The sequence below is a fragment of the Trachinotus anak genome, unplaced genomic scaffold, assembly GCF_046630095.1.
Source record: "Trachinotus anak isolate AG129_WGS33_773 ecotype Australia unplaced genomic scaffold, CSIRO_AGI_Tana_v1 ptg000004l, whole genome shotgun sequence".
NCBI lineage: Eukaryota > Metazoa > Chordata > Actinopteri > Carangiformes > Carangidae > Trachinotus > Trachinotus anak.
The window spans coordinates 24,609,013-25,059,364 of NW_027273855.1; the positions used below are offsets into that span (position 1 = coordinate 24,609,013).

A 450,352-nucleotide genomic window follows, 5' to 3' on the forward strand; every position below is an offset into this window, starting at 1 on the left:
CGGAGGACTCGACAAACAGCACAGGGGTTCAAACAAGTCATACAAGTTTGGACACTTCATAATAAAGACTTGTTCTTTACATCTGTTGCATGTCTGAGGGTCTTTTTTCCTCTTCTTAATCAACAGTCTAAAGTTGGAGGGTGTCATATTTTGGCTTCCATGAGTTCAGAAACCTCCTTTTAGTTACTTTTTTCCCATATTATCACAACTTTTGAGAGTTTGATAGATTGTTTGTGACGTCAAGTTGGGAGGAAATACCGTAAACATGCCGAGTTTTTAACGTCATATATGTGAATGTTTTCTTCCATCATTTAAGAAAGCAGCTCTGCTCCACTCACAGTGTGCACGGTGGCTTTGCAGACAAGCAGGTGGCTTCAATCCGATTCTACCGTGGCTGCTGTCCGCGAGGAACCAAAGGACAAAGGCTCTATAGGGTTCTCTCCTTTTTGTCCAGCCGGTGATTTACAGTTGTGCCTCCCATAAAGTAAACCTCCTTCCCTCTCACACACACAATCTCACACAAAGTTTTTGCTTTGCGTGTTCTCGCCATGAAAGGAGATTGATGAAAATCAGAACGGTTAGCAACAACAGCCACTTATTATGGCATTTCAGACAATTAAATAGACACACAAACACACATTATGACACCACACCATAATATTAATGTATTGTATCTTCATAGCTCACACATAAGCCCTGCTCTTTGTTCTCATTTAGTCTTAATATTTGCACGTTCTGCTGTGTCTGTCTCTGTTTATCCACCTGTTGCATTCATTTCCTGTCACGTTTCACCACTAAAAGCACAAAAAAAAAAAACTAAATATGCTGCAAGCTAAAACTATAATGCACAAGAAAGTCCTGGAAGCAAACATATTGTATTCTGCATAACTTCCTGGTTGCTATGTCCAGTTATTATCTGCAGCCCATCCAGCTGGATGTTTCTGGCTCTTCCTCTGGAATTGTTTGCCATGACAAACCCTGCACAGCACATAAGAACTTTTGTCACACACTTTTCAACCCTACTGAGTTGAATAACCCTCATCTCTCCCTCTCTCTCTCTCTTTTTTTTCTCCCTCTCTCTCTCTCTCTCTCTCTCTCTCTTACTTCCTACCGGAGCTTACCACATCAACAGTTCTTGGACAGATGTTGGCAGAATTCCTAATTTCATTCTCATTCTCTCAGCCTGTCAGTTCTGAAAGGGAGAAGCAGGACAGAAAATAATCGGCAGAACATCCTATAAGTCTGAGTGCGGGGGCAGCAGATGTGGGTGTCGGAGGGGGTAGCCACTGGGCCTCCCCAAGGCCCATCTGACCATTGTTCGGCAGAGGAGCCATTTCTGTGGTTGCTATAACAACCATAATACACTCTTATCCACGTCCTTGCACAGCACTCGTGGTAGCATGAGCTCTGATTTTTTCCAACTTAATCGACAAGAAGGAGCCATAACACACACACACACACACACGCATGTCTTTTTAATGCTTTTTCTTCATCCGGAAAAAATACATATCTGACCTTTATCAACAAGCAAAGGCAACCACAGTGTTTTCACGAGCACAAAGCAACACAACCTGCATGATATTTTGCTCATCTTGTAGGAAGTGGGAGCAGATTTTAAGTGGCTGTGAATGAGTGCTGTTGAATACAGTAGGCAGAGGCCACGGGGATTAAGAGTTTCTTTCAGCAGTCACAGAAGGCAGTCAATACCTCTGAGGTCCGCAGCTGTCTTTGTCAATGGCTGCTGTAAAACTACATTGAAGAGCCTGAAAACCCACCAGGTGTCTTTATAGTCTCCGAGCCCCCGAAGAACGACCACATTCACTGTCAAGTGCTTTATGTTGCGTGTTTCTTTTGTGTTCGGGGAAGTTTTTCTCCTTCTGCACCCAGGGGCACCTCTGGGAGCCTTTTGCTTATGCTAAAGTGACCAGTTTAAAATTGCATTAAAATTATTTCACTGCTTTATTCGAGAAAATGGGTCAAAGGTTAAATCAGGAAAAAAAATTCAAAGTAACTGGAACATGTCAAGACTTTGATGTGTGTTATTGCATTTTTTGTGTTTAAATTATTTTGACCTGAATATGATCAATCAAAATACCAGAGACACTTTCCTGTGTGTGTGTGTGTGTGTGTGTGTGTATGCTGATGGGTGTGTGAGTGTGAGATCATGGTAACATGGGTGTGTTACAGTCATTAATGTTTCATCAGCATCATACGTTTTGCTCCGGTCACTTTGCCATCTGGGTGCACTTTCCACAAAACTTAATCCATCATTGTGAATGAGCATAACACGTGTCCCGCTGCACCTTCAACCGACCTGCTTACATTTGGTTTGAAAAGTGAAAGCAGAAACAAAAACAAAGTTGACCTGTTTGATTGTTTCATAGCCATAATTTACATGAAAATCTGTCCACCTGAAGTTTTACAGTCATGTTTTCTGGTGTTTTATCTCCCAAAAGAGAAAACACTTCAGAGAAACATTCAAATTCATTGTTTCCCTTTGATGCATTTTGAATTTATTCTATCATTTTAATTTTTTCTATTATCACCCCCCCCCCACCCCCCCACCCCCCCACCCCACCCGACTACTGAAATCAACACATGGAAATCACCAAAACCAGGAGCTGGCAGTATGCTGTTGTACTTGCGTCGCATTCTCATAAGGTAATTAGAAGTGAGAGAGGACTGATATCCTGCAGCCCCTCTGCTCAGCACTTCCCACCCTGTAAATGTTTATGACCCTGGCCCAGATTGAATCTCAGATTTGAAGGATTGGCCCCCCTGTTGACTCACAGCTTGATGGTGACTGCTAAGCTCTCCCTATCTCTTTGTTTATTGTGTCTCAAATTCTTCAAGTTTGACCCCTCCGTCCCCAAAAACTGTGATTCCTGTTGATAAAGGTACAGAAATGTGTAAAGAGTTGTGGGGCGTTCATTTCTAAAAAATAAAAAAAAACCCAATATATCTGTTGTTATGTTTTGCTTTCTCTATAAAGTTCATGTCGTCACACTGGCTGATTGGAGGGGAGAGTGAGAAGTACACACAGTGGGATTTTCTTCATACACTGAGTCCTTGTCCCCCTCCCCTCACAACACCCCAACACTCTATTGTTTATTGATGGAGGCAGTTGTCATAGTCGTGCAATAACAAAAGCCTGACTATTGCCGTGTTTACCTCTGCACAGGAACCACTGGGCAATTCTCCATTAAATTACAGCCATGTGTGGGCCACTGATCCCTCCCCCTCACCGGCCAACTCCTGCACCAGAGACACACACACTCACACAGATCACACACTCAGGGCAGAGAAGGATATTAGACTCTTACCATCACCATAAACCAAAACCTTGAAAAAAAAAAAAAAACAACAACACTGGTTTCGTCACATCACCATCTGTGAGAAAAGGTCAGAAAAGCATGAGATATAATCAGTATTTACAGCAAAACTTGACAACAATTTTTACCCAAAACTAAATTCAAAGAATTCATGACCAGAGCAGAAGTTGTTTGTGGAATGCTGTGGCACACAATTTCCTTCTGCCCCAACCCCCCAACCCTTTTCAGTCAACGGTGTGAGACAAATAAGCAGTCATCGTGTTATCTCTAAAGACACAGATCTAGTTTAAAGACAGAGCCATTTATACTTCCTGTTTCACCCAGGTGTTAAAACCATTTCCAGTTAAACTCTTAACATGAAAATGGTCCTGTTGATTTGATTTTGTGTTTGTTGTTATCACATTTTACAGTTAAAGGCCCCCTTTAGACATATTTTAGATGTCTAAAAAAATAGCTTGTTTTGAATAATAAATTTGGTTTGATGTGGTTTTACTACAAAAAGTAACTTTTTTTTTCATCTTTAAAGTGAAATCTGCTCCTTCTTCTCATCGAAAAATCCACAATCTGTGATGTTGTCCTATAAAACACATGTTCAGATGTTGTGACGTCAGAAAATCAGAATCACATGATCACGTCTTAAATTCACAGTTACGGTGAGCACATGAGACTTTCCCCCTTCAGTAGATGATTGTGAAAACAGCCTGCGTGATTATTATTGTGCACAGTGAAGGTCAAACAGCCCAGTGAAGCAAAAATAGGCAAACACATTGTTGAATGGAGGAGCACTTTAAAATGATAAATTATCACAAGAAATCCATTATATATGTGCTGTGTGTCTACCCCTACATGGCTGGTTGACCACTGGGTATATGTGACATGCAGTATGACTGATATGTGTAATTCTTTTCAAAACAGCAACATTCAATGGCTGGAAAAACAATATTGGTGCAGCAGACAAACATCCAATACCTTTCACCTCAATGCCCTCGGTCTCTTTTCTAGGCTGATGTTACCAAACAAAAGACTAAATACATGTGTTCATGAAAAGGAGGACATTTGAAAGGGTGTTTGCTGATCAATAATGAAAACAGTCTGACACTATAGTAATTGCAGTGAGCCTCCATACTTGTATTTGCTAGATAATGCCATGTTTAGATGATGCAATCACTGAAAACAAAGGGCGGCAGGGAGAATTACTGAATAGTCTTAACAGTGTCCTCATAGAAAAAAAAAAAAAGGTGCATTGATTGCCTACGAGCAACGCTTGTGTGATATGACTAATATGAATGGAAAAAATAAATAAATAAATACAGGACATAGGTAGTCCAAGTAACAACAAAAGGTCACCCGGACTGTTTTCATTTGTGCTCGCCTGTCCCCAGCATTACTTACCCTTTCCATGGGAATCAAGTCCTGCATGAAAAACAAAACTTCTCCCTTTGTCCTTTGTGTGAGTTTAATGACGTTATTTATGACTGCGAGGAAGGAAATGTTTTAAGGGCCACCTGAAGAAAACCAGCGGAGGATAAAATAATAAAACATGATCTAGGAAATACACTCAGAAGAAATCCTGATGTCAATGACTAAGAAACTGGTCAACCATTAAAAGTGTGTGGTGTCCCACTGCTGAAGAGAACACATCTGAGATGGTGACAAATGAACCGGCCGCCTGTGTTTTCAGGTCTTTCCATAGCAAAAATGTTGCTTTTCATTGTGTCTCTCCAGTGCGCAGTTAATTATTTGCAATCTAACACTTGTAAGAAGCTGAGGATTCAAAAGGATTCATAACTAATTAAGAAATGTTTGAAGGCATATAAAGACACTCTGGTTTTAATAATGGTTTATGTCTGATGTGGTTTATCAACAAAAAGGCAATAAGCTAGTTTCGCTCTAAAAGAAAAATACTGTATGCAAATATCTTATAGTTCTTTTCTTCACTGAAAAGTCAATTTTTTAGTGTATATGCAGATTTAAGGTTTCCACATTCGTGTAAATTGCATTGTGATGTCACAAAACCATGTCAGTCAATCTTAAACTTTAAGTTTAAGGTAACAACAGAGAACTTTCTTAAACTTTTCGATGTGAAAACTAACTAGAAATACTGAATTTTGCACCGTGAAGGTCAAACATCTAAATGAGGGAACAATAAGCACAACACATTTCTGAGAGGAGGGGCCCTTTAAGGAGGGGCCCTTTAAGTTTTTTCAGTTTTGCTCAGGACTTATTCGGTGTTCTCATACAAACATAAGGATGAGTAAAGCAGACACTTTTCATAACAACAGTGCTGATTATCACACCAATGTGAAATAGCTCCTCTTCCCAAGCTGGTCTGTGCCTTTCATCTTTTACTGAGTCCTAAAAAACACATGTTCAATTCACAATTCCTCAGCAAGTGTTGGGGCTGTTATTGTTTGTCCACTGCAAGGTCATCGTAAAGCTCGGCAAATGACTCATCTGCGAAACTTAATGTCTCTCCATCTCGCAGCATTTTCTAGTGGAAACTGCAAAAGGCATTCGCAAAAGGTCAAAAGTAAAATAAATAAATAGATAAAAATACTCAGTAAATAGTAACAGACTGCTTTCAAACTGCTCTGTTGGCCATTTATGAGTTCTTTCACATGTGACCAGTGTAGATCCACTATTGTCAGGTCATGGACACAGCATTATGTTTATTTTCTGTGCTCAGTTCAACATGCCACTTCAGCAGCTGTTCGTACTTTTTTTTCCCCAAAAAATGACATAACTGACATTGACCAGAATAAAACGATCACAATAGATCACTTGAACAAAAGGTAGAGCAAAGCCAAGGACCCATCAATTTATATGGTGTGTTGCTTTTTTACAGAGGAGCAAGAGAGATTTCTGCTTTCAAAGATTTGTGGGCCAACGTAAGTTATTCAAATTTTTTTTTTAAATTTAATCACTTATTTATTTATTTTCCACTGCAGTTTTTATGTTATTTCAACTTCACTGTATGTGTGTGTTATTATTTAATTTTCACCAGAGATAGGTCATACAGCTGATACTCCTCTGGTTCCCACAACTGCATTTTTACAACTGCACACAGTTTGACTTGTTTAGATTGAACGTGGAAGAAACAGCGTATTCAAGCATAGTTTCTTATTGGGGCAATAAACCGTCTAGACAGAACTCCCCTCTTTTTCACCTTCAGCCAGGCCCTTAAAGGGCATTTGTTTATCTGAATATATTGGCTTGCCTTTGTCTCACACTTATCAGCTGTGGGATTATATAACACATGCTGAGACATTTTACACTGAAATAGATCCATAAAAAGGTCAATATCATGTATAATGTAAGGTTATTGCATACTTCAGTTTATTTCTGTATATTCCAGAGCTCCTTTAAATGACAATTGTACAGTTAACCTTGCAACTAATGACTATTTTCATTTTAAGGTAATGTATGAATTACTTATACATCAATGTGTTGTTTCTAAAAAAAATAGAAACTACCAAAATTAGAGCAAATGTTCATCACGAGTTATCAGAGCCAATGAATGACTTTCTCTGACCCACAGCAAGTTTATTCCGTTTATTGAAATGGAATAAACCCCTGAACCCTTGATGCCTTCAGTATATCATATTCCAAAAGTAAGTAACACAGGTTATTTATCCTGAATAATTACAAATATTCTTCATATTTTTGCGCTGGGAAAATTTCAAACCTGCCTAGTTGAGCCAAAGTGACATACATTGATTATTTTCATTGAACATGTCAAGATCTTTACCCTCACAGCATTTAAAAGAATAAGCTACATATGATTGTGTGATATTAGCATCATCAGAAGATGGGTTATTGGGTTATTGATTATCTGATAATCCGTTCACTCGTTCTACTCCACCTGTCTAAAACACAGGGTTCAGTGTAAACATGCAGGAGGTGATCACTGTGTGCTGCTTTAATAAAGGTGAAGTCTCTTCAGTCGTGTGTAGTTGACTTCCTGGAAGGGTTTCTGGTACATGAACTAAACCCACAAGCCGAATGTTAATAAGAATCATCATTCCAGCATCTTCTTTATATCAACACAAACATTTTAGTTTCCCATTAGTGCTGCACCAGCACCAAAACCTGTAATGTTTGTTTGTCATATTTCCTCATACAACTGTATATTTTGGGACATTAGGGCTCAGCCGACTGATGTGTGGGAATAACTGGACGAGCTATATGACAAATTCAGCCTCATTATTAAACATGCACCATGGCAAAATGTATAATTTCTTCATCTGGATGAATGAATGATAAGTTCTAAGTTCCTGAGAGTAGCTTGTTGATCTCTGTCTATAATACTAAATATACATTGTATTTTCTATAATGTCTGTAAACATACTTATATCAGCCTAAAACACGTGTAGGATACAAACAGAGTGAATGTGAGTGTGTGTGTGTGTGTGTGTGTGTGTGTGTGTGTGTGTGTGTGTGTACCCTCCATTATGTGCATTCCATATACAAAACAGCATTAACTTTTGACTGTTTTTGGAAGTATTCAGACAAACATTCGTACCCTTGACACCGATAAACAATGATCCCATGACATTTTTCAGAAAAATGACCCAGCAAATCTATAAATGTCTCAAAAAATGTTATGAGGACAGCATGCCTGTGTGCAATATGACTAAACTGCCATAAACTGACTTTTCCATTTGCACAGATGCACCACATTTGCTTACAGTAACATGCTATGTAAGAAAGTGATGCTGCAGGAGGATAAAATTAGTTTCCTGCTCCCAGAAACATACCAAAACAAGACCAAAACATCCTTTATATGTGAGAGAATTTGGTCGGAAAAGCCTAAAAATAAATTTCAAGTACTTCAGGTTACCATTGAAACTATTCTGAGCATATCATTATAATATTTGAGTGAAAACTTAAAGGAGTCTATCGATTTATTGATCAAAGATATGTGATTGATCTTTTGCTCGCTTGTGTATGTGGGTGACAATAATTTTTTTTTTTTTTTTTCATGAACAAGGAAAAGAGCGATGAGTTGGGTGTTATTAACCCTGCCTCCATCCCGCAGTCCATCCACTCGCATGGCTCCTCCCGCCCCCTCCTGGCACTCCGTCCGCTCATCAATAGGGAGCACATTTGAATAATGTGTGAGCGCTTGGACTGGAGCCAATCAGCTGTCAGAGGACCGTGATAAATCGCAATGCATTATTGATAATAATAATTACGTTGACATGCGCATTTCTGGCCTACTTGAGGGGCTAATTTTCCCAGCAGAAGAATTTGTTGAAGAAGGAGAGGAAAATTGTTTGTAACTCTTTGCTCCTGATGGTTGCAGCATGTCGAGGCGCAAGCAAGCCAAACCGCAGCACATCAACTCAGACGAGCCCGGCTCGCTGGAAAATGGTAAGTTTATACACACACACACACACACGAATGAGGGAGTTAGTTACCCCCCCCCAAAAAAAAGAAAAGAAAAAGAAAACTTGTTGAAAACGTGTTGCCCCACCATGCTATGTTTCTAACTATCGATATTCGATGGCTGAAGCTGGGGCTTGACTTTACGCACTGCTCCCCCCGCACTCTGACCTGCTGCTGTCCCTCTGGATGACCGGGAGTTAAAGTTAGCTCCAGGAGCCGCGGAGCGACGCGGGCATTAAATGATTTTAAACCCGGTACAGGTGCCCCCGCCGGGCTCGCTTCAAAACACCAGCTTCTGCTCTCACCGTGGACCCAGTCGCATCTTTTTATCTGTAACTTCTTACATGGTTTTAGTGTCGAGCTAATTAGACCAGTTCCGTCCCAAGTCGACCCCTCCCGCGGGGTTCGTGCTGTAGCTCCGCGGTGAAGTAAGTCGGTGAGTCGCTTTGAACTTTTCCACCTCTCCCGCCTGTGTTTCTACCTGTCGCTGGTTTTGTTACATTGTGGCCGAAGAGTGGCCGAGTCGGCGGACCAGGGTTTCTTTCATGTGTATCTCTTTTTTTCTTTTATTTCATTTAGATATTATTAATTGGCCTCGTTTAATGAAACATCACCTTTAATTGGTGGTGAATATTAGTGCGTATGTACTTTTTTTTTTTTTTTTTTTTGCTCTTTTGACTCAGTTCTGGTTCGGTGTTGTTACAGTCGCCACTGTGGCAGTTTTGATGATGCAAATGATAAATTTCTTGTATCTAGTGTATCGGTGTATATACACATATTGAAGGAATCTTATTTGCTAGTGTGCGTCAATGTTTTTTGTTTATTTTTTAACAAAAGGTACCAAAAACTGTATGAAATGTGACTCTGGAGTAAGCTGACCTAAAGGCAATAAATCCCCCAGTTTAATGCATGACTGTTTCCTTTCGTACATATGTGGAGGGGTGGGGGATGGAGCAGTGGCCTTTCTGTGGAGGCTGGGTGGGGGTGCGTTTTGGTGTTGCCATATGCAAGCTCCAGCCCTGTAGTGGACAGACCTCACCTTATAATTAGGAAACCTCAGATACCCCGCGGCTCTCCAAGCCGCGGGGTATTTTGACTTGTATCTGCCACTTAGAATATGCCTGTGAATGAAGATGACTTTCATGCACCACACAAGCGCCCGTGGACTGAGTGCTGAGTCTGACCTCGTGTCGTGTACCCCACTCCAGGTGATCGGATTCAGGCCCTGCGCCGTCAAGTGGTAAACTGGCGCGTTGCTTCCTTGTGTTTACCCAGTAATCGACACGTTGTGATTTTATTTGAGGAGCATTGTTGTATTTCCTCCAGTTGTGCGCACCGTGTCTGTGGAAGCTGACTCTGTCGAGATGAGAGCGGCTGCATTGTAGGCTACAGTGCGCAGATGTGGGTGGCTGAGCCCTGCTCAATGTTTCCTCCTGGATCAAAATGTGATGGAGTTTGCAGCTTTCTTTTTTTTTTTTCTTTGTTTCATGACACTGCTTCAGTGCCTCCTGGTGAGCAATTAACAAGTCCAACAGTTTCCTTGGGCAAATGCAAACAGGTGGTCTTCCCCCACTCTCGGGGGCATTAGCATTTAACAATACACCCAGTTGTGAAATGGCCTCTTGGTTAGCAGACAAATTAAAATGCACATTTGGAGCACTTATCAGGTTTTCGCAGGCTGTGAAAATACTTGAAGGTTAATCAACATGAAATTACCCCTTTATTTTCTTTTTTAGGCCTTATCTGCATAGAAAATGTTGTCTTTTATTTTCTTGTGTAAGCTGGGGAATCAAAATCAGTATAAAAGTTTATAGTTAACCATTTTTGATTCAGGAACAAACCTTTTACCGGATTTTAGTTTGGATTGGTCACAAGTATTACCCCACATGCGGTGCTGGAAACAGATCTGATGTTTAGCAAGTGGTTGGGGGGGTTGTTTCAGAAAGACAGTAATTTAATGCCCAGTGGCTCTTTGTCTTTCTGGACATTGTTCTGGGTAATGTCAAAAGTAGATGATTGCCCTCTGCTGGTCCTTTGGACAATAGGCATATTCAAAGTCTGTTACAGCCAAGAGCAGTGGCCTAGAGGGAGTGGGCAAATTAAGAGAGGCATATTACAAGATTATGTAATCCAACAAACTAAAGTATCTAACGTTTCCACAGAATCAAATCAACACCTCGTCACAATGGGGGGAAAAAGTTCAACATGAGACTCATAATGTTAAACTATATTGCAAAGATGGTTGACATTACCCAGAACAAGAGCCACTGGGCATTAAATTACTGCATTTTTTTTTTTTTTTTTTTTTAAATAAGCCCCCCAACCACTTGCTAAACATCAGATCGGTTCCACCAGCCTTGCAATATAGTTTAACATTGAGTCTCATGTTAAAGTAAGATATAATCTTATTTTTTTATCAATTTCCACAATTGTACTTATTTTGACACAGTAGCAGAGATGCTGTTCTAAACTTGCAAGTCTGTATATTATTGATTTTCTTTTTGAATGATTCATTTTGAATTATTTTATTTTTGATTAATTCATTTTAACTTGTCAGATATCATAATTGTATGAAGAGCATTGATTTAAATCCTGTTATCCTCTCATTTCAGGAATTCTTCGAGATGATCAAGCTGAGGAGACTGGAAATGAAATGAAGAGGTTCAGAATGGATGAGACCAGGGTCTGCAACAAGTGTTGTGCTGAATTCTTTGACGAAGCAGAATATCTTGAGCATGAGAAAAATTGCACTAAAAGTCAGCAAGTGGTCATCATGAAAGACGGAGATGGCAATGAAGTACCTGAGGAATATTCACATGGTTCTCCAGAAGGCCTTACCAGTGACCACGATGATAGCCAGTCCAGTAGTCATTCCCTATCCAATGTCAACACAGACCATCTGGAAAGAACAGAGGAAGATTCTAGCATGAATGCAGATGATTTGGGACAACAAGATCACACAGAGATGTCTGCAAGCCCTGAGATGACTTTCCACCCTTCACCCAAAATGCAAGATTCAAATGTCACTCTTGAAACCATGGCAGACACTAAAGTTGCCGTCTCTCAACATTCTTCAAATAATACATCTCTGACCACATCAGAGGATGCCCTGCAGGCCATCCCGATGATCTTGGAACAGTTAGTGTGCCTCCAGCAACAGCAGCTACAGCAAATCCAGCTCACCGAGCAGATTCGAATCCAAGTAGCTATGATGACTCCACAGGGTCTCCAGTCATCAGTCGGGGCAGCAATGGACCCTCTGAAAGCCCTTGGTGCACATCTCTCTCAACAACTGTCTGCTGCAGCAGCTCTGATAGGAAAAAGGACCGGCAGTCAGAGTCTTTCTATGGAGACAATGAAGCAAGGTAAACTACCTCTGCCCACTGGCATCCCTACCTCTCTGACTGGAGGACTGGGTTCAGTCACCTCTAAAACAGACATTTTGAAAGGCATTCCAGATCTGGCCAGTCGTTTACCAGCATTGCTGCCCCAGTCACCAGGTGTCATGGGTTTCCCAAGCACCTTCAGTGGGATCCAAGCAGGGATTGAGTCCTCCAAAAAAGTGAAGACGAAGATGGTGAACCTCCCATCAGAGTCAAAGAATGGTGACTCATTATACAAGCACAAGTGTAAATACTGCGGAAAGACCTTTGGCAATGACAGTGCTCTGCAGATTCACTTGCGTTCTCACACCGGCGAGAGGCCCTTCAAGTGTAACATTTGCGGAAACCGCTTCACAACCAAAGGAAACCTCAAAGTGCATTTCCAGCGGCATAAAGACAAGTATCCGAACATCAGCATGAACCCCCATCCTGTGCCAGAGCACCTTGATAACATTCCCACCAGCAGTGGCATTCCATTTGGCATGTCTGTGCCCATGGAAGAGTCAAACATGACTGAAATTAAGCCTATACTTGGCCATCCTGCTGCTGGGTTCCACCCATCAGCCATACCAGGATTCAAGACATTTGACAGCTTTGGAGGGGACCCGTTTTCCCAGAGAGCCTCCCCATCAGCAAGCGATGGCTCTCCCTCTGTTTCCTCTAATGTGTTTGGCCAAGAGACAGGGCTGGATCCGAATCAGAAGGATGCCAAAGAACTTCTTGGAGCGCTGCATCATATGAATGGTAATGGCCTCCCAGGAGAACAAAGCTCTGGAACCGCAAAACTTCAGCAAATGGTGGATGGCCTGGAAAAGAGGACCAATGACCCCAACGAGTGTGTAATCTGCCACAGGGTTCTCAGTTGCCAGAGCTCACTCAAGATGCATTACCGTACACACACTGGCGAGAGGCCCTACAAGTGTAAAATCTGTGGCCGTGCATTCTCCACCAAGGGTAACCTCAAGGCCCATTATGGAGTGCACAGGGCTAACACGCCTCTTAAAATGCAGCACTCATGCCCCATCTGCCAGAAGAAGTTCACCAACGCTGTGGTTCTGCAGCAGCACATCCGCATGCACATGGGCGGGCAGATCCCCAACACCCCCATGCCAGAAAACCAGTTTGAAGCAGCTGAAGCAATGGAACCATCTCTACCTGAAGAGAAGCCCATGGATACCAATGGGTTTGAAGCAAGCATGGAGGATCATGAGCCAGAGTTGAACACACAGAAGACAAACGAGACCTTAGATTCCCTCCCATCTGCCTCTGAGGGGCAACCAAAGAAGCATGCTGCCCCCGTCGCATTCTCCAGCCTGGATGTTTTGAAAAACCTCACCTCTGCTCTTGCACTGAAACGACAAAGTAGCACTGCTTCAGAGAGCGAGGGAACGTCCAAAGAGTCCCCATTGGCTCCTCGAGATCAGGAATATCAGAACAGCCGTAGTCCTGCCATTTCTGACTCGGCCACGTCTTTTCATTCATCCTCGCCTATAAACAACAACCTGAGCAGCAAGTCTCCTGAGTCAGCCGTTGATGAATTTGCCAGTAGTGGGTCAAAACCAGAGTCTGAGGGTGCCACTCAAGATGGCAATGAGTCAAGCGGAGCTCTTGACCTCACAGCTTCCAGCAGCTTCACTCCCAAAGCCATTAAAGAAGAACCTGGCATGCCATTCACAAATGGAGACTATGGTGAGTTTTAATAGTTCAAGAAAAGTATTTTAAAGGCTGTCATGTTGAATGCCTGGATCTAATTTTTCACTTCTTGCATCAACAGTCCCTGGTAACATGCCTTTCATGAGGATACCATCAAGTCTGGCGAGTTTGGAGATGAAGATTCCTCCAGAGAATCCTTTGGGGCCCCATGGTTTGTTCAGCTCCCACATGCCTCAGGGAACAGCTGTGGCCTCATCCATCTCCACCGCACCTCGACGATCAACCAAACAGCACGTGTGTAATGCCTGTGGCAAGAACTTCTCATCTGCTAGTGCCTTGCAGATCCATGAGCGCACTCACACAGGGGAGAAGCCTTTTGCCTGCAATATCTGCGGCAGGGCTTTCACCACCAAGGGAAATCTAAAGGTAAGAAACCCGTCTCACAAAGTGTTGAACAGGCCATTTCAGTTGATTTTAAGTGTGTACCTGAATTGTAATTGACCAGGCATCTTGTTTTTCAGGTGCACATCGGCACTCACATGTGGAACAACTCGTCACGGCGTGGTCAGCGTATGTCTCTGGATAATCCCATGGCACTGATGGCAATGAGCGCCGAGGCCAAGATGTTGCCGGAAATTATGCAGGCGCCCAAAGAACTGGGTGCACCACCAATAAACTTCGACACATCTCTGTGGAACCAGTACGCCGCTGCCTTCAGTGGTGGCCTGACAATGAAGACCAATGAAATATCTGTCATCCAGGGTGGTGGCATACCACTCCCCGGGAGCCCTGCTGGTGGGCCCCTTATCGGATCCACTGGAGGTCTCATGAAGATGGATGGGTCCCACTCTGGTTTGCCGGCCACAGTGGCTGAAATTGAGAAGAACAGCTCCGACAGTGTGCCAAAATCACAGTTCCCACATTTCATGGAGGAGGGTAAAATTGCAGTTAATTAGGCTTTTTAGCCATCTGCCAGTTTATCAGTTTTTGAATGTCTCCTTTTTATTGAATGAGGTACAATCAATTTTCAGAGAAAACCTTGTAGAATTCTGCTTAGATTGGTTGAATTTTTCTAGTAACTTCAGTATGTCTGTCTCTCTCCTCCTGATCTGAACGACTCAAGTGTTATTTTTAGTTGAACTTGATATAACTACTGTAGTTGTATTTTATTTTATATAAATATATATGCGGGTATTTTTTTCCTGTGACTTTTTTTTTTTGTTTGTTTTTTGCTGTCTATCCAGAAGTTTGAATGTATAACTTACTTGAAACTGCTTTAATTCAGACTGTCTCCTTGATACTGAAGGATTTTGACTTTACTAGGAAAAGTTTCAGGGCATGACACAATGTCTGTGTTCAGAAACAATGGTGTAGTTAACCGTATGTGTCTATAATGACTACTTTCCCTCCTATTGTGTGCCACAGGTTTTATGACATTGTACATTTTTGTAGTGGTAAATGTCATTATGTCTCATGTTGAAGGGACTTTTGATCAGACTGGCAGATTATTCCTGTGTCTTGTCTATTAAAGCAAGTCGCAACAGTTGAGTCATCAGTTTTGAATAATGCAGATGTTTGTCTTTGTTGCAATGGCGCCAAGAGACAATTGTTAATGACTCAACCCTTTTGCCAAGTGCCTAATCTGAACTTTAGTGTTGCTGTTGTCTTTCGCCGCACCATTAGGTTGCTATGAAGGCTCTGTTGGACTGATTAAATTAGTGTGTTGTACAGTGTAGCATGGCATGCATTTCATATTTTCAGTTTACAAAAGTCAATTGTTCAACCTTCATATTCCACTTGTAAATCTGCAGAGTCAAATTTAGTTGGCTGAGCTCTGAAAGCTGTTAGATGCTTAATGTTCTCATGCCTGCACTTTATTTCAGTTTTAGGTAGATCTACTTTTTATAGTTGCATTTCAGTTTCACTGCTTTTATTGTGATGGTTAAACAGGGAAAATGGCAAATCAACAATTTTGTCAACTTTTCCTTCCTGTCAGATTTAGTTTGAAACAACCAATTACTGTCAGACTTATCAGCTTGTAGCATCATTAATTTATTTATAATACACAAAATGCTTGAGTTTAGGGGGTAAGTTCTACCTCGTTTTTTAGATTTTTAGTTGTCCGCCATGCCCCCTACTCTCAATGCAATGCTCTGTATATTTTTCCGATACATTCGTGAGCATGCGATAAGAGTTTTCATTCTCAACCTGCTGAGTTGAACAGTACTGAATGTATCACTGGACACTTTACACAACTCAGAACGGTCCGAGTACTTTGTAGGCCCCTGCTGTACATTCCTTATCGATATGCATTTGCCAAGTTGTGCCTTTCTTTAGCAAACCATGTCAAAACTGCTTTCAAGTTGTCTCTACAATTCAAGTAATGTTGAGCCAATTTGGCCTGTTTACAATGTAAATGTGTTTTTTTTGTTTTTTCAAATGTTTCCTTCTCCTAAATGTTTTCTGATTTTGAAAAATAAAATCAGGGTGACTTTTTCAATAATTCTCCTGTCATTACTCCAGTGTTGCTCGAGCCACTGAAATGTGCCCTACCCTTACACTAATTTCTCTGCCAGCACAGGCCAGTGTGAACGTACATAAAATTTATATCGGCTCACCTTAAGATGACTCAAGTCAAGTATTGTTTTTCTACACTTGTGACCCACAGTAGCCATCAATCCCATGCCATTTTGCATCCTCAACGAAAAACTATTTGCATCCACAACTGAAGCATGTTCTCCAGCCATGCACGCCAACAATCCATTTTAAGTCAATTATACAGTGACCTTTTCCTTTACACATTTGACATGATATAATACTCAGCCTGATTGTCATTACAAGGCAGTCAGACTGGTAGTGGGCATACAGTCAGTAAACAGAAATACAGAAACACCTGTACTGCAGTACAGCAGCTCTGCAATCAATCCAACCAATTAGTTTTTGTTGAGGCTACTTATGTTTTTCATGTGTTTACTCAATTCAGTGATGCCTTTTGATGCCATCCTTTGTGGTAGTGTTGTATCAGACAATTTGATTTGATTCAGTCATAACATAACTCATTTGTCCAAATGTTAAAAAAAATAAAAGTCCTGAACATCAAATAACAAAACATATAAATCAAATAAACCAAACTACAAATTTTATGCATGAAATTGAGGCATGATACAGGATTGAAAAAGTTTTTGTAACTTATTTTCATAATGGTGACCACCCACAATGAGCCTCTGCTACATTAGAGACTGAGGTCAAAGTTGTGGCATGCAAATTTAATTATTGTGGGCATTTCACATGATACAAATAGTTCATTTTTTGCTACAGTAGTGTACACGCACCTCTTTCCATTTCCTGTAGTAAAAAGTTCATATGTCTGTTTTTATTAGCTTGTGTAGCCTAATCTGTTAAACTGTTAACTGTTAAAAAAGAGCCATGTCTATGAATTGTGACAAAATTGTCAATTATGCTTATGCCTTTACTGTAGCTCTGCTGGTCTCTATCCTCAAACACTTGTAAACAGCCTTTAGTCTGCACCACTGGACTGTATATTGTAAGATGTTTCTGATAGTTTGTCCACCACACTTAACATATACAAATAACTCAAATTATAGATTAAAGTACAATGTAATTCAGTCTAATACAGCGCCATAAACTGGCAAGGTATAACAAAATGTATAATTTTCACCAGTACACGGACTGTGGTGACCTCAAATCTCAGCAAGTCAAACCTGAGCAGGTCTAATCTGCCACAGTTGCACAAAACCTTGAATCTATACGTCATATTCTGTAAATTGATCATTTTAGTCTAAAATCAAATAATAAATGTAGTTGCATAGAAATACAAAAAATATATAAAGTGCTATAAATTAGAAATACTCAAGTAAAGTACAAATACCTCAGATTGTACTCAAGTGTAACCAATTATATAGATGTATTTTGAAAAAAACATGCTCCCATGTTGCTCCTGATGGCTCCAGTCATGTAAATAATTATCTCTATAGTTAAACTATAACCTGGTATTCATTTCATATAGTGACACTGCACAGAAAAAAAAAGTGATGAGAAATACAACTTCCTACTAATATTTCTCCCCCAAGCAATGTGATAATAAAGAGTCATTAAGTCAAAATGTCATATCATTGCATATATATCCTCCTAGGACCACATGTCTAGACCGCAACAGTAAATTTTGCTCTACAAGGGCCTGGTGTCCACTTCATGCAATGTTCATGCAATGTTCAGAAATGTAAATGAACAGTAACAATACAAAATGTTCATGTTTTTTTACTTTGTTATGTCTTCGTGCAACTGTTGAAGCAGCACTTCAAATGAGCCATATTGCTCAAAGGGGCTGTTTCTACTTTTGTTTTGCTGCTGTGTTCAGAAAAATAAACAAAATTAAAGTTTTGCACATCATTACTTAATTGTGACTTCACTGTGTCCTCATATGTGGACATCATGCAAAAAGATAATTCTTTGTTTTTACACTCATCGGGTGCCAATCAGCCCAAATAGCAAAGAGAAATTAAAAGTGCATGCCATGCAAGAGTTGGGGTCTTAGGAGGGTATATATTTATGGGTCAGTGACTCATGTCTGGCGGGGTTTGGTTAGGTTTGCTCGGCGCGGTGCTGCAGGCTCTGCCCCGGCAGTGCTAACCTGCTGACTGACTGACAGCTGGGAAGCCTCCGCCCAGAACCGCTCCAGCCCGTCCGGCTGCCCACAGCTTCCCACCCGCTTACCAGGGGGCCGCAGGAATGACCGACAATATCCCTCTGCAACCCGTGAGACGGCCGAAAAGACACGACAGTAAACACAGGAATGGGTAAGGGCGTTGTTCAGCACGGACATATTAACACGAAGCCGCCTGCTAGCTTGTTTAGCTAGCGCCAGTGTAGCCGTTAGATTGTTTACAGCTCAATAACTAGCAAAGCGGGAGAAAATAGCAATTAGCGAGGGAGGGGGGAAATAGCTAGCAGAGATATTCATGCTAATAAAATGATGTTGCCATTCATAGTAGCTTTAAAACAGCTAGCTAGAGCTTTAGGAGACATCCTTGTTCCGGGGTGCAGTTGGAGCAAGTGCATTTCACGCCCATGTCAATATTTGCTCGGTGGACCGGAGCTCAGTCTCCGGAAGAAACCAGGCAGAAATGCAGGCCCTGACTCCAAAATACTGCATTTTTAATTCACTTTCTGGCTAAATGATACTTTGCTGTGTTATTTTGACGAGTGCATGAAAGGGGAAGGCCTCCTGAATGATGATGGAGAGGACAGAGACAGTGCTGAAATGCAGCCAACAGACTGGTCAGCTATGATGGTGATGTCCCCTCCTGTAATAAACACAGTGGTCAAAGAAAAATAAAAAAATAAGATGTTGCAATGCAGAAATGTGTCAATGAGGCCACACACAGCTGCTCAGTGTATTTTTTTAATTGTTAAATGTTTTTATTTTTATCTTTTGCTGTTAGCTGGATAACAGTGTGTGAAAGAATAGTCCCAAATTAGTAATAATAATAATAGGTAGTGGTAAACAGGAAAGTCTTTAGTTTTGATTCTGTGAAGGGTGAGCAGACCTGCCCCAGATGATCTGAGAGATCAGGGCGGTTCATAATAGCAGCAGATCAGGTTTCGGTGATATTGTTATTTTGTTGTTTTACTTAATCTGAGCTAATGGGAGGATGTAAATATGGAGTAAAGGAGCCCCAGGGATGGACCCTTGGAGATCTCCACTTGTCATTTTTGTGTAAATATCAAAGTTTTACTGGTTCTGGCCTCTCAAATGTGAGGATTTGCAGGATTTTCTCAGTTTTATATCAGTGCAACAAGAACATATTTTAGTTTCTAACTGCTCGGTGCACAAACGAAGGCATTTAAATGCATCAGCTTGGGTTCTGGGAAATTTTAATGGTCAGTGCAGTGATTCCTCACTATGTTGGGCTCATACTCATGCAATTGCTTGATTAACTGAGAAACTATTGTGCGGAATGAGCAGCTACAGTGGCAGAAATTTTGACTTGTCATAGTAGGAAAAGTGTGGGTGTTACCAATAACATTAATGATGGCTCCAAGCTGTTCAGATGTTCCAGTCAGCTGTGACATTGTGACAGTGAGCCAGTAGTGCCAGGACCCTGAAACTGAAGAAGCTAAATGGACTTCAGCCATCATTTAGATTATAATTTACACCTGAGCTTTTCTTACTGCGACATGTCAAGAGGCCTTCTGTCCAAAAGTCCTGTCATTGGACACACCCCCAATATACAGTAGGAAGCACTAGCTGTGTCTTTGAGAGACTCTCGGGGTCTAAAAAGAGCAACATGAGCCCACTCAGGATAACAGAGACCAGGAGTGGCTTTACAGTGACAGAGCTAATTCTTGTCTTTGTTATTCTCTAACAAAAATATATCTTCATGTTCAGGGTGGGCTCTCCCTGAATGTGAGCTATAAGGAACCCCAGCTCTACCGTATAAAGGGGTAAAAGAACCTTGTGTCTGCTGTCCCATGAATGCACTGCAGAGTTACCTCACAGTAAAACTTTAAAAATGAAGTGCAGTAGAAATAGTCGTCAGGCCAGTCAGACAGACTTTGAACTGTGAATATTGTTATGGCATTAGAAAACTGAGTCATCTGTCACACGCGTATTGCTTCCTTTCTGTCCTTTCCCTGAATGAAATCACTTTGTCTGCAGCTGGTAGAGGCTGTATATTTGTCACATCTGTATTTTGTTCATGTCAGTGTTTTTTTGCCTACACAGTGAGCTGTTAGTAGTGAGGTCACTGGGCTCTAGGTTGATTGATTTGGAATGTTTTGTTTTGGTGGAGTGAAGGGAGCGGCCGCTGTTTTCCAGGCGTCCAGAGTTAATATTTATTTCGTAAGGCAAAATCTCTCTTGACTCTGTGGTCATGGACCTTTAGCTCAGCCTTGTCTGTTGTCTGGGTTTGTAGATACAATAAGCAACATATTAACAAAGAGATGTGAGAAGAAATTCATTAAAAATAGATCAGCCACCTCCACGGCTTCACACAATACAACACAGGCTTATGAATCAAACCACAGGATGCAGTTTAAATTGAAATAGATCAAACTTTCATCAATTTTTTTCACTTAAATGTCTGTTTTTTTTTTAGCATGTCTGCCACTTAAACTAAATGGTGTGATTTCATGTGAACTTCTTTAATGTTTAACTGTCTCCTCCTCTCAGGTGCTGCCCGTGGTCGAGATGCTGTGGCATGGGCGACTTCCGTCCCCGCACCGTGTGGCTCGGCCACCCAGAAAAGAGGGAGCAGAGGTACCCCAGGAATGTCATTAACAACCAGAAGTACAACTTCTTCACCTTCCTGCCTGGGGTAAGTGTCAGCCAAAGGTCACTCCTCCGCCTTCCCTCCTTCTTAACCCCCCCACCCCCTCATTGTAATGTTTGACTCATTTTGAATCACTATGAATCAGAGGATCAGATTAGCGCTGCAACTAATAATTATTTTAATTGGTGACCAATCTATTGTTTTCTTCATTAATCAAATAATATTTTAGTCTTTAAATGGTCAAAAAATACTGGAAATTGCTCAGTAGAACATCCTTGAACCTGAAGTGGTGTCTGTAAATCCCTCATTTTGCCCAGTCAACAGTCCGAAGATATTCAGTGTAAAATAATAAAAAGAAAATACTAATATAAGAAGCTGATACCAGCAAGTTTTCTGCATTTCTGATTGAAAAGTTGCCCAAACAATTACTCAATTATCAAAATCACCACTAGATCAGATCTGTGTGAACATTATATGTGCATCTTATGTCTCTTTAGTTTAATCTAAGAATACTTTAGTCTTGTTTGCTTATAGTCAGCCTAATCCCAGGTGACTACATATTTGCATGCCCCTGGATGCTTAGACACACAGACACTGGTTAAATTTTTACTGATATGACTAATGCCAGAGGGCATTTTCTGACAGATGCGGTTTGCACTGTCATAGGAATGTACAGGCCTGATCAGGCTTGGTTTGTACCGTCTTTAGTTCACATGGCACCATCATAAGATCATTAGCGTTTTTTAAATAATGAAATGTCAGATATTCACATGAAGCTCTTTAGATGGAGTCAAGAGAAGCATGGTGGTTAGTTTCAGCTACATTTGCACAAACAGTGACACAATCCCACAGCACCGGATCTTGTTCACGTAGAGATTCTTAGAAGTGACAGAAGTGACAGATGTGACATTGGTTGGATATTTCTTACATGGGCAGCAGATACTAAGCTGTGTGTTTTTGACTGTGTGTATTTTCCTGACTGGATTTACATATGCATTTGTTTTCCAGACATTCAGTTCTCTTAAGATCTTATTTTTGTATATGAAGGCAGACATTGAAAGTAGCTCAAATTTGTTTGGAAAGCAAAAGACAAGAGCAAAGCCTTTTTGCATTGCAAATTGTGTTGCTAATTGTTTACCTTGGTTGATGTCAAGAAGGTCTTCTGACCAGGACATGTTGTAATCTTTATGTTTCTGTGCATGGTTTCTTCTGTGCTGCTCTTCTCCTGGCAGCGGTTTTGGAAATGACATACGCTGACAATGTGAAGACACAAGCTTTTCCCTTGGTTGTAATCTTGCACACTGGTGGTAATGAAATCGAGCAAAGTTGTAGTGTGTGTGTTATATTTAAGAATGACACTGGTGGAGGAAAAACTACTGTGTGTGTTTGCATTGTTCCATAGTGAAAAGATTTGTAGGCTAAACCTGGGCTAAATATTTTAGTAAAAATGACTCATATGTTGATATATACCAGAGAATTATGTGACTTTGCAGTAATATATATTGTAGCAGCTATCCCTTTTAATATGTCTAGGTGTACAAGGCCAGTGTAGACAATTATGTGAATCATTGTGGGTAATGTTGGATTTTAGTATAATTTTTGCATCTATCACAGAGGAGGTTTCTTAATTTGTCCAGTTTTTAATTCAGTGGATTTTATCCATAAATTACTTATTTGATTTTTCCAGAAAATGTACTGTATTATGAATAGGACTGCAACTAATTTGGTTCAGAAAATGGCAGAAAATGGCAACAACCAGTGAATTTTTGGCCTTTATGCTCAACAATGATTAATGGAGTATTAAAGTGGTAAAACTGCCATTTCATATTTAGTCAACAGACTAATTCTAATTCTTTCAGCTCTATTTTTGATATATTTCTATCAGGATATAAAATTACATATGATGTGAAAAAGGATTTTATCCATATCGCTCACAGTGGCAAGAAAATGTAAAGTGAACCTTTTGGAATTATCTCCATTTATGTATAAATTAGCCCTAAAATAAGGTCAGATCTTCATCTAAGTCACAGTTACCAACAAACACAATCTATTTTAGCTAATTACACACAGATCATTCTGTTCTTGAAAACAACATTCAAAGATTCACAGTGTAGGTTGGGAACAGTATGTGAACCTTGGCTAATGGCTTTAACAGATGAAGTCATTGAAATCAGATTGGAGGTGGGTTAGAGCTACTTTTACAAATAAACAACACTTAAAGCTTTAGATCTTCATGAGTTCACAGTCAGACAAACTGTCTACAAATCAGATGATTCAGTTCTGTGGTTACTCTCCATAGAAGTGGGCATCCAGCTAAGAAAAGCACAATGCAGAATTATCAGTAATGTCACTTTAGCTGCAGAGGAACAGCTAAAGGCTTAAAGGAATCGATGGAGCTGGTTCATATCTGTGTTCATGACCATACGTAGACCACCATGCTTGGTTGCATAGAGCATGGTATCCTGCCACAGACTCCACAGAGGAAGCTGCTGCTCTCCAAGAAAAAAAAAAAGACTTGTCCTGAAGTTTGAGCAGCTTGACTCTTCACAACACTACTGGGAAAATGTTTTATGGACGGATTAATTTAAGTTTGATTTGTTTTAGAAGAACATGCAGTAGTATGTATGGTGTAAAGAAGCCACTGTATACTGACATGAAACCATCATCCCAGAGGTGAAGCACAGTGGAGGGACCATCACGATTTGGGGCTTTGCTGCCTCTGGGTCTGGAAAGCTCAAGGGCAAAATCAATTTTATCAAAGTCTCTTACAGGATAATGTCGGGGTGTCTGTCCACCAGCTGATCAGTAGAAGCTGGTGACTCAGCAGGACAATGACCCTCGACACTGAAGTAACTCTACTACAGAACGACTTCAAACTAAGAAAATCCACTATGTGGAGTCAGAGAGCAGACCTTAATACAATGGAAATACTGTGGAAGGAGCTCAGAGAGCTGTTCACACCAGACGTCCTGAGAATATGTCTGAGCTGAAGCAGTTGGGCCAGAATTCCTCCTGAACATTTAGCAGATCTGATCAGCAGCTACTGGAAGCTCTTGTTTGAGTTTATTGGTGCTACAGCAGGTTTGACTAGTTATTAAATTCAAGGGTTTGCTTACATTTCCACCAGCGCTGTGAATGTTTAATGGGTGTGTTCAGTAAAGCTATACAAGATTATAATTACCCTGTGATATTATCTTAAGAACACTGAGTTTTATGACCAGTTAAAGCAGAAAACCAGGTCATACCAGAGGATTCACATACAGACACTGTATGTTTGCTGTGTCACTTGGTTTCACACAAAACATTGAAATAGTGTTGAAAAAAATATTTTATTCAGGCCTGAAGCCATTTATTTATATGCTTACATGACTTTTAATCTACAGGTCATCAAAACAGAGCACACAGAGACCAGTTGTGTCAAATACGTCTTCTATCAAAATCAGTCATGGCTTTCAAAAATAATGTGTATCAGTAAATGCTAGATAGAGTCTTGTTTGTTTGTTTTCTGTTCACAGGTGCTGTTCAATCAGTTCAAGTACTTCTTCAACTTGTACTTTTTGCTACTGGCCTGCTCTCAATTTGTCGAGGAGCTGCGCTTAGGTGCCCTCTACACCTACTGGGTGCCTTTGGTATGTGACATTTTTGCAAAGCCCCCCCCCCCACAATTGTTAATTATTAATCAATCAGTAGCAATTTCCGTACTGAAATCATGCTCAATGCATCATTTTTTTCTCATATTTCCCACAAAAGTTTGTTTCAATTTCAGTTTGTTTTGGAGAAAATGGCTCTTTTAACAATGACTTGTCACTCTCCAGGGTCTCGTTTTGATTATCACCATCATGAGAGAAGCAGTGGAGGAAATAAGATGCTACCTTCGAGACAAAGAAGTGAACTCTCAGATTTACAGCAAGCTTTCAACAAGAGGTGAGGATTACAAACACGGGACAGCTCTGGTTGTGTTTTGTCTCAGTTGATATGTGAACCATGTTGCTTATTTCTCAGCATCAGCATCTATTAACTGTAGGAGGTTGGTCCTATTAAAACTTATTGGGGCTAGGGGAAATGGTTGGTAATTCAAAGCAGAGATGTAAAAGTGTACATAAGAGGCCTTGGTATAAAGTGCTACCAGCAATAAAAAGCAGGAGACCTCTTGTGGTTTCCATCACTTTGCCCCTTTGATGTGGCAGCTTGTTTTACCCATAAACACAAGGGCTGGTTGCCTCCATGATAGCGGCCCCCTGTGCGTATCTGAGGGTTTGCAGTAACTGTATGGTGACGAAGTCAAAACCTCTAATCTCTTCATCTTTTTTTTAAGATGCATTTTGTTTATGAAAGCTGTTCTGTAGACTTTTCTTTGTTGATCTTTCTTTTGTAAAGAGATGTGTAAAACGTTATTGCACTAGTAGAGCAGAGCACTGTTGTGAAGCCCCACGAACCCTAATGCATAGCAATATTAATGTGCTTTAATGTCTTACATATGCAAAGCCCAGAGGTCACGACAAAGGTCAGGGGTCAGTGATCTCTTCCAAACAATTTTGCCTGTTCATTCCAACTGGAATGAGAGAAAAGGCTCAACTCCCCCAGCATTCTTTCCTAAATTCACTGGGGTGACTGGTGAGGCATGCACAACAACAGTTCACTGAGAGGAGACGTTTACATTTAGAATCATATTTGATTTAAAAAAAAAAAAAGAAACATGTTTTGAAATGTATTTATAGCCAGGAGAACTTCCAATGCTCTAACTTACTTAAACACTTCATTAACTTGAACCTTTGTTGTGTATTTCAGGCACAGTGAAGGTTAAAAGCAGTGGCATTCAAGTGGGAGATCTTATAATCGTGGAGAAGGTTTGTTGAAGATTGTTTCATCCACATCTGTGAATAGTTTTGTGTTTTTAAGACTGTCAAGTTACCCTTTATATGAGAGTGAGTAATGAGGGGGCTGTTAATCTCCTGTGCTCCGGTGGTGACTGAGGTGAAAGGAGTTAGTAAAGATTTTGTAATCTTGTGATCAATGCTGAGCTTCAGCTTGTCAAACCCAATTCACACACAGCAGACATGAGCCTAAAATGCCTTTAATTAGATCTTAGACACAAATTCAATTAAGTGCTATTTATTGATATTATTTTTTTTCCCCATTTTGAAGTCACGTTTATAGTTTGTAGTTGTTTGAGTTAGTTTCAGCTTGCAGGGGAATCTGTTGTGTTGCTCTGAGTGAATTCTCTCAGGTTTTTTTTCAACATGAAACATGAGAAGCGAGTCCTGTCTTCTGTTTCCAACCCAGGACTTCTCTCTGAATCACTCATTTCAACGCAGCTGAAGGAAAGGTCACACATGTTGTTCTACACATTTCACTAATATGACTGAGTGACTCAGAGTTATGTGTGGGACAATTCAGAGAGACACTTCAGCAGAAGTGAAACCAGTAGCTGACAAAGGAATTTTTTTTTTAAATTAACATCCGTCTAAAAAGCCATAATAGATCTTTATTAGACTATCGACCACTTAGCAATAATCCATGCACAGCTCGGGGTCTTTGTGTAGTGCAGTGGAGGGACCAGGTCAGACAGAGTGTAAAACCTGGTCAGGGTCCTGTTCAGGCCACGACAGGATGATTTGTGCTGCAGGAACTTATTATTTTGACCGACCTGGCTGCTGGTAATGTGGCACATGAAAAGCAAAAAGTCTAAACTTTGCTGCGGTTTAAGAGCAGAGGAGGGAGTAGGAAAAAGTGCAGGATCAGGAACTGATGTTGAAGTCATGTTTTTCTTTCTGCCTTTCTTTGTAGAACCAGCGTGTTCCTGCTGACATGATCTTTTTAAGGACCTCTGAAAGAAATGGTAAACATCTGCTGGTCATTCATCCAGATCTCCACAACAGAGCGGCTGCCTGGCCTTGGCTGACTGGGGAAATGACTTGTTTAAAAAAGGCGCTGAGGTGCAGGGATTAGCCCTGAGCCGGGACAGGAAGTCCCGACAATGTCTAAATTGTAATTAGGTCCAGTACTAAACTACTACTCAAAGTGCAGCGTGGTGGAGAATTTCTCCTTCATGTTCTCTGTTCATCTTCGCCTATGACTAATTTTGTCTTTCAAATGAGAAGATAATGAAAAGGAAAATCGAGGCTCACACAAAAATCAGATGTAAAGAGAAAACAATGGACACGAGAGGAGGCTGCCTCATCTGAATAATCAAATATGGATTAGGTTAAGATTTGACAGCAACAACTTAGTGAATTGCATTGCATTGTTTATTTGCAAATATACAAAATACACACAGGTCTATTCAAAATAAGTACTGGCAAAAATCTCATTGCAGGGACAAGTTTTATTTTCAGCCAAATGTGACTGTGTAAGAGAAGCTAGATGCATGTTTTTGTTGCGTCTTCCTGTTGAGGGAAGAAAAACAACAGCTTTGTTTTACTGGAAATAGTACTTGGTTATCTCTCTTCCATGTGGAGGCCATTAGGTCAATTATGAAGAGCCTAGGCCAGGATTGGGAGTGAGGGCAGGATGACGCATGCAGGCCAACAGAGGGGGGGTGGGCTTGGCTGCCTCCACTTTTGCCCCAGCTTCATCCCAAAAGTAATAATCTGCTCAGTCCCATTCTCAGAGGTTGTGACTGTGTCATTTGTGACTCCAGGCTGAAATTGTTTTACGGCCTCTTCTCAGGTATTTACTCAAACTTGGAAAATGAATGTGTGTTAGAATAAATAAGGCAGAAACAGTGAGTGTAAGTGTGTATATTCACTGCCATCATCCAGAATAAAGAAAGTGAGGTTCATTCTTTTACTAAAAGCCTGTTGTGGCCCTCTAGGGGTAAGTGTGTTAAAATCTGGCATCGGTGGCAGCTCTCGTCTCTCTCTCCTTTCCAGGCTCCTGCTTCCTGCGGACCGACCAACTGGACGGAGAGACGGACTGGAAACTACGCCTCCCAGTGGCCTGCACGCAGAGGCTGCCAACTGCTGCTGTGAGTCTGAAAATGGAGATGGAGATGTAGAGAGGATGCAGGAGAGAAGTGAATGTTGCAACACTGCGTTTATGTCATTTTTGTGCAATAAAAGCTCATGAAGTCAGGAGTAATTGCACGTCAACTGTGGTCTAAGACGAGCAAGTCTTTCATTAGGACAGAGTAGTCATTTAACCAGAGTGTAGGACGACCTCGTCATCAAACAACGTCCTGACTAAAAGGTCAAAGGTTAGTCAGTCAGTTTTTGACGAATTTAGGATTTTAGAGGCAAATATTCATGTTCATAATTTAGAGTTTGTCAGTTTTCAGTATGATACAGTAAAATTCAGTATTTTAAAGATAAAATACATAAAATAACTATTCTACTTACTCAACTTCATTTATTTTCAACCTGAATTTGATTTGGTCCTGACACTACAACTTTACACTGAAACCTGGACTATTGACAACTTAATGAGGCGTAATCATTCTGGGCTGAATAATTATTTTACAATAATCGACCAACAAAAATGAATAAATTCATGGATTTTTGCTTTTGAAATTTATAATTTAGATCTGTTGTCCTGTAGCTGGTGTCAGAAAGAAACCCCCATCTAATCAGACCTGGCATTACTGATCTTTGATATTTAATAAAAGCTAATATTGTCTGTTTTTTGGCAGACTGATATATTGGTCAAGAGCTGAAACAGTTTGTTGAATAAGCAGAAAGTCCATCAACACAAAATTAGTTGGTGACTATTTTGATAATCTAGATAAAATCAAACTATTTATTCAAGTCAGTTTTAAGTTAAGTAAGTACAAAAAAAAAATTATTGATGCTTCGCTGCTTGTCATGTCCTGCTCTCTGAGTCCTGGTAACAGTTTTATTGAGAGTAAACAATAAGAGCCTCAGGGTGAAAATAACATAACCGTCATATTTGTCAAACAAGTCCAGGGATATTTATTTGTCATAACAGTTTGTCAGCCAATGAAGCCTCGAGCAAAGGTTCTGTAAAATGCAAAACTACAGAGCAAACACTGGTCAACAAACTGTAAGTGATTATTTTCATTAAGTGAGTAAAATGTTATCTGAGATAGTTAAATCATTTTTCATGATTGACGAACAAGTTAGGCGAAGCTTTGCGTGTTCTTGTCATCTTCTTGTCACTGATCCTAAACCATGCTTCTGATGTCTCACAGGACCTTCTCCAAATCAGATCATACGTGTACGCAGAAGAGCCAAACATTGATATCCATAACTTTATTGGAACTTTTACCAGGGTGAGTGCTTACATTACTGCTCTGCTGAGCCATGTGCCTCTTTATGTAAATCTGATGGCACTTGAACTTGTCTGAGTGTGCCGGAGTCATTTTAAAGTTCAAGCAATGAAAGCAATCCGGCTAGGTCAGACGTCATAACGTTTTCTTTAGCAAACAGGGATGTAACAAGTTCCTGTTCGTGTTGGATGTTATACAACAGCAGCAGATTCGCTCTGTAATAAACAGATTCTTAATGTATCGGTGCATTCACTCATGCTTACGATGGTCATTAATCAAGACTTAAAAAATCCATCAGTGATGCAGAAAACAGTCTTCTTCCTTGTAATCATAATATTTTCCTCCACCACTCTCTCTCTCTCTCTCTCTCTCTCTCTCTCTCTGCTCCCTCTCATGCCAAATATGCCAAATATTGTACAACATTGTGGCTCATTCAGTGAATGTGCTCTCATGTCTGAATAAAGCCATAAGGATTAGCATTGATAAGCATCAGTGTGAAGGACATTTACGTCTGAACGACTAAACATCTGTGTTTGAAAATGGCTTTAGTGTCATTTGAATACTTTATGTTTACAAAACCTCTGTTTAACAAACGTAGCAATTATTTGACCAGTTTCTGTCTACCCCCTTTCATTCTCTATTTGCATGTTGTGTCAACTGTTACAGGAGGATGGCGATCCCCCTGTCAACGAAAGCCTCAGCATTGAGAACACCCTGTGGGCCAGCACTGTCGTCGCCTCTGGTAAATATCTGACTGGTGGTTCCCCAGGAAGTAACCGGGACCAGCCTTTGCTCTTAGCCTCACAGAGCTGTGCTGCGGTGCCTCTTCCCTCACAACTGTTGATCTGATGACTCGTCTAAACAAACAGAAAAAATAATGACGCAGTCAGACATTTTTGCTCATTCATATACAGTTCCACAGCTAAACCAAATCATAAAGAAAGAGCTCTTCTTCTTCAGGAGATGGAATCCACTTTGACCCAATGCACACATATGTTATCTGTTAAGCCACTGGAAATCTGCATCCTATATTCCAAATGACATTCTTCATTTGAAAATGTCTATACAAGTCAAGATAATAAGTCTGGGAAACATCCTCATGACATATTATGCTTTATGTTGTTCCTTTATTATGTCGGCCTGAGGCGGATTTTCTCTCCCTCTCTCAGGCACAGTGGTGGGGGTTGTGATTTACACAGGCAAGGAGCTGCGCAGTGTCATGAACACCTCCAACCCACGACACAAGGTACAGTAGTGTGAACCAGAGCCTGAAGACCCACATTAGGTCATGTACTTTGCACAAAGATGTTTTTATTTGGCAGATTTTCATGGATACGTTGAATTTATCCTTAATAGATTCATTTTGTGATTTATTTAACATTAATTCATTTATTTATACTAGACTTACATATTTGTACATATGCAATTTGATGCATAATGCTTGTCTCTGTTGCTGATAGGTGGGTTTGTTTGACTTGGAAGTGAACTGTTTGACTAAGATCCTGTTTGGGGCCCTGGTTGTTGTGTCACTGGTCATGGTGGCACTCCAGCACTTCGCTGGACGTTGGTACCTCCAGATCTTTCGCTTCCTGCTACTCTTCTCTCACATTGTGCCCATTAGGTGAGATTCAAGATTCAAAATGTGTTGTATTTTATTTTTGTATTTATATAAGGAGATAAAGAGCGCTTTTCACTTTTACTTACTTTTTTCTTATTTGATGCAGTTTGCGTGTGAACCTAGATATGGGAAAGATGGTTTTCAGTTGGATGATTAAGAAAGACTCCAAGATCCCTGGGACGGTGGTGAGGGCCAGCACCATACCTGAGCAGCTGGGACGCATCTCTTACCTGCTGACTGACAAAACAGGTTAGACTGCGGGACATAGTCATGGAAAGAAGCATAGCTTTAAGGCAGCTTTGATTGTGTGGCCAAAAGAAGCACTGAGACCACTGTGTGGAGTGCTAAAATGAGAGGTTATAGTGCTGAGGATTTGCCAAGGAAGTATGGTAGTTGGACAGACTTAAGTCGTTTCCTTCCCTGGGGGCTTTGCTCTGTGGTGGGGTTTCTGCTCCCAGCGACCTGCTACTTATTGGACCCTTAAATCATAAAAAAAAAGCCTGAAGTCTCTCATCCATACACACCTTCAGAGCACAACACCTCCACCAGTGCACTTCCTTAGGCGCGAGGTGTTGCACGTCAGATTTACAGCCCTCATGCCCAATAAAATGATCAGCCGTTTCCCCATCCAGAGCGTGATAAGGCTGGGAGGGGGGGGGGCTGCAGGTCAGACTAATGTACATGTGAGGCCCCTGAGGTCTTTTTGATATACTAGCGGAAAATGCTTTTAAAGTGAATGTGAGGATACAGAGGTTGGGTGTAGTGCCAAAGAGAAGGCTTCTTGCTTTCTTACCATTTATTTTCCAATCACAACAGGTGACCTGCAAACTCTGTCTTAAGTAACTGATTAATAGCTGTAAAATAAAATACTTTCATAGACACTGACACTACAAGTGTTAGTTTCCAAAATTATATTTAACAGCCAAACACTATTTCATATGTCTGTGCTGCCAGACATTAACTATTATTTTGGAGGAATTTCTCAGTCTGAATGTCTGTAATGTAATCTCTACCAGGGACTCTCACCCAGAATGAAATGGTGTTCCGACGGCTCCATCTCGGTACTGTGGCATATGGGATGGACTCAATGGATGAAGTACAGAGCCATGTGTTCAGCGCCTACACGCAGGTAAAAAAAAACAAAAAAAAAACTTGAAACACTCTCTGTCTGTCCCAGAGAAGACATGAACATTTAGAAAACAAACAGAGAAGAAAAGATTGAAATTCCAAAGGCTTGGGAAAGAGTAAAACAAACAGACACGAACATTGTTTTAAGAAACATATCAGTTTGTGATTATTGTTTGGTTGAATGCTTCCTGACCTCTGATGACACTCTTTGTCCCCCTTGACACCAGAGGTTAGTGAAGCAGGAAACAGGATTAGCCCACAAGCGAAGCACTGACCGGACTTCTTTAATGACGCCACCATTAACCCCTGGAACTCACAGCTGTCTAAAAATAGCAAGGCCACAAATGCAAAAGCAAATTGTTCATATTTTCTTTACACATCTGGTTATGGTTATAGATCACTATCACAGTCAGGATTGAAGCTGGGCTGGTTGAGAAACTAGTTTCTCCGACTTAAATCTAAACATCTCCAGTTAGTAATCTCTGTTTTCTAGTTAGCCTTGTGTATTGTTGTGTGCAGGAGTTCAAGTGTTCACACAGCTTGTTTATTTTTCACTCACTCATGCAGCTTCTTTTTGATTTTGACAGTCCAGATTGGCTACAATACTGTATCTGCCCTCTCTCAGAGGAGCCTTGACCACAATGAAAGACTCGTATTAGAATCTAGGGTTATAACTCTTTTCAGATTCCTGTATGTCCTTCTGTTTGATCACTGCACCTTCTGTAATTTTTCTCAGCCCACCCACGACCTTCAAACATCCAGGGCTCTGGCAGCCACTAAGGTCCGTAAGACCATCAGCAGCAGAGTTCATGAGGCTGTGAAGGCCATCGCCCTGGTTCACAACGTGACACCCGTGTACGAGTCCAACGGGGTGACAGACCAGGCCGAGGCTGAGCAGCACTATGAAGACACATGCAGAGTCTACCAGGCCTCCAGCCCAGATGAGGTATATTCACACAGAACCTTTTCACATTACTCTAGTTTTATTATTGATGTTATTTTTCACCAACAGAGTGATGATATGCTCCTTCATAGACTGAGAAAATTCTGCTTTTCAAAACCTTCAGGGCAAGTGCTCTAAATGTTATTAATCTTTAATTATTTAATCATCTTGCCTTGAATTTGAACAAAACACTACTCCTACTTTTTAAATCCTAAAATGTATCATAAAGAGTATTAAATGATAATGAAATAATATAAAGTAATCATAAAGTAATTCAAAGTTCCTGTCAAAAATACCAAAATATGTTTTTCTTTTTGTTTCTCAGTTTGACCTTCACTGTGGAGAATGATTTATGTTTGATATCAGAGCTGTTTGAAAATTAATCTGCTGAAGGAGAAAAGTTTTTCCATGCTCACCTCAAATCTGAGTTTAAGACATGTTTGCACAAGTGTGATAGGATATCCTGGTCCAATATGCAGCTGAAGCAAATGTGATGTGGAAACTCGAAGCCTCCAGTGCACAAATATAAAAAAAAAACACTTTTTTTGTAGAGACATCTTTTGTCTAGTTGAAAAACTTTTGAAATTAAAAAGAGTCACATTTTTAAAGATCCTGGATTTTTCAAAGAGCTGGGATGAGTAGACGTCATTTTAAACGATTTTAACGATCTAATTGAGCTTATTATTCATAGGAGAGAGTGAGGGAGGGAACCTTTAACTTTTTATTATCTGACATCTAATCATCATTTAGCAACTAAATTCAGAGAGCTCAGTGCTCTGTGTTAGTAAATGTGACAGCAAGAAGGAGAGCAGAACACATGTTACTTGACTGGTCATGATAATAGAAGGAATAATTTATATACTTGTAAAACCTTTTTTTTTTTTTTTTTTTTTTTACTTTCTTTTCTTTTCTGTTTGACAGCTGTACATAAACGTTTTTACATATATTCAAGTATTAAGCAAAAAACAACATAAGAAAAATAAAATAAATTTTAATTAAAAAAAAAAAAAAAGTGTCCACTCTGATAAGTACATAAACAGCACTTAGAATATTAAAAGACATTTAACAAGAGGAAGGAGGTAAAAAAAAAAAAAAAAAACTGTAAACACCGGCAGATACTTTTATGCTGATGTATTTCAACCTGACCTGTTGGGAAATGTACACTTCATCTACTTGAGGCCAAACAGCAAAGGCCTGACGGGAGATCAGACTTCCGATGTCAAGATGGACAGTTGTTGGTCTTTGTCAGTAGAAGCCATTATAATGAGCTTCTTCACTACTTTCTTCCTTAAAGGGGAACATTCAGAAAGCCAAATGGCATCTCACATTTATGTCCTTGATCAGTATGAATTCTTTGAACGTCAGGAAGAGGGCTGCGGAATTCGACTCGATCCATTTCCTGCTGTGTAAATACGGATTTCCTTAATGTGCTCCCCAGCCCATTGCACTTATTTTGAATTTCCTCTTTGATAGCACACTTTAACAGAGCGCTGCATATCTGCTGTGGTTTGTATTGTTGGTAGAGACAGCAGCTGTTCTATTGTTCTGGAAAACAATTGAAACTGTCTCTGTCTGTGAGCGGCTGAGCCCTGAAAGTTGAACTGTATCAGTTTGATACGATCTAGACTCAGATTCAGTTTGCTCCACTACAGCTTTCAGGAAGTCTTAACATAGATCTGGTTTTGGCTGTTAGCACTATAGATGCAGTGTCGGTGACTGTTGAATACATGGTTTTTACTACAGCAGATATACACTGTAGATATCCTCCTAATGTATTAATATCTGAATCATCTTATTATATATGTGATTATAACCAAGAGTCTGACTTGTATCATGAGTTACTCACAGAGGAGAGCTGATATCTGAATCACTTTGCTTTTCAGCTCATAACAAACTTGTCAGCTACGTGGTTGAGTCTGAGTCAAACCATCTGGCCATTTCAGCCCGGCTAAAAAATCGACAGCCAAGCCAGATGCTGCTGCTGTTACAAGGTGGTGCTGCTGCTGTGGCAGACACCAGATCCACGAATGCCTCCACAGTGAATATTTCTAGACTGTGACTCAGCACAAACTTCATATTTCCCAACCTGGATGACAAACATTACGGTAGTCGGAGCTGTTCTGACGTTAACGTGCTCCTGGCCAGGCATTGTCAGACTACGTGGTCATGTATTTCCAAAATAAGTAATTTTGGGAACCACAAAAATCTGCGGAGTCAGAACGTGGAGATCTTTGTTGGTTTCTCTCATCTGTGTCCATTTGGCCACTCTGCTATTAGTGCTGTCAGAAGATGGATGATGAATTGGGTATGTGATCTGGCTTCTGGTCTGGAAGTTATTGGGCAATGTCATCTCCCCTTTTTTTCTCCCCAAACACACACACACACACACACACACACACACACACACACACACACACACACACACACACACACACACACATTACCATCGTATTAATGGATGTCATCTGTTGTGTCCTTCAGAAAGCATCAAACGAAAACAATAGTTTCAGTTCTGAAATGCACATCTCCCTAGTTTATCAATCAATAGTCTTGAGTGCTGAAAATGCTTGAGCTATTGATCACAGCTAAATGGTTACTGTGCTTTCTGACAGGCTCCTCTCTCTAAAGTGTCCTCCGCTGTTTTCTTTGTAATCCAAGTAATGGAACATCATATTGACATAATGGCTTTACCACGAGAATAATAATTTTAAAAAACCCAAGCAGTGTTCACTTTTCTCTTTTGCTATGTGATGACAATGTTTTATTATTTATTAAAAAAAACATCAAATATTGTCTACTTGATTAACATTGCATCTTTTTCTGTGGTGTAGTTTAATGACCACCCACTACAGTCTTTACAATGTGGCGTTGATAGGTGTCGCTGGTGCAGTGGACTGAGAGTGTCGGGCTGACACTGGTGGGAAGGGACCAGTCCTCCATGCAGCTGCGGACCCCTACTGGCCAAATCCTGAACTTCACCATCCTGCAGATATTCCCCTTCACTTATGAAAGCAAGAGGATGGGCATCATAGTGCGAGTGAGTGCCACTTATTAATTAATGTTCTCCTCTGTTAGCTGTAGATGTTGTGCATGTTGCTTCATTGTGTGCTTCAAAGGAGCTGCATTGATTTTAAAACCAGTCACAGTCAGTGTGGGTCAGTGGTTTTTGCTCAGAAGCTGACACTTGCTTTTTCAAGACACATAAGAAAACAACAGATTATTTTATAGCGTATTATCTGAGGACAAACCTTACCTTATAACAACCTCTGACTAAGTCTGATGACTAACTTTATTTTTGTTGGCTGGGCTGTAGCTCAGGAAGCCTGGGATTCTGAGGCTGGACTTCCTTGTGATAACATTTTCAAACACTTTGTGAATACCAAAATAAATGATGTATTTCTAGGCAACACAAAATCATAAAATAGTGGCGCACGTTCACATCGGCTCACGCAGCTGTGAACTGGAAATATCCTCTGAGTGACGCATTGCTGGTGTATTTCGTGTCGGGTGTATCGGGTGTAAATATCCTATTATTTTTAACCCAGGATGAATCAACAGGAGAGATCACGTTCTACATGAAGGGTGCTGATGTGGTGATGGCAGGCATTGTCCAATATAACGACTGGCTGGAAGAGGAGGTAGATTTTTCCTCTTTTCCCAAATCATGATGCAGTGACAGTGATTTTATTCCCGTTATAAATAATTCACAGACTCAATAGACTTTATAACATGCTGAAACCAAATGTTGTTGTCTCTGTTTTCTAGTGTGGAAACATGGCGAGGGAAGGTCTGAGGGTCCTTGTGGTCTCGAAGAAGTCCCTGACGGAGGAGCAGTATCAAGACTTTGAGGTAAGCGTTCAGCCCACCGTGAACTGAGGCTGAGCTGAGGGACTTAGCTTCATTAGCAACATTACACATTCACTCTCTTTGGCTTTTGTCAAGTTGAAGCCTTTGCAGCTTGTAAACCACAGAAATATCAACCATGTGTTACACATCTATTACGCTCAAATTACACCCAAAGTCTGTTGACTGTCAAACAATATTCTATGCAGACATGCTCTGTATTTCTAAATGTCAAAGTGTGTTTCCCGGGGTAATTGGGCTAACCTCTGACCCCCCTCCTCCTCTAGACCGTATACCCCACCTTCCCACGCACACACCCAGCCCTCACTCATTGTTTGAGCAGGGCAGGGCCGTCTCCCCTGCAGTTTTCAGCCCCAGGCCCATCGCTGAAGTGTATAATTGTGTGAGCAGAGCTGGTGGGCAGCAGTGAGTCACTCAACAACTGAGTCACACACAGTTTGTGTTCCTGTATGAGTCACACTCAGATTATTTTTGCTTTATCTCACTCACAAATTGCCATGGAGCTTGGAGCACTGAAGATGGGCGTTAACCCATTGATCATGTCTCTTCTGTGTATTAAGCTGTTTAAAACACAGTGGCTTTCAGGGCTGCCTGCAAACAAATACTGGGAAGTTGATACTTAAAAATGAAACTTGAATATCTAATATGAAAGTTTCCGTGTGTGTTGAATATCATGTTCGTACTGCACACAGATTAATCTCTGTGGAGGATGTAAAATTCTGCTAATGTATGCAGACTGTGTGAGGCTTCCCTGTAAGTTTTTCTCCATGTGTTTGTCATGTCTTCCACAGCTGGTGTCCATGTTGATATTTTCTCCTTCTATTCCTGGCTGTCTCCCATCTGCAATGATTCCACCTTATTTATGCTAATTTCATCCTCTCCCACTCATCATCTTCCCATCCCTCTGCTGCTCTGCAGGCACGGTATGTCCAGGCCAAGCTCAGCGTCCATGACCGCTCTCTGAAGGTGGCCACAGTGATTGAGAGTCTGGAGATGGAGATGGAGCTGCTGTGTCTGACTGGGGTGGAGGACCAGCTCCAGACTGACGTCAGGCCCACCCTGGAGATCCTCCGCAATGCAGGCATCAAGGTCTGGGGAGCTGGAGGGCGGGTTGGGGTGGCACGGCCTCATAGCTCACAATAGCAACAAATTAGAAAAACAAAACATAGAAACAAGTACAAATATGTTTTTCATATCTACCCACATGATTAAGCCTCTTTAAGTATAAAAAACAAGACTATAGTAAATTTAAATTAATTACATGGAAATGTTAAGTGGCTACTGGTTGGCACTTCACATGGTTGATGTAAAATGCTCGACCACATTTTTATGGAAACAAGCATTTGGTTTTGTGCAAGAGAACCAGGAAGCTGATTAGTCACTGTGGTAAAAGTGGGGCTGATAGTTCTCTTTGCTCTTTATTCAAAGGAATTAGTTCACCCAGAAATAAGATTTCCTCACTTGGCTCTAGTATCTAGCTGTGCAGATAGTTCTGAGGATTTCATCCTCACCCTCAGTACAGTGGAGGTGAATAGAATTACATTTCAGCCTCTCGCAGCATTTAAAAAAGGACAATTAAAAAAAAAATCAATAGTATCTTCCAGAAACAGTAACTCTCTTGTTACAGTGAAAACTTTTGACACAGTTTTCAGTGAACTGTCAGACTAACAGAAAAGTCATGTTCCTACTGATGTTTTTGAAATGTCATTTTTAATTAATCTGAGTGGAGCCAGAAGTCTGTGTGATGAATATCTCAAAACCCAAGTAAATAAATAAAAAAAAAAAACAACCCAAAACCAATTCAGTTTTTTGGGGTTTTTTTTTGATCATTTAAATTAATCGTCCTTTTAAATTTTCTGCTGTAAGCTTCTATAAGCAACATCCAAAAGATTAAGAATCAGTCTGAGACAGAAGTTGGATACTGTGATACCAATCTGTGTGATGACTGGTGTTTGTCTCCTGTTTGAAGCATAAGTGCTACAATAAAGTAAGATAGGTCCACAGTCACAGGTTGCTTGATCAAGCCAGTGATTAGAGCCTTTGATCTCTGGAATTTAGCTTTTGTTTACTGATTTCACTAACAGATTATTGAAACTCACATTCTTCTTTGATTTATTTATACGTTTGAGTGGAATTTCTCTTCAGACCTCAGTGCCTCTTATAAACCCATAAATTATCTTCACTAAATGTTATTCTTTGGTTTTTGTGTAGGTTTGGATGCTGACAGGAGACAAGCTAGAAACAGCCACATGCACGGCTAAAAACGCCCATCTGATCACCCGCAGCCAGGACATCCACATCTTCAGACCCGTAAGTGCAGGACAAAGTCTCGTCTTCCTCTTTGTTTGCATATGAAGTGGTGAATAGTTGATTTTAGTACCACAGGGTTCATCCCAGTTCAGCGCAGCACTGACAGTTTCCTGACTCTGTCGACCCACGGGCATCCATCCTCTGTGAGACCAAGGCCCATTTGCTCGTGGTCATACAGCCCCACACAACTACGCATGCAGCCCAGGCCAGCATCCACAGCTGAATAAATCACCTCCCACCAGCGAAAGCATCCAAGCCACTGTCAGAGAGAACAAACAGGCCTTCGCTCAGCCAGAGAGGAGAAACCAGCTGAACCACTCCCAGAGGGAACATGCAGAGGGCTCACTTCCTAATTTGTTTTGCAGGTTTCAGGCTCTCTCGCCACTTTGATAGTCCCCCTTCTGCCTTCCCCTCTGGAGCCGTGCCAGAGCTGAAGGAGCGCCTGCCATATAGGAAGGTTACAACTTGCGTACAACTGCGGTTACTGGAAGAGAATAACAATGGTTGGCACAGCTTGAAAACCTCTGTCCCAGTGGACGGGGGAGTGCTGACTGGGCCTGCAACACATACATCTGGATTAGTTTCCTTGTGGCCACCAATGGCCTGATCTGGATTGACGTATGAATAGTCAGCGGTTGAAGGATATTCATACCGGAGCATAGCTCCTGTTGACAGATTAACACCCTGCCCTGTCAGTGCTGCATTTTTGGAGAATTTTTAAATCTATATTTGAACCTGACACAATTGTGAGGAAACTCATTTGATTTTATATTTTCCCACTTCCCAGTTTCCCTTCCTAATTAAGATTTCAGTACCACTTTTCTTTTCTTTCACTCACAATATACTAGAAACACGCTTCATTACACTGTAATGTGTTTGTACGCAGTTAAAATGTCATTTTGTAATGTTTTTTAATGCATTTGTCAACAATTACAACTTCCTTTGTGAAGACATATTTTACATTGATACATCTGGTTATTATTATATTGTCATTCATGATGTTTACACATAAGCTGCCCACAGGAGGAGTTATAGTAATAAACACTATTATCTGCATACAAATGCAGAGAATTTAATAGTCCACTTTTGGGTTCATTGCTCAGACAGAAGGGCGGTAATTCAATTTTATTGTCTTCTTGACTTTCACTAGAATCCTGACAATGATATTATCTCGTGAATTTGTTTTACAACATGCTGTTATTTGGAGTAATGTCTCCTGGCAAATTGGAATCAAAAACAAACACAGTTAGTGGTTAAACTTTTTTTGTTTGGAAAATATGAAAATGCATAACATGGGACCACAGTTCACTGTACTGAACAACAGTGAAATACATTTATTTATGATTTTGCCATTGACATTCCCCATATACTGCAAATAAGGCCTCACTGATCCAGTTTGTTAAGTGACCTGAGTAACATCCAGACACTACTGTTATTACATTAATTTAGTTTTCTGTTCTGCTTTATTGAGCTAAAAACGTAACTGCATTTGATCCATTATAACAACACTAGAACAATATAGGGCTGCAACTAAAAGTTATTTTCATCTATAAGTTGTGAAAAATGTCTTTTACAATTTACCACAGAGCAATGAAATTCAAATGTCTGTTTTCAAATCTCTCATTTTGGTCAACCAGAAAAAAGTGCCAACAAATTGATTGAAAATGTCTAAAATGATGAATGGATTATCTGAATATTTTATCATGAGTTAGTTGGATGTGTGGCAGATATTCAGTTGCTCTACATTTGTCATCAGTGCAGCTGGAGTGAAACACGCTGCCATTTCTCTGTCTGATAACAATCAGGATGCAGAGACTGACAGATTGTCATCCTTGATAATTTTTCTTAGTTACTTTGTTCTTTGTTTGTGTGTGTGTGTGTGTGTGTGTGTGTGCCTCCATGTTCGTGCATTTATAAATGTGGTTACCATTGCCATAGGTGACGACACGAGGGGAAGCCCACCTGGAGCTCAACGCTTTCAGGAGAAAACACGACTGCGCTCTGGTGATATCTGGGGACTCACTTGAGGTAAACTCTGAGTGTGTGTGTGTGTGTGTTTATGTGTGCGTTTATGTGTGTGTGTCTAACCATCCTCCCACTGATTTATCTGTCTTTATGAAACTCGGACACGATCTCTGTGTGATGCATGATAATATCGCTGCCACTGAAGCATCTCTGGAAGTGGTATCTGTGGTTAGAGTCATTTTCTAAGCTGCAGCAGGGGTTAAACTGTAGGTGTTGAGGATCCACAACGGAGATCAGTTATATGTGGTGGTCTGAGTAGTTCACCCGTTTGTTTTGATGGTGTCTCTTTGCAGGTTTGTCTGAAATACTATGAGTACGAGTTTATGGAGCTTGCGTGTCAGTGTCCTGCTGTGGTTTGCTGCCGATGCACCCCCACTCAGAAGGCCCAGATAGTGCGGCTGCTGCAGGAGCGCACAGGCAAGCTCACCTGCGCTGTAGGTGAGTAGAAAATAGAAACTGCTTTTTTTTTTTTTTTTTACTGTGGGTTTTTAACGTTAAACAACTTCTTTCCTCAGAACCTATTTATCTGTTGTCTGCTCATCTCAGCAACTCTCCCAGTATGAGCCTCCATAAAATACCATAACCACATCTGATGGTTAAGTGCGCATTAAAGCTGCTGTTCACTGTATCACTAGATGATGATGTCACCTAGAGAAGGGCGACAATTCATATTGTTGTTATTTCCTTTCAACAGAATCATATTATGATGATAAGATCATATCATGTTATGTAATTAGTTAGTGATTAAATCAGTTGTGCTTCTTTTTTAACACATGAAGAATTTACTAATGCGTAAGAGTGGAACACAGCTCATTTGTGTGAACGTTTCATATGTGATTTCATTGTGTTATTTGGAAGATATTTTCATCAACATGAATGAATTCCAGCTACTGTATATCACTCAGCTCCTTTATCTGGCAAATTCCAAACACGCATTTCGTGTTTCCTTGGCTGTGGTCCTGATCTCGTAATCAAGCCAAATTAAGGGAGTGTCTCCTGAAATACGCAAACACATTACGCTCTCTTAACAGTTTGTATTGTTGAGTCACTGATGTGAATTCTGACACCTCCGTGGCTTTTGTTTTCTCTTAGGGGATGGAGGAAACGATGTCAGCATGATCCAGGAAGCGGACTGTGGCGTGGGAGTGGAGGGAAAAGTAAGATTTGCTCCATCTCATCGCCTCACATTGACGTGCTGCTCTCACAGATTTTCTCTTTGCGTTTCCTGTCAAGATTTCTCTCACGTCCAGATACATGTAGAGGAACGTGCACACAGATGATTCCTCTTTATGAGGATCTATTGTCTGAGTAGAGGAAATAAGGATGACAGGATGCTTTTGTGCTCAAGTAAAAGTAAGAGTCTCTCATCAGCCTCTTGTACCTCTCTCTCTGTATGTTTCCTGTTAAGATGGCTGGTTTGCTCTGACATGGACCTCATACAGTGCCTGTGCCTGCAGTGTTATTACAACATTTTGGAAAATTCTCTTATTGGCTTTTTTGCCGAAACTTGATACCACTCTCACATCTGCCGCTGGAGCCAGCTGTGCAGCTGGAGCTTATACCAGCATGCACCGGGCAAAAAGTGGGCTGCAGCCTGGACCGGTCGCAAGTCCGAGGTTAAGCGTCACGCATAAAGACGAACACATTCACAATCACCTTCACAGCTACAGGGAATTTAGAGTTTCCTATTCACCTTAAAAACCTGTATTTGACATGTGGGAGGAAACAGGAGAAGCTGTGAGAGCGAGAACATGTTTTCTGTGCAGAGGTACCTCACAAATTCAGCATGATGAAAAGCTACAGAGACAACTATTCACCCTCAAACACACATGGACACATAGCACTGAACTGGTTAGTAGTGGTGAAACAGTTAGTTGATGAATCAGTTATTGGCAAACTGAGGGAAACAGTTTTGCTAATTGAATAATTAATGTTCAAAGCAGCTGTGCTCCAGGTACTGGACAGATGTGTTCTGTAAGGGAAACAAAAAGGAAGCTTTCACACTCAAAATTCTCTTTATTTCATTCTATTTATTTTTTATTTATATGTTTTACTTGTGTTATTTATATTTATATTATTATTTATATGATTTACTATTTGTTTGTATACATATATTTCAAATTTCTCTTTTTTTTAGATTTTATTTATTTTTATTCATTTTCTTATTTATTATTTTTTTTATATAAAAAATTAAACAATTGTGATACCTGTCAGAGTGATAAAGCCCCATTTTTAGACTGATAATTTAATAATTGAAGTGAGTTTTTTTTTTTGTTTTTTTTTTAAGCAAAAACTGTAAATTCTCAGTTCTTTGTTCTCACATGGGAATATTTGCTGGTATTCTTTGTCAGTAAATTGAATATTTTGGGGTTTTGAACTAAACATGTCATCTTAGGCTTTTGGAAATTTTGATGAGCATTTTTCACTATTTCCTGATATTTTACAGACCAAACAAATGATTGAGAAAATAATGAGCAGATGAATTCATAATCAAGAGGATGATTAGTTGCTGCCCCGCTTGTTGTCTATCATGGATTCCTTTGACATATTAATTGCTCAGTGTATTTGTGTTCCCAGGATTTATCCAAATCTTCAACCTCCTGAATCTGACTTATTTCATGTTTTTGCAGTATTTGTCCTTTTAGCCTCATTTCGTTTCCAAATAACAGAGCCGTATATCTGTCACTGTGCAATCAGTTCATTTCACAGTATGCGCTCAAAGGCCTTCTCTTCAGGTCAGCAAAGACTTGCTGTAGCGTGTCCTCACTGCCCTCTGTGCTGTGTGTTTGACAGGAAGGAAAGCAGGCCTCCTTGGCCGCCGACTTCTCTGTGACTCAGTTTAAACATTTGGGCCGTCTCCTCATGGTCCACGGTCGGAACAGCTACAAAAGGTCTGCAGCCCTCAGCCAGTTCGTCATCCACAGGAGCCTGTGCATCAGCACCATGCAGGTAGAGTGCAGCTGAAACATGGTGCCATTTAGGTTTGTGTTCTGCAGCCGCATTGAATCTAACTACATAACTATTTTACAGCAGCTTTGGCTCAGTTTTCACAACAGTGAGTTTGAATTTATAAAACTATGACCACAGAATTTTGTGCTCCTTATTTTTGCCTCCAAGTTCCACATCACACACAAAATGAAAACATCTGTATTAAATTATATAATACATCACTTACTGTGTTTATCAGAGCAGCGGAACAGAAACAGTAGATGTTAATTCATGAAATTTATTATTGTTTCATTTTATAATAGCAAATAGTTCTGTCAAACAATAACTGAATGACTCAATAACTTTTTATGAAAACAATGTCTGCAATAGTCTTTTGCTCAAGATAATATAAATAGAAATTATAGAAAAAAGTACAATCAAGGCAACGGATTTAGAAAGCTTTCATTTAATTAATTTAATATTCTGTGTCACTGTAAATATACTGTAGATCCTGAAGTTCACAGTCTGACTTTACAATAAAATCCTACATTCATTCAAAGGCAAAATTATGATTTTACTTCATGGCATCAATTAACCTTGCCAGGGTTTGTTTTTAATCAAGTCACAGATGGTTCAGTCACTTGTAAGTTTAATTATCTAAAATACAGCAATAGTGATACAGTGATACTGTAATGCTGGAAAGCATTAAACCACAATTTACACGACTATAACTGACACTTGAGAGAAAATGCAGTTTTGTTCCTCACTGCTGCCGTACATTTGACATGCGCATTATCAGGAAAGCTGGTTTGCATTGCTGTGCTAATAATGTAAGGAAAAATGCAGGCAAACACATGTTGTATTTACATTTACATTTACTCATTTGATTCAGTGATCTGTATGTTTAGTATTCATCACTGGAAATTATTTGAGTCTTCAGGCTGTAGAGTCCATGTTTAAGGAGTTTTGTGTTAAAAGCGAAAAATGTATAATTTGGCTTTTTGCTTTACGAGTTAAACTAAATGTAAAATACTGTAAAACATCTGAAAGAGAATATATGTGTAACGCGAGGGATGTTTATCCACAACACCTAAAATCCAAATGTGAGGAGGACATGATTGGGACCAGGCAGGGAGAAGTTTCAGGGGTGGTCATGGAAGGGCGGGGTGCACAATGACTCAGAGGAGTGGGCCCGTGGTGCCCTTCAGAGCCGCCCCCCCATACACAAAAACACCCGACACTGTCCCCAGTCCAATTCCCATGTCCCGATCCAACCTCAGCCCCCGCCGTGGAGGGACAGCCCGTGACTCACCGCATCATGGACTTTTGAGATTTTAGGGAGGCCCTCCTCCACATGTCTCACATTAACACACAACCACAGCCGCAGCTGTGACCTGTCTGCCTCAGGGCTGCCTGGATGGCAGGCTGACTCGCTGACAGCTCAATACTGGCATCATCCATATGTCGAAGACACATGCCAGAGTTAGTTAGGGAAGTTTTCTCCGGCAGCAGCCCTGCGGTAGAAAGAAGGTTATTGCGGTGATTTAGCTAATTGATTAGTCAGAGTGTGGTTACCTTTTCATTTGTGCTTTACCATGACAGGTTAATGTTTAATGTAATAACTTTCGTTTCCTCCTATTCCTCTAATTTAAAGGTCCCATGTTATATAAAGTGACTTCCATGTGTTTGTGATTATAAAGCAGGTCTAGGTTCTATGTTAATACTGTGAAAGTATCAAAGCCTCAGTCCACAGAGAAATGCACACAGCCTGTATTCAGAAACTGAGCCTTAAAACGAGCCGTCAGGACTTCTGGAACTTTGTGATGTCACAACTGTACAGTTACCACTCTCAGCCATGCCCCCAGCACGGCTCACCTGGACCCACCATCCAACCTTGCAGGGTTTGGTTTATGAGTGCTTACATGAAATCTGCTATATTTTTATTTGATCACTCAGAAAACAGCCAGCCAATCAGGAAAGGGGCTCAGAGCCTCTTTTCTGATTGGCTCACCAACCTGTGGTTACTAGAGCATTACATTACACTACATTTTCAAGGGTTTTGGGTTAGGGTTAAAACCACAAATATATCTTCTTATGGATGTCAACAACTCAGTTAAAACACTGGAAAAGTGTAAAATATGGGACCTTTAAATGGACGCTGTAACATTTGAGAAGCGATGCCCCTCATTCCTCCCATTATCATCTGTAATGTCATCAGAGTTTTAATATGAAAAGAAGAATAAAACACTTTCTTGGTTCTTCTCTGTCCGCAGGCTGTTTTCTCCTCTGTTTTCTACTTTGCTTCAGTCCCACTCTACCAAGGATTTCTGACTGTCGGGTAAGAATGACGATGACTTATCAACAGAGCATTTGGCTGCCTGGTCTCCATGGCATTTCCTCTGTGTTAAGGCACTGTTGAAACACGAGAAGGGGAAAATGTGAAAGTATTGACTACTTCACTGATGCATCTCTAATGAATCCAACAATGAAATGTGTGAAACTTTTTTTTTTGTCCATGTGCCATTTTTCTCTGTATCATGTTCGCCTCACATGATTTTGTCTGTTTCAGCTACTCCACTGTTTACACCATGTTCCCTGTCTTCTCCCTGGTGTTGGACAAGGATGTGAAGTCAGAGGTTGCCATGTTGTACCCAGAGTTATACAAAGATCTGCTGAAGGTATAAAATGAGAGTTCACCTCCTAAATGTTAGAGTGGGGCCTAAAATATGAAAAAGGGGTTGATATGATGTTTTCCTCTACCTCACAGGGTCGACCGCTGTCTTTCAAGACATTTCTAATATGGGTCCTAATAAGTATCTATCAAGGTAAGAAAGACTTCATACAATCAGAGTCAGTAACTACAGCTGCTGGAGAGAGAGATGCCCATAACCTTAAACTTAAAAAAATGATCAGAGCACACACAGACTTGACTTGTGAGGTCAACATACAGTGAATCACAGAGTCATCACTTTCCATACACACACTCATCTATTTTCGGAGGTTGGCCGGTCAAATGCAGACGAACGATGCATCAGATCAGACACAGAGATGAGGATCAGATGTTTGATTTCAGCACCCAGACAAAGATAAAAGAAAGTGTCTGGCTCTTCTTTGTGACACATTTCTCTTCAGCAGCCCACACACTTTCTTCTTAATTTCTACGGTTTATTTATGTCTGAGGACTTTGTTTGTCAAAAACCCAAGATCTGTTTCCCACATGGGCCATTTGCAGTGAAAAGCTATGCGGGGGAATGCTAAGCTACACCCAGAGCCTTTTACCTGTTTCTGTCAGAACATGAATGTTGCTTTTTATAGCTCATCTTAAGACTCTGTATATTTCCAAGTAATGCGCCCTGGTTTCGAAACAGCAGCTCTGTATAGATGAAATACTTTCAGCTACAAGATTGTTTCAAACGTTTTTAACTGATGTCATTTTCAACGCAAATGGAAAATAATCCAGTTTATTTTTAAAGCCAAAACAATGAATCATGTTCTGCATGGGGACCTGAACCTGACAAAAGGCTGTGAAAGGTCATGAGAGAGGTCAACGCATCAATAAACAATACAGTTTGTTGAAGAATTAAAATGGAATTTATCTGTTTACATTCCCCTGAACCTAAAATGAATTGGTTAAAAAAAGGAAAATAGAAAATGATTTGCTTCACTCGTCTGTTTTCTTCACTCAGTTCTTCACAAGTTAACTTTATTTCTCAGCTCAGTAGTTTTCAGTAGCTTTGCACATATTTGATTATTTGTCAGTCCACAGTTTTCCCCATGTGACATTTCCAGTTTTCCTCCCAGATTTCCTTTTTTCCCTCCTGTGAGGGAGTGACAGTGAGATGGGCCTGCCCACGTACGTCCAGACTGACACTGTGTGTATGTCTGTGTTTGTGTGTGTGTGTGTGTGTGTGTGTGTGTGTGTGTGTGTGTGTGTGTGTGTGTGTGTGTGTGTTTGTGTGTGTGTGTGGTCAACATCTACGGTGAATACAGTCTAGAGCAGCTGAGAGGGCTGTGTATCAGAATCAGAATCAGTTTTATTGGCAAGTATGTTTTCACATACAAGGAATTTGTGCTGGTGTTTGGTGCAAAACAGTAACATAAATAAACTAAGAGTGAAATTAAAAGTTGAAAATTAAAATAAAATATTTACAAGATGCGGAATATTTACAATAATAAAGATGTAGGGGACGTAGTGCAAAATATAGAAAATGTAAAATATTATACACTGATATAACTACATCAGCTGATAATGTTAATCATCTGTACACTGTGCTGCTGTAGCATCACTATATAAACTCATGTAGCATTTGCTTAAGTTTTGTAGCCCGCAAAACAAAGCTAATAAAGTAAGCTAAGCTAACTGCTGAGTGTTAGCCGCAGCTGCTAATGGCTGGTGCTCAGTGTGTTCAGATACTAATGTTTTTGTGTGAGCTAGGCTAGCCAGGCTAGTGGCTGCTCCAGTTTGTGTTAGCCTCTGTCAATGCACACACTCACACCTTGCACCAGTCCCTGATTTGTACACGCTCACTGCATTATCATATACTCTACACTTATTTCAGTAACTGACTGGAGATTAAAATAAAGAATAAAGGTTGGTATTTCCTGTATTTTTCACTCTTCCGATAACTGTTCAGGCCTCCATAGCTCAGGTCCTGCACGATAGTATTTGAATCACTCTGTTTTCAGACTAAAGCTTGACTTATGAATTACATCTTTTAATGCTGCTCTCCATACATCTGTGGCCTCTCTTTCCTCCACAGGGAGCATCATCATGTATGGGGCCCTGCTGCTGTTCGAGTCAGAGTTCGTCCATATCGTCGCCATTTCCTTCACCTCTCTCATCCTGACTGAGCTGCTGATGGTGGCCCTGACCATTCAGACGTGGCACTGGCTCATGATCGTCGGCGAGCTCCTGAGCTTGTCCTGTTACGTCGCCTCGCTCGTCTTCCTGCACGAGTTCATAGGTGAGCGAACACAAACACGTGCACTCGTAAACTCATATTTCACCCTCACAGAAGGTGACTCAGAGCCCGCGGCGCTGTATTTCATAGAGACGAGAAAACAAACGCAGTCTGCATTTATTTCACTGCAGCCTGATTGATTGTTGTTGTGCTTCGGGCGACCTTGAAATAGTACGTCAGCATTCAGCAGTAACAGGGACCTGCTCATTCATATAATGCCTCTGGTGTACAATAAGCTGCTGGATAATAGGAAGTCTAAAGGTGAATGCATTGACAAATAGTCCTGGTGTGGACCAGACTCAGGCATACCGTAGTATCAAAGAGGAAATGCCAACAGTGCTGTTAGTTTCCTGTGGACTGCCATGGCTCATGTGTTTATCACAGAAAAGGTGTGTTTGGTAGAAAACACTACCCTCAGAAACATTATCCCCCCTGGTGCTAGATAGAACAGATTCATAGCCATTAGACACCTGAAACATAAACAGCTTTTACAGCAGAGGGGACAGTCTTGTTGGTGTTTTTATCACTCCATCACAGCCATGCTTGTTGCCAGGCTATTGGTTATTTATTTACTTGAGCCTTCTAAAAAAAAAATAAAAAAAGCCATTTTTAGTTGTGCCATATTAAGACTTGTGACATATACAATACTGTGGCAGAGAGCTTTGCAGGCCTTTATTTTCAGCTTTATGTGGGGTGTGGAGCTCCACTTTCAGCCTACAATCTCGACCACTGAGGATCATGACTGGTGTGTGGTGGAGCGTACCCTTTTTGGACACTTTTCCTCTGTCCTGATTTCAGACTGGAATAGACTTTAAAGGCTCTTCTTGTGCTGCATGTGCAGCTCACACATTTAATCTGACATTTGATCAGAGCAAATTTGCATGAAACCGTTAAACGTTAATTTTTTTCTGTCTCCCGCATTCAAAGCAGACTAAACTGATATGACTTCCACTCACAAACATTCAGTCAATCCTACGACCTCACTCTGACCTTTGACTCTTCTTCTGCGCCAGATATATACTTCATCACCACGGTGTCGTTCCTGTGGAAGGTGACCGTCATCACGCTGGTGAGCTGTCTGCCTCTTTACATCCTCAAGTACCTGCGAAGACGCTTCTCTCCACCCAGCTACTCCAAACTGACCTCTTAAAGAGCAAGAGGAGCCTCGGGCCTCGTTCATGGGGGGTAGGGGGAGGGCACAGAAAGTCGTCCCTGTCTTCATTCAGCAGAGCCTGCGCTTAGACCAGAGAATCAAACATGGATTCATCCCCTTTAATTTGTTCTGAAATGTTCTCCTTGGAAATGTAAAAGAGTTGTGTCAGGGACAGGTTGTTTACTGAGGGGGGAGTCTGAGTTAAAAAGCAGTGTTACTTGCTACATGTGTCTGATGTGAAGTCTAACTCATGGCTGCTGAGTTAGGTCAGTTTGACTTATTTACTGCAGCATTATAGACATAAAAATGTCTCATGTAATATAATAACACGTGGCTGTTGCCTGTATGTAATCAATTAAGACACAAACTGAGTAAATTATGCAGTTTTTTAATGTCAAAAATCACATCAGGAAAAGCAGCTGGAAACGTGGAACGTCATTTCGGCTGGAAGCTAATTTTCTCTCATTTCTAGTTGCATCTGAAAGAGTAAAGCTGTTTTTATTATTAGACACTGAACTTCACGTAGCATTCTCACTCAGGACTTGATTCACACTCTCCTTAAACACTGATTTCCAAATAGAGTTTGAGAATTACATGGTTAAAAAAAAGTTTACTGGCCAGACTTTGCATAAAACACACGTCTGCAAGTTTGTGTATTTGTTTATGCGTCACCCCGATGTTGCAGCCACAGCACGGCGGAGGTGGTGTGGTTGTTTATTTTAGCGTGACCTGTGATGTCTGATGTTAAATTTGTCTTTGTCTCTTTGTATGGACCCTGAGTTGTTAGTGTTTGTGGAGCGCGGTCAAAACAGCCACAAAGGAGCGTTGGTTATTTGCGGCCCGAACCTTCCGCCGGGGCTCCCGACAGGCTGTGCGTCCACAGGGGAATGTGCAGCCTCTCATGTGGCCGCTCAGGCAGGCCAGCTCCAGCCACGCTTCAGCATTGCATGATGACTCACTGTAACAGTGACCTAAAGCCATAACTGAAAATACCCGTGTGACCGGCGTCCGGCTGCCCCATTTCATTTCACATCGTCTAATGTAGGGCCCCCTCACTTCTCACTGCTACTAACCTCCACAGTTCAGCTGTGAAAGAAAAAAGGGAACAAATCACCACTAGTCAGTCAAATACAATGTGAATATTGTCAATAAGTATTACTACTGCACATTCAGAAAAAGAAACGGTACGTTTACTACTGTAAATCCACTCCTCACATTTCATCTGACTCTTGTGACGAAGATACTGTAAATAATGAACAACTAACAGAACGACATGGCCACATTTCACTTATTTTAGTTGTTAAAGAGATTCTCATGTGAATCATGAAACATTTCGGAGATGAATCTTCCTGTGTCCGACAGGTGCAGGGTGCCATAACTTATCATTTCTCTTATCTTTAAACTTCGAGTTCAGCAACTTGTTTGCACAGACTCTGCTTTTGTATCACTAACTATTATATTTTTCTGTTGCGATGGAACTGCAAAACATAAATGATGCTAAAATAATTTGGTTGCTTGTAAATAACCTGTTTTTTCTTTTTTTATTTATTAACCTATTTTATTTAATGGTGTTGATTGCACTCAAATGAGCAGAACAAAGGGAGAATTGTGTTGATGTCAATGTTGTGATGATTAATAAATCTCATGTTTTCTTTTCTTGTGTCACTTTTTTCTTACATGTGATAATCTATTTTTTGGTTGTTTTATTGAACAAAACATGACATAAATAACCAGGAGACAAAACAATAAACACAATATTATGTGTGTGTTGTGCGCATGGTAGTAGTCGATGTGATAATCTAACAGGTTTAATGTTAAAAGATCAGACTGGAGATTTTTCTTATTGTCAACATATGTCAGGCAAAATATAAGTGAGTTATTCTGTTTACCAACACTTTTATGGTTTGATGAGGTGCCTATGTTGATCATAATGAAGGAAAATGTCTCTCAGTGCAAAGGTGTATGTCTCATTTATGTTGATAATAGTTTTTGGAGCTCTATGCCACACAGGAAGAAGTCATATGAGGCTTAAATTACACAGGCAATAAGTAGAATACATCATGTGACAAGCCATATCCTTTAACGGAGCAAACACAGTTTTAAAAATATATCCACATGACAGGTATTATGAGGTTTTTCAAAGGTTCTTGAGGACTCAGATGTCTTTTTGAGGTAGAAATGGAGAAAGCCACACAATGTAATAATGGAGCTTAACTATGGCTTAATGACCTTTTCAGGAATTATAAAAGTGGAACCAATTTAGGTCAATGTGGCCTAACGTGACTTGGTGGCCTCAAACTACGTCACGATGATTAAAACCAAGGCGGCGCTGTCATGTGGCCTTGGACAGTCTACGATCAGAATAGTAAGTAAGAAATAAAAATACACGCATATTATTTTTCCCAGGGTAATTGTCCATGCTTGGAAACTGAGTTTGGACCGAAACTAACATCCACAGTTTGTGTGCAGAAACAATCATGGTCGTTCTGGTGGAGATCCACCTCAGCGTCTGATGAAGTGCGAGTTACACAGGACACACAGGCAGGCTGAGGGGGCCGGATGTTTGGCACTCTCTCACCAGAGGAGGGAGTCCCTGATGCCTGGAGACACTTGGGTTTTCACATCCTCCATGTTCCAGGTTATCCACTGTCTTAAACTTTGACATTAAACCTAATTACGAGTGAATAAAGCAAAGCGCTTTAGAACAGAATAATGTATTAAGTCATTGGAAATTATACAAACTGCCACTACGTCTCTTCATTTTTCTTTGAGATCAGCGTCCACACTTAGTTTGAGTTTTTAGAAGGAATGTTGTTAATTATCCATGTAGGTTACAGGTTGTAAAAGCATTGAACCTTACATGATGTTTCAGCCCAGAGAGGGTTTTAGTTGGACCTGATTCTCTGCCGTAAAATCTTTTCCTTTTTATAACATGCAGTCAAGCACCTCAGTACTGCATGTTCAAATTAAAACTACAGTGTATGTCCAACTTTTTTTTCTCTTATTCCACTGCCCAAATGCGTAAGTTATACCATTAAAAGAAACCATTTAACTTAATCAGTCCCATGAAAACTGAAATTCCACTCCAGAGTCAACAGAGCTGCCTGCTAACCTTAACATTTGTGGTCTTTCCTCCTCTCTTGAAGCTCCAGAGCCCCCCGGCTGGTTCGCTGCCAAATCCACAATCCAATCAGAGTCTGAGTAAATGTTTAAATTAACTTTGCATTTTACAAGGTTCGGATTTTCAGCCTTTGAAAAAAAGAGGTAGCTTACAACTGTTACATAAGAAATCCAGGCTAATTATCACCACACATTTTATCTTTGGCACTTCAAGACAGGAATTTGTTTCCAGCTTGGAAACATCTTACACGCTGCTCCCAATGGAACAGTGCAAGACAGAGAGAGAGAGAGAGAGAGAGAGAGAGAAAGGGAGACACTACCATGTATATACAACACAAACTGTCACAGGGTCCTGACTGGAGCGCTTCATACAGATGATAGCATGGAACCATGTGGGAACCATATCCAGCCTTCAGGCCAAGAAGACCACATCAACCAGGCTGCTGGGACTTCGCCAGTTTCCTGGAGAGAACACTGAACTCCTGCTGCACAGTTTAGGTCTGAGGTCAGCTGTGCTTCTGTGTCTTATCTGATTGGTTAACATGCGAATGAACTCACTTGCAACAACTCTGATTTGCATAACGCTCCCAGGATTACATGTCACGTTAGGCTCATCTGCTTAGATGCAACGAGCTGTTTTGAAATAACAGAAACTCTCGATGGACCAATTGGAATGACACCAAATAATGAACAAGCCAGTGCAGATGAACTGTTTACTACACACTGTTTTTGCTCTGTGTAAACACTGGATTTTGGCAATGACAGGCCCCTAACTGAAATATTGCAAAGCATGAACACACACCCTCCTCTGGCACTATATATAGCTCTCTGGGCCTGGAAAGCTTTGATTTGTCTTAACACCCACGGATGTAAAAGACAGGCTGCAGATGTGTTTGCCTGCCTCCCTCTGTGATCTCTAATGACAGCGGTTAATGCCTCCCACAACAACTGAACAAAACCAAACTGAATGGATAAAAAGTTTTTTTTAACCGGAGCAGCGTGTGATTAATTGTGAAATTCACTCAGTTGTTGTTATGAATGAAGTTGTGATGGGAGGAATGAGCTGAAATGCAGAATAAGGTTGTTCTTTTGTTTTGACTACCAAATATTAGTCATCCATACTGAACTTTAGAATAGATACAAAGAGATGTTCAAAGTAAAGACATACTGTAGGATAGGATTGGAAACCTGGATAAGACAGAAAATAGTGTTGACAAGGGGGGGTGATATAGTTTCTGGGAATTTCATACTGCTGCGCTGAGAAGGGAAAAATCCATGAGCTAGTCCACCACTTTTCCACTGGACTTAAGACACTTGAATTCTTTCAACAAACATTCGAGTATCGATCAGAATCCTGTTACATAAGGAGGCGGTTTGGTCCAGCGCGGTGGATGTATGTAGTTTCCATGTTGATGGAACATATTAGTTCATTCAGACAATTCGGAAAAAGGAGCCGAATGTTTTCCAGGGATCTCAAGTTGTGGCAGGAAGGAAATAAGATTCCTTATTGCACAATGACATGCCAGCACTGCCCAAACTGAGATCCTGTCAGCAGTGGTCTCAGCAGCCACAGCGCAACTTACTTAACATCCACTGTTAATTATGAAACATGACCTAATTTCATGAGGCTGCTACAGCTTTAAACAGCAGTCCACAAATTCTTGGATGGTCTCCTCCGGTCACCTGAAACAGCCTCTTTTTAGCACTCGTGCTGTAATAGAAAAGTCCAACCTCCACTATGAAATATGTTTTGATTGTTGTTACTTAACTCGGGTGTTTGGCCCTCACAGGGCTGTTTTCACATTCATCACCTGAGAAGGGAAAGTTTATCTGAGTTAGCCAATCACGGCCCAACAGAAATCTTAGTGTGATGTGGAAAGTGCTCTAACGCTGAGAAAAGACTTCGGTGAAGTAGGAAACATCATGTGTCCAAATTTTAAAATGAAACATTTGCATATTCATGGGAGTAGATGAGCTTTTGAGACATTTTAACCTTTTCATTGACCTTTTTTTTTTTGAGGGGGAAAAAAATCAGACAAGGAAAAGTTTGACATTTTGGAAAATCTATGTATTTAATTTCTTAAAGATTGATACCTTTCTCTTGTATGTAGGCTGGATGTAAAGCTAAACCCAGCAGCCTGCTAACGTAGCTCACCACAAAGACTGGAAACAGGGGAAATGACTGGCCTGGCTCTGTCAAATGTAAAAATCCAACCATCCATTTGCTATACAGCTCATCCTTTGTGAGGGTCACAGGGGGATGGGGTCAAGCTGACACTGGTGGAGGGGTCGGGCGTGGTAGACCCTGAACAGGTCAGCAGTCTATCACAGGGCCAAGTGTAAGAATGACAAATGGAATAGTTTGTCATTCTTTACACCTTTTTAATGGATTTTGTTTTTTGTATAGATTAAAAGACACATGATACGACATATTAATGAGCTATAGGTACCTGTGGATAGACCCAGGCTAGCTGTCATCTGTGCCAAGCTACATTAGCCAGCTGCTAGCTGTAGCGTCATGTTTAGAGTGTACAGACATGATAGTGGATTTGAGCTTCTCTTCTAACTCTCGGCAAGAAAGTGAATAAACATATTTCCCAAAATGGTTTACGTGACACACCTGTCCAAGTGTACCCTGCAGTGCACCTAGTGCATGCTGGGACAGGTCCCAGGTCACTGCAATCCTGAGTGGAATAATCAGTGGATAACTGGATGGAAGGTTTACCCCAAATGTCATCAAGATGTAAGAAGTTTAACGAGTGTTAATGCAAAGGAGAAAAGTACAGTAAACCTGGCGTATAAGAGAGCGGATCAAAAGACTCAAGAGGAGGCAAAAGTCCATGCTTCCCTTTGCCCCCTGAATTTCCATCGACAGATTTCCATGAGACCATACCATGTAGCATTTCCATATCAAAGTTCCACTGCTTGGATTTAAAAGCTCAATCACATATGTTACAGTTGGAAAACTCAAACTGGGCAACGCTCTCACCCAGACAACTCTACCTCAATGAGCTGTTTTACGGTGATGGAAAATACTGCATGAACTTGGAAAAAGTGGGTTCTCTGAGAAAAAAAACAAAAAAACAAAACAAAACCAAAAAAAAAACCGGAAGAGCAAACTCGGCCGTCTGGACAGGGGCACTTTTCCTTTCTTAAGCGTGTGCCCTATTAATTTACTCATTCATGATTTGAATTGCACAAGTGTTCCATTACAGTGGAGGAATCTACATCTGGTAGACGAGGCTGCTGGGTTGGTTACCCCCAGAACGTCGGCTCCGTCCACTGCGGTTTACAGACTCATCGCAGTCACTTGTTCGCCCAGCAGTCTAGCACAGACACCCTCGCTCAGACTAATCCATGTCTCAGTCCAAAACAGAGCCTCTGATTACCCCCCCCCCCTTCCCTCTCACAAGTACACACTTTTTCCAATGAATGGCCTTGGGTCTGACATGACTGATGTAAGCCCAGGATCAGTCACTGAGGCTATGTAGAAGGCTTAGCACATGAAATAGAGTGAGGATGTTTCACACCAGACTTCTGGCTTGTCCTGATTTGTATCAAATTACGGAAAGGTGTGTATTTATACTACGTTGATTATCGAGTGCACATGTGAAGTACTTGGTGTACTTTAGTTAAAAGTTTGACATCTTGAGAAATGTGTTTATTTACTTACTTGCTGAGAGTTAGCTTAGATGATTCATACCACTCTCATATCTGTATGCTAGCTACAGCCTTGAGGCAGTTAGCGTAGCTTAGCATAAAGACTGGAAACAGAGGGGGAACAGCTAACATACCACTTTAATATCTGTATGCTAGCTACAGCCAGGAGGTGGTTAGCTTAGCTCAACATAAAGAGACTGGAAACAGAGGGGGAACAGCTAGCATACCATTCTCATATTTGTATGCTAGCTACAGCCAAGAGGCAGTTAGCGTAGCTTAGCATAAAGACTGGATACAGGGGGGAACAGCTAACATACCACTTTAATATCTGTATGCTAGCTACAGCCAGGAGGCAGTTAGCTTAGCTTAGCATAAAGACTGGAAACAGGGGGGAACAGCTAACATACCACTTTAATATTTGTATGGCAGCTACAGTGAGGAGGCGGTTAGCTTAGCTCAGCATAGAAAGTCTGGAAACAGCTAGCTTAGCTGTGGCCGGAGGTTTGAAAAATACCCCTACCATCAAACCTAAAACTCACTCATTAACAACAAACACCATATATTGTGTGAATTAAGATATAAAGTATTAATTCATGAGTTTTAGGGCCAGTAGAGGAGGGGTATCTGTTTCCCTCTGCGTCATTATGCTAATCTATCAGGATGTAGCTTAACATTTAAGCAAAAAAATATGAGCCGGTCACAATCTCCTCCTCTAACTCTCAGCTTTAAAACAATTAGGCATATTGGTATGAAAATATAAAAGAAAAGTATTCATTTAAACGTAACCAGTATTATATAATTGAAACTGTTGATTCTCGGCTGGGTCGGTTCAGAGGGAGAAATGCTTTGGCTGACTCCGCACATTTTTCTAAATGTATTTTGGAGTCTCAGAGCTCAGCATGGCACAGCAGTGAAAGCACCAGCACAGGCAGTGATTCATGGCATTGAAATAGCAATGTATAGTTTAACTTGGCTCCTCGGGATGGCTTCTTCTACAGCTTCCTCTTCTGGGCAGTCGGTGGACTTGTTAATGTTAAACACAGCTTCTCTTGAAACAGTTTCAACAACCTGTTTCTTGACTTAAGCAAATGTACTGGGGATAATTAACTTTACCTGTGTGTTTCTGACCACCTGAAGACACCTCAGCCTATTGTAAAACGGTGGCAGTTTACCGTCCCAGAGGCAGTCATATATAAACCTTGGATTTTCTGCCCAGGTGAAGCACAAAGACACCTGTTTTTTTGTTTCTTACCTGTTTATGTCAAACTCATTCCTCACAGCGTTCACTCATTATCAGTTTAGAAATGAAAAGGGAACCTCAACAGATGTGAGACAGCTGAGCTCTTGCCCCCCTCCCTCCCAAATCATCGTGGACTCACTGTTAATATACCTGACAGCACCTAAACAGACACATGACTCAGACATGTACACAGAATGTGTTTGCCAACAGTGGAGAAGTGGTGGGATTTAAAGTTCACTGCAAAAAAAAACCATCCTCATCATCACAGAGATGTATTCAAAGAGGTCCTGGTCTGGGACTCCAGTTTAAATGTCAAGCACCTAATGAAGTTTCATGTAGAAATCAAAAGGTGAGTCTTCCTCTCTCGGTGTCCCGCAGGAAACGACATACTTGCACGTGAAGCTAGATTAATCCAAAATAAACTATAAATATTCCTTTTTTCCCCCTTTGGATGCTACCTTATGTAACTTTTATTGCAATGGAGAATTTGTACACGTGACGACTGGGGTCAGTCTATGTATAGGTCTTGTTCAGCCTTTTTTTCCCCTCAGTCAAGTATTAGAAGATGCTGCAGATTTCCATTAGGACATGGAAATGGATGGCAGCTTCTTCCCTCGATGGGGACAATGGAATTCTCTATATTCCATGTTCAAAACGAGCCATGACCCTTTAAATGTACTCTAAGTCAACTTATTTACAGCTGTCTGGTCTGTTACATTTACAAATGAGAAAGTCTGGTAAAGTGTGTTAAGTAAATTTAATGTAGTATATCCTGTAATCAAACTTCAGAGGTATTCTTTCTTTTTTTCTCTCTCTCCCTCTCTCAGTGTCCTACAGTAATTTCTTCATCCCCACAATGAAGTTCTTGTGTGCTACTGTCTGAGAGAAGCCGCAGAAATGCCTTGGCGCAGGAGCCGGAGACGTCATGGATTCCTGAGTGTGGGGCTTTGCAGGAAAGCCCTGAGTCTCCGACATGGACCGGCTCCAGGTTTCCATGGCAAAGGCGCACAAACAGGAGGAAACACTGAGGGAATCCCGTTATTTTACAGCATTGGACCATTATAAACACCCAGAGCGGGGAAGGAAGCCGCTCTTGATGCTCAAGTAATCCTTATAGAGCTCTAGGAAGGGGGACTTCATACCAGACCCGCTGCAGTCGCGGATGCGGCCGCATGTTTCTGAACAGAAGGGGAGTTTGCGCGCAGCTGCTGTGTCGCAGCTTGAACTTTTTGAACGTGAACAGTTTTTTTTTTTTTTTTTTTTTTTTGCTTCCCTGTTTCGACTCTTTTCAACATTTAAAACCGAAGAGCGCTTCTTCTGCTATGGTTGTTAGAGGCGAGTGATTTTTTTTTGTTGTTGTTTTTACATTTTTTTTATTTATTTTTCCACTTTTTTTTTTCTCTCCAGATGTTTAGAGATACTTGGAGGCTGGCACAGTACCACACCATGAGGTCGATGGATCAAGGTACTGCTGAAGTGTTGTGATTATCTGGTAATCAACCCATTTGATTTTCAATTGATAGAGCAGTGTTAGCCTGGGGAGTGTGTGGGAGTGAAGGGATTTGTCAGAGATAGCCGGGATGTTGATGTCTGGGCAGAGACATGCTGGAGTAGATCCGCGCGTCTTGGCACCGGGGAGAATCTGGAGCTCATTAGACACATCAGAGTAATGTTATAGTGATGTGTCATTAAAACAGTTTTTATTTTCAGAGACATTTTGGATCCGTAAAACACAAACAGTGTTGTCGTCTAAGATATGAGAGTCTGTCAAGCTTTGAATTTATATTTGATGACTTGAGTTTACAGATTAACAACAAGGAGAGCGACGTGTGTGTTTTCAAGTCAGGTGAGCCCACCTGGCTGTGTATATAGGTACTGTACTGCAACTATAATCAAGCCCTTGACCGATTTGTCCTCTGTTACAACCACACAAGGAGTCAAATACGGTGCAGATGATGTTTTTGTAAGAACTTGAACAGCTCGGACACTGTCTCAGATGTGTTTCTTCTCTAATTATTGCCGTTGGTTCTGGTTCATTCGCGCTGGATGTCGAAATAAAGCCATTATCAACTTAAATAATAAAAGTAGTATATCACACCGCCAAAAAAAAAAAAAAAAAAAAAAAAAATTGGCAGCGGGCTCCATGATGCACATCTGTCGTTTTTGCTGACAGGGCATACAGGCTGTTGTCCCAGTGGCTGCTCGGAACGCCCTGCTGGTGCGTGTGGCTGCGCTGTGCGTAAATCTGGGGGTTCCCTCGGCACAACCTGTGCGTCCTCAGCGCCTGTAAAACAACATGAGGTCCATCCAAGACAGAGACAGAGAGGGAGGGGGGGCTGTTTGACGTGGCTCTGTGGTGGTGGTGCAAGGAAATGTTCCGTCCATTCACCTTTTAATTGACAGATGCACGTCGGTAGTTAAGCAGGTGAAGGGCCCGGTCAGCACCCTGCTGTGTCACTGCAGCATGTCAGACACCCGGGGGCAGCACCAGGCTGCGCAGTCTGTCAAAACACCCGCAGTCACCTGATTGAATGGGGCAGTTAATTCACTTCAGTTCACTTTCACCCCCCCCCCCCACCTCATCGACGAACGGGGGAGGCGCGATCAGACCCGAGAGGTGAACTCCAAAACTCTGCATTCGGTGTGAAAATAGACCCGCCTTCATCTGAGAATAACTGCAGCGGCGAGCTGAAACAGGAAACTTGTGCGCTTCACCTCCTGCAGCTCCACCGATGCATCATTTGACACTTGAGCAGGTTCCCCGGACCCGTGTCAGCGCCGCAGCTCCTCCGCCGCGTCTCCCGTCGCTTCGCCCGCACCCAGAGGAGCCGTCAGGAGAAATTTAGACAGATGACCTCTTTTTACGACGAGAAAGACTTGGAGGAAGAGCTCAGTCGAGTCCACTACCCTGATGAGGATTTGGAGTTTGAGTACTTGTTTGAATATGAGCCACCTTGCAGCGACTTTGCTGCGGGAGATCCAGGTTTGTCCGAGGCTATTTGGCAGCCTGAGCTGACGCCGCTCCCTCTCTCGCTTATTTGTTGTCTAATAATTACTATATGCCCTGTAGGCGTTATTCTTATTAATGAAAAATAAAAACAGGAAGTAAGTTTGACAGGTTTTTTGATGTGGGTTCTGACAACTAATAGCCACGTGAGAATATGTCAACATGAGGAAGCTTTTTCAGCTGAAAGTTAAAAATGAACGTGGATCTTTGCCTGTGCACATTAAATTACTGTTAGTGTGGGAATTGTAGGAAATATCTCTGGCTCTGACGACATTTATGTTTTGCAATTATGTGCATTGTGATGAATTTTACTCTCTGCTCCCCTGCAGATGACCCCAACCTTGCATCTCACAAAGTCCTCAGCCCTGAGTCTGAGCAGGCTTTCCCTCTGGAGGAGGCCTCCCCATACGGCATCAAGTCCTGCAGCCCCCCCTACAGTGACCACAACACTGAGGTTCTCTCAGGATATGACAACCAGGAGGCCAGAAACTACCTGGACAGTACCCGGCCTCCAGGCCTGGCTCTGAGCCCACGCATTGAAATCACTCCCTCCCGTGAGCACTACAACCATGGTCGGGACTCCCTGCAGAACCACCACCTGAACATTAGCCCCAGACCCACCCTCACCGTGCCCGGCCATGAAAACCTCCCCTACCGTGAGCCCCAGTGCCTGAGTCCTGCCAGCAGCAACTCCTCCACCAGCTGGCACTCGGAGAGCTACTCCCCCTGGGCGTCTCCCTGCGTGTCCCCCAGCAGCGGCCAGAACCCAGGAGACCTCTGTCCCCGATTACAGAACATCCACACTGGCTCCCCGCGCACCTCTCCGGGCACCTCTCCTCGCACCAGCCTAGGTGAGGACGGCCTGGGGCACCGCTCACCCTCCCCCAGACCCGGCTCCCGTTCCACCTCCCCACAGGGAAAACGCACCTACGACATGTACAGGAATCCAAACTTAGTCCCTGGACACCGGTCCCGCAGTCCCTCCCCCCACAGCGGCCATGAAGATCACAACATAGGTGCCCACTATACCCACAGCAGCCTCGCTGATGCCATGAATGGTTTTGGCACCGTTCAGCCAGGCCTGGTGCCCACCAAAATAGTCAAGACGTCCAACCAGGTTTACACTCTGTACCCAGAGAACCATGGAGAGGGGAACTACTTGGTGTCCTGCGACCAGGACTTAAAAACCAAACCTGCTGCAGAGCCTTTCTTTGTTATCCCCCCAATCTGGTCCAAGCCGCTGGTTTCAAGCATCTGCAGGTAAATTTGACAGGAAACCAGAGCGTATTGCTTGTGGTTTACACATGCAGAGAAGATAAAGCAGCATTTTACTCATGAGCTTAATGATTTTTATGATTTCCATCCTTCACGTTTCTGTAGCATCCCCGTGGCTTCTCTCCCCCCGCTGGAATGGCCGATCCCCAGTCGCACAGACCAGTATGAACTCCACATCGAGGTGCAGCCCAAACCGCACCACAGAGCCCACTATGAGACAGAGGGGAGCAGGGGTGCAGTCAAAGCCCCCACAGGAGGACATCCTGTTGTACAGGTACACCCACAACAATATGAAACAAACAAACAGCTCGGCAGAAAGTGATTCATTTAGCAGAGCTTGGTTAGTCCACTGGATTATCTTTCTAGTTTGGGAGCCTCAGGCAGCCCAGATGGGAGGGCTTGCGTGTAATGGTATTTCCTACTCATTATGCACTCGGTAGTGGTGGTGTTATTGCCCCGGGGGCCAGTCGTATGAAAATGACTCTGGATGAGTTACTCTCATAGCACCTTTCCCTTTTCTCGCTTTTGGAAACAAATGATAAAGGACCACCTAACAAACCCCAGACATATGACACACTGTAACCACCCTGTGGCCTCATGAAACCCTCAGAACTGAACCCAGGTCAGTGAGCAACACAGACGCCCTGATTTTTTAAATTTTTAAAAAAAAATCTTTCTGCCTTCCAGCTTAAAATAGTCCACTGCTGTGTGCCCCGACCACACAAACAGATCTGTGTTCATGTTGTCCCCCACTTCCTCTTACACACTTGGTTTGTTGACTGTGTGCGAGTCACATTAGGAAGCTGACTTAAAGTGCTGAAACACTCAGCCTCTCTAGACGTATGTAGAAATTAGTGCCTGCGGTTAAGATAATTGTAGATTGTGTCTTGAAATTAAGTTTGCTGACATAATTTCTCTCACAGTCACAGTATCGAATTCAAACACAGCATGTCGAAATTAGCTCTGACACAGTTATGGTTTGGCCGTATTGTCCGAGAATAGAAACTTCCCTTTCTTTGCGTCACCATGGCAACATTTCCAAGCTGTGTTTGTTGGTGATAGTAGGCACTCGTTGCAAGTAAAGCTCCTCTCGCTCCTTTTCCATTCTCTGCCCATCCCCACAGGCCTCACCCTGAGGTCAGTTCTGCCTGGTTTGCCTGGCCAATCAGATGGTCAGGCCTGGCTAGCCACGGCTGCACTCCTTCACCTCGTCTTTCCCTTCCTCCTCTCCTCCTTTGCTCTCTATGTTTTTCCCTCTCTCCTCTCCTCAACACTTTCTCTCTTTCTCTGAGCCCTGTACCCTCCACTTTACTTTTCCTACGCTGCTCTCTGTCATGACTCACTGCTCCTGCCACTGCCATGACAACCGGCCCGACTGCTCACATGGCCTGTTGAGTGTTTGCAGTCAGCTTCCTCTGTTTCACTCTGTGTGTGTCAGCTACCTGGAAATGGACCCAGCGTGCTCATTCACGTTGCCATAGTTTCTGCTTACATTCAGCAGCTGCTGCGAAGTCTGACAGTTACATCCACGTAGATCATCATGTCGTACACATGACTGATGGACTCAAGTCGTTTTTTTCCTGTTCTGGAGAGAAAGTCTCTCTGTGCCCCTGTTTTAAATACACTAGATTTCAAAGGCAATCAGGCTCACTGCAGTGGCATCCCCCATAGTTGTTTTTGAAAGTGATACCTGCAGTGTTTGCTCCATCATTCTGCAACCACTTTATTCAGTGATAAAGGTTATGCACTACAGTGTTTGAACAAAAACAGCATTTAGATGCAAGTTGATGCTTTGTGGTTTTTGCAGGTTTCCTCAGGAGGCACTCTCAGGTTAAAAGTAACATCTCTTTCCTTCACTATCTATCTCCAGTTTCACCTCCCTATGGTTTTTCATTTCTGCAGCAGGACATTAAAAAGTTGGCAGTCAGGGCTGTTTATGTCATTTTCAGTTCCCTTAGTGAAAGACAGGATCCCTGCTAAATTCTTCATCCAGTTATGAAAGAGCTGGTACAAGGCTGTAAGGGATGTGAGCTCTCTGTTGGCTTCTGTTCAAGGCTGTAGATGGAAGACTCGTGCTTTTACACGTGGGTCTGACACTGATTAGCCACCTCAGGGGGAAACAACATCTGGAAAGAGGCTATGGAGAAACACAAGCAGTTTAAAGTGACTCAAACATTTCCCTCATACAGCACTGTTTAGTCGCCTGACAGCAGGAGATTTTAATGGAAGAAGTAAAGTTTCTTGTGACTTTTTGTGGCTGCAGCTTCATGGCTACAGAGGCAAGGAGCCACTCGGCCTGCAGATCTTCATCGGTACAGCAGACGAGCGCATCCTCAAGCCCCACGCCTTTTATCAAGTCCACCGCATCACTGGCAAGACGGTTACGACCACCAGCTTTGAGAAGATTATCAACGGCACCAAAGTCCTTGAGATCCCCCTGGAGCCAAAGAACAACATGAAAGCAATGTGAGAATATCATAACTTTTTAAAATTTTTTGAATATAAATTTTGCCATATCTATTGTTGCTTACATATTTATTCTTTCCTTGTAGAATCGACTGCGCTGGGATCCTGAAGCTCAGGAACGCCGACATCGAGCTGAGGAAGGGCGAGACAGATGTCGGCCGGAAAAACACCAGAGTTCGTCTCGTGTTTCGTGTGCACATACCTCAGCCTGGAGGACAGCACGTCTCTCTCCAAGTGGCCTCGCATCCCATCGAGTGCTGTAAGAAAACTACACATAAAATTTTAACTCCTCTTAAAGGTCCCATATTTTCCACTTTTCTAGAGTTTTTTTTTGAAGTGTTGATATTTGTGGTTTTAAGAACCAAAAACCATCTCAGTGTAGTTTTACATCTCCTCTGTCAAGCTTCTCTCCAGAGCTCCAGCAACACCAGGTTGGTGAGCCAATCAGAAGAGAGGCTCTGAGCCTTTCTTCTGACTGGCTGACTGAGTGATTGAGTGTTTTCTGAATGATTTAATAAAATTATAGAAGATTTCATGTAAACACTCAGAGAAACCAAATCCTCCAGTGCTGTGTGGTGGGACCGGTTGGGCCAGGCTTGGGGCGGTGACTTTGTTTTGACATCACAAAGTTACAGAAATCCTGACGGCTCGTTTTAAGGCTCAGTTTCTGAATACAGGCTGTTTGGATTTCTCTGTTTTGATACTTTCACAGTATTAATATAGAACCTAGTCCTGCTTTGTAATTAAAAAAGACATGTAAATTCCATTTTGTACAACATGAGACCTTTAAAATGGTTTTAAGTCCTGATACAGTGCAGGCTTTATGAATTCCCTAAGTGTGCTTCAAACTGCTGATGTTTTCATCAGTTAACAAAACTGTATACAAAATAAACATCATAAAAAAAGGAACCCACATTCAAATGAGCTTGGAGCTTGACTGATAGTCCAGAGTCCTGTGCACAAAGATGTCTTTATGCAACCAGGGCGTCCATCCAGTAGGTGGGTGCTGCAAGTTTCAGTGTCTGTGTACCTGTTTGTATGTGTGCAGTAGTAAAGTCAGTGTTTGAGTACATCAGCGCATGTGTACACAGTGTTATTAAAGCACCTGGTGTAATCAAAACTCAAACAAGAAGGTCCCTTTATCTGGCTTTGGCCAACACCCTGGCCAAGACATAACATTCATCATATTAATGTGACACAGGCTGGATGCAATATGCTCCTGTCATTGTAAAAATTCATGACGCACAATATAATTTCATTTTATAATGGTCGTCTCCCATCTGTTTTCCCGTCACAGAAAAGTCAGAAATAGCAATCGCTGCCTGTCAGCTGTAAGATGAACATTAAGAACAATCGCTGTCAGTGAAAACCAATCATGCGTAAAGTTGCTCACAATGACACCTACGGTGCATCTGTCAGGCATGTTGATAAGCAGGCCGTGTCGGTGATCGGTCTCCCCTGGTGTCATCCTCTTTGTTGTATCCAGCAAACCTGTTCAAAGGTCAGAGCGCCGTTTGTCGACACCTCGGTGAGTGTGGAGTTTCAGCTGAACGAACAGGTGATAATACACCATAAGAAGAGGAAGCAGCACTTGACACAGCGTAGGACTGTTACTGTCCAGTGCAGAGCTGAGAGCTGCAGTAATAACATCAGTGACGTTAAGCCTTTAACATAAACCTTTTCCCCTTTTCTCTCCCCTCAAGTAGCGTCTTATTCTGCACTGACTAGTGTCATATATACGTTTCTGTGCTGTATCAGATTATTCCAGCTCTTCATCGAAGCTGTATGATGTTTACACTATGTGAGACGTGCAGACCCTGTGCAGCACTCTGTGCACATTTGACAAAAATCCAGCCTGACATATGTAACCTGGTATCTTTGGACGCTTTGGGATCTGTGCTAGATTTTTAACCAAACTCCTGTGAGATTGTGCAGTGTTTAGCTGCAAATCAGTTTTACCAGATTTCACATTTAAAGCTTTAGATAAAGTAAGAAGAATTTATTTATTGCAGGGCTGTTTCATCAGATTGCATCAGACTGTTAGTTGTTTCTCTTTGTTTTTCTCCTTCCTGTACACAATTAAAATTTCAGGTTCTCTCTCTCAACCTCTCCTGCATTGTGATTTGACAGATTTATGTTTCTGCTTATTAAAACTGAGAGCGAGGGTTTTGATTGTTGAATGACTCAGCTTCACCTCCTTTTATTGTGAAGCAGTGTCACTTCTTGGTAAAAAGTAGTTGTGCAGAAACCAATACAGAGCTTTCATACGAAGTGTTAAATGTTTTCCCACTGTAGAGTAGATTGTTGTTGCAGACCGGAGACTGTTGACAGCTGCGGTTGACGAGTATTTCAATTTTCATTTGTGAAATGTCAAAAAGCACTGACAAAATTCAAATGCCTAAAGTCAAAGGTGACATCTTCAGACCAATAATACAAAACTCAAAGATATTCAGTTTAGAGTAAAATAAATCAGAGAAAAGCAGGATATGATCACTTCAGAGAAACTGAAACTTTTTCATTTTTTACTCAAAAAATGATTAATCGGTTACTGAAACAGTTGCGTTTGGTTGGTTTCAATGGTTTCAGCTCTACTGTAGTGGGATGCTGGTTTATGTAGTAAGTGTTTACTGTCTGTAAATCTAACACACTGCCCCTCTTTGTGTCCCCGCAGCCCAGCGTTCAGCACACGAGCTTCCCATGGTGGAGAAGCAGGACATGGACAGCTGCTCAGTTCTGGGCGGCCAGCAGATGATCCTGACTGGGCAGAACTTCAGCTCCGATTCCAAGGTCATTTTTATGGAGAAAACCCAGGGTGAGCAGCATCAACACACACACACACACACACACACACACACACACCCACCCCAGCATTTAGGTCACCTATGGAGACACATACTGCCAGGAAACCGAACCTATGACTAAACCTATACAATCTCTGTGGTCTGTGCATCTGTTGGTTCTGATGTTACACTACACAGTGTCACAACAACATGAGTGATAACCGATGACTCATATGCAGCTATGTCTGTGTAACAAGTTTGTAGCTTTCATATTTCACCACCTTGATTGTATAGATGGAGCCACATGAGTTTATTTGCATGATCCAAATGATAGCACTGCTGCCTGACTTCCTTTTGCCCTTTTCTTCCTCACTGACTTCCATGATGTCTTATCACTGCTCAGATGGGCCTTTTGTTGCGTGATTAATGGTTCTGTGTGTCACATGAAATGTTGTTTCATGCACATTTGTTGGCACTTGACTGCATCTGGATGGGACTGAAGGATTTGCTTTTATGTCCCTTCATGGAAATGAAACACTCCTAATATGTAATGTTAGCACAGTAATGGAAATAATGGTGCTCTCTTCTAATCTTTTGCTAAAATGGAATTATTTAACTATGAGCAATGTTGGCTCTGGGATGTGGGATCAACTCATTTAAAGGTCCCATATTTTCCACTTTTCCTGAGTTTTATTTGAAGTGTCAATATCCATAAGATGATATATTTGTGGTTTTAAGAACCAAAAACCATCTCCTCTCTCAGGCTTCTCTCTGGAGCTCGAGTAGCAACAGAAAACAGCCTCTCTTCTGATTGGCTGACTGTTTTCTGAGTGATCAAATAAAAATATAGCTGATTTCAGGTAAACACTCAAAGAGACCAAATCCTGCAAGGTTGGATGGTGGGTTCAGGTGGGCTGGGCTTGGAGCATGGCTGAGAGTGGTGGCTGCTTTGTTGTGACATCACAAAATGACAGAAGTCCTGACAGCTCATTTTAAGGTTCAGTTTCTGAATACAGACTGTGAGCATTTCTCTGTGGACTGAGGCTTTGATACTTTCACAGTATTAATATAGAACCTAGACCTGCTTTATAACCAAAAAAGACATGGAAATCTCACTTTATACAATATGGGACCTTTAAAAAGTAATAGTAAGTGTGTCTATTAAGGGAGTATTTCAGGTAGCTTTGTGTTGTAAATCATGGAATATTCTTTGGGATAGCTGGTTGTGTAAAAATACTTTCTTTTTTTATAGATAGCATTGTCTTTTTTTCCTGTCCGATATTGTGACTCACTGACTCCACAGCTGTCTGAGAGCAGAGAGCTTGGCCTTTTAGATGCCTGGACCTCAACTAAAAGTTGGATCCCAGGCTTTTTTTTTTTTTGTCCGGGGTTCCCTGCCGTTGTGTTACGACACACAACAGTAATCGTTAGTAAGACAGAGACGGAAAAAGAAACCTTACGAAGAGGGATTGCCATTGTTTTGGAGAGATTCTGTATGACACAAAGTTCTGGACAGCTGCAGCTGTGAAATCCCTCAGAATGAGAGACAGCTGCCCCTGGCTGGAGCTCGCCTGGCTCATGTGCTTGGACAAGGAGGGTTGTACAGAGGGAAGGAAAGCTTCCCCAGCCAGGTCTTGCCTGCTCAGGCTCTCCTCTCTCTCTCCAGCCCCCCCCCCCCCCCCCCCCCCCTTTCCACCTCCACACACAGTTATCTCCAGATTCGGGGTATCCCTTAGAGTAGAAACGCAAACAAATACAAACGCCAAGAAAGCAGCAATCACGTTCTGTAACAGAAGTGGAGAGAGTTGATCATAAAAATACAATTTCAAACAAAAGTTGGCAAGATGTGTGGAATCCCCCTTCTTCCTGCTGACTCATTTAAGCCATGTGTTTTTCATTTGCAATTTGAGAGAGGGTTTCCCACCTACAGTAACAAACTCAGTGCAGCACATGTCAGATCATGTGTTAGGGCCACATGGAGTTTACGTTCCACATTTAGTTTTTAACCTTTTCACCCAAACGACAGCTTAAATGTAATCTGATCGAGTGTGATGTAACATGACATGGGCCATCATCGCCGCACACAGTCCAGATGCTCGCAGTTCTCATCACATCCCTGCCAGTGTTGTGTTTCTGCTTCCTACATTAACATTCAGTCAGCGCTGCATTCAGGAGAAGACAGGTGTGTCTTCATCAGACACATTTCTTCCTCTGTTTGGGGCAAAAACTACAGGTCATCGCTAACTTTAGCTGCGCTCGGGGACTTAAGAGGAAGTGGCTCAAAAAATGATATAATCTACGTGCACAAGGAGCCTTTTTCTGTCCATGTGAATTTTAAAATAAATGTAGCCAGACAGACCTTCTGCGTATCTTCTTTATATAACAGAATAAGCTCATTTCTCCTGTGGTTAGGATTTGCAGAATTTTACCACTGTCTTCTACATCTTGAAACAATCAAGCTTACTTACTTTTCTGCTGAGTTAATTACCGCATTGTTTGACTTAGGGTTTTCTCTTTCTGTTTGCTTCTTTCTTAGACGGGCAGCAAATTTGGGAAATGGAAGCAACAGTGGACAAAGATAAGAGCCAGCCTGTAAGTATGATTATACATCAGACTCCATATAAGGCCTGTATTACACACAAAACATATCAGTTGTCATGAATTAGTAGCTCAGTTCAAAGGAACAGATCAGTTTCAGTTCATCACACTGTGCTGTCTTGCAGAGTATGCTGTTTGTGGAGGTGCCGTCCTACAGAAACACATCTGTCTGCCATTCTGTCAAAGTGAACTTCTATGTCATCAACGGCAAGAGGAAGCGCAGCCAGCCCCAACATTTCACCTACACACCACTGGCATGTAAGAATGCCAGTCAACCTCTTTGTGGTATGGTGATGTCACACACTGAGATTATTATCAATATTATAAGAATTACACAGAACATGATTTGCACACTTCTTCCTCTCAGCCTCTGTTTGATATTTCGTCTCCTCACAGCTCCATCCATTAAGACAGAGCCTATCGATGAGTATGAAGCAGACCACATGGGCTTTGCTATGCCTCAGATCCTAGGCTTATCCCCTCATTCCTACTACCACAACCCACGTGGCATCCTCCACCCAGACAACGGCCTGGTGTCGGGCATGGCTTCCTGCCAGCGCCTCAGCTCCAGCCTTCCCAGTCAAGATGCACGTTTCCAGCAGCAGAGCCCGGCCATCGTGTGCTCTCGCGTGGGCAAGAGTCTGAGTGGCAGCCCTAGCCTGTATCAGACTGGAGGGATGATGCCCGACCCTCACCGGTCGGTCCTGGTCCACACGGGCTCCCCGGCTCAGTCTGGAGGTCCCATCAGCGCAGGCCAGCACCCTTCTATCATCCAGTTCTCCCCCACCAATCACCACCTACTTCGGGCAGGAGACCCCCAGCCTCTCGCTGCTCCGCACCCCGACACCCAGCAGATCATCTACTGCGATGGCTACTCCCCTCAGGGAGCCACCTCCCACTCACCCACACCGCCCCAGGCTCAGGCAGCGGTGACCCACCCTCAGCACTATCCCACCGTGATCCAGCAGCAGCCCTACGCACAGAAGGGGCAGCAGAAGAGCCGGGCTCCCCCAGGCACGGGGCAGATGGAGGCTCCGGGGGACGGACAGAGGAGGGTGACCGTCAAAGAGGAGAACTTGGACCAGGCCTACCTAGATGATGGTGAGTGTAAGTTATAGCTTTTATACTCTGTGTGAGTGGGATTGCCTGTTGTGCCTTTATCAGCTAGGAGTAATGAGGTGAAAATAAACAGACAGACAAAGTGATGGATATGTGCAATTTCTCCTATGTGAAAGAGATTGATGATAAGACACGGCCACAGAGATACGAGTTTTCCTCAGAACAATTCAAGGATATTTACAAAATCTGCGCCGTCTCCTTTTCGCATATCCTGGTCCAATCCACGTGCCATAGTATCCCTCTGAACAAAGTCAACAGAACAAGCTCACACTGTTAAAACAATCCATGCCAAAGGTGGAAATAACAGCGATTATGAGTCATATGTTTATACTTAAGCTTGTCAGCCTCATTACCCTCTGACAGAATTAATGTCAGGCCACATCCAGCAACAGGCAACAGGTTGAACCTCTTCATTATTCTGGAGTTAAAGGTTCTACAATTATATTATGTTTTATAACAGAAGAGAAAGTGATGCAATATTTTTCTTGTCTTCAGCCCGTGTCAGTCAGGTGAGGTTTAAAGGCAGTTTGAGGTTCGCTCAGCGACGTCCTTTCTGCTGGACGCAGGGGTTTTGTCTGGCACCGCCTCACTTCAGGAAATGAGCTTTTTTTTCTCTCTCTCTCTCTCGCTGGCATTGAAGACGGTGAGGGAGGGAGAAAAAAGTGTCACTCTCCTGAGCGCCTCAACATGTTGACACTGTTATGAAGTGAAAAACAACTTCCATGGCAACCATTGTCAAACAGTGGAACGAGCTGCCTGGGAGAGCTGGGGAAAGCCTCTTTGTTTGTTGTAGTTGGCTGGGGCTCCTCTTTGGCCTTACGCCCCTTGATTCTGTTGGGGAACCCACCAGAGGATTAGCTTTTTTCCGACCGCCGGATTCTGCCAATCTGGCACAAGAAATTCCTATTTGCAGCTGCTCTCCTCCAGAAATCCAGCCTGATCCCTGTAAGATAGCAGCAGGGTGGAGGGTGGTTTGCAGGAAAAGGAAAGGCGCTGTGTGTCTGTGTGTGTGTCTGTGTGTGTGTGTTTCAATGGAAAAAATGAAACGAAGAAAAAAGGCCAGCGATGGAATTTGTGTTTTTTGGATGGAACTTGCAGGGTTTCCCTCCGCAGTAAACAGCAACGGGGCTGTAAGTTTGTGAATTAACAAGCAGTTTGAGGAACAGTCACGCTGGGCCTCTAGTTTGATCCTCCCATCATCAAAAGGTGACGACGGCCAGTCAGTTTCCCAAGGTGCCTCTGCATCTTTGTTCAGTTTTTTTTTTTTTAATCCAAAATGCACATTACCTCTCCCTGGAAATCCTATAAAAAGAGGGACTTGGATTTAATTCCCTTCTTTTTTTATTCTGTAACTGCAATACAAACGAAAAACCATATTCATCAATGCATGTACTTAACAGACAAGTAATATATGACATGAATGTACCTGTAACATGTTGCCATATATGTCACCTATGAGGGGATATATTTAATCACATATATACGTCCTCTGGATATATGAAGATATAAGTTCATAACATATATGAAATACCCATCGTAAAATGTATATATATATGTACACATGTTAAAAATACCTATATGATAACTTTTTATATGGTAAGACCTGCTGTGACCATATATGTTAACAAAATATATTTAATTCATTTAATACATTCAGTATATGTATATATATATGTTTGCGTATGGCTACAGGTGCAGTGGGATTGCTTGCCCCACTCTTATCACTCCTACAGGTGAAAATCAACAGACCACCACCACTGCAGGTCTAGTCGTCACCTTTAATGAGGAAAACAAATGGGGGACTTCCCAATATTCAAAACATTTTTTTCTCAAACAAAGGGTGAGAAGAAAAATAAGGTCAGAAAAATCCCTCTGGTGTACGACTGCAAAGGTGATAAAGTGTAACCCTGACCACAAAACAATCATTTAAGTCAGGACCATCAAGCACGTCTTCATCAAAGCGAGATTGTCAACATTACTCATCGAGACATGTGCTTCAGTCTGTATTTCATTTTTGGAAAAAGAGGTGATGCCACATCCTGGTATCGTCACAGTGTTGTGGTCGATAACCGTCACATCTCTGAGATGCCTGAACTGTGTCAACCTGTTAAATGAAAGTCTCTTTCATTTTGTATCCAAACTTGGCTCATAATCTCTCCCACACACAAGATTTGTATCTTCAGCCCTCATACAGGTTGTTATGCCTCCTGTTGCTGCTCAGACAAGACCGAGGTTGTTGAGTATTATTTACATTTATTTGTTCTTTTGAATTGAAAATGAAAAAAAAAAACAAAACCTGTAGAAACCTGCCTTACCTTTGGACCGTGGAGGTCAAGAATGTCTGGCATAGCTCACTCCATGCCACATAGTTTGTGAAAACAGAAAAAGAGCCACTGGCGCAGCCTACAAAGGCTGAGAGTGACAGATTTAGTGGGTGTGGAATAAAGCCCAGAGGCAGTGGAGCAGGTGAAATTGTTCCAGCAGGTAGAGATCAGGGCAGGAGAGATAAAGCACATAGCAACAGCCTGGTGGACACGCATTAGTTTCAGCTCACTTCCATCCCATTTGAAAGGCTTGATCGAATGCACAGCTTAGACTTAGCCGCAGTGATGAGTGCATAACAGCTCCTAGAAGACACTTATCATTGTTTAATTTACCCTGCACAAGATATCTGAGCAAGTTTGTTCATGTATGGAGATTTTATTTTAAACAACACTTACACACTCTTATGCACAATGTCTTTGGTTGCTGGACTGGTTCTTTCTCTACTTAGTATCATGATTAATCTTCCAAATGCAACTACTCTGGAAGACAATTGGGTCAAAATCCACAGTCCTCATTCTGAGTCTATAGCCCAGTACTGACTCTGTGAGGCTATGCACAGCGGTGCTCTGAGCTAACATGCTAACATCAGCATGCCTTCATGTTCACAATGACACTGCTAGCGTATTGTTGGTAAGATAATATAATGTTTGCAAAGTTCATATTCTCACTTTAGTGTGTTAGCATGCTAACACTTACACACAGGTATTTAATTATGAACACAAATTAAATTTGTGACCTGCTGTTGGCACCATATGAAAATCATTTGATCACCAAAGTTAAGACAGTTCATTCTGAGGGCAACATCAATGTGTGCAATGTGTGGCATTTCACTCAAAACCAAAAATCTCACCCACTACCAGTGGTTCACAACCTGTTCCGACTCATGGGCCACTTGAAAATCTCAAAAATAATGGCAGCCCACAACATCATGAAGATCAAATAATAAATATAATGTGGTCCGGCAGCAACAACTTAAAAGTTCCTATCATTGGCTTATCACACTGATAGGCCTTAATACAAGGAAAAAAAAACAAAAAAAACAATCAAAGGAGTTTTCCAACATTTTCATTGTTTTAAAGATAATTTCATTTCAAAACATTATTTGTGTTACATCTTTTTACCAAAATTTTACTGTTTTGCGAATGATTACTCAGCCCATTTTAGTGACTGGCCATCTGAGTGACATTATCTTTATCATTCATCATTATCCCTGGAGCCAAGTGCAGCATCGCTAATGATGTATTCTTAAGTTCATCTGAAGCTAATATGAGACTTCAGCAGTCTGAGTCAAGTGGGTGTTTTCCAGAGTCACTTCTTCTAGTGTGAAATGTTCCCTTTGTGTTTCCCTCACTGATCAGGTGAAGGGACAGTAACAAAAAGAGGGACTTTGTACTGAAAGGACTGTGTATCATTACATTACCCAGATAACCCTCATTAAAATACCCATATTAACTGTGGCTGAATACAGGAATTAGACTTATCCTCCATTTCCTCTACTATATCCAGTATATTGAGAAGGAACAATGACAGCAACCAGTAACTGTGCATGTGCATGTGTGTGTGTGTGTGTGAGCATTGTTTCAGTGCAGACTTGTTAATGTGAGCGCTGTCACACCGGATCTGTGGTTAGCCTGGTGGTAAGCTGTCAGTCCAGTCACTCCACTCTCTCTCTGTGGTTTTCATCACAATCACACACCAGCCTCGCTCAATTTGATCCAGTCAAACACAACCTGAGAACGTCCTGCGCAGCCACTCCGCACACAAACACACGCACACTGTATGAACATGCAAATACTCAAGGACACACAAACAACACACACATTCCAGCTCGCAGCAGGCAGCAGGCAGCGACTGAGTCAGCTACTGTACGAGGTCTCTCTCTCTCTCTCTCTCTCTCTCTCTCTCTCTCTCTCTCTCTCTCTCTCTCTCTCTCTCTCTCTCTCTCTCTCCTCCCACAGTCGGGTTGGTAAACAGTGCAGCTCATTGGTGCAGAACTCAGGAGCCAGACACTCACCTATTGAAGATACTAGCCTGACTGTTCCCCCAGCCAGCCTCAAATGGCCAGTCCGTGCCAACCCTTCATTAGACTCAGTAAAGCCCCACTGTATGTTGCCCCGCTGCGGCGCTCCTGCTGCTTCTCTGAGCTCGTTTTTATGCTCAGGAAAAAATCCTGTGGCAGCTCTGGGGAGATGAAAGTTTCTTTAAGGCATTAGGTGTCAGAGGGAATTCCACTACAGACTAAAATAAACATGGACGCTGATGTTGTGACGACAGCAGAGCACCCCGGTTTGGCTGCTCCTTCAGTCTCGCAACTCTCAGATGCTGCCCAGGGCATAAAGTGTGCTCAGTGTCGAGCCGCTGCAAACGGGCCGTTGCTCTTTCACATCTGCAAGTGATCAGATAGAAAGGCAGCGGGAGAGACAGAGACACACAAAGATCAGTTTGTCGGATAGTCGAGACACTTCACTGCAGTTGTGGTGCTACTTAATAATTTTCAGTTAGAAATAACATTTTCTTTCTGATTTTATTTAAACCTCTTGACTGCTGGTCTCCAACAAGGCAACGGTTACTTGGTTACTTTTTTTGCGGTGAGCCGTTCTGCCCTTTACAGCCTGTTATCTGCTCACAGAGGCTGTTGTGTGGGTGAGCTGGCATCTGATTTCATTTTACGTGTGTTTTAATAGTTGCACCATTGGGCTCGCTGCTATGCAAATCGAAGCTTTAAATAGAGGGTGCACAAGGCAGCTGAAGAAAGTCCCTCCACCTCTAAAATAAGACATGTAGTATTGTTTCCTAAATCATCTCAATATCCTTCCTTCATTCATTCGACCTTTTGTATTTGTTAATAATCACATTCTAATGTATACATTTTAACTTTAGTGAAATAGTCCAATCCCAAAGCGTTGCCTGTTACCATGGCTGCAAACTCACAGACACGATATGCTCTCGAATGGTGTGGTTTGCAGGCAAAAAGCTTTTTTGGCCCACTTTGAAATACTCATATTACTCATCAGTCCTAATGAGCTCCCCCAGGGCAGAGTGGGAGCAGTGGCACCAGCCTATAATGTCTCCAAGTGCCAGTGTACACAGTCAGACACACTGGAGGCCTGCAGGCCTAGACTCCCAAACACCAGAGCTAAACACAGACGGCGTGGCATATCTGGAGAGATGACATATTACACATTGTTGGCATTCCCTCCTGCTTAACGCAGAACTACCTGCTGACAGTCAAACCTTTCAGTGTGTGTGTGTGTGTGAACTGGTGTACTGGTCGGTAGCTGCACTTCCTCCACACTTTAGTCGTTATGTTATCAGCATGTACGCAACAAACCTCCAAATTCTCCAAACCTGTAGTTTTTTATGTTAGCAGGTGCAAAATAACATCTTTTATTCAAGCCACAAATCCAGAATTTCATTTTATTTTGAAAGGTTTAATGCCCACCACCTGTCTGCTCTTTTTGCCTCTATTTTTAGAAACATGACACTGTGAAAGTTTCCATTTCAACACACTTCCTCTTCTGTTGATGTGTGTGCACAAACTTGTAGTGATGTGAGCAACAGGAAGTAATCATCTTATATGCTCTTGAATATCTCTACCTCTAGTGGTGACTCAGGATTAATGCAGCATTTATCGGCCTTCCACCAGGGCCCTGCACGGAAATGTCAGTCGGACCATGATGCATTTCTGTTTTGGAATTTGGGGTTTTATTGTCATCGTCTAACAGCTCCTCTCTTTCTTTTCTTTACAGTGAATGAGATCATAAGAAAGGATCTGACAGGCGTTCAGGCCAGAGGGCAGACATAGAGGACGGACTCAAGCAGGAAATTACAACATACCCCACCCCCCAACACACACACACACACACACACACACACACACACACACACACACAAACACACACACCAACAGTCTTCAACCTTCCAAGATGATGCACTTCCTCGTTTCCTTTGCCTGTAGAGATAGAAATACCAGCTCCGGACTGTTTGCTTTGGATCTTTTCCTGCAATAAACATACGCCAAAAAGAAGAATTCATTCGACCCATAACGTTTGCCACAAACACACCCAGCAGGTTTCCACAGAACCAGAAACAAAAATCAGACCAATGTGCCTTATTTTGTTTATTTTCTCTTCAGGAAGAAAAAAGATAAAATCAGGGCAAATAAAATCCCCAGAATAGCAGCAGCAATAAAATCACACCTGTCTGCCTCTGACTAGTGAAGATGAAATGTCTTTGTGAAGAAAACTGATTGGTCAAAGGGTTAATATCACACCAAAAAGAAAACACCCTAAATACAACACGTGGTCAAAAACTTGTCATCTTTTTGTTTAATTCTTCTTGCACAAAATGTGTTTGTTGTCTTTGTGTCACATGCTGATCATCTCATCTTTAGTGCAGTTTTTCTAATCAAAGTGAAACGCACACTGCCTTATAACCATATACAAATGAACTATTGTGATCCCTCCTAATATGCACTGTTTTCAATAACAGGGGGTTAATGTTATTGCGTTTTATATAATATTGAGTCATGTGAATAATGTACCATTTTTATATTAGTAAAATATATATTGCAGGTGGCTTCACAGGGGCCTGTGATGCAACAGTGATATCATGAGTCTGCATTTGTTTGAAATGAATTCTGTGCTTGAGTTGATTTTTGTTTTCAATCTTGCATTTAACATCATTTTAAAATGGATCTGAAGTGATTAAAGCTGAAGTGAGGGGTTTCGTACACTCTGATTTAAAGGTGGTTTTCTTGCTTTTTTTTTTTTTTTTTTTTTTAATCAAAATTTTTCTCTATTTTATTGGTTGATTGTAATAACATCTGTGGCTGTTTCCACAGTCTAACACAAAATATCCAAAGCTTATACTGTGTGTATTGTTTTGCATATTGCGTGTTTTGTGTATACCCGTAATGACAATCAGTATACTCAAAGCTAAGTGCCTGCCTATGCAGAAGCTTCATGCTTACCAATGTAAAGAGCCGACGTCTTATTTCCTGTTCCTGCCGTCATACTGTAAACACAGCAGTGGAGTTACAGTATGGTTTACTGATGTGCTAACACAGCTCTGCTTTGATGAAGAAAAAGCAGTTATATATAATATTCATATTTTTGTAATATGTTAATATTTCACTGAGTGAATTGGAGTACCTGAAAAGTGCCAAGTGCCATTTATATGATTGTAAAGAAAACCAAATGTTGCAAGTGGTAAAAACATAATCTGAATCTCAATGTTTCATATTTTATAATTGATTATAAGATTATATTTAGCAATATTAGTAAAGCTAATATTGATCTATTAATGATATTTTTCATTGAGCCAGTACAGCACAAGTGCATTTGACATTTCTTGAATGTAATCTAATGAAATACTTTTTTCCCCTTTTATGTAAATATTAGATACTGAGTGTGACTGTCTGTTTGTTACGATAAACTTTGAATAGACTAAAATACAAACAAGTTGTTGTCTGTTATGTATCTTTTATCTGTTTATAATTTACACAATGATTTAGTTATCATTATATCTTTCATGTTCTATTCCAATGTAAAACTTTGGGAATTATGATACATTACCTTAAACTTGTTAAAGTATCCCCTTAATAGGTTATATTTTTGTTTATGCATTTGGTATTGTTATTTCACAATCCTTAAAGAAATTGTTGTTAATGAAAGGGTTATTAAAACTGTCTTATTTTATTTTCTGTGTTGATAGTTGTCTTGTATTTGTTCCATTTTGAGTCTTTGTGCCTCCTAAAAAGTCTCTGTTTCATGCTATTTTTGTATCCTTAAAAATAGAAATAAATAATAACCATATACATCCAGATTGTCCTTGTTTTTAATGCTTCAACTTCTGCTGTTACTCTTATGAATTGATAAACAAATTAATCAAATATTACATTTCATTAACAGTCTTTTAAGTGGGCTGTGTACTGTCAATGTGCACAGCAGACACAGCTCGGAGGTGACTCTCTGTGGTGCCTATTATGAGAGGAAAATTGAAAATTAGTAGACTCACAGCAGACAGTGACTCATCAAATGCTCCCCTCCTGTCCTGAGCCAGGAAAAGAGACCCCCCCCCCGGGAGGCCCAGTGTGTTTGTTTTTACTTTATGCAGCACAAAAATATTCACTTAAAAGTTGAACCTGGTAATATTGCACTGTTTACACAGCCGCACGTGACTGTGGACAGTGCACACACAGTTTCAAACCCAAATCCTCCCTCAAATAACAAATAACAACAAGAAAGAGGACTCACATGCCCGGAGGCTGCAAGTTGCCATGGAGACAGCTTGTTTGGTGCTTGGTCCGCGAGTTGGGAAGGCCTCTCTGAATGAACCTTGTGTTCAGGAAGTCTCTAGTTATGACATCACCGCTGGTGAAAAAAAGCAGCACGTGGGCTCCTCTGCATGAGCCGTCTCCAGCCCACTCATACAGATATGCCACGATGACTCATGCGGCCTTTAGCAGCCGATGGTGTAATGAGTTAGGACCGCGTTCAGATTTACTGTGTGAAATCCAACAAGAATGAACTACATGATGAGCTTGGCATTTCATTCAGCTCACTTTTGTGTTTTCCCAAAAACAGGAAAAAAAACGAATGACTCATGAGCTCATCCTCACACAAAGGGCATCAAGCTTAAGTCACCACATTAGCATTTCTGTGTAAATGAATTAAATCCCCACACATGAATCCAGGTTTAAAATGAACACGTTCAAAGCCCGAGCGGTTGGATTTACTTCACTACCAGCTGTTTATTCCATCAATCAAGTGTCTTGATATGATGTTAAAAGAAGAAAAAGTGACAGGGTTGGCTGCAGGGCGACAGTATAATGGGCTGTTTGTGTGGAATAAAGATGACATTGTGTGTTTGCAGACAACTCTGAAAACTCAGCATCATTTTCTCTGAGACGTGAGTCAGTTTCCTGGGCTTCAGGTGAGCAAATGCTGCTGCACAGATGGATGAAATTTGCATGAAAACATCATCCACATAAAAGCAGTGATGAAATGTGTCAGTCTTCGAGATGAATGATGTTATTGTTCCCTTTATTTTAAATAATATGCAACCAGGTTAGTATTTAATTAGTGGAGCAGAAAACTTCAAAGATTTTCACAAAAGAGCACAGCTTGGTTAAAATGCAGCTCTCAGTGTGATGATCACTCCATATAATGTGTATGAAAAGATGAAAAGCCAGACAGGGAAACACTGTATGCGCAGTTACACAACTGCATGTTCATACCCTGTGTTACAGTGACAACTAGTGCAGTGAGAGGAAACTCACAGTGAGTGGCGAGCTCTGCTGGCGTCCTGCAGAGGGAGACAAGAACCTGTGAATGTAAATCACAGACACAAAGAGCTTGACACAAAGAGCCCTCTGACGGACTGAAGAGACAATTACTGAGGTACCTTATAAAACACAAGTGCCCCCTCTGTGGGGTGAGGAGAATACTTCAACACTGTGTTTTTTTTTTGACACTGAATTGAGTCTAATGAAGCGCATATCAGCAGCTTACAAAAGCTTCTTTGCCAAAACAGCTGCAGCTTTATTTAGTTTTCTAAAGACACTTTAACATGACAACAAGTGACTACTTCAACTATTTAATAAGCTGAAATGAAATTCGAAAAATACATTTCCTTTAAGTAAGCGCATAATGGGTCTGGTTAAAGCAGACGCATTGAATAGAAAACCTGAATCACACCGGCTCAGAGGAGCAGCTTCTTCTGGATCAGGAAGAAGCAGGAAAATTATGGAAAGGAGCAGAAAAGATCTGACAAACACTGTAGAGGCTCTTTATCAGTTTTGAATGCATCAAAACGTGCATCTGTAGTGAGTTAATCTCACTGTATAAACTTAATGGTGCATTTGATGATTGATTCTCTTGACTTGAAACTAAAAGCATCAGCCAGGACTAGCTATGACAGCAGTGTCGATTATATGTTGTACAGAATGTAAAGCCCTTTGAGGAAACACTGGTAAATGAGGTGACACTGTGTAAATTAAGGGTTTTAATAAGTTCAATGTCCATGAGAGAATGTGAATGTGAGAGAAGGTGAATGTGAACACATTTTACAGTCAGCACAACAAAGTAAAGCAGCTTCCTCTCGCCTCCATATGAGGTTCAAAGCAGAAAGTGAGCTACAGGCCTGATCAGCGAACGCTGCAATAACTGACTGATACACAGGAAAACAGCAGGAAACATTTATACATGTGTGACCAGCCAGGGTACACAAAAGTGAAAAAGAAGAATTAAAGAATCATTTTTTAAAAAGTAGAATAAATAATGGCTCAAGTTTTGGGCTCCCCCTATAAACCCGAGCAAGGTGATTCTGATGAATTGCACCAACTGTAATATACCTGAATGTCAATACCTGTGGCCGAACTGCAACAACAAACAGGACCAAAACTAAGACAGACAGGAACACTGACAAGACGGTGTAGCCTGTAGATGACTACTGTGGACATCACCCATGACATGAGGAAGTACAACCCAACCTATGATATGACCCAGACATGTATCTGGACTATAATACAACAACATCAACTCACAACCCGTCACTGTAGCAGCCCTGGTTCCTCTATACAAATATCCAAATGTCTAATGATAAAATGTCCCCATGCAGATCAAACTTTCCCATTTACATCTCACTCTGACAAAAGTGTGCAGAGCCAAACTGGTTTATTATTATCTATTATCAGCAGTTGGTAGAATCCCACTCCTGCTCTGAGGTGAACGGTGACATCAGCTCTGAAGTGGCCGCGATGCTCATTAAATCAGAGGAAACAACAGGCTCCAGTGGTAAATACAGCTGCCACCCACCACCAACAACAAAAGCAATACACTGCTCCATAGTTCATTTCTATAGTTCCCTCCACTGGCACCAGTGTCAGAGTTCCTGCGTTTACATAATGCTTTCCTTCTCGCTGCAATCCACTCCTGACAGGGGAGTAATTGGCAGGATATTCATCGCAAATCTCTGGATTTATATAAGAACCATTTTAAAGCAAATAGATGCTCATCTGTTTGTATGGTAGAGGTGAATATTAGAATTCATAAAGCTGCTGCATTGGCAGATTTTTTGCAATTAGACTACTACACTGTGATGTTTTATTGTAGTGACAATGAAACGCTCAGACTCAGTTATCATAAATCGTCCTTCTTTTGTTGTATAGAGTTCCCCTAAACTGCCTCATATCAGTGCCTCACTTTGTACTGTAATTTCCTGTGTTTCCCACAACGACTCTCAGAAACCACCAGTGAGTGTGAACTTGTTGGTTTCAGTCAAAGGTGGGCGTATGCGTGGGTGCAGGCATGGTATAGTTTGTGAACACTGTGCCATACAGTGTGTATGATGTCGGCCTTACCACTCGCTCAATACATACGGTGTCCTATAGTTGCACTGCATTGTTGCATTGTTCCATGATGGATTTCTGTTTAACTGTTAAATATGACAATAATAGAGCAAAGCGAGGCAAGTTTATTTATTTCATTACGTGATAAGTGATTTACATTTAAAAAAAAAGATTAAAAAAAAAACAGACCATAGAAAAAGAAAGATTAGGAAGTGTAAATGCAGATAAGAATAAATAACAATAAAATAATAATAAAATAAAAAAAACAACAATATAGCAGCAAAAAAATCTTTTTCTATGATATAGTGGAGTAATGGTGTCCTGAGCAGAGCAGCATGTGAGTGATCGTCCAGGTGAGTCCCTCCTGTTAAACCATTGGCCCTCCCTACCTTTACTGTCTAAACACTCAGGGACCGCCCACACCTGAGATGGCACAGTCCAGCATGTAGTTCAGGTGACAGTGACCTTCCAGGGTTTCCTCCACTGAAGAAGGCCTCCGAGAGAGAAAGAGCTAAAACCAGATCACATGTGGACTCAAGTCCCGGTCGACCAGCGGACCATCAAAACACCCAAAAAGTTTTTGAAGTCACTGTCTTCTCGGCTCCATCAGTGTCATTCGTGTGGCCCGGTCCCATAAGTTGAGTCCGATTTCTTTCCCAGTTCGACCATGGAGGAAACACTGGTGTGGTTTCACCAGCAGGAGAGGCTCCAGCTTGACTCAGAACTGGCTTTTCTTCTCCTGGTGGGTAAGTAACTGGTCTGTGGTCTGTTTTCCTCAGTGAGAGGCCACAGTAGGAACGATAACGGAGCTAACTTGCTGTTATGTTGTCACTGTGTTTGTTGCTATCGCTAGCCGGCTAACAGCTGTGGCCGGATTGCTTTTTGTTGGCTCTTTTGTACACAGGGAAACTTTATTTGTTTGTGTCTGTTGTTGCTTGTTCAGCGGTCGCTTTTCTGGCCTTCCTAACCCCTAACTGCCTGATGAGGCACAGGGAGGGGCGGGATGGGGGCGGCCGAGAAGCGTTTGTTTTGGTCTGAGGGGCTGGAGGTGCAGTTTTATTCCAGTTATGTGTAGTTTAATAAGTGAATGCACCTTCATGCTGTTTTGGGTTTTGCTCAGATCAGTCGTTGCAGAAGCTCTTGCTCAGATGGCTGTAGACTTGTCTCACTTTTTTTTTTCATGCAGGTTAAAGTTGATTTCCCTGGTGGCTACAAATATCAAATGCCAGTGTAGCTGTAAAGAGGAGCAATGATGTGCAGTTTATCTATAAAACAACACAACGATCCAATAAATGTGCTGCACCGCACATCAAGAGTTCATTTGTAAAAGTGCCTCGAAGGCTTCCTTAAATGATCCTGTGACTTATGCGCTCACTGAATATGTTGATTTTGAACAGATCTGCCAAGAACCCTGAATGTCACTGAACAGAGTCACAAGGTCAGCTGGAGGTTCAACAAACACTTCAGATATAATTGCTGTGGGAGGGGTGGGAGCGACTCTTCTGTTAAAGGTCATCAAATGAGTGCTGTGGCCTGTGCAGCTGTAAATCTATTGCGTCTTATCTGTAGACAGTGTATTTGTATCTGTGTACAGTTTGTTTCCGTAGATAGAAGCAGTAGCACGTTAATGGTGCGAAGGCGTTTGCTCACAATAGAGTGTTTTTCATGTGTCTCTTGTTACCTTGTAATTGTTGACACACACAGAGACTGTTTTCAGTGTCATGTCATGAAGTGCTGCCAGTAAGTCAAATCACATGGCACTCTGTCCTGATGATGGCCTCTCATATTTCACATGCACTCAGCTGCAGCAGCGTCTCGGCGGAGAGTGGAAGTGGCATCAGTGGTTTCATCGCAGAAATAAAACCATTTACCAACTACTCTCTTCCCGCTCCGCAGACCAGCAGTGGTGCCTGTCTCTCTCTGCCTCATACACAGTCAGGACACACTGTCAACACATACACAGGTGTAATTCAGATTTAAAGAGAAAACTGCTATAAGCTGAAGATAATTTGGACTTTCTTTCTTGTGTTTTTTTGTAGGCTCCAACTTTTATAACAATGTAAAGTCCCCCATTTTAAATTCCTCTCTCATTCAGATTCAATCCACCTTCAGTTTTTTTATATCCTCTCTGACAGCCTCTCTATTTTAAAGAGTGCTGGGTTTTCAATTTTCCTCAAACAGGCAAAATCTTGTTGAATATAAATTCAAATCATAAACACAACATTAGCTGTGGCTGCTCAGTCCAGCACTTTGATCCAGACTGCTGCTGCTGCTGCAGACTTTATCTAATCGCTACTGAAAGCTACTGAAATTTGTGACATTTGTGATTTTTTTGTGATATTGTGATTATTTTGGCAGACATTGCATATGATCTCAGTGGGAATGGTTATTTTCACTAAAAAGACATAAAAATAATGATGATGATGGGATATTTGTTTGTGTCTGCACCAAACAAGTATGTTCCTTAGCATCTGGAGAATCTGATACAACAACTGAATGACCACTAAACTGGTAGGGCTGTAATGAACAGTTTGCAGCATGGCTTTCCAGCGCAGTCTGGAAACTGGAAAAAAATCTCTTGGTGTTTTCTAGACTTCCATTTTCTCAGAATTTCCTCACAAGAAATCATGTAATGCGGTAAACCAAATATTTATCGATGTACCATCTTTGTATCCGTCATATTGCAACCTTGTCTCATCATGAATCCAACTGCTCATGTTAGATTTTTCTGAATGTCCATATTGTCTTTTAGAAAAGACTGAAAAGAAAAAAAAAATCCATCTGCCGAGTTGAGAGCACCAGATGCCAGAGGCCTCCTGTTCCTTCCTTCACTTATACATCAGGTCCAAGCCCTCATTTACATCCAGCAGAGACTGTGTCTAATAGCACGGATCTCAGTGTAACCTTGAGCACGAGGAGCTAGCACATTTTAATGACAGTCAGAGCCCCCGAGTTTGGGCAGAAATCCAATGACTTGTGGTTTACTTCTAATGAGAGGTCTCGGTGGGTCAGATAACAAGCAGCAAAGCAAACTCACCGGACACCTTGTTAGTTTAGAGTCACATTTAGACTAGTCGTGAGATAAAATAATGACATGTGGTCGCTGTGGAGTTAAAACCTTGTTTCTCAGGTAGTTTTCTGCAGCATCATCTTGAGTCCTTTTGAAAATGTTTTTATGAGCTCGGCAGTTACAGAAATGGTGTTGAGAATATTATTTATTTGAATATACTTCCACACAGAAAACAAACAGAACTCAAATAGGAGAAAGCAAAAAGTAAAATACTGTTCATTGATGAGTATTTTTTATTTTTTTTATTTGCCAACCAGGCAGCCTGAAGAAAGGCATTTGTTATGCCAGTGATACATTGCTAATAATAACCATTATCACAGAGACAACACACAGTAACTAAAGACCCCATTAAATGGCACACAGAGGAGCAGATAGAGGAAGGCCTGCACAGATTGCACAGAGAGAGGAGCTGTTATTTTGCACAGCTATAATCAAAGACATGGTGATCAACAGACCTGCTGAGTTATAAGCTGACATGTCCTTAACACTGGCAGCAGACGGTGGCTTCTCACGCTTGAAGTAGACTTACAAACGCAGAGGCAGAACAGAAGGAAAGAAAGAGAGAAAAAAATATTTTGGCTTATTCACTTGTTTTTTCGCCTGCAATTCAAGTTTTTTTTCTCTCTCTCTTTTCTTTAATCACTATGTGTGTGTGTGTAAAGCCTAATCACAAAAACAAAGAGGCTCCAAATGATGCTGAAAACAAAGAGGAAAGCAGGAATCGGCTTGACTGAATTAATGAACCCGGACTAATTAGGTGTTCAGCTAATCTCAACCCTTTGACAAACAGGTCATATTCAGTGTTCAGCCTAAAGGGAACTTCAGTCTAATTAGAAATTAGTTCTGAGGTGTGAAATATTTGCACACACGTTTGCATTTAGTCTCTAATAATTTACTGGAATGACTTGGCAGCAGTGATAGAAACTGATCTGCATTTTAACAGAACATTAAAAACACTAAGGTAACAGAATGAATGAGCTTCTGTTGGAAAAAGCAATGGGTTCCCCTTCGTCATGAATATATATAAATCGTATGCATGTCTTTACAACATACACTCTCCAACTCATCTTTCAACTCCGTCACATAGCAACAATGTGAGTATCCATAGAAACTGAATTAAACTTAAAACAAAGGGTATTTTTATCTTATCTTCTGCGACAATAATTCTGTAAATAGGAGTGGATATTTTTGCAAAGCTAATTCCCTGTGTTTGCATTTGCACTCAGATTTGCACTCATGTTCTACTTGACGTGACAGTGATATTAATGTATAAATAAATATATATATATATATATATATATATATAAAGAGGATTAACGGAGGCCTGTGTTCCTGCAACACATACAAGAATATAGTTTATTGGTGTCTTTGGAAACAGTTTTGACTAAATGATCTTAACCCAATGATCCAGCTGTTCAGGAGCCATCCTGGAGCTTTTGATCGTATCACACAGATGTTTGTCAGTTGTCACTGGATTGGTGTAATTCTGAAGTTTCCATTGAAACCGGTTGATATGGTGAACTAGTTGGCTTACATTTGGTTATTTACTCATCCAGCAGTCACGGAGAAACATTAGCATTCATTTCAAGTTGTAGATCTGGACAACAATCACTCTCTTTTAGGTCTATTTCAGAGTTCTATCAGCTCTTGAGGGAAACATCTGGCTCTTAGGTAGTGATTAGTGTGTTTGTAGAGCTTTTCTCTCTGAACAGCTGCCTGCTCTGAATGTAACATCAGAGTAACTCATTTGTTTTCCACCAAAATATCAAATCTTGCAATACATTATCTGCTTGTAGTAACAAGAGCTCTCGGTTAAGGTTTGGGGAAGATGGTGGTCTGGTTTACTGCAGAAAAAGTCTGTATTAGTCATTGAACAGAAACCACAATCTTTCCCAAACCTTAACCTTTAAAATGCTTTTGTTGCCTGAACCTAACCACACACTCTCCCTCTGGTGTCATGTGCTTTGTTCACCCATCATCCACCCCCGCCGACCCTGTGGGTGATGTCACTGAGGCTACGTCCATCTTTATTTACAGTCTATGGGGTTGACCTGCTGGGGCCGGTAGTTACTTTAAAGCTCTGTAAAGCAGAGGGAGCTGAATTCATCTGTTAATTATCTGCAGGTTCATCACTGCAGTCACTTTCACGTCGTCACATTATTTTCACATTGTCATTCTTCTTACAAAAATATGGATTGTCGCTGCTGTAAGGTCCTCTTGGGTTGACTTAATATTTGGGATTAAAAGTTAATTACTGAAAAGAAATTCACAAGAATTAAGTAGATAGACGTGGGGCTGCACTCTGCACCTGAATGCTGCTGCTCACAGTCGTCCCTTCACACAGACACTTTAATCTCCACAGCCTGAATAAATGAAGTTCCTTTAACCCAGCTCTGATCCACCGAATTCATGATATCGCTGTTTTCTATCCCAGCAGCTCGATAATTACATCCACTTTGCATCCTGGGTGTAAAATGCTCTGTGATTAGATGGTTAGGATGAAGGTCAGCAGGGCCCTGAGTCCTGGGAGCCGCCGCTGGAATCCAGCGAAAGATTGGGCTGATCCTGCATGGATCATGTAAATGACGAGTAATATTTGCATAATTGCATCAAAGAAAAGTGTCATAATTCAATATCAATCCATGTCATTCTGAAACCGCCTTTCCTCAGACACCACCGAGCTTCATTATGTTGCTTGCGTCTGACAGAGACAGAGAATGTCAAGTGCACCTCGTGCTGCATTTCGCTGGATGTGTCTTTCAGCAACTGGATCTTCAGAGGAACTCCTCAAGTATTTTGATGAACACTCGAACTCTCTCATTCTGGTCATCGACCTCCGCACCAGGGTGACCTGTCGTGCCATTTTCAAGAGTGTTTCTAATTTTCACAACTCCCTCAGTGATCAGATGACAGCATTTCCACAGGGATGAGTCCTTCTGCTGTCTGCGAAGCCAAAGGTCATCAGCTGCTCACTGTCAGCAGGATGAGAGCCTGAAAAGCCGGATGCACAGTTGGAGTTCCTCACTTTCCTGTGTAAATCAGTTTCTTCACAAGAAAGTTATTTTTCCTGAGTAGTGAATAGTGGATGAAAACAGCCCAGAGGCAGCTTTTACATCAACACAGAAAGAAGGATTGCAGTTGTAACAGTTTGGCCAACTGCTCGACATCCAAAACCTGCTGATTATCATCATTATCTCTGACTGAGCCGCCAGCATTTCCTCATGATACAACCAAAATCTAAGATGAACTCTTGGGAAACAATATGGACATAAACCCTAGCCGCAGGTCTGTAATCTCTATCTGCATACCAGCCCGCTAATGCTATTGTGCGTTTTAATGGTGATGTAAGTGCTAAGATTAACCTGCTAGGGGAATTAAGGATGAAGTCATGCAGGTCAAACTGAACCTGCAGTCTCTTGGGAGGAAGCTGGGTGGAAAGAACACATTTTAGTCCATGGCAACAACGCAACTAATACCACAGTGATGAACACAGAAATCATTATTCTGCTGCAGCAGCATCATCTTGACCAAACCGTAAGACCTTATGCTATTTTTGGTATCAAGTCATGTGAACTCCTGACATATGAACGTGTGATACTGAAGCTCCAGATACTGAGGTTATGATATTACCATGCCAGCTGTGTTTTTTTTTTTTTTTGTAAGGCAGTGAAATAATTGCCTTCTGTTGTAAATCCAACATGGTGCATTTAGACTAATTCTCATGCTGTAACGTCGGCCAGAGGGTTTTACAGGACTTATGAATGCAGGACAATGTATTTAAATTGTGTATTATTCTTCTGGAAGTGAGGAGCACAAAACACACACAATGGGATTATATTATAATTATAGTCTCTGTTCATTAAACACATGAAGCACTAATTATCATCCAACACATAATTTTGTTGTGTTGGTCTTGCTGAATTTTGTACTATAGCAGTTTCTGCAGAGGAACTTGTTTATTTCTTGTTTGTGCTCCAGTGTATGAATATTTTTTTTAAGTAACTAAAAATTAAGTAAAAATTGTCTCATACCATGGATTTACTTTGACATTACTACAGGAAGGAGGGAACTTCAATCACTGGAGGGCTTTAATATTTTTGAACGAAACACCTGTTAGCTAATTTTCCTGTTTTGAGGACTGGAATCAAGGAAAATGTGTTTAAGAAATTTACTGATTTGAAATATTTGTTTAATCTGTGAATTTATAACCCAGCACCACAAGTTCCAAATTTGCAACTTTACAGAATAACACATACAGTTTTAAAGTAATTTTCTGATCTGACACAATCAGCAGTTTTCTGATCTTGCACAGCTATGGTAAAGTTTTTAATTAGGTTAAGACACAAAAACAACAAGGTTAAGGAAAGATCACGGTTTGGGTAAAAAATAACTGTTTGGTTAAGGTTAGGGAAGCACTGTGGTTTTTTCGTTAAGGTTAGAGGACCTTCGTCATCATGGTTACAGTAATAACTACGTAGCAAGGAACAATTATGGTTACAAGAAATAACAAAGTTCACTGTCGGTGGGAAGGCTAACAGGGGTCTCCGTCATCACTCCGGCCTCCTCTCTCTGTGGACTTTGTGGCTCCATTAGAGCGTCACGTGACTCTCTTTGCTTCCTACAGACAAGAGTCATAGTTACAAGGTTTTCTTAGTTGAACCTAAATATATGGTTCTGTCTCAAAAAATAGGAGCTTTAGCTGTGAAGTTCCCCATGTGCTCAGAAACAAATGAAACATAGTGTTAACTCAGACACAGCACTGAAGTCAGGTCGTATTATCTGACTGTTATCGGTTGTTTCATTCTGTCTTCATTATCGACCGTCTGTGTGGCGACCAGCTGACGACTGAACCAGGAAACTGTGACGTTTATGTAGTGATTTGAAAAGTTGCGTATGCAGGTCAGGATGGTGGATGGATATGTGGCACATTTGAGTTTTAGGCAGACCACAGTTTAATTCCTGTCACAGTCTAAATTAAGTGAATATAAGAAGATGTGTAGATACCATATTTATGTTTGTATGGTAAATATCTGAAGCTAACAGCTCAGCGCAAGGACTGGAAACGGGCAGAAACAGCTAGCTTAAGGTAACAAAAACCTCCTTCCAGCACCTCTAACACTAAGAAAAAAATACAACACACTGTGGTTTTTCACAGGGTTATGTTTAAGGCACAGTGACGTCCTGGAGTTTTACCCTGGTGACGACTGGTGACACTTTCCTTAAAGAGCAGAACCTTTTCCACTAAATCTAACTTAATAAATGTACAGTAGACAGTAGAAGAATAACATTAATTAAATTAAATATTGAAAATTAGTATAGAGCAATACACTAAATAAATTAATTTGGGGGTAAGGAAGGTTAAAGATGTAAGCCTCACTATCAATTACAGTAAGCACTTTAACTGGGAAATTTTATTTGCAATGTTTATGACAACTTCCACTGTGCACAAGCACAACACTCGTTCTCTCTTTTTCACAACCTGTAATTTTCTCTCCTTGTAATGGCCGTTGGAGAGCTGTAATATATAATACAGATACAATAGACTTGAGTTTAGACTCAACTAAGAAAGCTGCCTGTCATATATGGTGTGCACTGCAAATACATGACACAGAACAATGTCTGCTTGGGGCGGCAGGTAATGGGCAGGAACACGATCAAACTGTCATCTGCACCATGAGCAGGTTGTTCTTTGCTGTCCTCTCTGAATGACAGCAAAAGTCTCATCTTGCTTTGCAGAAACACCCACAAAAAAAAAAAAGACCTGTGCCGTGCTGCAGTTATTGTAGGTCGTCATGTAAGAAATGACAGCTAAATTACATACAACTCTTACCTCTGCAGAGTGGGAAGGGTAGATGGACAGGGTCATATGGTACTGTAGGTGATGCTGTGTAATAGATTGTTTCCTGTTAAGTGAAAGTTACTTCACTTTTGATTTTGATTTGTTTTTTGATTTTCATGAACTTTGTCATTTGTGCAATTTAGATTTAAAAATCGAGACAGCAACGGCCACACTAAAACTCACAAACATCCAGCTTTTGTTGGCAATGGAAAAGGGCATTCACACCCGTGTCAAATGACTGGGGTATTATCAGCTCCGGCATTAATGTAAACACAACACCAGGGTTAGCATGCTCATTTTCATCCTTTTCCTGCTGTAACTCTTTCAGAGCACACACATTGTAGACAGACCTGTCACCTGCCCAGCACGGTGCTGTTAAACTAGAAACACCACAGCTACACTGCACTGATGAAAAAGTGAGCTGCAGCCCCAAAATAAGTTTTAAAAACACGCAGTCACTGACTGAGTCACTTTCAACCGGTAGTGGAGAAGGAGTCAATCGGCATATATTAGTGGGTTTACCTGTGTTTATAAAACCAATTGAACCTGCTAATTTTGATGTAAAAAGAGTATTTTTTGTCTTTTAGTGGGGTGTAAGAATAGTAAATATGCAGCCCTACAAGGATCTTCGTTAACCAGCAGTTATGTTTCAACATAAAACATATTTGCTGTTTTCATTTATTTATTTATTTAATTGCTGTTGCAATTTTAGTTTTATAGAATAGGAGACCAGGCTAAAATACTGTATATTAAGAATGGAAGTGAAAAGTTTACACAGTATAAAGTATTACATTGAGATTATCTTACTCCATTAAGACAAAGGATATATTTTGCTGGAAGTACAGAATAGAAGAATTTACACAATTACGTAACTTCTCAAAATGTGAAACATAAAGGTTTGCAGTTGCACCAAGAGTTGACATAGAGAAACTGTAAAAGTTTTAAAAAACAACTGTCATGTTTGGCTTTCCCTACTTTCTTCTTCTACAGCAGCCTTCCTGTGTGTTTGCTGCTCCACGGTGCCCACTACAGTGTCAGAGGGCAATAACAAAGCTTGTGTGGATGAGAGTGCAGCTCACACAAATATGTACACATTGATTGTTGCAGGCAGGTTGCATACTTTTGTCACAATAATGGAGGAAATGACTGTGTAATGTGAAAGGGTTTAGTCAGTAGTATGAACCCACAGAGAATTATCACTCCACTCTGCAGTTCTCCTCAGCTCTATGTCGCTTTATTGCCTCTTTCAGCTCATTGTTTTGGTTTTCTAGCCTGAAACTTTACTGTTTTGTTTCACTCTCATTGCTCTCATGGTATTGCTTTCAGCTGCAGGAGGCAGGCAGGTCTCAGGCGTTGGTGAAGACCAAAAACAGAGCTACAAGGAGAGTAAATATTGGATTTATATTCACCAGGTGGCCAGAAACACAACTCCTAATGCTAATGTTGCTCCCCATCTGCTGGATGTGTAAATAGGCAACAGTTTGCCAACACGTTCGACATATCAGCTCACAGCTTGTTTCAGTGTTTGTAAGGCACTGAAATATTATTATAATATTTTTGTAGTTTCTCTAATGTGTCTATATGTGAATAATTTCTGCTCCTGAAACGTTAAGCTGCTGCCAGGTACCAAACCCCAATAAAAAGTGCCTATATTACTGTATATGGCTCCAGAAAAGTAACGCTTGTAATGACTCAATGGGAAGCTGTATGGTTGCAGTGATTTTACACTGAGATTATGACACCTGCCTTCACTCTCAGTATATATGTAACTAATCTCACTTTCCTCTTACATGAAAATGCTCGTTGCTTCCCAGTTTTCACTCTGCACATCTTTTATGTTAAAAAAAGGTATTGCACTGGAGGCACCATTCAGTCTGCCGAAGTGTTGATAAATGTTAAATATGGACTGTGAAATAACTGGGTAAAAATGAGCAATGTTCCACTCTGATAACTGGGAATTTTAGAAATTTTAAATCACTTGTGTAAAAGGTAGCTGTGGTCCTCACGTCTGTGTCTGGAGGGGGGGTGTCATGTTTTTGTGCTTTCTAGTATAACACACAGCTTTACTACTGATCACATTAATTTGAAAGCCTGCACTTGAATCAGATGAATGGTGGTAGTTCCACCATCTACCTCTTCAGCCAGTGTGATCTGGCTGCTTTTAAGCCTTTTGAGCCCACTGTGCGTTCACCAGAGTCTTTGTAATGCTGCTTAATAACCCATTATTTCAAGAGGAGAAATGAGCTCATATTTTAGAAACTACCCAAACTGGTTCATGCAGCAGATGGACTCCTATTACCTGCCAAAAAGGGGTTTGAAATAGATCCCTGGGCTACTTCTGGAAAATGCAATTTTTAGAGCATCCAGGTGGACGACTTAACATTTCATGATGCCGTAGGTGAGTAGGAGGAGTTGGGGTTGACGTCATTCCAGCAAAAAAGGTCTCACCAAATTTTGAAAAAATTCTGATCATTTAATATCTCGAAGCTTTAATTTGTAATTCATCATAGTGTTCGGCACTGATTGTATGGGGCCACGGGTAATCAAAGATACATACCTTTGCAATCGCCATGTGAATAGCATGTGTGAATGTGAAGAGCTGGCAGCTGTCAGAAATAGGCTGAGGTCACAGACACCTCCCACACATTTCCACACTGTCATACATTGTGTTCTTACTCTTCTGCTCTGTGATTGCAGGTCTCGCTTTACTGTATACTCACTCTCCTCTTGTTTGATTCCAGCGCACACCAACGTTATCTTTACCATCCGCTCACACTCTGAGAATGTACAATATTGACTCTTAAAATGCCAAATCAACTCAGTTGTCCTCCTGAGAGGCGAAGTTGAGATTACGACTGATCCGAGACACAGACACAGCTGTGCCTCTTCGACACCTGAACCTCACTTTGGTTTGGAGTTTGACAGATGGTGAAAATCATCTCTGACTGCATTACCCATTATCAGCAGACATTATGTAATGTGTGGTACAAAGAGTGTGTGGTAGTCATCAGTGATAGACAGTAACTAACACCACTCTGCTGCAGTTTTATTACAAGTTACTTTACAGATTATAATTTTATACTCAAATATATGTGAAAAGCTTGTGAAATAAAACCAATTCTCAGAGTAAAACAGTGTTTTTTTGGTTCACAAAAAAAAAAGCTAAGTATTAAGCTGAAGCTCCTTACCACATTTCAGATGTGAGATGTCTCAAGTGGTTTTATTTAAATAACTTTTTGAGACAAAATAGACCAAATAACCCAATATTTCACCCAATAAGCAAAGATTAGGAAAAAGTTTAAAGAGAGTTTTTGTGGCAGAACTTTTTTTTCTTTCAAACCCCATCAATCATCTCATAACCTCACAGATTCCTCTCCACGTTAGTCTCCACAGTGCTGTTTCACTGCTGCAGAAAGGTCTGGTTGCACCGTTGTCGCGTTGCTACAGGGGTAAAAATGCTCTGGCTTGTTTGCATTTCTTTAAACCAATCACAATCATCTTGAGGAGAGCACTCTCATTAAAATGGTAGATTCCTTGCAACTACAACGCTACAAAAAACAGTAAAGACATGTGTCGGCTGTACGATTGTGCAATCTGAAAGGGAGGAGTATAGGTGTCCAATGGCAGGCTTATACCTACATACAAACTGTATAGAAACCTCCACCTTCACCAGGTACAACTGTTTCAGTACACTACAATGATGCATAATCAACAATCTAATATAGGCCTGTAATAATATACAGTATCAATCATGGGGGCCATTTGTCTGCAGAATGACTACCTTTGAAAGTAACTACAAGGGAGTATTTTTGCTGTGTTGTATTGCAGATTTTAACGTCTTCCAACACACATCACAGAAGCAAAGCCACTGTAATTCTGGTCCCATGTAATCATCGCTGCAGGCTGCACATTACCTGGTTGCTGTTGTATCGACCTCTGTCCTGCTCCTGGCAGAGTAACATACTTCTTCTGCCACAACTGGTCGTCTTATGAGAAAATTAGATGATCAATCTCATTTACTCCACCCACACTCGCTCAGTTTCTTAATTCATCAGAGCCTGGATAGGACACGCTGAACGTCAATTTTGAGAGCTCCGAGCAGTAACTCGTAGAATATGTTGCCCCCTCGTCAAACACTGGTAAAAAGAAAGGGATAATGAGTGAGATTCTCATTAACTTCAGGGCTTTTGTCTTTCTTCTGGCACAGGTGATGTTTTCTAATTAATGTCATCAGGACCGCTGCATTACCAGCATCAACTATGCTTGTAACCAGGATCTGCTAATAACAAACAAAGCCATTTATGTTAGTGTGAGGACAATGGCAGGAAACAGCAGCTGTTCAGCTCAAGCAATAATGTAAGAGAGCTTGTTTGTGCATTTGCATGGAAATAAAGGATATGACCATTTTTATTGAGAGAACGCCTCCCACAAAGTATTCACCTCATTCTCTCTCTGTGGTTGAAACAGTAGAGCTAAACTGTGGCTGGATTGCTCTTATTACTCAGAGGCATCGAATGAGAGCTCAGTCTGTCCCAGTTAAATGTTAAAATGTCAGTGCATGCACACTGGAAGTATTCAAATGATTATCAGCAGGTTTCGTTATTGTGATTTGAAGTCAGTTTCTTCAAACGGGAGAATAGGACTGATCTCGTCTTCCAGATCAATGAATATTAAGTGAAATAGTGGCACAGCTTTGTTCTATCTTATTGTCCTATTTCCAGACTAATGATAGAAGCAATAACTCTGAGGTCCTCAGTTCTTGAAAAAATCCAAGGAAGTCGTTGTCCTTTGGGATCGTCTCAACACAAGTCACTGAGTTCATTTCATTGAGCAGTGTATGCACTTTGCAAAAATGATTACAGTCCAGATTTACTTCTGAGTGCTTTTCAACTCAGTCACTGTTTTTGCCCAAGTCTCATTTTCAGTGGATGTGGGATGTGCAGTAAGATATGAGGGACACAAACATCAAGTGAAGACGACTCTGAACAAACAGTTGTTCAGAGTCGTGGAAATACAGGAGAGCATTGGTCTCACTAATGTCGACATAACTGAACAACAAAAAAAGAATGGATCTGCAATATTCATATGTGAATTTACAACAAGTAATTAATTGCATAAACCTCTATAAAATGACCTGAGTTAAAGGAATAGTTGTGGGAAATGTATTCACTCACTTTCTTGCCGAGAGTTAGATTAGCTTAGCACGAAACCAAAAATAAAAAAATCCACCACCAGCACATCCAATCTCTGTATCTGTGTCTGTACAGGAAGTATGACACCTTATGAACCTTTTTTTTTAATGTGCAGGACTTTCTCTTTGCTGGAAATAACATTTTGTCGCCTTTCGACAGAGCCCAGCGAGCTACTTATTTCGGTTTCTAAGCTAAGCTAACCAGCTAGCTGCTGGCTGCAGCTTCACTGACTTTACACTACAGACATGACAGAAGTATTGATCTTTTCATCTAACTCTGAATAAGCATGTTCCCTCAAGATGAAAACCTACTCCTTTCTTTAAGAGATTGACTGTAACAATCAATAACCAAAAACAATTCAGCCTTGAAACGCGCACACATACAAACCAGTGAATCCAGAAAACAAGAAAAAATAGATAAACAGTTCTCCATTAACATGATCAATAAAACCAGCCAACACTGAGCCACATCTGAATTCTTAATTTGAAACCTTGAGAAGTGTGAGGAAGTTTTCACACTGTCAGGAAGCCAGGACCCTGGCTGAGGTTGTTCAAAAGCTGTCTTCTTTTATAATCTGTGGAGTTTTAGAGATAAAAGGTGCCTTTGAAATTGGCATTTGATTGTTAAGCACCGGGGGAGCAAAGAACCTTCACGTCTGGCCTTTTTAAAGGAGCCGTGGAAAGTCAGCAATTCACCACAGAAAAAAAAAAAGAAACTGGTGGAGAAAAGGCTGCAGTGTTAGTTAGAGTCTGCATCATTGCTCTGAACAGAAAAGGTTAAAACTGTATCAATAATTAGCAATCAACAGTCAGCAGGTGAACACCTGGAGGTACAATCACCGCTGGTGTTGACTTGATGAAAAAAACATCTAGTTCTTGCTTCTTAAATATGTATTTCACCCTTGTTTTCTAACTTTTTAATGTTTTTTTTATTCCATGTCACAGTCATTCTTCCTGATTTGTATCAGGAGGCACAGCGAGTCTGAATCCCACTGTACTGTGATTAATAGTTGTGATTTGCAAATACATAAGAGGTGGATTTGTCACTGATATGATTTATGCATATATTTAGAGCCATTGTTTGTGCAGTGCAGTCTAACTGAAGCTCACATACCAGCCATAAACTGGCCCACTCAAGTCAAAATTAGCATATATTAGGATTTAGTCACGAACAACAACAGGCCAGGTTTAATATGAAAGTAAGACTGCACAGGGCTGAGGCTGTAGTGGTAATCCATGGTTCTGTGGATGGCAGTATTGGTCTGTCAGACTGCTGCTTTGGATTTTTTGGGTTGGTCCAAACTGAAGAAGAATATCTCAACAACTATTGATGATATGCCATGAAATTTTATGCAGAAATTCATAAGGGAGGATGAATCCCGCTGAATTTAGAATTTAAGGAGCGTATGAAAATGAATAAGGTAGATGCAGGATCAAAGAAAGGAGACGGTTATGTATCTTTATTTATTTATTTTTTCAAAAAAGGTGTCATTAACATTTTTTTGGAGGGAAAAGCAAAGGATGATCCTCCTTTGTACTCACGCTCCAAGTCCTTCTGCACCAACAGAGCTTGGGTTGGTTCACTAGTAGGCCTGATTGTTTAGAAGCTCTTTATTTGAAAATAGATGGTGGATTATTTTCTCATTTTTGCTTGTTATGAATATCTTATTCTGAGATATCTAGGGGAGAGTATTGTATTTTGTCAAAGTCAGGGAGAAGGTAAAATGGCTAAAAGTAAACTAAGATAATTAACATTATACTTAACATCATTATTGCGAGCATGCTTGCATGCTGACATTAGCATAGCGTTTTAGGACCAGTCAGTCAGAACTGAAGAAGCCTCTTGGATGAGAAGTGAAACGTCTTCAAGTATCTACAGCCGAGTCCAGCTGGCCTCGATTCAGCTGTTCTTGGATCACCATAAATCATACAGGAGCCTGGTTTGTCATGTCGGCCTGGCTCTGTGCTGTGTAAGCTCAGTCAAAACAAAATCGACATGCAGTCTAGAGGATGCAACAGAGCATGCTCAGTTGATAATACTTTAACTTTGTTTGATTTGACAAAGACCATATCTCTCATATCCATGAATATAGAATTAGCATTTTAGAAGTGAAACCCCTGAGCAGGGTTATTATGATGATCCTGTTTCTTTCCCCGTTTCTAGCAAAAGTGGTGATAGTTGTATCTCATGCTCGCTCTGTATCATTATCTTCTGTTGCCGTTAGTCACCCAACCTGTGACTAACGCTCTGAAAACATAATAGCTCTCAGGAATCATATGCTTTATCTTTTCTCAGTGTTTCTCTTTTTGAAAACACATACTCAGGGCTCGGTCCACAGCCATAAAATAATAATTTTTTTTTTTTGATACACATGACGCACATTACAGCTTAAAACAGGCACTGAAATGAAAATAATACACTTGAGATTGACTCGTCATGCGTGTTTACTTCGCAGCTCCCATTCAGTCCGACCCAGGTAGATCAATAAAAGGATAACAGACCTGAACACAGGCAACACAGTTTTGAGATGATGCTCAGTGGACTGAACACAGATGTGCCACGCATACTGAAACACATATATTTTGTTAAGAATCCATATTAAATTGGTTTAAAATAATTTTTCTCTTTTAGACAAACACAGAGTTTCCAGTGGTGGTAGACTGTAATGAAATATTATATAATCTAAAGACAAGACATCACTTCAGGGGCAGCTGGGAACGAGTGATTATTAAAAGCATAAGGGAAGAAGGGGAACGGCAGCATTTGTTCTAGTGGTGATAAACATCCTCTGTATGAGCCATGCCTTCCTCCTCATCATCATCATACCTCATGATAGCATTTCCCACCACTTGTCTAAAATTGGACACCCTGGTGAGTCTGAGCCAGCCTACAGCGGCCCTCCTCCCCTCCTACCTCAGCGGGGTAACCCGGCTGGACAAATCTAAAGCTTTTTGTGACTCTACAATCAAAAGACTGAGAGATTATTCCCATTTAAAGGAGGAAGGGAAGCACGGCTTTCTGCACGGTGGTTGCCATGGATTTCTCTCAAACGCTTTTTGTATAATGGCACATCCCACCTCTGATGTCAGCGCTGGAGGAAGGGGGTGGGGGGAGGAAGGAGTTGAGAGAGGGAGGGAGGGAGAGGCGAGGGCAAAGGGAAGGGAAAGGAAGGGAAGGGAAGGAGGGAACAAGGGAGGGAGGGGAGAGGAGGGAGGGGAGGCAGCCTGTTGCTCATGATCATCAAATAACCTCCTCGTACTCCACAAGCCTTGCGCCTGTGCATAGATGGAGCAGAGTTAAACGAGGCGGCAGCAGGAGCATTTTCATATTTCCCTTCATGTGCGTTCTTCTCAGCGCCTTCAGCAAACTAACAGCTGCCAGCGAAGTGATTCAGGAGGTGCAGTGAGTATTTTTTTGATTTGTTTCTTTTACAATATTCATGCTTTCAAACTTGAGGTTCCTTGCACAGCGAGCCACACTTCATTAGTTGTAGGTCACACTTTGAGAGTTTGTCACATGCAGCTGGAAATGAGAGGGCTGACTCTGACTTTATTTGCAGCTGATTTTCCACGGTTGACATCGGGAGCGTTGTTTGATCATGTATTTACTTAGTGAGGGTTACTGTACATCTCAGCCCATGATGTTGTAAAAAATAAATAATCAGATCTGTACAAAGTATGCAGCTCAACCAACCAACCAACTTGAAAGATCATTAAATGTTGGCTCTGAAGTCAGCTTTTGATTTAAAGTGACCATTACTTTGTTTTAGATATTTTATTTCTTATCAGCCCATCTACAATATGTCTCTAACAGATGACAGTGATTTGCATACTGGATACGCTGCGTGTACACCATGGTAACAAGGCTGCAGCTACATTAGTGTGTTATGATCTGTCAACATTTACTGATATCTCATCAGAGACAAGGTTCAGTGCTACAAAGAGACAGTTTCTCTGTCATGCTCTACAGGCGGGGATACACACAAGTACGTATTATTTGTTTGCAAAAGCATTTGCCGCTTTTCAAAATGTTTTAATTTAAAATGAAAACTGAGGTTAGAGAAACTTTTGAATCCGGGAGCCACTTTAAGTCCTCGAACGATGACTCATGGCTGATGTTGTGTTTTCAGAACTGCACATGGTCTCACTTTGAAGATGATGTTAGATTATGGCCCATAATGTCATTATGAGTCCACAATGCAAATGCCTCTCTCCGACTTTGGATCAGTGATATATGATATGTAATAGATCATCCTCTCTCCCTCCTCCAGGTAATTGTGACTATAATGAGATGAACTAATGACTTTTTTCCTGTTCTAATAGCTAATAGTGGCTGTCTGATTCTCCTCCACAAAGAAAGGCCCACAAAGTAATTATAACCTGCTATTCCCAGGTGTCTTTATGTGTAAGGTATCTGAGATAGATATCCTGAAGTGTCATTAAAGCAGATCGAAGAGTCACGGTCCCATCAGTGACACTATTTCCCAAAGAGATCTTCAGTCAGGGCTCCGGCTCAACACACATCAAGTGATGGATGTGCTTTGAAGGTGTAAGGAGGATAAAGTATATTCTCTCTTTCTGCAGTTGCAGGTAAAGACTTTGGAGGCTGTGAATTTGGTTTCAATTTTGAACGAGATTGCAGCTCTTGCTTCCTTCATATCCTGTCTAAACTGAGCTCTAAAAGAATAAGAATACACCAAATTCCCACTGTCACTTGCGCCTTGTTTGGAAGCCATGGCCTGTTATACTCTGTGACAGTAAAGCTGTTATTCTCTGCACTCAACACCACACATTTTAAGTACTGACCAGTGTATCTTATTTCCTCCCTCGTCATGCAACCTCACCTCACATCCATCAACCTTGCCAAAAAGAAAGCCCCATGTGGCTGTTTGTCTGCTCCATTTATTCCATCTCATCAGCTAAAGTACTTTTTCACTCACAGTGTAATAGTGTTAAGAGTGGAGTTTTTTTTTTTTCTTTGATCGGCCATTGCTTGTACTTTCCATCACTTCGTCCCACCGGGACCTGAGATCCTTTGAAACGCTCGGTCTAGAGTGACAGACAGTCAGGTCTTCACCGGTATGAGGTCGTATCTGCCTGCACACATGCCCGGCCTCACCGGCACTGTTATCAGCTGCCTATGAAAAAGACATTGTTTACATCGCCCACAGCGATAAGGTGGTCAAATGACTGCAGCTCAGCAGGAAAAGGCCATCAAAAGATGAAAAGTGAGTGCTGGTTAATGCATACAGACAAAGCAGAGAACTTAATGTTATGCAATCTTTATATAATCCAGTTAGTTGAGCACTCATAAACGGTGAGAGCGTACAATCATCCACTCAAGCAAGAAAAATACCTAGGATGAAAAGAAAATAGAAAAAGTAGTTAAATACTGATTGTGTTTGTATAGGTGTAAAGCGGACGTAGCGGTGAGATGCATTGTGGGCTTAGTAAATGTTGTACGTCACAGTTTTCTGGGGCTCAGAGGATGAGGAGCGCTGAGGCATAATGTGGAGCAGTGATGCAGAAATGTGGGGATTTGTTGGGCCGGCTCAGACCCTGTCTGGGGGATAGAGTGCTTTAAGAGGAGGGACAGACAGGGGACGAGCTGGGAAATAAACTGAAGACTGCAAATGACAGAGGTGTTATGCTTCTCATTTTCTCATTGTTAAGGAGACATTTTACTCAAAGGGAGCGATGAAAAAAAAAAACTTGAATGACATTTCAAAAGGTTACGGTCTTTTTAGCATTTAAAATGCGACTGTGGGGAAGGGGTGTTGCGATATATCGATGACAACTGATTGCTGTCATGTTAATAATACTATATTTGATAATATCATGAAAATAACAATTCAGTATAATTGTCTTTTTTGTACATTTATGGAACAACTTATTATTGTTAGGTAGGTTTAGTTTTCAGGTTGTCCGTCCATCCCATTCTCGTGCACGCGTTTTCTCAGTAACTTGATGGAACTTCTTCAAATTTAGCGCAAACATTTGCTAGGACTCAAGGATGAACTGATTAGATATTGGTGGTCAAAGGTCAAGGTCACGGTGACCTCACAAAACACCGTTTTGGCCTTGTGAACATGATATGCCTTGAGGGATTTTCTTCAAATTCGGTACAAATGTCCACTTGGACTCGAAGAGGAAAGTTCTGATTAGATTTTGGTGGTCAAATGTCACAGTGCTCCTCCTGACGTGGACTTTGTCTCGATAAACTACATCACCACACTTTTCCCTGTGCTTCTGTTATAATTAACTACGGCCACTAGATGTCGCCTAACAACAAAACACAACTATAGGTGATAATAACCTGCTGCACAAACGACCTGTGGGCTTGTTTTTCACAGGACAGTCTCAAAGTCACATTTTCTATAGATTACCGTGAATTATTTTGGCCACGATAAGCGTACAGTGAAAATCTGCCTATTGCCTGCCTGTTACTTTAATATAGAAAAAAGACTCTGTGTGTTAGGTAGATGCATCATCTCTGTTGCACGTTTTAAGGCATGTGAGGTTTGCATTCCAGCTGAACTCGAATGGTTAACAGGATACGAAATAAACAGCCATTAGTGCTAACATAGCTCATTATTGATGCGTATTATTCCACAGCATACTTCTCTGTACCCCAGAAACAGAGTGCAGCGCATTGTGGTGGACCACAGACAAGAGTTGGGGAGACAATTATTGCCCTGGAGGTACAGCTTCTTCCAGGGTTTTCTGTATGCATTAATACCGCCCACTTGCAACAAAAAAAAGAGACATCTTTGTTTACAACTATTCCTGCTGGAATTACTGTAAGGAAAGGTCTTCTGGGGGAGAACTGCTCCTGGCATGCCTGACTGTTTCAGCATTTAACCAGATTTCAGAGAGAGAGAGAGAGAGAGAGAGAGAGGGAGGGAGAGAGAGAGTTGGGCCTTGGCAGCTCTTGTGGTTTCAAGTCCATTTCGGGAAACACCAGGCTCTTACAGTCCATTAGAGAACTGCGAGCACTAAGGGAATAGGAAGAGAGTTGGTTGTTCGGGAGAACAAAGGGACATCATATGGTCTGACTGGTCATTAAGCCTGAGAGACAGAGAACAGGGGGACAGCTAGCATTCAGAAACATCCTGATCAAGCATTATTTTATAAAGATACATTATTGTTATGGCAGCAGGAATAAATATAGTTAGGATACATGTAAGAAAATAAGACTGTGACCAGAGGGATAACCCACTGTTGGATGTGTTTGACTTTAAAGTTTAAAGTTTCAGATCTTCATCAGAAATAATGATCACTCATTTCATTACCATGTGTTTGTGTTTCACAGACTGAGTCAAGTTGAATTGCAAGTCTTTGATTCAGTGACATATTGGAAACAAATCTGTCCAAGTCTTCAGCACTTCAACGCAGCCATAAATAGTAGTCATTAATAAATGAGCTATTCATGTCTATTTGTAGGATACCTTGCTACTCTACACATGCTCATTTTAGATAGTAGATTTCCACCAATCAGAGCGAGCCAGCAATGCTGCACACGTTTCTCTCCAGCCTGATAAAAAAGAAATTACATCTCAGTAATTACTCAACTTCTAAAAGGGTTCAAACCTCTTTAAAATAAACTGCTCTGCTGTGACCATGCAGTGATCGTTATCATTATTATGCTCATTAAAATCTTCTCGATCAATACTTGTGGTATTGAAGCTCTCCAAAGACTCTTGAAGAGGGCACAGTGGGGAATGCATGCACAATGCAGTCAGGCAACAGTCAGACTCGCAACCCAGTGACTCACCAGGCAATCTGGAGAACATGCCCTGTGGCTTAGCTGTGATAACGCTGGCACAGAGAGAGGCCAGACCTCAGCCGATCTGGTGGGGAGAACAGCCTTCGCTGTCTTTGCAGTGTTTCATCTCTCCTTCCGAGATAGACTCCATCCCCTAGAGGAGGCATCTGAGGCACAACAGAGCAGAGAAGAGAAAAAAAACCCCAAAAAAAAAAAAAAAAACAACAAGAGTTTAAAAAAACGCTCCTGTGACTGTGGAGAGGCAAAAGCACAATCGGTTTAAAGGCAAAGTGAGAAATCAAACAGCCTCAAGGGGTTAAGTGTGATTTAATCTAGTAGGAGAGTGGCGTAGGCCTGTGCACATCAACACTGGTGATGCTTTGTAGGCGTATCGATAACCTCCGCCGCATGGGAGAGGGAGAAAGTGAGAATTTACAGATTCGTAGCAGCAAAAAGGAGGAATTTGACACTGTTTAGAGAAATGATTTTCATTCTTGTGTTGTGGTTCTGTTAAACAGCACATGTGTTGATTCAATGTTTGTACTATAAGTATGGAAAATAATCTAGACGATTTTTCTGGATGCCTTTTTTTTTTCAAGTGATGCCTCCGAGGTTGGTCCACACGTCAACTATTTACTAACGCCTGAATTGAAACACCATCAGGAAGTAGTGTAGGTTAACACAACCAGGCAGAGTGTTAGAGAGAGGAGCTCAGGGGGGGGGTTTGCTCTAATTTCATGGGTGGAGGATGGTGCTGACTGTAATCAGTGGCTCACAGAGGCTGACAGTGCAGGTGCCTAATAACCATTCAGTGACACATTCACATCCCCGTTTTAGAAGCAGAAGCCTCCTTCCTGAACCAGAATTGGTGGTGCAGCGAATCCAGCCAGTGACATTTTAATTCCTGACTGCCTAACCTGCCGCCCCCTAAATTACTGTAATTGATTAAATTAGTTTGGACACAGGCCACGAGGTCCTCACTGCACTGGTGACATACAGTAAACATTTTTCTCTTTCCTTTCTCATTTATTGATATTTTTCTTTCTCTCTTTCTGTTGATCTATCCGTCTAGTTTTGCTTGAAGAGGAAGAAGTGGGACAAACAGTGGGAATATTGGTGCCAGTGTGTTTGCTCTAACAGTGTGACTGCAAGTCAGTACACACACCTCAACAAACGCCGAACTGAAATCATTAAATTTATAAAGCCAATCTAACATTTGAGTGAAAAAAAAAAAAAAAACACACCCAGAGACATATTTTTCTGTGTTTAAATATAACACTAAACAGTTACATCAGTGAATTATCTAACAGCAGCCAGTGGAACATCAGGCCATTATTTATAATTCCCAGGCTGCTGTGGATAACAGATGTTCATGCACACTGTGGGGAGTGAAACTGTTATCCCGTAATGCCCGATGTATGCAGATCACTCACTGTGTTTGATGATGCATAAATGACATATTCATACTGTTAAGATAACGACGCAGACGTGCTGTTTTTTTCATAATATGTGGGTAATGGTTGCAGGCGAAGACGCTTTATTTCATTTTGTCTTGATGCTGTCATAGGAGTTGTTGGACAGATAATTCTGATCTGCTTCCTCTATCACAAGAGGTTCACGGCCGTATAACTGAAAATATTTACAACCTTCTTGTTTACACGGAGCTGTGTAATCTCTTCTGTCAGCCGGTGGTCCTGCTTGTGAGGTTTGACATGAGTAAAGGAGCAGTTTGACATTTTAAAGAACTGTCCACCATGCTCTCAGGTCTGTGCGCTGATGAATATTTTACAGCCTGGAGTTGATTAGCTTAGCTTAGCATTAACTGGAAACAGGGGCCAAAACCGCCAAAAACATCAAAGCTCACAAAACATGTTCCATCTAATTTGTTTGAACTGAACAAAAACAGAAAAGTTAACAAGTCAAGTTGTTGATTCGAGTGGAATTACGTGCTGTAACGGTTTTCTTTTTCTGACCAGCAGTCGGCTGCACTTCTTTTCATCAGTGGGAGGTTGTTTATGCTAAGCTAAGCTAATTGCCACCTGGCTGTAGCTAGATACTTAGAGATGACAGGAGAGCGCCATCAATCTTTTCATCAAATTCTTATTGGCAGCAACACAAATCAGCATATTTATCATTCAGAATGTTTAAATGAAGACTTTTATGTTGGTTAATGAATGCTCTAAGTTTTAACGTCGCTTTAGCTCTCATATTAAATCTGTAGCTTATTTCAGTGTCTGTGCTAATATCAGAAACTGTGTTTACAGTGGAACATTTCCAGCAGGTTTCATGCTTTCATTATGTTTCTTCAGTGGGTGGGTTGTTTACATAGGGCTAGACTTTCTCATAATGGAAATAATCTGCAAGTGCCTCCTGCTGCAATAATGTTGCATTGTGGTATAACTCACTCTTGGGTAAAAGGATAACCACTCTGTGTTTTCAGTGGTAAAGCAAAGTGGCATAATGGCATGAAGAAACAGTGACAGCATTGCTCCAACGTAACTCCTGCAGTCTTTATGAGTTTCAGGAGCCTCACATTAACCTATGAATGGATCCATTAACTTCCTCTTAAAGAGTCAACTTTGGAAAATATGATCTGAAAGAGGCTAATGTGTTCATTCTTCTCTCTGAAGGCGACAGTGTGCTGGTGCGAGATTGAGCACAGGAATGTGAGCGGACCATTAAAGATGACCCTGTTGGCGGGCGATGGCTCCGACTACGACTACAGTGCCCTGAGCTGTGCCTCCGACACCTCCCTCAACCCACCTCCCATACAAGAGGAGGAGGCTCGAAAGGGGGCTTTCTACAAGAGAGCGCAGCGTGCTCCTGAGCTCGGTGCCATCCACGACGACTCCTCTCTCTCCAGCGCCCGCAAACTCCACGCCATCATCAATGTGGGCGGCCTGCGTTACCAGCTGCCTTGGACCACCTTAGAGGACTTCCCCCTGTCTCGTCTGGGCCAGCTGCACCTCTGCAGCAGCTTTGATGAGATCATGCGCGTCTGTGATGACTATGATGTTACGCACAACGAGTTCTTCTTCGACCGCAGCCCCTGTGCCTTCCGGACCATCCTGACCTTCCTGCGGGCGGGTAAGCTGCGGTCCCTCAGGGAGATGTGCGCCCTCTCCTTCAGGGAGGAGCTGCTCTACTGGGGGGTGCCCGAGGAGAACCTGGAGTGGTGCTGTCGCCGGCGTCTGCTGCAGCGCGTGGAGGAGTTTGAAGCGATGGAGAGGGCAGAGGAGGAGGAGGAGCTCCTGGAGGATCTGTTGGATTCAGACAGTGGCCACAGGGAGCATGCAGCCGAGTCCAGAGTCAGCCGGTGCATGGGCAAGCTAAGGGACATGGTGGAGAGGCCTCACTCGGGCCTCCCAGGGAAGATCTTTGCTTGTCTGTCAGTGTTGTTTGTCACCATCACTGCCATCAACCTGTCAATCAGCACCATGCCTGCCATGAGGGAGGAGGAGGAGGCGGTGAGTATAATGACATTTAACATATCAAAGAGAGGTGAAAAAAGTCGCTGCCTACAGAAACCTGTTACCAAGATGCAATGAAGCACAGAAATGTGCTCATGTTAGAAAATGTCAAGGTCCCATATTTTACACTTCCTGTGTTTTATTTGAAGTGTTGATATCCATAAGAAGGTATATGTGTGGTTTGAAGAACCAAAAAACATCTCTGTGTAGTTTTACATCTCCTCTCTCAGGCTTCTCTCTGGAGCTCTAGTAGCAACAGGTCAGTCAGCCAATCAGAAGAGAGGCTCTGCGCCTCGATTGTGATTGGCTGACTGTTTTCTGAGTAATTAAATAAAAATATAGCAGATTTCAGGTAAACACTCACATAAAGTCCTGACGGCTGTTTTTAAGGCTCAGTTTCTGAATACAGGCTGTGTGTATTTCTCTGTGGACTGAGGCTTTGATACTTTCACAGTATTAATATAGAACCTAGACCTGCTTTGTAATCAAAAAACACAAGGACTTCTCACATTATACGATATGGGACCTTGAAAATGGAGACATGACACAACACAACTCCATTGTCTGTAGAGAATTGCTCTTGGTTTCTACAGTCATCCCCTATAAGAAGACAATGAGCATTTGAACCCAACATGGTGGCAAGACTGTTTGTCTGTGTTTCTCAGCAGATTTGAATTGAATTGTATTCAAAAGCAAAACTGAAGTAAATTGACGTGTTATTTGGAAAAGCAGTGATTAAAATTCTAATAATGGCACATCTCCTCTGTCATGTCTGTTAGAGGGAGACTGCTGAGAGAGCCGCGGTGTTAACCAGTTGTTTTGCCAGATTAGAAAAAAATATTTGAAGTCTCAGGCTGCTTTCGTGAAATGCTTTCATTATTATGTCTGACTTCACTCACAACCATAATTAGCACCCTGGCCTCTTAAGTCATATTAAAGGAAAATGTAATATTTCAGCCATACACATCTTTTTTTTTGTAAAGTAAAATGTTTTTAATGAATTTATTCATTTAGAAGCAAAAATTCCCCTTTGGATGGAAATGGAGAGTTAGTGCAACCACTTTACTTTCCATATTTGAGTAGACTTTGTTGTAGTGGTTTTCACATTGTCTACTTTCACTGGAGCTTCAGGAAATCAAGTATAGATACTGCATGTGTGGTAGTGGGTGGATGGGGAAACCAAAATTTCAACTGTTTTTATTTGAAAGTAGCTGCGAACCACATCTCATGCTGCTGACTAAAGTTTCAGTCCAGTAGGCCTTTTGTTCTAACTCAGTATGTCTCATTTAGTCATGTGGCTTCTTCAGTTGAACATCGTCTCTCATACACTTACAAAGTCACAGTGCTAAACCAAACACAATATGTGGGTACACACTTGTTTTGTATTCACACTCCGCTCATCCCAGCCTGTCTGAATTAAGCTGTTTCATTAAAAGTGTCAATATTCTCATCCTCAGCAGCTCCTCCACCTCAAATATCTTGCTGCCAGACAACAAAGTGTTGCATTAAAAGTGTGTAAGTGTTCCTGTCTCTGACTGAGCACAGGTTCACTGGAGTTCTCAGGTGCTTGTGCAGTTTCCTCCTCTGTGAGAGTGTGTTTCATAATTATACTTTTCCCTGATATGGTGCTTTCAAAGGCTCTGGGCCATGTGCAGTGGGGTTTGAAACGCTTCGAGCATCCTCAACGTGCACTGAATCAGCATCATTACTATTTAAAGAAAAAAATATGCTTCATGAAGAAGATAATTTTATAGGTTTTAAATTAAAAGTTAATATTTTTATGGCATAGGTATCATAAATGAAACTCCCTAATATATCACTAACTTTCATGTTTATCCATAATTTGGGTTCAAGTTTGACCTCTGGCAAATATTTATTTTTCATGTCCTCATTTTGTTGGTTGTAGAAATATTCTGCAACCTCAAGTGTTTCATTTTGCAGCACAGTCCTGGATTTCAGTTTCACATTGCAGTGGCTCCCTCTAGTGATCACGCTTACCACTCACACATGCTGTGTTTCTCTCCTCACAAGGGTACGTGCTCCCAGATGTGCTACAACATCTTCATTGTGGAGACGGTGTGTGTGGCCTGGTTCTCCCTGGAGTTCACCCTGCGCTTCATTCAGGATCGCAGCAAGCTGACCTTCCTCAGACAGCCCCTGAACCTGATCGATGTGGTGGCCATCCTGCCCTACTACATCACCCTGCTGGTAGACAGCACCTCCAAAGGGGAGAAGCGGCTGGGCTCTGGCAGCAGCTACTTGGACAAAGTGGGTTTGGTGCTGCGTGTCCTGAGAGCTCTGCGTATCCTCTACGTGATGCGGCTGGCTCGCCATTCGCTGGGCCTGCAGACTCTGGGCCTGACGGCACGCCGCTGCACACGGGAGTTTGGACTGCTCCTCCTCTTCCTGTGCGTGGCCATCGCACTGTATTCCCCCTTGCTGTACTTGATTGAGAACGAAATGGCCACCACGCAGGAGTTCACCAGCATCCCTGCTACGTACTGGTGGGCTGTCATCACCATGACAACAGTGGGCTATGGGGACATGGTGCCAAGGAGCATCCCAGGGCAGGTGGTGGCTCTGAGCAGCATCCTGAGCGGGATCCTCCTCATGGCCTTCCCTGTCACCTCCATCTTCCACACCTTCTCTCGCTCCTACGTGGAGCTGAAGCAGGAGCAGCAGAGGCTGCTGCAGAGAAGGACACACTTTCTGCTGCGCAGCCGCATGGCCGGCCTGGGCAGCAACCTCTCCTTAGAGAGCGACATGCTCTTCCCCATTGGGTCATCTGACACCAGAGACATGGACGACTGAGACTGTTGGACAGGAGTGGACAGTAAAGACCGGGGTTAGGACAGACGGAGAAGAGTGAGGTTACAAAAGAGACAGAAGACCTGACGAGCAGAGGGAGACGATCTGACAAAGGAAGTATCTGAGAAAACCAAGAACAAATACAGTCAGGTCCAAAAGTCTGAGACAACCTTTCAGACTTTTGGACCCCACTGTGGATAAGAGGGTGGAGAGAGACGTCTCTATAAACAAGCTACAGGAGAGAAAAGGGATTTTTTGTTTCTTCCCAGAAATGCAGCCTTGCTGTGTAGCAGTGTACTTTTGATTCAACATGAAGAATCCACAGAGAAAAAAAAAGACGATGAAAAGAGGCTCAGAAATAACAGTTTTTATTTAAAAAGAAAAGATCTCTGAATAAAATGCATCATACCATGGTCACAAAATATCAAATACAAGTCAAATTTACAAAAACTCATTAGAACTATAATTCTCAAACTAATCATAACCATAATAGTCATTATAACCTCATCATCTATGTTATAATAGCCGTATATTGGGATACATTGTAATTCAGATGTGAAATATGTGAATTGACACAAGAAATACCCGCAGAGCACAAGCACGGCGTCCTCATGATCCAACAACACAACACAGTGCTGTTTCTCACCTCTGATTCAATGTTGTCGTGGATTTGTTGATGTCGTGCAAGTTCAGCAGCGTCTCTTTAAAGAAGACGCTCTCTGCTTTTGTTAAGTCCCAAAGGTTAAATGGAATTTCTATCTAAGCTAAAAATGTGACCCTTAGTCCACTGATTATTTTCTAAATGACTGCGAAAGCTCTTAATACCCCCCCTCCCCTCTGGCACGGCCAGCACCCACATGTTAATTATGACGTGTTAATTGTCCTTCCATATGCAGTTTTTAAAAACTTCTGGACATTTTGCATTAATGTACTTGTAATTACTGCAGTTGCTGTGCATAGCTGTTTATAATTTATTTCTTCCCTTAAAGTGGATTTAAACTGAAATCTGTCTTTTGTGCAAATCATTGTTTCATTGTTGCTTCTCATTTTAACTTTGACTGTATTGTCCCAGAGGGACAATGGTTCGCAGTGTCGGCACAACTGAACAACACCAGTGACAGACAGCATATATGTTGTCATACCACACAGCCAGGAGGGAAATAATACAGCAATAAACCATACACAACACTGCACAGCACCATGCTGCAGTGTTTATACACGAATAAGTGCACATTCTGCTGTTCTGACTCTTCTAAACATCTGGGTGAAAAAATATTCTGTCTGCTGCTCAATGAAATTTAGCCATTTTCTAAACTGTGCCTCTGTTTCCTAAAATACAAAGGTGACATGTCTCCTTACTCAATTTGTACAAGCTGAACAAAGATTAACCATTTTATTATAAGTTATATTGGTGTATACTGTGTCCATGTTTCTTTCCAGTATTTTATATTTTCATACTAAATAGCGAGTTAAGTCTGAGAGCTTTTGCCCAATAGGAAAGTGGTCTGGTCCTGCTGCATGTCCTGCAACAGACAGAATATGTTTTTCATGTTGATTGTTAGAAGGGTTTTTTAAATCACCTTCTTGATTTTTCAAAGTTCTCCAGGTATTTATTTTTCCAGAAATCAGATCAGCCCTGTGTGACGTGAATATAAGAGTTGAGCTCGAGAGAGAAACTGGGGTTTAAAGCAGCAGCACATGATTCAGCCAGTGGTGGAATGTAGCTAAGTCCATTTACTCAAATACTTTACATCAGTACAACTTTAAAGTACTACTTCTTTACCAGAGTATTTTCTTTTTCTGCTACTTTATGCTTCTGCTTCACTCAGTTCAGAGGGACTTACTGTGTTCAACGACATTCATCTGAAAGCTAAAGCCAATAGCTGATTTAATATCAACATTTTACATACAAAATATTGTTACAGATGAAAAGACCCAACAGCATCAGGTAGTTAAAACCACCTCCACCTAAATCAGCTACAATATTACAATGCTTACATGTTTATGCATCCACACTACAGATCCAATAATATTGAAAATGATTATATAATTTTGACAAGAGCAGTTTGACTGCAGAATAACTACTTTCCCCTTTGATACTTAAAAGTATATTTTGCAGACCGAATTTGCATATTTTAAATTTTGAATTTTTACTGGAAGGCAGTTTTACATCGTACTTGAGTAAAGGATGTGAAAACTTCTTCCACCACTGGGTGCTGCTTGATGTTTCATGTGTTATGGATGTGTTACCTCATTTGAACAGTAGGTGGCAGCATTGTGTCAGAAAGGGAGGCTTATCACGGCCCACATGAGCTTTGCTTTTTAGTACATTTTTTCGTCCTGTCTCACACTCACATACATGAATATTAAGAAGCAGTCATGTTCCTTTTGGTTTCAGTTGTTTAATTCAGATGAATTTGTCTACAGTGTGGTGACAGTGGGCAGGATGATCAGAGGTGAAGACTTGAGTCTGAATTTTAATCAAAGAATCAGAGACTGGGCTTTGACTTTCAGCTCAAAACTGAGAACAAGGGGAAAAAAAAATGTACATCTGCAAAAACAGAATCATAAGCTGCCATATAAATAACTCCACACTGAGCCACGTTTGAAACTGCGCTCTCGGGCTGGGCGGGGCCTCCATGAAACGCCATTCAACTAAATCAGAGTTCAATTATGCATGAAAAAATCCCACCAATCAGAGTTTGACAGTGGGCTGGAGGCCCCGCCCCTCCTCGCCTCTCTCATATCCCTGTGTTTTGGTGGTGATTTGCTGTTCCTGCACAGCAGCTGCCTGTCTGTACAGCCACACACACTCGGCTCTCTCTGCTTTGATGCAGCTGATTTATGTCTGTAGGTAAATGAAGACCAAACATGTCCTCTTAGCGTCGGTGGTTTTCCCCGTCCTGACCTCAGCGGGCCGCCCCTGCAGCTGAATGGGATCCGTCCTCGCTTCTCTGCCGCTCGCCTTGGCACCGACTGTCTCCGCCGCTGCTGCTGCTGCAAATCCGCGATTTCAGGATCTGTGAGCTCTCGGTCTCTGCGATCAGCTCATTAATGGTTTGATGCGAAATCCGCCTGTGTGATCTGATCTGAAGAGAAGAGGCGACGCCAAACCTCCGGTAACCCGCGCGTCAGGGTGAGTAGCCTGAACTTGTTGAGCAATGCAGGGCAGACAGGGGCTCATGAAAGATGAATGGATCACTGTGTTGTTGTTGTTGTTAAAGCATCACATTTGCATCTGTTTCACCTTATTGCTCCGCATGTGGAATATTTGCTCATATACTTGCTTCTGTAGTTTCTCATTCACTAAAATCGCCGGTTGCAACAGCCTGAGAGTTGCAGTGACTCATCAGAGCTTTTGGGAAAGACATTACGCACAGTCACCTGTCTGTCCCACTCTCGGGGACACGTAGAGCTCAATCACACAGCACTTCCCACTGAGCACACCCCCGATTTGAGGAGAAAGGTCTCCCTGGGTGGAAGTCCTCACAAGACAAACTGAGAGTTGGCAGCCGGAGCAGCTCTGCAGTGGAGAGTTTTTATTGGCTACCTGCTGCACTTTACTGTTCTGCTGTGTGTGTGTGTGTGTGTAAATGAGGAGATCAGTGGAGAAGATGAAGGTATATGCTGTATGTACCTTTTAACAGGACATAGTTTGCTTTCACTCTGCAGGCCACAGAGTTTCCTGCCCAGGAGCCCACACACTTTAAAGACACGGCTGTCATATGCTTGAGATTAGTCTCTCCCACTCCACATGACTCAAAAGCCCAAATATTGACTTAAATGTGGTGGAAACTAATAATAGAAAAGACTAGGTATGCATAGACCTCAACGTGAGTGTATAGTCTGTAATTTATTTTGGCGAGCCACGTCCTTGAACATACACACTCAGTCCATCTCCATCCATATTGTTTGTGTACTCACTGGCCTGCATCAGCACTGTGTGACACTTTTTCTATCAGGGTAGTTGAAATATAACTCTTCTTACAGCCCTTGTGCTCTCGACACACACACACACACACACACACACACATACACACACACACACTTGAACCAGCTGAACCACTATTTGCAGTGTGTCATCGCAGCTTTTTGATCTGCCTAAAACCTAAATATTGTGTATATAAACCCACGGGCTGTTTTTTTTCCATCTCAGTAATCCTTTGTGAAATCTGAAGCATTTCTCCAAAGACACATTTCAGAGAGGCATCAATATTTTTTTTATTTTTATTTTTTTATGAAAATAAAATTGCTATTACATTTGATTATCAGCTGTGCATTAGACTAATCCTCCACAGATTTTTGCCTGTTTTCCTGAAGGAATTAGGATATTTGGTAGCAGACAGGCGAAAACACATTATCCCGTGGATTCAATATCCTTAAATTGAATATTGGGCCAGTGACATGCAAACTGATGCTGGGGATGAAGCCCTGGTGCGTATAAACACCCCAGGGCAGGCGTGACGCCCATTTTTGCTCGTCTTTGCCATGCATGCTCTCCTGCTCCATTCACGCATCATCTCAGGGGGGATTTATGGATTCACAGTAAATGCTTTCACCTATTGTTAAAGCCAAAGACAAATGCTGCCAGTTTCACCCAGGCTATCAGCATTCACCCTGCATCAGGTGACGCGGCCAACCAGTGAGTGAGGAGTGTTTCTTAAAGTGGTACGAGATGGTTCATTGTGCTGCTCCTCCAACTGCCAGATTTCAGGCTCCACAGAGGGAACCTAATGCTCCTTGGAATCCCATGAATGCCTTCTAGTGAGAGCTGTAGATGTTTGTGTCAGCTCCAATGAGATTGGTGGAAAGTGGCTGTTGAGGCTGAAATTCCTGCTAATTGGCAACGTGGCTGTGGACTGGCCCCTTTGTCCCCCCCCACCCCCCCTGACCACCGCCACCCCCCCACCCCTACCCCATACTGGAGCGTTCTGTCTGTCAGGGTGATACACTGAGCTTGGCATCAATGAACTGCTTGTTTCCGCAGCTATCCGGCCCCCGGAGAATCAGCAGCTTCAAGACAAGTCACTTCCACTTTCAAGAAAAAAAAAAAAAAAAAAATTGCCTTTGTGTACCTATTCAGAAAGATGGAAAGGAATCATTTAGGGGAGGCTGGGGGGTCTGTAAAGCGTGCCAGCCCACCATCTTGATTCTTGATAGTGATGTGTGTATTTGCCTCTGTACTTCGCTGCACAGAAGTGAACCGAGCAGCTGCATTAAACACTCCACTGTGGCTGGAGGTTTGCTGAGTTCATCATTTGATCATTTGTGTCCCACTTTCTTTTAGGTCAGATGAGGATTAATTGGCATTGAGCAGTGAGGACATATTGTAATTGCTTATGATATTACAAAGAGCTTATTGGCCAGAAGAACAGTAGTAAAAAAAATGGTGACGATGGAGGATGTCAGTAAGTTAGTCGGGGCTCTAATAGTCGTAGTAGTTGTAGTCGTAGTGTGCCACTTCTTTGTTGGAATAGCACACTATTCCCCTTTGGCTTTGGAGTACTTAACAAACAAAACATTTGTGTGATGCCAGCGTCGGCCCCTCTTCAGTTAGCAAATGAGATGTGCGATAGGCTCCAAAGGGAGAGAAAGAGAGAGGGATTGTACACACGAAAGGGGGGCATGAGATTTGTGATGGCTTCCCGCTGACAAACGCCTTTGAATTTTTCATGTGGCAGATACTAAACTTCTGTCGCTCTGGCCCAGATTCGGTGCTAATTAGTGCCCAGCGACGTTCAAGGACATACGGTTTAGCATGGGAATGCCAGTGCCACCTGTTCTCTCGCTCTTTCTTTCGGTCTCACGTCTCCAGCATCCTGTCAGGCTCTATCTGTCTGTTTTAGGCTTTGTATGTGAGTGAGTGGCCCAGTTTTGTGTCGGTCATTGTTGTCTAATTTTCAATGCAGCCACTAACCTAAAGGTTGTGTGTTTCACTTCTGCGCAAGATCTGCTTTAAGGCCTCATGCTGTATTGTGTTACTGGCTGAATTAGTGACCACAGGGGAGAAATTGAGGACATGTTGTACAAACATGAAGCCATAAAGCCAGTAAAGGCAGTTGAACGATAAGGATGCAGAAGTGAAGCTCTGTGACAGATCTCTCCCAGTTCTGTGTCAGAGGGGCCTGTGCTTGCTGGCCATTTGAATGAAGTATCTGATGGTGGTTTGATACAGACAAACAGAGGAGGGCTTGTATCCTCCCAGGATCCCCGGCCACTTCCTGTCCCTCTGCTCTGGGAATGGGCCAGGGTGACACAGGCCATGCATCTCCACTCAATCCACCCACTGTTGCCTCTGTGGAAAAGCGATCACTCTCACACCCTCATTCCCATCACTCCCTGCACATTTCTTGCGACAGGAAAAGCGTCTTTGGCATTTAGAAAGATGCCTCTATGTGTGGCTTTGTGTGGGCGCAGCTGTGCGAGCCCGGTCAGGATGATGATGAGATGCTGGGAAGAGCTCGTGCTGCTTCTCCCAGCTCTTAAAACGTGAGGCTCTCCATCCTCGGAGAATCGCTGCCGTACACGTCGACATGGGACTTTTTATGCAGATTGCGCACTCGCAGAGATGATCAACCCTGTCGGATCTTATATTCTGACTGAAACCTGACAACACAAATATGCCTGAGTGGAGTTCCCTAAGAAAAAAAAGGTTACTGTAGTCACCATAGATTTGTCTCTACACAAACAGTCAATTAATCAGTTTTTTTTAAAGTTAATCTGCAGCTATTTTGATAATGTAGTAACTGTTTTTCAAGTCATTTTTCAAGATAAAATGTCAAACATTAGTCAGGATTCTCTCCTTTTCTCTGTCTTATGTGATCGTAAACTGAATATCTTTGGGTTTTGGACTGTTGGTTGCAGCAGCAAAGCAATTTTAAAAGACGTACATGTAGGGTTCAAGAAGTGCAGTTGGCAGTTTTCACTTTTTATAGAACAAATATGATTAATTGAGAAAATAATTGGTGGATCAATCTATAATGAAAACAATCATTAGTTGCAGCCGTACATGAAAGTAGCTGAGACTCATGGTCTTGCATGGGTATTAAAGGTGCCGTAAGTTATATTTTTTCTGTCTGAAATCACAGAATGGATATAAAATATCTGTGGGAGGTTGCTAAACAATAACTAAACAATGACTCACTCATTACTTTTTTTCCAATCACTGTGATTTCTCACTTTCAAATTTAGCTCTGCAGCTCAGAGCCTGTTGGAGCAACAGTTCTACGCTCGCTGGTGTTTAAAGATACGCTCACTTTCCACCCAGTTGTATTTTTAGCTGGACTGACGGACAGTGAGCAACTGTGTTATTATTCCTGTATTGATTCATCGTGGTGTATCACGTTTTTGCAGCAGCTTTTATTGTGGAGTTAACTTACTGATCTCTCTGTCAGTGTGTGTGACGGAGCTTGCAGGAAGTGCAATATTAGTTGTCCCCCTGGTGTCGCCCCTTTCTGTCCTGATGCATGGATAAGGTACAAAGCGGGGTCACCTTCCTCAGTTTGGTGAACCCACCCCTCTGTGTCTTATGGAAGCTCCAGCCGAACCAGCAGCTCTCCGCTCTCCACTGATTGCCTCACAGCCAGCGTCTCGTTTGCTGCCTCACCGCCCCACTGAGCCGCATTTGAATATTGAAATCAGGCCCTGCTGAACAAAGGGGTGGTTTAAAAGAGATGGAGGAAATCACTCCAGTGTTGGGAAGCCTTGCCCTCCAATCTGTTATGGAAATGTCGTGGCAGGGAGCAGTTATGTTTTGATGATGAAGCGTGACATGGGAACATTTTAAAAATTTTAATGGCAAACCCTGGTGGGTGTTTCTGCTTCTCTGTTGCTCTTATTTGTCTATCTCCAAGGAAGCAAGGCCCCAATACTGGGATCTTTGTGTCTTGTTTTCACTTTGGAATCAGCCAAAGCAGCTATAGAAATGTCAGAACAGCGGGCTTTATTTATGCATCTGCACATAGGCACAGAGGTCCTGCTGTTCCCCTGCTCTTAAAATGCTTTGTAGCATTTGCAGACTTTCTTTTTCACACTTAGATATTCTGTTTAGTCAGTGAAGACAGCCTCTGTCGTTGTTTACAGTCACATATTTAAGGATAGTAGAGATCTTTAAAAATACTAGAATTGGCTGAGGATCAGTCACAGCACGTGACGCCCTCAGTGTGCGATTCATTGTGTGTTGACAACAAACACAATAAGGTCTATGGCGTTTTCATGGCGTGATGAGCGGCCACTGTGTGTGTTGCGACCTTGACTCGCATTCTTGTTCTAACATTGTGTGGAACTTGGCCGCTTGACGCCGCGTTCCCTTTCCCTGACAGATGGTAAAGGGAATGTGCTGGGGTGGGTGGCATGTGTCGCTCGGGGGCAGCCCGCGCATCTGAACATCCTGGATGGACGGTGTCTCTACCTGCTCCCCGTACATTCCTGCTCCGGGCTGAGTGAGCAGGAGAGGAGTTGGAACTCGCCTTGTCCTCCACTCTGCATTCCTCAGCCGTGAGTCGGCTCAGTCGCGCTGCTGCAACTAACCTGGGAATACCACAGCACACACACACACACACACACACACACACACACACACACCTGGCCCACTTTCTCATCGTTGAAGATGTTTTCATGGTTATGTTTAGTGTCATGTGCTACCAGTCAAAAGTTTTAGAGCCCCTCCATTTTTCCACTTGTTCTTGAAATTTACACAGTTTAATTTCACAGTTCCAATAAGATCTGAAATTAAAGCAAGAATTAAATCATTTTGTTGAGTCAGCAGCTGAACAAACTTGGGATTTTCTCTCTGCAATGGAAATCAAATATTGTTCAGAAGGTTCGTCCCAAAGGTAGAATCTGCTGCTCTTCCATCATGTGAAGTTCTCTTCCTCTAATGTTTCAGGTCATTATCTTCCTGTAGGATGAGCCCCTGAACAACCAGTCTGTCTTCCTCTCTTAACTGCCTTTTTTCTTTCCAGTATGACAGGAATGTACAGTGCTGTCAAAGAAGTGACTTTCAAGGTTTCATTTTCTTTCACTGCTGCAGAACAGCTGTAATTTTTCTGCATCATTACTTGATTCCTTAAAAAAAAAAATCAGTTTTTGGTGAATTAAATTAATTAAAAATTATATAGTATTTATATAGTATGTATAATATCACCAAGTGCTTTACAGGCAGTGTACATACTGCTCTACCATACATACCATACATTTATTTATATATATATATATATATATATATATATATATTCCCTTTGGGTTGGGCCACCATGGATTTGAGGGCTGCACAGATTTGTCTTGCTGCCTGACTGTAAGGCTGATGAGAAGTTAAACGGTGAAAGCCCTCGGTTACTGAAACATAAGTCTCTGTGGACTCGGCAGATCAAATGCTGTCTCTTTGAAATGTGATGAGAGAAGGTGAATTTAAGGGTTTGTCTTCACTGTAGGCAACGTATAAGCATTAAAACACAGGCCTGTGTGACACTGCACGTCCTCTCTGAAGTGCTCTATGAAGCTGCATCTCTAATATATCTGTCATAGCATTACCAGCCAAAGGCTATTGGATCCCTCTGTTTTCCCGTGTCAGATGTTTCTCTCAGCAGGAATGCCTCCCCACCTCTTTGAGTTGACAGCCAGTTCACTAATATTTAGAAAGCAGAAAAATGATGTTCTTCCTCCTCACGTGACGATGGCTGACACATCTGAGGAATTGAAATCCTTTATTTCTACCATTTCCCTCTGGAAATCTCCTGAAAGGATTGGAGAAAGAATGGGGGAAAAAGCAAGAAAAAGAGAGGGGGGGGGTGGTGGTGGTAGATTGTGAGTGTGAGGGAATAAGACTTGGGGGGGGCGGCAAAGCCCTTGAGGATTATCTTTTTTCTTCTCCTCACTTCCTCCATCTCGCTCCCTCTCCTTCTTCTTCTCCGTTTCTTGTTTGAACACATGACCACAGCTCATCAGCCTCAGTTCACATAATGACCATATTTAGATGAGAGCAGCGGGGCAGGGGTGCGGAGAGAGAAGGATGTGAGGCCGATGTTGTAGCGAAGCCCAGAAGCAACATAAACCTGGATGTAAGTCAAGAACAGTAGAGCAGATTTCATCAGTACAGTAGTCAAGAATTCAGTCTATTCTTGGTATTTGATACACCCCAGAGGAACAATAGGTGGATTCTCACACTATCAGCACAATACAGTGAATACCTGAGGGTCCATTCACCACAGTCACACTACTGTGCATGCCACAGATGCCTCAAAGCTCATAGCTTTGAGAGGGAGAGATAGCCACTGCTGCTGTTGCTGCTGCTGTTGTTGCTGCTTGCGTGTCCGTATCCATCACTAGTGACAGGGGGAACAGCTGGAAGACCCTGGGCCATAAAACAACGCATGTGTTTTAACATGAGGTTCATTCGCTCACAATTGGTTCACGTGCCGTTTGACATTATGCTCTCTCCTCCTCGTAAAAATGAAACTGTGAAATGTTTAATTGCGCAATTGTGAGCTTAATGTACTGGAATTTATCTGCCGTTTTGTAACAAACCTGGTGAGCTAAGCAGGGGAAATTACAGCAATGTCCTCTCTCTGTCTAAGCCGTCCCTGTCACACCCAGTCTAGGAAGGTTAGTCAAAGGTCTCAGTTAAATAGTGCAAGTGAGTGTGAGTTTTACATCCAGAGAGCTGCAGTTAAAGATATCATGGTGACAGGAGTTTCAAGAATCTCAGAGCTAAGGGCTTCAAAGCAGGACACAAGGTGCACTGTGGGGATGTTGTTTCATGAGAAGTGACTGTAGGACGCAGACGTCCCCTGTGTGAGTAAACTCACCTGAAATGCTCACAGGTAGTCTCTGTGTGATTCGGTTTAGTCATGTGACTGGACAGGTCTGCGCTCCAGACGTTCTCTGTGTGTCACTGTGGAGGGTGGATGTTTGTATTACGTGTTTAGATGTGTCCCACAGTGACGTGGCCTCTCCTCCTGTTTTAATCACAGTGCTGCCTGTGGAACTGGGAAGTGACTGAGAAGCTAGAAGACGGAAAGAAGCAGGAGATTAGGCTGCTGGAGATGAATTAAAATGAGGTGGAAAATGTCTCGGTAGAGTCCACATCTCTTCCTGTTCTCAAAGAAATAGCTTGACAATTTGATAAATACTCTTTTTCCTGATCTTGGTGAGAGTTAGACGAGAAGATAGGTACCAATATCATACATTTCCATTAAATACACGACCACAGCCAGCAGCTGGTTAGCAGTTAGCTTAGCATAAAGACTGGAAATGGGAAAAGAGCTAGCCTGGCCCTGTCCAAATGCAACAAAACCCACCTACCAGCACTTCTACAGCTCATTAATTTAACAAGTTATATATAGTTTGTTTAATGCACAAAGAAACCGAAGGGTCAAAACGACAAGTTGTCAAAGTCACTGCCATAAAACCACACATTGTTATTTTTACCTTTGGATTTTTGTACAGATTAAACAAAGGAGATATAAAATGTTAATTAGGGAGCTTTAGAGGTGGATTTTGTTGCCTTTGGACACAGCCAGGCTAGCTGTTTTCCCCTCGTTTAGGATGTAGTCTTATATTGAACAGTCAGATATAAGAGTGGTATCGATCTTCTCATCTAACTCTCGAAAAGAAAACTATTTCCCTAAATATTGAACTATCCCTTTAATAGACCGGTCCTAAGATCACTTCATCTGAAATGGCCGAGATATTTTCTTACTGAGCCTCAATCCCAAAATAATTTGATGTATGTCATACTCAGATTAGGAGCAGGGGATAACAGAAAATCCATGAACCTGCAGTTGCTGCCAGCAGTGTTTGTTGTTTGGAAGTGGACAAAAAAAATTCCTCTGTAAGCACGGGGTTTAAGATGGAGCGGCCAGCTGCTCAGCTCTGTGAGCCCAGGGATGTCATATGATTTTTAAAGTTGGGTTGGCTGTAGCGCTTGGCAAACAAAAGGTGACGTGAGCACACTGTAGTTCTCTTTTTTAGCAAAAAAATACCAGTTGTGAGAAATGCACACAGACGCAAGCACGCAGTGAAAGGGATAAGGGCTCATAGCCTCTGATCCTATTATAGAAGCCAAAGCACTGCAGGCTCCTGAGAGGCTGGGAAATGGGTAAACATGATGTTTTTATGGGAATCTTCCTGTCGTAGAACCAAAAACATCATAATGGAAAGAGGTTTTTTTTTTTTGTTTTTTTTCAGGTGTCACCCCCCCTTTCTCTTTCTCCCAAATGTTTTCAGGAAGCGATAAACACAGTTCAGAGAGACGGAGCCTCTGCTAATCTTGCCTTTTTCTTCATCAAATTCTTCATCAGATAGGCATGCAGTGTTCTCTTGAGTGTTTTGGCCCAGAAAATGTGTGTGCAACTATCTGTGCAGTTTGTTGGTTTGTGGAATGCTCGGAATCGCCTCCATGGCAACGGCCGGGCTGTGTGTGTGTGTGTGTGTGTGTGTGTGTGTGTGTGTGTGTGTGTGTGTGTGTGTGTGTGTGTGTGTGTGTGTGTGTGGAGCGGTAAATATTGACTTCACCACCTCCCCATCCCTGTGTCTGTCCGTGACAGGAGCACAGGAGGGGGATCGGTACACACGCTTTATCCAGGACTCAGCAAAGTCCTGCCATCGGGGGCGTGTGTTTACCTTCAGACCTCCAAACTCAGAGCAGTGTTCTGGGTCTGGGTGGTTCACAGTCAGATTCTGTGCGTGCACTTACAGTGCAAAGTAGGGGAAATGGCAGCGGCTTTATGACATTGCTCTGCTGTGTTACTTCATCTTAGCTCTTTGCAGTGATCAACCTAATTGGTAACAAAATGGGAAGTGTGGATGAATATTAGTTAGCTGCAGAAACCGTTGTGGGAGAACAAATGGTGTGCAAACACATCCAAGCACCCATTTCCTCTATTCATGTTTGTTGAAGGAGAACAGAAACAAAATGACATTCAGCTACACCCAATGTTTGCTCAGAGTCAGGAGCCAGCCCACCTGCTGTGGCACATGGTATTTATGAAGTTACTTAATCAAACTGTGTCACCAGCTTGTAAACGGTTGTAGGTGCTCTCATGAAGGTTTTGTTTTTCAGTGTTTTCCCACAGCTCATGGATTTGTTGAGACATGATGAGAGAACCGCTTGGAGGACTAGCAGCAACAGCAGCATTAGTTGTGGTTTGACCGGTCTGCCCTGTCTTGTCATCGCAGCACCCGTGTTGTTTGCAGGCCCCCAGATGGAATGTCATCACAGCGTTTGGCGAATACGATTAGGGAATAGATGTTGATAATCTGGACAGAACAAGCAGGACTGGATTATGCCACGACTGGTGGCTGTTGACGCAGGAGCCAAAGCCTCCCCACGGTCCCCTCCCCATAGTAATTACATAGAGCGTTAAGATGAAGGAATACATCCACCAGGCTGACATTAGGATCACATGCACTTGCAGACACGTGCATGCATTCCCTGTAGACACACACACACACACACACACACACACACACACACACTTCCTATCCCCTGTGCTAAATCAGTTGCTGTTGTATGTAAAACCCTTTTGGAATGAGGTTGTAATCGGTCAAGTGTGAGTTTGTTTGCTCTACTCTGATTTTGACTATGAGTACAGCCTGTCCATTTATCCACTCGAGTTCATGCTCTCCCACACACGTGCCCAACGCACACACACACACACACACACACACACACACACACGTAACATTAAACGTTTGATGTCTGCTTATGCAAATGCAATAAAAACAGATGTTATCTCCCTACAGTCTGGCACCTGTTGTTCACTCAGCAAGAAGGAAAGAGGGTGTGCAGAGGAGGCCTATTGAGACTAAATGTTAATCTGCCTTTGTTATGTGATGCAACCATGTCCGGCACATTCAGGATTACATCACCTAGCTTTTCTGCTCTTTTACCTTTTACCTGTGTCATGAAATGTACGGCTTATACAGTCAGTTATTTATTTCTAATTTAAAAATAAGCCTTATTAGCATGGTAGTGTTAGCATCAGACCAATAAAGTGCTTGCAGCTTGCAGCTTGTGTTCATCTCAGATTCCTGCAAATAAAAATGTTGGTTTTCATCATGTCTAAACTAGTCATGGTAAGTTTGTGTCACTGCTAAATAGACGCAGGTTCAGTAAGCAGCATTGTTGAGTTAGCATCACATCACCAAAATGTTTCAGCGTCTTGTAGCTTCAACCCCAAATTTTCCTGAGACGGTTTTATTACTGTCATCTCTTAAGTAGTCACAGTAGAGTCGCTGCTAATAGCTAACATTAATTCTTGCTAACAAACTAAATAAAACGTTAATATCAAGTAATTGTTTTAGTATGGTATATAGTTCTTTTCAGCTAGCTAAGGCGCTTTGATGCAGTCTGTTTGGATAATCAAACACACTATCTACAAATGCAAATTTCATCAGCTTTCTTGTCAGTTTGACCTAATGAGCTAATTGAGTTCATCTTCAAATATTGGGTAGTTTTTTCCCAAAAAAACTTCAAATTGCACTCAGCACTGAGATGCTGCAGAGAAGGCAGTTGCTGCTACTCTGCTAAGCTAGACTAGTTTATGTCAGCCCTTTCCCTGAAGCCTGATTTGATTTTCGCTGCTGTTTTATTTATGTGGCATAACAAACCCAACTTCCATGATGTTGGAGCGTCAACATAGATTTTTCAATCATAAGAAAACAGGAAAAGTTTTGTAGATTAGCTTTAGCTCAGGCTACATCACTCGCTAACCGTAACTAGCCGAGGTCCAGTCACTGCATGATGGTTGTGATTTACCCAAAATAAGAAAACGAATTTACAAAAACAAGCAATAAGGTTCTGGACCCATTAAAAAAGCACAAATGAATAGAACTAAACTCGGGCTGTGATAATAAAGTAACTGGACAAACCAACTGACCTAACAGTGAAATAAAGGTCCTGTTAATTCTGCAAAAAGAAATATTGAAATACCAAACTTAAGTCTAAAGAAATAACAAAAATAATCTAAATAAAAAAACTGTGATGTTACAGGCACTGAGACCCATCCTTTTGTCCAGTCCTGGCCAGACGACCCCTTAAATGTTGAATATACAATAATTAACTAAATGTGCATAAATAGAACTAATATATTTCCAACTATGTTGCATGAAATAATGATGTGTCATCATCATGAGTTTGCATGTATATGAAATAAGGCAATCTAAGATAAAGAAAAGTGTGTCAGTGCATGGGGGTTACCAACTCTTATTCCTGTGTGGCTGCAGGTGTGTCCATCACAGTGGTTAACCTCTGTTTTCTGGGTCTTGCAAATATGCTAATATTTTTATGCCAATTTCTTTTTAAAGCACATGTCAGATTCTTAGCACAACTTAGTCTTAACCAAATATGTAGAGTCACTGCATTTTAACATTGTAGTTCATTAATCTTTAATCTCAGGTACAGAGCAATGAGGTGACACGATAAAGAAATTATAGGGCGATTAATGCAGAAATAAACCAAGTGTAAAAAAAATTGGGATCTAACTTTATAATTCCAAGGTCACGATTAAATAAACATCTTTTATTTCCTTTTAAACTCTTGGCTGCACAGTCTTCTGTATGTATTTCATCGTACTCAGGTGGCGTCCGAGGACAAATGCAGAGCGCTTTCTGTCTAATCCCATGTTGCTTGCCCTCAGTGATCAATCATAAAAGGTGAACGTGAGGAACACTTGTTATCCCTACAGTGTGACACACATACGGTGTTAATACAACACTTTCATTGTTGTAATGATAGCATTACAGCAAAAGCTCAATTGTGACCTTTAATCTGTTGCCTGAGGTTTTAGAGACTCTGGTCCTTTAGGGAAGGTAGATTGTCAGAACATGTTCAATCTTTGTATTAGACCACAGGCCTTTAGCAGCAGGCACTGTGAGGCAGAAGTGAGGGGTCTGCTGTAGCTGTCATCGCAACATACAAGTCCTAACGTGCCTCTTCACATAGCAGAGTTTCACCCTCTCCTCTCCTCGCCCTCAGTATTACTTTGGGTTTGCTTCAGCGTCTCTCATTAAGACTGCACATAGAACATCTGACGCTTGTTCAATTTTGATGTTCATGACTGTTTGATCCTTCCCCAAAGATGAAAAGATTTTTTTTAAATGAGCCAGAGCAAAGCACAATTCATTGCAAAGCCTTTTTTTATTATTATTTTTTTTTATTTTGAGGAGGAAAAGGACCAGTGTCATGATCCTGCCCTGACAAAGACTCCATCAGTGAATGGCACCACCTCTTTTCTATTATTTCAATGAGAGAACACTATTATACTATTCAGAAATAGTAATTGTTTTCTTTTCACGTGAAATGAAAAAGCAAATCAGGGATATGCAGCATCCTGTGAGGAGGGGGGGGGGGGCAACCCCAGCAGCAATATTAAAAGACTATTCCCATTTACCAAAAGCCCAGGAGACTTAAAGGATTTGGAATTCATTGCCAGATCTTATGCATAATTAAGCAAATCCCCCACCCACCTACCCAGCCACACCCCCACCTCGCCAGAAGGATTTTCGTGCAGCTCTGCCTCTCCAGACAGTAGGTGCTTGTTACAGTACCTCAGTGCTATTAGGCCAGAATCAGCCTCTCATTATCATTAGTTACTGCAGATGATACACACACACACACACACACAGACATGATTCCACAAACTCTCTTGCAAAACACAACATTGTTTGGCTTCATGACGTCCTTCATTTCCATATTTCTACTGGCTGTTCGAGCTAAAACACGCAAGGATCTGGCAGCCTGCGAGCCACAGGCCACTTCTGTGTCTTGATTGTGCCACCCGCCGGGAGCTGACAAAAGATGGCTTTGTTGGAAACCGAGAATGAAGAAAGAGCAAAGACTCAATTAATGCTCTGGCTTCGTGTTTACTTGGTCCAGTCTTCCCTTACTGGGAGTTTTTAGTGTATTTGTCTGGGTACAAAGTCTCAGTATCAGTATCAGGACACTGTCGGCTCTATTTAACCTTAAAATGTGTAGGAGGGTGAAATGGGTTTGTTTCTTCTGTTCAGCACATCAGATGCACAGCTACTGATCTACAAGTCAGTCAACATGATGGAGGAATGGTGTGTCCACATAATGTGTTATTTAAGCTCTATGTGAGGCGACATCTCTGAAGTGAAAGCATCATCTTTGTGGATTGGTTAATGTCTTTTAAAACCGCTGATGACTGGAGATGAGAGAGGTTGCGTCTCTGCTGTGCTCTGCCTCAGATGGCTTATTAACCATGCAACCGCTCACCATGCTCGGGGAGAACACAAAACACACAAAGAGCGACTCCCTGAGCCACCCGTCATCTTTGTGTCTGCTCTCTTGTGTCTGTGTGTGTCAACCTGCCTCCCTGCACTGTTACACTCACTGGGATGCGACCCCCTTTATGCAGACATGCCCTGAGGGGGGAGATATCGACTGTCCGGCCCCGTTGACCCCTCTCCCCTTCCTCGCCCTCCTCCCCCAGCTCGCCCATTCATGATGCCAACCAAAAAATGAACCCCCATGTTATGTTCCCCTCCCTCCCTCGCTGCTCTCCTCATCTCATTTCGTTGCTGCCTCTTTCTGTCTGTTTTAATATTTATTTCTGAGCTGCATCTCTGCTCCTGCGGATGAGCTCACATGTGCACGTGCACGCACTCTAAATCAACAGGAATCACAGAAACTGACACCAGTAAACTCTAATCTCTGTGTGTTGCTTCTGCTTCCCCTCCCCTGGCAGATTCGGTTGAAAAGTGCAGGGCGGAGGGTGGAGGGTGGAGGGTGGCTGAGCAAGCATCCAAAATGACCGACAAGAACCAGTGACAGCTTCACTAATTTCCCTTGTGTGGTTAGCGAACTGTGTTCCTCTTTGTGCCACACATTTTCCACCATATGTCACTGACTGCAAACGTGCCTGCTAGCCTGTGTACCGTAGCTTGTCTCTTGTTAAGGATTAGACTCTTTGCTTGTGAATGAGACCGGGGCTCACTCCAGTGTCAGATCCAGCAGATCCACAGGCCTCCTAAATAGCAACAGTCAGACAGTGGATCTCAGAGGCCTGACACTCACCCACATCCTCTCTGACCCTTATCTGTTTATCACGAGCACTCCCGAGCCACCCCCACCTTAGTGTTTTCTGTAAATTAGCATTTCCTAGTGGACTCCCTGTGGCTATATCTACCCATGATAGCACGGGCTTGAGTCCCTAAATTATACTTCGCTTAGTATAATGAATTTGCTGCACTAAGCTGTGATTAGAGCTACTTCATGAGCCTGAGTAGGCGGGGAAGCTTCAGAAATGAAGAGGCACAGAGAGACAAAAAATCCAAAGCCGCCCTCTTGACCTTGGCCTGTTCTCATCAGGTCTTGGCTCAGTATCTTAAATATTGCCCGCTGCTGAAAACTCACTGATGTTGAGCACAGTTTTAACTGATTCCTTATTAGTCTGTAAACACTTCACTGACACTGCAATGAGCAGCATGAAAAAAAAATAAAAGCTGTGTTCAAGCTTCGTGCAGTTAATTGCTCCATGTGGATCAGTTGCAACTAATGATTCATTATCAGTTAATGTGCTGATTATTTTTACCATTAAAGCTGTGAATGTGGTTTCTTGTAGTTAAGAAACCTCAGAAAATTATCACCTGACTCTGCAGTTCTCAGTCATCTTTGTGGAGCATTTTAGCATCTTTCAGTGCTTTGTTTTGATTTCCCCGGCAACAACTCTAATGTTTTGGTTCATTCTCATCAGCCGTGTTCCCAGACACAGCAGGGAGCTGTCTTCAGCAAACAAGCTCTGATAAAACTAATGTTCACTGCCTCCCCGGCACCAAATGGCAGACTGACAAAGTTAGCAACAAGCTGGTAAACAAACATTTTGCCGCTAAAGAGCCAGATGTTTCCCTCAGGAGTTGGTGGAGAACAAAAACGTTAAAAGGAGGAATGAACAGATTCAGACTCATCAGCTCTCATCTCCAAATGGCCTGAAAAGTAATTAATCCTGCTTTAATAGATGATTTGTTTAAGTTACGATTTAAGGTCTCCAATTTAATTATATGACTGTTGTTTGATATGTGTTTAATTTATATTGTTTTACCCTAATTATTATTTTACATATTTTAGTGTCTCTCTTCACTTATTGTCAGTCATTTTGCATAATGTTTGATATATGATATGTTTTTTATTTATGCTGTTTTATTATTCTGAGAAGCACTTTGTAACTTTGTTAAGAAAAGTGCAATGTGTAAATATATAAATTAAGTTATTATTGTTATTATTATTGTTATTATTATATCGTCCAACCAGCAATCTAAAACCCACAGAGTTCAAGCTAGAAGCTACAACCACTGAATGCATTTTTCCTTAATAAATGACATAAACAATTAATTGATCATAAAAAGTTCTTGATTAAGGTTTTTTTTGAAAGAATATACAATTCAGCACTGCTGTAAAGATAAACAGGCCCAGTTTCATTCCCAGGTAGTGACCTAACTGAGCTGGATGTCAGTGGGGTTTGGTGGGAGCGTCACTAAATAAATAAACTAACTCATCTGCAAATGATCAGTGTGAATAAAACCAAAAGAACGACGCCACAAAATGCCGGCATATCTCTCTGTCTGTGCATCTGTGTCTGACACATGTGCATGCAGGCATGTGCCACATGTCTGCTGTGTGTGGGTGTGGCTCTGTGTGTGTGTGTGTGTGTGTGTGTGTGTGTGTGTGTGTGAGTGTGCGCTCTGCTGGTGGCAGTGTGGTGAAGTGGATCTCATGTCCGTGTTGAAACCGAAGCGTAGCAGCTGCTCCACTGTCCATGGGGACGTTTTGCTTCTCGTGGTCTACATAGCAGCGTGTCTCAGTGGGTTTAGAGTCATCGTCTCTGGTCTATCTCTGGTTTCTGCATCTGGCCTTGTGGCAGTTGGAGGAATTTTTCCAGAGAATGTTTTCTAAGGAAATGACATAAGAAAGCAAGTCTATCTGATGGGAAATGATGATGTAATTTATCTCTTACAGTGCAATGAAATGGAATTTGTTTAAGTTTCTTCTTCAACTGCTGTCTCATAGACTTTTCTCTCTGTCCCTTCCTGTACAGGCCTTGGCCATGGGGGGATCCAAGAGTAAGCCCAAGGAATCAAGCTCGCGAACCCGCAGCCTCGATGGCAACCTCAGCTCTGGAGGAGGGGTCGGTGGCCACCACCTCAACTCCAATCAACAGTCCTTAACACCCAACCGCAGCCCTACTATGGATGGAGGTCTCAGTGGCAATCAGTCTATGGCCAATAATGCAGAGCTGGCCCTGTTTGGAGGCGTGGACAACAACAGCGTCACCTCTCCTAACAGAATCACACTAGCAGGTGAGGACCTCAGCTCAGTGACTCAGTCTTCATTTTTTTTACATGTAGTGCTTTATTGTGTGGGCTGTTTAGACTGTTTGCCCTGCATGTGCAGTTCTTTGATAAAAGCCAAACTTTTTTCTTCTTCCAGGAGGTGTGACGACCTTCGTGGCGTTGTATGACTATGAGTCTCGAACAGCCTCAGATCTGTCTTTCAGGAAGGGCGAACGCCTCCAGATAGTCAACAACACGTAAGGAAAATACAGAAAACAATCACACATCCCTTTTTTTTATCACCCCGTATTCTGTGTTTTCTCTAAACACAAATTAAGTCAAGAATAGTCACTTCTTTCATACACATACAGCATGTGAATGATGAAGAGTAACTGCATATAGACACGTCCTCAGTTCTTGGACTGGCTGCTCTGCTCCTCGAAATGTCACCCCATCTCTCTGAAACCTCCCATTGCCATAGAAATGCCTCAGCAAGGCTTGATTTTTGTGTCAACTGACACATTTCTGCACAAACTTTGCTTCATTCACCAAAAGCTTCACTGAGACTGAGTATGTCTCATTGCTCAGTCCACCTCACTGAGGTCATGGCTGTGTTCACTGCTACATGCAGTGCTGGTGAAGCTGCTTTGAGAGCATAGCTTTTCAAGCTACCAATTACTCCAAGCTTGTGAACTACAACAAAGCTACCAGTATTTAGATCTTGTTTGTTTAACTAAAGCTACTTAGAAAAAGAAATTTAAAATACTTCTTATACAATAATCGTCAAGTATGGCCATGGTGATTCTTCCTCAGGCTGAGATTCAGGAGGTTTGTCCACAATGATGCTGTGTGATGTGAATCACAAGGTAGCCCCGCCCTAATGCATACCCTGCTTTACCATCTATTTTCCTGTAAATGGGACCATGATTTAAAAAATAACATCATGTGTATTGAAGAAGACTTGAAACTGGTGATTGAGATTGTAAACTCATCAGGAAAATGTTTACTGAGGTAATAAATCAAGTGAGAAGTAGAGACATTTTCCCATAGACTTCAATGCAATCTGACTTCTTTTCGCAACCAGTGCAGTTGCCCCCTGATGGTCATTAGACAGAATGCAGGGTTAAGACACTTCAGCATCTGCTTCACTTTTCATACGCTGAGTCTACATCCATTTTTATATACAGTCTATGGGAAACCTTCACAGTGGTCAGGATAAAAGAAAATGGGGGTGGGGCTTGATAACAGGGGTTCAATTACAGTTCTGACAAAAAAATAAAATAAAAAAACTTTTTTTTCCTTTTATAGTCTAAAGCCATTTCAGTAGCTAACTACACAAAAAGGTCAAAAAAGTAATTTAACTACTTGAATCACTATGCACATAAGATTGTAGTTGAACTACCAGCAAGCTACTGCAAAATGTAGTTAAACTACTAGTTCAATTACGTATAATTCACTACTCCCCAACACTGGAAAGATGTGACTACTGAGACTAGATAATACAAATCTAACCTGTTTAAGGGGAGACATGCTTGTTTCCAAAACAGGGTGCTTGCTCTATGAATCAATAGAGGTGCAGTGAACCATATACTACAGTGGTGCACCCCCAGTGCTGCTTGCCTAGTTACAAACTACTGACCTAGAAGGCAGGAGCTGGGGACAATGGTGGATTATCGCTGCATCTGGCCCCTTAAGCCAAAGAACTGGTTCATTATTGGGTCAAGTACACTCAGAATCTATGAACCAAAACTAAGATCAGTTAACTGGTTATCACAGTTCTGATTGGTGCAGCTAAATGTAATAATCTAGCAGTTATCTGATAGGCTGTTATGATAATATTGTGCCCGCTGCAAGTTTTTCCCTTTTTTACTTCATTATTGTTCCTCCATCGTCTCCAGGTTATGTAAAGGTTTAAATATTTTAGATTCATATCTTTATCTTGTGCACTATATTGGTCGATTTATGAGTCTGTTCTGTGTACTCTGCTATTCTGCCACTGCTCATAACATGCTCTGTGTATTTCTTTAACCTCCCTCTTTTTCACTGCTTCCCTCTCATCTCTCATCTTTTCCATCTCTCCGTCACAAACCATCACATTTTTTACAGGAGGAAGGTGAACTGCAGGTTTGTTGAAGCTTCTCTGGAGTTGTATTTGAACCGCGCCGTTTGTCTGCCTGTGTGTTTGTATCACCTAAAGCGTACACTTTTGCACTGTAATACCACCTTGCTAGAAAGGCACAAACCACATAACTCTGCTCATGCCCCATGATCCTTTAGTACAGTAGGGGAGTCAGTGCGAAGCCTTGCAGCACTATAATTGATGCAGGTCTGATAGAGGCAATTCATGTTTACTTTAAAGGTCCAATATTTTACAATGTTTTGGTGTTTTATTTGAAATGTTGATATCTATATGAAGACATATTTGTGGCTTTAATTACCAATACCATTACCAAACCAACCACCACCAAGTACCAAATGTATTAAGAACCTAAAACAATCTCAGTGTAGTTTTATATTTCCTCTGTCGGGCTTCTCGCTGGTGCTCTAGCAACAACAGGTCAGTCGGCCTGAGCGCTTTGATGCCTACACAGTGTTAATGTAGAACCTAGACCTGCTTTATAATAAAAAAAGACATGGAAATCTCACTTTATACAACATGGGACCTTTAAATTTTAAGTGTATCTAGTGCTGCAAAGCTATAGCAGCTCACTTCCTGGTAATGTCTAGGATAGGAGCACCATCCCTCCCTGTTGCCATACCCCCATGAATGCATGTATCTATATAATTATGTAACTTCCGATTATTATTTATTTATTTATTATTTTTTAACAGTAGAGACACTTGGGCTTATATTTATCAAGCTTCTCTATGAGTTACTGCAGGAACTACTTGATTTGAATTGTTGTGGTAGTTTCAGTCAAAAACACAAAGTGGATGTTAGGTCTGTATCACTCTGTCTACGCTCAGAGACACTTGATAAACACCAGCCCTAAAAGTCATGAGGAGTGTTTTATTTGTGTTCTGGATGTGTGATGAGCCTCTGTGAAGCTGTGTTATCCTTTCATCGTTGCAGAGAAGGGGACTGGTGGCTGGCACGCTCCCTGACCACTGGAGAGAGCGGTTATATCCCCAGCAATTATGTGGCTCCATCTGACTCCATCCAGGCAGAAGAGTAAATCCCTCAATTTTTTTTTTTCTTGCTCTGTCTCTTTTATCTGTTTTTCACCAAGTGCACAAAAGAATTAACAATCAAATGTTGGGTTCTTTTACATTTTCTCTAGCTTTTTTTCTCTATGTGAATTTTTAAAGTGAGCTCTTAAAGGAATTATTTGACATGTTGGGAAATATGCTTATTAGAGTTAGATGAGAAGATCAACACCACTCTCGGTAAATATGGAGCTATAGCTAGCAGTCATTTAGTTTAGCATAAAGAAACAGGAGAAAATAATTAGCCTGGATCTATCCCAGAGAAAAAAATACACTTAGTAGTTTTCTTGTCAAGAGTGAGATGAGAACATCAGCACCACACCTATACCTAAGGCTACATCCAGCAGCTGACTAGCTTAGCTTAGCATAAACAAGGGGGGCTCTGTCCAAAGGCAACAAAATCAAAAGAGGCACTGTCGCCTCATTGGCGCCTCTAGGTGTGAATGTGAGTGTGAATGGTTGTCATCTCTGTAACAGACTGACAACCTGTTCATGGTGTATCCCACCTCTTTCCCAGTGTCAGCCAGGATTGGCCCCCCAGCGGCCCTCAAAGGATAAGCAGTATCGCTAATGATGGAATGATGTTTAATCAATAAAAAACCTGAAATATAAAAATTACAGTTTGTGGGTTCATGGGGGATTATGTGTGGGACTATTTTTTGGCCAGCCATGGCAACTTCGTAGAGACTCAGCCGGATGTCTGGCAACCTGACTGTGACAACAAGACACATGAAAGTCACTGCGCCCGGCTGAGAAATAGTCCTGCACGTAAACCCCCAGCTGGTGGGCAGATCTTTTTGGGACAGAGCCAGACAAGCTGTTTCTAGTATCTATGCTAAGATAAGCTAACCAACTGCTAGCTGTAGCATCATATTTACGGTAGAGAGTACAGTCTTTATCATTTACTGCTTTCTAGTCCTTGAGGGTATGCGCTGCTGATCTTCACATGCTAATATGCTTGCTTTTATAACTGACAAACTAACTTCTTCTAACACCTTCACTTCTCATCTTTGCCTCCTGCACTACCAGTCATCTCAGACTGACTCTAGAGTCCAGGTAAGCAGCTGTTGTACTGTTGCATTAATGTGCTTTGCATCTGAACTGGCATCATGCAAACTGAAAACAACAGCTCACCCTCGCTTTGTCATTCTGTCTCTTCCACCCACGTACATCTTCTCCCCTTCACCAACCTGCCCCCCTGTTTCTCTCTCAACATCACCAGGTGGTACTTTGGAAAAATCACACGCCGTGATTCTGAGAGGCTGCTGCTAAGTTTAGAGAACAGGAGAGGGACTTTCCTGGTGAGAGAGAGTGAAACCACCAAAGGTAAGTGTGTGGACCCTTATACAGAAACACAAACTCATTTCTAACTCTGCCTCTCACAACGGCAGGACTTGTCAAACCTCGGAACTTATTAAGTCCCAACCAAAACCTGTTCATAGAATTGAGTAGAGAAAATTGTCAAAGCAGTCACCGCTCTCAGCCATGCCCCAAGACCAGCCCACCAGCATGCACCATCTAACCTTCCAGGATTTGGTTTCTCTGATAGTTTACCTGAAATCTGCCAAATTTTTTTTTTTTTTAGATCTCTCAGAAAACACTCAGCCAATCAGAAGAGAGGCTTTGGAAAAGTGTAAAATATGTGTGAACTTTAGGGTTTTAAAGTGTTAATGTTAACATTCCTCAAACTAAGACAAATACCTTGTTCTGATTCAAATTCTTAATATTTTGCCAAAACTCAGGTATCATATCACAACCATATCATAAAATGTAAAATGATACCCAGCCATATTAAACAGAGGAAGTAAGGAGTGTTCTGACTTTTGTTCTTCCAACAATAGCCCAGGGGATTTTTAAAATGTCATTGTTGAGTTTTTCTTTATAACAGTATGAGAAAGTGAGTTCGTAAAGGTGAAAACTCTCAGGACCTGGGCAAAGTAAGCAAAATTACTTAGTATATCGTAGGTATTTTTTCAAATATAGTCGTGTTTTCATAGGTTTCTTCGTGTTCTTTTTTACTGAACTTGTAAAATATTCAGATCTCAACATGAAGCACAGTTTGAATTCTGTGACATGTCTCACTAAAAATGCACGGAGGAGAAGAAAGCAAACTCTCTCTAGCAGTAAGACGTGACACCCTGCTGTTCACTGTTCGCCCCACTGCACCGTGACGGCGGTGTTGCAGTGTGGGTACAGAAGAGAGACGAATCAGGCAGATGGAAAAAGGTTGGCTGTGACGCCTGTGGGACTCGGTCTGGAGATAGTTCTGATAGGCAGCTGCTGCTGCTGCAGTGAACACAGCCCTTATGGGATCCTTTGTGTGTGATGTGCATACACATGTAGGTTACAGGGTTCCTGTTATGGGATATGTATATAAGCTCTGTATAGCATGAGAAAAGGGAGGTGGTGAGGGATGGACACATATTAAGGAGATGGGTAAGCGGGGGTACTGGGGGGGTGAGCCAGACAGAATTAGGTCAATGTGGAGCTGAGGCTGAGGAGTGTACAACCACAGGCCATATCACCCAGTTCAAACATTAAGAGGAGGGAGAGGCATCGCCTGGGGCTGCCCTGTGACTCAGACTGCTTTTCCATTTGACTGACACTGCCCTCTGCTGGCGTAAGAAGCAAACTGTCCCAAAACACAAAAACACTTTTATCATGATTTCATTTGCTCCCATTTTTTGTGATTTTATGTTAAATTAAAAACATAATACTTTCAACCCAATCAGACATTATTGTGATACACTTCTTCACATCGTGCTTTGTCATGTTTTATCTTTCCAGGTGCCTACTGTCTGTCTGTGTTGGACTATGATAACACCAAAGGGCTGAATGTGAAGCACTACAAGATCAGGAAGCTGGACAGCGGCGGCTTCTACATCACATCACGCACACAGTTCAGCACCCTGCAGCAGCTTGTCAATCACTATCGCAGTAAGTTCACTACACATCCACTGCTTCTATTGGCTTTAAACTGGTCATTTGTGTATTTAGTTAAACACTTCTTCCGTTTCTTGTACACTCAGAAGATTATTCTGTCTTTAAGAAGGAAGATGGATTTTTTTTAACACCATACCCTGACTTGTGTCTCCAGAGCATGCTGATGGGCTGTGTCACAGTCTGACAGAAATTTGTCCCGTACTGAAGCCCCAGACACAGGGACTAGCCAAGGATGCCTGGGAGATCCCCAGAGAGTCCCTCCGTCTTGACCTCAAGCTCGGACAGGGCTGCTTTGGAGAGGTCTGGATGGGTAAGCTGTGTTTTGATCCATTTCATGAAACTCTTGAAAATTTACAAGGAAAGCAAATGTTCTTTATGTAGACATGTTATTGATTCTCTATGATGGTAGTTAACTGATTTAGTTGCAACAATCAAAAGTGATGACTCTTTTCTTTTATCAGGAACATGGAACGGTACAACACGTGTGGCGATCAAGACCTTGAAGCCCGGCACCATGTCCCCCGAGGCGTTCCTCCAGGAAGCTCAGGTCATGAAGAAACTGAGACACGAGAAGCTGGTGCAGCTGTACGCGGTGGTATCTGAGGAGCCCATCTACATCGTCACAGAGTACATGGGGCAAGGTCGGTGTGGCGTGATGAGTTCTGGTGTTCCTGAGGCAGCAAAAGGCAGAGAACTCCATCCTCTCTGATGAAGTTATATTGAAAATGCGACTATTTAATTAAACAAAATGACAAAAATATTTAATTAAATTCGCTTCATGTATCTACAAAAATAGAAGAATTTTCTAATAAATTTTTTAAAAAACTGTCATGAGGTTGCACATCAGGAAACGTAACAGCTCCAACAGTGTTATATTAACCTTCTGTGTGTGTTGCTGCCTACAGGTAGCTTACTGGATTTCCTGAAAGGTGACATGGGTAAGATGCTCCGCCTCCCCCAGCTGGTTGACATGGCCTCACAGGTCAGCAAAAAAAAATTCCCTACTGTGTCACTTAAATCCATTAAGAAATACTGTATATCTGGAGTCATCTTCGTTTAGTGTTGACTGTGACAAAATATTTCAATTCTTTCTCAGATTGCTTCGGGGATGGCGTATGTGGAGAGGATGAACTATGTGCACAGAGACCTCCGAGCTGCTAACATCCTGGTGGGAGATAACCTTGTTTGCAAAGTGGCTGATTTTGGTCTGGCTCGCCTCATTGAGGATAATGAATACACTGCCAGACAAGGTAAGAGCACAAGGGGGCTTATTTGAAGTGACGATATCCATATATTTGTGTTTTAAGAACCAAAAACCATCTCAGTGTAGTTTTACATCTCCTCTCTCAGGCTTCTCTCTGGAGCTTTAGTAACAACAGGTTGGGGGGCCAATCAGAAGAGAGGATCTGAATCTCTCTTATTGGCTGTCTGTTTTCTGAGTAATCAAATAAAATTATGGCAGATTTCTGGTAAATGCTCAGAGAAAGCAAATCCTGCAACATTGGGTGGTGGTTTTTGGTGGGTTAGGCTCAGGACATGGCTGAGAGCGGTGGCAACTTTGTTGTGACATCACAAAGTTACAGAAGTCCTTATGGCTTGTTTTAAGGCTCAGTTTATGAATACAGGCTTTGATACTTTCACAGTATTAATATAGAACCTAGACCTGCTTTATAATCGAAAAACTAATGGACATCTACCTTTATACAATATGGGACCTTTAAAGGCTTTTTATTAGCCTCAAGAGGTAGTATCCATTGTTTTCAAGGTAAAAAAAGCAAAACATTGAAAAAGCTTTAAGAATATATATAATTTTGTTTAACAGAAGCAAATATCTTTGTATTTCTCACCTCAGATTTGGGAACCACTGATGTAGCTACTGTGGTTATATGGGGTTACACCTCAGGACACGTTATGATTTATGCAGTAGATGTGAGATTTTGTCTCAGTCTGGGCCACAATGATCTAATTATAACCTGCTGATAAACCCGTCATCTTGCAGGGGCCAAGTTTCCCATCAAGTGGACAGCTCCTGAGGCTGCTCTGTACGGCCGCTTCACCATTAAATCTGACGTCTGGTCGTTTGGGATCCTGCTCACTGAGCTGGCCACCAAAGGCAGAGTGCCCTATCCAGGTAAGGAACTTTTTTTTTTTCCAGGCCTTGTGACAGTGCAGGGAATTAGTCTGTTTATCTTAGATTGAGAACATACAGTGCTTTTATCATTAGAGTCAGGTACAGGTTTATCGTATTTCTGTTTTGCCCTCCCAGGCATGGTGAACCGGGAGGTGCTGGACCAGGTAGAGCGTGGTTACCGGATGCCATGCCCAGCAGAGTGCCCTGAATCCCTGCACGAGCTGATGCTGACCTGCTGGAGGAAAGAGCCCGAGGAGAGGCCCACCTTCGAGTACCTGCAGGGCTTCCTGGAGGATTACTTCACCTCCACGGAGCCTCAGTACCAGCCTGGAGAGAACCTGTAACCGGGCTGAACGTGGATATGTGCATGAGTTACGCATGTGCAATAAAACTGAGCATGTGCATCTGCTTGAGAGTGCATGGACCAGTATGTGTGTACAGTGTAAAGGGGCAGAAAGCCGACAGCAATCTGGGTACAATCAGTAACTCTCTGGCGTCGTCAGGGATCGTCAGCGGGACATCAATCAAACAATCAGCGACATTCACTTCCTGCCTCTTTCCAAAGTCATCGTCACACTTGCCACCGCGTCAGCCAGTCAGAGAGGGACTATTTTCAAAGGAAGAGACTATTATTTGTTATACCGTGCTTTGTTTGTCAATCAGATCAACAGTCTACACAGCCAAGCAGGTTTTTCTACCTTCTTTGTGTTTGTAAGGTGCCCTTATATTATAAATCCCCCAACGCTCTTCCTGTATTAACTCACCTGACTGATCCTGTAGTTTTTCAGCTTCAACACTGCGAATGACACCAGAATAAAAGACTAAAAGACTTGTAACTTTTGACACGATTCTTGTCCTGCTGAAAGCCCCACCACAGGATTTCTATTTTTACTGCACTTTCTGTGGGATCCAATTTGAAACACACATGCTCAGACTTTGTCTTGTTGGGGTTGTATGAAAGCTGGGGATGTATGATAAATTTCCAGGATATTGCTATGATATCTTAATTTTCTTTTTTTTACTTTGTTATTAGACCTGGATCAACTGGAAAATTTTACTTTACAACCACACTTCCACCTGCGCGACATTCAGTTTCAAGTTGCGAGATTCTGAATGAGGCTAACACCCTTGATTCCCACCAGTGCGTGTGTGTGTGCATGTGTGCGCATGTGTGTGTGTGTGTGTTTAGTCTCACACACCAACATACAGCTCGACACAAAGAAGAGGCGAGGCTGAGTTTGTCTCTCTATTTTCTCATCGTGACTTTTCTTACAAACGAAATGCTACTGATCACCAACGGTCGTCTCAGGACGGAGATGGACTTGGATTCTGCTGCAAGGATTTTTGTGCCAATGAAAAATCTCTTTTGTACTTCTCTTTAAAAGTGTATTTTACTACTCTGAACTTTTCTTACAATGAATTCTGAGTCACGTGAGTGGAGGATTTGTTGTTCTCCTCAAAGGATATCCACTGTTTTCAGATCCTGTGCACCTGTGTACAGCACTGACTGGCTCGCCGCCGTGGTTTCAAGATGTCGATTTTGTTTTTTCAAATGATTGAAATTAAGATCAGGTGAATTTTCTTTCTCGCCTCCTCATTCAATATGAATCTATTTGTAATCAGCATCAGTGCTTCCCTAATAATTAGTGCATCTGTGACCACAATCTTACACTGGAGATCTTGTTTCTGTTCTGGTTGTGTCCCCTTCTAGCCTGTAGGGGCAGACTACGAGCTTTCCCTTAAACAGCATGTATAGCAAATAAATTGGCATCTTGAAACTTAATTGTAAATATCTTTTTTTTTGTATATATCACCTTTATAATTTATTCCTTTTAAAATAACCCAATTGTTTATTTTTCGTTCAAACTTTAATGTTCATGGTACTTTTCATGGGTTAAACAACATCTGACAGTGATTATATTTTAAATGAATATATATATATATTATAGAAACACTTTTACATTACGAGTATGTTTTTTTGTGCATGTATTTCTGTGAAACCTATCTTGGTTGTACGTTTTCAATATGACTGACAGAACTGGTGAGCTTGCTCCACACTTCCTGACTCACCTGTTTGAAGAAGCTGCTGGATACTGATCAAATACCAGCGTCACACCTTCCCATAATGCAATCAAAACCTCAGATGTTTACACAGTGATAATCTGCAGAACATGTTGGTGCTGCTTCAGAGGTGGGGGAAATGAGCAGGTAATCAAGTGTTCTTGTCTGTTTTTTTTCTGGGTACACCTGAACCAGCATGGTGTGTGTGTGTGTGTGTGTGTGTGTGTGTATGTGTACCATCCTCTGTACTTCCATGATCATTCGACATTACAATCAGCCTCCCCAGCTTGGATTCGATTCAATAACTTCCCTGCAGAAGATCATGTGACTGTCACACATGGAAGGAGCTCGATGTGTGTGTGGTGTCGACTGTGTCCCATGGACGTGGGTGCAGTCAGGTCGTCTGCATCACTCCTCCTTTTTTTTTTTTTTTTTTTTTTTTTTTTCTTTTCCCCCAGACCGGTGCCCGTAAACGTTAAGGGGCAGAAATATGGAAAAAGTGCACATAAAGGGTCATATTGTGTGTGTGCAGGTTTGCTTACAAGCCAAGGACATTTCCTGTGGGGTTGTGTGGGTCTACTCTCTGGCTATGCAGATATTTTACTATATATACTCTTTTCTACTGTGTTCAATGGGGATTTTTCAGATAAAACACTCTTTGTTAAATCCTACTGAATACTGTTCAAATTTGAAAGTTTGTTTGAATAAAATTTGTATATTGCCAGATGTTTCCTGTCTTGTTTTTTAACTGAATGACTGGTGGCGTCTCTGTGATTAGGAACCACTCACTGAGCTCGCCTCACTGTGTTTGTTGTTGAGGTGAGTCAATAAGACTGTGATTGAAGGTCACCGCCAATGCTAGACACACTTTTACTTTCATTTTATTGCTACACCAGTTGCAAAAAAAAAAATCTCAGTGAGGATGAGATTCAGTTTCAATAGCCTATCATTGATATTCTGAACAAAATCCACAGTAATCTCAAAATAAGATGTTGAAGACAACGTTGTAATTCTCACAACTCAACTACATCCACTAAGGAACCATAATGTATAGAGAATTAAAGAAAATATGTATTTTTTAACAGACATAAGAGGACATGCACACAGAAATATTGTATTATTAACTTTAAAACTGAGCGTTTATTAGTTTTTGTTGATCACATATGATCACATGACCATATCACACATGATTATGCCTGCATCTTTTTTGTGACTCCTCACAAAATAAACAAAAAAAGTGTGTGGTTGACACCTGGGTCACATGTCACAGTCTGTGATTTGCATTTGTACTTAGTCACTTTCCACCATTGGTGTAATGTAGGCTAGATGCATGTTATTATTATTATTATTATTGTTATTATTATTATTATTATTATTATCATCATCATCATCATCATCATCATCAATATTATTACCATAATAATAATAATTATTATTAGCATAATCATTATTCTTCTTCTTATTATTATAATTATTATCATCATTCTCATGTGGAGAGCCAAAAGTCTATATACTAATACTAAGTCTAATACTACTGTAAGTAAGTAAAGGTGAGTAACTTGAATAAACGTACTTAGTCACTTTCCACCATTGTAAAGTAGGCTACATGCACGTTATTATTATTATTATTATTATTATTATCATAATCATCATCATTATTATCATCATTATTATTATTGTCATTATCATCATCATCATCATCATCATCATCATCATCATCATCATCATTATTATGTGATTCTAGTTCTAGTTCTAGTTCTATTCAGTGATTCTACCACACCCTACACGTTGCCCTCAGATACCCCCCCCCCCCCCCCCCCCCCCCACACACACACACACACACACACACACACACATACAAACATACACAACTACCGCCCCCCCCCCCCCCCCCCCCCCCCCCCCATCACGTGCGCAGCTGCTCGCGCTGTGTCTGTGTACCAGAAGGTACCGGAAGAAGCTCGCGCAGTGAGCGCGGGGCCCAGGTGAGCCAGCGCTTCACCTGTGAACAAAGAAGAAGAAGAAGAAGAAAGAAGCGCTGACATGGAAGCGAGCCCCGGGACGCAGCTCCACGGACGCCCGCTCAGCGCGACTTCTCACCCGGTATCCCCGCTCTTCTTTGCCCTGCGGCGGAGGATCTTTATGTGTCGTGTCTTTTCCTTCTTTTCTGTGCTTTAAAGTTGGTGTAGCCTGATGTGAGCCCGCTGTGGCTGCTCTCTGGGAACATTCAGTGTGCTGTCTTTTTTTAAAGTGTTGTTTACTTCCAATGTGGAAAACATGAATGAGTGCATGAATTAGTTTTTATTTTGCAGCTCTGTATTTTCTGTCAGCTCTCTCCTATAGCTATAAATCTGGCGGCTGGCAGTGCCACACCTTCCTCCTAATGTATCAACTTCCTATTATTGTGAGCTCTTAGACCATGTTTTAATGTCTCAGTACAAACCATGGATGTCTGTAGAGGGTAGATAAGTTCAGGAAATGACATGTATTTCTCTTTTTTTCCCCCTCTCCTCTCTCCTCCCCTCATTCTCCCTCTCTTTCTCTCTGTGTTTGTGTGTCCTTGTCCAAAACATGCCGGCCTGGAGATCAGTGTTTGATCCAACATCCTGATTCACCCAGTGTTGCCAGGCGCACTACGCAGAGCTTACACATGTAATAAGGTGGGTCAATCTAATCCAATCCAATCCACTGGCTCTGAGGAAAATCAGGTCAATTCACCATTAAATCCTGCTTGTTTCTGTCTCATCCTGTCCAATGCATTCCTGCTTTAACTCTCCCCCTAGAATTGCTTAACACAAGTCAGATGATGATGATTCTCTGTGTGTGTGTGTGTTTGTGTGTGTGTCTACCTTTGCCACAGATGACACCTAATTCAGCATGACCATCCTCAAACTGTATTCAGCAGTGCCACAAAGGGTATATTTTAAACATGGGAAACTAGTTTGTGCATTAATGTTTTTGTTTGTGGGGCTACAGCTTTCAAGCTGGTTAACACAGAAAAAATAGCACAGAGTATAAATACAGAGGAGTAAAAATACAGCAACCTTCTCGAGAATTAGATAAAAGTGTCAAGACGATCGTCTGAGTTATTTTTAGTTTTGACAGGCTGTGTTGTGTTCACAGGCCTCCTTTTTTTTCTTTTTTGTTCCACGGGCACACTGGCTCCATTTACAGCCTGTAGACTTTTACCTTGATGCGAGTTTGTTTAATCATTTCAGACCAAAGGTAGCTCAGCATGCCAGGATGCGTATCCGTCTGCTATCTCTCACAGTGTTCACGCTGCAGTAAATGAATAGGGAAACAGCAGATGGGACAAAAGTGGAACTTTAATCATTTTACATGTAATTATCCTTCCTCTGGACGCTCATTAGAAATTACCAAAGCTGGTTTATGTTCACCTGAGCTGCAGCTTTCATGTTGAAGCCATTGTGTTGGCTCAGTGTCATCTGGGTCTCCATGGAGGTCTGTTAAACACTCCTCTGGATTTATTGCAGGTTTGTACTTTGAGTGATTGTGACCATATACAACAGGATGTAAAGCAGTAATACAAACAGGAAGAGAGGGAAGATTTTCAGCTTCTTGTCATACTGGTTTAAGAGCTATGTCACCGTGATGCTCTTTTCTATCAGAATATCTACTGTCAGTCAGTGGTAAAAAAATGTGCAGGAGGAATATTTGACTATTTGACAGCCACTTCACACACACACACGCTCAAGCTGAGTCATGCACACACATGTTGCAGTGGTCTCTGGCTGTAATTATAGACTCTGTGCCTCAGGTGGAGGGCAAAAGCTGCAGATTTAGCAGCAGAGGGGAGTTGCTGTGAGGTTAATGTTATCAGGAAGTGATGCATGAGCGTTTGTTACAGGAAATGTCAGCGACAACACATCTATTTCACACTCAGTCAACCGTGTGACCATACTGTAAGTAGAGTTTGAGCTTTTCACATTGTTGCAAGATAAGTGTTAAACTGTGGTAAATGTGCACTGTGTGAACAGTGTTTTAAACACTACTTTTCTTGTTTGAACATGATATTGACTCAAAAGATTAGCATCTTACCTGTGGTGCCTGTCATTTTTGAAAGTAACCCACCTTAAGTAAATGTTGACATTGTGTAGCGAATGTTTCTAATAATGAGACATTTCTAATGTGATTACTTGAGGAAAACAATGTTGTATTTGTTTCTGAGGATGTTTGAGACAGTGTCAGTGAGCGTTAGGGCTGAGCATCAGCTTTTGCTGTTGCTTTACAGAAACTGGGCTGCAACAGTTAGTTGATTAATTGATTAGCTGATTGATAGAACATTAATGAGCAGTTATTTTGATAAGTGTCTTTATTCTTTCATTCTTGAGCCATATCGCTTATCCCTTCATTCACAGACCAGACAGGTCACCAGTCTATCACAGGGCTGACTTACAGAGACAAACAGCCATTCACGCTCACATTCACACCTAAATTTTAGGGTCGGCAGTTAACCTGAACCCGCTCGTCTTGGGAGGAAGCCGGAGTACTGAGAGGAAACTCATGCATACGTGTATTAATCTATTTAGTTTTTTAATTTTTTTTTTTAACCAAAAATCCCCAAACAATCCCTTGTTCCAGCTTCTCAGATGTGTCGTATATGATGGTAAAGCCACATGAACACATCATCTTGGTCTATGAGAAATTATAACAGCAATTAATTTTTTTTTTTTTTTTGACATTTTCTAGACTTATTGATTAATGGAGAAAATAATCAGCAGCTTAATTGATACTACAAATAATCGTTAGTTGCATCCCTAATTCAAACTAACCAATGAGTAAAAGAAGACTTTATCCTGCACTTGTGTTTAGAGCTGTGATGGAAAGTGAATGGACAGGAAGTGAATCTATAGCTGTTTTAGTCTGTACAGACATTGATGGGTCCAGGTTCTCAAATGTGAGAATCTGCTGCTTTTTCTGGTCTTTCTTTATAATAAACTGAATATCTTTGGTCTGTGGCCTGTTGGCTGGACAAAACATGAATTTCATTCAGCCCTAGGTAGCATGCATGCAGTTTTCTTTTGTTCACTTGAGGTGATAAACAACAGCTCTTTCAGTTCAGACATATGGAAAGTAGCTGTCTCACTTTGCGTTTCAGCCATATGTTTGTGTTAAACCGTCAAACGTTGCCTGCTGAGACTAATGACAGACACACGTCCTGAGGCTGTGTGTGAGAATGACACATCAGCTGTGGGCGGGTTGTTCACTGTGAAGAGGTCGTAAAAAGAAAAGATGTATGGAAACCCGCAGAAACCACAATGGGGAAGTGAGTAATGACTCAGGTGACAAGAAGCAACAACATTTAAACATCTGGACTATAATTAGAGAGCATGACGAGGGCGCAGTAGGTAGAAGACTGGACCACGTCTATAAATGAAAACAACAAGAGCAACACAGACCTTTAAACCCTTTGATCGTTTGCAGTAAACCTATCCCCACAGCTCAGTCGTTTCCAGATAGAAAGTGCTAATACCATGATATAACCTCCTCTCTCACAGTTACCTGTCTAACCCAGCGACCACAGGACCCAGTCCACCCGTCATCCTCCACTATGGCGAGCCAGGACCCCGTCAATCCTTCACATGCGACGTTCGACCACTTCATCCAAGCCCAGACCTGTAAGGATGTGAAGCACCACTTTGTGGAGCTCAGCAGGCAACTGGACATAGACCCAAAGGATTTCAGGACCTTCTACACCAAGTTAAAGGAGAGACTGAACTACTGGAAGGCCAAAGCGTTGTGGACAAAGCTGGACAAAAGAGCATCTCACGCAGATTACCAGCAAGGAAAAGCCTGCAGCAAAAACAAGGTACCAACAACCAGTGACTCCCTTTTTATTTATTTTCAAAGGATTTGGTTGGTAGGTTTTGACTTTTTACTTTTGCCTTTTTAGTTTAAAATGTTTGACATTATTATTATTTTATGATAATTAGACACACAGGGCATCATGTCAGAGGCAGTATTGTATCAATGCTGAAAGTTCCCCTTTGATCACAGGAGCATTAAACTCACCACAAGGCCCTTTTAGTTGCTGTTCTGGAATTTTCAGTCAGATCACATGATCTTCATCAACAGATGGAGTTTGACCAGTTGTCATGAGATTGTAGATGTTCATTTATATCGAAAAGGTCAAAGATCAACTTCACTGTGACATTATAATGTTCCGCAAAAACACTTCTGGCCATTATTGAACACTGTAACTTATGAAGGGGAGATTGTGATCATATTTCCTGCAACTTGGCTGGTTGATGACTGGAGGATATAAAACATTTAGCTTTAGTAGATGTCCTCATTCTTCGACTGGCATCATATCATCCACGCTGGCTGTGTTTCTGATTTCCTCCTCCTCTCCCTCAGTGTCTTGTGCTGGGTGCTGGACCATGTGGGCTGAGAACGGCCATCGAGCTGTCCCTGCTGGGGGCTCAGGTGGTGGTGTTGGAGAAGAGAGACGCCTTCACCAGGAACAACGTCCTCCACCTGTGGCCCTTCACCATCTACGACCTCCGCAGCCTCGGAGCCAAGAAGTTCTACGGCAAATTCTGCACAGGCTCTCTGGATCACATCAGTGAGTGACCAGTGGTGATGGCCCTTTACTGTCAGACAGCTGTAGTGTAATCCACAGCTCCAGATCATCAGAAAATGTATCTACAACTTCTCTGCAACTGATGTTTTATTTTAATATTTGTAAATTTGAGAGAGTATGAAATAGATTCAATAACATGATTGCATGAACAAAGCCTCCCACTTCTTTGTGAATTTGGGCTTTTGAAGCCTTAGTGCACATATGATATGTTGTATGACAAAGACTCAGGTTTCAACCACCTGATTGTGATGCACCCAGGGGCCCAAAGAGGGGTGGTAACACATAGATTTTAACCCTTTCCTCAAGGCCTTCTGCAATTACACAAACACAACTACTTTGTGAATGTGCAATCAAACACATACCTCCAAACTTTACGTAACTTTGAGCATGAGACTCAACAACATTATCAATAACTGATTGATTAATAACATGGCTTCTCAAATGTCACATTTTCTCTTTATGCTTATATTTGATTTAGATATTTGTGAATTTAATATCTTTGAATTTTGGACTCTTCTGTTCTCTGTTTTCTGCCATCAACACTTTGCTGTAAGTCTCCCTATTTAGCAACTGTAAGCAGTATGTAAACATTTAATACATGTTTACAACACATTATAATGTATTTATAATGACACATAAGAACATTTTAAGGTATATTGCTCAAAATTGACTTTTTATCCAGTTTAAGCCAGTTTAAACACACTTGGTCATTTTAAACTATATTATTATTTATATTATTATTATTATATTTTAACCAGATGAAGGATTTTAGTAATTGGACCTTAAGTTATCAGAGAAACAAGCCAAGTAATTGTTAGCAGTAGCTTTGCTCCCACCACCTCCAAGACATCCTATGTCTGCTGAACATCAACAGACAAACACTGATTTTTAGGGTGAAACTGCTTTATTCAGTGTTTTTACTCGACTTAATCAGCGGGTCCATTTTTTGGGGGGAGGTGGTTCTACTGCTGGTAAAAACCTCCTGAGGGGTTAACATTGAAGGGATCCTAACCAGGAGAAGCTGACTGCAGTGATGGCAAAGACATCATCTCCCATGATCCCACGCTACTTCACAACGTCAACAATGTCTGTCTTTTGTTATTGTTTTGACTGAGAGACCCCTAGAGACAGACAATTACGTACTGTGTGTTTAAAGTCAAGTGTTGCCACATGAAAATAATCCCATTGCAACCGCCCCCCTCCCCCCCGTGTGCATGACTGACTGCACGTCTGGTGTCTTGGTTATCTCACACACATTTTCACAATGAAATATACATGTGTGCTTGCAGGCATTCGTCAGCTGCAGCTGATTTTATTGAAAGTGTCTCTTCTTCTCGGGGTGGAGGTTCACACTGGAGTGGAGTTCCAGGGCCTGATTGAGCCCTCAGGAGACAACGGTACTCACATTTACATCGCTCTCCCCACTAGTTTTGCTCATCATCAGTTGCTGTTTGTACGAACCAACGGTGTGTAAAGCAATAAAAGTTATGATGAAACCTGCTGCGCATAAAAGTTTGATGTGTTTCTGGCAGGTTGGATGGCCAAGCTGCAGCCCAGCTCTCATCCTGCTGCCACCTTCCAGTTTGATGTCTTCATCTCTGCTGGAGGAGGCAGGTTTGTCCCTGATGGTAAGACAAACACACATCACTGTTGCAATAGTGGGCACAGTCATCTGTAGTTACACATTTTGCAAGAAGGCCTAGATATCACAGAACACAAACTTCCTGTGGTAGTCTTGTTCAATACGTGAGCTTTCATCAGCCCAGTTTCCTCTTTTATTTTCTTTGAAAACCTCTCAGGTTTTAAGCATAAGGAGCTGAGAGGCAAGCTGGCAATTGGCATCACAGCCAACTTCATCAACAGAAACACGGCCGCTGAGGCCCAAGTAGCGGAGATCAGCGGCGTTGCGCGCATCTACAACCAGAAGTTTTTCCAAGACCTGCTCACTGAGACCGGTAGGAATCCATATAACATCTACATGAGGTTCATCTGGACGGAAGAGGACAAGCTGGTTTGCAGTGATGCAGCTGTTTGCTGTATTTCAGTTTACTGTTTAAAACATGAAGCAAGAGGAAATGAGTTGCCTCAGATGAACTCACACTGAAGTGAGACCATAAATTATGAAGTAACGTCACTGAATCATAACATTTCTAATAGGAAGATGAGTGCTTTCATTTATATGTTTTTTTTTTCTCAGTAAACACAACCCTCAAGGCTTTAAAATGCACTTTCATACTGTCAGACTGGGTTCAACATGAAGCGTGAAAAAAAGCAGCATTGCTGTTCATCTGTTTTCCAAACCTTGGTTCATTTCCTGTGCCACCATTAACTGATGATCCACCCTTCCTCTCTGATCAACCTTTCATCTACTGATCAAATGTTACAGGAATTATGAGCCACCTTTATAACCCTGGCCATGCTCATTTCAATGGCTCTTTTTTTCACTCACCTGCCTATGTAAATCCTTGCCTACTTCCCCATCCTAAAACCAGTAAAACCGGTCGAAATATAAAAGAAAACAAGCTAATAATACAGGAAAATATCACACTTACTGTCAGCTTTCCTGATTCTCCCACTCACCTACTCTGGTCTCTCTCTCTCTCAGTCTCTGTATGCCCACCATGCTCTCTCTCCCTTTTTCCATTCCAGGTATCGATTTAGAGAACATTGTCTACTATAAAGACGAAACCCACTACTTTGTCATGACTGCCAAGAAGAAGAGCTTGCTGAAGAAGGGGGTCATTAAACAGGTGAGAACAACACATCCATTACAGAGGGAAAAGAGTGATTCTTACTGGCACCAGCTGCATTTCTGGCCAGTAGAGAAAAAGAAACAAACCGGATGGATGAGTCGGCTGTGCAGGTTCTCCAGTCAAACAACATAAGCTGTCAGTCACCTGCTCTTTCTCTGCAGCCTGTCACATAAGCTAATGCAGCAAACCAAATATAAGACATGTCACTCAGCATCAGAAAAGGTGCCATGACTCATCAGATAAGAAGGCACCTCTCCCTGTGTCTCTACAGGACTACAGTGATGCAGAGGAGCTGCTGGCTCCAGCAAATGTGGACCATGAAGCTTTGCACCGCTATGCCCACGATGCTGCCGACTTCTCCACGGGCGGCAATCTGCCCGACCTCCAGTTTGCTGTGAACCAATCCGGTCGGCCAGACGTGGCCATGTTCGACTTCACCTGCATGCAACGCGCTGAGAACGCCTCACTTGTCAGGGAGAGGAGGGGGAAGAAATTGTTGATGGGTCTGGTTGGAGATTGCCTGGTGGAGGTAGGGGACAGAGCTTATCATCTAGTTCACAAAGAGCCGTGCAAGGGATGGCGACGTCAGTCGGTCCAGACTGATATATCTCAACATTTACTGGATGGATCGCCATGAAGTTTAGTCCAGATATTCATGGTGCCCAGAGGAAGTGAATCTAAAAACTTGACTTATAATGATTCCCTGACTTTTCATGTAGTGCCACCAGTTGATCAGTTATTTCATCTGACCAGTGAAATTGGCACTGACCTTTGCAAATTCATGCTTCCCAGATAAAGTATCCTACAGGCTTTCACTTTCTTTTCATTTCTGACCTCATGAGGTTGTGGTTTGCATTGAAATGTCTGGACAATTTTCTAATGAATTGTCAGGAAATTTGGTCAGGTATAGACATTCATGCTCCTCTCAGGATGAACCGTAATGACTTGCAACATCATTTGGTCTAAATATTAATTTGTGCAATACTTTAGCTGAGGCTAAACGCCTGTAAAGCTAATGACATTCCCGTTAGCCTCAGTTAAGCTTTGTTTAATTAGCAAATGTTAGCATACTAACACACTAAACTAAGACAGTGAACAGGAAAAACATGATACCCGCTAAACATTAGCATCAGAATGCTAACTTGTTCACAATGATAACATTGTTAGCATTCAGCTCAAAGCTTGCTAGCATGGCTGTAGACTTTTAGCTTTGTTTACAAAAAGATGATGAGAGTTTAAAAACTGGATAAACTAAGCTAAGTAGAGTTTGTGAGGACGTCCAGGCAGCTGTTTCTTTTTCAGTCCTGGACATTTTCCATCTTGGTGTGATAACCACTCACAGTATGAAATGCTCCATTTAAATGTCAAATTATCTTAATGTGCCGCAGTGAGTTGTTGTGCTCCGTTCTCTGCAGCCGTTCTGGCCTCTGGGAACAGGCATCGCCCGCGGGTTTCTAGCTGCCTTTGACACAGCGTGGATGGTGAGAAGCTGGGGCATGGGGATCCCACATCTCAAGGTCCTGGCTGAGCGGTGAGCGAATTTCACTAAGCAGTTCACAATATAGATGAGCCAATTTCATGCTTTCATTATGAGCAATAACATGAGGAACACGCCTGTTTTCTCTTTCTTCACTGTCTGAATTACTTCTCACCACTTTGCAGGAAAACCTTCAGTTTCCTATAGAGCGAAAAACAGTTAAAAGTTCTACTATTAATATTAATACAATTTGGTTTTATTTAAACTAAAATAAGGATTTAGACATGTAGATTTTTTTATGGCTGACCCTGAAAGTAATAAAATTAAGAATTAAGACTGATCAGTTTGCCTGTGGATCCCCTCATCAGAAACACCTTCCAACCTGAGATAATTAATATGATGGATAGTTGTGTTGATTGCAGAGGTGTTAAAATCATTTCAGAATGATTCCTTAATGTGACCAGAATAAAACAATGAGGATTCTGGTGTTTAAAAAAAAAGTCACAATTTACCCATAAAAACATCCCAGTTCTGATTCTTTTGATATTTATAAGACAAGACTTAAAAGTAGTTGAATTTTAGACAAACTGTTATGGGGAAACCTCACAGACATACAGTAAATTATCTTTTTATTTTCATTCATAAACAGTGGTAATTTTTCACAATGTTCAAATAAAGAGGGTGAACCTGCAGATTAATTTGATTTTTATTTCAGTTCTGTTTCTATTCATCTAGAGTGAAGTCAAGAACTTACTGAGTAATCTCAAAACTCACCCAATAGCATCACCATAATCTTTCCTTATTGGTGTCAGTTTCCTTTTCAGTACTGTTTGACGTTTCAGTGCATCTCTGTTTCCTTGTGTTGATTGATTCCGTGCTGATTCTGGTTTGTTCTGAATCACTCAGCTCTGAATTACTCATCCCTCACTTTTTCACAAATTTACAGAGAAAGCGTCTACCAGCTCCTGTCCCAGACCACACCGGAAAACACCAGCAAAAACTATGCCGGTTACAGCATCGACCCCAAAACACGGTACCAGAGAGTCAACCTCTCATCCATCCACAGCAACCAGGTCAGGACTGTTATCCTTTATTTACGCAACAGAGATTTGAATCAGAGTCATTTCAATAGTCACAGAGGTCATTCAGAGATGCAGATAAGAGTCTCATGAAAGTGAAGCAGGGTGAACAATACAGACTCTAAAGTCTGTTGTAAGGGAATAAATATTGGTCAGAATATTCCTGCTTCCTTTAGTTGTAGCTTTTGTATATATTTGTTTATCAGTTCTGGGCTTTGCAGTAATTTCCACACACATTATAACAATAAATGAGATGATTTAGAAAACCCTGCTGTTTAATGAACTCTGTGAGCTCCTCAAGGGTTAATTTATTTCATCTGAGATCTCTGACTGTATTGACTAATCCACCTGTCACTTCATTCAGGTGCAGCACCTGTATGATGTCGATAAATCCCGCCCACTGAGCAAGAAACTGAAAGACAAGTGGACTCACATGCGTCAAGGTCAGCCGGTCGGGCCTGTGTGGTGGTTACTGGGTTATTCTTTCACTTTAGTTTCTGCTGTGTGTTAAGTGACGTAAACAGCACTTTGTGGCCAACGTTGACACATAAAAAAAAGAAATGAATGTGCAGCTTATTTACACATTACAGGCGGACATTTTAATGAGTGTGAAACCACAACTGTCTGTGTTTGTCTTCTCAGATTCGATTGGTGGGTTTGACGAGCTGTTGAGATGGTGTCAGACGCACACTGCAGGTTATGCGAATGTCAACGTGAAAGATTTTACCCAGTCCTGGAGGTCCGGGCTGGCTCTGTGCGCTCTGATCCACCACTTCAGACCTCAGCTGATGTGAGTGGCTGCGTTGATGTTCGCTTGGTTTTCACCTGACAACCACCACTAATGAGACAGGATGCTGTATGATTATTTTGTGGAGTTAATTTGAACCAGTTCTTGGAGAGAAATTAGCATCGGGAATTTACATTTTACTCATTTTAACAAGTAAAATCCACAGTTAAGCAAACAGCAACCAAAGGCTAATGTAATGATCACCTCTACAATTACTAGTGTAGAACAGACTGGCCCCACCAGGGGGGCTACAGGCAGTTTCAGGGGAAGCTCAGTGAATGAAAGGGAAAAATATTACAAGCTATTACATTATTTATCAAAAGAAGATCATGTAATTTTGTGTAAATGTGTGTGATTTAGTTAAAGAGATGATTCAGAGATACAGTAGTTTTGGGGAATTTTACAGTTTTCCCACTTTTCCAGAGTCAGAAACTGATAAAAGCCCCAGGACAGAGCTTTTCTATGGATTTGGTTGCGTCTCAAGTTTTGTCAAACAGCAGTATTAGGCTGTCTTGGCTCAACTGTCGAGTGTCTATGGGATCAAATAACATAATTATGACTCCATAGGCATCCAGGAATTGAGAAAAACAAAACAAGTAACCTAAGGTGGGGAAGAGCAGCGCCTTTGTCCAAGGTTTGTCTGAGGGGAGGCTGTAGAACAATCACTGCTTTCTGTTTCCTCCACAGTGACATGTCCTCCCTGGATGAGTCCAGCGCAGTTCACAACAACCAACTGGCCTTCAGCATCTTGGAGAAGGAGCTGGGCATCCCACCCGTCATGTCTGCCACTGACTTGGCCAACAGTGGTCAGATAGACAAGTTGTCCATGGTTCTCTACCTCACCCAGGTCCAGAAAGCCTTCACTGTGCCAGCAAAAGGTAAAAGTTTGTGCCTGTGTACGGTGGCCCTGAGAGGTCAACACACTGCAACTTAGAAATAGACACTTTTTTTGTGTCCCCTGGAAACACTTGTGTTGTGTTATGTGTATTTGCAGCATATGTGTTGCCAAATTGCTGAAGATGTTTCCTGAATTTGTTTGTGTTTTGTGTATGAGCATGTCTGAACTTATGTCTAAGTTGCAGTGCTTTGAGCTCTCAGGGCCACCGTACATGTGTTATTTCTTTGGGTTAAAAAAGAACAAAAACAAAATTGAAAAGCCAAAAAAGTACTTCGCAGCACACAACCGTTAATGGTTTAATTAATTATATCATTTTATAGCTATTTATATTCTGATGTATATCTTTTAGAGACGGCTGCATCAATCTTACATAACTTGGTTGCTTAGACACTGCAAAGCATTACCATCACCTTAAAAGGGTCAGGTGTCCTCCCACTGAAATGTGTTTGGTGTTGAGAGGTGATCAAATCACTGCTGTCTCTTTAAGAGCATGTTACCCAGAATTCATTGGGCTTAAGTGGCCAGTGCTGGTGCTCAGAGCCAGCCTCTACTGGTCGAGCTGCTCTCCTGCACTAAACCAGCACCAGCAGCAGGCAGAGCTAACAGACATGGTGTGGAGCAGGCTTATCAGGGTCTGATGGGACTAGTCTCCTGAAGGGGATCTACTATTCCTGCACCGGAGGAGGATTTTCTCTCGGCTCAGGTATTTCTGACAGTCTTTGTGGCATGAGGAGTTTGTGCAGCGTAGATGTGAGTCCAGCGTTTGGAGGCACTAAATGAGCTGAAGTGGGTGTGATACATACGCTCTCCGTGTCTGTGATGCTGTGCTGCTGCTGCTGCTGCGGCTTGAGGATCCGCTGACTGATGTGCAGGCAGCAGGAGGGAGCCGTCACTCCCCGGTAACCTTATCTTAATGATGAAAGAGTGGGAGTGGTAGTCAGAGCAGGAGCTGAAGAGTTTTTATGTGGATTGACAAGTTAGATTCAGCTTTGGCTGCTGTGACGCTACAGAAAATACAAGTAAGAGATTATTCACGTCTGACAGAGTATTCAACATAAATATAGGAGGGAGATATTAAAAAAGTTACAATCAGAATAATTTACACAGCTGTGTGCAAAGGCACAACGATAATGTTCATATGTCTTTAGGTTTTCTGTGATGTGTAAACTGAATTCATTGTGTGTGTGTGTGACATTTTTCTCTCGGCTACAGACCCTGCAGGCTTCCTGCCGTCGTCCAAGTCTCTGAGTCTCTCCGGGACACAGTCAGCTGTCTTCTTCCTGAACAAGCTGAAGCACAACTCTCTGCAAAGACGCAAGGTACGCCCACTGTGACTGAAGTCCACTGTTTACACAGCACCAAGAAATGTTTGATAAAGATATTTTCAAACACGCACGGCGTGGTGTTGGCTGGAGTTCGTGTCTGGGCCTTCAGTCAGTGATTATCGCTCGTCTTTTATTTCTCTCTTTCTGGGCAAAATGTTAGACACATTTCTAGGTAGTGATTAGAATCGTTTTCCTCCACATAATCAACATAATCAGGTCACATGATAGTTGATTTTTTTTTTTCTTTTTCTTTTCTCTGAAGGAAAAGTTGGCAGCGGAGAAACAAGCAAGAGAAAGAGAGACGAGGATGGGAGATGAGGACAGTGTGAGTTGTGTTCTGCTTTCTGAAGCTCTCTCTACGTGGTCGTAGTTATTTAACAGAGTATAATTCTGCCTCATGACCTTTTCCCTCAGACGGCAGCAGCTCCTGTGTCCCCTGAGCTCAGTGTTATACCTAAATCTTCTAACAAGACTGAGCCTGAGCCTGAGCCTCAGTCTGAACCTGAACCTGAACCTGAACCTGGTGCTGCTGCTGGTGGGTCGATGACACACAGCGAGGAGTGTTACTTTTGCGGTCAGAGGGTCTACGCGGTGGAGCGCATCAGTGCCGAGGGCAAGTTCTTCCATCGGAGCTGCTTCACCTGCCACCAGTGCAGCATCACGCTCAGACTGGGGGGATACACCTTCAACCAGACCACAGGTGAGTACTGTCCGTGTACCTCATAGGTCACAATAATAAGGGAACTGTTGTAGATTAGATCCTTTTTATCTAGCCGCCTCTTGTTTGCTAATCGCTGCGTCCTCAGTTGAAACACTTGATGCTGTGTTGTTGAGTGTGAAGCACCTGTGTTTCTGCTTTCAACAGCCATCACACCTGTGGTATAATCTCTCAAAGCCAGGATAAGACTTTGCTGCAGCACATGAAGCATCACTATTTATTTATTTCTTTATTTATTCGTGCAATTAATAATTTGCACTCAGACTCTTTTTTTTTTTATTTTAAAGGGGGTTTCCATTTAGACTGAGAGGAGATTAATCATTTAAGAAAACAGCAGGATTTTTCTTCTTCCATTTCTTCTTCTTCTTCACATCAACACTGACTTGTTCTGATTTTTCATCTCCTTTAATTGTTTGCGTCTGTGACGTCCCCTCAGGGAGATTTTACTGCGAGCTGCACTCTGAGGAGCTGGAGCTGGGAAACGGGGCTGAAACATCTTGTGAGGTGGGTCACTGAGCAGAACAGATGTACTTCTGCATTCTGTTGCCTCCTGCTCCAGAATCCATGTTGAGTCCTTGTGTTTTCTCATGTTACACAATCTTCTGTTGCATGATGCATCATCCTTCTGGTGCCTGGTCCGATGTCAGCAGCCTGCAGGGCTTGCACGATCGCGGCAGTTAGGCACCACTGTGTTTGTTTAAGAGCATATGCAGTCTGTGGATGAGTTCATATTAAACAGTGATTTGTGTTTTTGCTTTTTATCTGTTCAGGATAGTAAAGAAATTCACAAAGAGGAGAATGGGCATTCCAGTGACGATTACACACTGTCTCCGTCGGATGAGGAGTATGAGCACACTTTGGACTGCGGTCCCTCTTCGCACTTAAAGTCACACAGTCCAGAAAAGGACCAGGACCAGCACATGAATGAATTTAAAGAGGAGTCCCAAGAACCAGAAACTCCAACAGATCCTCCATCTAAGACCAAGGTAGCTGCTCCCGCTAAGGAGGAGTTGGAGGAGCTTCCTCCCACAATACCCTACCCTGTCCCCAAGCCCCGCCTTTCTCGGCAGACCACTCCCAGCCCTCAGCCCTCCCCTCCAATAGCAAAACCTCGCACAGTCCACCTGTTTAACCCCTCAACTCCAGAACATCACCCATCTCCAACTCCTCCGGATGAGATCTCTAAGGCAGCGCCCGACTCCCGTCCCAAGCAGTCGCTGCGGAAGCTTCAGCTGACCGACGAGGAGAAAAGCCAGCTGGTCAATCTTCAGAGTTTCAGCGCCGACTCGGACTCTGAGACCCCCGGTGGATCCTCATCCTGCTCGTCTTCCTCAGCCACAGCAGGAGGTCCGAGCCCCCCCAAGCCAGAGGGAGGCCTGGATGGGCAAGAGGAGGAGGGCTACTGGAGCGGCAGCACCGCCAGTCACATGCGGGAGAAGAGGAATCGACGCTGCTTCAGGAGGAAAGAGATGCCAAGCGGACAGACCAGGGTGCGATCCAAGTTTTCCCCCTGGAATCTCTCTTCCCCGAGGATCAGCAGAGACACCCGGCTCAGTGTCCTCATTAATCATCCAGGGAGAGTGGGTAAGGACTCATCTCCTCTTTGATCTTAAATGAAGAAAAATAAATGCAGAGAAGAAAAAGTTTGCCGTGGTGTTTTCTGAGTCAGTCTGAGTTTGTTGTGACACTAACAAACTTTATTTTTATGTATTGTAACCACAGAAACAACATTCAGACACGTTCACAACACCTCAGAAGAAGGTGCTGATGGAGACAACGATGATGACGATGACGACGATGAGATGTTTGAACAAGATGATATTGACTTGTATGATGAGAAAGTAAGGAGAGGAATGTTTTCATTTTACATGATAGATAAGATAAGAGGGGAGAAATGTAACAAATAAGAATAGAAACAGAATCTATGGTAAGATAAAATAGAAAAACTATGTACAATACTAATATACATATGATGTTGAGCTGCTACTTATCCACCTGCAGTACAGTCTCAATAATGATGCATCACCTGTAGTTTCAGACGGTGCCATCAGACCCTGTGGAGGCTGAGAAGCTGGAGCTGATGAAGATGAGGACCCTGGAGCGACGAGCCAAGATGAGTGAATTACAGCGACTGCGCAAAGCACAGGTCGGTGCCTCTCTCACTGAATCACTTCACTCAGTGAAGCAATAAACTTGGATATAAATATAAAATTGTAATGCTCTTAAATTTGTGAACACATAAAGGTAAAATATCACAGTTTCATCCGCTTCCAGAATATTTATTGTATTTCTGGAGTTATAATCCTTGTGATTTCTCTCCTCGTTGATTTGGAGACACCCGGGGTTGCCATGGTAACAACAAGTTTGGTTATTACTTCAGGCCCCCAGCACTCAGGGAGCAGCAAACGCTACTCCAGCAGCTAGTTTGTCAGAAATGCAACAGAGGAGCAGCTGTGGTGTCAGTTTACAGCACAAACAAACAAACTGGAGTCGATCAATAATCAGCCTTTTTCCATCATCAGCCGCCGTGGTCTGATTTCATGCAGCCACAGGCCGCAGTGAAAACAGCTCGTTACTTCTTGTCCCATTACTCTTTGCAACATTTAAACTTGATCCTCTGACAGAAAAATTTCCAACATAAAAGAAATACAGTAACTACAGCACATGTGTCGCTGCGTCACAATAAAAGCCTTTTTGTTTTTCACCAGGTGAATGCTTTTAATTTGAAGCAGCAGCAGTAGGAAAGGTTCGGTTCTGATATGGTGTGAAGGGAGTGAACAGTGAGGCTGATATCAATGATATCAATTAGCAAACAGTGAGGATGGATTACATGCTGCAACCCTTTGTGCATGTGCAGTCAATAACTGTGTGGGAATGGCAGACTCTGGAATACTGGAAACTACAATTATCGAATGTAGATGCACTGAATCACTGCTGCGGAACAAATACAGATCATAAATGGTGTCAAAAATCTTACAGATTATAATTTAAATTTGTTAATCAAAGTTTGCTCGAGTGCCTCTCTAACTCTGTCTTGTTTTTGTGGGTTAAAGTCCATCCAGAGGAGACTGGAGGAGATTGAGGTGAATTTCAAGGACCTGGAGGAGAAAGGTGTAGTGCTGGAGCAAAGCCTGCGAGGAGAGGCCGGTAAGTTTATATATCAGTCTATATAATATTAACAGCATGATTTGTAATTCCTGATATAATAAAGGCTTGTTTTATTTTTTTAATGAAAAATACCTTCATGTTTTTTAGGAGCAGATCTGTTTAAACTGATTATCTCAAAAAAAAAAAAAAAAAAAAAAAAAAAAAATATCAAGACAACAATGGACAGAAAGCCAAAATGAGCTGCTGCTGATTTTAGTGAATTTATGGGAAACAGCCTCCAGGAATCCTTCAGATGCATATTAGCCTGAGGGCTCCCGGTTTCTCTTCAGACACTGGATGTTATATCACATGCAGCACATAACATCTTGTTCCCTAACACTGTATCCAGAATTTCCAAAAAAAACCCTCTTCCTCTTTCTTTTTTTAAATGTTTACACACTAATGTACCATCACACTCAGACACCCAAACACTGTATTCTTCCTCTTGCAGACAGCAGCGGTTCTCCTGACACTATCGAGCAGTGGATCCAACTCGTCCACGAGAAGAACGCACTGGTGTCTGAGGAGTCCGACCTCATGGTGGCGTGAGTGTGCACCTTATACCGGCTCGGTTATAAATTCAAATAGTGACACACAGTAAAAACCCATGTGGTCACACTGGGGATACAACACAGCTTTTGTGCATAGTAGAACGTACACAGTAGTCAAAAGGTCCATAACATCAGACTTCCACCTCAAAACACTGAGCTGCTTGTTCCCACCAGTCTTCTTCCTTACAGTCACACTCTATTGGTCAGATGGCCTCATAGTGACCTGCAGCTAAAGCAAGACGCAATGTTGACATTGCTCAGCTGATGTTTGTTTTTTCTCTTAGGTCTCGACAGCTGGAACTGGAGGACAAGCAGAGCATGTTGGAGTTGGAGCTCAGGAAATACATGGAGCTGAATGGTGTGCACACGTGGAAACATTTGTTGTGGATGTGTCTTGAACAGGCCTATTGATTTTGATGCAGTGAAAGAGAGTGACTGAATACAATCGGTGCAGTTTAAAAACACACAGTAATTCCCTGAATATAAGACAGTATTTGTTTATGGAAATTACATTTTAGTCAGGGTTGTATTATCTCAAGGACGAGACAATTATTGATTCCCAACATCAACTATTCTATTTCTTCTTCAATACTCACATGACTGTGTGTATATTTAAAGCATTGCTGGTCGTTGTAATTGTTCCTTTTAAACTGGCCTCTCTGAAGTGACTTAGTTTTCAAAAACACATTGTAAAGCTAATATATGACTTAGCATTTGAAACAAATGGGTATTTTCCAAAGCTATTGAAATTTATTTTTGCAATTTTTTTTACCTCTTTGTGGCCAGGAGGAACAATTAAGGCCATCATTAGTAGTTTCAGTGTACATATGGGCCTAAGGGTTAATACAGACTGATGACTTATTTTAAGGGGTTTTGCTGCTATGGAGGAAATTAATTTCTGACAAGTAAAAACAAGTATCTGTGGGAGACTCTCCCAACAGGACCAGTCTGAAATTGCTCTGTATCTTCAAAAAGTATTTTTGCATAAGAGGTGTTGGGAAATGTGGGGTTGTGTTATGGTCGGGTTTCATTTCCTTTTTAATTCAAACCTTTAACAACTGATTGTTTTGGCCACATGGGGGCAGCAAAAACAAGCTGTGAACACATTGACAGACTTTATCATCACCTTTTGAAGATCATAAGGTGGACTTGTTTGAAAATTGTTGATTATTTACACATCAGGAGCAACATTAGCGTTCATTAGAATCTCTTTTAGCTCTGTTTTTTTTTTTTTTTTATCTCTACCAACTCCTGAGGGAAATACAGGTATTTGGTACTGAGGTAGTGTACAGTTGGTTTTTAGCGAGTGAACCAAAGTCGTAAAGTTGTGTGTCGGACAGATAAACAATGAACTGAAACTCTGTAAAGCTCAGTAAAGCTGGAAGGAGCTGCAGATTCAGGCGATGGAGCGAGCCCTTTCACATTGTCATTAATAACATTGTTATTGTAAACATATTGATTACATCTGCTTTAAATTGTGCTCATGTGTTTGTCTGGCAGACAAGACACCAGAGCAGCAGGCAGAAGAGGAGCGAGTCCTTCAGGAGATGATCGAGGTGGTGGACATGAGGGACTCACTGGTGTCGTTCCTGGAGGAGAAGAGGCTGAAGGAGATCAGCGAGGAGCAAGAGGCCTTCTCCATTAAGGAGGCCAAACGGCACTCGAAGGCAGGAGCCCAGGTTCACTGGGCATAAGGCTTTCACTCACACACACACACACGCACACACACATACTCAGCATGGACCTATATGTACTGCACAGTAGATGCTCCCACATCTGCTGTTTGAGACTCGCTGCTTTCAGACTTGGAACCTGAAACTTTTGCAAAGCCAAAGATGACACAGCATCGTTGTGGAGGGCCACCCAACACGAGTGGCCCCTCTGCGGTTGGGTGAAAGAGTGCAGGCTTACGGGCTAAAGGCTGAATGAATATGAGAAACCAGCCTCTAGAGGGAGACATAAACCTTGAGATGTGAGGCTTTGTGTTGACGCGTCTAACAACTCTCTTGCTGCTGTGATAGTGGAGTAACAGCAACAGACCCCACGTGAAAAAGGATCTACAGTGTGAACAACCACCACATAGCAGGTAATCATTACCCAGCCTCAGACGTGGCCCGGTTTGGTGTCAGAGACATGAACCTGAAGAGCAAATTACAGCAGTGGGGAAAGAGCAGTCGCTGGATTTGGAGCCTTAGAGATCTAGGTTGAAAACACTGGATGATTGGGGACGTTTTTGAAAACTGTTTGTTTATTTGTGTCATCATGAATAAGTGCTATTGTGCACAAAGACATAATATTACAGTAAATATCATAAATCTATGTTTGGTATTTATATACTGAATAGAAATATGGAGGTAAAAAAAATAAGAGGTAGTTAAAGTATTATTATAGTTAAATTATTATATAAAGTAAAATTCAGTTATTCATTAGTTTTGTTTCTTATCCATTTTTTGGTTTTGAATGTTGATGAATTTTGTAGCACTTCCTGCTGTTCACCACGTCCTCTCCTGACAGCACGTTGGATAGTTAATCTCAGGGGTCGGTAGTTCAGTCCTCTAGGATCAGAGTTAGGGTGTTCACTGATGGCCTTCAACAGTCGGCTGCTTTTTAAGTGCTGGTGTATTATATGAAGACAGGGGGTCTGGGGTGAATGGAAACAGAGACCTGACTGGACAGGTTCATCTATTTATAAAATGCTATCATTTATCATTCGCAGGTGTTCCTATTCATGTGCTGGCAGATTAGCCAAAATTCAGAGGAAGACCAGTATGTTGTTAGTGGAAAGGAGCCTTATAATTTCATTGTTCTGCTGCCATTTTCTGCCACCTAGGCAGCACTTCACAGTATATCAAATAAAGATCATGCACTTTGGTGTTTTAGTTTTTATGTCTTTGGTAACACGTTGAGGTCCTCAGAGGTGTGACTGATTCCTGCCTGGTATTCTCAGGTTTTTGCATTTTAAACGAGTGGCTGTGTTGCCTTAACCTTGGCCGTGCAGTACAGTTTTACTGACGTCTGGGCTGCACACCTGTCCCTCTAAATAACAGTAAACAAGAAAACATGAACACTGGAGAAACTCTGCAGCTTATCACAGGTGGAGTAAATACTCACATCATTTACTGAAGTAAACGTACCAATACCACGATATAAAATCCCCCTACAAGTAAAAGTTAGTTCATTTTACTTAAGTAAAAGTACTGTTAGCAAAATGTACTTAAAGGAGCCATTTGTACATTTTGCTATTGCTGCATAGCTAACGTTATCATTAGCAGCTGTTTACTTACCAGTCTAGAAGAAATGTTGTGAGTTTAGCACCAAGCGTCATTCCTTTTCTCGTCAACAGCTGTTTCCATCTGTAGAAAACAACAACAATGTTTACTCTTTTTTTCTATCATATCTTTTCTTCTCCTGAAATTAGCACGCTAACAAGTTAGCCCCGGCCTGTCTCATCACTTTCCGACAGCAACTCACTGAAGCCTCCAATCTGCCCTGAAGACGTAGAGACGGGTGAATTGTAGGCAAACGTCAAAGTGCTTTGGTTGAAAGCACTTATTTATAAATTCAGTGCAGTCTGCCTACAATCATAATATTGGATCATTATTATTGATGCATTCATGTATAAGCAGCATTTTAGTATTATAGATGGTCGAGATGGAGCTAATGTACACAACTTTACATACGTGGTTTATTCTGAAAAATCTTATTTAATGAGATGATACTTTGTTTTATATGTAAAATCTTAATCTGCAGTAAAAAGTACAATATTTCACTCTGAAATGTTTGTATTTGGAATAGAAAGTAGCCTAAAATGGAAATTCTCTAGTAAAGTACAAGTACCTCTAACCTGAGTGAATGCAGTTATTGCATTAAAATTAAATGATTTCATTGCAGAGGTTTGTTGGGGCCAGATTTGATCCCTTTACTCTGCTTAGTTAGTAAAGTTAATGATATTGAAAAATGAACCTCTCAAAAAAAAAAAAAAAAAAAAAAAAAAAAAAAAAAAAAAAAAAAGCTGGTTGAAGATGCTACTTGAGCTCACACAGCCACTTCTCACTCAGCTCTTCAGTTTGCCTGAAAGACGTCCATTCTTCTGAATCAGACAGGATAATTAGTGTAGGATAATAAGTCCGACAAAGAACAGCCAAAGAGCACTTGTGTAATAGCACAATATTTTAAGATACTGTATGAAAGCAAATTTAAATCCTTTTACTTATTCTGCCCTCAAAATGTTCAGAAATTGGATGATGCACTTCAGTTAATTACTTTTTTTTTTAAGGGCTATTTTGGAAAATAGCCATTTAAATGCAAAACAAAAAAAAACTCAATGTGTGGGCACCATCAAAGCAGCCAGGTAGAATGGGGTTAATTGTTTTAACCTCAGGAAAACATGTTTGTTGACTAATTGTAAACATTTATGAGACCTTATGACCGTACGGAGGAAGAACCTGTGGAGGATGAGCAGCACCAGGTCTGGATGCTCTGAATGGAGCATAAAGGTGAATAATTACAGTAGATGATCACAGCCCACACACCTATAAGTAATTTTAACACACTTCACACACAGAAATGAACAAAGGTGATTTTTTTTTTTTTTGGACTAGTGATTAATTACTTTATATAACTTTTTATTGTGTTTTCAAATATCACACATGGGTCAGTAGTTTCATGCACTGATTTAATTTTAATCTCAGGTTACGTGAGCGAGTTTATGCGATTCAAACAGTTTTAGCAACAAGTGAACAACTTACATAACACTTTATACACCAGAATAGCTGATTTTTGTTTGATCGGTTTAAATCGTGTCCATCTTTGCTGAATCATTTATCGAAGGTCTGAAGATGTGATGAGTATAAATGTTCTTTCGCTCAGCTGTCAACCAGGTTATATAAGGCACTGAACGTTTTCTTGATCCCTTTAGTGTAATCCTCTTGACCATTAATTTAATCACAACTGATTTGAAGAGCATGAGGTGGTGTTAATTGTTTTCCTCGGAGGAGAATGGACATCTTTGTTTTACATCACATCATGACATAACTGAAGCTGCAGTCCTGGATAATCCCACTTACCAGGGTCAGAAAAGTTCAAACTGATCCTGTTGTTTCACCTGAAAGCTTGCAGATGATGTAAGGTTCACACGAGTCCAGCCCGGTGTCTGTGTTCATCAAGATGTGTAGTGTCATACTGTAGTGAAAGGTACAGCGGTGGTAGAAGCCTGTGTGTCATGACAAGTGTCAGTTCCCTGATATAAGTAAAAGTCCTTCATTCTGAATTCTGTTGAATTCTATTGAAGTAAAAGTACAGAAGTATTTTCAAAAAAAGTATTAATTATACATAATGGCCTTTTTTATTCTAGTATGAGATTATTATTACTGATGCTTCAGTGTGTAAGTTGCATTTATCTGTTGTAGTTCATTTTAACTGCTTTAAATACTGTTGAGCAGTTTATTCTGGAACCATATACAGACATTTCTATTTTAATTTAATTTAGTTCCAAATTTTAAAAGTACAGATTTTAAGTAAATCAACTTCTAAACATGTTTTGCATCTATATCTCGAAACAATAAAGTTTCTCAATTGATTTTCTAGAAATGTTACAATATCACAATAGTATGAAATCAGACAATATACTGTGATACACAATTTTAACTGTATTGGGTTCTTTTGAGAACTAATGTAATTTATCGTATTATTCACAAAGCAGTTTGTCATTTTCGTGTTAAAACCAGTCTAATGTAAAATAATACAGATAAATCTCAAAGAAAAAATGCATTCGGTAGCTTTAAAAAATGCAGCTGTAGAATTTTTGGTGAAACATCACCAATGAGGGGCTCAGAAAGAGGAGGATATGCTCCATAGGAAACTGAAAACAGTAAAACCAACTGCTGAATAGGAGGACAGCAGCTTTCTGTTCACAATAGTGAATTGTACACTTTGATGTTTATATATTTAATCACAGGGCTATAAAAATTTAAAACTGTGTCTATGTTTTAATAATTTGCATGAGAGCACAGATTATAAAAGCTATTTACTGGACTTTAAAGCTGCTCACACTCTAACTGCAGCTGGTACTAAGTCAGACCCAGAGACTGTGCTGCCTTCGAGCAGTTTAACATCCATCATCGAACCTGACACTCTCATTACAGGAGCTGTTGTTTCCTGCAGGCCTGATGCTTCCTTGCCTGATTGGAGAAGACTTCAGCTCGTTCTGCTGCTGGAGGAAAAAAAAAAAAAACACCTGAAATGGAAGATGACCATGACAACCTTTTGAACCAGTATCCATGACAACAAGATGAGCAAGTCCAGCTATTGATATTCCTGCTCTTTATTTGCAGCACATGCCTAAAACTCAGGTACGCTGCATTTAAAGCCATGAAACTCATCCTGGCAGATGGAGTCACACCGGATCATCGCTGCAGCCTGCGGTGGCAGATAAAAATCATAAACCAAGTTTTTGTTGACCGTCAACACATGCCTGCATTGCTGTAGCTGAGGCGTGCCTTTTAATTTGAAATATTTATGGACAATTTATTTTTCACAGCACAAGCAGAATTGGTTTGTATGCAGTAAATACACGAACAGAGACGGCCATCTGTGTTATAAACGTGACCTGTCCTTTATCACTGTGTACTGTATGGGCAGGTGAGATGAATACCTGATGCAGATTACTACATAAGCCTGTTAAAGGTTGCATCTGAAGACCGGAGTGTACGCTGCTGCATGCTTAATGCTGCAGTCACAGTCTCTAACCCAGGTACAAAATTTCTACTCAAGTCATGTGAACACAGTTTCCAAATACATTTCTTATGTGTGGGAACCACTTAATCCTATGGCAGCTTTACTAATGTTATATAGGATGCAATGAGTTTTGGTTCAGCAGGTTAACTATTCCAGTTTGACCCCTCAACTGCAGATTGTAAAAAAATTGTAAAAAAAAAAAAAAAAAAATTCTATTAATGCATTGCATTTATGAGTGCATTACTACCAAAGAGAAAGGCTTTTCACAAGTTTATTAACACAGTAATAACACATTTATAAATCACTGGTAAAGTATTAATTACAGTGCCTAAAAAAAATCAGTCCCTCTTGGAAGTGTTCACATGTTTTCGTCTTACAGCACTGAGATTTAATGAGAGAAAGAAAAAGACCTTGATGAAAACTATTCCCATAATCACTGGTGCAGCAAATGTGTTTCAGAAATCATTCATTAAATTGATTAAATTAGATAATTAGCCTTGTTAAAGAGAAGTCAAGGCTGTAATTGCAGCCAAAGCACATCTACTAAATAGTGAGGAGGTAAATACTCATCCTGACTATTTTGTATTTTATATTAAAGATCCCGTATGTTGCACTATTCCAGTGTTTTATTCGAAGTCTTGATATTCATAAGAAGATATATTTGTGGACTTAAGAACCAAAAACCATCTCAGTGTAGTTTTACATCTCCTCTCTCAGGCTTCTCTCTGGAGCTCTAGTAACAACAGGTCAGTGAGCCAATCAGGAGAGAGGAGCCTCTCTCCTGATTGGCTCACTGTTTTCCGAGTGTTTGAAAAGGGGAAAAAAAGATTTCACATAAACACTGGATGGTGGGTCCAGCTGGGGTTGGGGGCATGGCCGAGATCGCCAACTACTTTGTTGTGACATCACAAAGTTACAGAAGTCCTGTCGGCTGGTTTTAAGGCTCAGTGTCTGAATACAGGCTGTGTGCATTTCTCTGTGGACTGAGGCTTTGATACTTTCACAGTATTAATATAGAACCTAGACCTGCTTTATAATCACAAAACACATGGACATCTGCCTTTATACAATATGGGACCTTTAATAATGAATTAGGTCTACTGTGGAGATCTGTATTTACTTTGACATGGTAATGGTCAGGCACCATCGTACCTTGGAGAGCTTATACTTCCCTATTTTCCCAACAGGACACTTCGCTCTCTAAATGCAGGTCAACGTGTGGTTCCCAGAGTTTGTAAGAGTAGAATGGGGGGCAGAGCCTTCAGCTATCAGGCTCCTCTCCTGTGGAACCAGCTCCCAGTGTGGGTTCGGGAGGCAGACCCCCTCTCTACCTTTAAGATCAGGCTTAAAACTGTCTTGTTTAGTAAAGCTTATAGTTAGGGCTGGCTCGGGTATGTCCTGACCCATCCCTTAGTTATGCTGCTATAGAGCTAGACTGCTGGGGGATTCCCATGATGCACTGGGCACTCTCTCTCTCTCTCTCTCTCGACTACTTTATGCCATTAACTTTGTATTTTTTTCTCTCCCGTAGTTTGTGCTTCTCCTCTCTCTCTCTCTCTCTGTCCTCATTCTGCAGGTCTCTCTGCCTCTGGAGCAGCAGGATCCAGATCCACCACGACTCATCTTTACTATTAACCACTGTTACCTGTCATCATTATTATTGATAACACCATTACCTACACAGCTGTTCCTAGTCCCCCCCCCCCCCCCCCCCCCCCCCCCCCCTTTAAATCTCCTCCTAAACCCAACCGGTCGAGGCAGGCCCCCCCCCCCCTGAGCCCGGTTCTGTTGGAGGTTTCTTCCTGTTAAAAGGGAGTTTTTCCTCCCCCCTGTCGCCAAGCACTTGCTCGTTGTGGGAACTGTTGGGTTTCTCTCTGTAACAAAGTCAGGTCTTGACCTTACCCTGTAAGGTGCCTTGAGATAATGTATATTATGATTTGGTGCTATACAAATAAAATTGAATTGAATTGAATCGACATTAAAGATTCAGTATCAAAACGGCCACATTAAATGGACAATAATAAAAGTGAAATAGAGACTTTTTATAGGACCTGTCTGTAACAGCAATTCATGAATCCATTATTTTCAGCCCAGAAACCATTCTGTTGTTTATGAGCCTGATCAGAAAGTGCTGCACTGTCACAGCCTGACCATGCATTTCAAAGCGGGGTGTGCGTGTGCGCGCACCTGTGAATGAATCGCGCTGTTTGGGTGAAGCTGCTCCTCTCTGCGTCAGACGCGCCGTTTTCTCCGCCAACCTGCCGCCGTGCGCAGGGGCGGGCGGTGCGGCGGCTGCAGCCTGAGCTGAAGCCTGCGCCTTAAGCCTCAGTGAGCACCTGTGACACCGCCAGCCCCCCCCCCCCCTCCCCTCGCCTCTCTCTCCATGGATGTAATCTCCGACTTGACAACAGGTATTTGCCGCGTCCCAGACAAAGTAATCTGTCCAGACCGCGGCGAGCTTTTGGCAGGAGGGTCAGAGCAGAGCTCCTGCAGCGCACAGCCTCCAGGTGAGTCTCAGTCATCGTGCCTGTGAGTGAACCTCTTCTTCATCAGGTGAAATACTTGGATCTGAAAGACTCGGACCACGTCGTTTCCAATCGTCAGGGCTGCAGCCTGGGACGCGTCGCAGCCAGGACTCGGATCTGAGCGTCACCGCTGCTTCATTTGTATTCCGCCAGTAAATGTTGTGAGTGAACCCTCAGCATCATGAGCCGCTGTCTGATGCGGAACCTGCTCCTGTCTGACCGTGTTGAAGCTCGGCTGTGGGCGCTGCGGGCTCCGGGCTGGATCCTCTGTTTGCCGCAGAGTGATCTGTCTTATCCTGGCTTTGACAGGTGTTTCTGAGTCCGTTTGAAAACGCGTAGCTCGACTGTAAACCTGCAGGTGAGGGAAGACTGGTGTGAGAGGATGAGAGTGGTAACTGCACTGACTCACTGCAGTGCGTTAAAGTGCGGATCATGCTGCAGGTGCGAACTAGTTTTGCGTGGTTTTTGTGGTTTATTCTCCAGCATTCAGTGTGTTAGTGCCTCCGTGTAAGACAGACACACTGCAGGGGAACAACAGGGAAGTAAAGGGTCTTTAATCTGAGACGCCAGACCCTCAGAGCTCATCACTGTGTGAAGAGACACTGATCACTGCAGATAACTTCACACATGCAATAATAAAGAAATGTCACGTCTTACAGTAAATGCATTGTGCTGTGATGTTGATTGCTGGGTCAATGTGCATGTGACCCATATAGTGACTATTCATGATGTTTATATGCTTCAACTGTGTGATCAACGAGTACTTTATGTGGTGGTTGCATGAAAAGTTGTGTGTCTGAGGGTCTTCCCTGGTGACAAGGTCAGGTCTCAGATGAAGAGTTACTTATCCCTTATATAAGAGAAAAGAGGGCAGGAAAGCAAACTGGGTAACCTGTTCATTTAAAGTGCTCCTAATCCTTCTCAGTACCTTGAGTTTTATTGGATAAGTCATTCTCTTCCACTTTCTGATCCTCATAGATGGTCATTATTTAAGCAAAAACTTTCAACACAGCATTTAAGCAAAAAATGATTTAAGCTACTTTGCTTAACATAAGAGCAGAGTATCATGGTTGTTGTGCAGGATTTTTTTCAGTAAAGTTTATTAATAATATTATTTGACAACAGATTTTCAATTTTCAAAAAAACACATTTAGGAGAAAACAAACCAGGGCGACAAATTCCTGTTACTTTTCCCCTGGTCTGACACCTCTGATAGATTATTGCTCAGCCTTGTTCATAGATAACAGTGTCACTCAGTGCGATCTGGCCCCGGCGTGGGCCAGGCCTGGCGCTGCTCTGTTCCTTCCTGTGTGCCAGTTAGAGTGCGGATTAGTGCGCTAACCTTTTGTCTGCCAGACAAAGACTCATGTCTGTGTCATCTGCTGCGTCCTCCTGCAGACAGTCTGAGCAGCGCGACAGACAAACCAACCTTCACACCTGCTCACTCATGACTCTTCAGTAATCCCACAGGACTTTGTGTTTGTGATGATGGAGGTGTCTGGACATTAGAGGAGGATTACTGCCGCCTTGATGCAACTGCTTGCAGAAGTTACGCACCCTCTGAGGAAAGAGGGGGACGGTGGAGCTTCTGTGTTTCGCGACATCTGTTCTTACGCTTTCTCTTTCTCCTTGCTCCTGAAAGAAATCCCCGTAGAAGCGTCTGCAGACATGGGTCGTCAGGAAGCCGACCACGTGTGGAAGAAGGACACTGACAACATCCAGGAGGTGTTTGACTTCATGGAGGAGTTGGGATCGTGAGTACATTTAACTCAGTGTGAGGCAGCAGCATTTACTGACAGAGAGCGTTTTGATTTCAGGGTTTTAATTTCCTGTTGAGTTTTTGTAAACACTGCACAATTTTTTTTATGTTTTTCTTAGGACACTTGGGAATATTTGGATGTTTTTCTTTGGTGATACTGAGGGCAGCTCCAGTAAAACCTGTTTTATATAGACATACTACAGACATAGCATGCATACAGACTCTCAACATGCTGTTTGAGTTGCGGGACAGATTACTGGTTTGATTGGATTAACATGAGGAAGCCTACTTTACTGGAGTCTTAGACAACAAGACGTTCTGGCTGTTAGAGGGTTAGTCTGACTTTCCTGATGGTGCCTGGCTGTGTGTCAGCTCAGCAGCTCATTCACAAAAACATTTAGACTTTAATTCTTTTATTTTTAAATTGAACAAAAACCTTGAAAGGCAGGTGATTTTTTTTTGTTGCCAGGATCAAGTTTTTTTTTCATCTGTATAAACCATCCCCCAGAGACAAATGAAAGAAAAAATATTCTCTGTTATTTTTTTCTAAGTGTTTTTTCTTTCTTTCTTTCTTCCCAGGAAAAAAAAAATCACTTTGTTTTCACAGATGAAAAAAATGAGAAACTTGAAAAATGATTCTAGTAAAAGAAAAAAAAATCACTTCTGTAAAATTGTGATATTTCTAATCAAAAAAATAGAAAAGAAAATGTAAATAATCAGATTAGAAAGCAAGAGCTGAGAAAATTTGTCAATTTATTTCCTATTTCCTTAACTGGGTCAACATTTAAATCATATGTTTTATGGTTCTAGCCTCTAGGTCTTCGTGATTTGCTGCTTCTGTCTGTCTAATGTGATAATAAACTGAACATCCCTGGGTTTTTGACTGTTATCACACAAGACATTTGATAACCAACTTTGATCTGAATCAAGAAAGCAACTGATAGATTAATCAGTAATGAAAACAACTGTTAGTTGCAGCCGTAAAGGAAGGAAACTAATGATACCAGGTGGTCTGCACTGTTTAAGTTCACCCGCAGCTCCAGCTAAAGTTAATGTTACTGTATACATCACTGTAAACTGTGCACACACTCAGTTTACAGTCTCTTGTGCTGGCCTAATTTTTTTTGTGAGGTCAGCATTAATGATCAGCCTCTAGCGCAGTCGAGTAATGAGCGAGCGGCTGGAGAACAACAGTAAATAAAGGTCAGAGCGCTGCCGGAGCGACATCAGAGTGTTGTTAGAAAAAACACAGAGCGGCTCCGTGCTGAGGGCCGAGGAGCTTTTATCAGCTGTGACTGGAGTGCGTGAAGTAGGTGAGGCCAGTACAGTTTAATATGATCTAATGTGAGGTGCAATTAGTCTGCAGCAATTACACTTATTTCCCAAAACAATCAGAAGAAAACACGATGAACCAAAAGAGACACATGAACAGGATGTTGAAAGACTTCATTGCTTCGGTTCCTGCTGGAGATGTCAACAGAGAGGACACACGGAGCTGCTCTGCCCGTTCTCATTTGTATGGTTAAGTGTTTTGGGTTTTTTCTTGTCTTCCTGTTTTCTGTCACCTATAAAAGGAAGAGAACCCAGAGGGAGCAGGAGATTGCGTAAAACACTGAATACAGCCTTTCCCATTGGGCCTTAATCACACACAGCGTAAACAACATCCTAATGGTTACTTAGCAATCAGGACGCAGACTCTTCAGGGGGAAAATCAACCCTCACCATTTCAATTTAGTCCAACACCTTGCAAATGCAGACACTCGAGTCAGTGAGTGATTTCTGATTGTCCTTATGTCTTTTATGTTTTTTAAGGAGGCTGTCTGGCTTTCACGCTCAGGGCTTGATTCGTGATTTCCCTTAAGAGTCACAATGAGCTTCAAGGAGATGCTAGGAAGAAAATGAGCTTTGTTAACCAGGGACAAATCAGGCGAGCAATGTGATGAGAAGCAGGGTGATGATGCAGTGTGTGTAAGTGCGTGTTACAGGCAACGCCTTCTTAATGTGACACACTACTCTTATTAGCAAATCAAATATGCTGTGTGGGAAATAAACCTGAAAGACTTTTATTTCCCATGTGGCCCATAAATAAGCAGGATTAAAGTTGCTCTCATTGTGCTGCAGCTGCGTGTGTGTTGATCTTCATTAGTGTGCGTTCCTTGATCCTTCGGGGTCAGTGTCATCACCTCACAGACAGAGGGCAGGGTACAGTGTGCCCACATCCCTTGACACCTGTCTCTGACCTGACCTGTCTTGGGTGTAGGATCTTGTTGCTCCCAAGGATCCCTGACGCACATGCTCAGTTTCTGACCTGTGCACATACGGCCCACGGCCCGCCGCTGTTTCCATTGCGTCAGGGATAAAGGGCCTAATCCACCTGGTAGAACAACTATTCCCAGACAGCGCTGAAGATAGCATGGACACAGAGCACAGAGTATAATGAGCTCCTGACATGTGAATAGTTAAGCCACAGAGATCTTTGGCAGATCTTAATTGAATCCCCTGATATTGCTATTTCCGCTCCGTGTTTATTAAAATTCTGATTTGTGTGTGATGCAATTAGGTAATGAGAATCTTCATAATTACACAGCTTTAAAGAGTCTAAAATTAAAGTTTTGTTAATTATATCGTAGCTACACACTTTGGTTAAACAGCTTTAGAGCATCAAATCTTTTTTCTTGCTTCCTGCAACATTATATGTCGTTTCTTTAGTCTGCACAAAATATAAGATTTAAAACAAGGTGAATTTGTGGTGTAACAGGGCACTTAGGAACAGTCCCGCTCTGTTATAATTTTTGCACAGATCCAGGCTAGCTGTTTCCAGTCTTAATGCTAAGCTAAGCTAACTGTCTGCTGGTTCCAGCTTCATATTTAGCATTCGGACAAATTCCTGTAACATTTAGCCATATAAGAAGCATGAGACTCACATTACTGTATTGTAAGTGATGACTTCTCATGCATTTTAAATTACAATCCTGCAAATAAATTAACAGTGCTGAAAAATAACAAGCCCTACCTGCGGAGAAATGGAAACACTACCCCTGACACTCATGGAAAGTAGACCCAAGAGGCCAATACTCTTTATTGCTAAGGTCCCTGTAGTTTAACAGCCTATTGTAATGATATCATAGGTAAAGCTCATTTTCTCTTACTGGAAGACTTGTAATTTCTTCCAGTGCTGTTTCAAATGAATAAGTCATGACCGATGTGTGTTTGTGTGTTAATGAGCAGAGGGGCGTTCTCAGAGGTTTACATGGTGAAGGAGAAGAAGACGGGAAAGATGTTTGCCATGAAGTGTGTGAAGAAGAAGCAGAAGAGGGACCTCAATCTGGAGAACGAGATAGCCGTGTTGAGAAGGTGATTCAACATGTGAATTTATATGAGACTTCAACTTTGATTTCATATTCTCTCAGTAGTCAGTGTGGGGAGTGATCCCACTGATCTGCTCTCTCTTTTAGCCACCGGTTAATGTTGAAGATCTGTGAATTCTGTTGTGGGATTGAGACACCAACATCATAATGACAGTACTCTGTTATTTTCTCAAACAGAATCAAACACGACAACGTTGTGGGGATGGAGGATTTCTACGAAAGTCGGACCCATTACTACCTTATCATGCAGCTGTGAGTTTTCCAGTTATTATCGTATTAGTTAAATGATCAGGTTAGCTAATTGAAATGGGAGTCAAGATTACAAATTCTAACATTAGTGATTTCTTCTTACCAGGGTTTCAGGCGGCGAGCTCTTTGACCGTATTCTGGACCGGGGGGTGTACTCAGAGAAGGATGCCAGCCAGGTGATCCAGCAGGTGCTGCAGGCGGTCAGCTATCTGCACCAAAACGGCATAGTGCATCGAGATCTCAAGGTATAAACCCAACAACATCATAAAATACACACTCATAAAGGCAAGGCTGAAGTATATACTGCCCAAATGTGATATTTTTGCTCAAGTACATTTTTGGGATAAAGCCAAATTACTGAATCTTATATTAAATATTAAAGGTCCCATATTGTATAAAGGTAGATGTCCATGTGTTTGTGATTATAAAGCAGGTCTAGGTTCTATATTAATACTGTGAAAGTATCAAAGCCTCAGTCCACAGAGAAATACACACAGCCTGTATTCAGAAACTGAGCCTTAAATGAGCCATCAGGACTTCTGGAACTTTGTGATGTCACAACAAAGCAGTCACCGCTCTCAGCCATACCACGAGCCCCACCCACCCAGCTTTGCAGGACTTGGTTCTTCTGAGTGATCTAATTTATCTAGCACCCTGAGCTCCCAGAGACCACCCAGTACAACTCCATCCATCAGTTATCTATACCTGCTTATCCTTTGCAGGGTCAGAGGGGTCATTTAAATATGACCATTCTTCTGAATGATAACTTCTACTTTTAATGCTGAAAGACATTGTTTGACATTTTAAGAAATATGCTTATTTGCTTTCATGCTGAGAGGAGCAATACTACTACATTCAGTATGCTACAGCTAGCATGCAGTTGGCTTAGCCTAGCATTAGTACTGGAAACAGGGGGATACAGCTGTTTCCAGTACTCACAAAACTCACCTACCAGCATCTCTAACGCTCACCATTATATCCTGTTTGTTTAATCTGTTCAAAAATCAAGGTGTAAAAATTATAAATTGTAGTTTTACAGAGGGTTGTGTGCCAGATTATTTCTTAGCCCAGAGCAGTTTCCAGTCTTTATGTCTGCTGGCTGTGGCATCATATTTACCACAGATATGAGAGCGGTAGCAATCTTCTAATCCAACTCTTGGCAAGAAAGTAGATAAGAGTGTCCAAACTTTTACTTTTAATGGCGGGCACAGCTCCATTTGCATCATTGATTCTTTTATCTTAAGAGAAATACTTAAGAACTTTTTTCACCACAGGGGAAGTAACTCTTTCAGAAGGACATCAGTGTGTGAACAGCTCTCCTGTCTGTTTGTCCCTGTGCAGCCGGAGAACATCCTGTACTACAGCCAGGACGAGAACTCCAAGATCATGATCAGTGACTTTGGCCTCTCAAAGATGGTGGACAACGGCATCATGTCGACAGCCTGTGGCACTCCGGGATACGTAGGTAAGGACGTCTGCCTAATGAATGATGCATGTATTTCCAGGGCAGGGGGTTCAAAATGGGTCAGAGAAATGTAAGACACACAGGGGTGTAACAGAGTATAAGAGTAGAGACAAGATGATACCTGTGTTTCTCTGCATACAGGCCTAATTAAAGTACTAGGAGGTTGATGGTGTAGCTGTTCTTCTCACTTTCAGCTCCTGAAGTTTTGGCTCAGAAGCCCTACAGTAAGGCAGTGGACTGCTGGTCTATTGGAGTCATAACCTACATCTTGTAAGTATAAACCATGGTGAATGACTGCAAACATCAGTAGAAACTAGACAGAGGAATTTTAACTAAAACCTACACTACTGAGATTGTAAATCTGCTCCTGCTTTGTTAAAGGCCGGATTTTCAGATTAAAAGCCACTGCTGGTCGTGGTTGTGTTTTACATGACACAGTTACCTACATACAGAATAATGATGCAGTGACTGAACCACAGCACCACCTACTGAGCATCTATTAGACATGCAGATTGCTCATACTGTTTGCCTGCACACATACAGTAATACATAGAAATTCACCTTATTGTTTTTTTCCCAATGTTGATAAATTCTTATCTTGTGATTGCAGACTCTGTGGATATCCCCCTTTTTATGAAGAAAGTGAGACACGACTCTTCTCTAAGATCATGAAGGCGCAGTACGAGTTTGACTCGCCCTTCTGGGATGACATATCCGAATCTGGTAAAGACACTGAATATTAGCACAGACATGTTGAATAACCTGTTGCAGCCAATTTATTCCTCCATACAGAGAGCTGCCTTAGCACTCATGTGTCATCTTTCTACCTGCAGCTAAAGATTTCATCCGTAACATGATGCAGAAGAATCCCAACATGCGCTACAGCACTGACCAAGCGCTCAGACATCCCTGGTGAGTGTCCCTCATCAGTATGGCTTATAATGCATGAAACTAAACTAACTTAAAAACTAGTTTTATGGTTTATAGTAAATGACTTTCTGCAATACAGTCGCATTTCTTGAGCAGTTAAGTTGCACTTGATGCAGTTTCACAATAAAAATGTCCATTTAGGCTTCTGTACCAATTTAAGTATCTTTCCGTATTTTGAAAGTTATATAAATCTACAACCTTATTGCTTTTCACCATGTAGCATAAGCCTTAGATTTATATTAGTGAATTGAGACTACAGTGATATTCATGATAGAAATAGATGTGAAGTACAGGAGTTAGGAGTTTATCCACACACTGTCTGGTCACGCAGATAGATATAGGATTAACTCTACCTGGAAATAAATTGAAGTGTTCCATTCTGTCATCTCTTTTCCAGGATTATCGGAAAGACAGCCCGGAGCCAGGACATCTACTATTCCGTCAGCGTTCAGATCCAAAAGAACTTTGCCAAGTCCAAGTGGAAGGTCAGTCGTCATTGATTTCTCGGCTTTAATGTTTTAAGCTCATTGAGGACCTGCAGTTTATAGTAGATTAATCAGGTGCCTTCCTAAATCCTTCCTGATTAAGGACAGTTTAATAAGATAATGTTCTGTAATCAAGGCCACTGAGTGTTGATGTAGGGCTGTTACTGTCAGGGCAACTGAGGTGCACTTGAATTTTCAGCAGTAAAATTGAGTCTAAATCATGAAGTGCTCAGATTTGATTTTGAAAAAAACTGACAGACCTTTCTCCAAAACAGCCTCATGGATAAGCCATTAAAGTGAAGCTGTGTAATCTCGATGAATCACAGGTCTCTTTTCCAACCTCTCGTCAATGTTCACTTTACAGCAAGCCATTAACGCTGCTGTGGCCATCAATCACATGAAGAAGCTGCAGCAGGCCCACTCAGAGCTGGTCCTGAGACAGGCCAGCATCCCAGACATCAAGGTGATCGACCTGTCCTCCCCAATAAAAAACCGCAAACGTCTCGATCCAGACAAGCTCGACCCAAAGGTGGCGGAGGACGGTGGGAACGCACAGGGGACAAATCACATGTCCCTGCCCACGAGCCATGCTGAACTGAAGAGCCATTATCACCCACTGAAAGCGAGTCAGAGCCAGTGCGGCGCACACCACGCACCCACTATAGCTGAACAGGGCAAGCATGTCTACCACTCAGAGCCCGCCAACCTAAATGGGTTTGTATCAGCTTCACCTGATGTATGACGAGTTCTGACTTTGTGACCGCAGCAGCACTGACTGACGATGAAACCTTTCTGTTTGACTTTCAGGTACGGTAAGAACCGTAATGGCAAGACTACGCAGACTGGAGTTTGCTCAGTCATGTGAAGGCTGCATGAAGTTTACATGGAAAAAAGCATTTTACTTGGTAGGTTCAAGTAAAGCATTTGCATACATACAGTGTTGCAATCAAATTCAGTAAAGCACAAGTAATAATTGTATTTGAATTACATCTTTTTTAAACTAGTATTTTTACATCACTCTGTTTTAAATCCCCCTATTTTGCATTTATAAACATTTAATAATACAGTATATATAACGCAGTATAATGTGGTTGTAAGCAGATATGATATGTAATATGTATATTATTTATAAATAATATATAAGCTAAATAAGGGGATGTAAAGTGTTACCATGTAACTGTAAATATAATTTAAATATGAAATATTAATAACAAATATGCAATGTATTGGTGAACATATCACATCACTTTTACATGTTATAGAATATAATCAGTTATGGCTGTTTTGAATTCAATGTGAAATGTATCACCATATATAATGTATTTGAATTCACAGTCATTGAATTATTGATTTTTAAAAAAAAAAACATTTTTACATTATATTATAGAACAATGCACCTGACATAGAGCCTCATAGCTTAAAAATAAAATCTATATAAATAAAAATAATAATGATAATTAAAATGAATAAAGCAGGTGAGCACACATTTCTCAAAGGGACCTTTTGTGTTTTAGTTCATGAGGTGACATAATAAAGGGATAAATAAATATAATATCTAGAACTTACTGTTCAACCTTTGTTGAATTTTCAGCTCATAACATTACCAGTGTGTCTGACTCTGAGTGTGTCTCCGCCCCCTGCAGGTCAGTGTTGCTGTGCTGACTCAGCATGCAGCTGTTTTGTGTCAGCGGCTCCCCCCCTGGGCACAGAGAGTGAAGAGTGGTTGATGATCCTCTGACATACCTGAATAGGTCTTCGAGGTCCACGCAGTCTTTGGGACATCTTATTTTGGAAAGAGTGCCTATATGAAGCTTCCCAACAACCACACATAAGCACACAACTGCACACACACAAACACACACAGTTACACAGTCAGATGCACAAGACTCACTTTGATTCAGACGCACAGGGTAGACCTCAGTTAAACGGGATATTTGGGACAGTATTCAGAAAAGGGCGCACGATGGGCTTAGTGGGCTCCATCCCATTCATGGTGACGCAGTCCCCGGGCTCTGATGTGATGAAGACTTTTGATCAGGTATAGTTTGATTCATCAGAGCACTTAGTGTCCAGATTTACAATACTGTTGTTACATGTCATAACAGAAAATATTCACAATGCAATAAGATAAATTATTGTACTTCATCATGTGCAAAGCATCATCCTATAGCCAACCTGCATTTGTAAGCGCAGTAGAATATATAGAAAAACTGCATGCTTACTGCGTCAGATAAGCCATACTTGTAAAATGTATTCTTGTAAAATTGTTGTGTTTTGTTTTATTTTTTCTAAAGTATTTGCTTCCTTTTTAAAAAATAAAAAATACAAAAAATACAAAAAATACAAAAAATACAACAAAAAAAAACAACTGTAATATTAAAAGAAAAACATAATATATGTTCTAACAAATCATGAACAGTGTAAATGCCACAAGTATATCCTTCACTTGCCAACTCATAGCTCTCACATGCCATCAGCCTGTTAGGATATAAAATGTAGATGTGTCTTCACTTACTGTAAGTGGTTCATTCTGGACAGTCTGCTTCTTGTCTCTACTGCTGTATGTGGCTTTGTATTGATGCATCCAACAGATGTTGATTCCTGTACGTTCACAAATAAAGCCTGTGCAGAATTTGCATTTGTTTTGATGCTATTTTATGTCAGAACTCTCTTGGACTTTTCCTGGAAAAATAACACCCATTAAAATATATAATTGATACACAGAATGATAAATCAGTAGCAAAATTGCGTATGTGTCTATTAAATATATTAGCTGTTGGCACTACAACACAAGGCAGTAATATTGAAATTAAAAATAAATGGGATTCTGAGCTCAGGGAACGTGTTGAGAATGACATTTAAAAAATTAGGTTTTGAAAATTTTTCCTCACGAGACTGATATTGGTTCCTGGAGACTGTCAACATTCACATTTGCTGAATATTGTTTTGGTCACGACAAGGAAAGGGACAATAAAACATTGGCTCATCTTCCACGAGAGAATGGATGAATTAAAGTAAGTGTACGAAATAAAAATTTAAAAAAAACAAACCTACAGACTGAAATTACAGACAAAGAACAGCCTTTTAAACAAAGTAAAAATGAAAAGTATGTATTTATGTTGAGTCATATAATGCAAATCTAAGCTGTGATGATTCCAGCCATCAATTACTTGACTTTTATTTTTATTTATGTAATTTCTTTTTTAGTTTGTTTTCTCTTATAACTGTGAGAAATTAAAACAATAAATAGTATACCTGACCAGGTATTTCTAATTAAACTAATCTCCAAACCAATTAGCAGGCTGTACTTTGTCAGTAGATTAGGTGACACATCAGCCCTTCAAGCACAGCCAGGATTACTAAGAGCAGTGTATTTAGAGCAGCTGGTTTCAGTCAGAGTAAATTACAGTAAACCAGCAGATACAAAACATTTCCCAGGAACCAAATTCAAACTGAAGGTGTCAGCTTTTATCTAAACATATGAATCAGGATCAGAAGCTGGAAATCCTCTCTGAAGTTTTGAACTCTCTGTTTCCACAAAGGTCACATATTAAGTTTTCCCTGTTCTGTATTTTACTGTAAGCCTTGGATCACTAGCCTTTGCTAAGCTGGAAGAAATGGGTCAATTCTAATTCAAATAATATATTTTGAAAAATACCAAATTCTATTCTCACCTTAAATGTCAGAAGTCACATAAATGTGTTGTGTGTTTCATTCTTTATTATTTGTTTTTCATTTATCATTAAAAACCCTGTGTTATACTTACCCCTTTACTCCCCTGAGCTCCTGTTGAAAGAGTTTTCACATCTTAAACTCTCCTCAACTCCCCCTAAAACACAACATGGTCAACTTGGTGCAGTCTAGTACAGAGACAGACTGTCCATTCAAGCAGGAGAACCCAGAAATTTGGGGCAAAGGTCTCCAAACAGTCTCAGCAGTGGCAAACATAGATGCCCAGAATCCAATCTGAGCTGCTCATAGAGGAACATTATTAACGGAATTAATTGTAGCGATATAAGGAGGAACGTTTGAGGAACATGTGCTCCAAAACTGATTAACAGGGGAAAGGTTGTTCTTGAATTTAGCCTCATTTCATCACTGCGGAACAAAAGTTCAAATGTTGATCAACAACCACCAAAAAAGCAATTGCACCATAAGTGATGTGGGGGAGTATTTTTTAGTTTTTAGTTTCCTTTCTGTATTTTTTGTTCATATTTTGAGATCATGGATATTTTGCAATTTAATATGGAAAATTGTGGGTATAATGTCTATGCTCGTAATTGCTTCTTCCAGTATTGGTCATACATGGGGTTTTTTTCATTCTTTTTGGCTCTCTGCTCACTATAAGGCATTCCTTGCTATCAGTTACTAAAACAAGCACTGGTCAAGTCACAGCCTTGCTAGCAGTTCTGTGAAGCTGACCTATATTCAAACATCATTATCTAACACGCTAACAGTGATAACTCTAGCATGCTAATGTTTAGCAGGTGTAAGGTTTACCATGTTCACCTTGTTAGTTTAGCGCGATAGCATGCCAACATTTGCTAAATATTCTAAACACAAAGTGCAGCTAAGGCTGATGGGAATGTCTTTAGTTTTTCAGGGATTTGGTCATAAACCAAAGTACTGCACAAATGAAAATGTTTTACCAAATGGTGGCAGTCAATATAAAGTAAGGAGATCACCAAACTTATTACAATTCAACCCGAGGGGATGATGAATGTGTGTACCAAACTTCATAGCAATCCATAGTTGTTGAGGTATGTCAATAAAAAGCAAAATGTCAGAAACCTTTACCTGCTGGTGGTGCTAGAGAGAAACTAGTCAACACAGTCAGTAGGTTTTATCCTCTGGGGACCATGAATATCTGTAAAAATGGAAATACGTTCAGTTTTTCAGAGGTGGTGGCCCGACAGACTAACTGACATCGCCGTCCATAGGGCCACTACCATGCCTGACAATCAAACTGAATTATTGGTATATGTTATGGTCCAAAGCAGCAATTATTCATTGTGTACGTGTTGAACCAACATGCAGATGTCTCATAACGTCGGCCAGTTGTCATTTTCACTGAGCGCTTATGACACATGCCTCTCTGTGCCAAAGATCAGACACATTTCACAACTCACTTGCCTGACTTCACCCCCTGCTCTCCTGCAGTGAGAGAATGAGGTCAAAGGGCAGAGAGTTTCAGACGAAGACACACACACAATCACATGCACACATGTGCACCCCTGCAATGTCTCACTGCTTCATTGTCAGCTCCACTGTCAGGCAGTGTACGTGAGGCAGAGCAGCTGAGGACTGCATGATTAGGGGATTCTGTTGAACCTTATCTTCTAATGAACCTTATCTCTCAGCGTTCAATAAGGGGTATTCCATGTATAACCATACAGTTGTCAAGCACTGTCTGTCAACCAATAAATGGGATGGGCTTTCTATAGTTTCTCATACTGTGATTGGACGCTATTCAAGCTCTCATGATGAGGATCAGTGTGTATGGTAACAAGCCACGCAACACAAACCAACCACTCATGTTGTTCAATGTTCAGAAACATGCAGTGTTTGTATGATGTATTACCAGACGCAACAGCGTGGCTGGTATTGTTTTCACCTTGGGAGCATGGGTGTTTGTGTGTCATCATGGCAAAATATGATCTTGGAGACACCTACTGTAGCAGGAACTACCAGATAGCCAGTTTTGAATACTTTGGCAAGTGTTTATATGTCTATGGACAGATTTTGTCGCAACTGTGCAAAATACAGTCACTAAACTTGTGTGTAGTTGGGATCAAAATGAAGGTTGAGTTCAAAACCAAGTGTGGTACCCATGAGTACTAAGTACTGTAATAATAGTGATAGTAATAGTAATGACGACTGAGTACTACTCATGGGGTAGAATGTCAACATGTTGACATGTATCGCAGCTGGTGTGAGCTCATCGTGGTGTTCTCCAGTTTATCCTTATTCTATACTTAGGATCACTGTGTGGTTGGAGTTCTTAGATAGATAGATCTAACTCATGTGATGACACATGCACAGTTTCACCTACATGGAATATTTTCTTCACTTCTTGCCCTGGAAACCAATGCCCTTTCACCCGAACAAGCTGTCATCTCTAAAAGCAATTGCAGTGCAAGTGGCCTCATGAATATGCAATTTGTCGCCACTGTGGGAGTTGACCTGACTCCAGATGTGTTTAAATTGCCGGATCTGCTTCTTGTCTCTCCGCCTGCAAATGCTTGACTGGGCCGAACACTGAGAAAAAGTCAGAATTTGGAGTTTGCTTCAGAGTGAGTATCTGCCTATCACTGTCAGTATTTTGTAGAGTGTATGTATTGACTTCAATTTATCTAAACCAGTTTGTTTTAAAGTAAATCTATGATTCTTGGACAATTCTAACAACAAGTCTGACAAAACACCCCTGTACAATTTCTGTTTCTTATCAACAGACTAATCAAGTAACACAAATATGGAAACCATTGGCGAGATTATCCCATTTGCTAAGGAGATGCTGAACCAGAGACCCAACCGGAACATGGTGAAGATCTACATGCTGGGTTCCACTCTGGCGATGCTCGGAATGATTGGTGGAATGGTTGAAACGATCCTCCTGCCATTTGTGGAGCAGGAGCCAGTTGAGGACACACCAGTAGAGCTGATCATGAAGAAGAGGAAAGAGAAGAAGCAGGTGCTGAAGTCACACACTACTTTGGTTCGCCCTGAAGTCATAGATGTGCCGGAGACGGTAGCGATCGAGGCCAAGGCCAAACATCTGGTGACTGCTGGGCGGAGAAACTCAAGCAACCGCTTACATGCTTCTTAAAGAAACTCTTCTCTACCGATGTAAATGGACACTGCAGTTACAATGTTGATGGCGATGGTGGTAAATTAAATCACCATGTTGAACTGGTCCATTTGTACTCATTCTTTTAGTTCAGATTTGGTTAAACATGCAATTTGCCCCTGTTGAGTGGCACAAAATGAGATGAGTGGATACACTAAAAACTGCAGGGCACAGTAAAGTCTGGCTGCTGGGCAGCAGATACTTGCGGATGTGATGTGATGAATGTATTGGAAAAAAATGGAATGTGTGTGAGTAAAGTCATTTTGAAATCTAATAAAACTATTTTTCAGCTAGCAATTGATTCAGGTCATGATTTTAGTGTATTGTGCATGTTAGAGGATGCCACAAATATGTGTATTTTGATTAAAGGGAATTAGGGTCGCATCTAAAGATAATTTTCTTTACAGATTCATCAGCTGATTATTTTCTTGACTGTTTGGCCAATAAGATGACAGAAAATAGTGAAAAATGTCTATAACAACGAAACCTTAAATTACTTGTTTTGTCTGACCAACAGTTCAAAACCCTAGATATTCAGTTTACAATGATAAAAAACAGAGGAAAACAAAATTCTTAAAAGTCTCACAAATGACAAGCTGGAACTATATTGTTTCAAAAATGACTTAATTTGATTTCCAATTTAGTTGGCAATTAATGTTCTGTCAATTGAGTTATGTTGCAAGCAAAGGCAACCTGCATCCTACACCATTTAGGCTGATGTTGACATGACATTTAAGTAGCCATTTACGTGAAACTACATTTAACCATAGAACATCTGATTAGTTTTATTTTCTGTGAGACCATTTTATAGTCAGGAGACTAAAGTTGTCATTCAGATCTGTGCAATGTTTATTTATTGCTATTCCTCTATTTGCATGCTGCAGTGAGAGCTGGGTTCAGCGGGGTGTGACCTCCCATGTAAACACCAGAGGGCGGCAGTGCTGTAATTTCAACTTCCGGCCGTGCGACGGAAACGACGTCATACAGTGCAACCGTGTTTACTAACGGCGGCTAAATGGTCGCCCCATAAAAATAAAGTTGTTTTCACTATAAATCAGTTTAATCCGACGAGCAGAGTCCAGATTTTCACGGATGGCGGATCCAGCGGTGGTATCGGGAGGGTCGCTGAACGCAGGAGGGGTAAGAGAGGGTTTTATATTCGCCGACACCAGCAGGGTCTGCCCGGGTTTACCGTGCTAAGCTAGCAGTCAGGCTCATCTGGGCTGAAATGTTTCAACAACATGCCTTTATACCTTGAAATAACTCCTGTTGAGCCCGCGGGAACTCGCTGTGAGGTCAGCTAGGCCTCCGGTCATCGGGCTAAATTTGTTTGTGAACGCTAATGAATGAATGAACGCTGACATGTGTGTGTGTGTGTCTCACAGTGTGAACTGTCGCCTACATTTCTAAACGTCGCCTCGTTTACATGTGTGTGTTATTTTTAAAGTCCCCCCTCATGTGTACATGTGCTGTAAATCAGTGCTGTCAAACACAGGTGTGTGCAGAAGTGTGGGCAAGCACACATTATGGTGTGAAGTACCAGCTGCAGCAAGAAGACGATTAACAGAGCTTCTCCTAATGTCAATGCTCTATCACTTGTTGTTTTATGAACCTGAAAGTGTAACAAAATTGATCAGTAATTTGGCACTAACTCTGTGCTTAGATATTCTGTTAAATATCAGCAAATTTTGAATGTAAATGTTCTGCAGTCAGTCAAGGAAGTGAGACTTTGGAGAGGCTGGCTTGTACAGGACACTGGTCCAAAGCAGACCTCAAATTCCACCATGAACCGCTTCAAGAAATGCAAGCTGGTGATTTTAGAACAGCTTTGAAAATCCTCTGATCTGAAACATGTCGAAAATCTGTGGGTGGATCTTAAACATGCTGCTGCGAGAAAGCCTAAAAATATTTCAGGACCTGAGGTGATCTGCAGGAAGGAATTCCTATAACAAGAATAGAAGAAAGTCTGTGAATTTTTTCTAGTTTTCATGAAATAAAAAGCTGTAGTGTAGTAACATTTGAGGAAAGTCTCAATGTTAATGTCTCAACAAAATATGTGACACATGTGGCGCCCATAATTCTGCATACACCTGTATATAAGAAGGTTTTTACATTCTCACTGTATTTGTAATACCTTAGTATATCCAATAAAGTCCAGTTAGTTTTATATATATAGCCCAAAATCTCTATTGACAAATTTGCCTTAAAAGCTGCAAAGCATACAAGACCCTCAATCCTTGGACTCTTTATTTAAAAATAATACTAGAAAGGGCAACAGAGGAGGAATCCCTCCTCCAGGACTGACAGGCTTGCAGTAGATGTCATGTGTACAGAACAGACCAACAAAACAGACCAAAATTTTATGGTATGGGCAACCAGGATGACAACATTATAGATCGATTGTACTCAGTATTCTGTTTGTTTCTTGTTGCTGTGATGGGCAAGTTTTCTTATGACTCTTCTGATGTCTCTTCACCCACTGTATCTGTGTCCTCATGTGTTTGTTCAGCGTGGGGGTGGTGGTAAAGCAGCTACCAGCCCTGCAGAGAACTACCACCTGGCCAGACGTCGCACCCTGCAGGTTGTTGTCAGCGCCCTGCTGACCGAGTGTGGCTTCGAGAGCGCAGAGAAGGCAGCAGTGGAGACGCTCACTGAGATGATGCAGAGCTGTATGTATGAATCTTAAAGTGAAGCATTCATGGAGCGAATTTTCGTAGAGCTGCGTGTTTGAATGTTTTTGTGTATCAATGTGAAAACTTGTTGCACAGCTTTTCTCCAGTTCAGTATAATTTATACAACAAATATTTTCAGCCAACTTACCTTCATCAGCTGGTGTCTGAGATATTTTATAAAGATTATGGTTATGCTTTTATGTGCATGCAGTATCTATGATGTACTGTAAAATTGACATGACTGATAATGGATAATAGACTGTATATATGGAAACAGGAAAGCACTGGGGATGAGTTGTATGATATGTTTTATTTTTGATGGACTTGACCTTGCTGAGTCTGGGTTCTCAAAGATAGAAAATATACATTTTTTTATTTAGAATCCTTCACATCTCCTGCTCTTTAATCTGTCTGCACAGAGATGATTCTCTGTTAAACTTCAGAGACAGTGACTTCCTGATCCCATCTGTACGATTGGCCCCAATGTTGACCCCATGACACCAGATGTAACGATTCACATTAAATGCAGCTTTTTTTTTTTATTGTTCGCTTCTTCAGCTGATTTACCACTTCCTGCATGTGGTTCACAATTAATATGTTTTAATGTGAAAGCACTAGTAGGCCTTTACTGTGAACCCTCAAGTGTTGACACACGTGAATGTTTCCAAAAACTTCTGCAGTATAGTTTCTCTAACACTGCATTTTCTGCACTTTATCAGGGAGTTATTTTGAGATATTACAAGGGCTAAAATATTTTCCTACATGTTAAACAAAGTCTGAGGAAGAAGAGTGGCTTGGAAAACGAGGAATGAATTTGCATTTCATTAAGACAAAAGATGGAGTCATGAAAAAAAGCACTGGTACTGGAAATCTGAGTTCAGACATCTACAAATACATAGTATCAGGAATTGTTTCTGGTGGAGGAAAACTATTACCTGGTATCAACACTGTGTAGTTCTACATATTATTCAAATGATGTCTGCTGATACCAACAAAAAAAAGCCAATTTGTTGATGATTTACGCAAACAGAATTTGAATCTCATCCTTCAGTCCATTAGTCCATCTACAAACTGTTTAGTGTTTATAAGCGGAGACTTTTCTAAAACAGTGTTTTGTCCATTTTGTTCCCCAGATATTACTGAAATAGGCCGATCTGCTAAAGCTTATTGTGAACACACAGCCAGGAGTATTCCAACCCTGTCGGATACAGTGGTCACACTCATCGAAATGGGTAAGTCCTGAGGTACACACATGAATTACACATTGCTTACACAACCTAATACAAATTACATCCTTTAATCTGTGTGTGTGTCACTGCAGGTTTCAATGTCGACACGCTGCCTGTGTATGCAAAAAGATCCCAGCGCATGGTTATAACTGCCCGTAAGTAGGCGCTCTACCCTCCACCGTTCATGCTGAAAGTTAATGAGCAAATGTGACTGAAGAATTAACTGACTCACTTAGTGGTGAGCTGTTCATTTCTTTATTGATTTTAAATGTGAAATTCATTAATTTCAGCTCCAGTGACGAACCCACCTGTGACTCCCAAAGCTCTGTCAGCCGGACACAAACGCACACATCCGTCTCACATTCCGAGCCACTTCCCAGAGTTCCCTGACCCTCACACCTACATCAAAACACCAGTGAGTCCGAACCTTTCTCAGTATTCATTACTGTGGGGCGGCTGTGGTTCAGGAGGTAGAGCGGGTTGCAGTTTTGGAGGTTCAGTTCCTGGCTCTTTCTGTCAAAGTGTCCTTGGACAAGATACTGACCCCCACATTGAAGCACTGTATGAATGTGTGTGAATGGGTGGCTGTGGCTTGTAGTGTCAAGAGCTTTGAGTGGTAAATAAGACTAGAAAAGTGCTATATACAGCCCATTTACCATTTAATTGAGATCATCACAGAGATGTTGTTTATGAAGAATAGAATCCTTTGTGCAGGGGGTTGACTCTGCCTGAGCGACAAGGACACCCCTCAGTATCACTAAATGTGTTTTCTCTTTGTGCAGACATTCAGAGAGCCTGTGTCAGAATACCAAGTGGTGAGAGAGAAGGCAGCAAATCAGAGGAGAGACGTGGAGCGAGCACTCACACGCTTCATGGCCAAGACTGGAGAAACTCAGAGCCTTTTCAAAGACGACATCACTGCCTTCCCATGTGAGTGATTCTTACCAAGATCACCTGTATCTCAAAGACTGGTCGTAATCTGTGATGTGTGCATTTCTGTTATGCTTCTTGAAGCATGTTGTTTTAGCATGAGTTCTAACCTTGCTGACTGTTTTTTATCAGTGATCGCTGCACAGCCAAGCACCATCCCATATCTCAGCGCTCTCCTGCCGTCTGAGCTGGAACTGCAGACTCTGGAGGAGACAGATTCCTCAGAGCAGGACGACCAGACAGACAGCGAGAACACCACAGGAAACATCATCGCTGTAAGTTTTTCAAGGCTGGAACTTGCCCAGATTTTCTCTGCCATTAGAGTCTCTCAGTTCCTCAGTTTCCTTTGATTTTATTTTTATTACTTGTCGGGAATATATCCTGGGATTTCTCACCATAAATCAAACTTCATACACAGAATTTGAGATAAATAACCAGTTTCTTCAGAATATTTCTGATGTAAGTCTTTCATATATATATTAAATTAAATTATGTGGTCATATTTTTAAGCAAAACAAGCATTCGCTTAAAATCAGATTAGCAGAAATTGCTCCAGCTGAAAGGTTCCTCCAATTTTATTTGGCTACAACAGTTGTGTGGTTGTGCCAGTGAGGTTTGGAGAAGGCGTTTTTGTTTTCCATACATGTGACAGTACAAAGATGCACACAAGTGCACACGTGCTAAAAATCTTTGGTTTCCGTGGGTAGTTGTCCCAGAGATCAGCAGCAGTTTTTGGTGAGAGTTACTGGGAAATACTGGGATCAAAATTCCTGGCACTCAGCCCCACTGTAGATGTTCATAATGGGGCTTTTGTGTGTTTTACATGGGATTTTCCAACCAAATCCAATCTAATTGGTGCTTTTGGAGGCCCACATGAAATTGAAGGGGTAGGTTTGTTACTTGGAACTAGTAAGTAAATCTGAGTTTAAAGAATAATTTGCCTTTTAAAATAAATGTACTTATATTGCTTATATTATTCAAGAGTTTACGATAACAGGGTTACTTATTTATATGTTATCAGTTTTCATTGACATTCTGGGAAATAACACTTATTCACTTAGAGTTAGATGAGATGTCATTCCCTTATCTGTTAGTCAAGTGTGGCACTAGAGCCAGGAGACAATTAGCATAGCTTAGCATAAAGACAGGGAAATGGGGAAATGGCTAGCCTGTCTTTGTCCAAAGTGGAGGAAAAACCTCTGAAGTTGGCTAATTATTAAACAAATTAGGCGTAATATTATATCTCATTTGTTTAATTCATACAAAACATAAATGTAAAAACAACAAGCTTTGCAGTGACTTTCATTTCTCTTTCTGTCCAGTTAAGGCATGCACTTCCAGTGTTTATGCTAAGCTAAGCTAATCACCTGTTGGCTCTAGCTCCATATTTAACACACAAACAGAGAGTGGTATCAGTTGAGGAAGTCTATTTGCCTAAATGTGATTTGAACGTATCTGGTAGAGTGCACTATAATGATTACCCACTTCCACCTTTTTTTCTGTTTCCCTCTTTCAGGATGATCCAGGAGCCGACAAAGAGAACTCCATGCTTCCTCCCAGCGGCGTCGTACCTTCCACAAAGGCCAGCGAGGACAACGTGATCGACAACCCATACCTCCGACCGGTCAAGAAACCCAAAGTGAGGAGGAAGAAATGAGTCAAGACCTACCTGAACCAACAGACTCACATTTGCCACAGTGGTTGGTGCTTTCAGCAGTCCAGTCAGCGATTCCCACCACAGAGAGGAGCGGCACGGTGTCAACGCCTGCTGTGTTAGCCGGGACCAGGACTGCTGTTGACTTTGGCATACTGACTTCTATTGACTTTTTTTGTGCTAAGTCTTTTTTTTTTTTTTTTTTCCACAAAGCACTCACTTTGTTTAAAAATTGCGTGACATCCTTTTGTAAGCAACAACATCATAGTGTAATATACAAAAACAAGAATCCAGTCATTTTGTGAATAAAGAAAAATAAGTTTCTTTTTTAAACTGAGATATACAACTTTTGTTGACATCAGTCTGGCAGATAAAACTGCTAATGCCACCGTTTTGTTCAGGAAAATATTAATAAGACAGAAACATTACTGCGTCTGTGTCATGATGGGTTTTCATCCATCAGATTTAGAGTTAATAGTACAAACTCAGGTAGGCCACTCTGCTCCTCTGCTTCAGGAACTCCTTTTCACTGTTTAGCTGAAGGAAAAAAAAAAATAAGAGCATTAGATGATGATTTATATAACAAGACACATGTCGAATTTATCCCACCAAATACAATTCCTATTAGCATCATGCAGTCATTCCTAGTTCTCGCCCAGCATTATATGAGAGATTGATATCACTCATCTTTTAACTCGGGACATAGTCAGCCTGACTCCAACTATCTAAATGAGCAATGAGGTCAAAACTGCCCAACAAAAGCAACATTGTTTCAGCCAGTTTATTAGGTACACCTAGTAAAATGCAGTAGCCCTGCACTAAATCCTGCTTCATGAAGGTTGTAATGTTCAGTTTTTGTTGAAACTTTTTCAGAAAGGTCTTGATTCACCTTTATGGTGCATTTTGGTGGCTGCAGTTGCATTATACACAGTGGTGTTTCTGATATTTGGCCAATCCACATTAATATAGAAATAAAAAAATAAAATAATAGAAACAGCTGTCAGTATAATGCAATACAGTTCAACACCACCCACAAACTGCAGTCTCCAAAATGATCATGCCATTGAATTAACATCTCTAAACCTAAAAACACCAACACTGTTTCAACAAAAACTGATTATAATCTCTATCATACTGAGATAGTCACTGTGAGGGAAACAATAGGAATATGGAATTATTATATATTACAAAGCATTCTACCTGGAATGTGTGTTTACTTGTATTTGACTGGGCATCACAGCTCCTTACCTTTTTCACTCTGGACTAATCTGTTAAAGCCTAAAGCTTTGTAATTAATATATCTTGTTTGTTTAATCTGTACAAATACTAACTGGGAAATTATATATGACTGATTCTTGGCTGGGTACAGTGAGTTCCAGGAGTCTCTGCTGGTTGTCTGGCAACCTAACACTGACTCTAGGAAATCACTGGTCCTGGCCAAACAACAGTCCCACACATAACCCCATGTACAACCAAAAAAAAGTTGTAATTTTTACTCTTTGGTTTGATTAACAAACAAGATATAAAGTGTTAATTAGTATATTTTAGAGGTGCTGGCTGGTGATTTTTTTTTTTACCTTTAAAATGACAAAAGTCAGAGTAGCTGAGTCCCCTTGCCTCCAGTCATAATGCTAAGCTAAGCTAAGCTAACTGACCGCTGGCTGTAGCTTCATATTTAACAGACAAATATGACAGAGGTGTTTATCTTCTTGTCTACATCTCTGCAACAAAGCAAATAAGCATATTTTGTAAACTGATGTACTGTTCTTTTGAGAAAGCCATGTTCAATCAGCTGGTCTCTATGAAAATCAGGAAAAAAATAATAATTGGTATTAACATGATCAAGTCATGGAACAAGCCTGCATTTAAGAGTTTTAACTACAGTTTTTCAACATTGACTGAGCAGAAAAAAACAGCCTTATGTTTCAGCTTGAAAAAGGGATATGAGTTTGCATGTACGAACTGGCCGTCCCTCTCAGTTTTCTGTTTCACATTTGGGAGTCAAAACATTAAGGGCCATTTTCACAGAGCTCAGCTTGCTACACCCACCTTCACCCTGAGTGACTTCTTCTCCAGCTGAGGCAGTCTGGACCAGTCGGGGGTCCCAAAGCACATCGGCCAGCTCACTCTCCTGTTTGTCACTGCATCGTGGGCGTAGGTCCCAGGGCTGCATCACAAAATAACATCTGTCAGCTCAGTTCAGCGCTGTTACAGTGGAGCTGTGTGCCGGTGTCTCTCTGTCTTACCCTGGACTGTCCTCAGCTGTGCGTGACGTGGTTTTGAATCTCTGTGTGGATGAGTTGAAAGGTGTTTTTCCAGGAGAGATTGTGAACTGGCTTTGATCGTGTTGGTACTGCTGTGGCGAAGGGGTCACTGTCTGGTGATAGAGATTACAAAGCTGTTTTTAAATTAAACACCTGACATGTTAAAGGGGATATTCCAGCAGTTTTATATTGGGGGGGTTTAGGGACTCACAAGAGACAGATTGGACCATTGATTGTTTTAAAGTATGAGTCACATTACAAATTGCATTGTAATGCAGACTTTCTATTAAAGAATTAAAGAATTAAATTAAGCCAAGGCCAATATAACCTCATCAGGGTTATATTTTCTAACTTTGGAAAACGCCCTCAAAATTGAACTTTATGTGTTAAATCAGTATGGCCCTTAAAAATGATACTAAATGCATTCCTTCGTTGTAAATGTGTTTTCTGTACCTTGCTACAAGGCGGGAAGCGCACTGCAGTCCTCGCAGACAGTCCGTACCCCTTCTTACTCTGCGGTATCTTCTGTATGTCGTAAAGCATGGTGCCAAACTGCGCAGAAAAACGCAAAGACAAGAAAATAAGTCTTCTTGTAAAGCATGATGGACAAACATCACAAAGCAAACGACCAGTAAATTAACGTTTGAAGAACATTGATTTCAGCCTCACAAATGTAAATAAATAAATAAAAACTGAAGTGAAGCGACTTCCGTAGTTTGGTGTAGACGTTAAGAGACGAACCTCATGGTTGTCATAGCAGCCAGGCCCGACGTGCGGCGCTCCCTGCCCTGACATCCGGTTTCCCAGTCGGTCCGGAGCAAAATGGAGGGGGAAGAGTTTCCTCTCCTGAGAGCTGCCGAAAAACACTCTCTGAACGGGGGATGTTGACATTTTGGAAAGCAACTTATGGGCAAGTAAGTGACGGGAACTGAACAAAAACAGAAGTTACGCTAGCACGCAGTTAACGTCGCCTCTACCGGCCATGGCGGTCTTTGTTTCGACTTGTTACTATGGCAACCGAGTTGGTGCATAAATTACGCAAATCGATGGCATTTCCTTGTTGACGTAAAATAAATGATGACGTAAATGTTTTATACATAAAAACATAAAGTTAAATACAGCTGACACTATTAATTGATATGTAGAAAAACGGCAATGAAGTGAATATCTTTGGGTTTTGGACAGTTTGCATTAACACAAAAAAAACAAAAAAAAAAAACTTGTAATTGCTAGTTGCTTTTTCACCATATTAAGAAACTGCTTTATCAATTTTTGAATAGATTATTCAATAATGAAAATAAACTTGCAGCCGTGAAACTAAACAAATCACAATTAATTTATATCTTTATTTTCAATTAAAGACAATGTACTCACATGCCATGGCAATTGCACATCAATAAGTTTGACAAAAGCAGAACTGAGTCACTGTCATTAAATTTGTTAAAGAACCTGAAGCAAATTAAATAAATTAGCTGTTAAGAAAACTTTGGATTTAAGTGGTGTATATCTGTGATTTAACCATGAGTGAAAACACAACTAGATCCAAGAGGAAGCATTAGCATACTTCTTTAAGGCAATTTCAAAACAGCAAACATCTCAGGAATTTCACACACTTCACAAACGATCAAATTTTATATACAGGCACGTCTTTCATTACCAGTAGTCTTTAAATTACAGTTGAGTTGGAAACATAAAAAAGTAGGAATTGAGGTCTGAGAAGGTCCTACAGCATGCAGCACTGACATTCATGTTGGCACAGAAGGCATTCTCCGATAAGAGTGCAAATTATTTTAGGGAGAATATCCACTGTGTCTGGCCAACAGTGGCACAAAAACACCTTTTAGCATAGGCACTCAAAATCAACTCGTGAAGAGAAAGGTGCATTCGGTTTGGCACTTGTAAATGTGGGCAGATGAAATGGAATGTGCCTTTCAAAATAACAGTATCCCAAATACAGCTGTGGAAGGATTCAGAAAGGAAAACTCTAGGAGAAAATGTCACAGGAAAAGACAGAGATCTGAAAAAGGCCCAAACATACAAAAGCTGTATGGCGAGGAGGGACTCTCCAACCATCTGCCAGAAGGCACTGAAAGACTGAGGAGTGATTGTGTGTGTGTGTGTGTGTGTGTTTGTGGTTGTGGTTGTGGTTGTGTGTGTGTGTGTGTGTGTGTGTGTGTGTGTGTGTGTGTGTGTACGTCACAGGAGTGCTTCACTCAGACTGGGGCACTGAAATCGTTGGACCTTTGGGGTCGTCGAATCGATCCATAGTATTTAGCTGCATGATCATCTGCAGACCGTACACGAAAATTAACAGCATGAGCAGTGAGGTCAGCAGCCCCATCCAAATCCCAGGGGTGAAGAACCCTGCACAGTCACTGGCATAGGAGAAATTTGTCCCGTTTGCCAAACCGAAGCCCTGAATCTGTATTGTAAAAAACACATGTAACACATGAAACATTCAATTAAAAAAATTAATTATTCAAAAAGACTCTCTGACAAAACATTACTTGAAGCATTGCTGCAGGATTCTTTAGTTGCAGAATGGAAAATACAGCATAATAATTGTACCTGGAAGTCAATAAAGTTGAGCCTCCACTGAGTTGTGTTTTGGTTGTTGTTTGGCACTAGCAGAGCATCTTGGAAGCTGTTGACAGACTGGCAGTGGAAGGAATACTCTGCAGGAGCGTAGATGCCGCGTCTCCCAATGAAAGACGCAGTTTGACCGTTAGACTGCAGCTGCACAGAGTCCAGGGTGAACCAGTTCCGCGCAGACACAGGATAGAACCGCTGACTCATGGCAAACCTGGGGATCAACAAAATAACGCTGAGTATCATGACAACAGCACGTCGTCGTATACAACTAGTATTAAAGGCCAGAACTCTGACAAATGCTTACTGCTGTTACCAATTAATTTCTGTCTTATATGTTAAATAAATTGCACCCCTGTAGGATTTTAACTGACTGATGACTTCTAGTAGCAGTGTAGATATTTGTGATTTTATGGGGGGGTATGTGTAGGAGTGTTTCTTACCTTAGTGTATAGCCTGACGAATAAGTGAGGACAAGCCTGAAGAGAGAGGAGACCATTTAAATTGACCTCTTCACATAAGTAACACTAAACTGAGATTCTCTTGTCAACAATCACAGAAAAAATGCTCACGTGCTGGATATTTTTTATGAAATAATGGGAGGCTTTCTTACAGTGAGTTACTGCCGTTACACATGGATCCATCCAAGGAAGGCATTTCTCCAGCGAGGTCGATCCACGGCGAGGAGGTTGAGAGGCTGACATTGAGATTCTGAGCCCAGAGCATTATGCAGGGACTACCAGATACATTAAACATGATGGGAATTCTGCTGCCTGGCTCAACTGCTTGGAGCAACGAGCGGCCCACAGACTGGTCGGACACAGATGTCTCTGCAATTACCTGCAAAAACATGACATTACATTTCAATTACAAAAATAAACAACGTATTTATTATAATTCTGGTGCATGATGGGACGACTTTTATGTGTGTTAGTGAGAATATCTTACTCGTGATGGCTGAAGTCCTGTGTATATCGCAGTATATGGGACATTTTTGGCTTTCATGACACTAAGAACTTTCCCAATTATCTCATCTGTTGAAAGCAAAATACACTTGAGTTATGGACTCCATGTATAAAAAATATATCAAATTAAAATAATTTGACACAATGAAAATCTTTAACACTTACCATTGTCACGCAGAACTTCCTTGCAAGACTTGTGCAAGCTATTAAACAATAAAAAATGTTAATTTCCTTCACGTCTAGTTATAAATAGAACAATGATTCCATTCACTGATATACAGCAGAGAACAAAAGTCTCACCCAGTACAATAAGGAAGATTGATGAGCAATAGATTGCTGACAGATGTGTTGATGCTCAGATGTGACAGAGTGTCTGCGTCTACAAGCAGAGGCGAGGCACCAAGTTTCTCCTGCAGCAGAGCCAGGATGGCAGAGGAGCCCGACCACTCTAAGGCTGGAAGCGTGACTGACGACGAAGAAGACTGAAGTGCAGCCTAAAAAGGAACGAGTGGTAAGAATTATTCGCCTTATTAGTCAGACACAATGATCTTCATTTGGGACTAATGTGTATGTTGTGAAAACCTACCTCCAGGTTTTGAAAGGCACTATCCTGTTTGTTTCCAAACGCTCCACCAAAGACTGTGAAGTCGTCTTTGCTTAACTGAACACAAGTAAAGACAATAAAATATCAAAATTCCCAACATCAGTAGACAAGTGGAAACAGTATATTAAAACTGCAAAAATTGCACACACTTAAACATGAATCATTTCAGGACCGGGAACATAAGACACAGAGACCAAACTGGAGTGATGGATGTGTAATAGAGGAACTGTGATATGGGAAGTAAGGCCAAACCTCATTGTCAAACCAGAATGAAAAGACTGTTACACAGTGTCTCGTGGGACTGCAGTGCAGCTACAAATGACTCATTACTGCCCTGTTTTACACAACTTACAAATCCAAGGACAAGCTCTCTAATGTCTGAAAATCTATGAGAATCTCAGAGAATCTTTGAATGTACAGGTTGAATCCTCCACAACACTTTTCACCCTTAGCTCCAATCTGTTTAGTGACTTATTGAAACCATGTTTACTACAGAGCAGGACTATAGTTTTCATGTCTCGGGGACTGACCTTGTCCTGAAGAAACAGCAGCATGGTGTGGGGGCCAGAGCCTAAGGCAGTTGTGAGGTAGGCAGTCAGCTGGTCATTGGATGTGATGTGACCAGCTGCAGGCGAGGCCAGTGATGGTAAGCTATATGTAAGATAAGGACAAATTCTGATGTCTTATACAGTTTTTTTCATTTCATTTCATTTCATTTCCGAAACACAGTTTGCAACACATTCAGTACAATCATCACATCAGTTTATGCTGTGCAACGGAGGACTTTAATGGTCCTGCAAACGGCCATCACTCTCTGAAAGCATTTCTCTTGTGTGAAAAGTGAATAAATTCATCAACCAGTGCTTCACTGCTACTATTTATCACTGTTTAAAGTCAAGATTGTCAAACATAAGAAGAGATATTTCATTTCTCATTCAGACCTAGTTACAGTAACCCAATAAGTTAAACATCCACTACAGAAAACTGAATGATATCCATCAAAACCCATGTCATCAAAGGCTAGGTTTAAATAAACGTGCTTCATTATATTATTATATATTTGTCTTCCCTTTGTCTCTTCCTCACCACAGACACCATATAAATTTAAGTTCCTGCCTCTACATGAGCAGGCTGTTATCCTCCTGATGTTTGCTCCAAATGTGTGAAAATGTGTTTGGTTAATGATAAAACATGTTTCTACAAAATCCAACATTTGCAGGTTTCAGACTGTCTCTGTGCACCTTGCACCTCTGGTGTAATCACTTTTAGAGTCACAGTTGTGTAAAATACAAAAATTACAGCGGTCATACAACCGTGCAGCCAAGACAAATGTCTCAACTCTGTGTGAGTTGCAGACTATTGTATTGCTTCAACTATTCTATGTGTTATTTTCTTAATAATACACAGATCATTTGGCATAGCGAAGCTCTGGAGTATTTCCGAGGGCCCTGTGTGCTCTGTGTCCTCCCTCTGACCCCAGCCACAACACACAGCAGAATATGTCCACATTTTCCCCATGTCTGAGCGCCATGTTGTCTCTGCCAACAGCTCCCTGCTCCTCTGAACCACTGCAAAAACCCAACCTCAACACCTTTGTGGTAAACAGTGGAGGAAGGACAGAGCACAAGTTGCTCCTCTAAACTTAAGTTTGACACTGGGATCGTTTGCGCTGAGAGGAGGAACATGTTGATAATCGACCTTCACTTCTGAGTACTTGAAGATTTACATGATATTAGATGTTTATTTGACACTTCCAGACACAAAAAAGATAAAACAGTCGTGTCCGGCTAGCAGCGGAAACACCGTTAGCTAAAAGTGTTAGCATTAGCAGCCGGCCAGTGGAGACTACAACTGAGTCACACTTGACAAATAAAGACGGGAAATGAAAAGTTACCTGTCACTGGACCAGATTAGAAGTGGCACTTGAGCGGTCGAGCTTCCTGTGGCGAAAAGGGCAAAGAAAACGGCCGTAAAAGCCGTTTGTCGCATTTTACTCGAGCACCTCGATCCTGCCATTTTCGTTTTCCGCAAAGCTGTGGTCACATGACCCGAACCAGCTGACGGTCATGTGCGGTCGAGCTACAGAGAGACGGCGCTTCCTGCTGCTGCCCCCCCCCGGCCCGCCCCGCTCCGCTCCGCCCGCAGTGCCCGGGTCTCTGCACCGCGACGGGCTGCTGTGAAACAGACTCAACCACAGTTCACCTGCCCCCAGCCTGGACACATCTGGCCTGGACACATCTGGCGACCACTGCTGGACTGTGGCTCAGTAAATTCACTGTGTTGCTCACACTCATGGCCACATTAAGCTCCTTACTAGCCCTATTGTTGGGCCCCTGTTGGCTCATACTGTACCTTTTCATAATTTCCCCAGTCTCCCTTATCAGCTGATTAACTGATTAGTTGGTTGACAGAAAATTAGCCCATTTGGCAATGATTTTGATAATTGATTAATCATCTAAGTCTTTTTTTTTTTTTTTAAAGAAAAAGTGCCAAAAAAACGTAAATTTGATATTTTCCCAGTTTTCTTTGAGAGTAAACTCAACAAGGGCTGCAACTAATGATTGTTTCCATTATCAATTAATCTTCTGACTGTTCTCTTGATTAATCACTTTGTATATGTAATGTCAAAAAACTGTGAAAAATAAAAATAATTATAATTACCTAGAGCCTAATGTCCTAGAGGTGATGTCTTCAAATGTTTTGTCTGATCAACAGGCCATAACTTTGGTATTGCAGTTTACTATTGTTTATGACACAGAAAAGCAACTGGACCAGTAAATGTTTGGCATTGCTGCTGAAGAAAGTGATCAAAATGATTATTTATTTATCAAAATAGTTGCCAGTCAAATAATCAATTAATTAACTATACGTTCAACATCTTTGTAATGAGTCAGACAAAACAAAGCTTCAGGGAATAATGACATTGGTATAAAATAATGACCTTTTTACCATTTCCTGATATTTTCTAGACTGAACATTGAGGCGATTATCAAAGAAAATATTGTCAGATGTATTGATAATAAAAATTATTGTTGCTTGTATACTTACAGTTCTCCTATGCTGGAATAATACTACCTTACACCAGATTTCCTATGCTTGTAAATGCAGCTATAAATGTTGGTAAACCATGTATATGCGCTTAAGGTTACACCCTGTCTGATAATTTATGAGGTCTACAATCCATTATATGTGCATCTGTAAGTGTTAATTAGCAGTTTATGGATGGATTTTGGCCCAGATGTTCTGCAGTACCCTTCCAGAAGTAGTCAGTCCATTGGAGAGGTCTCCCTAATGAATTAAAATACAGGCAAGGTGTCGTGCATCCATTCATTACAGCTTATGAACCCTTTTTGTCATGGTGGTGCCAAAAACAGTGACTTTCACAATACTGGATGTGTTATTAACAGACATGTGATGGGTATAATTCAGATAAACTCTCCTGGATGAATGACAGGTACACCAGGCAACTGTCCATGGTCCTGACAAAAAATTGGACTAATTTCACAGTTTTCACCATCATAACCCACCATCCATATAAGATATTGATAAACACTGTAAAAAAAAAAAAAAAAAAAAAGAAATAAAGAAAGAAAAGAAAAGAAAGAAACGTGTAAGAAAGTACAAGTAAAGTTTGAACAGTTTTTGTATTGAAACGTTGTGCGTGTGTTGAGTCAGTGAAAGCAACTCCCATCCACACAGCTGTGGCGGCGGAGGGATACCACCGCCTGCATCATCCACGCAACGCTGCGCCTACAACTGGAAAGGAAGGACAGAAAAGAAAATAGAGAACACACAGACTTGGACAAAATGTATTAAAAATGTCAACAACAACAACAAAAAAAAGTAAAACTCCAAGCCAAACTCCAAACTGAGACAGGACATGTGCACAGCCGCTGAATAAAGCCAGCTCACACACAGCTTCTCGGGTTGAGCCCATTGTGTGGCAACATGGGAAGAGGGAAGGAGGGTGCGCACTATTTCCCGGCGCGCAATGACATTGTTCTAGAGTGCTCCACGATCAGGGCCATCTTTGGTCGTCCTCGCCGGTGACAGTGTGGACAGTATACTCCATTGGCCATTAATGCCTAATGATTAATAAATAACATCTAACTTTGATCGAGCCGTTTGAAGCAGTCGGGCAGAGACAGAGAGCCAGTTCCCCGGTCGGTGAACTCACTGGCATTCTTTCCTTCAACACCCTTCATTTCTCAAGGCAAAAAGAGGGCGAGACGGGAGAGGCGACATGGATGAGGAATATGATGTGATCGTTTTGGGCACCGGACTCACAGTAAGTGGCCAAGCTTCATTCGCTGCGCGCAGAAAAAGGACAGATTGATAGTGTGAGCTTCCTTAAAGATGACATTATCCAGACCACAGGCCCGCTATCCTCTCCTTAGCCCCAGAAGTGAAAGCCTCCTCCTCCTCCTCCTCCTCCTCCTCCTGCATCCCTGTGTGTTTGTGACATTACAAATCCATCGTTAAGAGATGCGCCTCAGAAAAAAAAAAAAGTCTGTAAATGATGCGCTCGACCTATTTGTGCATGACAGGAAGAAAACAAAGCTCCAGGAGTTATTGGTTTGTAGATTCTCCCAGCCGGCTTCAGTGTTGTGTTACACCCTGTAGCATCTCTTAGGCGTAACCCCACAGTGTGTCATGGTCCCCGTTGCACAGACAGGCCTCCATCCTGAGGCTGGCGCAGGCCTGAGCTCGGGCTGGTGAAAGGACCGAGCCTCTCACCGCCGCCGCTCCCGCTGCAGCTCCTCTCATCTGTCATCCTCTCACCGCAGACGTGTCCGGCTCACTTTGTGTGATGGTAATCGAGGGTTTCATGTGCGTAAAAGTCGACATTTTGGTAGTTTTGTAAAAGGTGTCAAATGTCCTTTCGTCAGCGCATAGTCACAATAACTTATTTATGACGTGCTGATGTCATTTGGACATCACTCAAAAGAAAACAAATAAAAAATATATTATAATCATTATTTATTATTATTTATTATTATTATTATTATTATTACTTCAGTGGATACATGGGTGAAACGACCCAGACGCGCATGCGCAGACCGTTCCTTCTGTCCTCCCTGCAGCCTCCTGTCAAAACTTGCATTTACGCTCATTTACCTCAGTTATATGGTGCAACTGGCTAAAACTACTGCCGTCTAACACAACACTCCTGAAATCAATCCTCCCTTCATGAAGGTTCAATTCTGTTGCACCTGTTTTAGAGAAGTGTTAATTCAGCTTCCTGATCATTTTGGAGGATGTAGTTCGCTGTGATCTTGAATTGTATTGCTTCATGTTAACTCCAGAGGGACCCCCTTCCCTCAGTATCGTTTTCATTTTAAAATTGATGCTATGTTACAGAAGTTAATGCTGGGTATTAAATCTTGTTTTCTGCAGGAATGCATTCTGTCTGGGATCATGTCTGTGAATGGGAAAAAGGTTCTGCACATGGACAGGAACCCCTACTATGGTGGTGAGAGCTCCTCCATCACCCCTCTGGAGGAGGTAAAGGACTCCTGGGATCTATAAAAACCAATCAATATATTTTTATGTTCCTCAGTACATCTCATTTTGCTTCCAGTGCCATCAGCTGCAGTTTTACTGTCTTCATTTATCCTCCGTAATGCTTCAGATTCTGTGAGCTCCATAGATTTCCAGCACACAGGATGTCGCTGATGTCTCTCTTTCTTGTCCTCTTCCACAGCTGTACAAGCGCTTCACTCTCCCAGATAGCCCGCCTGAGTCAATGGGCAGAGGAAGAGACTGGAACGTTGACCTCATCCCCAAGTTTCTCATGGCCAATGGTCAGTTTGTACAGAGGGACTAAATAACCCACAAACACTCCCCATGTATTACCGATTAGGCCCAGAAATAAGGAATTAACTAATCAGACCACACCTAGATGTTAAGATGTAACATATGTCTGTGTGTGGTTGCAGGTCAGCTTGTGAAGATGCTGCTATACACAGAAGTGACACGGTACCTTGACTTTAAAGTAGTTGAGGGAAGCTTTGTCTACAAAGGAGGAAAGATCTACAAGGTGCCGTCAACCGAGACTGAGGCGCTAGCTTCAAGTAAGCCGCTCAAATATGTCTCATCGCAATTTATGAGCAACAATACGAGGAGCAGAATATTTAAAGCACTACCAAACAATCAACATTAAGCCTTTGTTTGAAATTCCAGACCTGATGGGGATGTTCGAGAAGCGAAGGTTTCGTAAGTTCTTAGTCTTTGTGGCCAATTTCGACGAGAATGACCCCAAGACCTTCGAGGGCGTTGACCCCAAAACCACAACGATGAGGGACGTTTACAAGAAGTTTGACCTCGGCCAGGATGTCATTGACTTCACCGGCCACGCCCTGGCCCTCTACAGGACAGATGAGTAAGAACAACAAAGTTATTCACAGCCCATTAGCAACTCTTTGACAGCTGCCTTTATTATTCTAACATGTCTTCATTGAGGAATAGATGCTCTAAATAAATCTAATAAAGTTTTAATGTAGTTATGTAGTAGGATTTCATTTTGTAATAAACCACAATGAGTAGCACATTGTTTTTAAACAGACATTTATGTAGATCAGAATCAACTTCCTCTGTTTTTGTTCTCTGTCAGCTACCTTGATGTTCCCTGTTTGGACACAATCAATCGTATCAAACTGTACAGTGAATCACTGGCACGGTACGGCAAGAGCCCCTACCTCTACCCCCTGTATGGACTGGGAGAGCTGCCACAGGGATTTGCCAGGTATTTTAATCCTTTCTGATGATTATGTATTGTCTGCAACGGTAAATACAGAAATATCTCTCCATGATTTAACAAGTCGTATTCACTTGTCATCGATAGGTTGAGTGCAATCTACGGAGGAACCTACATGCTGAACAAACCAGTGGACGAGATAGTGATGGAGGGTGGACATGTGATTGGAGTGAAGTCTGAGGGCGAGGTACAGCCAGGCTGATTTATTCTTGATTACTATGCAAATGTGACAATTGAATAATAACACACATTAGAGTGGAAACACAGGGAGATTGTTCCCCCTGAAATACTCACAGCCCTGAGTGAGCGCGTGTCGCCGTCTCCTTCATGCGGCAGGTGGCTCGTTGTAAGCAGCTCATCTGTGACCCCAGCTACATCCCGGACCGCGTCCGTAAGGCAGGTCAGGTGATCCGCGTGATCTGCATCCTCAGCCACCCCATCAAAAACACTAATGACGCCAACTCCTGCCAGATCATCATTCCTCAGAATCAGGTTAACCGCAACTCAGGTGAGGGTCATTGTCACTTTTCAGCAAATACTCTAAATGGTAGAGTGAAGTTCTCAGGAACTGAAGCAAAGACATTTACGAAGATGTTCTTTCTGTTGATTTGATTTTAAGCCCTGGAGCTATGGAGCTCACTTATAGAGACACATTACATAATGCATATTTCTAACTTTCACCCTTTCAGAGAAACAAGTCAGTTTTAGTTCCCCATGTCGAAATTAGCTTTTAGCTATTTAATTTAGCTGATTATCCCTAACCACTGAAAATGACGCTCCATGTTGAGTAGTGACATACAAGCATTATTTTTAACTCTTAAAGCTGCTGTTATCAGTGATCTTACACGAATCATATGAATACTTGTATATGAAAGTCACTCAAAATAACAAACCCACTGAGAGTTATCCTCCAACTCTGCAGTGTTCCTGAGCTCTACAGAATATTTTAGTGCCTTCCAGCTCATTGTGTTGATTTTCTGAAACTGTAACTTCAATGTTTCGGTTCATTCTCATGGCTCAGTGTTTCAAGATGCAGGACATAACATAAAAGGACTGCAAATGAGTGATATATTAGTTAAGTTCACAGTAACAGCTTTATAATAAGTCACTGTTGTGTTTACAGCTTGTTTCCGCTGCCCCCAAATGGACAACGACAAAAAAAACAACTTTGATTTGACGATTTCCTCCTTTTAACCCTTTTGTCAATTCTCCAGACATCTACGTGTGCATGATCTCCTATGCTCACAATGTGGCGGCCCAGGGGAAGTACATTGCCATAGTCAGCACCACAGTGGAAACCAGCGAGCCCGAGGCTGAGATCGAACCAGCCCTGGAGCTGCTGGAGCCCATCGACCAAAAGTCAGCCCCACATTTACTTCTGCTTGGTTCTGTCATTCAATATTTCATGCATTTAAGAACTCTTGTGCTTCATAATTGCGTGTATTTATGGGAGTTGTTTTTTTTTCCAACAGGTTTGTGGCTATTAGTGATCTTTACGAGCCCACAGACGATGGTACTGAGAGCCAGGTAAGACATAAAACAGACATTAAAACCCATTTCCAGAGAAAAAATTATGTGGTTCTCATGGCCAGTATTTTAGTGACGGGGTGTCTAAGAAATACCTCGACAGCTATTGGATGGATTGCCATCTTAACCTGCAGAACATCAGCATGTCTGTGTTGGGGCTGAGGGGGTGTGAGCTTGCTGATGTTAGCAGTTAGCTTTAAGCCCTGCTGCTACAGCCACACAGAGCCACTAGCTTGGCTGTAGATTCCTGAGTCTTATTATTATTTTATCTTCCCCAGGTCTTCGCCTCAAGGTCCTACGATGCCACCACTCACTTCGAGACCACTTGCAACGACATCAAGGACATCTACAAACGTATGACCGGGAGCGACTTTGACTTTGAGAACATGAAACGCAAACAGAACGACGTGTTTGGGGAGGATGAGCAGTGAGCGGGTAGTGAGGGGCTTCCCGAGAGAGAGAGAGAGAGAGAGAGAGAGAGAGAGGTGGCGGGGCTGGGAGAGGAGGTGGGGTGAAAAGGGGCGAAACAGGTGGCAGAGCCTGCAGCAGAGAGGGCCAGGGTGGGTGGGGGGGGGCTGCCTGAGCAGTGCTTTAAAAATACAAACAAATGGGGTTGGGAGTAAAATTAAAAGAGGGATGAAGCGTGGAGAAGAAGACGGGGGGCGTTTCTGGGCTCTGCCTGCCCTCAGCCATTTGCCTCCTTTTCCTTACGTCCCTCTCTCTCTTTGACACGCATTTGAACACATAAATGCTCACAAACACACACACACACAAACACACACACGCTGTTCAAATACTCACACTCCCTATCTCTGTCACTGAAAAGCAGGGTTGATATGGTCTTTCATTCCATTGTAGACTTTACAGTATAATCATGTCTTAACTATTATCTTTAGAGGTGAATTTATTACTTGTTGTTGGCGATTTTCAACGCATTTCATTCTTTCTGTAACGTCTCTCTCCTCATATCAGAGGTTGGCGTGGATGGAAGTTTCGATGGCATTGGGAGGTGCGGGTGGCGAGCTCTGACATGAGAGACCTTGTAACGGCTTAGTGTAGAATCCTCTGGAAGGGTCACCTCCAGTTGACATGCATGCATCTTTTACACACAGTAGTATTGTACATAGACTCTAATGACACTGTGGTATGAAGGCTGGACCATTCCACGCATCGCTCCTGTCAACCCTGCTTTCACTTTTCTCTTACTTGGTCTTTTACCTGTGTTAATTCAATAGGCGCCGCTCCTTTTGGCAAAATCTGTTGATCGGGCAAAGAAAAAAAAAAAAATGTGATGAAAAGTTACATATAAATGGGCTGTTCTGTCAACTGATAGTGCTCACTTTGCAATGCTGTTGTGTTCCCTGTGCTAGCAGGCAAGCTAACCAGTGGCTATTAATTGTCACCCCCTCAAAAAAAACAACAACAACTCTTCCTTTGTTTTTCTCTGTTTTTGTGATGTCAATTTTGAATTTCAATAGTTTACTTTCTAACATTTTAAATTATTGAAGAGTTTTATTTCTATATATTTGGTGCACATTTCACTGGCTGAAGTTATGAAGTTTACAGAGCTGAGGTTGAAACTGTGGTCTTCAAGATGAACATTTAAAAAAAAAAAAAAAAAGGGAATGTCGGGAGCTAAAGAGGCATGAAGGGGATTTGTCTGGTTCTGGGTGAGGCTTTCTATGAAGTATTCTGGTTCTGATTGGGAACGAGCGATGAAAACAAGCTGATTATACACGGCTGAGATTGCGAGGAAGTGCGCCATGGAGGGGAAACAGAATGTATGTGGAAGAATGTTTTTGATTTGACGTTTGCAGAGTTTCACCTTCGAGTGAAAAGAGGGCGAAGACTGAAATTTCGGCTCAAAGTGAAAGCACCTGATTGTGTCTTGGTTGTTTCAACCCTTGTGTCTGTGTCATTGAGATAAGTCATTCCCCTAGAAACCAAATCCTATGAAGAACTGTAGTTGTTAAACATAGAGGGAAAAGCTGGAATCTCCCATCGTTTTAAAAGTAGCAAAAGTATGAAGCCACAGTTACAAGTGCCGCCCCACAGGAGTGAACCACGATGCTTTTATTTGGTTGCAGCCTTAATTTAGGGTCTGATTCAAATGTTTGGGCCCTTTCCAAAAAAAAAAATGACTGTTTTGTTTTAACTAACACTTAGTGGCAGGTCAGTCTTGTGCCAAAAATGGTGTTGCTGTTATTGGCGAAACTTGCTGGCAACGTTAAAAGCTCAGTTTGGTAGCGCTTGTTGCTGTGCAGATCTGTCTGAATACTATAATAGGGATATTGTTTTCTACACCTGAGTGGAGGCAGTTCCTCATACATCTCTGCACAGCGCACGCCCGCTCACAGCCGGACTGATCTGTGATCTGTGGCTCGGCTTGTTGCACATCAACAAACAAACAGATGAGACGCTCTGAGCATTTCCTTTCAAAATACTGAAGCATTTCACTTTACCCACCAGGACCGGTCCCTTAACAACTCTAAACAGAGTCGACGTGTTTGGGGTGTTGACGTGTCTTATTGTTATGCTCTATTTATTTGAATTTCACTGATGTATTGTGAAAAGGTTTTATGTCAGACGCATATGCTATGCTGTTAGTTTATGATCCGACAAAACGGATTTTAAAAGTGATGCACACCGAAATTACCTGTTTTCGTTTGTTATTTGCTGTGTTCATGTGTTATGTTTACCTTCATCATTCCAGTGTGGCATCATGATTTAATATGATTATTTAAGCATTCCTAAGAAACAGGTTTTGATGGAAGGATAACAGCAGCAGTTTGACTCGGAGCTGAAATCTAAATCTATACAGCTGCGTATTCACAACCGTTTCACAGCCATGCATCGTTCAGAATCGTGTGTGGTCTTCATCCTGGAAACATGCTATCGGATAAAAACTGGAACACTGTTTACTCTTTGAACATAGATATATTTGAAGCCCTCCCTTCCCCTGCCCTTCCCCGGCATCAAATACTGTCCTCTCTCTTTTTTATTTATTGAAAGCAAAAGCCTAATGTGTGGTCGTACTGTTTTAATTTCCATCCAGTTTGGCCTTTGAAAAACCACTATTGACAACATCCCTTGAAATTGACAAAAGAAATAGTTCAGACTGAGTAGTAGAAAACTTACTGTCCTTGTTTGATCACTAGTATGTGAACAATGCCTAATGTCTTGTGTAACAAATAAAAACGAATTAAACTATGAATGAAATGATAGAAAAATAAAAGCACATGGCAAACCTGGAAAAGACCCTCATTTTGTTCTGTGCTTCTTTTTGAGTGAGTGAGGAACCTCCTGCGGGTAGATTGTCTATACATACATACATACAATAGTGTTTTATATACACTTGTACTAAAAATACAACTTACAGAATGATACAGTTTTAATAATTACACATTATTCTGAAGTAGAAGAATCTGGCTTTGCCTAATAATCACGACCCAATGATGAGATATAAGAATAATCTGATAGATAGACTTTTGAAGTTGAGTTGGTGTGCCTGACATTTCGGAGCGAGCGCAAAACTGCTGCAGCACAAATGGACGTGTTGTGGTTGCCATGCGACCAGAAGAACATTGTGTCTCTGTCAGAACACGGAGCTTGAATCCAATTCAAATTCAGGAGAAGGCACAAAAGAATCATTCAGTCCTTCATTATACTTGTCGAACTTTACGTCCTCATTATTCCTTCATTTGCAGCTTTTTTCCCCTCCTCCTCACTGTAGTCTCTAATCTGTCACCACCTCGTCTCCTCTTCCGCAACCACACCTGTGTTTCACTGCTCCTCACAGAACATGACAGCCTCACTCAGAGACTGTGGCAACATGTCATTTTAGCCTCGTGGAGTCCCACTTCTTGTTCGTCCTTTGTCCAATAACCACGCCGTGATAATTGCTGTGACCTGCAGCCAGGCACCAAGGTGGAGCTGACTCGGCTAGAATTACACACGATCCACCACGTAGCTCTCGTATGGGTGACCCAGAAGTCTCTGGATCTCTGCCTTGGGAACCACCCAGCACTTGCCCAAGTGGCGTTTCCGCACCGTGTCTTTCAGCGTCTTGTCTTGCAGGGTGACCGACATGTGCTCTGAGCCCCACCTCAGGATCCCCCTGGCTAAAACTCCCTCCTTGGTAGCTTGGTGAGCACCTCCACCCACATGATCCTTCACCACCGTCACACTCATGTCAGTGTGTTGAAACTGGCCTGCAGGCAGATAAAGGGCAGCAATGATGGAATGTAGTATATTCAATAAAGTACCGGAATTAAGTATAAATTTGAGGTGAGTGTTTCAATTAAATGGTATTTTATAACATGAAATTAGGGAAATAAATAAATTTCAGTTATTTGACAGTTACTTAACATTGATTGATCTCCAATTAACGACATAAGAAATACTTAACACTGATTTTACTTAAAAAACTTGGAAATTAAACCAGTGTACCCAACCTGTTTGGCTTGTAGTGGTGGTAGAAAATAGAAATACTTAGATCATTTACTTATGTAAACATATCAATGTAAAAATATTCAATTACATGTAAGAATCCTGAACAATTATGTGACAATGTGTAAGTAGCATTTTACCATTGCAGCTGGTGGAGGTGGAGATGATTTATGGGGTACATATGGGGTATATGGGGTATTGTTTTTTTTTTTTTTTGGACAAATCTCTAATATTTGCTCTTTTTGCTCATTTACCTCTGGTAGAGTGAATGGCTTTACTTTTGATGCTTGAAAGTCACGCTCTCAGAGATCTCTGTTTTGTAATCTTTGGCGACTCCTACAGCCAAACATGATAATTGCAGGTTTGCTTTTGAACCATATTTGTGTTGCAGCACTTGGTGGTGGGTGATTTTGCAGATGAGTCATATCAGACATCCAGCACATAAAACTGTAAAATGGAAGAACTATATAATTTCATCAGTGGGTCATAGGCTCAATCATCATTGTGTTACCTCATTAGGCGATAGATAGTCACCTAAAAGACACTGCCACTTTAAGTACATGCTGATAATACTTGCGTATTTTTACTTAGGTAGGATTTTGTATCCAGGACTTTCACTTGTAATGGAGTATTTTTACATTGTTGCTAAAGTAAAGGATCTGAATACTTCTAATCACTGAATGTGCGTACCTAGAAGGCCTTGGGTAGAGGCAGACAGCCCTCGTCCATCTGTGATGTAGAAACCCAGGTGAGCCATCTGTAGGTAACTGGGGTGTTTATAGTGGTGGAACAGGACCAGGAACCGCACATCCTTGGCCAGCTCAATCCAGCAGCTCCGATGGTTGTCCACGGCAACCGTCACACCCTGCCTCATCACTGATCCCTGCTGATTGATGGGAAGGGTATCCCGCCCTTCCCCTTCCAATACAACAGTGTCCAACGAGACTGTGATCATGATTCCGCCTGTGGCTGTGGAGATGGTGAGGCGGTTGAAGTAGGTTCGGGAGCGGTCTTCAATGCCATGCTTGGAGGGAGCCCCTATCAGTTGGCCATCCACAATGATCCCTTGAGGAGGAAGGAAACCCATGGACAGAATTGATAATGCACCCAAAAGTAATGCAGGCACCTAAAAGACATGTAATGTCACATATCATTGCAATGCATACCTCTGTCTGGGTCCTCTAACAGTCTGAGAACGTCCTTAGCCCTGCCGTCTACTGTGAAGCACAGGTTCTGATGCAGCTTCGGCAGCTGAACCACAAAGTGTGGATCTCCGTCAACTACAACAGACAATACTGAGCATTAATATGATATATAGTACATTAAATATTCAAATGACTTTAAGGTGTAATTAAACAAAGCAGAGGCTCTTCACCTGATGAGGAGAAGACCCTCACAGTGCTCAAACTGGAAGAAGGCTCTAAAAGCACAAGACATTCAACTAAAGGACAGTCCTCCTCACTCCCAAGCACTGAAACCAATGACAGGACTAGACATGTATTGCAAGCATGTGTTTCTACAATAAATCACATATTATTGAAGATATGCAGCTGTAATCAGCAGCCAATAAAAAAACTTACCAAATGAATCTGTTTCCGCAGTGTCATCCCCTGAAAGTATGTCAGAAAACATATTTGATGAGAATTTTTTCAGTTTTCAGGCCTTGAAAAGCAGCGAGAGTAAAGAACTGCCTCTGAACAACATTTAAAACTTACAGGCATCATAGTTGAGATCGTAATCGTAGTCATAAGTAGCTTCGTAATCTGGGAAATGGAGGCCAGAGTTTCAAAAATGTAACAATACATTCTATCAAGAAGTTTAAATTTTACAGGCAACAAGAGGATATGAAGCATTATTGGTAATACTCACCTTTCACAAGGTCAATATCTATTTAATAGACAAGAGACAGAACATAAGATTACTATTTGGGTCCAATGCTGTAATTCAATTGATTATCATGGTGTGCCATAAAAGAGGTAAAATTATTCAGGGAATCAAAAACAAGAATATAAATTTGTGTAGCAGAATTCAGGTGCTTTTTCGGTCATAATCCGGTAATCGTCTCAGAATTCTTCTGTTTTACTTTGTGATCCTTTGGATATATACAATAAAATAGCTAGAAACAACCGTAAAATGCTTGTTATGCATTGATGCTTCAGCATGAACGGTCTGTTTTTGCTATTATTACTTTATTTATTTTCACTTAAATAGGATTTAAAATTACAGGACTTCTAATTGTAATTGAGTATTTTTACATTGTGGTGTTGGTATTTTTACAAAGGATCAGATTACTACTTTTTCTGTTGCATTTAAATGCATCTCTAGCTGATATCCATCTGAAATCAAATTTAAACCTCAGAAAAAATCATTTGTTGATGTAAAGAGGAAGTAAAGTTTCACCTTTTCTCTGAATCTGAATGGAAGTAGAGACATCTAGTGGAGAGACAAGAAACATTCAGTTAGGGATAAAATCTGAACTCTTAATATTCAGTTTGTAACTTCTGATGAAACAGAAAGGCTATGATTGCAAACTAGGAACAGATCCTACCCAGAAGCCCTGCTGCCTCCCACAGTCGAGGCCCATCTGTTACACCAGGCATGGGAGCGAAGGTGGCTGACACAAAGGTGGCGATTCTGAGGTCTGTGTCAACGTTTGCATTTGTATTGTTGACTTCTGGAGCCGGTGCCGGCGCCGGGGTAGGAGAGGTGAGCGGAGATGACAGCTCCCGAGGCAGAGCGGTGGTGATTCCAGGCTGAGGAACATCTGGAGCAGATGTGCTGCTGTTGTCTGCCTCTGTGGATGGCACTGCCACTTTGACAGGAGGGAGAGCTGTCCTCACTGTGCTGGGCTGTGGGGTAAGTTGTCTGTCAGGCTGGGGTGCAGGGTCGGTTCTGACTGAGCTGTGCGGAGGCGTGGTGGTCAGTGTTAGTATTGAGGGAGTGGTGGTTTTCATGGCGTTGGGCTGGGGGGTGGAGACTTTTCCAGGTGCTGGTGGTGGCGCTGTTTTTAGAGCATTGAGCAGAGATGTGGATATCTTCCCAGCAGGAGGAGGGGAGGTAGTTTTTGAATGATTTGGGGAAGGACTGGACTTTTTACCAGATAATGGTGCTGGGGCAGATTTGACAGAGCTGGGACTTGAGGTAGTAGTTGTTTTCTTGGATGGTGAAACCACTGTTTTTGCTGTGGAAGTTGGTGATGAGCCTTTTTTAGTTTGTGGTGTGTTTGGAGGTGGCTGAGGAGGGTCTGGTTTTGTTTTGTTAGGTCTGGGGTTAGAAGGTCTGCTGGGCTTCTTTGCACCACCGGCAGCTGGTATTTTGGTGGTAGCGGTAGTCGTTGCTGTTGTGGTTATAGTGGCTGTGGTGGGTTTTGCAGTGGTTGGAGTTTGAGCTGCTTCATCTGCATCTGGCTTAACCACAACTAAAGAAGTGACTGGTGTTACAAAGTTATATTTGAGGGAGAGATTTGTGGCCTTTTCTGCCAGTAGCCTCTGAGTTGCAGGGTCAGTAACGTTCAGTTTGGCCAGTAGCAGCTCTTTGATGGTGAAATACGCCCAGAGACGATGCACAAAGCTGGAGATACCTTCTAAACCACCTGAACAGTCCAGCGAATCTGCACTCTCATTCCCCTTTGCATGGGAAATCGACACATCGTTCTCCATCTTGACACGTTGCTTAGAATCAGTGGCAGACATTGACACCTTTAAATCTTTGAGCCCTGCTTTCACCCGCCCAACCACAACCAACTCAGAGCCTTGGAAGTAGTTCGGGAACAGGGAGCGGGTGACGTCAAAAGCCTGATCATCAAGGTAGGACAGCTGGATGTCTGATAGCAAAGGGCTGGCTACTTCATCATAGAAACCCTTCAGCTGCAAGGCTGCATCTGCGTCCTCGTACACCATCCTGGCTACACCTCGGTTATCCAGAGCCAGGCGTTTCAAGAGGAGGAAGTCTGCATCATCGCCAAAGGCAAGACCAAATAGACTGGCTGAGCCTAAGGCCTTCTTGGCGTTACTGAGGATGGTGTCGCCAGCTGTTACTCCGATGGTGGCTTCCCCATCAGTAAGGAAAATTACCAGGGGGACACGACGAGATGAGAGGTTTTTGGAAGAGCTTGAGGACGGAGGGTTGACGAGCTGGGCAGCTGAAAGCAGAGCTGCATTGATATTGGTCCCTGAGACAAGAGTGGAACAATAGGGACAATCAGTGTTGAAGGTGGAGAGCAACCAAAGAGTAAGGAAGTTAAAGATCATCTTAGTACAGTACCACAGCCCAGACAGTATAATTTCAACTCACATCCTTCAGCAATAATCCTCTTCACAAAGTCTTTGGCGTCTCGTACATTCTGCCGAGTTGCCCGCACTGTTCGGCCTTTCTTCCAAGTGTGAACCTTGTCTGAGAAGGTGATGATGTTGAAGTGGTCTCCCTCTCTAAGGTCCCCGAGGATGGTGTTCATGGCCTGCTTGGTCTACTGACAGAAATGATTATAATTAATCCTAGAAAATCCACATCACCTTTAGCAGTTTTTTTCCTCTTCTTGATGTAGCTCTAGTTGTTGCGGGGTCCATGAGGTTTTGTAAAAGGGTGTTTGTCCACTTTACCTGCTTAATCTTGGTGCCTATCATTGAGCCACTGACATCAATGACAAATATAACATCTTTAGGAACCACAGGAAGCCCCCTGGGTGCAAAGTAATGCACAAAGTAGCCATCATACACCTAAAAGAGCAAGAGTATAAAAGAAAAGAGTGGTAAAAGGCAAACATACAAAAACACAATTCTGTGTATCGGTATAAAAAATGCACACTTGTGCATTTAAAGAAATGAAAAATGCTGCTGACCTGGACATCACCTATGAGGTCCCTGAGGTTTACGTCATACTGAATGACAAAGTCCGCATCAAGACCCTTGGAGGAGATGCTGTTCTGCTGCTGCACAGTGGGACTGTAGTGAACTCGAGCACAGCCAGCGTTCTGCTCGACATGAGTGGAGGGAGGGGGGTCTGCCTCACCTGCAGTGCAAGATGGCTAATATATGAATCAAATCCATGTAGAATCTAAAAAATGGTGCTAAAACATTTCCATTAAAGGAATAGTTTGGGAAATAAGCTGATTGGGCTTCTTGTCAAGGAAAGTTAGATGAGCAGATTGATACAGCTTTCAGGTCTGTATGATATGGCCAGCAGCTGGTTGGCTTAGCTTAGCTTTAAGTCTGAAACGATAGGAAACATGCAGCCTGGTAACAAAATCTGCCTGCCAGCAGCTATGAAGCTCAATAATTTGCATCTGAGACAAAAGTGTAAAAACAAGTGTGGTTAGGTGCCAAACTACTTCTTGAACAGAAGCACTGACTTCTTGGAGTCTTCACCGGTTGTCTGGCATCCTCAAGGTGATGACAAGACTTTGTACTTTTGGACAGAGCCAGGCCAGCTGTCTCCCCGTTTCCAGTCTTTATGATAAGCTAAGCTAACTTGTTTATGGCTGTAGTTATTTATTTACCAAACAGACATGACAGTGGTATCTATCTTCTCCTCTAAAAAGCTCAAAGAAGGTTATTATGTGAATTTCCCTTAATGCTAAACTATTCCTTTAAACACTATTGTCAGTATAATCAATTGTGATTCATTATAAAGCCATTTATTCACCAGGAAGTCTCCTGTGATTCCTGAGTCTTTCTGAGAGTTTCTCACTTAATGCCCTGCACATCCAGTGGTGGGTTTCTGGTAGTATAATTACACTTCCCAATACTGTAACAGTATTCAAGGGTGATTAGCTTTTTTGAAAGCTGCTTATCCTAATACACAGTCCCCACTATATTTTGAGTTGTAATAACTGTCAGATTTTACCTTTTGCAGTGTTAGAGAGCAGTCGGGTTGTCTTGAGAGGAAGGACTTTGATGAAACTGAGGCCCGTCCGCTCTGTTATACCTACATCTAAAGTCAGGTTCTGCACGGCCTGTCCAGGCCTCAGACCCAAACTGAGCTCGTAGCGGCCGAGTCTCCGTGGCAACAGCTCTTCGTAGGTCAGACAGAAGGACATCCGAGCCCCTGATGGCACGCTCACCGCCACACGAAACTTCTCAATCTCCCTCTCTCTGGAACATTAGTGGGTCAAAGGAAAGAAAAACATAGAACATAACCTTTCAAATTAAACTTAACTTAAATGAAACTAAAGTTTAGAAAAGAAAAAAAAACTTGAGTTTTGCCTGTGACTGACTTGGTAGCGACAAGTCCAGCTGTTTTTCCTTGCTTCTTAGCAGCGTCGTATATTTTCCTGGCAGCAGCTCTTTCCTTCACCTGGGCCACATACACCTTGCCATTAGAGGTGCTGATGGGATAGAGGAAAGAAATAGCTCTCTGTGTGACTCACAGTAGCCAGATTATATTTCAGTCACCAACACGCCTGGCCTCCATTGAGTTGTTAAGTATGATGACTTTATTTTTGCTCCTTGTATTTCCACAGGTATCACAAAGCTGCTTCACAAACACGCATCACACTTGTTTACAGATGGAGTTCACACCATGTGAAAGGCGGAGGAGGGGTCATAAACAGGTTGAGTGGGAAAGAGTAATTTCCCTCTGAAAACAGCGTTAATGAAGAGAGATCTTGCATGCCAGTGATGCTCGGAGGGAGTGCCGCTCCGTGCTACACCCACCAAAATCCCAACCAAAACCTACACTCGGAAAAGGATCCAGTTCACACAGTGCACGTCCCAGGGTTTGGTGACCACTGATGTCATGTGACAAGGTGCTAAATTAAGGTCAAGTCCTTTGAACAAATATATCCAAAGAGAAAAAACATCAAGGGCTAACTAAAATAAACCCACAGACTTGAAGCCGGCTCTTGTTTGACACAGAGCAGAATGGCATGAGAGAGCAGAGTGGAAAATGGAGGCGCTTGTACTTATATGTGTGGCTGGGTGAGGGGGTGAAGGAAGGCTGTACATCAGTGACCTGCACACAGAACACAGAGTTCTTAGTTTCAGACACAGATATGCCAAAGAACTTGCCACAGCTCTGCCCCCACCCCCCTCTGGGTATTTGGTGATGTGCAGACGGTTGATGGGTGAAAATATGTATGTGTAAGTGTGTGTGTGAGATGTGACAGATTATGGTTGTAAAAACCTGCACAAGTTCAAGGCTCACACATACTTGAAAAATCTAAGTCTGCATCCACAGCCATGTACATACAGTAGACGTAGGCGTGTGTGTGTGTGCAGCGTATCTAAACTGGCACGGTGCCTTAGTAAACTGTGCGGGGGAGAAAAAGGGGGACTGGGCAAACTCCTGTCATTTTCTCTATTAAATTTCTAACTTGCGTTCACAAAGCCTGGCATTCATCTGCCCTCAGGGTCCCCCTCCTCCTGACCTGCTTCCACTCCCAAATCCAGCTCCAGGTTCGCTGTTTGGCCTGCAGTGTTGACTTATTTGTTTTGTTTATATTTAGCATTTTAAAGGAGAGCGGTTTCCAACCCTCTTAGTAATCAAATTATGCATCTACTCCGGACTGGATTTCTAGCTCCTTACATAATTCCTCTGAAGTTTTATTTCTGGATTCTCACCATCAACGAGAACATTACTTTTCCTTATTTCAGCTTCTCACCTTGTAGCAGGGAAATATTATTTCTGCTAGGAGAGGTATAATACTTCCCTGCCAACTTCAGTGCACAGTAGGTTTGGGTATTTGAGCTGTTGAAGGTAATCCAAATCATCCAAACACAGTAAGTGAGATGATTGGTTACATTTCCTGACTTTTACAGGGATGTTTTCTGTTTTTAACAGAAAATGTGAAGACAGACACTCAAACACATTAATAAATAAATGGAGAAAGTATGAATGATGTGGAAATACTGTAGGTGACAGTCAGAAACAGTGAAAGTTGGACTGACTTACATGCTGAAGTTGGAGATGAAAGCAGAGGAGGGCAGGTCCACCTCGAAGGCAGCTTCCTTGATGGTGGGGAGCTGGTTCCACACTGAACTCTGGACCGTTGTGACGGCATAGCGGGACACCACTGAGCACCTGACATGGTAGTCTGTCACCTTCAGCTGGTGACACAACAAACAGGCTACATGACGAAATCACTTGAGGTTGGAGGAGAAAGCAGTTAAGTTGAGGATTCATGGGAGATTCTTTATCTCATAGCCACCTGAATTCAACTTATTTGGATCCAGAGAGGTGTGGAATCACCCCCACAGATCATAACTGTGGGTTCATGTCAAATTTATTTACTGATGTGACGCCTGTCAGGTCTGACTTTAACTGATAGGTGTGGATTTTACTTAAACCCACAGTCCTACCCTGAGACGTAGGACAAATAAATCCTAAACCTCACACATGACTGTTTCTGTCCCGCGTCGCTCTGATGAGTCAGTGAAGCAACACCTAACAATTCCCTGCATGGTGTCTCTGCCCTCCTCTTGTTTACTCGGGTACTGCTGGCGCCTGCTGAGACCAATCTGGTCAGTGCCGGCCACATGACTGCAGGACGAGGCGACAGGCAGGAGGAAGAGAGCCACATCAGCCCTCCGGCGCACTGGTATTTAGGAAAGCTGTGGTTTGTGCTATACAGACTGAATTACTGTATGTTCTCAGGGAGCTGCTTCACAGTTGACACAGAAGTAAACTGAGGGGAAACCACAGTGGAGCTACTGATGATACCCTGAGAGGTGTTGGTGGCTCTTTGCCTGTCTGAAGTTCGTTTTGTAGTTCACTTTGTGTAACAGAGGGCAAGACCACAGACAAAGTACACAGATTTATTTCTGTTATTTTTGTATGAGTAGCTACGCTCATTCCATATTTATACTATCACATGCAAACATATTCAAAGATATAATAAGAACAGTAAAGCTTTAGATTGTAGTCCACAGGTTGATGTGTAAATATGGACTATCAAGGCCATAATACTGGTACCAACAGATACAAGTCAAGACATACAGGTAACATAGGGCAAAATGTGCTTTTAGTGGGGAACTAAGTAGTTTTTAAATTTGCTTTACATATAAGATAATTATCGAAGTATTAAGATGAAATAAGGGTACAGGCGCAAATGGCTTCAGCCATCATTGTGTTTACAACACAAGAGGTTATAATATGCCCTCTGAGCGTCTTTAGGGCTGATTGGACGCTACGGTGAGCTGCTATCGAAAAGTGATGTGAAGGCCCAGGGCTAGCTGGTTAGCACGCTAACTTCAGCAGAAGAAAAGATGTGCTAGAGACAAGAGTTAACACCGGTGTTGCTTTCCACCGCTGGAGACAGCTGTTGGTGAGTACAGGAATGAAGTTTGATGCTGAACTCGTGACATTTCTTCTAGACTGGTAAGTAAACATTATAAACCATTTTATAGTTATAGCTATAAAGGTATGTGTAATGTTTTGCTCCAAGGCAACAACAATATAAAAAAATCTTTTTAAATATTGATGATAATAATTATAAACTTCATTTAGATAATTACATTTTTTGGAAATATCTTAAATAATTTAATTTCATTCAAAACAATTACCCCATTGCTCTTGTCTCGTTAGTGATAATACTACTGTACCCTGTAATTATTGAATAGGAACTCTGTAATTAAAAAAAATACTAAGGGTGCAATTTATTTCTATTTTGAACACAAACTTGTTACCCACTTATTCCCCTTAACGGTTCATCATCTTCTTGCATACATACATATATATAAGTATTTTGCTGATATCCTGTAAACACCAATTAAACACACAGTAATCTGATAAACATTTGGCGTTTTTCGTACAGCACTAATACAAACTGCACAAACTTACCACTGGTTTTGTTGGTTTGCTTTGACGTTTTACTCTCTGGAAAAGAAACAAGTCAACAAGTCAATTGAAATGTAAAATGTCTGATTAGAGACGCCAGTGGCACATTGTAATGACATGGTGCTTAAAAAACACCATTATTTGGTCAAAATGCCTCCTTTTTGAAGTAGTCCCCACAATCTGACTATGTGAGGGTTGGGTCGAGATTTTGTGTCAAAGTAGTCTGAATCAAAGCCATTCATGAATGAAGGGGAAGTGGAACTGGAAATAAATGCTTTCACTGTACACAGGGCCAGTGAAGGTGCACGGTCTGGTCTCAAATGTTAATTTTGCACACAAGTCACTGCTGTGTCAATACATTACCACATATCCTGGTCATTGCTGGGAATTTAACATAAACAAGTAACTTTTAAGAGTGGAAACCCTTTATACAAATCATGTCATTTACATTAAATATAAGACTGTGTGAAAAGTTGTGCCTGTGTGAGCCACTGCACTGGTTTGTATTAGAGCTGCAGAAGCTCACTTTAGGAAACACGGACTTGTTGATCATGTTCTCTGACGACATTTTGCAGACCAGTAGCTCAACTTGTGACTGAAGAATGATTGAGGAACAGCTTTTCTTGTTGGGGCTCTGATACTGAATTAACTGAATCAATCCATCCCCTCACACAATATTTCCTGTGGAGTTTTAAACAGGTTCATAATGTGAAAATTCAACCCATCCCTTAAATGACACTATGTTTATTGAAAAAACTAAAGAATTCTTTTATCCGACCTTCATGACATCAATGGGTCCTTTAAATGTGCATTTAAAAGTCATGACATATAAATGGGGTCATGGAAAGAAAAAACAAATATTTAAGTTTAGTGGACTAGCTAAATAAACCCGAATAAAAGAAGAAAAGAAGAAAAAAAACCTATTAGAGGTGTAGAAAGAAGAAAACCATTATGAACCACTGTCCTCTTATCTAAAGGGGTGTGTTTGAGCCTTCACTGACAAAATAAAAATAAAATCCTCACCTGTAAAAGAATATTTTCTCCAAGGTGTGCTTCATAATCCCCTGAAAATCCATCTTGCACATAGAAAGTGAGGAAAACTAGAATGCAGTGAATTTTGAAGTTCATCACGTCCATAGTGATTCAGATATCAGGCTCCAGGATGAAGCTGTGGCCTCAGGTTGGAGCAGCTGGACAGCAGGACGCTGTGCACACACCTCACATTTTACACGGTATGTTTTTTCCAAGGGGCAGTCTGTCCCCTCCCTCACCTCCGCTTCGTTTAAACGGCTCCGCTGCAGCGATAATAATAAGAATAATAATAAAAACCAGCTTGTGATAAGAGGCAAACATCCGCCACCAAAGATGACCACACACAAAAAAAAGTTCGGTCAGAAAGTTGCGTGAGTCCCGCTGGGTGGAAGAAAGCAGCTCCCAGCTTGTGTTCATGCGTACTGGAGATTTCACGCACTGCTGCCACCGAGGTCCATGAGAAATGAGGGATTATTAACCCCTGCTCGACTATCTGAGGAAAGTACCCCGCAACCAAAGCACCCCCCCCCCCCCCCCCCCCCCCCCCCCTTCTCTGAACTCTGTAGGAGTGCTCCGAGAAATTCTCCACTCAGTTATATTCCTCAAACTGTTCCCACACGCAGTTTCCCTTGAGTTCACTCTTTCACAAAGGGCCATTATTGACTGGGAGGAACAGCACGTTGGTCTGTTGCGGAACCATTTGTTAGATTTATCTCCTCTGCTTCGCTGTGGGAGAGTCATGAAAACAACTGAGCTGCCAAACCCACACAAACAGGACTTGTAATGTGGATCTATTTTCTGAGCGATAACAGAAAACTGTGACTCTTTCTTTACTTTACAGTTTATTTACATTATTTCATTCACACCTGAACTTCGCCAGCTTTCTCTACATGACAAACATTAAAAGCCAAATCTTCAACAAAAGGTTTTGTTTGCTTGGGTGCTGTCCATGGTGCTGATTCCCTCCCAAATAATTAGATTATGGACAACAAATGATGCATCTGTACCACAGTTACATGTGCATGAAGTCCCTGGTTATTATGTCAACCTCCCTACTTCTTTTTGCGTGTTTTGCTTCACTTACTTTTCTCTAAATCATTTGTAAACAATGTGACACTTTGAAAATGTTGACAAAAAGCAAACTCTAGTCAGATAAAACAGGAACATTTCACAGACGTGCTGAAAACAGAACCTCCAGCACCAGTTCCAGGTTCTCATGTCCTTTTCAGTCCCTGCAGGGTGAGTCCATCTCCACCATCTCCTCTTCCTTCTGCTTTGAAGCCCCTCTGCTTTCTGCTCTTACACAACCAACCTTTAACTGGATTGCATCTGTATTGCAAAGCAGCATTTATATGTGGTCAGGAACAGTCTTCAGAGCTTCCTCTGGGTTTCTGTTGACGTCGACATTCTGCAACAACAGCAACACAAACACTGAGAGCCCATTTAAATGCAACTTTTATTGAACAGCGGCCACTGGGGCCATTAAGTGGAGATTGAATTTCCATAGTGATGCGCTAAAATAAAGCGTATGAGTAGCATAACTGCATAAGGGTTGTCAAATGTACTCACTGATGTCACTTCCACAGCATCAGCTTTAAAGTTTGCTTATAAGCAGGTGTTTACACTTGTACACTATTGTTTGAACTTGGTAACTTGAGGAAATTGCTCCCAAGGACAAACCAGACTTGTAGGGGTCCACATTTTTTTCCTCACATCTTGCCAGATTTCTTTAGATTTTCCCATGATGTCAAGCAAAGACGCACTGAGTTTGAAGGTAGGCCTTACAATACTTCCACAAGTACACTTCCAACTGACTCAGATTATCTCAAATAGCCTATCAGAAGCTTCTAAAGCCGTGACAGCATTTGCTGGAATTTGCCAAGATGTTTAAAAGCACAGCCCACTCAGTGTATGTCAACTTCTGACCCACTGGAAATGTAATATAGTGAATTAAAAGTGAAAAAATCTGTCGGCAAACAATTGTTGGAAAAATGACTTGTGTCATGGACAAAGTAGATGCCCTTACCGACTTTAGCTTGCTAATATGAAATCTGTGGAGTGGTTAAAAAATGTAAACTTGTGACCTCCACTGCCCATATTCTTTTCATCAATACATACAAATTAGAAAACATCACTGCCTGCCAGCAGACATACGTAATGTACCACAGACTAATAGTTGGAACATCTGAGTATCTATTAGGACAATTATGAGCTTGTGGAAACTTACCGCTGGCCTGTCTCTGTGAGTGTTGACTGCTTCAATATTGAGGAAAAATGACTCAATCTTACACCCTACAATTGGAGGAGAAAGCCAGACTGTCAGGGAAAGATTTACAGTGATTGGAGAAGTCATACACTCAAGAAAACACAACCTACCGTAGGCTATTGGTGTGAGTTTGAGCACCGTGTGAAGGGGGCATCTTAGATAAGGCAGCTCATCTTCAGAGGGAGGGAAATAAGACTGTGTCAAAGTACTGTAAGTAGAAAAGAGGCCAGTCTGTGCAGAGGCTGAGTCTGGTTGTCTGTACCTGCAGGTTTGTCTAGGAAGTAGGCCAACAGGCAGCGCATTATAGCTTGGTGGCAGATGACCAGGACATTCTCCTGCCGTTCCAGCTCCATGATGACCGGCTCTAGACGATGGACGAGGTCCTCATAGGACTGGAAAAGAAGAGTTCATTAATTATACAACCAGACTCATCCTATCTTACCTCCTCAGCCCATTTGACCGGGGCGTGCACAGCATAATGTGTAACGCTATTAACTGACCTTACCTGACTTTGTGTCTGAGAGGATGACAAAGGCTCTTAAAGGAATAGTTCAACATTTTAAGAACTATGTTTATTTGATTCATGGTGTTGGGAATGAGAAGATCAACCATATAAAATATGCCTCCAAAGCCTGCTAATTACCATCTTACATCTTGTTTCATTTATACAAAAACCAAAGTATAAAAATGATCATTTATGGTTTTACTAAGGGTTACGTTAGGTCCCTGTACTGTTGTTGGGCACATGACCCTGACGTGGTTGTACTGGGAAGCTTCCAGGTGTGAATGTGAACAGTGTGCTCCAAAGAAACCCTCTTTAACTTTTCTGGTTAAAGAAACTGTTAAAAAAACAAACAGTGTGACGGTATATTCAGAGAGACGCTTACCTCACCCTTGGGGTAACGATAACGATACTTGTCCTGGTCTCTCAGTGCAAACTCTTCTGGGAAATTCTCCTGAATCTCTTCGTAGGTTAACTCCTCACATACACCCTTAGTGAGAAAAAGCCACACTGCATCATCACATCATTGGGAGTGTAAATACTTTTTGGGTTATAAACCCTAAAATACACAACCTTTAATTCATTCAACATCATCTCGGAATATAAAACTAGCCTTTTATGCTGTTTTATCTAAAGGTCTGAATTAAGTCCTAAGATATAAACTCACAGCATCTATCTCATTGAGAGCCTTCCACTGTTCATACTGGACTCCCAGAGCCTCTGCAGTCTGAATGGTCCTCTTCATGTGGCTCGTCCACACCTTCAGGTCTTTGATATTCTGACCCTTGATGAAGGCTGCCAAGGCATTAGCATACTGGAGAGAATAAGGGTGAATTGTAAAATTCAGTCACAACGGTTTGTGTCCATCTTTTATTTCTTATGCGTTTTTTATTTTTACAGTTGGCATAAAAGGTTTGAACCCTTTGAACTCTGCTTCAGCCCACTCACCTTCTGTCCTCTGGGGGAGAGGCCTGAATCTCCACCGATGCGACCTAAAAGGTTGAGTTCACTCTCTCCATGGCGGCTCAGGTAGATTGATCTTGGTGTGACGTGGATGTTCATGAGGTAGTAGACTATCCTGCTCTGAATGTGGTCCTGGACCCGGTTCACCAGGTATCTACTGCCCACGTCGAAGATCTTGATGTAGGAGAGCTTCCTGTTCAAAGTCATGGTAATGGGGAAAACCAACTTTAAAAATGAATTTATCAGAAATGAAAGGGGGAAAAAGCTGTTTTGTATCAGCCACTGCCTCACCTGTCTCTCTCATCATCTATAGGCATGTAATTGGCCCTGTAACAATCGATGCGCTGGATGAAGTCTTCCATGGCTTCATCTATGTCACGATCAACGTAATCTGGACTCCCAAATTTTACTTGCTGGAAAGGAAAGTTTTGGATTTTAACTGAGAACACCACATCCCACCCTCTGTAAAGATTTACATTAAACAAAACCATCCCTGACGGACTGCATGAAGGTGCATTCCCACCTTGATGTTCTCTGCAATGATCTCTGGGTCATCACAGATTGATTCCACAAAGAACACCTGCGTAAGAAAAAGAAATCATTCAAAAATGTGTTAAATGACTGCGAAGTGTATTCTTTATTTACCTCTTGTGACCATGTATTTGGAACCAGGCTACCTGTTTCAACCTGCTTCTAGGTGTTTTGCTAAGCTAAGCTAACTGGCTACTAGCTGTAGCTTTATATTGAATGGACAGAGCAGTATCAATCTTCCCATCTAACTCTTGAACAAGCATTAGTCCTTCCCATAACTCTTCCTTTAACTATCATTGTGTCACTTCCACGCCTGTACTTACCTTGTAGCCCTTCTCCTTTGCAAAAGCCATGATAACTGCCCTCCTCTCCCTGGTGGTGTTGGTAGCATCAAACACCTGGACAGGACAGGACACAGGTGTTACTGATTACACACCTCAATAATTTCTGGAAACACAGCACATTCACACTGTTCATGAAGATTGTTAGCAATCAAGGATCTGAATTCTAAGACAACATACTATGTTGTTACACATTTCAATACAACGGTGTGCAACTTATGATATTATAGATTTGAAAAGTTTGTAGTTTGAAAAAGTCATATTTTATTTACTATATTTTACCCGTACAACAAATTAAAAGTAAAAAAAAACAGGAGATCACTGCAGAACAAAGTTCTTCTAAACCATAATTCATAATTTCTTCCTTCACTCTAATTAGGATTCCTGACAATTATATCTTACATTTAAAAAGCATCTGCTATTAATCATAAGTTCATAAATAACTGCTGAGACATGTGACTGCATCACTGTTTTCTTTTCTTGTGTTTAGGAACACTTCTTTTGTCCTAATGTTTCATTTCTTTCTTTTTTATTATATATTTATGGAATTTTTGCCTTTGTTTGGAGAAAGACAGGAAGGGAGGGGAAACAGGAGATAACACGTAGCAAATGGCCCAGGATGGAGTCGAACTCAGGCCACTGCAGTAAGGACTCAGCATTATTGATATACACTTAACCAGGTGAGCCACCAGTGCAACCCCCCATGTTTAATTCCTTAATACACTGTAAGTTCCTACTACATCTCTTTTAACAACACAGTCTTGTTACATGGAAACATACACCTTATGGTTGGAAGAAAAACACTCCTGTCCAAAATGAAGACTTCATCTCCACCTTAAAGGGATATTCCAGTGATTTAGTTTAGTTAGGAGGGAAAAGGATGATCAGTAGAGACTGAGATATCCTGGTCAATCTGCAAAAACACTGGAACCTACAATATCCATGATGCAACTCAGTGGTGTCTTTCATCAGATGCTCTGTGCCAGACAAATTCCTACATTGTAAAAAAACTCTCTTAGAGTCACAGAAGATTTCATTCTATTTTCCAAGGCTGAGTCTTTATGTGTAAAATTGGTGACGTGCACCTTTAATCTCTGTCACGCCTTGTTGACAAAGAGATAAGTAAAACACACACAGACACACACAAAATGAATCAGTGTGTTTTACTGTGAATAGAGGGACAGTCTCAGTTGTCCTCTTACTCACGGCTACTTGTCCCTGCTCCTTTGAGAAGTAGGCGCCGACGTCTTTGAGGGCGGCTGCTGCACAGGCCCTGGGAGAAAAGTTACACTCATATAGGCAAAGGAGCAAAAACTGCAAATTATGAACATCACATACAAATGACAGCAGAGGACAAATTAGATCACACATATGAAACTTCATGATGATTCATCAGATTAACTGTAACTGTCCTTACTTCCGGATTCTCATGGCCTCCTCATTATCAGGTTTGAAGAACTCAAAGTTCTTATAGATCTTGACAGCCTCCCTCCGGTACTGGCCCACATTAAACACTGGTGGGATTCAAAAACAGAGGTTAAAATAAACTTATATTCAATTTATTGTCCTTTTGATTCACTTATAATATCAAGATTTACTTTAAAAACTGACTTTTTGTAGGAACTCCGATCCAGTTCAGGTAGCGGGTGAGCTTCTTGGAGATGTATGTCTTCCCTCTGGCTGGCAGTCCCACCATCACAATCATGGTCGGAGAGTTACAGAACTGAGGCACCGAGGCTGAGATGACAACAGACACACAGCGACATAAAGATGATGTAGGCGCTGGGATTCAGGTGTCACTGTTACTGCACATGTGATGCACCATCAGTCTTATGTGCCAATGATCAAATGCGATTATCCAGAGTCTCAAACAACTGTCTGAGGCTCTGCGCTGCAGGACATGTGTTGTGTGGTGTCGCTGCCAGGCTAATCTTCATTAAGAGAGAGAATAAGAGCGGCGAGGTGCTTATCCGCCTGTCTGTGGTTTAGCAGTGTGCCTTGACACAGAAAGCTGTCCAACCGACCACAAACAAAATCAAATAAACTGACACATGAAGAAGTTGCAGCAGTTAAATAAACATTAGCAAATAGTCAAATACATCCTTAGAGAAGTGAAAAGAAATCAGATGCTCCTCCTCCTCAAGTAGTCACATAGAAACAGGCAGAGCAGCACAGTGTACTGAGCCATATGGCTGACAATCACGAGAACAAAACACTCCTAAGCTCCAAGTTTGGTAAAATGCCAGAGTCTTCCCTGCAGATTGTTAAAAATCAGTTCAGCAACACACAACAATGCCCAAACTATTACACAACCATTCTAACTGGATGAATCAAAGGCTTTGGCTCAGGCTGTGTCACTGCTCTCAAGTGAGAAAACCCTGAATCTCTATCTGACTACAGAGATGTGGAGTCACTGACCAGCCCCTGCTCATAGGTTTCCACACCAACCTCAAAATCTCAAACCTTCTGTGTGTTTCTCACCCAGTCATGACCCAGTTGTTGCATGCTTGTCTGTGTCTGGGGTCAAAATAATGCCAGTAATTTATAAAGCAGACTGCAGGATTGCTTGCCAGTTAGCTGTCGACATGTGTGTCTATACAGAGACAGTTATAGTGACGGCCTCCAGGCTGTTCGATTATGAATGGAGTATGCTGCGTCAGCAAAATGCTCAAAGGACCACGTCAGACCGTGAACAGAGAGCCAGCTCAGATCTGATTTGGTCCAGCTTGGCTGTCGTCCCGGTGGCTGACTCTTGTGTGTCTCTCAGACTGCATCCCCTGACAGGACTGAGCTCAAGTCCTGAAGCAACAGTAGGAGAGGGGTCCGAGACGAAGGTCCAGCACAGTCAGTACAAACCACTACCTTCATCTGCCGAGACCAGAACTGAGTTAAAGTACAGCAGCAGCAAGACGGAACAGGTGATGCATTATAATCTGAGACAGGGTGTCGATGCACTTACATCCCCTCCTGCGGTTCAAGTTGCAGCCCATCCATGGCACCCAGATCTTGAGAAGAGGAGTCTGTGTGAGCTTTTTCTGCTCTGTGGACGCATTAATGGTGAGAGCCATGAGGCCTGTGCGGCAGGGCGGAGGAGTGGATGACAAAGAGGCACAGCTCTGCGATCTGTGTGCATGTGTGTGCTTCACTGAACACTACCTACTGCAGGTCAGCTGACTGTTGCTAAGGAGAAGCACTTGGTAGGCAGCAGGGGGAGGACCTGAGGCCACGCTGCTTGTCTGCCTCTCCGTCTGTTTCATGATGTAAAAAGGGCCCGAGGGCAGCAGCTGCCAAAATCTCTGTGGTGATGTCAGACAGCAGGGAAGCATCCAAGTCCTCAGCACTGCAGACTGCATCGGTTGTGGTGATACAGCTGGTTTCTCGGTCAGAGTAAGAGCAACAGAGTCATGTGAGACAAGTGTAACAGCTGTGGGACCCTCTCGTGAATTCAGATGAGCACAGTCGGTGCTGCACAAGCTGTTTACCAACTGGGGAAGTGTGGAGTGGGTATTCTTATTTCTTACCACTAGAGGGCACTTTAAGCCTTCACTTTAGATCTGGCAGAATCCAGGAAGGTGACAAGTTATTATTCACTGAAAATGTCAATTACCCAGACTATAAAAACACCACGTTGAAATGTGTACATTTAAAGACTGAGTTTGTTTACATTCAGCTAACTAGCTAACACACCTCTCTAGTAATGCTGCCATTCATTAAAGCAGGTCATTAGCAGAGAGGCTGCCTAAAGTTAATGACACCCACATCACCAGTGCTTTTTTTCCTCCTGTGGGTGGAGAAACTAGCACTGGAAAGAGAATTTAAATTGTTAAAATTGTGCATGGATTTATAATGAAATTAATAATTGATGGAAGAAATATCAGATATTTTGCATAAGTAAAAGTACTAGAAATACTACTGTGGAGAAATACTGTTACAAGTAAAAGTCCTGCATTCAAAATCCTTCTTATGTAAAAGTACAAAGGTATTAGCATAAAAATTAAGTTCAAAAGTAAAAATACTCATGAAGCAAAATTATTTTTGCAGAACATCCTATATTATTGGATCAGAATTACTGATGCATTAATTTGTGCATCACTTAAATATATTAGCTGATAAAGGTGGCGCCAATTATAATGACTTTTTGCTGGATAAGCTTGTGAATTTACTCCCAGGGATCAAGTTTTAAATTATCTTAACCTACATAACAAGTGAATTTATTTGTTTTTGATCATATTTTCAATTGATTATATCGCTGAAAAGTAACTACCTCAGACTAGCAATGTATTAAAAAGTACAACATTTGCATTTGAACTTTAATGGAGCAGAAGTATAAAGTAGCAGAAAATGGAAAAACTCACAAAAAGCTTAAGTACCTTAAAATTGTACTAACATACAGCAGTTTAGCATCTGGAAATGTGGGAGAGCATCAAAAATCAAGTATGTATAAATTATTCTATTGCATCATTATGACTGATGTAAACAGCGTGTAAATGTAGTTAGTTGAGGTGGAGCCATAGGGCAGAGCTAATTTTAACTACATAATGTTGGTTTAAGTTTATGAGAATACATGATATTTAAAGATACAAAAGTCTAAATATATAAAAAATATACAGTATTATCCTCTGAAATGTAGCTGAGTAGAAGTATGATGTAGCATAAAATGGAAATGTTAAATAAAAGTACAGGTAGCTCAAAAATGTTATTTAACAGTTTGACATTTTATGAAAGTGGGAAACAACCAGTTCTAATAATATCAGCACCTCTAAAGGTCACAGATTAACATATTATGTCCTTATCAAATATATCTTTTTTCTTTTTTTTTTTCACAGCTTATCTAATCAGAAGCAGGCTGCACGTCCTCCTCCGAGTGGTTTGAGGTGTGACATACTGTAAACTCATACTGATCCTCTACATCTGAGTGGTAGAGTCAGTCATCACTTTCTATATTAATACTTGGTTTGGTCTCTCCATAGGTGACAAGAATAGGTTAAAACATAATCAAATATAATTACTGGAGCTGTGATGAGGTTTTTCACTGTGGTATTGGGTTGGTTGTATTGAATGGCTGAATGTCAACCGGTGTTTTGTTAACTATGGCGCAAGTTAGCATCCAAATCTCTCCCGGTTTCAGACGTCTTTATCCACGCGTCGTTTTTTTCATTAAAGTCTCCGTAAACAAACAGGGACACGTCGTAATAGATGAGGAAAGCCGCCACCACAATTATTAATTTCACCTCCATCGTGTTTGGGAACAAATATTTGATGGGAATTTCCGCTGTTGTGTTGTTGTAGAGCGGAGCGCTTTGACTTTCTGATTGGTTGCCGCCAAACTGCGTCAGAGCTCATCATCATAAAGACGCGCTGACGCTGATAAATATAGAAAATTAATGACTTCCTGTCACCTGTCACTTGGTGTAACGGTTTTCAGTGTGAACATACAGTAGCTAAGCCACTGTGTGCTATTTGCTTTGCCAGGGTGTGAGACAAATTAACCCTCAGGAACATTAAAGTTCAATTGAAGTTGATGGGAATGGTATCTATCTTCTCATCAAACTCTAATGCCAGAAAGAGAATATGCAATTATACCCCAGACATCACTTACCAGCAACAAATACTAAAAATCAGCTGTAACTTTTTCTGTATAAGAAATAAAAAAATGGGGAGGGAAACCTGTGTTTATATTAAAACTTAAATTCCCTGACTCCAAAAGAAAGAGTCACTCATGACATAATGCTGCAGGGCAGTCTGTAGCCTATCACATGAACAAGTTCCAGTGCTCAAACCTTAATGTCACAGATTCCATTAACTCTAAACAGGCAACATCATTTACCCAGCTTTGGCCTATGTTCAAAGTCTAACAAGCAGTTTTTCCTGGGCAGTGATTACCAGGGCACAGATAACCACTAATGGCCAGCTCTTCCTGTTTTGGTATAAGCTTAACCATTAAGAGAAGGAACATGCTATTCTGTTAACAACATTTGCCCTGGCAGGAGTTCACCTCCCAAAACAACAGACATACAGGATTCGACTTTTCATAGATAGAGTTCTTCCTTTCACTAGGCTACTTCCTTTTTCAAGAGGTCTGAAATAATGCATCAGCATGTTCCACCACATATAACAAAGCAAGGTGGCTTTCAGAGGCAAGTTGCAGGAACTGGTCTGTGTGGCTGCCTCTTTAACTGTCTCGTGAAGCCGCTCCAGATCATTATCACTCATGCAAGTAAAGTGTGTACTGCAGAGCACTAACCTGTAAACAAAGCAGCTGAGCGGTATATAACTTCATCAAATAACAAAAAAAACTCTCTTAACTTCTAATTTCTTTTTTACCATTTAGCTTATTTATATCAGTTACTGCTCTCAACATGGAAGTTACCTCGTAGCTGCATGTAGCATGGCATTACATGACAACACATGGAGTCTATTTTTACTCTTTAGTACAGCAAGGTTTCTACTTCTGTCAGTGGCGTCTTCAGTGCGTTGTTAAGGCATGATCTCTGCAGAAGCAGTCCGTCAGCAGTCTCACCTGCACTGTCACACCTGCGGAGCCTCATGTGTTCCAGCTGGGGAAGCTCCATTCTGTGCTACACTCCAATGAAGCAACGAGCAGGGCGGCTCAAGACCATCGGCACAATCGACACACAGGATTATGTGGCCAGTGGCAACAGAACTGATGCTCTTTTTTAAGAAACCAAACCCCTATGCCAAAGTATTCTCAACCCACCCCCACCCCTTGGGAGACCTCTCTTTTCCTCTTACACATGGACATATGATAGCAGCTCACTGGGCTTGGCCTTTAATGTTTGCCAGGGCCAGAGTTCACAACGTACACACATGGCAGGAGTGTAGCAGCACACAGAGGGCACGTCATAACAAGTGCAAAGGTCACTAAGAAGGAGATTGTTGTTGCACAGGGAGACAAGGCAACATTTATGCTTAGACACCACAGTTACTCGTTTGCATGTCACGGAGGTCATTGTTGTGTCAGCTGTGTGGTATCACTGAAGCATTTTTTCAACAATAGAGAAGGTGTAATATTTGAGATAAAAGATTCAGACATGACTACGAAATGATTCACAGCTGCATTTGCTCTTTTCAGTCAAGTACACAACAGTCACGGTGGTTTAAATACACTGGGAGATATACAGTATGTTTCAAATCCAAAGTACATACTAATGTACTTGCAATGTACTGTAAGTTATGGGCTAGTGACAAAAAGAAGTGTACTCAAGCCAAACATTCATAACTGCTAAAAAACATTATAGTAAATATGGTTTTAGTGAGCTGTAGACAGATTTAATACAGGTTATTGTTTAACCAGCGACTGTACAAAAAATCAACCTGTTTTACCAATTTCTACTAACAGGAAATGATACAATATTGTATTTTATTGTATTGGAGTGTCACTGTCAATCAAACTCACAGATAGACATCAAACATGTTTTTCTAAAGATGTAACACTTATGTTTTGTTTTTCCAAGATATATCTGGAGTTGATTCACCATCACCCACAAATGACTAATTTGTTTTCCTGCTTTGTGGGAGGACAGTGTGCATCAACATCACACTCAAAACTAGACCATATTTACTTTGCATTCTAACTTATTTGTATATACTTCATTTTCTCACTTCTCCAGTATCTTACATATTAATATGTAGTAAGTGACACAGTAAATGTTCTTTCTGGGACAGGCCAGTAAACTCAGCTTTACAAGTATACTAATGAAGGAAAACAATCCACTACATAAGGCAATCAACAGTGTCTTTGAGTAGGCTCTTCAAGACAGGCATGACATTTCTGCTGCCTGCAACTGTGGCCTGTGCTGTATCTACTTGAATCTATAAATGTGACAGTTTGGCAGAGCGGTACACGTGACACACAACTTTTATCACTGCACTCCTGTAACACTGCCAGATTCATGATGAACAGTTAAAATTTTGCCTATGATTTAGATTTTATTCAACATGTTCTTCTGACCTGTGATCAGTTTTCAATGTGTAAAACCCAATGGGGTGCCCCTTTAAAAATGACTTTAGACATGTACTTAAGACTGTTTTAACCCAAACTATAAATATAACTATCCAGACATTTGTGTAATGTGACTCAGAGTCGAGGGCTGCAAATCTCCTGGGTTAAAAAGATACAGACCTTAAGTACGGTCTCTTCCTCTGTTCCAGTTTGTTCACACCTCTGTCTTGGGACCCTCATGCTGGCCTGAAAGAATCAAGACTGAAGATAAACTTGATCAGCCTTTGTATCCTGCAGGCAAAACAGTGTATTGTCACTCAGTGGAGGAAAAACCAACAGTAACAGTGCCAACTGTTAATCAATGGCTGAAGTGAAGTTGCCTGGTCATGCAAGTTGATGCACTCTGACTTAAAGGTCACTCACAGACTTATGTGGACATTACATTGATTACTTAAAAAGATACTAGGTCATCTCTGCACTCTTTGATAAGGAAACAGTTTTTAATACCAGTCTACAGCAGCAGAATAACAAAAATAACTGTATGTTTTTTCTTCCTCATTCTCAGTGTAGGAAGAAAGAAAGCTTTACTTTTTTGACTGTTTCCTGTTTTCAAAAAAATAAAATCAAACAAAATCTCTATTAAAGGGGTGTAAAGGGGCCCTCTGCATGGCTACGTTTGTTTGGATAAACAGGCAGCAGAATGGACAAGTTCAGTCAGGGACCTGCTGAGTTATACATTCACTTGCATTTCAACCAGCGGCTCAACAGTACTGCTGCACGATAACCTCGAACACTGGATTCTTCTTGGTTCGAACGAGAGGTCACAGTGTCTGAGGTTGCGGAGGCATGAGGTGAGAACTGATTTTACTAAAAAACTGTGCGTTGCTGCTTGTGTCCTAAGTTTTTAACTTTGAGATTTTTGTCATGTACATATCATTCAGAGGCATTTCATCGCACCACTCTTTCATTACATAAACAGGACTGCCCAACAGCCTGTTTCATTATACAAAACTTTGCATCTTGTCACACAGTACTGATACTAATAACTTGTGTAGAATGATTATTTAACACTGTAACACTAAATGCTGTTGTGATTTTTTCTTGACATTTGGCCTCAAACTGAATCTACTGAACCAGATACTGCATCTAGACTTTGGTTTTGCTATATCCTGTGTACTGCATTTCATATTGGCCTGTGGTTGTGCTCTAAATTCTTAGTGTTGATTTGGTGGTGATTTCTCACGTAGGCAAAACTTTCAGACCAGATGAATCAGATACGATTCTGAATCCTGCACCGTTTTGTCATGTTGTGTTTGTCTGCTTTAAGTTTAGTCAAATAATTTTGATATTTTTTACACGCTGACAGAACTGATGCGTGGCACTCTCTTGTATCAAGTGCACAAGGACTTTGACTTGGTTAATTGGTGCTGAACATTACTTAACAGTTCCAGGAAAAAAACAAACTGACTGAGACTCTGGACAAAGAGCAAAATGTGGGAGATGCTCAGGTTTAGCAAAGACAAGGTAGGTTAAACTGAGTAGCAGAATACTGAATATAAACACACCACACAAATATTCAAAGCCCCAAATTATAGTCGGAAGCGTTTGGGAGGGAGGTAGTGAACAAGGATCAACTTGAGAATGCTGGGAGGTACTGGCAGGGCAAAAAATATGTCACAAGTTTATTCTGAGCAAAAGAGCCTAAGTTCTGTCTTACATCTGTATTAACGCTAAAGGCAAAGCAAGAAAGAATAAGGAACTGTCAAAAACATCTATAAACTTCCCTTTGTCAAGCAGTTTTAATTACTTTTTAACAGCACACTAAAGCCCCACTAATCTATACATTTTATTTTAACAATGGATCTAAGATACAATGTAATGATACCTTACATATGGACATTTGCAGTAACTGGAAATAAAGCAGCTAACTGGAAACCAGTAAAATTACTGCCCAGAGGTGAATTTGTAGGCTTGCTAATGTGACAGATCTGCCTCAGATGAGAAACCACAGCTAGTAACACTAACCAAAAAAATCAAGACTGCGCACATTTAGCTTCTTGGAGGAAGTGATAAATTAACTGTGTCCAAACTGTTGAGAGGCAGCGCAGGTTAAAAGCACACAGGCAATGTTAGCGTGTACTGTATGAAATCCATGTTGTTTGACTGCTGCACCATTTAAAAGCACAAAAGCACTGTCATTCTAGATATTATATCAGTAATGTCAACATGTAGTGCAAAACAAGTGTGCAAAAAATATACCAAACACTATTGCCTGTATGACAGATGTGTTACATTAGTAAGATAAGCATTAATTGCTAGTATTGTCACTATCTACAACCTGATTAAAATCCAGTTATCTGACCAGATGGCAAGATGCTAAGGGATAGTTATGCACAGTGAGCTGAGCTGACAGAGATTTCCTCTTCTGGATGCTGAACATTTTCCACCCACTACTTTAATGATTTGTGCAGTTTGTGAAACATAAATTACTGCGTGTACATCTCACCATGACATTGGTGGGAAACACCCATATCAAATGATAAAATAAAATAGGAGATAAAGTGTGGATTTTTTCAGCAGCACAATGTTGCAAATGTTTGCTCAGTAAGTTTTGTGTCTCCTCTACAGCGATGGGGTCATATCCAGGTCTGGCATTCATCCTGCTGTTTTCAGCAACTCTGTCCTCCAGTTGTGATGGTGGAAAAATACTGGTTTACCCTGTTGATGGGAGCCATTGGCTGAACATGAAAATCCTGGTGGAGGCGCTTCACTCTCGGGGCCATCAAATCACAGTGCTGCGTTCCTCCACCAGCTGGTATGTTTCCGAAATCTCACCCCATTACACCTCCATCACTGTCACCCAGGAGCAGTCTCAGAACATAGAGAGCCAAGCCTTCATGACCTCTTTCTTGAAGAGGTCAATTGAGATCCGTCGGAATAAAGGCACGCTATGGGGTTTTCTGGAATTTTATAGGAATCTTTTCAACATGATAGAAGAGAACCAGCAAGTTGTGGCACAACTGGTCATCAGCATCTTTGAGAATAAGACACTGGTTAAGGAGCTGAAGGAAACTGGATATGATCTCTTTCTGACTGACCCTGCATTTCCAGGTGGAGTGCTGTTGGCACACTATCTCCAACTTCCTTTAGTTTTCAATGTGCGCTGGCTTTTCAGTGGAGAGGCGCACTTTGCCATCGCTCCTTCTCCTTTGTCCTACATCCCTGAACTGTTCTCCCATTACTCTGACAAGATGGACATTTTTCAGAGAGTCAATAATATTATCTATCATAGCATTATGGCTTACATGTACCACTATGTTTCAAATCCGCCTTACCAGGCTGTGTGTGATAAATATTTCGGACATGATGTCAACGTCATGTCTCTCATCCAAGGAGCAGATCTCTGGCTAATGCGGGTTGACTTCACATTCGAGTTTCCTCGGCCCACCATGCCCAATGTCGTCTACATCGGAGGGTTCCAGGGTAAGCCCTCCAGGCCTCTTCCATCAGATTTAGAAGAATTTGTGCAGAGCTCTGGTGAACACGGGGTGATCGTTATGACTCTGGGGACCCTGCTGAGCGACCTTGGCCCTGAGATATCAGAGATCATCGCCTCAGCATTCGCCAACCTCCCTCAGAAAATCGTATGGAGACACATTGGGAAAAGACCTGTCACATTGGGAAATAACACCATGCTGGTTGAATGGCTGCCTCAAAATGATATACTAGGTCACCCTAAAACAAAGGTTTTTGTCACACATGGGGGTACTAACGGCATTTATGAGGCCATCTACCATGGTGTCCCAGTTCTGGGCATTCCTCTCATCTTTGACCAGCAGGACAACATGGTGCGTATGAAGGCCCGGGGAGTGGCTGAGATTGTTGAAGTGACAACCTTGGATGTTGAGTCTCTGACAAGTGCTCTGAAGAATATTCTAAACCCAGAAAAACCCTACAAACAGAATATGCTCAAACTGTCACAGCTTCATCATGACAAACCAATAAAACCCATGGAGAGTGCCATTTTCTGGATGGAGTATGTCATCAGGCACAAGGGTGCATCACACCTGCGCACGGAGTCATATAAGTTGCCATGGTATGCATATCACTGTCTAGATGTGTTGGCAGTTTTAGTGGCATTTGGTCTGCTATTCATGGCATTAATTTGGGTTTCCTGTAAATGTCTCATCAGATGTTTCATATGGACCAAGAAGTCCACATTCAAGTCCAAGAGTGAATAGATAGAAGATGACAAATAACCAAACTATATAAACTATACAAACTGATACTTTAAGAGTAAAAAGGAAAAATTTTCCCCAAGGAGACAATAAAGTATCTATTCTATTCCAGTAATTTACAGTGGTACAGAAACTACAGAATACCAACAGGGAATGATATATAACACAAAGGGCTTCAATTAAATATGAGTCAGATTGTGTTGGAAATTAAAATTCTTTAACACCTGTAACATGTTCAAATTATGTTTTTATTTTTGGAAAATAAAAGGGAAAGCAAAAAGCAATTTTCATATATGGTGATGAAAATGCTGATGAATTTACAGTGTAATTTTTTCTTTAATCGTTAATCTTTATGTCACAATGTCTAGGATGACAGAAGTCACAAAAATAAAAACTGTACTAAATATATTGTTGATGAAAACACATTTTTATATACTAACACTACTCAAAAAAACCTTTTTTCGCAGAATTACCATAAAACATGTTAATCTTCATTGATTTGTGCCACAGACTCAGAGTCAGAGTTAGACAGAAACAAACGGTTGAACATCTGATGAGCTCGCTGCAGCAGCTGTCTGAGCTGAGCAGGAATTTTTTCATTCACATGGAGGTAAACCAGAGGGTTGAGAGCACTGTTCAGACACACAAGGCCACGACTTATCTGATGAGCAATGTAAACTCTGTTAGACCATTCAGTGCATATCTTATGTTTGTCCAGAACTCTTGACCACAGGTTGAGGTTCTTGAATACATGATAGGGGATGTAACAAACAGAGAAGAGAATGATCAAAATAAACAACAACTTCAAACTTCTCTGTTTTTGTACCTTGTCAGTTCTCTTCATTGTCCATAAAACTAAGGCTATGTGTCCATAGCAGCCCAGTGTGATGAGGAACGGGATACAAAACCCAGTCAGTGTCCGTCCGAGGCTGTATTTCAAGTAATCCTCAACATAGGTCTTGTGGGTGGTCTCGTAGCATTTTCCAGGCTTGTTTCTATGTGTCTTGGTGTAGAACATGTCTGGAAGACTTTGAACAGCCACTGACAGCCAAACCATGACTGAGATAGCCACAGAGTGAGTGACAGTTATTCTTCCCATCACTCTGACTGGATGAACAATAGCCAGGTACCTGTACACACTTATACAAGTGAGGAATCCATTGCTGCCATATAAATTCAGGTTGAAGCAGAATCTTGTTATCTTGCAGAACACATCTCCATAAGTAGTAGGCCACCAAGAATGGAAGTGTGAGCAGATACAAAATATCTGCAAGTCCGAGGTTGAGAACAAACACATTGATGATCTTTAGTTTCCTCCAGTTCTGCAGCAGAGACTTCAGTCCCCATCCGTTAGCCACCAGACCAATGATGAATACTAAGATGAAAACAGGAGGAAGGAATCTGCCTGTAAAGTCAAAGCTGACACGAGGACAAGATGTGTTGTTCATTCTCTTCTGAAAAGCAGTTAGAACAAGTCTTTCTCTTAGTGCGTGTGCTGGTGTTTTTGTGTAAAAGCAACATGATATATGAGAAGTGAGAGTAAATTTTGTAGGTTTCGTTCTTGAACCACTTCCTGGTAAAAATTCTCTTGAATTTAAATCACTCAGAGATTAATCGTGTGAAAACATACAACTGTTAGAAAATATGTGTTTCTTTAGCCACACTGCTGCCACTGATGTCAACAACTGATACCGGTCACCCAGTATGAGCTCAACTTCAGTGTTCAGGCCATGCTCATTACATTACTGCATTTCTTGTTTCTTTGGAAGATTTGACAGCATGTTGCAACAGCATCATGACAAACATGAAGAATTCAACAATTACAATGATGACTAACAAATGCATTCACACTGTATAACACAAGCTGAGACGGACAGCTGCATGACAAACTTGTAGGAGCAGCTGTGTGGTTAGGGAACAATTGATATTAAAAGCTCAACTCTTGTTGAACTTGGTCTGCAGTTTGTGCTGCAGGCTCAGAGTCAGAGTTATACAGAAACAAACAGTTGAACATCTGACGAGCTCGCTGCAACAGCTGTCTGAGCTGAGCAGGAATTTCTTCATTCACATGGAGGTAAACCAGAGGGTTGAGAGCACTGTTCAGACACACAAGGCCACGACTTATCTGATGAGCAATGTAAACTCCATTAGACCATTTCATGCATATCTTCTGTTTGTCCAGAACTCTTGACCACAGGTTGAGGTTCTTGAATACATGATAGGGGATGTAACAAACAGAGAAGAGAAGAATCAAGATGAACAACAACTTCAAACTTCTTCGTTTCAGTTCTATGTGAGTGGGATTTTTGCAACAGAAAACAACAATCACATGTCCATAGCAGCCCAGTGTGATGAGGAGTGGGATACAAAACCCAGTCAGTGTCCATCCGAGGCTGTATTTCAGGTAATCCTCAACATAGAGCTTGTGGGTGGTATCATAGCATTTCCCAGGCTTGTTTCTATATGTCTTGGTGTAGAACATGTCTGGAAGACTTTGAACAGCCACTGTCAGCCAAACCATGACTGAGATAGCCACAGAGTAAGTGACAGTTAATCTTCCCATCACTCTGACTGGATGAACAATAGCCAGGTACCTGTACACACTGATACAAGTGAGGAATCCAATGCTGCCATATAAATTCAGGTTGAAGCAGAATCTTGTCATCTTGCAGAACACATCTCCAAAGATCCATGTACTCTTATTTAAGTAGTAGGCCACCAAGAATGGAAGTGTGAGCAGATACAAAATATCTGCAAGTCCGAGGTTGAGAACAAACACATTGATGATGTTTAGTTTCCTCCAGTTCTGGAGCAGAGACTTCAGTCCCCATCCATTAGCCACCAGACCAATGATGAATACTAAGATGAAAACAGGAGGAAGGAATCTGCCTGTAAAGTCAAAGCTGACACGAGGACAAGATGTGTTGTTCATTCTCTTCTGGACAGCAGTTAGTACAGCCCCCGTTCTCTGTGAGTTTTCTGGTCTTTTCTGTTAAGTAAAGTGATTTTGAGAAGTGAGAGAAAATTTTGTCTTACGGTCCTTAAGAGACTTCCTGTACAGACTTCTCTTGAATTTGAATCACACAGAGATGAATCATGTTGTAAAACACACCACTGACTCTTGCACAACATGTATTTCTTACTCAAAGTCTTCACCATGTAACATAATGGATGATCTGAATTATGTTGAATGGTTGAAGACATTCAGGTAACACCTCTTTAAAGAAGGCTTCCTGATGAACATATGGATGGAGAGATAAACTAGGTTATGTGGTGTTGTGTTACATGGCAATCATTAGAGATGCAAAGATAGAATCAAGTTTAAGTAAGACCCAAGGATAGCCAAATAAACTCAAGAGAAAACAAAAGCAAGCTTTAAAATTGTAAATATCTATCACAGTTTACAGACTGGTTGTCTGGTTCATATTTGATCTATCATACTTACTGTTGTTGTGTGTGCGCTTTTTTCCTGTATAGATATTTAATGTGCACTCACTTGTGTTTTTACCTCCAGATAAATTGGTTTAAAATACCTAAACTGTTCGCTTGGTTACAACTTATCTGATTGTTTGGATGCTTGTCTTTATTGCTCGGATGAACTTTGTTGTGGTGATGTCCTCAAGTTCCCAGATCTCAGCAACTGTGTTATCAAATGGTGGCAAAAACTATGAAAATAAAACCCAGACTGGTATAAACCAGAATTATCTTTTAATCCATCTCAAAGGCAAATATCACGGTGTTACTTTCAGGTGTAAATGTTGAGTTTCTCATGTTCGTGTGTATGGCTAAGTGCAACAACCTGTTTTATGGTGAGCTATGATGCATTTTCAGCTCACTGCACTGGAGATTAATTAATACGCTTCATCTAAAACATCAACATCACCAAAACTGCAGTTGAAAGGATTTTACACAGCAACAGTGATACATTTATTTACATAACTAATAATTCCTAATGTTGATATTCCTTTAATGCACATTGTGCTTACTACACTGTATACGATCATTGAAACATTTTTGTTCCGTAGCGTTAATATTATTCTGCATTTTTTCCACTGCTCACACAACATGCAGCAATTCAATTATTTGAGTGTAACAGTTGATTCTTGACTTGGGAAATATTTTGACAAAACCTGTATTTGGGATTTGTTTGTGAAATTGTCACAACCTCACCATCACAGAAGTCTTGCAATCATGGACAGCACATCCCTCAAGTAAAGTAAATTATGAGACACCAGGAAAATAAGATGTATATCATCAAAGAGGCTGCCATGAGAATATTGTGATAATCACTGTCCAGGTCTGGAAGAACTGCTGTACTGCATCTGCTTACAATGTACAGGTATCACTCAAAATCTAGGTGACACATTAGACTCTCTAAATTAAGAAAGTCATGTAATTCAGAATACATTCTGCATCATAAGTATAAATAAAAGACATGTTTAGTGTATATTTGTAGGACACTATGTACTTCCTGTCCTGAACCAACAGAGAGAGAGTGCGTGGTACCGCACTTCCCCACCCCCAACCACACAATGTGAACATTATCTCCCCACACACCAAGACCTATTAAAACTTATTTATGTTGACTTTTTTCTGTATATAGTAACAAAGCATTACAACAAACACAAAGGTCAAAAATGAAATGAATTCCTTTTTAAGCCACTATACAATATTTACAATATAGAACCAGATGATAGACAGTTTAAAGCACTTGCAAGTGCAGCTGTTTGAGCTTTCTGTCATTAAACATTGTTATATTTAACTCCATCTACAATATACATGGGTACATGGCAGAGATGTTCATAGAATTATTTAAAAAGAGTCACACACATGTTTACTTGTGTTAAACTTGGTCTGCAGTTTGTGCCACAGGCTCAGAGTCAGAGTTAGACAGAAACAAACGGTTGAACATCTGACGAGCTCGCTGCAGCAGCTGTCTGAGCTGAGCAGGAATTTCTTCATTCACATGGAGGTAAACCAGAGGGTTGAAGGCACTGTTCAGACACACAAGGCCACGACTTATCTGTTGACCAATGTAAACTCCATTAGACCATTTCGTGCATATCTTCTGTTTGCCCAGAACTCTTGACCACAGGTTGAGGTTTTTGAATACATGATGGGGGATGTAACAAACAGAGAAGAGAAGGATCAAGATGAACAACAACTTCAAGCTTCTTCGTTTCAGTTCTATGTGAGTGGGATTTTTGCGGCAGAGAACAACGATCACATGTCCATAGCAGCCCAGTGTGATGAGGAGTGGGATACAAAACCCAGTCAGTGTCCATCCGAGGCTGTATTTCAGGTAATCCTCAACATAGGCTGCAGTGGTGCTATGATAGCATTTCCCAGGCTTGTTTCTATATGTCTTGGTGTAGAACATGTCTGGAAGACTTTGAACAGCCACTGTCAGCCAAACCATGACTGAGATAGCCACAGAGTGAGTGACAGTTAATCTTCCCATCACTCTGGCTGGATGAACAATAGCCAGGTACCTGTACACACTGATACAAGTGAGGAATCCAATGCTGCCATATAAATTCAGGTTGAAGCAGAATCTTGTTATCTTGCAGAACACATCTCCAAAGATCCATGTACTCTTCTTTAAGTAGTAGACCACCAAGAATGGAAGTGTGAGCAGATACAAAATATCTGCAAGTCCGAGGTTGAGAACAAACACATTGATGATGTTTAGTTTCCTCCAGTTCTGCAGCAGAGACTTCAGTCCCCATCCGTTAGCCACCAGACCAATGATGAATACTAAGATGAAAACAGAAGGAAGGAATCTGCCTGTAAAGTCAAAGCTGACACGAGGACAAGATGTGTTGTTCATTCTCTTCTGGACAGCAGTTAGTACAGCCCCCGTTCTCTGTGAGTTTTCTGGTCTTTTCTGTTAAGTAAAGTGATTTTGAGAAGTGAGAGAAAATATTGTCTTACGGTCCTTAAGAGACTTCCTGTACAGACTTCTCTTGAATTCGAATCACATAGATATGAATCGTGTTGTAAAACACACCACTGACTCTTGCACAACATGTATTTCTTACTCAAAGTCTTCACCATGTAACATAATGGATGATCTGAATTATGTTGAATGGTTGAAGACATTCAGGTAACACCTCTTTAAAGAAGGCTTCCTGATGAACATATGGATGGAGAGATAAACTAGGTTATGCGGTGTTGTGTTACATGGCAATCATTAGAGATGCAAAGATAGAATCAAGTTTAAGTAAGACCCAAGGATAGCCAAATAAACTCAAGAGAAAACAAAAGCAAGCTTTAAAATTGTAAATATCTATCACAGTTTACAGACTGGTTGTCTGGTTCATATTTGATCTATCATACTTACTGTTGTTGTGTGTGCGCTTTTTTCCTGTATAGATATTTAATGTGCACTCACTTGTGTTTTTACCTCCAGATAAATTGGTTTAAAATACCTAAACCGTTCGCTTGGTTACAACTTATCTGATTGTTTGGATGCTTGTCTTTATTGCTCGGATGAACTTTGTTGTGGTGATGTCCTCAAGTTCCCAGATCTCAGCAACTGTGTTATCAAATGGTGGCAAAAACTATGAAAATAAAACTCAGGCTGGTATAAACCAGAATTATCTTTTAATCCATCTCAAAGGCAAATACTCAGTAGTCACTTTCACGTGTTAATGTTGAGTGAAACAGGTTGGTCATGACACATTTTTCATGCTGGTTACATTATTGAATTTCCAGATTCTTTGGAATAATTGACAATATGTAGTAACATCATCATGACAAACAGAAATAATGCAACACTTACAAGAATGACAACCTTGTTGGAGCAGCTGTTTAAGCTATTTGTTATGGAACTATTAATATTAAAAGCTCAACTCTTGTTGAACTTGGTCTGCAGTTTGTGCCACAGGCTCAGAGTCAGAGTTATACAGAAACAAACGGTTGAACATCTGACGAGCTCGCTGCAGCAGCTGTCTGAGCTGAGCAGGAATTTCTTCATTCACATGGAGGTAAACCAGAGGGTTGAGAGCACTGTTCAGACACACAAGGCCACGACTTATCTGATGAGCAATGTAAACTCCATTAGACCATTCAGTGCATATCTTGTGTTTGTCCAGAACTCTTGACCACAGGTTGAGGTTCTTGAATACATGATGGGTGATGTAACAAACAGAGAAGAGAAGAATCAAGATGAACAACAACTTCAAGCTTCTTTGTTTCAGTTCCTTGTGAGTGGGATTTTTGCGGCAGAGAACGACAATCACATGTCCATAGCAGCCCAGTGTGATGAGGAGTGGGATACAAAACCCAGTCAGTGTCCATCCGAGGCTGTATTTCATGTAATCCTCAACATAGGTCTTATTGGTGGTATCGTAGCATTTCCCAGGCTTGTTTCTATATGTCTTGGTGTAGAACATGTCTGGAAGACTTTGAACAGCCACTGACACCCAAACCATGACTGAGATAGCCACAGAGTAAGTGACAGTTATTCTTCCCATCACTCTGACTGGATGAACAATAGCCAGGTACCTGTACACACTGATACAAGTGAGGAATCCATTGCTGCCATATAAATTCAGGTTGAAGCAGAATCTTGTTATCTTGCAGAACACATCTCCAAAGATCCATGTACTCTTCTTTAAGTAGTAGGCCACCAAGAATGGAAGTGTGAGCAGATACAAAATATCTGCAAGTCCGAGGTTGAGAACAAACACATTGATGATGTTTAGTTTCCTCCAGTTCTGCAGCAGAGACTTCAGTCCCCATCCGTTAGTCACCAGACCAATGATGAATACTAAGATGAAAACAGGAGGAAGGAATCTGCCTTTAAAGTCAAAGCTGACATGAGGACAAGATGTATTCATTCTGTCAGATAAAGTCTACAGTTTAGGGGTTTATCACACATGCAATGATAATTTGAATGTCTAAAGTAACTGAAGCTTCCTGATCAATACTTTTTTTTCAAAACCTTCTTTGCGTTGGAGTAAACGGAAAATGTACACGCACTATCTCAGAGGGTGGGGGTGCAAATAACTCGAGGTTTAAGATGTGACTTGGTATTTAAGACAGGATGCAACTGATCATACCGTCTTCAAAGGTGTAAATAATGCTTTCTTGTTCTATGTAAATACACAGAAAAAAACTGAGTCAGAGGTCACACGTCAGTTACAGTTTTTAACTCTGGATTGTAAAGAGCTGTTTTGATATTTTAGGGATTGAATCAGGTCACAAGTCTCAATAGACTTAATTAAACAAAACTACAAGTGAATGAGAAGACTGTCCAGTCTCTGAATACTGATCATGTCCATAAGAGGATAAGGCTGATGACATTTGTCTTATTGTTAACAAATCCTTTCAAAAGACAAAAACCAACAGTGAATGTATCCCACAAGCGAGCAGCCTATTGTCTGTGTCCAAAGCCTAATGTATCTTGTGCCTCTGTGGCAGAGCTCAACTGTTGCTTAAAACTATTAAAAACATTTCAGTGAGCCACACTATTGCACTAAAGATGACTGGATGTTATTAGTATATGAAACAACTGAGGGCAATCAGCCGGTACAAGTGCAACTTCAGTGTTCAGCCTGATCATTGAAAGTCTGTCCTATTTTTTTGAGGGATTTGAATCGTGGTTTTTTTTTTTTTTTAAATATTTGTCCATAATTTCGTCAGCAATCACATCTCATTAGGGATTTGCAGCTGATGCAGGCTTGTTGAAGTCAGTGAAGCTAACACAATGATAACCCTGTTTACAGTGTATTAAGAGGACAATTACATTTCTCTCACAAGTTCCTGTTTTAAATTAATAGATATGGCCCCCACCCTCACCCCAGCAATAGTACATCCTTCTTATCACTCAACAAACAGTGAGACATCCATAGCTGTGGCATTATCTTAAGTTCCTGTTTATTTTGAAGGCTTGACCACATGTAGCAACAGCATCATGACAAACACATTAATGCAACAATTATAAGAAATACAAATTTGTTCACATTACACAACACTAGCTGTGATGGACAGCTGCATGGCAAACTTGCAAGATATTTGTTATGAAACCATTAATACTCATATTTAACTCTTGTTAAACTTGGTCTGCAGTTTGTGCCACAGGCAGAAAGTTAGACAGAAACAAACGGTTGAACATCTGACGAGCTCGCTGCAGCAGCTGTCTGAGCTGAGCAGGAATTTCTTCATTCACATGGAGGTAAACCAGAGGGTTGAGAGCACTGTTCAGACACACAAGGCCACGACTTATCTGATGAGCAATGTAAACTCCGTTAGACCATTCACGGCATTTTTTCTGATTTAACAAAACTCTTGACCAGAGGGTGAGGTTCTTGAATATATGATAGGGGATGTAACAAACAGAGAAGAGAAGGATCAAGATGAACAACAACTTCAAGCTTCTTTGTTTCAGTTCCTTGTGAGTGGGATTTTTGCGGCAGAGAACAGCGATCACATGTCCATAGCAGCCCAGTGTGATGAGGAGTGGGATACAAAACCCAGTCAGTGTCCATCCGAGGCTGTATTTCAGGTAATCCTCAACATAGGCTGCAGTGGTGGTATGATAGCATTTTGCAACCTTCTTTTTGGTTTTGATGTAGAATATGTCTGGAAGACTTTGAACACCCACCAACACCCAAACCATGACTGAGATAGCCACAGAGTGAGTGACAGTTATTCTTCCCAACACTTTCATTGGATGAACAATAGCCAGGTACCTGTACACACTTATACAAGTGAGGAATCCAATGCTGCCATATAAATTCAGGTTGAAGCAGAATCTTGTTATCTTGCAGAACACATCTCCAAAGATCCATGTACTCTTCTTTAAGTAGTAGACAACCAAGAATGGGAGCACGGGCAGATACAAAATATTTGCAAGTCCAAGGTTCAGAACAAACACATTGACGTTCCCCAGTTTCTTCCATTTCTGCAGCAGAGACTTCAGTCCCCATCCATTAGCCACCAGACCAATGATGAATACTAAGATGAAAACAGAAGGCAGGAATCTGTGTTCGAAGCTAATGCTGATTTTAGCACAGGTTTTATTCATTCTGTCTTCTGAAAAGAAGTCAGTATGAATTCTTTCCTCTGGGTATGATGTGACATATGAGCGGTGATAGAAAACATGACCTACTATTTTTTCTAAGATGATTTCCTGTTTAAACCACTGTTGTCTCAAATGCAAATTTGAGGTGACAGAAAACCAGTGTGCATCTCTACACATGGAAGCTTTGCTCATTTTCCTACTATTGCTCAACCACAACTCATTATTTGAAAAGCACCATGAATTGGGTCTGGTCCTTGGTTTGCTGGTTCATGCTTTTTCTTATTTATATTTTTCATTGTTATAAACACTCAACATTTTGTGCTACATTGCACCTTATCTGGAAATAAGAGAAATATATAATTCACCCCCGTCAGTTCAGCTCAGTTGTGATGCAGTTACTCCACACCTCTCCTGTGCAAGATGACTCATTTTACCTATAAAGTCATGTTTTAATGTCTTTAATCATCATCTGGGATGCAAAAACATCAGATTTCACCAGTCAGAGAAAGAAAAACTCCTCATGTGACTACAGTTTGAATACACAATGTACAGGTGTATGATGTTTGGGTGACACATGCCTCATCATTCACATGAATGAGAGTGAGTCTCCCTCTGGTGGTAGAGTTCCTGCCACACTTGCCATGATTTTCTAAGCAATCTGAGAATTACAGATTTGGTAAAATGATTCTTTCATTAATCCGAAAGGTTTTACATGCAAAAACACAATTTTCTACATATTCAACAGAAAATATTTATTTTCATCATTATTAACAGTCTTTTATGGTCCACTGTTTCACAAAAATAAAACTAATACCATTAATTAAAGCAGACTGCTTATGCAAACTCAAACATTTGCTGTGTACTTAAAGTGCCTGTATGCATACACATCAAACAACTGTGCAGGAGAGATGTGAAGCTAAAGACTTGTACAGGCTTTTTAAAAACATTATATAGAGCTTTTTTTAAAGTTGTTTAGGGCAGGTATAAATTATGTCTCATGTCTAAATAAGGAACTACAAAACAAGGTAAGAGTCTGCTGCCACTCTGTTGGCCCTGTGAAGGTGCAATTCTTATTACACAAGAAAAATAAATTGTTAGATAGGTAATAGTCAAGCTGCCAAGTTTATTTTTGATGTTTTGCAGTCATAGTGAAGTCAATTTAAAACTTGGCCAAAGGTGGTATCATAGTCAAGGTTTTACTGCAAAGCTCAAATGTTGTGAGCACAGAAAGTGAAAGAGATGTCTGTGGTGGTTCAACATGGCTTTCTTTATATGTGTGTGTGTGGGTGTGGGTGTGTGTGTGTCTGAGAGGGTGATGCAAGCAGAACTATCATCATATCTAGTCTGCTGGGTAAGCAGATGACAGATGTTTCCTCGGTTCCTCCTTCTGTGCATCTCTTCCTTGCACCTTAATCCTCAGTAACTTCATTTGCAGCAACATCCAAACGTGACATTCAACAAGTTGAAATCGAAACAATATGATAACATGACGCCAATAAAAAAGAAACACTATAAATACTTACCAGTTATTAAAGTCAGACTCAGGATATGTTATAAATAAGTGCATTAATTATGACTGAGTATTTTCGCTCTTTTGTCTAATGGTGAACAAACTACTATTAACATGCCTGTGAAGCAGGTAAAAAAAAGTTAATGTCAGACTGTTTCTGCTGTCAACACAGAGAGAAGTTGTTCATATCTGATGTCAATCTGACTGAAATATGCATTTATAACAATGCGAAATATTTGAAATATTTCACATTATTTCTAATATTTATTTATTTCCAGTTCTGTAAGTCTCTCCTCATGTTATTCAGAGCTACTGTGATTAAGGACAGTAAAAGCATCAACACTGTTGGGAGTCCTGTCTGAGAAAAGAGTCTTTACTCAGTTCAAATGAAGCTATAATAGTTATTATGTAGTTATTTAGTGATAAACTTTCCTCTTTTTGGTAACAGCTGTGTTTTAAAACCAGAGTGGACACATGCAAGGTCCAAAAACAAAACAATTCCCCTGATCTATAAAAATGTCTACTGCTCTTTATCATTTATGACTTTTTGTAAACTCTTTTTTTATACAGGTTTCGATCTGATTTATCTGATTTGGTTCAATTGTTCCGGAGCGGATGAGGAGTTTATTGTACGTTACCATGGTGATTTACCCCGGGGACAAGTCAACCACCTTTATTGGCTCCGTGCTTGAACTGGAATTCAGCCATTGACTTGTCCGCTGTGACTTGGACGAATAACAGACACTGACAGATATGGATGTTTTAACGGTCCACTGGTCGACCAGGACTTGAGCCGGTGATCCTCATGACCAGGCCAGTCCACCTGTGCTGTGGTCTCATCTCTGTCTTTGTCAGAGACTTTTTTTAAAGACAAAAACTAGTTTTTTCCGTGGAGGACACTCCGGAAGGGGGCTCTCACCTGAACGCCGTGTGCTGCAGTCACATCTTGCGTGTCGGCGGTCCCTATGAGTTTATAAAGGTCGAGAAGACCAACTGCTAAACAGGAAGGCCTCCCACGCACTAACAATCAAAGCACGCCACAATCCAGGGTAACTAACTCAGATTATGGTGTAATCTGACACAGACAGGCTGTGACTTTGCTCTCTGGTCAGGGTCCCATTACTCCACTATATCTTCACATAGAAAATTGTCGTTTGCTGCTGTATTATTGTTTAAAATCTAATGTCTTTACCAAACCTTTTTCTGATTTGTAATCACATCAGTGAATTTGAATTTGTTTCTCAGTTGCCTCTACGAGTGAAGATCTCAAAGCCCAACTTCCTGGCTGGCTCGACCTATATTTAACTAGCCTGGTTTGTTTCATGGTGACGTGTATTGCGTCACCCACCTTTGTGCATCACCTTGCATGTGGACAGGTTAAGCAAAATGAGGACACACTTGTGAAAAACTCCATATCACCACTACAGAACAAATACTCAACAGGGGAGTAAAGTATCTGAGTGCTACTTCCACCATGTGTAAACTTTAAATCCTCAAATGGTGAACTTTTGAGGAAATAAGCAGTCATCCAGTGTGGTTTCAATCGCTTAATCAGCCAGCAGGTTGTTGTTTCCTCAACCCAGACTTAATCAAAGCTATTACTGTTTTTGGACATTAAAAATCACCACATTTGGAAATGGAGGGATCTCTAATATGTCTTTGAAAGGCACATTGTGCTTGACTTGGGTTATACAATAAATACCAGTACAAATGCTGACACATGAATCTGCACTCATTCTGTTATTGCCCAAATCAATCTGTATATTATTTTTCTTCATTTTGTTTTCCACCACTGACATAGTGTATTGGGTATTCAGTGATTTTTGTGCAGTTTGTTGCAACCTCACCATTGCCACAGACAGCACTACTTTGCAGGTAGAACACATCAGGCAACAGGAAAATGAAACATCTAAAGTCAGAGGAGTTGCCATGTCGACATTATTATCATCACTGTACAGTGACAGCACTTTGTTGTTCTGTGTTTAAACTTTCACTTCAGCTTCCTGTCCCCTATACATGTGCCTGTGATTCAGTCAACTATTTTAAATAAACAACAGATCCTGCACAGCACTAAGCCTCCCCACCACAACCACGATATGTGGTCCTACTCTGCAAACCTGAGAACAAACAGATGCACTGTCACAACCGTTTGAGTGAATTTTTCTTTTTCAATATGAGCATGAGCAGTTTTTTTAACCATATTAACAGCAATATAGAGCCAGTACAATAATTATGTTATATCATGGCAGATGATATAATACAATACAATACAGATGATGCAATTGTTCATTTTCATTTACATACAGTATAAGATACTTTACACCAGGGGAATTTGACTAGGGGTGATGGACAGGCGGACAACAGCCTGACGAGCTCGCTGCAGCAGCTGTCTGAGCTGAGCAGGACTTTCTTCATTCACATGGAGGTAAACCAGAGGGTTGAGAGCACTGTTCAGACACACAAGGCCACGACTTATCTGATGAGCAATGTAAACTCCATTAGACCATTCATGGCATATCTTCTTTTTGTCCAGAGCTCTTGACCACAGGTTGAGGTTCTTGAATACATGATAGGGGATGTAACAAACAGAGAAGAGAAGGATCAAAAGAAACAACAACTTCAAACTTCTCTGTTTTTGTACCTTGTCAGTTCTCTTCATTGTCCATAAAACTAAGGCTATGTGTCCATAGCAGCCCAGTGTGATGAGGAGTGGGATACAAAACCCAGTCAGTGTCCATCCGAGGCTGTATTTCAAGTAATCCTCAACATAGGTCTTGTGGGTGGTATGATAGCATTTCCCAGGCTTGTTTCTATATGTCTTGGTGTAGAACATGTCTGGAAGACTTTGAACAGCCACTGACAGCCAAACTATGACTGAGATAGCCACAGAGTGAGTGACAGTTAATCTTCCCATCACTCTGACTGGATGAACAATAGCCAGGTACCTGTACACACTGATACAAGTGAGGAATCCAATGCTGCCATATAAATTCAGGTTGAAGCAGAATCTTGTTATCTTGCAGAACACATCTCCAAAGATCCATGTACTCTTATTTAAGTAGTAGGCCACCAAGAATGGAAGTGTGAGCAGATACAAAATATCTGCAAGTCCGAGGTTGAGAACAAACACATTGATGATCTTTAGTTTCCTCCAGTTCTGCAGCAGAGACTTCAGTCCCCATCCGTTAGCCACCAGACCAATGATGAATACTAAGATGAAAACAGGAGGAAGGAATCTGCCTGTAAAGTCAAAGCTGACACGAGGACAAGATGTGTTGTTCATTCTCTTCTGAAAAGCAGTTAGAACAAGTCTTTCTCTTAGTGCGTGTGCTGGTGTTTTTGTGAAAGCAACATGATATATGAGAAGTGAGAGTAAATTTTGTAGGTTTCGTTCTTGAACCACTTCCTGGTAAAAATTCTCTTGAATTTAAATCACTCAGAGATTAATCGTGTGAAAACATACAACTGTTAGAAAATATGTGTTCCTTTAGCCACACTGCTGCCACTGATGTCAACAACTGATACCGGTCACCCAGTATGAGCTCAACTTCAGTGTTCAGGCCATGCTCATTACATTACTGCATTTCTTGTTTCTTTGGAAGATTTGACAGCATGTTGCAACAGCATCATGACAAACATGAAGAATTCAACAATTACAATGATGACTAACAAATGCATTCACACTGTATAACACAAGCTGAGACGGACAGCTGCATGACAAACTTGTAGGAGCAGCTGTGTGGTTAGGGAACGATCGATATTAAAAGCAGCCTATCAGAATCAGAATCAGAATCAGAATCAGAATCAGTTTTATTGCCAAGTATGTTTCACATACAAGGAATTTGTTCTGGTGATTGGTGCAGTTAGAGGTTCTTGGAGGTTCTTGGAGGCTCTTGTAAACAACAGGTTTACACAGTTTTAGTTTCTGCCTGTATGTGGGAATCAGGTGGACCATGACATGGTCAGAGTGGCCCAGTGCAGCCCGGGGGACGGCGGGATAAGCACCACTGATTGTGGTGTAACAGTGGTCCAGAGTGTTCCCCTCTCTGGTCGGGCAATTAACAAACTGTCTGTATTTGGGCAGTTCGTGGCTGAGGTTACCTTTGTTAAAGTCACCAAGGACAATAACTAAGGAGTCCGGGTTGGTCCGCTCCACACACAGTATCTGCTGTGGCCTGTGGTGGGATGGAAACACCGACCAGGATGAATGAGGTGAACTCACGGGGGGAGTAGAAGGGCCTGCAGTTTATGATGAAAGTCTCCAGGTCAGGAGACAGTGCTGCAGGATCACTGTCACGTCTCTGCACCAGCCACTGTTAGCATAAAAACACATTCCTCCACCTTTCGTTCTGCCGGACAGCTCTGTGTCGCGATCCGCTCTGAAGAGCTGGAAGCCGGTCAGCTCCAGCGCAGAGTCCGGATCGATCCACACAGCCACGTCTCTGTGAAGCACAGGACGGAAGATGAAGAAAAGTCTCTGTTCTTCTGCACCAGTAACTGAAGTTCATCCAGTTTGTTGGGCAGTGAACGCACCTTGGAGAGAAAGATACCTGGGAGCGGTGTGCGGAGTCCGCGCCGGCGGAGACGCGCAAGCGCACCGGCGCGTTTTCTCGTTTCACTGCGAGAGCAACGGTCAGTGACCTCTGACCAAAATGTCCAATAATTCCACAGGTGAGTCGAGAAAGGTGGAAAAAATCCTCTGGAGTTGTTTCTCTGATGTTAATGAGCTCTTCTCTGGTGAAAGAGCTCCGGAAACCAAGGCAGAAACTGAATTTACAAAGAAAATAAGGCAAAAAAGTGCGCACCAACACACCGAGGCAGCATCCGCGGCGCCGGGGCAACTGGAACTATTGTCTGTGTCCAAAGCCTAATGTATCTTGTGCCTCTGTGGCAGAGCTCAACTGTTGCTTAAAACTATTAAAAACATTTCAGTGAGCCACACTATTGCACTAAAGATGACTGGATGTTATTAGTATATGAAACAACTGAGGGCAATCAGCCGGTACAAGTGCGACTTCAGTGTTCAGCCTGATCATTGAAAGTCTGTCCTATTTTTTTGAGGGATTTGAATCGTGTTTTTTTTTTTTTTTTTTTTTAATATTTGTCCATAATTTCGTCAGCAATCACATCTCATTAGGGATTTGCAGCTGATGCAGGCTTGTTGAAGTCAGTGAAGCTAACACAATGATAACCCTGTTTACAGTGTATTAAAAAGACAATTACATTTCTCTCACAAGTTCCTGTTTTAAATTAATAGATATGGCCCCCACCCTCACCCCAGCAATAGTACATCCTTCTTATCACTCAACAAACAGTGAGACATCCATAGCTGTGGCATTATCTTAAGTTCCTGTTTATTTTGAAGGCTTGACCACATGTAGCAACAGCATCATGACAAACACATTAATGCAACAATTATAAGAAATACAAATTTGTTCACATTACACAACACTAGCTGTGATGGACAGCTGCATGGCAAACTTGCAAGATATTTGTTATGAAACCATTAATACTCATATTTAACTCTTGTTAAACTTGGTCTGCAGTTTGTGCCACAGGCAGAAAGTTAGACAGAAACAAACGGTTGAACATCTGACGAGCTCGCTGCAGCAGCTGTCTGAGCTGAGCAGGAATTTCTTCATTCACATGGAGGTAAACCAGAGGGTTGAGAGCACTGTTCAGACACACAAGGCCACGACTTATCTGATGAGCAATGTAAACTCCATTAGACCATTCACGGCATTTTTTCTGATTTAACAAAACTCTTGACCACAGGTTGAGGTTCTTCAATACATGGTGGGGGATGTAACAAACAGAGAAGAGAAGAATCAAGATGAACAACAACTTCAAGCTTCTTTGTTTCAGTTCCTTGTGAGTGGGATTTTTGCGGCAGAGAACAACGATCACATGTCCATAGCAGCCCAGTGTGATGAGGAGTGGGATACAAAACCCAGTCAGTGTCCGTCCAAGGCTGTATTTCAGGTAATCCTCAACATAGGCTGCAGTGGTGGTATGATAGCATTTTGCAACCGTCTTTTTGGTTTTGATGTAGAATATGTCTGGAAGACTTTGAACACCCACCAACACCCAAACCATGACTGAGATAGCCACAGAGTGAGTGACAGTTAATCTTCCCATAACTTTCATTGGATGAACAATAGCCAGGTACCTGTACACACTGATACAAGTGAGGAATCCAATGCTGCCATATAAATTCAGGTTGAAGCAGAATCTTGTCATCTTGCAGAACACATCTCCAAAGATCCATGTACTCTTATTTAAGTAGTAGGCCACCAAGAATGGAAGTGTGAGCAGATACAAAATATCTGCAAGTCCGAGGTTCAGAACAAACACATTGATGATCTTTAGTTTCTTCCAGTTTTGTAGCAGAGACTTCAGTCCCCATCCATTAGCCACCAGACCAATGATGAATACTAAGATGAAAACAGAAGGCAGGAATCTGTGTTCGTAGCTAATGCTGATTTTAGCACAGGTTTTATTCATTCTGTCTTCTGAAAATAAGTTAGTACGAATTCTTACCTCTGAGTGTGGCTTATGAGTGGTGAGAGAAAACATGACGTATTAAGATCATTCAAAGATGATTTCCTGTTTAAAGTTTGTCTCAAATGCAAATTTGAGGTGACAGAAAAAACAGTGTTAATCTTGTTACCTACTATTGCACAACCACCACTCTTGGTTTGCTGGTTCATACTTTTTCTTATTTATATTTTTCATTGTTATAAACACTCAACATTTTGTGCTACATTGCACCTTATCTGGAAATAAGAGAAATATATAATTCACCCCCGTCAGTTCAGCTCAGTTGTGATGCAGTTACTCCACACCTCTTCTGTGCAAGATGACTCATTTTACCTATAAAGTCATGTTTTAATGTCTTTAATCATCATCTGGGATGCAAAAACATCAGATTTCACCAGTCAGAGAAAGAAAAACTCCTCATGTGACTTCAGTTTGAATACACAATGTACAGGTGTATGATGTTTGGGTGACACATGCCTCATCATTCACATGAATGAGAGTGAGTCTCCCTCTGGTGGTAGAGTTCCTGCCACACTTGCCATGATTTTCTAAGCAATCTGAGAATTACAGATTTGGTAAAATGATTCTTTCATTAATCCGAAAGGTTTTACATGCAAAAACACAATTTTCTACATATTCAACAGAAAATATTTATTTTCATCATTATTAACAGTCTTTTATGGTCCACTGTTTCACAAAAATAAAACTAATACCATTAATTAAAGCAGACGGCTTATGCAAACTCAAACATTTGCTGTGTACTTAAAGTGCCTGTATGCATACACATCAAACACCTGTGCAGGAGAGATGTGAAGCTAAAGACTTGTACAGGCTTTTTAAAAACATTGTACAGAGCTTTTTTTAAAGTTGTTTAGGGCAGGTATAAATTATGTCTCATGTCTAAATAAGGAACTACAAAACAAGGTAAGAGTCTGCTGCCACTCTGTTGGCCCTGTGAAGCTGCAATTCTTATTACACAAAAAAAATAAATTGTTAGATAGGTAATAGTCAAGCTGCCAAGTTTATTTTTGATGTTTTGCAGTCATAGTGAAGTCAATTTAAAACTTGGCCAGAAGGTGGTATCATAGTCAAGGTTTTACTGCAAAGCTCAAATGTTGTGAGCACAGAAAGTGAAAGAGATGTCTGTGGTGGTTCAACATGGCTTTCTTTATATGTGTGTGTGTGGGTGTGGGTGTGTGTGTGTCTGAGAGGGTGATGCAAGCAGAACTATCATCATATCTAGTCTGCTGGGTAAGCAGATGACAGATGTTTCCTCGGTTCCTCCTTCTGTGCATCTCTTCCTTGCACCTTAATCCACCTTAACTTCATTTGCAGCAACATCCAAACGTGACATTCAACAAGTTGAAATCTAATCAATATGATCACATGACGCCAATAAAAAAGAAACACTATAAATACTTACCAGTTATTAAAGTCAGACTCAGGATATGTTATAAATAAGTGCATTAATTATGACTGAGTATTTTTGCTCTTTTGTCTAATGGTGAACAAACTATTATTAACATGCCTGTGAAGCAGGTAAAAAAAAGTTAATGTCAGACTGTTCCTGCTTCTGAATATTTGAAATATTTCACATTATTTCTAATATTTATTTATTTCCAGTTCTGTAAGTCTCTCCTCATGTTATTCAGAGCTGCTGTGATTAAGGACAGTAAAAGCATCAACACTGTTGGGAGTCCTGTCTGAGAAAAGAGTCTTTACTCAGTTCAAATGAAGCTATAATAGTTATTATGTAGTTATTTAGTGATAAACTTTCCTCTTTTTGGTAACAGCTGTGTTTTAAAACCAGAGTGGACACATGCAAGGTCCAAAAACAAAACGATTCCCCTGATCTATAAAAATGTCTACTGCTCTTTATCATTTATGACTTTTTGTAAACTCTTTCTAATACAGGTTTCGATCTGATTTATCTGATTTAGTTCAATTGTTCCGGAGCGGATGAGGAGTTTATCGTACGTTACCAGGATGATTTACCCCGGTGACAAGTCAACCACCTTCCTGAAACTGAAAACCCAGAGTTAAACCTGAAGTTACCTCGATAATCTCAAATCTTGCTTCGTAGTTGAGGCCTCTGAAGCACAACAGACTAAAGAGACCTTGGATACAGGAGAGCCAACAAAAAAAACCAACAATCCAGAGACAGACGTTCGCCCATGCTAGCACTGCTGTGTTATGCTACACCGCAAAGCGCACAGTTAGCCAGCTAGCGATAGCAACATTTGCCGAGCAAGCTAGCTAACCTTGTCAGCGGTCAGTAATGAAAACAGATGTGTAACATTTTATAGCCAAGTTACTCACATATTAAAGAGAAGAAAAGCCATTTCTGCGTCAAGCTGGAGCCCTTCAGCCACTCGTAGGGTTCTCCATCTCGGTAAAGCCCGACCAGTATCGGCTCCGTGCTTGAACTGGAATTCAGCCATTGACTTGTCTGCTGTGACTTGGACGAATAACAGACACTGACAGATATGGATGTTTTAACGGTCCACTGGTCGACCAGGACTTGAGCCGGTGATCCTCATGACCAGGCCAGTCCACCTGTGCTGTGGTCTCATCTCTGTCTTTGTCAGAGACTTTTTTTAAAGACAAAAACTAGTTTTTTCTGTGGAGGACACTCCGGAAGGGGGCTCTCACCTGAACGCCGTGTGCTGCAGTCACATCTTGCGTGTCGGCGGTCCCTATGAGTTTATAAAGGTCGAGAAGACCAACTGCTAAACAGGAAGGCCTCCCACGCACTAACAATCAAAGCACGCCACAATCCAGGGTAACTAACTCAGATTATGGTGTAATCTGACACAGACAGGCTGTGACTTTGCTCTCTGGTCAGGGTCCCATTACTCCACTATATCATCGCATAGAAAATTGTCATTTGCTGCTGTATTATTGATTAAAATCTAATGTCTTTACCAAACCTTTTTCTGATTTGTAATCACATCAGTGAATTTGAATTTGTTTCTCAGTTGCCTCTACGAGTGAAGATCTCAAAGCCCAACTTCCTGGCTGGCTCGACCTATATTTAACTAGCCTGGTTTGTTTCATGGTGACGTGTATTGCGTCACCCACCTTTGTGCATCACCTTGCATGTGGACAGGTTAAGCAAAATGAGGACACACTTGTGAAAAACTCCATATCACCACTACAGAACAAATACTCAACAGGGGAGTAAAGTATCTGAGTGCTACTTCCACCATGTGTAAACTTTAAATCCTCAAATGGTGAACTTTTGAGGAAATAAGCAGTCATCCAGTGTGGTTTCAATCGCTTAATCAGCCAGCAGGTTGTTGTTTCCTCAACCCAGACTTAATCAAAGCTATTACTGTTTTTGGACATTAAAAATCACCACATTTGGAAATGGAGGGATCTCTAATATGTCTTTGAAAGGCACATTGTGCTTGACTTGGGTTATACAATAAATACCAGTACAAATACTGACACATGAATCTGCACTCATTCTGTTATTGCCCAAATCAATCTGTATATTATTTTTCTTCATTTTGTTTTCCACCACTGACATAGTGTATTGGGTATTCAGTGATTTTTGTGCAGTTGCAACCTCACCATTGCCACAGACAGCACTACTTTGCAGGTAGAACACATCAGGCAACAGGAAAATGAAACATCTAAAATCAGAGGAGTTGCCATGTCGACATTATTATCATCACTGTACAGTGACAGCACTTTGTTGTTCTGTGTTTAAACTTTCACTTCAGCTTCCTGTCCCATGTACATGTGCCTGTGATTCAGTCAACTATTTTAAATAAACAACAGATCCTGCACAGCACTAAGCCTCCCCACCACAACCACGATATGTGGTCCTACTCTGCAAACCTCAGAACAAACAGATGCACTGTCACAACCGTTTGAGTGAATTTTTCTTTTTTAATATGAGCATGAGCAGTTTTTTTAACCATATTAACAGCAATATAGAGCCAGTACAATAATTATGTTATATCATGGCAGATGATATAATACAATACAATACAGATGATGCAATTGTTCATTTACATACAGTATAAGATACTTTACACCAGGGGAATTTGACTAGGGGTGATGGACTGGCGCATGACAGCCTGACGAGCTCGCTGCAGCAGCTGTCTGAGCTGAGCAGTAATATCATTATTTCCATGGAGGTAAACCAGAGGGTTGAGAGCACTGTTCAGACACACAAGGCCACGACTTATCTGATGAGCAATGTAAACTCCATTAGACCATTCATGGCATATCTTCTTTTTGTCCAGAGCTCTTGACCAGAGGTTTAGGTTCTTTAATAAATGAAATGGGATGTAACAAACAGAGAAGAGAAGGATTAAAATAAACAGCAACTTCAAGCATTTCTGTTTCAGTACCTTGTCAGTGGTATTTTTGGAGCAGAGAACGACAATCACATGTCCGTAGCAGCCCAGTGTGATGAGGAGTGGGATACAAAACCCAGTCAGTGTCCGTCCGAGGCTGTATTTCAGGTAATCCTCAACATAGGTCTTGTGGGTGGTATCATAGCATTTCCCAGGCTTGTTTCTATATGTCTTGGTGTAGAACATGTCTGGAAGACTTTGAACAGCCACTGACACCCAAACCATGACTGAGATAGCCACAGAGTGAGTGACAGTTATTCTTCCCAACACTTTCATTGGATGAACAATAGCCAGGTACCTGTACACACTGATACAAGTGAGGAATCCAATGCTGCCATATAAATTCAGGTTGAAGCAGAATCTTGTCATCTTGCAGAACACATCTCCAAAGATCCATGTACTCTTATTTAAGTAGTAGGCCACCAAGAATGGAAGTGTGAGCAGATACAAAATATCTGCAAGTCCGAGGTTGAGAACAAACACATTGACGTTTCCCAGTTTCCTCCAGTTCTGCAGCAGAGACTTCAGTCCCCATCCATTAGCCACCAGACCAATGATGAGTACTAAGATGAAAACAGGAGGAAGGAATCTGCCTGTAAAGTCAAAGCTTACACGAGGACAAGATGTGTTGTTCATTCTCTTTTGGACAGCAGTTCCTGCTCGTGGTGAGTGTGTGGCTCTTATCTACAGACAGAAGCAGATGGGTAACTCAGAGAAGACTTCCCGTTTTAAGCTGCAATCTCTACAGACGACATTTGAGTTTTTGCACCTGCCTGTTTCCTGGAAACTACACCAGTTAGCTGGTGTCATGGCTGCTTTCAGAAGCACAAGGCAGATTTATGTTAATACTCTACATCTATGTCATGCCACAGTGGTTCTATACTGATAAATGTAATTTTACACACTATCAATACCCTTAATAGTCAACTTCAATTCAATTCAATTCAATTTTATTTGTACAGCGCCAAATCATAATATACATTATCTCTTATTAACTTATTAACTTATTAACTTATTATTACTCAGATACAAAGGAGAGGATTTTACAGAAATAAGTGCAATTGGGAATTTTGGACAAGCACTCTGGTAGTGGGTAAACTATTAAGAGACAATAGATTATCTGTTAGTGGCAGGGTTTACATAGAGTAAGATTTACCACATCCTGTGTTAAAATAATTCTGTTGGTATTCTTCTGATATTGTATGTTATACATCTTTGTATAATATAGTTCAAAGGCTGCCAAAATGATCAAACACTTGAATCATCACCTCTCTTAAACAGTTTCAACACAAACTGAACTTTATAACCTTCATGAGGAGGATCTATTGCAGGACTTTTGGATTAGACTCAATTTGTTTTTGATAGGTGTTCCTACTAAACTGACAACTGAATGTACAGAACAACATAAATAAAGACAGTTAGTCATACTCTTAACTCTTTTTGTGCCCCAACCACATACTGATATTAAGCTTTCATAGCTGTTTGGCAGATGGCAGAAATGGTTTTAACAGGAAGTAAATGTCTAAAAATACACACACAGTATCATGTTTATGTGTAGTGTAATTTTTTCCGTATAGATCGATAAATAGAGGGGAACACAGATGTTCCCCTCTGAATAAGTTGCTATAATTTTGATGACACATACAAAGCTTTTTTACTTTTCAAGTTAGATTATAAATTAATTAAATTAGAAATTAAATTAGAAATTAATTGTAAAATGTTTACTGGTTTGAAAGCAGTTCTGAGTGATTATATAAAAAAGTAGAAATGGACAAGGCATGGTCTGAAACAGACTTCAAATCAAGATTTCTAATTTCTTCTTGATATGAAACTCACCCCTGAAAATGATCAAAATGTGTGAAACTAAAACTCTGAACCCTTGACAGAAGCTATATTTACCCTCCAGCAATCCTCACTTCAGTATGTTCTCTTTTCTGATGATATGGTGATGCAGCTGCTGCACTCCTATGTGGTCCAGTTGGTGTCCAACAAAGTCACATGGTCATGTAAGAAAAATGGTTATCGTGGTCTACTCGTTTAATTTGCATGTGGAACTAGAATTAGCACCTTGTGGGCGCATGCCTCCACCAACAAGGGAAATTACAGGAAATGTGGTAAAGATCTCAGCATTACAGCATCATGATGTCACAATGAAGTTGACCTTTGACTGTTTAGATAAAAGGTCATCACTTCATTATTTTGTCCTATTAGGTATTAGTTTTATGTATTGTGTCATAATTAGAGTATGAATTTGTGAGTTATGGCCAAAAACGTGTTTTGTGAGGTCAAAATGACCTTGAACTCTGACCTTTGGTCACCAAATTCCAGTTCATCCTTGAGCACAAGAAATGTTTGTGTCAAATTTGAAAAAACTCTCTCAAGGCGTTACTGAGACATCATGTTTAAGAGAATGGGATGGACTGATGGACAACATGAAAACATAATGCCTCTGGCCACAGCTGTCGCTGGTGAGGAGGCATAAAACAGTTGACTTGTGTGTTGCTGTGTGTTTCTGTTTGGTTCAAACAAGTTCTTAACCGCTCATCAGCAGGAGGAGTGATGAAGGAGAAATGATGAAGTGAAATGTTGGGAAAGTCATAGAAAAAGCTACAGTATGTACAAAATAACCATAGGCCTAATCCTGTGAATACTGTAATAAAATGGAAAGAATATAAATCAAAAACACAAAAATAACCAGGAGTACAACTGCAGGACATATGTAAAATATTGACATTTTTCACTATACATAAGAAACATCTGTCCAGAATTATTTACAGCAAAACAGAACATGAAAAAATAAGTGCAATGACTAGAAATACACAAACAAAACCATACACTTTGAAAGTTGGAACAACACAACATTCATCATTCTGTGGAATTTCTATCAAACAAATACATTGTCTTTATTCATTAGTTTTTAAAACTCTATTTATGACCAAATTAACATCGTGGTCAACTGTCCTCACTTCGTAGTTATGATTTGTTTTTTGGTGAAAAAAACTGTATTTGTATTCCATGAAATTCTTTGTCTTCTGAGACACAATTATGCATAATTACTCAGATTTAATTGGCCCATTGGCTCAAAAAAATATGACTTCAGTCCTGATTTTTACAGTTAGGGAACATTGAAAGAATCAGACTCCAACTTCAACTAAAGATCTGACAAAAAAAATCAACCATGTTTTTATCGCTTCACACCAACTACTAATCACAGACGATACCAGTTTAAGTTTCTCACGATTGGCTCTGTCTCGTTGAGGATTTTAAAATGTTGACAGTACATGATCGGGCACCTTTGTGCTTGAAGGATCTGTCGCTCTCTCTGATATCTGGGGGGGAAAGTCAGAGAAGCCAAATCAGGGGGCGCCCCAGTGGCTCACCTGGTACAGCGTGTACCATGAAGGCTAAGTCCTTACCGCAGCGGCCCGGGGTCAGGTCCGACCTGGGGCCCTTTGCTGCATATCATCGCCTCTCTGTCCTGACCTTCCTGTCTCTATCTCTCACTGCGTCTGTCAGAATACAGGCATAATAATTCCCCAGAAAATATCTTCAGTGCACATCTTTTAAAAGAATCTTAAATGCCACTTGTTTCCTCTAAGTTTGACTTTGTGGGTTATACACATATTTACCCTTATTTTATATATGATCTTCTCAGATTCTTCTTTCTCCCTCATGTAAAGCACTTCTGTTTCAAATATGTTTTATACTGAAAATAGAATTTGTGTACTTGCTTGATTTGCCAAATGATTTTCATTCAGGAAAAAAAAAGCAGCAAAATAAAAGCATCCAAAGGTGCAGGAGAGTAAAGGAGATATGGATAAGTGCATACTGAGGTTGTCCATGTGTGAAGATCAACATTCATCCCAAATCACTCACAGTTTTTATCTACAAAGATCATTTTCTCTTTCAAGGTCCGTGGATTAGAGGATGCCCATGTGGATCCGCCTGATGATACATAAGGTTTCTCTCACCGTGCAGCCCCCGATCATCTTACTGTTCTCATGCAGCGCTCACACAAGCTGATCAGGGCCTGTATCCCCAAAAAGCAGGGTTTCTGTACGGTGCGTAGGGGCAGTTGTTGTGACAGACGCATGAGTGGATCATCATCACAGCTCGCTGGAGCAGTCTGCCAGAGGGGCAGCGGAAGGTCACCTCAGCGGTGGAGGTTTGGTACGGGGTGCAGCAGCGAGAGTCGGTGCACTGTCCGCAGTACCGCAGCTGGTAGGCACGAGTGCTGTAGCAGCCCTGGTGAACGAGCCGAATGGGCCCTGGCGACGTGTAGCTGGCCTTGCACTGCCCCTGCTGTGGCCACTGGGAAAACACACACAAGGTTGGTGAGACGAGAGAAACCTAGTTAGGATGCAATAGTTTGTTGATTTGCAGGTTAGATTTCTAGATATAAATTAGGCTATTTAAGCTTTCAACAATGTCACCAAGGCTGTACTTCACTGAAGCAGATCCTGCCAGATAACAGAAACTGAAATGCTGTTGAGTCAAATGTAATCTAGGCTCTTTTCACCCAAATTGAATTTACTTTTAACCTTGATGCCAAGAAGTCTCTTGACCTACAAATCAGCGACTCAGTCCTTTACTGAGAAAATACTCTGCAGAGTTATAATAACAGTGTTTTATAACCCTGCTGCCAAACAACGCAGGAAACCCCAGGATTACATTTGATAACCTTTTTCTGTCCAATGTGTTGTCAAAATTCTTAGTATGGCAACTCCAGTTTTGTTAAGCTTAGGGAAAGAAAAAATATGATTATGGCATGGTTAAAGTTAAGCGACTTGGTTAATGTTAGAGAAAAGTCATGGTTAGGCTTAATATAAAGGTAAATTAAGTCTGTGAAGGGATTTCAGCTCTGTTCTCTTGCATCAAAGTCTGACATGCACCCTAATTTGCAGATTGGCAGTGGACAGTGTCATTGCACATAAAACATGAGGTGCTGAATCATCTATTAATTGTTACTGTTGTGTTACAGGTCTGGTATTTTTCAGTTAGTAGTGAGAACACCACACTTAATAATAAAAGTCTGTCTTAGCTTTTCCCTTTTTTGTTGGTGTTCAGCAGTTTAACTTTAGGTTATGTCTACAGTAGCTCTGCCTCTAGGAAATGTGCATGTTGTCAATTTGCTGACGTACATAACATACAACAATACATTGTCGTAAATCAGTCAGTTCACCACCAGAAGGAAGTAGTGCATGCGTAGAGCTCACCTTGGGTTTCCTGGGCGGTTGCTGAACTGCATGGCAAGGCCGCACTTTACAAAGTCGAGTCTCCATCTGTAGCTTGCAGGCAGGATTCTGGTTAGAGACTCGTGTGGAGACCCCAGCCCCACAGCTCTGAGAACAGGCACTCCACTGGGTGCTCTGCTCTATACAGGTGGAGGCAGCTGGGACCAGTTTGTTTAGAGGGTGATTCCTGTGGGGACTGGGCCACAACCTGTTGTTGGGTCTCATGGCTGGAGAAAAAACAAATTAAACCATGACTGAAGTAAGAAGCAAAATTAAATCACATTCATGGTTCTTGTTGCATCCTACATGTATGTTGTAATTTCAAGCTCATTGGCAAGTAGTGATCATTACCGGCCCAATTTTAAAGGAATAGCTTTGGGAAATACACTTACATGCCAAGAGTTAGACGAAAAGATCTACACCACTCACAAGTTAGGGAACAGCGAGCCTGGCTCTGTCCAAAGCTAACAACTTGGCAAAAGTATGCCAAATTAGCTAGTTGCAGTTCCTGTTTGCAGTCTAGTCATGCATGTACAGCCAGCCATCACTGGAGTACTCAGATAATGACGAAAACTTAAAAACATTATGACTATAAAGCAAGTTCTGGAATTAAAAGGAGGGTTTATTTGTATGATTTCCAAACAGATTTCTGTAAGTTTATTCACAGTGGAAATGAGATAATGATTACATCAGAAAGTGTAGGTTGCACTGTGTGTTCAGATTAGCTTTGATGCTGATGAGGGGTTATAAAGTGCCTTAATTTCCATGTTGATAAGTAGACAAGACTACAATAACCAGACTCTGCTCAAAACTAAAGTAGATGATGACTGAACTCACTTACCCAAGTGGATCACTTCCAGTAACTTTAAAGTCTCATCTGATTGTTCTTTCTCTTTTTTTTCATTCCAGTCCAATGCTTTGGATTTTTATATGAACAAAAATCCAAAGCTAATTTTTGTTCTTGCCAAGACTAACATGTAAAAGTCATAATAATCAGCTGATTTTCAGGCATGACATGGCAGCATTTGTATTCAAGAACAAAATGTTCCTTTGCTGTTCCCATAATGTAGTTTGACTCAGACAGTGTTTGGAATTCCAGATGTTTTTAGAGTGGCTTCATTTCCCTAACACACCCCCTTTCTCTCACACACCCCTTTTAATGGAGTAATGTCATCCCTACATAGCTTCATATGTTTTATTGTGACACAGCTGCGGTTGGTTGTTATTATGAAACTAGGAAACTTGGTGACGGGAGAAAAAAAATATATGTTTTGACTTTTCCAAAGAAATCTGGGTTATATTTGGACTTGCCCAGACACACCCCAGTTTAATGCAAAACTGCTCCAGTAAAAACTTCCAGACATGACCACCAGTGACAAAGCTCATACAAATGAAGGAGGAATTGGGTTGTCATATGGACTTATCATCAGTGAGTAAGAACTGAAGCTGAGGAAGTCAGACAGCATGTGCAGATAGATCTGCCACCAGCACACTGACACTGGAAAATTTAAAAAAAGCTCTGACGTCAGGATAAAATTTAAAGGAATAGTTCAACATTTTGGGAGTTACACACATTTGCTTGATGGTAAGATCAAAACCAGTGCAGGAATGAGGGTTATATAAATAATCTCATCTAACTCTTATTCACATCTACGAAAGTGAAAAAAGTGCATTTTCAAGTCTAACAATCCATACACAAATGTAATATTTGTCAATATACTGAATTTAAATATATGAAAATATATGTACATATAAAATAAAAACATATCTGTCATAAAAATTTGATATGAAACCTATAGGAAATTGGCACGATTTCATATATTGACATATATGTCTAGCCCATACAAATATCTACGTGTCTGCTTATATTGTAGACATATGCTATATAAATATATCCATCCTAAAGTCCTCCTATCAATAAATGTTGATATTACACATGTTTATATATATATACAGTAGGGTCCAAAGGTCTGAGACCACTTTCCCAGAATGGTGAAGATAGACAAAATTAATGAGAATTGAATAAGAAAAATATATAGATTTTTTTATGTATGTTGTTTTGATAAACTTATCTATATAAATTAAATATCATTGACATATATGGTGACAAGATGTACTATGAGTATTTCATATGTTATACATTTCTATCTTCATATATGCAGAGGATGTATATATGTCATAATAATATATCAACTTATGATGACATCATCCTTGATATTGGGACGTATGTCACATATTACACTTCTCCTGTATTTCACTGCTGCTGCTAAGAAATGTACTTTAAAAAAATAACTATATGCTTGCATCAGAGGATGATAGGGTTGATTTAACAATCATATAAAATCCTCTATCTATCCACCTGTGGAGTTTACCTGTGATTGCATCCTGAATGACTGTGTTCTCCAAGTTTTCACACACCCATTCCTTGCAGCATTTCCCCGGTAGCCGGATGTGTTGTGGGTTGGGGCAGTCCGGAGTGGGAAGACGTGCAGTCAGGGGACAAGCTGGCACACAGACCACCCCTCCTCCTCTGCAGTGGCAGTAAGAGTCACAGGAGGGCTGAAACGACTGGCCCTCGTGGTAAGTGATGCCGTTGACTTCACACCCCAGCTCCTGCTGACCTGTAGGAAACAGACGCTGTGTTTTCTCAACCACACCTTCGCCTCAGATTGAAGTTGGAAACATAATCAGGAAGCGAAAGGATTAATTTAGGTGAAGAGAGAGTGATGGGGGGAGGAGGTGGATGGATGCAGGAGGGACACAGCAGAGGAAAATCAAAGAGAGAGAGAGGTGAGGACACAGGAGCTGCTGTCCCTGCCAATGCTTATGTAGTTTTATGGGAGAGCAGGCCTCTCTACTGAGAAACTGAGGAGTCTGTTTTTCAATCCATGAGTGTTGTCTCTGCAATCTATCATGCTCAAAGAGCAGTCATTAGAGCAACAGTGTCAACAGCAGCCCTGGAAATAGAAGCTGAAACGTCTTGGAGCTCTGGCAGAGCAGCGCCGCCCGGCAGGCTGTCCTGCTCGGCTGAGCAGGCTCTAAACATTAACTTTCTGTTTGTCCCGCTCATGCAGACTGGCTGAGGATCTATCAGCCCCTCCCTGTGTGTCCTCCACTCTGTCTTACCCACACAGACATGGGCCTGGTTGTTTGCTTGTCAGGAAAAGGCACTCACTAACACACTCTCCAGGGTCTCCAGGGAAGCTGGCGCTGTAGTCGCACTGCAGTCCTCTCCGGCTGTCGCAGGGAAACATCTCGGTGCAGGACTCGCCTCGCTGCCTGGCACACACCTGGCAGCAGCGGCAGCCATCCAGCACCAGAGGGACTCCTGCGGGGCACGTGGGGGCAGGACTGGGGCAAAGGCAGGGCCTGTCACACAGCTGGCACAACACCTGCACAGGGACCAGAAACCTCTGATATTATTGTAATCACAGTTGTCACAATCATCTAAAATGACTAATCTCATTACTTCATTTTTATATGTGAAAGAGTAACGAAAATGTTATTGTGTTCTCAGAAAGTGAGACCAGCACTTTCAGGCCAAACCACTGTTTCCAATTACATTTATCTGATGGAGCCAAAACACAGGCAAGATCTAGACAAGCCCAGTCTCACTTAACCAGAGCAGCAGAATCTTTTCAAGGCTTCTTCACAAAGACACTGCCAGGTAATCCTACCATCACACATATACTCCAACAACACTACTCTTTATTTCCTTACTGCTCAACTTTAAACCACAAAGCAACATGGTCACACTGGAGAAATATGCATCCTTGAATAAGCAGACAGTCTGGTGTCATCAGAGCTATGTAAGCATGATTTTGACAAGGTGACCTCACTTGAATATGCGCCTGAAACTATTTGTTAATTGATTACAGAAACTTCACTTCAAATCATTTTGATCATCAATTCATTTTTAAACTCAATTTTAAAGTAAAAACACTGGTTCCAGCTCCACAGTTTAGAGTATTTGCTGATTTTCTTTGCTGTCATGAAGTGAAACTGTGTAACTATGGGTGGGACAAAAAATATCACCTTGGGTTTAGTGAACTGTGACAGGATTTACACAGAGCTGTCTTATTTCTGTCCAGCTAGCGTGTCGTTGTGACAGTGTGCGATGTTGCCTGTCTTCCAGCACACATAAAATAAATGACATCACTATAATTTATCACACTGAGACTCTGCCTCAAGTAATTCCAAGTACAGAAAATTTCCTCAGCAGCATTTCAACAATAAAATGATCCAAGAAAAAAAAAAAAACAGGAAATCAGCTTCACCGTTTGAACTTTCATGCTTATTCTATGTCTCTCTCACACACACACACAATAATCATCTCAATTAGAAGCAACGAGTGTAAATAAGCAGGAGCGGGCCTCACCTGTGTAGCTGCACACAGCAGTACAGCCACAGTGATCACACAGTCACACAGCAGTCGGTCCATGGGGGCTGGTGTTGCTGATGGAGCTCAGTCTGTCTCAGTAACCTGCGTGACGGTGTGGTGCGACCAGTGCAGCTGTTTGCTAACTGCTCATTCTTGCGCCTGCTGACATTTATAAAGTCTGGACTCTGATGTCACGGGCTGACTGCCGTGTAAACAGCCACGGGACCAGCATCAGAAATGTTTCACATTCCTCCTCCTTGCTGCCCATTTCCACTTCCAGACACTCACACACACACATACACAAACACACCTCCACCCCCAACTCTTTCCCCTCTTTTTTCCTTCTCCTCCCTCTCTTTCCAGTCTTGTGGCGCTCTGAGTTTACACAGCTTAACACGAGCTGAGCGGAGAAAAATACATTAGCCCAGCCGTCTGCAAGTCAAACAACCTCCAGGGCTTTTGTGGTGATGATTCTGATTTAAGTTGATGAGATTTTTATCTTGCTGGTGTTTTTAAAAGCTGCTGGTCAGACAGATATAGCAGCTGATCTTTTGAAAGGACGGATATAGAGCAGATATTTCCACTATTTAATTTTTCATCCCAGAACCTAAAATACGTCTGAAACCCTAAAGTGCAACTGCAGCCAGACGTAAAAGAGATTTACTCCTTCTCTTCCCTCTGGTTTCCATGGTGTGAGGGCAGCGTGTCTGAGGTTGACATGAACTTGAATGATTGTGATTTCCTCTGTTGTAAGAGGAGCCTGGTGGCAGACAGAGAGGTTGTAATGAGCTGCCTAATCACTGAATAGTTATAGCAGAGGCACCAGTGCTCACACTGAGACTGACTCAGTTCTGAATGAGCAGTGTAAGAGCTATCATTAACCCAAACAGCACCAGTGTTGTGTCTGTGGCTATCCCAACGCGACTGAGCTATACTTAGGAACAGCAGTGCTTTGAGCTAAATGCTAATGTCAGCATGCTAACATGCTCACAATGGCTCATGCTTACATGTTGATGTTTAGCAGGTGTAAAGTTTACCATTGTCACCATCTTAATTCAGTATGTTAGCATGCTAACAGCAGCACTAAATATAAAGTACAGCTGAGGCTAATGGGATTGTCATTAACTTTGAAGGTATTCGGTCGTACTTAAATTTAAATTCTGACCTGACAATGGTGCTAGATGAATCAGGGAATCACCAAAGTGATTACAAATAATCATGAGGGGCACACAGATGTCTGTACCAAATTTCGTGGCAGTCCGTCCAATAGTTTCCCAGACAGCAAAATAAATTCGGCCCATACATGGGCCGCGTGCTTGTTTTTTTCTGGCCGAGTACGCACCTGGTTGCACAGCCCGAATGTGCCCATATACAGCATGATTATGAGATGCTACTTCCACATCTGGACCAATTCTGGCGCACACACAGAAAATCTTCCTGCTGTCAGTTAAAACCAGAGGATAACAGCCAGACTCTGCCGAGATGTGGAAATATATAGGCCGGACTCAAGCCAAGGACCCAGGCGTATGTTGGGCCTCATTACCGTTTGAGAAAAAGTTACATGTGAAAGAAGTATTCAGATCTTTTACATAAGTAAATGTTGTAATATTTTACTTTAATAACCCATTACAAGTAAAAGTTCTGCAGTGAAATTAGTAAAAATATGCAAGTATCTGTAAAATATCAAAAGTGAGTATTCCATGCAAAATAGTGGCACCAGTGGTTTTTATGCTTTGGTATATTTTGTTACTGGATTCTTATTAGTGATGCATTAATACTGATGAATTTCTATGTAAGAAGTTTTCCACTGTTATATGTTGTTGAGTTGAAGCTGGTTTATCTTATGTACTGTTGGGTAGTTTAATTGATAGCAGTGCATCGCATTTTATGTTGTAAAAGTACATGTGAAGTAACTAGTGACTGTAGCTGCCAGATAAATGGAGTGGAGTAGATACAAAAAGTGGCATAACATGAATTCATCAGCCAATTGTTGATATAATTCTGGGTCACAGACAGACATTACCATCCACTGAGCGACTAGAGTGGCTAAAAACTCAAACGAAAATACAACAATGTTTATTTTACAGCACAGTTATGTACACACAGCACATAACAAGGATGCTGCCACTGCCACTAACATGCCTGAATCTAAACACTATAGCAGTCACTGAAACAGAAAGTAAGCCATTCACAGTAAAAGGAATTTAGTGAAAAGTAACACTAGATTCCTGAATTTCAACATAGTTCATTTGTCACAGAGCTGGGTGGGCAGTAAAGACACCCACTGATGAGTTATAAATAGAAGGAGACAGACAGAAAGATAGAGAAGGGGAAAGTATGTGTGTCCCTGGCAGGTGGGATCCAGGTGGCCAGCCAGTGTAGATGTACTCCAAGGCCTCAAATACTGCTTTCTCTGAAAACTATGCTTTCCTGGCCACTGCTCCATGTGTTTTCCATGCTCTCCAAGAATGACAGAGGCTGGAAGGATTGCATTTTAACATTCAATAGCTCCACTATAACATGCAATAGTTTGGAAGACAATCTCAAACTACTGCATATTACACACACTGCTCACTATCTTATTTAGACAATTATTTTGTGGGAAAAACCCTCAAGCCTCTCTTGGTGCTTAAGAGTCTGAATCATGTTAGGAGTGGTCTTCTGACTTGTCTAGCATCACTCTGCTTGATTGTCCAGCCCCATTCTGCTTGATCTATGAACAACTGCTGTGTGAAAAAGGATATGGTCAAGTCATAACATCAACAGCTGCAGCCAGTATCAGTCATGGTGAAATTCGTATCTGCCAACTCAAACCAAAAGAGCCAGAGAACACATTTTTTCCGGAGCACACAGATGTTGGAGAGTTCCCAGACATTAAAGTACTCTCACTACTCTCACTACTCTCACTACTCTGACACTCTCACTGTCAGTCGAAACTTTTGAAGAACCTCCCCAAACCCCTTACAATGACGCTCATTCAGTTTGGGTGAATATTGTTTTGGTATGTGCTGGTATGTAGGAAGAGCCCATTGGATCCCTTGTTGATTCATGAATGCAAAACGTTCAGGCCAATGTAATGAAAATATTATTTTTTCTATAAATGTTAGAAAAGAATGAATTGATATAAGAGCTGAAAGAAAATTAAATCCCTCTACCAAATCTGTCACCATGGAGCAAAAATGTCTAACACATGTTCAGAAAAGTCGTCCAACAACCCAGAAATACCTGAGTGGAGGCAGCATACAATACAACGAAGACTAAGGCTGTTGTAATGATACTCAGAGGTGACACACTGCTAAAGTTATGCAGTGGTTAAATCACATTTACAGATGTGAAACCCTAAAGTTCTGTTTGTAAGAGACAAAGAGAAAGAGGAAAGTTTGTAAAGCTGCTGAATGAATTTCCAGTAGCTGCCACATTAAGGATCAATGTAGTGTCAATACCCGAGGGATGGCCATGTCGGTTTGTTGGCCTGTAATCTGACTCTGAATCTGAATCTGTGAAAGACACAACCGGGGTATCTACTGTGTTCTGAGTCAACAAACACATGGAAACACACCCACAGACACAGCTGATTCATCTGTTGCAAACTAGCTAACAGTACAGTTGGTCAAATTTGTTTCGTTTTCTGTCTGAATACACCTGCAAAACAAAGCATCTTAAAAACTGTTTTAAATTTGAGTCTGCAGTCAGTTTCTGGTCACTGTGTGTTGTTTTAACAACCACCATATCCTCTAATACTCTACACATTTTTAGGCTTGTGCTTTTTCTGAAAAGTACATTTTCATGCCCCCAAAACTGTGACCTCAGCAAACCCAGACAATATTCATGTGTGCCAGTCTGTGGGTTTCGTTTTTTGCCAACTAGCTGTGACTGATGTGACTATGACTCAGAATAAACAGACTGTGGGCTGTAACAGCCACAAATAATAAGCTAATCTTCCCCGAGGACAATATTTGACACATACATAACATGCAGGGCAGCTCCATGTGCGCTTGGGAGGCTAATTAGTGTCTGAGGTTTTGGCACCCTGTGTCGCTGACAGTTTTCCGGTCATTGGCACATCGACTCTGCCAAATCTGCAGGTATCCCCTCTGTGAGGACGGCCGATTAGCTATGACTGTTGGAACAGTCAGAAACTGCAAGTGGTCCAGCTCTGCAGTCACAGAGCATGTGTGAATGTAGTCTGTTCATGATGTTGATGTACTGAGTTGTTGTACTGACTCATTGTTCCAGGAAGAGCTTCGGAAAGGTAATGTCATGACGGGCATCACTGGATCACCACCGCACCCTGCAGAGGTCACAGACGGAGCTGTCTTAATCCATTCAAAATAGAACAAATGTTCAAACTGCTCCGTGTCTGTTTGCTTCTCCTCCGTCGGTTTTCATGACTCTCCTTCAACACACCTCAGCACAAATACTTTCCTCTAACAGTGACTCAGATTTGAGATTTTGTAAGTCATCACTAGATAATACTGTCTTGGCCTTGAAAACCACAGAGCTAAATGCCTTTGCACAGATTTTTCATTTATTCAGTGACTACTAGAACACGTAAAGCATGAAGTTTAATTCACTTGTTTTCATTGAAGAGCTGGGCGGGAGCCCGTAAAGTGGAAATGCAGTTTTTGGTCATAAAAATTTTAATAGGGAGGAAAAAGACAAGATGAAGACGTAAGTGTTCAAGCAGACGGAACATTTTTCTAACATTTACATAACATAATGAACAGCAGTAAAGGTACTTTCACCAATAAGATACAGGTGTTTCCTCTGAAAACACTCTGGTGAAAGTGCAGGGGAAATCCTACAGGTGCACAGCCATTAAACGATGAAATATTTAACTTAAATTGTAGTGAGTGGTCTAAATATATCCACAACATCGAACTGAGACGTGATTTAATTCCACGTAACCGTTCAGCCAGAGACTAAATATGGTAATTACCTAAATTCCACACACAAGGAGTCTAAAAATGTCCAGAACAGAAACCACAAAATGGAAACATACCAGAGAAAAATAACTTTTGAAGGTCTGATTGTGTAAGTCCTGTGTGCATGTGCATATTACTGCATTTCTGTGATTAATGTGTCAAGATGTGGTCCAGATGTAAGCAGCTACAGGGGGAGACACACGGCCAGGAGTCTTCCAGCATGGATAACTCTGGCCGCAGCCAAAATGTTTTCCCTAAAATGACACCTACATTCCAGGCATTCCAGCTCGATGTGTGAAAATCCCACAGTGTTGCCACAGGAACACCCAGAGCTGGCGATAAGGACGTCGTCCTGACCCAAGGTCGCCTCCTGACGTACACGGGGCCGAGGTCACTGCCGTGTCCACAGCGACAAAAGAAAAGCACAGATCGTCCAGACACTCATTCACACCCACTCAGCATGGCAACTGCAATGACAGATGTGTCAGGAAAGGGCGAAACAGCTGTCTGTACGACATCGCATGCTCCATCAAAACCCAAAGAATGTGTCTCTAATGATCTAACTTACTGAACTAAAATATTTACAGTAATGTTAAGGGAGGAGGAATCTCTGAAGCTCACTCATCTGAAACTTTTCTCTAGGGTTGTCTCTTTCAGTCTGTCCACAATTTTGGTCCAGTCTTACATATTTCAACTACTGGATGAACAGAGAATCATTGTACCCAGAGAATGAATCCCACAGACTTGGCTGAGCCCCTTTATTTTCATGTGGTGCCACAAAACAAATGAAGGTTTTTACATATCCAGTGAAATATCTACTGAACAGATTGCCATGAAATTTGCAGCAGATATTCATGGTTTCTCAATAACTCTGAGTTTTCTTTTTTTTCCCCCTTGTCTAATTCAAGGGTCGAAGGACATAGGCTGTTGTAATGCTGTAAAAATTGTTAAGCTATTTGAAGCAAATTTGTGATATTGGGTTATATAATAAAATATGACTTGACTTTGGTGATCTAATTTCTCCTCTTGCGCCACCATCTGGTCAAAATTTTAATTTGAGAGAACTTTGTCTCACCAAAACCCTGCAAAACAAATTACATCCTCTTCAGCCTCAGTTGTACTTTGTGTGTTTGCTAATTAGCAAATGTTAGCATGCTAACACACCTGAACTGAGAATGTGATCATGGGAAACTCTAAACTACTAAACATTAGCTTATTGGCATTTTCTTCAGGTGCTGTAAAGCCTGCTGACACATTTAATGTGTCTCAAACCAGATACTTCAGTCAGTACACTCACACGTAGTACACTGTGTACACAGTACACTGGCATAGTGAGTGAGTTTCAGCAGGGTGGTGTTGTCCTAGATCAAACTCTGCCTTTGTGCACTCACTGGAAATGACAATGACGCAACAGGTGACCGCAATTTGCGCCCGTTTGCGCCCACCTGTCGGCTGCTTTGATCACTTGACCTCAAAATTAACCTTTTACTCTCCCGTGTGCATCCTTGTCTCATGCAACATGGAAATTAGGCCGCACTCAGCGTATCCTCCTGCGTCTTTGCCGTTTTCACAAATTTGAAAATACGTTAGTGAACCCTCCCCTTCCGTTACAGAGCCAAGATGGCGACCATTAAGGGTGAGGGGTGTCCATCGCCTTACACTAAAGTTTTGGACCGTTTTGAATGCACCATCTGGGTACTTCCAGTGCCCTGCCTGATGCCGTACCCATGTGAACACACTTGTACACACAAAATAGCAAGTGTGAATATGTAGGTCTGCGAATTGAGACACAACAAGTGGATGTAAAGGGGCCATATGTGAACTTGACTTGGATTTTGCCATCTCATCATCCTCTCTATTCTGGTCACTTTTTTTGTCTGGGTCCAGGTTCAGGAGGTTGTTTGTGGGGAGCTGATTGCAGCAACGCAGTGTAGAAATAGCCTCCGCATTCGCTGACACACCTAAACCAACAACACATCCATTTCTAGCTTTGGTTACTAAAAATAAATCAGAACAAATAAATAAGCAACAAGGACTCAGTTCATGAAGGAATTAAGCCACTTCCTAGCCCGGTGCACAGTGTCAATATTTTTAGCTGGGATTGTCGCTGGCTTCGGGTAAAGGAAAGATGCAGACAGCTGGAGACGCCTGAATGTCATTACAGACAGATTTACAATCTAGCCGACAACAAAGCATCATTTTTCTGCTCTGGACACATCTGATGTTGTCTACTGAGAACAAAAGCTTAAGACAAATAACCATAGGAATGTTGGAGGAACATTAAAACTAATTTAAAAAGTAATTCAGCTCAAATTTGCATGATTGATGAGTTTTATCTGCCTTCTGGAAACCAGGAGGAAGCATCACAGACTTCCTCAGAAGTCACTGACAGACTCAATTATTCCAGTTAATTTCCAGAGACAACACCAAGTAACATGTGAAGCCCTGAGAGTAAAAACAACTGACCACAACTCTGAGATAAACAGACTGTCCTGGACACACGGCAGTAACTTAATTACAGGTGAAATGGTTCAGTGATGGCATGAAGCAACAGTTGCCAGAGGGTGGGAGCAGTCAGGATGTGCTGTTCCTTTCCCAGTGGTAATTTGGTAACAGTCTGTAAAGCATGCACTGTAACTTTTCAAAATGTTTGTTGAATTTTTTGGGTTCAGTTTCTGGTACAGATTTTTTTTTTTTAATCATATCCTGTGTTATGTTTGTGAGGATGAAATGAGTCAAATACTTTTTCATCTTTATATTCCATGGCTGACTGACACTTCCCCCTCCCCTCAGTCTGTTCCAAAACATACCATTAGTAATTAAATGTATATTCTATTTAAGTATAAGTACTGGTATCCCTCAGTAGAAATACTTCAATACAAGTTAAGGCATTCAACATTTTACCCAAGCATACATGTTAGTCTTCAAAATAAAATGTAATATTACTATCAAGTAAATTAAAAAAATAAAAATAAAAAAATAAAAAGATAACAATAAAATGTTTTTGTTTGACTAATTCTCTTATATTTAAGTATCTTTTTCTCACCTGGGAGTCCCCTCCTGTCAGACAGTGGAGTGTTTAAACATCTAGACATATCTTCACTTGCTCTTGAAGCAGAAGATGCATGGAGGCCTTTTTAAAGAAATAGTCAGAGACCTCTAGTGGCCAAATAAGGAAAGTGTAGACAAGTGCAACAAGTTTACTTTTCATCATATTCTTATTTGAACAGTATTAACTACTTGGTTTCATTTTTTATTGCTAAAAATTATCTCACACTCAACTACTGCTGTATCTGTGAGGCAGTGACAATATCCCATAAGACAGTTTTGTTACAGAAGTCCATGCAACCTGGTATTATTTTACACAACACATTAATACACCACACCACCTGGTCCTGTGCATGACCTCTTGGAAATAGATTTTTTTTTTTTAAAGGCACTTCATACAGTATATTTTGTCCTGACTCAGGAACATGGGAATCAAATGCACAACTCAGAGACACCAAAGAAAAGTTGTGTCAGAAGGTAGTGCAGGTGAGAGCAGGTAAGAGCTAGGCGAGTAGCAGCAGGCAGTGGTCTGTAGCAGGCAGGAACACCAGGCGAAAGGTGAAGTCTGAAAACAAGGCAGAGATAAAAACAGGTGGGTGCAAAAAGGCTGTAACACTACGACTGAGATGACAGAATAGATAAGAGGAAGAACAGGAAGAAGTGAATTCAGAATTTATCTACTAGATGTTTTCCTAACATTGTAGTTAAGGCTAAGGAAATAAAACTTACAGAAAATATAAGTGGAAAAGTATAGTTGTAGTAAAAGTAAGTAGAGTTGGAGTTTTTCCTCCCCCCTGTCGCCAAGCGTTTGCTCTTTGTGGGAACTGTTGGGTTTTTCTCTTTAACAAAGTAAGGTCTTGACCTTACCCTGTAAAGTGCCTTGAGATAATGTATATTATGATTTGGCGCTATACAAATAAATTTGAATTGAATTGAATTAATAACCCCTGTATTTCAGAAATTCTCCCCACGGCCCCATAAACTTAATGGAACTGAGCCATTGTTAATGTTGTCAACTACACCTGTGGTTTTACCCCTATGACAAATAGAATATGTAGGTAAAATGAGGACATTTCAGTATCATACACACAGACATCATACAGACTTGCGAGCTTACACACAGGATGATGGATGAGAAACAGCTTTGATCTAATACTTGTGAATGTGGGAAGATCTAAAGCATTGTCAAATCCAAAACAGCAAATTGAAAGTCCACCAAAGTAGGCACCCTGCCCTCCCCCTTTATCACACAGATCTCTTTTATGCTGGTCTGATATAACAAAGGTTGAAAAGCTTGACGCAGTCTTTGAAAACCAAACACAGATATGGCAGTGGGGAATTTCGCCACAGTGCCACTGAGATCAATGCGGTGTTGTATATCAAAGAACAGGTAGAAAAACAATGCTTTGAAACGATGGAGGATAAAAAGAGGTTTTCATTTTCAAAAGGGTTTTAGTGGTACTGAACCAGGACCTCATGCATGGAAAGAAAAACCAACATGACATGGTTTAAAGCACGACTGATGAAAAAACAGTTTAGATCTTGAATGTTATTTGAGTAATTTTGTTCAATGTACAGAATTATCTTTTTAGGTTATATTTCAGTGCCTCCTATAGATATTTTTCAAATATTTTATAAATGTTGGGGTGAATGCTTTCTGATGTACGGTACATTCCTCCATTCATATGTACATATATATTTATATATCTTTAAAATATTTTTTAAAATTTTTATTGTAAACATTTTATTTTTAAAAATCTATTTGTATTTATATTTAAGCTACCTGACCTGCAACTTTATATATTTTCTTCTTACAATCTTATTGTTGTGAGAACCTACTTTCCAATAAGCCTGATTCTGATTCTAATTCTAGCAGGGGACCCTACAACCAAACCAACAATTACTGGCTTTTTTAACAGCAGACAGATGTGTATCCAATTAGACCAGCTCAGAGTTCTTCTCTTCCAGGGTGAGGGAAGGTGGTCGTAGGGTTCGAGATGAGCTGCAGGCCTGGTGAAAGTTTTGTCCTTGACTTGAATCTCCACTGTATGAACTCCTGTCAGCAGGTCTGGGCTTGACAGCTTTGACAGTTTCGGGAAACCTGAGTGCTCTAGCAGACAAGTCTTCCTCTAACATTACCACTGACTGACCCACCTGTCAAGTCATCTTTGTTGTCTTGACACTCATAGCAAACCTGCTTGACTTTAACACCAGTTAAGGGAAATCTTAAAACAATAGTTCAGAACCAAGGTCAAACAGCCACCTTGGCTCTGTTCAAAGGTAATAAAATCTGCCTACCAGCTAAAAATAAGTCGCTACACCTGGCCAAGAAATAGTCTCGCACAAACCCCACTGTAAAACAGTATTATTTATTATAAGATAACTGGCTGCTGGATGTCTCTTTAAATGAAGCATACAGGTGTAAGAATGGCATCACTCTTTTCAACTAAGAGTCAGCAAGAAAGCAAATAAGAAAATTGTGGAACTATTCATTTAGAAATATTCATGACATAATAGTGCTTCCAAAGTTGTGGCTTATTTGGGGATATCCCTTCCCTATTTAAAGCATGACAATGGCCCTGTGTATAAGGTCCATAAAAAAAAAAGATTTTCTAAGTCATTGGAGAAGTTGACTGGCCTGCACAGAGCTCTGACCGCAACCCCAGTGAGCACTTTAGGATGAACTGGATCACGAGTCCGAGCCAGACCTTAATGCACCGCATCAGCGCTTGAGCTGCTCTTGTGGCTGAAAGGGAAAAAGTCAGTGCAGCCAGGATCCATTGTTATGGAAAGTCTTCCCAGAAGAGTGATGTCTGCTGTAGCAGCATATTAACGCCCATGGTTTTGATTCTCATCACTCACATGTGGGCGTCTGTGATACTCAGTGATCTGTCCAACACAGCAGAGCCCAGTTGGGTCTAATGTAAAAAGATTAATTTTGGGAAGTAGTTTATCTACTTTTGATACACCCTCATGTCTGTACGGCAAATATGTAGCTGGAGCCATCATTCAGTTAGCTTAGCTGAGCATGAAGACTGGAAACAGGGTGAAACAACAAGGCTGGCTCTATCAAAGTCTCCAAAGCTCACTAATTAACACGTTATATCTTGTTTCCTCTGTTCCTTTAACTTCTCTAAACCATTTTGTCCAAACCAAGGTAAACAACAGATGTTACTATCCCGGGATTTTAATGTGGTATGAAGCAACTTGACATTAAAAGTATATAATTGCTCAAATAGCAATTATGTGGTTTTTTATTTTCCATTTGTTGGTGTATTTTTGGTCTAAATAAATTTGCTTCTCTGTCAGTAAAAATAGAAGCTAACATATGCAGAAATATGACTGAACTTGTTTATTAGAATTTTTTTTAATTAAGTGTTTATTTTTGTTTTTCACACTGTAGTAAAACCAACCAAAACTCCTAGTTTAAGGTTAGGAGAAGTTTGTGGTCGTATTTAAAAGAAACAAACGTTGAATATCAGTGGGAGACATGACACAAACAGCAGTTTCTGGTGTCTGAGTCAGATTCTTATATCCTTTTAGATTGTGGCCCTACTAATGTGATGTGATGCTACTTCTTCCTTTGCCTCAGACAGAAATGAATCATTGCTCCCACAGCATCAAGAGGTTCTTTTCATGAGAAATAGAAGTTAACAGAGATGAGCTCCCAGAAATGTGGAAGTGGTTTCGTATATGTGAACAATAAAAATCAGTAGTTGTAAAAACCTGGCAGTAAAAAATCTGAATAGACGTGTCTGTTATTTGCAAGTTGTTTTTCTTTCATATATATTTTTTTTATTAGCTCCATAGTACGGTTTCACAATATCCAAATAAAATATCACATTTATAAATACAGGAAAGACTTCTTCTTGTTCTTATAAACTAAACATTTATAGTTTCACAACTAGGGTGCAATTTTTTAAATATAATAACAAAGTCTTTGGGTTATTCCCAAATAAAAGCTGCAAGCACAAGTGAAACCAAGGCTCTCTGATAAGAAAACAGATTTATGTCAAGAGCCAGTGATTGCACAATCTGCCTTATCTCCCTAAGACTAATGCCAAACTGCTTAAACACTAATGAGTGGATAGTGTGTACTTGTTTGTGCAGTTATTTTCCATTATCACAGTGTATCTGAATCTAAATGCACCGCTTGTTGATAAATCACTAACAGACGACCTGTGAGCTACAACCACAAGGTGGGGCTAAGTGACAAAGATGGCATGTGATGCTCCAGTGGCAAAGTAACCAATTACACCAGATCAACGAGGACCTCATGTGGACCTCAAACTCCACTGCACTGCTGAAAAAGACCCAACAGAGACCATACTTCCTCGGGACGCTGAGGAGGACCAACCTCTCGGCAAAACTATAGGACTCTTTCTACCACTGCGCAGTGAAGAGCATACTGACTTATTGCATTAAGGCCTGGTAATGCCCCCCCCCCACCCCCCACCCCCCAACAATGTTAAATAACATTATGTGGACTGATGTGCAATAACTGTATGACTGCATATGCACTTTTTTTTACTGCACTTACATCACATTTTACAGGATTTAACTGTTATTCTATTTTATGTTTGTGTATGTGACAATGTGTTTTAAGTAGAGTAAATGGAAACAGTTTTCTATTATTAGAGAGTAAATTCCATTGTAACTGAACATGCAATGACAGTAAAGGCATTCATTAATTCAATGATTCATTCAATGGAAAGCAGTTCCAGTGAAATCTGATGTGAGATTTCACTGGAACTGCAGCAGACAGGCAGCAGATTATCCTGAGTAGTTTCAAATGACATGTTATTGTTCAAACCTGATTTTCAAATTCTGAGCACCACAGATTAAATTCTGCTTCAGTTGCCCAGTGTACTGAATTGGCAGCAGGAAGTTCAAAACCTCAAGACAATGAAACAAATCATATGACTAGATGTGATAAAATAATATTTCATATGTGACTTGGGCAAACAGATCATTTAAGAAAAATAGAAGACATTTGACAAGAGAGAGTGGGATGTTTCAAAAGGCTCAACATTTCTCTAAGCTCTGCACAAACATGTGACACGTGACAAGATTCACTGCAGCTGTTTCTCAGTGTTTCAAAGCAGGAAAAAAATCATACAAACAAAAGAAATCTGGCAATGGAAGTGGAAGTGGAAGTCACACACATGACAAGGCAATGATGCTGATGGGGTCAGTTTCACCAAAGGACACTGCTGGTTAAAACCTCGAAACTGCTGCCAAAGCAGATAAAGAAAGTAAGACATTTTATCCAAACATAACTAAACAGTTATCTAAACACATTTTAACAGCTGTTTGGCCAAATACTTACAATCTACTTTCCATTTGCTGATGTATTTTTGGTCGTGTGGGTCAGAGGTTTCTCTACTTTTCTTTACCCTTTTTTCTGGTGATTGCAGTACATTGTTCTGAAAACAAGAAACTCTCAGATTTGCTTATTAGGACCTTATGAGACAAAAAAATAGCATACAAGTATAACATTTTTACTGCTAACAGCAGTTTCAATTTCAGCTGTGTGGAATCAGCCTCAGAATGATTATCATTATCAAAACACAATAATCATTGTCATCATTTTGTTGGTTTTATTCCCTCATGTCTGAGGTCCCATAGACAAATAACAACAACAACAACAACAACAACAACAACAACAATACCACCATAAACTTCTTCCCTTTAAATATGTAACATTAAAACCAAATATATAGAAAAGTATTGAAGCATTAACCCTTCACTTTCCACCAAACTCAACTTAGATATTTAATGAAGGTAATAAAACACACAAATGACCATAAGGATTGTTATGATTATGGTTCATAATCCGGTATTGGTTATGATACCAAACAGAGGGCGAAGACGAAGGCAGGATCTCACTTAAGGCCAACTGCAAGGACAGGATCTCCCTGGAGGCAGAGCAGGAGGCCGACGGCAAAGGCAGTTCCTGTCTGGAGGCTGAACAGGTGAGTGAAGGTGAGTTCCCTCTGGAAACCAAGCAGGAGGGCAACGGCAGGATTTTTCAGGTGGTCAAACAGGAGGGTGTTGGCGGAGACTGTTCCCTTCAGGAAGAAAAGCCTGGGTAACTGGGCAGACTGAGCCTCTCTTGAGGATGACTCGGAGGCTGGTAATGTGTGTGAGACCACTCTGGAGGCTTGTGCCGTAAGCAGGACTTCTCTGGGGTGTGTCAGGTGGAACTATTAACAGGAAATCAAGAGCTGGTGTTGGCTGGATCACCACTGGGAGAACAGAAGTGATGTCGGCTGGTACCTCAGACTCAGGAACAGATGAGGTGTTTTCTGGGACAACCAACTCAGGCGGAGGTATGGCATTGACCAGGGCCCCCAACAAAGAAATGGAGAGCACTTCCCCCAGGACCCTCAATGCCGGAACAGTTGAGTCATTGGCCGGGAACAGCCTCAGGAACAGATGTTGGCTGAGACCCCTGACACGGGAACAGACATAACATCAGCAGAACAGCCAACTGAGGGTCTGACTTGGGGTCTGGTTGGGCATCAATCATATTGCTGGGCAGCGGAGGCTCTGGCTAGCTGGATAGCTGAATTTTGGGGATAATTGGGGGATCAATGTCTCTGTGATGCACTCTTCTTCCTAGGGACACTGATCCCTTGATATCTGAGAGCAATAGCCAAGTGAGTCTCAAAGAAACCGGACTGCTGATGGTCTTCAGGGTCCATCAGAAAGCTAGTTGCCCAGGAAAGGGATCAGACAGGAGGAGAAGTTGGCAGGCTCATGAACCAGAGCCAAACTGGCTGGAGTGCAGGCTTCAGGCTCGCTGACTGGGTTGCAGACTGAAGGGTAGACAATTGGGATTCTGGCTCAGGCAAAACAGGGTCTGAAGCATAAGTGGCCATAAGTCTTACCAGGTCAGGATATCACTTTAACAACCAAGGCTTTGGAAAAACAAGATTCCACATGAACACTTGAACTTCTTCTCTCTGCGAGAGACATGTTAAGTCCCTGAGTGCAGCACTTTATTTAGTTCCTCTTTGGAAATCTTCAAACTGCTGGATGCATGGTGGTCAGTTCGTACTGTTATAGTTTGCAGGAAAACAGGATGGAGGACCCAAATAGGGTGAGCAGGTAGGTGAGAAGAAATGAATTCAATAATAACCTCTGAAGTCCAAAATTTACAAGCAGGCAAAGTCCAAAAGGGCAGGGGTCCAAAGATAAACCAAAAACCAGGAGACTAACACTAGGAAATGCAGGAAGTAAAAAGTGTTCAGTCCATTGCAGTCTTCAGTTGGTTTTGCAGCAACAAAGTCCAAACACAAGAGAAAAGGCTGAGACACTGATGCACTAACTAAACCAAAACAACTTAATGAACTGACAACGACTAAGGGGACTTAAGACCTAAATATAAAAGGAGGACAATAGGAATTGGGAGCCTGATTGGAGTGATGCAGGCAATCACACAGGTAGGAAAAAAATATAGACAGGAAGTAAGTAGACCAAACATACAACAGATGTGATTACCAAAATAAAACAGGAAGTGCAGAGTCCAAGTGAAATCGTGACACAAACAGAAAATCTTCAAACATTTGGTAGTTTTTTTCTCCAATTTTCATATTTCAGTTTGCATTTCTACAAAATAGAAAATCAGAAAAATTACTGCTTCTTTGAGGAGAGAGAATGAAAAATCTGGAGACAGAAGGTATTTCACAGCCTGATGGCAATGACCTTTAAAATCACCTGGAGGCCTGTCACAGCACATTTCCCATATGGAAAGACTTTATTTATTTGTTGCCCATATGAAGGGTACTTAACATAGATAGCACAATTTTCTGTGTTTCGTAAGGCGGTTTGACATAATTAATTAGCCCAGAGTTAAAGCTCTCATCACATGGGTGCAAAGCTGGGCCGTTAATCCTTCAGTGTGTTAATGCACACTGAACCGCACAGCTCTGTGCATCTCTAACATCCTCAGTTAATTGTACAGTAGGAGCACTTTTTTTTTGTTTTTTCTAGCTGTTGCGTGAATATAGGCGTGTCCCTGAGCCATGCATATAATCGCCAGACGGGCGGCGATGGGCATTGGCTCCCCGCTCCTCAGCGCGCTGTGCACCAGTGGACTCACCGGCAGACACAGATTCTCTACGATGGCCGAACACACGCCTCAAAAAGCGGTATTCAACAAGCCAAAGGTACGTAACCAGCCGGTGCCCTGGAGCGGCCTGTGAGCATTAATAATTTAAGGTGGTGGATCATTGACGAGCGCGCTTTGTCGTGATGTTGCTGTGAAGGCGTGAGCGCGGCAGGGGTCTGCTGAAAGAGTCCCGTGAACAAGAGCAAGAAGAAGAACGCTTCCACAAGGACCAGGATGAAGTGTCAGAGTGAACAGTAGTTACTGCCTGCTTGGTGCTGGTCAGACACAGTAAAACAAGGAAGAACTCCTCCGTTGCCTGCAGTCTGACGTGTGACTGCCGGCTTCACACAGCACCTTCCCGGCTGCTGCACCGTTATGAATGACATCGGCTTCACACCGATTTTTTTCACTGAGCAAGTCGTGCATGCGTTGTTGATTTCCTTGATTTAACAGCTTTTCTTTAGTGAGAGGGATTCTGCATGAATGCACACTTACCGGATGAAGGGACTGCTCCAGGCGCTGCATTAGAAACACAGAAAACTCCTATTTCTGCAAAATATCCTCAAATTAATTCTCAAATGAATTCTCCTGTTGGCTGGTAGGGAGAACTAAGGAGAACAAAGCCTGAAAAGTAGCTTTAATTCTCAAGTAGTTTGATACGCACTCATTCATTACTTACATGCCCTTTGGACTGAGCTTGCACCTGAGCATGTATATCTAGTCTGAGCTGATAAGAGGAGAGGAAATGACTAGTTCAGTGGCAGAGAAGTGGAAAGACACATACAGCACTCAGAGAAGGAGAGGGAGATGCAGTGTGTGTGAGAGGGGAGACCTAAGGGAGTGGTGGCTGCTTGCAGAGATAATCTCATTAAATATTAATTTGCTGGAGTAAAACTGATACCGCTCATGGGGCCATTGTCTGCTGCATTTATCTTCACCTGTTCACCATCAATGCTCCATATGCTGACAGTCATCAAAGTAAAACAGCTACAGGGTTATTACAGCATGTCATTATGTAATAAGTGGAGTTGGGAAGGAGTGCTTTCATTAATGATTAATCTACTGAGTCTTTTCTCAATTAGTTGGTTAATGGGCCGGTCAGTAAAATGTCAGAAATGTCTTGTTTTGCCCGACTGTCAGTTCAATAACCAAAAATATTCAGTTTGAAAAGGTACAGAACAAAGAAAAGCTGCACATCCTCACATTTGAGAAGCTGGAAACATAAAATATTCGATGGATCAGACTGTCTTAATGAGTTTCTGGTTTGGGATTACAGTTGGTTAAAATGAACATTATTAACGACAAACAGACAACGGTAAAGCTAAATCCGACAGACGTAGGGCTGAAAGTAATTATCTGTAATATTATCATTACCTTGATCAACTGTTTGGTTTATAAAGTCAGTATAAATCAGTAAGAATGATCCATCACGTGTCTAAAACCCACGGTATATATAGACATATTTAAATGTCTTGTTTTATCCACACTATTGAATAGATCTGCTTCTTCTAACTATTACATTCATTGTCAGCTCATCTGAAAACTTTTTTGGTTAATCAATATATTGCTTTGTTAATAAAATGTCAGAAAATTGTCCCTTAAAGTTTGCATGAGGTCAAAGTGATTTTTTCAAATGTCTTGTTTGATTGTTTTTCAAGTCCAAAACCCAGAAATGTTCAGTTCATGATTATATAACACAGAAAAAAGCAGGAAATCTTCATATTTGAGGAACAAGAAGTAGAGAGTTGTTGGTGATTTTGCATGAAAAAGGACTCAAATGATAAACTGATTGTCAAAATAGTTGTCGAGAATAATCAATAATCATTTCAGCTTAATTTTTAGGAAGATTGAGCAGAAACTTTGTTTCATATGCATCAGACCCACGTTACTAAATGACGAATAAAGCTTGTGCACTGACAGAAGCTTCTTTAACTGATTATGTGGAATTGAATATGAACTTCCTATATCTTGTTGTTTCACAGAATTATGCAACAGTGGGATCTGGGGGGTGATCACATACCACCCTCTGTTTGTGAGATATTATCCCACTTATCCCACATACATCTTCAATCAATCAGTTAACGAGAGACTGTTACACAGTGTCACACTGCTGGTTGCTGAAATGCAGATAAAAATAGGAGAAATTCCACTAATCTATATGAGTTCCCCCGTAGTGTGCTACAGGAAGTGTGGTGTATACTGAAAGAACTGCTGCAGGCGTTCCTTAAGTTTCAGATCTGTTAACCAGCTGTCTTCTGTCTATATCAGCTCCAATGCTCCAGTGTCACACATCGGGTTTTTAAGAGAAGTAAACAGAACTTCTTGTTGTAAACATGCAAGTAGAAACATATGATCTCAATGTTTTGTACTCACACGCAGCTGGACACAGCTGTACAACATGTACAATGCTTTTATTTTCTATAAAAAGATAAGGTGATAAGGAAGCAGGCTTTATCAACTGTTGGTCATAATTAGGGCTGCAGTGGACAAGTATATTCATGATATATTAACAGGTTTTTTTCAGGCTTTATCAATTAATGAATCACTTGGTTCACACATCATCAGAACATAGTGAAAAATGACTTTCAGTTTCCAAGTGATCTCTGCAAGTCCAAGAGAAAGGGAGCACATTTCTGGAGCTGGAGGCAGAGTGTTGTTTCAGCTTTTGCTTGAAAACACACTTACTGAAACAATTAATCAGAGATCAAAGTTGTAAACTGAATTGTAATCTGGATATCAGTGTAAATTGAACATGTTTGTGTTTTGGACTGTTGCTCTGACCAAACACGACATCTGAAGACTTCACTGGGGATTCTGGGAAACTGATGGACATTGTTTTAGGGCTAAAACATGATTATTTTCATTATCAATGAATCTGATGTGTATTTCTTAGACTTCTAATGTTAATTTAATTATCTTTTTGTTTCTATTGTCAGAAAATAGTGAAAAATCTGCATTTGAAACTTGTTTGAGAAGCTGAAGCCAGCAAGTGTTTGGTAATAATGCTAAAAGAAAATTACTGAAACAATTATTTTATTATCAACATGGTTGCAAATTAATATATTGAATTATATAGATTGACTAATTTATTAATTTGCTTCAGCTCTAGTCCAAATGCACCATAAATGTTTGGTTTGTTGGCAGCTGGTGGCTAATGTGTTTTTTTCCATCAAAGATATTTTCAACTTCAGCTTTTATTGCAACTTCGAAACGTCAGTATATCATACTTCCACTGAGAACCCAGCACATTTCTTTTTAATAATAATGGCTTATGAAAACAACATTGTTATGTGCTATGACTGAGGACATTTCACCAAAGAATGTTAACGATAAAGTTGTTATGACCGTTACTTCCTGCTCAGGCTGATATTGGATGGAAATATGTTTCACAAATTAGAGGGCGGTACAATGGAGGAAAGAAACTAAACAGATGCTGCTGTTTCCCTTGTATAGAGTTTATTTCATCTGTAAACATATGCAACTTTGTTTCTTCATCTTTTTCAAAACATAAGCAAAGTTTGTGAAGTTTAAAGCAGTTTCATGGCCAAAGAATGGGGGATTTAGTTGACTTTTTAACACACAGATTAGGTTCATACTCAGACAGCTTCTTTCAGATGATTTTTATCCATGTACATTATGATTCCCCCAATATACTGTTACCTTTAAAGACTCACTTGAATTAAAATCAAGTTCTTAAGTTCCTTCTTAACATTGATTTATTTAATATAATACAAGATATGAGCAAAATAAGCAGTCAGTGGCTGCGTATTTCCACCTTTGAACTGCAGTGAACCAACGAGTCTCATAAAAATAGATTCAGACAGGGTTTCATATGTAACATACCTAAGGAGCCAATCCCATCAACTTTCATGGACAAGGGTCAATACAGAGAGCGAGAGTTTGCATTAGCACAACCACTAACACTGTGTCAGCCACTGTCAGTTGTGAGCTAACAAACAGCATTAACAACTAAAAGATGCTAACTACACTAACAGTTCTGATACGTCTGCTAGTCATCGGTTTGGTCACAACAGACTCCTCATCTGAGTCTGGGTCTGGGTCTGATTGAGGCTCAGACATGTAGCTGAGTCTCTACGATGTTTCTCTAACACTAACAGTCTTGATACGCGCTGCTCCCTTGTCAGTACAAAGAGCGAGAGTTTGCATTAGGATAGCCACTAACACTGTGTCAGTCACTGCCAGTTACAGGCCAACAAACAACATAAACAAATAACTACCCTTACCATTCTGATATGATTTTGGTCACAATAAATTCCTCCAAAACTCCAGAGTCTGGGTCTGACTGAGGCTCAAACATGTGGCTGAGTCTCTCTAGTGTTTCCTCTGCTGATCATCTTGATACATTTCGCTTGGCGGTGGTGGGCGGGGCATAGAGCCTGATCCAGATCTTTCAACGAGGAAGTAAGAGTAGATGTGCTTACATCCCTAGTTTTTGAATTTTCTTTTTTTTTCCACTTTTTATATGGGTAAACCATGTTAAACAAACTATAATAGCAGAGTATTTTTTACATAGTTTAAAAACATGTCTGAAGAGGAACTTGACCATATTTCCAAATTCTTCCTTTCACTTATGACATTTTAACTGATGGACTTTTTTTGACTCTTACATGCAATAGGTCAATTTAAAAATAGTTTAAAGCCCCAGAAACTTCAGTATTCAGATCCTCAGTATTTCTATACTGAAGTATTATCTAAAACTATTACCTAAAGTATTATTGACCATTCAATACAGAACATAATTCATGATTAGATCCTGAAGATTTTTGAGGTCAACAACTGATTGATAGTGTTGATTGATAGTGATACTGACTGATTGTGATTTCATTATATGAGGGTTTTAAATTCTAATGATCTGATGATATATTAGTTGAATCAGCTTTTACTGTCATTTACTAGTCCAGTGTGGTTATTACCAGCCATGACAGCTTTGCTGGTATTGTCTTCAGCTTGTGAGTCTCTGAGTGTGTCATCAAGGCAAATTATCACACAATAACAGAGGGGCCATTGGGAGGACTGGGACTTTTCCAAATGGCCTACTACACAAATTGGGCTGGTGACTCAGTGAGTAAAATAAAACAACAGAGAGAGAGAGAGAGAGAGAGAGAGGTGAGGCTGTATTGTGGTAATCAGCCAAGTGGAGCAGGCTGCACAGCCCACTCTGGTTCTATGTGACCATCATCTCCCTCATATCTTTCTTCCTATCCAGCTGACAGCCAGCAATGACTGATGCTGATTTGTTTTACACGAATAACAGAGTTTATAAAATAAAAAGGTCTGGCTGAAAGATCAGAAAAAAAAGTTAAAATCCAGAAAAATCTAAATTGCTTCAAATAGTTGTGCATTTAGCAGCAGTGACTGCAGACAGAGAGAAGCAGAGCAGCAGTGCGAGTTCAGGACCAGAGCTCCCAGTACAGTTTCCAGTAAGCCCAGTATAAACACCAGTGTTTTACAGGACAAGTGGCTGGCAGAAGACACCAGGAAGCTTGTCTGAGTTTATGTAGCAGGATAATGTCACTTTGTTGAGTGACTGAACTAACTGCAGCTGCTTTGTTGTTGTAGCTGTGGACTTTAACATTAAAAAGGTGTTTCTCACAAAGTTTCTATTAAAAACTACAATTAGACTGCAACATTACAAAATTATATGAATATAATTTATGTCCAGTTGATATTATTTAATGTATTGTTCTACAAATCATCGTTAATTTAACCTCTGTTTACTGCAGGATTCTTGTAAAGAGTGACATGGCCTGTATGTGATTGTCTATCTCCAGATAGTTTTGGTAGGACAGTCTGAGTCAAAAGTCCCTTATTCGAACTGTGCCCCCATGGAAACACCTACTATAGCGACAACAACTACCGAGGCGTTTTTTATATATTTGTATATTCGTGGACTGATTTATTCAACATGATAGTGTCACTATCATGAAAATAAGATTTCAGGGCCTTTAAGGTAGAATTAACTTAAAGCCTTTAAAATCGCAGAGACATAATGAGAAAAGATTAAACTTTGAAACTGCTGTCGGGAAAATCAAGGGCTTTGTTCTCAGCTGCTTCTTTCAGTGCACATTAAGAGCCTTAATTTAGGGCTGTTTTCCAAAACCGTGCTCATTTTATTCTTCCTCATCACTCCCAACCAGAGATTAGAGTTAAATGTCTGCAGCAGGGAAATTCTAATTCGAATCTCACCCTGACTATTGAGCGTTGTTTAGGCCTTAGCTGTTGAAGGAGGAGCGGAGATTAATGGGTGTCATCTGCAAGGATAAATCAGGTCTCTCAGCAATGGAAGGAGAGCCAGAACACTTTTCTATGACCCTTCGCTGGCACCCCTGGCCTTTCCACCACTTGTTGCCCAGTCACGCGTACTGCATTCATAATGGGCTGCAGCCAGAGCATTGAACTGCAGCACAGTCACTGCTCTCTTTTTTAACACTGACATTTTTCTGCTCTTCTCTTCCAAACTACACTGTCCAATCAGACTCAGATGTATAGCAACATTTATATCTATGAAATTAACTGATTCATTAGTTATTATCATCTTTGTCATCCACAGGTTGAACTGCATGTGCACCTCGATGGAGCCATCAGGGTGCAGACTATTGTTGACGTTGCCAAGTAAGTTAGTTTACTTTTCATTTCATCAGAAATCTTCAATATTGACTTTAAATGTTTCAGATACACACGTTTAGATTGACATGATGATAAGAAAATGTTATTGTTCTTTTGTGTTTTTTGTGTAAGTAACGAAAAACTACAGGATACTTGAAACATTGTCGTCATTACAGAGCAATGTAATTCATCAATTACTGCATTTGAGGGATTCTTAGAATTTATTTTTTTAGGTTATGTCTTTATGTTGAAAAATAACATTGTTTTATTTAAAATGTATTTAAAACTAGAATTACTGCCTATGGTCACATATGGTCACAATCTCTCCTTCCTCAGTTACAGCGTTGAGTAATGGCCAGAAGTGTTTTTGAAGAACATTATGATGTCACAGTGAAGATGACCTTTGACCATTTGGATATAAAATGTCATCACTTCAGTTTATCCTTATAGACATTTGAGTTCAGTTTTGTCATAATTAATGTATGAATTTGTGAGTTAAGGCTAAAAACATGTTTGGTGAGGTCACAGTGACATTGACCTTTGACCACTAAAATCTACTCAGTTCATCCTTGAGTCCAACTGAAGGTTTGTGCCAAATGTAATGAAACTCCCTCTGGGGATTCCTGATATGAGTGTGAAGTCATCGTGACTTTGAACCTTGACCCTTGACCACCAAAGTCTAATGAGTTCAACCATGAGTCCAAGTGAATGTTTGTACCAAATTTGAAGACATTATGTCATCGCATTACTGTGATATCGCGTTTACAAGAAGGGGACAGACGGACAACCTGAAAATAAAATGCCTCTGGAGGCATAAAAAGCTTCATTAATAGATTTTTTTACAATCAGGGGGGCAGCATAACATGCTTTAAACACAACATTGACACATTTTTAAAGTAGGTATCGCAAACATGTCGGCAAGCAGTTGCTTATTTACACAACCAGCAGACATTAGCATTTATTTGGAGCCGTGTTTCTGTTAAATGAATACTTGATGATTCTAAGTCCAACAATGATTCTCCTTCTTGCTCTGTTTTTGGTCTCCACCAGCTTCTGAGGGAAATATGTGACTTTAGCTGCGAAATGTTCCACTGTGTTCCCTATGTGTCTGATGCGAGTGAACCAAAACATTTAACTGCAAATGGTAAAAACCAAAACAATGAGCTGAAAGACACTAAAATGCTCCGCAGAGCCAAGGGGAAATGCAGAGTTGTGTGTGTGGATTTGTCACAACGCTGTTCACACTACACATAGTTATGTGACCCACTGGTAATCTCAAAAATATAGATTATAGCAGCTTAAACTCTCATGTATTTGTATCTGCCTCAACAAGCTCTGAAGTAAAACTCTGTATGTGTATTTTCAGAATATAATGTCACAGTAGGCTAAATAAATCCTGGCATAGTGCAATGAACTAATTTCATTTATTATCTGGTGTTTTTACTTGATGTACTTTGATTTGAATTCTTTCATTTGATTTTATTGGTTTGATTGTGACACACTTGGTGACTAGTGTCAGTGAACAGTGCTATATAAATAAACTGTGCTTGCTCGCTTATTTAATTCAGCTGTCAAGTCAATAGCTCAGGTTTCACTCCATCACGGAAAAAAACAACCCTCTGATCAACTTTTCTTTCAAGAGAGCAGAACAAAATCAGGTTAAAACTAGAAAATGAAACAAATGACTGGAACAAATTTCAACACTGTTCTTGACTTGTGTCTTTCTCCTTTTTCTAGGAGACGCGGCATCAGTCTGCCAAGAAATACCATGGAGGAGATGACATCGGTTATCATTCTCGAAGAGCCCGCCACCCTCACTAAGTTCCTGGAAAAGTTCAATGAGTACATGCATGTGGTTGCGTAAGTGCTGACATGTCATCTTTTCTGATTCAGTTTCATAATTACCAAAGGGGTTTTCTTGCTGAGCACGTGACAGTGAGGGCAAAGAGCAAGATCTGAGCGATTAAGAGTCATGGTCAACCTCATTAGTGTCACAGGAATGTATACAATGAAGATCAAAGTCCAGTCACACAGTTTGTCACCATTTACTATAATTGTGATGCAGCCAGAGTCACTCAGAGTGAGTAGGAGTGTTAGTGATTGGTGGCATTAGGATGTAAGACAGAGCAAGATTATGCAATGTAGGACGATGGGAGGGTTTGATTTTAAATGCCAGACATGCAGAACAGGAACACATCATTATTGAGATCAAGTGTCACCTTGGAGACCACACTAAAAGAAGGGTAAAGTTGTTCGGGGACCCTTTCCGGTGTCACTCTGTCTTATATTTAGTCCTCCAGTGACAGGGCTGAGCTGTTTAGAAAAGACCAAATACAGTCTTTCAGATACTCAATGGCCGTAAAAGCTTTCAACAATGGCGGTCTGTAGTGGCTGGACCACAGCGTGCGGTTGTGCTGAATGGACCCTTCTGTATCAAGGCCCTTGAAAGCCTTGTGTTGACTACAGCTTCAACAACACAGGGAACCTGCTAGCTGAGTTTAGCTCATGCAGAATTGTTGTATGAGCTTGGCGGTGATGTGTCGGTGTATGTTCAGGGGGTTAATGAGAGGACGCTGGAGAACAACAGGCATTCAGACCTGTGCGATGAGCATTCATTTTCAGTGTAAATGCTGGAAGCGGTGTTGTTCTCCGTCATATGACAGGACAGAAAATGTGCTGCTGAGTCTAAAGGAAAGAGGGAAATTAATCTGTGATTCTCCCGATATTTTCATAACACTACTTTGCATTGACACGCAATGGAAAAGACACAAATGCTTTCGTTTTGAAATCTTATAACCACAAAGTTAGAGAGATTTTACTTAAGTTCAAGGTGATGTCTTTAAATTGCTTGTTTTGCTCAGCTGATATTCAGCTTTACTATCACATGACAAAGAAAAGCTGCAAATCCTCACATTTAAGATGATACAATAAGAACGTTTTGTGGATTCGCTTGAAAAATGATAAACAATTACTCCATTATCACAATGGTTGTTGATTAATTTTCTGATTGTTGTTCAAGCAATTAATTTCGTTATATTAAAAAAAGACAAACAAAACTCTGAATATCTTGGTAATAGTTCGGTTAACTGCAGAATAACCGACGAAATGTGACGTGTGTGTATTCAGATCTCTAGGACTGAATGACTAATTAACTAATAATATTAATGTTCAGTATAAATTCAACAATTAGTAGAAAAAGGTGGCAAGATGTGACTCAGATCTTTAATCATATGACACATTTTAAAGCCCCGATGCAGAGACATGATTGTTAAGACCAAATACATCTTTATCACCCAGAACTTTTCTTTTTAATGTAATTAGTTGTTTTGTTTTTTTTGTTTGTTTGTTTTTAATCTATCATTTTTTTTAAAATGTATTTATTTATTGTACAATGTTTACCAGAAAGTTGAAATAAAATATAATATAATAATAATAATAATAATAATAATATATGAATCCAAAAAGTCACATTACCCACCCTAATAATTTTTGGACAGTCCCTTATAGATATTTCTTCCTGTGCTTTTACACATCCTAAAGCAGCTGACAGTACATCAAACAAAGCCATTAAGCCAACCATATGTTGCACATAGATGTGGAGGAGGTGTGTAAATGAAATCAGTACCATTTTATCAGTTACACTTTGTAAATTCTTATATTGCTTATCTTGAAAGCCATTACAGTTCAGATTATTGTTTAGCAGTGACTAATGGTTTTATTATGTCTGAGATACGTTTCGGAAAATGCCATTGATGTTGTGTTTTTCTTTGTTTTGTTTCAGTGGAGACAGAGAGGCCATAAAGAGGATAGCCTATGAGTTTGTTGAGGACAAAGCGAAGGAAGGAGTGATTTATGTCGAGGTCAGATACAGCCCACATTTCCTGGCTAACACTCAAGTTGATCCCATTCCATGGAACCAGAAAAAGTAAGTGTTTATGTGAATATCTGCAGACTTTGGTAAAAACCCGTGTTGCGCTTTCAAGGAGGGAAACATTAGATTTTGCTCCTTACATGTTTTCATTGTCCTTGTGTTTTCTTTATTCAGGGGTGACCTGAGCCCAGATGAGGTGGTGCGCTTGGTTAACGAGGGCCTCAGCGAGGGGGAGAGGGCCTTCAATATCAAAGCCAGGTCCATTCTATGCTGCATGCGCCACATGCCAAGTAATGAACTGTTCATGCTCCTGTCTACCAAAACAACCTTGCGAGATAAGGTTCCTCACTGTTCTGTCTTCCTTCCTGTCTCAAAGCTCTTCCTCAGTTATTCTTATTACATAATGAGCAGGAGCAACAGAAAAAAAACACAATACACTTAGTTAATACATATTATAAACCCTCACTCTTCTTATTATAATCTGTGGTACATATTGTTGCTATATCCAGTGAAAACCATGCATCTCCAAATTTTAACCAAATAAACCATTTAACTTAAAGGTTAACAGTCATGCTAGCAGTTCTCTGAGGCTGCATTTAGGTTAAGTAGTGCTTTTTTATGCTAAATGCTAATATCAGGATGCTAACATGCTCATAATGACAATTCTAACACGCTAGTGTTAAGAAGGAATAATGTTTATAATTTTTGCTGTTCTAGTTTAGCATGTTAGCATGCAAACATTTGCTAATTAGCACTGAACTATAGCTGAGGCTGATGGGAATGCAATTAGTTTTGCAGGTTGTTTGATCCCAAATTAGGATTTATCCTGAGAAGAACATGAATGTCTTCACTAAATTACATTGTAGTCCATCCAGTAGTTTTTGAAATATGAAAGTTTGCATAAGATTTTATGGCAATCCATCCAGTAGCTGCTGAGACATTTCAGTCTGGAGAAAAGTGATGACCAACAATATTCCTATAGCCATGTGACCAGCATAAAATGTTTTGTTACAAAGCTGAGACCAGGACTGTTTTTTTCTTAGCTCATGAAAAGCTGAAGTTTTGGAGATACATGGCTTCCACAAGATAGAAATAATACGAGATATATTAGTACTGTTAGTGGTAGTTGGAGTAGTACCGGCAATACCAATAACAGGAGCTGTGCTGTTCACTATATGCAATCTATAAGCTGACCCAAAGTAACTGTGGTAACATCAGCAGTAACTGTAAATCTGCCCTACTTCACTCATGCAGCTGTTTCCTTTATTACCCAACAGCCAAAGGCCATTCATATCTGACATTCTCTAGTCTCCACAGACCAATTCACAAAACATGCTGTAATATCCCCAGTGGCCGGCAGTCATCTTTATGTAAGAGACTTCCTGTATGGAGGATATCTGATTTTGTCATTATAAATAAGAATAGTGCTATTTTAGGAAGCAGTATGCAGCTTAGATTGCAAGTGAATCTAGACAATCATGATGTGGGACATTGCAGCACATGCATGTAAAAACGTGTTAAAAGTCAAGATACTATAGATCAAATCAAAGGAATGCTTATACTTGTGAGAACATATGCTTAGTTGATTTGCTGCCTAAAGCGAGATGAGAACACTGAAACTAGTTTCAGGTCTGTGTGGGAAATATGAAGCGAATATAGAGCCGGTTTGCTCGGTTAATTATTGAGACTGGAAACTGAGGGCAACAGCTAGGCTCTGTCCATAGCTAACAAAAGCTACCTTCCTTACACTGAATTCGGGTAGCCGGCTACTGGTGGTATCTTCATATTTATACCAAAAAAAAGCACATTTCCCATAATATAAAACTGTTCCTTAAAGAAGCAGCACTATAACTGTCAGCCAGACCAACACAGTTACTACTGCATGTTGGTTAATGTTGTCTTGTGCTTGTCGTAGCTGTAGATTAATGCACATGGACGTAGCATGATGCTTAGACAGCATCATCACATTTCATCCACACATCATCTGCATGTGTGGGTTTGAGTTGTCGGGACCAAACTGTGTAGTAATGTTTGTCTGTTTAAATTCTCCAGGCTGGTCCATGGACATCGTTGAGCTGTGTAAGAAATATCGCCACGAGGGGGTCGTTGCCATCGACCTGGCAGGCGATGAGTCACTCAACTGTGAAGCCTATCCAGGACACAGAAAAGCCTATGAGGTGAGCTTTTTATGACAGCAGCATAATACCAACACAGTCTCTGTGAAAGCATGAGGGAGATTAAAAAGGTGTGGGCTTTGCTGTGTCTTTTATTTAGTTATTTTAACTATAGCAGCTCTATTATTGCAACAACAGCAGTTAATGGTAATAATACCAAGGTCAGCTAAACACAAATTGTTCTGCGGCTTCATGAGGAGCTGAACGTTTGTGCCCTTGCATGTGTTTTTGAAAAAGCCTGTGATTTCCTCCACAGTCTAAGAACAAGTGTGATTGCTTGAATGAAAGTAGCAGACAGTGTAAATACATAAGTAGACTGCTTCCCTTGGCAGTAAAGTACAGTGGAGATCATTTTTATTGATAGTGAATCATGTCATTTCGAAGTTATAAAAATACTTTACACCACCTCGTGTTCCCACAGGCTGCAGGATGATGGAAATATGACTGCAGTTTATCACACCAATAACTTTCAGGAATCCTTAGAAAGACTTTGAGGCTGTGTTTTTACAGCTATACATGGTGAATGGAAATCCTCCAAAAGACTGATACTTCAAGTACTTTTTTAAAAAACTATAATAGGAGCATAAAAGAAAATATTAGCACATATTTGGACTGTCCTGTGGAAACCAGCCGTCTCCAAAACATCAACATGAGCTAAGAAAAACTGTTTTGGTTTCAGCTTTGTGACAGTTCATTCTTCCGATAACCAAGTGGGTGTTTTTTTTTAGTCGCGCCACCAGCATGGTTTTTGGGATGGCAATGTCGGTCTGGTCCACCACTTTGATCCAGACTGAAACATCTTGACAACAGATTACCATGAAATTTGGTTAAGACATTCGTGGTCCCCAGAGGATAAATAGAATGGCTCAATTTCTTGTACATTCTTGGTTCCCAGATTGTGTTATAATAATGATTTTGTCGTTTTCCAAATTTTTCCTGTAGTTCCACTGAGGTTCACGTTTATATTGTTAAAGTAAAAAGGCCTCAACAATTGTTTGATGGATTACCATAACATTTGGTACAGATATTCAAGTCCTCCGTCAGGATGAATTTTAATAACTTTGATGATCCATTTACTTTTCTTCAAATTTTTCATTAGTACAGTACTTTGCTTTATAACCAAATCTAATTCCTGAAAAACTACTGGCATCCCCATCAGCCTCAGCTGTATTTTTGTTTAGGGCTATTTAACAAATGTTAGCATGCAAACACACTAAACAGGATAAAATTATATCAGCAATCAGCAGCAGCTGATATTTACCAGCATGACTCTAGTTTAAACATGTTTTATGCTCTCTATAGTCCATACCAACCTGAATGTCTACAGTTGATACCATTTCACAGACTTGATATGAACTGAGGGCCAGTGTCAGCTTTCCAACTTGTTGTTGTGGCTTTGAAGAAACAGGTTTGAGCTCAGTGATGTTATGGCTGACTGACAGACCGTTTTACTTATCAACATAGCGTTTTTTGTTTTTTTTTCCACTGTCAAACTGACGAGGACTTAAATGTCTTCACCTGTCAACAACACAGCGTGGGAGTAAAACAGATCTCCCAAACCAATTTCCTCTTAACCTCTGAAGCTTCTCAGAAAAATCCAATTTGGTTTTCAAACAGCATTTATTGATTAATTCAGAGAATACCACAGTAAGTAATTGATTTTGCCTGTCAGACCATAATGAATGCGGTAGATTAATCAGTTATTACAGCGCAGCACTGCACGAGGACCAGGTCTTATCTGGAGTTAATGGTATTCTTATATTTTTCAGTCCTATATGAAAATGAATAGAGGTGTGGAAGTTTTATTTCCTTACTGAAATCTGACTGTTACTAGTTATTAGCATTTGTAACATCCTCTCCATGCTGGGTGATGAAACCACAATAAACACAATCCCCAAGTGATGTCGCCATGACAGAAAAACCACCAACTGACGTGAAATGTCAGCCGTGCACTCAGGACTTACAGTAGCTGTTGTTTGAATGGCAGTGCCCTCAGAAAAACAAGTGAAACTGTAGTGATAGTGTATAACTATAGTGAGAGCTGTGCTGTAAACACTAAATTAAAATTCTTAATGTCAACGTTTCGATCAGTCGCTCATACTTGAAGCGTGGGTATGGGCACGAAGGTGTGCAATATAAATTCTTAACATACTCTCACTGCCCTGACTTGTGTCACAGTGAAGTTAAAGTACAACCAGTTAAAAGTCATTTAAGGCAAACAGTTTGTCAATAATTCATAAAACGGCCATAAATCAAAGTAATTGAGAGCTGTTGCATAAAGTTTTGCAAGTATTGTATTTGCAGGTGTTGCACATATTTTTTTAACTAACAGTATTCAAACACTAATAATGCCACAAATGATTTGTCCATAATTATACTAAACTATATTCCTCTTTTAAATATTTTCTAAAAACACATTTTTTAATCAAACTGCTTTTTTTTTTTTTAACCGTATGTAATTCAAGTAATTTTGCCTGCATGTGTTGTAATTATGTGTGTATGCAGGCTGGTGTGCACTACATGTACAAAAGCCAGTTTCTTGTGTGTTTAAGGAACTTGATCAGAAATGTGTTGTACAGATGTGTGGAGTATATGATATTCTGTGCATATTGTGTGTGTCATTTTTTATTGTGAAGCACCGTGTAACATCTGGTTTTGATAAGAGCCATATAAATTTACCTTATGGTGTAGAGAGGATCTGAAATCCTGTCAAACTGAATTTATATTAATGGAAGAAATGGAAATGTGCTTCAGTTATTAACATGAAGCAGAACTGACAGAGCAGAGTCCACATTAGTACTGAGGGTTATCTTCAGAGCTATGTAACCTCTAGATACAGTGTATAATTGCAGAGTAAGCAAACCAACCTTGGTGTGCCTAAGGTTAAGAATGCTGAAATAAAAACAGATGTAACCAGAGGTTCTGTCTTGTCTCCATTTAGTTTTCCCTCTATTACAAAGTAAACATTCATTTTTTTTTATTTAACAGTTTATCCAGTGGAGAATGTCACATCGCTCCACTGAAACGTGAAGTGTGATCGAAAGCCTGTCTGAATGATAACAGCGCCTCAGTGGATGAGTCAGATGTGAAAGCCAGATGTTTGGTGCACTGATCGGTTGCTGATGTCCTCCATGATTGATTTTGTTGACAGGAAGCAGTGCGTTGTGGGATCCACAGGACAGTTCATGCGGGAGAGGTAGGCCCGCCATCTGTGGTGAAGGAGGTAAGACGCTCAACGACGACGTGAGACATTTCTGAACTGGGTGGCAGCATCATCTGAGAACTTAATTGTCTTCAGTTTGCAGGCCAGTGGAACATGTAACGGCAGCTACACAAAACAATAGAGTCACGCACTAGCATTAGAAATAACTTGACCGGCTATTGTGGCGGAGATCCAACAATAATAAGAACAGATTGTTTGTTCTCGGCTATTAAGGGTTTAAGTTGGTGAAGGGACAGACTGGGAGTGCCTCAAAATTACAGGAGTAAATGTCCTTATTTTAACGTCTCCACAACCACAAATACACAAATGACTACACAAAGACATACAAATACGTATGTATAGATTCATACACTTATTCTTAATTTTAACTGTATCAATCTCAGCTGCTCTGTCTCAACCTCCTTTTATTTGAAACCACAGCACAATCTCACTGCACTGTCTGCCAAAATAAAGTGGCCACTCTCTAAGCAAGCAAGCCATCCCTCAAAATGACAGCTCAGCTATGCCACAACAGTTGCAAGTCTGCCTCTAGAAATAGCCTGCAGATTCTGCTGACATGTACTACATAGAAGATTTATTTTTTTATTTTTTATTTTTTATTTTTTTTATGCTTTATAACCTTTTGCATCTACCTCGTGACCCCTGTCTGATATTTTAGGCTGTGGAAGTGCTGAAAGCGGAACGTGTTGGACATGGTTACAGAACCCTAGAAGACCAAGACCTTTACAAAAAACTGCTGGCACAAAACATGCACTTTGAGGTGAGGAACTATCTGTATTCATTACTACTTTCATCAAAAAGCAGAAACAGGGTTACTCAGTTGTGATTGCATTTAAAATGCAAATATGCAGAAATGTTGTTATGCCTGTTATGTAATTAAATGTATTGTGCCCTTTTTATCACCAAAACACTAATAATTTTGATCATTATAGATAAAAAGTGGGATTATTCATTAGGTAATTACAGTAGTACCGTTGGAGGTCAGTCCCAGTGACCCCTAGTGGAGACTTAAGTGTCACAACAGCTGCAGTAGTGAGGTTTCTCAGAGCTGCCTGTGCTGGTGTGATTGCAGGTGTGTCCTGTTTCCAGTAAACTGACTGGTGCATGCAACCCAGACTTCACAAAGCATCCTGTCATCACGTGAGAGGCTTTTCATTCAACATGGCAGTCTGGTGGTTAACCTGCATCAGAGTAGATATGGGCACTCAGGATTTCTGTTATTTGCTTTGTGCAGGTTCAGGAAGGACCAGGCTAACTACTCCCTGAACACAGATGACCCTCTGATCTTCAACTCAACCCTGCACCTCGACTACAGCATCGCGCAGGAGTACATGGGATTCACTGAAGAGGAATTCAAACGAGTGGTGAGATCAAATGCATGAATAATTAGAGCAGCAGTTCACAGGCAGAGAGCTTGAAACTATGGCGTGAGGTGCAGATACCGGCTGCATGGCAATGCCTTTCTCCATTGCTAATTAAAGCAGGAACAAAAGCTTAGAAGTATTCCACTGGGCACTGAAACGCTTCAATGCATTTTAGACAGGGTGTGAAGACTAGTGCTTTACATCCAGGTTCATCGGGTTTGCACAAGATCATTAAAGGAATAGTTTGACAAATTTTCCACAGTTCTAGATGTCAGGATTGATACTACTCTCGTGTGTGTTAAATCTGAAGCTACAGCCAGCAGCAGGTTGGTTTGGCTTAGCATGAAGAATGGAAACAAGGGAAGCAGCTTGCATGGCTCTGTCCAAAAATCTGCAAACCATCGCCTCTAAAGATCACTGTGATTGTGATTTTATGTAATGGGCTATTTCCTGGTGGTGTGCAGTGACTTCTTAAGTCTCCGCTAATTGCCTGGCAAGATAATGGTGCGTTTTTTAAACACTTTTTGTACAGATTAAACAGACAAGATATAAATATCTAATTATTACGCTTCAGAGGTACTGAGAGGTGTTTTTTTTAATTGACACCCACTGATGAAAATCAAGTTTTTAACCTTGTTAACATGTCCTTATGATATTTTTTATATAGTACAAAACATATCATAAGCAAAAGAAACACAGTTAATGTCACGAATGAGTATTTCCACCCTTGAACTGCAGTGAAACAATGACAGTCTCATAAAAACAGATTCAGATAACCAGGGTTTCATATGTCATATAACTTAAGAACCAACGGAGTTGTGCAGAATAAACCTGAAACCTTGTCAGTACAGAGCGAGAGTTTGCAGGAGCACAACCATTAACACTGTCAGTTACAAGCCAGCAAACAACCAACCAGTAAACGCTTACCGTTTTGATATGTCTTCTAGTCACAGATTTTGTTGCACGACACCCACTCCTCAGAAATTTCCTTGAGGCTCGAACATGTGGTTGAATCTCTCCGATGTTTAATTATCTCAATAAGTTTCACCTGTCAACCGGTGGGTGGGGCATAAAGCCTGATCCAGATTTCTAAATGAGGAAGTAAGAGTAGATGTGCTAACAGCTGCTGTTTTTGAATTTTCCTCCCACTTTTTATGTAGTATTTTTACATAGTTTAAAACATGTCTGGAGAAGAACTTTAAACAGAGTCAGGCTAGCTGCTTCCCCCTGCTTCCAGTCGATATGCTAAGCTAAGCTTAACCGGCCGTTGTCAGTAGGCACTATTACTTCAAAGTAAATGAATAACTTGGTTACACTAACATGGTTCTTCATTGACGTCTTATGTCTTGTAGAACATCAAATCTGCAGAGTCGAGCTTCCTGCCTAAGGAGGAGAAGGAGGAGCTGCTCCACAAACTGTATGAGGCCTATGGGATGACACTGAGCACTCCCTTTTAAACCTGCTGAGGAAGCGTGAGGAGGAAACGTGACCTAACCCAGGAACAAATCGCTCTGAACCTTTAATCTCCCCTCCTGACATGTGGGAATGTGTTTTTACTCATTTGTAACCAGATATAAAACCTATAGAATAATATCTGCTGTTTATCACATGGCTGCTGCCTTCACCGCACATATCTGTACATCATCAGCATGAGTGCTTGTATTTTGTCTGTATTCCATCTCAGTACTTACATCCTTTTAATACTTTAGTTTACAGGACGGTTCTGGAGGATGTCATTGAGTGCTTTTTGTTTATGAAGCAAATTTTTTATATATATATATATATATATATATATATATAAAAACTCTGGATCCATTTTTCATCTTGTGTTTACATCCTGTTGTCACAAAGAGAATTGTGGAATCATCTCTGTCATGGCTAAAATATTATATTGTAATAAGCTAAACATTTGTGGTTAAGGGTGAAAGCACGTGGTGAAGGATACACGAAAGCAGTGCAGGCTGTGAACTTACGACCTATTGGAAAAATAAGGTTTACTGTGAATATGCACTGTTTGGTGTAAGGGTGAAGTGAGGGAATCCAACGTCAGGAACATTCGTGCTTTTTGCCCACTCCATGCAAAACTTACAGACACATCAGGGATACACAGCTCAATACCAAAAGTTTAGTCTTATATCTGAACACTAGGTGGCACACTACTGTCACTTAGCAGATGGACAAACCACTGGTGACTTCATGTGGTCTTGCATTTGATAATTAGTCTCTCAGTTCTTGTGATGTATATATTTATTTACACATTTCGCACTTATGAAAAACATCTTTGACCATAATAAAAAGCTACTATGAAACGTTTCTGTGTCATTTCCATTTCTTTATGCTGGTAATCTGCAGCTACAGCAACTTGAAATGTTTCCAAGCCAGCTCTTAGTCCCTCACTGCGCACTTTATTATAAACACCTGTTCACCTGCTTCCTCATGCAATCACCCAATCAGCCAATCAGGTGGTAGCCGTGCAAAGCATGAAATCCTGCAGCTACAGGTCAGGAGCTTCAGTTACTGTTCACAACAAACATCAGAGTGAGGGAAAAAAAAGTGATGTGGACGGAAACGCCTTATTGATGACAGGTCAGAGGAGAATAAACAGACTGGTCGGAGCTGACTCAGATAACCACTCTTTACAACTGAGGTGAACAGAAAGTCATCTCAGAGTGAAAAACACATCCAACCTCATGATGGGTGAGCTACAACAGCAGAAGACCATGTCAGGTTCCACTCCTGTCAAAAATAGAAACCTGAGGTCGTAGTGGGGACAGGCTGTTGAAGACTGGAAAAACGTAGCCTGAAGTGATGAATCTGGATTTCTGGTGAGGCAGCAGATGATAGGGTCGGAGTTTGGCACCAGCAGCATGAATCTGTGGATCCAACCTGCCTTAGAGTCCAGGTTGGTGGTGGTATAATAGTGTGGGGAATGTTTTATTGGCTCCTAAATACCAATCAATCATGGTTTGAATGCCACAGCCTATCTGAGTATTGTTGCTGAGCATTTTCATCCCTTTATGGCCACAATTTAACATCCTCTAATGGCTACTTCCAGCAGGATAATCCACCATGTCACAAATCAAAACTCATCTCAAACTGGTTTCATGAGTTCATTGAACTTAAGTGACCTCCCCGGTTGCCAGATCTGGATCCAGCAGAACACCTCTGGGATGTGGTAGAAGAGGAGATTGGTAGCGTGAAATGTGCAGTTGACAAATCTGCAGAAATGATGTGATGCAGTCATGTCAACATGGAGCAGAGTCTCAGAGGAAAGTTTCCAACATCTTGTGGAATCAATGCCATGAAGAACTGAGGCTGTTTTGAGATCAAAAGGAGGAACTACTCAGTATTAGTATGGTGTAATAAAGTGCTCCATCAGTGTCTTTATCTTCATTATAATATCATGAGGTGAATATAAAGAGGAAGCTTGTTCAGACCTTGCACTTAAAAGTCTACACAGCCCATTTTTTCATTGCATGAAGAGATAAATGGGAACACTGGGAAATGTAACGTAGGTGGAAATGTAAACACCGGCTTCCTGTGGCCATCCTAATGTACACACAAACGCTGCGTTCAGTGACACTTGCGGCTCTGGAACAACTCAGCGCTGATCTCTTTAATCCTGGTTTGCTGGGACTCACTACCTTTACAGCTCCTGTGCCTGCGCGTGTTCAATAAAACAGAAACCTACCTGCAAGCTGCCACGTGGGGTTGATTACGCTTGAAAACACAAAACACAAATGTTACAGTAATTCATAAGTATTTTATTACACAAAGAAAATTGCTATCACAAAGTTATCACTGAACATTTAGCAATAAATATGAAGTCCGTACACGACAGTATAATGAGGACTATGTTACCAAAAAAAAAAAAAAAAGAAGGAAACATTTGACGATGAAATTGAACAAGAGGGTCACAAACACACACACACACATACATAGAAAGAAAACGACAAACAGATGATTATGAACACGCCCTCCGTGACACTGTTCCATATTAGACTGGAACGATGTTTCGAGTGTTGTTATAAATGATTTCTGTTCAGCTCAGTCCATCTCCACAGACATGGATCCAAGGTTTCTGTGCTTTCGTGTCTCGTCAGGAATATAAATGACTAACAGAGTATGAAGTGTAAGCGCAGCGTCTCAACTGTCAGTTCTACTCTGTTTGGTTCCCCATGTTACAATCTGTTCCAATGAAAAGGCGAAGATTTAGAGCCGCGGAGGCTCCAAACAGGCCGGCAGTGAGCGAAGGTGTCCTCGTGTCCGGTTAGGACGACCAATATACACTCTCCTTTCTCCATGTCTCTACTCCACTTTCACCTGCTTCCTCTCTACTTTCCTTTCCTTGGCTCTGCCCCCCCCCCCCCCCCCCCTCCCTTCCCCTCCCCTCCCTTCAGTCTCTGGTTGAGTTTAGGATGGGCCTCCACCTCCCTGGGCATCTTGGCTGGTGGAGCCCTCTGCCTCCGGGGCTGGGGAGGCCCCCGCGTTTCCTTCTGGAGGAAGACATGGGAAACAATAAGCACAAAAATCAGTCAGTGATAGTTTTGGCATTCCCCACAGCGGAGAATAAATCTGTTCTCAGCCTCTTTGAAAGAAATAAATAATGAGAATCCTGCGGAAGGAACTACAACTTCCTGCAGCAACACAGTGTGAGCATGATCGGAGATTATTTCTCGATTTGAGAGACCAGTGTTGGGAGTAGTTTGATTTATAGCGGTCAAATTGGTTAGCATGTCATGGGAAACTTGGCTTTGACTGAGAAGGAAGTCGACGAGAACAACGATGTAACACACAATGGTCAGACTGGGGAATATTTGCGTCATATTCAGATGTTCCTCCTAAAAACTTGACACTCTACTGAGAGTAGAGGAAGCAAAGACTATCTGTCATTGTTCTGCCGCTACAGCTCATTTAGCGCTGAGGCAAGAACAACCCAGTCTCACTGAGACCATGATCTGAGCAACACCACCTTTCACATTTCAGTGCCCTCAGGTCCAGAGGCTGGATTCTCAAAGGTAATCTTTGACTGCAGCTTAGATCAGACTGATTTTCAGACACATATCTAAATTCATCCATTGCACAAAGCTGTCCAGTCTTCAGGAGGACTACTCCGCCGTGGATTCTGGGTAAATTAAGAATGTTTTCAAATCAAGTAACTGCGTCAAACGGCTCAGCTCCGTTCACATCAGCAGAAGTTTGTCCTCTGGATGAATTCAACAATTATAAGGGAATTTTACTGGGGAAAAAAAAAAAATCAGTGAACAATGAAACTATACAAAAACTTCCAGTAGCATAAATTTCACTGCAGTGTCGACGTCAACGCTTGTGTCAACTCTTCAGTCAGGTTCAGGATAGTTTTGTTGTTAGGCAAATGAAAATGAAAAGCAGATTACTGTGATTTTTAAAGACTCGTCAATCTAAGGTGATATCCAGAATTTAGTATTTCAATACAGTCCAGCCCAAATATACCACACTATCATGTTTCTTTTTTTGTTTGGTTTTTTGGAGCAGGGCTTTTTTAATAATATAATTAGTGTTGTTTTTTATTCTCCAGTTCTTTTTTTTTTTCTTTTTTAAATAGTACATAATTATATATATTGTATTTTATGTTTCTGTTATGAGTGACGCTGCCACTCATAACATAAAATAACTGCTGTTCAGTTTTAATTGTGACATGCCAAGGTACGATGTAGTGAAATGAGTCAGACTCAGCAGAAAGGAGACTGTGCAAAAATGTGATATTAAGAAAAATATCTCATATTCGATATTATAAATATTATCGGCCGAGGTCTACTTCCTTCTGTCACTAGTCAGCAGGTTTCATGGATTTGTTATCATGGAAACATGGGTCTTAGCCTGATGTTACACTCTTAAAAGAAGTCAAGATTTAAATTAAATTTTTTTTAATATTTTGGGGTAAATAACATGTATAACAAATAATATGACATTACTACTGGTGGTGAGCATTAATAGCTGAATAATCCACTTTAACCCTCTCACCTGTTCACCTTATTCATCAGCTCTTTCAATATGAGTCACAGAACTGAAGCACAGGTTTCAAAACTAAAAACATACAGGAAAAAGTCTCAACATCAAAACTGTTCAACTTGCATTAGATTACTCTGATTAGGACTGGTCAAACTCAAATATAAAATATTAGATTACATTCAGCTTTATTGTCAATGCCCACTGTAGAGGTACTTAAGCATCGAAATGCAGTTTGGCATCTAACCAGAAGTGCAGAAGGCAGTAAGTGCAGATATATACAGACATATATATAAGAATAATATGCACATAATACAGAAACAGCATATAACAGAATGAATAGATAGAGCTATCAATATCTTTGTGAAACTGGTCTTTAGACTATGGTCGTAAAATATATAAATGTTTGCATATTTCTACTGCTTTTATACATAATTATTGTTACTACACTTGTATTCAGATGTGAGTTTTCTGACCTGCAGCCTTCAGATCCATCTCTGCCAGGTCTTTGGTGAGTTCACTGGTGCTGGCCACTACTGTCCCCTCCCCTGAGATGTCGGGCACTGCGTTCCTGCGGCCTGTGCGATCACAGTTGATGAAGTCCGAGTACGACGTCTCCACGTCCATCATCTGTCCATGACCAGCGCTCTCATTACACCTGCCAGAGGGAGGAGGAGATGTCAGACAGCTGCGGAGGTGTCGCAAGAAGCAAACCAATCACCCCACTGTCTCCCTTCGATGGTCTGCAGTCGCTTAAGGGGGGGCGGGGGGGGTATCACTGTGTCCTGTGCATTTCTACTTCAGTAGAAACAGTACTGGCTAGATGGAAAAAATAAAATAAAATGCTGAGCTATTTAAGAGGCAACTGAGGATGACCAGTTCAGAGTGAGAGTGGGCAGGAAGGGGCCACTTCAGAAGCCTCTCAGCTGAGAAAAATAGAAAGAAGAGTGAAGGTGTGAATAATCAGCGTTTCTATTTCTGCACAGCAATTAATGGCACTACCAATATTTGGGTAATTGGTTCGTCCTAAAAACAAAAGCTGCGCCGAATATCTCTGGGCTCCACTTGCATAATCAAACCCCTCTATTACAGCCCATTGTCTGTCCCACAGGTACTGACACAGCAAGGACTTAAAAAAGGCTGGAAAAAGCACTGATCAATATGGGAGGCCTGAGTAAAAGAGCTTTAAACTATTCAAAGGACAAGCAGAGGCGGGGCCAGAAAGGGCCCCAGCAAAAAAAAAAAAGAAAGAAAGCAAGTCGAGCTCCCATTTGCCATTCATTCCTCTTCAGTTTCCTGTTCTCAGTCCATATTTAACTAGGTCATGGATCCTGCCAACCACTAAAACACTATACAGCTGGTAACTCCTCAGAGAGAGGGGGACAAATAAAAAGGTGCTCCAGAAAAGAGCAGTAAAAAATAACAGAAGAGATATGAAAGTAGTAGCAGGAAATAATGGTCTGATGCAAAAAAAAAAAGAGAGAGAGACTGTCTGAGACTGTAAATGTCGTCACAGCTCCCTGAAGACCCCCCCCCAACCCCCCCACCCCACCCGGCACAGATAGCAAAGACCTCACTGCTGTGTACAGGCAGCATGACTGACTACATTACCACTACAGACTTAGACCTCTGAAAAAGCATGTAGCACTACAACCATGACAGAAGAGCTGAGCAGCTGAGCTATGAAACTTTAACAAAAATGAGGGGGACGGAGTCTCGGAGGGAAACGAGGAGAGGAATAAAAACGAGCTGGCAGACACAGCTACGACACGCTGACCCGGGGCCAGTCTGTTCCCAAACGCTTTCATTCACATTCCTTTATTATTATTATTATCATTCCGAAAGGTCCCACAATTGTTTTCTCTTTTATGCACAGCGTGTCCCTGGGTCATTCCCTGAGAGGTCAAAGCCACGTAGACGTAGGCGACGCTGTTGGGAATGTGAAATTTGCAGTGAAGGGCAATCTTCAGGCGTAACTCAGGAAATGTCACTGAGTTCTGGGTTGATGGCATTTCCCTGAGTGCTCCTACCAAACACAAGAGCCACTCTGTGCTCCTGCAGATGGTGGTGTGATCCTCTGGTAGACTGTTACCTATGTAGCTGGCCTCTCCAGTCATTAGTGAGCCAAAGCACCGTGGGAGGCCTTCACCTCACAGGTTCATAATTACACCTTCTACCTCTTCCGCAACCTGAAGTTCAAACAACTGAGGCTTTCACTAAGTACTAATTAGAGCTGAACGAGCTGAGATTTTCCTTGTTTTTCATGACATCAACAGAGTCATTCTTTTATTTTATTGATAACAGCTGAATTATGGTAATAATGACAAGCATCTGATGATGACCGGGACCTGAATGATGGTCCACAACAACACTGTTAACAAATTGCCAATTAATTGATAAGCTCACTAACATAAAATTTAAAAACAACTATTTTCGATGACCAATAATCAGCTTCACCTTGGAAAAGAAATTTTCATCATTTTCTGACATTTTATAGACGAAATGACCCATTGATAAATTAATTAAACTCATTAGTTTAATTGAATCCATATCACTGTAACATTAGGTTCACAGCTCCTAATCCTGGAGGTCTCAATCAAGCAGCAACCTCCAGAGCTGAAAAATTAAGCCAACATCAAAGTACCAAAAACTGCAATTCCTCAAACAGCCACTTGAGTCTGGCTCCAACAGTGAGCCAATCCTCTTTGACCGTCAAGTTAAAAACGCTCAACTTTACAGCAGAAATAAACATGTTTACAGACTGGTACAAAAGCAGTTTTGGTCTCTACAGCTAATTTCCTTCATGACGACTGTACAGGGTGAATTACTACATAACTCACCACAATTTTATTAAGGCTTAAAGTTATGTATAATTGAGGCTGTGAGCTGGGAGTTGGGCGGAGTCAGGCGCCGTCAAGATGGCGACTGCGGAGCATCCCAGTCTGAGCTTTAAAACCACTCTTCAGAAACCTATGGGTGACGTCACAGAGGCTACGTCCGTCTTCAATAACAGTCTACGGTCTCAATACGCTGTGGAGTTTTTAACACGACGCTTCAGCCATTGATATGACCTGTTCAGACACCTCCGTCCTCCAGCTGTGTTTCGTTTACACTGGACGACTGTCAGGCTACCTGCTAACTTCCTGTTTGAAACTGACTTGATGTGACAGACCTGTCATAACAGCCCAGGACAGCAAAACAGACACAGCCTGGTCCTGTTTTCTAAAACATCAAAAATGATAGATGGTGAGTGTGAGTGAAAATACAGGCAACAGGACACAGAGCTGCTATGAAGTTATCAGCTTCTGTTATCATTGTAACCACAACAGCGGCCATCTTTGTGTAAACTTTCAGTTGCTACAGCTCGTTAAGATACTGTTAATTATGTCAATAAATACAATATTTTTTAATTCTTTGGTTTTCTTGCCAAAAGTTAACTGATTATCACCCACGTGTGTGTAAGCTAAGTATGAAACTACAGCCAGCAGCCGGCTAACTTAGCTTAGTGTAAATACTGGAAACAGGGAAACAGCCAGTCTGTCTGACGGGCATATGATAGATAGAAAGATGATAATTTAACCCTGCTACCAATCAATGCTATTTCTTCACAGACTGAAAGATTTCATTTGAAGATCTTGGACTATTAAAACTCAAGCAACTAGAACCAGCTGTGTATCTAGTGCAGCAGTTGTGTGCTGTGTTGTGTTTGCCTCTTCTACTCCACTGGCCCAGTTGTTATGTGACCTATGGGAGCCCCATCTAATTGCCATTTGTTTGTTTAATTAGTCGGTTCGCCTGCGCATGTGGATCAAGTCCTGCCATGAGATCATTAACAGGTTTCCATGGAGGGGATGATGGTGATGATGATGTTCTGCCTTCTGCTCTTCAGCACGTGTTCACACTCCTCTCTGCCTGACTGCATGGCCTCAGCTGTGGGAGACGCAGTTTAATGGTGCTGCTTTTTAAAATCAATTTATCCCCGATATCCTCGAAGCTCACTGTGATGATGAACTTGTTTTTGTAGCGCTGGCTGACTGACTGAAGCTGTGTGGGCTTTTGTTGTTCACCTGCTGTGATTTGTATGATGCAAATGAACATGTAAAGCGACTTGGGAGCGCCAACAGCACCGATGACCTTCTGCGTGACTGAACTAATTGCAACTCATGTTCATTAGGGGGAATAAAAGAATGGTCATTCATCATCTAGGGCGGCGACTAACAATTACTTTCAATATATTAGTCTCATCTAATCAATCATTTCTTCAATTAGTTATTAAATATATTGTTACTATTATCTTTATTGTAAAATTGTCACAAATTCATTCAATTTGTGTCATAAATGACTTTAGTGCACAGTATATGACTTCTGTCTCTAGAGGTCTCTCAATCAAAACGATAACAAAAGATGGCGTTGGGTGACGTTAAGTAGTGTGGGATCATGGGAGTTGTTGTCTTAACCACTATCACCGTCAGCCTCTCCTCGTTTGGATTTCTTCAGGGTCAGTTGATCATGAGATTTTTACCAGGTGCCGAATTATCTGCAGAGGTCTCCTCCTCTCTATTACCAACAGACCAGGAGATCAAAACCAGTAGAAACACAGAATAAAGTAGTTTCACTTTAAAAATCAGTGACTCATCAATAGTGTCCGGCGGACACAGGATGTCAGGGAACAGCTGGGGCTCAGCTGCCTAACATTTGCTCAGCTTTTTTCTCTGGTGATAGATCCAGATGTCCGATGAGTAAGCTCCTTCATCCAGTTAACATACATAGTTGAAAACAAAGAAAAATGTGTCTTGAACCTGGATAAAAGTTGATTTTGACAATTTGACAGGAAACCACAACACTGACGCGTGAGCATAGGGGATATGACGTCAGTGTTACCATGATTAAAATCACAAGTTTCCCTAGTTTTGAGAATTGCTGGAAACATATTTCAGTAAGCAACTCAAAATATATATCAAATAACATAGATCTAGTTGTTTTGAGGCATTTTAAGGTGGAAAGGTTGTATATTATTAAGTTTTATATATTCATTTTATAACTTTAAATTAATGAAAACACCAGTCAAGCTTGTTGCAGACTAATTTTCTGTCACTTTACTAATGGATCAATCATTTCAGCTCTACCTCCATCCAGACCAGCATCCTGAAAGTTTCTTGGTAAATGGCATAGGCCTGTATAATTCCTCTTAAAGGCAGATTGAACTGCTTACTCACTAAAATGACCGTATGACTCACAGTGCATGTCCTAGTTAACAGAAATAAAGGAGTCTTGATGTGAAAGGTCAGGGTGTGTATACAAAGGGAAACTCGACACACCTGCGGCTGGAAACGCCACCACAAGACAAATGTCACAGGTGTGTATTTTCACTGAGGACAATAACAACTCAATCCTCACAGGGAAGTCGCTGCAGCTCGTTTGGTGAAATCAGTTTAGCCTCACCCCCCCCCCAATTTCTCTCCTTCCTGTAAGTGTGGATCGTTTCCAATGTGGGAATTTTCTCTACAAAGTTATTTCAGGAAAACATCCGAATACAAATTCTGGTAATTTCTCCATTGTCAAAGACATGGAGCTGCATTATCACATCAACACAAAAAGCACTGTAAAGTTATTGTGAATAAAAGCAAAGGCTAAACAAAAAGGTGCACAACGGTTTCCTCCTTTGAACATAAACGGTGACCACAGCGGGAAAGTGACATGTAACAGGAATGGAGACATTAAGAACAAAAGCCTTTGAGATCACTCAGGGAATATGAGTCAGCACAGCCACTTACACTGGGCCCATTAGGGAGGCAGGCTCACTGCTATCCCACTGGAGCCTTTTAAGCCTGATTTGCGTGTAATAAACTCACATTATCTGCAATAACCCACACAAAGACTGGCTTCTTTGCTGATTTCGACATCCATTAGCTGCGTCTACACGACCAATTTCAAGTCTGTCAACTAATCTTGCTGTTTTTATTGACAAAGCAAAAAGTCTTCACGTGAATGAGCTTCATCTGCTGCTCGTAGCAACTCAACTTTTCCAGTGGCCTCTTCGACCTTGAATGATTAATGAAAGCTGCCTTTAAGTTTGGCCTTTAAGTTGGATGTGAGGTAGCTGACAAAAAAAACTAAGACTGAGCAGCCAACTTTTATTTTCATTATCGATCAATCTGTCGTTTGGTTGGTCTATAAAATAAAAAGTCTAGAACAATGTAGCGATCTGACAGAAAATTTATTAGCAATTTTACTAATAATCAAATAAATGTTTTAGTAATTTAAAAAAAAATACCAAAAACATTTGCTGGTTTCAAATTTTCAAATGTGAGGAATTAATGCTTCTGTTTCTTATACATGAAAGTAAACTGAATATCTTTGGGTTTTGGGCTGTTGGTTGAACAAAACAATCAATCAATTAATCATGGAAATAATCAGCAAATTATTAGATAATGAAAATAATCATTAACTGCATTTTCCCAGAGTCCTGAGTGATGTCTTGTTTTGTTTGACCAACCGTCCTAAAGCCCAAAGTTTACAATGATATAAGATAGAAGAAAGCATCAAATCCTCACAAGCTGATCTATTACTTTAAAGTATAGTAAAACAGCTGCTGATTGATTTCTGTTGCTCAACTGATTAATCAACTAATCATATCAGCTCTAATAAAACCACAGAAATCTGCATTTTAAGTGAAAGAACTTGCTCTTTCTTGCACTGCAGCTCTCTGTTACTACAGCAACAACACATCTGAACAAAAAGCACAGATAAAGTGAGAGTTAACAACAAATTGCTGTATCTTACCAAAGTATTCAGAGCTGCTTCATTTGCAGTCTGGTGCCTACAACCAGTTCAGGCAAATCCATCCAGGTCCATTCACCCTCAGCACTGAAAGCACCATAACAGTGGTGCGCCTCAGCTCTCTGCCCTCCTGCTCGCTGCCTCTCAGCCCCCGTCAGTCGCGGTCTGGGCACTGTCTGTTCACATGATGTCAGCAGCTGCTCCGTTGACAACAAGCCCACTTCAGACACAAGGGAGCTGTATTTCCTCATCGGGAATTGCATTGTTGTTCCTCCCTGGTCTTCCTCTCATAAATAAATAAAAGCCCAGTCCATTCAACTCTAGTGTATATATTTGCCCCACATCCTTCCTCTTCTTATGGGACCTGGCCTGGGTGTGAAGGCCTAATTTCCCCTGGTGAAGTGAATATTGAAACTTGCCAAGTAGCTAGCTTTTGCTCTTCAACAGTCAGCCATTTACATAGACGCTGTGAAAGCCTTCCCCCCGCTGGGCAGGCGAGCAGACACAAATCACTACTCACAAGAACTTTTTTACCACCTCTCTCTCGCTGGCACTTTAAAGTCTCAGGCTTACTATTAAGCCACAGTAAAAGTCTCCATCTTCTCTGTCAGACATGCAGAATTACCACTGATAACACTGGATACTCAATGCAATTTTCTATCTCCTTTTCACCGAGCAGAGATACTGAGAATGATCACTGCCACTCTTGCATAATTGTCATCCTAAATGAGCGTACTGAGCTCCTACGCCTGAAGGCATTATGAATCAGCAGAGGAACAGGAGATAAGAAGCCTGACCGAGGCTATTAGCATCAGCTACTCTGGAAAAGTCTTGAGTGAGCTAATGAATAATACAAAAGGCCTGGGCGAGGCTGCTACTTCAGAAAGCTGCAGCCAAATCAAAAATCAATCTGGCTCGGACAGATTATCTCGGCAGGCGTGCAGGGGAGCAGCTAGAGCCGTGGTCCCCCACTTCACAACTTGGAGCACTTCAGAGATCGATTCCCACCATTTGTCTCTCAGGAGAAGAAAAGCATACATATGAATGACCGTGCTGCAAAAGAGCGGTATCCACCATTAAAACAAAATGACACCCAGTCTGAGATGTTCGCTGCTGACATGTTAAGTTAAGAAGGTCTGCAGCTAACAATTCAGTTCAATATGGATTATTTTCTCAATTAATGAATTCCTTATTTTGTCTGTAAAGTGTCATCAAAAGTAATTTTGCATAAGGTGAAGTCTTCAAATCTCTTTTTTTATGTCTGAGCAATGGTCCAAAACAAATACCATCACATAAACTATAGTTGTTCCGATTCCAGTACTAGTATTGGAAATGCCCCAGATACTGCTGAGTACACGAACCTATGCACCGATCCAATAGAACGTAATTTGGTCCCAAACTTTATAGTTTCAAACCAAGATAAAATCACAGTTTTTCCAGAAATCAATTCTTCTTTGCTGCTCTAGCCTACACAGGAAGTCGCACTGTGCTGTTACACTGGCAACTACTGTTTTAGAGCAGCAAAGAAGAATTGATTTCTGGTGAAACCTTAGCTGTGAGCAAAACATCAGCACTTTGGCAGTGTTTTACTCAGGAAAGTCCCACCTATAAAAAGGCAGCATGTACAGTATGCAAGGCTTCAATTTGAAGTGTTGGTGGTAGTGTAACAATCATAGTAATCATATCACATCCATACAGGGTTAGCAGTATACAGCTGTAAATGTTTACTTGAAACGCAACAGTATTGGATTGTTTCTTGTATCGGCCGATGCACAAGTTCAGGTATCAGAATCAGTATCAGGATGGAAAAGATACAACAAACAAAGAACAACAGCAAACACTCCCAGTTGAGAAGCTGGAACTAGAAATTTGGCAAATCTCTCAAGTCTGATACAGTTTAGTCTTCTGAAGTTCTTTGATTGTGAAGTTTCTGAGGACAGACAAGTGAAATGTAAAACACAGTGTAATGTAGATTAATCTGCAGATTCTTTGATTAATTGTTTGGTCTACTGAATATCAGCTATTAAGAAAAAAAAACTCACAAGCCATTTCCTCCTGTTTTCTGGTCTTTGTGCTAAGCTAAATTAGCTAGCTGGCTGGCGCAGTGGCAGCTAGTGGTATTGATGTTCTCATTTAACGTTAAGAAAACAGTGAATAAGTTTATTTCCCAAAACGTCAAACTATCCCTTTAAATTGCAACTCCTGGTACATGAGAATGGCAAATTTCAAGTCATGATATAAAAATGATCACTCAGCCCAGCGACCAATCACTGCAATTTCATCACAGACTGGAATATTTCATTGGAAGATCTGTCTTCAACACAAACACGATCTAATGGTGAAGTCATCAAATGTTTTCTTTTGTCTGACCAACAACCCAAAAGCCAAAGATATCCAGTTTACTATCATAGAAGACGAAAACAATAAAAAAAAAAAAAAAAAAACAATATTCACATTTGAGAAGCAGGACGCAGAATTCTTTTGAATAAAAGTTTGCTTAAAGAGGATGTTTGTAATTTTTTCTCCGTTTCTTGCCAGGAGAGGGTGGTGGTGATTGTTACTTGACAATAACTTCAGCTATTGTTGTTTTTATAATACGTCGCATGAGCAGCGCTACATCTTCAGGGCAGATTGGAGGCTACAGTGAGTCGGTATCGGAAAGTGACAAGGCAGGAGCTAGCTGGTTAGCATGCTAACTTCAGTAGAAGGAAAGACATGATAGAGACAAACATTATCAGTGTTGCTTTCAACAGCTGGAAACAGCTGTTGGTGAGTAAAGGAATGAAGTTTGATGCTGAACTTTTGTTTCCTCTAGATTGGTAAGTAAACAGCTGTTAATGCTAATGCTAGGTATGTAGCAATAACAAAACTTAAAAATCGCTCCTTTAAAGAGCTAGTTGATTATCAAAATAGCTGTATATTGATTGATTGATAAGTCTATTAATTGTTTCAGCTTTAATTTATCTAAAATAGCCTCAGTACATGAAAATGATCTATGGACATAATGGACATAATAGCAAAAAATGAAGATGTAAAACAGACTTCATACAAAACCAAGTGAAAAGCTTATTCATAAAACTGAAGAATCAATTTTTCTTTCAGTGCTGAGGGTTTTACAAAAAAAGAGAGACCTCATTACCACATTTTCACCAGGATCGACTCTGCTCTCTGTCTGAGAGACTTCAGGCTACGACCGGCTCGTAGGGGATTAGCAGGTCAGAGATGCAGTACAGCAACATGAGCCCTGGTGGTCAGAAAAATCAATTCTAAACTTTACAGACCACCTGTGTGGTTAAGTGTCTCTGCACAGAAGGTCTTCTTGCCTTTGTTCTCTGAGTTAGCAGGATCAATGAGGCAGGTGGGCTGTGATCAGTGCAGTAAAAGTAAAGCAGGTCAGACGTGGCCACACCTCAGCTTTACTTAATAGCTGTTTCACGGTTAGCGCTGCTGTTTAAAGATGGTTCTCAGATGGAGAAAATTATTATTCTAGTATTCTTTAACTCTCATTTCTTAAAACATAGTCCTTTAAATAATAACAACAATGGAAAAATAAATAGTCGAAGCAAAACAATTACTTTCATGATTTCAAAAGAAGGTTTATAATTACAGCATTTAAGAGACTCCCTGAATTTAAAATAACAATAAAATACACATTTATCAATGTCCAGGTTGATTAGACTGTGAGATGTCCATCATTTGACTGTCAGTATCAAAGAGGCTTTTGTGGCTTCATGTATCTGTGTTGTGCACACATGTACTCAGCGATATGTTGTGTTGTGAATGATGAGGCCTTGAGGAGACATACAGATAGCGAGCAGTAATACACAGGACGGGACCTCAGGGGGAAGCAGACAGACGATGAAGTGGAAGATGAAGCTGCGCTCCCCTTATAAATTGAGAGATATGAAAGGAACCAGCTGAGAAAACAGCCTGCGATGCAAACTCGTTTTTCTATTCATCTTCAAATCTGAATATCAAAGTGAAAGCTGCTTTCCTGTTTTGTAAGTATTACTTGAAATTTGATTAATTGCGTGTTTCCTATTCTACAACAGTGGATAAGAAGCAGCAAGAGCAAAACAGATACTAACATCCACAGTGTGGGTTCTACAGAACTGTTTAATACCTCAGCACTATGCACAAGTGTAGCACATTTATATCAATATGTCCACTGTGTAAACATGTGCTGTGTATTACTGAAATGCTAAAAGATTAACAAGTGGATGTAAGGCACTTCACAGCGATTACTGATCGTATAATGTGAGAGTGCACTCAGCAGCTAGCCACTGTGCTATTATCTTGTTGGTCGTTTATAATGCGCAGTGTCCGATGTAGACTAAGTAGCCACTTTATAAGGTACACATGTAAAATCTAATGCATCAAATTAAACAGCTCAGCCGTAAACTCTACCTTCATAAAGATAATGTTCAGTTCTGACTGACACTGTCAGAAATACATTAGTTTAACTGTTTATTAATGAGGTTGTTGTTGGTGGTGGTATTGAGCTGGACTACGTTATATGGAGAGGTGTTTCTAATGTTGTGTCCATCCCACATTTACAAATATAAGGGGAGAATAAGATTAGAAACACATTTCAATATAATCCAGTTCAACACCACCACTAACCACAACCTCAAAGACTCTTGAAAAGATGTGGCAGAGCTGTTGGATTAGATTACATTAGATTGTTTGGACCTAACTCACTGCTCATATCTACTCATACTCAAGCTAAAATGCAGCTCGTCCGCCGTATTACCACTATTACCACTGATCTCCTGAATCAATTCAATTCTGATTCACAAGGTCCCCGTTTAATGTGACTCAATATGGACAGTTAAAGATGTTTCAGTCCCAAAACCAATTCTGCTTTGGTATGAATGAGATTCTCAGAGAGCTAATGCTGTGAACTGTTCCTCTGACGTTATGATCAGATGTTGATCAGATCTAATGTTTAGATTAAGAATGAACCCAAAGCAGTTACATTAACACACTTTCTATTTAACATGACCAACAGATTTAGACACAAATCTAAAGAAATAACAGGTATTTAAATAATGTGTGTTGTTATCGTACCCCCGTGCACCAGCTACAGCGTGCACCAAGTAGATACAGCTTCTTCTTCTTCTTCTTCTTCTGTCTGCTTCTTCTTGCACATGTTGCATATAGCTTTGCTTTTGTCCAGCTCTTCACTGTCTTCACAGTTTTTAAATCTGAAATGCAGCCACACATACTGTCTGCCATGTTTTTATGCATCCGCCATGCTTTTGCTGGTCACGTTTTTTTTTCAACCCAGCCCCGCTCGTAGCTGCTGACGTAGCCTCGAGCTTCTAGCCTCCTGCAGAGATGAGGAGCAGCCTGACAGCTCACATGACATCACCAGAGTGACGTTAGTTAATTTCTCAAGATCCGTGAACAGACTTTTCATTGTGCAAAATCAGTGGAGTTCCCCTTTAACTACAATTACTACTGTGTGGCTCTGGCTGAGCTCAGTTACATCATGCCGCGCTGGTTTGTTTCTTGGTCGGCTGCAGCGGCTTCCTCGAAATCACCGACAGTTGCCTGGACACCTCAGAGTGACGCCAAGACTGGAGGAAGCTACCTGTCTCCTGACTGCAGCTTCACACTGAACACACACACACGAGAGCGGCTTCCAATACTCCCACAGTATTTCCCCATTTTTAAAGCTATTCTGTTTAAAAAAAAAATTAAAAATTAAACGACATCAAGAAGTGATTCCACCCAAAAGGCCACATCATCCTCACACGTCCTTCCGCTGCACAGGAAGTCCTTTAGGAATTCCAGTCATTTCAAACACAAACCACACCGACTCCTGCAGCTGCAAAGTAACATTAACAAACACTGAAAAAACATTTATGAAGCACGTTTTTCTCTCTGAGTCTGTAATTAAAGCGGACAGATCTCCTCTCAGCGACACTAACACTGCACAAACGAGGAACTGAAACTACACACACACACACACACTTCAATTGATTTTGTTAATCTACTAAGTCGCCTCCTCGGTTAAACAGATGTTCAGGATCGTATAATAAACAACTCTAAAGAGAGAGACAGCACTTCTACTACAGAGAGAGCAACGCTTTTTTTTTTTTTTTTTTTTTTTAGCATAGCTCACTTAGCAACAGCTGCTTGGATCAATACCAGTGCCGGTGCACCACAACGTCTTCACACAATACAGCAACAGCATCAGACACACGATACAGGTTTGTCCGGACGTGAGTAGAGGCTACGTTACCAAAGGTGTTGAAAGCACAACTCCGTGTCCGAGGTGTGCGTCTCCCTGTGGCCCGGAAACTGCAAATAAGCTGTGATGGGTCATTGTTTTAAAGGAACTAGAGACGAGTTGCCAGACAGTCAGACATATGAGCCCGGGTGTACTGCAGCAGCATGTCCTGCCTCAGGCTACAGGGAATCCCCTAGTTTGTGTTTGCTCGTCTGTGTGTGTGTGTGTGTGTGTGTGTGTGTGTGTGTGTGTGTGTGTGTGTGTGTGTGTGAATAGGATGGGTGTGACTGAGTATCATCAACCGCCCATGATTCACAGCTGAGTCAGGAGCAGGTGCTTCAGCTGGACTCTAAAATGAGACCATGATTACAGCCCCACACCCCCACCCCTTCAAAAAAAAAAAAAAAAAAACACACATCTCTCTTCTCACATCTCCATTTCCAAATGGTGCAGCAACTGTTCATTTAGAGTCTGGTCGTTCTTCAGACTCTTCACGGACGGAGTTGTTACAAAAACAAATGTGTTGGGAGAAACGACAGAATCTCAAACACAGACACACGTGTGCGCTCTTCTATATCTGTCCCTATGAAAACGAGAAAAAGAGATTAATGTTCCCTGAGACAAAACATCTCTTCCCTTGTTTCTGTAAAAGCCAAACTCGTTGATGACTGTGTGAAGCCGCTCTGAGGGACAGAGCAGTGACTGAAACTCTTCTATGCTGTTTCGTCCATGTTGAACATGTTTAGATGCGGGTGGATCTGCTGCGTGTCTGGTAAAGTACTGAGAGCTGAGAGGAAACATAAAAGCACAGAGAGATTATGAAAGCTGCGTTTGTCTTATGCCTGTTCCTGTCTTTACAGTTTATTAGCACTCAAGGGATTAGTTTGATAGACAGAAAATTAATTAGCGAGATTTCTGATAATCAGTCATTATCTATCATCATCTGCAGATCATTTGATCTTTGATTAATCAGATTAATTTGTGTATTTATACAGTCGCACAGCACTGTGTGGTGAGGGTTCAAATCCAGTGAAAGATAAAATGTTTTAAATCAATATTTCAGTGTCATAAAATTGTGAAACGTTTCCTACATCCCTGTTTTATCTGACCAACAGCCCAAAATCCAAATATATTCAGTTTACAAAAAAAAAAAAAACACAAAAAACATCAAAGCCTCACAGTTGAGAAACTGTAACTTGGGAATTTCTTACTTTAACAATTAATAGATGGTCAAAGTGGTTGCAGATTAATATTCTGTTAATTGACTAATTGATTAATTGATTGTTTTAGCTTTAACTCCTCAGGTGTCCTCGGCTCGGTTCCTGTGTCTGCAGCACAGAGGTACGCAGTGATTCGTTGTGCTGTGCTGCTCTGTGATTTTCCTCCCACTGTCCACTCTATCTGCTCTAATTCTAGTGCAAGGTTGCCCAGTTCTATTTCTGTCCACACATTTAACAACACGAGACCTCAGCAGGAAGCAGGTGGTTTGTTTGCCTGTGTTGTTTATGCCCTATCTTTTTCCCAGGCTCTCTGCACACACACTGGAGGCTGAGCAAGACCCTTGGGCTGACGAGGAGGAGGAGGAGGAGGTGGAGGAGGAGGAGGAGGAGGAGGTGGTGGAGGAGGAGAACGAAGCGAGGATAAGAGGGAGATGAGAGGACAGGAGATAAGAGGGTGAGGGAGGTATGGAGAAAGATGAGGGGAGGATGGTGAGCAAAGGATGGAAAAGCAGATGAGGACAAGGAAAGGATAGAAAAAAAACATGAGGATGACAAAATGAAAAAGAGGGAGGATGAGAGCTGCAGAGAAGGAATGCATGCATGTTTATTGTGCTTGCTATATAAGGAAATATCCCTCACAGACTCCAGTGTTTACTTTTCTTGAGAACTTGAGAAACGTAGAACTCCTCGCTTACTCCGCAGCAGACGACCATTTAGCCAATTTGTAACAGAATATATGATCTGGTCTGATCTCTCTGCACCACCTGTTTCACCCGCGACTCCCCCCCCCCCACCCACCCACCCACCCACCCTCCCTCTAACAGAGTAACACACACCAGAAGCTGCATTCAGCCAAAGCACCTCTCACCTCCAAAGCCAGAGACTTCATTACTGCCTTAACCACAGCTGCCCTTTGTGCTGCATTTCAAAAAACACTGAAGCAAACGCGTCGCTCCTCTCACCTGTACCGACGGCCTCGGAGCGTCTGAGGTCTGCCAAGTGATTCCACTCAGCTGCACCGTCACACTTTTTCTTCCACAAGACCGGGAGGATGTGGGCGTCATGTGATTTAATTTGCTGAGTCGACCAGGGATGAAAAGGCGCATACGTAACCCTCCCCTCGAGCAAACACGAAACAGAGCAGAGGCAAACGTTGCACTTTTCCTCTAGACCCAGATAATGAAACCATCATTCATGCAGGTGCACAGGGCAAACGTCTCCAGCTCTTCTAATGTGCAGGTCAACAAAGCTGCTGTGACACAGTGGTGGAGGAAGTGCTCAGATTCATCAATGAGGCTGTGGAATACTCCATGATAAGTTAAAGTCCTTCATTCAAAATCCCACAGAAGTAAAAGTACAGAAGTATTATCAGCTAGAGGTATCAAAATAAAAGCACTTTTAGCCCCTTTCAGTCTTTAAATTATTACAAGGCTGCAACTAAGGACTGTTTTCATTATCATTTTATCTGCCAATTATTTTCTCAATGAATCGTTTTGTCTATAAAATGTCATTAATAGCAAATAATGCTTCTTGTACTTTCCCAAAATGTGACATCTTCATTTTGATGGACAAATCCAAAATCTAAAGATACTCAGTTTACAATAATGTAAGAGAAGCAGCAAATCTCCACTTTTGGGAAACCGGAACCACAAAATATTTGGAAATATTTGTTTTAAAAAAATGACTAAAAGCACTTCTGAATTAGAGCAATAGTTGCTGTTATATTTTCTGTTAACTGGCTGATCAGTTATTCAGTTAATTCTTGCAGCTCTGCTGGATTAGATCATCAATACAGATGCATCAGTGCATAAGCAGCATTTTACTGTTGTAGCTGGTCGAGGTGAAGAAACAACTTTAGATACAACATAGGGGTCAGGCCCCTTTTTGGCGACATATTGGATAATTTTACCACTTTGAGCATTGAACACAAACGTAGATAAACTAAACATTTCGCTGGGAAATCACACTTTGTTGTTTTTGGTTTTTCTTGCAAGGGATCACAAGCCCAAAACTCTGGGATCTTAATCGTATTTTATGTGATATGATGTTTTCTGTGCAAAAAGTTGATGAACATAGAGGAGTAAAAAGTGCAATGTTGCCCTCTGAAATGTAGCAGAATACAAGTATAAAGTTGCATAAACTGAAAACACTTAAGTAAAGTACAAGTACCTCTAAATTGTACTGTTAGTGCTGCAGTAAATGTACTTTCCACCTCTGCTGGTCTCTAAAGTTTAATTAGAGAAACTACAAAACTTGCAGTTCCAGTCTTAAAAAGCCTGTTTACTGACAGGCCATTGAACTGTAACAGGTCAATTGTCTTTTTAAGAGAAATTAACACATTGAGCTACACTTTAATCCATCGCTGTCGAGTGGATTTAATGACATTAAATCGTTTGCTGTCTCGTTTCTCTGAGCGGCTCATCATTTCTGCTCCTCTGAGATTTTGATGAAAACATTTCCAGAAACACAATAAAATATTTTAAAGCCTGAGAATTTCCTCTGTGGATCAAATCAAAGCATCACAAGCAGATCACAAGCCTCTGATTCCCTGTCAAACGGCGAAGGTCACGCTGTTCCTTTTACCCCTGGGCATTCTCCTGTCTCATCGCTTTGAGAGTTCATCGATTTTAGCGCTTTATTCACGTCACATGGAATCTGAAATAGGCCACTCCATCTAAAACAATGAAAGCTCCTTTTAATTCTTTTCATGACGGGAAATTCTCATCAAATCATCTTTCACCGACCTGCTGGGCCAAAAGCAGGACGTGTCTGTTTTACTTCCAAACCAGTTCACATGGACGTGAATCCACTTACATAATAAAGCTTGATTAAAAATTCTCTCACCAAATACATTGAAAACATTGTTTACTGAAGACCTCAGCCCCATCTGTGACATGTGTGCTGGTGTTGTGGGTCAGTCCAGCTGCAGTTACAGGGTGGAACTGGCTCAATGCAGAAAAACAGATGTGTTGACACTTTGAAAAGCAACCTCAACAAACCATGTCATTTATCAGGAAGAGGGAGAACATGAGGAAACAGATTTAGGTCTTATAAAATCTGACAATAATAAAACTGATGGATATGAAGTGTGTAGTTAGTCTGTGCAGGTTTGTGGCCAGCTGCAGCTCATCCCAGCCTTTAACAAAGCTTCGTACCCAGTCATTTTAAATGGTCTGGAGTCAGTAAATTGGTTCCTGTGCCATCCTTCAGCTGGAATACAAGTGATGCTCCACCCAAAATGTATCTTCTGAGTATGGCACACTCCCTCTCTGTGGGCGTAACTCCCTCTCTGTTGCTGAGAACAGAGGATGTGGTCAGTTTGTGTCCACAGCGGTCACAGTATGACCCAGTTTCACAAGAAACTTCTCAGCCTGCTCCTGCAGGATTAATGTCTTTTCTGCTCAGTATGTCCCCTACATGTATTTCTGCCCATACATGGTTAACAACACTGTTTACATTTTAGTCCTTACAACCTACCCTGAAAGGAAAATGAGATGTTAAATGAGCTGCACTTATAAAGCACTTTGCTCATCTCATCGACCACTAAAAACGTTCTCCAACACGAACAACCACACAGGCCGTTTTCTTCAGCCCTCTGACACGACCCATACGAGTGTCTCCTCAAATAGCGCCCCTACGGCGGCAGGCGTCCTGGACCTCGGTTGTCATGGTTACAAAATTAAACATACGGACTGCACCAAGAGCAACATACCTCTGTCGCCATGGTAACTATAATAACAGTCGTGGCTTAGTAAGGTTTGGGAAAAGATGGTGATTTGGATTGAAACAAGGTCTTCCTCAACATTATACGAGCTTTGTTGTCATGGTTACAATAATAACAACAAACGGTCATGGATGAAAGAAACAACATGAACTGCTACTTTTACGTGGGAATCGAACACGGCTCTCCTGTGTCATATTCCTGTTTTTCTCCTGACGTGGACTTTGTCGCTCTATAAACTACGTCACCGCACTTTTCCCTTTGCTCTGGTCATCATTACTATGACCACTAGATGTCGCCTAGCAACAGAACCTAACAATGGGCCATAATGGCCTGCTGCACAGACGACCTGTGGGCTCGTCTTGCTGTGCACTACAAACCACATTCACCCATTCACTCTTCAGATTTTAAAAGCGCTTTTTCCTACACATAATACACTTTCCTATCACACACACTGGGGTTCAGCATCTTGCCCAAGGATGCACCGACACACAGATCAGAGGAGCCTGGAATCAAACCACCAACCTTCAGATTATTTTTATAAATTATTGCATATGTTTATTTCCACTTGTTGGAGCGTCACTTTCCTGCTGTTGCAGTGTGTTTCTATATTCATGCATCAGCCGGCAAGTTCAACAGAAACTGTTCTCCATAAAGAAACAATGATCTTTAAACTGTTCACGTGGCTTTAGATGATACATTTATTATAATAATGTATCAAATTACAATTTAAATTCAATATGAACAACAATATGTGAGAAAAAACCTCTAAAAACCCACTGGACACTACCTGCTCAGCACCAAGCTGCAGACACAGTCAGAGACCAGCGCGTGAACACTTGATGTTGCTCCACAACTGTTGCATGTGTTCGTCATATCAACTTCAATCCCATGATCTGTTCCACTGGTCAGCGGGCAGCAAGTTCGAAAAGGAATTTAACCTCTGAACTTTTGACCTCTGTACATTTGGACGACAGGGACCAGAAGCATCAGTGTCTGAGGATAAAAACGTGCCTGCTCTTATGTGTGGTTCAGTTTTCTCTCTGTGGAACTGGGCGCGTGCACCAGCCTCATTTCCACTTTTAGCCACAAACAGACGTCAGTTCGCTCTAAATCACCTGTTCACACTTACAGTACCTCTGTGTGCTAACAGTAGCACTTGTTAGACCTGTCAAGAACGGCAAAAAAAAAAAAGAAAACACAGAAGTGCAATTTTACCACTTCGGCGAGGTTCTCCAACAGTGCCGGAGCAGCTGTCATAACACGCGACTATTACCCGCAGCTGTGGCTATTTATAGCACCAGTATCATTATTTTATTAAACGTACCTGCAATAGCTCAATCATCATTATTAAATGTCAGAGAGATAATCAATGATTCAGTTTATGGTGCCATTATTAAAGCAGGATTTGACAAAGTGCTTCACAATAAGGAACAGCATGAAAAGATCATTAACACATGGAAATTAATTGATTCTGAATAAACCATGTGTACCCTGCACTGAAATAGTCTTCTCTTATAAATACCAGCTTCTGTGAGGAACATGGTGCATGTGTGGAAAGCATCATTTACACGTCTGACCCCAGAAATGTTACATCTACATAAATCTACAGATTAAATAAAGGTCCCATATTGTATAATGTTAGATGTCCATGTGTTTGTGATTATAAAGCAGGTCTAGGTTCTATATTAATACTGTGAAAGTATCAAAGCCTCAGTCCACAGAGAAATGCACACAGCCTGTATTCAGATACTGAGCCTTAAAACCAAGTCGTCAGGACTTCTGCAACTTTGTGATGTCACAACAAAGCAGTCACCACTCTCAGCCATGCCCCAAGCCCCGCCCACCTGGACCCACCATCCAACTCTGCGGGATTTGGTTTCTCTGAGTGTCTATCTGAAATTTGTTATTATATACTTTTATTAGATCACTCAGGCTCGGAGCCTCTCTTCTGATTGGCTGACTGTTTTCTCTGCCTGAGAGAGGAGATGTAAAACTACACTGAGATGGTTTTTGGTTCTTAAAACCACAAATCTATCTTCTTATGGAGATCAACACTTCAAATAAAACACAGGAAAAGTGGAAAATATGGGACCTTTAAATAAATGTTTCATCCTCATAACCAGACTCTCTCGTAGTGATCTGGAAGATCTAAGTATAGACGAAAGCCTCTTCGGGCTGTCACACAAGATGCTGAAGGCCGGGGTGACGGCCCTCGTTTTCTCCTCACGGGGAAGTCAGGGAGCTAAAAACAGAGGAGCTTAAGTCCTCTCTGTGCACAGGGCAAAGAATGTGGTTGGAGGTCAGCGCAGTTGAACCGACAAATCCCCGTCCACAAAATATGTAGACATTAAACCCATGATTACACAGAGGGAAAGCATATAAAAATAGACCAAGAGCAGCGTGTTCGTGTAGTACCAAAACCCTGGACGCAGCTACAGACTGTTGTTCTGAAGAGGGGAAGGTCTCTGGGCAGGCGACCGATTGTGGACACAATCTCAACGAAATCTAGAAGGCACTTGAACCAATTCTGAGAATAGATTGCTATTTTTATCTGAAGCATGAAATGACCTGTCCTTATTGCAGAAAAGCATCAAATCCAGCAGCTTCAGATTCCCATTAAAAAAAGGACAGTAATTCTCCGCATTCTCCAGCTAGGGATGAAATAATCTACACACCAAGAGCTCGTTTAACCTTCAGTCGGACTGTGAGTGGAAAAGAGAGAAAGCTGTCTGGCAGGAAGCGAAAACCTGATGACCACTTAAAACAAACAACCAGCTGACAGAAACAACCACACAGTCACCGTCCCCACCCCTGGAGTGTGTGTGTGTGTGTGTGTGCTCAATGCAGGCTCTCAGCGCAGGGATATAGGGGCCCAAATGTCCTCAGAGTAATCATGTTATTGTTGGCAGCACTCAGCAGGAGCAGATACGACTTCCATTTGCTGAAGGAGTTGGAGGAGGAGGAGAACGGCGTTGGTAACAGTGTTGGTCATGCAGCACTGCAGATAATCATAAATGTACTCGCATGACCCGATTACTCATGATCTAGCTGCTTTCTGAATAATAACCAGAGTCACAGATTAGAAGATGTGTAACGCGCAAAGGCCCTCGGAGGAGGACGAGCGAGAGCAGGAGCACATGTAATCTTACCGGCGAGCGGCCGGGTGTTTGGGGCCAGTAAATACGGTTGAGACGCAGGAGGGGAGGTTCTGCGGGGGCTCTGTCAAAGGTCAGCAGGGCATGTGTGTCCCTCTCTTTAGTAGCAGGGGTTTTCTAGCTTCACTGCGCTCTCTGTTCTGGCTGCTCTCCACCCCTCCACCCACCCACCCCCCACTCCACTCCACTCCATCCCCTTGGCCATTTTGAAAGATAACAGACCATGTTTGGTTTGTGCCGGTACAAAGAGAGGAGACGAGGAAGGAGACAGCCATATCTGACATCAGACTGTGGAAAATTTAATCTTAAATTCATCAGGTGGCTTAATCCCCTTATGTGATTTTTCCACTAATGTAAAAAAAAAAAAAACAAACAAAAAAAACACTCTAAGCTCTTTAATGTCAAAATTTTGTCCAGGAAAGACGTTGCAATGTAACGTACGACCACACAGATACAGATTCACCCCTCGGTTAAAGCTGAATGCAAACAGGATGTGCATTTGCTCAGTATATTACTGCTGAAATGATTAGCAGAAATAATCTACAATTATTTTGATAATCACTTCAGTCATTGTCCAAACCAAATCACCAAACACCCTTTAGTCCCAGCCTCTAGACTGGGAGAATGTCCTGCTTGTCTTCATCTTATGTGACAGTGACCTGAATCTCTCGCAGAGTTGGTTGGACAAAGCAATTTGACCTTTGAGCTTTAGAAAACTGTGATGCACAGTTTTTCATAGATTTTACAATTCATCAATTGCTGAAAAAAATAAGATAATAATTAGTTGCAGCCCTATGCATTACCTCACTTTGTTCCTTTGTTATATTTTTTCCATGGACCTAGATTCACTTAGCTGCCTGCCTTTATTTCCAAAAAGATATGATTTAAAATGTCACCACTGATGAACAGTTTCCCTAAACCTTTACACATCACAATATGTCAAGACATCCCACAATCCAATTCTGTCATCTGAAAAAAAAACACTGCAACACTGCAAAGTAGGGCCACACAATGAATTGAAATATAACCGAAATCACAATATGGCCAAGTGCAAAATCCAAATCACAGGAGCTGCAATTTTTTAAACTGTGTCACAACATTGTTGTCCATTGTGAGCACCGTAGGCGTTGTGCTTGTTTGGTACAAGCCCCAACAAAAACCACATCATCATCATCATCATTCAGTTTTTTCTGTCAGTGAATATGAAATGCAAAAATGATCATTACAACTGAAATCGTGACTCATATCACAATATCTGCCAAAATAATCACAATGATTTTTTTTTTTTTTTTAAATATTGTACTGCAAAGCTGTTTTATCTAATCTAAATCTGAACGGTTGCTTCATTTTTGCTGGTCCGCACTGAGCTGAGGGAGAACACTGCTTTGGTTCCAGTCAGCCTGTCGACAGTGAAGCAAACCACCACAGGCAGGCAAGAAGCCAGTATTTATCTTCACCAGTGCCCATGCACAGTGACTGGCACTTGCCCAGCAACACTCAGGCAAAGTGGGGGGTCCCCCCTCCCCTGCTGCTCCCCACCACCACCAAGACTTGTGCTGAATCTCTGAGCACCGTCTCCCATCCAGCAATGTCACTTTCACGTCCGGGAGAACTGGACCGACAGGCTCCTTCTTCACTCAGCAGCCAGGTTATTGCATGAAAAGCTGCTGTCAGCACTGCCTTGTTATCTTATTGAGTTAGGAAATAGAGGACGAAGTTGATTTGTGGTTGGATAGGGGAAGAAGGGGAGGGAGGGGAGGGAGGGGAGGGAGGGGGTGGGTTGAAGGGGGAGGAGAAGGTGCATTGACAGATCAAAAAAAAAAAAAAAACAGATGAGATGAGGGTTTTTAAAAGCAATCCATGCTGTCATCATGTTCACTGAATGCAGCATCTAATGTGTGGGAAGGACCTGCATGCCACTGAACACACACACACACACACACACACACACACACACACACACACAAGCGACTAGCATAATGGATGCACTTGAACGCCTCATACGGTCGAGGAAAAAGGAAAAATGTAAATATGATTAACATTCACGTTGTAATTGCACCTGAACCGACGCAGAGGAGGAGGGCAGGTTACCGAGGCGGGCTGAGCGGCTCAGCCGACCCCGGGGCTGGGGATGGAGGCTGTGATGTCTGCGCTGGCTGGGGAACAAGCCTTCCCAACACCATGTAGAAAACCCCCGCTTCGTGACTCTGCAGCTCCCCTGCGGACCGTCACTTCAAACACTGCCCGTTTTCATGCACCTTCATGCACAACATTAAACACACACACACATGGTTGGTAGATAAAGACCTCCACTCACCTTGGTCGGGTCGCCTCCTGTTATCCACTTGTTACAATGGAAATGAAACACCATCGATCCCAGTTAAGTTTCCTGGCAGTCGGACAGAAAAACGCAGCAACTGGGCCGAAACTGAAGCGGACTGGTGCGTTTAAAGAACACAGACAGACGGACAAACGTGTGGCGGGGGAGAGTGTGGCAAAAAATAAAAAATAAAAAAGAGCCTGGGTGTTTTCTCTGTTCCTGCCGTCAGCGAACAACGAGAAAAGGTTGTGTCTTCAAACAGCTGTTTTCCAAAATGGAGTTAGCCTTGTCTGAGCCAATCAGAGTCCGCCTGTGGAGGCTCCCACTCCTCTGTGGGCTGGATCCACCGCCACACTGCACTGTGGACATCAAACACACACATTCAGCATCTTTTTTTTTTGTTTCTTTTAGCTTTCATGTGAGGAAATCTTTATTTAGACGGACATCAAACCTCCAGACTCCCCAGCTGATCGGATTTACTCGCAGGGAACCCCCAGATGTTTCTGAGCTGGTTTTAGTGCCAGTGTTTGAACTCATCATGATGTGGTGTTATACACTCAGCTGACAGTTTATCAGACAGATGACCTTCCCATGCACAAAACTGACCTCCACTACACATTTCATTATTCCCCCAGGAACAAAAAACACTACTGATAACTGAAATTAATTTTTTAAAGCAAAAAAGAAAGTCACTGCTTATAGCTTCTCAAATTATTTTTTTATTTTTTATTTTTTTGAAGACATGTTCACTTGGGATCCAGGAAAGATTTAGTTTTCCTGATATTTTGTACACTAAACAATCAATTGATTATTAAAGAAAATAATTGCAAGGAGCATCTATAGTGAAAATAACCTTACATGCCTCCTGTAATGGAATAATACAACTTTGCTGTAGGATTTTCCATGTGTTTACTTGAGAAACAGACAAAGTTGAAGCCTTTCAGTAAAACACAAGCTCAACATAAACTAAAACAATTAAGGCCTTAAAACTAGATTTTGACACAGAGTCCCTCTACAAGACATGATGTTGTACCTTAAGTGGTATAAGTATGAAATTAATCAAATTGTGCTGACAGAGGTGATGTGGAGTAAACCTGTGGTTTTTGGGGCCCCTGGGCAGTTGCAGTTCCTTCCTTCATGAAGGTCACAGTGATCGTTTTTTTGTTGAAGCTACTTTAAACTATAACAATCTACATTATCCAGAGAGGTGTTTCAGTTGTTGGGCTCAGCCTCACTGATATAAACAGGATGGACAAAATGAAAAAGACACCTGTCGGTGTAATGCAACATGGTTCAACAGCGCCACAGACCAGCCGACAGTATGACAATAAGGTTGCATCAGCATCTCTTTCAAAACAGTTTCAACACAAACTGAACATCATAACCTTGATGAAGGAGGATTTATTACAGGACTGTTGTATTAGACTGTATTAGTTTTAGCTAGTTGTCTCTAATAAACTGCAAACTGAGCATAAGAGGCCTGTGGTTCATATTTTATTACTATTACTACTATTAGTATTATTATTATTACTTAAGCATTAAAAGATTAGTGCAACACTTTCTCAAAGTTGAGGGACGCACACGAGACAGTTTAAAAAAGATTAGTCAAAATCAAAGCATCATGAGCTGAGATATCTGAATTTTGATATGGATCAAGCTCCAAAGTGTTGGCTCCTACATTTCCCACAATGCAACTCTATCATTTCATGACACCTGCCTAGCCCCACTTGGTTCCTCTCATGTACAACTGTATATCGCTGATGCTCTGAAGGTGTTTTCAGAATCATTAAATCAATCAATCAAACTTCATCGTGTAGCACCTTTCATAAGGTCAGTGGAGTTCAAAGTGCCTCACAGACGACTGACTGAAGCCTCTGTCTGATGAGTGAACTCAGTGGAGAGCTCCTTTAACTGATCCGCCTGTTTTGTCATGAACTCCTACTACACGAGTGTTGCGGCGCACAGGAGTCGTGCTCACTATGTGAATGTCATGGAAACAGAAAACCAACAATATCCAACAGTGTAGGCTGTGTGCAGTTAAAATAAGAGTCAAAATCTCATGAAAGAGACAGAACAAATTAATGAGCTCTGTGTAAGTCTTCCAGATGGCAGTGGTCCAGCGTCAAACCAGCAGAACCAGTGCCAAACCCATTTTAATCTTGACTGTACAGTATGAATACATTTAGATCCATGTTTTCTTTTAGGAAGATTTTCTCAATTGTCATCATACACATGTGGTTCACCCAGATCTGCTTGATATCAATGTGTTTCAGATCCTGAGGAGCACTTACAGTTATTTAATCTTTAGAATATCTCATTTTATATTTAAGCAATCATTTCTTTTTTTTATTGCACAAAAATGAAATAAATAACACAGTTTCTCCAGAGGAAATGGACAGAGTTTGTTTATCACATGCAGAATTAATGTTCATGGTGCGTTTTAATTTTAAGATACTTTAAACTCCTACATGAGAGCATTTCAGAGGAAAATGTATTTTTGACTTTACTACATTAATCTCATTAACATCGGTGATGGAACAAATGTTCACATCCTTCACTTGAGTAAAAACACCAACACAACAATTTGAAAAACTCTATTACAAGTTAAAGTTTTGCATCTAAAATGTGTCTGCAGAAAAATAATCCCTGTCAGTGATATAATTATTACATTATGATATTGTTAATACTGATGCATCAATGTGTATGTAGTATTTACTGCTGTGACCGGAGCCGGTGGAGCCACTGTTAGATGGTCCAGTGATTTGAGCTCCTCCAGAGGATCTGAGTGGTCATGAGATGATTCAATTAAATGATTAAATGAGAAGAAAAACAAAGTTTATATAAAAATGAATCTAATCTTTGCTGTTTTCTGATATATTGGATAATTTTATCTCTCTGGGCCTCAAACTGTTATTTAAATGAAACCATCTGAGAGGTTTCTGGTGGAACTTGCAGACGCCTCTGAAATCTGAAACATAACAACAGGGCACAACTAGACTGTGTTTTTACAAGGGGCCATAAGCCAACAACAGCTGACTGGGAAGAACTGGTTTAGTATTTAACAGTGCATTGTTTTTTATAACCTTAACACAAGCTGTCAGATACATGTAGGAGTAAAAAGTTCAATATGTCCCGCTGAAATCTGATGGAGTTTAACCTTAAAGTTGCATCAAATCTAGTAGCAAGCAAGTAGGTAAAGTACTTGAGTTATTCTACTTACTTATAGCTGTCTGACAGTTGTAATTACTATTATTTTGCAGATTAAGATTTTACAAATCATATGACCATTTATAATTATAATATAAAATGCTACAGAGTCAACAGTAATGTTAATTTATAGTAACATTAATAATTAAACTTTTAATGAGCTACAACCTTAAAATGTTGCTTAAATGTTAATGCATCAGTAATTAACATAATGTAATAATGTTCATAACAAGTTCTATATATTAAAGCACATAACGCCTTTATGAAGTACTACTACTTCTGCTGAAGTAAAAAGTCTGAGTACTATTTCTGATGTCCGTGGGGACCAATGAGTCCAGTTTGGGAAACGCTGTTAAAGTCGGCTGCAATTATGTTGTGAAAATACCCACAACTTCCCTAGAGCCTGCAGCAAAACCACCATCCTCTGCCAACAACAGCATTCGCAGCACAAACAAGACACAAATAGCACTTTATCAGTTTGAGTTTTACTTTACTGTCTACGCTACTGACGATAAATATCCTGCAACACAATACAGCTTATAGTCACAGACATGCTTCAAATAAAAATATAAAAGACAAAATGATTCAAGTTAGTTTCAGGCTACCACATGAAAACAGATCCAATATTATTGCACATTTCTGTACATGGCCTGGTGTAAAATTTGGCAAACCAGATGTCTATAGAGTCGGGACTCAACGTTCTTTCCCTCCAATTGACTCCTGTGGTCAGTAATGGCCCTGTGTTAAGACTGCGTGATGAAACACAGGCAAGCAGGTCAAAAGAGGTTAACAAAAAAAAAACATAAGGCAGATTATCTGAACTTAGAAAAATAATCCTCGTCAAGCTGGAGAAAACTAAAGCATCAGCTAAACAAAGGCCCTCAAACACTGCACGAGTTAGATACTGAACAAAACAGTTACTGGCTAATCTATGACATTATTCTTTCTCCATCTATTTCCACTTAACTAAAGATGGAGTACATCCAGCCTTATGTAAAACAAGCCCTGATGAGAATAAAAACAAATATTGCTTTGGTACACGCACATCCAACATGTTTTATGATGCTTCCCTAAAAGAATCTACTGATTAACAACAGTTTAAGGCAATGCATTAGATGGTTAGCAGCACAAAAACTGTCTTGTTTTTTTTTGGTTTTTTTTTTTAAATCAGTTGAAGGGTGATGTAACCATGCAGACAGAGCACTAATGGCCAGTCTAGAACTGCCTGTTTGGAGATGTTAAACAAACTGAAGCGATGTGAGATTGAGACGCTGTTTTTAGAATTCTTCTTCAGTGGAAAATATTAATGGATAGGTTCACATTTTTCCATGTCTGTCCTAAAACAGCACTCGTGCCCATTTTGTACATGAAAACCTGCTGTAAGACCGTTAAGAGATCCCCTTCTAATGTGCTCCCAGTGGGAGCGATGGGGGACAAAATCCAGAGTCCAGACAGCAAAAATGCATTTCAGCTGAAGCTAATATGAGACGTCTGCAGTCTCAAAAATTAGTGTCTTTCCATCCAAAATCCTCTCTCTGTGTTTCTCTTTCCACGCAGAGCTGGCGAACAGCTAGCAACATAAATAGGGAATTTTACACTACAAAGACAGTAACCTTTGTAGACACCAATTTCATTTGGCTAACTGGCACAGCTGAGGCCTTATATCAGCTTCAGCTTAACACAAAATGAGGACTGGCCACCATCTCTTACACTGGACGCACATCACAAAATAACAATGCACATATGAGGACCTGACTTTTACTGTAAATACCAGAAATAAATTCACAGAAGCCACCATTAATGTCTAACCCTGCTGGGCTCGTGTTGAAAGCCTCTTCGCCTGAGTCTGCAGCTGCCTTGGAACCATGATCGAATGCTGGGCTACGTGTAAATTAGAGAAGAGATCTGCCTAACATAGTGCTGCTTTCTTAGTAAAATAATTCATGTATAATATTGGCATCTTGCCCTGTAAAAGTCTACACACATGTTTCAGATGAAACAGAAAATGTCCTCTCAGTGACGGGAGTCTACGCGTCTACAGTGCGCCTCAGTAACAGTAGTACAGTTGGGAGCGCAGCCCCCTGAAGCTGTCGTCGTCCTGCCCGCTGCCCTGCTCTCCCTCAAACAGCATGGAGTCTGGGAGCACCACGCCCTCTAGTGGATCCGGCTGGCAGAACTCCACTATGAACTCCTCCTCACAGTCCAGCAGCAGTCTGGACCACGCGCTCATGTCCAGCTGGCCCGCGGTGCCGCCGTACTCCTCTGGCAGGACCGACCGGGGGATGTTCCGGTGCAGGGAGCGCAGGTCTGAGCCGTGGAGGACGTACTGGAGGAGACAGAAAAGATACCACGCCGGTGACGTCACCAGCTTCATTATTTAATTTATAATCAATATTTCACGTACTGTGAAAGGTGTCACTCGTGGTAATGAATGATCACCCAACTCTGCAGCTCCTCAGCTCTACTGAGGCTCACAGCTTCTTTCAGCTGTTTGTTTAGGTTTTACAGCCATCAGCTTCACTCTCTAAATGTGCGCATCAGCAGACAGCTTGTGAATATTGTGGAGTTAAAAGGCTGAACAGCCACCTCAGGAGGTAGTGGAGCTTTAACCAGAGCCAAAAGGAAAGTGAATATTAGACTTAAATTCACCAAATGGCCAGAAACACAACTCTGAATTAATTCTAATGTTGCTGTGTATCTGCTGATTGTGTTAATAAGCAACTGCATGCTAACAGTTTTGCCATATCATCTATCAAAAGGGTGATGACATGTCAGTGCTGTGTTTATAGCTTGTTTCTGTAGCCCCCAAATTAATAAAAGAATCAGTTATTGCATGTTTGAATAAAGCAATCCATCTTATGAAATTTTAGAAAAATATGGGGTTGTGTTTCTGTTGGTCTCAGTTCATTCCCCTGAAAAGGGAAAAAAACGCTTGGCCTTCCCTTTTCCCAGATGAAAATAGACTATTATTTTGGAGCAGAGGCTGCAGATAAAAGGGAGGCACATAATTCAAAACAGGCCTTTGTTTAAAACAAAAGAGTCAGAGACAATTCAAGGACGATAGTTACCCTCTCTGCCATCTTCTCCTTCAGAAACGGCTTAATTATAGCAAAGATGCCTTTGAAAATCCTGGGCTCGTTAATTATGTTAACGGCCTTGATTCTGATTGGAAACCCATCCTGTGAATCAGAAGAGAAACTGCATTCAGAACAGTCGCAGCTGGTCCTTGTCAGACGTGTCACATGTGTTTAGTATGTAAATATTACACACTCTGCAGTCGCGACAGAACTCAATAGGCAGGGCTGAAGAGCCATTGTTGTAAATGATAATTTTTTTTTTCATGTGTCATATTTACTGCTTTGTCCCTTTTGATTAAACTGTAAATTTATTCATGGAAAAAAGTAGTTTTTTGCTGGTTTACAAAAGAAATACATTCAATTAAAACGGATCATCAGACAAGTTCTGTACATGGTAGGTAATACGTGTTCTTTATCATCAGATGTTAGAGTTCTTACCTGGAGGATGCTCACAACTTTTTTGGCGAGGAACGGTCCTGGATTGGAGGCTTGTGACATGCCCACCCCGGTGTAGTCGGCCAAGATGACGATACCGTTCACCTGCGTCTCCTCCGGCTGGATGAGCTTCTCCAGGGTCAGATAAATGGCCCTCACATTGTCAACAAATGGATAATCATTTGGTTTCCATTTTCCTGTAAAAAGGAGACAGAGCTGAGTGATTACACAACATGAGTAAAGCACATACTGGAAGAACTGTCAGTAACTGGCAATTAGTCATACAGAGATTTCAGAAAACTCTACTGAGTAATGCTACAGGGAAAAGAGGAACAATAATTACAGAATGGTTAAGTCATTGCAAAATTCTCCGGTAAAGATGATGAGGCGCCAACCTGGCCGGAGACAGAGGATGTATCTTCCGTTGGGGTCCGGCTGTGGCAGCACTGTGAGAAAGCCCAGGTCCAGGACGTGCTTCACTGTGGACGGCTTTAGGTCCTGGAACACCTCAGGCCAGGCTTTGCGGCCCGCGTGGTAATTGAGCAGCAGCTGCAGGGCACGGTCGTAGTCAAACTTCCTGGCCCGCAGGAAGCGCAGGAGGAAGGCGTCGTCCAGCCTCGTCCTGAGATTGGGCTGGTCCTGCAGAGTCAGGTGGAAAAATATAAAAAGTTCACTGAATGGCTTTTGAGGAAACAAAGTAAAACATCACAAAATAATCTCAATATTATCAAGAACAGTACAAAGAAGTGAAATTAACTATTCATTAATCAATGAAGTCAAAATTATGTAACACACTACATTACTACGGAGACAAATGGCTTTAAACGGAGAAGTCTGGAGATATTCTGCACTTTTCTAACTTATCTCCAACCAACACAGTGACTGCAGACACCTGTGTCAGTGTGCAGGGCCTTTAATTCATAATAATGCATTAATGCATATTTTATAAACTTTCACTGAAGTTGTCAAATAAATTTGGCGCACTGAAAAGTTCAAGTACAAATCCACCTGAAATGTAGTAGAGTAGAAGTATAAAGTTGCAGAAACTGGACATACTCAAGTACAGTACAAGTACCTTGAAAGTACAGCGCTGGAGTAAGTGACAGTTACTTGACAGTTTACTAGTTCACCAATTCTTTGGATGTTTTCTACCAAGCTGCACTGCCCTTCTTTAAATGTTACTGGCATATACAGTGCAGTTTTCCAGTGAGTACAAAATGGCAAAAACTACAAAACAAAACCTTCAGTATCATGTCTCTCAGTGCTTGGACATCCCGGAGACGCCACTCTGGTTTCTCCTGGAGCTCTTCCCGTGCCTTGGCCACCAGTTCAGGGGTCAGGGTGCAGGAATAGATGGGTGGAGGGGGTCCAGGGAACCAGCTGTGCCCTGAGGCTGCTGATGGGTCCACTGGAGGAGACCTGAGATCGATGGACTCATGCTGATCGGCCATGGACTGACTTAGAGAAGCTGTTTGGAAAGCAACACACAAGAGGCACAGAAGAGGCGGTGAAATCACTAAAGCTTGGACAGAAGCTAACAGTAGTAAGTAAAATAAAAGCATGGATGTATTAACATCAAAATATACTCAAAGCACAGAAAGTAAAAGTACTCATTACACAGTACAGCCTGTTTAGACTAATATACAGCACTGTGCAAAGGTTGAGGCACTTCAGATCTTTCACAATAACATCTCTCCTAGATGGTTATTTTAGATCTTCTGCAATGGTGTGCAGAAGAAAAAGGGTATTTGAAGGCATATGGCCCTGTACATGATTAAACTACCATACCAAACAGGTGCTAACAACAACATAACAAGTACAGAGGAACTGTGACAAGTTCTACAAGATGCTTGGAACAACCTCCCTGACAAAAAAACTGTGTGAATGTACAGGTGCTGTTCTAAAGCCAAAGGGTGGTCACAGCAGCTGTATATATAATATTCGTGGATTCTAATTATTGATGCATGAATTTGTAAGCACCACTCTTGTTGCAGCTGGTAATGATGGATCTAACTACTTTATATATTGCTGGGCAGCTTTATTTATAATAATACATTATGTATGCATTAACAATCTGAATCTCCAAAGCTGTAAGGTAAATACAGTCGAGCGGAAAGTACAAGATTCACCTCCAAAAGGCTGAATTACTGGACTGTATTTGTTAGAAATTTGCACCTCTGAAGTAGAATATCAGCTCTGATGGATCCTCCATCCTGTAAAGGGAGGGACTATACTGACCTCATTTCTCGTAAGGTTTGTTTAATCAGATTCTTCTCATTTTTTTCTGGTGTTGTTTGTTCTGGGATCGTGCTGCCCTGTCCTACTTTAAGCGTCACTGGTATATGCAACACAGTTTTCCTGTGAGCAGGAATGAGACTGTTTATCTTTATACCAACCATAATATGGCAAAAACACACAAAAAGCAAAATCACAGAACCCTCAGAAAACCTCGGGTAAGGTCGTATTATTCCAACACAGGAAAACTGTAAAGATGCAACCACTATTTTTCATATTAAATACAGCTGACAATATTTTTTTTTTAAATAGCCCAAGTTTACCTAGTATAGTTGTTTTGTTTTGTCTGACCAACCCAGCGCACTTTTGCTGAAAGAATGACTTCAACGTGTGTCAATCCACTAATCGACTAATAATTTCAACTGTAAAATACTAGTTGATCTCTGGGTGTCTGGGGAAATGCTGTAACTGTCATGTGTAGTGGGGGTCAATAAAGGTCCAACAACAGATCGACAGACGGACCTCAGAACTGTACTGGAGTAAATGCACTAACTTCACGTCCATTAACACCACTGCACCTGAACTGGTCAACAGACACGTCCCCTAACAGCCGGGAAGAGGAGAGGGGCTACCTGTGAAACCACAACAGCGTGAACAAGCTCACTGTTAGCGTTCACTCAGCAGTGAGTCAGTTTGGCTAATTCACACCGACCCTCAACACCAGCGCTGCGACAGAACCAAACTCAGAGGAATGACTAAATACCAACCCGGAAATGCGATTAACAGGAATCTTCTACGACAGAAGTAGATGCCTTTTATGAGCATCCATTGGCAAGTGATAAAAATGCTTTAAAAAAAAACAGCCGCAACGTTCAAGAAGCACAGCGTAGAAAAAAATCACAAACGATCTGTCAGGAAATTCCTTTTTCCGGGTACAGAATTGGCGCTCTCTCATTGGTCCATTTGCAACACGTAGTGCGCTGTGACGCAGCGGGGCGTCCGAGCCGTAGGTGTGTTGTTTTGATGGCTGTGTTGCCTTCAGAGTCCCTCGGAAAGTACCCAGACACGAAATGACACATACTCAAAATCGAATCAACATTGACAAAACTAGTTTTTTCATGGTGGTTGTGTGAGTTTCTCTCTCTAAAGTACATTTTTTACTTTAAGAACTAGATCTTTAAAACTATGACTTTCACAAACGAGCAACTAACGTGGCACAATTTTACACACACGCACACACACACACACACTAAAGTTTACATTTCTGTTAAATATTTCGCACGACTTCAGTGCACCTGAATCTCACATCTTCAAACCAATATAAATAGAAATTCTGCACTTCTTCAAGCTTTATTAATTACTGATATCATGCATCAGGTCTATATTTACCACAGCACATGATGGCATTCAAATAAAAATTGAGCAAGTCATTTTAAGGCTACAGCAGTGCTAAACAAAGAACTCAAATTTACTTAAGTAGAAGAACCAACAACTATGTGAACATACCCCGCTTCAAGTAAAAGTCCTGAACTCAGATGTATTATAACAAATTGTAGTTAAAGTTAATTAAAAGTACTCGCTCTGCAGTTGGAGCTAGTTTTTAATTACTTTCTGTATAGTCTGGTATTTTAGCTGAGACTCTGATTTTTAATAATTTAAGATCACAAGCTGCCAAGCTTGGGATAACTGGTTCATGTTTTTTAAGTAGAAGTGGAGTAAAAAAATACAATATTTCCCTTTGAAATGCAGTGGAATCTAAGACAAAGTAGCAGAAGATGAAAATGCTTAGGTAAAGTCAGCTGCTTTTAGAGTAAATATTCCTTCCACCACTGGTTGTGAATAGGTATGTGAATACCAGCATGGAGTTTTTATATTTCCTGCACACATTTATAATTTTGTATTTTTATTCTGTCTGTAAATCAGTCAAAACTATCTGTAGCTGAGGGTTGACATGGCCTAAATTTCTGTTTTTTTTTCCTGGATAGATTGGATCAATATCAATCACACTTGTTTAGCAGTAGATGGCAGAGTTTGCCTGCATCTTATTCCGCTGCAGCCTGATCACTGCAGGCTGCACGTCTGACAATATCTGTCAGGTATGTTAAATCTGAAAATGTTAAAAAGATATATATACAGCTAACTAATAACTTCCTATTTATATAAGTGTTTGGTATCTTTGGTAGGAAAAAACAGCATGGTATTTGGATATGTCTGGGGGTGACCTTCATACTTCAACACTTGTTGTGACAAACCACTGTAATAGTTTCTAGTTGAGTCTGAATGCAGCACATTGGCCTCAGCTATGGCTTTTTTTATACATAACGTAGAAAAATATCTGTAAAGTTGTCTTCCTTTCTCTCTCTGTCTTGAATCACTGCTGTCTATAATGATTTTATGGCAGTTTATCATTCTGAAGCAACATGTTGCAATAGGCTATCAGTGAACAAGCTACACTGCCACGTTGGACCCATTTTTTTTCCTCGAGAGACTTTCCAACATGTATAATCTTTTTTTTCAGTTTCATCATCTGTTATCTGAGAACTTGTAATCCCATTCATTCTTCAGTAAACCATTCTCTCATAATTACAGATGATATAAAATATGATCTGCAGAAAATGTAAAAATAGATCTTGAGATTTATTAATTCATGTTCACATTGTAAGGCGAAACATTGCCTGTTTTTGAAAGGCAGTACAGGTTACAAGGCACAATTTATTCCATCAGTTAAACCATGACAAAGTACTAAACAAAAAATATAATATATATTTTTAAAAACCAATACAACATATTATTGGGAAACTTCCTCAGTGTGTCTGCCTGTGACTTTTACAAAGTGGCACCACAGAGCTCACCAAGATTTCTTGGTGTAAAAGTTTAACATGTTACATTTTACTACTGTAAATATGCATTTTCCAGCACATAAAACAATTTTAGTCTTGTCACAAACAGCTGAACTCTTTCAAGGAATTTCCTTTAGCTTTGATAATTTGACATCTTCTGAGTTCATGGCTGAAACCATTTTATCACTAATGAATATAAAATAAAATACTGTGCAACACTAAATACATGACAATGTAAGGTCTGTTGTAACATTCATAAAGTACTGACATGATCACATCACCATGTCTAACAAAAGCCTTACTGCACACACTGAGGACACGCCAAAGGAAGTGATGTTACCCAATAAACTATATACACAATAATATACGTCGATCTTACAGAACAACAGTTTGCCTGGAAAGTTTTAACTCTTATACGTTTTTTTTTCTGGCTTTTGCTGAGCCGTGGAGCTCAGCTGCAGCTGCATGTGTGAACAAACAGACCCCCGAAGATTCAGACTAGAAATCTCCTAGGGACATAATTGCAATTACATTCTATGTGTTTCGCTACTTTATTGTTTCAGTCAAGTTTACAGCTTCAATGCTGATTTTGTATAAACTTACATATAAAGACCCTGGTTTAACACAATAAAAAAACTGAAGGAATAAGGATTGAGAAGGTTGTTAGATGGCCTCTTGCTTTGTAATGGTAGGCTGAGGGATGGAGGTCGGCTGCTTGGGTACGGTGGCTATGACCCCTTGAGCCATTTTGTAATGTTCTGAGCTGGAGGCAGTGGGTGGAGACGGGATTGGGGTTTCAGGAGTGGCTGAAATTTCAAACACAAAGAAACAGGAGCGAGTTAGAAGGAGAAACAGAATTGCAGCATAAGCAGGTGTATATTTACCATTGTGTGGTATAACATGTCCTGGGGCAAAACATTTTTTAAGATAAGGAATAAGCACTTTTGTGAAATTTCTCAGAGCATTAAACATGTTAAGAAAGAATAACAGAAGTTCTCTTTGACAAAATAAGCCAGATTAGTTCACATGAAGAACTTAGAGGATTATTCTGCCAAGCCTGTTTTCCCTCCCAGCTACCAGAGTGCACAGAAGCTGTGTGAGAGAAATTTGATGGTCAAAATATACTGAATTTCACTTGTCTTAAATGATCGCCTCTGGTCAAACTTTGGTACACAAGAACGTCTGCTGCAGAGAATAACACAGTGTTTGTGCTTCACATTTTGCTGAATGTGTTTTGCACTTACAGATTTGACCGTTATGGATTGGCGTTGGCATGGTGCTGGCCACTATGACATTGCTGCTGAGGTGCTCTTGCACCAGGTGAGGGTGCAGAGAGTGAGGTGCATGTGGAGCTTCACTGGCAGAACCTGAGAGACAAAACACACAAATATACAGTCAGTCTTAATTTACTGTGGCATGTCTGGCTGCCACAACTGTCTCTGTTGTTAAAGGTCCTATATTGTGGAAAGTGAGAGTCTTTTTTATTATAAAGCAGGTCTAGGTTCTATACTAATACTGTATCAAAGTGTGCAATCCACGGATAAAATGCACAAGGCCCATATTCAAAGACTGTGTTTTAAAACAAGCTGTCAGGACTTCTGTAACTTTGTGATGTCACAGTCACCACCCTCAGCTTTGTCCCCAGTACAGCCTTCCTGGATCTAACCTTGCAGGATTTGAATTTTCCAAGCCTTTACCTGAAATCTGCTATATCAGAGGCTATCACAGGCTTTGAGCCTCTCTTCTGATTGGAGCCCAAAAGAGGAGATTTAAAACTACTTTAAGATGGTTTTTGGTACTAAAAACCACAGATATATCTTCTTATGGATATCAACTCTAAAACACCACAATAGTGTAAAATATGGCACCTTTTATACACATGGATTCAATATATTCACTCAAAGCTTTTAAGCTCAGGAGTCATGTTCTGACTTCTCAAATAATATGAAGGAGCTCACCTCCAAGAAGCATTTCTTGCAGCAGGTTGTCAATCTTGGCCATGCCAAAGAGTTTGACGAACTGGATCTGCTCGATCATTTGCCAGGTGATGCTCTGTAGCGTCGGCAGCAGCAGGAGCAGCTCCCCAAAGCGACCCCGAGAGTCGTACTGCCTGTCGTTGATGTAGTCCTCCAGGCTGACCTGGACCTGGTATCGCATCCTCTTGATCTTTACGGGGTCACTCAGACCTTTCGCGTCTGTGGGCAAACAAAAGCAGGGGTGTTTGCAAAAAGAGGTCTGTTAATGAGTTGTAACTTTTCATCTGTAGACTGTATCTAGGATACTGTTGTTCATACGCCCGTGCTTCTGAACAATCCAAAAGTCTAGTCAGTAGTAGCAGTACCTGGGTCAAAGAAAACTATGGCCTTCAAGCAGGCATATTCATTGTCGTCTATCTGGAGCTCCTGGAAGGGAAGCACCAGCTCGTCCAGGATCCTCACTGCTACCCTGCCCACCTCCAGCTCCGGGCAGTTTCTGGGAATGATGTGATCATTTCCTGCAGGAGAAATTGAAACTAGATTAGAATTTCTTCCTGGATGAAACAATACTTCTTTAATTCTTCTTTTACAGAATTGGGAAATGAGTATTGATAATATTAGAGCGGTAAAATACTTGTTTGTGTGTCAGTTTTACCTAATAAGAGGATATCTTTGTATAGCATGGACCTCTTTGCAGCACCGAGCAGGAGATGTTCTCCAGCGTGAGCTCGCAGCAATGCCACCTGAAACACAAAGAATTAATCTACTTATTAGCTGCATGACAATAACTTTTTCTGAAGTCAGTATCATGTCACCTGAAGCTTCAAAGAGAGAGCATGAGAAAGAAGCCTGGTGGAAGACACTGATATAACATCAGCAAATCAGTTACTAAGGCCCAGTGATCACACTGTTAATGATTCTGCAATTTTTTCCATGGAGGGATATAACTTTAAAACAAGCTCATCATATTCTAACTCAGGATTAAAATACATTAACCACTGTGGTTGAAGAGTTAAGGGTTTAAGTGATTAAAAACTCTTCCAGTGCTTTTTTGATTTATTTAGGAAGCACATGTTCAGTGAGTCTATACCTGCGTGCTCCTGAGTGAGCTGGTTGATGAGTGACCAGAGTGTCTATACAACTATGTACACTGTGTCTGTGGATGAGTCTTACCTGGTCATCCAGGGGCAGGTCACAGAAGGCTGGGATGTACTTGGCCCACTCCACCAACACCAACAGCTGCTGTTTCATGGACTCGCACACGTCTGTGATGGTGGCGATCTTCTTGGTCCTTATGTCGCCGTTCAGTATGGGAGCAGGGGAGGTGATCTACACAAGGCAATGCAGATGTGTGAAATCACTTGATGCCTCAATGCAGGTGATTGATAACAGTTAGACGTGAGCCCCAAAGATGACTGAGTACCTGTCTTGACAGCACGTCTGCCTGGATGAGTGCATTGATGGATGGTAAACTGCTGTCTTCATAGCTGGATCTCCTGGTGCTGATTCTGTCTCTTTCATTCTGCACAGCTAAAAACAAACACACACTTGTCTTCACTTGGTTGTCGCAGAAGGAAAATGTGCAATTTTCATGCAGTAATTTTAAAATGCAAGAAAACCATGAAAAATGTTTTCTTTGTTTGGCAAAACTCAAGACGTTCAGTCGTCGAGGGCTGTCATGTTTATCAGTATATGGCTATTATTGCTTGGAAATGTTTGCTCAGCATTAGCTGGCCAGAGACTTCAGCGCTCCACAGAGTGAACATTAACAAAGTACTACTCTCCTGGGTATTGCAACACATCCAGACGTGTCGTGTCGATTCAGTAGAGACAGCTTAGACTGTGGCTGTGATTTGCTGATTAAATGGGATATTCCCAGGAAAACTACCACTGTTTTAACAACAAAAAACATATATATATATATATATATATATATATATATATATAGAGAGAGAGAGAGAGAGAGAGAGAGTTTATACATTAAGTCGGTTTGCTGTCCCCTACCTTCTTTCTTCATGCCAGCTCTGAAGCACTTCTTCAGCCTGCAGTATCTGCACTGATTTCGCTTGTCTTTGTCCACAATGCACTGTCTGTTGAACCTGGAGAGTGAATGGAATAAATTTGTGCTGCCATAGATTCAAAAAAAGAAACTAAAATGTAATTTGTCGATTACTTGATTAGTTCCTTAACAGAAAATGAATTCACAACTATTTTTATAATCAAAGAACTGTGAGCTGTTTCCAGCTTTCTGAATGTGAGGATTTGTTCCTTTTCTTTGTCATATATGATGGTAAACTGACCAAACAAGAGATTAGAAAGACTGTGGGAAATCATAACAGACATTTTTCTACTATTCTAATATTTTCTGACAAAAAGATGAATCAATTAATCAAGAAAGAAAATTGTGGATGAATCAAAAATGTTTAAAAAAAATCATGAGTTGCAGCCTGAGAAGCAATCAGGATCTAATAACCAATGATTTACTAAAACACATTTTGCTCCTCTCATACCACAGCTGGGATCCAGCCTCACACGCCGGGTTAAATGTGCAATGCTTTGCTTCACTGTCACATCTGCAGCAGCAGAAAGTGCAGCCACAGCTGTGCCCTCACCTGCACGAGTACATGTGGTTTTTGCGGACACTGCGTCTGAAGAAGCCTTTGCAGCCGTCACAGCTGGAGGCCCCGTAGTGTTTGCCCGTGGCTCTGTCTCCACATATGGCACACAGGCTGCCCGCCGCCAGGTGGCCGGTGGCGTTCATGTTGGCACTTTCTGCCGGTGAGGAGTCTGACACAAGGGGAGAGGAGAGAAAAAGAGACATCTCATCAGGCGTTTAGGTCATAGACTTGTGACATGGGAGAGGTGAAGCCAGGAGGAGCTTAATTATCTGATATTGGACAGGCATCAAGAAATACGTTTGATCAGTAGCTCAGAGGCGGTTACATAGTGTTTCTACCTGACAGACTGTCAGGCTGGTTTAATTTCAGAAGGTGTGAACGGCTGGAGTGAATACATCACGAGAACCTGCCTGAGTAGCTCAGACAACAGAGTCAACAGAGCACAATTGATGTAGGTTTGATTACCATTGAAAAGGCAATCACTGGAGACCAGACTGGGTCAATCAATCACAGAGTGTGTCGTGACACATGATATAGATTAAAAATGGCAGGATGACTCACGGAAAGACATTGTTTTACATCTGTGCAATAAGGAAATGTGTAAGCTTTTCATTCAGGCTTCATTTTTTCATCTGAGTGGGAATTTTAGAAGCAGGATCACAGCCTGGCGTCATGGGAGACTGCATATATAAATAAGTTGGTGTCACTGTGAGCACATCTCAAAAAAAACTGAACCCCTCTTCTCCACTTCAGACTGTGGGAACAGACCGTTTGTAACAGGAGAGCAGTGATCATGATCCTCACACTACTGCTTCATCACAGAATAAATATCACCCCACTGTCATCAGTCTAACACCACCATCACTCTACAAGCTGAAACAGGTAGATATTGCTTTGACCAGATGACCCGAGTGCATTGAGAATATAGAGAGCAAAGTCTCGTAAATCAAAATCTCTTAATGTTTTACCATCACACCTCACAGGTGATAAAAGTGGACCCGCTGCACAGGATCATCCCCCTGCAAGCAGCAGCAGCAGCAGATGGACAGATGACCCCTTTTTATCACCCCGTGCCAGAGCTCCCTCTGTGCTCTCTTGACCAAAGTTTTAAATCAGTAAAAGTTTCAAAGTTCAGCGCCAGAGCTGCATATATGTAACTCACCTGCGCCCAAGGGGAGCACTTGCATGTTTTCGAACTCCAGCGTGGTGTAGGCTGGGTCCAGAGCCTCGCTGTAGTCTGCCATGTCCATGTCTGCCAGTGCTTTGGACAAACAAATGCTCAACTACCTGACAGTGGGGCAGAAAGACTTGTCCAAGAAGCTAATGTGCCCCCCACCCCCTCCTCCTCCTCCTCCTCCGCCTCCTCCTTCCTTTCTAACACCCCCACACACCTCCACTAACCCCCCCCCCTCCTCTCTTTTAGGGCCTAGCTCCACCCAGTAACAAGGTGGCTCCCTGGCCCGGTAGAGTGTGATGGGGACCTACTGGTGTCAGAGAGGAGGCCAGTGACTGACAGCAGAGCTCCTTCCCTCTCGTGCCGCTAACCAGAGGAGAGGTGGAGTATCTCTGTGGTTGATGGTTAACTATCCCCCTTCAATGGTGAATCACAGGGTTGTTGTTTTTTTTGTTTTTTTTAGGGAGAGATAGCACAGCTTTGATATCTGCCACCGGTTTTTGGTTCCCAGTCAGTAATGGATAAACAATTCCACCATCAGGTCAATGCTTTGCCAAATCACTCCTGCACCACTTTAAACCAGTTTAATTTTATAGACAACACTTTCTGTAACATGCTGAAATCACATGCACGACAAGTTACAATATCCATGTTACGTTACGAAGCAGATAAGAGCAAACAAAGGTGCAGCTCACCTCCATGTGTCTGCATAGAGACCTACGCTGACTCAAGCACAGTTTGAAAGGTTTTTGTATTTCAGAGTGAAATATTGTACTTTTTACTCCACTATCTTTATCTGAAAATCATGGATGGATATGCGACAATGGGCCCCAGGGCACAGGCATATGCGCCAGGCCCCTCACTCCTGAGACAAACCCTCAGATTGAAAGAGACACAGAACAACTACAAATAATGATACAGCCACGTTATGACATTTTGCTGGTCAACCAGAGCTCTCATGTTCAGGGGCTGCTATATTTCATCAGAGCTGCTTGTCGGGTGGTCGAATAGCACCCACCCACCGTGCACTTTTCCTGCATTAAAATTGGTCTGTATCTGACAATTTCTGTATATTTCTGCAACGACAATCCCACATTCACACCCAGCTGTGCAGAGGTGAGAAAAGGTTTCACATGAACAATCAAGAGGGCTGTGATGTACCAGTACTGGTGATAAGTGTGATATTATGAAATATTGATATTGTGTTAATAATACTAATTTGGTAATATGGCGATGGCAGATGTTCAGCCTTGTGGATGTTATCTTTATCAGTTCTTTTATCTTGTTGCCTTTTCACTGTCCATTAAGTGTAATTGTTCTTTTTGGTTACAGATTCTCTCTCCACCTCCCTTCACTCGTATTTGAGTCTAATTCATTTGCCAATAAAGAGGCAAAAACACACAATATACAAAGTAAAAGATGAATTTCACTCATATCATTATTATTATTATCATTTATTCTTTAATTTTCTATAGATATGTCAATAATATTGTTATTGTGAATTCTTTTGGTCACGATAATCATGTAGTGAAAATCTAATAATATGTCCTACTACTGCAACACCATGAATGTCCTCCCACACTTTTCTGTGATGGCCGGCCTGTCACTTTGTCTTTCACTGTGGCCACTTTTGATTCCTGATGTAGTCATACAATAAACTGCTTCTGATCATGTAAACTCCTCTTGTTAGTCCTGTCTGAAGCTTGAGGCTACAGCTGATCCACACTGACATTCATCTGTGTAGATATTACACTAAATACCACAGCTTACTATACAAAATATTACAGGAAACCATCAAAGACAGATGCGGTTTATAGATTCTTACAACAGAGATATTCTACCGTTATTATTATACTATACTATAATATACTATACTAAATAAAATATACTGTACTATATATACACTATACTATACACTAGTATTTAATGATTGTTGCTGAAGCCTAAGCATGCTGTAGTATGAAGGAAAAACATAACTGAAGAAAAACTGGATTTAATTGACAGTTATTCAATATTAAGACTGATAAAACAAAAACACACAAACGCGCACACACACACACACACACACACACACACACACACACACACACACACACACACACACACACACACACACACACAGTCAAGACACCCCTACAATAAACTGAGATTGATTTGTGAATTTCCAACAAAAACTGTCACTTCAAACAGTTCAGAAATCCATCCATGTTAAACTGACAATGTTAGTTAATTTACAAATTAAGATTGTACAAACTAAACATAATCATCTTGTAACACACTGTGTGATACATTATAGTTTGACAGTGTGACCAGCTGCCACGTTAAAAAGCTGCTTCTCTGTTAATACATCTATGATAATATTTTACTTTTCATTCTTAAAGTACAGTTTTAAAAACACTAAGACTGTGAAGGCTTGTAACAGAGTGTGTACACACAGTGGTACTGCTACTTTTATTGGGATCTGAAAGCTTCCTGCACCACAGGAGACCCAGTGGTCAGATCATATCAGTCCGTTACATTCAGACTTACGTCCATGTGTAATACAACGCTGCTAAATCTCAGCTAATTCTTGCGTAATTAACAGTGGAAAATAACCGTTGCTAAAGCAAAGTGATGCCTTTATGTAAAAGACCTCATTGTTTGTGAAAATGCAACGTGCACGTGAGGTTGATCCAAAAGCTCAACACTTGTTGGAAATGCAGCGGCTCCTCAGAGAGACAGCCTCCACGACTGAGGCCATATTGAGGAATCACTTCAGAAATACACAAAATGTAAGAGACAGGTTCTGCAGAGGGAAGTGAGAGGGAGGACTGTAAGAAGCATAAGAAGTATTTTATTGTTGCAGGTGGTCGAGGTGGAAATAGTTTGAACTACTTTGAGTCCAGTGTTTCCCAACATAGAAGTCTGACTGCTTCAAAGATAAATCATGAGTTAATCACTGCAAAGGAAAAGAGGACGTTTCTCTAATCTCTGCTTTGTTGTGAAATATTGAACAATTTTACCTTTTTGAGCCCCAAACTGTTATTTAAATGAAACCATCTGAGAAATTTAGTGGGGAAATGTCTCTTTGGAGGAACTGCTAACCTGTGTACACACCACACTCAAGGGGCCCCAAGACACTGGGTCACAAACCCAAAAGGTTGGACACCATTGCTTTAATCTTTAATATCACCTATTTAGTGTGAAGTGAAGCGGAAGTATAAATGGAAGTACTCAGGTAACACACATACTGTAACATAAGTAATTATAATGTAAATTACTAAAAAATTAAAGAAGTAAATGAGATATAACTCCTCCCATATGAAATCCAACATGGATGTGATCTCAGTTCTCGGAGGGTTTTCAAGTGTGACTTTTTTTTTTTTAGACACCGTCCTAAATCCAATTGTTTTCAAAACTAAATTCTCTGCTTGCGCAAATCGGCTGCCTCTTACATGTCACACAGCAAACAGTAGTCTTGTATTTGAAGAGAAAGTGCCAGTACATAACAATAGGTCAACGATCCCGAGTTCAGCCCGGCCTCAGAAGCAGTAAAAAAAACCCATATAGGTGAACTTGTTAACCATACACTCAAATTATACTGAGGCGCTCATAAAATTATTTTTCTTCCAGCAGACAAACACTATAACATTCCTGCAGGCTCCTGTGCATGATCCTGAGATGATGCGTTCAATGATTGAATATTTACACAAAAACTCCGTTCCTACAGAAATCCAAACAGAAAAAGGGAATGGAAGTGATCAACCTGTGATTAAAAGCTACAGAAACTTTTCTGACAGTCAGGAATGATCACAGATTTAGATTCATTGATCTTTGGCTCTAAATGCTGTCAGGGTCTTTAACAACCTGATTAACTCAATGGAAACTACGCCAGTGATCAAAAAATGATTAGCAGATGATCACTCTGCATCAAACGCAGATCAGTTGGAGCATGTTGTTTCACTTGTGTGTACAGAGGTCATCCATTACAACATTTCTTCATGTTCGATCTGTGCTGCTCTTCTGCAATGCCCATATTTGCTCAAGAAGTGTGCTGATTATTTCAAAGCAGTATGCGAGTGATCAGAGGGGAGGGGGGGAGGGGAGGTTGGGAGAATAAGTGTGGGGCTATGAATGAGTCACTCACAGCAAATCTTATCTTCCCCGTCATTAAACTTCTTTTATTGCTCCATCTTAAATTTCTGTGAACTCCTCAAGGAACAGTCATATACAGGACTATAAAGTGTAATCTGCACGGTTACAGCTTTTCTTAATCACGCACTGACAGACTGCTCCAGTGTGTCAGATAGGGCTGGTTAGCTCCAAATGATCCCATAACTTATCTGCATTTTGAGGTGGGGGTTTGTGCTAACATGCTGTACCTAGCCTACATTCCCACAGTGCACGGGCTGGACTGACACGTGCAGGAGGCTATAAAACACAGAATAAGGCTACAGCAGCACATGTTCATTCTGGTGACACTTAAATTTGAATGCAGTCACCATTTTCATAATTCAAGACTACTGCTAATGATAAAAACCTTCATCTTCTGCTGTCTGTGTGTCCGAACGTTGTTTAGATACAACGAAGCTCTTTCTTAAAGGATTAGTTTGACACGTTGGGAGGCGCCCTTCATCTGCTTTCTTTAGTTAAATGACAGAAGAGACACCACCCTTGTGTCTGTGCAGCAAATATGAAGCTACAGGCAGCAGCTGGTTAGCTTAGCTTTAGCGTTAAAATTGGAAAAAGGGGGAAACAGCCAGGTCGGGTCTGTTGAAAGCTAAACTGACCGGCTGCGAGCTGCAGCTTCAAACATTATTTACTGTGCAAACAAACGTGTGAGTGGTATCGATCGTCTCATCAAACTCTCTGCAAGTTTCAATAAAATGTCATGTACGACTATGATAATGTAAATGTGCATGAATGTCAGCTGGCCTCACTAGGGACAGAAATATCAGACTGAAATAGGTCAACAGCTCCTGGACTTTCATGATCTCCAGAGGATGAATCCAAATGACTTCGATGATTCCATGACTTTTCCAAAGCCAATGTCAACCAAGAAGTTTACCTTCGTGGTTTTGAATGAAAAGTCTTGACAGCTAATGGATATCAGACTGGCTTGACATAAGCCACTGTGAGCAAGTTAGCATGCTGACATTAGCAGTTAGCTCAAAGCACCGCTGTGTCGTCACAGCTACACGCAGCTGCTAGCATGTAGCCTCTTCATCCTAATTTAAAAAAAGATCCTCATTAAATGTGTGATAACTGATTTTTGGAGATTTGAGAGCAGCAGAAACAAGCTATAAACACAACGCTAACATATTATCACCTCATAAAAATAATATGGTGTCTTTTAGCTCTGTTTTTGGTCACTACCAACTCCTGAGGGAAATATCTGGCTATCTATTACCACTAAATGCTCCAGTATTTTCACCAGCTTGCCGTTAACTTCGTCTCTCTGCTGTTTAGTGCTGAGCAAGTAATGCAGAGTGGGTTTATCAGAGCTGAGACCAAGCAGGCAGATAACAAAAAATTATTGGACTATAAAACTAATAATTTTCAAGAATACAATAATGTTGAATCACTGCATTGCTAATGTGGTTTATCATAAATAACCATAACCAGGCCATGTATATAAATAATATAGTCAAAACTCAGACAAAATAACTTTACATTAAAATAAATAGAAAGAGAAGCAATGAGTTAATGAACACGATAATTAGTAAAAAAATTTACCATTTCTATTTTGAGTAATATGTACAATAATTAAATCTGTACGTCACAACTTTTACTGTGATGAAGCAGACATGGCAGTCCTTACTATCATCATTCAGATGGTCCTACCACTGTGGAAATAAGACGTATTAACTTTTAATGTTTTTATATTGTTTTATGGTTGAGTCACAGGTGTGTCATGTGAATGTTGTTTATGACACGACACAAAAAAATCTAATCATATGTTCATTCTTTCTGTGTAATGTTCGTGAATACAAAACAAATCGGTGATAAGCAGTTGTTCAAGCTTTTTCTCTGCACAACAACTGCCTGACATGTAGCTGTAAATACATACTAAATACTGTGGGAAGCTGCCATGCTGAAATGTGATGGGCCAGAGAGTGCTGTCTTATAATCAGTCACCCAAACTCCTGCCCCGGGGCTAAAAGTCAAAGGATCGCTGAGACCTGATGTAATACTTGTGTGATTCTCCCCTTTGAAACTTCAAACTCCAGTTTGTGAACAAAGTCCTATCTATCTTCTGAATAGGAATCTCCGACCACTGACCAAACTCCATTTGCAACCGCTGCCTATTTGTACCTTCTCCTCAATGACTACATTTCATTTCCCCAAGTCCGATCTCAAAGGCAAGCGGCAGGGAAGCCAACGTAGTAAAATCAAAACACAGGAGCCAGCAGCTGGGAGGAAAAGATGATCATGGTGGCCTGGAAGAGTTAATAAGATGTGGAATATACACTGTCTGGGGACCTATTTTGTTTCTTTCTCAGAGAGCCACGCCACAGTGGAAATGTGAGTGTTTGTAAGAGACATCCAGGAGCGTGTTGATGTTGATAAGAGTAAAACAGAAGGAGACAATGTGCTGGCTGCAGCAGAAAAAAGCTGCTGCTGCTCTGCTCTCCTGCAATAGATGGAGGAGATAGGTGAGTAGAGTGTCATGGCAAAGACCTTGTCAACAGATAACTATCTGCAAATAACACAGCTTATGCAAGCCCCTGTGGCTGACCGGGGGAATATCATATTTTCTGTGCCACAGGAATAATGTCATTTATTTTACCTCATTGTCCATAATGACACAGATTGATTTTTGTGATGATCAAATTACCTTTTTTAATATAAAAAGCAATTTGGTAATAGTGTTATGTTATCGTGTTTAGTCTGATAAATTGTATTGAATCCTTCTTCTGCCTTTATAATGGAAAACTACTTTTATACAGCTCAGCTAAATACTTATTTTTCCTTTTTTCCTGTGAAATAATAGCACTTTATACTGCTAGAGAAGCTAATTTGTCCTCAGAGGCCCTCAAACACAGTTAACCAAAGCCGGTTCATCCTCTGTAGTGAGGCTGGACACATCCTTTTTGAGGGTTTGCGCTAAACAGACAAATGCAATTGTAGAATTAAATCACGTTGCCAAAAAGATCCTTAAGAAGGCCTTGCCATGGTAATTAAAAAGGTCAAAATTTATCAAATTTAACATGTTTTTTTGGTTTCTCTTTAGCCGTATAACCTTATGTTTAAGGGGACATTTAATTGTTTTATTAAGATGACTTTGATAAATGAAAAATACCAAAAAGAAGAAAGAGTTGGGTTGAAATCACATCTTTTCTCTGAGACAACCTACGAGTTGTCATATGATCCTCACCCATGATGAATATTTGGTATCAGGGTAATGATTAACTACTAGTGTCTATTAAGTTGTAATATTACAGGGTAATAAAAATGTAGGTATATAAATGAGAGCTGTATGCAGTAGGAGAAGGATAATATAGTCATACAAGCTTTTTAGTTTCTCTTCAAATTACTTCTGAGATTCTGTGCACTTATTACAGTGCATTTCTTTTTTGTAGAGTCCAAACCTTGCAATTCTTGTGCACAGTCACAGTTTAAGACTCCACTCTTCTACACATCTTTGTCATCATTCAAACTGACAGTCTCGAGTATTTTGCAGATAAAACCTTTAATCTACAAAAACATGCTTGGTCTCATCCAGTCAGACTGAGAAGCAGCCTCCGTGCACCAAATAAGTAAACAATTGCATCAATAAACACAGAGACCATTGCGAGATGTAAATCAATCACAGTGTGTGATAAGGGACTGTAATGATTAACACTGTTTTGCTGAGAATTCATTTTGACTGCTGGCCCAATCTCCTCTGTCAGCAGCTCCGCTCTGAGCACGTTTATCTCTCTGATGCTCTATAGGTGCCTCAGTCATCAGCCAATCAGTGGACGTTTAACCTCCACTGCTTAAATAACAAGGCACTAAACATTCATCAATTCAACGTGATCTGTGCAACATCTAAAACTGCATCTGATCAGTGCAGTAGAAATATATTCTAAATACTTGTGATTCTTTTTTTGACATGATCAGCCATCTGCTGTTCAGCCTCTTGACTGCATCATTATGCCTCTTAAAAATTTTTATTGGACAGTTTTAACACTTCACATCAGACCTTTTGCCTTGATGTTGATTCACTGCTCTCCTTCTACCTGCTGAGGTCACATGCTGCTCTCTCCTGGTCTCTGTTGTTTGATTGGTTTTTGATTTCTACATCTACAGTTCTGCCCCAGGCCCGTCCACTGTGGTGCACAGTAAAATAGACGAAGCAATACCACAGTGTAAAAATACTCTGTTATAAGTTAAAGTCAAAGTTTTAGAAGTATTAGCATCAAAATATACTTAAAGTACTAGAGGAAAAAGTTCTTGTTGTAACTTAAATGTAGCAGATGTTAATGTTGCAGTGGAGCTAATCTTAATCAATTCATAAATTGCTCGGTAGCCCTGATAAAACATCATAAATCTGCAAGGAAACTAGTAACTTAAGCTGTGACATAAATGTAGTGGAGTAAAAAGTGCAATATTTCCCTCTAAAATGTAGTAGAGTAGAAATATAAAGTAGCAAAAAATCATTACAAATACTTCAGAACTGTACTTCAGTGCAGTACTTGAATTGAATTGTACAAAATATCAGCAAAGAAATAAATGAAAGTATTAAAAAGTTAAAGTTCTCATTATGCTGCATGGTGGCTCATTATTATAGGATTATATATTATATCTGATTGTCAGGACTAATGCATTAACATGTCCGGAGTATTTTAATGCAGTAGCTCGTCATGCTTTAGCTAATTTTAACAACTTTACATTCTGTTGGGAAGTTTAATCTTTGCATATTAATCTGTATCTTAATATGCAAAGATAAAGAGATTAAAAAGTGCAATAGTGAAGTATTAATAGCATGAAATTGAGAAACACAATTGACGTTTAATTACGTTTAAGTTCTGCACTGAGACACACAAACACAAGTACCTCATAATTGTACTTGACTGCTCACTGCCTCATCGCTGCTTACTACTGCCATCATGTGGACACACACAGCACAGTTCACACTCAAACTCACACTACAGTCGATGTCTCATCCACAAACTGTTGAATCACTGAATTATTCTGCGTCCAAAACCTTCATCACATCCAATAATTTGAGTTGTCAAGATGTTGTTGCCTATTATACATGAATTTGTTGTTGATTTTTTTCTCTCAGTGAAGCAGCTCTTGCAAACAGTCAACAGTCAAAGCTTTTCAAACACGTTTCTGTTGAAAGATCCAGAAACACATACAGTATCTCAGTATCATTTTCACCCTGCGCTTTGTCGTTAGCCTCCAGCAGCTTTACCTTCCACAGCTCTGTGGTGTTAATGCACAAACAGCAGCTCGTTGTTCACCCTCTGCTCTACAAACTCTGCCTGATTCTCAAAGTCCCCTCTGTTTCCTGTACCTGGGTTGTTGAAGTGCAGCGTCCCATCCTGGCCATACATCCCTGTGAAGGCCGAGGCCTGACGGTGAGCCGGCCAGCTGAGCAAAGGCCCATCAGCCTCAGCTGCTCTCTCAGGCCCGGCCAGGCTGAGGCAGCCCGAGAGGAGAAGCAGGGCCACTGTTACTGGATAGTGCTGTTTGCCGGGGCCACCAGGCCTGCTGTAAGGGCCCACATTACCCAGGGATAATCCCCTAATGCTTGTCACAATGAGATTTGATTGGAGGCTTGAACACTGGGATTAATAGTGTCAAGTGAACAGTGTGTAACGCCTATCCTGCAAACCGGCAGAGAAGCAGCCTCTATTCAGCACCAGAGAGGCACATTTAGGTTGAATGAATATCATATTTGATTACAGTGCAGATTAAATGTCATTTCATTAGCTGAGTGGTTTGTTCACCAGCCTAATATGTTTCATACAGCTGCAGTTAATTATAATCTTGATCTTATTTTAATATCCAGATTCTTTCAAATTCATGTTCATCATTGTTAGTTCGATTATATGGTGGCACTTGATTGGATGAGAGAACAGGCTGGAGGGGAAACAACTGCATCAACCCAAGACTTTTTACCTACAGTCAGATGAATCAGTGACAGAGGTTACATTCAAAATTAATCAGCTAATCCCAATGACAAAAGTGAAGAAAAGGAAACTGCAACAGCTTTGAGGAACTTTTCTTCTACTCTACTGTAAGTCAGAGGGGGATATTTACCCACTGACACATTTATTTACCAGCTATAGTCAGGAGATACTTTGATCTTACAAACAAAACATATGATCAACTTATTAAATATGAATTGCTCTCAGATTAAAGGTCTTTCTTACTCACACAGATGCTCGCTGCTAGCGAGTATTGAGACGATGCAGAGAGGTATTTCACCCTCATTCACATTAATAATAGAAGCAGTAGTCTGTATAAGGAGCAACAATTCAACAGCACCACAAACTGCAGCCTCTATATCGACCATAAAGTTGAATCAACATCACTGAAACCGTTTAAACAAAAACTGAACTTTATAAGAAGGAGGATTTATTGCAGGATTATTATATTAGACTGCATTAGTTTGAGGTAGTTGTACCCAATAAACTGCCAACTGACTGTATTTGCAATGCAACAACATATAAAGATGAAAGGAGCCATTTGACAAGTTTGATAAAGTACATTTTACTGGTAATACTTCTACACTCTAACTTCAGTAACATTTTGAATACAGGACTTTTACTTGTAACAGAGTATTTGTGGTATTTAGTTACTTTTATTTAATTACAGGCTCAGGAGGTAGAGCAGGTTGTCCACTACTCAAGGTCGGTGGTTTGGTCCCCAGCTCTGATGTCCGTGTGATAAAGTGTCTTTGTGCAATGCACTGAACCCCATTGGCCCCTAATGGCTGTTTCATCAGTGTATAAGTGTGTGTGTGTGTGTGTGTGTGTGTGTGTGTGTGTGTGTGTGTGTGTGTGTGTGTGTGTGTGTGTGTGTGTGTGTGTGTGTAAATGTGTGTATGAATGGGTGAATGTGACATCTACCACTGTTAAGGGCTTTGCATGGTCTCTAAAAATAGAAAAGTGCTGCACAAGTGGATTGATGGAATTCACATATGGCTCATTATAACAGAATTATGTTCATGAAGAGAAGCTAGAACATCTTCGTAACAGTGTAATAGTTCTTTCATCGAAAAGTGATTTGATTTGGTCAAACACCAGATTGACCAAATCAACCGAAACGTATGGTTTTACAGTGATTGCAGGTGTGTTAACAGTGGTCCCAGTGTTTCAGTGAAAAGGCACATGGTCCATTCAAGCTGATTTCTACCTGCTCATCTTTTGAAACTGTGGCAGTCCCTTGCAAACACTGAATAAATGCATTACATCAGGGGTTTCCTCATAATCTATATGTATAAAAATCTTTATCATCACATCATTATCCACACAGCAGCTTCTGTACCTACACCACAAATGTTATTTCCCTAAAGTGCCTCAAAAGCCTCGCTGTTGCATGTTCTGTTAGTTCAGTCATCTTGAACTGTTCCCTCTGTGTCTGTATACAGAGGGACCAGGCCCCCCAGCACCGCGCTGTCAGGTCATTCAGCTTCGTAGGCAAACAGATATCTGCTGTGGGGCTGTTGAACGGCTGTTGTCATGTTTACATTCACCACGAGACTCTGCCAACAGCAGAGCTGGGGAGTTTGTCCAGGTTGTGACCGTTGAGCAATTAATCCCATGTGTCTGACACAAAGTTACGCGTATTGTATGAGCTGTGAGTTTGCTTGGCTCAGTAGTTTTAGGCTGTACAGGAGTAAAGGAGTAAATTTTGGCAGATATAACCTCTAAATGCTTCGCCTTCAATCATCATGTTTAAATTATCTGGCAGTTATAGCTGTAATCTGCTCAGAAATAAAAGAAATCTTCAGCGTCTCAGTATAAATTACATAAAAATTAGGATTGCAATTGCAATACTTGCTGGAGACATTTTGCATAATTTTAAAGTAGAAAGAGCCTGAACAGTGATTTGCAGTTTGTTTGGACAAAGCAGCACAGTATAACCCGATCTAGGCCAAAGAGAAGATTAGAGTAGGCAGCTGCTGAAGAATGTATTTGTAACATAAATGTCCTGGTTTTGGAAAATTTCATAAGCAAATACTGTAAAAACAAATCCTTTCAGAAAATGTTACTATTGTACTCAAACACAGAACAATTTAGTTATCCAGGCAGAGGCCAGTCACCTCTCTGGTTTCACAGGTGGTTTTTAGATGGGGAATTAACATTTTCAGAATTTGTGACCAGTGTAGTCATCACTGGTTTTCAAAGTCAGGGTTATAAAATAACCGTTTTCTCTGTATTCTCTGTTATTATCAACAAATCCCATGAAAATACCAGAATCAACAACATGCAAGTCCACCCGACTTCTGTCACTCATTTTCTGACCCATTTGTTCTGAAGATGTAACTCATTTTTTTTTAAAAAGCCTCACAAAGGTAAACTTTCATATTTAAAAACAGCTCAGTAATTCAGTAATTTCCTTAAAGACCTGGTCACTATAGATTTTAGCAGATGTTACTCAAACTGGAGGAAACTGTGCATTTGTTTTATATATTTCCACCCACGGATGAATACACGTTTGGTGTTTTAGTGAGTATTTACAGCAGCAGAGACTCAAAATAAATGATGGTGTCGATAGTCATAATAATAAAGAAACATGTCACACACAGTACTTGTTAGTCTGATTACTGGGATTTGTTGATGATAAGAAAAACATAATAATATATAATATTAACCAGCATTATCCTTAAAAGGTGAAATCAGGCTAATAATTACAGTTATAATCTCTATTCTCTACATGATTGTGGTTTAAATTAAACCTCTGCATTTAAAAATCTGCAATTATATTTTGGTCATTTCAGAATCATCAGATCCTGGCTGTTGTCATGTTCATAGACATGTTGTCATGGTTTCCTCCAGAAGGTGATCAATATATTAAATGTGTTATTGCTTTTATCAGTTGTGGCTAGATTAGTGAGGATGCATTACATTTTTCACTTAGAAAATTTGATCGATGGATTTGCACTGTTGACTTGCACTGACCTCTGAGGGAAAGCAGAGCTGGAGAGGACAAAATAGAGGAAGCTAACGTAGCTTATTAGCTGTGTCCAGTTTTATTGAGCCCTCCTTTGCCTGTCCATAAACTGCTCCACAAAAGGGGAATTCTTGCAGACAGAAGTTGATGGTACAAATTGATTGCAGTACAGTTGATGGTGCTGAGCTACCTTAAGCAAAGACAGCCTAAATCCTGTGTTCTGTATTTTAATAGCCAGACACTAGATTAAAAAATTGCTAGCTTGGCACAAAAGCCCAAAACATTTTCTGGTTTTCGGGCATGGTCCACTGCACACAGACATGTGTTAGTGTTTCCCCTGCGAGCCCCATCCATGCATTCCCACTCAGCCCATAGACCTTACATTGGGATGATGTCATGCAGATAAAACCCACTGCGTTCTGGGAAAGGTTTTACAAATAAAGAAAACCATCATAAATTAAAAGTTCAAAACGGAATGGGTGATAACTGACCTTGTTTGTAGCTTCAGCAAACATCTCTTTTATAATGGTGCATAATGGTGGTCTATGGGGTGGCCAGTGGGACAAATTAGCAGCAGGGTTGAATGTAGTAAAGTACTTCACAATTACAATTACAATTAAACCAATGAGTAGCTTCAACGTCACAAGCTTCTAAAACCACATCTTTATTATTTATTTCTTAACCTTATGTACAAAGTCATTCACAGATCAAGTTCTCATGACTACGCTTGAACCAACGATAAAATAGTGGCTCAAACTGGTTATGTAACAGTGCAGTTATTCAGAAAAAGAGTTGAAAGACATCAGTGAGCCCCAGCACGGTCAGGGCTTCCATTAAATCTCTAGCTGCACAGGTTAATGTGGATCTTGCAGCAGCATCTGTTCAGCAACATTTGTCCCTTTTTTAATTTTTTTTTTTTTTTTCGCATATGGGCAGAGTTTTGTGAAAATGGATTTGCATTTCCACATTGTCCACATTGTGACATGCAAATCATTCAATGAAAGAACACGGGAGTAAAAACAAAACAGACCGCTGTGTCTGTTTGAGAGGCAGCACAATGAGGCCTTTGCTTTCATTGCAAGGAACCTGCAGCAGCAATGGGGAGAAAGATGGATGGAGATTTTTGAGATCTTAAAGAATTCAAACCCTGAGCTGTGTTTGTGCAGCATCATACACTGCAGAAAACACCAAACACCAAAACATAAAGCTTCATCTAAGTTTCATCTGAGCTTTAATAATTCAGGCTTTTTACAGTTACTTTAACACAAAGGTCCGGAATAAAAACACATGTGAATTCATCCCGTAGCACAGCTTCTCACAGCACCTGCTTCTATCAGCTGCAACAACATCGTGTTTAAATCATTTAAAATTATCACGTAAACTCCTCCAGACTCGACGCGCTCTTTCTGCTCTGACATCTCAAAACCATCACCACCATCAGGCCCAGCTCCCATGGCCTTTTTAACAACGTCCATATCTCTGACACACCTCCTGGATTACAGCCGTGTGAAAAAGCCAGACACAAATGGCGATGATATTTGTCCAGCAGAGCTCTGGAGCCACACGGCTGCTGCACAAACCGCCCACGAAAAATAAAAGAAAAAGCAAGCGGCTGTCACACTAAACCTTTTTTTTTGCACTGAAACCACCGAGCAAAGTTGATAAAAACAAAAAAGTGCGTACTCACCAAATGGGAGTTCCATACTTGAAGTGACCTGTGTGTTTACATTGACCATGTCGTCCTCTGCCTCTGCTCAAACATGTGTTTTAAATCCACTTTTTCCTCCCTCACCATAAGGTGTAAAATGTGGAAGTTTGGCGCAGGGTGCTGTAGTGAGAGAAGGGTGTTGTTGGTGTAAGGTAAGGCCGGTGTTGCTGCTGTTATCTTATTGATTTTCCTAATCTGGGCAAATGTGGGTGGGGAGGTTAAACAGTAACCAGGCTCGTATGGACACCAATCTATATAGCAGCTGTAACTATGGCAACATGATGATAGAAACTCAAATAGACATAAAGTTATTATGTGCTTTTCCCTCTTTCTCATCACCAAACAGTCGTTTTTCTCCAGACACAGATTAGGAGTGAATAAGAAGCAGAGTTTATACAAAAAGGAGAGAGAAAGGCAGAGGGCGGGGAGTGATACAAAAGACAGAGGAGTGGAGAATGTACTGAGGGTGGCAGCTAACAAACTGTATGACGAGTGACGTCATCAGTTTTGTTTTGACTGAGGGGAAAAAGTCACCTACTGCTTCAGCTGTAACAGCAACACGTGAATGTCAAGAGAAATCTAAATTTAAAACGATATGTCCACAGTCTCCCGGCAGAAACAGAAATCATATTTTAATCCAAGAGGATGATTTTGCATCATGCACTCCAGGCTGAAAGACACCAGCTGCTGGAAAACAGGCTTTTAAATTAGTATTTCACTTAAAATAATGGCAATATTAAGCATGATTTAATTGGACGACACAGCTGATATCAAGACTCATAGTCAGGATTTATCAACAGCATGTAATTTACAGTCACTTCAAGGAGCTATTTGTTGAGTTTTGCTATTGCTACATAGCCAGCGTTAGCATTAGCAGCTGTTACTCAACAGTCTTGAAGAAACTTCCAAGTTTGGCTTTAAACTTCTTTATTATACTCACCAACAGTTGTCTCCAGAGGTTAAAGTCTCCTTCTTGCTTTGCTTCTATCTCTATCACTTCTTCACTTGTACGGAAGTTAGCATGCTAACTTGCTAGCCTCACCCCAGTTGTACCATTATGTCACTTTCCGATACCGAGTCACTGCAGCGTCTAGTCTGCCGTGAAGAAGTAACGCCTCTCAGAGGACGTATTATAACCTCTTGTCTTGTAAATGCAACCAATGATGGCTGAGGCCCTCGGCAGGACGGGTCAGTAAACAGATGTTAATGCTATCACTGGCTATGTAGCAGTAGCTAAACTTACAATTCTTAATTGTATGTGCCATTTTCTTTCAACTAATTTAGAGATTTGAAGCTACAGCCAGCAGTTGGTTAGCATAGCTTAGCATAAAGAGTGGAGACAGGGGAAGAACTACCCTTGCTCTGTCAGAAGGTAACAAAATCCACCTAACAGCAGCTCTAAAGCTCACAAACATTAACATCTTACTACTTGTTGGTTTAATCTTTAGAAAAATCATAGAAAAACTGGCGAAATGTTGTTCTGTTGGAGCTTATGTGTTGGCTGGCAACCTCACTGTGATGACAAAACTTCATGATAAAGCCACAACCTGATGTTTCAGCAAATTAGTTTTCGTACAAGCTAAGATATAGCAGGTTGATGAATGAGATGGTGCTGGTGGAAGGATTTTTGTTGCTGCCTTCAGACAGAGCCCAGCTTTCTGTTTCCTGCTGCCACAGCTTCATATTTAGTGTGCAGACACTAGAGCGGTATCGATCTTCTCCTCTGACTATTGACAAGAAAGCAAATAAACGTGAATGCTGAACTATTTCTTTAAGATCATGTGAAAGCATTGACTGATGATGGAAACCTGAAGACTGCAACGTTAAAAACAACAGATGTAATAACCTGTAATAATTCGAACTGCGCAAAAATTGAAGAGTGAGCCGAACTTTTCTCAAACACAGAGAATAAACGGAATATATAGCTGCTAAATAAACAGTTGTTACAGTCACCTAAGTGCCAGTCGCTCTTTACACTTGTTTGTGATGAACTGTGTTTGTTTGCCGGACGGAAATGGTTTCCATATCAAATGTTTTACACGTTTGCTGTTAGTGACCATGGTGTGTTTGAGTGTGTGTGTGTGTGTGTGTGTGTGTTTGTGTGTTTGAGGGTCCACAAATTGGTCGGATTCCCTCATATTTAAGACCATAAAATCTGCATTAGTCTCCCGTTTTATGGCAGGGTAAGTCTCTTAGGGTTAAATGGAAAGGTGTAATGAGGTGAAATGGAGGACAGAAAATTTCCTGCAGCAGCAGAGAATAAACACAAGTGGTGAACAGCAGATTGTTTGCAGGGGTATACAGCGTCATCAGTAATTTATAACTTAATTAATGTTCAGTCAGGCAAAAAGACAACCGTGAATCAAACACATTCTGGTTTACTGCAGGAATTAATTGTCAGTTTTTCACACTGAGCAATGACAAATATTTTATTAATCAGGTTAGACACAGAATCAATAACATCCAAGGTTACAGTGAGTTTAATCTGTACAACAAAAGTGCTTCATTTTTGGTCAATGCCTCTAAAATAAATCAATCAAATAAACAAATTCATCAAAACAGTGCAAAATCTCTGATGTCTTCATGAAGTATAAAAATAAGCAACATTTTCACACAATAAAAGAATATTTTTGTTTTGTTTTCAGTATTATTTTTGTCGGTGATGTAGATGAGTCAGTCAAACGTTAATTTATACTCTACCCCTCTTCAACGCAACTGTGTGTGTGAAACATTCATTAATAAAGATTTACTTTGAACATAGTGGTAACTGGACAGCTGCATTATTTACTGTTTGTTGAAACTGTGTCGTCATGCTGCCATGGTGTTTGTTAAAAATTGATGGTTTTCTTCTTGCTTCCATTTAAACACTGTGTTGTGTTAATATCTTGAAAGTCTTCTGGTTCTTGTGTTAGGTGAGCACTGGTTTCTCCAGCAGGAGCCGCCGTAGCTGGACGGGCAGACAGAACAAGGCCTCCCAGTCTTATAGGGAGCTTCTCCCACCCAGTTTCCTCTGAAACACATTTTAACATGGTGTTAGCTGCAGGGCCTTATCATGCAATTCCTTTATTACATGTTCAGGCTCAATACCGATTTAAAAAACTTAACAATACCTGTGACATTTCCTGATGATAATATCTCTGAGGTATGTCAGATTTTACACAGCATTGTTTCTGTTCAATGATTGTGTTTTTTGTTGCTCACTTCTCAAATAGCCAATGATAAATAAGCTGGGATAAACAAGCTTTGTGTGTGGCTCTGTTTGTGCAGATCTGGGTAACAAACACCATATATGTTGATGGAAAAAGTAAGATCCTTTACTTATTAGTAGGAAAACTGCAGTGTGAAAATACTCTGTCACAAAAGTCCTGCACTGAATTATTTTTACTTACAGTAAATAAAAGTGTTATATGCTTATCATGTACTTGAATGCAGCATTTTAATTCAGTTGGTTGTGGAGGAGCTCATATCAAATACTTAACTTGTTTATGTCATGGGTGGTTGAACCATTAATAATGGATAGTTAATCATTAATATTATTAATTCATAAGGTAACAACTTTAACTGTCTGTTAAATGTAGTGGAAAGAGATATAATATCTCTCTCTCTCTATCTATCTATATATATATATATATATATATATAGATAGATAGATAGATAGATAGATAGATAGATAGATAGATAATATATATAGAGATAATATATATATTCTAGATTATGTGTTTAAGTAAACGTGGTAATACCCCGATGTAAAAATGTTATTCATGATGAAAGCTGATATTCTGAGTGCTATTATTATTTATGTATATATTATCAGTGTTGGGGAGTAACATGTAATGGAATCATGTGATTAAATTACAAAATAAAAAGTTACTGAGGAAAAAGGTAATTAAAATACAGTTACTAATCAAACTGTTGGTGACTACAAAAGGAGTCACATCTGAATATATAATGTTTTCGGTAAAAAGCTTATGTGTCAAATACAACATTAATTTGTTGCTTTGCATCTTTTGGTCTTGTAGAAACACCTTCTTTAGAGGTTAATAAAGTAAATGTAGCAGGCTAGTTAGTCACTTTCCAACACTGATGATATAAAATCATGTTTAGATGATTATTCTGGGAACTAAAACAAACTAAATTTAACCCTATAATGTCAAATGCATCAAATTTGATACAAGCATTTCTGAGACCTATTGCATCACCTTATGGTAAAAACTTCACTCAAAACCCTCTTGTATCCAATCTGATACTTGTCTTCCAACCCCTGGTGGATACCTTTATCACTACAACAACTCAAACACAGTTCATGGGACAATCCAAGTTGGATAGTTCCCAACTCTCTGGATCAAGGTCAAGAAAATTGCGATTTTTACGATTTTCCAGTGACATTTTCTTTGAAATTTTTAGTAATATTCCAACATGAACACTTAATCTGTTGAAGCAAGTTATAATTACATAATTTTTTTGCATTTTAGTATGTAGTAAAATCGTGTATAAAATTTGGAAAAACCGATATGCAAATAATTTTTTGTAATTTTTTTTTTTCAAATTTTGTGAAAGGGCCAAATAAAGGTTCCAGATTCAAGAAATCAGAATTTTCTGTCCATTATTTCTGGGGTCAGGCATTACAGGGTTAACTTAAAGTGCAGAATCACCACACTGCTGCTGTTTAAACTTTTAGCTCTTAATTACAGAGTGTGTGTGAGACAGAACAGGGAACCCTGGATAAGTTATCAGCACCGGCTACATCTGCATCTCCTGATGAAGTGAGGTTCTTCTTACTTTATAGAGTAGTTGCAGACCAGCAGCGTTGCCTCCCTCCACGTGCTCCCGAACACGTACATGTTGGAGCACTTCCTGACAGCACATCCCACTCTGTTGGTGCTCGCCCACACCATCTGACAGGAACCACAAAACACACTGTGATGCTCACACCCACAAACTGAAACCGACTGATGTCATATATGTTTGGGATTTGATAATTCATCATATGTACTGTAAGGGACTGTGAAAATTACTGCAGCATTGAGGCTGGCTGAATCATTTACCTTATACAAACCATGCCTCTTATTATTGTCGTTGGATCTCTACTATGACTCAGAAAACTGCAACAATTAATCTAATGATTTACAGCCCCCACCCCTGGACCCACATCTGTTCTGTTCCTGAGAAGGGATGTGTTGTTCCTACTAGCAACTATCAGAATTTAATCAGGAAAATAAAACCCTGAAATAGAAACATGATATTTATCCTCTCCATATCCCCAAAACACACTTTTATGACACATGGCTTCTCTTACATGTAAAAACTTGTTTTTACATGTAAGAGAAGCCATGTTTTTTTGGAAGAAAAAATAATAGAAAACCTTTTTCTCATCCCCCTCCCCCTTTTCTAATAATTTTCATACAGTCCCTAACTAAAATTATCACAAAGAGGTGAGTTTTTTATGTGGTGCCACTGGTTTTACAAATATCTTTTGGTGAACACTGATGGTCTTCAGTGTCAGTTCAGTGCAGAAGTGCACTTATAAACTCTTATGTTCATGTAAATTTTATTTAGCCCTCGTTATCATTACACTGTATCATCCTATAGCTTTACCTGAGTAGTTTACCTGAGTATAGTGAGAGCACACAGATCCACTGCATCTGTTCGGGTAGGAGAAACGGTGCCTCTCATCGTACCAGGACCTGACCAGATCAGTGATGGACTGGTACCTGTCACAGCCAACATCCAATCAATCATTCATCCATATCAGTCACATGACATCTCACAATTCGGTCCAGTGTGTTGGTGCATGAACTGAATACAGGCTGCATTCAGTGTGTGTTAACTTTTTCTACACAGACCAAGAGCTGATTCTGAGTACATATCTCTGCACTACCTTCCTGACGTGATCGACAGGTTTTGGCCCATATATTTCATGGCTTGTGTCGGACCGTGATCCCAAATGCAAAGTGAAGCCCAAGAGTCGGCTGACTTAGCCAATCCCTCATCCCAGAGCTGTAGAGATAAGAGAAGGAGAGAACGGCAGACAGACGCTCATTTTATTCTGCTCAGTAAGAAAACAATAACAACAACAACAACAAAAAAAAACGATTCTGCTCTTCGCCTAAAAATAAGACAGACCTGTTGCTTTGTGTTGTTGTTTTGTTGTTGTATCAAGGTAAGTTCTCTATCCGTTTGTTTGGCTGCAGAATATATTGCAAACATTTGTGGGATCAGGTGAAGTTTCAGTTTTGTTCCTTTTCACTTAACCCTTGTATTTTGTTGAGACTGGCTGGATTTCCTCATGTACTCGCTTCCTGTATGTGTGACAATATGTAGAAAAGAAAACACTTCGCTTTGCCACACACTGGGTTTTCACATTTGATAAAGGTTAGAAAATATGGAAGTGATCATAAAATATAGTTGTTGTACCAAATAAGTAAATGTGTCATGTTTTATCTGTCACATGAGCTACGTAGGAGCAAATATATCCTCACTTTGTTTGCCAAAAAGTAATTTACAGACATAAATGTACAGTAGTTATCCTACACTGAGACATTGTTAAACTTCAGAGATGTCTCACTCAGTTTTTAGCCTCTTTAAAAAAAACACTGATGTAAAACTCCAACAACAGGTATCCAAATATACTTATTTGGGATTTGATAGATATAAAGAATAATACAGAGACTGTAGCAGCCTTCATGAATTCAAAAACCATTAGGAATAGTTGTGAGGTATTGAGGTGTTAACTAGTTATTTTCTGAGCTGTTAAAGAGTTCTGCAAGTATGAATATCTTTTCCTGAGATGCCTCTGTAAGACATTTGTACCTCACCTTTATACTCTATGAATGTATTCTAGTGTTTGTTCTGCAGTTTTTGTATTTGAAGATAATAAAATAAAAAAAACCCTAACTTCATCATGTCCCTGCTCTGATTCACCGCCCACTGATTCCTCACCATGTACTCCATATTAGCCGCAGGGGGGAAGACCTGAGAGCGGACTCGGTTGTGGTATTCCAGCAGGGCGTTTATCTCTCTGGATGAAATGGCCCTCTTACGTCTGCTGCGAGACAAACCGGCAGCTCCGCTGAGCATCCTGACGTCAGACTGTGTCTCAGCTCCAGCTCTGGTGGCGTTGAGCAGCTCTGTGGAGCTCGACAGCACAGCGGCGGCGGCGGCAGTGGTGGCACCCATGTGAGGCATCATCCACAGGGTGGTGGCAAACAGGAGCTGAACACAAGCAGCACCCATCTGAGCTCTGTGGAGGAGGAGGCAGCTGCACCACGTCCCTGCAAAACTCTGAGGAGGAGAGAAGTTTTCATCATGATTAGAATCACAAAGAAAATCAATGAAAGATGCTCAAATGGGCTGAGGGGGAGTATGAATAAATACACACATTATGTGCTGATTTTCAGCTCTATAGGGATAAAAAATATCCAAACAGGTGGTTCATTAATTCAGACAGTTAATTAACTTGAAATGATCCATAAGGAAAGAATGAAAAATCTTAAAACATGCATCACTTAGACTGAATTTATCACATTTCACCTGCTGATGATACAACATGTCAGCACAGTCACACAGCAACAGATGATTAAAGTGATCATTTCTTCTAATCTGTGAAATTTCATTTAAAAATATGTTTGGTTGTATGTTTCTGATATTTCTTCCCTTAACTTCAGTCATTGTAAATCATTACAGACAACGTAAACAAACATTTCAAAAGTTGTGTTGATTGAAATTTTGCTGCAGAACTCCCCTAAATAAATCATTTAAAAACAGACCCAGGATGTTAACATATGCATTCACAATCTACTAAAAAGAACATATACAGCTGATTAATCAGTAATATCTGTTATATTTAAACCAGCTTCTGCTGCCATTAGCAAACACATTTGTTGCATAGAAAAAACAAACAGCTGAGTCTCGTACCTTCATCAGTGGATCCTTTCACAGAGGCAGACGAGCAGCAGAGGAGGAGAAGCTCTGCTTCAGCACGAGCCTCTGCAAACAAACTGGTGTGACATGTGCGCCGGGGAGTTTTAACTGGGCCGAGAAGGTTTCTGACGCACAAAAACCCGCCTGTGTGCTCCCTCTGCTTCCTTCCTAAACTTTCAGTCTGACCCTGTCTTCCTCTCTGCCGCAGAGCAAATCACAAACGCAGAAATTGCCTTTCATCACTGACGCCGCAATCATGACATATTTGACTGAGCACCTTCACTGTTTATAGGTAACATCGTGTTTGATTTGTTCAATGAAAGAAATCAATAACACTTAACTTTAAAGATATATTTAAAAAAAGGTTTATAATGTAGTTGTACACAGATACATTTGAAGGGTTTGTACAGCATTTTCAACAAATCTAACTTCTCTTACAAAACCTTTTTATATAATTACAACTGTGCTGTTGTTCATTATCTGTCTTTATACCAGTATCCAGTTATAGATGCTTCACAGCTGTTGACAACTACGTTATTGTGTATTACTGTATATAACTTACGCTTATATGCTTATGAATGATAAATAGGGGAGTTAAAATAAAGCGTTTCTTTCTATTACATAAAAATCTTTCTAGTTTCTTTCTATCTGTTATTATTATCTATTCTGAATTCTGAATCTGAACTGAAATGGATCAGTAAAGTATTTTATCTATCTACCTATCTACCTATCTATCTATCTATCTATCTATCTATCTATCTATCTATCTATCTACCTATCTACCTATCTATCTATCTATCTATCTATCTACCTATCTATCTATCTATCTACCTATCTACCTTTCTATCTATCTATCTATCTATCTATCTATCTATCTATCTATCTATCTACCTATCTATCTATCTACCTATCTATCTATCTATCTATCTATCTATCTATCTATCTATCTATCTATCTATCTATCTATCTATCTATCTATGAGATTGTGAGTCTCCCTCACAAGAGTCTGCTACAGTAGTTACAGAGCACATGTTTTGGCTGCCCCATGACTTCACTGAGTTGTTTCAATAAAACACACTGAAATGTTTAAATAAGCACGCCCTGGGGAAGGACTGAGCGATGTGGTGAAGAATGCATATTAAACAAAAAGGGAGAAAAGTGGCTGCAGACTCAGCGTTCATCTCCAGCTGTTATTGGTTTCTGGAAGGGCCCCAGACCCTCGTCCACATGCCAGTACAAGAGACTGAGAAAACTGCCAAGATACACGGCACCACCTGGCTCTGCTGCGACCGGGTTTAGAGAGATCACTGAGACCAGCACTCAAACACAATTGAACAACTGGAAGATGAAATTAAAACCAGGGGACAATATCAAATGAAATGTGGTGGTGTTATGAAATTATTTCTAGTTTCTACAATGTGATTGGCACTTTTTGAAAACCCACTGCAATCATTTAGTCATGCTACTGCCCTTAAATTATATGTTCTTACCCAAAAACATGCCCACCCACCCAATCGCCTGCTATGTAAGATAATTGTAAATGTCATGGACTGTAAGAAATTTTATTTTATGAAAGGCTGTGTGTGCACAGAATGAAATGAACTCTTTAACTTTGGCACTCACAGTGGATGAGGAACTTGGTCCGTGTCAGTTTAGCCCAGTTACAACCTCCCCTAGTTTTATTTAAACAGTCAAATGCTGCACATGCAACAGCTGAACTGAAATGACCCGAATCTCCTCAGTGATAAAGTAAAATGGAAATGACTCAAATTCCTCTGTGTCATCTTGACACATTGCTGTTAGCCAGACCAGATCATAAAGCTGGTTGAGGAAGAAAAAAAAAACAACATAATAAACTAGAAGGGCACTCAGAGAGCACAGACCTCTGCCAAGGACAATGTCACACAACATCCATCAGGCCTCAGAGAAGAAAAAAAAAAATCACATTCATAGTAAATGATCCGGAACTGACCCAAAATTTAATGGGCTCTTCTCTGGCCCAGGCCCCACCGTTTCATCAAGTTCAGTGCAAGTCAGTTCTGTACTTTTTACATAATCCTCCTGACAAATAAACAGACACCAGTGAAAACACAACCTCTCAATTTCTCTCAGAGTGGCCATAATGTGTTGGTGTTGTTGGAATACCAAAGAAGTAAAGTCTGAGAAATCTGGTGTTTGAAATCAGTTGTAGGCAGGGCTCCAACATGGAGACATAATTTATGTCAAAGCTAGCATGCTGATGTGTAGCTAGCACAGTTTACCATGTTTTTCAGTTTAATTTAGCATGTTAGCATGGCAACATTAGCCAGCAGAGGCTTATAGGAATGTAACATATTAAATTTGGATCTAATGGCTGCACTGCATGAAAAGTTAAGGAATAACCAATGTTATTACAATTCATTCTGAGGAACCATGAATGTCTGAACCAAATGTTATGCCACAGTTCACTGCGGCCCAGTGAAATGTCTCGACAACCTTTGAGCTGTCGAGATTTCACTGGGTCACAAGAAAACAAGTATGTGGCCCATGAAAATCTATACAAAATACCACAACAATCAATGCAATTCAGTTTGGACCAACTAAATGATATGGCCATCTCTACAGCCATGTTGCTAGCAAGTTACCACCAGTCACAGCTACATAACTGTGAATTTTGCTGGTTTGTTTGAGTTTGTTTTGTTTTTTGGATTATTTGTTAGGGCCTATAATGCTAGTTTGGTACAGTAAATAAACAGTAAATAGGACAGTTTGAGGCCAGTAAATAATGCCACAGCATTTGGTAGTTAGCTGTAAGCCAAACTAAATAAGTAAAAATTCACATCAATGTGTCTGAACTAAATCAACCAATTAGTTATTGATCTTCTTCAGTATTGGAAAAAATGGAGGTGGGTATGGAATCAAGCTGAATGCACACAGCCTTTGTGTTTCACCTGGTTGCTCAGGTAAGCCAGGCTCTGAAGAGAGCCCTTCAGAGGTTCACAGCCTACTTCCACACAGGCTCAGCAGAGTGCTGTCAGACTTGGTGACTTTGTGTGTAAAATGCACAGAGGGATCCATCAAAGGGGCTGCTGGGGCCTTTGGCATACAGAAGGTCAACCACACTCAAGCTTCACTTAAAATCCAGAGTCACGTCCTCTTGTTGATCTTTCAGTTTGACCAGTTTGCTTTTCCACTCGCCTGAAGCACCAAGTCACTTCTACAACTGACAATAAACATAAAGTCTTTCTTAATTTTGTCCCCGTTTTTATCTCTCTTCTATTTTTATCATCTAGGATCACGTGTAAATTTTTCTTGTGGATTTTTAACAAATCTCACCTGTCTGATTTAGATTTGAACTGTCGTCTTTCGAGTTTTATCTATTGTGCTGACTGGACGGTGTTATGGAGTTTAAGCATCACTTGTGCTGAAAGTGAAGCCTTTGTATGTGCAGAATCCAGCGTTTAAATTTAGCAGTGCCCACATGCATGTCAGTTCTGTCACATAGTTAATATTTCTATCATTGCACATCAAAGAAGAGAGAAATGCAGGCATCATCAAAAGCAGCACTATAAAACAGAACCATCTAACTGCTGAGTGTGTGCACACAGACCAACAGACGGTGGAGTGAGTGCAGCTTGACTGAGGACGACTGGTATTGAGGATTAAAGATTTCCTGCTGAATAATTTGAAGAGGAGGAAAAGCTGAAGCACAACAGCCAGAAAGTAAATGTATTCACTCGTTTAACAGCTTCCAGCCAGGTCCAGGTGTTCCAGGTCACAACACCTATATGCTGTGCGAAAATCTTTGCTAAGACATATTTGTGATAATGTTATTGTCATTGAAAGAGCTGGAGATTTTTTTTTTACAATTAACATAAATTCCTATTATTTAGTTTCCCATTCTACAGCATTGAAACCACTGGAACAGAAAGCAGTCCCCAGCATACCACTGGTGGATATCTGAGCAGGAGAAATCTGAGCAGAGAGACGTTCTGCAAGGATGGCCTGAAATGGGTCAAGACCAGAGAGAGGAGGATTCTCTGGTCAGACCAGACAAGACGGTTTCCCCAGAGATCCTCCCTCACACCCTGCAGCATGACATCATCTGTCTGGTCTGAGGCACTGCAGGGCGGTTGCACACAAAAGCTCCCTGTGACCTTGTCGTGTCTGAAAGGTGAGGAGGAGAACTCAGTGGCCTCCTGTATTTATATGAGGAACATAAAACAAACCCTGTAGCAACTGTATTTGAGGTCCCCAGGCCACAGCTTTTCAGGCGTCATACGGGTCTTTCAGTCCTGTCTGAGGAACAGCACAGAAGCTGGAGCCTCTCACAGGGAGAGATGCTTATAGCCTGGATTACAACCCTGTGATTAGAAGCCAATGATGTGGAATAATCTATAAAAACTATGTCAGCTGAGGGAGAAAGTAATAACTTCTCTCAGGAACAGCATTTATCAATCAAATTAATGCAAGTACATTAAAGCTATTTTAATAAATATGTTAAATTAACAGGGGATCAAAAGTTCCCCTCAACTCCACATAGCATTTTAGCATCTATTAGCATAATTTTTTTTGGTTTTCCAGTTCCCAAACTGTGGACCGCAAAGATATTTGCAAGCGGGCCGACAAATCATTTGCAAAACTGCACAATTTAGGTCAAAAGATGTAATGATAAAAAATACAATTATAAGTAATGTTTTTAGATGTTTTGAAACTGTTGTTTTCTTTCTCCAATTGAGGTGTATCACTGTGATAAACCAATGATAGGAACTTTTGTGTTGTACACAAAACCACATTTTATGCTATCTTGGTTTGATTGCGCACTAAACGATTGCATTCATGGCAAAAATTGAGTATCAAAGTCGATAGCTGGTCATCAACAAGAAGAATTAAAAGGAAAGAGTGAAGAGACAGACGGTGAGTCAACAAGTGGGGAGATGTGGGCTGCAAATTAGCCCTTTCCATCTACAGCAGACAGATGGTTTCAACGAACAAGTTCCGATAAACCCACTGTACACTGGCAAACCAGCGCCAAACCGCAGACAGACATGGTCAGCAACTAGCTGGGGAAGAAAGTGGAGCATTTAGCAGCTAAAGGGCCATATATTTCCCTCAGGAGTTGGTAGAGCCCAAAACAGAGTTAAAAAGACAATGAATATTGGACCTGCATTCATCAGGTTGACGCAAACACGTCTCCAAATGAATTATAATGTTGCACTATAACTGCTGGATGCATAAATAGGTTCACCATAACAACTTGACCCGCCGGATCAAGACCCACTGGACCATCCAGTTCCATGTTCCAATTCAACATATTCAGTTATTATCTATCAACATCTTATACCAGCAGAACCAGTGAAGGACTCCCTACCTTTGATGAGATCTAGAAGTCCTATTGTCTGTCCATTCCTCCATTATTTATATTCCTTTCTTCTTTAAGGGTCCACAGATCACAAAAATCAAAAGGGTTTTTTCCTAAAAAGCGACTTTATTCGCACACACTTGTCTCTGCGTTTCATCCATTTTTCCACTTCCTGCTGCATCTGCGGCCGTGTCAGTGGGTATGTTTGTGTTCGTTAGCTTTCTGGTTTTAAGGTTGTTGCACTGCCCCCAAGTGGCCAAATAAAAATAGTTAAAGCAGGTTTATAATGTGTTACTATAAAATCTGTTAATTATAATGTCTTTGATCGTAATTTCCCGAAACCATTCGCTGAGAAGAACAAACAGCCTTGAGAAGTACTGACCACTGGAAGAAAACTGAAAATACAACAGGCACATTTCTCTGCAGTGTCAGCATGCAGGCAGACAGTGAAACAACACAGTCAATGAGCAGCATCTCCTCCTGAGTGTTTCAGAGCTAAGCCAAGCACAGTTTGCTTTAATAATTCACAGTGACATTTTCCATTCTGCACAGGAAAACCTCTGCCTTTTGATAAACCAGACAAGATGTCTGCAGGAGAGTTTTTATGTTTCATCCCGTTTCTCACGTTTGCTTGAGATTTTCATACTGAAACAAGGATTCATCGGTGTTTGCATTTAGCATGTTCACATGGGGATATCTGGAGTCTAGCAGCTACAGAGGTAAATTGTGAACCATTCTCAATATTTTAGTACACGTCTGTTTTGTCTTATATAAAAACTTTTGTAATCTAACCTCAGAAATTGAACGTCCCTTTAAATCAACCCTTTTGGTGAGATGTCTGAACCGTAATATAAAGCCGTTTAATTTAGATGCATTGTGCCTGCTGCCAGAGTTTGTAGTCTGGCATTGCTGCTTGAAGAACAATGAGCCAAACACCAGGCATGCCTGGAAAATTGCATTTCTAGGAGAGGCTTGTTTGCCAAGTCAGAGTGCATCAAGGACAAACTTTGTCCTGCATTCAGATGCTATAAGAGGAGCTCTATAATCCTCCAGTACAACTATAATGACTCAGCAAGAGCTGCTGCTAAATTTACAGCCATAAGCATGAGCAAAGACAAACAGAAATTCATAACAATGCATAATAGACATTAGTGCCACATTAAAGAAAATAATCCTAAGTGGTGTTTGGTAGTATGACTGCAATGTTGTAAAGAACATATTCTAAAAGTTTTTCCAGGCTCAGTTTGAATATGTGTGTAGACAAAGTTAAAATGTCATGATAATTTAAAATTTTCCATATGAGGACAAATAAAATGTGTCTGGATCTGGATACAAGAGTCAATGCTGAATGAGGAATTTATCACCTACAAAAAAGTGCAGTGTCATGTGAAAATTAAATTGACTTTAAGGGGGATGAAGTCAGCACCATATAGCACCATAATCAAGCATGGACATAATTGCAGATTGACCAGCAGAATAAACATGAGTTATTTCTATATGAAATGTAGACTTTTGTGTGTTTAGCATTGCACTTTATGACTTTACACTACAACTTAAAAGTGATACTGTTGCTGAGTCATATAAATTCAATAATTTCAGTTTGTTTATGCTGAGTCCGTGATTGTGGTTGCATTTGTATTGAGGTCAGCATATGCTATGAAACCTGACCCCTTGACCCCCTGACTTACATCCACATGCCACACTCTACAAGACTCTGTCTGAGTAAACATGCCCCGGAGCAAAGAGGAGTGTGTGTCTGTCTGTGTAGCTGAGTCTCTCATACTTTAAAATATCCTAAAAGATGCTGTTTTCTGTTATTCCACACACTGACAGCAGTAATCTTAGCAGCAATTTTACGGAAATTATTATTTAATTTCTGTTGGGAGTATGGAAATCGGACTGTGTGATTATTAACACATCTTGAAGTAATCATTTTTAATTGATTGTTGACTCAGACTTTCCCTGACTTTTCCCTCGACATTCATTCTGCCCAATCTTCCCTAAAGTGCGCACCATTTACACCGTTTACAGGCTATTGTATATTCTTATTTAATGCTATTTTGATTATATATTTATTATATATTTTTATTCAACATCTGTCTTTGCAGGTCTGCAGTTCTGCAGTTTTAATTCTATTGTTAGTCTGTCTTATTAAAAAACTAATTACTAACTTACTTCCTCAAACTCAGCTTATGTATTGTGCTGAAAATCAAACTATAATCAATACTTGGTCACATAACACCTGTTTGGTGTATTTTTTTTGTAGCGGTAGTAAACCACTCTGTCCAGCAGGTGGCGGTCGAGAAGCCTAATTGGTTGATCCGCAGTTACGTCAGAGCCACTACCGCTTTGGTCACTGGTATCCAGCTGGTAACCAGGAAATTCTTTTTTCTTTTTTTCAAAATAAGGTGGAAGAGGTGTCTAAAAATAGTGCATAGGTGTAAAATAACTATGTAACTCATCTCCTTTGAGACTGTACCTTCAGTAAGAATTTTAGTATGATATTAATATTTTTTAAAATATATTTTTAAAACTTTTTTATATTTTTTTATATTTTTTAAAACATAAAATTAGATAGTATATTATTATTATTATTATTATTATTATTATTATTATTATTATTATTATTATATTTATGGTATTTATAGCTTGCCATTCTGTATTTTTATTTCTATTCTGTCTACCTCGGTATTCTATTCTATTGTATTTTTGTATTCTAATACACCGGCCTGCTGTAACAACCTAATTTCCTTCCTATCTATCTATCTATCTATCTATCTATCTATCTAAAACTCAAACTCAGAATTGAGTTGAATTGAATTTATTTATCTATCTATTTATTATTTAATTTTGTTACTTTTTTCTATCTTGTTTTAAATGCCTGTAAAGAAAACAGGCTTAAAGCTTCAAGTAGGTTTATGTGAATAAAAAATAATTTTATTTCTTTATTAATAAAATTATATATTAAGACGAGTAAATTTACAAAACAGAGAGACAACATTATTGTCTTGACGCTTAAATCATACTAAAGTACTGCAGAAATCCCAAAGCTGTGAAAACTAGAACTCTATGCGATGAATTTTAATTGCAATGTATCTAATTTAACTTTTTTTTATGTTTGATTTTTATTTACCTTCCTTTTTAGCTACTATTTTTAGTTTTATGATCTGTGCACTACCTTGTGCATTCTTTGCGGTGTCGCTGTTACTGTAAATCCCATCGTGTAAATAAAGTTTGAACAAAAAAAAACCGTTGGTCATTGGCGTCAACATGGCGACGGTGGAAGTCATTGTGGACAACTTGGTGGCTCTGTGGAGGATACCGGCCGTCCGACAGCACTTCCCCTGGATATTTTTACTCATTTCAGCCGTGGGGTCGGTTCTGAAGGAGCTGGACCTGGTTCCGCAGACGTATTTCAGCAGCAGCAAAAACGTCCTAAATGTGTAAGCGGTGCTAATGTGTTGTTAGCTTAACATGACCGGTTGATATTGAGCTGGAAACCGCACCTGTGGCTCTCAGACAGGTGGAAGCACGTTTCACAATTTTCCTGACTGATTTATATGATGAATTGAGCGTCCCTGAAGGGATATAGGTCAAAGGTGAAACTGTGGCTGTGTAGCAGTTTGTTGAACAAAAAGAAAGCAAATGCTTTTTCACGAAATCACTATAAATCTAAGAAAAGGTGAATCAATCAAACAACCAGAGCCGAATTGATAAGTCGATTGGTCGATTTGGCAGCAGATATTTTAATGAACAATCGTTTGGTTTAATTTTTTTTTATTAGTGGATCCAGCTCGTTAAATGTGAGGATCTGCTGCTTTTCTGTTTCAAATGTAGATTAAAAAAACAAAACAAATAATCGATTAAATAGATGATGAAATAATAATTAGTTGCATCCATCCAAGTTAAACCAGTAAACACAGAGGTTTTATACACTGAAGAGATTCTGTAAGTTGAATAGTTCATTCCTTCTTTTATTTCAGTTTGGTCAAAGTCTAAGTGAAGGTCGTAATTCAGATTATACAACAGGGAGTTGACAGCACAATTAAACTGTGTCCTTGACATAAGTGAGATACAACAATGTCATGACAAATTTTTAACTTATTAATAACTTATTACACAGTATGACAGTATGTAAGTCAATAACACTGAAGTATAGTAATAAAGTGCTGAAATAATAGAAGCATTGACTCACAGTGTAACAGCAAATAATTGGTGCTTAAAGTGCGATCATGTAACTTTTTACAGGAGAAATAAAACATTCTTTCTTACAGATTAAAAGTTAAGTACACAATCGTTAAAACTCTTTCTCAATTCAATACACTGTGGAGATTTGCTGCTAAAGCTTGACTTGGTCTGGTGTGACCAGCAGCTTATGGTGGGTAATGTTTGTAAATTTTATGTAAATATTATTTGCAGACTCTTCTGCACCTGTGCTGCTGTAACATTCACTTACATTTGAGTCAAATAAATATACAGTATTATTCCATTACTGTAACTTTTACCCTTTAAAAATATTTACATCCTTGAATTTATGCAAATCAAATAATTTGCCACAAAATACTACAGCTTAGTCACACATCACATTCAGTCGGTACAGTGTTATAGATTGGAGCCACCACTTAAGACTGAAAGAAAAATCTTTTCTGCATTCTTAAATATCTTTCTCCCAGAAACCACGTTTGTGATATTACCAAAATAAATCTTTTAATTTAAGAATTTAAATGGACAAATATTGAAGATTTTAAAGCTGCTTTGGCTCTAAATGGAATAAGACAAATACTAAGAAAAATACTGTTTTTCTTGCTTCTTTGTTTTTGTATCCGTGAAGAACATATTTTATTTTCAGCTGACTTGGGATAACACAGTTCTAATACATTAATTAATGAACTGCTTTAGCCCTTGGATAATTCCTCCAACACATACAGAATCAGATCTGCTGCTGTATTTAAGTGCAGATTGAGTGAATGTCCTGTTCTTCGTGCAGGTACTTTGTCAAAATGTCCTGGATGTGGACGTTGCTGCTGCTGACGCCCTTCCTCCTCCTCTCCAACTCCTCCTTCAACAAGAATGTGTCCTTCCTCGCCCGGCGGCTGCTGTCTTTGGCAGTGGCAACAGCCGTCTGGTACATCTGTACAGAGACATTCTTCTATATCGAGGACGTGACCGGCTCCTGCTATGAAACTGGCACCATGGATGTTGTCAAGAAGGAGTTCACATCCAAAGCAACCTGCAGACACGCCGGCTTCCACTGGCATGGCTATGACATCTCAGGACACTCCTTCATCCTGGCCTACTCTGCTCTTTTCATCGTGGAGGAAACGGCCCCGATGGCCTCCCTGAAGACGGCCAGTCTGTCTGCACTGCCCAGGATGGTTCTCAACCTGCTCTATGTGGCTTTGAATCTGATCGTGATCATATGGTTGTGGATGTTTGCCTGCACCTCTGTTTACTTCCATGACACATCTCACAAGTTGCTAGGGACCATATGTGGCCTGTTGGGCTGGTATCTGACATATCGGGTTTGGTATCCAAATCCTTGGTCACCAGGACTCCCGCCTCAGCGTCACTCGAAAGAACAGAAACAACGTGCCTAAGCTGTCATACTTTCCGGCATGATATTGCTGCTAATATTGCAGCCATCATCAAATCAGTGCACAACAGTTGATGTTATCTGTCTCCAGGTCCAAGCTGTCCATGTTATTTTAAGTTATTCCCTCCTTGCACAAAGGTCATTTTGAACAGAAGGACGGGCTTGAAGTTTCTTCATTGTGTTTGGCAGCTGCTGTTCCCAAAATGACTCTTGGTAATCTGAGACAAAAGCAAGATGCTGCTCTTCTGTCCAACCCTCAGCCTCTCACCCACCCCCCTCACCCCACAGCCCCTGTGGCTCGCATGCTAGACAATAGTCTGTCTGCCAGTTTGTTGCCTTATAATCCTTCTCTTATTGATGAGTAATCACAGATATAGATATCTGACTGGGAACACTAGAGAATGTTTACAGCTCCTGTTGTACAGCACTGATGACATGTATTTTTGCAGACCAATATACAGTAGATGTATATTGTTTTTATGGGAAACTACCTTCAGAACAAAGTTAGATCAGACACTTCAACTACAGTGTAGGTACATCTCATCCTACACATAAGGTTTGACTGACCTGTCCATTTTTTTTTTTTGTTTTTTTTTTTTTTTAAAGTTTGTTAAGAAGATGTAGTACTTGAATATAGGATATTAAGATCATTTTTATCTCTCGTCATACATACGCTGTAGCTCCAGCCCTGCAAGTGCGTATTATCATTATTAAAGTCCTTTAAAGGATAAGGCTGGAAATATTCAAAGATATTCAATTTACCATCAGGTAAGACGAGTAAAAGCAGGAAATTCTCACAATTGAAGATCTGGAATCAGAAAATGTTTGATTTTGTCCTTGAAAAACAAACATAATTGATTAATCGATTATTAAAGTGTGTTTAAGCTCTAATTTTGCTCATTGTCAACAACTCCATGAATTTACCAAAGCTATATTTAATTAAGTAAGTGTTGTCAAGCTAATTCCTCTGTGCCATAAAATGTAATAAAAACACATAAGTGATGATCCTGGGCGCTGTCATCATTGTCTTACTGCCATGAAAGTCCACTAGAATACCAAATATGTGTAAATCCATATCTGTTTGAGCAATATTTGCTAAAAACCCCAGTGCCCAGTTGTTTTAGGAAATAATTTCTATTTTTTTAAAGACTGAAACAAACTACTATATAAATTCAAGAGCTGTCTTCAGTAGGAAGCAATGGGCTTGATGAGAGCTACAGACAGGAAAGTTATTAAGTACTGAGAGACGGACAAACATATTGTTGGTTTTTTTGTTTTCGTGGGGTTTGTTGACGGTGAGGATCATATAGAATAACGCCAGCCTTATCCTGTAATGGGGAATTTTGGTAAACTTAAGCACCAGTAAATTACAGCAGTATTTTTAAGAATATTAAAAATAATCTCACAAGCAAATAACTGCATTTTCGTGACATGACAAATACAGTTGTGAGCAGCACAGTGGGTTTTTGGAGGAATAAAAACCAGGATCTGTACATTTCATTTTCATTATTTATTTGTCATTGATGGCAACTGAATAAATTAAGGCTTATGAACAAACATCATAAAAAGCACCATAAATAAATGCATATATATAGAAATATAAAAAATAAAAAGTAAAAAATAAAAAAATACTATAGTGAAATATAATGGCCACAAATCACAACTAGGATTTCTCGACTTCAACTCTTTGTGTGATCCATGAAGTACAGATCCAACCCCTCAGGCAGAAGAAGCGGTGGTCGTAACAAGTGTGCTCGCAGTAATCAAAATACCAAGCGTTTACAATGAGTGGCTGGTTATGAGGCTCTTGACGGTTTTTTTTCCCCTCACAGTGTCATCTGCTCTTTGTCGGTTAACAAAAGAAAAGTCAACAAAAATGACAATGACACTAATTTTGTGATTAAATCTTTACACCCTAGTCCTCTTGCTTTGAAAAAAATCTTATTATTTTAATCTAATCTTTTGTGCTCATGCAAGATCATTTTGAACCCAAATAACCTCCTTTTCCCATAATGCATATCCTAACTGTCTGTGCAGACATAACGGATTGAGTCCAGACGGTTAGATCTGTATATCATATCCATATCAAACATAGAACTGGACACAATGAACTACAGGTTTTTACTCTTCTTAATGAAAGTCAGATTTAATTATCAGATATTACACACCGAGGCAATACTGCTATTAAAGGAGCATTGATCATTGTCTTTGGTTCGACAGAGTCTTCCACGGCGGCAGAGAGAGATTCCTGAAAAAAACTCACATAAATTACCTTCATTACCACCCAAGGTGTGAGCTGTACAGTTACCGCTCTTAAATGACAGGAAGAAAAACTGCACTGTGAGTCCGAACTGCGAGAATGTCTGTTTAACCAGCCATGAAACCAAAAGCAGCTTATAACTCCAGCCAGTACCTCACGTAATGAGTTAAACCTAAAGAGCTCAGGTTCAGGAGCAGGTTTCTAACATGGTGAACCCTGGAGGTCTGACTAAGAACAAAAAAGCAGAAAGGCTCCCATTAAGGGCGAAAACAGAGGAGTGGAGCGGGAAAAGTACACTGCATCAACAAACCACGAGACAGCTGGCGAGGCTGGCCTTCGGATGAGTCAGCTTTTCCCTCCCTCCCTGCTCCCCTTACATACCCTTTGAGCTCATTAAAGATTCAGCATGATAAAATAAACGAGACAATATATAATTAAAAATATCTATCTACATTTATGTAGAAACAATCTTGCATCTGTCAGGAGGAGTTGGCAACAAACAAACAGCAGTAAGATATTGCTGAAGGACCTTCTCCAACACACGGTGCCACACAGGTGCTTCAAAGGTCACGTTTAGCAACACAATCTGTGGTTGTGACGTTTTGGTTTGTGATCGTACTGTAAATTCTGCATCTGGGGCGACACAAAATCCTCCCGTCACAACACGCTTACACGATAACAGAGTACCCATGCAATGAAACACACACCCTAAACCTAATGCAACACTGTTGTGCCAAAGATGCAGAATTTACTATTTTTACCACCAAGTTCAACCAAGTGTAACTTTTCAAACACCTGAGACTTGTAACGTCTGAACTCCTGCTCAGCGACAAAGAGAGTGACAGTGGACCACTGTGTGCTGTGTGATCTGTGGTGCTCTAAATAAACTGACTCTGAGCGCACGTGTGTCTCTGTGTATGTGTGTGTGTGTGTGTGTGTGTGTGTTATTGTGTGTAGGGTGTGCAGTTATTTAAAGGAATAATTACAAGTTTGGGGAAATATGCTCTTTTGCTTTGTTTCTGGGAGTTAGAAGAGGAGATTGATACAACTCTCGTGTTTCTGTTGAATATGAAGCTACAGCCACAAGCTGCTGCCACCGAGCAGCTGACTTTCATAGACACATAAACCCTACTGTGATATTTAAAAATACTAAAGCTGCTTGTACACTCCACACTCCTGTCCAGCTTTGGATTAATGTGGCCTGAAACTTTCTGAAAATGAAACAAAAACACACTTCATGTCGTGATTTCTCAGCCGTGCTGAGGTGAGGAAGGAGTCAGGGCTTGAACTTCTCTCTCCACCTCTTTTTTTTTCATCTTCTTCCAGGAGAGTCTGAAAATGTGTGCCATTAACCTTTAAAAGTCAAGTCCGCCTGGTCTCAATGCCGTCTGGCTTTTCACACCATGTTCTGGTGTAGCCATTCAGAACAACTATAAGCACTTTTTCCTTCAGACATAGTCAGACAAAACAGCTTCACAGCTAGTTCTCATCTTACATAACTCAGCCTTTATTCTTAATTCTGCTCTGAAGGTGTTTCCAGAATCCTAAAAGACTCTTTAACCATCTGGATGAAAAACTGTTTCTTCTCTGTTTCCTAATCCAAAAAAAAGATGATAGACAGAAATGATGTAACGTCTTGCTCTAGATGTATAATGTGAACCAAAAATGTAACCATTATTATCTTTTATATTCGTGAATATTTATGTTTTAAAACAAAACAACATATGACACATGTAATACTTTTTTTACAGATGGATGTTTTTTCCATTCAGATGATAAGTTGAGTCTTGGAGTATTGTGGAAACACTCGTGGCAAACTGAGGCTAGCTGTTCCCCTCTGTTTTATGCTAAGCTAAGCTAACCAGCTGCTAGTTCTAACTTCATATTCAGCTTACAGACACCTGAAGATGCCTTCAGAACAGCAGTAAGTGTTGTTAAACAATTATTTTTTTCTGAGAGCTGCTGCTCAAAAGTTAATACATGAGAAGTGCAAACAAGTAGGCGACACCTGACTCCCAGCACCTGAGAAGCTCGCTTCCCATGTTAAACCACAAATAATAATTTTTACACTTAAGTTTTTGTACAGATAAAACAAACAGGATATCATGTTAGTGAGCTTTAAAGGTGCTGGTTGGTGCTTTCCAGCCTTTCTGCTAAGCTAAGCTAAGCTAAGCTAACCCTCTCCTGGCTGTAGTTTCACATTTAGCAGAGATGTGAGTGGTATCAATCTTCTCATCTAAGTTTAAACAAAAAAAACAAAAAAAATCGAATTAGTAAATTTCCCAAAATGTGCAACCATTCCTTTACTCTTTGCCTCCATCCTTTCATCAGGTCATCTGGCAGTTTCTGGCAGCACAGCACTTATCAGAAAGTAAATTCGTCACGTACACGTTCCTGTGGTTTTACTGGTTCAACCTCAGGCAGATGGAGGAGTGAAGAGCAGGAATGAGTAATGACTATAATAGTGGCATGCGAAGGTCAGTTAACCCCTGTTGGTGTTACTGTGTTTAACTTTTCGTCTGGGTTTCTACTTTAGGTTTTCGGTTGAAGTGCGCCTGCCTCCAACAAAAGTTCAACGAGGACTCACAGACGCAAGAGCTGCGAGTTTCCACAAATTAAAACTTGATGAAGGCCTTGATTACCAGAAAATGTGCTGTCAAGAATTTCTTATTATGGAATGTTTTAATATTTCTTTGTTCACCCAGGTAAGTAATAGTGTTCTCTATATAGATTCATTATGTTTTCCTGCAGTCATAAAACATTACAGAAAAGTTGAAACTTCACACAAATACACAGACATTTAACACAACAAGAGGGCATTCACTACATGTATTTCTTTTTTAAAAACCAGTAGGCAAAGTAGCCCATCCCGCCCAGCGAGCCCATGAGAAAAGAGGCCCCGAAGAAGGACGGCGGCTTCTTTTTTACCATCCGGAAGGCGTTGGGTAGGACCGCCGACAGGAGGGTCGTGTGGATGTCGCCCAAGACCTTGCGGAAAGCGTAGCGTTTTTGCACACGCACAAAAAAGGACTGCAGGTTGGGTCGGCTGCCGTCCTCCCAGTATTTCTTAGAAAGTCCCAAGAACTTGAGCCTGTGCAACAAGGCTCCGAGGCAGATATCAGCTAGTGTAAATTCAGGTCCACATAGCCACAACTCACACTTTTGACCTGCGAGAAAATAAAAAATAAAAAAATTCAATCAGCAGCGCTGTTGTTTTGGTGCCACTGTGACAGAAGATAATAATCATTTGGACATACCTTGATACTCTAGTTTTCTTTTCTCCAGTTCAGCCTCCACTTGGTCGAGAACCATGGCTAACTCTCCCAGAATTTTCTTCAGGTAGTTCACATTATCATGGTCCAAGATTTTCGCCTGGCCATCATCAGAAAAACAACTTTTATCCCAAGAAGAAAAACCAGAATGTGCAGCTGGAAATTCTTATCATCATGACGTAATTACGGTTTAAACGTGGACACTTTGCTCCAAGTACTTCAGAAAAGTGACAGTTAATTTGTGGCTGTCTCTGATTAAATTTTATGTACTAACCTCCCAGTACTTGCATGTACAGTGATTATGTATTTTTAAACTAGATGCAAATGGCTGAAAATGACAGATGTGTTGCAGCCAAGCAGAAACAAACAAGAGTGTACAGCTGTGCCAGCAGCTCTGCGAGGCTGTGTGAAACGCTAACACACACGCTCATCAGCGCACTAATATGATCACAGTGACAATGCTAACATGCTGACGTTTAGCAGCTAGTGTTTACCATGGGGCCCCTCAGCCCTGAATCATCACAGGCTTTAATCTCATGTCTTGTCTGAGGAATGGGACAGCACCATGTGAAGTCACATGACCTGGACACTGACATTTCTGTGAGCAGGAAAGTGTAAAGACTGCAGCTTAGTGAACGAGAGTGAGGAAGAAAAACTGTTCTGTTGGAAGCCTATTTAGTGCTGGTTAACAACACGTGTTTGTAATTAAAAGCAAATATCATCTTGTCTACTCTTTAAATGTTCCAGTTATTTTTCACACAGTTCCAACATCCATCATGACCGTTTTAATCACAATCTCATGCATTGTCTGTTTTTTGCAAGTATGCAGACTTGTGGAAAGTGTGCAGAAAGTCAGGGAGCCTTTAACACTTACAGAGTTAACAGTGCACGTATAAGTCTGTTGAGATGGGACTTTGGAACAGGACCATATACATTACATAATTAGCACAAAACAAAGTCCAGCTGAGGCTGACGGCAATGCCATTAATTCTGCAGGTAGTTGGTTAAAAACCACAATAATCAAGACTGTGTTGGTGCTAGAAGAGAAGTCACAGCATCACCAAAGTCAGTGGCTTCACCATCCGGAAACGAAATACTAATTTTTATGATAATCCATGTTGATGTGTTCCTGTCAAGACGAAAGTCGGGGACCAACAGGATGACTGAAAGCACCAGTGTGGCTAATAAAACATGCTGGTGTGGGACACAGTCATTCCTGTGTCAACGAGTCCAAGCCTCACATTTTTATAACACTGGTTAAACAGCTGCTTTTTCCTCTTTCTATTATTAGCAGAATGTAAAACGTCACAGCAACAGATGGAGACAATATTAGTGCACCTGCTATTGAATATGAACTGTATTCGGGTCAAAGGTTCAGTGGACACTTAGTCAAAATATTATATTCTTCTTTACATTTCTGTGCCTCTACATACAGTTCATGTTTTCAGGTGCAAATTAATTATATTTTAAGGGATTATTCAGGATTCAGGTATTTCACGTGTTCACCCCAGATTCAGACCTAGAAAGGCTAAATTATTGGATAAATAAACTAATTAAATTAGTGGACTATAATATATTTAGATGTTTTTACTTAAAACTGCTCACAATTTCAAAAATAATATTATAAACTCCCTTTAATTTGTGGCTTAATTTTTAAATGTACTCTTAATTCAGGGGTTCATTCCAAATTGGGGGATAAAGGAGGTAATTAAGTAGAATTAAACGAACTGTAACATAGAGTATTGGGGGGTTTTAAATTTGGGATTTTTTTTTTTATGGATTAACGGTTTTTAAGAGGAAAACCCTGTTAAATTAAAACTGATTTTCACCTTATTATAAAGTAAGGAGTTTTGACACATTAAAAGGCACTTAAAGTATAGAAAGAATCCATAAAAATACCTTTATAAATGCAATCCTTTCATTTATTAATATGTTTCGTTTATCCATTAAAAAGATCAAATCATAAAAAATGCGCTCGTGAACTCACCATGAGCTTCTTCTGCTTGGACAGATACGGTTCTGTCAGCTGAGGCTCCTCATGGTCCAACTTCATCAGCTCCGTCGCAGCGTTGGCCAGGTGTCCTAAAGACACAGAGAGAGAGACAGAGAGAGAGAGAGAGAGAGAGAGAGAGAGACAGAGAGAGAGACAGAGAGAGAGAGAGAGAGAGAGAGAGACAGAGAGAGAGACAGAGAGAGAGAGAGACAGAGACAGAGAGAGAGAAAGAGAGAGAGAGAGAGACAGAGAGCCCTCTTGAATTACGTCTGTTTTGTTAAGAGAAACCGAGTTTGACACTGATAGGTGTAGAAATCTAAATTATGGCGTACTCTGGTCTGCTTGTCTGTGATTAATGTGTGTTAATCCGCAGATGAAAATAGTCCCCAACAAATACACTGCTTACTCATGTTTGGGTGACATTTGCTAAAATCTACAGTTCCCAGCTGTTTTGGGAAATGATTCGACCTCTTTTGCAAATGAAAGAATTCGAGATTTGTTTTTCACGTTGGTTTTGGTCTTTTCATTGCATTTTGTTGATAATCTAAATAATCGGTTTAGCAGTGGAATATGTGACAGTATGTTTTTACATACTGTCATGCTGAAGTAGGAATAACACCACCCAGAAATATTTAAATATCTTAGTGTGAATTGTTCCTTTAATGTGCAACATCATCAGACAATTCAGTTTAAAATGTGAACCAGACTCAGACCAGACTTCTTTTAAAGGAGCTACTTGTAAGTCATTGTTACAGAGTCATTGTTGTGTTCACAAGACGAGAGATTAAAATACGTCCTGTGAGCAGAACTACGTCTTCAGGGCAGATTGGAGGCTACAGCGAGTCGCCATCGGAAAGTGACGAGACAAACAGCTCCTTTAACATCAGAGTGAGACATTATTTTACATAAAACAAACATCAGTGGATAATTAAACACCAACATCGTTGATGCATGTTTCCATTTAATACTACACCGGGGCCTGTTTTATAGAACAACACAGACCGAACAGGGTTTTACTACATAATTAAGTCTGCTGCAGAATTTCATCTAGTCCAGCCCGGTGCTTTGATTTCCATGCCGAGACCATTACCTGATGGAAAGTTCAGACTGGGGGGCCTGATATCTGCAGCTGAGATATATATATACCTGGCATCACTACACTGTGCCGCGTTAAGGGGTTTTGGTATTGAGCAGCGTCACATTACACAGTATACTAATCAAGCCGTGCAAATAAAAACGGGGATTTGTTTCCCTTTGATGTGGAAAATGCTGTAAGGGAGATGAATATCTTTGCATTCATAAAGCCGGTGCATTGTTTCTGTTTAGGGAGACTAGTTGGTCCTGAAGTTTAAGCAAATTCACCTTTAGTGCTCGTCAATGTTCGGAATAAAAAACAAAATATATTTATAGTATATATCAAAAATAAAAAGAGGCAAAAACAAAAATGGCATCTATCAATCTACACATTCTTTACATCAACATATTGATTGTTGTCTCTATAAGTGTGAAGAACAAAAACTTTAACATGCAAACTACAGCGCAGGATGTAACTAACACACCACATGCATCTGTAAACCTACATGCATTCATTCAGAACATGAAACGTGTGTGAACATGCAGAGTGAAATGCAGCAGAACACACTGTCACATTAAATCATTCTGTATCAATGCACAATAGGAGGTGTGTGTGTGTGGGTGTGTTCACTGAACACTGTGTGTTATACACACTTCAGTGGATTCAGTCGCCAGAATCCAGGGATGGGAAATGACTGTGCTTAAGTATTTCCATTTTCTGCTGCTTTATATCTTTATTCTAATAGATTTCAGAGGGAAATGTTGACAGTTTAACTCCACTACATTTGTCTGCCAGCTACAGTTACTAGTTACTTTTCAGATTAGGATTTTACATTTAAAAATGATTTCCAAACTTTTTGGCCTGAGACCCTCCACATAAAAATCGATGAGTTTTTCTCCTCTAAACTTCTCACATGGTTTCATTTAAACTACTGTTTAAATTACTGAATATTTCACAAAAAGATTATAGAAAGACTATAGGGAACAATCTAATTGTGTGGCAGACATGTATTTTTTCTTCCTTTCTTTTTCCCTTAAAGTGATAGTTCAGGTTATTTGATGTGAGGTTGTGCGAGGTCCTCTGATTCCTTTCCTTTGGAACTATATTTTTGAATCTGTTGAACTACCGTATTCCTACCCACAAGCGCACCTACACTTAGCTCTGTCTGACTCAAACAGCTGATCTGCGGACTAATACAGTGCACACCGTAGGTTTGCTTGTGTTGCTCAGCAGTTCATTAACTATTGCTCGAAAGCAAAGGGCTGTTTGACGGCAAGATGAAGCGATGAAAATATTCAAAATTAAGCATATGCTTCAACTGATTTTGGCTTTTTCTGTGGGCGTTTTTCTGATGACCCCGTCCACAGCAGTGCATCACTCAGCTCCCGGCTGCTTCTCTGAACTGGCAGCTGATCTGAAACTGCTGCAGGTAACACACTGACTATAGATACGTTTCTCTCACAACCCAACGTCAAGTAACCTGATCAATCACTTTAATAATCTGAAAACCCCTCAGGTTCGTCTTGGTTCCCTTTGAAGAGGTCCTGAGCCACTGAACTGAACTGCCTGTATATAAAATAGCTCCACCTTAAACCAGCTACACATTATGTATCAGTATTAAAAATAAAGTATTATAACATAATAACACACTTAAGTGCACCTACATCCTCTAAGATCATCTACAGATTTAACACCTCTCTGAAACAGCTTCAACACAAACTGAAGATTCCTGAAGGGCTGTTGTTAGACTGCATTAGTTTCAGCTGGGTGTGTGTATAACATCCGCTCTGTTTGTCATGTAATTAACACAGAGTTATAAACAACCGTGCCTGCACAGTTCGGTGAGCTGGCGTCACTTACTACGTATTTCTGCGGTGGCGTACTTTGGGATCATAGAGTCCAGGGTGAGCTCTGGATGGAGGATGCAGCCGTGTGTGTAAGCGTCCATGGGCAGACCGTCCAGTAGCTGACGGTACTGCTGTACACGATCGTGGAGAGGCGAGTCTGCATCGGGAATCAGCTGAGCCACCGTGTCTGCGGGCGAGACGGCGACATGGAAGCACCAGTACAGAGAGAGAGAGAGAGAGAGCGTTTAAATGCGGCTCAGAACGCTGTCATTGATCTGAGGACAAACACAGGCAGTGATACAGATTCAACAACATGTGTAGACAGAACCGTTTATAAAGCACAATTACATTTTTTCATTCACTCCCCATAACACCAGAAGTTTCTAAGCAACCATCCGCAACCAAGCTTGGTGCTACACAACCCCAAAATAACGCTGTTCTCCCTGTGTCAGGTGTCAGATAGACACACAGAATGGTAACCTGGTAACAGATGACACCCCTCGCACTCTGTATCACACCGGTGGTCACGTTTCACAAAGCCTGACGTGCAAACAAAACTGAAGAAATCTGAGATAAACCTTTTGGAGCCAAACAAGCTTCTTCGAATCCAATTTAAACACAAAACATGACTGGTTTAATATTAAAAAACTGTATAATCCCATGAGAAGAAACTAATTTGTCTTAAAAGGATGATCCAGATGAACAACAACATAGTATGAACCATTACATGAGGCCACGACTTGATAAAACACACAGGTGGATGAGGCTACACTGTGAGCTTGCTGCATGGCCTGCTCTGCTCTGCTCACCTGCTGCTGCTCAGGTTCAAGGTTTAGGTCAAGAGATGAGGAAAGGCACTGGTTTGCTTCCTTGCAGCGAGTTGCAGAGAAGATGAACACAACTCATACAGTATCTGCTAATTAAATGGGGAATTTCAGCATCTTAATATTACACTACCATAAAATTGTGGGACTCAGAGGAAAGAGATTTGGATAAAGGTGTCTGAGTCAATATTTTTGCAGCAGAGGCTGAGATATTGCACTTTATAGTCAAGTTATAGTCAAACTCCAAAAAAAGGCTGGAATCCCTGCAAAAGCCAAAATGTAAAAATGTCAATTTATGGAGTTTATGTACCCGGCTAGTCCCTGGAGTTTCTGCTGGTTCCTGACAGCTCCAATAAATAGGTAAACAACTTAACTTTGGTTTTTCTACAGATTAAACAAACTAGATAGAGAATGTTAATTATAGAGCTTTAGAGGTGCTGGTAAGAGGATATTGTTACCTTTGGACAGAGCCAAGAAAGCTGTCTTCAGTCTTTGTGCTAAGCTAAGCTAACCGTCAGCTGGCTCCAGCTACATATTTTATTTATGTTGATATGAGAGTGGTATTGATCTCTCATATAACTGCTCGTCCTTCAGTTTTTGCACATTTTATTCCCCAAAACGTTAAACTACTCCTTTAAAAAAGTGCCATTATTGAGTAAACCAGCTTTGCCACTTTCCTGGCCTAATTCTCATAGCTGGCTACGTGCCACATGACTGGAGGGGGGCAGGGGGGGTGTTCAACATAACGACCTGCTGCTGAGACTCAGTATTAAGAGTGAGGCAAGTTAGAGAGCTTTTATCTCTGTGCAGGGTCACAGCCAGCCAAGCGCAGGGACGGCATCACTGACAAAACAGAGATAGTCAGTTTTGCCGCTTGAGGATGTTCAGGCCAAAGACGGAGCCTGAGGAGGGTGGAGCTGCATCTGGCAGAGCTCCAGGAAGCTGAGTAATCAGTCCCAGGACCGACATGCCGACCTGGGCATGCCAAGCAGCGGTGCTGTAGGTGGTCCGCTGCAGCACTGTGGTGGAAATACTACATCAGCAAGTAAAGGCCAAACGCGTCAGAAGGACAACCTCCAACTGTCTCGGAGACGGGGGTGCACGTTCGTGACAGAATAACAGTTTACCTGAGACCCTGATTGTTTGATTGTCCTCAGGCAACAAACAGCTTCCGCACAGTGAAAGCCTCCTGCTGCATCTCAGCGACACTGTGAAGTGGTTTGAATTGGCACCACGCTGCACCGCACTGGTGTAAGAGTCTTTTCTGAGACATCTGCACTTTCCAGGCCAGCTGCAGCCCACGTTGCCAGCATTCATTAGGGATTTAGACGCAGAGAAAGAGCATGTCTGTGAGACTTATCCCTCCTGACTGACTTCTGGCTAAAAGCATGTCCAGCTTGAGTTCTGGTTTTGAAACATGTGGTGGAGTCGTGTCACCTTCAGCAGACACAGACACTGTGATTCAATGATTACAGTACGCTGTGGAAAATATTGACAGTTTTTTTATGCCGTTGCAGATTCACGGACAATTTCAAACTAATTTGTTCCAAAAACAAATTCATGCAATTGCCTGCATTCAGCACATGGGAAAAGAGAGAAAGACATCGAACACCAGGGACGGTTTCTGCCTCCCAGCTTTTCATTACTGAACGAGCACTGAACCACATCGTCTGCAAAGCTTTCAAGCTTCGCTGGTCTGAGAGAGAGTGACCACTAACTAAACTAAGACCAGGGAGATCTCCAGTTATTGGCCAGATTCCCTGAGGCCTTATCGCACTGGTTTGAGGCCCCCAGGACAATTACATAACAGTATAATGTCTCAGCTGACAATAGTATAGGACACGCCACCCACAGATATTATAACACACAGGATTCGGTGTAATCATCTTAACGTTTGCTTTGTCTTGGAGTTGCAAAGGCAGGCGTGTTACTGCCTCACAGTGCACATTTCACATCTTGGCACATCTTGTGCATATTCTTCCATCATATTCGAATAGCTGCCGGTGTTGTTATTTACTTATTTACTTATTGGATTCAGCGTTTGCGTAATAACTGCTTGTTCATTCATTAAGTTCTTTATCTCATGTCTGTTTCTGTGTCTGCTACAAATTTCCCCCCTGAGATCATTGCAGTTTTTTCTAATCTAATCAGAGGAGTTCATCTCAGTGACATTGGTGCAAAGACGTTGTTGCAACGACTTACAGCATTTCACAATACAGCACACACTGACACACACTGTGCAAGGATCACAGATGGCTTTGAATGGCTTCCTGTCCCATTTTCACACACTGCCTGATATTTTCTGTTGCTCTAACTTAGCAACGAGGCAAACCAGGCAACCGCAGCAGGGCCCAGAGGGGCCCAGTCCAGAGAGCCCTTGGTTCAGTGTGTGTGAGTTGGTTTGCAGTAAATTAATTTACTTTCTGTCTATTTTATTATCCACTAAAACACAACACAGCTAAAATATGAAGGACTGTAAGATAAGACCTGCATTGTTACCACAAAGAGCGGCCCTGAATCAAAAGTCTCCAGATGACTCATTTTAAAAAAGGGACTTGCATACAGACTAGATGCCCCCTAAACGCCTCACATGCAGTAGACGCTAGCTACAGCAACATCATCAGGGGCAGCAGCAGCAGTGCACTATGGGAGGTTTCAGGGGTTTATAGTTATTATTGCACAATGTGCCACTGTGAGGGTCCATCTGGGGCCTTTTTTCCCCTGGGGGGGGGGCTGGCCCAAACATTTCTCTGGTTTACCTTTGCCTCTGATTCTAATGCAACTCTGTGTGGTTGGTTATCTTGCAAATTAGTTCATATTTTCAAATAGTATCACTCACTGTTGGGCAAACGTTGGCTGGAGGCAGAGCTACAAACAAAACTCTAAACTCTGACATAGTAACATCAGGGGCCTGCTATTAGTTTTCTAGCTAATTAACTAATGTAGTTCATTAGCTCCGTTATAAATAGACAAACACTTTTAATCCATTCTTACACTTTCCTGACTGTGTTTAGCTTTAGAAAGACTTTTTAAAAAGCCAGCACCCTTCAACTCTTTAAATGCCAAGTACTTCTCTTATTACAGCTCCACGCACAACGCTTCAACATGTAGGGAAACCCAAAGCTTGCTGTCCTAAATTAAGGTTTCTAAGATGTTCGATGGAGGACTGAGTTCACCCGTTAATCTAAAATCAAAGTCTAAAGTGAAGAGAAAAAATACAGCATGTACCATACCTCCCACAAAGTTTTTCTCCAGGTAATCTATAATCTGGTTGTAGTCACTGATGATGGTGTCACCGTGGAGGAAGACGGGCACCTCCTCGCCCAGGTTCAGCCTCATGAACCAGGGCTCCTTGTGCTCCTGCAGCGGCAAGCTCACATCCCTCTCCTCGCAGACGAGACCCTTCTCATTAATGACTAGACGTACCTGCAATAACAAGCACAGGTTTCACTGCTTGATTTCTGAGGAGGTGGATGACACTGCCTGTCAAAGCTACCGACCGATCCTCTCTTTAGCTGCAGGTTGTTAAAGCAGCACAACCAGAGCTTCTGGCTAATGAGCAAGAAAGATGAGATGTTTAAAGGTAATAATTTTGAAAAAAACTAACAAACAAATCTTTCAAATATCATCTTCTGCTGTTGAAAGGAGTTATTTCAGTTTTACCAAAGCAAAGCAGACCGGATAAGAGCTTCATCTCTTAGTTTATGACATTAAAAAATGATCATATTTGTGTTGTATAGAGCAAATAGGCTTCGCTGAATTGTTTGTGTGGTCTGGCAGACTAATGATATATTTTACAGCGAACTGAAGTTTGAGTAAAAACCATCCAGGACAGTCAGGATCCATTGCTTGCGGGATGAAGGATAAGCCAAGGTCCATGGAGAGCTATTAGTGGGAATAAGATTAATGAAAGGAGATGACACTTGGGGCATAAAGCACCACATTCGGCCGCTTAGGAAGAAGAGCAATATGGGAGTTTTTTCTGAACATGACCAGACATAGTGTAATGAAATAAAGCTGAATGATTTAGTAACACATGCACAGTAGTTACAGCAGGACCGCTGGTTCGGACAGCAGGAACAAATCTATGAATGCAGCTGCGACGTCAAAGAAGAAAAAAAGCTTTTTATGTCTCCATCAGCGCAGCACTGTTACACACTAAATCAAGGATTTCTATATAAAACTCAGGTCCCAGTCTTACAGCGCTGAGGTGTCCCTCAGTGACGCCCACAATAACGCAGTGACTGTTGCAACACTGAGTTTGTTATATAATAATATTAGTCACTCCTTAGTGATGATGCCAAGTAGTTCAGCTGCCAGGGAGGCACCAACATACTCCTTTTACTTAATAATATACAGTAACATCTGCTGCCAGGGAGGCATGTTACTGCTGTTTGTTAACAGTGGTGGTGAGTAATTAGCACATTCACTCAAATGCTGTACTTAAGTATAATTCTGATGCATTTCCATTTCACGCTGCTGTACACTTCTACTCTACTGCATCTCAGAGGGAGATACTGCACTTTATACTTAACTATATTTATTTGAGAGCTGTAGTTCAGATTTTACATACAAAAGATATAATTAATAAATAAAAAATATTGTGTTTTATAGATTAAACTTCACAACATACATATAAAAAGTTAAATTTGCTCCATCTCAACCTGCTATGTCACAAAATACTGCTTATTAATACCCCAATATCAAAGGTCCCATATTGTCTAAAGGTAGATGTCCATGTGTTTGTGATTACAAAGCAGGTCTAGGTTCTATATTAATACTGTGAAAGTATCAAAGCCTCAGTCCACAGAGAAATGCACACAGCCTGTATTCAGAAACTGAGCCTTAAAACCAGCCGTCAGGACTTCTGGAACTTTGTGATGTCACAACAAAGCAGTCACCGCTCTCAGCCATGCCCCAAGTCCAACTTATCTGGACCCACCATCCAACCTTGCAGGATTTGATTTCTTTGGGGTGTTTATATATTTTTATTAGATCACTTGGAACAGTCAGCCAATCAGAAGAGAGGCTCAGATTCTCTCTTCTGATTGGCTCACCATCTGTTGTTACTAGAGCTCCAGCGAGAAGCCTGAGAGAGGAGATGTAAAACTACACTGAGATGGTTTTTGGTACCTGAAACCCAAATATATCTTGTTATGGATATCAACTTCAACATCAACTTCAAATAAAAGTCTAAAATATGGGACCTTTAACTTAACTATAATAATACTAACAGCAAGAATCAATGGTTTCCAACCTCTTTGGCTCATGAGCTCTTACAGTAGAGCAGTGCTTATTAGTTGTTAGCATTTCCACCAAGGAGATATTTCTCCTCTGACTTAGTCAAGGCCCAAAAAGAACCGTCAAATATTTCACAAAAAATAAATAAATAAATAAAAGGGGAAAAGTCTAAAAAAATAATATCAAATTGTGTAGCAGACATTTGTTTTTTCTTCTTTTCTGTCCCGACCCCTCAGATTAATCTTATGACCCTTTGGAGGGACCAGACCCCCATGTTGGGAACCATTAGAACCAGTGTAACTGCATATGCAATACAGTAGTTCCACCTTGACAATCTACAACAATAAAATGCTGCTTATACACTAATGCTTCAGGACTAATAATAATGTAATATATGATTTTCTGTTACTTTTAATACTTTAAGCACATTTACTGCTAATACTTCTGCACTCTTACTTCAGCAGGACGATGAATTATTAGTACTTTTTCTTCAGTAAAATACTTGAGTACTTCTTCTACCACTGGCTGTTATTGTGGCAGAAAACAACACAATAATCGACAGGCCTCACACATGCTGGCATCATGTAAGACTGCAGTGTTACAGTCTCAGAGAAGCTGTACTGAAGGTGTTAATCTCCAACCTGCAGACCGTGAGGTTGCCAGCATTGTATTGATCTGTGAAGCTGGCCTCTAAATGTGCCGTTACTCCGGGGTATCGTGCTCCATCTGTCTCTGTCCTTATCATATCTGTTGTGTTCACAGTGCATCACTCAGGTGAGCTAGATGAATGTACTCTACAGCCAGTTTGTCACGAAGCATTAGACACATAGAGAAAAGGGGGGAGCTGAACGGTATAGCTTCCCTCTTTCCTCAGGAACTTGCTGAGGCAAACAAAGACTTGTAAATAATCCCCCGAACACCTGATGACGATAGAGTCTTCACTGAGATAACGGCTCTTGATCTGTTGGAGAGGAAACTTCTGTATCATTATCACTTACTCAGTGCAGCCAATGCATTTACGTTAGGATTCATTTTTGTCTTTTTAGAGAAAGAAAAAGAGGTTTGCAAGTCACGAAAAGACTGACTAAATATAACACACATCTTTTAAGGTGCTGCAGAGAGATTTTGACCAATCACATTGTGAGCATTTGTGTTATATTAAGTCACAAAATACGTAGCAGAGTTCTGGTGCAGTGGACGAACTAGTGCTTGGCCTCCTAATCTTGTAAAAGCCGTCCCCCAAAATACCATTTAAAGCACACATCAGCTTACATAACAACAAATGTCATTCACCATCGTACAAATATGTATAACCAAGACCGCTGTGCGAATTTAGTGCAGTAATTTCTTGCTGAGGTCCATGTGTGTTGACTGTTCATTGACAGCACATTCACACATGACGGTGGAGGCTCTTCAGCTACTACAGCTCCAGGATCAAGGTGGCAATAATGACGGAGAGCCTGGTGTTTACCCTCTGCTGAGTGACAAGCGGCACAATCAGCAGCTCAGACTTCAGTGGCCGAGATCCAACAGTCGAGCCTCATAAGTGCCGTACCGACCTGAGGCTGAGCAGCAACTCAAGGTTGTTGGTCCACAGTGGGGAGGAATATAATGTAACACCATCCTTCAGTTCATAGCACAGTGTTGCAGCTGTTTACATGCTGAACACATGCTGGGCAATACACAGTCACTTTTCATGACAAGAAAATTTACCAATCCTAGTCTGAAGTGCAGGCAGAGAGAAACTCAGTAGGACTTAAGTTAAAGATTATTTCAATTCTCCATTTATTCTCCAGTTATCTGTTGATTGACTGACTCAGTGTTTGGTCTTTAAAATGTCATCAACGTGCTGATTAACCTTCCAAAGCCGAGGAGATATTCACTTCATTATCGCACAGGACAAAAACTCAAACTGCCAGTTATTTTCCTGTAGATTGATTAATCAATTAATCAACTAGATGTTCAGACTCTAAAACTCACCTAAATAAAAAGGTAAATCACGAGAGTTTAACCAGTGTTTATACATGAAGCACACATGGCAGGCAAGGAGCAAAAGATGATGCGACAATTGTCATTTGACAACAGTGAATGTGCTTTTTTTAAAGAGGTGCTCTGTCATTTTAGTACTGAACTCCTATAAATTTGAAAAACTAACAAGAGACAGATTTTTTATAAGAAACAGAAACTGCAGCAGAGATATATAGACTTCTACTGCCGATGGGTCAGGTTGATTGCCCAGAGAGTTTTATGCCGATACAAGCTGTGGAAGTGTTCACATCTATGGGACTGTTACCTCCGGAACCAGGGGTGCCCGAATACTCCACAGGATCTGACTGTGGACCTCAGATCTGGAGATCCAAGGTCTGTGAGCCAACGGGAAGAGAGTAGGATCTTCAGGCATGAGGTGTGCCACTGTTAGCCGTATAAAATCATGTGAACCACACTGTGATATAATATATCATCTGGAATAAAACTGAAAACGTAAACCTGTCACCTGCTGTTAGTGACAGTGTTTGCTAATATTAAAATGCTAATGTTAGTCAAACATCTTTGTAAAAGCCTGAAGACAAAGTTAAATCTGCCCAGTACCACATGAACCTTTCTGTTTTTGTGGCTTTCTTGGATTCTTATTTTACACAAAAGTTAAATTATTGGTAAAAACAGTAGCCTATTTGTTGTTATACTCTTGTGGAAGAAAAGGCCCTGATGCCCGGGGACTCTACTGTTTTTCTATTGGCTCACAGATTTGGGGTCCCCTAACGTGGGGTCCACACTTGGGCCCTTCTTAAAATATCAGAATCAGAATCAGAATCAGAATCAGAATCAGTTTTATTGCCAAGTATGTTTTCACATACAAGGAATTTTTTCTGGTGATTGGTGCAATTAATCAGCTACAGTCTCCTCCCAATTCATATTTATGCTCTAATTAGACGTCCCCTGTCTGCAAAAGGTCTGTCAATCTCCACACCCCCAGCTTGTAATGGCTACTATCTGTTAAATATTTCAAGGCTAAGTTCACATTACATACTGGAGAGGCCAAAATCAGAAGCTTTTGGCCTCCAAGTGACTCACATCTGATTTTTGTCACAATGAACGTGAACAAACCAAATTAGATTGTCACATCAGATCTTGAATATATAGCTTTAATCTTATTCGCATCAGAATTCATGTGCACATTGTCAGCATTCAGTCTCGGCACTTCACAGACCGGCAATAAACATGAAGAGTGCAGCTATGGTTTTTGCCTTCTGTTGCCTTCTCTTGAATGTTGCGCACAATGATGTTATAGTTGTTACTGATGTAAGCATGCAGCTCACATTTCAGTTAAATCTGCGCGTGCATAGGATCTCTACTGTGCCCCCACCAGAGCCGGGTACATGCTACCTACAAACGTAAAGGTGAACCTTCAACACAAAAAATCTGAATTGAGCTCTGCAATGTAAACGCAGCCAAAGTCTCCGAGCTCAAGCTGCCACAACCCCGATGACACCACAGGGGATGTTTCCTCGGACTTGACAAACAGATCTTTATGTGTGAAAGCAGTGAAGTGTCCCTTTAATACAATACATACTGTATTGTGAAGTGAAGCCCTGTTGATCATACATAAGCACAGAAAGCCTTCTTGTTGAAGCTTTATACAGGAATTCTAATAACATATGTTTTCAGTTTTAAACGACCAAAAGACAGCATTTTTATTATCTTCCTCCCATGTTAACAGGCTATAAACAGAGAGGCACGGGTTACTGTCTGCCAAGGAAATTAAAGGTAGACTAGATGGAAATGACAACATATGGTAGGATTCCGCTGCAGAGGGGGGAAAGATGGCCTTGGGTTTGTTTTGCACATCATTTTAATCAATTATTTAAGATGTCATGTGTCAGAGCACGTAGGTTGTAACCACATTCAGCAAGCAGTGAGGAGATAAAATAGCTTCAGCATGTCAATAAAAAGGAGAAAGCTGATGGGATATGAGGGGTGATTGATCACCAATCTTGCTTTATATCGAGGAAATGAGCCCCCATGCTGCAGCGCTTCTCTAAACGTCTCAGCTGGGAGATCTGCCCAGCTGCAGGATCGTATTCATATTCCGGAGGTATGTGCAGGAACAAACATGCACAACAGAAACCCGTGCTGTGATCATAATTAAAAAAACTAAACAAACACACGGAGCTCCACGCTGGAGCATCGTGTCATGCAAAGAGACGTGGAGCCACCTCCATTTTCAAGCTCGGCTGTTTTTTTTTGTTTTTTACCTTCTGGGAGGTGAAAGACTGCGTCCAGTGGTACAAAACCAGCCTGTCTTTATTGAAGGGTTTGGGCTCTGCCGTCGGTTCTTCGCACTCCTCCCCGTCTGTGATTTTCCCGTCCTCGTCCATGGCTGAGATGGGCCACCAGCTACAGTTGGTGGGGGTAACATGGTTGGAAGACGCCATGACAGAGCGTTTTGTGCGTGTGGAGGAGAGGAGCGAGGAAGGAGAGAAGAGAGGAGAGAGAGAGAGAGAGGGAGAGAGAGAGAGAGAGAGAGAGAGGAGAGAGAGAGAGAGAGGGAGAGAGAGAGAGAGAGAGAGAGAGAGAGAGAGAGAGAGAGAGAGGATTTCAGCAGCTCCAGCTCAGCATCCGTCAGTGATCGGACAGCTCCGGTGCTGAAATCGGCTTCACCTCGGAATCAAAACAGAGATGATTTAAAAAAAAAAAAAACAGCAGCACGAAGCCGAATCCACATGCAAACAGCTGAACTTACTCGTTACCCGAGCATGCCGCCTGCATTTACAATTAAAATCAATGTGAACCCGTGTTACATCACACGGTGAGCCACGCACAAACATGCGCGGTGGAAACGCGCGGACGGAGCGTGAACAGCGGAAGGTCAACCGGCTCCCGTAAGGACACGGAGGCTGGAGACCACAGGATGCTGCCAGGGTCATGACATCCCTCAACAAAATACATGCATAAAGCTTGTGTGTATAATTTCAGTGGGGAAAAGTACTTTTACTCAAGTTTTGAGGTATTGTAGGCTACTTTACTTAAGTATTTTCACTTATTGCTGCTTTTTCTACTTCATTTCAGCTGGCAATGTACTGTACTTTTCTCCAATACCATTATCTAGCCGCTGTTGTTACTGGTTGTTTATTTTTATATTAGATATTTTTTTAAAAACATGTGATGACCTATTAATATAAAGTGTAATACATTAAATGTATAATGTATATTAAACCAGTGGTTTCCAACCTTCCATTTCATTGAAATAATTGAGGTTCAAAGGGGTCAAAATCTCCAATACTTCACATAAAGGCAACAATTGAAGAAAAGTCAAAAGAACAAATTTATGCAAAGTTGTGTATCAGAACCTTGATTTGTCCTGTGATACAGTGGAGTTGGGCACCCACTGCATTAACCACCATATTGTACATGATGTACTTTAGATGGGTGACAAATTAATAGAAAAACAGAAAATGTTTTAAATTGGACGTCAAATCAGGTAGGAATCCACCAACTGCACCTGACTGCCCAACAGCTTCTCAGGACTCCACGCAGGGATGAACACCAGAGAGAAATTTGAGAATTCGTTGCACTGGATGCAAAGCGAACTAAGAGGCGACAGTGTACCTACACATTACACAGAGGAAGGTAAGTCCATAAAGTGATGAAGCGATCATTAAAGATTGTAGTAAGGATAACACAGACAAACTGAAAATACAGTTTCTTAAGAAATTGCGGGGGGATGGGTGCTGGTTTGTACACATGAAGGCAGATTGTGTTGCTCGCTGGAAAAAAAAAGAAAAAAGTGTATTGTACATTTGTACACAATAGAACCAATTGCAAAATGCTGGGCCCTCCTAACTTGTTAGCATGCTAGCAGTAGTATCAGCTTTAGCATGCTAGCATTAGCATTAACATTAGCGGAGGGGAGGCGTCTAGCTCGACCCCCGGGGGGGGTCAGAACCAATTGCAAAATGCTGGGCCTGCTAGCATGCTATTAGCATTAGCATAGCATAGCATTAGCATTAGCATTAGCAGCTCATTCGGCCTCGCGTGAGGACGGACAGCCCGACCCCCAGGCGGCCCTGCGCCCAGCCATGCTCCAGGACTCACTTCACATGTCCTTTTAGTATTAGTCATCATATAATGTGGTTTTAGATATTTCACAGGTTCTTCTCGCCTCGGTCTGAGCTTTAAAATCAAAAGATCTACTGGATTTTCTATGTTCGTGTTTACGAGGTTTCATCAGCTCTGGTATGAAGCTCTCAGGTGTTTAAACCTTATAAAAGAGAAATAATCAAACATTGTTTTGTTCAGCCACTGTAGGTTTTCCTCTCAGCTCTGGTTGTTAGTGCTGACAGGTTTTATTATTATAATATATATTAATATATCTTATTGTTTAACTGCGCGATAATTCCAAAGTTTGTAGTTGTAAATCAACATTTGTAAACTCGTAAAATAGCTGCAGGAGAAATTCAAGTTTGAGCATGGGGGAAAAAATTGTGCTTAAAAAAAACTCGCGCGAGGCTGGACAGCCCGACCCCCAGGCGGCCCTGCGCCCAGCCATCGGGCTCGTTCAGCCTTCCCCCGACTTACTCCCCCGACTTACTCCCCCGACTTACTCCCCCGACTTACTCCCCCGACTTACTCCCCCGACTTACTCCCCCGACTTACTCCCCCGACTTACTCCCCCGACTTACTCCCCCGACTTACTCCCCCGACTTACTCCCCCGACTTACTCCCCCGACTTACTCCCCCGACTTACTCCCCCGACTTACTCCCCCGACTTACTCCCCCGACTTACTCCCCCGACTTACTCCCCCGACTTACTCCCCCGACTTACTCCCCCGACTTACTCCCCCGACTTACTCCCCCGACTTACTCCCCCGACTTACTCCCCCGACTTACTCCCCCGACTTACTCCCCCGACTTACTCCCCCGACTTACTCCCCCGACTTACTCCCCCGACTTACTCCCCCGACTTACTCCCCCGACTTACTCCCCCGACTTACTCCCCCGACTTACTCCCCCGACTTACTCCCCCGACTTACTCCCCCGACTTACTCCCCCGACTTACTCCCCCGACTTACTCCCCCGACTTACTCCCCCGACTTACTCCCCCGACTTACTCCCCCGACTTACTCCCCCGACTTACTCCCCCGACTTACTCCCCCGACTTACTCCCCCGACTTACTCCCCCGACTTACTCCCCCGACTTACTCCCCCGACTTACTCCCCCGACTTACTCCCCCGACTTACTCCCCCGACTTACTCCCCCGACTTACTCCCCCGACTTACTCCCCCGACTTACTCCCCCGACTTACTCCCCCGACTTACTCCCCCGACTTACTCCCCCGACTTACTCCCCCGACACCTATATAGGCTCAAATTAGGGTCCAAATGATTTTGAGCTCATAAAGTTATGTTTACAAATAATTCCAAAGTTTGTAGTTGTAAATCAACATTTGTAAACTCGTAAAATAGCTGCAGGAGAAATTCAAGTTTGAGCATGGGGGAAAAAATTGTGCTTAAAAAAACACAATGAATCAAAACTGAACAAATGATAAGTGGTGTTCTTAAACAAAGACAATGTAAAAGAAATGCTTTTGTGGGTGTTTGTGCACAGACACACAGTAAAACTCAGCATGTAACATTCCCAGGGTGTGACACTGACAAGTACAAAAAACCCTTTGAACTTCAGTGTCACATACTGTGGGGAAACATACTGTGTTTTGCTCTGTATCAGTACACAGACGCTGACAAAACCATTTCTCTTTTAGTGTCTTTGCTTAACCTCAACACTAATCATTTGCTCATAGTTTGGATTCACAAGTCTCAACACAATTTTTTCACATGCAGAAACTTCAATTTCTCATGCAGATTTTTACAAGTTCACAAATCTTGATTTACAACTACAAACACTGGATTTATTTGTGAACATCACTTTACAAGTTCAAAATCATTTGGACACTAATTTGAGCCCATATAAGTATGGGGTGGAGTTATGCGCATGACTTACCATTTCTTGCTGGTTGTGGGGGGTTGAAAGTTGTGGAACTGGCCTGAGTTGGATTCTGACCTCCCTGTGAAAACACATCATGGTAATTGCATTAAATAAAGAGACTTTCCATTGCAAGGCAAACAAGGACATTTTAAGCAGCTCTTCTCAATAATTCCAAAGTTTGTAGTTGTAACCCAACCATAGAACATGTGTAAACCTCTAAAACAAATCTGCATGAGAAATTCAGTTTCTGCATGTGGAGAGAACAAAAAAAAAAAAAATGTGTCTGACATTTGTATTTGTTAAAAAAGACTGTGAAACAAAACTGAACAAAGGATCTGTAGTTACACACAGTCACACAGTCTGTTTTTTGTAAAGATGAATCTCTTTGGAACAAGCACAATTTTTCCCCACATGCAGAAACTGAACTTCTCCTGCAGATTTATTGTACAGGTCTACAAAGGTTGATTTACAACTACAAACTTCACTTTACAAGCTCAAAATCTTTTTGACCTAATTTGAGTCTATATAAATACAGAATATTTGGACAGTGACACAAGTTTTGTTATTTTAGCTGTTTACAAAAACATATTCAGGATACAATTATATAATCAATATGGGCTTAAAGTGCAGACTCTCAGCTGTAATTTGAGAGTATTCACATCCAAATTGGAGCAAGGGTTTAGGAATTACAGCTCTTTAATACGTAGCCGCCACTTTTTCAAGGGACCAAAAGTAATTGGACAATTGACTCAGAAGGCTGCAAAAAAGAAATAACACGGCTGCATGCGCTCTTCCCTCATTAACCTGTCCTCAATTAAGCAGTTAAAAAGGTCTGGAGTTGATTCCAGGTGTGGCGTTTGCATTTGGAAGCTGTTGTTGTGAACACACAACATGCGGTCAAAGGAACTCTCAATGGAGGTGAAACAGACCATCCTGAGGCTGAAAAAGAGAAATCCATCAGAGAGATAGCAGAAATGTTAGGAGTGGCCAAATCAACCATTTGGTACATTCTGAGAAAAAAAAAAGAGTGCACTGGTGAGTTTAGGAACTCAAAAAGGCCTGGACGACCACGGAAGACAACAGTGGTGGATGATCGCAGAATCCTTTCCATGGTGAAGAAAAACGCCTTCACAACATCCACTCAAGTGAAGGACACTCTCCAGGAAGTAGGTGTATCAGTATCTAAGTCTACCATAAAGAGAAGACTTCATGAGATTAAATACAAAGGATTCACCACAAGGTGCAAACCATTAATTAGCCTCAAAAATAGAAAGGCCAGAATTGACTTTGCCAAAAAAACACCTGAAGAAGCCAGGCCAGTTCTGGAACAGCATTCTTTGGACAGATGAGACTAAGATCAACCTGTACCAGAATGATGGGAAGAAGAAAGTTTGGAGAAGAATTGGAACAGCTCATGATCCAAAGCACACCACATCTCCTGTAAAACACGGTGGAGGCAGTGTGATGGCATGGGCATGCATGGCTTCCAATGGCACTGGGTCACTTGTGTTTATTGATGATGGGACAGAAGACAGAAGCAGCCGGATGAATTCTGAAGTGTATAGGGATATACTTTCTGCTCAGATTCAGCCAAATGCAGCAAAGTTGATTGGACGGCGCTTCACAGTACAGATGGACAATGATCCAAAACATACTGCAAAAGCAACCCAGGAGTTTTTTAAAGCAAAGAAGTGGAATATTCTGCAATGGCCGAGTCAATCACCAGATCTCAACCCAATCGAGCATGCATTTCACTTGCTCAAGACAGAACTTAAGGCAGAAAGACCCACAAACAAGCAACAACTGAAGACAGCTGCAGTAAAGGTTTGGCAAAGCATCACAAAGGAGGAAACCCAGCGTTTGGTGATGTCCCTGGGTTCCAGACTTCAGGCAGTCATTGCATGCAAAGGATTCTCAACAAAATATTGAAAAGTAACATTTTACTGAGGGTTATGTTTATTTGTCCAATTACTTTTGAGTCCCTGAAATGAGGAGCGTTTGTATAAAAATAGCTACAATTCCTACATGTTTAATCATATATTTTTGTTCAATCCCTTGAATTAAACCTTAAAGTCTGCACTTCAATTCCAATGTGGTGGCCTGCAGAGCCCAAATCATTAAGATTGTGTCACTGTCCAAATATTTCTGGGCCTAACTGTATGGATGGAGTCATGTGCATGACTTACCAATTCTTGCTGGTTGTGGAGGACTGTAAGTTGTGGTGCCGGCTTGAGTTGGATTCTGCCGTCCCTATGAAAACACACAATGGTTTTTTTTAGACAAATAGTCTCCATTGCAGGGCAAAAGAGGACATTTTAATCGGCTCTTCTTTTGAGTAAGAAATGTTTTAGACTTAACAGAAAAGAATTATCATCACTTTAAACCTCATCTATCATATACTGTAAGTACAAAAGTATGAAAATGAACTAAAAAATTTACAAGTTCAATCACAACCAGCACAGCTGACATTTAACAGTAGCTACAACTAGCAACAGTTAGAGTTTTTGTGAAGATCTTTGCACAGACACAAAACAGAAAACTAGAAAACTCAGCCCTCAAAGTTCCCGCACTGTGCGGGACACTGAAGTTAGGAGGTTTTTGAGCCCGTTTTTACAACTCGATCTGTTTGGACAACGACAGTCCAATCAAAAAGCAGGGTCCAAACAAAGAGAAGGTGGTTCTGTTGCCTTCGTCTCCACCATAGATCCTGAAGGGTGTAGTAGACTCTCAAGATGGACGACACTACACCTTTCAGGATTTTGCGGTGGAGATGGAGGCAACAGACCCACCTGCCCTCTGACTGGATGCTGCTGTGTGATTGGACTGTCACTGCCTATTCAGACTCAGGTGTAAACACAGGGTCAAAAACTCTACTTCTAACTCCAGTGTTGCACTGTGCGGGAACTCTGACTGCCAGGTTCCAGTTTTCTGTTTTGTGGTTATACACAGATGTTCACTAAAACTTTAACTGTTACCTGTGGCTACGATTAAATGTCACCTTTGCTGGTCGTGCTCAAACTAGTAAATTTATATGAGTCGATTTTCATACTTTTGTATTTACAGTGTTTGGTAAATGAGGTTTAAAATGATGATTGATGACTTTCATGTTCACACAATGTCAACAGAAGACAGCAACAGCACTGTGGGCAATAAACAGACACCAGCGATGTCAAGACGGCGAAAAGATACGAATTATAACTTCCGGTCATGACTTTCACAATAAAATCAGAGCGGAAGCAGGATGATAGTTTTAAGAGGGATTGAATTCTACCCAAAGAAGATTGTTATATGATCTTTTTACCAGCCCTACTCAGTTTTACACACAGATATTGAGCCTAACTTGACTGATATTAGAACATTTGAAGCAGAGAAAATATATTTGACTGATTTTACAGTAGTTCCTATAGAACATAAAACACAGTGTAATATATAAACGCTTGTATTTGCCTGTTTTACTTTTCCCCAGCGGATGTACCGTTAATAAAGCATCGAAACATGAAGCTTTTCTCGAACCAAACCGAGCTGCTGACAAACTTAACTCAAAACCTGCTCACAGTTGGATTTACCTCCAGTGAGGGAAGTTGATTTCTCCATGCAAACATGACTGAGCAGCCTGGGGAGTTTCCTGCTCTGCAGACGGAGGTGCGGGTTGTTTGGTGCTGAAGAGGAGGCGATCCGAGGGTCTTCCTCACTGCTGCCATCATGCTTTCTGTCGTCTGTATTTAAAGTCCTGGTGGCGGGATTCCTGCCCAGTCCCCGTATGTGGACCCACCATAAATGCAGGTGTCTGTGTTGTGCTCTGGTTCCCCCCTCCACGACCCGCTTCCTGTTCACCTGACTTCCGGCGGTGTTGCAGGTAGGCGCCGTGTCCGCGGTCGTTTCTTCCCCAGCTTCATTTTCTTAAGATGCTGCTCTTTACATTACTCTGGCAAAGACCTGCCCGAACCTGGGCCTAGAGGTTCGGCTGAAGTGTGGTCCAACAACCCACAACCAAGCCTGGAGCGGGCCCTTCACCAGCTCTGGTGGGGGTCCAGAATGGCTTTTGTTCATTTCCCCATCCCAACCCTCAGAATACAATCAGGTTACTTGGAGAAACAACTTTTTATTTTATCAAACAGCACATTTACACAAGTAGCCGACTCACATTCAGATGGAGACAAACAGAGAAAACCAGCATCAGCTGCAAGTGAAACAATGAACTCCATAAACTGCAGCTGGGAGTGAAGGTAAAAGACCAAAGGCTGAGCAGGAACTACAAGTTAGTAATAAATTACAATCATAAATCCAGAGGCCATTCATTAAAATGCAGTTTTGATGAAGTAAAAGGCTTTAATGTCACATATGTTCCCAAAGACAGTTAAATCTGTATTTAGAAACATGCACCACTCTGTCCTAAAGCCAGAGATCAAAACCTCAAATCAGAGTCCGCAGACAACAAGCGGCACTGACTACGTATCAGTGGATGTATATTGCATAAAAATAAACGTCCTCAGTGACAAATAAAATGGTGCAATGCAGGAGCTGCATCACTCTTTTTCATTGAACCCTCTACATTAAGAGCGATTGAGTGTAAATGATGAACTAATACAGCAGAAAAATATCCTCTGCACTTGCTTGCAAAAATGTCATATTTTAAAAAAAAGTCAAAGGCTTGGTCTCATCAGTCAGGCTGTTTAAGTTATACAGCCGAAATTACTTTTAGCCACTGGGGGAAATGAGTTACCTCACTAATCTACAGTAGCTGTGTTGAGAACAGCCTAACAAGTCTCATCCAGAGTTTAAATTGTATATAAAGCTTAAGATTTTTCAACTTTCATTTTGGTTTGGAAATTACACAAATATTTTACAGCCTCACAGCATCAGAGCCCCATTCATTGTTGTCGAACATGACACATTTTAAGGTTCTTCCCTCTGGTCTCTAACTGTAGAGGAGAGCGCTGCATGTTCACAAATACTGACCAGACTGTTCTGGGGCACATGGGAAATCTTAAAAAGGGTTCAGTTCTCCTTTAAATGCACAATTTAGATTATTATATCGTGTTTCATCCTCAAAAATAACAGACTACAATTATAAATGTTGACGTCGTTGCAGAAGCCTGAAGGGGACCTTAATCAGATGGTCACGTAAACTTGAAAATGAAAATGTAATTTATCACATGGGGTCAAGGATGACAGTGGACTCGACTTTATGAATATGAGCAAAGCAGAAGAAGCAACCAGCAGGTTCCATTTGAAAGTATTTAATCTTTTGCAGTCAGTCAGTCCGGTGTGAGTAGTTACAGGTGAGTGGTTATATTTCTACAAATGAAAAGCAGCGTACATGCAGGTCAGATTATCTTGAATCAAGTAATCAATGAACATTTCTACCTCAAAACTCAAGTACATCAATACATTGTGATTTTAAATATATAATCACGTGAGAACAAACCAAGGAGATTAGATGTACGACTTTAACAAAGTAAACATGACCACAATATAATACAATGAAATAAATTACTCACTCAACACACTCAGGAACAGAGGTGAAATGATGGAGGGAAGCAGCTCAACTGAAGGACAAACAGAGAACGAGCTCAGGTCACAGAACAAAGACAACTCAAGGCACCTGTGTGAGCTGCCCAGTCAGCACACCTGTTCCCCCTGCAGCCCTCAGACCAGCAGTCATGTGACTCCACTTCCCACAGGACGTGTTGTCTATGTGAAAATTAAAAATAAAATGCAATAATCCAATCTGCATTTGCATTGTCCTACGGTCATATTCAAGTGAAAACTGAAAAGCTGTTGACAATTAATTCACCTGCTCTTCAGTGAACAATATTCAAATACAACATGAAAACCTGCATATTTCTGTGAACTGACCTGAAATCAGTGGAACAATCATCTCACAACCCCTCATTCATGTTGTGACCTTTAGAGGGCCCTGACCCATAAGTTGGGAACCACTGGACTAAAGCACGAGACAAAGATAGCAGTTAAACTCTATTAATATATTAGTATCAACAGTCTAATAATATATATAATAATATATCACTCACAAGAGAAGGCCACCATTAATACTTTTATTTATAATAATAATAATAATAACTTTATTTATAAGGCACCTTTAAAACCAAAGTTTTCAAAGTCATCTGAAAACAAAGCAAAAGCAACAACTTGTATTGAGTATTTTTATGTATTTGTACTTTTATTCCAGTAGAAAAAAAAAATTGTGCTTCGTACATCACTGCTCTGTGGTTTTCCAATAAGTTTAGCACAGGAGGGAACTGACACAACTAGGGAGCAGTTACCAACATTTTCCAGCAGAGGGAGTGAAAAGAGTGGAATATAGTGAAATACTGGTGTCTCCCATCATGAAAAGCCATGCTCTCAACTGTAGGTACATTTAATTGGTTGCAATTTAGAAGAAAAAAAAACGGATTATTAGAAAATAAATTTGCAGTAAATTCTTCATTTTCCAAATAGTCTCCAGTAGTTATCCAGCAAACTGCAACTCTAACCACCATGAATTAAAATAACATTATCCTATTAATGAATAAATCAACTTTTATAGTAAAGCAACAGGTTTATACCATCATCATAACATAACATTACTATATACCACATGTGCTACATATACTGTTAAATCAGGTTATTAAAGCCTCAACACACACACATGTTGTCATGTACTTTTAGAATAGTGTAGAAATATTATCCTGAGCTCATTTGGCCTCATGTCACAAGACCTATGACCGGCATACAGGCCATACAGGAGCATGCATGGGAAATGATAGAGATTTATCTGCTCTCTGATATCTCCTTCTTCAAGCTTAATGGCCCGTTAGAGGGTAATTGTGTTCAAACTGCATTAACTGAGCCTATACTGTGTGTGTGCAGGGTGAAGCCCATAGAGAGCAGACTCCTGAATGGCATTTACTTCAGTCCCGAAGTGGCAAGACTCTGGCATGGCTCCTCGCAGGCAGCAGAGTAAGGATTGGGTTGTATTTTTGGAAGGGTGTGTGTGGATTGGTCGCCTTGTTAGGTCTGCTAAAGTATTTCCAACAGCAGCGGCCGTCAGGAGATAGCTGGGTGGCAGGGACAGGGGGAGAGGGGCTTTTCTCTGTGGCCACCTGGAGAAGCCATGTAAGATCCTGGCTTATCAAGACACAAACACAGAATTAATTAGATCTAATAACCGGTAATTGGCTCCAAGTGTGCATCACCAGCATCATTTATTCTGGAAGGAAACTGTAGAGTAAACAGTTTAATGAGAGGAATCGACGGATCCAAGAGGAGGACACTGGACTAACCCGAAGAACATTTCAAATAAATAATAGAAAAAGTTTCTGTGAAGTGTGAAGTGCGTCCGGGAGCTTCATGGACACGCTGAGAAACCCCCAGACCAACTCCAGCAGAGGAATCAGGCTCAGCCCCGAGGATCCCTCCAGCCAGTGTTGATGTCAGGTGGAGGTGAGGTCAGACCGACGGAGCTTGAACCTTCATCCAGGTAACGGACTGCAGCAGCTTCACCCCCGGGTCGGCGCGCTATCGGCGGCGGGGAGGCATGAGTGGAGGTCGCTTTGAGTTTGACGACGGCGGGGCTTATTGCGGAGGCTGGGAGGGGGGCAAAGCCCACGGCCATGGCATCTGCACCGGACCCAAAGGCCAGGGGGAGTTCTCCGGCTCCTGGAACTACGGCTTCGAGGTGGTGGGAGTCTACACCTGGCCCAGCGGGAACACCTACGAGGGATACTGGTCCCAAGGGAAGCGCCACGGCCTGGGAATAGAAACCAAGGGACACTGGATTTACAAAGGGGAATGGACTCATGGCTTCAAAGGGAGATACGGGGTCCGGATCAGTGTTGGCAGTGGAGCAAAGTATGAAGGGACGTGGAATAATGGGCTTCAGGACGGATATGGAACAGAAACATATGCTGATGGAGGTGAGAGTCACACAAACTGCTATGGTTTTAAAAAAGAGTGTTGGAAGAAATAGTCAGAAATTCCTGCATTCAACATTTCACTCAAGTAAAAGTACTGATGAGTATCAGCATGTACTTTAAGTAACAAAAGTAAAAGTACTCACCATGCAGATTCACCCATTTCAGAAAAACATGCATTATGTCATTAGAATATAATTATTTATACATTAATCAATTGTTGCAGATGGTAAAGGTAAAGCAAATGTTATATATGCTGTTGGGAAGTTTAACATATGAAAATGTTGTATTTGATAATCACGTTTTGAATTTGAATTAGAATTTCTACATACTACTGGTATAAGTTATCAAATAAATGTAGATGAGTAAAAACTGCAATATTTCCTTCTGTAATGTAGTAGAGTAAAAGTAGCATTGAACTGAAATACTCAAGTCAAGTGCAAGTACCTTTAAACTGTACCTAAGTGCAATACTTGAATAAATTTACTTAGTTACTTTCCACCACTGAAGTGAAAGAAATGTGGATGTGTATTAAAATAGCAGCTGCAGACCACTGCAGTGGTGGAGGAAGTATTTAGATCCTTCGCTTAAGTAAAAGTATTTGTCAGATTTGTCAGATAAATGTAGTGGAGCAAAAGTATAAAGTAGCATAAAATGGAAATACACAAGTACACATTTGTACTTAAATAAAGTACTTAAGGGAAAGTATGTAATCGAATTCCACCACTGGACTGGAATCTGCTGTGATTACACCAGAAGTGGAAGAAGTATTGCAATACATGTATTTAAATAAAGTCATCACAGGCCTATCTCAGTGTAAAAATACCCTGCTACAAGTAAAAGTTCTCTTTAAGTACTAGTATTGTCAGCAAAATATACTTTGAGTATCAAAAGTAAAAGTACAAATGATGCAGAATGGCCATTTAAGAGAGCTTGGTTATTGTATATTTAATATAACTAACTAACTAATTTAACTACTGTACATACTGCTGGGTAGTTTAATCTCATTTAAATGAGTAAAAAGTTACTTTGCACCACTGATTTACACTCAGTGGTAATTTTATGAGAAAATCAGGCAAAGTTTCTAAAAAAAGGCCTCGAGGCAAGTGTGGCCATGAAGTTCATTGCAGGCGACGTGAAGACAAACCACTGAGAGGAAACAGAGCAGCCTGATGATCTTCATGGCCGGTTATGATGCCTGCGTAACCATAAAAAATATCACTCTGCCGCTGTCACTCAACAGCTGCTCAGAGCTTGTTGGACTTAAAACCCCACAGGAATGTGTCCTTTTTGTTAAACTACACCATCAACCACAGTGATGGAGGATGTATTCAGATATTTTACTTCTATAAAAACAGTAACGCTGAATCATCGTAGGTGAAAATAAAAATATACCCAGAGCTCGTCTACAGATAAATAAATTGTCATCATCTTCATAATTACACATCAGACATGCTAACGTTAGCTTCTAGCTCAGACAGACTGATGGCTATGTGTTGTCAAACAAGAGAAAACTGTACTGAAATGCAAAATAATAGAATTTTAATCATGTGATAAAACATGCAATTAATCGCGATTAACTATTGAAATTCAGCGATTAATCGAGATTAAGAAAAACTTCATCGTTTGACAGCATCTGAACATATTTTCTACATAAAACCCGAATCTGCAAAGTACCTATAGTTTTCAAATCAGTGCAGTATTTCTCTCCGAAATGCATTGAATAGAAGTGTGAAGTCACATTAAACTGAAACAAACAAGGACCATGAAATTAAGTGAACATACTTTGTTACTTTCCACCACAGGAATTTGCTGTTAATAGTCCAGATTCCTCCGCAGCAGCTGAGTGGTTATGTCAAGTGAGGTTATAAAGAAAACTTAAATACACACTGGAAGCTTCTGGTGGTTTCTGTCTATTCCCAAGTTTGTGCATTTTACCCTGTAGAGGAAACTTAATAAGTTGGACAGATGAAATTGATCGTGCTTGTACAATAGCAGTGGTTTTCCCTCCTTAACAGCTGACTCATCAGCTTGAAGCCCAGTCTGGTGGAAGTTGCGGTTGGGGGATGTGATAGCACAGATGTCAGGTGGTAATAATAGCCCACAAGCTCCATGCCCTCCTGGCCTCACGGGCTGAGGTCTAGCCGTCACTATAATCCACACACATGTCAATTTTAGCAGGAGGCCAGACCCCAAGATGACTTGTCAGTGAGGGTTTTAATGACTGAGACTTGTCACACTAAAGATACCCTCGGCATTCTGGCAGAAATAAAAGTACGATACGTTTTATATGGAGCAAACTATTTTCACTGCGTAGGTTTAACATGTTCAAAAGTCCACAGCCAAGCTATAGGCTCTGTGACAGTGGTGCTTTCAGCTAAATGCTAACATGCTCACAGTGACATTGCTAACATGCTAATGTTTAGCATGTTCACCTCCTTCAACATACTGAGTAGGGCTGAGCACACAAAGTAGAGCCGAGGCTGATGGGAATGTCATTCATTTTGCAGGACAGAATTTTGGTGCTAGATGAGAGATTAAGGGATTAGCAGAATTATTCTAATTCATCCTCTGGGCACCATGAACATCAGGAACAAAATTCATGGCAATCCATCAAATAGTTTGCCAGAACCACCAGTGTCAATCTCATGGTGACACTACAGCAAAAGTCAGGGGTTCACGAAAGACATTGTCGAGTCGCATTTATCCTCTAGGGGCCGTTAATATATGCACAGAATTTCATGGCAATCCATCCAGTGGAGATATTTCAGTCTGGACCAAAGTGGTGGAACGAATGACAGACATACTGACACCGCCATCTATAGAGCCAGGCTGTTATGGCTAAAAACAGCCTCTGATGTTTCGTCTGTTGTGCAGATAGAAAATAATTCTATTTAATTCTAAATAATTAAAACTCTGTGTTTTCTGATGTTTTGCAGGTACTTTCCAGGGTCAGTTCACCGGTGGGATGCGGCACGGCTACGGTGTTCGTCAGAGCGTCCCCTACGGCATGGCAGCAGTTGTGCGCTCCCCTCTTCGTACCTCCTTGACCTCCCTTCGCAGCGAGCACAGCAACGGCACCGTCTTGCAGCAAGACATCCCCATCATCACCACCACCAACGCCTCAGGAGAGGAGACGCCCGTCGCCGCCCCTACCCAGCTGGGACCATCCCGCGGGGGCTTCGCCCTCACCCTCCAGGTGGACCCAGAGGCAGTGAAACCCAAGAAGAAGGGCCTGTTTCGCAGGAGCTCTCTGCTGGGTAAACTGAAGAAGTCTGACTCAAGCACCTCGCTGTCCAGCCAGAAGAGCAAGATCAGCTTCCTGAGGACAGAATCGGCTCTCAGCTCCAACGCCAGCGACACCAACTCCACCATCAGCATCGGGGACGAGAGCCTGGCTGGAGCCGAGGATTTCCCCCCCGTGGAGGCCGACATCGACGCCACCACCACAGAGGTCTACATGGGCGAGTGGAAGAATGACAAGCGGTCAGGATATGGAATAAGCGAAAGGTCCAGCGGGCTGAAGTACGAGGGCGAGTGGCTGAACAACCAGAGGCACGGCTACGGCTGCACCACCTTCGCGGAGGGAGGGAAAGAGGAGGGCAAGTACATGAACAACATGCTGGTGAAGGCCATTAAGAAGAGGGTGATCCAGCTGAAGGGAACCAAGATCAAGCAGAAGGTGGAGCGGGCAGTGGAGGGAGCTCAGAGGGCTGCGGCCATCGGCAAGCAGAAGGCAGAGATCGCTGCTTCCAGGTAAGAAGATGTTTCTCCCAATTCTGTTTCATCCTGTTCAGCAGGATTTCATGTCACACTCACATGTTCCAGCCCACCATGGTTCTCCATGAGGGACCTAATACAAGTTGTGTCTCTGTTGTTAATTCTGTCTGTGTGAACTGGCAGTGAACATCACATTTCAACAACTAAAACTGGACTAACTTTTAAAGCTGCACCGTGACAAGTTGCAGCTGTAGCTGTTTGAGTACTTCATGGCTGGTTTCACCTTCACCATCCGTCGCGGTAGGATGACAGTCTCTGCAGCAACCTCTTGAGTCCGGATCAGCAGAGGGATGATTCATGTGGAATTGAATTTTCTTATTAACTTTTCCAACACATAAAGACCAAAGTACAGTTCATCATTGAACAGAACAGCAGAACAGAACTCGTAGAAATAAAATAAGAAAAACCAATAAACAGAAACTAAAGTAAAAAAGAAAATACAATAAAAATGGGGCGCAGCACATTTTCACAAAACAAAGAAGCGATATTAACTTCATGAAGCTGTACGCTGTGCACATCAGCTCTTACAATGACACATTCAGAGGAGCCAATGACGGTAATTGATTTAAACCAGTCATCAAAACCAGGCTTTGTTTGACTTTTATTGGATTCGCTTGCTGTCGTTGTGGAGAAAGTTTTTCATTTTACATTCAAGCTTTATCTCATCACTTCCTGAGTGCCCACATTACTTTACTACAAACTCACACCAGAAATGAATACGGACTAAATACATGGCACATTTGGCTCAACACTTGGTTGTTTTTTTTTTTTGTCTCATAAAACAGGTTTATTTTTGCACGAGACTCTTGTTTAGTGCAAAATTAATGAAAATGCACATATTCATTTTCTTTTTTGAGAAGATAAATAACACTCTCATGTCTGAAGCTACTGTCCGGTGAAGGTTAGGTTAACAGGCAGAAACAGCTAGCTAGAATCTGGAGTTGTTCAGGCCATGTGTGGAATAATGAAGCTGACCTTTATTCTGGTCACTAAAATGTTTCACAATCTGACACGTGGTCGTCTTTCTTTTGCCTCTTTTAGTGCCTGAGGTCGCAGAAACGCTGATCTCACAAACTTTGCAGTGAAGTTCACTGGAATAAACCGCATCACGATATCAGTTTACAGTTGACATCCCTCTTGGCTCCTGATCCATCTTCACAGAAATGGTTCCTTGTTGGGCTCAGTGTCAATACAGCACAGTTCTGCCTGGTGTTCACTGTGAAAATGTGAAAAGTGTAAAAGTACGTCCATACTGTGGCAAAACCATGGATTTATCATTTGGAACTCCAGTCATTTTGTGATTTTAGAGTTGGGGGTTTCATTAACACTTTACCTCAATCTCCACCTAACCCCCACAACATTTATAAGCAATTGAAAAACATTTAATAAATGGTTTATAACACACTATAGTGTATTTGAAAATATATTATAATATAATATGATATACAGATAATATAAGTACAATATAAACATTTATTAAATGTTCATAAACTGCTTATACATGCTACATAAAGTCACGTGTTGCCAAATAAACATCATGACAGACCCAAACCATTTACATACATATACAGATGATATGACAATTATCATTTTAGCCATATTGAAATCAAACATTTGATTTAGATTTTGTTTGACTTTAACTAACGGGCTCACAGGAAGAGATGGACAGTGTACCTTTGTTTATTTTTTGGCTTTTGTACGGTTTAAACAAGCCAGATGTTAATTAGTGAGCTTTAGAGGTGCAGGCGTTTAGGTGCTGATCATGATTAATATCCGCTGTTATCTGTCTGACAGAGGAAGACTCTCTCTCACGGTGCATAATGAAAATCAAACAATCATCAAACGATCTGTGAGGAATGTTTTTCTCACGGAGTTTATTGTTCATGTGTGCGCACGTCTCAGCTCAGTTTGTCTTTGACCGTACAAGGCGGTGATGTTTTTATCCACAGTCGTCTTCAGCACCTGAAATAAGCTCAGTGTTTACAGCTGTGAGAGTTGCACTGATGAACCGCAGACCCCTGTCCCAGCAGACTGAAATCTAAATATTGAACTCTGAGGATAAGCAGCATATAAGAGTAATGGGCCGGTGGTCGTTGTGTCAGTGCTTTAAGCTCACCTACAGTGTGTCCACAGGCGTCTGGACCGAGCTGAGAATGGAAGCAAACACTTAGTATTTATGTAGGACGGCTTTCAGAAACTCCTCTGTGGCCTTTTCAAACCAAACATGTCTGCACAGGAAATACATCTTCACCAAACTCCTGAATGTGTAACACTCCAAACTACTGGGAGACCGGAGTGTAACAAAGTGCTTTTACATCTCATGACCCCTCAGATTTATCTTGTGACCCTTTGGAGGGGCCCAACCCCTAGGTTGGGAACCACTGCACTGAAACTACCTGGACTAACTGCATGTATATTGTAGTTAAAACCAGCTTCACCACAACCAGCTACATCAATGAAATGCTGCGTAAACACTGATGCATCAGTTTTAACAATCTAATGTTATTTTTGATAATCTAATGTAATATAATAATAATATATCTATTTTCTGCAGTGAGTGCTTTAACTTGTATTGTATTGGTGCTTTTACTGAAGTGAAGGGTCTGAATACTTCTGCCACCGCTGTGGAAAAATAACTGCACAACAGCTACTAACTAAACAACTGTGGAGTGGTCCCGAATATTAAACTGAAATCTGTTATTATATAAGCAGTGGAGACATGACACATCTGTTCCTGGCAGCGCTTTCCTCACTCTATGATCCTTTGGCAAAGAAATCGAGGGGTAAAAATACACGTACAACCTGTGCGCTGCATGGGAGGCCAGACCTGGCCTCGCCTCTTCGAGTCCGGTTAGCTAAGCGTTCGCTGGCATTCAGACACTCGGTGGACATTGTTCTGTTGCGTGGGCTGGCAGCGGGGCGTCTGGAGGAGGACCTGTGTGGCAGGACGGGGTGTAAATGACGCACACACAGGGGCCCTGTGGTCACAGAGGAGCCCTGACTAAATATGGACAGGCACACTCTTGCTGTATCACAATCACAGGGGAATGCAACAGCTGATTATCCCCCCTCCCCCTGCTTCCAAACCCCACCTTTCCTGCCCAGTCACAGACACCCACAGCCAGACTGGTTTCCTATGCTCAGTTGCACTGGCTCTTCCTTTTTGTCTGCATCTAATTCAGACTTTTATTTCACTCACTCTTGTCCGGTTTCAGCAAATTAAATCTTATCCGAGCCGCATGCAACCCTGCCCGCTGACTTTTTCCAGTTTCTGTCACCTACTGTAAGCCTCAGCTGCTCCGATAGCCGGCAACAGTTAGAGATCACAGATCTCGGTCCATCTTGCGTCAGCAGTGGTGTCAAATGGTTCCACGGATATAAATATGACACAGCTCATAAGCAAGTGCTTGGGTATAAAGGGTTAGTGTATAAATGCACCACACCTAGCTTTAGTTGTGCAGCTTGGATTACATACTGTACTGCTGATAGGGGCAGTTTGTGCTGGTGAGCGATCAGCCGGCGCTAACATTTGTAAACAAAGTTCAGCTCTGACCTCAGCTCGGGAGAATGTGCTGTCTGTTTTTATAAGTTACTTGTTTATTGAGAAATAATGTCACAGCGGAGAAAATAGCTGGTTATTAATCAGAGAAAATGATGAGATCTCTGGAGCTATTCCTTATGTGACCTCTTAGCAATGTTGCAATAATGAGGATGCAATTAGCGCTTAATGTATGTGTATTTTGGCAAAGTGATTTAATTACACCCTGAAACATTTAGTCGTCTTTTTATAGAAACTAAATCACTCTTTCACACTCCCTCTCTCTCCCTCCCTCTCTCTCTCTCACACACACACACACACACACACTGCACAGTTGAACAGGACCCTCCACAAAGATCCAGTGGCACATGCCAGAATGACAGAATATCACTTGCCATCAGAGCCGACAGGACAACAGTAGCGTGACGAAAAACAGACGGTTGCAAAACAGCAGAGCAGTAGGACTCTGTGAGAGGAAAGGCTGGGCAGGATATACATTACAGAAAGATTTATGGTATAGATTATTCTGTGAGCTCAAAGCTTTGGGTGTTGAAGTCACAGCTGAGTGTCTTTCTGCAGCTGATGCCTCAACCAGCGTCTCCTTAAGGCAGCCCGAAAAGCACAAGGGGTATTTAGGTCACAGTGTCAAATGTCATGTTTGGTTGCAGAGAAACAGTCGACCAGCACAGACTGCAGCAGTTTTACAGCTCAAAGGGACTTTGTGTAATTATTTTAATTGGATCTTTTTGTTCCACCCTGTCTACTGTCTAATAATACGTTACATCCTGTATGGACTGCAGAAATCTTTAGACATCAACTGTATGATCAGTATTTTTAAATAAACAATAGATCACATGACTACTTGTATGTGAAAGTGTTGCTCATAGCGATGAATCCACAGACAGCTGACAAAGCTCATTAGCATCCTTCAGATTATTGTTTTGGTTTCACGGCTGCAACTTTAGCGATTAATTTCATAGCATCGTTAGCTTATGTTCCCTGAGCTCAAGGCTACATCCACACCAAATGATTTCATCGCGTTTTAAAATGAAAACAATCTCCGTCCATACAACACACCTGAAAACGCATACATACGTGTACATATTTATTTATTTTATCTCGGTGTTATTTTAAGTTCATTATTGTTTTATTATTGTTTTGTATTTTAATGAATTAAATTGGTAACACTTTATTTTAACTATGCCTATCTAGCATTTATAAGCACTATATAAACATTTAATCACTGCCTCATAACACACTATAATGTAGTTGATGGATAATGTATTTGTCAGCAAACTGTAACACCAGTGGACACCCATAATTGGAGGCTGGCGTATAAACAGATAATAAATGATAATATAGTAAAATGCCTGTTTGAACTTTAGTATTCAGGAAGTAAAGTTTTGTTTTGTTTTGTTTTTACTGTCATGGCAGGGGATGAGTAATTCACCAGATCATATGGACAAAACGGCGCCTGTTATATAACATTACTGTTGGGATCAGATGTTTAGAAATACCCACCAGCTGAATATCCTGTGTTCAGGGGGGAATTATAGGTCAGACCATCACCATTAGCTCTGACACCTCCCCTCCCATTTTAGCCACTTTAACCACAGTGTTGATATTTTATTACATATATTACATTAGGGGAACTCGGCTCTGTACTTTGTCTGTTTTCAGTCAGTGATATCTACTAAAGCAGCATCTGCTACATGGCTGGTTATTTAAGGGTTAAATTAGTTTTTTCCTTCGCAGTGCAATGCAGGGGGGAGTCCTGACTCCACAGTCAAGGACATGTGATGGCTAGCTCCACTCAGGTCTGGGGTTTCTGCACATTTATGGTCCTGGGAGCTGTGCTGCTCTCTCACTGTGAGGCACTGATACTGACTGACACTCTGTGGGTTGTGACTGGTGGTGAATCTGTCGGCTACCTGTCTGTGTGTTGGATTAGACTGAGCTTTACCAGACTACTGTAATATTAGAGGCGAAACAAAACCGAATACATTTACTCAAGTACAATTCAGTGTTGCATTTGTTGACTGAACCACCCAACACTTATAAACTAATTTAAAGTAGCTCCACTTTTACCAGCTAAAACATTAAAATGCTATTTACACAGTCACGCATCAGCACTAATGATGATATAAAACAACACTCAAGAGAAAATAGAGCATCTCTATTTTGTAGCATTGGTACTTTTACCTAAGTAAATGATCTGTGTTCTTCCACTGTGCGTTGTCCTGATTCCAGTGGTGGAAGAAGTTCTCAGATCTTTTACCTAAGCAGAAATAGTAGTACCACAATAAAAAATACTTTATATAAGCAGTATCTTGAATACCTATTCATAGTATCAAAAGTAAAAGTGTGCAGAGTGATGCCTGTTAGTGTCATATGAATATATACTTTGAATTGCTGGATTATTATTGTTAATATTGTAGCACATACAGGTGGAACTGATTTTAAGTATTTTGCATATTGTTGTGTGGTTAAATTTATAACAAAACATCATATTTGATAAAGTAATAATTATTTTTGAAAGTAAATGTCCAATAAATGTAGTGGAGTAAAAATATGAAGTAACAGAAATTTGAAACACTGAAACTATGTACAAGTACCTTAAAATCATATCCTGCTTGAGTGAGTAAGTTGGTGTTTATCTCAAATGAGTTTACAGAGTCTTGGACATTTTTTCTTCCTTAAATACTCTCTAGTAAAGTAAACAAATACCTCACAAGTACAGAATTTGACTAGACGTACTTTCTTTCGACCACTGCTGAATACTAAACCCCATTAAGTTCACAGCACTGACGGAGCCACTGTGGTAAGAGCGAGCTGTGGGGTGGAAGGTAGAGTCATTTTGCAGGAAGAAGCCATCTGTCGCCGTCTTTTCTCCTCCACCAACCAACTGGCAGTTCACCCAGCAAACACACATAGATTTATATATGTGAAATGCACATTTTTAATTTAGTTTGCACATTCAGAACCTTGCATACTACTCACAGATGGCTGTGAAAATTATTAAATGGTATGTTCCTTAAGTTTGTTCAGTCGGGGAATTTCTGCACTGTGAGGACATTTTGGCTGCTTCTCACAAATTTAAAGGATTGATTGAAAGTTAAGATTTGATTAAGGTTAGAATTATATTTAGGTTACAGGTGTGGTAAGGATGAGGGTTATACATTTATGTTGTGCTGTTTAAGGTTAGTGTTAGTCACAAGTAAAGAAAGACAAATGTGTGTGATTTAGTCATAAATTGTGCCATTGCCTTAGAGATTGTACTAAAATGCTTGTGTCTAAACAGCAGCTGCTGTTATTATAACAGTTTATAACATTATTTCAGTGTAATTATTGGCGTGAGTTTGGGAGAGCAGGGTGTAGAGGTTCCTGGAAGAGGAGGTGCTGGCTGTGTGTGGACAGGTGGAGCTCATCTACATCAAACAGGGAACCTCAGGAGCCTCTAATTGTTCCAGTGGGAAGCCACTTCCCCACTGAGTCTTCAAGTGGACCAGGAGGCTATTTTCAGCTCAGTGTAAAGTTACACTATGTCAAGTATCCACAGAGTAATCACAATCAGTAATTCTCCCAGTTAATGTGGGACAAGTAGCAGCAGCCTTGAACTCTCAGCATTCAGCTGCCAGGTTTTCAGGCAAGTTAGCTTCATGTTCACCAGTCAGCTGATACTTTGGTCCACACTGAAATACCTCAACAACTACGGGACGGACCACCAGGAAATTTCCCCTGATGTTTCATCCGGTGCCACAGCAACATTTTTAACTTTTGGTAACATGTTTGAACAGCTTTTGAATCGGTAGCTATGAAATTTGTTACTGACATTCATGATGAACTGTAATAACTTTGGATTGAAAATAAACATCTATATTCTATTTACACTTAAGTGACATCCGAATTCCTTTCTGTAGGACGGTTCTTGTGTCCATGTTTGGTTTATAGTCCAATATTTTAACACATATTGAATGGATAGCCATAAGGTTGACATTTATGGTTTTGAATAAAATCTGTCTACAGCTATTGAACAGATTGCCATGTAATTTGGTCTTTTATGTATATTCTATTACCTGTTAACCAGTGATTTAAGGGTAAAACTTGAGACACACAAACAGAAAATTCAGTGTTTCATTATGGGAAACATTTTTTTCTGAGGCTGTGTAAAAAAAAAAAAAAATCACTTCTGTACTGCTTTGGTGACTCTCTGTCCCCTCTTTGTCTCCCTGTCAAAGAGAAATATGTGATGATGTATATACTGATGACGGTATCTTGCCAACAATAACTTATTGTCTTTGGGGAGGGGAGCGATAAAAGCATAATTTATTTCTGTCCCAACCAAACAACAGAAAACGACACCTCCTCTCTAATAATAGATAATATTACTAATGAGCCACATGACCAGCAGCCACCCACCCGTGGCCTTCACTTCAACATGATTGAATATTATAAACAAGCCTTGTGCTGGGGTTTTAAGCCATCATTCAAGGTCTGTACTTTCTGTAATCAGGGTCAAAGTGCATTAATACACATATAAGGATGTGACATAATGACAAATAATATACTGTCAAACAGATCATACAAAACCTTTTTATAAATGTTATAAAACCTAAAGTTGTGCATAATATTTATCTCTATTGCTATATCTCCTCATCCCCTTTATAATATCGGACCCTCTTACAACTTATCACCAGAGTTATCAGCAAAACCATTAAATGAGTTGTGATATTAAGGCTGTGACCAACAATTATATTTATTATCTATCAAAAAATGCTACTCTTCCAGATCCCAAACAACTGTCTATCAGTTGCTTGTTTTTTCCAATCAATAGTCAAAAACCCAAAGATTCTCAGTTTATTATGACATTTATAAAGAAAACCAGCAATCATCATTTTTTATTTTTTATTATTTATTCATTTAGGTATTTCTGCTTGAAAAATTACTTTTGTGATTACTTGTGCATTTACTGTTGATTTAATAATTGATTAAATAGCTAATCATTTAATCTCTATGTCTGTTTATGTGCAGCAGAACTGTGCCATTAAACTGCTGCTGTAATGCATAGAAGTGTATTGAGTCTGCAGAGCTCTGCGAACACAGGGGACAACCTCTCCTCTGAGAAAGTGTGATTCTGTCGCCATGATTCATTTCTGTTGTTCGGGGCACTGAGCTGTGAGCTGAGTTTGCTGTTCAAGGAACACTTGGACGTTTTGGGAAATATGCTTGTTCGGTTCTTCGCCAAGAGCTGAAGAAGATTGAAACCACTCTCATGTCTGTGCTTTAAATGTGAAGCTACAACCAGCACAAAGTAAACTTACCATTAACACTGGGAACCAAAAAATGAAGACAAAGACAACCAGTTGTGTTTTTTGTGTGTTTTTACAAGTTAGATGTTGGAACTACTTTTTGGCTAAAAGCGTTTTTGAACAGATTAACAACATTAATGTTAATCAGTGAGCTTTAGGGGTGCTAATAGCCAGATTGTGTTACCTTTGGACAGAGATAAGCTACCCTGTTTCAGTCATTATGCTACGCTAAGCTAACCACCTCTTGGCTACAGTTTTATGTTTAAAGGAACACACTTAAACACTTATTTGCTTTCCTGCCGAGAGTTAGTTGAGAAGACCAACACCACTCTAACGTCTTCACAGCAAATACAGCGTTTACAGCCAGCAGCTTGTTAGCTTAGCTTAGCATAAGCTCACGAATTAACTCATTTTATCTTATTTCTTTAATCTGTACAATAAGTAGATTTGTTCGGCTTCTTTTCAACAGAGGCCGGCTCTGTTTGCCCCTGCTTTCAGTGTTTCAATGCTAAGCTAAACTAACCCTCTCCTGCCTGTAGCTTCATGTTCAATGGACAGATATCAGACTGGTATTGATCTTCTCACACAAGCTGATGAATTTGCTATTTTCAATACATGAATGAATTGCCATCACATCAAAATGATTTCTTTCAGGTTACACTTAATACCACTGACAGTGAGATGAAAATAAAACATCTGGATGATTGTTGCAGTAGCAGCGATTTGTGAATCATGTTGTCTGTCCCCTGCAGGACGGCCCACTCGAAGGCCAAGTCAGATGCAGCCGACCAGGCGGCTCAGGCCTCCAACAGCGAGTCCAGCATTGCCAGACTGGTGGCCAAAGAGCTCTCCCCTTCCTTCTACCAGCCAGGTCAGTGGACATCAGGATTCATCTGTGAGGAATTCGGCAAAATGGATAAAAAGATGAAAAAATTTCAACATGTGGTTTTACTTCCTTGAAAAAAAAAGCTAACACAGCGCTGGCTTTTATGTATTTGAACATTTATTTTCCCAACAGGAGGCTCATGTTTACAATTTCCCCTAAATGACATGGATGCAGACAGAATAATCTCCTTAGTTTTATATTTGCAGATACAAATCAATATTTTGTTCAGTTGGCGCAAAGATCGCACAACATTACCATTTTAATAACACACACTTACTTACTGTATGACTTTTTTGAAGGAAACAACAAATATAAACTACTAACAACAGATATGGTTTTATACTTTGTGCCTGTACCTCCAGCTTGTGCTGCTGTGAGGCTCACTACAGGGGTAGTCGCATTTGAATGTCTAAAAAAAGGAACATCTTATTGGGTCGAAGGGATCGTATCAGTTTCATTGCGAGTCTGGCAACACACGCGTACACATTCACACAAAAGCACAGCAGCCATTTAGGAGCCTCTTGCAGTTTTCTCCTGCTTCCTCCCTCAGCAGAGAGTTTACAGGAATCACACTCAGACCGAGCGCCGTCCAGCTTTTCTGAGAGGCTGCACAAACTGTCCCTGACTAATACTACAAACGGACGAGGCCTGGCTGAGTTCTGCTCTTCTTCTTCCATGAAAGATCTCTCACTAAGGAGATAACAACACAGACAGGGTCAGCATGTGTACAGTCATTGTCTGGTTTATTTTCACTGGGAAAACAATGGTGCAGCCTCACATTTACTAGAATATACTGTGAGGAACTGGTGTGTATTTTCTAAACAGATGCCATGAAAGGCACCGTCTGTGTAGCAAAAGCCTGATGTATTTATATATCATCTCCTCCATAGAGCTCTGTTGTCGTCCAAAAACAATTAAAAACACACCAGAGAGCTGTATTAACGTACATGTATGTAACTACACACACACTTATTTTGATTCAGTCCCACAGACGCTGTCCGGCTGCCAGAAATACACTAGAGCTACAAATGTGTATTAATCCACAGCTGAAAATAGTCCCCAAGAAAAACCAATTTATTCCTGTTAGAGTAACTTTAGCACCCAGCTGTTATAAGAAATTGCTGTTGATTTGGAAATGAAACTATATATTTGTGACTTGTTTTTAAAGATTCATGTCTTCAGTAGCCCAAACTGAGAGCTACAGACAAGCAAGGGAATAAATATGAATTAAAGGTAGCAGTAATGGTATTAGGATTTGTTGACAGTAATAAAAATATAGATTATTATCAGGTTTATCATTTGAAATTTTAGTTTGTCATGAACATTTTTACATTTATCAGTTTTATCTTATCAATATTCAGATCTGATGCTTAATTAAAGGTAAAAAAAAAAACTTTACTACAAGTAAAAGTCCTTAATTCAAAATGTCATTTAAGTAATAGTACCAAAGTATTATCAGTTAATTGTACTTGAAATATAATATATTATAATATATAGGTATTACATTACCTGTTTAACATGTAAGCAGTGTGATATAGTTTTTTTTTGCAACCTTATCTATAGAAATGGTCACATTTTAAAGATTGATCATATATTTAGTATGTACAGTAAAATCTTTATCTGTAAATTAATTATGAACTATAGATGTCATATAAATGCCCCCTGAAGTGTAGAGGACTTGAGGTATAAAGTAGTAGAAAATAAAAATACTCAAGTAAAGCAGGAGTACTTTGGTAATGTACCTAAGAACAGTATTTGAGTAAATGTGCTCAGTTACTCTCCAGTGTATCATGGTGAAGAGTTTGCTTTGGCCTTTATTTGACCCTTTACCTACCTATTATACCTTTTCTCTCTGATACTGGATCAAAAACAACTTGAAAATGCAGAAAAAAGCAGAAGGTGTGTTAAAGTTAATCTGAACTCAAGCGCTGATCTCCAAGAGTTCGGGGATAACAGGGTTTTATTAAACAGGAAATGGCCTCCTGTGGTTATTTTACTCAAATGCAGTTGGTCTTGCAGTGGGAGAAAGTGCTTCATTCACTACATTAACTAGGAAATAGTTTGTTTTCATAAAGTAGTGACACTAAAACTTGTGAATGTGTCATATCTTTGAGCTCTTTATAAGGTCACATACTCTCCAGAGAACAGTGGTCGTTGTTGCTCCGGCCGTTAATAAATTGAGTTAGTTTATTAGTTAGTATATTGAGTTCTCAGTGATGGGAATAAACTCTAATATCCTGACTGAACTGGTCTCACACAGGCCCCGAGTATCTGAAGAAGAGAGTGTTGCAGGAGCTCGTGGAGGGCAGTGAGAACACAGACACTGTCATGCATGAGCCGCTGTTGGCTGAGGAGGAGCCTCTGCCCACGCCGCCTGAAAGCCCATTCATGAATGAACTGGACAGCCTCATGCCTGGCTCATCCCCAGGCCGCACCCCCTCTCCCAGCCCGGGCATCACCATCAAGGAAGATCCCAACCTTCTCGGTCCAGGAGGCTGGAATGACGACAAAACCAATAAAGGTGGTGGCAGTAAGGGCAGCAGTAAACCCAACAGCAGGTCCAGTAGTCGCCCCACAACCCCTTCAACCTCCCTTTCCGCTCCCAACCCAGCTGCGCCTGAAGGAGGAGGGGGCCCCAGCAGTCGTGGCCCCTCTCGTACCCCCAGCCGTCAGAGCAACAAGAACGAGCAGGGCTCTGACCTGGAGATCAAGCCCCTGCAGAAGTTTGACTCCGCGGCAAAAGCTCCAGACGTCACTCCTGCCGCTGCCGCCCCTGTAAGGAATAGCCTCATCTCTCAAGATGAAGAAGAAGCTCCGCGCCCCCCCTCCAAGGTGCCCAAAGCTGTCACCCCTGAGCCCAAAACTGCAGAGCTCAAAACTGAGAGAGCTCCTTCTGTCCAGGAACGAGTGCCCTCTGTCCACGAGAACAAAGTGGAGTCCAGGGAGGTGAGCAGGCCGTCCAGCAAAGCAGAGACAAAGCCATTACTGAAACGGCAACCCAGCCCAGCTCCGTCCCCAAAGCCCGCACCTAAACTTGAACCTAAAACAGTACCAAAGCAAGTGGAAGCCAAAGCCATTGTTGCCAAACCAGCTCCAAAGGTGGAACCCAGAGCAGAAGGCCGACTGAAGAGCGTGGTGTCGAGCCCAAGTAACCTGCTGACTGCAGAGTCCTTGGAGCTGGAGGTAAGACAGTAAATATACTGAACACACTGTCTAATACGATATTGTTTTTAGGCCTGTTAGCAGCGTGCCCATAGGGACGGCAGTGTCAGTCTGTCAGTCAGCCCACTGACAGACAAGATGCCATTAAATTTTGCACTGATATTCATGGTCCCCAGAGGATGAAGCTTTATGACTCTTGATCCCACGACTTTTCCCTCTAGATGTTTCTCCTGTTTCTAGTGTTTATGCTAAGCTAACTGTCTCCCAGCTGTAGTTTCATATTAGATAGATATAAGAAAGCTATCAACCTTCTCATCTAACTCTCAGCAACGAAAGGGAACAAGTTTATTTTCCAACATTTCGAACAAGGTGTGAAACTTAAAGGTCCCATATTGTATAAAGTGAGATTTCCATGTCTTTTTTGATTATAAAGCAGGTCTAGGTTCTATATTAATACTGTGAAAGTATCAAAGCCTCAGTCCACAGAGAAATGCACACAGCCTGTATTCAGAAACTGAGCCTTAAAACCAGCCGTCAGGACTTCTGGAACTTTGTGATGTCACAACAAAGCAGTCATCATCCACCCCCATGCACCTACCGTCCAGCCTTGCGGGATTGGGTTTCTTTGACTGTTTACCTGAAATCTGCTTTTTTTTCCCAATCGCCTAGGAAACAGTCAGCTTCTACACAGAGATGGTTTTTGGTTCTTAAAACCACAAATATATCTTCTTATGATATCAACACTTCAAATAAAACACAGTAAATATGTAAAATATGGGACCTTTAACAGGAGGCACACAGTCTTACTAGGTGCGTTTCTGTTAACCTGCTTAATGTGCAATTTAAAATTGCAAACTTAAAGACAAGTAAGTGACTTTTCTAAAACTTTTATAAATATAGACGCTCACATGAGGTGGTTTTTCAGACTATTTGACAAAGCAATATTTAGCAAAGCTAGAAGCAGGAAATCTACCATCGCGTTTAATTGGAATGATATTGGAAGAGGAGAAAACCCTTCATTCACATAACATCACTCAATGCAAACATAGACCATTCGCAGTGTTGTTTTGTCGACTTCTTCTAAAAAGTCGCTTCTATTTTGCGCAAAACTGCAACGGAAACCTGGCTAATGTTTGTTCAGACTTTACTCTTTCACTATATTGACTGTCCTCTGTTTTTTTTCAAGGGCCCAAACACCATAATGATCTGCATGGTGATCCTGCTCAACATTGGCCTGGCCATTCTCTTCGTACACATTTTGTCATGAGACGTTTTCCACCACCTCAGGTGAGTGATGCGGTGAAATTACACAAGAGCCACATGTGAGTTTTAATGATCTGTTTGAGTCCATTAACAGAGAGCTGTTGGTTTGCTGCAGGTCGCCGGCAGCGTTGGAGAGAGATGCCGTTCGTCCTCCTCAGTCAGGACCAGAGATCAAAGAGACCGCTGAGGTGGGGGTGGGGGGGGCAGCCTCATGCAGACAGCCACAGCTCTTCTAAAGGTTTTTGTTGGTGTGACTGTGTGAGGCTCTGTGAGGCTCCTCTCTTTCCAGAGGTTAGAGAAACTGAAGGACATTGAATTGACTGAAACGATTCAGTACATGTGAATGTGATGATATTTGTATGTTGAAGTGTGGAGGGGAGGCGGAGGGGAGGGGGGGCAGGATGGTAGAGTATGTCTCAGTGTTCACACTGGAGAAGCAGGGTGGCAGAATTCAACGTCATCACAGTGTGTCTACATTTAGCAAACCACATCCTGGATGGGACACACCTCTCACAGCGCTGAATCAGACAGATTAGACAAACTCAGCAGATTATTACGTTTTGTCACAACGTGTTTGTTTGTATTACGTAATGTTCTCCGGCTGAGTGAACATTAATCACATATACAGACTTAATATTCTCTCCACTATGGCTTGAACCTGATTAGACGCAAAGGCGACTGCAGCGGACGTGTGAAGGATTTGGGAGTGATAACTGTCAATGTCATTGTTTTAATCATCTGCGTTAAAAAGCTGAAAACGATTAATGAAGTAGGAGCATGAGAGGTGTGAGGAACCTGTGTGTGTGTCAGTCCGATCACGAAGCTCTCCAAATACTGCTGAGCACTGACAGAAACTGTAATCTCATGCTCCAAGTTGTTGTTTTCACCTTGTTGCTCCCGAGTTTCATTTGGCTGTTGCATCCTGCAAAATCTGTATTTGAGACTATGGTGTTCTACACTGTGAAATTTTCTATCTTCACTGGGATTTATATGCATTTACTGTCATTGTGCTGCTTTGGTTTCGGGAGCTGATCAACCAAATAGAGAAGGAAATAGGAAGCTAATGAGTTTCACTGCTTTCGTGTACGTACCGTATGTTCCTGTGGTGCTTGTCTCGCTCCCAGGTGGTTTTAAATGAGTCGTGTATGTTTTGCAGTAGAATAGACGAGCAGCAAACGAAGGCTGGGGTTTATCTTATTTAAAACAATCACTGTATGTTGTAGTACGTTTGCTCAGTATTACAGATTTATATTCATTCAGCAGGTGGGTTGGGATGATGTGTTTGCTTGGTAAGCTCCTGTAGCATTCATGTTTTCATGTATGTTTCAGTGTCCACACTCTTCCACTGCATTATATTCAGGGCCTGTTGTGCTTTACAGACAAATATGAGTTCGACTTTTGTACGCATGAGGGCACTTTGTGTGTATGGGTCTGTATTTTTGTACCGTTTTGAAGTGCACATCTTTTCAGCATTTAAAATATTCTGTTGCAGAATTTTGCTGTCAAAGACATATTCAACCCTAAATGTATTTATTTCCCAAAAAGAGGTCGGTGAGATTACCTCGTGATTGTGAGATGGAGAAAAATATACAGTGATTTATAACTCCATGTCTTACACTGAGAAGAGCACTCTTCCGATGTGCGGTTTAATGTTCCTCCATTGTTCTTTTAGCCGTGAACACATGGCTTTTAATTAAAAGGAACAGAGGTTTTTAGCTGAAATCGTTTTGCCTTTAGAGTTTGCAAATGAACACACATCACTCGTTGTTCAATGTTTTTCTGCAAAAAAAAAAAGAAGACTCCTCAAGCACTCAACCAGACGCTGCAGTTTTAATGAAGCTCCCATGATTCTCATCTAATTGGCAGATGAACTCTATGGTACGTGCAATAAAACGATCACTCTTACAGGTCAGTGTCACGTAGAAGCCATTTTGTGTTGTCTTTTTTTTTTTGTGCGTTTTAGTAAAATATCAAATAACACTGCTGAATTTGAAGGAATGCATTTGTGTGGCCAAACCTGGTCAAAAGTACAAAGCTCAGATTAAATAAAAACTTTTACAACACTTGTGAATGTGTTATGTTTGACTGAATCAGTCTGGATAAGTGTCGTCTTTCCCAGTTTTGGTTTTACACGTCCCTAAATTTATGGACTGATCATTATCCAGAAGAAATCCAGTCTAGTAACAGCAGAACTAAGTATTTTTAAACACCACCTGTCTGCCAGCATGAGACATCCTCTATCCCTCCCTTGGGCCACAGTGAATACCACACCCTATTTTAAACCAGGCCAGGGTAAGGTCTGGTTCTTCTCAGGCAGTTCTCACAGAAAAGCACAAATTACACCTTAAATTAGCAAAAATGAAACCTGCAAATGTTACACTGAGAACATCTGATGCTGTAAAGGTCATTTAAAACTACAGGCTTCCTGCAACAATTTTGACTTTGATGTCTGCTGCTGTAGCGTGGAGGCAAATCATCTGCTGAACACCACTGCCCCCAGGTGACCAAAGTGAGGAGAGCAACAAGATCATCCGACTGCTCTATGGATCATTTCTATAGTCAAAGCCAGAAGTCAAAACCAAATTAATACACTCTAGATGTGCTCGTGTTTAACGGTGCCTTGAACAAAAACTGTTTTACAACCAGTTTGAGTGCTGCGTCATCAATATGCACAGCTCTATTTAAAAAGCTTTAACTACTAACAGTGCAACAGCACCTCTGTCCTGTGGAATGAGTACAAAAAGAAAACAGTGCAGTCTATGAACAAGCTTTTATTTTTCACATCAATAAAAGGCACGGATCACAGATCAACAGAAGGGAATGGATGTCTTTTAATACTCCTCTCCTTCATCATCGTCGTCACCCATACTATCAGTTCCGACCTCCTCATAATCCTTCTCCAGAGCTGCCATGTCCTCTCTGGCCTCAGAGAACTCTCCCTCCTCCATACCCTCACCCACATACCAGTGAACAAAGGCACGCTTAGCGTACATCAGGTCGAACTTGTGGTCAAGCCGAGCCCAGGCCTCTGCAATAGCAGTGGTGTTGCTCAGCATGCACACAGCCCTCTGGACCTTGGCCAGGTCTCCACCAGGAACCACAGTGGGAGGCTGGTAGTTGATGCCAACCTTGAAACCAGTGGGGCACCAGTCCACAAACTGGATGGAGCGCTTGGTCTTGATGGTGGCGATGGCAGCGTTGACATCTTTGGGCACCACATCACCACGGTACAACAGGCAGCAGGCCATGTATTTACCGTGGCGAGGGTCACATTTCACCATCTGATTGGCTGGCTCGAAGCAGGCGTTTGTGATCTCAGACACTGTTAACTGCTCATGGTACGCCTTCTCAGCAGAGATGACTGGGGCGTAGGTGGCCAGAGGGAAGTGGATACGGGGGTATGGCACCAAGTTGGTCTGGAACTCTGTCAGATCAACATTGAGGGCACCATCGAAACGAAGGGAAGCAGTGATGGAGGACACAATCTGACTGATCAACCTGTTCAGGTTGGTGTAGGTAGGACGCTCGATATCGAGGTTCCTACGGCAGATATCGTAGATGGCCTCGTTATCTACCATGAAGGCACAGTCAGAGTGCTCTAGGGTGGTGTGGGTGGTCAGGATGGAGTTGTAGGGCTCCACCACAGCGGTGGACACCTGGGGAGCTGGGTAGATGGAGAACTCCAGCTTGGACTTCTTGCCGTAGTCGACGGACAGACGCTCCATCAGCAGGGAGGTGAAACCAGAGCCGGTGCCACCTCCGAAGCTGTGGAAAACCAGGAAGCCCTGAAGGCCAGTGCACTGGTCAGCCTGAGGACAGAGAGGGAGACACACTGATCAAACACACGAGATACAGTCTTAGGGTTTACTTTGATATTTTGAGTCAAATTCAGAAATGGACTCCTCCTGGTATGAAGCTACCCACCAGTTTGCGGATCCTGTCCAGCACCAGGTCAATGATCTCTTTGCCGATGGTGTAGTGTCCACGGGCGTAGTTGTTGGCAGCATCCTCCTTACCAGTGATCAGCTGCTCAGGGTGGAACAGCTGGCGGTAGGTCCCAGTGCGCACCTCATCTGCAGGGGAAAAAAAAAAAAAAACACAGACATCGAATCAGTTGCTGTGAAACTACTTTCACACGTTACTTTAATTTGCCTAAATTAATGTCCAGGGAAAAGTGATGACACTCACCGATGACAGTGGGCTCCAGGTCGACAAACACAGCTCTGGGGACGTGCTTTCCAGCTCCAGTCTCGCTGAAGAAGGTGTTGAAGGAATCGTCTCCTCCTCCGAGAGTCTTGTCACTGGGCATCTGTCCGTCCGGCTGGATCCCATGCTCCAGGCAGTAAAGCTCCCAGCAGGCATTGCCGATCTGGACACCAGCCTGACCAACGTGCACTGAGATACATTCACGCTGTGGGGGGAAAAAAAAAATTTAAAAAAAAAGAAAAAAAAAAGAAAAAAGTTATTTGTGTGCATTTATTTTGTCACAAATTCTTAAAGAGGGGAATTAAGTGGGCGTGGTTTGTTGAAAAACTGTCTTTAAAAAAAGGTTCTTCTGCTATTTTTTGACTAACTAGGTGCCGAGAGCTTCTCATCACATGTTGACAACTTGCTCTGGAGCTAATGTGTGATCTGAGGAGGAGGAAAAAGGCTCTTTTGTAAAGAGCCAGATACCAGAGCATCATGACTTGTGTCACCTGACTCGTTCAGCTACCCTGACACAATGTGCTTCAGAGAGAAAAGCTTGTCTTGAGAACAAAATTCTGCGGTGGAACGAACCAAACACAGCTGCGATTCAACAAAAGTCGGCCTAAACAGTGTGCAACACGAAAGATTAAATATAAAAGCCCCATAAAGCTTTTAATGAATAGGTTTTGTTTGAAAAGCCTGTGGTTGCAGTTTCATAGAGGCCAGGCCCCATGGATGGATTACTGACCGGGGCCTGGGCCCCCACCCACCCAGTCGACCTCTGGGGTAACTGGGTTTATGTCTCTACATGAAGTGAGTTAATATTTCACAGTTAGAGTCCAGGTTTAAAAACAAAAACAGACAACCACAAAAATTCAGGGGTCCTTTTAAATCTGGGGGTCCTCTGTAGCTTTACTTATCTGTGTGCTGGGGTTCATTTAGTTAAAGTCCACCCACACCGGGCCCTGCAGACAGGCGGGAGAGCTGAGGGCTGAAAGCACAGTGACCTTCGCCAACTGGGTCAATGTGCAGACGGAAAAAGCAGGAAACTGGCAACCATGACTGAACCTGAATTAAGGCTGTGTCCTGTCGGTTCACACTTTAATTCACCCAAATCACGGTTAAACACGTCGGGCTGAAGATGAAGTTTGATTATTATCTTTTTATTTTTATTTTTAATTTTTTACTTCTGTTCTGGTTTTAAGCTAAAAAAAAAAAAAAAAAAAAAAAAAAAAAAGTGAACAAGTTGAGCTGCTTCTGGAAGCTGATCAGAGTCAAACTATGTTGCCACATCACAACACTTTCCGGAGCTTTGATTTCGGTTAAATAAACACGATAAGTAAAGAAAGCGTCTTGTCCACACTCACCATGTTTGCTGAAGCTGTGAAGTCCGGAGGAGGAAGGATTAAAAAGAGGAAGAGGCGACGTTAGCTCTCACAAGTCGGGCTTTAAGCGTCCTGTGCAAGAAGTAACTGACGGGCTGCGGCTGGGCGGGGCTTTTATATTCTCCGACCCGGCGGAAAAAGAGCCGCTGAAGCCGATTGGCTAAGAGGTGATGTGAGCCCTTTTCCTATTGGCTAAAGTGGAATCGTCATCGTCTTCCTTGAAACGCCACGAACTCCGCCGGAAAGTGAAGCAATCCGACGTGGGAGTCACAAATGGTGCGTTCACGGACCTCGGCTTAAAAGGAAAAGAAGAAGTTTGCACACATTTTTCTAGTATTAGTGCTAAAGCTTGTGCGCCCACCCGAGTTGCAGTTGTTTGTTATGTGTATTTTCAGTTGTCTGTCTGAGAGTGGGGTTAATCAGCCAGGGAGAGAGGAAACAGGCCCTTTTAGGAGGATTTAGTGTGTGTTGTGGTAGTGTGGGGTTTGAGGTGCTTGGGCTGTCTAGCATTTTAGCTCACCCCCAGACTTACCTGAGATGATGGTATGCTCCACTTAGGTGAAGTAGAAGATTAAATACAAGGCATTCAGTGGTCAAAGGGAGAGAGAGAGATAGAGCGGGATAGAGCTGTGAGGCTGCAGTTTTAAAACTTGTTTGTTATGGCTTAGATTTTTTTTTTTATTATTTTTTTTTCTTCTGTTTTGTAGTATTTTGTTAATGAAATATCATCTTCTGAGCACGTACTCCGACCTGCTGACCAGGCTTTATGAAACATCTTTTTAAAGGTTTCCAGTGCCCATACTACCCATCATCTGGCCTTTGCATAGAGCAGCGACACCACAGACACTTCATACTTTACTACCCTACATTTCTTGAATAAATATCGTACTCCACTACTCTTTTCATAAAGTATTCACAACGCTTCACTTTTTCTTCAAAATAAAATCACTGTAGGGTTGGCATTAGTCCGGTCATGAGGAGTAAAAGAGTTCAGTATCTCATCAGACCAGAGTTTCTTTTTCCTCATAATCTCAGATGTCCTTGAAGTAACGTACATAAACACGCCAATCCTTTGTTCTAGATGAAAAACTCCCTCTTTGCTGGCCAACCACCTTAGATATAAAATGTTTTTCCAAAGGTTTGTTTCTGAGTCTCATTGTCTTCTCCTGCAAAATGTGCATTAAAACACCTCAAACTAAATCTTATTAAAAAAAAAAAAAAAGTAATTCAAAGGTTTCTAACCATCATTAACCTTCTTCAGTGGACTGCACTTATATTTCTCTTTTTTTTTTGTCTTATCGACCACTCAACACTGTGCTTATCTATCTCACACACACTCACAGATACTGAATCCCAATGATGATACACTCGGCTTCAGTATCTTGCCCAAGGACACTGAGGTGCAGACTGGAGGAGCAGGGAACCGGGCCACCGACTCTCCGATAAGCCGATGACCTGCTCAACCTCCTGAACCCCTCTTACAATAAAATTTATTTTCAAAGTCAAGGGACTGATAGATACACAGAGACCCTGCTGTTTTTTGGGTTTTTTTGCTGAAAGAGGAAAACATTTCTCTGTGACAGCCAATCTTAAAAGGGTGTTTTTTCATTTCACATCCATTTTCTTACAACGTCAACTTCTTCTGGCGCATGAAGCCTTGAGGCGTCAACCTTTGTCTCGCTTCCATGCTTTCCCACCACCAGAGGTCCCCATTTACCGAGATAGCCTTCCTTTTCTTCACTGTGATTGGTTAGATATCAGTTAGATTAGAATGATGGTTTGTTTATATCAGATCAAAGAAATAAACATGCTACTAAGGACATATCTATTGCAGTAACAAAGTCCTCAAAGTGAAGCAGTGAGCTCCAATAGGTTTCTCAAAGGCACATTCTCACTCAGCACAATGAAACACAGGTCATTAGAATATAAACAACCTACATTAGTAAACAGATACAGGTAACAGCTCCACTGTTTTACGGCACTACATTAAATACTTCTGACTGCAAGTGCTTAAAATGATGCTGTTGGGTATTCTAATTACTTTTTAGGCCAAGCAAACACAAACAAATTCCATTCATTTCAACAGTAATAGGCTGGTGGCAGAAACCTTCAGAAATCTTAGAAAATATGGGCAAATTAAAGCAAAACCGCCTGCATACATTGATACCAGCAGAGAAAAGTAATAAAATGTTTTATAATCCAGATGAACCGACTCCTGAAGTTCAACTCACTTGTATTTGTTGCTGTCATGAATGCTTCAGAGTCCTCTGCTGGCACAAAAGTGAACTGCACTGTCTTGTTATGGTGCAGGCCCACGGCCACTGGACCAGAGCATAAAATAACCACAAGGAGACACAAAACAAGATACAGATACAAAATGACTAAAAAGACACTAAAAATGACATGAAGAGACATGACAAGAGTCATAAAGTGATTAAAGAGAGATGTAAAATGGCTAAAAGGAGACACAAAACTACTGAAATGAGATGCAAAACTACTAGACAGAGAAAAAAAACTAGTGTTGTCTTCTCCTTAGTTCCTGCCTGTGATTTGTCTCCCTTCAGGTCCTGATAGGCAGTTAGCCTTAGTGCAGCTGGGTGCACCTGATCAGTATTTATCAGAATGCACTGAAGATCATCTGATCATCTGGGATCTCCCCGTTACACCACATTGTCTTGATGAGCATGAAAATTACATGAATCATATGCTACGACCATCACAGACACCAGATCTCTAAACTCCTGCGGCAGATTTTGGATCGATGTGTCAGACAGTGCTCTCCAGCACCATCATCCAAACACCAGATGAAAGAATACCTTTTGGAAGAATGGTGTCCATCCCTCCAGTGGATTTCAGAGACTTGTAGAATTGATGCCAATGAGTACTGAAGCTGTTCTGGCAGTTCACTGTGGCCCAGCACCATACTGAGACACTTCTTGTTGGTTTTATGCTTTTTAAAATCAAAGCTCGTAATTTAAAAAAACCAAAACTATAACACTATAAATCCGGTGAGAGAAAAACTCACTGATTTGAAGTGTTTAAAGTGGTGTGGGTACACATAAACACTGTGGGTACTATAAATACTGCAAAATGTGATCAGTAGTACATGTTTATTGGTGCACTGTGAAGTCTACAATTTCCTGATCTGATAACATCAGATGGTGCAGGATTCAGAATTTGAAGTGTTTGAAAGACTAATCACTCCTTACGAATGGTTATTGTTCATTCTTAAACAAAATATATAAAAACAACACAGACAACTTTTTATATGTTACAGGAAATTTATTCAGAACAGAGCCAAACTGACATTATTTCGGATTTTGCAGTCTGAAAATATTAACGTATATTTGATAGACAAACATTTCTTTTTGGAATGCCCTTAAGAAAAAATGCAAAGCAATTTTTTCCTGTGTCACTAGTGCTTTACGTCCCTTTCAGTGCTCCTCTTTCTCACCCTCCAAAGAGTAAACTCCTTCCTACTTCCAACGTACAATCTGGTAACGCTCCCTCTGGCCTTCCTGTCACAGGAACTTAACATCCAAACTCAACATTTTCTGGAGTGTTGTTCTAAACTGCCAAATTAGTAGACAAACATTTCTTTTTGGAATGTATTTAAGAGCAAATGGAATCAATTATTTCCTGTTAAGTGCCTTCATTTCCCTTTTAATATTCCTCTCCTTCCTCCTCTCCCTCACCCTCAATAGAGTCGACTCCGACCTCCTCATAATCCTTCTCCAGAGCTGCCATGTCCTCTCTGGCCTCAGAGAACTCTCCCTCCTCCATACCCTCACCCACATACCAGTGAACAAAGGCACGCTTAGCGTACATCAGGTCGAACTTGTGGTCAAGCCGAGCCCAGGCCTCTGCAATAGCAGTGGTGTTGCTCAGCATGCACACAGCCCTCTGCACCTTGGCCAGGTCTCCACCAGGAACCACAGTGGGAGGCTGGTAGTTGATGCCAACCTTGAAACCAGTGGGGCACCAGTCCACAAACTGGATGGTGCGCTTGGTCTTGATGGTGGCGATGGCAGCGTTGACATCTTTGGGCACCACATCACCACGGTACAACAGGCAGCAGGCCATGTATTTACCGTGGCGAGGGTCACATTTCACCATCTGATTGGCTGGCTCGAAGCAGGCGTTTGTGATCTCAGACACTGAGAGCTGCTCATGGTACGCCTTCTCTGCTGAGATGACTGGGGCGTAGGTGGCCAGAGGGAAGTGGATACGGGGGTATGGCACCAAGTTGGTCTGGAACTCTGTCAGATCAACATTGAGGGCACCATCGAAACGAAGGGAAGCAGTGATGGAGGACACAATCTGACCAATTAGCCTGTTCAGGTTGGTGTAGGTAGGACGCTCGATATCGAGGTTCCTACGGCAGATATCGTAGATGGCCTCGTTATCTACCATGAAGGCACAGTCAGAGTGCTCTAGGGTGGTGTGGGTGGTCAGGATGGAGTTGTAGGGCTCCACCACAGCGGTGGACACCTGGGGAGCTGGGTAGATGGAGAACTCCAGCTTGGACTTCTTGCCGTAGTCGACGGACAGACGCTCCATCAGCAGGGAGGTGAAACCAGAGCCGGTGCCACCTCCGAAGCTGTGGAAAACCAGGAAGCCCTGAAGGCCAGTGCACTGGTCAGCCTGAGGACAGAGAGGGAGACACACTGATCAAACACACGAGATACAGTCTTAGGGTTTACTTTGATATTTTGAGTCAAATTCAGAAATGAACTCCTCCTGGTATGAAGCTACCCACCAGTTTGCGGATCCTGTCCAGCACCAGGTCAATGATCTCTTTGCCGATGGTGTAGTGTCCACGGGCGTAGTTGTTGGCAGCATCCTCCTTACCAGTGATCAGCTGCTCAGGGTGGAACAGCTGGCGGTAGGTCCCAGTGCGCACCTCATCTGCAGGGAAAAAAAAAAAACACAGACATCGAATCAGTTGCTGTGAAACTACTTTCACACGTTACTTTAATTTGCCTAAATTAATGTCCAGGGAAAAGTGATGACACTCACCGATGACAGTGGGCTCCAGGTCGACAAACACAGCTCTGGGGACGTGCTTTCCAGCTCCAGTCTCGCTGAAGAAGGTGTTGAAGGAATCGTCTCCTCCTCCAATGGTCTTGTCACTGGGCATCTGTCCGTCCGGCTGGATCCCATGCTCCAGGCAGTAAAGCTCCCAGCAGGCATTGCCGATCTGGACACCAGCCTGACCAACGTGGATGGAGATACACTCACGCTGTGGAAAGATAAAATAAGACAGGTTATTGTTGTTTTATTTTAATAACACCATTACCTTTTACATGTAATCTACTACAATAACTGCAATATAAACTTTGTTTGTTTTTTTTTTAATTATCATTAAAGTCTCCTATAAAGGCTATCCTTCCAAATTAATGAATTAATCTTTTGATGTAAGTAACTCGTCAACTCAATAGTTGTTCATCTGTTGCATTTTTATTGGAAATGGAAATCTCATTTGATTAGCAACCACCGATCAATGGCGGCCTGGTTAACGGTCGAACAGCTTCTGACGGGCTCACTGTGCGCCCGGGACTGCGTTGCTATGCGACAAGCCCTAGACTCCAGCAACGGGTGACGTCTGTGGGAAACGTTAGCAACATATTTTTGTTCATAGCAATAAAACTACATGAATTGAATAGAGATTAAGTTAAAGGTGTATTTAAAAAATAAAAATAAATAAATAAAAAAAGTTTAATGAGGTGATAGGAAAACGTAAAACAACAGTTACTGCTCCCTGCTGACCCTGCATTAGCGCAGTAGCCATCAGGGTCCGTTACTAGCATGCATTTTTAACGCCTTGCGCCATGCTGACAGGGCATTTCATCCACCCCCCCTGAGGATGGGGTTTCTCTGGGTGTGGGGCACCTCAAGCTGGTACCCTTTATGCGCATCCTCCCTGCCAGTGCAGCGCTGTCATGACGAGTGACGACCGGGGCTTAGTCACGCCGGGGCCGGGGACAAAATACCGCAGAGTCGGCGGTTGGACCGGAGCCTTCATTATTCATCCTGCTCACACTGAAAACCTCTTTTGTTCAGCCTGCCCGCCACGTACCCATCCAAAGCGCGCCAGGTCATCTCCCCCGCACCAAAGCTCACAACAAACACGAACATTTACTTGTTTAAGAGCTAAAATCACGTCTTTGGATGCCTCCATCTCTCATGTTGAAGCCCCCTCCCCGGACTCCTTTCCTCCCCAAACCCACAAGTCACATCCCTGAAGAATGGAAGCAAGATGGATACCTCAAATAAGTCTATTTATCAAAGTTTTTTTTTTTAAAGTTCTTACCATTTTGTTATGATTTAGTCGCTCTGGAGGGTTGAAGAAGCTCCTCGACAGGGAGTCTTACAATTCGACAGTTATGGGGTCGATGTAAGAGATAATGGCGCACATGAGGATGGACAGTGGTTTATATGCAAGTGCAGCCCCGGCGCCGGCGGCTGCTGCGACGCCATTGGTCAATTCCCCGTCAGTCTGACGCTTCCGAGCTGTCCGCGTCTTCCCATTGGACGAACAGTTCTCCGGCGCTAAGGACCGCCTCCCAGACCCCACCCGAATCCCGACCTCCTCCCGTTATTGTGCTGCAAGCATGGCGCCTCTTATTGTGAGGAAAAATGCTGCGTAATTTTCAACATGCTGGGACCAGGCAGGCCCAGTGTGCCATGTCGCGAAGAGTCTGGATACACCCCCACATTAAAAACGCATCCAAACAGACTAACACTTGAAATAGCTTGTAATAGAACAGAACAGATAAGAGCAGAGCGGGGTAGAATAAACAGCCTGTATTTGAGAATATGGCACTATAATAACTATATCATCATAGTCACAATATTATATGGATTTCAAACTTACACACTGCAGAGTTATACACATGCTACACAAAGCTTGGTATAATTTGTTATGCAGCCCAAAGACAATATCAAGAAATATATGTATCTGTCATTGACATAAAATGTCTTAAGTCCTTTAAAATCTATTTCCAAATAGACTGTGTTATAAAAAAAAAAGCTTTACTATTATATCTTCAGTGCATTTTAGCTCTGCCCATGTGTCTTCTGTTGTCTCCTATGATACCTGTTATACATCATTTTATCAAGCAGTCTCCAAATCATTGAAGAGGCTGTCTTAACATGATGGCTGGGAGTTTTACTGACATTTATTTCCAGCATTGTGATCTTATTTTTCAGTCTTCTCCAGATAAAAGAGGTCAAACTGCCCAGTCACAGATGAGGGACATGTAGGCCACAGAGAGCCACAGACGCCCAACCCCCAGCCCTCCTCCCAAGATTTAACGGTTGCTAGGAAATGAATAATGGAGTTGCCTGGATACAACCTAGTATCCACATAGACTGCCTTTATCTGGTAGTCACGTGGCCCAGCTTAAATAGCAGCATTAATGGGCGGCACTGCAGCTGCCTCTGTGGGGGGATGTGAGGCGCCTCAACCAGCCCGTTCCCCAAATCCTTCACCCTCATGTCCTGCCCACCGTCTGTAAGGAAACACACTCGCTGGCGCCTACAAGCGCAGGTGTTTTCGTCCTATAAAACTGATGGAGAAAAAAATATTTTGTCATGAGGATGGCTGGGTGTGGCCTCTGCGACACAAGATGCATGGTATCATTGTGCATCAGCTTTTCTGTCCATGCATTGTTCGTCAGGACAGTTGTAGTTCATATAGAAGCTCGCTCCTTCTGCAGACAGTAATGTAACTGGATGTGTGTAACAGCTTTGTTGGTGTCAGCTTTCAGTGAACAAGACCATAAACTGTTCTTGAATGAGCCTCCAAAATGACCCAGCAGACTAACAGACAGTAAAGCACCTTGGTTGCTAACAACAAAGGAAACTCTATGACAACAGTTCTCCCAGGGGCAGAAATGGTACCTCTCTGAATGTGGGGCTGCTTAAAATACGCCACATGTTGAGATGCACAGTTAAGAGAAGCTGATCTCTGTGGCCTACTGCAGGTGCTGCTGTAGGCTACCTGCAGCTGCAGCCTGGATAAAATCAGCTAATGTGTGTAATGGCTGTAATAATGTTGATGTCACTCTTGGAGATGGGAACAGCGTCTGATGTGAAGCAGACCTCAGTTCAGTTAACTGGTATCCCCAGTGTTTGTTTTTAGGAACCAGACGGGTGGAGTTTACTGCAGCAGTACAATTCAGATGCAGTCAGAGCAGAGCTGAAACGGTTGGCTCCAGTTTTAGGCTGTATCTGATGCCTCTCCTCAGGCTACGGTGAAGTGGGCCTGGCCTTGTTCCGGACCACATTTGTTCATGGATTCATATATGAATAATTAAAATGTCATGAAATGGCAGGTCATTCTGGTTATGAGGCTAAGGTGGGCTATCTGAACATGTGCAAATGATCCGTTCTGTTGTTAAAGCACCAGATTTATTTAATATTTAAAATCTTTAAAAATAGAAACATACCATATATGTATATTGAATTTGAGAGAATGCACTAACCAATTTAAATATATTTCTTTACATGAAAACATTGTTTATCTTCTTTTATCCTTGATTCTGTTGGGTGATAATGTGCTATTTCCTTTTCCTGTACAGATGCTTTCACTTTCTCTTTCCATTTTTTTATCCCTCTATTTCACTTGTGTTAATTTCCTCTAATGTTTAAAGTACACAACATTTTATTATTATTTAACACATCTACAACTATCAATAGATCATAATAGATGCCTTAATAAACTATCTATTCCATGTATGTGCATCAGTGTGTGTGTGTGTGTGTGAGAGTCACAGGGATTAACATCATAATATCATCATCAGTGGGTGGTGCCTGAAAGCATACAGCCCAAATTCACTACCTCTTTTTCATTTTAGCCACTAGCTAAAATGCTTTACAATGTTTATTATTGAGTTTATTAATTATTATTTGTTATTATATCTGCATATAAAGTATACAAATGATGAGTCACTATTTCTCATAAATAGCTAATATGTTTGTATTTGATTTGCAGAACAAAAACATGCTTTGTTTCCTGCAGACCAGGATTCCTTTCAGGCTCTGCCCCTCCCTTGCAACCTCATATCACTCAAACAAAATATCAGGACCTGCTGTGGCTCTAGCACAAAATCTTTCAGTGTATTATCAGCTTATCAGTTTGAATACACCACATCGTTTTTCTTCTGTATCACAGCCCAATGAATGAACAGCATTAAACACATTCAGCACAAGGACACTGCTGTGACATATGGAAAATATGCTCTGTCACTTTGCTGGGGATCATATTCTCACTTTGCAGGATGCACTGCGGTCAGTTTCATGCCATGAAGGACCACTCCCATGTCTCTAGCATTCCCATCCTCCCTCTCTCCTCTTGGTGAGCAGCTGCTCATACCCTCCCTGCCTCACAGCTGCTGGGGAGGAGGAGGAGGAGGAGGAGGAGGAGGAGGAGGAGGAGGAAGAGGGGGATTGGAGAATGTTCTCTCAAGAGGTCCTGGCTGGGAGCCATGGCTGCTTCCTG

At 41.1% G+C, this 450,352-nt stretch overlaps 32 protein-coding genes, 3 long non-coding RNA genes and 2 pseudogenes across 58 annotated transcripts; 14 read left to right on the top strand and 23 right to left on the bottom strand.

Moving 5' to 3' along the window:
• The first annotated feature begins 8,421 nt into the window (after positions 1-8,421).
• On the top strand, positions 8,422-16,259 carry sall4 (spalt-like transcription factor 4). Of its 5 annotated transcripts, none has more exons than XM_071477343.1 (4): positions 8,422-8,705; positions 11,333-13,792; positions 13,878-14,182; positions 14,278-16,259. In XM_071477343.1, exons 1-4 carry the CDS (start codon positions 8,639-8,641, stop codon positions 14,710-14,712), a joined length of 3,267 nt encoding a protein of 1,088 aa, XP_071333444.1. In that variant the 5' UTR covers positions 8,422-8,638; the 3' UTR covers positions 14,713-16,259. The 5 variants fall into 5 exon arrangements, with proteins under 5 accessions (XP_071333444.1, XP_071333446.1, XP_071333447.1 ...); XM_071477345.1 differs by lacking the exon at positions 8,422-8,705 and adding an exon at positions 8,835-9,156; XM_071477346.1 differs by lacking the exon at positions 8,422-8,705 and adding an exon at positions 9,710-9,960.
• Positions 16,260-18,345: 2,086 nt separating this feature from the next.
• Positions 18,346-51,858, top strand: LOC139621093 (probable phospholipid-transporting ATPase IIA). The gene is made up of 28 exons (XM_071477348.1): positions 18,346-18,573; positions 20,949-21,093; positions 24,564-24,677; positions 24,864-24,972; positions 25,837-25,895; positions 26,836-26,887; positions 27,921-28,015; positions 29,195-29,275; positions 29,939-30,014; positions 30,442-30,518; positions 30,733-30,893; positions 30,997-31,139; positions 31,907-32,019; positions 32,755-32,964; positions 35,837-35,998; positions 36,507-36,599; positions 36,727-36,810; positions 37,744-37,914; positions 39,037-39,135; positions 41,074-41,163; positions 41,454-41,598; positions 42,253-42,317; positions 43,954-44,109; positions 46,362-46,426; positions 46,658-46,766; positions 46,856-46,913; positions 48,849-49,052; positions 50,063-51,858. The coding sequence occupies exons 1-28, from the start codon at positions 18,506-18,508 to the stop codon at positions 50,197-50,199; spliced, it is 3,141 nt and encodes a 1,046-aa protein (XP_071333449.1). The 5' UTR covers positions 18,346-18,505; the 3' UTR covers positions 50,200-51,858.
• Positions 51,859-56,763: 4,905 nt separating this feature from the next.
• Positions 56,764-79,616, top strand: nfatc2a (nuclear factor of activated T cells 2a). 3 transcript variants are annotated; one of them, XM_071477366.1, is made up of 11 exons: positions 56,764-56,894; positions 59,050-59,687; positions 61,559-62,489; positions 62,610-62,778; positions 64,768-64,970; positions 65,057-65,229; positions 67,642-67,782; positions 70,287-70,342; positions 70,474-70,633; positions 70,745-71,455; positions 77,542-79,616. In XM_071477366.1, exons 2-11 carry the CDS (start codon positions 59,630-59,632, stop codon positions 77,595-77,597), a joined length of 2,658 nt encoding a protein of 885 aa, XP_071333467.1. In that variant the 5' UTR covers positions 56,764-56,894; positions 59,050-59,629; the 3' UTR covers positions 77,598-79,616. The 3 variants fall into 3 exon arrangements, with proteins under 3 accessions (XP_071333467.1, XP_071333465.1, XP_071333466.1); XM_071477364.1 differs by lacking the exons at positions 56,764-56,894; positions 59,050-59,687 and adding an exon at positions 59,758-61,205; XM_071477365.1 differs by lacking the exons at positions 56,764-56,894; positions 59,050-59,687 and adding an exon at positions 59,759-61,205 and having other exon boundaries at positions 70,745-71,449.
• Positions 64,694-77,122, bottom strand: LOC139621100 (uncharacterized). 2 transcript variants are annotated; one of them, XR_011690932.1, is made up of 3 exons: positions 75,807-77,122; positions 65,036-65,227; positions 64,694-64,941 (listed from the first exon to the last, which is right to left on the bottom strand). It is a non-coding gene; the product is annotated as an uncharacterized lncRNA (long non-coding RNA). The 2 variants fall into 2 exon arrangements; XR_011690933.1 differs by having other exon boundaries at positions 65,036-65,238.
• Positions 79,617-83,534: 3,918 nt separating the features above from the next.
• Positions 83,535-112,292, top strand: kcng1 (potassium voltage-gated channel, subfamily G, member 1). Of its 2 annotated transcripts, none has more exons than XM_071477368.1 (3): positions 83,535-83,890; positions 107,640-108,476; positions 110,511-112,292. In XM_071477368.1, exons 2-3 carry the CDS (start codon positions 107,694-107,696, stop codon positions 111,288-111,290), a joined length of 1,563 nt encoding a protein of 520 aa, XP_071333469.1. In that variant the 5' UTR covers positions 83,535-83,890; positions 107,640-107,693; the 3' UTR covers positions 111,291-112,292. The 2 variants fall into 2 exon arrangements, with proteins under 2 accessions (XP_071333469.1, XP_071333468.1); XM_071477367.1 differs by lacking the exon at positions 83,535-83,890 and adding an exon at positions 100,477-100,647.
• A 1,756-nt stretch (positions 112,293-114,048) lies between these two features.
• Positions 114,049-142,642, top strand: src (v-src avian sarcoma (Schmidt-Ruppin A-2) viral oncogene homolog). 4 transcript variants are annotated; one of them, XM_071477371.1, is made up of 13 exons: positions 114,049-114,423; positions 131,342-131,603; positions 131,734-131,833; positions 134,650-134,748; positions 135,813-135,839; positions 136,006-136,109; positions 137,571-137,720; positions 137,881-138,036; positions 138,188-138,367; positions 138,632-138,708; positions 138,823-138,976; positions 139,726-139,857; positions 139,993-142,642. In XM_071477371.1, the coding sequence occupies exons 2-13, from the start codon at positions 131,351-131,353 to the stop codon at positions 140,199-140,201; spliced, it is 1,641 nt and encodes a 546-aa protein (XP_071333472.1). In that variant the 5' UTR covers positions 114,049-114,423; positions 131,342-131,350; the 3' UTR covers positions 140,202-142,642. The 4 variants fall into 4 exon arrangements, with proteins under 4 accessions (XP_071333472.1, XP_071333474.1, XP_071333471.1 ...); XM_071477370.1 differs by lacking the exon at positions 114,049-114,423 and adding an exon at positions 129,987-130,242; XM_071477373.1 differs by lacking the exon at positions 135,813-135,839 and having other exon boundaries at positions 114,050-114,423.
• Positions 142,643-143,836: 1,194 nt separating this feature from the next.
• On the top strand, positions 143,837-164,128 carry mical1 (microtubule associated monooxygenase, calponin and LIM domain containing 1). Of its 2 annotated transcripts, none has more exons than XM_071477375.1 (25): positions 143,837-144,021; positions 144,509-144,578; positions 147,438-147,748; positions 148,297-148,504; positions 149,812-149,919; positions 150,055-150,150; positions 150,322-150,477; positions 151,172-151,272; positions 151,547-151,804; positions 152,691-152,806; positions 153,699-153,825; positions 154,196-154,274; positions 154,474-154,621; positions 155,306-155,496; positions 156,729-156,835; positions 157,104-157,166; positions 157,256-157,541; positions 157,996-158,063; positions 158,330-159,143; positions 159,282-159,400; positions 159,592-159,705; positions 160,613-160,706; positions 161,158-161,251; positions 161,542-161,615; positions 162,758-164,128. In XM_071477375.1, exons 3-25 carry the CDS (start codon positions 147,491-147,493, stop codon positions 162,949-162,951), a joined length of 3,873 nt encoding a protein of 1,290 aa, XP_071333476.1. In that variant the 5' UTR covers positions 143,837-144,021; positions 144,509-144,578; positions 147,438-147,490; the 3' UTR covers positions 162,952-164,128. The 2 variants fall into 2 exon arrangements, with proteins under 2 accessions (XP_071333476.1, XP_071333475.1); XM_071477374.1 differs by having other exon boundaries at positions 143,881-144,021; positions 144,504-144,578.
• Positions 164,129-164,155: 27 nt separating this feature from the next.
• Positions 164,156-166,452, bottom strand: LOC139621104 (uncharacterized). Its single transcript, XR_011690934.1, has 3 exons — positions 166,324-166,452; positions 164,542-164,610; positions 164,156-164,293 (listed from the first exon to the last, which is right to left on the bottom strand). It is a non-coding gene; the product is annotated as an uncharacterized lncRNA (long non-coding RNA).
• A 3,743-nt stretch (positions 166,453-170,195) lies between these two features.
• On the top strand, positions 170,196-181,409 carry camk1gb (calcium/calmodulin-dependent protein kinase IGb). The gene is made up of 13 exons (XM_071477376.1): positions 170,196-170,499; positions 172,160-172,271; positions 175,505-175,630; positions 175,822-175,896; positions 176,000-176,138; positions 177,235-177,358; positions 177,553-177,628; positions 177,969-178,081; positions 178,192-178,270; positions 178,686-178,773; positions 179,138-179,487; positions 179,581-179,678; positions 180,417-181,409. The coding sequence occupies exons 1-12, from the start codon at positions 170,376-170,378 to the stop codon at positions 179,636-179,638; spliced, it is 1,464 nt and encodes a 487-aa protein (XP_071333477.1). The 5' UTR covers positions 170,196-170,375; the 3' UTR covers positions 179,639-179,678; positions 180,417-181,409.
• Positions 181,410-184,907: 3,498 nt separating this feature from the next.
• g0s2 (G0/G1 switch 2) lies at positions 184,908-185,686 on the top strand. Its single transcript, XM_071477382.1, has 2 exons — positions 184,908-185,066; positions 185,226-185,686. The coding sequence occupies exon 2, from the start codon at positions 185,246-185,248 to the stop codon at positions 185,597-185,599; it is 354 nt and encodes a 117-aa protein (XP_071333483.1). The 5' UTR covers positions 184,908-185,066; positions 185,226-185,245; the 3' UTR covers positions 185,600-185,686.
• An 895-nt stretch (positions 185,687-186,581) lies between these two features.
• Positions 186,582-192,442, top strand: taf8 (TAF8 RNA polymerase II, TATA box binding protein (TBP)-associated factor). The gene is made up of 8 exons (XM_071477378.1): positions 186,582-186,760; positions 188,130-188,289; positions 189,426-189,524; positions 189,614-189,676; positions 189,812-189,936; positions 190,304-190,451; positions 190,584-190,726; positions 191,968-192,442. Exons 1-8 carry the CDS (start codon positions 186,713-186,715, stop codon positions 192,106-192,108), a joined length of 927 nt encoding a protein of 308 aa, XP_071333479.1. The 5' UTR covers positions 186,582-186,712; the 3' UTR covers positions 192,109-192,442.
• Positions 192,443-192,503: 61 nt separating this feature from the next.
• LOC139621109 (ciliary microtubule-associated protein 3) lies at positions 192,504-195,454 on the bottom strand. 2 transcript variants are annotated; one of them, XM_071477379.1, is made up of 5 exons: positions 195,111-195,454; positions 194,823-194,921; positions 194,352-194,503; positions 194,155-194,272; positions 192,504-192,642 (listed from the first exon to the last, which is right to left on the bottom strand). In XM_071477379.1, exons 1-5 carry the CDS (start codon positions 195,258-195,260, stop codon positions 192,577-192,579), a joined length of 585 nt encoding a protein of 194 aa, XP_071333480.1. In that variant the 5' UTR covers positions 195,261-195,454; the 3' UTR covers positions 192,504-192,576. The 2 variants fall into 2 exon arrangements, with proteins under 2 accessions (XP_071333480.1, XP_071333481.1); XM_071477380.1 differs by having other exon boundaries at positions 194,352-194,482; positions 195,111-195,402.
• Positions 195,455-195,695: 241 nt separating this feature from the next.
• LOC139621106 (V-type proton ATPase subunit S1-like) lies at positions 195,696-200,586 on the bottom strand. Its single transcript, XM_071477377.1, has 10 exons — positions 200,422-200,586; positions 199,058-199,178; positions 198,510-198,584; positions 198,224-198,417; positions 198,089-198,126; positions 197,907-197,992; positions 197,572-197,798; positions 197,402-197,437; positions 196,938-197,172; positions 195,696-196,791 (listed from the first exon to the last, which is right to left on the bottom strand). The coding sequence occupies exons 1-10, from the start codon at positions 200,541-200,543 to the stop codon at positions 196,579-196,581; spliced, it is 1,347 nt and encodes a 448-aa protein (XP_071333478.1). The 5' UTR covers positions 200,544-200,586; the 3' UTR covers positions 195,696-196,578.
• Positions 200,587-202,517: 1,931 nt separating this feature from the next.
• On the top strand, positions 202,518-210,070 carry gdi1 (GDP dissociation inhibitor 1). The gene is made up of 11 exons (XM_071477387.1): positions 202,518-202,815; positions 203,925-204,032; positions 204,232-204,331; positions 204,467-204,601; positions 204,711-204,909; positions 205,141-205,272; positions 205,372-205,471; positions 205,621-205,792; positions 206,499-206,643; positions 206,757-206,811; positions 207,090-210,070. The coding sequence occupies exons 1-11, from the start codon at positions 202,771-202,773 to the stop codon at positions 207,240-207,242; spliced, it is 1,344 nt and encodes a 447-aa protein (XP_071333488.1). The 5' UTR covers positions 202,518-202,770; the 3' UTR covers positions 207,243-210,070.
• Positions 209,837-222,541, bottom strand: itih6 (inter-alpha-trypsin inhibitor heavy chain family member 6). Of its 2 annotated transcripts, none has more exons than XM_071477384.1 (17): positions 222,055-222,541; positions 221,035-221,070; positions 219,148-219,302; positions 217,472-217,582; positions 217,102-217,349; positions 216,098-216,267; positions 215,859-215,975; positions 215,554-215,725; positions 213,809-215,431; positions 213,661-213,693; positions 213,130-213,147; positions 212,976-213,023; positions 212,841-212,870; positions 212,636-212,680; positions 212,427-212,540; positions 211,951-212,325; positions 209,837-211,022 (listed from the first exon to the last, which is right to left on the bottom strand). In XM_071477384.1, the coding sequence occupies exons 1-17, from the start codon at positions 222,166-222,168 to the stop codon at positions 210,760-210,762; spliced, it is 3,672 nt and encodes a 1,223-aa protein (XP_071333485.1). In that variant the 5' UTR covers positions 222,169-222,541; the 3' UTR covers positions 209,837-210,759. The 2 variants fall into 2 exon arrangements, with proteins under 2 accessions (XP_071333485.1, XP_071333484.1); XM_071477383.1 differs by having other exon boundaries at positions 212,636-212,731.
• A 347-nt stretch (positions 222,542-222,888) lies between these two features.
• Positions 222,889-233,426, bottom strand: pfkfb1 (6-phosphofructo-2-kinase/fructose-2,6-biphosphatase 1). Of its 2 annotated transcripts, none has more exons than XM_071477386.1 (14): positions 233,187-233,426; positions 228,278-228,403; positions 228,084-228,180; positions 227,873-227,939; positions 226,649-226,723; positions 226,318-226,374; positions 226,086-226,207; positions 225,780-225,987; positions 225,499-225,645; positions 225,217-225,321; positions 224,592-224,721; positions 224,440-224,502; positions 224,291-224,355; positions 222,889-223,471 (listed from the first exon to the last, which is right to left on the bottom strand). In XM_071477386.1, exons 1-14 carry the CDS (start codon positions 233,236-233,238, stop codon positions 223,412-223,414), a joined length of 1,374 nt encoding a protein of 457 aa, XP_071333487.1. In that variant the 5' UTR covers positions 233,239-233,426; the 3' UTR covers positions 222,889-223,411. The 2 variants fall into 2 exon arrangements, with proteins under 2 accessions (XP_071333487.1, XP_071333486.1); XM_071477385.1 differs by lacking the exon at positions 233,187-233,426 and adding an exon at positions 229,626-229,790.
• A 1,897-nt stretch (positions 233,427-235,323) lies between these two features.
• LOC139621112 (UDP-glucuronosyltransferase 2A2 pseudogene) lies at positions 235,324-239,680 on the top strand (annotated as a pseudogene).
• On the bottom strand, positions 239,352-240,609 carry LOC139621116 (P2Y purinoceptor 1-like; annotated as a pseudogene).
• Positions 240,610-240,794: 185 nt separating this feature from the next.
• Positions 240,795-241,799, bottom strand: LOC139619903 (P2Y purinoceptor 1-like). The gene has a single exon (XM_071474978.1). It carries the CDS (start codon positions 241,797-241,799, stop codon positions 240,795-240,797), a length of 1,005 nt encoding a protein of 334 aa, XP_071331079.1.
• Positions 241,800-242,716: 917 nt separating this feature from the next.
• Positions 242,717-244,717, bottom strand: LOC139621115 (P2Y purinoceptor 1-like). Its single transcript, XM_071477388.1, has one exon. It carries the CDS (start codon positions 244,695-244,697, stop codon positions 243,711-243,713), a length of 987 nt encoding a protein of 328 aa, XP_071333489.1. The 5' UTR covers positions 244,698-244,717; the 3' UTR covers positions 242,717-243,710.
• A 992-nt stretch (positions 244,718-245,709) lies between these two features.
• Positions 245,710-246,711, bottom strand: LOC139619904 (P2Y purinoceptor 1-like). Its single transcript, XM_071474979.1, has one exon. The coding sequence runs from the start codon at positions 246,709-246,711 to the stop codon at positions 245,710-245,712; it is 1,002 nt and encodes a 333-aa protein (XP_071331080.1).
• A 1,043-nt stretch (positions 246,712-247,754) lies between these two features.
• On the bottom strand, positions 247,755-249,363 carry LOC139619948 (P2Y purinoceptor 1-like). The gene has a single exon (XM_071475012.1). The coding sequence runs from the start codon at positions 249,087-249,089 to the stop codon at positions 247,926-247,928; it is 1,164 nt and encodes a 387-aa protein (XP_071331113.1). The 5' UTR covers positions 249,090-249,363; the 3' UTR covers positions 247,755-247,925.
• A 3,213-nt stretch (positions 249,364-252,576) lies between these two features.
• Positions 252,577-254,138, bottom strand: LOC139621117 (P2Y purinoceptor 1-like). The gene has a single exon (XM_071477390.1). It carries the CDS (start codon positions 253,688-253,690, stop codon positions 252,725-252,727), a length of 966 nt encoding a protein of 321 aa, XP_071333491.1. The 5' UTR covers positions 253,691-254,138; the 3' UTR covers positions 252,577-252,724.
• A 1,627-nt stretch (positions 254,139-255,765) lies between these two features.
• LOC139619949 (P2Y purinoceptor 1-like) lies at positions 255,766-256,911 on the bottom strand. Its single transcript, XM_071475013.1, has one exon. The coding sequence runs from the start codon at positions 256,909-256,911 to the stop codon at positions 255,937-255,939; it is 975 nt and encodes a 324-aa protein (XP_071331114.1). The 3' UTR covers positions 255,766-255,936.
• Positions 256,912-260,824: 3,913 nt separating this feature from the next.
• On the bottom strand, positions 260,825-262,084 carry LOC139621119 (P2Y purinoceptor 1-like). The gene has a single exon (XM_071477392.1). The coding sequence runs from the start codon at positions 261,951-261,953 to the stop codon at positions 260,988-260,990; it is 966 nt and encodes a 321-aa protein (XP_071333493.1). The 5' UTR covers positions 261,954-262,084; the 3' UTR covers positions 260,825-260,987.
• Positions 262,085-264,018: 1,934 nt separating this feature from the next.
• Positions 264,019-271,086, bottom strand: ccn5 (cellular communication network factor 5). Its single transcript, XM_071477391.1, has 5 exons — positions 270,930-271,086; positions 269,727-269,943; positions 268,924-269,172; positions 266,534-266,778; positions 264,019-265,628 (listed from the first exon to the last, which is right to left on the bottom strand). Exons 1-5 carry the CDS (start codon positions 270,990-270,992, stop codon positions 265,341-265,343), a joined length of 1,062 nt encoding a protein of 353 aa, XP_071333492.1. The 5' UTR covers positions 270,993-271,086; the 3' UTR covers positions 264,019-265,340.
• Positions 271,087-286,823: 15,737 nt separating this feature from the next.
• ada (adenosine deaminase) lies at positions 286,824-306,589 on the top strand. The gene is made up of 11 exons (XM_071477393.1): positions 286,824-287,079; positions 293,593-293,654; positions 295,386-295,508; positions 297,430-297,573; positions 297,694-297,809; positions 299,572-299,696; positions 302,845-302,916; positions 303,575-303,676; positions 303,989-304,056; positions 304,151-304,280; positions 305,633-306,589. The coding sequence occupies exons 1-11, from the start codon at positions 286,936-286,938 to the stop codon at positions 305,735-305,737; spliced, it is 1,191 nt and encodes a 396-aa protein (XP_071333494.1). The 5' UTR covers positions 286,824-286,935; the 3' UTR covers positions 305,738-306,589.
• On the bottom strand, positions 302,922-305,282 carry LOC139621123 (uncharacterized). Its single transcript, XR_011690935.1, has 2 exons — positions 305,208-305,282; positions 302,922-303,021 (listed from the first exon to the last, which is right to left on the bottom strand). It is a non-coding gene; the product is annotated as an uncharacterized lncRNA (long non-coding RNA).
• A 1,434-nt stretch (positions 306,590-308,023) lies between the features above and the next one.
• pkig (protein kinase (cAMP-dependent, catalytic) inhibitor gamma) lies at positions 308,024-333,986 on the bottom strand. Of its 4 annotated transcripts, none has more exons than XM_071477398.1 (3): positions 333,703-333,986; positions 310,745-310,926; positions 308,024-308,776 (listed from the first exon to the last, which is right to left on the bottom strand). In XM_071477398.1, exons 2-3 carry the CDS (start codon positions 310,896-310,898, stop codon positions 308,694-308,696), a joined length of 237 nt encoding a protein of 78 aa, XP_071333499.1. In that variant the 5' UTR covers positions 310,899-310,926; positions 333,703-333,986; the 3' UTR covers positions 308,024-308,693. The 4 variants fall into 4 exon arrangements, with proteins under 4 accessions (XP_071333499.1, XP_071333502.1, XP_071333500.1 ...); XM_071477401.1 differs by lacking the exon at positions 333,703-333,986 and adding an exon at positions 325,469-325,599; XM_071477399.1 differs by lacking the exon at positions 333,703-333,986 and adding an exon at positions 323,299-323,492.
• A 3,392-nt stretch (positions 333,987-337,378) lies between these two features.
• Positions 337,379-343,609, bottom strand: ttpal (tocopherol (alpha) transfer protein-like). 3 transcript variants are annotated; one of them, XM_071477397.1, is made up of 7 exons: positions 343,427-343,581; positions 343,238-343,291; positions 341,666-341,892; positions 340,820-341,063; positions 340,428-340,621; positions 339,981-340,091; positions 337,379-339,238 (listed from the first exon to the last, which is right to left on the bottom strand). In XM_071477397.1, exons 3-7 carry the CDS (start codon positions 341,873-341,875, stop codon positions 338,960-338,962), a joined length of 1,038 nt encoding a protein of 345 aa, XP_071333498.1. In that variant the 5' UTR covers positions 341,876-341,892; positions 343,238-343,291; positions 343,427-343,581; the 3' UTR covers positions 337,379-338,959. The 3 variants fall into 3 exon arrangements, with proteins under 3 accessions (XP_071333498.1, XP_071333496.1, XP_071333495.1); XM_071477395.1 differs by having other exon boundaries at positions 343,182-343,291; XM_071477394.1 differs by lacking the exon at positions 343,238-343,291 and having other exon boundaries at positions 343,427-343,609.
• A 1,668-nt stretch (positions 343,610-345,277) lies between these two features.
• On the bottom strand, positions 345,278-366,218 carry hnf4a (hepatocyte nuclear factor 4, alpha). 2 transcript variants are annotated; one of them, XM_071477403.1, is made up of 10 exons: positions 366,050-366,218; positions 350,088-350,262; positions 349,480-349,574; positions 348,899-349,005; positions 348,649-348,804; positions 348,131-348,218; positions 347,841-347,993; positions 347,458-347,694; positions 346,744-346,866; positions 345,278-346,305 (listed from the first exon to the last, which is right to left on the bottom strand). In XM_071477403.1, the coding sequence occupies exons 1-10, from the start codon at positions 366,096-366,098 to the stop codon at positions 346,163-346,165; spliced, it is 1,326 nt and encodes a 441-aa protein (XP_071333504.1). In that variant the 5' UTR covers positions 366,099-366,218; the 3' UTR covers positions 345,278-346,162. The 2 variants fall into 2 exon arrangements, with proteins under 2 accessions (XP_071333504.1, XP_071333503.1); XM_071477402.1 differs by lacking the exon at positions 366,050-366,218 and adding an exon at positions 351,256-351,604.
• A 2,068-nt stretch (positions 366,219-368,286) lies between these two features.
• On the bottom strand, positions 368,287-374,103 carry r3hdml (R3H domain containing-like). The gene is made up of 6 exons (XM_071477404.1): positions 373,985-374,103; positions 373,010-373,351; positions 371,949-372,067; positions 371,679-371,781; positions 370,850-370,965; positions 368,287-369,080 (listed from the first exon to the last, which is right to left on the bottom strand). Exons 1-6 carry the CDS (start codon positions 373,988-373,990, stop codon positions 368,948-368,950), a joined length of 819 nt encoding a protein of 272 aa, XP_071333505.1. The 5' UTR covers positions 373,991-374,103; the 3' UTR covers positions 368,287-368,947.
• An 8,462-nt stretch (positions 374,104-382,565) lies between these two features.
• Positions 382,566-386,417, top strand: fitm2 (fat storage inducing transmembrane protein 2). Its single transcript, XM_071477411.1, has 2 exons — positions 382,566-382,774; positions 384,319-386,417. Exons 1-2 carry the CDS (start codon positions 382,602-382,604, stop codon positions 384,926-384,928), a joined length of 783 nt encoding a protein of 260 aa, XP_071333512.1. The 5' UTR covers positions 382,566-382,601; the 3' UTR covers positions 384,929-386,417.
• A 3,396-nt stretch (positions 386,418-389,813) lies between these two features.
• gdap1l1 (ganglioside induced differentiation associated protein 1-like 1) lies at positions 389,814-415,097 on the bottom strand. Of its 3 annotated transcripts, XM_071477407.1 has the most exons (10): positions 414,922-415,096; positions 412,987-414,718; positions 411,607-411,670; positions 409,436-409,499; positions 405,690-405,831; positions 399,429-399,621; positions 395,385-395,558; positions 392,444-392,538; positions 390,442-390,556; positions 389,814-390,351 (listed from the first exon to the last, which is right to left on the bottom strand). In XM_071477407.1, the coding sequence occupies exons 2-10, from the start codon at positions 413,122-413,124 to the stop codon at positions 390,008-390,010; spliced, it is 1,329 nt and encodes a 442-aa protein (XP_071333508.1). In that variant the 5' UTR covers positions 413,125-414,718; positions 414,922-415,096; the 3' UTR covers positions 389,814-390,007. The 3 variants fall into 3 exon arrangements, with proteins under 3 accessions (XP_071333508.1, XP_071333511.1, XP_071333510.1); XM_071477410.1 differs by lacking the exon at positions 405,690-405,831 and having other exon boundaries at positions 412,987-415,097; XM_071477409.1 differs by lacking the exons at positions 412,987-414,718; positions 414,922-415,096 and having other exon boundaries at positions 405,690-406,095; positions 411,607-411,672.
• A 1,365-nt stretch (positions 415,098-416,462) lies between these two features.
• jph2 (junctophilin 2) lies at positions 416,463-437,337 on the top strand. Its single transcript, XM_071477405.1, has 6 exons — positions 416,463-417,339; positions 420,276-421,092; positions 430,716-430,834; positions 433,110-434,032; positions 435,198-435,298; positions 435,390-437,337. The coding sequence occupies exons 1-5, from the start codon at positions 416,961-416,963 to the stop codon at positions 435,276-435,278; spliced, it is 2,319 nt and encodes a 772-aa protein (XP_071333506.1). The 5' UTR covers positions 416,463-416,960; the 3' UTR covers positions 435,279-435,298; positions 435,390-437,337.
• A 691-nt stretch (positions 437,338-438,028) lies between these two features.
• On the bottom strand, positions 438,029-440,991 carry LOC139621128 (tubulin alpha-1C chain-like). The gene is made up of 4 exons (XM_071477406.1): positions 440,830-440,991; positions 439,463-439,685; positions 439,199-439,347; positions 438,029-439,083 (listed from the first exon to the last, which is right to left on the bottom strand). Exons 1-4 carry the CDS (start codon positions 440,830-440,832, stop codon positions 438,106-438,108), a joined length of 1,353 nt encoding a protein of 450 aa, XP_071333507.1. The 5' UTR covers positions 440,833-440,991; the 3' UTR covers positions 438,029-438,105.
• Positions 440,992-444,108: 3,117 nt separating this feature from the next.
• Positions 444,109-447,295, bottom strand: tuba1a (tubulin, alpha 1a). Its single transcript, XM_071477412.1, has 4 exons — positions 447,161-447,295; positions 445,867-446,089; positions 445,607-445,755; positions 444,109-445,491 (listed from the first exon to the last, which is right to left on the bottom strand). The coding sequence occupies exons 1-4, from the start codon at positions 447,161-447,163 to the stop codon at positions 444,511-444,513; spliced, it is 1,356 nt and encodes a 451-aa protein (XP_071333513.1). The 5' UTR covers positions 447,164-447,295; the 3' UTR covers positions 444,109-444,510.
• Positions 447,296-450,352: the final 3,057 nt, after the last annotated feature.

Coding starts and splice junctions, on each gene's coding strand:
- sall4 (XM_071477342.1), top strand. CDS start 10,120: ATGTGGGTGGCTGAGCCCTGCTCAATGTTTCCTCCTGGATCAAAATGT. Junction 13,793..13,877: donor ATTCACAAATGGAGACTATG/GTGAGTTTTAAT, acceptor TTGCATCAACAG/TCCCTGGTAACATGCCTTTC. Junction 14,183..14,277: donor CCACCAAGGGAAATCTAAAG/GTAAGAAACCCG, acceptor CTTGTTTTTCAG/GTGCACATCGGCACTCACAT.
- LOC139621093 (XM_071477348.1), top strand. CDS start 18,506: ATGACCGACAATATCCCTCTGCAACCCGTGAGACGGCCGAAAAGACAC. Junction 29,276..29,938: donor TTATTGGAACTTTTACCAGG/GTGAGTGCTTAC, acceptor CAACTGTTACAG/GAGGATGGCGATCCCCCTGT. Junction 30,894..30,996: donor TCTCACATTGTGCCCATTAG/GTGAGATTCAAG, acceptor TATTTGATGCAG/TTTGCGTGTGAACCTAGATA.
- nfatc2a (XM_071477364.1), top strand. CDS start 61,073: ATGACCTCTTTTTACGACGAGAAAGACTTGGAGGAAGAGCTCAGTCGA. Junction 64,971..65,056: donor AAGAACAACATGAAAGCAAT/GTGAGAATATCA, acceptor CTTTCCTTGTAG/AATCGACTGCGCTGGGATCC. Junction 71,456..77,541: donor CTACCTAGATGATGGTGAGT/GTAAGTTATAGC, acceptor TTTTCTTTACAG/TGAATGAGATCATAAGAAAG.
- kcng1 (XM_071477368.1), top strand. CDS start 107,694: ATGACCCTGTTGGCGGGCGATGGCTCCGACTACGACTACAGTGCCCTG. Junction 108,477..110,510: donor TGAGGGAGGAGGAGGAGGCG/GTGAGTATAATG, acceptor TCTCCTCACAAG/GGTACGTGCTCCCAGATGTG.
- src (XM_071477371.1), top strand. CDS start 131,351: ATGGGGGGATCCAAGAGTAAGCCCAAGGAATCAAGCTCGCGAACCCGC. Junction 131,604..131,733: donor TAACAGAATCACACTAGCAG/GTGAGGACCTCA, acceptor TTCTTCTTCCAG/GAGGTGTGACGACCTTCGTG. Junction 136,110..137,570: donor AGAGAGTGAAACCACCAAAG/GTAAGTGTGTGG, acceptor TTATCTTTCCAG/GTGCCTACTGTCTGTCTGTG.
- mical1 (XM_071477375.1), top strand. CDS start 147,491: ATGGCGAGCCAGGACCCCGTCAATCCTTCACATGCGACGTTCGACCAC. Junction 149,920..150,054: donor TGAGCCCTCAGGAGACAACG/GTACTCACATTT, acceptor TGTTTCTGGCAG/GTTGGATGGCCAAGCTGCAG. Junction 160,707..161,157: donor AAGCCTGCGAGGAGAGGCCG/GTAAGTTTATAT, acceptor TTCCTCTTGCAG/ACAGCAGCGGTTCTCCTGAC.
- camk1gb (XM_071477376.1), top strand. CDS start 170,376: ATGGATGTAATCTCCGACTTGACAACAGGTATTTGCCGCGTCCCAGAC. Junction 176,139..177,234: donor TAGTGCATCGAGATCTCAAG/GTATAAACCCAA, acceptor GTCCCTGTGCAG/CCGGAGAACATCCTGTACTA. Junction 177,629..177,968: donor GGAGTCATAACCTACATCTT/GTAAGTATAAAC, acceptor TTGTGATTGCAG/ACTCTGTGGATATCCCCCTT.
- g0s2 (XM_071477382.1), top strand. CDS start 185,246: ATGGAAACCATTGGCGAGATTATCCCATTTGCTAAGGAGATGCTGAAC.
- taf8 (XM_071477378.1), top strand. CDS start 186,713: ATGGCGGATCCAGCGGTGGTATCGGGAGGGTCGCTGAACGCAGGAGGG. Junction 189,677..189,811: donor GCGCATGGTTATAACTGCCC/GTAAGTAGGCGC, acceptor CATTAATTTCAG/CTCCAGTGACGAACCCACCT. Junction 190,452..190,583: donor CGACATCACTGCCTTCCCAT/GTGAGTGATTCT, acceptor GTTTTTTATCAG/TGATCGCTGCACAGCCAAGC.
- LOC139621109 (XM_071477379.1), bottom strand. CDS start 195,260: ATGTCAACATCCCCCGTTCAGAGAGTGTTTTTCGGCAGCTCTCAGGAG. Junction 194,922..195,110: donor GCTGCTATGACAACCATGAG/GTTCGTCTCTTA, acceptor TTTTCTGCGCAG/TTTGGCACCATGCTTTACGA. Junction 194,273..194,351: donor ACAGCTGAGGACAGTCCAGG/GTAAGACAGAGA, acceptor TTTGTGATGCAG/CCCTGGGACCTACGCCCACG.
- LOC139621106 (XM_071477377.1), bottom strand. CDS start 200,543: ATGGCAGGATCGAGGTGCTCGAGTAAAATGCGACAAACGGCTTTTACG. Junction 197,993..198,088: donor GGAAGTTCTGCGTGACAATG/GTAAGTGTTAAA, acceptor TGCTTTCAACAG/ATGAGATAATTGGGAAAGTT. Junction 197,438..197,571: donor TGTAACGGCAGTAACTCACT/GTAAGAAAGCCT, acceptor CTCTCTCTTCAG/GCTTGTCCTCACTTATTCGT.
- gdi1 (XM_071477387.1), top strand. CDS start 202,771: ATGGATGAGGAATATGATGTGATCGTTTTGGGCACCGGACTCACA. Junction 204,332..204,466: donor CAAGTTTCTCATGGCCAATG/GTCAGTTTGTAC, acceptor GTGTGGTTGCAG/GTCAGCTTGTGAAGATGCTG. Junction 205,793..206,498: donor TCAGGTTAACCGCAACTCAG/GTGAGGGTCATT, acceptor TCAATTCTCCAG/ACATCTACGTGTGCATGATC.
- itih6 (XM_071477383.1), bottom strand. CDS start 222,168: ATGGACGTGATGAACTTCAAAATTCACTGCATTCTAGTTTTCCTCACT. Junction 215,432..215,553: donor GAGGATTATTGCTGAAGGAT/GTGAGTTGAAAT, acceptor CTCTTGTCTCAG/GGACCAATATCAATGCAGCT. Junction 213,694..213,808: donor GGAGGCAGCAGGGCTTCTGG/GTAGGATCTGTT, acceptor TCTCTCCACTAG/ATGTCTCTACTTCCATTCAG.
- pfkfb1 (XM_071477385.1), bottom strand. CDS start 229,734: ATGGCTCTCACCATTAATGCGTCCACAGAGCAGAAAAAGCTCACACAG. Junction 228,404..229,625: donor CTTGAACCGCAGGAGGGGAT/GTAAGTGCATCG, acceptor TTGTCATCTCAG/CCTCGGTGCCTCAGTTCTGT. Junction 226,375..226,648: donor CAAAGGAGAAGGGCTACAAG/GTAAGTACAGGC, acceptor TTTCTTACGCAG/GTGTTCTTTGTGGAATCAAT.
- LOC139619903 (XM_071474978.1), bottom strand. CDS start 241,799: ATGAACAACACATCTTGTCCTCGTGTCAGCTTTGACTTTACAGGCAGA.
- LOC139621115 (XM_071477388.1), bottom strand. CDS start 244,697: ATGAACAACACATCTTGTCCTCGTGTCAGCTTTGACTTTACAGGCAGA.
- LOC139619904 (XM_071474979.1), bottom strand. CDS start 246,711: ATGAATACATCTTGTCCTCATGTCAGCTTTGACTTTAAAGGCAGATTC.
- LOC139619948 (XM_071475012.1), bottom strand. CDS start 249,089: ATGAGCAAAGCTTCCATGTGTAGAGATGCACACTGGTTTTCTGTCACC.
- LOC139621117 (XM_071477390.1), bottom strand. CDS start 253,690: ATGAACAACACATCTTGTCCTCGTGTCAGCTTTGACTTTACAGGCAGA.
- LOC139619949 (XM_071475013.1), bottom strand. CDS start 256,911: ATGAATAAAACCTGTGCTAAAATCAGCATTAGCTACGAACACAGATTC.
- LOC139621119 (XM_071477392.1), bottom strand. CDS start 261,953: ATGAACAACACATCTTGTCCTCGTGTAAGCTTTGACTTTACAGGCAGA.
- ccn5 (XM_071477391.1), bottom strand. CDS start 270,992: ATGGACCGACTGCTGTGTGACTGTGTGATCACTGTGGCTGTACTGCTG. Junction 269,944..270,929: donor TGCTGTGTGCAGCTACACAG/GTGAGGCCCGCT, acceptor GTCCCTGTGCAG/GTGTTGTGCCAGCTGTGTGA. Junction 269,173..269,726: donor AGACCCTGGAGAGTGTGTTA/GTGAGTGCCTTT, acceptor TGTTTCCTACAG/GTCAGCAGGAGCTGGGGTGT.
- ada (XM_071477393.1), top strand. CDS start 286,936: ATGCATATAATCGCCAGACGGGCGGCGATGGGCATTGGCTCCCCGCTC. Junction 295,509..297,429: donor GAGTACATGCATGTGGTTGC/GTAAGTGCTGAC, acceptor GTTTTGTTTCAG/TGGAGACAGAGAGGCCATAA. Junction 297,810..299,571: donor CTGCATGCGCCACATGCCAA/GTAATGAACTGT, acceptor TAAATTCTCCAG/GCTGGTCCATGGACATCGTT.
- pkig (XM_071477398.1), bottom strand. CDS start 310,898: ATGATGGACGTGGAGACGTCGTACTCGGACTTCATCAACTGTGATCGC. Junction 308,777..310,744: donor GATGGATCTGAAGGCTGCAG/GTCAGAAAACTC, acceptor GTCTTCCTCCAG/AAGGAAACGCGGGGGCCTCC.
- ttpal (XM_071477394.1), bottom strand. CDS start 343,484: ATGCTCATAAAAGGCATCTACTTCTGTCGTAGAAGATTCCTGTTAATC. Junction 340,622..340,819: donor CATCCTCTGTCTCCGGCCAG/GTTGGCGCCTCA, acceptor TCCTTTTTACAG/GAAAATGGAAACCAAATGAT. Junction 339,239..339,980: donor AGGAGAAGATGGCAGAGAGG/GTAACTATCGTC, acceptor TGTCTCCTCCAG/TACGTCCTCCACGGCTCAGA.
- hnf4a (XM_071477402.1), bottom strand. CDS start 351,343: ATGGACATGGCAGACTACAGCGAGGCTCTGGACCCAGCCTACACCACG. Junction 349,006..349,479: donor AGCTGGCATGAAGAAAGAAG/GTAGGGGACAGC, acceptor GTTTGTTTTTAG/CTGTGCAGAATGAAAGAGAC. Junction 347,994..348,130: donor CAAAGATATCCTCTTATTAG/GTAAAACTGACA, acceptor TTTCTCCTGCAG/GAAATGATCACATCATTCCC.
- r3hdml (XM_071477404.1), bottom strand. Junction 371,782..371,948: donor CTGTCGATCACGTCAGGAAG/GTAGTGCAGAGA, acceptor TGGCTGTGACAG/GTACCAGTCCATCACTGATC. Junction 369,081..370,849: donor GTCTGCAACTACTCTATAAA/GTAAGAAGAACC, acceptor AATGTGTTTCAG/AGGAAACTGGGTGGGAGAAG.
- fitm2 (XM_071477411.1), top strand. CDS start 382,602: ATGGCGACGGTGGAAGTCATTGTGGACAACTTGGTGGCTCTGTGGAGG. Junction 382,775..384,318: donor AGCAAAAACGTCCTAAATGT/GTAAGCGGTGCT, acceptor TTCTTCGTGCAG/GTACTTTGTCAAAATGTCCT.
- gdap1l1 (XM_071477407.1), bottom strand. CDS start 413,124: ATGATGGCAGCAGTGAGGAAGACCCTCGGATCGCCTCCTCTTCAGCAC. Junction 399,622..405,689: donor AGTCTTTCACCTCCCAGAAG/GTAAAAAACAAA, acceptor TTGTTATTGCAG/GTACGTCTAGTCATTAATGA. Junction 392,539..395,384: donor CGCCACCGCAGAAATACGTA/GTAAGTGACGCC, acceptor CTGTGTCTTTAG/GACACCTGGCCAACGCTGCG.
- jph2 (XM_071477405.1), top strand. CDS start 416,961: ATGAGTGGAGGTCGCTTTGAGTTTGACGACGGCGGGGCTTATTGCGGA. Junction 430,835..433,109: donor CCCTTCCTTCTACCAGCCAG/GTCAGTGGACAT, acceptor GGTCTCACACAG/GCCCCGAGTATCTGAAGAAG. Junction 434,033..435,197: donor CAGAGTCCTTGGAGCTGGAG/GTAAGACAGTAA, acceptor TTTTTTTTCAAG/GGCCCAAACACCATAATGAT.
- LOC139621128 (XM_071477406.1), bottom strand. Junction 439,348..439,462: donor CCTGGAGCCCACTGTCATCG/GTGAGTGTCATC, acceptor TTTCCCCTGCAG/ATGAGGTGCGCACTGGGACC. Junction 439,084..439,198: donor TGGACAGGATCCGCAAACTG/GTGGGTAGCTTC, acceptor CTCTGTCCTCAG/GCTGACCAGTGCACTGGCCT.
- tuba1a (XM_071477412.1), bottom strand. Junction 445,756..445,866: donor CCTGGAGCCCACTGTCATCG/GTGAGTGTCATC, acceptor TTTTCCCTGCAG/ATGAGGTGCGCACTGGGACC. Junction 445,492..445,606: donor TGGACAGGATCCGCAAACTG/GTGGGTAGCTTC, acceptor CTCTGTCCTCAG/GCTGACCAGTGCACTGGCCT.